Source organism: Anser cygnoides, chromosome 1 (assembly GCF_040182565.1).
Source record: "Anser cygnoides isolate HZ-2024a breed goose chromosome 1, Taihu_goose_T2T_genome, whole genome shotgun sequence".
Classification (NCBI taxonomy): domain Eukaryota; kingdom Metazoa; phylum Chordata; class Aves; order Anseriformes; family Anatidae; genus Anser; species Anser cygnoides.
Window position 1 is genome coordinate 119,933,713 of NC_089873.1, and position 424,802 is coordinate 120,358,514.

Consider the following 424,802-nt stretch of genomic DNA (forward strand, 5'->3'; position numbering starts at 1 on the left):
CTAACCAGAGACAAGTCAAATGGGTGATGACTTTTGGACACATCAGCCTGGGCTGAATTTAAAACCTTAAGAAAGACTTGAGAACAGACAGTTTTCCATCACCAAAGCCATAAGGCTTGTTTGAAAATATATTGGCACTGAAAGGTAGACTAATAACAGCATTTTAGCTTTGCCTTTTCATTTTCAAACATTTAGTGATGTCTCTAATGTTATGCCAGAGGAGGATGTGCTTGTAACAGTGAAGTGAAATGAAAAGTGTTGTTATGATTAACTCAGAATTTCTTATACAGAGCTTACATTATAAATGTTCTGTGGTGCCATACAGTTCTGAAATAAGTTTAATGCACTTGGATATCCAGCAGTGGTATTAAAGATACTAAAAGTAGCTTCCTGTAAGCCAAATAAATGCTATGTAATTAAATCATGTGTAAGAAAATGACAAGAAATAGTCAAATACACATTAAGAACTGCCTAATGGTTTCATCCCATATAACTGGCACCTTTGTCTAAGCCTCTGAAAGAGGCTATGGTCTCATATTTACTCCTTGTGTAAACTAGCCTTATATTTATCCATGGAGGTGAGTCTAACCCAAAAGCTAATATCAGAGGCCAAAGAGAATGCTTCAAAGAACGACGTTTTCAGGTACCAAAGCAATGGGCACCCTTGTAAAATTTCCAGGAAGACAGAGGAAAGAGGCAGAAGCTAAAAATAGGAATCTGTCAACATGCATCTTTGGGAGATCATTTATCCTATTCACAACTACCAGCAGGAGTGAAAAGCTTGTTACTCTTCACTGGTTACAAAATGCAAAACAAAGGTTCAGAATGAAATGCAGCCGCTTTAAGGCCACATTTCTGAAAAATACTCATGAAGTTATTCCCTCTGTATGTTTTAAGTGAGGCACTGGTGATGCTGTTTCATGGCTAGAATGTACCTGAAACTAGCTCTTAAATCCAGCCATAAATCCTCAGTGTCTTTGATAGACAGTCAATTGCCACAAGCTGGGGCCATAAAACACAAAGCCTGAGTTTTTCAAAGGGTGTGCTCATTTTGTGTATTTTAAATTAATTGTTGCATCTAATATTTTTATCCCTAGCTACATGGATTACTATTTCAAATATTTAATGTAACAGATTCTGTAACCTATGTGATAACAGAAAGAAAGGCCAAACCAAAGCAGACAACTTGAAAAACACGTAGACATGGCAGATTAATGACTTTATTCATATTCTGTTTTCAGGTAAATCTTGTCCTTCCATACTTATTTCTGTGTTGCACTGTGGCAGCAGCAGGTTTCCGTCTTCCTCCAAATAACTGCTCTTAACTGGAGTCTCCTTGCAGAAGCACGTCACCTTTTCATGGAAATCAATGGGAGCTCTGCGATCAGCCTCCGGGAGGAGTGAACCTGACCAAGGACTGGCATCTTTTGGCAAGGCAACACTGGAACAAGAGACACTAGCCAAATAGACTAGGTGTCTTGACTGATTGCACAATAAATTGTTGCTCTCAAATATACACTCAATGTTAATGATGCAGTAGTGTGATGTTAGTGATGTGGGGGGAGCTTGTCACACTATTAAGTTTAGCAGGCTGGCGGGATAGCAGAACCATGCTTCAATTTCAGAATACAGTGGCTAACACCAAAAGACAGAAGAACTTGTACACAGCTTATCCAAAACAAATGTATCGTTTCAGACACATCCTTTATAGAAAGTGTTTGTACAAACTACTATGAGGAGCTCAGGCTTTTTGAACATAAAACAGTGTTTTATGAGATATTAACTTAAGAAATCCAGATTGCTGAAAATTAAAGGTTATTTTTCTCTCACACGTAGGAAAGTTTGCTGAATAAATGAGCAGGAAAGAGAAGCTGATGGTATCTTTAAGAAAACACATGTACTACATTAACATGTATGAAAAATCAAGTAACAGTTTTCACTTTGCCAAAGCAATGCGCCCACTCTGCTGTCTAAGAGCAGAAAGGCAGTGGCTGTGCAACAACATTCAACTCCCTCTCTGCTACCAGCAGTGGCCTAACTTCATTGTGTTTTTCTGTGGAGTTTGGGGGTGGATTTACTTTTGGCTTTCTGTGTATAATACATATAAATATATTCAAAGCACCTCACAGAAACAAGAAAGCATTTAGGAGCTCTGATAAGAATGCCAACTCTGCCCCTGAGGTGAGGAAAACTGTGGCAAGGGTAGACAGGAGAAATTATATAGGTGACACTGTTAAAGTAGATTGCTCTTTAATCGTCTGCCGTGGGCAAATATTATTATCTTTTTCCATTCGTCATTCTGCTTCTCCCCCACAACTCTGACACTAATGTAAAGTTTCATTTTTCAACTACTAAGAAACTGATAATGTTATAAAAACCTTACATCTGTTTGAGTAATTCCAAATTAACAGCCTAACCACTGATCAAATTTATTTCTATGTAAAGGGAGAAAATCTGCTTTGATATCAGTGCATTAGGTTAAACTTGGAGAAGATCAGAGTCACACTCAGGATTACTGTCTAAGATAAAGCTTTTTTCCCTCCTGTTCATTCATCTTCAGACTGAGGCTGTATTAATTTTTGAGAACCGTGGAGCATGAAGACTAGACTACATGTGAACTTCTACCAATTTGATTGAAAGGTGAATTTTAAGCTGATGCAATCAAGCAACAGCAAAATATAAGATCTTTCTAGAAACATATTTCTAAGATGTTTAAATTGGCTTAAGAGTGGTTCACACTGATTTAGCTTAAAAGGCAATCAGTTTGCACACCTGTTTGTCCTCAGCTAGAGGTGACTGTCCTTCAGCTGAGATGCAAGAATTAACTCAGCTTCCCACGTATAGTCCTTTAAGTACAAAGGGACAACAGCTTTGCAGACAAGTCCAGCCCAGGCATGAGCACCACCTGTCTGATCTGGGCTGGAGTGAATTCCTCTCTCATTTGACTTAACTCACAATAATCCATTTTTCCCTCTGAAATGCAAATATGTGTACAGGCATTGGGACTGGTTGACCAAATCAAATGCAAATTGATTTAAGTTGAATTGATAAAATTTACCTCGGTCCCCTTGCTCTCACCACGTTCCAGCTCCTAAGCCCTGGTAAAACAACCGTGGTCTCAATGCAGATTTAAATACTCTCCCATTAACCAAGATATGTGTACTCAGTCCTGCCGTGACTGTCCCAAAAGTCCTGGCCACTACTTTGGTGGGGCCTGATCCTGTGGCCCTGCCACACATTTCTTTCTGTTCCCCTGGCCATGATCTTTGGTATCTTTGGGAGCACAGGGCAGCTTGCAGGCATGGTCCCCAAAGCCCTGAGTATGATGGAGACCCAGGTTCCCACTGGCAGCACCTTGGCCCCATGCAGCCTGGTACTTCTCCAGATCTCCAAGGGAAGGCTCAGCAGTATTTTTAGTGTGCACCTACAACTTCTGCCCTACAGCTATATTTTTCCCTTGCTGTGTGCTTAACATCAGGGCTTCACTTACACATTGAGTTTCAGTGTGTGTGACTATCTTGTGTCTCCATATATCCCTGCATTTGGTCCCCTGATGTTTTTCTTCAAACTCCTCCTTTTTGGCCTGTATTTGAGATCAGCATTATTTCACTTCTTCATTCTGGCCTCTAGTTTTATCATCACAGCAACTTTTTCAGTGTGGCACGCTCTGGGAACAGCTGCTGATACCCCTTCAGGAGCCTCCTTTCTCTCTGTCTGGCTTTCGGGAGGCTGCAGGTGTGCTCCAGCTCCTCGCTTTCTGCCTGCTGGTGCTGACAGATGGCCACCAAGCTCCTGGGGGTTCCCAGCGTTCAGGTGTGCTCCTCACATGGAGCTACCTGCCAGGCAGGTTTTTCTGTAGTCCATGCCAGCCATGAGAGAACAGGAAAAAGAAAAGTTTAAAAAAAAAAAAAAAGAGAGAAAAAAGGAAAGGAAAGGAAAGGAAAGGAAAGGAAAGGAAAGGAAAGGAAAGGAAAGGAAAGGAAAGGAAAGGAAAGGAAAGGAAAGGAAAGGAAAGGAAAGGAAAGGAAAGGAAAGGAAAGGAAAGGAAAGGAAAGGAAAGGAAAGGAAAGGAAAGGAAAGGAAAGGAAAGGAAAGGAAAGGAAAGGAAAGGAAAGGAAAGGAAAGGAAAGGAAAGGAAAGGAAAGGAAAGGAAAGGAAAGGAAAGGAAAGGAAAGGAAAGGAAAGGAAAGGAAAGGAAAGGAAAGGAAAGGAAAGGAAAGGAAAGGAAAGGAAAGGAAAGGAAAGGAAAGGAAAGGAAAGGAAAGGAAAGGAAAGGAAAGGAAAGGAAAGGAAAGGAAAGGAAAGGGAAAAGAAAAAAGAGAAAAGAAAAAAGAGAAAAGAAAAAAGAGAAAAGAAAAAAGAGAAAAGAAAAAAAACTGGGTTTCTAGGAAGTACAGCCTCCCTTTATGTACATTTCAGGGAACTCAACCTCAGCATTGGCACACAATTATAGCACTCTAAGTCTGCCTAGCTTTTCCTGCATGGCCTTCCCAATTCCTGGCTGTCACATATTTCAGGAGACCCTGTGTAATGCACATCCAGTGCCCTGCCGAATCACAGGGTATGCTCTCTAGAGCTGGTCTCCAATATAGAAGTGATGCATTTCAAAGGTGGAGATATCCCCCAGCTTTCCAGCACCCCAGTCAGCTTGCTGCTGGTCTCCACAGGGGTGCACAGGCATTTAGGATCATCATCTCCTTGCTGGAACTTCCTTGATGGACTTGAAGTCCCTGACGTGGGACAGTTTGCCATTCAGCCTGAAGTCCTTCTGAAAACTAAAGCAGCGTCTGGAAAGGAAGAAAGAGCTTAATAAAACAGTCTTGGAACAAATTTATAAAAATGAAAAGGAAACTGTATCTCTCTGCTAACTGCATCCTGGCTTGGCTCCAGTTGCTGCTCTCTTTGTTTTATCCAGCTGAAAGTGCTGTCAGGACCTGTTGCAGCTCCAAGAGCCTCAGCCAGAGCCCTAAGAGTCTGGAAAGCCTGAGCAGTTATGTTGAACTCAAACACCTTAATGGCTTGCCAGCTCCTTCGGCAAGGCACAAAATAGGATGCTGCCCTGGGGAAGCTCCCATTCCTACAGACCCATTCTCTCTTTGCGGGTTGTTCATGTGCAGTCACCCCTTAAAGGGTTACTTGCGGCTAATAAACTGAGTCTTTAATTGAGAAAGCCATTTTTAATATGCAATCTGTGGGATTGCTATCTCCTACACCCTGCCTTCAGGAATGCTGGTATCTCCCGGTCACAGCCATCACCACTTCTGTGGCCAGTGCACACCACATTTTCCTGAACCTGAACACAGAATAAGGACCTGGTGCTGGGTTTTAACACTTTCATTGCTGAGACCATGGAGTTGTGGCATGCCAGCACCAAAGGCATGGAAATCTTCAGCATGTGCGTAGGTTAGGCATTTATGCATTTCCCATACCAAATGTTGAGTTGGGTAATTCCACATCTCTTTTGAGGCTCGTCTTCTCTCTGTCACACCAGGATGTCACGTCACCATGCAACACGTCAGAAAGCCACATCTGGACTGCAGCCTCCCAGGGCCTGCTCCAAGTGCACTGAGAAGAAAGACTCAAATGTACTTCGTATTGAAGGTTTGTAATCTCACGCGTGGCAGTTGTTACAACACATAATGAAGCACAGGCATTGCCCCCCTTGCCTGACATCAGCAGTTTTATGTTTGCTTTTGGTGAGAACAGCAAGGTCTTTCTCAAGGAGATGTTCTGTCAGGTCTGTTACAGGATTTGATAAGAAGTAAATGGTAAATGTCACTTGCATCCTCACCTACCTGCCAGCTGAAACTCAGCTTGATACTTTCAGACTTCCACTTTTAAAAGCACATTGCTTGACCATTTCAACAATTTAGATAAGATGGAAAAATGCAGCAAGGACACACACCCGCCTTCTGGTAATGAATTTGCTTCAAGATACTTGATGATATATGGAGAGCAGCAGCTAAATCTAGCAATGACTTATGCTGAAAGCCGCCGTGAGTGATGAAGAGCTGCACTCACAACCGTATATCACATTTAAAAGTAGGACTGAGAGGTGCTGGGGAGCCAGTGAGTAAAATGTTGGCATTTTGCTTTAAGAACCATGATTTGAGTGGAAGATGTTGCCTTAATAAAATATGCTTTGTACCTACCCTTAGTAAATCACAGAGCAATCGACAGTCTATACAGGAGAGGAAGGCTAGAGCTCAGCTTGCTAGCAGACTGAATTACTTCTCACTACAGATTTGAGGTTATTGGCAGACAGCCCATGTTGCCATTTAGTCCTCATAGCAAGCATGTTTTAAAAAATATTTTCCATATAGACAGACACACTGTAGCCACTGAGACTCCAGAGAGCTGCCACAGAAGCCCTACTGCCCTTTAGAGGCCCCGGTTTGATTTCCAGGTAATGCAAATCAAAACAGAAATTGCAGTTTTATCTTTGCCAAAAACTGCTAGGTGTCCACACCGCAAATCACAAAAAGAAGAGAGAAATGTTCACAAAGAATGAGGAGAAGCACTTGGCTGTTTCTCCCCCCAAGAGCTACAAGCTTGTCCTCCTCTTGGAAGAACAGGAGCATTTCTGACAAAGAGCTGCACTCTGACCCCTCTAGGGCCCAACATTTTTGCCATGGGCAACAGTGCACAATCACAGTATCTGCATCCCAGTCTGAGCACAGGGACAAGGCAAAAGTGTGAAATTGCATAACCGTGCCATGCAATAGCCCGCTAAATCTTTCTAATAACCAGTGACCTGTCACATTCCCAGACTGGCATCTTTGTTCTTTACTGCTGCTCTTGCAAGTACTGATCTGTAACTATGAAATCATATGTTCAGAAAAAGCTGACAATCTGGAAAGGTGAGCGCACTCTGAACAGACCCCTCTACCCGTGGTAGGGTTTGAAGTGAAAAATGAGTAAACTTGAATGCATTATGTATGTAAGAACCACGTAAACTCTAGGGAGAACAAATAACAGTGAGTGAACCCCATCTACCCTCAGATCCATTCCTGCTTGTGGTTTGCTGATTGTTGTGTTGTGGTTTTTTTTTGGCTTTTGGTTTTATTTTTAAGGACTGAGTAGAGACATCCTAAATCATCAATCCTTGCTGGGCCAAAAAGGCACAAGGATGGGACAAGTGTTTGCAGGGCTGACCTTTCCATGACAATTGGTCAGCATATGTCTAGAAACAAAGCAGGCAGGCTGGCATGAAGCTGGGCGATCCCATTGCCTCTCACACTCCTGGGATTTGCTGTGAATAGAAATTACTGGGTCTTTATCAGAATAATGTCTTCAACTGTAATGGGGGAACATTTGGTAGCTGTAGTGTTTGCTGGTACTCTATTACTATGTTTCTTCTTGTTGTCCTTCTCCCTTTGGGGTTTTAAACAAGAATATATTCATATTTAAATCTCTGTTAGGTTGCTACTAAAGTAAACAACAGGATGCTTCTAAAAAACTCGTGAATTTATTTATTAAGATACCTTCTTCACCTTTCTCCTCAAAGAGTAGAAGCTGTCCATGGCCTACATAGATATGCTCACCTATAAGGTATTTTTAGCAATGTATTATGTCTGCATGTTAGTCCCCCTTTACAAACACCCTTAGGCTATGTTTTTTTTATTTTTTTGTGTAATCAAGCTAGAATTGCACCAACTTCTGGGTGACTAATAGATGCAAATTATACTGACATAGCTGGTGATTTTCCTGCTTTTAATTAGCATCCATTTCAATGCAAAAGTCATTAAAAAAAAAGAAAAAAAAAAGAAAAAAGGAAGAACTAAGTAAAAAAAAATGCTATTTATTGTGGTTTTGGCTAGGCTGAGTCCACTAATGCTTTTAAATTGCCTTTTAAATTATTTTCTTTTAAACACCTCAGCCAAAATTTAAAGTCCCTTGTTTTAACATTACTGTGTCATTTTATTTTTGGGTCTTTTTCAAAACTGTTACTGGACAAGAATTTGCACAACTGCAAGATATATGCTGGTGTCCGTGCTCAGGATGGGGCAGAGAGGGAGGAAAGGAGAGAGACAGGGATAGAAGGAGGAAGGGAGGTGGGGAGACAAGGTGCTTTAGTACAGAAGGCCAACATTTCAGCATTCAGCTCTACAGTTAGTCAGAACTTCCTTCTCTAATTGTGTTTTTTCATGTGTTATTAAAAGAAGATCCAGGAAAAGGTACCTGTTTTATCTTGGAAAACTCTCTCTCTTCTGTCCTTACTCAAAGGCTTTTCCTTCTTTTCCTTTGAAGTTCACACACTGCGTGCCAACACATCAGTGTCTTCTAATCTAATGTTAACAGGAGGAAAAAAAAAAAAGGAAAAAAAAAAAAGATCCTAAATCTCAATGATGCAACCATGATTCCTCTGGAAAAACAGGCATCCTCATAACTGTAACTTTCATCAGGCTCCTATTGTCCCCACTTACTCTGCTAGTTCTTTAACCACAGTAATAGACTTGTGACTAACATAAAATTTTAAGAGGTCTGGAGCAGGGATCACAGCATTTTGCTGGAGCTAGGACATGATTACAACATTCAAAGATGTGATACGTTAATAAAAATAAATTAATCTGCTATAATGCAAGGAATATCTTGAAATGTCTTTATTAACTCCACCAGGATTATATAAACTGCTCAGGTGCTTAGGAAAGTCTTGCATTGTGCTATAATTTATGCGACTGCGCTAAGGAGAGTAGACCTGGTACCAGCCTGCTTATCTATCCATGAATAGGTGAAGGATTAAACATTATCAGTGTATTAATAGACTTGCCTGGAGAGAACAAGAGCAAATGTACCATCAATAAAGACAACCTTGTTAAAATAAAAAACGTTGGATTTCTAAAGCCTGTTGCAAAGGATGTCGAGTAGTCTCAGCTCTCAGCATTGTATGCCCCTTTCCATGGGAGGGAAGCAGAAAAGGCCTGTGCCTAGGAAGGGCAAAAGAGAGGACGAGACAGTGGGTAGTGTCAGTCTACTTGCTTCTTGGACATTTCTGAGATTTGGTGGCAAGAAATCAAACAGGGCTGCTCAGTGAAGGCCCTTCAAGGGGATTTGCACCAGAACTGCATGGCTATCAACATCTCTATGGCTTAAGAAATTATTTTTATTGTACTGTTTAAACTCTTCCCTGTTTTGTCGCCCAAGAATGAAGGCAGCCCCTTGCAAGACACTGCCTGTCCTCCTGTGACCACATGCTGTTAACACTTGCAACAACCCATGTTTGGATTCAAGATCCTAGCGGACAGCTATAATCAAAGCTTCTTTAGGCTGCTGCTTTGTTTAGGCCTTTTAGATGTGACAGCAACCTGTGCTTTTATAACTGTATTATAAATTAATTGCTGCAACCAGAGAAACTTGAAGGACAGGGGGATGAGTTAATATTAAGGCTTGCTGATCAAACACAGAGCATTATATCTGTGTACACAAATTCTCATGTCTCGCTCGCCAGGTACAAATAGGTATTTGGAAACAAAGCTTTATTCCACACAGAAAAAGACTTGTTTTATCTGAATAGTGTCGCTTAATGCTGACACCAGAAAGTCAGAAACCTGCACATCAGCAGGTTCCTTTTATAATCCCTTGAGGTTCTACCTCAGCTGTACTGTGCCCAGCTTGAATGCCTATTTGCCTCATCACAAATGATTGCTGATTTATTGTCAAGGGTAAAATACCTACTCTAAATCCCCAGTAATTACCTCACTTACAAAAAATTATGACCAAAAATCCCTCAATCCTAAACTGAAGCTAAGGCAAATTATATCAAGAAAAGCTATATTAGCATAACACTAAGAATTTGACCTGAGATTGCAAGAGTAAAGAATTTCAAGGGTAAATCTGGAATTCCCATCTAACAGCATCTCCTTTCTGTATCCTATAAGCACAGAGACTTCGCACAACAAAAATATACTACCAATTGTTTGGAGACCCATGAGCTACATCAATACAAGGAAACTGAGCAGGGCTATGGCCTGTGCCCAAGCACCACTTATGAATGTCTTCAGTATTTAGATGTTAGCACACTCCCAGGTATGGTTTAGGTTCATGCCTGTTAGCACTGTGCCACGCAACATCCCGAGACAGCACAGAGCTGTAGCTGCTTCCATTCAGCTGCATGGACAAGGCCACTTGCTCCGTGGGGGAAGAAGATGCAGCAGCACAGGAGCAGGTGGTGCTAGTTCACATCTCTCAGTGCAAAATAACTTGCTCCTGTCTGCTTTGCTTCCTAAAATAAGCATAGCTTGTTAGTATTTTTATAGGGATAAACCCCAAGACAATACTTCATTTTTTGCATCAAGATTTCTTTGCATTTTCCTCCCTTCTGTCCTCTTTGCTTTGGATTGAGTCACATCCTCAGTGCACTCTTCCACTCTCCTTGGCACATCAAGAAACTTAGCCAAGTCTAACTGTGCTCAGATCAAGCACAGTTCCTCAAGGGAAAAACACAACCCAAATAAAATTAAATGTAGGGATTAAGATGAACAGGGGAGGATGTGATTAACACAAGCAATTAACACAAATTCTCCTGTGTGGAATAAGACGTGTGGAATAATACTGCATCCACGGTAAATTCTGATTAAGTTAGTCATTTTATCATGGATGAAAGTACAGAAAACCTATGGCAGTCCCCTTTTGTAAAAAGGGGGTGGGGAGCAAGAAACATGTAATTTCCTATTAAAAAAAACTATCAGTCCCATCATGGGAATTCAGCTAGCATTGTGCGTGGAGCACCCAGAGCTGTGGCACAGTCCTTAATGCAGATCTCTGCCTCCAGGATCTGCATCCATTTAGAGATGACTAAAATAATCATTTTGCCGAGGCATTCACAGAACTTCTCCAGAAGTAGGGGAATGATGAAGCACAGGAATTTAGGAAAAAGAAGAGCCAGCTCTGGATGTCTTTGTGGATGCTCTCAGTCCCTTTTCACTTTCCGATTCTCCATTGCTTTGTGCAACTTCCCCATCCATCCCTCTAGACTATTCCTCCAAATTCCTGGTTTTGCTGTTCTCCCTGCTCTCAGTGTCAGTTTTCTTCTTTTTTCCTAGTTCTGACTGTCCTCATCCCCTCATCCAGCTGCCTGTTCCCTGTGAAGTTCATGGTCTCACATCAGCATGGAAACCCAGTGCTAACCTGGAAACGTGCGTCTGCGTGCATCAACTGCATGCAGCCCTGCAGCCTGAATAGGATTAAATGTTTCCACAATTGATAAAATGCATTTTCTCTCTTTAGTAAAAGTTGAGGAGACGTAATTTTATTTCTTTCCTCATTTACTCTTACAAAAAGGTATGATGGTGTTGCTCCAGGGCTTTTAAAATGACACTTATCTCCTTGAAAAAAATAGCCCTGTAATTGCAAGTTCCTGAAGAGCCTCCCCACACCCACCAGCTCACAGACTCAAAATGAGCAAGGTCCTTCCTGCCTGAGAAGGGGTTGCTATCAGAGGTTTCCACAGTGGGACGGAGGTGACAGCAGGCTCCAAGAGAGCAAGATTCATTTTTCAGCCCACGTTGAAGGGGGCCCTGCACAAGGACCATTTCCAAGGTATGACAGCTCCAGCCCAGTCAGCTGCTTTCTGTCTCACAATATTTCAGCTATGCAAAACACACTGATAACATTTACAATTGATGCCATTCCCAGAGTTTTTTACAGAGTTAGCCATATTTATCCCTGTGAACTGTTATCTTATTAAAACCCGACTGAATTAGGAAATACCTTGAGCACACGTGCTCTTAGAGCAAGTCTGTTCAGAAGGTTTGAAGGGTGGAGAAAGACAGGCAAATATTCTTTTATGAAAGCATATAAAGGTATCAAAGGGGGATAGGGTTGTTTTTCTGCTCCTTTTGTTTGAACAAAATCTGTTTGGCATCTATATTGTATGTGTTTGTTTGTTTGACGATAGTCTGCCATATGGCTTTTCTCTTTTTTCCTGACTGCAGCTCTATGTTCTCTGAGAAGCATAAATCAGAATGACAGGTGAAGTAACAAGACTTTTGTCAAAAATATATGCACCGCTAGGGTTTTAAGAGCATGTTCATGTAGCGTGTATACTTTGTGTTTTGGAGAGAGTTTGGAGAGAGATTAATTCACTTCCACCCCTTCCACTGCATTGCTGTCCTCCACTCTAGCATAGCAAGCCCTGTTTCTGCACCCAAGTGCATTTTCTTTCTTTTTTTGCTTCCTTTCCTTCCAAAATGTTACTCTTTTAGATACAAAAAAAAAAAAATGTACATCGAAGTGTACATCAAAATCATACTCCTTCCTTTGTGAGGGGGGGTGGTTGGTTGGCCTGATCTCTGCCATTTCTGCCATTTCCTTCAAAATAAGCCAACTTTGCTTTCTCAGCCATTCCTCCTTAAGACAATAGCTTAAAATATTTACCTTAATGAAACCTGAACACCTGCCTTGTTTCAAAAACCTCTCAGTGCTTTAGCTGAAGCAGATGCCGTTCAGTCAGACCTGTGGGAATTGTACTGTTTCTAGTAATTTTTGTCATCTAGATTCTCCCTTTAAAAAAAAAATCCCCTTAATCAGTATATCACTGGGTCTCAGAAAGCGTTACAAGAGGCTGCTGAAAACAGAGCACAACATCTGTAGGCTGCAGTCTGCTCTGCCCAGCCTCCTCCCTGGGCTGGAGGCAGCTGTGAATCTTGCTGACTCAGACCCACCATGCTTTCCGAGGAGTAAAATATGACTAAAAAGTGCTAAAGTAAGTGTTCATCTATAATTAAAATTTGCCAGCTATGTCTAAATGAGTTCAAAACACCTTTTCCATAAAGCACTTTTCCTATAAAATTAGGTATTTTTTTCATATCAAAGAATGTTTTTTTTTTTTTATAAACGAGGACAAAATTATCTGTCACTGCACTTCTTACAAAAGACGATTAAATTGCTTCAGTTTCTAACCTGATTCTTTTGACTTCTGAGAAGCTCTTCCCAGTCCTCTGCCCTTTGCGGGGTTTCCCTGCTGTGTATGGACCCTGGGGACAGATCCTGTAAGCACGGCACAGCTGCATTCAGAGGGTGACCACAGGATGTTGTCCCTGTGACCACCTGAGAGAAAGCAGCAGATCAAACCAGTAGTTGTCTTGTATCCATCTTCTGGAACATTTATATGGAAAAGAAAGTCTATGTTCAGAAAACACCAAAGCACGGCATCCCTGCTCCTTTAGAGCTCACTCAGCCAATTCCCTCAGTTTCCAGCACTGCAGTAAAAGCTCTTCCCTACAGCCACCACACTCACAGAGCTGCTGGGCAAAGATGAGGGCCCAGCACAGCAGGTTCGCTTCATTTGCACCAATGCAGCAACCACCAAAGACTAGACTTCAAGCTGAGAGATATTTCTGGAGAGGTTTCAGAGAGGCTGCTGTGCAAGGTGATTTCCAGGTCTCTCTGGTGTGACTGTACAAGCCAGCTAGCTTTCCAGGCATGTTTTGTAAAATAATTCGAATTTCTACTGACCTCCAGCATTACAAACAATTTCCTCTAGTTCGTCATATTTACCATGTGCTAACCAGTATCAGAAGCATGCAAATGATTACAGAGGGAATTGCTGTCCTGTTGGTGTCACTTCAGCACAGTTGGAACAAAATCCCAATGTAAACATTTTCCCAGGTGTCCAAGAAGCTACGTTAAGAATATGGCTTACATAATATATATAAATTATATATAATATAAATAAAAATTATAATTCAGTTTTCTTTCAAGTGTGACAGATTTTTTATAATTTTTCTTACTGCTCATTACTGACCCAAAACTCAGGCCAGACTAAAATATCAAGAGACAGGCCCATATGGCAAACATTTGCAGTCATGCTAAGCATTAAATGGATGGATGAGCAGATGAAAAAAAGGATAGCTGAAGATCCTAATGCTGAAAAAGGCATTAGGCATGTCCTCTGGGTTGAGAGGAGGGAGGAACACTACAAAAAGGGTGACTTAAGAGTGGGAGTCAAGGGCTGAGCTGGGACCTTCTCATCTACCTTCTGTTTTTTTTCATGAAAAAGAGGGATCTGGGGGAGTGGCTGTGTGAAAAAGCAGGGCAGCTGAACAGAGAGGCAACAGATGCCAGATCTGCCTCAAAGGGCAGGGTTGGAGAAGCAAGTCTCCCTCCCCAGACAGTCAGCCAGTAGGTCCTGAGAACACAGAAGATCCCACCTTGCCCAGCCGCAGGCGAGCTGCCAGCACAGGGTCACGCAGACAGCAGGATCCACAGAACATGCTCAGATTTGTTCACCTCTCAACAGCGAGGGCCCTAAGGGACTTAAAATGATTAAGCTAAGGTTCTGGGTTTTTTTCATGCCTTTGCATCATGATCCATTTCTCCATGCTTCATGGCAATGATGAAGTCCAGTAAGACAGCCTAGTTCATGTGAACTCTTACAAAACCATGATCATATTTGCTTGTTGGGATGGCTTGTAAAGATAACATAATGGAATAATAAATCCTCCTCTCCCTTCACTGAGGACCTTTTTTTTTTTTTTTTCTGAAGTTAAATAATTTGGTGGGTTGTGGCAGTGCACAATTTACCCTTTCAGGATGTGAGTTGCAATCAAAGTAGTTCAGTCCCCGAGCCCCAATTACAGCAGGCACCATTGCAGTGCTTGGCGCCCAGCCCGTGATTTGTCGGTGCATCTGAATCTCCCACATGTGTTCAGTGCTTCCCTGCATAAAACTTTTTATATTTCTACACTCCTTCCAGGAGTCATGTATTATTTACATCAACTGTATTGCAAACATACCAGAAGTGCACTACAGTTTTCTCTGGAGTTCAGTTGGCTTTTCATGTTTCCTATGCCTGAAAATACATTACACATTCCTGCTTCATCCTGTATCTGCACTTTACCAACTACACAGCCTCTTTTATGCAGAGCAGTACTCCCCCCCTACAAGTAGGTGAAAGTTTGTTTACTCACAAAGCACAGGACGGCTTCTAAGAGAGCAAATCTGAAAAAGCTGCTGTAATGGCAGCGAGAAACAAGAGAAGGGACTGGGTAGTAGTATTTCCTCCTCTGAAGAGGAGTGGGTCTGCCTAGAACTGAAAAAAAGGAGAAGATCCCTAGGTGGGATCACAAGGAAGGGAAGCAGCTGAAAGCGTCTGTGCGGTTATGGTAGCTGGTAGGAGCAGTGGGGAAGGTCAGCATGGAGGAAGAGGAGGAAGGCAGCCCCTTAGCGTCCCTGCCTGCATGGCCAGGCTGCAGACTAACCCTCCTGCAACTGCCCCAGGCTCTGGGAAATCACTTTGTGGCTTTTGAAGTCTTTGTTCTCAGACGGGTCTTTTGTTTCTTCAGATACTGATCCGCTTTCAAGCCGTGCTGGGCAAACACAAGAGGGAAAATATCATCTGGGGGAGGAGTGGGATATTGCAGAAAGTAACATTTCTAGAGCGCACATTAGAACCAGATGTTCCACTCAAAAGTATTTGTGGTCAGGGACTATGCTGAGAAACTAACTGCTATAAAGGGAAAAAAAAAAAAAGAAAAAAAAAAGGAATTACAGCACACTGAATACAAGAAAAAGTTACAACAAGGGTAAAAAAAAAAATGAATAAGGATATATTAGGTGTTTTGCACTGACAGCTGTAATTGCAGGTTAGTGTCCAGGAAAGGAAAGGGCTTTATCCAGCTCCTGTCTCTTCCACAAATGTGCCACTGGACTTCGACCAAACCACAGAGGCTTCGGCCCAGTGTTGAGTAAGGACTTCAGGGCTTTGCCACACTGAGGGGTTTTATTTTCCTCTCACTGTGCCTTAGTCATAGGGATGGATGCAGCCCAGTCATGGCCAGCTCTGGGGCAGCTGGCAGGGAGGGGTGGGCATGGCAAGGCACTTTTTGGCCATTTCTGTACACACAGAGCAGGAGGAAGACAAGGAGGAAGGTGGGTCTCGGTCCCTCTAGGCCCTTCCCAGCCCAGAAGAGCTGGAGGTTTCATCCTGAACATCATTTTGAACATAAACTGATGGCCCCATCTTCTGTGAATTTGCCCCATCAGCTTTTGTGCCCATATATTATTTTGGTCTCTGTAATATCCTGTGGCCATGAGTTGTACAACTTCGTCATGTGCTGGGTGATGAAGTGCTGCTTTTTTCAACGCCCAGCTGATTATTTCATCAGCCCTTATTCTTACATTGTCAGGAATGATAATTAATCTCTTTTCCTCAACTACCTATTACCATTCATGATGTTATCAGGCTTCATCTCTTCGGCAGGCTGAAAATACCCAGCGTATTTCACCTTTGCTCACACAAAAGCCACTTGATTCAGGAAGCCTGCTTACTCCTTTATCTGGGCCACTTGCAGCTCTCCATCCTGAGTTGAGTAGATGAGGTCACTGAATAATATTCAGGATGCAGATGTACCACGAATTTATATGGAAGCATCCTTTTTTTTTTCTTTTTTTTTTTTTGCTTGTTTGTTTGTTTGCTCTCTATTCTTTTCCTAATAATTCCTAATAATCCTTTTGACCGCCACTGAGCAATGAACTGATTTTCACAGGGACTTATCGGTAGTGACTCCCAAATCTCTTTCCTGAATGCTAAAAGCTAATTTAGAAACTGTCATTCCATATGTGCAGCTAGGGTGCTTTTTCCCTATATGCATCACATTGCATTTATTGACATTGAATTTCTTCTGTCATTCAATTGCCCAATCACTAAGCATTGTGAGACCCTTCTGCAAAGGTGAAAATGAGAAAATTGATAGTGAAACCTGGCCAATTTCATGTTAAATGTAATTTCATGGGAAGCATAGTCAATATGTGAAGAATACAACTCAGCGAAAAACATACGTCTGACTGCCAGAAAGTCATGGGAAGTTCATCTCATAGAGGATCTAATTTCTAGAGAAAATAAATTCTTTTCTTTGTATGGCTGATGGAGGTATAGCTTTCCAATCCAAACTTCACGTCTGAAATATCTATGATGCAGGAAGACTGGATTTTACCATCAGGCAGTCAGCATCTCTTTGGTGTCTCAGGGGGACAAACTAAGCCTACACAGTTCAGAAAGTATTGACATCCTCTCATCAGGATGCTATATCCTGACAAGATTACACCAGGTCTGGTAAGACTGAATTTGTGCTTTTCAGTGTGCTGACGCCCTGGTGTAGGGTGTGCCATGAGCTTCGTTGCTGGCACCCTCTCTTGTGCAGGTGGCTGCTGCTCACGTGCGGCTTTCCCCTGGAAATACACATTGCAAATTATTTTCATTAATAGCTTTCTGTAATGGTTTCTGAGCCAGCTGCATTAGCTGTCCACACCTCCAAGCAGTTAGTAATGTCATCAAAGTAAGGGTATGACCCGCTTGTAGAAGGAAAATATTCTCTCTATGCAGTCAGAGAACTAAAGAGGAGTTGTTACCACTGTAACAGGTGAGTATAAGTGTTCAAGAGGTAAACCAGACCTGACACTTGTACATGGGTGCCAAGAGGTTACTGTTTGGCTATGGATTTCCAAATAGATATTCTCCCCATTAAAATGCTGTAGCAAGATCTGGGAGAGATCTAATGCTGCTTCCTTTCCTTCTCAGGCAAAATACATCAAGCCCAGTTGCCCTGACCTCCAGGAGCTTTAATTAAGCAAATGCACAGACTTGTACTTTAGCGCACACAGTTTTTTATCCATGCAAACTCTGCCTTTGCTGCAACCAGTATCATCACAATTCCGAAATCCCATGTGGATAACTTTTCACGGGACTGCATGCCATTATTTATTCAGGTTCTTGTTCCGTCCCCAGTGAATGCAAGAGCACTGGCTTCAGCAAAAGGAGTAGCAGACATATAGCTGGAAAGAGGAAAAAATGCAAATTAAATGCCACTTAATCTCACTTAATCACATTTCCTTCCCTCCTTGCCCGAAAGAATAAAATTTAGAAAAGAAATAAACTGAAAAGGGAAACTATTAAGTAAGTTTCAAAGTCAAGATCATGCCAACTACTATTATCTATTTCAGGACTTCCTGCCTTGCTTATCTCCTTTTAATTAACCTAATTCTGACCTGGGCCATGTGCTTGCCTGGCACACACAGTCCCATTTTGCAGTTGCTATCAGTTAAATAAAAGAGTCTGTAGCAGGGTTTGTGACCAACGCTGCCGCTACATATTTCCTGTAGCAAAGCTAAGGGTGCACATGAGTGATGCTAAGCGAGCAGATGTGGAACAAGAGAACCATAGTAAGAAGCAAGGGTTTTACCCAAAATGCTGCACATTGAAGAGGTTGATAAAAACAAAGTGGTTGATCTGCTTCTGTCTCCCTGCTTCTACAGCTCAGATGTCTGGACAAAATCCTGAAGCCAAAGGGAACACAATCAGCAGAACTTCTATTCGTTCTTATCTTCTAAAGTGCAGATTTGAAATCCTCTTGTGCACAGTGACAAACAGGTCATTGCTGGGTAACAATAAACTTGCTTCCAAAATGGAGTTCATCCCATTATTAAAAATCTGAAAATAAATCCAATAAAATTCTCAAACTCCATATAACACCTACAGGTCCCACATGTGTGTTGTGCAAAATGCATCAGCCCCAAAATTATGTAGTTTTAAGTGCCAGAGATTTTATCTCCAATTATTTTAGTAACCATATTGATGGAGTTCTGGACAGCAAAGAGAGAGAAGCTAATCCACTTAGCCAACAAATCCTGTCCTCCAGAAAGTACAGAGGCTTGAGTTAGGGCAAAATTGAGCTTGAAAAGTTCTTCTTCCAATGCAGTAAATTCTAATAGAAATGCTGTATAAATAGAAGAGTTGAAAGAAGGAAGGAAAACAGGATTCTGATGGGGGGGCGGGGGGGGAGGGAGAATGAGTAGGATGAAATACCTTTATCTAGCAAGAGGTATGCATTAGAGATTCTTATAGAAGTGAAAACCTTGTGTGAAAATACATGAATCTGATGCTATGAACAGATAATTTCACAGATGATTCCTTTTCTCCTCAATTCTTTTCCTCATTGTGTTCCAATAATTAATATAAAATGGTGGTTATTCAGTCCTGGAAATCTGTATAAATGTGAAGTAAACACAGCCAACTATGAACAATTGCGACAGTGATTTAGGAAGAGAAAAGCAGATAAAAGCCAGTTTAGAAAAAAATTCCTCCCTGGAAGGCAACCCAGAACTGAGCAAAACCTCTTGCTCTGGAAAATGACATGCCTCAGTGGCCTCAGAGGCAATGCTCCTGTGCTGTGGCAGGGTCTGTGTGTAGCTGCCCAGAAGACCTTTACAGACTCCAGCTCCTTCCAGCTTGGTCCAGCTACAACCTCTGCAGCGTCTCGGATCACCAGCAACCAGTGATGTGGAAGCTGCAGATAAAAGATGCATGCAAGCTTTTCTCTTCTGTCATGGCTCAACTGAAATACATCACAGACCCAAGCGGAGAGATTATCCGAGACGCTGTTTGCCAGCTTGTTTACACACTTATTGTCAGATGACAAATGCTGGCAAGTCCTCGTCTCCTCCTGTCTGACTGCTGAAAATGTTTTCCAGAGTTTCTCCTGTCAAAGACACGCTGAAGTGGACGCAAACCAAGGTGGACTTAAGAAGCCAGGCTATACACTGCTGTGCTGGCAGGGCTGCTGCAGCTCCATGCCTGCAGCAAGACTGAGCGTGTAACCCCTGTAGACACACACATGCAAACGCACGTGGGTGGGCACACACACACACACTGTGGATGCCCCAGTAACTGGGCTTAGACATTCATTCTGCTTGGTTGCTGGCCCTTGGTCCTTCTGCAGCTGTCCCTCATAAACACACACATGTACATACACAGGCCTCAAGGTCTCTCTGAGGGCTGGCTTGGACCCCCCGGTCCCTCCATTAGTCAGCTCAGAGCTTTTTGGTCTCTCCAGCAGTTGGCCCAGACCTATGGCCACGTTGATACCGTCTCCCACAGCACTTAGCATACTTGTCAGCTAGTCCAGCTTGAAATTCACTGGTGATCACACACCGATGTATGCACCCACACACTTCAGTCTCTCCAGTGGCAGCACCACGAACACGTGGGTCCTCTGATCCGTGGTCTGTCTCCAGCTGCTTGCACCCAGACCCCCATAAGTTCACATAGTGAGTCCCTCACCTGGGAAAAGAGCTACGAATGGAGTCATAACAGGGTTGAGGGTCCCCTGGGGCAGCCCGGGGAGGGGTCAGGGCTGGGCTCCTTTCTCTTCCTGGGTGACCAGGGTGCCCCCACCTGCTCACGTGCCCCCTGCGCTCCTGTCACTGCTCCTCCAGAAATTTTGGTGTCTTGAGCCTTTTACCGCATAACCCACCGTACACTAGGAAATGAGATGAATGCTGGGACACAGAAAATAAGTTCCCATAAGATATCAGAAATGTAGTCTGACCATGATTTCCTCAAAATTACCTTCTCTTCTTGTTCAAAGTTAATATATTTCCCAAGCATGGTTATATTCTGTCAGGCAGGGTGTATCTTCAGTGCTGTGAGCAGGCCGCGCTCAAATGTGGTTATCATGGCGTTCTCCGCTAAAGAGGGCAGTCACAAATGAAATGGAAATGTTAAAATCCTTCAAAGAAAAGCACGTATCTGGCAACAACGAGCTATGTGCCGGCTGTCTGTGACAATTAGCAACACGGTTTTTGGCACTTTTCCTCAGATCTGAAAGATAAGAAATATGGGTTCCTGAGAGCAGAATATGGAAGAACATCATACAGCACTGCTAAAGACCATTTAATCAACTGCTTCCCTCCAGCACTAGTCAAGGAAGAAGGATTTGCTTCTCAGAGTACTCTTTTGTCTCTAGCTCTTTTAGGAATGAATTTTGCTTATCATCTTTGCCTGATGCAGACCAGCCCTTACCCAAACTGGGCAAAGCATATCTGGGAACTAAAAAATTTGTTGCAAAATAAAACTTGAAAAGTGCTGGAAATGTTACATCAAAACACTCTGTTTGGATGCCACTTAATAAATGCTTCATTTCAGAAATACCTCCATGTTCTGACTGACATCAAAACAAGCAACTCTTCTGAAAAGACACTATTTCTCTAAAATAAATAAATAAATAAATAAAAATCTAAAGCGGAAAAAGGTTAAAAGGATAAAATAGTCCCAGAATGAAGTTGAAAAATGTCCTTTTAGTTTAAACAAAGCAGTTGTTTCACAAAAGGATCCTTTAAAATACCCTTTTTGGCTCAGCATCATGTGAGTGCTTTTCCGTTCTCTTGGTTCAATTGCTGTTCTGACAAATGTAATATTCACCTCTCTCTCTTCCACAGCACAAATTCAAAGCAGGAGTACCCCTATCTTTCCAGACAATACTGCACTCCTTCCTGAGAAGAATTTCTTTTGAAGCTGAGATGTCTTGAGCATGAAATCTATAAATAGATAGGAAAGAAGGTGACTTGGGACAGCTGTGAGCTGCATAAAGGGTGATTTCGCTACTCAATGAGAGCAGTAAAATTGGTTTCAATTTATTTCTATGCCAAAGACTCACAGCCACGTAACCAGATGTCTGTAATTTTCCAGAAGAGGAGCTAGAAAACCTCCTTCAGCAGGGAGGCAGGACTTCTTCTGGGGGAACGCTTGTCCGGCCCAGTCTGGGGGTGCTCACATGCAGATCAATCAGGCTGGAGAAGGTCAGGGAGAAGGGCAAAGCAAGGAGCACAGCTCAGCTCTCCCTTACCTGAACTTGTGGCTGCTGGAAAGCTGCAGCGCAAACCAACCATCACAAACAGTGCCAGAATTAGCTGTTTTAATTGATGCCAAAGGTGAGGTGTGCATCCAGGTGTAATTACCTTCCCACAACCAGCAGGAGAGATCCTGTAAGTCAAGGCTTAGGGACGTTAATAGAAAGCAGGAAGAAAACACTACTGTCACTGTGGTAGCTGTACCTTCACCACTGGGTTATTTGTGATAAGTCTATCTGAATACCCAGATATAAGAGAAAATAACAGATTCTAAATCAAACCTCCAGCTTATTATCAACCACAAAGGAGCTTTAATTTATATATGTAAAGAGCTTCCACTTAGACATCATATCCACACTGTAATTCCAAATAAACAACATTTAAAACCGCAGCTAACAAGACTTAAAAGCTTGATGATTAATCCTTCATTTCACCTGTCTTCCCAAATTACACACGTTTAGCCAAACAAAGTATTAACACTCTACATTTTATGTACAGCTGTGCTGAATAAAATAATACACCATGACAAATGTTTCCAGAGGGGTGGAAACAAAAAAAGGGCGTGTAAACTGTTAAGAAAGCTGATGTAATGCACAAGAAGGTCTCAGAGATTCACAGGCAAAAGGCTGAGCTTTCTGAACAACACCTTGCACATATTCTCTGAATGCATTCATGAATTATGTGAATTACTGAATTACACCACTGTGCATTTTTGGCTATTGTCACTGGCAAAAAAAAAGGCAATGAGGGCTGCTGGAGTGGTTTCAGTGCCCTTTGCCATTACAAAGGGTTTCACACTGCACCGAAAGAAGGAGTAGCAGCTAGAGATAAGAGAGATGAAGATGGAAAACTGGAGAGAGCTGGAAATCATGTTCCTGTGAGAAGTATGGCATGGGGCTGACAGAAGCTGCCTGGCGTAACTGCGGTTTCTCACAAAAGCAGCCTGAGAATAAGCAGAACAGCTGATTCAGAACAGATCAGCAGCGAGCATATTAAAAAGCAATGCCAGCTTGCGAAATACAACCAGAATAGCACCAAGTGCTGTGACACATAGTCAGGGAAACAGGCTCATTACCTAATGCATATGTTTGGAAACTGTTACAGAGGGAGATCTGGTGATAGGTACCGTTTGTTCCTCCGTCTCGTTTGGCTAGGTAACATTTTCAGTGATAAAGGAGACCCATAAACCAGCTGGAGCAAGACTGTGACACGTCCTGGCAAAGGCTGAAACTGTCTCCAGACCTGAGAGCTCTTTCTGGGGTGCTGTATGTGATGGAGTCAGGCTGCCCACTGAGGACCTGAAACTACCGCTGACTTAAGATATATTTTACATGCACGTGTACAGCATGTCTTGCACCTCTTTCTCTATACATTTGCATATGAAATTTTAAAACCAGTGAGAAATCATTTACAAACACATGACGAAGACGGAGTTTGTTGAGGGAAGGCTGCTCCTTGGTCAGGCTGCACTCTCATAAGCTTTCCTTCACCCTGTTCAAGCTTTTTGACTCTTGTCATGATGGAAAGCTGAAGAAGAGCCCAGGCTGTTATTGATTTTCCTCCAGCAGTACCACCTACCAATGTCCTGTTAGAAACGTCTGTCACTGTCACACTAAGGTGTCTGTAGGCAATGCTTTGGAGAAGGGTGGAGCACGCCATGTTCAGTCCACGTTCTCAGATGGGATATTACCTTGTTGTTAGCAGACTTTTTAGCTGATCACTAGGAGCTCAGAGGCAAAAACCCTGTAAAATGACAGCCTATGGATGGCTGAGGCACCAGTAATCCAGTTTTCCAGTTTATTCTGGCACTGGTCTGTTGTGTCTTGTATAAAGCTTAGTGTTTTGGGAGCCCCAGTTTTAGTCTCAAAATCGTGTAGAGCTTATGCTGAAGATTAATCAGAGTTTCTCTCTTTGTATTTCATTGCTTTTGATAGATTTTTTCCCCATTTATTTATTCAAGTCCCAGATAGGATTTCAGCATCCTGCAGCAAGGAGTTCTGCTGTTCAGCTCTGTGCTGGATAGCAGAGCATATCCCAGGCTTTTCTGAATCTGACAACAGGTGCTTTTCATCTGTTTGCTCCCATTTTTTGCACTAGAGGAACAATGTCTTCTGGGCAGCTTGAGAGTCCCCATTCACCTTCTCCATACTGCTCATAAACCCACACCATATTATAACCCACACCTGATCCTCTACGTTCCTTAGCCTCCGGAGCAGGACAGCCACCACTTCACACCACTGAGCTGTGGCACTGAGGAGCAGGGTCGTGGGGCATGGTGCCATGCCCTGCTCTTCTCCAGCCCATGCACTCTGGAGCTAGCTGAGGCACTGTTTCACATAACACTGACGTGCCTCAGACAGGCAGAGCTCCCTGACCCATTGCCAGAAGATGCCAGTGGGTTGTCAGCAGGCAAGTCCTTCCCCCAGGACTGCATGTTTCGATGGGCGGTGAGGGCAGCAGTGGTTTTCCAACCAGCCCCTTCCAAAACTTCAGCCTTCCTCAGGCATGTTTGTTTTGACTGCTTTGAAGTTTCCTCTCCCTTCGATAGATGGCAAATACATTAACCAGCACAAACAGGGAGCGCATACGATTGGGTGGAGGGACAAAAGAGATGGCATATGAGTCACTCCTGTTTGAGAAGCTGGTGATGAAAAGCTCTCTTGCTTTAACATCCTGCTGGATCCTTTTTTTTCACAGGACAATTGAAGAGCTTCACTTGGCATTTGAGTCCCTACCACGTTCCAGGTGAGAAAGGCATCCACTCTCAAATCCTTTCTTCACACATCAAAAGAGTCTCCGGAGAGGGCTTAGGGAATGTGGCAAGCCCCACGTAAAAGTGGTGTTTAGCAATAACTAACTCCCAAGTAATGATGTGCGAGGACTGAACAATGCCTCAAAGACACCGATTGCCATGCTCTTCCCCAGGGCCACACACTCTCAGTACTTCTTTAGTGCATTAAGCTTCCTTGTCAGCTTTTTCCACCTGCTTTGCTATTTGCTTTTAATTCCCTCTGCCTTGCAGCACTAGGCATGTTCTCTGTTTTCTTTTTTCTTCTTTTTTTTTCCCCTCCCACAATCCATCTATGGGTAATGGATTCTTTATGCTAATTCACGTCACTGAAACATCATGAATGACACAAGTAGGAGTAGAAGACATTGGTTATGCTTTTGCCAGGAAAGATCCTCGACCTATTGAAAATTATGATTATTTACACTGTATAAGTTGGATTTCTGCCATGAACAATATTAGAAGGAAAAGGCAGTGAGCAGTATTGCTCTGCTGTTGAGTATTCATTGTGCTAAAACAAAAATAGACATAATATCAGACAGGTACCACCTGGAAACTGCATTATGTATTTGGGTGAGAATACAATCCCAATCTGCAAACACATTTGCACATGATTACTTTTACATATTGCAAGAAATTTCCTTGAAATTCAGTCAGTGTAACTTTAATAGTCCTTACTCATGTTTGCAGATGACAGTTCTGGCTTGTGGGAATAAGTGCAAGGTAGCTATTACTAACAAATGAGTTTAATTAATTTTCTCACATAATTTGGGGAGGGAGATTAGTCGGGAGCAAAGACATGCACTCAGTTATTATATAGTTAGTTATTTTTAATCTAGCTGTCCAAATTTAGCATTCTGTAGATAACAAAAGAGATTTCAGTTCATATCTATCAGAGATTCTCTTTTTCCAAAAATAAGCCATATTTATTTCCAGAACTATCTGAAAATTAAAACTTGGATGTCAAGAAAAACTGCAATTATAGTAAATGAAAATCTTTCACAAAAATTTTCAAATGTGAAGCCTGCCAAAGTTAAGGTACATAGAGAGAGAGAGAGAGACTTTTTGGCTTCGTTCTTCTTGTCTTTCAGCACTGACACAGTAAGATAGATAATGTCAAAATTGTTCTGGTTTTGCTTTTCATTTTCCTTTTTATTGCTTTTAATAATTTTGAAATTTCTTTATCTTTGAGAGCCAAAAATGAAGCAATCTCTCTTTTGTGTCACATTTTAAGCACTAGGAAGGTTTTTCAAAGTTTCAATAGCAACCAGCAACAGAAACACTTGAAAAATAGTTTTAAATTTTTTTAGAAGATACAATTAAAAAAAAAAATGCCTGTGTGGGCAGGGGTGCCTGTTCAGCTTTCATTTTCCTGTCCCCAGTTGCAAATGAATATTTGACACTGGTACAATTTCAAAGCAATCAGACTTCGGTGTTTTAAAAGTTTACAAAAAATTCTTTTCAAGAACTATGTAGTGTCAGACCAAACAACATTCAGAATAAAACTGACTTGGGGGAATCTTGTTGTTTGCATTGGAGCACCAATAATAATGAGGATCAGTAAAAGCAGCGTTTCCAGAATACTCTAAGCAGAAATGCTCTAATAAAGAAAAATGACTTTATCTTTACCTAAATTTCATCATTCCAAATACTCATCAGACTTACACAAAGCCCCATAATTTGTATCTTCCAGTGACTGCAAATGAGAGAACATGCTTACTGACTCAAGAGTTTATTAATGGAGATTTGGTAGGGAGAAATACATTTTTTAAAGCGATCACTGATTGTGTGTGCCCCCATCTTTACACATCTCACATGTGGGATCTTACAGGGATCTGATTTTCACACATCATGCAAGCTCAGGCTCTTTGAATGTGTTTCATGTTCAAAGTCTTCCACCAGCATATTTCTTGGCACATGTAATGTAGTATATGGAAGCCACACTGCAAGTCTGTCACGCATGCACACAGATTTCACAGACCAATAAACTGAATGAAAAATACAAGAATTCAGTAAGCTGATAGAAGAAACAGTGGAAATGGATACTTATAAACATAAAAATATAAATTTATAAAGAAACAAAACACCATTTTTTTATTGCTAGTGTTGCAATCAGACTCGTTATCTTCACAAAATGGCATTTTCATGCCAACTTTGCACCAGTAAATTGGCTTTGATCCTTGTCTGCGTTACCCTCTGGTGCACACAAATGCACTAGATGGTTTCTATTGTGATAGCAGAGTTTTCCACCATGAGCGGAAGGGATTCATAGCCTCTCAGACCTGGACTGCTGCCAGGCCATGGATCTGTTGCCAGAAACTTTGTAAGCGCTATGGATCCACCTTGCTCTGCTGCACTGAAGTAGGCAGGCTCAGGTTAGTCTCATCTTGGAAAAGCACTACAATTGCTGAATCTGAACAAGGTTTTTCCACGTGAAAATCCAGGAGAAAGGGACAAAAATGTGACTGGATGGCTTATACATAAGTAACTAAGAGTTTAGATGTATTCTGAGCTCACCATGCCTCTCTGCAGGCAGCATGAAATAACAGCCCTGAGAGACACAAACAACTTTAATATATCCATTCCAGTATATGTAACTAAGGCATTGACATCTGATTAAGTCTGAAAATATTGATATCAGCTGTATGATCTGTACTCCAGACCACACAAAAAAAAAAAGATGCGTGACCACATGGTGAACATCTGCACTGCCTCTTTTGATGACTTTTCCTTCTCGATTTTTGAATGGGAAAAACTTGGTATTCATAGCATCACTTACATTTCCTCCATCTGACCTATGTATTAAGGAATCATTAGCTGCCACGTTACTGATTTTTTTCCATTTGGAATGATTTTGGACAATAAATCTTACTTTCTTTTTCATGTCACACTTTAAAGAAAAAAATGTGTGGCTTTTAATAAATCTGAAGCAGTGGGGTGTCCAAGCCTGTAACCCCTGAAACCTGAACCTGAACACTTCAATTTGAACATGGAGAAATGCAGACCCAGGCTGCATCTTCAGGAAAGCAGATACACACACGCACACACACACACATAAAGCCAGGCTTGCATTTGTGATGGAGGGGCCCATTTTGCATTTCTGTTATAGGAGTTCTTGAGTGGGGTGTGTCAATTTGTTAACTTAATTCATTAAACCCTTAAGGGGGAAGTGCTAAAATAGAATGAAAAAAGCTTTTCTACACTGAAGGTGTGCGTAGGTTCCTCAGGCAGGACTGCTGGTAATGCTGACCACAGCTGGTCTGATGGGCTCAGGGCAGAGCATGGGGTTGAGCCCTGCATGGTTGGGTTGAGCCCTTCATGGTAATGCATCCTCACACCCCATCACAGTCACCAACTGCCTGCTTCTCATAGCGGGACATGGGGAGATGAGACCTTCTGGGGAAGGGGTGCCCACAGCTTCTGGGAAGGATTTGGTGACATCCCAGTGTCCCATATCACACAGAAGGGAGGAGAGGGACGTGGTCCACAGGAAAACACCAGCAGAAAAGCCAAGTGTCATGCACACGTACTACACATGCACAGCCTCCTCTACCACCCCATGGCATGGTGTGGCCAAGAACATATGCCCTCTACAGAGCTCTTGGTGCAGCCCATGCCTGTGTCTGGGTTCCCCTAATCCTGGGTGCACTGGAAGGGAGCTGGACAGCAGTGCCCCCCAACCTCATAAGCAAGCACAAGAGGAAGATTTGGACTTGGGCTGTCCATAGATACACACTGGGACAAGGATCTAGCTCAAGACTGTTGGTTTCTGAGTGCATATTAATTGTGTTTCCCCTCCTCATCCCATATGGCCAGGCTGCTTTAAATCACCAGACTCAGCCTGTGAGTGGAAGAAGACCTCTCAGCCTGCACCCACGCAGCATCCTTTGGTTCAGAGGTTCCCCCTGGGGTCTGAGCCAGCACTGGTTCAGGTTTCTTGGAAAGAACCTTTAGGTCATGGATGCAACTCTGCCTTACCTCTGACATCTCCTCTAGGATGTGTTTCACATCAACCTACGGTAACAGCGAATTCATTAGGCTTGTCCATATGCAATTCACATAGTCACCCACAGCAGTGATGTCAGAGAGAATTGATGCCCAAAAAATTTCAGATGCAGAAACCGGATTTCTTATTATTCCAAAAATGCCTCTCATTGATAGGCTAATGCAGCATTCAGTTTACATATCCAATGCCTGCATTGGTTTTACAATTCACTTTCAGCATAAAGTCAGGATCCATATAAAATATTTTAACTTTGCAAAAAGTCTGTTATTATCAGGATTTATTTAGCTCTCTTTAGCTATAGAGTATGATGCAATAGGGAACAGATCGAAGGATCACTGAACTCAGGACAAGACTCTTACTCATTTGAACCACCTGGCAAAAATTATTTCCTTGAGTCCAGGGCATGCATCCCACAAATCGCTATAAACTAATAAAAATGTACAGCCTACAGGAATGCAATGAAATATGACAACAAACTCACACTGCTGAATGAACAGTATTGCCAACAGCTCCCCAGAATGCTTCGTTGATTAGTCAACACCAATGCAGAAAAGCTTCACGTGGATAATTTATGGTTCACATAAAGATCACATTATTATAACATTTTCCTGTTCACTCAGAGATAATAAAAGACATACTCCAAATCAATATTTATTATTTTAGTTTTCCTTCCTCCCTGCCGTTAAGCTTGACATCCTTCTCCTCCCCATTTATAGCTTGCCATTGCTAACTGAACCCCTTCACAACCTCTGAGATAAGTATCTCTAAGAGATCCATATATCATGATAGTAATAAACCAATCCCTCGAGACACATTTAAACACAATGCAATATTGTCAAGCTCTGAAGACAAGTTGTTCCCTGAGGAGCAAAACTACTGAACCTTGATTTCCTGCAGTTCAATGTGCCCAGCTTTCCTCTTCCACCCCAAACAACCCTGCTCTGCTTCCAGTGTCATAAGTTCACCACGTGTCCCATAAGTCCTTTTAGCATCCTCCATATCCCTGTAACAACTTGCCTTGCAATACCTCCAGCAGCCTTCACGTCTCCCAGGCTTTCTGTTGACCCCGTTTGTTTCCCCTTCCTGCCCATGCTGCCTTTTTCCATCCTTCCACTGGGACAGGAGACAACAGATAAAGGAACAAGACTCAAAATACACACGGGAGAGTTGGTCAGCCAGAAGGCACCCGCCACCTGGACAGGTGGGGGGCTGTGAAAAACAACACAGAGCACTATGCTGTCCAGACAAATCATGAAGACAACCTCTGTTATTTTCTCACCTGACAGGTTTTGTTCAAAACTTAATTGATAAATTAGGACTGCTGGAAACACAGCTGTTACCTATACCATTTCCTTGCTCAAAAAAAAAGAAAAGAACATAAAAATTACTTGGAGTATAGGAAAAGTCTAGGAATTGAACATTTAAGCCAAACAAGGCTGCAGTATGCACATTTCATTGTACAGTCCTTAAAAACAAAGTTTAGCTGCCTGAATCTTAGTGGTTTATACTCTTTAGGCAAATATTGAGCTAATATCGTGATTCATGTCCCTAGTCATTCTCCAAAGCAGCACTATGTTCCCTCCACTGTGTTTTAGATGTGTGCAACAGAATGTTACTGTTTGATCCAAAACATGTTTTATGACTTTGCTTCCTTTTCCTTTGGTGTAGTAGCAGAAGTTTTTGGCAAGCCTGACTCCTTTTCAAAGGTTATCAGAACAAAAGAGTCAGCTTCTAATTTCATATACTTGCAGGAAACTTGGAAGGGTGGGAGGGGAACACATATTATATCCCTCTGTGAGCCAACAGAGTCCCCTGGGCAGTTTCTGGCCCTATCCTGTCTTCCACAACACCTTTGAGTCTTGGCTTTCACCAGGAAAAAGTGAGAACATATCCTCAAAGTGACTTTGGCATCTATTGATCCTTTTGCCTAGTGAAGTCCATCATTTATATGCTAACAGCATGTTCAGTGCTGCCAGCTAGTCCTCAGATCGGTGCTGAAGTTTTCTTGGGTCACCTCTGCACTTAGCAGTGCCTCAAGGCTGACAAAGCAGCCAGGGCTCCGGCTGCAGTCAAGGCTCCTGGGTGCTGCAATGGAAGCTGGTCTCACCAGCCAACTCCAGAGCACCAACCACACTTGAAGAATGAAGAACACCAGTTTTCCACCACCCCAGGAGGGCCACAGCCCCTGACATTGCATCATCTCACACATAGGTGAGCTCTACGTTACGTTTTATACCCATCTTGGCCAGAGGAGACCCTGTTTGTCAGTCATTGTGCCCACCCATGGCCCTCCACCTTCATGGGGAGTTTCTTCCATGCCTTCATGCAGGAGTTGTTTATTTGTTTTTTAATGTTGCTCAGAATCCACATCCCTGCACCGTTGTCATTGCACAGGGGGATATAGCTTGCATATATTCATATGCAAAATGAGGGATGAAGGAAGAAAAAAGACTAGGCCAGACCAAAGCTTGCTTGCTCTTTGGGTTTCCTCGATAAATTGCAATTACACAGATAGGGACAATCCTCAGTTGACTGCAGCTCATATCTTGGTATTATTGTATGGCAGATGTTTGGCTATTTTTTGAGCAAGATACAAGCTGCATGTGTTTGTCTGTCACTTATTCTTTGTTCAGAAAATATCTCTACTTTACCAAGAAGAGAGAAAGAGAGGAAGGAAGTATTTACACTTCCCTTGACATTACGCAATGAATTTGAACAGTAAACCTTCCTCACGTCCTATAAGGAGTTTTTAAGTTATTTTTCCAGTTATTGAACATCCTATAAATTTCTTTCTTTAATTTTAAATAAAAATAAATCCAAGTCTCCTGCTTTGCAAGGACAAAATGTGAGAACACATATTGTGCAGACACATATTGTACAGTACTGCCAACATCTGTTGCCATAATAAAAGAGAGCAACATTTAAAGCAATAATAGAAATTAGAAGAAAATGCTGAAAATATGATTTTTCATAGGTTTTATTCTGACAGGCAGCCTCATGTAACACACCTGAAGAGTAAAAGGCTATTTCTTATCTTTCAGCACTGAAGTTCTGGCAGTATGAGCTTCAGCAGCTCTTGTTATCTTCATCTTCAGACTTTCACTATCCTTTATCTTTATGTGTTTTAGAAATAGATTAAATTACTATCACAGGAGTATGCCTTCTTTTTCTGATAAAACAGTGCTTCTTCAAAGCTAGATAATATGTGTTGCTGATGCAGGCTAGTAAGCGCTTATTCTTTTAAATCAGATTTGAGGGGGGAAAAAAAACAAAACACATTTTCTAGCTATTGGATGAATAGGTTGAGTAGATTTGTCAGAATAAAACAACAGCACTTAGATTAACAAATGAAAGGTGTAGGAAGTCCTCGGGGGCATTTGGTTAAGACTGATTGTGGATATTTTCCTGGCATGGGATCACATTAAAATTTGTACTGCTACTATATTAATTGCCATTTAAAATATACATAAACATGCCTAGAAAGTAAATTTGCAGACTGAATATCTCATTCAACACACAGTCAGAAATTAACTGTTGTTCAGTCTTAGCTGTTCACGGACTACATCGTACCATTGGTCTGAATGACAAATTACAAATATAAAAGTAAAAGTCTTTGCCCTGAGGAATTGGCGGTGTACTGGATGAGGACCCTTATGAATGGTGAAATAATGCAAGCAACAAGATTTTTTTCCTTCTTTTTCCTTTTTTAGCAATAAAACTTCACCACATTTCTAACAGAAACTTCCTAAATTATCATTGCTACCATTTCAAGAAGGAAAAAAATGAAAACAAAACAATTGGCTTGGTAATTAGAGGCCATGATTAGCTCAGAAAGGTGAATTTGGCAGGGTCAGACAGCTCTGCCTGGATTTAAGCTGACTCATTTTAGATGCCATATTTTTCATATGTAATGTGCTCAGTTACCAAGGGATAATAGACTCTTCATTGAAAACATACTCAAATTCTCCCACCTGGGAGTTCCAAATGGATCTATACACAGTTTGTACTTCATATATATCAGCCAATGTGCATTATTCAACAAGAACCAAGAGCAATTTTCCAATGCCTGAGAGTTAAGGAGATTTAACATGTCAATTTTTCTAACTCAGTGCTTTACAATACAATCCCATTGCTGTATAAATCACTGATAAATAATAACCTCCTTGATGGTATCTTCACCTTCTATTAACCAAAATGTTCTTAACTTTAAATTACAAAATTAAATAAAGAACTATTGCTCTATCACATATTACATGCACTGTTCATCACTTTAGTATTCAATAAAAAAGAATGTAACAACAGGATTCAACCTCCAAGTTGACTGTCAGAGAATTTTAATCAACTTCTATGCTGCACTATCTCAACTGGAAACAGGAGCAGATGAAGGTCTACAGATAAAATTCACATTCAAAAAAATAATCTAGGTACAACCACCATCTTATTAGGCTAATTATTTGGAAATGCAGTTACTGTTTGGAAGTGTAAATCAGTGGTAGATTTTTTAATACTATTGCTATTTACATTTATATTACTACTGTATTATTAGTAACCCTACATTTGTTTCACATATGCCAATTATAAATAACATGGGTATATTTGCAACAAATTTTAATAAAAAATGCCATGTACTAGCTTAGCAAAAATAAGGCAAATAACACAGTTCCAACAACCAAAATGCACACTAAGACCTTCAAATAGGCCCCTCCCCCCAAAAATTTATGGATAAAGAACATGTGTTCAGGCCTCCCTCGAAGACCAGCAAACTCAGCATCTTTGACGACAGAGATGACAGCATATTTAGTCATGACCAAGGTGAGAAATTTCAGCCACTGTCACTGTGTTATGTAACAAATAATAATGATGCTTTCTGATGGCAACTTTCCCTATAGAATTCATCTAGATATTACCTTTTCTAAGTGATGCCCTACTAATGGTGATAATATACCTAATGGCAGTATTCCTTCGTTTGACAGTAGTTTTATTTTTTTTAATTTTCAGATGTATAACTCCAAAAAAATACTAAATGGACATAAGAAAGTACAACATAAAATTCATGGTTATAAATACAAAAAAAAAAAATAATCCTGATTCCTATTCTTTATTTTTTCCTTCTTCTTCAGTGAAATTATTCTGAGCTCTGTCTTACCCTTTATAATTCATCTTTCAATTGCATCCTCAGGTTTTTAGCTTCTGTATTTTTTTTCTCTTGGGTTCACTATTAAGGCACACGAAGTCCCTGATTTGGCAGCAAAGGGCACAATTGTATTTCATGAGAGTCACGTCCATTGTGGGTGCTGTAGCCCAGGCACTCCATGGTTGCATTCTGTTTGGCACTAGTTATCCAGCCATTCAGTGTTAAGATCAGGCACAGTAGCACACACATTGCCAGAATCATTTCCAAATTCATGCTTAATAGAGCCTCTTCAGAGTATGCTGGAATAAAGTCTTCATATGGCGGAAGTTAACCAGAATCTATTTCACCCCATTTGTTTCAGCAGAGTTGCTAACAGCAGTAGTTGGTATCAGCTCTTGCAAATTCAGGGGTGTGCAGATGACTCAAGAATTCCTACACTTTTTGAAAGCTGTGGTGAAAGCTCCTATGTTTGCCCAAGCTCAGCAGAATTCTGTTAAATGCACCCCCTTTGCATGGATTTTAAGTTCCCAGAATTCCTCTGTCTTGAAAAAATCAATATTATTGCACCCATAAAAAGCATACAGACAGTCCGTGCCTTGTATATGGAAGTTTCAAGCCAAAATATACTTTATTTTTCTAAGTGAATCTTTCCCAGGTCTATGTTCCAATTTTCCAGTGCACTGGCAAGAGATAGAGTTGCTGAACTCAAAAAAGATCACTGTTTTCAGCAGTGATTATGACTGCTTTTATCCACCATTTGAGACCTGGAGGACAAGCAAAATAATTTTTGCCTCTGCCTCCTCATTACACAATTTGTGATGTTGAGTTCCTCACAGTAGTAAATGGTTAGCTTGAAGTAGAGGCATGTGCCCATACTCCAGAGAAAGGTGTCACATAATTTATCCTTATATTACATGTTTCCCAGTCTTGGGAAAGACTAGGAACTGGAGGAACTTGACTAAGAACTGGAGGAGTTACTCATTTAATTTTTCTCCACTGCCAAGTCTTGCAACCAGTATCCACAACCCCATGATTGTGTGCTTATATTGGATGCACCATTGCATTTCTCACCAGATTCAGTGCCTTTGTTAAGTACCACACATTTTTAAGATAGCTCTGGCAGCTGGTTGGCTAATTAGTAGATCCGTCTTGCAGAGTAGTTTATTTTCCAAAGAAGTCCAGATAATCATAGTACTGGGGGAATTTAAACATCACATCTGGTCTTCTCCAGACAATTCTATTAATTCCAACATAAAGTCAGTGACAGAGATGGAGGAAATACAAAAGGCTATTTGTTTTCATTTTCAACACCTTTTAGATGTCTGAGTTATACTTTAAATGAATGCATGGCTTATAAACATGAGTAATCGTAAAAGACTCAGTCAAGATTCTCTTGGCAGATATTATCAAAAAACGTTGTTGATACATTTAAGCATCTCTTCCAAGTGGTCAATGTCAAATATGGCAATGGCCAAGAAAGGAAGTAATTGCATAATTGCTTCATTTCTAACTTTGTCAAGCTTGACAACACAGGTATTATGCCATCCCTTCATCAGTGGCTGGATAGAGCCTTGAGCTACGGTGCCAAATTCTACACATAATCCTCACAAACATGCCTCTTAGAAACATTTTCCAATAGTAAACAGAAGATTGCAAATGGCTTTGAAGTCACCATCCTAGGAATGTTTCCATGTAGTCTGTGAGTTTATGCACATAGCCTTTGCATAGAGCATTTAATCAAAAACATTTACATTGGCAGCTCCAATATTCCCAGTTATTGGTACCTAATGTCCTTGCCTATTGCAGGGAAGACAGCAGAGGGCAGGTAGTCTGCAGAACAGTGACTTCTCAAAACATCTTTCCAGACTGAAGTATTGAACCTTGTACTGCTAGATTGCTTTTGATATGGCAGCAAACAAGTGCACATGCCAAACGCTAGGTCTGTAGCAGTCATCGGGGATGCAGGGCAGTGCACTGAATGCATTGCATCTCTGGTGTGCTCTGCTGATCTGTAATGTGGAATGCCCCATCCCATCCCTAACCGTGCAGTCTGTCTGATGGTGTTTCCACCGTTTATGTCTCATGGCAATAAATTATGGGTTTTCTGGAGGCAGTCTTAGGTTTTCTTGATACGGTTTTACAAGTTGCAACAGAGCAGCAACTCCATTTATACAACATAAGGTATCCTCTCCCAGTTGCCTCCTGAAGTCTATCAGCATTGCTCACACCCAATGTCCAGTACACCGAAATAAGAATATATAGTAGCAGCACAGCATTTGGTTTGGAAGTTGATGGTAGGTTCTAACTAAAGGGTTGTCTCCCACTACCAAGCAGTGATGTCCCAGCCTGTTTAGTATTTAAATAGTAAATAGTTGCAGCCTGTTTAGTATTTAAAAGGATATGATGATCCTTACAGGTATAAATTCAGAGATTACTCTTCTGAAAGCCATCCAGATTTACAGTGTGGGATCCATTAGTCTATATGATGAAGGTCCAAACACCACAAACACAGAGGATGAGGGGCAGAGGGATGGTACAAAGCAGAGGAAACCCAATAGCCTAACCATTACCAGGGGAGCATCTGGACCTGGCTGCTCCCAGGACTATCAGCAGAAGACACCCCAGCCATGGTCCAGGTGTTGGAGGATTCCATGGGAGTTGCTCTCACCAGACACCCTTGCAGAACAAGTGGGGTGCAGGGGTACAGGACTCACATGGGGGTGTGAGTGCAGCAGCTGGAGTCAGACCGTGGGGCAGAAGGTCCATTTGTTTGGGGTGCCAGCAACTGGAGAGACTGGTATATGTTTGTATGGTGTGTGTTCATGTCTCCCTAGGAAACGTCAGTCCTTTGTCAGTACATGTCTGTGCAATTTCTAAGAAAATTTCAAGCCAGATCTGCTGACAAGTAGGATAAGGGATCTGGGAGCTAGCCAGGAGGGAGACCACAGGTCAGAGGCTAGATGCCAGAGACCAGGGCTCTGAGATCCAGGTATTGGAGTGACCACAGGTCTGGACAAGCTCTCAGAGAGATCAATGTGTGTATTTTTGTATAGCAGAGGGTCTGAGTGCCAGCAACTGGATTGGGGCTGAATATCCATCTCTGCAACCACATGAATGTCCTGGTCTCCAAGTTAGCAGCCAAGAAGAAACCAACAGCAGAGAGGCAGAGGCCAGGCAGAGCACAGTATGGTGCAGCGTGTGGCTTGAGAAGAGCTCACATCCACTCATACCCAGCCATCAGACTGGAGCCCCTGCAGCACCCAGCTGAGCCAGGCAGAGGAGGCAGCACGTTGGTGACTTGGCAGACCTGTGTTCATGAGGTTGTCCAGATCATGAGGAGTACATCCTCAGCCTGTGCAAGTCTTTTTGTCCCAAAACAAAAGAGAGAGGAAGGACCTGATGCAGAACTGGCCATGCAAAGCCATCTGTGACATGGAAGACACACGTAAGTACTCAAGCGCTGCACAGTAGCGCATGCTACCTAGGGACAACCCCATGCCCACGCGATAGTCACAACCTGTCCTGTCAAACAGCATGATGGAAAGCCTGGGAGTCGCACGGCTGACTTCCCAGGTGGGTCATGCCGTGTCCTGAGGGCGTGGGGTGCAGCCGTGGCTTGGCTCAGACCTCATGGGACAGTGCACTGCTATGGACCCTCCTGCTGTGCTGCAAATGGCGCATCCATCTCCTGACCCAAGGAGCAGGCAGGGCCTGCCCTCCTCACCTCGTGGGGTCGATCATTGCTGCTGAACAGGGCAGAGGGGCCTCGGCCTGTTAGGCTGCACCTCTGCAACTGAGTCGCGTATTTGCATGCACTTGTAGCCCAGGCGCTGGTGCTGAATTCTTAATAAAATTGGCTTTCATGGGTTACAGCAAAGATGCAAACAGATGGCACAAGGCTTTGAGCGCAGCTGATGTGAGGAGCTGTCAGAAGGAGCCAGGAAGCACTCTTCCCTTACAGCGTGTTTCACCGGGGTGGCTCCGGGCTGTAGCACGCAGCCCCGCCAGAGGCATCACACCTCCACGCCGATGCAGGCTGCGCTTGTAAGGGAAATGGGACCTGAGGAGGAAGAATCATTTTCTTTAATAATTAGCCTCCTTCTGAAACTGCAGTCTGATGGCAGGACTCTGTTTCTAACTCAAGTGTAGAGAAGGATTATAACAGCCCCAAATTCTGTATTAAATGGAGCACATTAGAAAACATTGCACACATCCAAGCAACCTCATGTCTAGGCATTAAAAAAAAAATCTGCTTTAAACAGTACAAAACTAACAAAGGATATTGGGCTTTGAATTTCCATTTACAAGCGCTCAGGAGACAACAGAGCTGTGCAAGGAACACGCAATTTATATTTGATCTGATTTACTAACTTTTTTTTCTGCTCTCTGAATATCTGCATACTGCAACAGTTACATGCATTTTGTATTCAATTACGTTTGATTAATGCTGTTCCAAAATTTTGACAATGTGGATTGATCATAAATAATCAAAATCTGAGTTGTGTTGCGTGGCTGTAATTTGTTAGGGAAAAGTAAATCGTTTAACAGACCAGCAAAACATAGAAGTACTTGTACATAGAGGTTGATTTCTACATCTGTTTATCTGTGTGGCTTGGAAATTGACTCTTGCCCAATATTCGCACCAGTCTAACCATTGTTTTTATAGGCACAGCACGCAAACTAGTACTGAAGTTCGTAAGCATGTTCACTCAAACTGAATTCATTTAAAAACTCAGCCACTGTCTGAGTACTTTTAATTGCATACTAAGAACTGGCAAAGCAAGAAACAGAACAAAATCCAAACACAGGAGTCAGGCAGGCCAAACAAAGTATACTCCTTTTTCAAGCCCCAGCAGACCAGATCAGAGCTGGCCCTGGAAAAAAAAAATGCAAATTAATAAATAAATAATAAGAGAGAGCAGCAGAAAAGGAAAAAGAGAGGAAAAAAAAAAAGTTCTCATTTACCCAACTTTCAAAGTTTCATCCACTGAATCTTCTCTGATTCACTCCCAATTTGTGCAGACCACTACTGCATTAGTAAAGCCATTTCTTCCCCTGGAAAATGTGAATATTCCCTCTGAAGAGCACTTGAAGCATAGCAGGGGGAAATACTGCAGCAGAGAGAGATTTCTCTGAAACTCACCATAATGGATCCGTTTTTATTCTTGCACTAAGGGACTTGCAGTAGAATAGAAAAGCAACCAGGCTCCTCCACAGACAATCTCCCTCTTTCCTTTTGCACTGTGTCAAATGGAGCCTGAAAGGGGAAATATTTTTTCCCTTGGGTCTGCCTCAGGGTACCCACGTCTGGTCCTCGGGGGCTCTGCATTGGAAGGGGTCAGGTAGGCAGAGGATTTGTGGTCTCAAAGAGCAGGAGGAAAGAGAGAGAGGACCCCTGGATCACAGCCTGTGCCGTAAGATAGAGATAAATGGTCACTTACATTCAAATATAAAACTTCCCCTTTGAATTAGTTTTTTCCATTCCCCAGCAATCCCAGCTTATCTCCCCAAAGCGGTCTTCACTTTTAAAATCAATTTATACCCGATCAGACAGCTAAAATAGCTTCTTACAGTAGGTGTCTCTAGTCAATGACTGATTTGCATTGAGAAAGATATGACAGCCAAGTGTGAGGAGGAAAGAATGATAGTTTAATTTTAGAAAAACTTCACATTCATTTGAGAAATGATTAGTAAGCACTGGGTATGTTCATACATAAATTATTTCTAAAAATGTGAAAAGATGTTGAAATGCTAAATATTTTCTTGCAGCAGGAGCAGGAAAGCTCCAGATCAGACACCGTACGCAGCTCAGGAAACCCTGGGGTGGTGGCCTTGAATGAGAGGGGAGCAGCCACTGGGAGAGGGTTCCTGTGCTCAGGATGCTCAGGGACAGCCCCCACCGCTCTTTTTGGGGCAGCCAGCAGAAGTTATTATGGAAATAAATATCCAGGCTGACAAGCAGGCAGGCTGTAACTTCTGCAGAGCCAAGAACAGCTTCAAGGAGCACGGCACGGCCATCATGGGGACGTGCCAGAGCGCCAGGTGCCAGCTCCTGAAATACGTCCCACAGCTTGTCAGCAGAGCTCTGTCATCTCTATCCAGAAAAAGACTAATAGTGGGCTGAGCCTGGCACTGACAAATTACCAGGTTGCTGAAATAAGGATTTGGATTTGTTGCTGAGCTTTGGTTTGACTTTTTAACAAGTGTCTTTATTTTCCTAGGACAAGCTCTATTCTCTGTCCTCTCATGGTCCAAGATGGGAAAAAGCAGCCTGAGTTGTGCCCCAGATGGAGCCCAGACCCTGCCAGGGCTGGTGTACAAGCACAGGGCTTGTGTTCAGAGGTGGCAGGGATCTGGTTACATGTTGAATTAGAAGCTCAGAGACCACGATGGAAACAGTCCAGAGACGAGCAAGGTGTGCAAAGAGGCAGAAAAGCGATAAAGTCATTAGAGGGTTTTTTTGTTTGTTTGGATGTTTTGGTTTGTGTTTTTTTTTGGATGCATCTCATTTTTCTGTGTCAGGGAGGATGTGTATGTGGTGTTCGTCCCAGCATAACACACTCTAGAAGAACAAACATCTGGCTATTCCATGTTTTGTATTAGCTAAATTGTACAGAAACATCCCTCCGAGTAAGGAATAAGTCCATGCATTGTAGCTCAGGTTTGACAGGAACATTAAGGGCAATATGTACTCGGATGTATCAGTCCAAATTTGTAGGCAGCAGAGATCAGACGATGTAAGAAATTGTTATGATTATTGTTTATGAAAAAGTTATGTTTGTGGCCTTCTAATGAAGATCTTACCATCCTACATAAAGATCTGTTTCAAACAATCTAAAATTCTTTTATCTGACATTTTAATTAGGCTCATCTCATTGCCTTGGAAACATCCTGTCTTCATGCATTAGAAGTCCTGGAGCATTTGACACTGTCATGAACAAGACCATTTTAGAAAGACAGAAAACTTTCATTAGTGTTGACCTCATTGCTATACACAGAACTCCATTATTTGACATATTCACTCTGCACATTGCCTAACTTCCCCGACATAGAATGGAAAGATCACTTCTGGCTTTGTTCTGAAGAAGAAAATTATTGTATAATCAAGTTACATCACATACGGGGCCAGATCTTCTCAGGGTCTTTGGTTCTGAGGAGACAATACAGAATAGGAAATTCTCTTTCCAGAGAATTATACCCACGAGCACCAACTGAATGACCATGAGTTCCCTCACAGAGGCTTCTCAATGGGCCTCAGGTAAGGATAAAGAAATTCCTTCACATGCAGACTGGTCCGAAGTCAGAAAGACAATAGGAATCTTCTCAGCAGACTTTATGGAGAGGAGGTACCTCCAGCTCCAGTAAGCACTTAGCAATCTTCACCCTTAGGTTAAGTCCACTTCCCAAACTCTGGAAGATTTTGGGAAAAGCTGAATGTTTCATATATATGCTGCCTTTCGGGGGGGGGGCTTCACCGATGAAATTTTCAATGATTACCCATTGTTGTGGCGGGATTACCCATTGTTGTGGCACACTGCTGATGTGCTATCAAAAAGTCAGTTGTTGTTGTGTTGATCTGGACTAAACTCCAGAGCACTGTGCTTCCACTATCTCAGTATGAAGCAAGTTTACCAGTCACCCCTTTGCAAAAATAACACTGTCATTGTTAGGGATTTCTTTGTGTGATGAAGCTTAATTTAGCCAGCCCGTTAGAAATTACATCGCTGTAGTATGACACCGAACCATTTCAGTGCCTTCAAAAGTGTTTTGAAACTGTGCAGAAATCAAGCATTTTCCACCCAGAAAAATGAAGAGGAAATAGCTTTACTTTGCATTATTTCCTTTTAAAATTTTTGAGCACATTTGCCCCAAAACAGGCAAAAATCATCAGTTTGAAGGAATACATTTTAAACAGCAATTTCGCATGTGCACACATTCACAGAGGGAGTGTGTACTCAGAATACTATATAACAAAATATTTTAACAGTAAAAGGATTATGCTGGCTTACACCAAAAGCTGTATCTCTAATTTAGTCATTACACATTCTGAATAATAAAAGAAAAAGCTGGTGGTAAATTAATTTTATTTCATCAACAGGGCAAAAGGTTGATTATAAGACTTTAAGTCAATGTGGTTGAAATGCTATCCAACATCCTGGCCAGCAATGACTGCAGTTTTTTATCTTTCAGGAAAGAGTCAAATGCCATGACTTCACCTCCCAGGGTCTGCATTAATTTGTTAAATTTGGATTTTTTTAGATGTCTTAGCCAAAATACAAGGGTTTTCATGCAGGACTTCTGTGCAACAAAATACTCTCAGTTTCTGTTCAGAGATTACTGCTGGGGTTAAATCACCATGCATCTGATGAAAACAGCTCAGCTGGCTGAGGAGCCACGTGCCAGAAAATGACTCAAAGATTTTCTTTCTGACAGGACAAAATAAATTAAAAAAAATAATTTTATTTTTTTTTAAAAAAAAAGCACTCCATTTCTTCTACAGATAACAGCTTCCTCATTCACTGGGTGGGAAGGAAACATAATGAAGCCTTTTCTTTTCAGAAAGATTGCTCTCCTTCAGGGCTCCTGCAGGACTAGCTTGCCTCAAACCCTGTTTTCACTCCAGCAGGTGATGCTGTTTTGGACAGGGAAGCCTGGCAGAGGCTATGCCCATGTGGGAAATGACTGGCCCCACCAGGAGCATCTGCAGGAGCTGTTCAGGAGTCTCAGAGAAAAGTGCTGAGACAGAACCAAGCCACTTGCTTCCATTTGCATGCCCTGGGATATTAAATAGGTGCTTTTTCAGAGAATCACAGAATCGTCTAGGTTGGAAGAGACCTCCAAGATCTCTGTTCAGTCTTTCACAGCTGATCAGAAGAGCCTGTGCAAAAAGTACAGGATCTGCCTTAAAGGTTCAGTTAATTAATTTCTACTCCTCACCAGAGCATACTGAAACAAGACAAGATGAGGTCAGGCCTAAGCCCCACCAATGAGTCCCAAAAGGTTGCCACAGGACACCCACACTTCGGAGAATGGGAGCAAATGACAACAAAATCTGAGCAGCAAAGGTAGACAAGGACTCTTTAGCCAGCAATGAATGTAGGGCCACAGAGCATCTTCCCCACTTCTAGCAGGACTGCCTGCAGCCTCAGGGAAGACATTTCCACCATCCTGAAAGAGTAATCCTGTGAGGGCCTGGAAATACAATGCATCCCTAGCTCTGTTTTACATGCCCACTGCTGGGGACGAACAAGCCAGATGCCCTCACATCGCCCTACCAAGCCCCCAGCCACTTGGTGGTCCCTGCTTGGGCTCCCCTCATGCCTGGGGCTGCACTTACACAGAAAGTGCATGGGCTGCAAATCTGGTCCTGTACACTGTATGTGGGCATCTCCTTAAATGACCGGCATGGTCGGACAATTTTTTTCTTCTCTGGGGATGTCTGAGCAAAGCTATACATTTTTCCAGCGCAAGGTGACATTCTGCTACGTGTACACAACTCCAGGATCCAGAGATCTGCAGGAGCCCTGATGTGAGCATGAATAGCACCCGGCTGCATGGCAGCTGCGAAGAGAGTAGTGCTGCTCTCTCATTTACCCAGCTAAAACCCAAATATTTACTCCCAAATTGAGCTGAGCTGCAGCTACTCTGTACCAGCTGGTTATCCCATTGAGCAAAGAAAGGAGGGAAATGGATTTCTTCCTGTTTTCCTTACTGGTCAAAAGATTAAAAGCAATATAGTGGTGTTGGTGCCTAGGTATCGTCTGATTAATATCCTGTTAGGCAGCTGGCAAAGCACCAAATTCACTTCTTAAATGAGAAAGAGACTGTTCCATGAGCTCGAATGAACTTTATTAGCATAACGCTAATAATTCAGCACTTACAACCCAGAGAAAAGATTATAAGTAAATATAGGCATGCCGTGCTTATCGTGGTTCCTTTCTGCTTTCCTTCTGGGTAGGCAGAGAACCATGGCACATATGATATTTCACAGCCACAGTCAGGTCTGAAGAGCCCAACTTTTCTAAGAAGGGCATTAAAAGGCAAAAAGAACAGAAACTCTGAGAAATTCCTCCCTCCTGGCAGCATCTAGAAACTTGTCCCAGCTATTTCTTGATGGTGTTGATAAGGCAAGATGCAACACGGAGAAGTCTCCTTCCCTATCTCCAGAACTGATGTCTCCTTATTAGCTGGGACTTCCCCAGCCGGAGGCTGTCTGCTGGCCCATAGGTTGGCCTCCTCCCTTGCCTGGCTCTTCCAGCACATTTCACATTAATAACTGCTCTAAATTCTCCAACACCTCATTTCATTTGGTCTTCTTCACAGCAGAGGTTTATAGACAAGTTCACTCCAGAAACCAGCGGTCTGAGGCTGGAGTTAGCAGCCCATGAGGTATGTGAGATCACTTCATTCGTTCAAGGTTACTCATGTGTTTAGGAGTACGGTTATGACATGCATATCTTTCGCCTTCCATCTGTATCAGCCGCTGGTGTCAGCAGGGATTTCAGACGAGATAACTCCTCTCTGTCACCTCCAGCAGTGGTTGGTCCCCAAATAGTGCTCCCTGAGGGACTGACATGTTGTAGAAGAAGATAAATGTTCTGAGGACACTCACTAAAAATACCATGTGTTAATTCCCCAATTAAAAGTCTCAGGAGGAGAATAATGAGTGATCTGTTAGCGATTCTGTAGGTTCACAGTTGTCTGATATTCCACATCTGGGAGCTAACTGCCCTTAGGTAGGAGCTAATTGGCCCCGGTTACCATAGCGCCTCGCGGTCCTTAATGTATGTATCCTCACTGCTGCTCGGTAAAGCAAATACGGAAGAATTTCAATTCGACAGACTGGAAGCTGCATCTCAGAGAAAGCAGGGAGCTGGCTGTACGGTGTTATACTCCACACAAGAACCACAGAGTTAAGCAAAATTCAGGTTCCAGCAAGGACTGTCTGCTCGGAGGAGATACTGGCCACGGTTCTTTGGGTCACGCCTGCTTACTTCCAAGGATGGTAGAAGTGCTGCCTCCCTGTCACAATCAAACCACCAGCTGATTCTCTGCCTGGACCCTGTCATCCAGCTCTGTATGCAAAACCAGATCCATCACAAGGCCGTTTCTGGAGCACCGAGCCAGTGACTCTTCTGTCTCCTCAGCTCTGCATTACTGTGGAAGTCCTGATGCACCTCCCACACGCCCAGGCACTCAGGGCTCATTACATCTCCCTCCAGGGCTTGCTCTTTTACTCTCACAGGCCGGTGTAATTCCGCTTTTGCAGGAGTTTAAGAACTTGCTCCTGTGGTTTTGGAGGCTTGGTACCACCAGGGAGCTCTATTACTTGTAAGGCTTATCTTGAACAAAGCATGGCTTTTAGCCCGCTCACCCCCTGAAAGACACCCAGGCTGCAGCAGCACTGAGATACCAAAGTTTTTCCTTTTAAAAAATGCTCCATCAGCATTGATTTCAATAGGAGCTGGCTGCCTAATCTGCTTATGCACTTCTGAAAATCCTATTAAGTGCCTCTTTATTTCTCTAGGTGCCCAAATATACTTTTCTTAATTTGGCTGGGAGTGATTTGCATCCGTCATCAAGATTTACAAGGCATGCAGCTTGTGGGGAGCCGCCCTGTCACTCCTCCAGGTGCCCAAACCAGCCCTCGTGGAGACGCTGCAGAGTGAAACATGTCTATTAAACTGCAAATGCTGCTTGTGCTCTTGCCTCCGGGTCTTGTTATGGCCTGGCTGCGGATGACTTCTGGGGAAGAATGGTCCCAGGCAGGGTCCCCAGCAGCTCTGCCCCAGCACTGCTGGAAGGCTCGATCACAAAGGAAAGGAGAGGAAATTAGTGCCCCCAGGAATTAAACAGTCTCCAGAGTACCTCTGGCTATTCCTAAAAGGAAAAGAAACTTTGAAAGGGGGATTAAAGTTAGGACAGTCTGTTTTGATAGGGAAGAACAGCTTTTTAAAAAGAGCAATGAGAGAGAGGAACATGTTCAGAGATCTAAGCACGCTTTAAAAAGAAATCCACAAATGTGCCAATATACCATAATATACTCAGAGTATGGTGAAATACTCTGAGCCTGGTCGATTTTTCTCCTCTCACAGACCCCATGCCACAGCTCAGGAAGCCTTGACAGACCAGAGTTTAAAAGCCCACTTGGCCTTTGCCACTGGTTTCTGTCTGTACTAATTCTACCTGCTAGTATTCATGGGGCAGCAGCTCACACACAGCGGTACTCACAGCAGCCCCACAGAGGACCCAGCAGGGCAGGATATGGCCTGTGAGCTTCAGTCAGCAATTCCCGTGTTCTCAGGTGTTCCCCTGCAAAGGATCAGCTTGAGCTTGTCATACAACACGTCTATGCTCCAGTCCCCTGCCTGTAATGCTGTAGTAAAAGCAGTGGCCCTATGCAATTCTTACGGGTTAATTAATTACCATTTACACAGGATGCTGACAGTTAAATTGTACTTCTGATAAATCACTTGTATGGAAAGGAGTGAATAAAATCCCATATGAAAAGCCTAGCAAGTTACAATTTGCTGATACACAATGAACAGGGAGACAGTTCAAATCAAAAAAAAAGGGGGGGAGGGGGGAATTTTTTTCATCCTCCCATTGCTTCTGTCCCCAGCAGGTTTACATTTGTTCCTGGCAGGACTGATGAGAATATTCTTGCCTCAGATCTGCCAAGCTTATAAGGAAGATCCCCAAACTGGATGTCCTCAGGGAGAAAATATTAACTAACAAACAGAGAGCTGGACGGGCTCTCTTTCTTTGCAGAAGAGCAGAGCTTCCCTCAACACTGCTTTGGAGAAAGGAGTTTGCATGAGGCCTAGAGCCAGGGCCAGAACATAACCTAATTAGGCCGGAAAGGGTGATTAGCTGTTTATTTTGAAGATGTTCAAACCATGCGCTCACATTATGCACTGCCCTGGGAGAAAAAGGATGCTGTTTATAGTCCCAGATCTAAGGGATCAGCAGAGTTTATTTTCCCCTACAAATGAAGTCCTGTTCTACTTGCATTCTTTCAGCTGAGATCGGATCTGTTTATTTTCACTCATCTGCAGGAAATGGGAATATTTCAGTCCATTATTCAGAATCCAGGGAAGCAGTTTTTATGCTTAACTGCAGACAAAGGCAAATTAGTCACAGCCTTCACAGGCTACCTCAGAAGATTTAATACTGGTACCATTAGTGGCAAACAGATTTACGGAAGCCTACAGTATAAATTCTGCTTCTTGAACCTTTTCCAGAAGGCATGAGGAACTTAGTTAAACCTCCCAGATGACTGGTACTCCTGCATGGGATGTGGAGCTGGCCAAGTTCTCCTCCTCCCAGCAGACACCACTTGGTACTGATGCCGAGCCGAAGGGTTTGACACAACATTTTCCAATCCACTGCCTCTTAGCTGTATTGAATTTGCTGCTGATTTGTGAGGCTATCTGGGAGCATGGCACCGGAAAAGGAAAACACTGGTGGAAGAGAAGTGAGGTGCCACAAAAACCCACACACACAGTATCCATTCTGACCACCAACAACAGGACGAAGACGTCTTCACAATGCATGTAGTGCATGCACCCTGCCAAAACCTACAGTAGGATCCCACTTCAGTCTTTCCAAATATTTGTTTCAGTTGGCTTCATATTTAATTATATAACAATCCCCTTTTGCTAGAGGTTATTAACAAGATTTGTTTGCATGCTTTGATCTTTTATTTTTTATTCTCTCCCGTGTTCATGAAGCCTTTGGTAAGATTCTCCGCTGATAAAAGTACTCAAATGGACTACAAGGTGACAACATGTCATAGAGAAGGTTTTAATTCCTTTGAAGTTAACATTTTTAATGGTCGATTAGATTATTTTAATTGTATCTTACTTATTTTAAACTTAAATCGAGACTGTTTTCCAACTACTTGAACTTAAAAATTCTGCAGAACTGAGGCAAATGAAAGAATTGTGAATGTAAATTTTATCTGTTGACTGTATCTGTACCAGTGCAAGAATCCACCAAACTTCAAATATCATGATGAAGACAGAAATTACCGGCAACCAATTATAAAGATATGGAGCAGCAGAAGGTACAGTGTGTTACATATGTTATGGAGCTGCCAGAATAGGCTACTTAGGGATGTACAATAATAATTTAGATTGTTGATCATCATAATCCCATGCTGGTCATAACTGTCTGGCTGTTATTTTATGCTTCCCCAGCCTGTTTGCTGAATCCATTCAATGGTTTTTGTACTTGTTTAACATTTGCAAATTGTTTGAGGTGAAGTGAATTTTGATGTTTGTTTGCAAAGAAGGGAATGGGAACTTCTGTGATCTCCTTCACTGAAAATAATTTCCAAAGCCCCAATGGACACAGCAAAAATTCTTCACAAGGAAAAATAAACTCAGCTGAACTCTAGCTAAATTAACCATTATCCCTCATGATCCACCAATTTTCATGACAGATTATGGAAAAGCTTTAGGAAGTTTAAAAATAGCACCATGCTCCTCCCCATCTGAGGGTCCTGTCTGCTACCAGAAAATTGACTGGCCACAGGCAGATATTCTCCACTACAATAAACATAATCCTCCAGTTCACTGGCTAAGTGAGTCTTGAAAGATTACTTTCCAGAGTAATGAGGGTTAGATGCTTCCCAAGATAGCCAGAAAGCTTTCACGGGTTTTTAAGATGAGCCAGTACATGTGAAGTTACACAGTATAGTAGCCTTGTCACTTAGGTATTTTTCCCTTTTATCACAAAAAGGCCAGGTGCTCTGAGGCCTCCACCTTTCTATGAGCTGGTTTCTCATGCAGATCCCAGAGAAAAGTGTTCCCGATGTGCAGAAGTTTCTCTTGTTTGTTTGTTTGCTTTTTCCAAATGCCATCATTTTGTCTTCTTATTAAATATATATATATATATATTTCTGTTCCATTTTCCAATGTTTCCCATTTTTACTGGTGTGATTAAAAGTACCCAAGTACAACAACTTTCTTTGCAGGGTTTTCTTACAGTGGAGAAGTGTCAACCCACAAACTCATGTGCATGGCATAACCACACATCCCAGTGGCCTGGCACAGCCTTGCCTTCCCTTTCTGTTTGAACAGTAAGAGGACTCAGCCCCTAGGACACCTCAAAAGATTTGTCAGAGTTCAAAATCACATGCAGGTGAGTCCTACCTGGTTTCTTTGCTTTCATGGACTCCCTGTCCAGTCACTGCCTCATGTGGCACCCCGTCCTGGTGAGGTGGCTCGCCAACAGCCATAGACATAGGAGAGCAACTGCCCAAATGCTCAATAGCTGAAGACAAATTGTCTCAAAAAGCAGTTCCCTCATCCCCACCTACAGTCTTCTGGAGGGAAGGTAGAAGGCCACAGCTGAAAGGCAAATGTGTCCTGTTCCGCTCTTCAGGTGATGATCTCCCTTCAGCCCATGAGAAGAAAACAGGCATTAGTTAAATAAACCGACATGTTTAATGTAGAATATTGGCTGTCTCTGATGACCCCCTTGCATGTGACCAACACAGAGAGTATTTTAACCAGAAGCTTGATGTGAGTCATTTTGGGGTTTGAAGATTTCATTATTTCAAACTTAATTCAGCAGTAGAAATTCAAATTATTTCTATTGTTCATGGGAAAAGTGGTTAATAGTTGATTAACTGGCTACTTCTTCAGCAAGGCCTGATGCACAAGAACAAGCATTCCTAATATCTACTTGTGATTATTAAGTTCTAGCCTCAGTAATGTTGGATACATCTCTGTGGAATTTACCTGTAGGTTTTTTGTGACATTTGGGAAAAATCTACAGGAGCATAGATGATTTCTTTCAATACACATAGGAATCTATGTTAAATTGGCTAACAAAGCTGCTCAGATTGGAAAACAAATTAAACCACCCAGTCTTTTGTAAAATGCCCAAAAGAAATGGAAAAATAGAAGCTTTTCTACACTTTACAAATGTAAAGAGAGAATGAAACATTCTCTTCTCCAGAGATCACCCAGTCTGCATTCCCATCCTTTGTGTTTTATCTTCCCTTCTCAGATTCAGAGCTTGAGGAGCAAAATTAACAATTCTTATGGGAAGAAGTGACAATGGCAAGGGGAAGGGCCATATCCCTGGCATATGAACATCCAGGACAAAATGCTCACCACCACCAGACAGCCTGTCCAGAGGCTGCTGGGGAAGAGCACCACGCATGCACTTCTCCTGCAGTGTTGATATCTCCAGCACAGCGAGTCATCTCAAGGTCTCTTCATAATCAATGTCAATCTAATCAATATAGCTGTGGGGGCCTATGCTGGTCATCTCAGCCAAAAATAAAGGCTTTAAAGCAGGTGTTTCTCTCCAGTGACTTGGACCTCTTGCTCACATGTAAGTACCCACATTTAGCAAAATGAATTACACCCTTTCAAGAAGCTGCTTGCATTTGCCAAGTTGTTCTTTTGCACCTCACGTCCACCCAAGAGGAGGGCTGATGTTCAACCTCTGATTTGCAGGAGCAGTCCCCCTGATGACCACTTTCCAGGATGAAAGGAGGAAGAAGCTGTGCCTATTCCCATCAAGAGGTTCTAGCAGAGTCCAATGGACTTCTTAGAGGTTTAAGAAATTTATCTTATGGGAAATGCTTGGCTATGTTTTGTCTGCAAATAAAATACTCCAGCTGTGCATCATGGATATACTTGACAATGGAATCTGACCAGCAAAGTTCATCCAGATCTGCTATCTTTTAAGAAATGGGCAAAAGTATATTTGATGCAGCGCTCAGATATTTGCACTTTGAAAATCCAGCTCCCAGGGAGTTACTCTCTCATTCTGTTTTATTAGTTTTCACTGTCTCCCAAGACCTGTGCAGTTCGGCTCCATGGTAACTCAAGAACTTGCTCAGTTGCCTTACATATTGATGTATACAAAGAAAGCACAGTGCTAATACAGTGTTTGAGCATCCCTAAGATATATTTAAAATATCTAAGAAGTGTGGCAAAGCAAGATTCACAGAGGATACAGAATAGTGCTGCTTTGCCTTCAGGTTGTAGCAGTTGTTTCTTGGAAAGTTCTACAGAGTTGCTCCTGGCTTTGCAACAACTAAAGTTGTACTAAACTTTTGTCCAGATTATTAAGTGACATCCAACCTACAGCGGTATTCAGCAGCCCAAACTGAGACTACAGTCCTGTGTCTGGTAAGCATTGTACAGATTAAAAGGGAGAGTCCCTTTCCTCCAGCGATTACAAGAAAAGAAGGAAGGAAGAAAGGAAGAGAGAGGGAGAGAGAGAGGGAGAAAGGGAGAGAGGGAGAGAGGGAGAGAAGGAAAGAGAGAAAGGGAGAGAGGGAGAGAAGGAAAGAGAGAAAGAGAGAGAGAAAGAGGGAAAGAGAGAGAGAGAGAAAGAGAGAAAGAGAGAGAGGAAGAGAGGAAGAGAGGAAGAGAGGAAGAGAGGAAGAGAGGAAGAGAGGAAGAGAGGAAGAGAGAGAGAGACAAAGAAAGAAAGAAAGAAAGAAAGAAAAGAAAGAAAGAAAGAAAGAAAAAAGAAAGAAAGAAAGAAAGAATGAAAGAAAGAAAGAAAGAAAGAAAGAAAGAAAGAAAGAAAGAAAAAGAAAGAAAGAAAGAAAGAAAGAAAAAGAAAAAGAAAGAAAGAAAAAGAAGAAAGAAAGAAAGAAAGAAAGAAAGAAAGAAAGAAAGAAAGAAAGAAAGAAAGAAAGAAAGAAAGAAAGAAAGAAAAAGAAAGAAAAAAGAAAGAAACAAAGAAAGAAAAAGAAAGAAAGAAAGAAAGAAAGAAAGAAAGAAAGAAAGAAAGAAAGAAAGAAAGAGAAAGAAAGAAAGAAAGAAAGAAAGAAAGAAAGAAAGAAAGAAAGAAAGAAAGAAAGAAAGAAAGAAAGAAAGAAAGAAAGAAAGAAAGAAAGAAAGAAAGAAAAAGAAAAGAAAGAAAGAGGAAGGAAGGAAGGAAGGAAGGAAGGAAGGAAGGAAGGAAGGAAGGAAGGAAGGAAGGAAGGAAGGAAGGAAGGAAGGAAGGAAGGAAGGAAGGAAGGAAGGAAGGAAGGAAGGAAGGAAGGAAGGTGATTAAAAAGGAGAAGAAAAACAAAGGAAAAAGGGTTTGACACACAATAATGACCTGAAGTCAGATCTCTGGTTCCTAAGCCCATTCTGGTGCCCAGGCACTAGCTGGCTAGCCCCATACATAACATAAACTACTCAGTCACTCTTAATATCTATGTGTGTCTTTCTGGGATATGTGATGGAATCCAGACAATAAAGTGTTTAGCACAAGCTGTAATTCTGGAAGTGTTGTGAGGATTCATCAGTTAATGTTGTACATCATATGTACATTAACTTGTAATCACAAGTACATGTTGTAGAACACCTAAAACTGTAACAGACTTCTGCTACTTCTCACTGTTGTTAGCTCAGAATATCTTTAGGATTACTTTTTTAATACCACAGGGAAAACGACAGGAAAAGTTAGAAAGACTATGAGAAAAAAATGTTTTCCCACATGTTTTAGGACACGAAATGAAGCTGCATATTACCCTTTTAATATCTGCATTAATTTAACACACAAACTTTCAAAGAGTGGAAGAGGGATCAGCTTTTGCTTCTTAGGCTGCAGCAGGTGACCTCCATGGTGCTAGGAGGAGAAGAAATACTTGTCCCAACACCGTGGCAGGAGGATAAACACCCATAACAGCATGTTCTGAGATCTTATGACCTGGTTAATTTTTCATACAACAGGCCTACTGTGAAAAGCCCACCTCTGAAAACTGCTAATGAGTAATCAATGGTATCATGACACAGTAGCTGTCGTGCTAGTATGTTCACCTTCTGTCATTTGGATTTTAATGACCTTCTTATGTGCCTGGATGCAAAGCAACTCATACCACAAACAAACAAGCTTAACTGTTCCCTTTTAACTTGCAGGATAAGCCATTACAGAAACACATCTCTCCAAGGCAGCTGGAAAAACAGATGAAGTGATGTACCTAATGTCAAAACAATGAGAATAAACACTGAAGAACTTCTCAGGCCTTTGAAGACCTACATCTGCCTTCAAACACAAAACCTCTTCCAGTAGGACTAAAGGATCAGCAATGTGTCAGGAATTAAAATAAAAGACCTTTGTGGCTGGCTACACTACTGAACTTGCCAGAGTAACCACAGGATCCCAGCTCCCTCCAGTAGCAGAGGTCAGACAAGAAGAGGCATCAGTCACTGGTTTCAAATCTGGAGGTGAGCATCTTCACTTGGTAGTTTCAGAGTTCCCAGGCAGTCCACATCTTTTTTACACTTCAGAGTTACTTGGGGTGTGTTTTAACTGATGGTATGCAGCTTTCTGGGTGGTATATTTTCACGTATGGTCTTATCATAATTTCTGAATTGGAAAAAAAGTGAAAATGCTTGTCTTCTATCCATGTTTTAAAGCCTGTGTGGACCTCTAAGATGAAGTTCCTTGTTTTTATCCTTATTGGTATTGGCATTACATTTTTCATTTTTAAACACCAGAAGACAAGAAAAGAAACATGAATTCAAAATTAGCTGGGTTAAAAGAAGAGAAGTTCACCCAAGTATATATGATATTACTTATACAAAATATATAACTATACCCACTGCTACAGAAAATATATACAGTCAGGATCCAGATCCATCCTATGTACAAAAAAATGATGGAAGAAAAGGTACTTTACTTCAGGAGACATCTGTTGTCTGCTAATAAGTAGGAGACTAATTTTTAATTAGATATATCTTACATAAAATGTTTGACATTATTTGAAGGATCCTGATTTCTGCTTCTTGTTTTAGCTACCTGACTCATCAATATTTTGGGTTTTGTAGCTAAGGAGAGCTACATTATGCTCAGGCAAAAATAAACAGTCATCTGATCTGTAAGTAAATAATTACACAGTAATGGTAATGATCCATTATTTAAGGTTTCAAAACAATTTTTGCTTTAAAGTCAATTATATTAGAATGCCTGAACACTTTTTTTCTTTTATACCAAGAGTTTTGGCTACTCATAATTCAAAAAATAGACAAAAATGAACTGATGCTTTCCCACTAGCCATGTTTTTTGGCAAAACAATGCCATGTTTTGCCAAGAGGCCAAGGGAGGATTTGTTACCAAAGTGGTCTCTGCACCCAGTTTAACCCCATGAGAAGTTTAGGGAAGGGTATGAGTATATCACCTGCACTATTTCTAATTCTATCATACTTTGATGGCTGGAGATATATTGTATTTGTCTGGGGACTTAAATTAATCAAATTTACATAAATGTCCCCTATCTCTGCCCTTGTATCTCTCTAATGGAAAGTGAAGTTCTTGGCCTCCGACGATCATCCTGTCATCCACCACTAGCCTGTCTCCTTTTATGAATATTCTTGGAAGAAGTTGGCAATGAATATACTCAAGCAGTCTTTTAAATTCTGCTGATTTCTCAGGAAGGAAATTTGGCATAAACTATGTTTGGTAGCCTCTACTAATTCATTCATTCGCCTTCAAATGCCAGCTATAGCCTGATCCCATATGTGTGTTCAGGTAAAAAATAATAATAATAATTTAAAAAAACCCTATAAACATTAAGAATCCAAGACTTGTTTTGGTTTTGATTCAGAACAGAGCCAAAATACACAAACTTCCCCACTCCCCCTCAAAAAGCAGAATCTCATGTCAGGTGTTCTTTGATTAAAATGGATACATTAAATCTATGTCAAATGTTGTTAAAATTAAATTTCTAATTTAAAAGTCCTTTTAAAACAAAAGCTATAACTATAATCATGGTGAAGATACTTGAATTGTTTAGTTTGTTTTTTGGTTTCGTTTGGTTTATTTTTTTATTTCTTATTTTTTAGTTATGCTGAAAACAGCACAGTCCTGTGCAACACTTCCACCTTGATTTAATTATACACTTTCCACTGGAAAAAATCCATTAGGGTATTAGACATTTTCCACACTCTATTTATGGAAGCATCAGACCATCTTCTGTTCCTCTGCCTGCTCTTCCTGAGGTTTCTCTACAGTTCAGACAGGGGCAGTTCACAGCACCATTCATTTCTTTACTGCCTAAAAAAAATTTGGTCTTCTATATATTGAATCATGGGCTTGGGAGATTCTAAGACCAAATCCTGGATCTCAACTGAGGGAGCATTTAAAATACGTTTAACTTGGTTGTTAACATGTATATAAATGTTTCTCTGGGCTGAAGTTATCAGTTTAGACCACAGCTTAAAACATAATAGACAGTAAATTTCAGTACAAATACCACCATGCAAAAGGCAAATGTAAACACTCTGGAGTGACATTTCATATGACAGCTAGCTAGGATCTTCAGCTGATGTATGATGGGCATGTATGTACACAGGGAGTAAAACTAAGGATGTTGTAGGCTTTGTAATATACGCTTCCTGGATTTTTTAGTACTTATTTCACCATTATAAAAACATTCTATTGTTTTGAAGAGCAATAATTTTTCACAATTAAATCTGCTTTAAAGTTATCTTGTTTGGGAAGTTCTTTTATGGACCACAGTTTTTCTCCAGAAATTATCCTGTTCAAATAGTATTACTTGTAAGGTGAAATTATTCTTAGCGAGTAAACTAAATATGTGTGCAAATAAAAGGATGACCTTACCTGAGCAACTTATTTCTGAATACTTATCCATAAATTTGACCTTCTGCTGGCACAGAACCATAATTTCATCACCTCAGTAACACGACAGTGAGTGAACAAGAATATAGTCCTTGTTTTTTAGTGGATATTGTACAGAGTGGCATTTAACTACAAGGCCACAGCGTGAGATCACAGTCCTGGCAAAGACTGAAAGATCCCATTATTTGGAATTAAAGATTGCCAAACTGAGATTTTCTTTATGATGAGATTTTTCAGAGCTCATTTCTGCTCTGTCAAGTAGAATATTAAGGAGATAATATTTCTACCGGTATTGACATAAAGGACAAAAATTTCCTTCAAATTTCTGCCTCTGTATTTTATCCTGGATCTATTTCAATCTACCTTGAGGTATCTAACTGAGATGTTTATTTCAGAAGCCTCACCACCCTAGACATGTCCTCGGCCATTCAAAACTGATTTTAATCACCAACTCTCCTTACTGGCCACAGAGAGATGCTTTTCAGCCTGCGAACCACAGACCTAGAGGCAGCTGTGAACTAATTCTCCAAAGGTTTTTGAAAGGTATCCAGGAAAAATAAACCCATGGTCTGTGGCTGAAATTCATTGCAGAAGGGTTCCACCTTGCACAGGTAAGTTGAAAGGAGCTGCCAGTCGAAATGGCCTAGCAAGACTTTGTCTGCTCTTAGCCTCCTCAATGGCTAAACCCATGCACTTGGTACTAGCTTTGCCACATTATTAACCCATTCTGGACACTCTAAGGGTCAAAAGACTTTAGCAGTCCTTTGGTATCTTTGTAAAGCTGTCCCAATATTAAAGCAGAATGTGACATAGTGGCCTTTCCTGAAACATATTCTAAGCAAACTTCTCATCACAGTCAATTGCATCCAATTATTCAAAAGCATCCATGTAGTCAGCATCTTCTAAGCACAGTAGACAGTGTAGTAAAAATCATGACTACTTATGTTTTGCCTCTGCTGAATTCCTAAAATTACCTAATTGCAAAGCTAATTACAGAATGAGGAGGGAAAAAGTTGAGAAAAACTAGAATAAGCTCTCAAGCCAACACGGACAGAAACAAGGTGGCAGGTGTCAGATCAGATAAATTAAATTATGATTGCATTCCATAATGTTGCTTCATTAAAAATACAAACAAATTTAAGCCTGGGGTTATGCGTTTGACCTTAATTTGTCTTTATAATGACATCTAAAGTTTTCAGTAAATGTTGGCAGAAAATTAAACCAAAGACAATACTGCATGAAGTTCTATTTTTGGTACAACATAATCAGAATTGAAATAAACTTTAGGTTGAAAATCAGAGATACAATTAGGCTTCTAATGTGTAGGTAAATATTAATCCATGTTACTTTGAACTTGAAAGAAAAAAATAAAAATTAACTAAGTGGAGAAACACATTGTATCTGTCATGCTTAGATGAATTTATGTAGCTATATTTTTAGAGGTATTTATATTTTTTATGTAAACCATGTCATTAAGGGCAAATCCTTACTTCTAAATAAAAGCTGGCCAAGGAGCAAGTACAATCTGACCGGCCTTCTGACCATCCATAGTAGTTAACTCTTAGGTCAAGCCTTGCAGGCTTTGTTGTGGACTGTTTGAATCAGAGGTTTCCAATACAGATCTGCTGCTAAGGGACTACCTCTAAGCATTAAAAATACAGGCTATTCCATGTAGCTCTGTTGCAATAACTCTTCTGTTTTCTTTTGCTGAACAATACAGACAAAGTCCAGGCAGCTTGCCTTTACAATCTCAACCCCACTGAACTGCCCTCTGTTTTCTAGTGTAGCATCCACTTACACTACAGCTCCACTAACATGATTTTTTAAGGACACATCAAAGGGTTTTCTTAAAAAATAATCTGAACTTAAGCTTGAAGGTTTTGCTAATACAGCCTCACCAGTAAAGATCATACAGCATAAGAATGCCATTGCACTAATAGTGTGGGTATGAATTTTCAAGGTATGGTTAATTTTGTTTGGGAAATCAGAGGCACGGGAAAGCTTAAAGTGCTTTTTGTTCTGTTTTGTTTGATTTTGATTTAATCAAATAAAATTACAACAGTAGTTAACTTTGAGTAGCATAAACTATGGAATTTCTTCAGATCATTTCCTTTATTGCACCATGTCACTCTTTTACTAACATGGTTTTGAGAAAGAAAATTTTATTTGACATCTAGAAAGCTGGCTTCTGTCTCAAGCAGATTCCACACATCTGAATAAAGAAATCATTCTAATATAGTTTTAGATATGAGATTTCATTACTAAATATTACGGAGGCATTTTATCTCTGCATCTGACAAACAAAACAATATTAGAAAAGATCAACTGGAGTATCTGAGCTACAAAAGGGACTAGAAGGTTCATTAGATGAAAAACCAAAAAAAACAAAAACAGGGATTTAATTCAGAACCCCAAAATGTAGTAGGAAATAGCTTGTGTTTGTATTTGAGATGGATTTTTTTTCCAGATTTCTTTACAAGTTAAGAAAAAGAGACTTGGAAACTCTGACTCCTAAAACAGACTGAACAAAGATTTACATCTATTTGCTGAAGTATTAGTTCTCAGTGAGTATGTCTGCATTCAATATTTTCTATATTATTACATGGTTCACTGTTGCCAGTCTGTTCAGCCACTCTAAATATTTTTTGCTTAAGGATATATTTTATTTCTGTTGATAGGAAAACCTGAGCCTTGCAACTTTCTGCACTACAAATTCATAAGTGACAGTCAGACATGACCAGAATTTCTCTTTCTTCAGCGCTTTTGGTAAGCAGAAGTATGGAGACGATATCTTAAGTATAAGCAGGGAATACTGATGGTAAAGTGTTGTTTCAAAGACTACCAGGAAGAAACAATGGAATCTGTAGGTAGTCAAAATAAATTAAAAAAAAAAAAAAAAAAGCTGAGAAGAAAAAATGAATTAATCTATTTTCAGCCAGGGAATATGACACATTAAAAAGCTAGCAAAACCAAGCTCATGAAATAGTATTCCTCTAGATGGAACTCTTGAATTTGAAAGATGACAGTCGTGTAACAAAAGCATCGAAACTTTCAGTAAAGATGAAATGTCACTTAGGAAATTATTCTCTTCCTCCACCGATTATTTCTCCTCCTGAAACACCTCCTTATGGGAAAATGGGTTTATCTCACCTACTCAGTCCACAGCATGATGAGACACAGCTCTTCTGTGTAGAAGACTTGAATTTAAAGGACATGAATAATGTGGTAAAATAAATAAAATGGTGACTACAAAAGAGGTTTTGACAGGTGCAGAAAGTTATCTGTGCATATCTATGCTTTTAGAATAGGATTAAAGCTGCTAGTCAAGAATTTTTGATTTTACTCAGCTCTTGTTATTGAACTTCCTACTAACATTTGCAAACCTATGTGGATAAGAAATAAGATTTTTTTTTTATTTAACATTTATGTAAAAAAGCTTGGGAAGTGAAAGGGCAACAGATAATTAAATTCATTTAAATAGAACATAATCTTTGTAAAATCCTATGAAGTATTGACACAACGATAGAAGAATATTACGTAACACTTTTGTCAACAGCATCAGAACAGTTCTGCAATAATCTTTAAAACAAACACGGTATCTTTAAAACTAATTAGTAAAAATGCATGTGTGAAAAAGAAAATGTATACTTCCACAGAGTTAAGTAGCTTTCTTCAGTTTCTGAAAAACACAGATACTAGCAGTAACTCCTAGACACCACAAATATATTCAATGAGAACACAAAAGCAGATGAAGCAGAAGTGTTAAAATGACAAAGAGCTTTGCAGGGTAATACGTTGGAGATGAAGCTCTTGCGAAGTAAAATATAATAATGTGGGACAGCATCTCCTAACACTTCTGCACTCACACTGAAGAATCAGATGTCAGCCAGATGTCAGCTCCTTGAACCCTCCATCAGCTCTGCAACAAAACCATCATAGCCGAGATCTCTGCAGTTCAGCACAGCACATGGAGTAGAAATGAGAGACACCTTAGAAAGCACAGTGAGATACCAGGTAGAGAATGTAGACTTGTACTGGCGACTGTGCAGTTCTTTTCTTTGCATTTTTAGCTTCACATCTGGACTGCTAAAAACACTTTTCTTGGGGCTGTCTTTGAAACATGTTGAGAAATCTTATCTGGCAGAAAACATAATGCGCATGCCCTACTGTGGTACATACAAGCATGTGCTGTGCTCTCTCACAGCTCTCTGTTTGCTCCTGGCTGTTATTAGAGGTACCAGTTACCCTCCTAAACATGTACTGCATGTTTAACACTTTTATCTTCCAAAGATTGCTTTTCTCATTTAATCTCTCACAGCAAGAGCAATGTTGTTCTTTACTGTTTCTCTGAAGTCCTAGCATTGCACCTGCAGATGCCAGTAGCCACATATCCTCCACGCATGGGCCATGCTCCCTGAGCTGCTTTTCACCTTTCTCCTTGCAGGGCTCCAAAGCGGATCTCAGCTCCTGCAGTCAATGACGCACACGGCTCCAAAGCACCTTGCAGCAGAAATGAAAAACTAAAAATGCATGCACGAAATCCCTTAAAAGACAACCCTGCACAACCCTGCAGTAATACTCCCCAAGCCTAGAGACAGCCCAAAACACTCAGAGAAGTTGCCACGTGTAGCATTATTGCTCCCAGGTGTAACAAAAAAACTGCATCGGGGAAAAGAATGCACCAGACACAAAAGAAACAAATTGATTTCTTTCTATCCCTAACATGAACAGCAGGGAGGACCAAAGCCAGCCATGTTCTTCTCAGGCACAACGGAGTCCTCTGTTGCTGCTGTTGGAGGAAAGAGTCCCTGCCCACGCGCCCCAGCTTGCAACCTGGCACAGGAACTGGTCTCAGCACTGGTATAGCTTACACCTGAGCTGCAGCGTGGTGTGAGCCCTGGGCAATACTGGTCTGGCCCTGAGTGCTCACTGGATGCTCCTGAGCCTGCAGGTGCCAAGCCAGCGAGGCCCATGCAAAGCCCGCAGTCAGCCCCTGCTGCCCCGAGCCTGATGACAGGGGTGGTGGTAGCTTTTCTGAGGATGTTTTGTAATTCCAACTGTGTGTCTCATGTGCAGCAGCCAGATGCCATGAAGGAGTTTGGGGGCGGGGGGAGGCCTATAAATCTGTGAATACATGATGGAAGTTGGGCTATGAAATTCATAAATTAACACAAGAGCAGTTCTCTTTGTGGCAGCATTAACACCAGCACAGTGTTCGGCTGTTTATTGCTTTGAAATGACTCCTGCCTCTCACCACAAAGTCAGCCTTGGGCTTGCCTGGACTCCTGTGCACTTTTCTCCTGTTCGCTTCTGGATATACGGAATTAATTTATTACTGAGATCAGGGCATCAGGCCCTACTGATGCTTACTTAAATGATACAACTCTTCATCCAATGCTAGCCTCTCTGGTCTCACAGTGAGCTTGGTCCTCACTACAGGTCTGAGAAGTTTCTGGGGAACAAGAGGCATGAGGAGCCACCTCAGGCCTATCTCCGCTCTCACAGCATCTTTCCCCTTGTTCCCCTGCTGAGGAGGCCCCAAGCACAGCACTGGGCATGGGCTCTTGCACAGCTCATGGATGGACCTTGCTGCCCCACACCTCAAAGCTACAGCTCCACTCCATGTCCATTTATCCCGTCACTTGTGCATTTTATACCACTTCTCCTCCTGATCTTCATCCACCATCATGGAAACATCATATGCTTCGTAGTTAGTCACTTTATTTCTGTGCCAAGGCTGCTCTCAGGCTCCTGTCACTAGAAGCACCCTGTGTTCTCTTCGTGGCATAGATCTTTAAATGCAGTAGTTATGCATTACTTGAGCTGCACGTATCTCTTCCTAAAATAACACAGGTGTCTCCATAGACCTTCACTAGGCCTTTGATGCACTCCAGGCATCCTGCTTTTCAGTCTATTATTCAGTAGCACAACTAAAAAAATTGGGCCTTAGAACTTTCTAACACTTTTTTTTTCTTTTTTTCTTTTTTTTTTTGACTTCTAACAGGGTGAGTGGTCAGGTGTGATACAGAGCTCAGAGAAAGCTGGAAGAAAAGAGAATACATGAGTATGCTATGAATTAAGCTAGTTCTTGTTGTTTGCTTGTGGAGAGGGGTGTAAAGCCTGCAGAGAAGTTGATCATAGATAGTTTAGTTCTGAAAACAGAATGAAGAAGGTGAATGAATGGAAAAAAATGCTAGTCAAAGGCCACAAAAAAAAAAAAAAAAAGTGTGGATCTCCTGAAGCAGAACTTTATTCTCCTGAAAATACTAGGTAAAATCCCTGGATATTCCTATCTCAAACATACCAGGAAGGAAATCCACAACTGTAGCACGTGTGAGACAAAGCTTGTTCCAGCTTTTTCACTGGGTGCAGCCTGGTCTCAGTCAGGAGACCTGTAAGGATGCACGAGGTGCCCACACATGACTCGCTGAGACTTCTATGCTTTCCGGGTGGAGCACTCTCCATCTTCAGCCAGGGTCCTGAAGTCCCAGTTTCCCACTGAGCACACACTGCTTTGCATCAAGTCTTTGCTATGGACAATGTTAGTTCTCTAGGCAGGGAAGTCTGAGCACAGCTGGTGGGGACTGACCCTTCAGAGTACACGTATGCTAAATGTTATGCTTTTGGCCTGCTCCAGTCCTGCAAGGGTACCCCAGCAAGGCCCTCAACCTGCCACAGCCCCCAGCCCCCACAGGCTATAACCCAAGTACTCTGTCTTGACACAAAGATATGCTAACAGCAGGCGTCAAACCAACCTTCTCATTTGCTTCTAGGTTTTCTGCCTGCACATGGCACGTGCACAGTGTTTGAGGCCAAAGTCCAGAGAAGACAGAGACATGCTCCTTTGTTGGTACCACATAAATACACGTGGATTTGTGGGTGGGAAAAACTGTTCTGGAAAAATACAGATATCCTGGACTTGTGGTATGCCCTTTGCTGGGGCCTGGGAATATTCTCCACATGGGCAATAGGGTCCTGGCACAGCCAGGAGCAATACATCTTGTGATGCACCTGTTGTCATCATTTTGAAGTATTCTTCCGCTGCTACCAGAGCTCGGCTGGCTTGGTGTTAAATGTATACTAATCAAATAGAATAAAATCATTACATATGCTTTTAATGAAGCCAACGTTTGAAGTATTATAAACTAGAAAGACAAATAAAAACATTAAAGAAGAAAAATTAAGAATATCTGTTTAAAAATATCCATGATCTAAAATAGGACGCGTTGGTTGTAAGCACACTGCGTGATGTAGCAGCACCAGTCTTTCCACAAAAGCAGCCATGGGATATGCTCCCTATGTAGTAAGCTCCAGGAGAACATTTCTGCAGTATCTACACCCACAAGCTAGCCGTAATGCCAGCAGTCCAGGCTTACCCTGGAGTGACCTCATGTGTGATCCAACTGAGATTAATAGGTTTTAACAGGTTTATAAACCAGGAGAGCAAGATACCCACTTCTAGCTGTCAAAATTGCAAACTATATCTGATGACCACAGCCAGAAAGGTATGAGAGCTTGGTTAAAATGTTACCAAGAATTCTAGAGATGGTGTGGCAGGTGTTCACGCTGGTTGCTCTGGTAAACTCAAAGTTCTTCTAAGTAGACCACTTTTAACCCAGGTTTAAACCACCACAACTGCAAGGAGACTTTGGAAGAATGGATCCAGTTCTGCCCTTCGCTGTAAGATAGTAGCAGTGAATAACTTTTTGTGCTGAAGTCAGATAGTTGGGTGTGTGAAACTTGCTGAAGCCATAGAATGGTTCCTTGAGCAACATACAATGTACAGCAACACCTGAAATGGAAAATGCTCCATCCTACAAAAAAAAAAATAATAATAATGACCCTAGAGACAGTGACTTGTTATATTAGGTGTAAATTAGATGTGATATTAAATCCATATGGTAAAGGTTAGCATGTAAGAAGTATTGCATATTGATTGAAGCACTTTAGAATTGGCCCATTTTTCATTAGCGTTTTATTGGCTTTGCTATAGGCAGCAGCAACGATACAGAATGCCTAAGAATTACCTGCAAGAGTAACTGATAGTGCAAGTTTGGAAAAGATAATGATGCTTTCCTTATACTCGTGATGATAGTAAACATCAGAGATAGTAGCAACATCAAGTTCATCTCACAAACAAGGAAAAATTAACATGGGAGAAAGAAACCATGCAGATCTACCAATAAAATTATAAAGCTGATTGTAAAATGGTCCAGAAGCATGGGAAAAAGGAAAATCAATAGCAAAATACATGTTAATTAGTGTCTTCTCCATTCCACTGAATATATATCAGACTTCAGTGCTTGCAGAAGCAGGAAAGCTTGCGGTATCAGGGCTCCAGTCACTGAAACTCATCTTTCTATGACTGAGCAATTGTCCCCAAAGGCTGCTAAATTCAACAGAGGGAGACAGAGCCAGCAACTTTTTTTTTCCCTGAGGACATAAATAGATGGTGAGATTAGACATCTCCCTGGCACTGCTCTTGATAAAACTGTGACACCCAGCTTCCCCCTTATCTTTGTGCAGTAACATCCCAAACTCTGAAAAACACCTCCCCGATGGGCAGCACAGACTCTGCAAAATTCTAGGCCTGGGCCAGGACTGGCAACAGGCTGGCCTTCAAGCTGCCCCCAGCATCTTTGAGGTCAGCGCCTCCACAGCAGGGAGCAGCAGTCCCCAGCTCTGCAAATTGCTGCACTGGATTGTCCTCAGGCTCATACAGAAATGTCTATGCTGATTTGTGTCTGATTTGCATTTCATAGGAATGCCTGTTTACATGCATGTAACTGGGACTGTAAGCACAAAGTGCGTGCAGTAAGGAATCATGTAATTACAGCATCACAGGATGGCTGAGGTTGGCAGGGACCCCTGGAGGCCACCTACCCCAAGCCCTGCCCGAGCAGGGCCACCCAGAGCAGGCTGCCCAGGGCCGTGCCCAGGCGGCTTTTGGAGATCCCCAAGGAGGAGACCCCACAGCTCTCTGGGCAGCCTGTGCCAGGGCTCCTCACCCGCACAGCACAGAAGGGCTGCCTGGTATCTAGAAGTGAAACCACTGCCTGCAGGTCCACCTGGACCTGTGCACAATCCTGTTAGCTGAGTCCACGCACATGACCAAAATCTGGTGTCCGGGCCACTGGCACGCATTTGACAGCAGCCAAGATGCTGAGGGACTCTGAGTCCCACCAGCACCCAGGGTGCAGACGTGCTTTCTAAGCTGTGGAGAACACAGCAATGGTTGGTATTCAGCGGACAGCTGAGCTGAGGACTTACACCATAGCGCAACAGTGATCTCTGTTTTGTTCTTTACGCCTCTGCCAGCAATTCCAGGCAGACTTTTTTGACTTTTTGTGGGCTGCTGAACACGGCTGTTTTTATAAAACTGTCTGTTGTAGCCCAAGCTCTTTCTCTAGCAGCAATAGCCAGGTCAGACCCCATCATCGTGCATGTAATACTGGGAGAAAGTCTCCATATGTACTGTTCTCTATCCATCAGCACTGAATTTCACCTGTGTTGTTTTTTTTTTACTACTTGGTCATTCAGTGCCATGAAGCCCTTCTCTAACCCTGCAGACAGCTTTCATTTGTACCACGCACAGTAGCTTAATGCCATCAGCCAGAGATGAAGTTATTTTGGCAAGTTATCTGAAATGTCCTCTTCTCTCTACAAAAATCATTCTGTCTAATAAACAATCCCTCTTCTGTGAGCACACCACTCCAATTAATGGAGGTTAATTGTGTATAACAAACAACCATTCATTGTATTCATTAAACTAATGAGATTTCCTTTTTAGAGAATTTATTAGTTGAAAAATGCAATTTTGTTCACTCAGCTTTTAACTGCAGCAGTGAAACGTGCTTGAATTTGAGGAAATCGTTCATTCCAAGAGAAAATGACAAACTGCTTTTAAAAGAAAATGAGTATTTATCCACTACTTGACATTTTAGATTTCCTGAGCAAAAGAACAATGCAACTACTTTCAAATACATTAATTTACTAGGTGTTTTGTAATATACATGTGTGTTACCGCAGTTGCACCTACTTGTTACACTGATTATACATTTTTTTTAAGTATCCTAAGAAAAATCCTAAGAAAGCAATCTCTCTTCCCACATCACCCTCAGGTTGCCATCATAGAGCTAAAATTACCTACTTTTAACAGCAATGTGCTGTAAAGCCAGTGGTAACTAATTGTTAAGTTTCTTCTTAAAGTTCTCATAGTTAAAATAATTTGATTAAATACTGTCCATTGAAATTAAAAGACCAGGGACAACTCAACCAGCCACTGGGCTGGGCTTGGAACTGCTACAGCCGAACCAGTACATCTTGTTAACTTACAGATAGGCTGTATATTGCTGTTCTGCCCTCCATTGATATCCATCTTTGGAGCATAGACCATACCCCAAATAAGAATCTAGTGTTTAAAATGATTAATAAAGGGATATTCAAACCATTCCATAAGGAAAATTAAAGAAAGAAAAAAAAAAAAAAGAAAAGAAAAAAAAAAGAAAAAAGAAAAAAGAAAAAAAAAAGAAAAAAAAAAAGGATTCTGGTAAACAAATACTAACAAGCCTGGAAAGGAAGAAAGAAATTACATTGACTATGATCTTTGTCACATACACCTAAGCCCATCCACAGCATTTTCACTTCCTGTGATTATTTGTGCAACTCTCACTTAGTTAGCACACGTTTGTGCTGATTGCTTTTCTTTGCTATGTGCCACACACCAAGCTATTCTCATCATCAAGGCTCCATCAGTCCAGGTATTGTGTGAAGACCTATAAAGACACATCATCCCAAGAAATTTGAAGCTAAAAAATTAAAAAGAGAACACAGTGTTAACAACTTCAATTCTTATGCACATGGTTTTATGGTATTTACCTGCCGTTTGGTTAGATTGTATTTGCTCTCAATCTGGGTCAAAATTCACCTTGCAGGTAGGGTGCTCCAGTGGTTGTCCACATGCATAGGAATGTGAGGTGAGCCCTCTAACAGCAACTATCACTTTTCAGAGACATGTTAAAGTTACGTAATGTCTTATGAGGGAAGAGCTCCGTGTTATTTAGAGCAATTTCAATTTGATGGGAAAAGGAGGCATATACAGCATGATGAATACGAAGGGAGAGAAATGGGAAAGATAATGAAAAGCCCCAGCAGAAAGACAGATTGAAGGCCTCTGATACTCCACTATGCCAACAAGCCAACTCATTCTGAGTCACTTCCACAAGGCCAGTTTCACTTATCCTTTCCAAATAATGTCTTTAGCTTTCAGATGGGCTTGCCTGTAGAGACTATAACAGTATAGAAGGGTAAAGAATGGTACATGAATGTTTATAAGAGCATTTATTTAAAAGTCAAATGTCACTTTCACTTTATGTGTAAGTTCATTTCTCACTTCAGCTGTGTGTGAAAAGATCATTAACAGCACAGACATGAGTTATGAAAATATTTGACTGCATCTAATGAGATGCTAAACTGAATGAGATGTTTTGGGAAACACGTCTCTTGGCATGTATTTCACCACTGCTCCATTTTGACTGGAGAAAGCAAATACCGGCTTCAAATTAATTATTTTACTCCAGAAAAAAAAAAAAAAAAAAAAAAAGTGGCCTTATTCACCCAATTTAATATCTTCTCTTCGTGTCTTGCATGTAGCTCCTCCTTGAATGGACAGAAGAGGCAGAACACGTAATACATCTGGGCAGGTGTTCCATGTCAAGGAATGATACCATGGTACTTTCACCAAAGAAAAGTTCCATTATGCTGTTCCAGACCATTTTGTGGCAGAATTAGCTCTAAATAGAATCAAGTCCTCTCAGTTCCCTTCCCCAAAGACTTCCAGCTCATCACATATGCAGCCAGTGAAAAAAATACAAAACATTACTCCATCAAAACTTGTATTAACAGATTACATCCTGAGGAACCGCTTCCACACTGGGTAGTTTCTCAGAGATAGCACTTCCAAACCAAACCTTTATCATGTGCCTCAAATATGCAATGCCTTCTGTGTGAGTAGGGTTGAGAGCATTTTATTAATGCCAGTTAAACAGTGAGAGTAGAAAAGACTTAACATGTTCCCAAAATGAAATATTTAGTGCAATCTCACTTGATTAGGTGATGCTTCTTAAGTCAGCAAATTGCAATCTTGTTTCAAGACTGAAGATTGTTGCTATGAAGAACATTAGAACAAACTAAATCATCTAGCACTTGTTTAAGATGCTGCAACAGCAGCAGGGTTATTGTAATAAAGTAGTAGAGCAATTATACTCTGAGATTAATATTTATAGAACATAATCAGGTTTTCCTTATATAAAATATTATTCAATAGTTTGTGATCCTTAAAAGCATCTTCAAAGTCAATCTAAGGTTTGGAATAAGTCTACTGAAAAGTGCCAAAATCCTGGCAAGAATCAGAATTGCGTTCACTGCCTCTCAGAGATCACATGTGGAGTGGTCCATACAAGTGTTGCACTTCAGGAATGAGGATCTTCATTTCTGCTCTTTAGGAATGAACATGGGAGAGATTAGGGTATGGGTTATAAAATGGTATGAAGTAGGTGAAAGGGATTTGTAACAGTCTGGGGAAACAACCATTCCGTAGCAAGAAACACATGAAATAAACAGAGGTCAGATACAGAAGCTCACCAGGAGAAGGTGAGACGTGACAGAATGAGACACAGAGCTACGAGATAGCAAATCCCTTACACTCACTATGTACTGGATCAATGTCTTGTTTCTATCAGTAGGGATTTACAGTATTTATGGTGTTGTTTTTTAGCACCGCCAATTCTTAGCTCAACATCTTCTGCTTTAATGAGCCCTGCTTCAAATTCCAAAAAGCATGTATTTTAACTGTAGCACATATTTTTATAATAGGGTGTGGGAGTGTTGTTAATTGCTTAGCTGCATTGTTCACTAAAGCATTTCTTATATCTAAATGTGTATAACTCCTGACCATTTTATTCTTTGCCTTGTAATTTCTACTTCTTTTTATTGGATAGTAAATACCCAGAGTGCTTTTTAACTTTGCATTTAATGCTACTAACCAAGATATTAGTTTGCTTTATAAGCATATAGGGGAGTCCTCTAGTCTCCCTGTGTTCCAGGTATGTCCTGCTTACAGACACTACAAAACTGCCACCTGGTTCTGCAGTGCTCAGCACTCAGTTTCTCTGGTATTAGTAGAGATTCGCAGACCCCACACCTGGGACATCGTAGTCTCCCACAGCACCCAAAAGCCTCTTGGCACTGCCCATGGGAGCCCAGGTTCAATCAACAGATCTGCCCTCTGATTAACCTGAGGAAAAACACCATGCCTCTCCTCCCTGGAAATGGCCTGTGACAGCAGTGAAGTAGAAGACAGCCCAACCAAGCACGCTCATTGAGAATAATGGCAGGCTACAGCATACTCACAAACGGAGAAAATAGAATACTTGAGAGTAGACGAATTAAGTACATTGCTGATACAGCTTCCGGCTTCAGCAACTTGGGTTTTCACATCTCAACAAATACACAGCTCCCTGGCCCCCCTTCTTTCTATTCAGATTGTAAGAAGGCCAAATTCCTTTCTTGTTCATTCATACCATCTGATCAGCTTCTTGGCAATAGCTGTCAGCAGTGGACTTGACGTCATTTTACTAATGGGGACAACTTGCTAAGTACCAGCACAACACAGAGCAAAAAATGTTTTAGCATTCATTTTAGAAAGCATTGAGTAGAATACAGAATCCACCCTGTAGTTTCCTTGTACAGCCTACGTTAACTGCTCGGTCGTGCTCAGCACTTGTGAAATCTTTAAAATAAAAGAGCATTTCCCTACGGTGACTTGATACAGACACACTGTTCTGCCAAACTGACTGAAATTGCTGCTGGAACTGAAAACATGTTTGCCCTCCGCCTTTCCAAAAACAGCAGCCAACTATGTCAGTCCAGCTTTGTGTGTGGCATGAGTTGAAGCTACAACCTGTACACTTTTATTTTTTGTTTTTTAATTTCCCATCATCAAACAGTACTTCATTTCCCTTCACCTTCATGTCATTGCTGCCAACCTAGTGATTTGCAGAAGTATCTTTTTCATATCTACAGCTAAGATATTTTCATAAAAATACTACCTTGACTTAGGTGAACAATGCCAAAATGTATTTCCAAACACTTTGTCTGAATTGAAAATCAGGAATTTGCTTTGATATTTATAGTGGATTTGGTGCTTTGCTCGTAAGTTCAATTTGGTGCTTTGCTCATATTCAGTCAAAGTTGAGAGGGTTTTTCTTCCTCCAAAAAAGCAACCAATACATTTGTAAGTTCATGTGAAGGCGCTAGCACTTATATAAATGACAAGGAGATAGTTACCTAATTACAGAGCAAAATTAATGGCAGGAGACTTAAGTGGTTATTCCAGCATCAGAAATAATGAAGAACAAATGGATATGTAATCTTTACCACATGCAAGGAAATAAAAGTATGGCTTGCACTCACCTCTGCCAGTGTATTACTCCATATCCCACATGTATTATTGTTTCGGTTATTTAAACAAACAGCTGGATTTCTCTATCTTCAGTGGCTAATTTGAATAGAGAAGATTCCTACTCCTAAATCCTGTGGGTGAAACTAGAGAAGAAACGGTAATTCTGTTTTCAGAAAAGGGAGTGATCTGTGTCAGATCACTGATTCTGTAATAGACCTCAACATTTAGTCACATATATCTCTTAGTGTTCTTTTCAACTTTTAGGTTTAATTATTTCTTCTTTTTTATTTCTTTTAATTTTTTCCTGTCTGAAAGAATTCGTCATGTCTTGCCTGTGAACCTAGAGGGTGCATCATGATATTTGCTTATCAGTTCAAGTGGAAAAGTACATTCTTGAATGTAGACTCATTCCAAAAGATCAGTTCTTTGTGCCTTGTTGAAGGTAGTGCAAACCTCCACAAACCTATGGTTTCTGACTTGCATCTTGAACAGAAAATGCCTGCAGTGCCTGGTGCTCTTCAGCACACACAAAAAAGATGTACTAGGATGCAGATCTGAGAAGGGTCTAAACTTCATTGCTTCACTTGAGGTGTATGAAGTAGGCAAGAAAAACAAAGCACTACGTGGAAATGCTGTGCAGCAAGGGTCTGTGTCTGCTCACTGTGACCGTTGTCTTTCTTCCCCACATTGTCACTGCTCAATGATGAGCTGGTTGCTTTAGAAATGCAGAAGACAGGACAGATTTTTGAAATTCTTTTCCTGAATACGAAATACTTTACAAACAGTTTTTTTGACAGGCTCCTGTGCACTACCAGGTTTCCTTTTCTCCTTTATTTAGGAAAGAAATTCTTAATTTGAACATGAGAATATTGACTATTCCAATCATGAGAAAATTTACACAGTGTCAGTCTTAGATATGATATACAATGAGCTTGTATGGAAAAGTCTGCGGGCAAATTAATGTACTCTGTCACTCTAAACTCACTGTTGCCAGGCATTTACGCCCCTTATCTAAATTATATTAATTTTTGACTGTCTGCAGTGCCAGCCTAACAGATGACTGGGTTCATGTAATAATTGTACTTTCTTCTCATTAAAAGCCTTGTGAAAGTATCTTTAAGTAAAGACACAAGTCACACGACAAGAAAGTGGTGTTTTTCTAGCAGCCTTTGTTCTGCATGGTTCTGGCAGGTTTTTTCACCACATTTCACATCGAGTAATGCAACAGCAACCAAAAGGCCATGTAGGCATTTAATCTGTGAATGCTGAGGGCACACAGCTACCAGCCACAAGCTCTGCAAACATTGTCAATCATGTGCTTCCACTCCAGAGAGTTGCCATTTAAGATTCCTCAAAGTCTAAGTTAGATTCATTTTAAAATATGGCAGTTTTTGACACTAAATAAAACAAACTCTTAGTGTTATTGAATTATATGAAGTGCTGCAGAGAAAAATAAAAGAAGAAGAAAGAAAAAGGATGATGCCTTTAAACTATATTCTAGTCTCATCTGAAAACTGCTACGAGGAACAGACAAAAAATTCTGAGTGATGGCATGTAAAGGTACCCTCTGTCCAATTTATAGCTTGTATATATCTACATAAATGTATATATCATCTTTCTTACCACATGCAACAGAACTATGTAAGAGTGATGCCAGCGGGAGAGAAGGAGCAACAAGAGCTAGCATGAAGAAAGGGAGCGGGGCTATGAATTGAAGAGTATAAACAGCAGAAATACTTCCTATCTGCTCTCATCCAAGGAGAATACACATGATTTTCTCCAGTGGTGTCTTCCAGACACCCTTTGTCTGACTTTGCCCTCTGCATTGAGATTGTTCACTTAGACCCACACAAAATACGGAAAGCAATTATTTTTGTGAAACGTGCTTCAAATAGTAAAATATTATTGACTATAACTCATATCCCATTATATACACATTGTCAAAGTGCAATTAGTCATATGTAAATATTATAAACATTAGAGCTGTCAAAAATAAAAATGTATATAAATACTTCTGTGGGCAATTAATACACTCAAAGCTTTCCTTCAGTTAAGGAAACAGAACACCTAAGGAATAGTATGGTAATCTTATCTTCTCTCAAAGGCAAAACCCCAAAGATTTTAGAGGTGACACTGCTTCTGTAATAAATGCAGGCTGCCTGAGCTAAACACATGAAAGTATACATATAGCACAAACTTTCAAATAAAATCATAGAATGGCTCAGATGGGAAGGGACCTTAAAGACCACCTGGTTCCACCCCCCTGCCATGGGGGGCACCTCCCACCAGACCAGGCTGCCCAAAGCCCCATCCAGCCTGGCCTTGAGCACCTCCAGGGATGGGGCACCCACAGCTTCTCTGGGCAGCCTGTGCCAGTGCCTCACCACCCTCACAGGGAAGAATTTCCTCCTAACCTCTAATCTAAATCTCCCTTCTTTTAGTTTAAAACCATTCCCCTTTGTCCTGTCATTATCTGACTGGACAGATAGTGGAGACAGTCACTCTCCATCTTTTTTATAAGCCCCCTTAAAGTACTGAAAAGCTGCAATGAGGTCACCTCGGAGCCTTCTCTTCTTTAGGCTGAACAGCCCCAGCTCTCTCAGCCTTTCTTCACAGGAGAGGTGCTCCAGCCCTCTGATCAACTTCATGGCCCTAAAAGTTAGCTTGTTGCCCACAGAAAACAAGATTTCTCCCTTTTCTTGCAGCATTTGGTACTTTCTATCCTTTGAATGAGACGATATAGAAAAAGCACTTAATATTAAAAAATGCTGTCACTACATAGCAAATAATATAAATGTTCCTGACACCAGATCTTAGATAAAACTTTGGTCCATAAGAGCACCTAATTGGAAGTGTTATTGTGCAACTACAAGAGAGCTACAGCCTTTAGTTTTGCTTCACAGTCCTGGGGGTAGAGGTAAAAATAGAAATTCCAGAGGGAGCAGGGAGAGAAAAGCTCTGAGGGTAAGGAACTAGGCTGCCTTCACCTCTTCCCTTTTGCAATGTTACAGTAATTTGTTCCTGCTGTTATCCTAAGGATGTGTCTATTGCCACTGTATGGTCCTTGACACAGCACAGTTTGAAAAAAACACTGCAGTTACCAGAGGGAAAAGATACCGAGTAATGAAATGAAAGGATAGTCCTTGCTACTCATGTGTGTATGCCCTTGTACTTTATCTGCAGTATTTCTGGAACATCCAAGAACTTAGCCTTTTTACGTTCCTTGAAAAAAAGAAATGTACATAAACACACAAGAAATATGCTCCTGGAAAGAAAGATAGCTGCTAATAGATGGGCTCTGAATTAGGTGACTAAACCACCGTAGGAGGAAGGACTGGAAAGATCAAGGTATACGCACGCTGCTGTCTGTGGTGCAAGAGCTACTGTAAGTGCAGCAGTGCAGACCTTGCTTTGTGCTAATTGCTTCTTGGGTGGGTTTGGCAGCCCAGGCTGAACTTGGAGCTGCTACCACTGGGCTGCAAACAACTGCTATGAGAGTTAATTTAAACCTGGCTTGAACATCCTTCCAGTGTAGTGCTGCAATAGCACTGACTTACTTCGGTGTACTGTTTAGGCAGGGCTGGATAATTACGTGAAGCATGAAGTATTACAAAAGCATCCACATATTATATATAAAATAATGGTTATTGTACAACAGATCAATGGGTGCTCCTTAATTACTCTTCCACGTACAAGAGCACAAGTGAAAAATGAGCGGTTTCTGTAAAATAAGAAACAAACTCTTCTAGGACAGACTTCTGCACATAAGGCATTATCAGCTGATGGAGCTCCTACACACATTACTACACCCAACAAATTAGAGGTGTTCCAAAGAAGGTAGGCATTTGTATATACTGCCCAAAGAGAGTAAAAGAGACAAATCACACACAGACATTGAAAAACACTAACGTCAAAGGCAACAGCAAAAACTCTCTTTTAAGTGTTATGATTTAGGAAGACTACAGATGATATATTTCATAATTGTTTCTCACATTATTTTCTGAATTGTTTGGCATGGGCTGGTATCATAAACTGCTAGCACACTGGCATCAAGGAGTTCCTGATATGAGATTTGATATGGGAGGTGCTAATGATGCTGGGAATGATCATCACTGCTGCTCAGCAAGCATTCCCTAGACGCAAAGCAAGTCTATAGACACCGTCTGTGAATGCAGTTCTCCTTTAGTCCTGAGACGCTGAGCAGTGATACACTCAACAGCTTACTCTTTTACTGTATTGTTTTTATAGTCTTTAAAGGTTTGAATATGCCTTTCCATCTTTCCGGCAGTGCTTTTTCTTTATTGCTTGCATGAGCTGTTCCATTTCATTATCCACTGGCGTAGTAAATCTCGCTTGTTTTGACAGGGAGTGTTCTGTTACAATTACCTGCTGCTGTTGTGGTTCAAGTGAAGGTGCTGCCAGCTGGATGGAGCTGTAAAGCAACAAGAGTGAATTCCCCAATGTTGAAGTTTTTGAAAATACAGGAAGCAATTATCTATCTCTATATTTAGAAGAGTGCTTGTATTGCAATGAGACACTGCCAGCCTGAGGTTAGGGGCAGATGGAGCCTTGATGCTTCCCAAACTTCAGCGTTTGAATGTTTGACACTTTCATCCTGTTTAAAACCTCTTCATCTCATCTGGAAAAATCATAACACATAGAAATGTGATATACAGCCGCAAAATAACATGGAGATAAACTGTACAAAACCTTTCAAGAATAACATTCCACATCATTGTTACAGGGGGGACTAAAAGTTCAAACACACATCACAGGCTGCAGCATTTACAGAAAGTCTGTGTTTATCTGATGTGTTAAGCACCTCTTTGTCTCAGCTGAACTGAACAGGAATCAGAAGGGATCAGAAACCAGGGCTTACTAGCACTACAGGTCTGTGTTCAAACACATGGAGAAGAAAGGGAGAGCACACGGGAGATGACAACTCATCTACCCTTCCACCAATGGGTGGAGAAGGGGCTCCTTCATACATCTGTACACCCTGCTGGAGGGACAGTCTGTGACCGATGGAGACCACCAGACCTGTCCTGCCAGAGGAAAGGCTTAGGACATATGGGACACCTACCATCTCCCTAAAGATTTGTTCACACACTAATTATGAAAAAAAAAGAATAATATAGCCTCATTTTAAGAAAACAACAAATGCAGAATATTTCAAGATGACTCGAGCACATTTGGAAGCCATCGTAATGCCATAGCATACTACCTTTACACCAAGCTTTGCAACCAAACACTCAGCTTCTGCAATGGTAAATACAGACCAGACAGCTAAGGCCATATATGAGAGGCCACTTTCCCACCTGTGAGACAGGAGACTTGAAGAAAAAATGAATTTCAACTATAACATAACTAAAGCTGACCAAAATCTAGTACATTCAGCATGGTTAGTAATTTTTGACAAATGCATTTATTTATATAAAATATCCTTACCTGCCTAAGCTCCTAAGGCATAGGATTGTTCTTTTGACATTCTGTAACTAATTTCTAGTAAGTCTAGAAGTCTAGAAAAGCTAGTAAGTCTAGAAATAATCATAAGTAGCTGAAAAAAAAAATTTAACCTCTTACTCTCTTGTTCCCTCTAAAAGGCTGCCTATTAATTGTAACTGCAATATCCTTTCTGCAGACTATACAGTACAAACAGAAACATTTTACTTCTCCAAAGAAGTTTATGTTTCATGGAAACCTAGAGAGATTCCTGTAATTTCCCAACTATTACAGTCACCAAACATCTTACTCTTGAAGATTATTATTAGATCCAGCAGTTTTCTCTTTCATCTATATGCTCCTAACAGATGAGCTGGTTTTGTACCCCCTCATAAACTTTCAAATTAAACTCCTACATGCTCTCCTGCTTCATAATTTGGTGCTTTGGGACACTACCAACAATAGCTCAGTTATGAACAAAACCATTATTCACATGAGGTAGAACTGCCTCATCTTCAAACAGTAAACTCCAACTTACAAAACAAATTTGCATTGCACCCAATATTTAGCTTAAATAGTCAGTAATACACTATACAATTTCAAGCACATTCAGTTTAATGGAAGAAATGATTTCCAGAAAGGAAAAGTGAAATTTCCATAAGAAGTCTGGGGTAATCTTGTTGTTAATGAAAATGTTTTTATGGTTCTTTCATAGTCAAATTCATCACCAACTGCCCCTTGCATCACTGACAAGTGAACATGGATAACTATGCTCAGAAGTAGTATATAACTGCCACTTTATGCAGTATAAATAATTGTTTAGGCAGAAAAAAAATAGTGAACTGCTTGTTCCATAGACTTTAAACTACTCATCTCTCTATGTTGAAAAATGTGATAGTCTTGTAGCTTCTCACTGGAATGCATGGCCCAATAAAGCGATGTAAGGAAGGACAAGGAGGTAAATTAATCCATACCTCCTAAAGGCAATTAGGGTAACTATGGGTACTAATTGCCAGGATGCTTCTAGTGATGCTCCAGTGACACTCAGCAGATAGCAGATTCAGGATGCTCCACATTTGAAAGGTACAGTGTATGATCCAGGCCCAAAATTATCAGCCAGCTTAGGGGAAAATATGGCAATATTGGTGTCCGTATCTACAGGGCAACAAGAGTGTGCAGGGGGCAGTCCAAACCTTGCTGTTTCCCTAACCCCACATACTTGTTAACTGTAGTCAATAATCGACCTAAAATATTTAGGTGTATTTTCTATCTAACACTTTCACGATTATAGTAATCTTCATAGAGCAGGCTACAATTTCCAAATGTATACAGGCAATAACTGTCAACACTGCAGCAGTTGCTGCCCTTCCAGAGGGATTCATGTGCTTAGTGGAGGGAAAAAAAGAATATAAGAATGAAGGTTCAGTCCTTCTCTTTCTTCATCTCTTTCTCAAAGATAAGAGACATGAACTGAACAGGCCAGCATGGGTCTGCTAATTCAGAGACAGGACTAAACTTGATCTCCTGGTGGTAAGAATGAGAGATTAAGTTAAGGAGCCATATAGCTAGGCCGGTCACTATGTGAATGAGACCTGACCTCAATAAAGCCTCCATTTACTCAATAAAAGTCCTAACAAAGGTTTTAGGCACTCCTTTATTATAACCTTTTCCTTTCAGGCTAAACCTGTGATCCGCAAATCTGAGTCCCCAAGCTCAGGTCCTGATTGAGAATCCTTGGAGAAGAAATCTCCCTTTTCTGATGGATTGACGAACTTCTCCTGACTCCTAACAAGAGCAATATTCAGACAAGCCCTGGTTCACAAAGGTCAGAATAACACTGTATATGTATAAGCTGCTGAAAGGAGTATAGTAATAAAAATAAATAAATTAAAAAAAAAAATAGTTACACACTCCAAAGGTAAAAAATGAAACTTCTATTTTAATAGGACTGCTTTCATTGAAATCTTCCTTTTTGTTTCAAATACTCATTAGTTGGAGTATAGGAAAATGCATACTGTTTTTTTGTAAATCAAACAGTGCTGCCTTTATGAGAGTTTATGGTACAGTGATGTCATTTTAATAATAATAAAAATGATTATTGTTTTACATCTGAAATTTTTATATCTCAATATAATTTGTAACTGTATAAATAAGTCTGTTGCCTAGATTGCAATTTAATTTTCAAAAGAAATTATGAGTTGTTTTAGAGTTTGAATCAGTTGCTATTGAAATATTCGCAGTGTTTTAAGTACATGAATTTAAACAGGATTTAATTTCCCATGGCCATGTATCATAGGGAAATGATGCCCTACAGCCTGTTTTGTCTCTTTGGTCTGAACTGTTAGGTACTGCTCTCTGCATCTCCATCCAGGTGAAACCACGTAATCAAATCATTGTACCAGAAGGGGTCTAGGTTCCCAAGTCAAAAATGTCATCCCTAAATTAATTTGCCACCATAACAGTTCCCTCAGCAATCTTGCCATTAAACACAGCATTGCTAATTCATTTCCCTGACAGATAAAAGATATTGGGGAAGTGCATTCACACCAATGTCCACAGATGTACATCTCCTTGACAGGGCTTTATCTCTACCACTTTATCTCCAGGCGATGCACCTTCCACCCACCTCTGAATTAACAATACAAAATGTGGATATCAACGTCTGTTTGTTGATAACCTAATTCTTATTCCTGGGATGATAATGTGTGAATTTTAAGCATTCTCTTTGATTTTCAAGCGTTAGCCTTGGAAGGAATATACACTCTGAGCCTGGATGAAGTCAAGCATGTGTTTTTTCTTCCTCACTCTGTTATTTCTTCCACAATATCTGATATCTTTCCCATTGTTTCATCTCTGGTGTGATTCTCCTTTACTTCCCTCTTCTGATTTAACTCTTGGATATTAAGTAGGTTAATCATAAAGAAATAACCTGCAAGTCTTCCAATATTGTAAAGCTACTGTAAATATTACTTACACTTTCCTCACTCTGCACATTAGAGATATTCATCACTATTTTTTCAGTGGTAGCATGCACATAAAACATCACCAAGAATGCTAGACAAGAAAATCCCCAAGTTTAGTAGATAAATGAGAAAAATAAAAACAATATAAACTTCCACACTTTCTACAAATTTCCATTACTGCCAGGAATAGATTTTGAGGTGATGTCATTACACATACATCACAAACATCTTGATAAGCAAGGCTTGTAGCAATCTTCCTACCAAACAGCCAGAGAGCATATATATATGAATATCTTTTTGACAGTATTTGGGCTGGAGGAAAAAACAACATTTTTCACATGCTCATCAAAAAGCAATTGGATTTTTAAGCACAGGGTTTCACCCACAAGGGTTTATTTGGGGGGCTTTATTGGTTTCAGTATTTTGCTATTACCATTGATACAAACAACTTATTCTATGCATATTTCAAATTTTGTCTTTGCTCACTGTGAAATTAAATAGCCTGATATGAAATTTAAAATGATATGGCTTTATTTCTGTGTAAACAGGATCTCCCAATAAAGTGACCTGTAATGTAGTTACAGAAGGAAATTTTTTCAGAAATGGTAATTCTCAGTTGTATTGGTCTGCTCCTTTTATAGACTGAGTCACCCAGCCTTTATAGACAAATGTTAGCCTTCACTGCTTTTTGACTACAGCATATAGCCTTGGGAGCCTAAACTTGGATGTCTTTATGAATCGTTGGACTTCCAGAATCACAATGAGACCCATTAACTGCATCCCAAATTCAAAACTCCTGCTGCTGATCATTCATAATCCATAGAGAACACATTCTTAATTTGCAGAATGTATTTGCTAAGCTGGCATCTGACAAAGGAATATATTTGACACAGAAATGGCAGCCTGTCCGGAGTCCTCTGTTCACAAATTTTATAGTTTTGTGTCAGTTTAGAGCTGTAGTGTCCTAACAGTAGTTTTGACCAATGGTTTCTTGAATATGTACCAGGTTGGTAGTGTCTATCAGTTCAAACTGCAAAAGCCAAGCTAACAGATTGCCAACCCACAAGAGACGGTAGAATTGTGAATTGCATCTCCTGAACCCCCAGCAACTCAGCCAGATCTCTGGGAAAACATCTGAAGCCAAATGGGACATCCTCCCTCTGGCCTGTGAGATGATGGTTAAAGCAGCTGCACTCCTTGCTGAACCTGATTTAGTCAGAGCAGGTGAGCCTCAGTTTCTAATCACTGTCATATAAAAGACACTGTGGCACCATCTTAGAAAAAGAGAGGTAAAGGGTACAGAGCAACAAATGCACTGTGGCCTTAGAGAGGCTGGAGAGTTCTTACTACACCCTCACCTCAGCTGACTGTCTAATCATCATGGTCTGTGGCCTCTTACTTGCAGCACATCTCTGATGCTGTTAACTAGTTGAACTGAACTACAACAAGCATCCAAGCTGAACTGTAGGTAGAAATGTACTTGCACACACCCTTCTGCCACCTTGAAAACACTCATGAACTGTATATTGGAGCGCTTCCAGGGCCCCAGGCAGCATCTCCCTGACATTACTTCTTATGTTTAGAAACCACTCTCCTTTAATAGCTAAGTTAAGATTGTATATATTACTCTTACAGCTTTCACTCTGTGACTTTTTAATGACTTGCCTGTTAAAATCTATAGACTTTCAATGCGGCAAAGATGTAGCTTACAAAAAAAAAAATCCCAAAAGCCCTACTATTGGTAGGTGGTAAGGCCTGAGTTAAAAGGGGTGATATTTCTTAGAAGGGATTGCTCAAAGGGAAATTAGGAAACTCTGGAAACCTGAACTGCCCATTAAAGAGAAGTCCCAGTGGAGGGAGCCAAGTGTAACAAGACAGACACTCACGCAGCTTCATGCAGACTGCAAGGTAAGCTGAACAGAGAAAGAAGTGATAAGAAGTAAGTATTAGAAGAATGTAAGAAACGAGTTAAAGGTCAGAATGGGACATGAAGAATGATATAGGAATATTGTATAGAAAAGATTTTAAAGTTCAAAGGTGTACCTTTGGTCAGGACTGACAGGGACAGAGAGACACAGACTCAGAGATTAAGAGAAAAGCTTTTTTTATTTATAGATCCGAATAAAGAATAAAGCTACACATTTTTGGACCAAAGGAAGCTTACGAGTACTAAAAACCTGAAATTAAAGTCTGAAAGACCGTAAGTTTGGGTTTTAAAATACAGAACTAAGAAAAGGCTTGATATAAATATAAGACTTGTTTGCATAATGGAAGACCAAGTTCTCAGATTAGAATGCCTTCATATTGGGAACATTCTATAATAAGGACTCTCACTAACTCACTTTCAATCAAGTTCAGGTCTCTAGAGCAAGAGCCACAATATGCAACAGAGGACAGAGATGTTTCTAAATGAGCTGTAATGCCTGACAAGGTCTAGAATGACACTTTTATGCCTATAGGAGTGCTGTGGAAATAGCTAACTGGGCTTTTGGCAGAGGTAGAGTGCACTTACCCAATGCAGCTCCATCATACAGAGCAGCAAATGGCTGAGCAGAAACATGCCTCTGCTTTCTCTTCTGCCTAGCATGTCTTACTTTACTTTTTCAAGAAAGAATTAAAAAAAAAAAATACTAGGTGTAAATGTGGACTGAAGATTTACAGCAAGCCACTTAAATGCAAGATCTTTAAATGCTGGTTGATCTGTTTTAAATTCAATACTATTTTTCTGCTCTCTGTGGATCTGTGTGTGACCCTGTTATGCCAAAACCTAACCGCTTCACAAAAGCAGCGCAACTACTTTTAACAAGGTGTTTAAATAATATGGGGGGAAGGTTTCTATAACAACCAGATTAGGAAACCAGTGGTTATTTATATCTCATTACACCGAGCTAGAGGCAGCCATGGGTGACTGGGGTTTCACAACTTGCAGCCACATCTGCGTGATGGTGTAACCTGAAGTACTGCTGCAGTGTACATTACTAAGAGGACTCAGGTCACCACACCAGTCCCCTTAGTTATGTATTTTACATGCCCAGCGCTGTCTACAAGTGAGTCTCTTTTTGAAAGGAATATGTGCTAAAAAAGGGTTTTCAAACTGAACCGTGTAATTGACTTCCTCTCACAGGCTCTACTGTTTAACTGTTGCTTCCACTCCAAGTACATCATAAAAGTGAAAGTTGTTTTCCAGATTTTTGTCCTCTATATCACATTGCATTGAGCTGATCAAAAGATAAAACCGATTGACAAGATACAGCTAATGAGAATCCTTAGTTTGTAGACATTCACACTATTACGCAAATGGAAAAGACAAACTCAGCAGCACGAGAGGACTAGACTGTGAGCTTCAAAGATCTTATGCACTTTTTTTTCTCCAGGATGGGAAAGCCAGTCATTAAGGCACAAGTGAACAAAACAATTAAAGATGGAGACAGAAGTCTGTGTTCCTGTGGGATAACCTTTCATTTCGTAAATGATTATTTACATTTAAATGCAAATATTTCTGATCTCTGGTTTGTTCAGATAACCATGGTCAGGGTGCAACAACAGAATCATTTTGTTCTGATACTTGTTCTGATGTTTATAAAATAAAATCACCATAGCTGTATTTCCTTTCATTTATGAAGTACTTTACTGAGGCAGATTTATTCTGGGGTAAAAGACAGGCAGATGGCAGGGATATACAGGTCATGTGCTCTTCAACGCTTATAAAGAAACCCCTCCATGCCCATACATTTTCCATCTCCTGCTGATTAAGGCTGAGAATAACTATAAAAGTGCTCATTATAAACTGAAATATCTGATTCTAAGGATAAACATATTGCCTAAACTAATTATTATGTTCAATTTTATATATCCCCTGTGAAAAATAAACTTCCTGGTTAAACAAAATGAAGCATCTGATTGTCCAAATATGACAGTGACGCGATCTGTTGTTTTTTCTATTGTTCATATGCCCGCGATCTTGATTCCTGTAATTAGCACCTTTGACTTTCAAACGGGTAGACTAGATAACGCCACCTAATCTAGGATCATGTCAGCAGCTGTTGACAGTCCCAGGTACTGCAGATGAGGAAGCAAAATACTCTTTGTGCAAAGATGAAATAGTCAGTCCCTGAATTACATTCATTTTCACTATCCTTCCTCTTCAGTCCTGCACATACCGTAGTATGTTCTAACTGGGGACACAAATATCCCTTCCTCCATCTGGTTCTACTCCTGGTCTCAGGATTATACTGTAGTATTGCATCCAGTGCTACACAGAGTGTTTCTTTAAATATCTTCACTTTACTTTTCAATTGATTGAGTATCTCCTTGCTTTTGTATTATAATTACGGGTACAAGAACCTTACTATTTTTCATGTGCACTTCTACAGCTACACATTCACACCTTTTCTAGATGATCCTAACTTTAAATTTAGAAGCAACTGGGAAGAATGCCATGGAAAAAAATCTATATAAATTCTTCTTTTCTGCTGTTTATTCTTTTTTATATGATAACCAGAACTGAAATGTTCCAAATAAACATACCACAGATTTATTTAGCAAATAAATCCATATACTCTTCCATGCCACTCCTAGATTTGCAATGTTCACTCAAAACTTTCTTTTTACTGCATGCTATTAACTTTGAGCTCTGACATCTGTACAAGCAGTTCAGACAATTCTTCCAAAATACAATATCCACCCCAATTTTCATCTGATGCTCAGTGACCTAGCTTAGTTATCTCAGTAGAGCTCTTCAGTCTTCTCGTTTTAATTATCCTGAACAATTTTGTCATATTGCAAATGTTGCCACCTCACTGTTCTTTTTTTTTTTTTTTTTTTTAAACAGCCTCTGAGTTATTTTAATCACTGAGTACTGGTACTCAGCCTCAGGCCATCCCACCATTGATCTCTGTCCAGTTAAAAACAGCCTCTTCTTTTTATATTTCTTTATCTGTGCTTCTGTAACAACTTTCTCTTCCTCCACAACAATTATCTTTTTCACAGATTCCTACAAAGAAAATTTTCAGAATTTAAATATTTTTAATTAATTTCTGTGGAAAATCCTACAGTTTCTTCAAATGGAAAAAAAAAATATTTGTTTCTACCATAGTATGGCCACTTAGGTGTCTTGTACCTATTCATAATTGTTTAATCCAATTTACCCAACAGTGAAGTAAAGCTCACAAGGGCTGTAATCACAAGATTGTCCACAGCACTTACAATCTGTTCAGCTGTCTAATATCTTTGCAGTGTCTCATTTAACATTTGCACTGTACTTCCCTTGAATAAAAGACAGCCTAGTGATGCAAGCAGAAGACTCGGAGTCAGCCTTGGATTCTTGCTCCAGCTCTATCCGTTACTGGCAGTGTAACCTTAAGTAAGTTTTCTAGCCTTTCTGAATTTCCCTCCTACCTGAAATGCAGATGGCACTTAACAACATCGCAAGAATAGATTTGAGAGTTCTCTTTGTCTTAGTGCAGATTTCGGGGGGGCTTGTTAGGTATCTCAATCAGAGTATTAGAATTCTGGGTACACAGGCACAGAGCAGGCAGGATGCCCTGCTCCTCTTTTTGTCTCTGAATACTCTGCCAGCTTTCCAAGGTTTTCCATCCTGGACTGGACAGAGCATGCTTCATGTGAACTGAGCAGAGGCTGATTCTGCAGGGGCAGAAGCAGGGCTTCAAACTGTCTGCCTTATGGGAGAAGACACATCTGGAAAAGCTACACATTAATTTTTATGAAGCTTGATTATTAACGTTTTGTAAAATGCTTTGAGATCTTTGAAAGGAAAATTTTACCACCTGCTAAGTATTAGCCTTCTATAAATATTTCCAAGCAGGGTACAGTTGCCAAACGTTTTGGTTCAAGTTTAACCATTCTAATGCTGGTCCAGGAGGAATTTTCATGACAATCCAAATCTTCTTGCTGAAAAAGTGCATTGCTCATTTTTCTGGTTTCTGTCTCAGTAGTCTCCATTGTTTATCCTAAACTGTCCTTTAAATGGTCCTTGTAAACATAAATATAAACTTTTTTTTTTGTCAAATGTGTACCTCCTTTCTCAAAGCCAGAACTATACAGTCTTAATATTAAAACACTGGTATGCTGCAGATATTAGTTTCAAGATCTTGAAATATATAACGTAATTAGAGAATCTGAATTTGTTCCTGTATTGTCATTTTAACACTGTGTTGATTTTCAGCTTCATAAAATATCACAGAGGACCCTTACTGCAGAAAATCCTAGATAAATTACATCTTTTGAATTTTGAACTTGTTTACTCAGTCAGCAGCTTGTAGAAAAGCTCAGAACAATAATTCTATTGGATAACTTACGGTTATAAATTTTTGGCAGCTTCATTTAAAATATTAGTAGCTGACATGAAAATTAGTGAGGCAATTTAGTCCCACTCAAATTGATGCAAGACCAATATGCAAATGGAAGTGAAAGAGAGAGCTTTAGAAATGTAGAACAATTGCTATTTGAATACATATGTATTTAAATTAATATTTAAGTAAATATATTGCAAAGGTACTAGCCAATACCAGTTGGTCTTCCTAAAATGTAGTATGACTTTGATCTCCATGTTTCACATATTTATTTCCTTATTTCTGTAGAACTTTTGACTCTCTCTCTGCCAAAATACCATCTAAATGGCTGACTTGAGAGCAAAGTTTTTATTTTCTTTTCCACATGCTGGCACTTGAATCAGAAAATATTATTTTGATCTTGTGCTATATTTGTGTAGGACACGATTTTTCCTTATCACAATATGTTGTGTTAAAGACTGAATTTGTTTGAAAGACTGAAAATTGTTTGATCGCTCACACTGAATTCCTGGCAACAATCTGTCATACTGTAAAGAAGATCTTGTTTGGGTCACTTTTCATTTTGCATGTCTTCCATAAGTGTACTAAGAAGAAGGGGGTAAAAATAGACAGAATTGGGTTAGGAAGTATTGCGTTCTTCATTTCGTATGTCCGGTCTACCTGACCTGTAGATCTATTCTAAAGGCTTGGCTTTCTGCAGCAACAAATAGCAGCAGAGAAGTAAATATCCAGAGAAGGCTGAAGGCTATGAGCTGAATTTGACAGGGGATTCCTTGATTAGTGCCTCTCCTATGTTATCTCCCCCTACAAGGGAGGACTTTCAGATGCTTAAACATGTCCTTATTCTTACATATGAAATATCCCAACTTCAGGAAACGGACTATAGCTGTGATCTTTCAGCGTCTTGCAGGATTGAAACTCATTTGTTTAACATTTTGTGGGAACAAGGCTTTTTCTATGCTATTTCTAGCTCTCAAAATGTTTTCCAAAACATTTGTCTACCAATCAGTAGAAGAATGACAAAGGTGCTTAAAATTGACCTTCAATCAAACAAAGAGAAAAAGAGAAGATTTAATTTTTAGTCAAGAACTAAGTTTAATCAATTCTTTTCATAAGATTAATTTAAGAGAGAGCCTCATGAGCAATCTTCTGCTATATTTAGGGCTACTGTGTCATTTATGTGACATGAAAAATCAAAGCATAAAGAGTAAAAGGTGAAATGAAAAATCAGAGAAATGCGTAACATAATATCTAAGAAACGGAGCAAACGATGTTACCAACCTCCTCTTATTTGAAGTGAGAGGCAAGACCTCAAAGAAAACCAAAACCAAAAGTTCTCTTGAAAATCATAACTTACGACGTCAAATGTAATTCTAGTAAAACAAGGGTATGCTGACTAACAGCATACGTGTCTGCTGAGGGTAACAGGTTTGCTGAGACCTGTTACATTTTCACGTTTAAGATGGAATCCCCTTAGTGCTGAAACCACTTTTATTGCAATTAAATTGGCAGCATTTTTTGCCTGTCCACAGTAAGTTTGTTGTTGGTGGTGGTGTTTTTTGTTGTTGTTGTTGTGGTGGTGGTTTTTTGTTTGTTTTTTTGTAAACACTTTCAGCATTAGGGAACATGTTTGAGAGGTGGGTGATTGCTAGGAGTATAATCCATAGACTTCAAAGTACAAGATCTGAGAACACTTTCTGCATCCCAGCTGCTCTTAGCTGACAGTATCAGCTGCCAGGCTGTTCATTGTGGGGAACTACAACCTTCAGGAGCTCTGGAAAAAAAAGCAATAGCTGGTGCAGAGAGCCAGGTTAAGCCATGGTGGTCAGTGAGAAATCAAGCAGGGAATGAATCAGACTCGCTCAAAGTTCTTGGCTCTGTATGCTTATGGAACAAAGCCCAGGACCAAAACAAAACGAACTAAGGGTATAACTTCACAGAAGACTGCATTGGATAGTACAAATATCTGAGCCAAAGTTAAATTAATGATCTTTAAGCACCACAAATTAAACTATGCAAAGCTTCGTGCTGTCACATACAACTAGCTTAGCGCATGAGCATACTCCTTGAAATTTAGTCATAGCTGCTTTAGTTTATGAGGTTCGAACTAAGGCATATAATCTTGCCACTGGGACATGATGGATACTTAGGGACCACCAGGCATCCATTCTGGTTCTAGCGATCCTGGTAGGAGCTCATGTGTTCAGTTGAAATGACCTGGGTAGCTTCAGCAATTTAAATAATAAGTCTTCATTAATCCAGCTCATTTTCTAGAATGGTTTAGGAAACGATCACATGAGGGAGGTAGATGTTATCGTTAGTACACCTAGCCTGATAGACAAGAAAAGGTATAAAGATTCCTTGGAGAGATGAATGTTGTAGGCAAATTTGTGCCTGATCTAGCTGCTAGAACCAGATTTCTAAGACTGATTCCACGAAGGAAAGGACATGACAAAGTGTTTGAGAAACTGATGTCAACGTTAGTGACAAAGCTTTTGAGATACTGAAGGAGTCAAAGAAGCCTGTGGAAGTAATCACAAAACCGCGTTGCCTGTCACTGATGTGAGAAGGGCAGCAGCTGGAGTCAGTCCTCTTTGAGTGTGCTGGCACAACTGCACAGCAGCGGCAACAAAAAGCCAGCGTGCTCAAAAAGAGAGGGATCCCAGCAGTGGTCAATAACCCAGCAGTTAGGAAGGCTGATGTCTCATTTTTGAGAGTTCAGGTTTAGGTAAAACTGACTTGTCAGCCACAGGGATCAGGGAAATAGTACTTTAGAGTAAAGGGGGACACTCGGCTACTGATTTACAAGCTAAATGTAAACCTAGAACAGTTTTGGTGATTGCACGCACACTCTCCAGAGGATTTAACAATAGGGCAATGGTTCAAAGTCCAGATTTAGGTTTCACATGAATTAGGCAGATAAAAAGCAACAGTAAAAAACAGAATATGGACTTTGACTGTTAAAACTGTTCTAACAAACAAGCTGTTTAAAAAAATGTAATGAAAATTATTTACATACTGTGCCTGGCACATTACACTGCCTTTACCGATTATCATTCTAGAGCCGGGGGAAGCTCTTAGTACCAGATGGATGCTTAAAGACATTAGAACAGTCATATTTAAGATGTTATTGAAAAATGATAAAATGGACAGAGTAAACTCAATTAGGGATTGAAATTTTAGGAGGAGGACTAGAGATTTGTCCTGATCCTAAATTCCAGTGACATTAAGGAAGTGGTAAGACTTGTCGCGTGGCATTGCAAACATTTGTTCCCAATGCAAAGAAGAAACAAACTTGCATGTCCTGGCTGGGAAAGGAAAATAAATGGTCAGCAGTACCTTACTCATAGATATGTATTTATATTTTCATTTTTCTTAGATAGAGTTGTTAGAAAACATAACAGCTTAGAAAGATGTCATCCCAAACATGATTTGATATGCTAGGCCTGGTATACCTGATATAGTGAGAGCTGACATGTGTCTGGTTTGTGTTTAACTGTTTTGCTCTGAAGTAGTGAGTTTAGTCATATAACCATAACCTCCATTACCTGCAGCCTCTGAAGGCTAGTGGAAAATGTTAAAGAATATACAGAGACGGATGGTAATTCTGATCCATAGTTACCACTGTTAAATAACAGAGTGGTACCAACATAACACGACTTGTCACCTGCTGGCATTTTTTTCAACAGCAAACAGGAAACAAGAGTGCCTGCTCTATCAGAAACTCACGTCAAAGTCATGACAATTAGCAGATACATGGGAAAATAGATGAGGGAAGGGAAGGTAAAAGGAAAACATATTCCGGGGTGCTAGGATCTGTCACCATTTTGTAAAAAAAAAAAAAAAAAAAAAACAACAGTGAGAATAACTCCAATGAAAACAAGTGACTGCAAACAGCAATGTCACAAGAAATATTTTGTGGTCAGATGAAGTTGACACACCAGGTGGACGTACACAGAGGACTAAGTGACACTTTCTCCAAAGGAGGAATACCAACACGACCACCTTATGTGAGAAATTCTGACAGCCCACAGCTGCAGCAGGTTGAGATGAGTTAGTTTCAGCACACAGCACAACTGGATCTAGCAGCCTTGCTGCTATCTGACAGCGAGAGTATTGATACTCTGAGAGAGATTTCCAATTCCATGAATCAATGCAGCGTACCTCAGAGACTAATTGAACACATGTTTGTTCATTAAGTTAGATTAAGTTGGTATCTGAAGTTCGTTATTATGTTAATGTTTAATTTCAGGATGCAGAGGGAAGTTGCTGAGAACCGTGTGTTTAAAAGGGTCTGGCTTGAACCAGCTGTTAAATACAAGCTTGCAAAGTGCAATGCTCTTGCTAAGAGCTCACACTCTGAGTGGGGCAGGTCCCTTTCAAACTCATTGGTGCCCGCTGGTCACAGGACAACATGACATATGGAAGAGGGATCTGTTTTACTTTTGTGGAAGGTGGAAGCCAGACCACAAAAAATTAATATTTTCCCCATTACTTTTCTAAATTACTGATTTTCTTCTTCTCTGTTATGTTACACATTACTATATTGATGGAAAATTTTAAAGTATCCTCTCTGAAAAATCAAAGGCAAAATAGTCCTATTTTTCAGAAGGGAAGCCTAAGAACTCTCCTGGAGCTACTTGCTGCCTCCCCAGCATAACCTGAGAGCATGTAAAACCTCCTGTCCCGAGCTCAGCTGACCATTCAGCCTTGGCCTCAGAGGTACCAAACATCCATCACCAACAGAGGTATCTTAATTTATTTGACTGGCTGAGCACTGGCTGTAGCTATAGCAGAGGCAATGGTACATTTCCTGTATATATACCATAGCTGGTGTGCATACCCCTCATATTCTTCAGCTGATATTCTTCTGGCCAGGTACAAGTACTCTGTGCACAGCACATCTGCTCTAGGATTATCTTCATACCAAAGGCACAAGAGGAAGGACAACACAACCACCATCAGACCTAGGACTATGATTCAGAGCTTTTCCTCTCGTGGTATTTACCCATTGTTCTATCAATTACTGTAAATAAGTATTTAGCTATTACTTGTTAGAAGTTTTTTTTAGATAGCATCTCTTTTTTTTTTTCCAAAACAAGAGAACACACTTGATCCTTTTTGTTCTTATTTGAGAGAATCAGCTATTATGACTGAACTCAAGGCTCCTGTCTAAGAACTGCCCTTTACCCAAGGCCAGAATGCCTTAGCATGGGCACACCCAAGGCCTGTGGGTCTGGAGCATGTAATCAACAACATGGTATTTGTAAATCCTCTTCAAAGAGAACCCAAACAGCAAGGGAGTCTGAGCAATCTGACTAGCAAATGGTGGCAGCGTGGCGAGGACAGCAGTATGCTTTCCTGCTCTGCGGCAGCCTTGGAGATGCTTTTCTTATATGACTCCCTGCCTGTACCAGCACAGAGATGGACCATCAGCAACAGTGATGGCCTTAATTAGCCTAAAAACAACTCACTGTGAGTGGGTAGTTCAGAATCTGAGCAACAGGTAATACAACTACCTGTTCCCTAAGCTGGGGAAGACGAGATGTTAAAGTATATACCCCTTCCTCCATCTTCAGAGCTCCAATTTTTGTTAAGTCCCATTTGAAGAGGCCAATACATCCATCCAGAGCCCAGCTCTGCAGTGACTGGTGCAGAAATTATATAAATTCATCAAAAAAGTGTTGCTTTGGGCTCTTCTCTTCACAAAACACATAATGACTCCTAAAGCTTTGTACTCCTTAATTTAGAGTAAAAATACAATCTTCAGAATTTAATTCTCCCAGATGCTGTTGTGTTACGTGTGCTAAAGACATCCCCAGCATCAGACAGAACTTCTGATAAGGAGTCATCATCACATGTAAAATGTATACTAAGTAGGAATAAGTATTCATTGTGACTGCAGTTCTTTTAGAAGTGTTTATATGTTTCTATGATCCTCGCTTTTCCTCTGCTCCTATGGCAACATATACTGGTGAAGGAGCAGAGATGTGTTTGATGTTGCTGTACACTTGGAGCTCTGAGAAAATTCAGGGTGAAGTCCTGTCTCCAGGTAAGCACTGGTGGCCAAAAATACTTGAAACTGAGCACATTGGACTCATGCATAAACAGTGAGCAAAACATCACCAGGGACAACACTTTACGATAAGCTAAAAAACAATTTGTTCATCTGTATGTGAATCTCCTAACATCAGGATCATCCTTCCACTTCTTCCCACCTTCTGCTACATTCTCTATTGCCATTCCAAAAGTTGGAGCAAATAGGAGAGCAGTCCTGATAATCATTTCACACATAGCACACAAATACATTTTGACACAGAAAAACAATATTTTACCTTTTCAAAAGTACTTTCTCCTCCTAAATGAAAAGGCTCCAACCTACTCACAACAACCTCTGATGAGATTCAAACCGCATGTAGCAGATCATCATGGGAGTATGGCTCAAATTTCTCTAAAATACAGGAGCTCTTGAGCCTATAAAAGAAGAAGTCAGGGAGGTGCCATGTGCTGGATTTAGAGAGAGATATCACAAGGTGTGGTTTGTTTTTCTCTCTGCATCTGCTAAGCTTCACTTTCACTTCGGCCTTTTAGCTGTAGCCCAGCTGTGTTGGGTTTTACCAGCACAAGGCTGGCTGCACTAGGTGCTGCCCTAGGTAAGAATGCTAGCAGTGGGTTTGTAGGCTGCCAGAACTGTGCTGACAACAAAAGCCACAGGAATATATATATATATATATATTTCTCTACCAGTTTCTCTATCTGTCAAACCTGGACAGAAATTTATGGGATGCAGAAAACACACATCTCTGCCCTACAGGACTTTTTCTCTGCTAAATTTTTAAGACCTGGTAAAAATAAAATAAATAAATCTGTGAGTTGGGTTTCTACAGACAAAGAAGTACAAGAAGCTTTCTGAATTGTAACTTTGCCAGTCCAAATCAGGAAGTCAACACTAACTCCTTCACTCCTTCCATTACAGGTGGTTTTGTTCTTAAGGATAAAAGAGTCTCTAAGCTTGTGTGGGAATAATTACACAGTGTTGGCATAATGCTTCAGCAAGGGAAAGCAAGAAAGAGAAGCAGGTGGGAAGTAGCGAAGTGACCAGGCAGAGCAGTGTTTGCTCTCTTCAGTGAATCTGTACCCCATGTAAAAAAGGATGTAGGCTGAGAAAACTAGGAGGAAAAGGAAAAAAAAGCTGGAAGATGACGAAGATGGAACACGTGGCAAATAATTATTTACAGAATTAGTGTTCTCTTATAGTTATAAAATGCGGTAAGCTTGGCTTACCCTGAGGCTATAGGATAAGTGGTAAAGCCAAAAAGGTGTCTTAGTAGAACTGCAAGACTTGTCAGCTACTGGATTGTATTACTGCATTAATAGAAAAAGTGAGTTGGAGAATGCAGTAAGAAAAAAAAATAGGCATCTCAAACCTAATAAAGAGGGTTTGGAAAATAAAGTGGTGGCAGAATGAGGACAAAATAAACGACAAAGTTGTGAATGAAAAATGAAACACAGGGTGAAGCTAAAAGGCTGAGAATATAAGAAATGTCCTAATGGGTTCACCTAGCTCTGTTTACCTGACAGTAGACAGAGATCAATAACACGGTCTTCCTGGTGTAAGGCATATTCTTTGCATTCCCAGCATGCTGACTTGTGATTTCCCCGAATGTGGAGAAGTTGACTGCATAATTTGTAGTGAAAGACTGTATTTACACCTTTATAAATGAGAACAGAGCAGTGGCGGAAGGAGACAGAGTTCAGAAAGTACATGAAAGCCTAGACACTGTCTGCAGTCAGTTCCCTTTCCACATCACCAGCATCTGTAATTTGTGTTCCTCTGGAGATGGGGAGGCCTGAGCTGTCCCAGCCCTCCAGCTGTGGGTGCACTGGAGTTTTCTATGGAGGGAAAATGACACATTCTGCCTTGTTTTCATGTATGGAGGGAAAATGACACATTCTGCCTTGTTTTCATGCCTGTCCTGATGATGCCCAGTACTTTATTCACTTTTTTTTTTTTTTTTGGCTGCTGCTGCACCCTGCAGCAATGGTTTCAGAGAACTGTGAGGATGACTCTTTCTGCAGCTGTAACTGCCAGTTCTAAATTCAGCACCATGCAGGGATGCTGTAGATTAGGATTTCCTCTAGATGCAGTATTCCTTTGCACTTAACTACACCAAGGATCATCTGGGCATTGGTTCTGCTTTGTGAGGCCTTTCTGGAGTTCCTATTAGGGTGGCATCTGTCTACACAAAAGAGCTTGATCCATTTTACAAAGTATAGTAAGAAGGTGAGAAATGAAAGAGAGAAGAAAGATGGCAGGAAAATATAAGAGGTTTTTTTTCTTCTTCTTTATTTCAGTGCTAGTATATGGCATTCTGAGATTGTCCTTATGACGTGATTTTAAATTATTTATCTGTGTACAGGTAGATATAGTCACAAGTTTCTGTTTAGGATAATGATGTAAAGATAGCCAGTATCTTGATGTGTTTTTATTACCTGCTTTTATCCCCTGTATATCTTGTAAGATCTTTTTAATTTTAAAAAGTTGCTGTAAAAGGATCATGGGGAGATTTCCTTCACAATATATATTACTTAATCTATACCTGTCAATGAGAAAAAGCCGCAACTCTGGAGAAAAAAATAAGTGTGTGTCCTTAAGCTCTCCAGTAATCCAATCAAGATTTTTCACAGGTACACAGTATACAACGAGAGGAAAAATGAAATGGCAAGGAACAGCTGAAAACAAAACCCTCTTAAGCAGGGGTTTATGTCATTTTTAAGTTCTCCCCTCTCTTTTGATGTTGCCAGCTGCTCCTAAGAGGGACTGTTTCACTGCTGGAAACTGACTTTGAATGGTGACCGTGAGTGTCTTTGGTAGTATCAGACACAGCTTTGGTTTAGTGTATTATCTTCAGTGGTGTTACTGTCTTTTATATTTAATTGTGACTACGATCTAATTACAGATAAGGAGCGTGACTTTTTCTCTTACCGTTCCTTGACCAAGACCTGCCTGATTACTTGACTTGGCATTCTCTCCCAGCTGGCTTAGTATGAGCCAAGCATCTGCTAAAGGTGATGTGGTCATCAGGTTTGAAAGTCAGTGAAGAAGAATTCATCATTCCTCATATGCTTTGCCATGTTCACATACATGTACACACATCTGTATCTCTCCCAAGAACTTTTGAACCTGGGGGTCAATTTCAACAGAATTAGATGGGGGCAAGGTACAGAGATAAGCTCTGACAGCCTTTTGAAGATAGGGGGCTGCAGAAAAGAGACCTGATAGTGTATCCAGTGCAGAGCAATGGCAGTGAAAGTCCACTTCTCGTTGAACAGCAGAGAGTTCACACTGTGGAGGAACTCTAAAAAAAATGCAGTTGGAGATTTATATTCCTAGATAAACATCATTCACTTGCTTTCATGTGAAACCCAGCCTCCTTAATTGGGTGTGGAACTACTTGTTCTGTGTGCTACACCTGAGTTTTGCAACTGCAAGCTGCTCTGCCACATAGTAGATTTCGAAGCTGATTTAATTATATACTTTTGCAAGAAGTTATCCAGGCTTCTCCAGGGTTGGGTGACAACTTTGTATTCTTGGAAAATGTTTTTACAAGGATTGAAACTGTGTAAGTCTGGAGTGATCTAAACATTGCCTCATTTCATTGTAACCAAAATAAATTTCCATTGCCCAAAATATGAACTATTTTCAGGTCACAGAATTTGCGTGTCTTAACTACACAGCACAGTTTATCAGAAATCTGGTAGGCCTCTAACATTCTCTTTTCTGAACTACTAACAGTTCATACTCATCTTCAGTGCCAGCATCATCCTCAGACTTTGTATCAAGGAGTGAATTAATACCTGGATTACAGGTCAAAGTACCTGGAGTAGTTATACTGAAGCACACAAGTTGGTGCTTCCTACATCTTTTCACTTACAGAAGATTGTCAAACCCTTAAAATTTCTTTTTCATCACCACACACCTTTTACATCACAGTCTGAAATGAAATCATTATAAAGGCTCATGTAATGCAACTGGTAACTGTGGTTGCATAAACAGTCTTTGAACAACTTACCATTGCCTGTGGCTCATCCACAGTGTGTTGGTCACACATGCAAACTCTGCGAAGGCCACAGACAAACAAAACTTGAAGGCACCGTATGATTTTAAGAAATGGGTTTTCTAGTGCCCAAGCCCACACTCAACTACTTCATAGGATTTTAAAATAAACTTTTGAATTAAACAATAGTGGTTTGCCTAAGAATACAACACTGCAACCTGGCAGTTCAGAATCTGACTGAAAGGCCACTCAAACATGCAGTGGGTGGGGAGGGTTACCAGGGACTATAAAGCATTTCTTTCCCTTCAGCAGAGTACGTCCCCCCCACCCCCACCCCTTTTTTTTTCTCCCCCCCCTTTTTTTTCTTTTTTCCTGTGAAGTCCTTTTCCCAGCCCTGCAACGGTTGATGCCCTTAACTGTTTTCAGACCAACCATTATCCTTACAAATAAATCATTGCAGGTCTCAAGCGTAAAGATTTTTCTGCTTGTATTTCAAACATTATTTTGTTAGTTACTTTTCCATGAGATGTTAGATGCACCAGTTTCAGAATTCAACCCGTAACTTTGAAATTAAACCCAGAATCTATCAAGGAGATGTATCGAGTATGTGGGTGAAAATGAATAATGCCTGCCTGTGAAAGGGAAAGACTACTTCCAAACTTGTGGATGAAATTCACGCTCACAAACATATCTGCATATATATTGCTTAGATGGTCATGCTGTTGGGTATTGGCTGCTGACAAACTTGGCAAACTAATGCTTGTATTTTCTCGAGCCCATTCAATCTGAACGCAAGATTAGTCACAGCATAGTTCTCATAAGTTCTAGTAATTTCTGATTTAGTGGTATGCTTGCTGTTTCTGCTGGTTCTGTGTACAACTTTGGATAAAACAGATCTGCATACAGATCCTAGTTCAGACACATTCTCCTCATGCAGCATAAAGGGTAGCATCTCTTTTCACTCTTCCCTGCACTGAATGTGGAGAACTCCAACATTTGTAGGCTTTGAGAGATTTGTCTTGCTTCTTGACAGTCTAAGCAATGAATGGTAGATTTGTTCCAACAAAAGTCTTAAGTTCATTCCAGAACAGAGAAAAAAATAAAAAAATAGGACGCTTAGCCCATCAGATAAAAAAGAAGCTACTACCCTCCTTCCTGGAAGGTAGAAGGACCCTTTAAGTAGGCTAGATGTTAGGGAATGAAGTGCCTCTATTAAGGAAAGTTAGTTTTCGTTCTTGTCTTCCAAGAAACTACCTTCTCATTACAATAGCTTTAACTCTCTTTTCTCCCTGTGCTCTGACCATTAGTAGAAAATTATATTTATGTCCTGTGTCTCCCCCAAATGTAGCCAATTACCCTCCAAAGTTCTCAAACGGCTTGGTCTATTACAATATTTTGGCCCAAAGCTCCCCATGTATTACTATACTCAGTGTTCCTTGGTTTGGGTTTCATCTGTCACAACCAGGTGTGATGCTCAACACTTGGCCTTCAGAGGAAGGTGAGACATCCATTGCTAGAGTGGTAAAAGCATTTGCCTCAGTTATGGGACGGATCTGTTATGAACAGTTTTCTTCCTTGTGTGTCTTTGTACCAGTTTTTCCTGTTAGCTCCTAATGATGACTCTGCATATAATCAGACGGCAATTCCTTTTCAAAACGTATGTGAATGCTCACCCATATTCTGAAAATTACTACTGTGCGGCCTGAGTGGTACTTGGTCTGCTCATTTCACAAAAGGAAAAAAAAGGTTGTCCACGTTAACCTGTGTGAAATTTGGGGAACAGACAATCTAACTGTACTGCCTACTTATTCGCATTACAAATAGTGGATATTGTTTTAATATTTTAAAGGTCTGTATGGCATAGACCATAGCCTCATGGGAGTGTCTCTCACCTTATATGCTACCACTGTGCAGCAGACAGGTGTAATTATTTTTGCTGATTTTCTTATTTTTTCCTTTTGAATTTGTATGGAGACAGGAACGAGACGTTCTTGACAAAGTGTCCTTGGCTCTGCATTTTAAAGCTAACCTTTAAACTATTTCATCAGATAATCTTGCTTTGACAGGCTTTTTTCTGCGTGTAGGGAACAACTGTATAACTTACTTTTGCGTTAATGAGTTTTAAGAAGTTGCGCGTGTGCCAAAGTACTTCAGCAAAATAAATACTTTGGAAACCGAAAGAGTGATGACTACTTCCTCCAGAAGCGCTTTGCTTTCTTCTACAAGCCAAGACTTGGAAAAGCACACCTGAGCAACTCGACATCTTTTGTAAGGAGCTTTTTGTGTAACGTTAAAAATCGTGGGATGGGATCTAGCAGGGTAAGGACTCGGTGCTTTGACATTCACTGGAGGTCTCGAACAAAAAGAGATGTCCGAGTAGCTATCAAGAGGGCACGACCAGGCACCTCCCCAGCTGGATGCGTACCTAAAAGGTTATTTTAATTCGCTCTGAGGGCTGGTGAGGAGCGCTGTCTGACAGAAAACTCGAAGCTACGAGGCCGGCGGGACAAAATCACTCCCGCCGCGCCTGGCCAGCACTCGGGGCACCAACGCTTGCCACAGGGGCTCTGTCACGACAGGCAGTGTCGCGCCGACCACGCGAACAGCTGACGCGCCTCGCCCCCCCACACGGCCAGCAGGCCGCTAGCTGAGGCGAAACCCCCCCCGCTCCGGGGCGGGACCGCTGGTCCCCGCGGGCGGGCGGCTGAGGCGAGGGCAACGGCTGACGGACGGCACCTGCGCCCCCTCCCCGCGCCATGACGTCATCCGCGCCTGCGCACCCCTCGCCGATCCCCTTCCCGCGGCGGGGCGGGGCGAAAGGGAGAGGAAGCGAGCGCGGCCCCCCCCCCCCCGCCGCCTGTGTGCGTGCGCGCGCGAGCGCTTGCGTGACGGCGTTCGGGAGCGCGCCCGCACCTCCCTCCCTCCCTCCCTCCATCACGGGGCGAGCGCCCTATCGCCGCCGCTCCTCCTCGCGCCCGGGAGCGTGCCCAACGGCCGCCCGGCCCCTCCCCCTCCCGCTATTATCCTCCCGGCGCGCGCTCCCGCGCCCCCCCTCCCCTCCCCTCGAGCCGGGAGCGGGAGCGAGACGGGGCCGCCGCCCGCTGCCCGTCCCTCCTCCTCCTCCTCCTCGTTCTCCTCCTCCTGCTGCTGCTCGCTGCCCCTCCCCGCCCCGCCGCCGAGCCCCTCCATGGACCTCGCGCCGCCCCGCTAGCCGGAGCCGCCGGGGAGCAGCCGGCTGAGGGAGGGAGGGAGGGAAGGGGGAGGAAGGTGGGGTCGTGCGGGGAGCGGCGGCCGCGGCCCGGAGGAGGAGGAGGAGGAGGAGCGGGGAGGAGGAGCGGGGAGTCCCGGCGCGGCCGCGGGAGCCCCCGGGCGGCGGCGCCTCACGACGCCGACGGTGGCGGCGGGGGGGGAGCCGTTGGCGCGGCCGTTGGCGCGGCGGGGGGGTTAGCGCGGCGCGTCCCCTCCCCCGCCTGCCGCTTTCCCCCGCCCCTGGGAGCCCCGCTCGCGGACCATGGCCGACGACGACGTGCTGTTCGAGGACGTGTACGAGCTGTGCGAGGTGATCGGCAAGTGAGTCCCCGCGGGGGGAGCCGCCGACGGGGACGGGGAGGGATGCTCGGCACCCGGCCGCGCTGCCCACCTTCCTGACGAGGCGGGGAGAGAGGGGGGGGGGGGGGGTGGGGGGGAGAAGAGGGAGAAGCGCCCCGGTGCCTGCTCAGCCACCATGATTAACCGCCCAGCCTGGCTGCATGCAGCAAGCGGCAGCCGCTGCCCACCCCCTTTTCTTCTCCTCCGCCTTTACCCCCCCACCCCCCCCCTTTCGGATCCCATCCCCGGCACACCCATCAGCGGTCGCCTGTTGGGGAAGGGAAGGGAAAGGAAAGATCTCTCTCTCTCTCCGTAGATCCACCTATTCCTTGGGTGTCCTCACGCGCCAGGTGTTGGGTGGCATTTATTTATTTATTTTCCTCTTCCTCTCCGCACAATGACCGGCTTGTTAGCGGCAGGACCGGTGGCACTCGGCTTCCCTGCAGACCTTTCCCCTCCGCCCGGAGATGGAGATGTGCGAGGCAGTGGGAGAACTTGGCCTTTCCAGTCTTATTATGCAACTGTTGTTATTAAAGCGGTGTTGGAGGCTCGTATCAAATCCGGGAGTTGAGGTAGTCGCTAGCGTTCCCCAACTCCCTCCTTTGGGTCGCCACTTCTTTGGGCTGGATGGAAATGACAGTTCAAGTCTCAGCTTGCGTGTAATCGCTCCAGGAAAATGCAGACAGTCCCCCAAATCGGACTGTAGTAAAGAATGCAAGCTGAGCTCGGTTTTCCCCCTCCAGATTTTCGTGACTGCCTGTTTCGAAATCCTTTTTATCCGTCATCTTTCGCATATCTTGTGTAGTTGTGCTTGTGTTGCAAAACGGACGTGGAAGATGTAGCAGTGTTGTGACTTCCCAATTTTCTGTATGTTTCTCCTTCGGGAGCTGAGATTGCTGGGGAGCCCCAGTAGCGACACTGTTCTGGGTGCTTGCAGTTTTTTCTTCCTGGCAAAGAATTTTATAAGAATAACGTTCCTGGTGTTTTGATTGTAAACAAAGGGGTTTTACTGCATGTGTTCTCTTGCCCACTCCCTACCAGTATGCTTTTCATCTACTGCTGTCTGCTTCCAAGGCTAGGTCTAAAAATATTCTAGAATTAATCTTTCCTCGGGATTATGCTAAAATGCAGGTCTTGGACTTAGCAGGTTACTTTGTTGTCAGCGGAAGTTTCAGCAGTCTGTTCTGTCATTTCCCAGTGTATTACTACCTTTCTCTCAATACAAACAACTCTTAGGAATATTAAGCTCAAAGGGCCTTGTTTGAAGTCATAAACTGTATGTGGTCACTTTAGCTTAATGCCGGTTATTGGTGGGGAGCTTCCGTAGCTGAGGAGCAAAACTCTGTTATTAGATGCGTTTTGAAGATGATTTTTGGCACGCTCCTTTCACAAGTGGTTTTATGCTAACCACTGCAGTTCACACACAGTTTGTTTCATACCTGATTACCGTTAGAAAGAAGGTGAAGTGATTATGCTTGACACGACTGCACGTTCTTTTAGGGAATGGATCATTCACAGCAGTCCAGATGTTTGCACATCTCAGATGACTTTTTGTTTTGTGATCAGAGAATTATGAACAGATTCAAGGTTCAAAAACTGTGAATTAGGTATTGGCAAAGGAAGTTTCGTGTGAGATTTAAGTATTACAGGTGTGTTGCGATGTAACTAGACCTAACAGATAAATATTGAATCATAGTAGCACAACAATGCCAAGAGCAATGTAGCAAAACCAGGATGGATCACTGAAAATAGCAGCACTGATGGTGTGAAGGGTTTTCTGCACAGATGTCACGTCAGTCCTCTTAAAAAAATAAATAAAAAATCTAAAACGCACGATTTTATGTATGGTTGTATAAGTAGTTTTCCTGTTTCTTTGAAGTACTATGCAGTTGACTTCCGGGGAACCAAGGATGTGGTATCTTTATTCAGCGTACAGATTTTTTGGTAGCACCTAGCTCATCTTTAAGCAACTTGAGGAAAGCCTTCGTTAATCTGCTTTGCATTGTTACATATGCGTCTTGCTAAATATCTTTCAGTGAAACATAACTAATTGTCTGCGCGTTCCTGTGATTTATTATTGACTGATACAGTAATCTGGTTCTTGCAAATAGCACATCTGCCCCTGATTTGCGTGTTAGACACAAGAAATGTTAAAACGTGCAGCTTATCATTCCTAAATAGGTAGTTACCACTGTCATTTAAAGTAGTAAAAGGTATTTCCAGAAGGGGCATGGGAAAGAGATCTTTGATAGTGAAATGATTGAATATTTCATCTATCTCTGTAAAAGAAATCCCAAAGTTCCCATACAACTGACTTGAGAAATGAGCCCTCTATGGGAGTTCACTAGCTGACACTGTGTTCCAATTTGTTGAAGCTTATTCTGAACTTGAGTAAACTTTAAACAATTTTAAATAAAATAAACTGATGAGATTTGTTTTGTATAAATGCAGGGATAACAGCTTTTTGCTGGAGTGTGCAACAGTAGCAGTGTATTACACAGTATATGAGAGAGTAGATGGGAATGACAGAGTGATAAACTGTTTATTATGTGGCATTTAATGCGTTTAAGTTCTGTAAGCATGCATTTTTCATTTTGAATAGATAGAGGAGAAAAGAAAAGCCAGGAGGGATAGAGAGAAATCTTAATCCATGTTTCCTTTTGGAAAAAAAATGAAGGGCAGTCTTCATTTGCATTCATTTCCAATATACCATTTCCACTGCTGAAAGCTACGCAGGGATAAAAATTGGAATAATAAATCCAATTTCTTGTTAAACTTTGTAAAGTGGTGTTTATGACACTAGCATTAGTCACGTAGTTTTGCTTTACCAGACGCGTTGTGTTCTAGGTTACTGTCCTGTCTTCAGACTTGGCTGACGCAAGCAGGCTTCATGCAAGAAGTTACTGGGGATTTCTAGCTTGGCCTTCAGAAACATGTTGCTGTATCCGGGGATGATAACATTTGCATTCAGAATACATTGAGTAGTTCATAAAACAGTGGGTGTAGGACTGCAACATCTTGGGTATTCATCTGAGTGAGAACTATTCTGAGTTTATCGTAGGAACTCCATGTAAATATAACAGGAGCTTTCTTTGTGCCAAAGAGAACGCCTGTCTTTAAGTTAGAACAGGCAAAGCTGATACCGAATCTAAAGTCCAAATATGGCTTTTATGGCAGCTACAGTCCTTGTTCTGAGGGGATTTTTTCAGATATTAAAAACAGATATTAACTTCCTGCACCTATTAAGATTCGCGTTGGTTTACGTTAGCATTAGAGGGGTACCATAAAGACTGTCTGATCTTTCTAACAGTAGGATTGCAGGATGCTTCAGTATAGTTTCTTATGTTGATATACATCTCCAAATTTTAAAGTTATAAATACAATGTGATAACAGATGTTTATTTGTGTTAAAGTGGGCATTGGTCACGATTGAAGTCACTGGTCTTCATATTGATGGTCATGTGAACTACAACTTTTTCTAATTGTCTTTTACTTGTGGACCATGAATATGTGCAGTTATTGTGCATAGTAATAGTGTAGTTGCTGGCATTTTTAGTATCAAAAAATAACGTGATGGTTGGTGCTAATGCTACTGTAGTTTTCAGGATGCTCTCTGTAATATGTTTGGGTTCAGACCAGCCCTCTCTCGCGCGGCACACTGAGGGTTTTAGTTTTTCAGCCCTCCTCCTGTGATGGGATGATTTTCTGTGCTTGGGCTCTTCCCTCTAGTAAGAAGAGGTAAGGAGTCTAAAGCCTGAAGATGTGAGGGAAGGGGAAAGGATTCAGGGTCTAGGAGCAGGCAGTGGGACAGGGGGCTTCTTTTTTGCACTGAAGTATGAAGGCCTCTTTCCCATTCAGGTTGGACAAGAGGAGGGTGGTTGCAGTTCCATCCTGAGCTGTTACCGTGAGGTGAACATGCTTTGGATTTGGATCACAGTCATTGTTACTAGGAAAGCGAGGAGAGGAGAGCTCTCAAGATAGAGTCCCAAGAAATACGTCAGTGATTTTAAGGGTGGTGATAACAAAATTATTTAGAAGTATTTTGATGGTTTCAGTGATACCGTTCTTCGTTATTGCCTCCATTTTCTCTGCGTGGGAGTGAGAATACTGTTGTCTCAAATGTGTTTTTTCTCTAGTACACTGTTGAAGTTTGCATCTCCTGTAAAACCAATGGAAATAACTGCTGGGTATAATTTTGACAAGCCAAGTGAAAGCGTGAAAAAATTGCAGTGTGCACTCGCTGTTCGGGAAGTAGGGGGAGGGAAGGAAACTTTTCAGGGATATGGAAAGCCATTTGTCTAATTTAGTGTTTTAATTTCTTACTGCCATTTGAAATACTGGAGTACTAATAAAACACTGTCAGCTGGCTTGTGTTCAAGTGTTTGAGATGAACAGGTTAAAAATGAATGTTTGGTTTAAGTGTGGGGTCATAATAAAGTGCATTGCTTTAGGAAACTGACATCAAATTATTTGAAGTGTACAGTTGGTAGACTATCTTCTTAGCTAAGTTACTGTGCTAACAGATTTTAACTGTAATACTGACCTCGTTCTGCTTAAGAAGTTCTATCCAGCAATAGCTGAATGCAGGGTGGATTTAAAATATTTAGTTGCAGAGAACACCACTTTCACTAGTACTCTCCCTTCTACTTGTTTGGCTTTTTCTTGTGTTGTTTTGATGAGCAGATGCTTTCTTGCGTACATCCTTATGATGTGAACAAGACAGCTGTGATGGTTGGGAGGCAGAGTCATTTTTACGAGGGGATTTTGAAGAAACACGGTTTAGGAAAAGACAACCTGAAAAAGATTGTGCAAGGGCTTTGCAAATACGTTTTTGTGCTTAAACACTCAAGAGAAGGAAACCCCTGAAGGTATGAGCGGATGAGCAACTGTGTGCAGACTAGTCCTGAGCAATTTTAGGTTGCAAATTAGGAGACTTGAGACCAGTCAGCCACTGGATCAGCTGACTGTGAGAAGTTGCGGGACAAAAGAGCTGCCTCGATTTTAAAGATCCGCTAAGAGTTTGATCTTTTTATTAAAATAGCTCTGTTGCCTTCAAGAATGGGGCCTAGGCTATAGTCGTAACTGATCCCTGGCACTTGTTTTGGTTCAAATGCAGTGCTTCATTTTAATAAGGAAAAAAAAAAAAAGCTATTTCCTAGTGTAGTTTCAAATGAGAGAGGTCATCCTCCCTTGGTTAACACATGCCTTGCTCTTTCACTTTCACATCTTTTTGCTGGAATGGGGTAAGATGGGGTATCTGTGGAGTTACTGCATACCTCCTGCCCTTACTTTAGTGTTCAAGGTACATTGGGACAAGAACTTTTTTTCCCATGCAAAAAAAAACTTTTCAGAGTTTCTATATTGTCAGTACTATGTCAATTTATATACTGACTTGGTCTTTTAAGAAACCAGTAGCTGAAGCATGTCTTTACCATGTGAAGACAACGATATTTGATGCATAGTTCTTACACTACGTGTCTTACTGACAGCATTCACTCTATGCCCCTTAAATTCTAAAGGAACTGGAGATTTCTAAATAGCGTTTGGTTAAATAGTTTTTCACGCGGCCCTTTCACCTGTTTGTTTGGCTTTCCAGTGGCTTGCAGGTACCCTGATTTCATTTTTGACTAACTGATTTGCTTTTCTGAATAGTGTGTATGAAAGCAATTGTTGCTAGCATTTCATGTTGAGTAAGTTTCTAATGATACCTGAATTAAGAAAACTGTGAAGAGCTTGCCTCTGAACAAATTTTTTGGAAGTAAAATCTAGTATATATGGGTATTTATTCTCATATAAAAGGTGTTCAGTTTCAGTTCAGTTGTTTAGGAAGCACTTTCAGCGAAGCTGAAGAACTAGTTTTGTCTCATCAGTGTCAGTTCTGATGTAGCTGAGATTGAGAACTCTTACTATTTTAAAGTGTGCCTTTTCTAGGGAACACATGATTCTCTGGTTAATTCAGAATTTCACTTAAGCTCATTGTTACTAAGGCTTGGAAGATAGTTCCTATTTGGATATTTTTGACCCAAAGAGCCATTAGGGGTAATGAAAAAATTCTTTATGTAGTGAGGCTGAGGCTTCTCAAGTACAGTGGCCTGTAAGATATTCGGAACTGTATATGAAATCTATCTTTACTTAGATGTCTTCTAATGTAGGTATGTGAAGTATCAACTTTTTTGTGCTTTCAGGATTTGCTGTGGGCTTTTCCAGCATTAGAGCTGTTGTAATGATGAGAGTTTAAAAAAAAAAAAAGATATGATTTTACAAAAGTGGTCCCCAGTTCATCGCTTTTTGCCACCCTGACACCTCTCTTCAGTTCTGCCTTTTTCATGGAATAATGTTTTCCTCTTTCTTGGGGATGGGGAATTAAAAAAAAAAAAAAATCTGCTAAAAGGAAGTTTCACTTGTCCTGACAAGATAGATCTTCAGACATATTCCCCCCTCTTCTTTGTTCTGTCAGTTTAGTTTTGGGAGAGGGTCTATGAGTAAAACCACTGGCAGCATTCTGGATGTACAAGCCCAAAAGAGTGTAGGTTATCCTGTCATTTTTCCTTCACCCTCCTCCAGGATAATCCTGCAGCTGCTGCTGTGAATTAAGCTGTTAGCTGCCCACTTTGCTCAGGTTTTTTTTGCTCCATGTGTTGCCCTCCCTTCTGAACTGTGAGGACCAGTTCTGACCAGCAGGGAAGCGCTCACTGACACTTGTGCTAGAGGGACCTGTACACCTGTAAATGTGAAGGACAGTGAAGAAGCAAGTGAGGTAATCTTATCTCTCCCTCTATTGATTAGGGAAAGGTGATATAGAAGGTGGGAGTAGGGTAGATTGGGAAGATTATAAAAAAATTAGGACATGATGTCTTCCAGAGATAAGATCCGTCCTGCATCAGCAGTGATCTGACTTCGTAACTGTTTCCAGAACAGAGATTTGCCAGGGTTGAACTTGAATCCAGCAGGACCAGATAGGTTGAGCTCAGGAGGGTTTGGAGCAAACATCTGTCTGTGATCAGCACCAGTGTAGCTATATAGAGCAGCAAGCCAGGGTGGGAAGTGAGGTGAAATTCTGCGTCTCCACTTTCACGGGTTGCCCTAGCACTGGCTGAAGCAGCCTCCAAGTACTTCCCGCTTCCTGAGAGAGAGCTGTGTAAAGTTGTAGGCAGTCTGAAGATTCAGTAAATGTGGTGGTTGTAGCCCTTCTCTTCATGCTCCTGTATGCAGCATTGTAGAAGTGTACAAGTGCAATTTTCTGATGTGAGATGAATCGTTTGCTGTTGCTGGAAGAGGAGGATTCTGCTCTCTTTGTGCTTCCATTCCACTTCCATGCCTGGCGCATGATCTGCGGTTCCTCTATACATTATAAACGTGAAGATATTCCCCAAACTCTTCACTACTGCAACAGTCTAGAAAATGGCAAGAAAAGTGCGGGAGAGGGAAGGAAAGTTTGTGTTTTTTTAAGGAAAAAAGTTACAAATTAAGCAACAACTATGAAAAGAAAAATCACACCTAGTTGCTTTTGTGTTCTTAATTTGTTTCTTCCTTCTTTCAATACATAGAAACATTCCCCGTAATTAAAATCAAGCTCTAACTTTGTCAGGACCTCACCTCATATAGGATTCAAGCTGGATACACAGTAGAGCCAAATTCAAGTTAGAAAGTTGGCTGTAAATCTGATACTTTTTTTTGAATATTTGAATTAATTCTTTAAAGCATATTAGCTTATGATATGGTTAGTTTTATAAAGTCTCTTCAAGCGCGCATGTATTTTGTTTGGACCTTCAGGATTTAAGTATTAGCAGCTGGATGCACAGCTTACACTCTGAACCTCGAGCATGCTTATAGTGTCTGTAATGGCTTCTAATTGTTACAGAAAACAAATTAAATGTTGTTACTTTATGGTTCTGATCAGGTTACGTGTGAGAATTCAATTCAGTTCAAAACTGAAATTTTCTTGAGCTACCTTTTTACATTTTTTTGCTATAAACAAATTAAAATACATTGTATTGATCAAAAACTTGCTTTAATTAAAATGTTCACTTTTTTTGAAGAAAGATTCTGTTAGTGTATCTAGATCAAGTTTAGATTGCAAAGTACCAATTTCTGCTTACAGAAAGCATTGTTTTCTCTTGTGCAGCCCCCAAAACAGAGGTAATCTTTTCCTTACTATGTTCCTGCAAGCATCATTCTAGAGCTTCAGTGCTGTAGACATGAAAGCAACAAAAGGGTCTTTGAAAACTGAAGGTCAGACAGAATTGTTCTGCTCAGTTACAGCTATTAGATTAAGGTGTCTTTTTTGGTTTGTTTGTGGTTTTTTTTTTTTTTTTTTTTGCTTTTTCCTCTCTGGAAAAAAAAATGGTTACCTGTTGGCTGGATTTCTTGGCTGTTCAGCCCTTAAGGTTCAACTGTCTTTAAAAGCATAAAGTAAACACAGTGCTTAAAAATGTCAGGAGCTTTTCCTCTAATCTTAGATCTCAAGTGTGTCAGGTTTTTTATCAGCTGCAGGCACTTCTGATTGGAAAGTGTTCAATACTTCATAGCTGCCACTGAGACAGGATACTTTCTCAACTGTTGCAGATATATCTTCTTTCTCAGTTTCTTAATTTCCTAGTTTGAAGTTTGCAGAGGCTTTAATTGTCTGTTTGCTCTGCCAGTTAGGAATGTTTTCAAATAGGTTGGGTGTAGAGTTGGTTTCCCTGTGTTGTCTGTATGGAATATACAGTTCTCTCAGAACAGGGACTCGGAATCAGACTTCTTTTTTGCTTAGTGAGAATAGTCATCACTGGATGTTCCTTCTCAGTGATCTGGTGAATTTTAAATTCCTCCATAAAAAGTTGTCTGGAAATGTTGAGAATATCTTTGTTTCCCCTGTCTTCTGGCATCTTGGTTAGTAGCTAGGCAGAACACACAGAACTTCTGGTTTGAGCATTCTCCTAGGCAAGCTTAGTCACAAGATACTGGGCTAGTCATTGCTATTGGGACAGTTCTTCAATACATGTGGCTCTTTGTTTTAGAATTAAACAAACTTGGAAGTGTAGAATTTCAGATTTTGGGGGGGGATGCAGTTTAGCAGAGATCACATTGTGAAACTTCAGTGATTCTTTCCCTGAATATTTGTTGTCTTTTCAGAATGTTTTTATTTCCTACATTACTTACGTATTTTTTCAAAACCTTAAGGTGTTGCAGAAAGCTTACAGTTCAAATTTCTATTCTTGACACTGAGCCTATTCCCAATCTTTCAGTATTTGTTACAGTTGCAAAGCCAAGGAAAAGCATAATACCTTCCTGAAATGTGGTTCAGAGGTTCAGGTACATAGCTGGAGCATTCAGAAGTCAGTGGTGCCTTCTGGGAATAGTGATACATCATAGACTTAAATGTGCATATTTTGTTCAAAGGTGTCTTAAAATGCTTTGTGATATGTGCTAAAAATTGTTCTGTGAAGTCATTGCATTTAAGGGGGGAAAAAAAGGCCTTACTATGGCTTATAAAACTGTACTTTCTCATGGGTTTTCCAATTTTTGTCGCTGTTTGAAAAAGGGAAAAAAAAGCAACCTGAAATGTTTACTGATTGAACAAGGCTGTAAGAATTATTCAGAACTTTTCTTTTTCATTTACCTTTTTCTCTTCCCCTCAGCTGATAGCTTGAGACTTTGCTGCCATCTCTAGTTTCTTGAGGAAATTTATCTCGAGCTGCTGTTTGGTCCTACATTTTAAACTGTACTTTTAAAAAGAGAAGCTTTGGCCAATTTTTGTGACTGAGAGTCTTTGGAAGAGTGTGTTATAAAGCCTGCATCAGTGAAAAAGATGGCTGTGTCTTCTGTTTATTTCCTTTAGAAAACAGAAGGGAGTTTCTTTAAAGAGAAATACCGTGTACTCTTTCTTGCCTCGTCTTCAGATGCAGCTGTAGTTACTAAGCAAACTTTTAGCACTTTTTTCTCTAATAGTCACTGTTACAAAATCATAAGTCTTACTCCTGTTCCATGCCTTAAGTTTCTAATCTTAGTTTATTTTCTGTAATTTTAAGAGGTTCTTCAGACAGTTTTTAGTTTGATTTTGGAGATGAATGTACTGTCCTATACCACTTTTAGGTGTATTTTTCTTTTGTAAAACCTGGCTTTGTTGATCCTCCTGATTCCTAGTCCTTTGAGTGCCCTCAGAGGATCTGGAAGATAGGGATTGTACTGGATCTGACTCTCCCTTCTTTGTTGGTTTGTTAATGAATATAGAACGGATTTTTTTTTCTGCTAGTCGATAGTCCCTTTTAAGACCAGAACTTTACTCCCAATTTGAGTGTCAATATATCTTAATGTCTTTCTAGGGATGTCTCCCTAGTTTTCTTTCAGCATTTCTTTTCTAATACAAAGCTCCTTGATAACTCTGTTAAAGCTTCTTTCTGCCTCCTACCCCCCCTCCAGTTTGCCTTTTTTTTTTTTTGTAATAATATTTTATATGTTGTTTCACAGTGTATGTGCTGGCATACGCTGAGATCTTGCTCAGTCTTCTTCAGACCTGCTGGCCTCCCAACACGCTATACTGCAGGATGTCTGCTAATCTAATTTTTGCTCCCACGGAATCTGTGGTTTGCTATGGAATTGGATAACAAAGTTAGCTTCAATTTTAAAAGTGTTTTGAATCAAAACTAGCAAGAAGTGTCTCTGGTCCTCATAGTCAGAAGAACCACCTCTTGAAAAGTGTCAGTCACTGTTACTCTTCTCTCTCTGAATCTGAAGCCAGCTGAGACAGTAGGTCTGACACCTGGATTGTTCTCCATAGAGGGAGTGGTACACAGTAACCAGTTCTGTTACTGACTCCTGAAAGTCCTGACAGCAGTTCAGATATTTAATGTGTTCTTTTTAGACTGTTTCTTGTGTTTTGTTTTTATTTTTCATATTCTCTGTAAAAGCCGGAGGGGGGAAGAGGTTTGCTTTTAGCGAGTTGACTTTCCTCTGCCTCTGCAGCATGGAAAAAGTTTTGTGGCTTCACTACTTCTGCTTAAAATTCAAGGAAGAGACATAGCTCTCTGCATACCATTTGTGTCTCTGTGAGCATGCGTGCAAAAAGGAAATTTCCCTAATCTGTTCTCACCAGGAGATTTTTGGCCTTCTTGTTTGAGCAGCCATGCTCCTATACCCGATCAGTTCAGGGAGAAGAGTTCTGCTCTTGTATTGTTCTTGTCTCATTAGCTCCTATTAATCTTTTCTACTTGTGCACAGTATAATTTATGAGTTGTGTGTTATTTTTCTATGGGGAAAAGATGATTGCTCTAAATAGAGGAGGGAAAAAATGATCCAGAATTTTCTGGATTTGGGTATAATAGTTACATTCTCTGAGTCTGTTTTTAACACTAGCAAATCATAGTCTTTTTACAGAGAATTGCAAACCATTTTTTTCAAATCTAGGAGCATATATACTCTGCTATTATTTCATAAAAATAAGAAGCTTGTGTTGTAAAATGTAATATCAAGAGGTGACTACATCTTAAGCCAGTAAAGTGAAAAGCTGATTTTTTGAGGGATGGTCAGTAGTTTACAATAAAATTGAAGTCTGCAAAATCAGTACTTAGCAGTTGTGAATTCATGGGGTGGTTTCTTAACTGATATATCATGGTAAAAATATAACAATTCCAAACTTTTGGTACAAATTTGAAAGAATTATAAGTACTTATTTCGACGTCCTAGTAGAATTATGACCTTAGCATGTATCTAGATCACACTGGGCAAGTGAGACTTCTGCTGAGAAAGCCAGAAGGCATGAAAACGCTTCAGAAGATCAAATTACACAACTGGCAGTCTTCTGTAATGCTGTATTCTTCAGTGCTGCTCTCCCCCATCGTTGTTCATTTGTTATGACTGTGTTCTCTTCATCTCCTCTTCAGTATTTGCCCTTTGTAGTCTGATAGTAGTGTGGCAGGCTAGTTTGGGTGTGAATTTCAGAAATACAGCCCTTCAACTACTTTTCCTGCAGAGTAGTTTTAACGTCTGCATCGCTCCCTGCCCTTTCTGCAGGAGTGATCGGTTCCTTTTGGTGTGTTCAAGCAGCAGCCCTTCTCATCCAGCCAGGTAATAGCAGTCATCTGCTCTTATTTTCCCGTGCAATCAGTTTGCTAAATGCAGTTCTTTGGTAATTGCTACAAGTCGTCATTCTCTTATAGCTGAAAACAAATTAATAAATGCAAACCCTAGGAAAACAAAACCTCAAAACTGCCTATTTGTCTGTTAATAATTTCCTTTGTAGAAAGTAAAGGTGTCTGGAGGTGAATTAAACGACTTCAGTTTTCAAATTGAAATCAGTTCCACGGACTGTTGTCATGGCAGTCACCTTCTCAGCAGCATGCCTAAATGCAGTTAGGTATATGCAGGTTTCCTGCTATTTTTGTAAGGGTTTTTCAGTGCACGAGGATGTTTTATACCTAATAAGTACAAACTGTGAATTTGGGGGGGGGGCGGGGGGGAAGAGTGTGGGAGGGGAGGGTGTCCTCTAAAAAGTTACTTTTGTAACTCTTGAAATCTCAGGAAACGGAAACTTGCATGCCTACTTCCCACATTCAAGATCCTGTTACTTCTACAAACACAAGCCTCCAAAGGAAAGTTGTATCTCCAAAGTCTGAAAAAGTAATGCCTTCTGTAGTATTATATGTATAACTGAACAAGTATGAGTCTGTGGGGCCCGATGACATGCATCCCAGAATCCCGAGGGAACTGGCTGAGGTAGTTGCCAAGCCTCTCTCCATCCTATTTGAAAAGCCATGGCAGCCAGGTGAAGTCCCTGGTGACTGGAAAAAGGGAAACATCACTCCCATTTTTAAAATGGTAGAAAGGAGGACCTGGGGAACTACAGACCAGTGAACTTCACCTCTGTGCCTGGAAAGATCCTGGAACAGATCCTTCTGGAAGCAGCAGTGTCAAGGCACATGTAAGACAAAGAGGTGATCCAAGGCAGCCAGCGCGGCTTCACCAAGGGCAAATCGTGCCTGACCAAGCTGGTGGTCTTCTGTGACAGAGTGACAGCATCAATTGAGAAGGGAAGACCAAGTGATGTCATCTACCCCGACTTCTGTAAGGCCTTTGACATGGTCTCACGCGATATCCTGATCTCCAAATTGGAAAGAGACGGATTTGATTCAGTGGATAAGGAGTTGGCTTGAAGGCTGCACCCAGAGAGTGGTGGTCAATGGTCCTATGTCCAAGTGGAGACTGGTGACGAGTGGTGTCCCTCAGGGGTCTGTCTTGGGACTGGTGCTGTTTAATATCTTTATCGACGACCTTGGCAGTGGGATCGAGTGCACCCTCAGCAAGTTTGCAGATGACACCAAGCTGAGTGGTGCAGTTGATACACCAGAAGGAAGGGATGCCATCCAAAGGGACCTGGACAAGCTTGAGAAGTGGGCCCATGTGAACCGAATGAGGTGCTACAGGCACTACACCTGGGTCGGGGCAATCCCAGACATGGGAGAAGAACTCACTGAGAGCAGCCCTGCAGAGGACTTGGGGGTTCTGGTGGATGAAAAGCTCAGCATGAGCCAGCAGTGTGCACTTGCAGCCCAGAAGGCCGACTGCATCCTGGGCTGCATCAACAGAGGGATGGCCAGCAGGGGAGGGAGGTGATTGTCCCCCTCTGCTCTGCCCTTGTGAGGCCCCACCTGGAGTGCTCCATCCAGTTCTGGGGCCCCCAGCACAAGAAGGATGTGGGGCTGTTAGAGTGGGTACAGAGGAAGGCCACAAAGGTGATCAGAGGGCTGGAGCACCTCTCCTGTGAAGAAAGGCTGAGAGAGCTGGGGCTGTTCAGCCTACAGGAAAGAAGGCTCTGGGGTGTCCTCATTGCAACCTTCCAGTACTTGAAGGAGACGTAAAAAAGATGGAGAGCAATGTTTTGCTTGGGCAGATAATGACAGGACAAGGAGGAATGGTTTTAAACTAAAAGAGGGGAGATTTAGATTAGAGGTTAGGAGGAAATTCTTCACTGTGAGGGTGGTGAGGCCCTGGCACAGGCTGCCCAGAGAAGCTGTGGATGCCCCATCCCTGGAACTGCTCAAGGCCAGGCTGGTTGGGGCTTTGGGCAACCTAGTCAGTGGGTGGCATCCCTTTCCATGGCAGGGGGATTGGAACCAGGTGGTCTTTCGGGTCCCTTCCAACCCAAGCCATTCTATGATGTTTCTGTGGTTCAATGCAAAAGCTTATGCTAGTAAGGTCATTTGAAGAAATGTGATACTCCCCTGTTAGTAAATGAGAGATGGCATTAACGCTGTGCTTTTTAATTGCTTAAAACTCTTTCCATGAGTAAATGAGCTGATGGTGAAATTCTTCAGTTTTTTTTCCCCATTAACCCTCATTTTTAGTAACCCTCATTTTTAGTAAACCTAAATATGGTCTTCAATCCTATCAGCTTAAATGCTCTCTGGAAATGTGTTTATAAACTTTAAGGAAGTAGGCTGCTCTTTAAAGACATGCAAAAATCTTTTGATGAGCATTCTTTGGAATGGCTCCAATGCACAGAAGTGTGCTAAGTCCACGTTCACATTTGACCAAGTGTTAATTAAGTGTTTTTCTTCTTCACAGTTAAGACCCTAAGAAACATGCAGAAACCTCTGTCCTTGTCTGCTTTAAAGGAAGGATATGAGCTGAATTGTTATGGTCAGTGTCTTGCTCAGGAGCAAGCTTTTGATCCTGGCACACTGCATGCAATAGGAATGAGAAAATGGTTAAAACTGATGTAATTTGAAAGCGTCCTTTTTGAAAGTTTTTTTTTGCTAGGCATTGATTTTTTTCATGTATGTATTTTTAGTTGTTTCAGATGTTTTCTATATTCTCCCTGGTCCTGTTTCTCATTAAAGCTTGCAGTGTAGTTCATAGCTTGAATTTCAAGCTTAATCTATTGGGAAAGGGCGTTACTCAGCAAGCTAGTAGTCAATAACGGAAGTATGCTGATATTTATGATTTTTTTGTATCATTCAGAGTGGACTGAAGAAATAACGCTCAGCTTCTCAGAATTGTATTGGGGGTGACTTGCTTATTAAAACTGAGTAGCACATGCTCTTTCATCAGTTAATAGGGGTTAAAACTGCGTCTCAATTTACTTCTTGAAAAAATGTCTGGTAGTAGTAGATGCTAACGTTAAAACTTTACAGCTGTAATAAAGCAGGTTATTTAAGTTACAATCCGTGTTGGTTTACGTAAACAGTTCTTAATGTTTATATAGATTATGAAAATCTTCTGTAAAATGGGAGTTACTTCCTTGTGAGGAAGTTCATGGTAAGTAGTGGAAAATGTTAAAAATATTAATATTGCAAATAAAATTGATTCAGCTTGTACAGAAAAGTATTTCTGTACAAAATAATCACTTTCAAAGATTGTTATTTTTTAGTGACATGTATATAATGAAGTTTAAAAAGAAATCTGTCGATCGGTGTTCCTTCAGATGTCTTCATCTCTTCCCGTCTCACCCCCTCCCCCTCCAGTTAGTCATTTCTTGTCATGAGTTTACTGTTTTGGGCCTAAACTAGACTGAAAAAATATATAAATATTGGGATTAAAAAGAGGCTCACCTCCCCCTCCCGCCCCCTTCCTCTTGTAAGTTTCCCACTGAGTCATTCTTCAGGGCTTCTGGCCAGTTTTGCAAGTATAGAGCAATTACTCTATAACCTTCATCTTTACCTGGATAGGAATCAGGGCGCGCTGGAAATCAAATTGCAGTGTGAACAGCCGTGTATCTTCATGAAAACAGTTAAGCCAAGTTCATCAGAAAGATTACATGGCTTTGTTTTTGTAAGGAAAGCATGGATGATGTCTTCCCCCCCACCCGCAACCACCTCCCAAATGGGTATTTTCTGCTTTTCAGTGGATTATGTGTGGTTGTGACACGACATGCTTCAGAGCTGGACAGCACTGTTATGGGAAGGCACTTGTGGTGTAGGCTCACTTAGTGATACGTGGAATGTGTGATATTTGGAATACAGCTTGTCACAGCTAGATTATATTTGGAATCTAGCGGAGGATTGTCATATCGTAAACAGATTTACCTGCCCTGTGATTGTTCCATGGACAGATTTTTTTTTGGGAAGCAGGTCAGTACCTTTCTTAAATGTTCTCAAAAAGTCCGTAAAGAGGAGGAGCTAAAAGCACTATGAGATCATAGCAATTTTGAATATACAATTTTTTAAAAAACTTGTTTTACTTTGACATAGTTTCCCTCCAGCTTATACGTGAAGCCACATTCAGTCTAGACTCCGCATAATGAAAGAATGGTTATAAAGCTTTGTTACAGACAGATCCTTGGGGAAGGGACAAGACTAAGCGTGGAGTTTTCTAGCCTTATGAGGGGAATCCTTTTTCCTCGAGGCAGGAAATGAGCAGTCAGGTTCAAAATAGGGAATCAATTTTGAAAGTGTGCCTCAGCCATTTCTTTTTTTTAAAGAGCAAAGGAGAAATATATGCAGCTAGCCTAGACACGTGGCTGAACTGTGACATCCCCGAACGATACAAAATGATTTCTAGATATTAGAGCACTCCTTTCATGGGTTGTGTCATCTGGCTTTGATGCTAATAGGACCTTATTTTGGCTGTAGCAGTTGGTGTTGAGTAGGATTTCCATAATAAACGGGGAGATTCTTTATATTCACAGGAAAAATACTCTAGGCTGAGAGGAGGTGGTATTTATTCTGCATTCACCGTCTTCATACAAAGAGGAGAAAAGCATGATTTGAATCTCAGACACGTGCAGAGGATTGTTTTATTTCTTTTAATTGCACTATAACCTAAAAATGAGGAAGGGGAGTTCGATTCAATTTGTAGTATATTTGCACTGAGAATCAGGAAATGAAATCTCCATTGGCTTCATTTGTGGGGGCTGGATAAGGTCCCAGTTCTAGACCTGTCGGCTGCTTCTCAGCCGAATGCAGGGAGGAAAAGCAGATAATAGCAATGACTGTCTGTCTGCACCGTTCTTATAAACATTATCACTGCATCTTCACGTAGAAGTAAATGAGACTTTTTTTGCAAGGTGGGATAGATTTAAAATGAATGTTTGGACAAAGTGATTAAAGAAAACTTGCTTTACTTAGCTGCTGCAAGGTCCTTATTTTAATTAGTACATTAACTTTTGAAATATGGTCTAAGCTTACCCCAGAGAATTTTATAATAAGCTGATAACTGTCTGTGGGGAAAAAAAGAGGGTTGTTCATTTGTTTATTTTTCCAGGCATATGCATAGCATAATTTTTAGCATGTTGGGGGAGTTTTGAACAAGCTGCCTGGCATTAAATCCTTCCTTTCAGCATTCAACCTTATTCCAGCTGTGAAGGTTCATGCAGTACAGCCTTGGAACTTTTTTTTTGAGTTTTTGCAGCAGTACTGAAGTTACATCTCTGTAGAAGGCTGTTCCAGGTTTACTATCCACTACTATGTCTTCAGGAGGTTTTCACCACCAGTCAGGATATGTGCTTCAATTCTTTTTGCCAGTGTCTCAGCCAACACTGAGCCTTGTCTGTATTCAGACTTGAAGCAGACAGGTAGATGCACATACTGTAGTATCTGCAAACCATTTTTATTCAAAATGTAACTGTTACATGTTAATGTCAACTTTTATGGGAGTTTAATTCAATTTCTGGGATATTTTTTCCCCTCAGGTGTGTCTGAAGGTCTTAACGGATACCAAAGTCTGCCAGACACCTTAGATCAGAAAAAGTAATCTATATTCAGAGAACATATGTGAAATACTCTGATAGTGTTTTGTCCAATCGAAATGTATAACTTTTACCTTTTTTTGTTAGCAGTCACTCATATTGAGCTGGTGTGTTTTATCTTGATCAGTATTTGGCCATTGCTGCTTTAAGGTGAAGAAAATAATTGTTTTTCCAAGCATAACCAATGCAGACTTTTTTGAGAGAGAAGCTTACTCATCTCTTATGAGTTGTACTGTATAAAAGCAAGTTAAAAGTTTGAGCTTTTATTTTGTCACTAACTTAAAGGTTTATTATCTGTGGTTTAATGACATTGAGTTCATCAGTGGGCTTTTTGTTCTGGTAACAGTAAATGTGCAGTTTATAAGAATAAATTTACACCTCAGAAATATTAAGTAGGATAATTTTAAGTGCCATTTTATTTTATGTTTTTATCCACAGAATTAGCTTTAGTCACATAATGTAATTTCTGAAATTACTGGTTAGTTCCAGTCACTGCTTAAATAGAACTGTCCAGGAAAAATGTACATCTGTGTGTTAAGCAGAATTTTAGGGCTACAGCCAGACCAGGGATTTCATTCAAATTCTACATTCAGAAGCCTACATTCTAGAATTCTACATTCAGAAGATCCTCAGTTACAGGTTGTCATTCATTTTTCACTTTTTATTAATTTACTTACTGAAACTTCATATGTACCTTAATTTCCCATGGTGTTGAAAAATAATGGGTACATTTTGGATCTGTACATTACTGTTGCGGTTCAGCAAAGTGTACAAATGCATGCTCAGACCTCCTGGTCTGCTGAGGTGGTTGCTTAGGATCAGCGTGAGTTCCATGTTGCAGCAGTGACACAAAAAGTCTCCTCAACCCTTGAATGTTTTGACATGAGCTTGCTTAAATCATGCCTGGCCATTTCCTATTATCTTGAACTCAGTGCAGAGCATGGTTAGTTTTGATCAAAGCTGAGCAGGGGTGTGCACACGCACAGAATGGGAGGTGACTTCCCTTTGTCCAGTGCATGGTTAGTGCACCAGCCTGGTTTGTTGGAGGCCTGGATTGGACCAAGTGCCTTCAGTGCTGTGTTGAAGGCCAGACTTAGGTGTGGGACTCTGCAATCTGGCTGTTTTGTGTGACTCTTTCCCAAAATGAAAAGTTACAGTGCTACAAGTAGCGGGGAACTGCAGCAAAGAAGTCAGAGCTTCTCATGCTATTTATGCATCTTCAGTGCTGCTGTAATGAAGAGTTTCTTAGGCCTTTGGAGCGGAAGTGTTAGAGCAGTCTAGGATTTCAGTATATCCAGTCAGATTGGTTAACCAGTTTTTCAAGTGAACCATCTTATATGCAGTAATATAAAACCCTATTTCTCACTGATATAAAAGGACATATATCACAATAAAAGTAGTAAAAAGAATTTCATTAATGGTCTTTAAAGACAGATATAACAAGTTCAGAAGATGTCTTAGGAAAAGGAGGATGTAGAATAGATGTTGACATTTAAATGACATGAACTACTTAAGTTCTTAGAATTCTGTGAAGTTAATTATAGTTACATTCTCAATTCAACATGCAAATTTTCTGTAAGGAGGATAAATACAAAGAAATAAATACTATGGACAAGAAAATATGCATTCTAGAGTACAAGGTAATTTAAAATGTTAATGGGAGAATGAGTTTGTTTTTTTGTTAAGATTTACAGCATTATAACTTTTTATGGAAAGTCTGAGAAAGCTGCCACTGGCACATATAAGGTTAATACATCAGAAAAATATGAATTCTAAGAGTTCTTGTAATAACTTTAAAATATGACTGATCTGCTCTTTATGTGTGTTTGGTACATAGAGGACCTCAAATTTTAGGATTCCTATAACAGGCTGTGAAAACTTACATATTTTGTTTAAAAACTAAACCCTAGTTTAAAACAAATACAACATTTTCAGGGTTATTTCTTTTTGTTGCTGTTGTTCCTGGCAGAGGGAGCAGGAATCATTGAAATCCTGGCCAGGTGGATTTTAGGAGCTTGGTTTTTGAGTGGAGCATGTTCCAGCCTAGTTCTGCTCAGGAGTGTGTTTGCAGTTGTGCAGGGATAAGGAAGACAGGAACAGGAGTTGGAATTGGAAGCTGCTGAGGGAAGATTCTAGCCAGGAGTGACTGTGGTAGGAGGAGGGAGGGAAAAGGATGAGTAGGCTGATATGAAGGAAGAAATAAGGAATTGTGGTTGGGAAATCAGATAATCAACCAGATGAGCAGAATGTGTGATCGCCAGCCTACAAGGACAGAGCAAATGAGTTGGGAGGCAGAGAAGGCAGCAAGTGGAAAAGAATTTACAGGTTAATGACAATTTTCAGAAATCTGAAAGGGAAAACATCCCAACTGAGCTAAAGATTGTAGGAAAGAAGCAGATGATACCTGAGAAGGTCTGGGTGAAGAGAAATAGGAGTAAATTGAGAAATATGAAAGGCAAGATTAGGATTAGTAAGGGAACAGTTGAATGTGAGGAGCCATTTTTGCAGAGCAGTGTAGGCAGAAGGGTGTAAAGAATGGTTCTCAAGTAGGGATGGAATGGCTGACAAGGTTACTGCCATCAGTTCTTCTGCTGATACTCTGTGGTTGTTACGTGGATTTTTTTTACTTGAAGTGATTTATTTTTCTTTATGTGCAGTTTAGTCACATCCGCGCAAAGAGTAGAGATTATTACTGCGTTAACAGTCAAAATGTTGAGTTCGGGCACTGTACTGAGCTGAATGATAGTGGATAGCTGTGGGTGGTAACTTGACTTTTGTCAGCCAACTCCATTTATGCTTTCCCGGTTTTTTAATCCTGTGTTTTAACTGATTAAATTATTTCTTCATCTTCATTCTTGGTATTCCTTCCCCCTCGTCCCCAGTGCTTATGGCACAGCTCATTTCATTTTAAATGAACTGGTTTAATTTAAATGTTTCAAATACTATGTCTTTGCAAACTTCACTCATTCAGAGTAAAGCCGGTTAGGGAACAGTTGTGTGGAAAACCAAGGTGAGGGATGAGTGTGTGTTTAAACTCTGGCAGAGAAAATAACAGTTGGTTGTAGCCAGGCTTTATAGCTCTATGCCAGCTTGAATTCTCTGATCCTGCATGCATCTTATTACAGCTATATTGTGAATACATATAAATTCACAACTTAGTACAATTCTTTCTCCTTTATTAATACAAGGTTTGTAACATAATGCAAAGGTTATGCAGATTTTGGTCAGTAAATGGCATTATTAACAGATTTATCTGTTGGTACAGCTTAGCTTAAACACTTTCTGGGCTAAACTTGGTGACTTACTCCCAGTTGGCAGAGCTGCTATTTTCAGACGGCAGAAAATAGAAACTTTTTATCTTTTTTAAATCTTGAGGTCACAACAGATTTTTTTTTTTTAGGTCTCCTAAAGCTGCATGCTCAATATTCAGTGTTGTAATTATAATTCTGAGTCACGTGGATTTCTTTCAGCTATATACTTGTACCTTTTGGCATTCTTCTGAAGGAATTACATTTCTCCTGAGATTCTTTGTATTTTGTTCTTTGTTCACGTTTCCACCTGATGCATGTATGTCATTGCATTACTAATAGTATATTTTTTAAACCACATTTAAAATTAGCCAGGAAATGTAAGTGTGAATCTTTCCACTTCTCCTGTGATGTGCAGTGTGAATACTATAACCAGAGTGAGTTTTAAAATCTGCCATCTAGACCTGAATGAGTTTTATAGGAGTCAGCATATGGTTGTTAAACAGGCAATGGAGTAATACCCAATGATTTCCTGTATCATGTTTTTACGCTGTCCTTGAGTAAGGGCAGGATTGTACAAGGTTACCAACAGGTAGAATTTGGCCTGCGGAGCTGCTGTTGTTGATGGCACGTTGCAAAGAAAGAACACTTGATTAAATGTTTTTTTGGAAGGAGGCTGCCATATAGAAGTACTCATTTTAGAAATATGAACCTGGAAATTACCTTCTACCTAAGTGCTGCTTTTCTATACAAGAATCTTCAACATAAAAGACTTTTAAAAAATAACAATGAAGAAAAAAGCCACCGCTCATGTAGCGTTTTTATTCTGGCTTAGAAGAAATTAAGCATTTTAATTTTTACATTTCCTCCTTTAAATGTGCAAGATACTGTGATGCCACTCAGCTTTCCATATCCATAGAATCATGTATTGGTCTTACCTGTCACTGAAAAAGAAGGTTCCAGCGTATGGAAGTAGTCAGAGGATGCTTTTGGTGTCACTCAGACGGTTGTTTATATTCAGTCAACAACTGGAAATGGTGCTCTGTCCCTCCTCCCCAAGGATTTTTTCTGTCTTTTATGCTGCTGGAAAGAAGCAGGTGGCTGTCAGCTCTCCAGTCTGATTAGTCTGAGGCGGAAATGCTTAATGTATTATATAGTCTGAACGCAGTATAGACTCTTGCTGCTGACTATTTTGAATGTCTGAAGATTTATGGGCGATAAAAATTGAGAATATCCCTTTGTTGTAATGGCATTTCTTTCCCGCGTGGTGACCTATCAGTCCACAGGTGGCAGGACAGATAAATAAGACCTATGTTGTGTTGTCCCTTTGGCAAAACAAACACCCTGAAGAAACACCCTGAAGACTCAGATAAGTGAATGAGGTTTTCAGAATGAATGAGTTACGTTGTGTATGCTCACTACATATATGCTGTTAGGCCACTGCAAACAGAATAAAATTCATTTCATAGAATTTTTCAGATTAAAGGGCCCTTGGGAAATCTTCAATCTGATCTCCTGCTCAAAGCAGATTGCTCAGAGTTTTTTTCCAATTGAGTCGAGAAAAGGATGGAGAGCCATTATCCCCCAAGCAGCCTATTCTAGTGCTTACTTTTTCTAGGGAAAAATACTTTCCTGTGTCAGGATGGAACATTCCCTGTTTCTATTTATGATTATTGTGGCACATTGTTCCACTGTATACCTTGGAAAAGACCCTGTCTCTGTCTTCTCAATATTCTCTTAAGTGTTGAAAGACCACCGCTAGGTACCCTGTTAAACATTCACTTCTCCAGGCTACGTGGGCATGTCCTCATAGGCCAAATGTTTGACATTCAATTTGGTGCTAGATATGTCAACTTATTCAATGGTCATTACTTGCAGTTGGCATGTCTCCATCTTTTTTTCTATGAAACATCTCTTTGTAGATGATGGAACAGCAGTGCATATCATCCGTTTAGACTTCAGTAAAGTTCTGACATTATCTCCCATAAGATCCTTACAGACAAGCTGTGATCATTGAATCACAGAATGGTTTGGGTTGGAAGGGATCTTAAATATCACCTGATTCCAACCCCCTGCTGTGGGCAGGGACACCTCCCACCAGACCAGGCTGCCCAAAGCCCCATCCAGCCTGGCCTTGAACACTTCCAGGGTTGGGGCATCCACAGCTTCTCTGGGCAGCCTGTGCCAGGGCCTCACCGCCCTCTGAGTAAAGGGTCATTCTTCCCTATGTCTAATCTAAATCTACCCTCTTTGAGTTTAAAGTCACTACTCCTTGCCATATTACTATACTCCCTGACAAAGAGTCCCTCCCCAGCTTTTTTGGAGGCCCCCTTTAGGTACTGGAAGGCTACAGTGAGGTCCCCCCAGAGCCTTCTCTTCTCCAGGCTGAACCGCCTCAGCTTCCTCAGCCTGTCTTTGTAGGAGAGGTGCTCCAGCCCTCTGAGCATCTTTGTGGCCCTCCTCTGGATTTGTTCTAATACATCCACATCCTTTTTGTGCTGGGGGCCCCAGAGCTGAACGCAGCACTCCAGCTGAGGTCTCTTGAGAGCAGAGTATAGGACAGAATCACCTCTCTCAGCCTTCTGGCCACGCTGCTTTTGATGCAGCCCAGGATACAGTTGGATTTCTGGGCTGCAAGTGCACATTGATGGCTCATGTTGAGCTTCTCATCGACCAGCACCCCCAGGGCCTTCTCATCAGGACTGCTCTCAATCCATTTTCTGCCCAGCCTGTATTTATGTTTGGGATTGCCCTAGCCCAGGTGCAGGACCTTGCACTTGGCCTTGTTGAACCTCATGAGGTTCGCACAGGCCCACCTCTCAAGCCTGTCCAGGTCTCTGGATGGCATCCCTTCCCTCCAGCGTGTTGACTGCACCACAGAGCTAGGTGTCATCAGGAAACTTGTTGAGGGTGCACTCAATTCCACTGTCCGTGTCACCCACAAAGATGTTAAACAGTGCCGGTCCCAGTACTGACCCCTGAGGAACACCCCTTGTTACTGGTCTCCACCTGGACATTGAGCCGTTGAGTGGCAACTCTGAGTGTGATCATTCAGCCAATTCCTTACCCCTTGGTTTCCATGATCTTGCCAGGCATAGAGGTGTGACTGACTGGTCTGTAGTTCCACAGGTCTTCCCTTTTTTTCCCTTTTTAAAAATGGGGCTTATATTTCCCTTCTTCTGGTCAGTGAGAATTTAACTGGACTGCCATGACCTCTCAGATACTATGGACAGCGGCTTAGTAACTACATCTACCGGTTCCTGCAGGACCAGAGTATGCATCTCATCGGCCCCACAGACTTGTGCACCATCAGGTTCCTTAGATGGGCTCAGGGCTGATCTTCTCCTACAGTGGTGGTTCATCATTCTTCCAGTCTGTGCCTTTGCCTTCTGGGATCCCAGACATGTGGCTGGACCTCTTATCAGTGAAGACTGAGGCAAAATGTCACTGAGTACCTCAGCCTTCTCCATATCCTGAGTGAGCAGGTCTCCCGTTTCCTTCTGGAGATGTATGGACTGGGTGAGCAGACAGGGAAGAAGATCGAAAACTGGCTGAACAGCCTGATCCAGAAGGGAATGATCAATGGTGCCAAGTGTCATTGAAGGCCAGTAACTGCTGGTGTACCTGAGGGGCCAATACAGCTGTTTTTAATGTAGCTGAGTGGAATGGCCTATGAAAACATTTTAAATATCTTGCGGTTTATAAAGATTCTGCTGATGAGATGTACATCTTCACATGCTTGGATTTATGCTGATCAAAAATAGGTTGAAAGCCTGGCTGGAACATACCTTTAAGTTTTGTCGTCTTAAATTGGATTTTTCTGTTTAGTACATAGAGTTACCAGAGAGCTTTCCAGGCCTCATATCCTTTGGAAACTGAAAAGAAAACGTTCCAAAACATGTGGAAAAATTTCGTGATGCCTCAGTTCCTAATTGTTGCTGCAGTCCCTGTGTTATGTACAAATGTTTTTTCCCACAGTGTGGTGCTATTGTGTTTAGCTCTGTAAAGCTAGTAACATAACTTGAAATAATTAATTCTTTTGATGGGTGTAAGGATTAGGATCCTTCATCTGGGAAGGATTCTAATATTTTCACCCTTCTGAACACCACATTCAAGTTAGATTTCTTATAGCAGAAGCTGTCAGCATGGACAAGGCTTGCATGGGGATAGTGTCCTAGTAAACCTAATTACTGTTAAAGTTTTAGTGGCTTCACAGACATCTCTTGTTTTGCCTTGTAAATGGAAGCAGGATGCGGAATGTTTTCCAGAAGTAGTCTTTCACTGCTTCTATCACAGAGACACAAATGAACATGAGTGTTCCTGGTATGTTTTCCATGTAGATTCCTATAGAAAAGGGGAAGAAGGTAAATAGGTACAACACCAAGGTACAATGTAGTTCTTTTTCTAAGCCAGTCTCAGTTAAATTAATTTGATCACTTGACTTTGTCACTGGACCACCTTTACTAAACCAGATGTGAATATCCCCATAAGCTTAACTTAAAACCCTTATTTTATTTTGTTTTTTTATTATGAATTTGTTTCCCCTTTCCTGCCCCCTTAAATGACTGTAAGATTAAAACAGCGTTAAACCTTTAGGATGCTGTATTAAGACATACCTCACATTGAAAATGAGACATAGTAAACTTAGGTCATCATTAATCCAACAAAATGCATCCAGCTGCTTGGAGATCATAAACAGTTATCAGTTCTGCCTTTTTTTAATTGTGAATCAAGTATTTGTGTTTGCAGGGAGGAACTTGTTTCTCAAGACTTTGATTTACGCTAATGTAGCTGTGAGTGGTGCTAATAGACCTTTCTTTGCTTCGTATGGCATGCTCTTTAAGTAAACCATCTTCCATCCCTGCTCCCACCCCCCCAGTTGTATTCACATTCTTTTTCTTTTTTCTGTGTTACATCTTTCTGCCTGCAGAGACACCTTTGCAGACATAACGTTTATTCTCCTCTTTGTTAGCCATGTGGCTCTGCAGTTCTAAGCCTCTCTCCTGTTACGGAGACCCAGTGCCGAAGAACAAAATTAGCTTATTTAAATCTAGTTACAAAAAGGTATTAGTTCTTGAATTTGTCTTGCTAATTTAGTACGCATGTACAGGCTTCTACTTGAGGGTGATGTAATGAATGGCCTGTTTGCTGTAATTGTTTACTTTGTTTGAATTCATGGCATCCTTTAATATAACATGCTCTATAGTTATTAAAGGTGTGAAGGGCTTCAAGAGTGGTGTTGGCAACAAATTTAATAGGGTGTTGCTTAAGCTTTAAAATGTTTTGAACAAACTGAGGCTCATGCAGTTATTTCTAAGTTATTGCATCTTAAATAAATAAGTCTTCAAGTAACTGTTAAATAGGCTAATAAGATTTATCTGGCCTTCACCATGTTTCTGCTATAAATAGATCTAAAACCAGTCCTTGGCAGCAGGCTGCTTAGCAGGCTTCTGTGTGGCTTTACAGCTAGAGCTGTGTATGTCTGGGAGACCCACCTGGTGAGTAAGCTCACTTCTTAAATGGACCTTTTTTTCAGTGGTGAAAGTAAAGAAGTGAAATTCAGAGTCAAGAAAAAGAGGGAAGTGGCTGGATCCATCTAGCAATTTTAGCTCTTCAAGAGTTAACAGCATGTCATTGCTACCACTGTAATGAGATGAATAAATGGATCCTCAAATATCTAAAGTGTTCTGTTTTTCTTTGAGTATGCTATACTTAACACATGAAAATTCACACAATTTATAACTTCCTCAGTGGCTGAAAAAACACAAGTAAAAATTCGATATGTGAAAGAGCATAGAAGACCACCTGCTCTGAACTTGCTACTCCGGAAGAGTAAACATAAAATATGCATCTCATAGTTTAATTGTATTTGAGCATGTGTCCCAATTTAGAGCACAAATAAGGTAACTGGAGAGAATATCCTCAAAATTCGCTACAATAGAATGGGAGATCAAATAGAATATATATGAGAGAGAGAATTTAAGAATTGTTTCAGTGGAACAGGACATTGTTTCCATCACTTAAATGATACGGTAGTCATTTGATAAATAATTAGTTCTTTAAAGAATGTATATATAGACTCATTTCTGAATTTGCTTAAAATTGGGTATACATGCATATATAAAAGTGGCTCCAGTGCATCAAAACTGTTCTCTATTATGCACTATGCATACAAACAAAAGATATGTATTTGAGGTGATGTACTGTACACTGTAATTTTTTTTGCAGAGCAACGTGCTTTTTTCTGCACAGTGCAGTGACAGAGGGAGGAATTTCATGAGAGGCAAAGCAGCGCATCTTGATTAACGGTGCCAAGATTTCTATGTTTAACTGCCAGTAGTATTGCAACCTGCCAGTTATATACTGTCTGCAAGCTGTTTCTGCTTTTGTACGTAATGCTCGAATTAGCTGTCGTAGCCACTTGCTTGTAAGTATTGGCCTCTTAGAACATTAGGCATGTTTCTGATTTTCAACCTAGTCACAAAGAATTTTAATTTCAAAACACAATTACTGAAACCAACAGCTGGAAAACTGATGGTTTTTCATTATGTTAGTGAGTTGAAAAATATAGCTGAAAAATAACCAGTATGGCAGCAAATAACAATTTGGACAAACTTTTTTATCTGAATTTTTTTGTGCAGAGAGTATTAGTAATGCATGTGTGCATTTCCACTGAACTTAATTTGTTTGGGTTTTAAGGAGATGGCTGTAGCGTTAATGCCAGCCAATGATAAATAAACTTCTATTATTCTGTAACAAAACTGTTTTGTAGCATAATCATGGCAAAGACATTTAATACCAATATTTAAAGACAATGGATCTCATGAGCCCTGAACTCCTGGAAAGTACTTCTTTCGCAAATACAGAAGTAAATAAAGAAATGAGTTCGAATAATATTTGAAGAATGTATTATTAGGGTGTTTTATGTGGAACTTTAATTTTCTTTTGGTGTTAGATAACTGAGTGTCATCTTTTCACACTGATGGCTACCTAAGCACCACCCTATCACTCACTCCCCCTCCTCCCTACCGTGGAAAAAGGCTCAAGGGTTGAGATAAGGACACGGAGATCACTCACCAGTTATCATCATGAGCAAAACAGACTCAATATAGGGAGATTAGTAAAATTTATTTCCTATCACTAGCAGACTAGAGCAGTGAGAAACTAAAAGCAAACTAAAAACACTTCACCGCATCCACCCTCTTCCACCTCCTCCTCCCTCTGAGCAGCACAGGGGAACAGGGAATGGGGGCTGCGGTCAGTCCCTGACGCTTCGTCTCTGCCGCTCGCTCACGGTCCCTCCCTGCCCCTGCCCCACGCGGGGTCCCTCCCACGGGATGCCGTCCTTCCCGAACTGAGCCTGCGGGGGCTGCCCACAGGCAGCAGCTCTTCCAGCACTGCTCCCACACGGCTCCGTACCACGGGGTCCATCCATCCCCCAGGAGCAAACTGCTCCAGCACGGGTCCCCCACGGGCGGGCGGCAGCTCCCCCCAGACCCCCTGCTCCTGCGTGGGCTCCTCTCCACGGGCTGCAGCTCCGGCCCGGGGCCTGCTCCTGCGGGGGCTCTCCATGGGCCGCAGCCTCCTCCAGGCCACATCCACCTGCTCCACGTGGGCTCCTCCACAGGAGGATAGGATATAGTCTGCCATATTGCTACTGCATATTATAATAAACTGTCCTCCATACATCTCCAACAACTGAAATATCTCAAAAATACCACCAAAATGCTTTTCTAAAAGCACAATTAAATGTCCTTTTTATAGTATTCCTGTGCATGAACGATGACCTAAATGTTAGTTTATAAATAAATAATGAACAGCAAAACCCCACAAGCATATGCAACATACAGTCTCCCCAAAACTGATACACGTTTTCTGTTGAGGTCATATTCTGTGCATGTGGAAGCTCTACAGTGTTTTAAGTGATGAAATAGCATTAAGTGAATATGGTGACCAGAAGGAGTATATGCAAAGTATAGTTCCATGTGTTTAGTTTTAAATGTGTCTCAGATTATACCACTTGGTGTTCTGCAAGGGGCTTCATTTTGTCATGGCCCTTCTGAGTGGTGTGTTATTTTTTGTTAGATGTGCAGACTGTGATTATCTAAACTCTTTTTGTAACCTTGTGTAGTTTTTCTAGATGTCTCTGTCACTGACCTGTGATTAAAACTGGACCAATGGAGAGAGTGGCCAGCTTTGTGTCACTTGATGTAATCATTTGTATCTATGACATTTCGTGAGTTAATGAGAGCAACTTAATTCTGTTTCAGAGACAAAACTATTGGTTGCCTAGAATTTCTACTAGTTGTAACACGTGTTTTGTCCTACACTTTTTATGCATTTGGGGAATTTAATATTGTTAGAATAACTGCTTCTTCATGCTAAATTTTTATGATATATTCTAACAAAATTGGAATGCAATCAGTAAAATACATGTTGTTAGGAGATTAGAATTACGTTAAACTGTTTTCAGAACTCATTAGAGAAGTATTGTTTCTGAAAGCTTTTTTAAACCTGTATGAGCAGGGCTACATAACTTCTGCTTGCAAACACCGATCTTTCTTAGCTGTTACAGGCTAAGCACAGTACGCTATTGCTAAAATTATTTGCTTAGTTTCCTTAATACCAGTAGCAATAGGGCTATAATTCAGATATTAGAGGCGTTTAGAAGCTTTCCCCATTTCTGGATCATGGCTTGCTTTACTCCTGCAGTTAAAATACTTCACATAAATTGAGTTAACACTCATTCAAATAGAAATCTGCGCTGTCTTTTCTAAATACATAGAAGCAAATATAACGTATATCAAGATTATTTGTAGATAATATATGTTTGTACTGAAAATATCAAGCCATCTTTGAAAGAGTTGCATCAGGTTTACTATTTACTACTTAACTGTGGTTAAAGAAATCCCACTTTTAAAGTACCTTTTTTTTTTAAACTCCTTTCTGTATTGGTTGCCAGTATAAGTATCATTATTCACTAGAGAGAAGGTGAGCCAGTAAAAGAAATTATCTCATTGTATCTATTTTTGATACAGTGAATTCTTTGATACAGTGAATGCAAATAGGTTTCATACAACTTGCACATAGTTTGGCCTCTAGGTGATCAAAGTATATATATTATGCCTTAGAGGATATACCTGTGATCTTTATTAAAAGGCTAGCAAATAAGTTCAACTATAAAATCCAGTTGTTTAAATTGCATATTTGTTAATTCTGTCCATGGCTTAGTTTAGGATTGTTCCCACTGCCTCTCCAAAAAGCCTTCTGTAGAGCTGGCAGGCTGAAAGCAATCCAGATATGAGCCAAGTGCTATTGCTTGACCTTGACTCCAGGAATTGGTCTTTGATTCTCTTATTTGGCTGTATAGACATGAACTACACAACTTAAAGGTCAATTTCCAACTCCTTACATCTGAATGTACAAAATTATAAGCTGAAATAAATGTTTTAATTGTTGCCTTCAATTACAACTCTAATGTTCCTTACTTTATAGTAGATATGAAACAATTAGATATGGGTATTTTAAATATTTTCTTTTCAAATTATCTAGACTGCAGGTTGGTGTGATTACAGGGGGAGAATGTAAAGAGATGGTCAGAGTTAATTAAAAAAATAATTAAATTTAGCAAAAAATAAGTACATCTACAAAAGCTAGAGTACAGAAAAGTAGGTATGATCTCTTGAGATCTAATAATAGCAGAAGTATGAAAGAGTGTAACAGTACTGCCGCACATAGAGTACATGGTGCTTCTGTAGACCTTGGAAGATTGTTGTAATACCTCTTATGTTTTACAGTGGCTGTAGTATACCCCATGTGAATTCTCTGGAAAAAGAAAAGGGAAAGTCAAGAGATGAATTAGGTGATGTAAATAAATTTGAGATAGTACGTATTGATTTATCTAGTCACTTTTTAAGATTCTTTTTTTCAAAGGGAAACTGTGTAATAATTTTATTATTATTTGTTACAATTTTTCATTTGTCTGATATTTCCTTTGTTGGTGGTGATGGTTTTCTGCAAGTGTCTGTCTCACAGTAGTATAACTTAGTATTTCCAGGCCACAGCAATATATAACATACTTAGCTCCTAATGTTGTTTGAGAAAAGAGGATGACTCTTACACAGGCTTTTATCAGAAATGTGTGAGCCATAATACTCCTTTAGACTTTCACAAATTCTGAAGTGAAAAATTTTCTGACAGTTTAATACATACAAATTAGCATACGCTTCCCTGAAAACCAACGTGCAAGAAACATACATCATTGTAAATCCCTTCCTATTTGCAGCATAAATTGTTTTAGATAACGATGTGATTTATTTTGCCATATTTCCAATGTTATTTTTAGAAATGACTAAATTCTTTTTATAACAAATATTTTGTAAAATCAGGAGACCTGCAGTGTGGTGGGTATTTTTTAAGATCACAAGTGCCCTTTTGAGTGAAGTCTCTTGATCATCCAACCTTAATGTGCTTTGATGTGTTTCATATGGTAGAATGATCTCAGAGTGAGAACTGATATCTTTTTGAATGAAACTAAACTGAAAAGTGAGCTCTAAAGGTGAGCATAATGCCCTCCAACTGTTAATGGGTATTTAGTCCATGGGACCAGACTAGAGCGGTTTCAGAGCAAAACCTCTGAAGACGCTTGCAGTGTGAACGTCTGGGTTCTCAATACACTTTCACTCTACCATTCTGTTCCTATTGCACTGCACCTCTTACTAATGTAGACTTATGCTCTGGTACGTAATTTGAAATGATTTTTTGACAGTAGAGGTGTCGCAGAATGTTCAGCTGTCCTATTGAATTTGACAAATGGCTTTATTTGTTGTGTTGTCTTTTTTCTCTTTTTGGATGAAACTATTGATACAGATTGATTTACTGAAACATTTTAGGGCATGTGAATGCAGTAGTAATGAAGTATGTGGGATTGGATAGTAGTTTTATTGCTTTAGGTATCTGAATACTACCATTTAAAGATAGGGAGCTATTGCTACTCTGGGAAAGGGCAGGGATTTTGCCAGTATTACCTTCACCACAGCTTTACTGTTCCAAGGGGCAAATCACGTTGGGTTGACTTGGTTAGCATGTACTGATTTAACCCTTGTCACATTCTGGTTGTATCTTAAATCAGAAAAACAAAAGTGAAAGTTTCATCATTGATGCTCTATTTATACTGAGCTTGCCCTTTAAATAAAGACAAACCTGTGCCTTGTTTTGCATCACCAGAGTTTGTTTTCTTTTTTAAGTGAGACTTCTGTGTGGGTTTGTTCTGGGGTGGCCTTCAGCATGTAGCAGGCTTGCTCAGGGACAATGCCAGCTACACTCCATGTTCTTTGTGTTGCAGTGGGCAGGTTCAACAGCAGAGCTGCTCTGTAGGTTGGCTGCTGCTAACTTCTGAAATTTAGTATGGATGAAAGCAAGGAATCAACTGACATCTTTTAAGGTGCGATAAACCAGGATATCTAATTGGTGTGCTGACGGCCAGATCTGACAGTTAAGGGAGATTTATATGGCCCTGAGAAACACTGACACAGGACAGCCCATCCCAAAGTCAGGGGTATTACTGTTGGATTGCAGGTGGGTCTAGTGGTATTTATTGGCTGAGCTGCAGCGTCTTGTACTTCTGGTTTAACAGTCTGGCACACCCATCTGGGAACGAAAGTGACACCTGATAATACAGAAATTGGTCATCTCTTACATAAATACCTTTGAAACTACTCTTGTTGGCTTTTACGAATGGTAAGGAAGAACTCTCAAGCAGACTGTCTCCTTTTCCTGGGATTTTGGAGCAGAGGTGGCTCAGTGCTCCCTCGTGTCCTAGCCAAGCTAGACATTCTAAAAAAGACCACAGAATTTTGTTCTGTTTATCTTGAAGTTTATCTTGGCAGACAGAAATACAGTAACTTTTACCTGATAGTTTACCATCGAGAAAACTTGACCAGGACAGGAGGTTATTCTCATTTCGCCAGGGAAGCTCTTCTGTGCTCTGTCATGTGTGCATGCAGCTGAATTGTACCAGGACTACAGATAATTTCAAAGGCACTCAGTACGTGAGAGGATAGCTTTTGATTTGTGAGGTTCCAGATGTTGGCTGTGATGTGTTAAGGCCCACGTAAACCCGATTATCAACACTGATGTGCAGACTTTATATGTAGTTTGCTTGTCCTGTAATAGCATAACACAGCACTGTAGTTCAATGTACTGTGTACTGTATAGTTAAAATACTGTAGTGTTCCTGGTCTTTTTTTCTTTTTTTTTTGTTAGCTTACTTTCATTTTTGAGAGGATAATGTAAAGACAGATTATGTAAATTATTGGAAATTGATCTGAAATAAGGACACTATGTCTTGCAGTCAACCATCTGAGGAACTTAAAAGTGTACAAGTCCATGGGATCTGATGAGATACATCCATGGGTCCTGCGGGAACTGGCTGAAATAGTTGCTAAGCCACTGTCCATCGTATTTGAGAAGTCATGGCAGTCTGGTGAAGTTCCCAGTGACTGGGAGAGGGGAAACATAAGCCCCATTTTTTAAAAGGAAAACCCGGGGAACTACAGGCCAGTCAGTCTCACTTCTGTACCTGGCAAGATCATGGAGCAGATCCTCCTGGAAGCTGTACAAAGGCATATGGAAAATAAGGAGGTGACTGGGGACAGCCAACATGGCTTCGCTAAGGGCAGGTCATGCCTGACAAATCCAGTGGCCTTCTACAATGGGGTTACAGGATTTTTGGATAGGGGAAGAGACACTGATATCATCTACCTGGACTTGTGCAAAGCATTTGCTGCTGTCCCCCATGACATCCTTGTCTCTAAATTGGAGAAACATGGGTTTGATGGACAGACTGCTCAGTGGATCAGGAATTGGCTGCATGATCACACTCAGAGAGTTGCAGTCAATGGCTCAATGTCCAGGTGGAGATGAGTAACAAGGGGTGTTCCTCAGGGGTCAGTACTGGGACCGGCACTGTTTAACATCTTCGTTGGTGATACGGACAGAGGGATCAAGTGCACCCTCAACAAGTTTGCTGATGACACCAAGCTGTGTGATGCAGTGGACACGCTGGAGGGAAGGGACGCCATCCAGAGGGACCTGGGAAGGCTTGAGAGGTGGGCCTGTGCGAGCCTCATGTGGTTTAACAAGGCCAAGTGCAGGGTCCTGCACCTGGACTGGGGCAACCCTAAGCACAAATAAAGGCTGGGAGGAGAATGGATTGAGAGCAGTCCTGATGAGAAGGACCTGAGGGTGTTGGTTGATGATGGCTCATGTTGAACTTCTCAATGTGTGCTTGCAGCCCAGAAAGCCAACCATATCCTGGGCTGTATCAAAAGCAGCCTGGCCAGCAGGCTAAGGAAGATGATTCTCCCCCTCTGCACTGCTCTTGTGAGACCCCACTCTGGTGCCCCCAGCACAAGAAGGGCATGGAAGTATTAGAGCAGGTCCAGAGGAGGGCTACAAAGATGATCAGAGGGAACAAGCTGCGCAGAGAATCTGTGGATGCTCCATCCCTGGAAGTGTTCAAGGCCAGACTGGATGGGACTTTGGGCAGTCTGGTCTGGTGGGAGGTGACTGCCCATGACAGGGGGTTGGAACCAGGTGGTCCTTAACGTCCCTTACAACCCAAACCACTCTGTGATTCTTTGATTCTGTGAACCTTCAGTATTACCAATGTTAAGTTAGCTCAATCATTTTGATGCATATAATACATGCATACATTTGATGCATACAGTAAAGTATATACACTCACTTAGTAAGTTTAGGTCTGGGAATACTTAAGGAAACTGGACATACATAAGTCTGCGGTCCCTGATGTGGTACACCCACAAGTGCTGAGGGAGCTGTCTGATGTCACTGCGGGGCCACTCTTGATTATCTTTGTTCGATCGTGGTGTCTGGGAGAAGTGTTGGAAGACAGGAGTAAGCAAATGTCATTTCTGTCTTCAAAAAGAGCAAAAAGGAGGTCCCAGGCAGCCACAGGCAGGTCAACCTCACATCCATAGATGAGAAGGTGATGGAGCAGCTAATCCTGAAAGGCATTTCCAGGCACATGAAGGAGAAGAAAATAATCAGGAGTAGGCTTGGGTTCACCAAGGGGAAGCCATGCTTCATGAACTCGATAAATTTCTGAGGTGAAATACATCCTGATAGATGAGGGAAGAGCAGTGGATATTGTCCATCCACTTAGACTTCAGTAAAGCTGTTGACTTTTTCTCCCATAACATCGCCATAGAGAAGCTGAGGATGTACAAGCTGGATGAGCAGACAGTGAGGTGGACTGAAAACTAGAGGGTAGAGATCAATGGTGCCAAGTGTCACTGGAGGCCAGTAACTAGTGGTGTACCTGAGGGGCCCATACTGGGCCCAGCCCTGTTCTAAGATTAATTATCTGGAGGATGGGGGCACAGCATGCCCTCAGGAAGTCTGCAGGTGACCCAAAACTGGGAGGAGTAGGCCAGAGGGTTGTGCTGCCATCCAGAGGGACGTGGACAGTCTGGAGAAAGGGGCTGTTGGGAACCTCGTGAAGTTGAACAAGAGGAAGTACGGAGTCCTGCAGCTGGGGAGCTGCCACCCAGCTGGAAAGCAGCTCTTCAGGAAAGGACCTGGTGTTCTCAGTTGACACCAAGCTAAACATGACCCAGCAATGTGCCCTTGTGGCAAAGGCGGCTAATGGTATCTTGGGCTGCATTGGGCAAAGTACTGCCAGCAGGTGGAGGGAGGTGATCTTTCCCCTCTGCTCAGCCCTGGTGAGACCACCCCTGGAGTGCTGGGACCCGTTCTGGGTTCACCACTCTTTTCACTACCAGGACAAGAGGCAGTGGGCACAAACTGGAATATGGGAGGCTCCATCTGAGTGTAAGAAAACTTTTTTTTTTTTTTTTATCTTTGAGGGTGACCAGGCACTGGCACAGTGGAATCTCCCTCCTTGGAGATCTTCAGAAGCTGCTTGGCCATGGTCCTGGGCAACCTGCTGTTGGTGTCCCTTGTTGATCAGGGGGTTGTACCAGATGACCACCAGAGGTTCCTTGCAACCTCAACCATTTTTTGAGTCTGTGAAATACATGAAAAGTCAGATCTGTTTTGTAAATGGGATTTTTCAGATGTTTTATTTAGACCTGTTTTTGCTAACAGAATCTTTTGTCCTTTAACATGGACAGACAGTGGAGTTATGCTTTCATATCTTTGTTTTAAGCTGATTTAAGTAAGAAGTGCTTCTGAAAGAGGTGATACTTCCAGTGACCAGCAGAGAATTGAAAACTGACTCTTACATTTAAAACCAGTTCTTTGTGATGGGTTGTTTTCCACTAGGTACAGCTCTTACTTGTCGCACTCCTGAGGCCACACAACTGCTAATGCCAATATAAAGAACCTGACAGAAACGCGTGCCTGGAAGGACAGTTTCCTCATTTGATGAATTACCTGCATAATGGTTCAGCTTAAAGAAATCATCAAGCTGTAGTCCAAGTGGCAGCCGGAGTCATTTTTGGAGTCTCCCCAACCTTCTTCTGCTCTTGAAAAAGGTCCAGAGGTGCAGCAGACCACAGGAAAGAGTCATTGAAGTCTGGCCAAAATAATCTGCTTGCATGTAAATGAGCTGCATACTTGCCTAGCATGGAAAGCTGTTTGCTTATACAAATTCATGATAAGTTTTATATATATATATGTATATATATATATAATTGGTACTATTTGGTTTTAACCCGATATGGTACTTAACTTACATTTAAGTTATTGTAAGGCATGTATTAAAATATTTACACTTTTGCGGGGGTTGCTTCTAGATCTACATAACATTTTGTATTGTGTTCATTTGTTCGTTACGTGATGCAGTGAGGGCAGGAACTATGCTTTCAAATAAAATGAAAGCATTTGTTATCTGTATTTAGGTGTGAAGTAGTAGTCTGAGCTGCAACATATAAAAATTGTTAAATAATTTAAATAATAATTAAATAATTTAAATAATAATTAAATAAAAACACTGTATTTTTAGACTTGTTAAATATCATAGTACCAAATCATGCATAAACATTGTATTATCAGCTTTGCTAATAATATATCCAGAAATAACCTTTTTGTTGTAATTTCTGGATAGCTAATTGGCTAAATATGCCATGGCCGTAAATTGTTTTATTAATATTTAAGCTATGTTTGCTAAAATCCTGAGTAGTTCTTGCAAAAGCTGCATGTCAGTGGTGGAAGAGAGTTACAGAGGCAAGGAGATGATAAAAGCTGCAGATACATGCAGAACCTTGAATTTACATTTCAAAATCTCTTTTTAAAACAATCTCTTATGTATGAAAATACACTTCTCGTGGGTAAGCCAGTTCAGTACTCTTGTCTTAAAGCACCAGAAGCCACACAGAACTGACCAACATCCTCCAGAGAGGATCTGGATGTCCTGCAGGTGTTAATCTTGTTTGAACTTGCTGATAATTGTTTGAACTGTGGAGATTCGCAGCTTCGTAAGTTTGTTGTGTGGTTGTTTTTTTAACCGCATCGCTTACAGAGCTATGAACAACATGCACTGATCAGAAACAGTTGGTGAAGAAGAAATTACGTGCTAGAAAATTTGGCTCCTGTGGCCTGCTTGTTCCTGCCTTGAGGAGAAAGCCTTGTCCTTTTTGCAGTAGCTGCATGAGAATGGATTAAAGGACCGTCAAGCGTGACGTATGGGCATAGATTCAGTGTGCCCCGCATTTGATTTTAGATAGTCTGTTCTGTGTTTGGAAGGAGAACAGTTGTTTAGAGGCTTCTGACAGCTAATAGTAGATTCCTGCTCCTGCACTCTGTCCAATGTATAACCTTCTGTCTGGTTGCTCTGCGGAAGGAAAGTTGCTGGGAAAGCAGTCAATCTTGGAAGACTTTTGTTCAGATAAATTATGATTTTTTTTGTGCCTTGTATTGAATTATGAAAACTGTTGAACTTTGTCATTTAGTCACAGTTGCAGTGTTTAATGACATTGGTATGGTCTCTGTCGATCTTAAGATACAAAGGAAGATGCCATGCGTAAGGCAAGCAGTCAGCTGAAAATTTGAAAAGAATGCATTTCCAGGAACTGTAGTTGATTACCTGTGACTAATGGGTTTTTCTTGTTTTTCACTTCCTTGAGTGTTTAGCTTTTATGGAGAACTTCTTAATGATATTACAAATATGTTGAATATATGGGAAAAACAATATACTGAAACTGTAGCTCTTGCTAATAGGAAGTGCCTCCATTAATAAGGTAAAGTTACTCAATTACTGAAAGAGTTTTATCTAAAGCTTTCTAGAGCATATGGTAATTTTGAGTGCTGTAAGGTTAAATAACAGAAGAACTGTCACAGTTCCATCAAACTTCATTACCATACAGAGGAGAAGAATTTTAAGAGCTTGTTATGAAGTTCTCCTATATAATAGGAGAATAATTAGTAATATTAATTATATTAAAATGTAATTAATAATATTAATTATTCTATATAATATTAAGAAGGTCTGAGCAGATTGTAATCTGTTGCTTTTGTTGACAGCTCTGTTTGTTTTCTTAACCTTCAATATAACATTTGCAAAATGTAAGAGTGGAAAGCTCTGAGAAAAGGAGAATCATCCACTTGTATTTTATTTTCATCAGAAAATTTGTGACATTCATTTCTCTTCCTTGTGTGTGAAAAGCACAGGAGCTAGCTTTTTCTCTGTTGGTGAATATCAGAGGGCTACTTAAATTCCGAATAAGAACCTCCATAAACTGCTGTTTTCTCACCCCAGAGTTGTCTTACTGGTCTCAGTAGAGCAATTGGGAACTTAATTTAGGCATATTATGATGCGGCTTTAGAATGTTCATTTTTTTAGAGAACTGTATTAAAAAAGGGGGGGTTCTGCTATATAATGTTGGTAGATAGCAAGTTTCTCTACGTTGTGCATTTCACTCCCACCCCTTCAGAAGAATCGTAAGGTAAAGGAGCAGCATCCACTGCAGATTTATTCTGTTACTGGTACCAAGGCTTTACCTGGGGAGAGGGAGTATGGTAGATACCAAGGTATCATTGTGCTACCATGTGCTGTTGTGAATAGGTAGGCATATCAACATAAAAACATAGCTGGTTTTCAGAACCTTTAACATGCCTTTGCTGTAAGAGTTTCAGAAATGAGACTTCTGTGGTACTCAGGTAATGATTATTTTTTAAATCTTGCCAACAGACTTAAATAACTATCAGGTGTTGTAATCGTCTATATTCTTAATGTATTCTGCTGTTTCCTTTCCGCTCTCCGTAGAGGTTGGTTTGTTTGTTTGTTTGTTTTTAACTTAAATTCCATTCCTGGCATTTTTAGATAAAGATCTAATGCACAACATAAAGTATTGATTAAAATATTGTGTAGGATTGTCTCTGGTAAGATTGTGATCTGAAGCTAAACCTTTTTCTATAGATCTGTAAGACAGATAGGGAAACAGAGGAGATAGGACTTAACTTTACATTCTAACCAAAAATCCAAATCTACTCTTGACTAAACACAATACAGTCTTTTTTATAATTCATGAATATAGACTTTGCAAAACAAGAATGGGCTCATTGTGTTCCTTTTTAGCTCATAATTTGTAGATATGGAGTTTTCCGTGTGCTAAAGACAGTTATTCTTGAAAATTGCACAGCGGTAATTGCCAGGGGGCATGGTAAATTTCAGTAACACGTTGAGTTTGCAGTTTTATTGGGATTTTTTTAACTTTTGTGAAGAAATGAGAAAATTTATGTACTTGTTCTGTTTTTACTAATCCGTAGACTTTAGCTAATGGGTGAAAAGAGTAAAGAAAGTAGAAAAGCTAATGAAAGAGGTTTTATCATTTGACGGACTGACAGGAGTTATCAGTCAATTTTTTTTTCCTGGTCTTTGAAGCTAAATTTTGAGGCACTTCATAGTCGAGAGCAATTTTGTGTCTTTTAGCAAACTTAAGATCTGTGACTGATGAATTTTGCTCAGGTATGACTTTTACAGGATGGATTAAAATGTTGTGTGATCAGCAATTTCATTGTGGATATATATTGAAAGCAGCTCTGAGAAGGACCTGGGGGTGTTGGTTGATGAGAAACTCAACATGAGCTGGCAATGTGCACTTGTAGCCCAGAAAACCAACTGTATCTTGGGCTGCATCAAAAGAAGGGTGGCCAGCAGGGCGAGGGAGGGGATTCTGCCCCTCTGCTCTGCTCTCATGAGACCCCAGCTGGAGTGCTGCGTTCAGCTCTGGGGCCCCCAGCACAGGAAGGACATAGGTCTGAACGAGTCATGACAGGAGAGTCATGAGTGTTGGAGCTCCTATCCCATGAAGAGGCTGGGAGAGTTGGGATTGTTCAACCTGGAGAAAAGAAGGCACCGAGGAAACCTTTTAGTGGTTTTCCAGCCCCTCCGGGGGCTTACAGGAAAACTGGGGAGGGACTCTTTGTCAAGGAGTGCAGTGACAGGACAAGGAATAATGGCTTTGAACTAAGAGAGGATAGGTTTTGATATAAGGAGGAAATTCTTCACTGTGAGGGTGGTGAGGCCTTGGCACAGGTTGCCCAGAGAAGCTGTGGATGCCCCAACCCTGGAAGTGCTCAAGGCCAGGCTGGATGGGGCTTTGGGCAGCCTGGTCTGGTGGGAGGTGTCCCTGCCCATGGCAGGGGGGTTGGAACCAGGTGGTCTTTAAGGTCCCTTCCAACCAAAGCCATTCTGTGATTCTATGAATACTTCTGATCGTTATCAAATTTATTATCAGCACACAAATTATTAGGGTTTTCTCTCACTGTCAACCCACTACACAAAATGTTTTTGTTCTGGTATGCTACAATAATTAAAATATGTAACTTTAATGGAGCAAAACTATAACCGTAGACATTTGTATTTTATGAAAGTGCATGTAACTGAAAACTTAAAATTTATACTGATCCTTTTATCAGGCTTTTTCTTCAGATTGAAATAACTCTATCTGGTAACTTTTTGTTGTTACCATGAATTAATTTGCATGGTTAGGCTATGCAGGATAAGAACTCCAGTAGAATTAACGATAGAAGGATGATCTGATAACTATTTAATGCGGGTTCAGTAACTCAGTTTCAGATACACTTAATTTTCAGAGGAGAAAACTAGATTACAAAAGTCTTCACAGAAGATTTGACTCAAAAGTATTGGAATTTCTTTAGCATACAGCAATTTTAACTCTGTGTGTCTGTGTGTATAGATAGACAGATATGTAAAACTGATGATGTACTTACTCAACTACCTCAACTGAAACTCCATGGAAGGGCTAGATCCAGCTTGGATATCTCCTTGAAATTGCTGTTATTTTGAGTGTTTCAGTTCCTGTATTGGTTTTTCCAAGGAATTGGAAATAGGAATTCCCTGTGGTCCACAGAAATCACTGTTCTAAATATGTTGTCACACGTTGTTCATTTTACTATAAAATCTAGTTTAGTGCTATCAGTCTAATAACATTTCCATCTGCAGGGATGTTTCTGAGCTTCTAATGAAGCCATAATTTGTTATAGAAATTATCTGGGTATGGCAGAGACACTAATCTAAGTTGGAAACTAGTGCATTCAGCCGAGGTATGAACAAAACTCTTATTCTGATAGTTATCTGAACAAGTAGTCTTTGTATCTAGATGACTAAACAGAAAACAACCTGGTTAAAATCCCCTTTTAATTCAGGCATTGTAAGATGTCAAAGATACTTTCTGACATCTTTTTTTGTTTGTTTCTGTTGCTCTGTATTTGCCATCACTCTTTGATTTTTATACTTAGGCAGGTGTACTAGTAAGCTACTATAAGTTTCTCTCCTGCTGTCACTTCCGTGCTAGGGCTATGATCCCACTTGTTGCCTTGCTCCTTTCTCTCAGGATCCTCAGTTGCATCTTGCAGCTGCTGCAGTGAAAGCTGTCCGCAACCTTTGTGAGCTCTTCGATGTTTGTAAACATGGGGTATCAACAGCCCGTTTCCCCTTGTTGGTTCGTTGATCACCTGTGTCAGGAAGTTATCATCAGTGTACTCCAGAAACCTGGAGTGCTGCACCCTGCTGGTTTGTCCCACCAGCAAATACAGGGGTATTTAAAGAACACAGTGAGGACCGGGGTCTGCAAACATGGGTCTCCTTCCAGTTCTCTGAAGAAGGCCTCATCTACTTTTGCCTGACCAGGCTGTAGCAGGCCCCCACCACAACGTTGCCCATATTGTTTGCACACTGATCCTGACCCATAATCTCTCACCTGGCTCCTCGTCAGTCCCAAGGCAGAGCTCCACACATAGAGGTCAGCCCCCCCTTCCTAATGAGCTTGTCCCCATCCTTTGCAGCACTCTACTTGTGTGTGCCAGCCCACCCCATCTTGTGAACCAAATGAGATAGTATCACTGCAAGTGCAGCAGACTTCTGACTCTTTGTGTTTGTTTCCCTGTAGTGTGAGTTATCATACAGGCACTTAAGAGAGGCAGCTGGTTGTGGTGATTACCCAGGAAAGGTATGAGCACTGTCCCTGTGCTGTCGTGTGGGTACTTCTTCTTTATGAAGCTTGAAATCGGTCTGTTTTAGCCTTCACACTCATTACAAAGTCTCTTCGATCCATATCATCCTGCACACCGGGCTTGCCAAATTGGTCCTTTGTTGGCTATTGACTGGTCTTTGTTTCCCTCCTACAACATTCCTAGCTGGCTCTTGTCCTACCTGGGTGCATCCTGCCTCTTCCTTGCAGACCTTGATCCTCAAAGAGGATCCCATGCTCCTAAAAGCCCAATAAACCCCTGATGCCAACTTCAGCTGCACAACGCGTTGCCCAGTTAGTGTGACTTAAAACTCCTACATGGGTGTTTGAAGGCAATAAATACAAACATAAGCTTTCAATAAAGTTTTGGAGTTTGTTTTATGATTTTCACTTGTACATGTTTCACCCAAATTATTGGCTGTCAGGTATTTTTATATTTTTACATCTTTACAAGTAGGGCTGTACAGTTACTTGAAACCCCTGCCAAAAGGAAGTTGCTTTCTGTGGTTAAACATACCTTATGTATTCTCTGTGAAATATATAAGAAAGTATTTTTCTTTCTTTTTTCTCTCTCTAAATGATTTTGACTAGAAAAGCATAATGAAGAAGAAATAGTGCGGTAGTTTGGTTTCCTCTTCCCATCCTCCCTGTCAGCTCTTTTCTCCTTGCTCCCTTTTTCTAAATGTTGCCTTTCTTAGCAGTTAACTTCTGGCTCTGGTTTGGATAGTTCTAATTTGTCTAAAAATATGGGTGGGCTTAAATTGTAGTGAAATATCTAATATAAAGCAGGAAAGGTGCTATGGTAGGATTCCGTAGCACATGTTCATACATGCTCGGTGCCGAAGTAATTGCCAGTTTGAACTTTTGTTCAAATCTGTAACCTTGCTGTTGGAATACTTAAGATTTCTGATAACTCTGAGAATGTGCTTGTTCAAAAATAGCTATATTAAATAGATAAATTAAGTTTTTCTTGCTTGTTCAAAAGACAGGGAAGTTGGTGGGATATATGCTTCATCCTCCAGAAGCGTATTGCCTAGAACAAAGCTGGAAGCTGCATTTATTTCTGCTTCTGGATCCTTTCTGGTGACAGCAGGAGCTTGTGGCAGCCAAGCAAGCTAAACATGGGAATCCTTCAAAGAGGCAGCAGCAAGTAGCAAGTTGCTTACTGAACAGTCTCCTAATTCTTTCTTTAGGGTTTCTACTAGTGTCAGTAGATTTATTTTTATTTATTTTTTAAGACCATTAGCACACAAGTGGTTCGATATTTTGAGACAGCAACTTGAGGGAATGACTTTCATCCTGTGGTCCAAAGCAGAGACCACTGCAGTTATGACTGCAGTTGAAATCAATTCTAGTTCAATCTGAAAGAACCTTTAGACTTTGTGCTTGTCGGTGTGATGGTTTGTAATGGAACAAACTAAGATCTACTCGTGGACACAAAGTGTTGCTCATCTGCCCTGTTTCACTATTCAGTCCTTGAATAAAATAAGTGAAGCTGTTGAAATGCCAGACTCTGTTCCTGGCCTGGGCAATGAATGCAATTTCTTATTCTTGTCAGTCTTGTCAACCCAAAGGTCAAATAATCACTTGCAGGAGTGTGGATTTTTTAGTGCATGCACGTTAAATGAGTTGGAGTCATTACTCTGATCCATACTAATTTCACAATTCCAGGAATAGGTTGGTTTTTGGTTTGTTGGTTAGTTGTGTTTGTTTGTTTAAAAAAAAAAAAAAAAAAAGGCAGTACTAAAAACCTTGTCCTCTCACCACACAGGTAGTTAGCATCCCTGTGCCGTCCCACACCAGTACTGGCACAAGCATTAGTACAGCTGTGTCTCTGAGCTGGCTGAGAAATTGATCCAGGCAACGTTTCCTTTTTTCTAATAAAAAAGGAAGAAAATTAAATGTGTTTTGTAAGCAATGGCTTTATATTTAGTTCTCTCTGGAAGGTTATGAACACTTCTATTAAATGTTTAGTAGTTAGAAAAATAATGTGGCTTTTTTCAGTAACAAAATTGATCATACATTACATTATGTTGTGTGGATTAATAATTGTCTTGTAGGTGATTATAGTTAATTGTGTTGTAGTTAATGAGATATTTTGTATCGTATAGCCTTTTTAATGACAGCGTCATGGTAAGGAGTGACCTTTAAATTAGCACGTGAAGAACTGAGCTTAAAATTCATGAACAATTGTTTTCAGGAAGCTGGTCTCTCCTGTTTAAATGTTCAGCTTATTTTTTACATATACAAACAACAGTAGTTAATTTTCCTACTAGTGTAACAGTATGCCTTCCAAATATCTAGGAAGGTGAAGAGCCCTATTTAGTTTTAAAGGTTTTTAAAGCTTTGGCTTTGTCCAAGACATCTTTATTTTTTGAAATTAGTGAAAGATAACTTCTCTAAACAAACTACTAAAAAGCCATTTGTTCAAATTTTAGAGAAAGGCTGAACTAATACAAGTAGAATAGATTAATGTATTTCAATAGATATATCTAGGCTGTTGAAATGCAATCTATTAAAAACAAAAGCTGACTATGAACAGTAGTTTATATGTATTAAATATATAGAAATACTTTATCAAGAACCACTATTTAGAAACCTAACAGATCCAGCTGGTGAAGAGAAACTACATATTTTCTGTGACAGATTTTTCATTCCAGTATGTTGCTGAAAGCTTCAGATTTCAAGAGGTAAGAATTCATTCCTTTGTCCCCTGGAGAGAGAATTCAGCAGCCTTCTATAAATAACATAACCAGGAAGTTTTTTCCCAATATTCAGCTGAATGTTCTTAATAAATCCCATTAATCCTTCCATAATTTAAAATGTTATGAATCACTCTAAAGGCTGGTGATTTGAGTCATAAATTAGATTTCTGACATACTGGAAGTCTTCCAACATGTTTAAAAGAAAACCTCAAATATTTATGTTTTCCTTCACTTCATATATGATCTTGGTGACAACTTAGGACATTTAAAACTAATCTGCATTCTTCTGAGATGTACAAGAGAGACTTTCTTTTCAAGGTACTTTTCATTATACATGAAGGTGTTTGGCAATTCAGAGGCCAAACTCAAGAAAGAAATACAGGAAGTTGTCTGTCTGGATCAAAATTCTTAGGATAAGTTACCTTCACTGATCAGTGCCACACCAGAGAACTTTCTCATTCAGAAACTTGGTCTCTCTCGCAGACCTCAGTAACTTCTGTGTATTGGTTTCAAAGGGTCTTATAAATTTGTATGCACGCAGAAATAGCTTTAAGGCCATCATTTTTTTAAGTGACGGCTAAACTGAACTGAGTTTTTTTGTTTGTTTGTTTGTGTTGTTTTTCTTTTTAAGCAAAATTCAAATATTGAGCTATAATAATTTTGAACTTATGAGAAATTCTGTTTAGATTCAGTTATTGCTTCTGTGGGTGATACTGATTTCGAGCACCTGTGTATGTTTTAAAAACATTGTTTTGCTTGACTATTCCCTCCGAGATCTTTAAGCGTTACTGTTTTGAAGTTGTTTTGTTTTGTTTTGCCATACAATGGCTCATCCGTAATGGTTGAACATTAATACCAAATCTAAGAACCCAATTACGACTCCCAAGAAAATCCTCCAAACCCCTTTTGAGTTACAAACTTCGTCAAATCCTAGCAATGACCGCTCATCTCCTATTGTCAAAGAACAACAAAGCTTTCAAAAAGTCTTCCTCAAGTCGATACATAGAGAAATTTTCAAGTCTTGAGAATTAACTGTTGTGTGATGGTGGCAAATGGGATGGGAGTTTTATGGGGAAGAGAGAGGCACTCAAAGAATTTCTGAACCTTTTCCATACGTCACCATGTAAAGGTGATAAGCTTTTAAAGCCACATGTTGTCGCATACACATAACAGCAGAATGTAAAGGTTATTTCCAACAAAAGTGGTCAGTTTTTCTATTACTTCTGTAATGGCCTATGCAAGTTAGTTGTACCTTTCTCTGTTGTTATGAATGTACGGGAATCTTCTGATTTACTGATTGATTGATTTTTAAACACAATAGTAGTTTCGAGGCAACTGGCTTAGCAGTGTTGTATTCCAGGCAATGAGAAAACCACTTCCATCGGTCTCATCTGCTAGGGCTTCCCTCTTGCTTTCCTTTTTCATAGTTTAGGTTGCTGGTTTCTTCAAAACAGACAAAATGATTATAATGTGATAAATGTCAATTATTCCATAATGGACTAAAGAAGAAATGAAAACAGGGCATTCAAAGAGGAAATAGTGAAAGAAGTGAAGGTTTCTCATTAGTCAGATTTGGATTAGTTGTCTGCCAGGTTATTTTAAAAGAAAAAATATTGAAGTGTACTGATTAAACTGGGCTTTTTTATTTTTTAATGCAACATTTGGGGATAGTGGCTGCAGATGAGTATCTGAGCATCATTCAGAAAAAGAAAAAAACAACAAGGACTCATAGTGGAAACGACAAACTTCTAAATTCGGGATGCACCATTTCCACTTAAGAATGGGAAAATCAGTAACAAGCCTTTTGGGTAAGTTCGGGCTAATTGGCTGGAAACAACAGAAGAGAAGAATCCAGCTATCTGCTGGATGCTGAATTCAGCATCCAGGTGGCCATGTGATGCAGGTGTGGAGAAGCCAAGTGCAGGATATACCAGGCACAGTATTTGCAGCGAAGAAAGCATTATGAGCATCATGCCAGCTTTTGCAAAGACTTCTTCACAGTTCTGGTTGCTTCTGTTAAGTAAAATTTAGACTGCAACAGATGCCGGGAAGAGATTCTGAAACAAGAAGGCCCATCATTAAAAGGTGCATTTTGTGAGGCTTGGCAAACTCAGTGAGTGAAAGAGAGAGAAGGGGGAGTAGTATGTAAGCTCAGTTTTGTTAGAGAAACTAATGTACATATAGTGGCCATTAAGAATCGAAACACAGAAACTTAAAGTAGAATGACAGTGCAGGAGAGGGGGAAGTGTGAGAGTTTTCCCTTTTGGGAGCAGTTGATGCATGTAAGCTCACCTGAGGGCATAATTTCATGAAGGAGTTTTTGGCAGCATGGGTTGCTGATATAGTCTCATTTTTTCTGAATTTGCTCTGTGCTATGTTTTCTCAAAAACACTTGTATTGTGAGAAAAACTATGCACCGTGGAGCCAACTATACGTGTGTATACCAAAGACTTTCTCATTTACATGTGTCCCCTTGGTTCATTGCATGGTTGTGAGTATGCTGTATTGGTGCAGGAATGGGGGCTGGGGGCTGGAGGCATGTGTGAAGAACCATTGTGGTCTGAGATTGCATTCATTTTTTTGTGGTAGCACTGCTGCCATTTGTTCCTGGTTTTGGCTTTGTCTTGTCTTGCTTGCCCCAGCTCTTCGTGTAACCATGACTGAAGCCACTTCAAGGAACTGCTGTGGATGAAAAGTAACACTGGAAAAAGAAAAAAATAAAAAGTGGTTTGTGGGGGATATTTGAGTGGTTTTTGTTTCGTCTTTGATCTGGTTCAGTGTAATCATACCAAGGCTGTTTCAGGACAACACAACAGCTAGAAGGGTTGCTGTCTCAACCAGTGCTGCTGCTAAAGGAATGCTGGTAAAGCCATGGCCCGAGATGGAACGAGGCCTGGTAGCACGGATGGGATAAAAAGGCGAATCTCTGAATGGGGAATCAAAAAAGTAATGACCATTGTCCCTGTCTGATGAGACTGAAGATACTCAACAACCTTTGTCTATTCTTTAGGAGCCAAATCTCCGGTATTTTAATACGCTCTCTTTTGTTAAGGTGATCAAAGCGCTCCTTTTAACACACACGTTCCTTCTTGCTGTTTTTCTTCTCACCGTTCAGTTATTTCATGTCTAATTCAGTTTTTATAAGTGTTTTCCCAGGTTTCCTTCACTGCCTTCTGATCTAGTGCACTAGATATTTCTTCACAGAAAAAAGATTTGCTTGGATATTAAAGGCATCTGTTAGGAGAACAGCATCAGGGGGGTTTGGAGCACTTTTGACCTGATGCTCTTGATTTATCTGCTGGTGTTTTGCATATTTCTGTGAGTGGTAACAGAATCTTAGAGCACAAAAATAAAAGTTTGGAAATTTTGGCTACATACTTGTATTGCAGTCAGTATTTCCAGAGGGAACCCACTAGTGAACAAAGCTCTCTTTATCCACCACCCCCATCCCCATTCAAGAAATAGATTTTGTGCTTTGAGTACCAGTTTCCACCTGCCCTAAATCACTTCTTGTGTATGATGTAGCTTCTCACTTGCCTTGAGGTGAACCGGAGAGAGCAATGAGAATCATATTTCTTGAGTTCTTTACCAATGCAGGGACAAGATACTTAATCTCAGTTTAACAAACCAAAAGAAAAAGAAAAAAAAAAAAAAACAGCACCATTTTCTGAGGTTCTTGTAACTGCTTTTATCTCAATTAAGAGAATATATCATTTTTGGCTTGTGTGTGCTTAGTACATGCATGCCTTAGAAATAATTTGGGGTTTGTTCTTTCATCTAAGTCGTCCATGGGACATTTTATTGAAGACTGAGGCTGCCAGCATAGCTTTTTAAACAACATACTTATTGAGGAAAGTGCAAGTAGTGTGCATTTACTAATCTTGCAGGACAAACAAATTACTAGTGAATCTCTGGAAACAGATTATCAAGGAAGAAATCTAAAAGCAGAAGCCCTAGAGCCAAGATCCTGAACTCATTCAGAAGGCTATTTAGGAGTTGCTTGAATTTGAGGCCTTGACCTTTTGCTTGCTAATGACCTTTAATGAGTTGACAAATTAGGGTATAAAGAAAGATCTGATGACAGGCTCTTGCAAGGGCTGTTCTGTGTCGGTAACTATTGCTTCTGTTTAAAACAGTCATACTTCAGTATCATTCAAATGTGAACTTGAAATTATCTACTGTAATCTTGCTCTAAAACCCCTTCCATCTTCGTTATCTACCATGTGGCTCGTCCTGTGGGAGCATGCCCTTCTCAAGCTTCCCAGCAGCTAATGTCTGATCTTGTTCCAAAAAGCTTATAGGCCTTAACAAAGTACACCTACTATTACTATTTCTGCTACAGCTGCAGCTTTTAGAGCAACTCTTTTAAGACCATGAAACTGATTACTACAACAATCACTGAAAATACAATTTTGCTTGTATGTATGCTGTGTTGAATAATTGTTTGTAAATGGTTGTTTTCAGGGGGTGAGGAAGGGGGTTTAAAAATTAAATTAAAAGAGAGTAACATTGTAGTATGGTTTTTGATAGCAACAAGCAGATGTCAAGACAAAGCATATTGAGCATGTTCCTTCAGAGGTCCCCTCCAGCCTAAATTTTTCTATGGTTCTGTATGTACAACGAGGAAGAATTTAAAAGGATAATTGTGCATTAAGTATGACTTCTGAAAATAAAGGGTACTGTAGTCTATGTGAGCATAAAAATATATTCTGAGTTGCTTGTGCATGAATAATGTTATTTATGTCTGGTGCTACAATTTTTACTTCATGGTGGTAGAAGAGATAATCTACTAAGCATCTTACCTCTGTGTTTGCAAACTATATGTACATTAAAGACATTGTTACATACCAGCACCTTTTTTTTGCATGGTATGTATACCTGAGAGATTTTACAGATAGATACAGATATACCTCATATATTAAAAAGTAGAATAATAGATAAATTAATTGCTTTTTTTTACTGATAAGAAATAAAATTTAGGCCACAAACATTGTTTCTGTTGATACAGGTCACAGATCTGTTAAGAGTAGTTTATCCCCCTTGCAGGTTGGCTATAGAAAAAAGACATGATAGTGAAACAGATCTCTTTCTGCTGGTGTATTGCTTTTATAGTAACAAAAACATATAACTAAGCTTCTGAATTATACAAGGGAATCTTAAAATTGTAAGTAAATGTTTTGTTCAGTACGTTGCATAAATTCTAAGCATACCCTAAGGTTTTCTTGGGGAGTGTTTCACTTGCACAAGCACTGTAGGAGGTATTCCTTCTGTAGTTTCCTATGGAAGAAAAGAATCAGTTAAGAAAAGGGGAGAGAGAAAAAGGCTGCAGGCTGCTACTGTCTGCCTTTTTTTTCCTTTTTTTCTTTTTTTCTTTTTTTTTCCTTCCTATGGGGTATATCTGCCAACTTTTTGGATCTGAACACAACTGTGTGGTGGTGTTTCTAATTTCAGTTTTTATTTCTTCCCTTGCCATGTCAGATAAGGCTTCAAAGAGAGCTGAGAAAGTGGGAAGTGGGCTCTAATGACTCACTGATGAGGGAAACACTGCTGGAAGGGTAGTAGGTCATACGGGGGACCGTGACTGGGTTTCTGGTCTATGCTTGCAGCCACTGTTTCTGCCTGGAGTTGTACTGAACTCTGCAATGGAAAGACAGAGTTAGAAGTTAGCTCTGAATGCCTAACTAGCTCCTACAGTGCACTACACTGGTATGAGGGTGCATCCTGTAGTGTGTTCCCCCACCGCAGCTGAGGTATTTCTACATCATATAACAGTACTCTAAGTTACTAAAGTTTTCTTGACCATTGTTTTCATTGAAGTTATTACTCCCTATGAGCAATAGCTTGCTTAAGCCTTTAAAAAAGAGTTTGAATAGTTTTAAACTTTAATAATAATTTCTTATACATCTTGGTTTATCATTTAGGTAATATTCTTGAAAGTCTTTAAATGCTTCTTTCAAAAGTGCCTACCATTTCCAAATGTTTTATTGACTTTAGTTTCACTGTTTTTAAAAACCTCTTTCCAACCCTACCACCTTCCTCGGTAGCCTTTCTTCAGTTACTTTATGATTTAGAGAATCGTTAGAAAAGAGCTCTACATCATACTCAAACATTAAGTAAGCACCATGATTCAGTACTTTTGAAGTTTAAATGATCATGTCCCACTGAAACGAACATGAGGATGACGTAGACTTGTGGGTTGGTTTTTTGTGTTTTTTTCATTTGCTTTTGCATACTTTAGAACCACAGGTTTGGTTCTCTCTGCATTCTTTGTTCTTTGTAATTCTGTTGGATTAATATTGGGGAGTATCTTTTCCAAGCTGTGTTCATACTGAGCCGAGATTCAGTGAACTTCTGTATTATACTTTGTTCTTTTGTATGTTTTATTATGAAGCTGAATTAAATAGACTTGTTATACGAGGACAGGCTGTGAGAACTGAGCCTATTTAGCTTGGAAAAGAGAAGACTGAGGGGAGACCTCATCAGTGTATATAAATATCTGAGGGGAAGGTGTCAAGAAAGTGGAGCCAGTCTCTTTTCATAGAATCATAGAATATCCCAAGTTGGAAGGGACCCACAAGGATCATGGAGTCCAACTCCTGGCACCGCACAGGTCTACCCAAAAATTCAGACTATGTGACTAAGCGCGCAGTCCAAATGCTTCTTAAACTCCGATAGGCTTGGTGCAGTGACTGCTTCCCTGGGGAGCCTGTTCCAGTGTGCGACAACCCTCTCAGTGAAGAACCTCTTCCTGATGTCTAGCCTGAACCTCTCCTGCCGCAGCTTGACACCATTCCTGCGGGTCCTATCACTGGTCACTAAGTTGTGCCCAGCAAGAGGATGAGAGGCAATGGGCACAAACTGAAGCACAGGAGGTTTCAGCTCAATATGAGGGGGCACTTCATAACTGTGAGGATGACAGAGCACTGGGACAGGCTGCCCAGAGAGGTTGTGGAGTCTCCTCTGGAGATATTCAAAACCCGCCTGGATGCCGTCCTGTGCAATGTGCTCTAGGTCATCCTGCTTGGCAGGGGGGTTGGACTAGGTGATCTCCCGAGGTCCCTTCCAACCTTGCCCGCTCGGTGATTCTGGGATTGTTTTCTAAGATACAACCCGGTCAAGCATACCTGTGATAGAAGTGTTGCCACTTAGGAACTCAGGTTTGTGACTTGTACTGGGATATGTAATTTTCTAAAGAAGTATCAGATCTTCAACTCAAATGTTCTTCTGTGCCACTGTCACAATAGTGCAGTATTTTAAATTTTCCTTTGAGAATAAAATAAAAAACGTCTCTCCAGTATGGCCAGTGATGGCTTTCTGAAAGTGGATGCCCTCGAAGCCAGTGTGCTATTTACAGAGATCATCAATCACCCTTTCAAGCTGCAGTTCCATGTGTAAATGAGCTGATACAATGGCTAATTGCAGGCTTAATTAATCTTGGAAGTACTTAATTTTCAAAAGACATTCACTTTATTCAAAGTGAAAATTAAAGGAAGAGTGTATGTCTTTAAATGGGCAGGGATGAATGAAATGAGGATGAGATTTATGTCTTTAGAATGTGGTTGTAATTTGCTTTATTTCCAATAATATTTTTAACTTGGATACCACTGTTTTTAAAACATTGACCACATTAGTTCAAAACAGTGTTGTCTGCTGCTTAGCTAAGCGAGTGCATAGCCTCTAAATGAGAAAAAAAAATGAGAAAAGAAAAAGTCTGGATATATATGTCTTTTCTTACATGACTGTCTGTATACACTAACACTATCTTAATGCAACAAGCTGGCAGGTTTTTTTATATTGATTTACATTTGAGATGTAAAATGTAAAATTTAACATGTTGAATAAGAGACAAATGTACTGCATGCTTCAGGTTCTTAACAGCTAAGCTTTCTTAAGTAAGAAGGAAAAAGCCTTAGATTCTTAAATGAAAGCTCATTTGTAGAGGGATACTGTATTCACCAGAAGAGATTGTTTGCTCTTGGTTTTACTGAGAAAATATTCAACTTTTTTGTTACGAAAACTGAATTTGGGAGCCAAAATGCATTGCTTTATGTTACATTCCTGAAAAAAACATGATTCACGTGGAAGAAATGTTGAGCAATTTGTTGGTGATCTGATATGTAAGTAACTTATACTCTGAAAGTTTTGGGGTTTGAAGCATAGAGGTTCATGGTGTCCTTAGAGTATTCCTCAGCAAGAACTCCATTCCAGTGAGTTGGCTTAGTTATTTCAGGACATGGGAAGGGTCCAGGCTGTAGTTACTGGCTGCAACTATTTGTGCTTGTTAGGAATGAACGGACTATATCTTAATCACAACCGGTTCTTATTCTTGCACAATGACATGTATTAGAGGAAAGAGGAAAGGAAGCAGAACAGACAAACCAACAAGATTTCAGTTAAAAAAAAAATTGAAAAATGTTGGCTTATTATCTTTATCCTTGAAGTCCTTATGACATACACCAAACAAAATAATTTAGAGTGAAGGACATGGTAAAAACAAAAAGGCTTTGATGGTCTAAAATTTGTAGGACTTCATTCTAGTTCAAATGTTATACTCCTTTGTATACATGTTTATGTCCAGTTGATATGATAATTAACTGTTCTGTTAAGACAGCTAAGTTAATCACCAGAAATAGTTTAATTGGGGTTCAGATTATATCAGGAGCTGTCCTACTAACCTGAAATTTAGGAAACATGAAAAAAAAAATAATTGAGGCACCTTTTCAGCATTCCTATCCACTTTCTCCTGGCCTACATGTAATCAATAACCTCCTTAATAATGTATTGTGATGCTTTGATTTCTGTCTGCAGTAAACAGCAAAACTCAGCATGCATCCCAACTTCAGTCTAAGAAAATACATTTTGCGTTTTGGTATACATTGCAGGTAGGAACCAAAGAATTGCAGATATTGGGATGTATTGCTAGCAATAATAACAAAACAAGTATCAGTGAAAGAAAATAATTTGTCCTTACTACTTGAGTATTTTAATGATTCTCAGACTTAGTAGTGCATTAGTGTAGTCGTTTCTGTCCGTGCTAACCGCGGTGAAAGGTTCTGAAGGTTGGAGGGGAAGGTGGAAAGATGGTTCTTTTTTGGTCTATGTATCTCAGTAGGTGTGTGTGTTAAGGGTAGCAGAGAGAGAAATGAAATATTAAACACATTACATCATAATTTTAGTTTCTATGACTGTTAGAGGATGAAATCTCTTATTATTCAACTTAACCCAGTTCCTCTGTTTTAATAAACAAACATTCAGATAAGTTGTCTGATCTGTCTGTAACCATTTTGATGATCTGCATCTTAACTGCTGTTCCTTCCCCTTTTGCATCATCTCTGTGTTTTAGATACCATATGATTTGAGCTGCAGTAATAAACTGAGCTATAGAAATTGTCATTTATCTGGAATGTGATATGTTTCCCTGGTGGCAAACAAAACTGATGAATAGCTACTTGTATCATTTGAAAGATCAAGTATTTTAGTCCTTTTCCTGACTGGGGGAAACAAGCATCGTTTTTAATGCTAAATGTGAGTGTGGTCTGAAAGACATTTGTTACTTAGCTTCCAAATAAGATTGGAAACTATTGTGTTAGGAAGCATGGGGTTTTGTTTTCTGGCTCAAATTAAGTAATATCACTGTGGGGTATTGTAATTTTATTTGTAAAATGTCTGTGTTTCTTTGAAGCTACAGGAAGATGTCGAAAAACTAACTGCAACCATAATTTATTTCAATATTCCTTTCTGTTAATTGGCACGTGGTAGCAGGCGTGTCTGCTTAAATCATAAGGGTACCTCTCGTGAATGTGTTAAATATCCACGAGATAACAAATTATTTAAAATTAGAAACTTGAAGCCTTTGTTGCACTGCTTCTGTCATGGAATATATTCGTCTAATCTAGTCATAACATGTATGCTATTTTGAGGCTGTTTGTGGCTTGAATATGGGAGAGCTATTTTTGGAAAAGTTGGAAATCTAAGGCTTGTAAATACATGAATTTTCGGATTATGCTTAAAATCTCTTGATTTCCATGAGAGACTCTAAATTGGTGTATTTTTAAGAGAATGAGTTAATTGCGGGCACCACTGAATTCTTGTCTTCTGAGCTTTACAGCAGCTTTGATTTACTTAAGACTGGCATTCATCATTACAGGTAGAGAAGGCTCTTTAAAAAGCATAGCTAAGTTTAAATACGGCCATAAAGGTTAAGACTGTCACGATGCCTCTTATCTCTATTACAGAATTGAATAAAACGTCCATTTTTTGTTCCAGACTTAAAATGTAGAATGGAAATTGCTCCGGTCAGGGTTTTAAAATGTTACTACATGATGGAAAGAAAAAGTAAGTCATACTTACAAGAGTGGTAAGGGTGACCACAAACCTGATCCTTTTAGGAGCTGTAGTTTGGATGTTCCTATTTCATTTATGCTTTTTCCAGCCATCTCTCTCTTCTTGGCTGCTAGAAGTATGTGCACATACTCAGATAAGTGGGCAAGTTCTCAGCCCAGACTTGAGTAAACCAGGAAAACTAGAAGTAGCTTAGTCAACAGGAAGAAAAATGTATATTAATAGGGTTTCTGTAGTTACATCAATGAACAAAAGTCAAGGGTCAGCCTGTAAGTAAGGGCATGGTGCTTTCATCAGGTTTTTCTACACTCCAACAATCTATCATTCTGTATCAGATTATATTAAAAACCTTTATTTAATAACTTCATAAAGGCTTTGTGTGGAAAACCAATGAGAATGAAAAGAAAAAGGATCAATTTTAAATAAATACATGTAATTTCTAGCAAATTATGTCTGAAAAACAAGTATTGCCAATATTATTCTGAAGCTGTAGTTTAGGTTTTTGAAATGTTTTTAAATTATCATAATTTAAATGTGGTTTTGTGCTATTTTAAACAAATCCAACTTTGATGTGCTAAAAGAGTAAGCAGGGACTCGGGATAAGAAGGTGACACTGATCTGTATAAAATGTTGGTTTATTTTTAATAAAAGATTACTTTTTTAATATGGGGGAAGTGTTTCAGGTCAATAGCTCTAGTCCTCTGTTGCCAAATGAAGTTAGATGAGCTTTCTGTATTTACAGATACAAGTTGATTTCCGTATATTTAGAGTCTTAATTGAGTATCTTTTAAAAATATTTGTGGTAACTGTTGGTTTTTATATACTGAATAATATTGGGTTGTGGATACAGAGAAGAAGAAAACAGTCATCAGTTTGGGGGATTTCGTTGTACATTAGGAGTGAGAAAACGAGCAAGAAAAACGATTTTCTTGCATAGGTAGCTGTGTCTGAGTGCATCAGCATAATTCGCGGTTAGATAATTGTGTTAATAAATATCTTCCTTAATTTTGAATGTTTACATTGTGATTCATGGCCTAGTTTAGTATTCGTATTCTGTGTCAAAAATCATCTTATTTAAAGAAGTATTTGCCAGTATGTTGTTTATAAGGTACAAAAATGGATTTTAGCTATGGGAATAGCTTGATTTGATAGGGTAAAAAATTGCATTCTTTGAATCATCTGGTATGTAAAGAAATTCCAAAAGCCCAGTTATAAACTTTTGTGAGTACACACCTTCAGTTCGGCATCTCTCCCCTCTCAGGGAAACTTTTATTTTGAGAATTCCATTTCTTTGCAGTCTTACTGCTCAGAAACATATAAACCAACTTACAGTTCACTGTCTGAGTGGAAGGATTTCTCTTGTTATATTTATCCATTTATTTAACTCAGTGGATGAATATTCACTCAACAGATGAACTTCCAAACAAAGGCTCTTTCCACCCTCGGACTTGCCCTTATGTCTTTTTGAGAAGACTTTAGAATGGATTTTTTAGAACTATCAATTCAGTCATTAAATCAGTAGCAGTAAAAAAAAAAAGTAGTGGCAAGGTCAATCATATTGCAGTCTTGAAACAATCCTGTTTTGTGTTCATAACTACTTAATTTTTCATGTTTGAATGCTTCACACACCGTAATTGTCTATTTTCTGTTGTTAATAGTGAATGGAAGTTTCCGTATTCTAAGTCAAGGCATCAAGAACTTAAAGTATCTTCTGTAAAAGAAGCTCCCATAAATGTGTATTGATGGTGATATTTTTAAAGTGGAGCTTCTTAGGGTTACCATTGTTCTAACTCATGTTTCAGCAAACATAACTTCAGTTTTGAACAATAGCTAGCTTTTTGTTCATTGGATGCAACACTAACATCTGTCTGAACAAATTTTAACAGATCTTCTTTATCTGTAATTTTATGGGGGTTCTTGAAGTGCTTAGGATGAGAGAAAATGATAAGCTTTAAGTGCAGTAATGGAAGTTGTTCATAATCTAGTGGTGTCAAATAAGCTTAAAATAAACCTAGTTTGTGTAGAACGAAGAAACCAACCCAAACAGCATGACTTAGCAGTTTTGTTTCTTTTTTCATTGTTACTAAAGAATATCCTTTCAGTTCTTTCAAATAATGGTAATTTCTAAACTTTAGTTCAGGACTGAAAGCAAGAATATATTTCTCACCTCCATTTTTCTTTCTTTCCACCTGGTACTGTGAGTCAAATTTTAAAGTCATCCCTGTCAAATTTTCATTTTGGAAATCAAGGAGATGAATACAAATTGCAGAATATAGTATTTACATTATTTTTACAGTATAAAACAAGGATAATACCCAAGTTAGAAACAGTTTAGGAAGCTTGCAATTCATATTATAATCTTTTAATACATTTTTCTCCATTTGAACAATGCATCAAAAAAAAAGTCAGTTTAAAATATAATGATAATGTGTATATTACACATGGTTTCCAAGAGGATAGCCTTTCTCAATTGGTTGAATAAGAGAATATATTTGAGTTTTCCTTAATATAGTAAATTTGAAACTCATTTACTGTTCTTACTCTAGTCTGTAGTTAAAACCATGTATTATGGTTAATGGGGAGCAAAGATTAGAGGTACAAGCTTCTGTTTAAATATTATATTTGAATTATATATAGGAATCCAAATTTTGTTTAAAAGTAATGGAATTATAGCTCAATGCATAAAAGAGAATGGTTTATTTATTGCTGATTTTTTGTGCATGTGTGTTTCAGGGGTCCATTCAGCGTTGTGCGGCGATGTATCAACAGGGAAACAGGGCAACAGTTTGCCGTAAAGATTGTCGATGTAGCAAAATTTACTTCAAGTCCTGGATTAAGCACAGAAGGTAAGAACGAAAAATGAAGCACATTGTAAGCAGGTGTCTTTTTGGTTTGTCAACAAGTTCTACTTTTGTTTGCTTCGTAAGATTCTTTCAGATTTATATGTTGTAGACATTTTAAAGCAATATCTTGTATCTCTAGTGTAATCTGATATAACGTAATGTGTGCATTTCTAATCTTAAGTACAGTTATTAATTGTAACTACAGCTATTTGGTTGTTGTGATACAGATTAAAAAGAGCTTTAGGTCTATTCTATGTCTAATAGCCATTGCTATTCCTGTTTTTTCTTTATCTACTTTTTCAGGAAGTGAATTTGTTAAAAACAAAACATAATAATTTGGAATCAAAAAATCGTACTACAAGGGAAGTATAATGAAAACACATTGGCTTTACCAGTGCAGATCTAGCAAGTAATTTGATTATAAAATGGGCAAAACTTGTGATTAAAGTGTGTGAAATTATATAAAGAATGGCTGTATATGTTTTTCATATAGTCAGGATTTTAAAACGATGCTCTACAACTCTGCAAGAGTATAGATAAAAGGCTATAGCTTTAGCATTTCCTGTTGTAGTGTAATACAATATGTCTCTTGTAAGCTGAATATGCAGCATGTGTGTACACTGAAGTGCTTCTTTTATAGCACTTTGATGGCACTTGAAAACAAGCACATTAATTGAATGACAGTCACAGTGAATATTTTCTGGAGATCATATTCTTTTGTACATTAATATTTTGGGGGTTCCATGTGTGCCAAATAAAGCCTTACGAACCCAAGTTTGAGGGCAAAAAAGGCTTGATGAATTCTTAGTGATTATAACTAATACTATCTTATATACTATATATATATCTTATATACTTATTATAACTAATACTAGCTTATTTTTTCTAGCCCTCCTCCAACAAAATATAAGCCACACATTCCATAATATTGAGCTTACATATGGTTTTGGGAGGTAATACAAAAGCCATTGCATTTTACATTAATGTGCGGTATCTTTTGGAGTATTCTTTTTGCCTTGTACAGGTTTCTAAAGTACTTAAGTTCTGTCTGTTTTCTAGTCTTTGTCTGAGCTTCATCTTAACTGGTGGGTGCTAGGAAACATTTGCACCTTTGCAGGAGAATTGCTTCCCTTGCTCCTTGACAGTAAATTTCAACCTTTTGATGCTATTAAGGAATTTCAGGAAGGGAGAAGGACTACACAAAGGAGCAAGGACTGATCAGGAAAAAAGGAAAAGCCAATAGTAATTATAGGTTCACTGAATCATGGAATGGGCTGGGTTGGAAGGGACCTTAAATATCACCTGATTCCAACCCCCTGCCATGGGCAGGGACACCTCCTAATAGACCAGGTTGCCCAAAGCCCCATCCAGCCTGGCCTTGAACACTTCCAGGGTTGGGGCATCCACAGCTTCTCTGGGCAACCTGTGCCAGTGCCTCACCACCCTCCTTCTATCTAATCTAAATCTACCCTCTTTTAGTTTAAAGCCATTCCCCCTTGTCCTGTCACTACACTCCCTGACAAAGAGTCCCTCTCCTGCTTTCCTGCAGGCCCCCTTTAGGTACGGGAAGGCCACTATAAGGTCTCCCTGGAACCTTCTCCAGGCTGAACAACTCCAGCCCCTTCAGCCTGTCTTTACAGGAGAGGTGCTCCAGCCCCTTGATCATCTTTGTGGCCCTCTTCTGGACTTGTTCTAATGGGTCTGTGTTCTTTTTGTGCTGGTCATCCCAGAGCTGAATGCAGCACTCCAGATGGGTCTCACAAGAGCAAATAAAGGGGAGAATCACCTCTCTCGACCTGCTGGCCACATTTTGCTTGATGCAGACTAGTATACCTGATAAAGCAGACCCATAGCCCGTTGGCTTTCTGGGCTGCAAGCACACATTGCCAGTTCATGTCAAGCTTTTCATCAACCAGCACCCCCAGGTCCTTATCCTCAGGGCTGCTCTCAATCCATTCTCTGCCCAGCCTGTATGTATGCTTGGGATTGCCCCAGCCCAGACGCAGGACCTTGCACTTGGCCTTTTTAAACCTCATGAGGTTCTCAGGCCCACCTCTCAAGCCTGTCCAGCTCCCTCTGGGTGTCAAGTAAAAAGGTGAAGGAAAGCTGTTGATGGCTTGCATTTCCTGACTGGGTCTAGAAAAAAGGCTTGGGAGTATACTAAATTTGTTTTCCATTCCGCTGGTATTATATTGATATGTTTGTAATACAAGCTGGAAGTTCATTGATTTAATTGACCATAAACAGTTTCTGGGTTTAGTGGTGAGTTTTTGTTGTTGTTGTTGTTGTTGGGTTTTTGTTTTGTTTTGTTTAAGTTTTGGTGTGGATTTTTTTGTTTTTGTTTTTTCTTTTGTTGTTGTTGTTGTTGCTTGCTTTTAAGATTTTGAATTGCTGCACACTAGTTTTGTAATGTTAAGACATATAAGCTGTATAAATGAATGTGTGGAGCAAGTATTGCATCCTTAGTTCTACATAAAGAATCTGTTTTTCACAAACTCTTTCTGTCCTGTGTTCTCTCTCTCTCTCTCTCTCTCTTTTTTTTTTGTGTACCCGTTCTCAATGCAGGTTTTTAGGCTTACATCTTTCAAAAATAATTAATTTTCTTTTGAATTCGTTTGGCTTATTTCTGATATGGCATTCCTTAAACACACTGGGGGAGAGCCATAACTTGCAGCCAGGATGGTGCTACTTAGATAAAATAAATATTAGATAACTTATCTGGGGGAAGTAGTATTTGTAATTGTGTTGAAGTGTAAGCTGGAATGGAGTGGTAAGATTAATCTTTTGGAACATTCTCTACCCCAGAGTTTTGTCCTCTGCAAGACCATTTTCGTCGTGAGGGTAATCTTTATCCAGCTTTCCATGCACAGTCTTTCTCTGAGACATGAGTGGGAGAGAGGTACAGTTGTAAATCATGAAACAAGGAAAACCCCTGAGGAAGATAGCTTGTAAAAAGTCAAGCTTCCTTTATTCAGTCTGCTATGCTCTAAAACGTCCTTGTCCTAAAGTTACATTTGATTCTGATCCTCTAAGTCCAGGGAACAATCCTCCAGAAAGTCTCAGAACTCCTGTGTGTTAATGATGGAGAAATCTGAAGGAAGGGCTGTCTCATCACAAATACTAACTGCATTCAGTAACAGACTGTATTAGGCCTGCTATGAGGACATTAAGGTAGACTTACCAGGAAGAATGCGCTCAGTTTTTTGTATGAATGTTGGTCTGTGACAGTTCTGGAAGTGTTTTCTGTCTGATTTCTGAGAGGGGTTGACAACAGCTCTTTCTAAACTTTCACCCAAAATTGTGCTGTAGCAGAGACATAATCATGTTACAGAAGAGCAATCAGTGTTTCTTAACAACACTTCTGGATAATGTAGGTTTTGGGATGCACTGCTTGGGGTTATATCTGGGAAGCTGTTAACAAGAGAGACTTATTATTTGTGTGTTTCCACTCTTAATCAGAGCCCCACAAGGAAATCTGAGTGTGAGGGAGCTGATGGCAATTGCTTCCATTAATTTCACGTACATGTAGAGTGCTGAGAGGTAGGGGCTGAATATGCCTATACATTTAGTTATGGGTAAGAACTTTTCATGTAATGTTTTTATATTAGTCAGCAGTGTACTCTTGTGGCAAAGGCAGCCAACTGCATAGCACACTGCTGTGAGTATAGCCAGCAAATTGAAAGAAGCAATTATTCTCTCTCTCCGGCTCTTGCGTGACTGCATTTGGAGCACTGTGTGCAATTTTGCTTTCCAATACAAGAAATAAAGTGATGTACTGGAATGAGTCCAACAGAGATGGACTCGAGACATTTAGGAATTGAAGTATGTAAGGTAGGAGGAGAACCTGAGAGAAATGGGTCTGCCTAGCCTTAAGAAAAAAAGCTAAGATGAGATTTAGTTCTGTCTTCAACTATTTAATGGAAGGGCATAGAGCAGTTAGAGCCAAACTCTTCACACAGAAGTGCAGTGAAAAGACAAGTATCTAGTATAATATTCTTTCTCTGTAAGGTTCAGGCACAGATCTTGAGTGATTTTTATGTCTGTATGCTTCTTTGGAATGGTTTATTAATGGGGGAAAAAAATAATGCTATGTAGCAACGCCTGACAGCTAACAAATCTAATTTAGACTAAATTCTATTGGATTTAAGTATTAGTGTTCATGGTCTTGCATACTGTATGTGTTCAATCTCTGTAATGTTGTAATTTAACCATACAAATGAAGTCTATTGACACCTTGTCACTGTTTAAGTGGCCTCATGTTGTATTGGATTAATGTTGGTTATTTTACATGATGACAAATTGTACTATAGTTCGCCATGTTTTCATATTACAGAGTAACAAAAAATATCAAACTACACTTAAGGAAATGTGAAGCTTGAATATTTTTAGATATAAATGAGTATATTTTGTACTGTTCAATTTAGAGGGCTCATATGGAAGAGTACTTGGTGCTATAGGAAGCTCCGCTACTCATTTGAGGTATAATAACATAAGTATAAATTAATTTGTTTTCAAATACAGCTGTTAGCTGATATATTCAGAACCTTTGTTGCAGAGATGTATAAAACTCATTTTCCTTATATCTGAATTTATTATAGCTCACGCCAGTTACTTTTTACTGTCCATTTCTTTTGCTGCTCTTCACAGCCCATGAGTTTTCCTTTTATTTTTTCTCTCTGTGTCTGGCATATCTCGCTTTTAGTTAGCTGTTCTAACACCTAACATCTGTTAGAAGTACAAACACATTCTCAAAAAGAGAATGTTGGTCAGTTTCTTACCGCTTAGTGAAAGCCAATACACATTATTTGTTTCTCTTTTCTTAATATTTAAGTAATCTTGTAACATTCTGTGTGTTTCTAAAGCAATGTAAAGGGCAGTGCCCTGTACTTACAGCGCATATCTTTTTGAAGTTGTTTTTCAAGATTTAATGCTTGTATTAGATTTAGTTATCTATAATACATTTTGATAGAGAAAAAAAAAAAAGATTACCACTGCTTCCACAACCTTCTAATAGGCTAGACAGATCTTATTTATTAGGCATTTGTACACATCTGTACAGGTTTGTATGCATGCAAGCCACTGTGAAGCTGAATAGATAAGCTGATAAGGAAAGTTTCAGGTTTCCTTTAGAACCTCAACTGGTTCTACTGGAGGTGAATTATGAAGACAGTCCCAACAAAATGTTTTGGCTGTGAAAAAGGAGAAAATTTTAGCCAAGAAAGAAGTGTTCTGAATATACTTTTGACTACTTCTGGCACTGAGAGGGGCAAGGTAAATTGCATCAAAAGTGGTATCACTGTGTATCATCCATAATACGACAAGAATTCCAAAATTATTTCACTGAGGGCGGAGGGGGGAAAACATGAAAGTTGGCATCAGTTTGTTGTGTTGAGTTGTTTTGTTTTGTTTTGTTTTGTTTTCCTATAAAGGGCCTACAGATTTTTATCCTGACATATTTCCAGGTTGTGAGTCATTTTCTCACAGATGAGAGATAACTCTTATTCTGCTTATCTCCTTAAGTAGTTTACCCTTGTTGATGTAAAGATATATATTTTTAATTCTTTTACTTGGACTTCCATTTCCTAAATGACTTTGTCAATCCAGTTCATTTGAAAGGCTTTATATCATTCTGAGTAAAGATGCACAACAGAATATCTTAACCTTTTGATATTGGAATTCAGTATTCGTGAATCACAAGATACTTTTTGCAAAAGCATCTGGCCAAGATTCTGCAACCCTCTCTCTGTTTTTTTCAAGGGTTTAAGCAAAAATACAATGTTACTGTTGAGCTGGTCTTTGAGTAAAACATATTGCAAAACTGTGTCACCAAATTTTTTTGGAACCATATATAGCACCATATGTAGACTAGATTTGAAGGAAGAACAGGGGAATCTCTGCCGTTGATTTAGAAACATGTAGTTATCTGGAATTTCAGATAGTTGCTACTTCTGTGTTGTACTCTATTTCACTGTGATTTACCAAAAAGCAATCCATGAAGAAAACAATACTTTCATTAAGGTAAGCTATATGCTGGAAAGTAAAATGGAAAATAAATCAAGGGGAGTTAACTTTGTGGCACTATTGGGTCCGCACCTGAGACATTGTGCCCAGGTTCGGACTTTGTAATCTGAGGGATGGGAAAGAACTAGAAAGGGCCCAGCAGAGGAATATCAAGATAGTCAGGACCCTAAACAACATGATGAGCAAAGACAGTTTGGGGTAGCTGTTCATTTAGTCTGGTGAAGAGAAGGCTGAGGGGGTGACATAGCCTACAGCTATTTCAGAAATTACAAAAACAGCACAGCCAAGCTGTTAATGACAGGTATTAGAACAAATATTAGTGGTAAGAAATCGTGGCTTGGAAGAATCAGATTGAACAGAGGAAAAACTTGTCTACTGAGGGTAGTGCAGGCATCCCAGAGAGGTTTTCAGACCTCTGTCCTTGGAAGTTCTCAAGACTCTGCTAGATGAAGGTACAGCTATCCTGACCTAATGTTGGCAGTAACCTCTCTTTGAATCAAAGTTGGATTGGGTGACCATCAGAGGTCAAGTTTAATCAATCAACTATAAAAAGAACTTCTTTTAGGAAAGAAAAAAAATACAGATGTCAAGGTCAGGATGCACTAGTTCATGCCTAACAAAATAACTTGGACTGATACTTAAAACCACTTTTGATGTTTGTCATTTCAGTAATCTTTCTGGGAAATGCATAGTTCTTACCTTAATTCTGACATTCTTTTCACATGTGGGTATAGCTGTCCCTATTTAAGTACAGAAAATGTTACCTAAGTTTTTCTGAGGGTTTTTGTTTTAACTTAATGAAAGATTTGAGTTTTCTTATTTTCACTTTTTGGAGGAGTCATAGGCTTTTTAAATTAAAATTCAGTTTAACTATTTTGTATGAATAGCTTTCATAGAAGTCTGTTTTATTGTTCTACTGTAACTTTCATAAGAAGTGTCATTAAAATTAAATACTTCTGTGCAGAGATACAGCATAAAAGATGGAACTGCAGGGTTTTTTTGTTTGGTTGGGTTTTTTTACCCCTTAGAAGACATTTCTGTAAGTGCTGAAGCATGTTAACCATATAATAGATGTGATGAATCATAGGAATGAAAGCATAACAATAATTTCTTTTTAATGACTCCACTTTTTGTGCTATTGGGAATCAGTTCACCTCGGAAATGGTGCATGTGTTCTTTGGGTAAAAATATGGAATTCAGTCTTTGGCAACGCTTCACATAACAGCATTTTATATATATATATATATATTTGAGCGTAAAATGCAAGGTTATATTTTAGAGGTCCTTTTTGGTGCTGTTTGTAGAATGTGCCCAGATACAGGGTTCCAGGAGCAGGATAAAGGCATGAAGTGTCCCTGGTCAAGTTACTGTTTCGACCTCTTTTGGAGTCCGCACAAGAATCTGATTGGTCGAAGGAGGCAAAGAGGAAGATATATGAGGAAATAGGGCTCTTCATCCAGATCATAAGCAACAAGTATAAAGATTGGTGATATAGTCATACGTTATTTCAAGAACATCAAATTTTGCAAGCACATTCACAGTAGTGTTGATGTAATGCTTTCCCTTTCTGTCTTCAGAAGGGAAAGGGTAGTGTAAGAATTCATTACGCCCACTTTAAAGCACCTAAGAATATTTATGTAATTTTGATGAACTATTTCTTATATAGAAAGAAAATCATTAAGTTTTTACGCACTGCAAGCAACTGGTTCTTTATTCATTATAATTAGTCTCTAAAATAAGAACAGCTTTTTTTGCTGTATGATTTCATTTGCTTGTTTTTGATATGTATCTGTTTATACTGGATTTAATGTAGCACTGAACGCAGAAGGGCTTTGGAGGAGTGCACCTCCCCCCAACAATAATTACTGAAATAACTAGTTTTGTTAAATGTCTGAATCTGAATGGAAATAGCCTTGTTGGGTAATACATAATATCCTACCTTTTTTCACAGAAATGCACATAAATTATGTGCATCTTAGTCATCTCAAGTAATGACATATTTACTAATTTAGGAAAATTCCATACAGACTTGTGCTTATACATCATTTTTGCTAAGTCTAGACTAAAACTGACTGGTCCTCTAAGTCAGCTGTTTGAATCCCATCTGTGCCTAGGACCTCACAACCATTTTCAATGCAGGTTTCACTGAACATTGAAAATATTCTAAACTCATATTGAAATATTGGAATTTAGGAAAAACATTTTCAGATTGTACTTGTAGTTGAGCATAAATCACAGAACCTAAAAGATGAGCTGCACTTGATACTATTTATTCTAAGCAGACTAGCAAAATGATGACTGACATGGGACATCCTATAGTGTACTGAACACTTTACAAAAGTATTGGAAAAGAACTGTTCTAGATTTATGATTTTTTTTCTCCAGTGGAAGGTCTGTCATTGAGATGTCCACCCTAGTCAGCTATAGTTGCACACTCAGTTAGTCACTCTGAGCCTGGTACTATTTTCCAAATCATATCCATCAAATTGTAATGAAAAAGATTGTAACTGAGCAGAGTTCTAAAAATCTTTCCATACTAACTCTCTCTTTCCCCCCTGAAAAACAAGCAAAATAAAATACCACAGGCACACTTCGCTATTATTCAAAAATAGGCTTTAAAACCTCATATTAATTCAGTCTTGTCTGTCCTTTTCTAAAGAGTTACAGTTGCATGCATGTGGTAATTAAAGAGTATGATGATTTATGTACTTAAGTTTGGTATGTTAAATATATGAAGTACTCAGTAAAGGAGATGTGTAGGCACTCTCTGCTTTGTATTAATCAGAAACAGGCCTGAACTAGCTAGGAGTATAATAATATTGTCAGCCTTGATGGGGTGTACCCATGAGTGTTGAGGTTGCTGGCTGATGTCCGCAAGGCTACTTTAGATAACCTTTGAATGATCATGGCTAATGGGAAAAGTGCCCAAAGACTGAAGGGGAGCAAATGTCACTCCCGTGTTCAAAAGGGACAAGAAGGAGGACCCAAGGTACTTACAGGCATGTCAGCCTCACCTCTGTTCCTAGGAAGGTGATGGAGCAGCTAATTCTGGAAACCATTTTCAGGCACATGAAGGAGAAGAAAATCACAAGGAGTAGTGTGCGTGGATTTGCCAAGGGGAAATGCTTGACCAACTTGATAAACTTCAATGACGAAATGACTGGCCTGGTGGATGAAGGGAGAACAGTGGATATTATCTGTCTAGACTAGATCAACGCCAGAGTGATGATCAGTGTTGCAAAGTCTAGTTGGAGGTGATAACTAGTGGTGTACCCCCAGGGGTTAATACAGGGTCCAGCCCTGTCTAGTATTCTCATTGATGACGTGGACGATGAGGCAGAATATACCCTTAGCAAGTCTGCACATGACCCAAAACTGCAAGGAGTGGCTGGTAGGCCAGAGGGTTGTGCTGCCATCCAGAGGGACGTGGACAGGCTGGAGAAACGGGCTGACAGGAACCTTTTGAAGTTGAACAAGAGGAAGTGCAAAGTCCTGCACGGGGGGGAGGAACAACCCCAGCTGGAAAGCAGCTCTGCAGAAAAGGCCCTGGGGGTCCGGGTGGACACCAAACTGAACATGAGCCAGCAATGTGCCCTTGTGAAGGCTAATGGTATCCTGGGCTGTGTTAGTACTGCCAGCAGGTGGAGGGAGGTGATCCTTCCCCTCTGCTCAGCCCTGGTGAGACCACCCCTGGAGTGCTGGGTCCAGTCCTGGGACCCCCAGTACAAGACAAACATGGTCATACTGGAGAGAATGCAATGCAGGGCCACCACAAAGATGGTGAAGGGACTGGAGCACCTCTCCTGTGAGGAGAGGCTGAGAGAGCTTGGGCTGTTCAGCCTGGAGAAGAGGAGGCTCAGGGGGATCTCATCATTGTCCATAAATACTTGAAGGGAGGGTGCAAAGAAGATGGAGCCAGGCTCTTTTCAGTTGTTTTCAGTGACAGGGCAAGAGACAGTGATCACGAACTGGGACACGTGAGGCTCCCTCTGAACACCAGGAAACACTTTTTTACTGCAAATATGACAGACTACTGGCACAGGCTGCCCAGGTTGATTATGGAGTCTCCTTCCTTGGAGATATTCATTGGCCATCTAGACATGGTCCTGGGCAACCTGCTCTAGGCATCCCTGCTTGAGCAGGGGGTTGGGCCAGATGACTCCAGAGGTCCCTTCCAGCCTCAACCATCCTGTGATTCTACAAATGCAGCTTTGTAAATTCTGTTTAACATCTTTAGTATTTCTTTCAGGAGCTGCAGCTCCATGTCGCCAGGTCCATCCAGTGTAGAGACTCAAATTGTATTTCCAGTAGGCACCCGTACACACCACATAATTGGCAAGCTCTTCCATGAACATTGACTATACCAATGGTTTCATCTTGTTCCTCTCTCTGGCTGAGCAGGATGGAGATCCCCGAGTGGGTCAGACACAGGTGCTCTCACACCCAGAGTTGTCCCTTAGAGACCCACTCACCCTCTTGGCCGAAGGTCCCTTCACCTACTTACCCACTGTTCTGACTTGATCTTTGTGGGTGGTCTCATGCTCACTTACTCCAATTGCTGGCATCACAGATCCCAATACACATATATGTGTGTGGAGTAAAAAGCTTCCTACAGGAAAGTAGTTGAAGGTGGAGATTAACGGTGACAGGACAAGCTACAGTGATTGTGCACAGAGCATAGCCAGATAAGCATACTCACCAGTTCTTGCTTACACATTAATGGACCCTTTTATTCTCATATCCCTCTGTTTGACACACTTGTTCCTCCCTAAATCCTTCCCTTTTACTACCTTTTATTCCTCCCCTAAACAACTGATAATAAGTCTTGTGTAACATCAGAGTGTTCTTCTCCTGCATCCCATAATGTGTCCAACACCCCTAGGCAGCAACCTCCTTAGTCTAAATGGTGATCCCAATGGCCTGTCTTGCTGGGTTTCGTGTTGGACCACCAAGGCTGAGACTCTCCTGGGACAGCCCTTTGAAGGACTCAGAGAGGTTATAATTTTCTCCGTGTCCTTAATTGGAGTTTCTGCCTGCCATTGTGGCCCTGTGCTCTTCTGGGCTTGTGGGGATGGGCCTGTGATGGATAGATAGCCATCCTGTGATGGGCCTGGGAGAAGCTGAGCAGGGCTTTATTTGGGCTCTCGTCACCCCACACACCGTTGTTTTTCTGTGATACTTTGTGTGTGCGTAGACAAGATTTTATCACATAACCTAACAACATTCTTCTTGTCTAAACCCCTGGTTTAGTTTAAGTACAATAAACCAAACGATAAAGGTGTGTTTCTTAGCCCTCTTTGCAAAACAAATTCATAATTGAGTTTATGCAAAGAATTCTGGAACTATACTTTTAAAAATATGCTCTCGTTCTTCATTCTTAAACAGTGTTGTCTTTAATCTGTTTGCAAAATGCATGCTGTATGTCCACCTTATCTTCTGAAAAATGAAAATGCTTTCCAAAATGCTTCTTAGTACACAGTCTGTACTCATCTAACTGATGGTGATTCTTGCCAATAGTTGTCCAGAAATAGGCTTCTAACTGTGCTTGCCATAATTCAGGCTAGTTACAAACATAGGGAAGATAATAAGTATCAGCTGTATTTTCAAATATTTTCTGTTTGCATGGGAGCATGTATTCTGTTCTGGTTTGCACAATCAATAGAACTCAAGACTAATTGCAGCTGAGCTGCAATTTCTGGTAATTCATTGATCCAAAGGGACCCTTCTTTGACTCTTAAATGCTAGTTTTTGTTGTTTTCTGAATCTAAAAATGTATGTCACTGTAATATGATAAATAATGATCCCTGTTAAACATCACTCTTCTGGAAATACTTTACATGTTAGAATGACAAACCTGTATCCTGCCATAGCAAGAAGCCATGGCAAAAATTCAGTGTTCAAGTTACATGATTTTTGCCTGGAATAGTTTACATCCTTTGAAAATCTTATCTAAAATCTTCTGTTTTCCAGAAGAGAAACGTCACGGTTTGTGATCCATAGTTTCCTATTCTTTTGTGCTTTTCTGAGTTTTCTCAAAAGTTCAGATGAGGACCTCATGATCTTGTGTAATTTTCCTACAAATCACATGCAAACATTCCATGTGAAGCTCTTCTGCCTGTGCTAATATTTTTCCTAGATTATAGATGAACAATATTTTGACGTATGGACAGTGGAACTTTGTAGAAGTAAAGACATGTCAGCAAACATTGATGGGCCTGCTAGGTAATAGGATGGAAAAAAACAAATCTTTTAAAATGGAGGCATCTTCTTGGTATGTGAGATATGTGTTATCCTACATAATTGTATATGTGATTATATTGATAATATCTGTGCATGTGCAGAGTAAAAATCTTCTAGAACAGATATTTTCTTTCTTAGTTCAAAACTAAATTTACTTGCTTTTACAATTGGTAAAAATGCAGAAGATAAACAAGAATGTATACCTTTAATCAAATCAAAATGTTTTCAATAGTGACACCTTCATGACAAGTTGCTTAAAAATTATGAAGAAGCTACCTAATGGTCGATATCAATTGCTGAAAGATGTATCAATATTTGTAAATTAAAGCTCTTAATTTAGTTTGTTAATTTACTGCACATACACTGGAGATTTAAGTAGAAACAGTTTGCTAAAACCAAACCATAGCAGAATCTTCCTACCACTTATCTGGTCTTCAAACTGAAATGTTGAGGGAAAAAATGGACAGACTGCAGTTCCAAAAACTGAACACTGATCTTCATGGAAATTTCCATTCTAGCATCTGTATCATAAACTATTTATGATTAATACATAAAGTATGTAGAAGTTGAGAGATCTCCATGTTATATCATTGTCTGGGAGAATAAAAACACTGAGGAGAACAAAGGTCAAAATATTTGAGGCTCAGGAAATTGTATGTCAATTGTTTGTGAGAATTAAATAATTTCAGTAAAATTACCATGTGTTAAATTGTACTAATGTAAAGATGTCAGACTTTCTTGAGTGCAAGTCAGTAGGTTTAGTCCACTTGTAAAATTGCCAAACAATAGGCGTTTTCCAGGATAAGAGGTGCTTCATTCCTCAGTGGAAAAAAGAAGTCTTGTAATCTTTTTGACTACAGAAAATCTTGGGTGCAAAAAGAAAGCAAAATTTAAGAAGAACAATTAAGTTGTCCTGTTAGAAAGGCAGATGGAAATATTTGTTGCTTAGAAGCTATCTTGTAAGACGATTTAAGTAGTATTGGCTAACAGAGTAGAATATTGGTGATTTTTAGCTCCTCAATGAGGAGTTGAATTTCAGTTTTAATTAAATCAAAAACCTGGACGTTCTGAAGAGAAATATGAACTTAATTCTCTTTCTTAAAGACTTTCTACATTTTATCTGCTATTCTAATCCTACCATGTCAAAGTAAAATATTATCATGTCAGTTGTCTTCCAGTATATTAATGATTTTAATAGAATGAAAGAAGTGAGGTACAAACAGTAAGTGATTATCTATACAGTAAAATTTCAGATTAAAATTAAAATTTAATGAATGCACATTATATGAATTCAGTTTTATCTTTAACTTTAATACAGCATTGAATTTCCACCTAATTCTAGATTTAAAAACTGTTACATATATGATCAGTAACTTTAGGAATTTAACCAAGTCAACTGTCATTCCCCTCCCTCCACAGTAATGGAATGGAAGATGTATGATTTTAAAACACTTCGATCACTTAACTACCTATGTACTACCTAGGATGAGAATATTAAATTTTGTCTAACTTAGCATTGCAAGACACTTGCATTTTCTTAGCGTTATGGTGTAGCAAGTTTTTGGTTTTAGTGCCAAAGGCTTTAGCAGACTTGAGTTTTCACTGTTCAGTGTACTATTACAGTTTGAGAACTCTGAAATAGGACATACTGGCATGTCATTTTCCAGCTACAAGTCATTTATTTTAATGAAGGCACTTATCAGGGACACCCAGATAGCTTACTCATATGGATTGTATTCTATGTACTTGATTTCGTAATATGAATCCAACCAAGAAATATACACAGTGACAGTAAGCAAATTGGCAGTGTAAATAAAAGTACTGTGATACCTAGTGGGTTTATTTAATATCTATGACAGAGATTTTTCTTAGAGATTGGATTTTAAGATCACTTCATACATGAATAAGACATAAAGTATGTTTTAGAGTATGTTTCTTGGTTGGGGGAGAAGATTGCTATGGACCTAGTATGCCTAAAATATTCAGTAGTCAATATTTTTCTTTTTTTTAAGTTGTTGTAGAAGAAAAAGCCTGATTGCAAATGAGGCTGGTGCTAAAAAGTATTATTCTATTCTTTCAGAATGCCTTAGCATTTGTTAAGGCACATAAATGAGGATTTATTTTTAATACTTTACAGAACTGAGGAACGTAAGACATATTCCAAGTTCCACAGAAAGTTACTGGGAAACACAGCAATATAAAACCGAAGCCTCTTGATTTCCTCTGGTTTCCCAGAAGACTGACGAAATAAAGTTAGGTTAAAAAATATATTGCTCGATCTACTGTGACATATCCAATTTTTGTAGATTTCTTAATAACTGTCATCTTTAATATTGCCTGTGGTATAGTGAAAATTGACAATTGCAGAAACTGGTGAAAATATGGCTTTGTTTTATGGTGTCATAAATAGTGAAAATTGCTTATGAACTGCTCCTGTGCTTGAATCGACAGATTATTTTTCTTTTGCCAAACCAAATAAGTATTTGAGTCCAATGTTGCCACCACATGAAGGTTTATTAAAATATGCATGTATTCCACTTCAGTCTTTTCAGGTCTGTGGAGGTTATTGTCACTGTTGTTGTGGTTTTCTCTTTTGCCCTCATAGTTCTCTTTGAAAAGCTGTGACAAACCAGAGCTTCTGTTTCCAGTACAGGGCTGGGCAAACAGGGTTGATGTATTTGGAAAGAAGCTTTTCACCTCTAATGCTGTAGTTTGGAAGAACCTCCATTCTTACAGCGCTGCATATCAGTAGAGCACCTTCCATTTCTGTCTCTCAGAAGCTTATCTGTTGGAGGGGAAAACCAGGGAAGAAACCATTACACCCTGGAAAACCAGGATGCTAATACCTAGGAATATTAGGTGCCACTTAGAGTCTGTGCAGCGTCGGGGGGGGTCCCTTTGCTTCGTGACTCCTTCCTCTGCCCTCAGCAGGGCTGACAGAGGGAGGCAAGCCCTGTGTCTTCAGCCCAGATTCCTGACCGTGCATTCCTGCTGTTTCACCAGCTTTGGTACTTTTCTGACCTTTGAATGGATCTGTTTTTACTCTGGATTGGGAAGAAAGTGAGCAGAGGTCTTGCACCCTAATTCTCCCGGTCGTTAATTTCTTGTTAACTGGCTTGGTTCCTTGTTTAGAAAGCTGTTACATTTAAAGAAGAATTGCCTTGTTAAGAGGCAGGCATAAGCGAGAGTAGTTTGAATTTATTCAACAGGGAATTGGGATACAGGCTTCAGAGGAAATATAAAGATAATAAACCAAGTGTGGGATGCTTGTAAAACAAAGGAGAGATTCTCTTCTTCTAAGGGCTACCAGTGGCTCTTTGTTTAACACATGAATGCAAACTGAGGTTGGAATAGGATGTATATGAGCATGTCTTGTAAACAGCTGTGGTTGCTACCACAGCTCCTTCCTAATCAGCTCATAGGCATTTTCTGTTTGTTTTTTTTTTTTTTCCTTTTTGCCTTAAATAACAAGCAAGCAAACTAGCTGGAGAAAGCTCACATAGAAGGTAACGTTAACAAGGAGGTGAGAGGAAAGAGCCTCAAGTCTTACAAAGCCCCTGCCCTTGTCTGTGCTACCGTCCCTCTGGTAGGACTGGTCAGCACGTAAATTAAAAATCAACTAGTGAACTAAAGATAAGTGTTCTCTTCTAGAAATTGTCAAGACTTCCACACTTTTTGTCCCGGTTTGTCCTGGGTTTGGCTATGTCCTGTTTTGTTGGTGGGTGTGGAGTTACCTGTGTGATTGGCTCTTCTGAAGGGCACTGCCTGGTTTGCTACGGTCACTCATTCAGTTGACATTTGCTGCTTTTGTGTCATCATTCCCCCAACACACACAGTCAGCTCCAGCCCCTGCTCTCTCTTTCTGCTCCAGCCTGCTCCTCTTCAGTTGTCTCCTTGCTTCTCCTGCTCTGGCCTTGTTCCTTTTTGTTTTTTAGTTGGAATTTTTGGGTGTTTACTGCCCTCACTTGAATATGTTTTCACAGAGGATCTGTGAAGTCCTCTAGTTCAAAGACACCGCATGTGTGGCCATAACTTTGGTCTGTTGTGGGGCCACCTGCAACTGGCCGTGTCCAGCACAGGGTAGCCCTCCGTCTCTTCCCACAGAAGCCATCCCCACAGCCCTCTGCCGCCAACACCTGGCCAGTTATGCCATATACACCCAGCGCGCACCTCACTGCTCTTACAAATTTATGATTTCACTCTTATCCTCTTCCCAGTCTTTGCCAATCTTGCTTTTCACTGTCCTGTTTTTAGGCTTGAGCATGTGCTTTTGTCAGGTAGTGTCAGGTAGTGTCGCAGTAAATTAATGGCTTAATTAAGTACAGTTGGAGTTCAGTCCACAGCACTATTTATTCCTTTCTCATCCCTTTGCCTGTTACAACATAGGAGAAATTTTTAGCTTGATTCTCTTGTATTTAGTAACTTTCTTCTGTGGAGCATAGTTCATAACAATTTCTGAGGAATTACGGGGCTGCTGTCATTAACAGAGCTGTTCCCTGCTTCAGGGCATGGTAATCAGAGTTGCAAATAAATGGTGGTCTGAAGACTGAGGGCACGCATATACATTTGCCAAGATATGCAACAATATTTGAAAGAAAAATAATAACTATTCTGTGGGTTTTATATAGAAATAACACTTTTTAAAAAATGTTCTTTTTAGGTATTCCATGTAGTACCAACTAGTATAAAAACATTTGCTTCTTTAATGTTACAAAAACGGAGATTGTTTATAAAATTAGCTATCTTCTGGTTTTGTATTTAGGAATGTTATATTGTAGAACAGAGTTTTAGAGCTGGCTGTAAGGTGGTGACAGTTTGCTTGACAGGAAGGCAGATTCATTGTTTGCAGTCACTTCTACATTGTGGCAGTCATGAATTAATAAACTGGTCAAACTTAAATTAAATTAAAATGCTATTAGAAAAACGGTCTTTGTGATGTTTTTTTGGATTCCGGTAGCACTGACTGATGGAGAGTTAAAGCTGGGTTATTGCCCTTTCACATCTACTACTAGTATGATCCAGATGCACCTGCTTTCTTTGTTTGCTTTTTGGACGTCTTTGTGGGCATTGAGATTTACATGCTGTATTTTGATGTGACTCGATAAAGCGGCAGGCATTGTAACCACATGATAAAATAGAAAAAGGAACAGTTTTGTTCATGTACAGTAACTTACATTGTTCCTCCATTTTTGTGATGTAAATCATCATTTTCATTTGGTCTGTACATTTTTGCATAGAGGCTAGCCCAGAATAATGTTCTGAGGTCAGGTGTTTTGCTTTGGTTGTTACAGCAATGTAGGTCATTCTAGCCATCTGAACAATTTCCAAAAAGGATGGCATGGTTTTTGTATTTGAACTTCAAGAAAGAGCTTGTAAGGAACATCCAACTCAGTTCTAGGTCTTTCTCTCTTGAGCCTGATTTCTGGGCAAGTCTTTGGTGGTTCCTGTTGCAACTCCACAGCTTGTTAGATCTTCAGAGATTATAGAAAGCTAAATTTTTCTGTCTTTCATTTAATACTGTATTGATACTGTATTTCAATGTCCAAGTCCATTGTTCAACAGATTTTAATTGCTGATTGCTCTAAGCCCAACTCAAAGATGAGTTTATGCTGAAGGTCTTGTAACTTGCTGTGCTAGATGATTATACTGCAAATGTGTAATAGTAATGAGGGATGTGTGTATACTAAAAGCAGAAGCAGAATTTTGAATTTCTAAAATTTGTGCTTATTTATTACAGTATGTGTAAGCAATAATTTGCATATTAAAATACCTTTGCAGACTAGAGATGACAGGTTTCATTGATAGTAGTTGGCATCTGGTTTTATGGCATATTTATCATCTGATTATTATCAATACTTTGGAAATTGGAAAATAGGTTTACAGTTTAAAAAAAAAAAAAAAAAGCAAAGAAAATAGTCCGTAGGAGAAATTCCTGTTACTTTTCTGCAGTGCTTACATTCTTACCTACACACAGTAAGTTAAAGTTTTGTCAATTTTCTCTTAAAATCCATAGGCCATTGTGACTGTCTTCAAAGTTTAATTTGGCATATACCTTAGTAGACTTTGGGCACATATTTTTGCAGAAACTCTTTGAAATTAGTTCTTATGACAGGCACATTGTTGTTTGCTGCTACCATTCTTCGATTCTAATATTCACTGCTGGCAGCATATTGCACTTCTGTGTCTGTGATTGTACTTAAGTCAGTAGAAGCATCACTTGATAGATAATGTTTGTGGTAATAAAAGGTTTAAATGGATTCCAGTTTCATGATCTTCTGTGGCATTTGGAAAAGAGAAAGTGAGAGATAATTTAATAAAGCATATCTCAGGAAAGTTGAAAGGTTGAAAGCTTTAGGTGCACATTTAATGGTAAAAGTTCAAAGGTTTAAAAAAAAAGTGTTGAGTTAATTTTTTTCCAGCTTAAGAATGTTACGATGAAGTGTTCTGTGTTTTAAAATGATGCTTACCTAGAATTTACAAATAGGCTTTCCAAACTGACTGTAGTGTGTGACAAAACATGGAATATGTATAAACTGCATGAACTTCTCTATGCTCTGAGGCCATTTTATTTCCGTAATTAGTTTTTCATGGATGAAGATTTATACAACGAGATGATTTAAGCAGCCAAATCTTATTTTTCTGTGGTAAATACAGACGGGGGTACTGTGGCTAATAAGAAATAAGAAGTCCAGTCAGTATGTGGTAGCATGTGGATGTGCAAAACATGCACAGTGAGCTTGTATCTATTGAGGTTTGTGAGCTCTCTCGTAATACCAGTCCAGAACTGACCCTTTGTAGAGTATCAGCACCATTTTCTTGGCACTCTGTTTCTGGGATTGTTTATTAGCATACCCACAGCTTGTCTTTAGCTGAGCTAATAAATCCTCTAGAATCAGGGTCACTGTGACTTTTAAGTGACTTTGCATGCAGCTAGCTCAAGTCCATCATGGTTTATTAATTTAGGTATTGACTGAAAGATACTATACTGTGTCATCATGCCCTGAAGCAGCACAGCTGTTTTGCATATACTGCATTTGAGCTAATAAATCCTGCTAGACCTGAGCTGGCTTTTAATAGTGTTGCAGATGTACATCCAACCTGAATAACAGCTCATGGATTTGCAAATTTTACTTTTATTTGTAGTCACAGATGAATAACTCATCCCCTTTCTATAGTGGTGAGTACACCCAACCCTACCTCAGTGTCTTGTCTTCCTCTGCCTACTACAGTGCTCTGGAAAATTCAGAACGTGGTTGAGCAGCATGAGACATGAACAGCTAGTTTCACCAGGAGAGCTTTGTGATGGAAGGAAGGTCAGGCTGAGAACTGTTATTTGCTTCTCCTTCAAGGAAGGAATGGGCAGTGGGAGAATGGGGGATCTTGTGCAACCATGCTTCAGATTATTTTCAGGATCTGGGCAGTGCTACACTCAGCCTGTGAGTCACATGTTGTCATGTTTAAACAGAGTTTTCATTTTGTTGAGTAGGCAGGAAAAGGGGTCTAAAGGAACTATGGAAGCTGACCTGTGTGAGGTTTATGTTTTACATTTCCAAGTATCCCGTCATGTCAATGAAATTCTTTACCTTAGTGGCATTTAATGGAGACATATTTAAACTTCTTTTTCAAACTTGTGGGGAAAGAAGATTTGGTTCTTTCTTTTAACCCTATTAATTGTTTCTTTCCTGCTCTTACAAAGCTCTGTTTTGCAGATACAGATTATTGTCAGTTACTCTACTCCTGTGCCCTTCTAGAATATAACTGTGGGCATTTAATTTATATACAAGCTTGCGGTTGCTCTTGCACTTAAGAGTGAGATAAATGGATAGAACTTACAATGTTGTGTTCTTGCTTTAATTGATCATCACTTCCATTTGGATACCAAAGAAAGTGGATCTCATGCTGAACATGGAGAGGTGAGATAGGACATGTTAGTTGTTGCAATGAATTTGAGTCAAGCCTTTCCTTAACACCTGAAGAAAGTTAATTTGGTTCTGTGAGTGTAAGCTCTTAAATAATCTTGGCTCTGACAAGAGGGAGGAGCAATTCATTATGCCAGCTGTTTATTGTAAGGCTTTATAGATCAATATTAGTCCCTTGAAATGTCCTATAGTAGTGAAGGAAAGTGGTATATTACTACAGGATTCTTGCCTTTCATATCGTGTGGAGTTTCAGAGGCACTGGGAACTCACTCAGAAATGAGTCAAAAAGCAATGCAGATGTGCTGTTTCCAAGTCTGTATCTCCTGTTTTCTGATACAATTTCCAAGTTACACTGATTGGATTAGGTGACTGAACTGTTTTTGGCTAAGTATTAATTCCAGGTGGGTTTTTTCTTATCCTCACTCATCACGAGAAAATAGGGGGGGAATTAAGTACTGTTTTCTTAACTCTTGGGAGAGATGAAGGAGGTGAACGCTTTTACATCTGGATTGATGATGAAGAATTGTCCCTTAAATATCATGAGACTCATGTGAAAGTTATGAAAGAAATTACTTTTCAGATGACCTTTCATTGAAATAGAACTCAAATCTGTTCACAGACAAATTGTCATTGGATAGGTTCTTTATGGGGATATGTTACATCTGCCAGTTGCACAGTCCAAGACAAGTTGGACAAGTTAAAACCTCGTTCTTAGAGCTGTGACTTGAATGCGGTTAGAAACAAGTTTGAGCTCAGCAGCACTGGTTTAATCACTAGCATTTGATTATTGTGGAATGAAAAGGAGGGATGTGATTGAAGGGCACTGATTTCAGAAGCTTGAAAGGAGTATTGCAAAGGAGTATTGCAGCTGCACAAAAGGAAAAGGGAAAATGGTGGGGGGAAAAGGGAAAAAGCACTACAACCTTAATAGGAAGTACTTAAAAGTATTTTGTAAATGTGTGGAAGTAACAACAAGTCTATTTGAAATTTTTCATGCTAGTTCATAGCATGAAATCCTGTAAGTGCTGGTAAAGAATACATTCTGTAGTGTTTTTTTGTTACTGAACTGACGTGCACACCTGTTTGACATGACTTGTTTTATAATTTGTCGGTTAACAAAGAAAAGAAAACAATTGTCTATGCTTTTTGGTAATAATTGCAAAGGGAAGCACATGTAGAAAAGGAAGAAAACAAAATTGCTTTATTTTTCTGACTGTGGATTACTGCTGCTTGGAAAGAGTTTTCTAGTTTCTGACATTGTTCTGTCAGTGAGCCAGAATACAAGTTTTGTTCTTGTTTTTGTTCATATACAAGGTATTTGTTCTTCAGGGTTCAGATACCACTCTCTCTACAGGACTTTCTACTTAGTGCGAATTGGTATGATCCTTAAAAATTACCAGATAGTCATCTATTACTCAGCATGCATCTCCTCGGTGCATTGTAGATGCTGTTCATCATTGAGTTCAATGTGCTGTGGAGAAAGCTTTTGGTACTCAGGCTGTCTCAGTACAGCAGCATATATTGCAATTTCCTCTAAATTGCCTGAGAAAAACAGCAAAGTAACCTGTCCTGCATGCTGTGCTACAACTAAAATGCTGTCATTAACTGAGCTACCTGACATTGTAGAGTTGATTTCATCAGAGTAGATTAATATTTTCAATTCTGTTTTTGCCTGGCTTCTCTGGACTTAATGGTATGGGCAAAATATACTAGTCCATTTCTAGTATTAGTGAGCAGCTGGTTTTGTGTTGGCTATGCAGAACCCAGGAGTTATAGACCAAAGTAACTTTGATCCAAACAAACAAGCACGTAACTTCTGGCTGTATAAGAAGCATCTTGAACAGTCGATTCTGTGTTCTGGGTGACTTTGGGCACTCTGTTCCTGGCTGCTAATGTTCGATAACAGCAGTCTAATGGCTTCTTTAACCCTTCCTAGAGTAGGAGTTGGGAACAGTTTGTCTAGACTAGCTCAATATGTTAAGAATAGATTTCCTTTGTGTCTTTCAGATTCCAGGCTTCTTCCTGTAAAACTGAGGTTCTTTGTTGATATCAGAAAGTAAATTTCCCTGTCATTGTGTTCAGGTAAAAACTAAGCTACAGAAGAAGAATAATTACAAACAAAAGGAAAAGTACAAATATTAGGATTGTAAGCAACAGAAGTAATTTTTAATTTTTCTGGTTCAAGTATATGAGGGTGTTTAAGGAAAGGTTGGACATGGTGCTTAGGGACATAGTTTAGTGGTTGACATTGGTAGTAGTGTGATGACCATGGATCATGGTCAGATGACCAGATGATCATGGAGGTCTTTTCCAACCTTAATGATTCTGTGAAGTAACGTTCTTTTCTTGGTAATGTACTATTGCCTTTGAGGGCACTTGATATAAATGTTACTCTCCCTGCTAAAAACTCCCTTAAAGGACTGCGAAGTCTAAACTTTATCTAACCTGAACTGCCTAAGTGAATATTGGCCAAAACATTAGAAATGTCAAAGTCTGGTGTTGAATTTTTCTGCCACTCTGAATTTGTTTGATAATGGTAATTTTAGCTCATCCCCAGATATGCATTACCTGTACTGCCCTGGGCAAAGGCTAAAGAGAAGACTTAACTGCACCAACATGCACATCCCTGAAGAAAAAAAAATAAATTAAATCCCTTGGGGTGAGAGCAGCATAGGTGGGGGGAAAAAAGCACAGCCTTGATGTAACTTTTAAGCAGGAGAAATTCCAGTGATTTCAGCAGAACTACTTGTAAGTTATTAGTCTTTCTGAGCTTTTTGCTGGACTTCAAAGCAGTAAGAATACCACTCTGTTACAGTTTCGTGGATTAAAGAAGAAACTTCTGGCTTCCAACAGCAGACTGTGTTTAAATTTATTATAGTTGTGTAACCCAGTTATCGATGTGTGCAGCACAACAGACGACTGGTGTAGTCATAAGCTCTGAGTGACTCATTAAGCACGTGGGAGAGAAGGTTCTGCTACAGAGTCTTGATAAAAGGGTGCTTATTAGCTTAGCCCTGGGTGCACCTTAATTATTTTAAGGTGGCATTTATTTGTTTTTGTTCCTATGTCTGAATTCTTACCATCATCATTAAACAGATCAATAAGTATAAAACTACCCAAACGTAAAGCTCTCAACAGCGAAATAAGTGCAGGTACCTTTTGTATTCAGTTGCTGGCTACATAGCGGATCAAAGTACGAACTGTGTTGCCACCTAGTGAGAAATCTGTAGGTAGACATGTCGACTTTGAGTTGCATAAACTTCACAAATTACAGGGAGGAAAAAGAAAAAGCACTTGATTTATAAATTCATTTTTCAGTTTGAATTTGAATTTCAGTTAAATGTACAAAAGTATAAAGCTGCTGCATGTTAGCATATCCTGATAATACTGTGACATTTAGTGTTCTTAGTTTTCTGATTTCTTTAGTCTTTGGGAGGAGCAAATTAATAAAAAACTGTGATGTGACATACTGCCCAAACATTTTAATCCAGCTGTGCCCTTAAGATGGGCAATACTGCTGTAACGTGGCCATTTGTTTTTGCTGCTGTGCTGTCAACACACATTGTGCTTATATGTCTGCATTCAGAATTAGTCTGGCTGAAAAATTGCTCAAAAATTGCTCTGAGGGGAAGGGGAGAAGTTATTTGCAGTGGGACTGATTCCAGGATCCTGTTTATTGTGCAGTTGCACAAGCAGCTTCACTAGCATGAAGGTGAGAGATGCTGCAGGAGGGGAGATTGAGATGACAGAGGAGGGAACAATTGTTGCTTTTAATGGGGCTGCTAGACTAAAGCATTTGTCAGTTCACTTTTATTATAAGGAAAAACAGTATGTGTAATTTTATGAAATTATGACCTTCTAGTCATTTCAGTAAAGAAGGCTATTTTGACTTTACAGCAGAGCATTTTGCCATTTCAGTGCTCTGACCAGCATGTAGCATTCTTTTAACAAATACACACTTTGTGTTTAACTGGCTTTTTTTCTCCTGTTTTAAAAAGAAGTTTCACAGCATATTCTGACAGATCAGCAGCTGCACACCCTTCCACTTACCTCTGTGAAAAAATTCATTGTATTGTAAAGTGTTTAAAATTGTGGTTTGTAATGTAACAATGTGGCCTATGGTAATTTAAAAGGTGTTGTGTATCAGGCTATTATGCAGTGCTGCACAGCAGGTGGGAACATGGGATTTAATATAATATGGTTATCCGTAGTGAACGTGCTTTCATTATGTGATTGATCACATCTTGAGAGTCAATGACTGTTTTCAATTTCCTTTCATAAATTATTGAAAACAGATCAAAGATAGGAGAAAGTGTTACAGATTTTACAGCAGAGGTTTATGAATGTCTTCAGCAACCACCTGCATTTCTGTGTGCATGTCCAAACTTCTGACAGCGACACCTCTCCATACTTCTTTTTGAATTAATTTACTGGGTTTATAAAACTATTTCTGATGTCATGACCCTGCTTGAGTTTTGCCACACTTCTGAAACTGCTATTTTCCAGCCAGGAGAACTACTAGAAGTGTTTTGAAATAGACTGTGCACTTAAGATGAAAAAGAAGAAGGGGAAAAAAAATAATAATAATAATAATAATAATCCAGGAAGCCTTGGTTTCATTTTTCATCATTTCCCGTCTTCTTCCTCTGTCCTCCTTCCTCATTGAATCTGCTGTTAATCACTTGTTAATAAATGATTTTAATTATCTACAATAGACAGCTGTTAATACTTTCATACATTCTTAAACACCTTTTTATTAGTTCAAGTTGATTCATTATCCAAAATATACCATTTTCTTTATGAAGCATTGTTTATTTGTATTCCAATAAAAATGAGGAAATGAGTAAAAGAAAGGAGGATTTGCTTTCATGGACACAAACCATCTATTGGTACATCGTTCTGGATAAATCTGGTGGAGTGGAGGTATTGGCAGTCATGAGAGAGAAGGAAAGTTTTTTTCTCACACTTCATGTTTTCGTAGCTGATGGAGTGTGAACTGGGGAAGGAGAACTGCCTTTTAAATGTCTCAAGACATCTAATTCCACATGAAAGTTCATCAATATGTTTACATTTATGTCCAAACACTGAGAAAGAATAGAGTAGAAAAAAAGGATGTTACTCAGAATTTAGTGAGCATCTGTAAAGTTTGATTCCATGAAATGGAGATTTCCAAAGGTTTCTGCATGTGGGGGATTAGAAATGCAATCTGGTTGCTAAGTATTAGTTGCAACTACATTTTGCTTTTCTTTCTCCCCCCTCTTCTTGTTTCTGCAGTAGCCTTGGAACAGAAGATACTGAAGACTGATTATCTCACATTGTCATTGTAATTGCTGATTACCAGTGGCTTTTTTTTTTTTTTTATCAAGGGCCATTTGTGAACTATATATATTTGTTTCTTTGTGGTATGCTTTTATCATGTTTGGTAAGCTACAGATTGACTATGAAATATAAGATTTGGTGGCGATGCAGTGGAAGGTGTGTACTTGTGCTTTTACTTGTGTTTTGCAACATCCTAAGCAGCTCCTGAGGCTGGCTTTTGTGGTCATGTTTGTCTCCTGCTTCCATATTCTTGTCCTTGCTTTTATGCCAGCTTCCATACTTGAGATTGCTCACTGAGTGGTCGTTTCATACACTAGGACACTGAGCCAGTGGGGAAAAAAGTGAATGTTTTTTTTGTCAAGTTAACACACTGAAGTGGTTTGGTGTGTGGTGTGGCAAGCTCAAGACTGCTGCACAGTGGAGCAGAGGGCAAGAACATGCATGGGATGAAGAGAAAGAGCCAGCAGTTAAATCAGCTTGGCTGCTGTGGACCTTTAGCCACCCTGAAGTGCATGGGAAGGGAAGCAGGTATGCTTTTCCTGCTTGTTGAGGCAAGGAGTCATTCATTGGTCAGATATATGTGTGCGGTGAGGGGGCTGCCATGTATCCCAGAAAGGAAAGCACTGGGGTTTTGGTAAAGAGAAACGGGAAGACTCTCATGAAAAAAAGAGATAAAAAAATCTGTGGGGCAGGAACATCGCTATGGTTCTGGAGTACAGGGGTTTCATTGCCGATGTCAGTATGTTCATTGCCGATGTCAGATGTTCCCACCTCCTGCAGCTTGTTCCTGTTGCAGTATGTTGGTTGTGCTGAGTCCTTTTATGACTTACTTGCTATATTATTAGCACAATAAAGCCTAAGAGTAATTCTCTTAGAGGGTGGGAAAGAGCAAACAGAGATGGGAATAGGGGAGCTTTGTTAAGCTTGTACTGCCCTGGAAGATCACCTGTCTTCGGAACTGCAGCCTCGGATGCAGGACGATTGGTAAAACCAGAGCTGGCTGTGGTGCAGGGTGCATCGTGTTCTTGTTACGTGCTGTCTTGAGGCAGAGGTAGATAGCAGCATGCTCAGCTTGGAGGTGGTCGTATCTTCTGGGAGCATGGTGGCTACTGCAGTCCGGCTGGACTAGAAAGCAGTGCAAACCTCTTTCAAGTGCTGGTGGCAAGGATTTTTTTGTTCGTTTGTTTTTTGTGGTGTTTTTTTTGGCAGGGAGAGAGGGGGCTGCACAGGCAGGCTCTGTGGGAAGAGACCAGGGGCTGCTCCATGCCAGACACAGCCAGTTGCAGGTGGCTCCACAATGGACCAAAGCTGAGCCTATTGGCCACATACCTGGCAATTCTGTGAAAATATATCTAAGGAAATGTAGGAGGGAGAGAAAGGGGGAGGGAACAAAAAAAGGGAGTCTGAAAATCAGAGGAGGGGAGAAGCGAATGGCAGAGTGGATCCCTGGCAGAGTGGATACTCCCTGTGGCCTGTGGAGGGCCTGCGCAGGAGCAGATACCCACTGTAGCCCTTGCAGGACCCATGTGGGAATAGATAGATATTCCTGAAGGAACTGCAGCTCCTGGAGGATACATGCTGGAGCAGACTTTTTTTTTTCCTGGAGGACTGCAGCCTGTGGAGAACCCATGTGGAAGCAGCAGGAAGGTGTGAGGAGGAAGAAGTGGCAGGGGGAAACTGCTGTGGACTGACCATAACCCCCCATGCCCCTGTGCTACTTGGAGTAGAGGAATCTGGAGTGAAAAAGTAAAGACGAGCCTGCAAAAGTGGGAGCAAAGGTGTTGTTCCAATGTTTTTCTTTGTTTCCCACTACCTGAATCAATAATTACAAATTTATTTTATTTGGCAATAAATTAAGTTAATTTTGTCACATCAAGGTGTGTTTTTTTTTTTGCCAGCAACAGTAATTGGTAAGCAACCTCCTCATCTTTGTTTCAGCCCATGAGCTCTCTTGTTTCTCTTCCTCTTTTCTCCCTGCATCCTGCTGAGCAGCAGAACAAGGAACAAGAGCATGGGTGGGAGTTCAGTTTCTAGCCAAGGCTAACCCACCACAAGATCAAAACCAACGTATTTGTAGAGTGAAGGTACTAGTGTCTGTATTGTATACGCCTCAGAGGGGTTACTTTGAACTATGACTAGTCTGACCTTGTGGCCTGAATGCTGTTCGTGACTGGAGCACATCAGGCACATTTCTGAAGCACATCATTCTGTTCAGTTGGATCTAGTTGAAGTAAACATCAGCTTCTCTGGGATGCATACCAAAAGATGGTAGGTGGAAATGACTGGGAGATGTTCTTCAAAAGTATGTTCCTGACCCAAAATAAAACTTGGGAATGGTTACCACCTGTCGTGTTGCTATCTGCAGCTTACAGCCATGGTGATATTTGAAATCTTCTTTGAATTACAACATAATGATGTTAATTAGATGATTAATCCAGGAATCATTTCTCTGCTGCAAAGAAATATAGATAGATAGATAGATTTCCTTTTAATATTTAGTACTGACATATCTATGTAAATTATGTGATCACATTCTCTCTGCAAAATACATGGAAGTGTTTTAAGCAAACAGTTTACTACTAATGTAGATACTTCTTTTCAAATACAGTCATACTCAAGCTGTGGATGGAGAACTAATATTTTAAAGGATTGAACTGGGAAAATCAGAATGCTGTATGTCTAAAAATGACTTTTTATGTCTTCTGTCTTGCTGAGAAAGATTGTGATTATACCGTCGAAGATGTTATAATAGTGCTATAATTCAGGCTGCTAGGGAGCATCTAGCTCTTCCATGCTGTAGGATAGCATGAGCATACCTTCAAAATACATTCAATGTGTTTGAGACGATGTTTTAAAAACTTGGGTATCAGATCTGAAAGGAAAATCGGTGTTTGCCAGAATTGTCAGGTATGCATAGGATAATAGTTAACTCCCATACAAGTTTTAAGTGATGCTCATGTTTCATATTTCCATCAAAGACTGATATTTATTTCTTAACGTTATTTGGACCAGCTATCTTTTTAGAGCTTCCTGCAATTCCATTTTCAGTGTTGCAACCTTGTCCAAGCACAAGACTGTTTTCTCTGTGTTGTTTATCACTGGGAATTCCCTTTTCCATCTTAGAACTTTTCTATTTGTTATAGAAGTCTGAACTTCCATGGCATTTTAACAGTGTCAGTGACTCTTTTTAAACAGTTCAAGATCTTATCTTGCCTTAGAGCATGTTCTTTTGGCTAAATTTTGCTTATTATCAAAGGATGATGTTCAAAATGTAAGTTACATAATCTTTAGTGAACGGTACGGGCCACCTCTTGCTCCTTAAAACTGACTTATTCCATTGGCAGATTCTTGGAGTGTCCTGAATCTCTTCAGGGTGTTAAGAGGAAGGCATATTTTGACTTAGGATGAGCAGGACCTTTATCACCACAAGATATGGCAAAATATTTAGTAGAGGTTTAGGAAACTTAACAGAAGATAGAAAATAGTTTATATGATGTTATATTCAGAATACTAAGTTACAGATAATATGATGGCTCACAAAATAATAATGGGATTTTTCTTAGGGCATCTTCAGTCCCATGCTTGCAGCCAAGAGTTTGCTTGGCTTTAGGTTCTATTCAGAACTATTCTATTCAGCAGTATCTGCAGGTGGTTAGGATTTTAATTACCCCTTGAGGAGTGTGTGGAGCTGAAATTTAACTCAGTCTGGGTAACGCATTTGAGAAAGGACTGAGTAGATGGTGATGTTTTTTTAAGTGAAAATGATTAAATATATGCCATCTCTGCCATTTCTTCTCCTTTCCCTTGCCTTCTTACTGGTCTTAAGCATAACACCTTTTGACATTTGGGTCAGAGTCCAAATGGACCTCAGAGTCCATCGTCGTTTTTGACTTGTGACTTGTTTGAATCAATGTGGTATGTATCTGTCTGTCTCTACACCAAGTTTTCTTCTTCCCTAATAGGTCCTCTGTTAAAAAAGTTCCTACTGTTTTTAAAATAGGACTTTGTTCTGCTCTTAGCCCCAAGCCACCTAAGTCTTACTAAAGCCTTGTTCTGTGACTTCTATACATTCGCTTTGCTGTTCAGAAATTGTATTTTCCACATTATTCTTCTCCTTCCTCAGTCAGTGAGCAGTTCTTTTGCTTGTGCAATATTACACAAAGGAATGAGCTAAATTGCAGCACATGATATTTTCTTTCTCCCAGTTCTCCTTTCCTGCAGAATATATATAGATATCACAAGAAATGAATAAAGCAAGCAGCCAAAATAAACTATTTTGAACACAATTTTTACCCATAAAGAAAGCAGAACTTTCTGTAGTTTCCTGTTGGATTTTCACTTCCCATATTTTAGAAAAAAAAAAAAAAGGTATCAGATAACCATGGCAAGGTGTGGTAGTATTAACATCCTTAGATCGTAAGAAACATAATAAGTGCTGTATTTTCTGGAGATCGTAGTTATTACAGAATCATTTAGTTTTCCATTCTGTTAAACCATCTATCAGTATACTTATCTGTGATCCCATTTAGGAAGGACTGTATGCGTACTTTGGTGAATGACAAGGAGAATCTTACTGCCTAGAAGAGTGGGGTGGTAATCATTTGGTGTTGAATCCATACCTAAGCACAATGGAAGGGAATGTTACCATATGGTAACTACCGTAGTAGATCCTCTGTATGAACACAGTGGTATGTGGGTATCTTTAAATAATAAAAGATATACTGTTGTTTTCTTATGTGATAGGATTTTACCTCTGTATTAAGGACAAATTTGACATGAATTTTGTTACTTGAATTTCGTCTGCATCACCAAAATAATTATTTGCTTCTTTTCACTGCTCTGTTTGCACTACCTAAGATGTTGTTTCACCATCGCATTGTGGTTTTGAAGGGATTACTCTACTCATTTTGATTTTAGGTTAGGTTTGCAAGGATGAGGGAGGAAGCACATAATGTAAGTGTAATATGAAAGTTATAGGAAGTAAATTTGCACTTCGTAAATCTGAACATTTTTATTGGATTAAAGCTCAGACATTTTACAAATTCTTTTGAATTTATAAATGACCAAAAATTGTAAGTCTAGCATTAATCTCAATAACCTGTTAAATGCCTCACATGAAAGAAAGTTCATCTGACTTGTAGTAATTTTGAATGTTATTAATTCATGTTAGAAATGTAATATGACAAATAAGAAAATAGCACATTTATTTTTTTTCACTGTGTAGCAAAAGAATATGGTAAGCATTCTCAAATCAAGAAGCAGTATTTATATTTTCCCATAAATACATATGTAGATGGTTCCTGAGCAATGAAAAATTGTACAAAAAGAGAATAGAAAAGTGAAATATCTGTTTCAGACTACAGACTGGTATTTTCCTTTCATCCTAATTATCAAGGCTTCACTCAAGATTTTGCTAATTTTCTAGAATACTGATGGTAACTTAAAAGAAGAGTTTTAAGGAAGATTAAATGATACAAATAGCAAATATTTTCAATAAAGAGGAAAGCAAATGAGTTCTGTGTGGTTTGTCGTGTGTTTTTTGTTTGTTTGTTTGCCTTTCTTTAATAAAAAGGATTGGTTTGTGCTCAGAAGAAGTGTTGATTGATCAAAAACAGTCTGTCAAGCTTTGAGAGATGTCAGCAGTTTCTGCTCTTTGTTTATTCACAACTGTTTGTCTTTCTCCTTCTCTAGAACAGAGATGCAAGCTAGTGTATGTTGGTTTAAATTTATGTCAGTGTCATTTCATATATTGTGATTTAAAAAAAAAATTAAACTGTGGGAAATTCAAACATAAGAAAGAATCTTCTTTATTGTAAGGATGATCAGACTCCAGTACAGGTTGTCTGTACAGGTTGTGAAGTCTCCGTTCTTGGAGAAGTTCAAAACCCAACAGGACATTGTCCTGGGCAACCTGCTTTAGGTGACCTTGTGTAGAGCAGAGGAATTGGCCTAGGGACCTACATGTTTTAACAGCTTACTGTAGTGCAGTGAAATTACCCATCCTTTGTATTTGGAGATAGTTTTGCAGTGATACTGAATATTTAGGCTGAAAATTTGGTGTAGTCTGGAGTTCAGTCCTGTTGGCAGCCATTCACCAATGGTGTTTCCCAGGGCTCAGTACTGGGGCCACTTCTGTTTAACATTTTTATCAGTGATCTAGATGAGGGAATTGAGTGTACCCTCTGCAAGTTTGCATACAATACTAGATTAGGCAGAGGCAGAACTGTTGATCTCCTGTAGGATAGGAAGGCTTTGCAGAGGCATCTGGATAGGCTGGATCAATGGGTCAAGTCCAATCACATTCAACAAGGCTAAGTACCAGGTGACACACTTGGGTCATAACAACCCCATGTGGCGATAAGGCTTGGGGAAGAGTGACTGGAAAGTTTGGGGGCAGAAAAGGACCTGGGGGTGCTGGTCAACAACCAGCTGAACATGAGCCAGCAGTGTGCCCAGGTGGCCAAGAAGGCCAATGGCATCCTGGCCGACATCAGAGATAGCATGGCCAGGAGGACAAGGGAAGGGATTGACCCTCTGTATTCAGCACAGATGAGACCATGCCTCAAATAGTGTGTTAAATTTTGGACCCCTCACTACAAAAAAGATACTTAGTTTCTTGAGCATGTGCAGAGAAGAGCAAGGAAGCTGGTGAAGGGACTAGACAAGACATATGAGGAGAGGCTGAGGGAGCTGGGGTTACTTAGTCTGGAGTAGAAGAGGCTGAGAGACCTCATCACTCTCTACAAGTACCTGAAAGGAGATTGCAGTGAGGAGCCTGTTGGTCTATTTTCTCAGTTGATAAGGAATAGGATGCAAGGAAATGATCTCAAGGTGCATTAAGGGAGGTTTAGATTGACCGTTAGGTAGAATTTCTTCACAGAGACGGTGGCCATGCATTAGAATGGCCTATGTAAGGAAGTGGTAGAGTCCCCATCCCTGGAGGTATTTAAGAGACATGTGGACGTGGCACTAAGGGACGTGTTTTAATGGTGGGGCTTGGTAGGACAGATTGATAGTTGGAATTGATGATCCTAAAGGTCTTTTCCAACCTAGATGATTTGTGATTTTCTCTCTCTCTCTCTCTCAATCTGTATTACAGTTAGTTCTTCAGATTATGACCTAGAAAATCTTTTATTATTTGGTCAAATCAGGGGAGCCTAATAGGTTTTGTGTCTCTACATTTTGAGATCTACATGAGTTGTTTAACTTAATTTAATGCGTAAGTTCTGAAGGAGAATAATTAAATATTATCTCATAAGTGTTATTTATAAAGATTAAAGAATATATTAGAAGTTTCAGAGGCTTACATCTTTCCAAACATTGTATTTTAGTTATCAACAACTTGAATATACAGTTAATATACTATTTTTTGTCTTCTGCAGATCTGAAGAGGGAAGCCAGTATTTGTCACATGCTGAAGCATCCTCATATTGTTGAACTGTTGGAGACATACAGCTCAGATGGAATGCTTTATATGGTTTTCGAGTTGTAAGTTTCTCTCTTTGATTTTGCTTTCTTAGTTGTCATTTGCTAAATAAAGTCCTTAAAGTATGTCTGCTTCCACCTGCTTGTTTTGTAGTTCAGAAGCTTGGAGTGCTGTGAAAATATTTATTTCTGGCATGTATAGGTTCTCACAAACAAAAAAAAGCTGTCACACTGACCAAGGGGCTAGTTTCAGTTTGTTTATTAGTGGCCTTTTACGGTCAGATATGCTGTTCATTGTTGGCTGCCACATGCCCAATACGGTACACAGAAACAGGAGTTTAAAATCTCTGCTGATAGTCATCGTCGTTGGGTGGTTAGTTGATGGTGTTCTTTTGCAGATGTGAACTTTTGTTCATTTTTTTCCAGACTACTGTTTCTTCAGCTCTGCTTTTCCTTTAGTAGATACTCCAAAAAGCTTTATTTATTTATAATTTTTTTTTTTAAGTATTCTTGTAAATCAGTATACCTGTTCACTTCATATGAAAAGGGGAATTTTGGTGAAAGATGCTTTAGAGGCTTGAACAAAAGTCTACTTACCATTTGCATATGGAAAGATGAACAAAACGTGACTTTTCAGCAGTGTCGAGCTATTCTTCATGGACAGTGAGAAACAAAAAAGGTCAGGGGGCAGCCCACAAAGCACCAAATTCCTCCTTTGAGGCAAAATTGTTATATTTACATGTACATTAAAAACGATTTTCACACATCAGTTTCATTGTTGAGGTAGAGAGGAAGTTAGGTGGTAACAGCAAAAAAGTGATATAAAGCTGAAAGTAGTTGTTTGAATTCTTCTGTTTTGTTTTTTTTTTTTGGGGAAGCTTATATGACTGTGTGAAGTAATTGTTTTTTGCTTTCCTTTCTGTAACTTTTGTTTCAGTACTGACTTTGTTTTATTTTCTAAATAACAAAACATGGACCAAGGGACTATAATTATCCTATTACAAAATAATGCACACCGTGGGGAGGCAGACAATGAACAAGATTTTGAAATTAAAAAAAGATTTTGCATTTATTTTTACCCTGCCAGGAGCTCAGAAACATGAGACAAAAGATAATTATTTTTTAATGACAAGCCTATTACCATTTATGTTTCTATACACAAAAAATAAGTCTGAACAATGAGGATTACTACACAAATACTGTACCTGACTTCAGGCCACATGAAGGAAGGAAATACAAGGCTAAAGTATTTGAAGCATAATAATTCTTTACCATCTCATATGTCCTTGTACACTACTAGGCATCAATCTTTTGTAACAAACATTGATAGAAAATGAGATAGTAGGAACACCTGTTCTCAAAATGTAGGAGGGAATGGAAGAGTTGTGGACACAATGTGTTATGCTGGAGGGGATGCTTGATAAAGTGATTTAACAGAAGACTATGCTTGCAGTGAAGTAAGAGTGCATTGTCCAAGTTTGACAGGGTTAGTGGTAGTGTGTAATTATGACCATAATAAGAAACTCAGTAATGAAAATTCAGGACCAGCACGTGAACTACACGCAATAACCGAACCTAAAACTTTGTGCCATCAGTTGCACGTAAAAGTGACGTAAGGTCCACTGCTGTTTCATAAGCTGTGAGCTACATGGAGAAGCTGCTAAAATGACCCCGAACATCTTGCCAAATCTGTAGTTACAAAAAGGAACAAGTTAAATAAGCAAACACATTGTGTATCTGATAACAGCAAGAGATTGTATTGCTTGGGGAGAAAAATACAGTCTGTGCCCAATTTTGAAAACTTTTGTTAAACACTTTTTTTAAAAGTCATAGTTCACAGAAGCACTGTAGAACATGAACAGTAGCAATGAAGTTTAACACCAAAAAAAATCATGTTTTTAGCATCATTTATACACAAATTCAGGTACTCCTTTACCTAATAAAAGTATGAAGTCAGCTGAAGTACATTAAACATTTTATAGCATCAAAAGACGTGAAAGCAATCATTTAAGTTTGTGCCATGCATAGAACAAAACATTATGCCAAACTCAAGCTATCTAAAATTTTCATTTATGAATTGGGGAAAAATATGCAATTTCTTTTCTTTCATATTTGTACTAATAGTATGCTATTCTAGACAGTGCTGTCCTGTCACATAACGTTTGCTTTGTAGTTCGTGCACATGGTGTAAACACTGTTTTTATATAGAATGCTGTTTTGTATTTGGTACATAAATTGCTTTGGCTTTTATATTTTATTGCTTATTATGTTTTTCTAATGACCATTGATCTTTACCAATGAGAATACTTTGCAAAAGGTCAGCTACCTTCAGTATTTCTAAAACAAAGCAAATATTCTACTTGAAATGTCTGAAAACCACGTTCAGGACTTAAGAGTACATTGCGTGTAGCTTATCCACAGTATAATCAAAGTATGTGGACTGAGCACTTACCTTTCATACTGAAGATCTCAGATATGTGAGTGATACTCAGTACTTTCAGATAATTAATATCTGGTCATTTGCAGAATATCCCCTCACCACTATTCATAAGTGTTCCTGCTTTTTGCAGTGTATTCTAAGAAAGATTTGGCTCTTGGGACATCAATCTAGTTTAGCTTTACCAGTTAGGCTGTGTAGACAGTTAAATATGTACAACTATGCATTTTCATCTAACTAACACATGGAAAAATGCCCGAATTTTAAAATCTCAAATTTGTAAAAGTAATTTAAAATGGTTACAGTTACTTGGGTTTATGATAAGTATATGCAAATTAGCATTTAAATTATAGTTGAAATTATAGTTAAATTATAGTCATGCCATTTTGTTGAAGTGTTAAGACAAAAAGAAGAGGAAGAAAGGAATGCTGTCTATTCTGCTTTGTTACAATACTGTGAAATAGCACAGCTTCTTATCTTGTGGAGTGAAAACTCTTTTTCATTATTTCACTTCTTCATTATGTTAGGATTCCAGTTATAGTTTTATTTTTAAATGCAGTCTGAGCTGGAGTCCTTCATCTTTTATATGGCTTTACCATACCTCTTTTCTTTTTCATACTTTCATACTACATGATCTAGGATAAAAAAGCAGTGCTTGAATGTTAACTTTTAAAAGCAAAATCAGAATAGTTCTATATTTTTCACACCAAAACAGGTTTCTGTGTTTACCAAAGGAAACTAAAGTTTCATGTGCTTCTAGATTAAAAGTTCAGGCCAGACATTCAAAATATCCAATGAATTGAAATATTTTCAAATGCATTTTGAAAGCTTACAGTATACTTATCTAAGTTATTAAACTAGAGTTTCTTTCTGCCCTAACTCTAGTTGTTTAAAAATTAAAATTTAAATCTGAGGCATCTCTGTATGTGCAGGTTTTCCCTGTGGACTGAAAGGGAGCCCAAAGTGACCAACTGTAATTTTAAATACCTTAAGGCAACCAAATTCCGACAAGTATTAAATATTCTGAGCATCAAATTTTGTGACCTAAAGACGTATTGACAAATGTGAGTTTTATGATATAAAGACATCATAAAACTCACATTTTCATTGAGTTTGTACTGGAGGGTTTTTTTGTCAATTAGCAATTTGTTATATATATTCTTTACATTGTAGACTGGTTTCTTGTGGACACAACGTTTAGGCAGTTACCTGGTCTCAGTATGCTGTTTCTCTTTTCATATCTGATGGCCTTTGAAGTAGTGACAGATTACAGTCAAAGTGATAGGAGAATTTAGATAGCTTACGGTTGAGGAAAGCTATATCAGATTTTCATCTTACCTTGCTTGATATTTTTTCTCGTTCATTTGATGGACAAGAGTTAATAGAAAACCAGAGTTCATTAGTTTTGATGCTGAAAGAATAATCTTTGAGGGTTCCCCTGGTGACAAGGCAAGACTTGAAAATCAGAGGATTTTTATCTTGGGTGGAATTTTGGCTCTTTCTAATAAATACCAAAATTTGTCAGAGAAACTGAAAATTCAGTGCATTTCGAAACATTGATGCATTGAAATTTCTGCATTTATTATAACTTTAATTATCACAGTCTATTGATTTTTAAGTTGCCGTATTTTAATAAAAACTTCAGAAGACTCACTTTTAAGCAAAATTAATTCATAGAAGCCAATGTAAAATGTTAAATCATATAACTTTATTTTCAAGAATTTACATAAACCTGAAATAATTCACACAGTGTTGCTGTAAAGTATTTTTGTATGGCCTCCTGATACTGGCTGACATGGAGATTTTCACATTAGATTGGAGTCTGGGTTAAATTAGACTTCAGGTCTAATTTACCAACACCAAAATCAGTGTGTTTTTTTTAAGGATTCATATGTTCTTTCTTTATTGCTCCTTAGTAATCAGGTTGGACCACTGCTATGAAAACGTTAGTGTCAAAGAATACCTATTTAAAATTACTTACTCTTCCTAAGCTCATCATCCATACTATGATATATGAATTGAGTATTACTCAGTGAGTTATTTGTTATTTGTCAGTCTAACTGGAATGAGTTAATGAAGAGCACTGAAATGCATCACTTAGCTGCCTGCAGAGTTGAAAAAAAAAATAAAATACTGAAAAGCCTTCAAAACAGTTGCTGGGAAGGTAACTCAGGAATATCACTTCTTTATCTGGAACATGCTAAACCCTGGATGCATGGGCAATTTATGAGAAATAAATTTCTATACTTTTTTTTACTGTATTTTAAAAGTTGATTTCTGGAAGTTGAGTTGTAGTAAGTGAAGATGACAGGAAGGAAAAAATGCCATTGTGCACAGACCCTTAACATGCATGGTGCAAAACTAAGTAAACACTGAGTAGGAGCAATACACCATCTTTTTTCTTTTTCTTTTTTTTCTAAGTAATAATGTAATTACCTTACGCAGTACTTCTTTGACTTTCTTAATGAAATAACGTTAAGTTGTAGGCTACATCTTATTGGTCATCTGCCAATTCAAAGCTGTAATACTCCAGTACTAAAAGACAGAACTCAGCTGGAGTATACAGTCTGGAGTAAACTTGCTGGGCAGATTGCAACTCCTCATCAGGTTTGTGCAGAGTAGTAGGAAAGCACAGAAGGTGAATAGCACCACAGATCCAGAGCTATGGAAAGAAACATTTATCCAAAAGGGCTGAGACCTAGGCACACTTCTCCAGCTAAAACTATGGAAAACTTGAAAGTGAGATATGGGAAACTGAGGGATGTAGTTGATACTGATACCTAAAACAATTCAGATGTGTTGTTCTGGGAAGATGTCTGTTAACTCACTGTTCAGAATTGCTTTAGCTGGCCCTGTCAGTTTAAGTACCAATTCACCAAGTCGGTTTTTGTAGCTTCCTGAGTGCCCTCTACTGGTACCGGCTGATTCTCTCTCAGATTGTGTGCTGTAACTTGGTCGCTTTACCAACTTTTTTGCATCTTCAGCTTCTGTCTTTAGCATATATATATATATATATGCTATATATATATGCTATATATATATATATCTTTGTGTGTTTAGTTTAATAGGCTTCAATTTAACTCATTTTTTTTTTTATTTTACTTTGTTTCAGCTTTTACATGCCTAATGCTGATAATCCTTAAAATGCCTTGAGGCATCCATCCTTGAAATTTCATTTCATCTGTATCACAAAACTTTAATGCTCTTGCATCACGTATGTCTTTCAGTTTCTGAATTGATAGAGTCTGGGGCCATATCCTTTTCAGCGGTGCCCAGCACCAGGACCAGAGGCAGTGGGCACAAAGTGGAGCCCAGGAGGCTCCCTCTGAGCCCCAGGCAGCCCTTCTGTGCTGTGCGGTGAGGAGCCCTGGCACAGGCTGCCCAGAGAGCTGTGGGGGCTCCTCCTTGGGGATCTCCAAAAGCCGCCTGGGCACGGCCCTGGGCAGCCTGCGCTGGGTGGCCCTGCTTGGGCAGGGCTTGGGGTAGGTGGCCTCCAGGGGTCCCTGCCAGCCTCAGCCATCCTGTGATGCTGGGGGCGGGGGGGGGGGGGGGGGGGGGAGTTTGTGATATTGCTGAGTTCTTAGTCTACTAATACACTGAATTTTCTGGTTGTTTTCGTTTGTTTGTTTTATAACCAAGGCTGACTCCTGTTTTTACAGCGTCATCTAGATAATTTAATAAGATTTTTAGATAAAATTCAATGTCATTGGGGTGATACAAGCTCTATGTATATATATATATGAAGAAGATGAGAAGACAGCTGGAGCATGTTTGTGCTTTGAGTTCATCTCATGGAATAAAACTTTTGAAATATTACCACTGATGGCCTCTAGCCATTTTTACTGTAATTATAATTTAAATTAATTGAAACATTTGTGAAAAAAATTCAAACTGTCACTTCCTGTTTAAAAAAAAGTACATGAAGCATGCTGGTATGTATATGTGGGAAGCAGAAATACATGTTAGAAGACCATTCTGATTTATAAGCATCTTGTTTAAAAGAAAAGTCAGGATAAAGGAATGACACTGTTGACTCGGTGTCTCAGCAACTACTGATACTGCTAACAACCTTGTGTGCCTCTGGATCTTTAATCATCTGTAGTTCATAGCAAGTTGGGGTGAAGTTAGATGCTGCTGCTTTATTAGAATGACAGCTACTAATTTTTAGTAGTTAATTGTACACTTCATATGTTTTTTATTGCTCAGGTTTCAGTTTTATTTCCCAATTAGTTGAATTGTTGGGAGGAAGGGTTAAAAAGGAAGCTGATATGGGTTGTTTATTTTCAGTGAGCTAGCTAAATCCAGATTTATGTTGTCCTCATTGAACCTCGCCTTGTTGCTGCTGTGAGGTGCCATGTATAGCACAACAGTGTGTTGTCTGAGTAATATTTAGCTATGTATACAGATAAGCTTTATGAAATTGAGCAAGACAGGAAAAACCACTTAGAAAAAAAAACTAAAGACGATATATTGGTGCAGCAATGTGCAGTCATTGGTAATCGATATGTGGAGTCTGCTGTATCTGAAGATGCTCAGAGGGCTGGAGCTCCTCACCTATGAAGACAGGCTGAGGGAGTTGGGGTTGTTCAGCCTGGAGAAGAGAAAGCTCTGGGGAAACCTTACAGCAGCCTGCCAATACCTAAAGGGGGCCTACAGGAAAGCAGGGGGGACCTCCTTGTCAGGGGGTGTAGGGATAGGACAAGGAGTAATGGCTTTAAACTAAGAGAAGGTAGGTTTAGATTAGAGGTTAGGAAGAAATTCTTTACTCAGAGGGAGGTGAGGCACTGGCACAGGCTGCCCAGAGAAGCTGTGGATGCCCCATCCCTGGAGGTGCTCAAGGCCAGGCTGGATGGGGCTTTGGGCAGCCTGGTCTGGTGGGAGGTGTCCCTGCCCATGGCAGGGGGGTTGGAACCAGATGGTCTTTAAAGGACCTTTCCAAGCCAAAACAGTCTGATTCTGTGATTCTATATCAGGTGCTGAAATAACTGGCCAGGAAATTTTTTTCCTCCAACTTAAATGAACATGCATTTCATTTGGTCACCAGTCTCTCTTAGAGTTGCCACTACTCTATCTACACAATAGTATATTTGGCATGGGGATATATTTTGTAGCTATTCAGGAATTCAAGCTTTTGCACATTGCTTGTGTCTCCTTAAACAGAAGCTTCACACTTGCTGCAGGTGTATAAAAAAGCAAAAGTTATTGTATGCTGACATTCTGGATAGCTTACAGAAAGAGCCTTGGTGATGTCAGCTTTCTAGATGCCCTGTGAATTCCTTTTCTTTCTTTCTTTCTTTTTTCTTTTTTTCCCTTGAGTCTTTGGTAGAGAGGAAAAATAAAAGGTGTGAAGACTGACAGATGTTACATTTGACATTTCTGCAAGCGCCATGTTAAATGTAAACTACATATGATTTTATTGTGTGTTAACTCTCTTTACTCTTTCCTTCTCTTCATCAAGCATTGAACATTCTAAGATATAAATCTATTCTACATTATTTACAGGGAAAAGAAAAGGAGGACAGTTTATGCTACATCAAGCTGCTTTGGTTTTAGAGAAATGGTAGTCTAATTTTAGACTCAGGACTATGGAAGTAGTATACCTGAATCTGCATGTTATCCCTACCCGTTGTGGGAAATTAGTTTATCAGAAAGAATACAGACAGTTACCAGAGCTAGTAATACAGTGTATGTGGTGTCACAGTTTTCAGGTGCTTTCAGGGAGGCTGTAAGGTGTACAGTATCTTCTGGTCTTCTTAATTATCCTTATGAGAATGCTGACTGGGAAGATTATACTACACTTTCAGAGTATTTTTGAAAGTCACCATTTAAAATACAGTTTCAGTAAGAATTTGTGTATCTACAGTTTTTTAGAGTTACATTTGTGATGCTTTTAGGAATGTACTTAACATAATATCATGCTTTAACTGTTAACTTGCAGAGCTGCTTTGCACAGGGCATTGGCCTTCTGCTGTCTCACCCACCTTGTTCAATGAGCAGTTTAAGCAATAGAAGAAGTGTTTGGTTTTGTTAATAAAATTTTGAGAGACAAGAGGGACGTGAAAAGGTTAACCTGTGGCAAGCCATATTCTGTTAAATAACCTATTAAATGCCATTTTATTCAATAATGCATTGTACATTTATCCAGGGTATTTTATATGAGATATACATATGTGGAATAAATTGACTTCTTGGAGCAGTTTTATGTAATTGATTGTAGTTACCTGTCTTAAGCATTTTTCCCTCTTTCTACCTGCAGTATGGATGGAGCAGATCTGTGTTTTGAAATTGTGAAGAGAGCAGATGCTGGATTTGTGTACAGCGAGGCTGTAGCCAGGTATGTATTCTAATTTTAATTGTTTCCATAGCATGAATGGAAGAGAAAGGACTATATTGTTGCATAGTCTGGTAGCTAAAAGTAAAAATACTGTAAATATTTCTGTTTCCAAATCTGAATGTTTATTGCAATAATTAGCATAATAAAAGAATTTCTGAGCATTTTGTCATTTACTGATTGTGTATTTGGATGGGATTATTTAATAAAATAGTATTTCGCATCCAATATTTAATTATCTGTCTTTTCGCCTTTGGATCTCATATGATGGCATTAGGTGACTTACTGGCTGTAGTAGTTGGACTCATTTCTTCTTCCTTTTTATATATCACTTTATATATAAAGTCACTTGAGCTTCTCACTTATCAGATGATCTAAGATCAAAGTGTATGACATTGTACAAGGACAGCATACTCCATGCCCTAATGGCATGAAAATTAAGCTCAAAGCACGACTTTCTGTGTTTGCTTTTCTAGTCATAGATTTTTAGCATCATAGGAGTCAGGCTGGAAGAGGTCCCTATTTAAACTTCATGCTGAAGGCAGAGTCAGTGTTACATCTGAATCATGTTGCTCAGGACTTTATCCAGTTGGTTCTAGAAAGCCTCCAAGGATAGGGATTCTGCAGCCTCCCTGGGCAACTTGATGCATTGTGTGTGTAATGATGTTCCTAGGGAAAAATGTGTTCTTGTAACCAGCTGGAACCTACCTTGTTTCAATTTATTCCCACTGTGGCTCAGTTATGGACTTGGCTCCATCATCTCCATAACTCCTCTTAGGTACAGAAATACTGTTGCAAGGTCCTCTCCTAAGTTTCCCCTTCTCCAGTCTAAACATTTGCTTCCCCTCAACCTCTTGTCAGAGGGTATGTGCAACCCCACATGCATTTTGGTGTCTGCTGAACTCACTCAAGTTTATCAGCATTTCACTTGTATACAGTTATTTGGGCTCAGTCTAACGAGAACTTCGCTTGAAGAGTTTGTTATGCTCCTGGCTGAGTCAGCTCAGGATGCTGTGGGCCTTGATAGGGTGCTAGAAGGCTTGCTAGAATACTGACTTGCATGAATCCTATTATCAACCATTTATCAGCTCTTTCCGGCAGAGCTGCTACTCAGCCAATACACTTGCAGCCTGTATCCAGCACGTACCTTTGAAGTGGTTAGTCTGTCCCAAGTGCAAGATGTTGAAATTGTGCCCTAGTTGAATTCTGTAAGGTTTCTGTTGGCCCTTTCCTCTAGCCTTAGTCCTTCTAAGGGCAGCTTTGCCCTCAGTGTGTGTACTGCACCTAGAGTTTGGTGTCATTCAAAACTTCGTGAGGATGTATTCCGTTTCCTCAAGGTCATTGATGAGATATAGCATGATAAATATCACCAAAATGATTCAGAATTGATAAGTACCCTAGAAACATACTACATGCAAAAGAACATGAACATGATTTTATGAAATATGTACACAACAAATTAACATCAAGTCAAACATCATGTTTAACTTTTTCAGAGTGAAAAAGGAGGTAGGTTTCCGGTTTTTACACTGAGCATATAAAATGTGTTATTGAAATCTTTTACATCCTAAAACTGATCTGGTCACAGACTTGTTGAGGCTGGAAGGGACCTCTGGAGATTATCTACATCAGCCACCCTGCTAAAATCAAGGTCAACTAGAGTAGGTAGCTTAGGGTCATGTCCGGTTGGGTTATGAATATCTTCAAGGATAGAAATTTGACAATCTCTGGGCAACCTTCTCCAATGTTCAGTCTTCCTCACAGGGGAGAAAGAAGGTAGTCTTCAATCTGCATCAGGAAGTTCAGATCTTGGTTCCATCCCTTTCAAATCAGGCACCAATACCACTTTTTTCCTTTCAAGGTTTTGTTATAAAAAAAAATGAAGGGTCCTGAATCCTTCATTATATGAAACACAATTGTTGAACATTTGAAACGTTTATATAATAGAAAACACAGATTTTTCTTTCCTCATTTGTCACTTCGCTTCAATCAGAAAAATCCCCCAGCGGTATATTTTATTATTCATTAAACATGAACTCCTTTCTACTAAATTCTGTATGCAGTTAAGTCGGTTGATTATTTTTATATGGTTAGACTCTTTAAACTTAGTTTGTTATACCTGTATAATAATTTTTCCTGCAGGTTTGTCATGTATGATGTCTTTGTTTTTACAGTCATTACATGAGACAGATATTGGAAGCTCTACGTTACTGTCATGATAATAATATAATTCACAGGGATGTGAAGGTAAGGTGTGGGTTTTTTTCCCTCACTGCATTAATGCAAGCTATTAAATTTTGATCGTTTTTGTAGTTTAGAAGGGGGTGCTGTACAAAAGGAAGCTATTTGCTGAGCATGTGTTTACTTTCACTGTGTCATGAGGTTAAAATGTCTCTAATTCCATCAATGCAGAACATTAAGGAAGTCTTTTTTCACCTATTAGATATACATTTGATTGCAAATTGCTTTAAAAGTCAGTTTGATTTCTAGTTCTTGAATATTCATATAAAATCTGCTTGCATTTATTTTCTTGTTAGGAAAAGGTGTGTATAAATTAATTGCATAAATTAAACTGGAATTAGTAGATTAGTGACATCATTTTGACAGCACAGTGATAGTATTCACTTAGGCTAAAACTCAAGACGTGCATCCTTAAATGCAACAATATTGTAGCACTATCAACTTTTTGCAAACAGTCTTGAACATTTATTACTATGAAAACTTTTCTACTATGAACAAGTTTGGGAGGAGGAATACGGTCTTTAAAAACAATGTATACACATTCTGGTTTTGAGTTGGTGAATTTTGAAATATTTCAGTGTTTATTTGTGGAACTAGCTTATCTCAGAGCACTGTAGTGTAAGTAATTGGGAGTTTTAACCCAAATGTTTCTGTCCGTCTTCAATTTGAATACATATTCTTTTTTAATTTCATTGTCTTAGATAACTGTTCCAAGTTGTCTTCTCTAAGAGTTTGTTTTTATCTAAACTGTGTCAAATGCTATAGGAATTAATGAAAATTGTAATGAGCTCTGATGGTGTGGTTTGCAAAGTGAATCCTGTGTTCTAGTGAAAAAAGCAGATTGGGAGAGGGTATGCTGTGTTTCAAACACAGGGTGATCTGTGAGGGAAGAGTGTGTGGACACTGAACTTTTTTTTTTAAACACACATTTGGTCTTGCATGCACGGACATTGCAGACCTTTCACCAGTTTCTTTTTCCTTACCCTCTACAACCAGGGAAATTATTATATTTAATAGGATTTTATTTTATTTTATTTTTTTAAGTTTGGTATTCTAAAAGTCATTTCTTACAGCAAATTCCAAAGATGTCCTCCTAATTGCTGGTAGAATATCTGAGCTTGTTCTGTTGTGAAGATTCTGTATTGTTCTCGTTGTTTGGGTTTGGTACCATGTGAAAATTTTAGTATGGACACCATCTTTATGTTGCTTTGTCTTCCTGAAAGCTGTATGTGTTCTTCTTGGAACATGTTTTTACAAAAATATATTTTAATTTCAAGGGCCTCGTTCCTTGAAATTAAATGCATAAGCTGTAAAGGCTGTAAAATGTGAATGTATTTTCCAGCTTGTCCAGACTCTGAAAACTTGAAAATTGCTGTTTTTATTAAATGCCGTCCTTAGAAGTAGAACTGTTCAGTTACATGATTGAGTAAGAGTTTTTTAATCTGTTGCTGAAAGTATGCTAAACCACGTTGAACAATGTTTAATCCTAGCAAAAGCTGTGCAGAAGTATTGTAACTACAAAGCTTGGGTGTAGAATATTAGTAAGTTAACTGCAATTTCTCAGCTCTAGGTGTCACTGTAGACTGTGTTTTGAAAGGAAGTAGGGTAAATGAATAATTTCCAAGTTGTCTGAGTGAATGAAAGTGAACAAATAAAAATCCGTAAGGTTGACGTAATCATTCTGCATTTTTTTCCTCTTAAGTTTTCTGTGAATGTTGTTTTAAACTGCAAAATGTATTCTGCAAAATGTACTTTGCGGTTTAAAAAAGGCATTCTGCATTTAGCAGATCTGATGCACCAGAAAATTTGCACCTTACAGTCCCTATTGTTAGAATTAGGTGTCTTTGGGGCATTTTTGTGCTCACTTAGCTCTCGACTGATTAGGAGGAGTTAGATTTGGAATACTTCACTCTTCTGTGGTCTGATGACAGAAACTTCACCTATCTTTTATAAGTGACAAAATCTAACAAAGCCAACTGCAGCCTATGATAAACTCACATATGCTCCAACCTCACTTCCTTTGCCAGAATCAAAACATGAAAACTTTTACAAGGTGGCCTCTGATTCTCTTAATTTCCTTCCTGTAGTTGTCTTAATTACCTTCCTCTGTGAGACCAGGAATTTCTTGAGTTTCCTTGTATCATTTGCCCCCCTCTAGTGTAACTTAAAGCCTTTATAATCCGTGGCCTTTGCTTTCCCTTCAGATAATGTGTTCCTGCATTCTTTCACTGCTTGGAAGTTGCATCATATATAAGTAAAGCAGAAAATTCAAATGCAGAAAGGTGGAAAACACAAGACAGCTATGTATCAGAACCAAGAATCTCAAGGACTTTTTCTCTTACTATGGCATGTATTCATGTTCTGCCAACCTGGTGAAATAGGGCTCGGCCATTCCTTTTATTTTTCAGAACCTTGTATGTCAGAAACACCCAAAAGATGACTACAGAAAGTAACCACCTTGAAATGGTGTTTTTTTTCAATACAAAATATTATTACATAATAGTTTGGATAAAGAATTATCTTTATGCAAAAGAACAAAAAAGGGGAATGGGAGTAATGCGCCTCTGAAATGAGATGCCTGTCTTTTTCCATGATAAAATACATGCAAGAGTTTAAGTGCCATTTGTCACTGAAGTCACACACTTTATCTTGAGCTGTCAATATTGCACAGTAATTATGATAGGAAACTTTCTTTAAGAAAAAGAAAAATGAATAGTACGTCTCTAACTTCTAATTACAAGGGATATCACTGATCAATGGACTTAAGTTCTATGCTGTACAATTATTTTAATAATTACAATTTTAAAAACTGAAAGGGGTGGTGGGTTTGTTATAAATAGCTGAATATGATTTACATCAAATGCTCCCACTATGTTATGTGATTTGCATGTAGTTTGAGTGCTTGTCTATGTATCAGTATTGTCTAGGATCAGTAAAACAATTGGTATGCAGTTGAAATCAGGCAAGTTTATTGTCAGACCTCCAATAGTTTTATTATAGATCTCTCAGTAGGTATGAATACTTGTTTCCAACAGTTCAGTGCAGAAGCTATGGGGCTCTAAGAATAAAGTACACAATATTTTTCCTCAGTATTTCTTCCAACTGTATTCTTTTTCCCAATGAGTATGTCCCTTTCTGTACACATGCTTCCTATCTCAGAGTCGCCCTTTCTTTGCTTTGTTTGCCCTTTTCCTAGCATACTGCTAGCTGGCTGCTGGGTTTTCAGAAGCAGTTTTGCTGAGAAGTGCTGCTTGCTGAGAATTTATACTGCTTGGCCTGCTGCAAAGCTCAACAGCTATATCGAGGGTACGTTCTCATCAGGAAGTTTTTTATTCCACTCACTTACCCAGCCATTCAGAAAAGATGTATCTTCTGATTGATGAGCTGGCCACCCAAGCAGCACGTATGAATGGGTTAACCAGAAAGGAGGCAGACACTTGTTGCCTTTTAAACTGCTTTGCAAAGTGTGTATTGTGCATGTTTGTTCTAGGATTTTCTATTCCCTGCTATGGAAATGAATTATTTTCTTTTTGATTATATAATTCACTAGTCACCTACTAACTTCTGAGTTAGCACCAGGATGTCTAAGCATTGCATGAAGTTTAGCACGAGCTATGTTTTGCTGAAGTATTTCTCTGCCTCTCCCTCGTGCCCTTCTGTTTTGGGGGATTTTTCCTCCGTGAACTATTCTATCAAATGCTGGACCAATGTATTACTCAATTTGCAGTTTCTCAATTTGCCTGTACTGCACAAAAGCTTTTCTACTGTTTAAGATAAATTGACTTTGATGCAATTCAGAAATGTAAAGGAGACATCACCTTAAACAGACTCCGCAGGAAAAAATTAAAAGTGCGTATCATTTTTCGGTAGTGTGTAGAATTGGTGGAATGGGATCTTGCTAATAATGTGCCACAAAGTTACATTTGATTAGTAGTTCCCAGAATTTCATCCATTTTCCGGCCTTTTTGGTAACTTCAACAGTAGGGAACAGGTGATTGTGACTAGAAAAGCAGAGAAGGAGTTACTTAAGCCACCAAAAACTCTGTACAGAGAATTTTATCTTCAGGCACCCTGCTGAGATAGCCTGAGAAGTGCATTCACCGTAAGAATGTATTTAAGGAAGGACGGAAGTTGTAGGTTCTTCTTAGGGGCCTGTGCAAAAAAATAAAAGTGCATTGACAGTAAACTGTTTTGCTCACACAGACATACAGATCAAAACACAGTAATCTAAGCAACACTGTGCTGTCACGCAGATTTAAACTGCTTAGTTGAGACCTGAACTGAGGCATCTTGCCATCGGTTGTGCAGTGCAACACGCACCCACACAAACCAGCTTCTTTCACTCAAGAACCATTTCCTACAGCATTTTGAAGAGTTAGACCCTGAAGCTGCCCACTTGAGGTTTTTCTATAACTCATCTGCTAAACATGCTCTGGGAATGGTGTTAAAGAAACAATGAATTCTGTTCTCACAAGTAACATTGTATTAATAAAATACTACCTTCCTATGATTCTGTCTTTTTCACTTGTCTCCTTATTGAACTTCTGCAGAATACAAAGCAGGTGTCAGATGATATGAATTCTTGGGGTGTCTTCGAGAGAAGGTCTGATATTTTGTGTCTACCGCCGTATGCTAATTTGGGGTCAGTTTAGTGTTCCTGTTACAGAGCTCAGAGTAGAGTTGTTTGGAGTGAGTGATTTTTCAGCTTGGCGTGGGTGATCAAACTTCTCAGAACAGCTAGTATTCTGTAACACTTTCTACACTCGATGGACGGCTCATCTTGATCTCGGTTGCAGAGAAGACTATACAAGGGAAAAGACTATTATGTAATCTGAAGTGTCTTCTACAGTAATTGTTAAAAATAGCTGAAAACCCTGCATAAGTCATTGTGGTAGTCTAACTTCTACAGCCAAAAAAAAAAAAAAAACATTCCTGTTTTGCACTCCTTTTGTACTGTTCATGATCCTTAAATGTTCATTATTGCATATATTTTGTATACCAGTAAATAATTAAGCATGTATGCCTTTCTAAATAGACCATAGAAATTGCCTCACAAGATTAGACTAGGAGTATGGAAATTCTGTGTGTGTTTGTTTACTCCCAAAGCAGTTAAAAGTGCAAGTACTCATGGGCTGAGAAAAAGCCAGTTTAATAAGGGGGGAGTAACAGGGGGGAATCTTTTTTTTTTTAAATGATGCGTAATGCAGTTGTTCAGACTTGCTGACTGATGCCCAGCCCATCCTTGAGCAGTGGCAGCTCATCCAGCTCCCTCCCACTTCTACTGTTAAGCATGATGCCACATGGGATGGGACATCCCTCTGGCCAGTTTGGGGCAGCTGTCCTGGCTGTGTCCCCTCCCAGCTCCTTGGGCAGCCCCAGCCTCCTCCCCGCTGGCAGAGCAGCACAAAAAGCAGAAAAGGCCTTGGCTCTGTGCAAGAGCTGCTCTGCAACTAAAACACTGGTGTGTTGTCAACACTATTTTCATCACAAATCCAAACCCAGCACCATAACAGCTACTATTTAAGAAAGTTGACTATCCTAGCTGAAACCAGCACAGTACAGTGTCCTGAGCACACAAATACGCACCAATAAGGAAGCCAGTGCCTCAGCTATTAAGCATAGCTGCCATGGATAGATTTCCGAGAAAAACAGTTCCTGACCAAGCTACAGAGCACATATAAAACCCATTTGTCTCAAACACTAAATCTTAGGCCACCAGAGTTCTCTTCCTATGTGGATATTTCACCCCTGTAAGTTAGCGGTCACTATCCAGCCTTTCTCTTCAGAATCACCCTGTTGCAAATGTCATTGCAATGACACTCTGAGCCCGTGATAGGAAATGCCAGAGCAGAGTGATTAATTAATTCTTAACTGTGAGATTTCCTGTGAAGGCTAGAATAAAAAATGCATTCCCAGGGGTGGGGGGAAGGGGGGAATCAGCCTTCTACCCATACACTCGTGAGCAAAAAACCACATGTCAATCTTGAATGTGTTTTGTAGTTCTCTTTGCGTGCTTCCTTAAGCCTTTGATATATGATCTACCCCTTCCACAGAAAACATCTATGCTTTGTTCTTTCTTGTCTGTAAAGAAAGCCCATGTCCAAAACTTGGGAATACTGGTAACAGAAGAAAATTATGTCTTCAGTCTCAGACTGGTTTCTGCCATCTTCCTTGATCGTTTAGGTAGAAAACACTGTCCATAGCTCAGACATAAATGTCTTTTGCTTTGCATGGATAAAGTGGCAGTACACAGCTCATTGTACGAATTACTTGGATTCATTTGGATATACACTTAGGATTTATTATGGCTAATGTTGATGTAGCAAACAAAATCATATTAAAATATATATATACATGTAATATGTTATCATTTTATTTAAATATTTGCCATTTCATGTAAAAGTCTGATTATAGGAGTCAAAATGAGTTTACTGTTAGTTCAGTTTTACTAAATTCTTTCCGCATTACTTCACATTGCAGGGGATCTTTTCAGTGAAAATACCAGGTTTATATTGGTGGTGTTAAGGTGTGGATTTTTTAAACAGGTCACACAAACTTTTCTTTAATGTTCTATCTAGTAGAAGGGTTATAGCTGGGTCTACACTACTCCTAGAAACAGCGAGACAAGCAAGGAAATTTTTAATTTCCACTAGATAGTTTAGCCTTGAACAGTCTTCATCTAGAAGCAGTACATAAAAAATTGGCCTAAAAACATGATATGGAAGAAAGCAGACAGTTAAAATTATCTGGATGACAAGAATGTTTCTTTTCACTGTTCTGTATATCAGATGTTTTTGTCCAATGCAAGTGTTTTTTTGTATTTTACTCAGATGCCTGGTAAGAGAATAGTATGACAACAAAACTGTTACAAACAATAGAAAAAAACAAGCAGTAACAAAAGATGCTGCAATCTTTGCAGTAAATTCACCAGCTTCTACCCTCTTGTTATAACACGTGTGAAATTCTTCCTCAGACCTTGCCTGGGCATCATATGTTATAGTTGCTACCGTTATGCACATTACAATAAGCCATATAAAGATAGAAAAATATTTAGCAAATTTTGGCTGACGGAACTTTTTAAGTACACGTTTGCTGAAGTTTTCCTTAACTGCTTGAGAGTATTGTGCATCATTATTTTTCTTCAGTGTTGCATACTGACTTAAAGCAATTGTACATAAAATTAGAATTGTAACATACATACAGACATGCGTAATGGTAGTTCCAAGGTGGTATGATATCTTGCATATTCCAGATTCATACTTCCAATTATGCCCATTTGCGAAATAGGCAGCCAGGAAAGGCATAGCACTGCATATGAGCAAATTTGCAGTGACAAGATTTACCAGATAAATGTATTGTGTTCTTCTTGTGGGTATTCGCCTTAAAAAGACACAGGCAGCGAGAGTATTTCCAAAACTGCCAGTTGTAAATAGGAAAGAGTAGATGATGGGTAGAGCTACAGTAGTAGCTAATGATGGCTGGAGAGTACATGTTGAATTTCTCATTTATGCCGAGTCTTCTTGCATAAATGGTGAGAGCTGAAACACAATTAGAGAAATTATTCTGTAATCTATATCTAGCATCTTTTTTTTTAATGATCTTATTTTAACTGTTCCTTGCTTTTCAGTGTTACTAATTCCTATCTTCGACAGATTTTGGGAACAAAAAAAAAGCTTTAGTTTATGTCAAAAACAAAGACTTTATGTGCATAGAATCTAATAAATGAGGAAATAGAAGGTTTAAGCTAGGGTCTGACAATAACTTATGTGGTCTTGGTGTAGTTCTCAATCTCCTAGAACATCTGTAACCTACTTTGGAAACCACTTCTAGACTATTTTGAGTTAAATAAGCAAAATAAATGCAAAGCGTTACTGTAATTGCAGAAATGCAGAGGAGTATCCTGTACGTCCGTTTAAGTAAGAATTAAACTTTACATGATTCTGGGATCTGTCTGGGTGCATTTATTTTGTACTGTTATCAGTATCTAATGTTACTTTGTTTAGAGATCTAATCTTAGAGATACACATTTTGCATGAATGATTTAGTCATGAACATATGAAACAGTTGCTGAAAAATGATGTATTTCCAAGTTCACTTTTCAATTTATTCTCAATTTCCAGACTGTAAGAAATCAAATCTAATTGGTGTTTAAAGTTCTGTACAATTATAGTGCATAAAAATGTGTCTTTCACTTACTAACCTCTAGTGAAGAGAGATTCTCTCGTTGTATAGATACAAGTTTTGTGAAGTGTATCCAACTTAGCTATTATTCCATATAAAAGTATATGGAAAAAAAAGCAGATTTCAAACTTACGGATTGGGAGTAATTTTTTGAAACATCTATAAGCAAATACCAAAGAATATGCTGTGTTACTATGATAAAACGCCTATACACCAAGATGATAGATACATAACAAGAAGTTGTAAAAGTCATATTTAAAAATTATACTATAGGTCATGTTTGACAACTTGCAAGTTAAACCAACTTTTTTTTGTAGCTGTTGCATCTTTACCTAAGTCCCATACCAATCGTTGAACCAAACTGTATTAAATTATTTTATTGCAATCAGTTAAATTCATAAAGTAATTGTTGGATTCAGTCATTTAGAAATCTAATGATCATTTTTGTGTGAACGCACAGATTTTATCTGGTGAAACAAAGAAGTAGCACTTTTAAGCTTACCTATGCAAGCTGCAGGCACCTTCCTTTGGAGAGAAGGAAATTTTGTCTTACGTCCTTTTTATCTCCGCTGCTGCAATGAAAAGGATGATATTTAATTCTGGAAAATAAAGTTAAGAAAAAAGTCTTTGTGACATAGGTAGGTTTTCAGAATGTGCACTTTTCTTTGTCAATGTCAAAAGGCAGCTAGGCTTTTAAAGTTCAAACCAAAAATGTCTGTGCAAAAAAGTCTTTGCAGTTAGGTCAGGATACAGCTCCATTAGAGAATTAAAAAGAATGAAATAGAGAAGAGTGGAAAAATGATTGTAACAGTCCTTTGGCCATGTAGCTATGGCACAGAAATACCTTGAAATACTTTATATGGTTCTTTCCTCCTATTGGGGGTGGAGGAATTGTTACAGTCATGCTCTTTTAAGACTGCCCACTTCCCAGAATGAAAAAGAAGAGTTGATATTTTATGCGTGAGAACTTATTTTCAGTGCAGTTTAACTGTTTTTCAGTTCCAAGAGTTTTCATGAAGCTGACTGTCTGTTCCTGAAACCCACCTGCAGTAATAAGAGTGTATCCATGTCACATCCTCGTGTCAGTGACCAAATGAACAGATTACTTATGTCTAGTCACATGCTGGATTCTGTGGAAGCAGTTAACAGCTGATGCGTTCTAGGCTTACTAATCATTCAGGAAAACCAACTCAGTTTGTGTCCAAGAAATAGAGTGTTTTACAGAAACCACCCAGAAGGCTACAAAGAATGTTTTCCCTCCTCCGGAAGAAGAGTGTTGATCACAGATGAGTCAAACTCCGCTTAGCTCTGTGGAGCTTGAGACTTCTGAATTTCCTTCTTTCTGATACATCTGTGGTCGTCAGATATGAGTTTTCAAAAGCCTTAAATAAGTTCCTCTATGAGAACAGAGGAAATACCATAAAAAAACTTCTGGAGTTTTACTAAGATTCTTGTTGTTTGCTTTGCTTCACGTATAAGCACCCACTATAAGAATCCGAGAATCCACTTTAGTGATCTACTATGGATTTAATTGTTCATTTTTGTTGTTGTTGTTGTTCTAAAATGATGTACATGTATTCTGGCCTTCTATTTAGACTAAAAAATTGATCTCATTTAAGATTAAATTTAAGTGAGGGGAACTTGCTGAGAAATATTAGTAATTAGTTCATAATGCTGTAATTAGTTTGCATGCATATTTTAATTTTTGTTGCTGTTAAGCTTAGTTTTACCTTTTCTTTCAACTTTTGAATATATAATTGTGTTAAAATCTGTTTTAATAGAAAGGTTCTTATATTAGATATCTAATAGTCTCTTAAGCAGTCTTACAAGTCCTTGTTTCTGTGGTGTTCCATCCAGTTTTAGACACAAGAATATATATCCTGAAAATGTGCTAGAAGGAAATCGTGGTCAGATGCCAAAAGGTGTGAGCAATTTCAGTTAGCAGAGTTTTTTTATTATTATTACTCAGTTGGTTATTACCAGTAGCCTGTAGTATTTTTAATTCAGTGCTCATAATTCTTGCTATGCGAAGAGGTAATGCTACTTTTTTTTTCTGATCTATTGTATGATAACGGATTAATACAGTGAATTACAGTCTATCAGACTTCATTTTGCAACTAGTTAGTGAGATGGGCAACAAAGGAATGGGATATTGTAAGTAAAAACAAAAACAAAAAAATCAGCAACAACAACAACAAAAAAAAACACCAGAAGTATGTCATTAGTTCAAAACTGTAAGCACCTTCTCCATTCTTTTAGTGGACTATTTCCATTCACCTAACCTATAAATGGTTTATTTTATCTAAAATACATTTGATGATACTCAAACAGTTCATGTGCATCTCTTATGCAATTCACTCGTAAGTTCTTCATAATGATCTTCACTTACTTTCTTCACCTCAATTATTTATATTCTCAGTACTCTTAAACCACGGTTACTTACAATTTAAACTTGTTACTGGATTTTATATGCCAGTAAGCAATACATGTTGCCTTTTGATGCTGTTTGCAGAGATCCTTTTTTGTGGCTCAAAATTGCAAAGACAAGGAAATTCACAGTGAGGAAAGTTATTTCATTTAGCCACTTATAACTCGTACCTAACTCTATTATTTAGTGCAACTGTATATGACAGAGTGATCCACATGCAAACCACCTGTCTGCTGCCTCTCCCTTCCATATTCTCAAGATGATAGAAGACAGCCCAATCAACCTCATCTCCTTATGCCTGTCACAACCTAGATGGAGAACTGTTCCTGCTGCACAACAGGATGTATAGTGGAATGCCAGCAGCTCTTCGTAGGATGGAAGAAGGCAGCAGCCCAGTTACCCTTGGTTCCTGTAGCAGTCCTGACGTTCTCTGTGCCATGAAAGGCCCAAGAGATGCACTCAGTCTCTGCAGCTTGATGGATGGAAGGCAACTGCTAGCATAGGGCACAGAAAAGTGGGCACCCCTAAATGGGTCCACTGTGAATGCTAAGGATGAATCATCCTAAATAAACATATATCATGCATTAAACGTGCAGCAGCCTTTAACTTGAAGTATAATTTCATGTACTTAGAATTTGATCTATTGGGTGGCTTTTAATACCAGGATAAGTCTCTAAGATGCATTGACTACTGCGTGTGCAATCCATGTTTCCTTTCCAAAAAAATAATTTGCCAAGTAGCTTGCTTAGAACTTTGACTTTTGGTGCTTAGTTTTGTTGCATTGTTGGGTTTTGGAGGGTTGTTTTTTGTTTTATGTGTTCGTTTTTAATTAAACATTAAAATTGAAATTTTATTTAATGCATAAACTCTAAGACAAAAGCACTACATGGTATCCGTTTTTAGTTGGACATCTAGATCAGGAGAGTTGGTGCAGACCACCATGGTTCCTCTCTGCCTGTTCATCAGCTCTCCTTGACGGCATGACCTGGTGTGTGTTCAGCCCTTCTGACTTGATATGATGAGGATTTTAGCTCTAAGTCAGTATATGTATTTTATATTGTGAGAAATCCTGATCAAAGTGAAGTCCTCTAAGTTCATTTTTAATTCTACTTTACTTGAATCAAGCACTATACTGAATCAGTGGATATAAAATATTTGGCAGGTCTGAGTTGGATTTGTGTTAGACTTTCTCCTTTTGCTACTCATTAATGATTTATTTTCATCAGCTTTAGAACTGCCCTTGCAGTTCAGCAAAATAGATCAAGAATGAGCATTCTTATGTTGTTTGATGAGTTACAAGTGTATGCAATATAAGTTGCATATTTCTAGCAACTACTACATCGTAGTATTTCTAGCATCCTTAGTGATACAGAATTTGGGTTATATTGCACCCATGCATCTGATCATTTGGTTGTCAAAATATGCAAGGTTAAGTGTTTCACAGCTCTCTGGGTAGTTGTTTTACATATAGAAAACACAAGCTAAACAATGCCTTTTAAGCTGGGAAATGTAGCTTGAAGTTGATATTAACAATAAAAATCATCTTCCAAAATTTTTAGACTTCAGGACTTCAATGCTAAAAACTTTGATTTTTTTTTTTTCCCCTGGTGAAATTCTTTATACAGCCTCCAGAGGTCTCCTTTACGATATTTGATTTTTAAAAAGCAGTGACTGCATGTTGGTCATGATAATTCTTATTTTTAACTTCCAAAATCAGTTCTTAACACGAGAACTTTAATGATTGTGTAGTCAAATAGGTAGCTTTCTCTGTCGTTTTTTTGTTTGTTTGTTTTTTACCATACTGTAGTTTGTATTTTTCCAGTTAAATATTTGTATGTAAGAGCATTTTGGCTTTCCCAGGTGGTTCTTAAACATTTGAGGAAATGCAAAAGTAATCAAGCAAAAATGAAAACCTGAAATATGGTAATAAATGTGTAATTGGTATTCAAAAGATAGATTCTGCTGGCTCTAAGCTGGGCAGTTTTGTCTACAAAATGAATTCCTTGCTGAGAAAGAACATTCCCAGGCCCCTTGGCAAAAGTCTTTTCATCAAGCTTTCAATGTGTTGTTGACCATATGTATGTTAGGATCTTTACCTAGTGGGAATTTTTGTGGGAGGAACAGGGAGTATATTTTTCTTTTAAAAGCACATGGTCATTTATATCTGTGGTTAGAGAGTTCTCTGAAGCAGCTGGCCTTGCTTTTTGATAAGATCAAAGGTGTGCAGTCTGTCCCTCTGTATGCAAACTTAAAGGAACCAGAACTCATCATTTACAGACAAAAGCAAGATAACTTCTGAAGGCAGCATGTAGCAAAATGTACTTTTATGGTATATTTTAAGTAATTGATTCAGTTTTTAAAAATATAAACTTAGAAATAAACATTGATTTTCTTTTCTTCCTCATTTTATTTCTCATTTTGCAGTAGTGTGGTACACAATCGGGCATTTCCCTACCATTCATGTACTTACATCTATATTTACCACTCTTAACTGTGGAGTCTGATTGTAAAGGCTTTTTGCAGCATCATCCCTTACCCCCAACTATTCCCACCCTTGTGATGTCTGTGAACAACTTTTGTACTAAGGATTTTTCCTACCTATTACATCTCTAAACAGTGAATGCTAACAGCTTTGTAGTGCTTTCTCTGTTTTCTTGGATTCCCTCGCTAGGGAACCCTCAGTAATTGGGAATTTGTGTAAGGGATGGAAAAAAGGCTGGCAAAAGATTCCCAGCCCTACAGAGAATATGTTGAAAATATATTTTGGATTGCTAGAATATTATCAGTGGTTTCTTTTTCTTTGTATGCTTTATTTGTACTGTTGTACTGTGTACAACTCCCTCCTGTCCCCCAAATTCTGTATGCACTTTGAGGGAGAGCATAAAACTAAGGTGTCCATGTGTGAATTTTCCATTTTGGGGAATAAGAATGACTCTTGCTTATTCATCAGTAATGTAAGTTGTACTCCTCTCTTATGCTTTCATTGACTGATGTTGTGAAAGTTGTTCAATTAAAATTTTCCATGTTGAGTTATAAATGGTGATTTCGTTCCCTTGTGAAAAATAACGGTTTGCAGGTTAAAAGGGTAACAACAGTGAATTTCAGCGTAGAAGCAAAAGTTGGTTACTGAAACCAGGTACATTTGGATATGCTTATAATTCAAGTTACAAGCTTGTTTCTGGGAAACAGCTTTTGTTTTCTTATTTTTCCCATTTATTTTAAGGAATATGTGTATGAGAATGTAGCTATTAATGTATTTGTCAAATCTAAAAAGTATAGAAGTGACTAGCTGGCATGTATGCTTTATATGCATTTTCTTTGTATATGTAATTAGTATCTCTTCTAATGAAGAATATGAACTCCTTTTTACATGTTAAAAAGGTGGCATTTTGTTTACTGGCTGAAATTTGGGTATTTCTAATTTTGAATAAAGAAGGAAAGTGAATTTCATATGGGTTATATGGAAACGTGTTGAGTTAGCCTGTATTTACAGAACGAATATTACTGAAGGAATAGTCCCAGAGTTTTCTATTATATATAAGTGAATCTGTAAATTGGCATAAACTGACTGTCTTGCAATTTGTAGCGGTGCTTATGTCTTACAGAAATGCCACTGAAACCTGCATGCAATTCAGAGGTTATAACGTGTGTTGTACAAATACAGCATCACAATTGTGTTTGCTGCTAGGAAGTAAGGGGAAAAAAACAGTGGGATCTGAATTACTTAGCAAGTCTCTTCTTGTATTTGTAATGCTCTGCAGGCATAAACAAAAAGATTTTTAGTTGAAATTCATCTGAAGACTCAACTAATTACTGTAAGCTGTCCCTCATACTGCTTAGGCAGCGTTGCTAAGACAAGAAGTAACAAACACTACAGCACTACTGATGTGACTAATTACATGGTCACTTGAAATTTCGTGGTGTAATTTTCAGCAGACCTCTCAAGAGCTTTAGGCTGTTTGCTCCTCAGTAATATCAGTTTGCAGCACCTGACATTTTGCCCTCAGAAGTTGGGAAAACTGATTTCAGAAAAAAATAATAATAAAAAATATTAAAACATAGCAAAAGTACCTCCCTTTGCTTTTGGTGCAGTAGTCATTGTTTCCTACATGACAGTACTGTCTAGTTTCAGATCTCTTTCTGAGCCAGTCTAAAGCCATCAGACCTTTAGCATCTTTAAGCACTAATTTACACAGTCGTGGAAATCTAAAATGAAGTGGTTTCACTTGTTTGTTTGGGTTTTTTTTGTTTTGTTTTTGTTCTTCTAACTGCTGCTCTCTTAATATCAGGACTCAGACAAAGAGTATATCGTACTTCACATTTCCCCTCTTCCATGCCATAACTGGCATTATAAACTTATTGTGCCCTCTTTCAGGTTTCCATTTCTGAGCCAAAGAGTTGATTTATTTAATGTATTCTGAATAGAATCTATCATATAAATTATACAATATCACAGTGACGACTTCTCATGTTTTTGCTCCTAATTTTAACAATGTCTCTGCTGTTCTATTGCTGTTGTGCAGAGAGTTGATGTCTTGCCCTTTTTTTAGGGTTGGCTACCCTGAATAATTGTATATTGTTTGAAAACTTTGTCACCTCCTTACTGTCACTCATTCCAGATTGTATTCAACATATATGTAAATTTATCCATTTGCATATTCTTGAGGAATGTCACAAAGAAAAAAGCTATCTACTTTTTAAGCTTTATTTCCAAAGTTCAACGGGTTCCAAAGCAAGAATTAACATCTAACATACTAGGTTCCTTTTGAACCTTTAGTAAGTGATCTCGCTAGAGTCCACTTACACTGTATCGCCTTTATCCCAGTGTTTCTCAGCTCCTCAGAGAACTCCTCTGCTAGCTCCTCTCTAACAGCACCTCTTTAACTGATTTTCTGGTGCATGACTTCCATCAAACAAATCTCTTCACTTTTCCCTGGGTATCTTAGACACCCATGTTTTTTACTTGTAGGTGCTATGTAAGGTAACTAATTTTACTTGTAGGTGCTATGGTTTTGCCCAATATTACCCAACTATAGCTCCTGAAATCTCTAAAATATTTGGGTCACATTTGTTTTTCATTACTCGTGTGTGAGTGGCTAATGAAAGCGATAGATGATCTTCTATTGAAATGCTTTTGAAAACTTGTAGTGTGTGGCATGTGGTCCTGGGAAAGTGTTACTCAGTATTTCTTCTAAGTTGTTATTTATTTCTGTAAAAACATCTGTTAATACTGTACATGGCTTCTGTAGTGCTCCTTCTCTGTAATCTGTAAAGAATGGCTGTGATGTAGAACCCGCTTAATCAATGCAAGTAGGTATGGGTGTTTAAGGCTTTCCTCTGGAAGAAAATACTTAATTGCTTTCACTGTTAAAAAAGTTAAAAACAAGCCTATGTAATAGTGTTCACGTAATGGACCAGAATCATGAACTTGCACTATAGGACTGACATTTTCCTGTTGTCTTTTCATGAATTGCTTACAAAATAAGGTTATAGTAACCAAGTAAATGTTACATTATTTACCAAAGCATGTCCAGAATACTATTTTTTTTTCAGTAGTGCAGTGTCCATGAATTGCAATCCTTTTGATGAAAACTCTGGCTTAAATAGAACACTCTCTTGAAGATTAAGAAACCCTGCCCTTTTTTTGTAAATATATATATGTGTGTATATATAAAATAAAACACACGATCTAGTCATTGTACTTGAGTTAACCTGTTTACATCCACTTGAAGCAAATGTTGTGGTTTCACCCAGCAGGCAGCTTAGCCCCACATAACCACTAACACACTCCCCCGCAGCAGGCTGGGGGAGAGAACTGGGAAGGTAAAAGAGCGAGAACTTGTGGGTTGAGATATAGACAGTTTAACTGGGCAAAAAAGGCTGCACAAGCAAACCAAAGCAAAGGATTCATTCACTGCTTCCCATTGGCAGGCTGATGTTTAGCCACTTCCAGGAAAGCAAGGCTTATCGTGTGCAGCTGTTTCTTGGAAGACAAATGCCATCGCTCCAAACATCCCCTCTTCTCCTTCTTTTCCCACCATTTTATTGTTCAACATGATGCCACATGGGGTGGGACATCCCTCCAGCCAGTTTGGGCCAGCTGTCCCCATTGTGTCCCCTCCCAGTTCCTTGGGCACCCCCAGCCTCCTCGCTGGCAGGGCAGCGTGAGAAGCCAAAAAGTCCCTGGCTCTGTGCAAATGCTGCTCTGCAACAGCTGAAACATCAGGGTGTTATCAGCATTATTCTCATCCTAAATCCAAAACATAGCACCATGCCAGCTATTATTTAAGAAAATTAACTCTATCCTAGCCAAAACCAGGACACCAAAGCTGAAGTAAAATCACATAAAAATTAAACCACAATTATATCTAGGAGAGGTGAATTGTTATGTTTTCTTTGTTCAATAAGAGTTTTATGAGTAGCTTCTATAAAATCAGAATATTGTACAGGATTAGTAAAAAAAACTGCAAGTTTTGACAGATTAGGTATAAGAAGTCACACAATCCACCAGAGAAGTTACTGATAGTCATATTAAAATCAATAGCAAAATATTGATCAATATTAAAATCAACATCAAAATCAACCTGAGCAATATTGCTTGTTCGACATAATAGATCCTTATTTTGTAGAGCTACCATCTGGTATAGCTACCATCTGGTATCTAATCTATTCACCTTTCTAGCCTCCCATGCTAGACATTTAAATTGTTCTCTGTATAGATGCCTCTTTGCGTGTCTTTGTGTCTAACAACCACCTTCAGCCCTCTTTTTTTCTATATGACTTTACAGTTTGAAATTCTAGTTTATGCCTAAATACATAAATGGGTAAGTAGACTAGTTGACTGACCTTGAGCAAAGGTCAAAGCTGATGCTTCCAACGTGTAAGAGAGCTACTTTCTCTCTTTATATATATTATATATATATATATATCATTCATAATTATATATGTATTCTGCTCTATATGCTCAGTTTGGTGAGCATTTTCCTTGTTGAAATACTCTGGGTAGCTGAAGCCACCAAATTTGTTGATCAGAATATGAAGGAAATCTTAGCTAACTGAAAATACCGATGTTTTCTCTCCTTCATGAATTTCTAATTTTCTTAACCATTGTTACTTTTCCTCAAGTATTCAGCCTCGACATTCATTAAAATGTTGAATATATAATAAAGCATTTAGGAGGCTTGTATATTTTAACTTTGATATTTAATAACGTGTGCCTTCTATAATTGAATTAGTGGCAGTCATGTTCTTCACCTCATGTTTAAGCCACATATGTTGCTAAATTCTCAAGTATTTTCATGCAAAACAGTTCTGTAAATGCAGTAAAATGCTGATCTCTTTGAAGCCTATTAAAATCGAGAAGTACATAAAACCTTTAATGATTCGTATAGCTCTTTTGAATAGGACACATTATTTTACAAAATTTATCTGCTGTTTACATACACAAATTGGTAATATTTATGTCTATACAGGCTCAAACCACTTTGTAGAAATCTCCTCAAAGAGTTAGTGTTCTACATTAGTCCCACAGAAGGTGTCTGAGATAACTTTAAGGACATTTCCTGTTTTGTTTTCTTGGATAAACAACCATGAAGTACTTCAGAAAAGTCACTTCTCATTTTCACAAACAGAAGTAAGACTTCTCGTTTTTTAACAGGAAAAATGAGGCAGGATTAGTAGCCATACAGTATTGCATTTGGTGCATCTTGAGTTGATGTCCTAGAGTGACGAAGAGAGAAGCTGTTACCCATTTACTTAATCAGATCAGACTTCTTCTTAACAGAACTTGAGTGGGGAGTGGTAGTAGAAAATCGCTCTTGTGTGTATTGTCCAAGTTTTATTTCTGAAGTACTTTCCAGAGTTATGCTTGAATCTCCATGAATTCTTCTACAAATAAGTTGGAATACAGTCTTACGGACAGTTCTGGACATCAGGAAATACATAACTGGGTCTAAGCAGCTGTTAAAAGACGAAAATATGAGCATCACCTCATTGCTTTTGTGAATGATTCCCTTCCAATAACAAGGTGTATTTTGTAACTGTGATGTAATGTAGACAAATCGGAAGATGTGGTATGGAACAAAACAGATGGTGAAAATAATCAGTACAATAAAGGAATTCCTTGCTGTCCGGGTATATTTTCCTGCATTGGGAAAATTAGATCTTCTTCTTGAGATTTTCAGAAGGTTCTTGGCAATTTTAACATATGAAAGTATCAAAAGGAAAAAAACTGTCCAAAAGATTATGACAATAATGTAATTTAAAACTGCTTCTGTCATTGCATTCTTTTTATTTCGGTAATGAAAGCACATAGTAGAATTTCTGACCTCACTCTTAAAGAAGGATGGTGCAACTACTACTAGAAATCCTGTTAGCGCAAGTGCCCACACAGCGCAACAAATATATATACTTTGGGTAGCAGTTAGCATTTTAGGACGCTTCACAGACTTAGTTATTTTTACATAACGATCTAGACTAATTAGTCCCAACAGTACTATGCTAATGTACATGTTCATGTAAAATAGAGTTCCTACAATCTTGCATAAAATGTGTCCAAACATCCAGGTGTTATTGTTAACATGGTACAATATTCGGAAGGGAAGACAGAAGATCAGCAGAAGGTCTGCAATGGCCACATTTAGCAAGTAAACTTGGATGGAATTCCTCTTCTGGTGAATGCACAGGAAAGCAAACAGGGCTATAACATTTCCGGCCAATCCAACGACAAAAATAACAGAGTAAAAAAGTATTAAAGCAAATGACAACGCATCATCTTCTAAGAAACAGCTGGTATTGTTTTGAATTTCGGAGGCGTTTGTGGCTAGGTTGATTTGGTTACTCCAGGAGGCTTTCTTGTGTGGAAGAATGGTCAGTAAGTCAGCTGAAGCTGCAGCCATCATTTGTGAGGATTTTCTTAGCTGGTCTGTAAGGATGCAAAGACAAAATCTAAGAATTAAATCATCCTGGGATCACTTTTATGTCTTTGCGTGCTTTGTTGCATACATAGTCTTATGTATATACATAGTCTTATAAATAAGACAATAAGTAAATAAAGTAAATGCACCTAATTGTACCCAAGTAGAAGAAGGACTTTCAGGCAAATACCATGATATAATGTAATTCTAGAATAATTAGTTCCCTGTTTTTCTTCATGCAAAGTGGGCAAGAACAGATGGTACAGAGTACTCAAACAGATCGCTATTCTTATCATTACATTTGTATTACTGTCTTAAATTGTTTTAAAATCAACTATTATATTTTGCAGAAAAAAATAGAAATTTACATTTTTTTGTTTGATCTGTAACTACAAATCAAATACTTTTTAAGTTCTTGTGTTATTTTTGGTTTTTTTCTGACACTGAGAAAAAAATTAAGATGCAATGAAGTGTAAGCATAGCTAAGTACTGTCAGTTTGATAAAGTACATAAAAATATATTAAGTCAATTCTAAACTCAACACTATTGATTTTAGGTAAGTACCCAATGTCTTGCTTGTTAGTCACTGGTTTTCATTCAGAAAAGCAATTGCCATTTGATGTTTGTTTGGCCATGTAATCTGTTGTAACACTGTGAGTCAGCACTGTTACGTTAGCTTCTTTTTAATAACTCATATTTTTATGTAAATGTAAGTATTTTTTCCTTTTGTTGCGAGTTCATAAATCAAGATTGTGCAAGGAAACTAATTTTAGCTTGAAAACTACATTATGCAGTAACAGATTGTTTTCACATCTTACCTTACTTTCATAAAGTTTTTAATTTCACTGAGCTTATTTTTCACCAGGAAGGTACAATCTAGAAGATAAAAATCAGCTTTGACCAAAGAAAGAAAACTCCCTCCCAAAAGAAAAAAAAAAAAAAAAACGTGGTTAGCACAGCAGAATAGCAAAGAACTGTTTAGAGACTTATGACCGATTATTAATAATATAAAATTTTTCCTTGATTTGTACGCCACAGTGGTAAAAATTTGGTGTTTGCAGAAGCAAGCTTCTGTTCTCTTAATCTCAAAAGAACTGCAAAATTGTTCTTGGTATGCTGAGCAGATGTCTCCAACAACAGTTTAAAAAAAAAAAACACACTCTTTACCATATACACAAATTTAAAATAGTTTTTCATTTGCATGGTTGGTCTTAAAAATGCAAATTTGCATTTAAATGTGTGATATAGCTATGGCAGCATTTTAGGCAAAGTGCATAGTAAAAGCTGATGTACATACAGAATCTGAATTATTGAGAAGACGGTAAAATATTTTAATATTTCATGTTGGCTGATCTTAAAATTGCATTAAATATGGGCAATATGTTGGCAGTTTTAAAATTACTGCTGTCTTTTCATATTTCCATTTAGTAAGGTATGGGCTAGAAGTAATTTTGAAAGTTGAATCTGGTTAAAAAAATGCAGTACCTTCAAATACGTGCTGAAATCTGTATATTGTTTTAAAATCTTATGTCTGTTGCTTATCTGTAAAAATGCTTCACATCATGAATTGCATTGTTAGTTTACGTCTTTTAGGTGAATGAGAGATGGAAAAAAGCAATTACACTGCAGATACATTAGAAACATAAGTTTTGTTATCTGTAAGCAGGCATGCACGCCAGCTTTAATTACAGATGAATTACAGGTCTGAAGGCTGGTAGTGCCTTTGTAATTAAGAGACATTTCAATAGTAATTTGTTTTAGTGTATCTTAAGTATAAAAGAAGCCACTTACCATTTGTGTTTTAAGAACTTCTGCTGATTTTGAAAACCACTGCTGAAGACAGGGAGGAGTAACATGCATGTCCTCTTATTAGAAAGCCAGAGTACCAGCTTCTCTATGAAAGTATGAAAATCAGCTGACACAGTGCAATTAGCAACAAGGGGAAGTTTTAACTACTGTTGCAACTGTTGTGTTTTTTGAAGGTATTTTTAACTAGCAAAAGTCAGTGTATTGAAAAGATTGATTTTGCTGTTAATTTGGGCTTTTTTCTATCTTAAAGTTTCTCTGAGTTGGAAATTTGGATTTTTTCTTCAGAGAAAGTTTATTTCTGGTGACTAATGCCAGTGTCTTCCTTTTTGGAAAGCCATTATGTTGGTACAGCATGGAAATAGTATTGCTTCTTAAAGTTTTACGTATAAGGTAAAGAGAAATCAACACCACAGTAAAGAGGCACATTTTCCTTTCCATCCATCTACCTTCCCCCTTGCTTGGAGTGAGAAATTTGAGGTTGATTTTTTTCACTCAAAGTGTCAGTGGCGATAGAATGTGAAAGTGTGCAGCTTCACAGTTTCAGTAAGGCAGAAGTGAAATAAAATACCTGGAGATAATACCACCTGGTAATATTATTTTAAATAGGATGTAAGGGATTGAACATCACATTTATAAACTGCAAATTTTAAAATTGGTTCTAGAAGTACTATTAACATAAGGTAGCCTGAATTTAATGATAACTCAATAATGTTGTCTTAGTATTCTCCTTAGTATTTGAAATAAGAATTTGCATGTTAGCATTCGTAATATATCATCTGTCTAGGAATCAGGCTTGTTTGGGACTGCAGGTTTCAGTTAGACTTGCAAACAGGCTCTGCAGTCTTAACTTGAAGCTACTTGCTCTCATACAATTACAGCTTTCTGAAGAGAACATGGATGGTTACAGATGATTTCGTAGGTAGTCAGACTGAGCCCCTTGTAGCTCCTTTGCACTAGTCTGGCTCAAAGGTCTAAAGTGGTTATTTTCCTTTTAAAGATACCCATCCAAGACCATACAACGTGTCTGGAGTGTTATTTTTATTTTCATCATGTGTTTTTATTGGAATACCCTAGCTGCTAGTTAGCTACTAGGTAGTGCAATTACTTGGGACAGAGTGATCACCCAAAGTTGTTCTGTGCTTTTTTTTATGCCTTTTGAGTCATCCTCAAGACCCAGCTGAACTAGACAAAATAGAGCCAAGCCTGTTGTTTTCCAGTTTTGCAGGAAAAGGTTGATGTTACTATGTTATCATAATTCCATCCTGATATTTAATAGGACCAAAATGAGTAAGAGCATTGGGAAGGTTTGTTCATGTATTTTCTATCAGGTATTTATAGTCCTGTCACAAAATCTGATTACCCTGTTATACCAAGAAGTAAATGGTAAGGAAGTATCAAAGGTAACAACAGTTCATGACTCTCTGTGAATATATAGGTGGGACTATGGGTAAACTGAGTTTTTTCAGTCTTCTGATATGATAATTATATCCTTCAAAAGTCTAATTTAGTAAGCTTGGTTTTGAGTATTAGAGAACTGTGTGTGTCATACAAAATGGTCCTCAACCTAAATTAAAACCATGCAATACAGGTACTGCACAAAATAGCATAGAAAGAATTTGCATATGGATTCTTCCACTGTTTGCTTGATCATCCCTACAGGGAAGTTGTAATTTTGCTGTTTCAGATTTGAGCAGTTTAGTTCTCCCCCAAAAGCAATTTAACCTTAGATCCTCTGTGTGGTGAGCAACTTTGTTCTCTCAGGTTCCTTGCAGGAGGCCGAGTGTACAAGAAAATCTAACTTAGGGCAGCACATACTTGTCTTGTGAGAGAAGAAGGAAAATTCTGAAAGAATGTAGGGCATCCTATTTTGAGTTCCTAGTTTTGTAATTTAAGCAGTAACATTTTCTCAAGAAGAAGTGTACAGATCTGATACCCTTTTAAATAATACAGTTGACTGTGCAAAGGGAAGCTCTCAGTAAATGTAGGAAGTCGATCGATATTAATTGCAGTAGTTGGACTATGTGTATTAAATACTAAATTGCATTTCGGTAGATTTTGTCAGTATGTTGCTTCCTCCCACAACAGTCATAATAGTCATACAGTACTACTTCCAAATAGTCATGCAATGCTATTCTTTTTTTACATGTTACACCTCACTATTATTAGTGGAAAGACTGTAGAAATTCAAAGGTATGGATGACTGTGCATGGAATACAGTTTAGAAACCTAACCAGTTTTTTCATCACTTATTAGAAACATCACTTGGATGTTACGTTTCTTTCCTGCAGCTGGAAAGTGATCAGTGACTTCTATGATTAAGGCTCAAAGCAAGTTTTATGTTCTCTGTAAGAAACCCACTGTGTCACAGGGCAGGATGTTTTTGCTGTGAAGTTGGAAGAGGGTAAGGCATAAGGGTGAAAGGTAAAAATAAAAAGTAATACCAAGAAAGAAGTTATCAGCATTCATTTTTATCTTCATTTTATAGCGATTTCAGTTTGTGTTCCTTGTGAGTTCTGTTAAGTCCTGAAAAGGTTTTACTATGCCTGGAACAAGTGAAAGGAAAACCAATGAAGAGAGAGTAGCTTGTGCCAAAAATATTGAAAATGAAGAATTTCTTTAAAAAAATAAAATAAAATCTAGCTTCTGTTTGCAAATATGTGAAACTAAGTTCTAAGGTGCAAATTGTATTTTTTGAAATAATACAATAATTTGCTTTTTCATTGTTGTTGTTTTCAGCCACACTGTGTACTGCTTGCCTCAAAAGAAAATTCAGCCCCAGTAAAGCTTGGTGGCTTCGGGGTAGCAATTCAATTAGGAGAGTCTGGGCTAGTTGCTGGAGGTAAGAAACTGTCCTTCAAAGTTATATAATATTATGCATGTTCTGCTGCAGAGTTCTGTGCTTCCTACGCAGCCTGCCCTGCAAAAGTAGGGCTCAAAAATAATCTTTCACTAAAGACTTTGCTAATATAATATATGCATGCAGCTGATCTGAACTGCTAATAGAACGTACTACGTTGTTGTGTGTACATATACTGAGTAGTAAATCCCTCTAAATGTTACTCAACAATAGTTTACACTGTTTTGACCAAAATAAAAATGAAAAATGCAAAGATTTTTCCATTTTAGTACAATCCTTGACATAGTTAGTCCATGCTTGACAAAGCACACAAAATATAAATGCTGTCAAGATTAAAATGTATGTCAAAGCAATTGACTAAGGGTTTAGTACAGCATCCTTAATGCTCCCATATGTTTCTTGAGCAGTTTCTGCCAGAACACTACACTGTTTAATAGCAAAATTTTACTAGCTTCCATGTGTGATTCTTTCCTGTTTTAATATTTCATTGTAATTATTGCATAAGACATCAATATCTTGATTATGTATATTTTTTGACTAAGTGTGTTTTGTTTTTTGTGAATTTTATTTCCTCTAGCTGCCTTCCATATTGGTCCAGACAATAGGGTTATGCTTTAATCAGCCTGCACAGATGAAGACCCAATCAGTTTTCTGGTATTTTCATTGCCAGAGTAGGAGACCACAACAAAAGCTTTTATTAATTTTGCTTTTTTTTCCTTCAAAAGGGAGTAACTTCCTCTCAATACGTCTCAGTACCTTCAAAAACTCACATTTCCTTATCTAATTGCTTTAAAGATCTGTGTCAATTTGGCTTTTATGTGACCTTTAAAATGAAAAGCAAATCCACTTTAAGCATACCAACACTTCCATTCTCTTCCAGTAATTAATAATACTGTGGATATTTTTTGTTACCTACAGGCCTAGATGTCTTTTCTAAGAAAATACCCATTCAGTTAAGCTAATTTTTTTCCTAAATAAGAAGCTCATTTCTTTCTTTGCTTTTCCCATGTTTCTCAACTGATATCTCAGCCACTGCATTTTTTTAACGATAGTTCTTACAGTTTTGTTTATGATTCTCTTATTTTTCTTCTATGTGTTCTCTCTGAACAACTTTATCCATTTTTTCTGTTTCAGCTACTCTTCTGGAGCTAATCAGATACATTGTATTTACTTTCAGACTACTAGCTGTCTCACAAGAAACCTAAAGTTCAGCTTGGAAAAAAAATCCTGCATTTTCCCCAAAACTTATCATGCCCTTCCTTTCCTGTTACCATTCACTGTTCTGCAGTCCCATTCATCATTCATGTGCTCAACCTCCTTGCAGTTGTCCGTGCTGGCCTGGTCCTTCCTTTCCTATGTAAATGTTTTCAGTTCTTTTTAGTTCTGTTTGCAGTACTTACAGAAGCTTCTTTCTTTTTTTCTTAAGCCTCATCAGTATAACATTTCTCTGTATGTTAGTTATCTTTTGCCTGATGTGTCTCAGTCTCTGCCATATCATTCTGCCTTTATATCGTTCTTTCCTCTTTCTCAACCGTCATTTTCAATTTGTAGTCTTTGCATCAGCACTTGTTACCTTCAGCTTCAAATTCTTCACACTTTCAGGGATACCTATAGTATTTCCACTTTATTTATATACCATATAATGTCTCAATTCTACTACTTGTTTCAAGTTTTCTCCTTCACAGACTCCTTATCTCTTTCTTCTGATCTTCCATTCCAGTCCTTGTACCTCAAACTCCATCTGGCAGTTCTTTTCCCTTCCAGAGTCCTTCCTGAAGGCATATTACTAGACACTCCCCTACACAGCACTTGCAAGATTTTATTTCTTCAACTTTACAGTAACATTCCATATGTAAAGGTTAACGATACTGTCTGTACTGGCCTATAAATTTCTTGTAAGAAACTGTCTACATAACTGTTCAAGTTATTATTACGCCCTACATATAAATTCTGTTTTGTAGTAATGATAATAAAAAATTAGTTCTCATTTATCAATTTTCTCCTGAATGAAATAGAAATTGTCCTTACCGATAAGATTATGTGTATTAAAATAACCAACATGCTTATGTTCACATTCTTTTTCACATTTTTAGTTTCTAAAAAAATTGATTCTGCTTAACATAGTCAATTATTTCACCTCTAGCATGGCATTTCCCTTATTTAATGGTTATTTTCAGCCATAATGCGTCAGAAAATAAATTCTTAGTTAAATAAAAGTTGTTATGGCATTAAGCTTCTCTTATTGACCCTAAAATCCACTGTGCTCCTAACCTATTTTGGTTTTAAGTACACCTTAAAACTTTTACAATACTGGAAATACACTGTCTTATATGTACAGGAAGTACAATACTTACTAATCTTTCTGGATCTAAGTAATATGCATTACTAAAATATCCTAGCAGAATATATTCATTACTAATGTAAATTCCTGTGTAGATGATCCTAGTGTTCAAGAACAGAAGAGCTTTTATCTTTCCTTATTTTATGTTGCTTGGAGTATGCTTGTATGTTGCTTTATCTTTTAAGCCAGAAAAAAATATAGCTTTTCTTTAGAAAAAGCATGTCCATGTAAAAAGTAATGTAACTGTAGTGACGTTCAGCTGATAGGACTCTTCCCTTATTCTTGCATACAAAACCCAGCCATTAGCAAAAGCTCTTTAGTATCTGTGATGGTCACTCTATTCTGTGGTAGTATTTTTCTTCTAAAACAGGAGCTGCTATATCTAAAACATTCAGCGGTTACCAATGTTTTAAACTTTTTTCTTTCATGCATTTGTGCCATTTTGCTTACTTTTTTATGTTGATACACTTGTGCCTGACAAGCCCAGATTGTGTGTTGCCCAGGAGAACACAAATAGGATGGAATTTGCTCCCTCAGTTTCTGCTAAGCCTACCGTCTAGCAACAGCTTTGCTTTATTTGTCACTGTGGCATTATTTTTTGAACTTAACAAAACACACTTTCTTTCAGTGTACATAAATTTTGGGGAAAAAAAAAAAAAAAAAAACATTTGGGGATTTTTGTAATACAGCTAGTTCCAGATATTGAAAATAAACGGGTCCCAATCTTTTGACATAAGGGGAAAATCAAGTTTCATTGTTTAAAAGAAGTATAACTACAGTGTTCTTTCAAGCAGATAGAGTTATTTAACAGAAGTGTAAATGTATCTCATGATATCAAGGTATGACATCATACAATATGTCACTAGTGAAGATGCTTAGAATAGACTTTAGGAACATGATAGATGAATAGCTAACAACCCTACTTACTGTTAAGCAAGTACCCAAAACATGAACATAGCTGTAACTCATTTTCCGTATGACCAAAAGTGAAAATGGAAGGAAATACTTTATTCCACTATGTTTGCCTATAAGCTACAGTACAATGAATAAGAATTATGTCATCTTCTGAGTTACAGGAAATTGTTTTCATGAACTATCAGTCTCTGAAGGCCTCTTTTTCTTGAAGTTCTTATGATCAGAATTAGAAAATAATGGTAATGTGTATTCATTTGAAGCATTCAAGTAGGTATTTTAAGATGGAATTCTGCTGGTATACACAGTAGTTTCAGATCATCCTAATTTGTAAGTGAAACTCTTCTGTGAGACAGGCTGTGGACAGGAAGCAGTCCCTGTTTGCATGGTGATGATGCAGTTGGAGTAGTGGAACCTGAGAGGTCAGTGAGTTAGTAGAGCACTCTTGTATTATAATCTCTGTCTTCTTGCACAGACAGTTTTGCTTTCAGAACATGGTATGAGTTGTCATAATATTCTCTGAAATAGAATCGCAGAATATCCTGAGTTGGAAGGGACCCACAATGATCACCAAGTCGACCTCCTGGCTCTGCACAGGACCACCCAAAAATCAAACCCTGTGTCTGAGAGCCTTGTCCAAATGTTGCTTGAACTCTGACAGGCTCAGTGCCTTGATCACTGCCCTGGGGAGCCTGTCCCAGTGCCCCAACACCTTATCGGTGAAGAACCTTTTCCTGACATCCAGCCTGACCCTCCCCTGGCACAGCTTCAATAAACGTGTTACCAGGTTTAGCAGATAGCAAATAGCGTTTATGCTTATTCTCAGGTGGGATATATTTAGCTAGTAGGTGGGATAAGAGTCAGAAGAAGCTTCAGCGGTGCTCAGTTCTAGGCAGCAGGCACAAAGTGGAGCCCAGGAGGCTCCCTCTGAGCCCCAGGCAGCCCTTCTGTGCTGTGCGGTGAGGAGCCCTGGCACAGGCTGCCCAGGGAGCTGTGGGGGCTCCTCCTTGGGGATCTCCAAAAGCCGCCTGGGCACGGCCCTGGGCAGCCTGCTCTGGGTGGCCCTGCTTGGGCAGGGCTTGGAGCAGGTGGCCCCCAGGGGTCCCTGCCAACCTCAGCCATCCTGTGAAACAAAAGTCATTGAATCCACAAGTGCTATTTCCTGCACTTTATTTATTTTCTCCCAGTTTCACCTAGTAGAAAATAATGTAACTGCTTAGACCTAAATGGTGTGAGGTTCTGTACTAGCTGTTAAGTCTTGTTTATTGACGGACAGTTGACCTATTTTTACTTTTTACTATTAGCAGCAAAATGTCACTATCCAGTCCAGTATTGATTTTTACATACTATTAGTTAGCTCCCCTAAGTTCCTTCAGAATCATGTAGTATCTTCAAGGATCCTAACAAAACCACATAGATGGAAAACATCTAGTATGTTCTTAAGCACACAAATCTTAAAGCACACAAATACCAAGTGTTCTTGATTCTTTGTCAGCTGGCCTGCTACTACAAAAGCTACTACAAAAATGGCAAAGGAAGGCATTACCATAAATTTTCCTGCAAATAAGACCATGAAATTTGGGAGAAAATCTCTTTTAAGTTCTTTATTTTTGTTTTGTTCCCATTCATGTAAAATAATCTTCTTGGTGGTTTTCTAAACACCAGTTTAAAATTGTATTTTTGGAATTTTTTTATGCTATCTAGACTTTTTTTTTTTCCTACTCATCATCAGTGTCTGAATTATACAGAAAATCTTTCTTTTGTTTTCCAAGGACAGGTAAATGTCTGTAAACTGAGCTCCTGCACTAGTATTCTTCTTTCACTTAAGTGGAAGTGTTTCATTTCTCTGCAAAACAACAGCACCATTTCACTATTTTTGATTTGATTTTATTTTTTGAAAACAAAAACAATTGAGACGCTTCAAATCTTTGTCTTTAATAGATTATGTTTTATTTAAAGGATACAGCTGTGGTTTACTGTCTCAGAAATTCCACTTCACATCTGGGTTGATTTGAGAGGACTTATAGGAGGCTAATGTGTTTAAAAGTCAACTCAGGTTTACTTCCTGCATCATAGTATTATGGCTGAAAAGGCCAGTGAATCAATTATTATAATTTTTCTGGCTGTCATGTAATCTTTGTGTATTCATTTCTCAACACTAATATTCAGGTGTCCAGTTGTCTACTGATACATCTTTTAAAATAGATTTTCTTCGGACAATCTTCTGTGCTGTGGCTGAATTGCCTGTTTTTTTTTAATCCACTCATCTTCTCCATACATCTGCTTTAAACATCTCTATTGTCTGGAGTAATGTGGAAAGGAATTAAAAGTAATAAAGTATGATTTATCTGATGTGTGTGATTCTTCAATTCCTTCCACATTATTCTGGACATCCCACTCTTTTAGAAACTCCTTAATTTAAGAACATATTTCATATTACACTATTGTGAGAGGTCAGATGGTGATGTTTATTAGTACCTCACATTTTTTTCCTAAAAATTATTTGTTCCAGTTGTTTCCTAATACATCGTTCAGATACTACTGCTGTTGAAAGACTCTCCTTCTGATATCTTGGTCATCAATCCCCTGCCTTAGGGATGACAAAATCTGATTGGGTCTCTCTATATACTCTTCTTCTTGTGGAAAGCATAGCCCTATTGTCTGGAATAATATGGAAAGAGTCATAGAAACTAAATTATCAAAGGTAAGTCAAAATTTATCTTTAGTGCTTGTAAATGGTATCAGATTGACAACATCTGAAGACTGAAGCTCTGTTTATCCACAGAAAAAAAAGATCAGCAAAATTAGCAATTTTATAAGTTTCCACACTACTAATATGCCTCAAAACTGACAGATCAGAAAGCTTTTCTGTAGAACTAAGATGTCTGATGTCTGTGACCATTAAGCACTTCCTGAGACAGCATACACTTTGCTACATGCATTTGCAAAGAATTGGATAGGGGCAAGTATCACATTGAACAGATGCCACAGATGCATCTTCATATAATGATTTTCAGTTAGTGCTACTCTAGAATTGTTAAGGAGAGCTTAGAAGCACACAGGGAGCAAATCGATTTCCAGTCTTCCAAAAGGTTTCTTCTCACATACAACTGAAAATCGTGTGTGTGCATGCATGCAATATTTATGCAAATATAGTGATACTATTTTGCAAGGGCAGTGAGTCTTATGAGTGCTCTTATATCTAGAAGGAAAAAAGACCTGTGGCAGGCAGAAGATACCTTTTAAAGGGAAAATGCCTTTGCTTACTGTTCTGTCTCACTCTACCTCCAAAAAAATGCAAAGGTGTTGCAAAAACACCAAAGAAAATGCAAAAGTTTCTGAAATATTTTAAGACTATTGAACTGTTTTGAACAATATTAAAATCTTACACTGGATATGTATAGAGTACAAATTTTCTGCTTGGTAATTATCAGCAAAAGTGATAGCTGGCCTAAAGAGCATTGAGTATCCATGATTTTAGCAACCTTTGTTGTCTGTAGATTTTGTTTATCCTGTTACTGACAGTCACCTTACAGTTCTTGTAGTTGCAACACAGGAAAAATCATTTCTATGTGAGTTCATACTCCATTCATTTTGCTGAGCTAAGTGCAGTACTCCTTGCTCAGATAAGTTTCTAGAATAACCTCAAAGTCATCATTTCCTCTTTTGCTGAACCCAGTGTAGTAGCTAGTTGTCATGAAGATGACAGCTGCCCCAGAAATTAGCTTTTTTAATAGAGTTTGAAACATCTTTGTATATATATATATATATATACATATGTATGCATTTTTCTCCTGCTTGACTGGACATTTCAGGTCTCAACCTGTCAAGTTTCTGCTCGTTCTGGGCTTGCTCTTTCATGGAGACATAACTGTGGTCTGCCCACATGACCAAATTATCAGGATCTTGTAATCTGCACTAGAAAGGCTGCAAAACCAAATCATTTTGTGATTATTTTCACTACTTATAATCTAGCAGTAGTATATGACTGTATTTTATTAGGTTAGCCTGGCCTTCTGTCTCACTTCATTTGCGTTTATATAGTTCTCATCTTAAATGTAAAAGTGAGTATTAACATTTAGTAGTACTGATTTTTTAGCATGCTGTTAAGTAACATAATTTTTAAAATAGTTAAAGCAGCAGTCTGTTGGGTTCTTACACAGCTGTGTAAAATTTTACCTATTACCTTACTAGTCTAGTCCTTCTGCTTAACATCAAGCACTTCATTAATGTGAGTTTGTATGGTATTCTGGTTTTGAACCAGGGCAACAAAGATCCAGTTTTTCTACCTGTGATCCAAGTTCTTTAACTTTCAAGACAGGAGAAAGAAGATTTGGGATGGTCTCTTAACTTTAACTTCTTTCAGAGTTTGTCTTTAAGAGCTCATGTGTTCTAAATAACGTGCAGCCTCACGTGCTGGTGACATATACTGAATGGCCACCAGATAAAGCAAAATAGGAAGCTTGAGATAACAACGTTATAATTTGTCCAATATCCCACAGAAAGTAAGAAATAAATCTCAAGAAGCTGTTGTGTTTTTCTAGTTCTGATAGCAAAAAATATATGGAAAAATATTGTAATATGGTGAAGGTTGTTAAGGAACAGTGGATGGGTGCAGCATAAAAATGTATGTTGTGTTTTGTCTGCAATTTTGTTAAGTGTACTGTTGCAAACTATGTTTGCACCTTGTTCATATTCAGTAGTTAGGTAAGTATTTTTGTATTTCCTCGTGCTGTAGTCTGGAAGAGAGGTAGAGAGGGGAAAGAAAATCTAAAAATTGTTGTCTAATATCAAGACACTGCTTTCAGACTTTAGGGAAGCTGATTAATGCTCCATTTCATTCAATTATACTGTTCTGCATATACTTTCAAGTAAATATGAATAGTGAAGGATTTTTCTTGCTTATTGATTTCTGCAAAGTAATTTTAATTTGAAATGTTATTTGCTTAAGAGAAAAAGGAAACAAAAAATTACTTTTCATACACTCTTGACACTGTAGATTACTTATTTCGTACAGCCTGTGATTAATTCAGGTAAGGTGATGCTCAATATATGAAAACCAAAAATTAAAAGATTGAAAGGAGCAAGCTGTATCTTCGATTCTTGTTAAAAATTTTGTCTTATTTTGCCCCATTTCATCGGTATTCTGTACATCAACACCGGCACAGCCACATGGTTGCCCTTGGCTACGGGCCAGACTCCCACTGGTCACTCGTACATACACTCATACTCTCCCTTCCCATCAGGATAAGGGCAGAAAATAGAGCGGAGCAGACTGCTTACCAGTTAGCATCACAGGCAAAACCTACCTGACTGGGAGAATATCAGTTTAATTTATTGCCAATTCAAATAGGTAGGGGTAACAGAAAAGACAAAAATTAAATCACCTCCCTCCTTCTCCTTCCCAGGCTCCTGACACCCCACCCTGAGCAGCAGTGGGGACTGGGGTCAGTCCACAGTGGTTCCCCTTTGCTGCTCCTTCCTCCACACACTTTTCCCCAGCTCTAGCTGCAGTCCTTCAGGATAAGCCTGGTCCTCCACAGGCCGCAGGGTGGGTGTCTGCTCCACTGTGGTCTCCTCCAAGAGCTGCAGGGGAGGAACCTCTGCTCTAGTATCTGGAGCACCTCCTGCCTCTCTGACCTTAGTGTCTTCAGGGCTGTTTCTCACACACTTTTCCCCACTCCTCTCACTGCTGCGCTGCATTTTGCCCTTAAATATGCTTTCCCAGAGGCACCACCAGCTTGGCTGACTGCCTCAGCTTCAGCCAGCAGTGAGTGCATCTTGGAACCGGCTGCTACAGGCCATGTCCCGCGTGGGCCAGCTCCTGCTGCTTCTCCCAGAGGCCACCCCTGCAGCCCCCGCTGACAGAACCTCAGCACCTGCACCCAGTAATGCTGTTATGTTGCTCACATAGCATGTGTTGCTGTTAAATATGCTATTTTACAACACAGGAGAAAATGTAGGAGGACCAGTAACTGTTTGCCAAGGACACGTTTTCCTCAGAACAAGATGTACTCTCGGTAGGCCTTCTGTCTGTAGGCCCGTAGTACAAATGCCCAGGAGACACAAATATGTTGGAAAAAAAAAAATAGGTCCACTTCTCTGACAATACATAGTCATTTTTTAAATATGTTCACCTCTGCAACACTTATTTCCTAATAACACAAGGTCCCAATCTGAGAGCGTGGCATATAATTACTGGAAATATACATTAAATCAACTTAGATATCACTTGATATTTAGGCTTTGTAGTTTCATTAGCTACTTGATCCAGACAACAGTTTCTCCCTGAAGCTTAACACTTCTTTCAAATAGCTCTGTTTGTCCTTGTGATATCTTGTCTTGCTGTTTTCTTTTGAATAACCACTTTTCTCTTGACTTCCTGGATTCACAACAGCAATTAGAAAGCCCTATAGCAAGGCAGAATCTTCAGAATATGTTTTTCCATTCATATGGATAAAAAAGATTTGAACAAGAGCTTTGTTACCACTAATGTTTTGGGGTGTGGTTTTTTGTGTTTTTTTTTCAATGTGTAAGAAAGGTTACACCTGCTCCAAAATTGCAAATGGGTATGTCTGCACCCAGATGCCAGGAAGTTTACCACTGAAATAAACAAGACTTGGGTAAGCCAGGCTGCCTTGCGGTCTTGCATGATGTCTTCTGTATCAAAAATTTTCACACTGTGGTATGCATACCACTAATGTCACATGAGCAGGTTTAGCAATATGCATATACTTTGAACAGGCAGCTGTTGCTTTTTATGTATATGCAGTGCTTGATACAAAGGTGGAAATACTGACACTTCTGCTGTCACCAATGATGGCATCTTAGGGAAAAATCTTGGGAAAGCATTATAGATAAGATACTTACAGGCACATGGAAAAAAAAAAGTTCACAGCAATTTCTTATGCATACTGGATATGTGTACCTTGCCTTTTCATTCCCCTCCCTGTCCCCAGATATCCAAAAGAGAGAGACTTTGGGTTATCAAGGGAGATAATTCTTCCCCTCATACTTCTGAGCTTAGAGAATTGCTTTCTGAAAGATGGGACATAGGCCTATAAATTGTGTATAAACAACAAAAAAGAATTATTTAGCTTTCCCCAAGTCCATATGTCTTTCTCCACAGTAAATATCCCTCCTCTTTCCCCAGCGATGTGAGGGATAAGCTGGACTTCAGCATCTCAATATTTTACTCCCCCTGCATGGGAACTATTCCCTCACTATCATGTCAGCCTACACTGCATAGACTTCTCAGTTTGCCAGCCTAGCTTAGTGGCAAGGTAAAATGCCTTTGTCATATGCATGTTCCTAACATTTATTTGATAGAGTGAATACCTCATAAACTGAAATTGAAAGGGTTTAACACAAAACCAGATGAAGTTTGCCAGTGGTGTTGTTTCTCCTTAAGAACAGTACTCTGGAAAAGCTACCATCTTTCTGTCAACTTCTTAATCCTCATAGATGCAAAAAGAATGGGAACTAGTTTAAAGAGCATGGTTAGATCATATTGCTGCATTAGGTGGTATACATGAAGAATGATCGTTACTGAGTAAGCTAGTGCCAAATAACCTCCCAGGTGTTTGTTACCAGTGCTGTGACTTAACTAAATCACATTCAGATGGCATGCAGGACAGGCTAGTCAAGAAGGAATCTGTTTACAAGACAAAACTCAGTAGAATAAATAATGTGCTAACACGTTGTAAACTCTCCTAGCCAGCACAGTGGTGCTGCTGGCCTTGAATGGAAACTCTGAAGTACCATATCCTATCTGTAAGCAAGAATTAACTTATGAAAGTGATACAAGCAGTAACAATTTGCTAGTTGTGATTTTTTATCTTCTGTTGGTGCTCGGTGAAACAACTGTTATCCAAAGACTTCATTGTTCATTAACCATCAGTGATGCCCTGATCATTCAAAATGTAACTCTTGTACCTTTGCAAATGCTTTTCAGTGAAAACAAGCATCTTTAGAATGGGAAACATTTATACAGAGAGATAAAACAGCTGTTGCTTTTATTTGGCTTAATGTGTTACATAGCAATTGAATGAAGTCGTTCTAATCAGTTTATCCACCCAGAAGCTTAGTTGATACTAAATATGTTTCATTTCTGTGGGTGTACATTCTCTCCAACGTAAAATCAGTAGAGTACCATTACTGTGTGATGATCGCTGAAAGCATTAGGTGGGACACATCAGCATTATCTTTTTATCTGCAGGAAGATGCTGTTTGCAGCAAATAAGTAAATAACACATTTGCTAGCATTTTGCAGTCTTGCTGGCAGTTTCAGCAGACTGGCTAAGGTTTGGGCAGATCAACAGAGCAGATTATGCCCTTGCATAGCAGCTTTTTCAAGCAAGTGGTGTAGGTTAGAATTCTTCTATATCTTTGTATGTGCTCTCTAGATAAGTAATCCCTGTTTCCAAGGTTGTCCAAATTGATATTTTTACATCTGTATGCCATGTTCCACTGGGGAATCTTAGTGCTTTTATGTAAATGTTTCACATTTTGTGGGGTTAGGCTAGAATATTATTCAATTTGTAGGAGTATAAATCAAGCAAAAGAGAACCTAGTGATTTGTCTCACTGGATATGTTTAATAAATATTTAAGGAAAAAAAAAGGAATAAAAGTTTGATCTATAAAGAAAACTTTGTAAAACTGTTTTAGTTTAATGCAGTGGTATTCTTTATTTACATGTTTGACACACATCACTTTGACTCTGTTTTGTTTCTATTTCCATTTAGGACGTGTAGGAACACCTCATTTTATGGCCCCAGAAGTGGTGAAAAGGGAACCTTATGGGAAGCCTGTAGATGTTTGGGGTTGTGGTGTGATCCTTTTTATCCTGCTAAGCGGTTGTTTGCCTTTTTATGGAACCAAGGAAAGATTATTTGAAGGCATTATTAAAGGAAAATACAAGGTAAATGACAGTATGCCTGAGTCCTTTTCCAGTGAGATGAACTCCACTTGTAAAATTCCTGGAATTTGATTTTTGTATTTAGCCTGACTTAAATTTGAAGCTAATAGAAAGCTGCCTATGTTACACAGGGAGAGAGAGGTTTCTCTCCAGTATGTCTTGTTTTTACTGTGTTCTGTATCAATGCTAGGAATAAAAATACAGAAATACTTACACAGATGAAATAATGAGTGCCAACAGATAGCTCCTAATTGTACCTTGAGCTTAGCCGTGAAGTATAACGTACTGTATGTTACCTTCACTTTAGAGATCATTTATATTTTTTAACCAAATTAAAAAAAAAATCATAAAGACTGATCATCATATTGGCTTGATTTAAAACAAAATGCCTGTTACTGTAGACGTGTGGTTAGGCATTTTTCTTTTTAGTACAATAAATTGCAACTAATTATTCAAAAGGAGCCACTTGCAACTGAAAGCAAATTGGTGTGCATGCAAAATAAGCATATTTCACAGTGTAGTCATCCTAGAGCCATTATGGAGAAAAATGTAAAACTTCAACTTCGCTGTTTTTACTGTTTTGTCTAAGAACACGCAGTTGTGCTCTCTTTCCATTAAAAGTCATACATGATCTGTGTATTAGCAGAGAATGGGTGGAAAGTCAGGCAGCATGTCTGCCTGATAGTCTGTAATAGGTTTTATGAAGGATTTTGTTTGTTTGTTTTGTTTTGTTTTGTTTTTTATGTGAACTAAAATGTAAGTGACAGCTGTGGCATTGCACTTGGTCAAGAGCACATTTCTTTAAATGTTGTATACCTAGATACAGAAATATCTCTTCATGACACTAGTTTTTTGATTTCATAGACAGGTAGACATTCCAGTTTTACTCTATGGAAGATTTCTTTATGTAATCTATCAAACAGCTAAAACCCTTTGGATGCTTACAAGTTAATTTTTCTTTGTTTAAAAAAAAAAGTCGTGGCCAGCACATTGTGTCTTCTCAGTTCCTTTTCTGTTCCCGTTTCCTGTTATGTGCCTATTCAGTGAAAACAGTATAAGGATTTCAAAACAGTCTTGCTACACATTTGCAATTACCTTCATTTTAGTAGAGATGGAGAAGACAAATGACAACTATAAATGTGGATTTCATAGCCAGATAATGTTCCAGAGTGCTCCAATTTAAAGCAATATTTTTTTTGTCCCAGACTGGTTTTAAAGTAAAATTGACTTTTTTAAATGAACAGATTGAAATGTTGTAAAAAGACAAGTTATAATTTTGAAATTCCTTTTAATAAAACTAGCAATGTACCATCCAAATAAAACTTAATTTCTTCATAAATCAGAGAAAGTACTAGAAAAAGCGTAATACCATTGTAATCCTTTACAATGGTAAGAATTTTCCTGTTTTAGTATGGTTTTATTGGGTGCCCACCCAACAACAGTTGAACACAAATCTGTATATGCACAATATGAAAACATGTTCTAAGTCATCTTTCTTGTTTCATAAATATACAGTTCTGCTCTAAGTGCACAGAAATCCGCAATTGCTCGTATTGTTGATCACATCTCAGTATGCCTTCCTGTCTGCATGGCTGAAGATGCTTAAATGTTGTTAAGTTGAAAGGAATTTATTGGGAAGAGCCATTGTCCATGATGTCTGTGGGATAGGACCAGAGTAGTTTGCAACAGGCATTAAGTGTCTCCCTTTTTACTCAGCATCAGTGGCTTTAACTTGTGGGTTGGTAGAGATAGATTATCTTCCCATTCGTTATATTGATTTCAGGAGTAGGTTTAATTTCTGTGTTTATCATATGCATAGTTAACTGTCAGACAAATCCTAATTACTTTTTTGTGTGTGTGGTTTTTTTTTCTAGTGGTCACATTTATCTCAACAAAATGTATCATAGGTAGAGAATTATACTGTAATTCTTTAATGCCATGGATATGTCAGCTTTTATGTGATGCAACATTCACAGTATTCAAATTTTTATGCCATTTCAAAAGCAACTAATGTTCAGTTTTGTGAGTTACTAAAAAGTTTGGAAACTTCTTTTCACATTTATTAAGATACAATGTTTACAAGTACCAGCCACTCTTAAATCTCTGTCATTTACCTTCCATAAAGAACAGGTTCTGGTTTATATTCTTATTACTAATATTATTTCTTTTTTTCTTGCTTGCAATCAGATGAATCCTAGGCAGTGGAGCCATATTTCCGAAAGTGCCAAAGATCTGGTACGCCGCATGCTTATGCTGGATCCAGCAGAAAGGATAACAGTATATGAAGCACTGAATCATCCCTGGTTAAAGGTAGTAAAACCGGTTGTTTACATATCAGTTTTCTCTTCAAGGGAGAAAAAGATTTGTTTGTTTACAATTTTAAATTACACTTGACATTGTATAAAATGTGTGATAATATATTTTAAATGTTTTGTGAGACTAGAGCTTGAGTTTTTGGTTATTTCCAAGCTTGAACCCTTGTTTAGCAGCAAGAGCAAACTCGCTTAAGCATCTTGGACAGCATCAGAGTATAGGGAGTAGGACTGCGTAGAAATAAGCTTTAAGAAGTTATTCTTGTGTCTTTCTGTGGTTCTCAAACTCCAGAGGAGTAATTTCTGATCTCTTCTTAGCTCAGTCCTATCCAGATCTCCTTCCTATTATTGCAGCATATAGCAATTCAGTGTATTGCATTACTTAAATGCCTGCTTTCTTACCTTAGATTCACAAAATGTCTCACTAGAGTGAAATAACTATGTAGTGGTGAGTTGTTCGAAGGCTGCTATAACTACATAAAATTACATGGCATCTGGTAATCAAATTGTTTTTCAGTGGTGGCAGAACTTACAATGCAGTTTGAGCCAGTGGAAAAACAGTTGCTGGACAATGCAGGTTAACAAGAGGAGCAGGAGAATACACACCTAGCTTTCAGCAGTCCCACAAATAAGTTGTTTTGAACATTGGAGTTGGAAAAGGATGGGTGTGTTACACATTTGAAAAGTAGCAGGTGCTGGTTAAGAGCACTGTATTTTCTTTGGCTGAAACCGATTAATTAATTATTTTTTGGTTTTATCCTCTATTTTCTGTAATGTGGGCCCAGGGTATAGTCATATTATCATTAACTTAAATAGGGCACTCAAGTGGAAAGGGTGGGATTCTGGTGTCCACTCCTGGACCATTTTACCTAAGACAAGTGTTGACCATACACACACACACAAAAAAAAAAAAAAAAAAGACACGTACAGGCTGGTATGTTCTTCTCCCTCCAAGTAAGTGGTCTAACTACTAGTGAATGGAGTTATTCTTTCACTTCACTGCTTTCTTTCTGGCTCTGACTCTTGCATTCCTACCTACAGAATATTCTAGTTTATAAAAAGAGGACAGGAGTGTGCACCTGTCAGGATTAACAGTTATGGCACTTTTCTGAATACTGGGAACTGCACGTTTGAACCTTTCCACCCAAAGGGAGCTGAAGTTCTGTCTGTTCATCTGGGGCATGCATAATGAATCAATTTCACAGAGCATAGGAATGGACACCACATTTGGGAATCCCAAATGATTACACTCCAGTAATTGAGTCTGTGGTAAACACAGGAGGCCTACCTTTGCCTGTAATTTGACTTTTTCTCATCTTGTGTCATTTAGATGACAAAGCAAGAGTTTTGATGAGGGTTATTTAAGCAGAAGAAAATGCCATCTATGTTGTTTGAGAAACTAATCTAGTTAGGCTTTTTTTAAAAAGTTCATTCTGTAATGTAAATGTGCAGATTCTGCTTATATTACGTTTGATGTCTGTGGTCTCTTGCTGGTCTTACCCTTATTTGTTGAAAGACAAGAAGAGAGAAGATTTAGTTTAAGACAGTCTTTCTTCCAAGCTTAGGCTGACATTCTGTCAGTCAGTTGTCTCTTACTTTTGCCTAAGATGAACTGCCTTCCCTGTTGACTCAGAATTTTCTTCTAACCATTTTATAGATAGCAATCACATACGATATGGGATAGAAGCATCTGGCACCATACAGAGATTGAATTACTTCTGCCAGTGATTTCACTCTGATTCAAGAGGTCCATATGATAAACATTTACATTAAATTAATAAGTTTATGTAGCTTCTGTGATGATTTGGGGCAAGAGAAGAAAGTACTCAGCTGCTTCAGGTTCGCTTCCCATTGCATGCTATTTATTGGCACCTTTTTGGTCTGCATCTACAGTGGAGAATTCTTCATGAAAGCTAGCACCTGGTGTCAGCAGCCATCAAGCTGGCATTTCCTGCTCTGTTGTGCAGATACCCCATATCCCAAATTTAAGCCAAGTTATCAGGAACTCCTTAGGAGAGTGCTTGTACGTGTTGCTTCTCTGGGGTTTGTGTGTCCCAGCTTTGTGCTTGCCAGCTTCAAAGTTCAGTATTAGCCACAAACTTCTACAACATAAGAGTAAAAAACAAGGATAGGGTCTTACCACAAAGTGGGAAACAAAATCACGAAACAAAAATATCTCTGGCCCCAAGTTAAGGATTCTTTCAAAATACTTCAGTCCCTGTCAGTTTCTTAAAGTTTACCTTAGGTTGCACCAAATCTTCATTCTTCTTATGATACTTAGTAGCTGTTGCATTTCTTTCCTAGTTTGTTAATGTCAAGATAATGTTAAGAACTTGTATTTAATCTTTGGTTTGTTCTGTTTTGCTTTTTGTTTTAAGGAGAGAGATCGCTATGCCTACAAGATCCATCTTCCAGAAACAGTAGAACAATTGAGAAAATTCAATGCAAGACGAAAACTAAAGGTAAAATGAATGTAGTGTTAAAACAACATAGTTACATAATTTGAATTTCAAGTGATACTTTATTAATTTTAAAAGCACTAAGAGAAATCTGTACTCTAAAGTCGGCAGTAAAATAACAAAGTTGAAACTGATCTACAATGGTCCATCACAATGATGTCTTATTAGGGATGTTCATCCCTTCTTAGTTCATTCTTTTCAAACTAAATTCCAGTGCAAATTGTCTGGTATCAACCAAGGTGTGTATGAGGTCTTCTTACATTAATTCAGTAATTCTCCATCGTATGAATTATTGGAGGGGAGTGAATAGTGGGTTCCATTATTATTGTGTTAAGTTTATGGTAAAAGAAACACAGTAATGTTAACTACTTTTCTTCAAAGAGAGCAAAGAAGTCTTCTTCAGTTCATCCCCTATACACAAGATTATTTCTCAACCAGATTGGAAAGAATGTTAACATTTTAGCCCAAAACAGCATGATTTTCTTTCAAAATGGTAAATTGGTCCTGTCTTGGAAAGGTTAACAGAAACATCTTTAAATACTCTGAAAGGTCGGTAAAACTTTAACAGAAACGTGCAGCATTACAACTTGCGAGCTATTTTAGAATTTGCAATAAAACACAGAACCATATATATATATTTAGTTGCTGCTTTGCAAAAGTTTAAGGTAGCTGCAAAAGCAATTGATGATTAGGATGTAACAGTTGCTGTAGTTTATGATAGCACTTTCTCTTGGGTGGTTTGTATGTCCAGATAATACTTTCATTAAAATGTTAGCTAGTACCTTTTAGAATATGATCTCTTTTCCTACTGTAGACACAATTTCAGGTCTTTCCCAGATTTCTTCTGAGGGAAGCCACTATTTTTAGTCCCCAGAGAGCATTTATACATGCAGTTTGTTTTCTACCATTTATTCTACCAGTGCTACCAAAGCACTGTTCTGCAGAATGTTTCTTGAAATTGTGTTATCCAGTTTGCATATATAAGCCATTAAAAACTGAGTGGTTAAACTGTACTTTATTTGTACAAGTAAATATATGTTAGAGCAGATGACCATTTTCTAGCTTTGTAATTTCCCTTGTAACACTCATTCAGGCAGCCTGAGATTATTACATGTTTGTATAGATATCTCAGATGGATGTCAAATATACTGATGCTGTCAGGGTCAGATCATGAGAATTTGTCAAATAAGAATGTATTGCTTGGCCTTAAAGACTAAATTTTATACTCACTAATCCATCCAGTCCAGGTAAGAGGAAAAGATAAATACGGTAGTTTTTTAGTTTACATTGTACTGTGGATATCTATGCCTCATGATTATTACTTTATCTAAAACCTTTTTTAATTTTTATGAAGTCTTTTTCCCTGTTGGAAAAAAATGATGTTTCCTCTCTAAAGCAAAGGATATACTAGAATGTTAATTAAGATACTAATACTAATCCTAACAACTGAATCTTTTAAAAATTTCTGACAGAAATTTAGAATTTTTCTTGTCATTTATAACAGCACACCACATAACCTGTGCTTTCTTGGGGAGACTACTAGAGGTCCCATCCCACCTTCCATCACCCTAACCTTTTATTGTAGCCTCTGCACAGCATTTTTTTTAATCCCTAACAAATTAGGGCAATAGCTATGTACTTCTGCTTGATGTTTTTAACATAATAAATATATTAGAGTCTGGAATACATTGAACTGTAGGGAAAAAAAAAATTTGTTCCTTTTTTAGCTGTCTTATCTAGGACCATTGTCTTCTTCCTGAGTTTGTATGCTCCTTTTATCTTCTTTCTACCAAACATTCTGCTTCAGAAGTTAACATAAAATTAAAGATTTTTATAAAACCTGATGCGAATTTGAAGTTCCAATGTAATTGGACATTAGCTCTGTAGAGTTACATTATGTGCTGTCTAATGTTTGGAGCTAAAACTGTAAAACATGCTGAATTTTTGTAAGCAGACAGAGTTGAAAGTCTGGGCATTGAGATTTCTGTTTTATTCATGACTACTCTCTAACTGTTAGGCATATTTAAAATTTCTGCCGAAGTCACCTGGTGCACTTAATGGAAACTTGCAAAGTACCTGTTGTTTTTAACAGAAATGTCCTGCCAATCACAGTGCTCAGAAATATGTCTAAAAAGATTTTCCCTGTCTGCCACCCCGTAAATAAACTTGGAAGAATTTTGTTACTTCAGAAGGTTTTATTATAGAAAGTATCTGTTTGGGGGAAGAAAATTCTACCATTATTTGCTAACTTGATGTAAGTTTTATACCTCAACCTATCCTGAATTTGGTTTTATGTAGATAAACTAGGACTTGTGGAGATTTTTAAGGACCTTTGCCAAATTCTTTTCTGTTTTCCAGAGTCCAAGGGGTTCTGCTTGTGTTCTTCAAGCATGAATAGTATCCATTGCAAGTGTGTAAACATCCAGATCTAAAAATTTCAAAAAGCAGTGTATTTATAGTCTAAGTATCATATTACTTTCAGATAAACCCTGTCCATTGCATAGACCTGTACATATTGACATGGTTTAGCACCTGCCTCAGTAAATTAAATTGTAATTATTTCAATTTACAATTTTGATTTGACTTGTACAAATTAACATATAATCTGAGCAAAATATTTTTATTCTTCAAGCATTTTGTTTGGTTGTTTAGCATCATTGGAAACTGGTTTAAATTTGGCCTTCCATAATGGATGACTATTCTTTTTTCTATATCATTTAACATTGAGAAGCTGAGTTATGAGTTACTTTTTATCAAAGAGGTTTTTAAAGTGCTTTCCCTTAAAGACTTGCTCTCATGAATCCCCTCACAAAGCATGTAGTTACTGTTCATTAGTTTATGAACAGCTCTTTTGTTAGGTATGGTTACTGATAATATTAAAACAGATGAAGACTATGAAATTTACTTACTCTTCACCAAAAAGGTATACACACAAGAAAGCTTGGGAGGTTGAGTGACTGAGGGTGTCTGGAAATGTTTCATTAACCTTTTTTTGTGTAATTTAGACTTTGTGGGTGTTTTTATTCAGGGGGCAGTACTAGCAGCAGTGTCAAGCCACAAATTCAATTCCTTCTATGGTGACCCCCCTGAAGAGCTGCCAGACTTCTCTGAAGATCCTACCTCCTCAGGTATTTTAGCAGAAAGTATATTTACTGCAGTCTATCTGTCTTAATTCTGTACTGACTAGAGTACCAAGTATTTATTAGTTTCTCATAATTTCATAAACTTACATAGTAAGTTAACCTTTAAATGTGAAAGCATACATATTTTTCAGTCATAATGGTGTTAGTGACAGAAGAAAATCAAGAGAATATTTCTACAGAGCTGTAAGATTCTACAGAAATCATCTGAATTTTTATTTGATTTTATTTAATTTAATTATGTGTATTTATTTATGTGTATTTAATTACCAATAGCACCATAACCTCATATATCTCTTTACGTTCCTTGAGTGTAAAAGCATATTGAATTTTTGTCCTGAATTCTTAGGCAGAAGCAAGGTTCTCATACCCTGGTAATAGTTATTTACAAAAAGAAACCATTGTATACCAGAGACTCTTGACAGTTTTGGAGAACAGTATGGTTAAGTGGTCTCCTCTTTAAAGTGGGCTGGGCAGTATTTCTGGCATTATGAGCCAGATCCCCGAATCTTCAAGAGAAGAGGGACAACACATACTGTTCTATGGGCATGTAGCTGGGCCTTGGGCACGAGTGTAACACTGCTTCCAGCAGTACTTTTGTCCTCAGCCCATAGTCGGGTATTTAAATCACTTGGTAGTCCCTTGATTAAAACAGCCCTGTCATAATTATGTATCTTAATTTTCACATAACGTTACTTTCAAAATCTGCAATCCAAAAGCATATGTTGGCCTAACTGTTCTAAAATAAGGATTTAGGATCAAGTTAAATGAACTTGTAAGAAAATCTAAGGCTAATATAAGTCTCTTTTATTTTTCTAAACAACTAAATAGTACTGGCAGAATATTTGAGCTAAGGATGCTTGTAACTATAAAGCTTTCTTTACTAGAAGATTATTTCAGAAACTCAATTACATGTGCTGAACTACTGTGTGCTAATGAATTCTCTAAGTGAAAATATTACTTACTGGCTGCAAATGTTAAGTATTGCTTTTCTTTCATATGAGCAAGTCATCTTGAATTATTTCAATGTCATTAATTTACAAATTCAGGGATATTTTTGTTGAAATTCTGAAATTTTATTTCTTGGAATTCAAGTTTGAGTGCTTAAATACAAAGACTGCTTAGTGCTTAAAGATGCTCACTTTTCATAAATTCCATTGAAATGAATGGGGATCTCAGATCATTAATTGCAAATGGGTAATTACAGCCTCGTGGCTTAACTTCTGGCAGCCAGCTTTGGCATAATTGATGTACCTGTAAGTAAGGATCTGTATATAGTTTTAAAGAAAGTAAGTTGATTTGACTTCGCCCAGAGTTACTTTTCAGTGCTTTAATTTTTGTTTCCAGCTACTTCCTCCATTTCAATAAAATGAATAGGCCACTGACATGATTGGCAGTGGTAACTTTCCTAGTCTAAAAACTGCCGTTCCTCTTTCCAGTTTCAGTCTCACATCAACAGGACATGTGTCTTCCTCATGAAGTGATGTAATTGCAGACATCAGTGTACAGCAAGGGTACATGGTCTATTTTTTCTGCTCACAGAACACATGAATCCAGTACATACATAAATTCTACAGAATATCTGTGCTAGGTCCATTATTACACTGTGTTCACCTCTGAAATAACTGAAACGATAGCTTGGATTTCTTAGAAAAGCTTTATAATTCTCTAAAATAACATTGTCGATCTTACTGATGGGAGATCACAGTGATCAGGAAACCATTTTTAGTGAGTACTTTTCACTGACTACACTAGCTGATAAAATACTTAATATCTGAGGATAAACACTGAGCCTTCCAAGAAAAGATACTGCAACTTCCAGCTTCTGAAATTGCTAGATATGGAAATCTGTGTTGTTTCCTCTTCAGAATCGCACCAATTATGTTTTCAGATTTTTCTGACTTGCAGACACAGGCTCTTGTGATGTTTCTAAACTGAACTAGTTTACAGAAATTAGACATAAAACCCTCGAATGTCAGTGGAAACTTGACTGTCTTCAGGTAATTTAAGTTTCCTTCCTAACAACTTATGATGTTACTTCAAATCATAAACTCTAGTGAAGAACATTTAATATTTTAAATGTAGCTGTCTACTTAATCCTCCCATAAAATTTCACGAAGCATACCATTAAAATTAAATGATTGTCATTGCCCAAATGAATTGGCAAATGTTTAGCTCCTACTGAGACAAAGATGCAGAAATGTAAATGCTTATTAACTTATGCAAATTGTATATACTGTCCTCCAGGTCTTTCTAAACACAGAAACAGAAAATTTCAGTTTTGTTTTCCAGATTAGGCTAGAGGTGTTCTCCCTCAGTGTTGTGAACCTGGGATTACTGGATGTTTTGAGCGTTTCCCTATACTATTCCCACAGCAATAGCCTGTGATACCAAAGCACTATAGACAGCAAGTCAGATGACTTTTTGACATGCATAATTGCAGAGGATATTCTTATTAGAGTGCTTTCCAATGAGGATCAGCAAATTTCATAAATAAATTAGATGTGAGCAGACACAGATAAATTTAATTTAAAATCAACCAGATTTTTTTTGCATACATTTTCCTTTCTTGGCTACAGACTGTTAAAAAATCTTGATTCCTGCAGCTATTTATTATTATATATTTGTTCTTGGTTATCTATTCCCTCTTTCATCAGCGATTGTCCTCTGAATGACTTAATCCTGCTAGCGCTCTGTTGGCAACCTAGCAGAATTCAATCTTGCAGAATTTTGAGAGACTATAATAAAGGCTTTAAAAATGCTTTGAAAAATTAGGTAAATATTTAATAACTAAATAATTGCAAATAATAATAAAAAATAATTAAACTAAAATATTACTTTACTGCTGATACTCTGTGTTCAGCAACTTCTCCAGTAAATGCACTAAATAGCTCATATGGCAAGTGTCTTGCAAATGTTTTTTGCCAGAAGTTAAAACATTTGACTGTTAAGCCACCTGTCTTCGTGACACTATAAAATGCCAGTTTCCCAAGCTAATGAATGTTTTAGATATTTTTAATATTCTGAAACAAATATAAAGCAGAAGTAATCAATTTGCAGCTCTAAAAGCTGAATATGGCACATGAAAAAAATTGCCCCAGTAGAGAGTGTTTAAAGTGGACCATGAAATTAATGAGGGAACAGAGAAATTCATAATCGGTTTGCTCTCTGCTGACCTTCCCCCTCCTGCTCCCTCCCATCCTTCTAGGTCCTCCTATCATTTGGTTGCACATTAGATCAAGATAGAGGTTTTCCTTTGTTTATGTCATATGATAACCATTTGTCCCATGACAGAAGAAACCAGATGTATAATTTTCAAGTATTTTGGTAACAATGCCTCTGGCTGAAGAATGAGCATCATCAGCACAAAAACTTTGCATTTTTCTGATTTTTCCTTCTTCAGTCACACATTCTGTGGCAGACCAAGGAAACGCTGTGAAATTGTGTGAAAATTTTGCTTGGGAAGTTGAATTCAGGAAGGCCATTTAGTTTACTCTGGAGTTTAAGTAGATTCAGGACGTTTAGGTTTTTAAGCCAACTGTCAGTGAAGCCCATAAAATGAAGAATTTCTTTTACGACTTTGTATTTCCAAAAACCTTTTTGTAGCCATATTTTCACATTTACTGAGTTGCTGTAGGAGTTAAGCCAGTGGATCATCCATTGTCTTTGGAAAACTGAATGATGATTTTTAGATTAAAGCAGATCTTACCTTTTAGTTAAAGAACTTTCCTCTATCATGCATGCTTGTATAGCTTGGTTTGTGGAGTTTGTATGCTGATATGTGATGAAGTTTCAGAATAACTTATGAAGTTCTTGTAAAGCATTTTATAATGCTTTGTTTCAGTTTAACCACATAGAAAGTAGAGCAGCATATTATATGTTAGATATACTGACCAGATGTACTTATTTAGCCTAGGCTACCAAATAGCACTGTTGCAGTACTTCCTGAACATTTATGTGCTCTCTGAGCTCTGCGGTAAAAGTGTAATGTGATGAACATAGAGGCAGTGCTTTTTTCTTGCCTAAGAAGCAGGCATTTTAAATCTACAAGAGTGTTTCTAGCTTGTTTCTTCAAATTGCAACGTAAAAGTTTCATATGGCATTTTTATAAATGCATCTCAATATTTTGTCTCATTAGTGCTTTACATAAATTTAAATTGTTATGCTTTTTTCCTTTTGGGACTATTTTGTCCTGTCAAATAAGACAATTTGAATAGTATGAGTTCTTGATTTTCAAATTTGAAAATAATAAAATTTTAAAAGCTCAGTCTGATAGGCTTTCACAGTGGGATCATGCAACAAACATGTGGCCACTCGTTTAATTCAACTACTTTTAATCCACAAGTAGTTACGTGGAATTTAGATTCCATGAAACATGAGCAATGTACGCCCATAACTTAAAAGCTGTCAGTCTCATCTACACAAGGAAGAAAAAGAAATAATGTTATGCAAAAATTACCACTGATTTTCTAAATATTTGCAAAGGATCTTGTGTAACATTTTTAAGTATGAGTGTATGGAAGAAGGCAATAAGTTGTATTCACCTTATAATTTACTGTCATTAATCCCTAGTTGTACAAGTATGACTGACTGTCAGTCTTCAGATAAGTCTGAGTGTTTCCAGCTCCCCATTATCTTTACATTTTTTCAGCTATTTATCTTTGTTATGGTGTGTTTAGGTACAAAGATTTTTAAGTATCAATATAGAAAGTCACCATGAATTAAAATCAGTAATAAATGGTTTTATTTCTAAGTAGTTTCCATAATTTAATCACTGAAACGTGTTTTAAAAAATTCAATATAATTGAATTGTTAAATTCTAATTTGTGAATATAAGTGTATTAAGCAATTAATATGATGTTACAGTTTATTTACAGTATATCATGATAGTTTTTCAGTTCACCTGTTACAGTACTCTTACTTTAAATCATGTTTTCTCTGAGTATTTTGAAACTGTGTACCAATGTTGGAATAAATCTGGTATTTTAGGTGCCTAACACTTCATATATGTGCTATTTTCCCAATGCCAAGTGCTTGTTTTCCCCCCCATCCTACTCCACAAGTCCCATTTGCTTCAGACGTAGAAACCATATTAAAAAAAAAACGGGGGGGGGGGTATTGTCAGTTGCTTTGTTTGTACTATTTTTGGCTAAAGTAGTATGCTAGCTTGCAGCTTTATAAATCGCTTGTTCTGAAATCTTCATACTGTTTGTTGTTTGTCCAAATGCTGCCTTCCTACTAGGACTTCTAGCAGCAGAAAGTAGGTATCCCTTTGTTTTCCTTCAAGGCATATCATTCAGCTATTGTATGTGTCTTTGCATGTTTAAAAATCAGCTTTTTTCTCTTCACTTTACTATTTTCAGTTTTAATACTGCCTAATCAAGAAAAAATAGCCTGTATGTTTTTGATTAAATCTGTCTATAACTTTCAAAGTATAGTTAACCAGAAGTAATATGGTTTCCAGAGAATTCTGAATGTTCAAGGTTAGAGGCAGTATTAAAATTACCTGGTGTTTTTTTTCGTTTTCAGTATTTGCAACACAACTGAAATAAGATTACATTTTCATTAAATTAATATGGGATAAAATTGTTTTGTTTTGCATTTTAATTCCCAAAATTAATGTTTTCATGGACTAACAACTTTTTTTCTCCTGAACACTAAGCATATACTGTAGTATTAATCATATATTTTCTTGCGATAACCTTGCATGAACTTTCTTGATTATTCTGTGTTGACGTGGTACGTGATATATGCATATACATTGTGTATATGCATACAGCTGATTTAAATAACTATACAGTCTGTGTCCCCTTAATGAAGGAATATTAGTGGCGTGGAGGGTGGAGATTTCTGCCACAAGTTAGCTGCACACTTCATAAGAGACTGAAAGCACAAGCACTTCTAAACCTGTAGACTGTGCTAGACAGAAGAGCAGGTATGAAATTCTAGACCTTGTAATACAAACCACAAGCATTTGAAAACAAACAAATTCAGCATCTCAAAATACAAAATATAGAAAGTGTTTCTCTTCCTGTACCATTTTAAGATCTGTAAACTAATAATTCTTCCGTCCTAAGTCAGGGCAGCAAGACACGTCTCCATTTCTGAACAAAGTCATGGATTTTTGTTTGTTTGATTCTTTTGATCTTAGAGGTTGCGGAAGTTGTTCCTTTTCCTCCTATTTCCCCTTCTCAGAATGCATGCCCAGTAATTTAAGAATGAGAACTCAGTGGATTTTTATATAAAAGTTTTTGAAACAGGATTATTTGTATGCAGTTGTAGTAAAAAAGAAAATGTCATACAAAGCCTCAGCCACTGATTTTGTTTGGGAATGTTCTTTCTTCAGTAAATTTACCGAATAGAAGGCTGTGCTGCCCACTTACTGGTCAGGAGAGGGCTTCTATGTATTTCTGCAATGCTAAAGAAAGTACTGAAGGCAGTAGTAGTGAAGGGCACTCCTTTGTTAAAATAGTTCTTGGGTTGTTTGCGTGTGAACGTGCAACTTGTGAGGTGTGGGTCTATTCTGAAAAACGATACCTTCTCACTACATGTTTCATTACCACCACCCTGGTCTGTCTTCTGTCATGCTTGTGCCTAGTTTTAGAGTGAGAGATAGCTAAGAAAAGGAACTGGCGAACTTTGTGTAAAGGTCCCAAGTATGTAGAAAGCTAGAGACATGAACTCATAGTGCCCCTGTGTGTGCAGAATAAAACAATGTTTATCTTCAAAATCAAGCACCAGTTTCTTCCTTTCACTTTCCTCTTCCTTGCTCTTCTTCCTCTCTCTTTCTTGCTCATTCTCTCTTTCTCTCCTGTTCCATATATACTACTCTTCTCAGCATGCCTGCTTGTGTTTAGGAACTTTTTGTTTTTGGGGGGGATGGTTTTTGCCTTTTTCCCTGTTTTTTTTTTCTCCTCCACCTGTTTCTTTTGGTTTTCTTCTCCAACTTTTACATGCTTTTCTTTCCTTTTGTGCATTCCAGAGGTGTTGCTCCCTTTAATTTATCCCAGTTTCTTTACCATATTCTTCCATCACACCTTCCTACCATATTCTTCCATCACACTCATTCCATTCCTCCATCTTCCAGTTCTCTACCTTTACTTTTCATGCTTTTTTTAAATATATATATGTGTGTATGTCTATATATATACTATTACCGTCTTGATTGTTTTCCAGAAACGTTCACAGAATTATATGCGTGCATGAGAGTATTTGTAAATGTAGAGCATACCTAAACTTGGCTGTTTGGTTTCAGAACAGGAAGCGAGAAGTCAGTAAACACTATAAAGCTGAAATGAGAGGAGGAGAAAGTCTTTGCCTGTCTTTAGTTGTAATTACACTGCTATATATATATGCGAAACACGCATCTCCTGCCTTATTTTAAATTATAGGCATATATATATATATGCATGCTTCAGCTGTCATCTGTCCTGACAGAGACAGTTGCTGTGGAATGAGTGCACGGCAAAGAGCAACAAATTACCATGTGAGGTTAGAGGCCTCTCAGCTCCAGTGATTCACACAGATGTGGTTTAAAGTGAGGAAGATCATGTGAGCCTCGGTCGGCTTTCTGTTAAGCTGAAAAGTTACATCAGCACAAGTAGTGGGAAGGTCCTGTCTCTGTAAAAAGATTCTTTTCTTGCCTTTAATGAAAACAGTGTATGTTTTGTATTTTCTTTACAGAAAGAGGCAATAGAAGGGTTCTTTCTTATATACTGTTAACTCTTGTCCACTGCTACTAAGGCAAATCTGATCTTCCATGTAACATGGGCAGAGAATTTTATAATTATGCTGATATTGAGCCTAGGCATTCATGCGTAGCTGATATGGACAGTTTTTAATGTATATCTGAGCATGATTTGAAAATCTCAGCAGACAGACACCCCATCATTTCCACAGCATTTTTGATGCAGTGCTTAATTTCCTACTCTGTTTAACATTTATGGCTTGTGGTTTTGGTTTATTTTAATAAGATGCCAACAAAACAAAACTAATGAAGGTATGGATTTATACAGTTATCACTAAATAGGTAGCCTAAAGGTGTACATGTTGCTGGAGTCTTAATGCAAGACCAAAAAATCTTTAAATTACTTGTCATATGTTAAAAATAAAATTTTAAAAAATCCATGAAACTTGAAACTCACATTGCAGAGTTGATAAAAATAATCTCACTGTCTCTTCACCAGATGTACTGTCAGAATCTCACAATATTTATAAGATCATTTTTTTATGAAAAGAACTGCACTTGATTGTGCAAAAGATTATAAGCTTGTTTTTTTATGAGACTGTATCCGGTGACTTCATTCAGTCTTTCTAAAGTCTATCAGTTTCTGATGTTTTTTTTGCTGTCCTTGCTATATGTGCTAGCTTCAGACCTCTTCATAAACAAAGTGAAATATAAATCCAGCCTTCTAAAACGCCTTTGCTTTGAGACCCAGGATTGTTCTTTAGTTTCATCTCCAGTGGCTTCACACAAGAAGACAGCCAAGAGATGAAGTAGGCAAAAGCAGCTTGTGTTGATTTTAGATTGACTGGCATAAGGACAGAGTTGTGGTATGTAGGGAAACTACAAATAGCAGCTAATCTTTGGTTAGTCATTTAAATGCCTCTGTAAAATCTCTAAGGCATAGTTACATACCTGTAGAATAACATGTAGAATAGCTGAAGAATTGTTCCAAATTAAGACAGTTTATGAGAATGAGCAGGATTAAAATTAGTAGTTGGTGTGGGGAAATTAACATAATACGATACAGTTCTACATATCCAGGGGGTTGGGATCTTGCCAGTGTCACTTTAATAAAAGTGTACTATTATTATAATGGCTATTAATGTCTTCTGCAGAGTCATTTTCTGGAGTACTAATTGCAGGAGACTTGCAAAAAGGTCACCGTTTTATAGTGTTATATACTTAAACAAGGTCAGGCTTCCTTTCACAAATTTACATTGCTCAGAGGAGGGTTTACAACTGACCAAGGCTTCAAAGTGCATGCGTAGTTGTCAATATTAAACAAAAATAAGATTTCATTTTTTTTTCTCTCTCAGAATGTGTTTGCCAGGCAGTCTCTGTGTTTAGCAGCAAGATCTAAGTATTTTTACCTAAGCCCTCTTTTAGTCATACACTATCACGTATCAGTGCTACATGAAAGGAAGCTAGTAATTCTCCCTGCTGCCTGTTGCATAATACAGGAAGTCAGTTCTACCTGCCCTGTTTTGTGAGCTTCCAAAAAGCAAATTTTCTGGGTGTTTTGTGGTGGAGACATATTTCTGTTGTAGAATATCGAGACTATTTCTTAGAATAGTATTTTCAAGATACTTTTTCTTTTCAAGAGAAGCAGTGAACAACTACTTTATACCTCTAAAGATCAGTTTCTAGCCAAACCACTTGCTCCAGGTTAGAACAGCTAGATGCCAGGATGCAGTAACAGTACTGTGCTTCACCAAAGCTTTTTCTACTTGCAACTTGATGAACCAGTGTCCATGATGCTCTAACCCCAGGTGATAATCGGGCACTGTATGAGAACTATGAAGACTCTAGAGATAGAATTCAGAGAGAACTGTTTCTGAATGGCCGTCTTTCCTAAATTAGGTAATAGAATCTGCAGGAAATACCTGTGATAACTTTGACAACACAATGGGTAAAGAAATAATGCCAAGTCACTGTCTCATAAGGCAGATAGGTCTAACTGACAAATAATATAGATCTGCTTCAATGAGAAGAAAGGTACTCAATTCATCTTCCCATCTTCTTAAAAGCAATTTGGTATTATTCTTAAAAAGTCATTCTACTAATTGTGAAAGAAGTTTCATGTACTAGTAATGACTGCAGAAGACTATTGTAAGCATTCTGGCTGTTTTTTGTTTATTTGTCTGGCTGTTTGGTTTTTTTTTAATGTGGTGAGAACCCATAGTTTTCAGCCTTTCAGAGATGTCAACACCAAAGGAACTGTGAATAGTCACAGCCATCCTTTCTTAGATAGTCTTATGGGAATACAGGAAAAATGAGGTTATGCATACAGCCCGGAATACCACTGCTCCTTTGCACACACTGGGAACATGCAATTACAGTAGGATCCACAAGTACCACAACAGAACCACATTTGGTGCAGATTTTGTTACTGTTACTCTGAAGAAGAGTCTTCTACTTTTGTCCCTGGCGTTACAACCTGTCCTGCACAATTGTATGTGTACATATTTTTATAGTAAATTGATGTGCAGGGTGATGTTCATCTCACCTAATTAGCTGAGGCTACTTGGAAGTTCGTTGGCAACAAGCAATGTTTTCTAACAAAGTTTACTTTATGGAGCCTTCAAAGTCAGTCAAATTGGTCAATTTCATGTTTGTTTTTTTTTTTATAGTTTCCTAATATTTATACATTTTTCTAATTTTTATATTTATAGTCTGTCTGTAACTGCTAGAGATCATTTGAAATCTCAGCTTTAGATTGTATGACTGCATAACAACTCACTTAAGGCCTTTCTCATCAATGCTGAGGCTAAAATGGGTGCATTTTCAATGATGAAGAGAGATGAAATGGTATTTCTAGAGGATACATAGTCTAACCATAAACATGAGTGCATTTACACCTTATTGCTTTTTTTTTGTTTTGTTTGTTTGTTTTTTCTCAAAGGCTAGAAATTAGCTTAAATAGAATAGGCTTTTTTTAGGGGCAGGGGTTCTGCAAAAATGGGCTATTTTTATTTTATACAGTATCTTTACCTGAATTTAAAACTCTTCTGAAAGTTATTGTTACGCTTTGAACCAAGTGTCTCTAGTAGAGTTTAGGAATTCACAAAAATGCCTATAGAATTATTCTGTCACTATTTTAAATAATAATATGCTGTCAGTCTATTGCTACTATGCCTTCTTCTCATGCAAGTGCATGTTATTTGTAAATGTGTGATGACATGGAAGGACATGGTAGTAGATAGACCACAAGATTGTAGATTAAAAGAAAAAAAAAACTGATTTTTGAGAGGTTATCAAGTCACTGTCATAACTTGCCACCAAATTTGTTAAGGATGTTCTTGGAAACTTTCTGTTACAGCCATCTATTGGTTGCATTACAGCCAGTGCAACCAACAGGCAGGAGAAACAAGAGCTAATGTTTAATGTTCTGGAATTTCCAGATATTCAAAAGATTGTTCAGTTGCAAATGTTAAGGAAATAGTAACTTTTATTTCTCTTTGAAAGGCCACAAAGTATTCCACAAAATCAAATTCCCAGAGTAAATAATACTGTCAAATAAAAAGTCCAAAGCGTTTGGTGATTGGTGAAGTAATAATAGAACTTAGAGCATGCTTCTATTCGGTTGTGGTTTTGGCTCCGGTTTTTGTGGTTACGAGCACCTTCAAGCAGTATTACGAGACTCCAGGATATCTAAGCCTTTGAATTGAATCTTCTCACATGTTTTCCTTAAAGTCGACACTGCAAATACGTAGAAAGGGCTTTGAGCCTAGAAAGCAAAGTTTTGCTAGAAAACAATTAATTTAAACTCTGAGTTTGACAAGAATAGAAATAGAAGGGAATTCTAGTAAATTATTTTCTGTCAACTGTATCCTGGAAAGTCAAGCACTTTCCTTCGTCTTGAGAGTCTTATAAGTTCATCAACCTTCAATTGATGTACAGAAAATGTTAAAAGAAACTCAGCACAGTCGCTTTTTGGTCCCTTTTTGAGTTCTTCCATGCCATTGAGGCTTAGTTGTGCATCTCTTTGTGCTCTTACCAGCAGATTCCGGGTTCCTGTATTTCCTCAGGTTTCCTGCTGTGTCTCCAAGTGTGCAAGATGTGGTGCAGGCAGGGGAGTATAGAAGGTTCCTTTAACCAAAGCATGCTTATTCACTGTCAGAGATGGAGCTGTTTTTTCTCTTCTTCAGCACACTAGCTCCAATGTACAGCAACTACAATGAGGCAAACAAAGTCTTACTCCTTGCTATCCAGCCACCACTTTTTTAAAGAAACGTAACCTACGTTAATAAATCAGTTGCAAATAAGTAGTCAGACACATTTAATGACAGAGGATTAGCAAGTCTTCTTATTGCTTATGACCAATGAGTTGTGAGCAAGTAGAATACTGTAGTTCTTAACCATGGTATCCAAAGAACTGAGAAGACAATCTGAGGTTAAGACTTTTACTAAATGTGATACAAGACTTTCTGGATTTGTAACTTACTCATCACAAGTCTTGTTTAGTAGTTTTTTTTGTACTTAATTAAGATTCAATTTTTTTAAGGTTTTCAGAGAAGTAACTGAATTAACTTGACTCCTTGTGTGGTTGGGTGGGGTGGGGTTTTATTGTTATTAATTGTTATTATTATTTATTCTGAAAATACAGTAGGTTACAAAAACACCTAAGGGATGATAAGAATTGATCTTATATAATCAGGTGGAATTTCAAGAAATACAGTAATTTTTTTAGAATTTCATATATATTGTCTGACTGTCTTAACTAGGACACTGGCAAGTGAGTAAGAAGCAGACAAAATGCATTAAGGAGAAATTACTGAAGTGCAGAATGTGTAGAATTCTGTATCCAGAGTTAAGAATTTATTTATGAGAGAACATTCTGCAGTTGACTGTCAAAAACTGGCGTTTTTACAGGCTAACACTGAATAATAATACCAGTTGCTTATACCGTGGTGGAAAATCTGAAGACATGAGCTGTAGGTGTTTAGGTAAGCCAATGTTAGCATTCTAGTAATGCGAGCAAGTGGCAGCCTCCATCAATACCTGATTTTTAAAACAAGGTGTTCCACAAGGAATCTGTATGGGCTGTTTTACTGTGATTTATGTTGTGTTTCTCTGTCCTTCCCAGCTATGAGTTGAACTTTCCCCATGGATTTCCACCTTTCACAATGCCTCCTGGTTTTCCCTTATGTCTCCATATCCCTCATTTCTCCTTTCACCCTTACCCATATAAAAATCATCCCATCTTCCAGTGACCCAAACAATCCATTGTTCTCAAAAGACAGCAAGTGCTATATCTGGTTTTGAGATAACCAGGCAAGCAGAACAAACAGAAAAAAAAAATCCGAGCTAACCTTACAGCCTTTTATTCCTACGCTAGAGGACAAAGCAGTCAGGTCTTTCTTTGTCTTCCCTCCTTTATCCAGATGCTGATTTTAAAAAGAATTTTGAATGCATTATTTCTTTCAAATTTCTACCAATTTGGGATGTGTATTTGAAATGGGCCAACAGTTCAAAAAGAAAGGGAAGGTTGAAGTAAAAATGGTAAGGACAGGCGGTTGGGCAGATAACCCAAGTGACTTTGTAAGACATCGTTGGAAACCAGACTAAGTACAACGAAGCAAAACTTAATAAATACCTGAGAGAGGTTTTAACCTCCCTTCAGTTAAACCATTTAATATGAATAATTACATATGGGCACTGTTGATATTCATAAAGTTTGTTCAGTGTGTTTTCCTATAAAACTCTGGCTTTTTTAAGTTCCTGCTCCAGTTATACAAGATGAGGTAAAAGTTTCCTTTTCCAAAGTTCAGTTTGCCATGAGTCTTTGCTCTATCGATTTTTAATTTTTTTTTTCCCCTCCTATTTATTGCCCCATAGGAGCAGTCTCACAGGTGCTCGACAGCCTGGAGGAAATTCATGCACTTACAGATTGCAGTGAAAAAGACTTAGATTTTCTTCACAGTGTTTTCCAGGATCAGCATCTTCACACGCTACTAGATGTAAGTTTTCTGAGATAAACAGTTTGAATACGTTTTTGTATCTGTTGTTCATTAGCCAGAATTTGGTTTCATCATGCATATATTCTCTTGTTGTTTCATAGCAAAAGTTAATTTATTTAGATGTGGAATGTAACAAACAACTAGCACTTGACAAAAGAAGTACATTTTTGTATTATACATACAGAATATTTTAGAAAAATTAGAGTTAATTTAATCATATGTAAATGATTCATGCTTTGGTTTGAATTAGTTGCTGTACTTTAAAATAATTTATCATAATAAGCTTTTTTCATGTGATAAGTGCTGGATTTTATTTTTTTTTTAAATCCAAAATGTAATTTTATAACTCTGCAGATTGACTTCTTTTTATTATTATTTTTAAGTAATAATCCTAGACAAATTCTATGGATATTCTTGAAAAGATGAAAAATATGACATTTTTTCTGTGTGAAACACCTGATCGTGCCAGTTTCTGTCCTGTACTTAAACAAAGTGTGTGATAGCCACAGTCATCTAAATCAACATTAGCCTGTGGTTCATGAGAGCCATTAATACATAAGACAACAGCTGATGTTCCACAAAAAAGCATGCAAAAATCACAGAGTTGAAAGATACAGGTTAGTGCCTCGTGATACGGCATAATCAAGATCTGGTTTCCATTTCTTCACTGGCTATCTTTAAACATAGTTCGCCATCTGACTACATGTCCAGATGAACTGTGACGTCAGATGATTCATAGATTTTTCTTCCAAAAAAATTGAAATGCTCCATTTTGCAAAAATAATTATGAAAATCAAGGAGTGTGATATTTGAAAAATGCTTGCATATGACTTAAGACTTCTGTGACTTAAGAACTTCCTGTTTTCAAAGTTGCCTCCTAGCTTGTCACATGCAAAAATACCATTTATATTTCTCAATGGTTTGTAACCAAGCAGGCCTAACAAACAGATACATTGTGCTTCCTCCAAAATTGTGTGAGTTTGGGAAAACACACATTCAACTTTGAGGTAGAAGTGTTTGCTGAACTTTAGCTCTTGGTCACAACAGGGACCTTTAGCATCACTGCAAGCTTACAGTTCATCCCTCTTATTTAGTTCCAAAACCTTCTTGGAAGGACAAATTTCATTGCAAGGACATGTTTCATTGGCTTCTGTGTCTACACAGTATTAGGATCTAATATAAAGGTCAAAAAGTAGTGTGGTGGTTCTACCCTGCTGGGCTGCTAAACTCCACCACAACCACTCTCTCATTCCCCTTCTTCAGAAGAAGAGGGGAAAAAGAAAGTATGCTGGAAAGAAAAAAAAAAAAAAAAAGACTCTTGGGTTGAGATAAAGTTAGTTTAATTAAAGGGAAAAAGAAAGAAAGAAAAAAAAAAAACAAACAAGCAAAGGCCACGCAGAAGCACAGAGGGAAGAAAAAAATTATTCTCTACTTCCCATCAACAAGTGATGTTCAGCCACGTCCCAGGAAGCAGTGCCTCAGTATGTGTAGCATCTGTTTGGGAGGACAGACATCATCACGAGGGCCCCCCCCTCTCCTTCCCTTTTCCCACCTTTTATTGCTGAGTGTGACACCACAAGGTATGGAATATCCCTTTGGTCGGTTTAGGGCAGCTGCCCTGGTGATGTCCCCTCCCCATGTCTTGCCCACCCCCAGCCTGCTGGCTCGGGTGTGGGTGTTGGAGGGAGTCTTGATGCTGTGCCAGCACTGCTCAGCAATAGACAAAACATTGGTGTGATACCAGCGCTGTTCTAGCTGCGAGTGCAGAGCACAGCACTGTATGGGCAGCTGCAGGGAAAGTTAACTCCATCCCAGCCAGACCCAGTACAATCAGCTGAAAAACTATCCCAGATTTGATTCCAGGGTATACGGATATTTCATGTTGAAGACAGATGACTTGCTTTCAGGCAAGACTATGCTTTTTTCTAAAGGAACCTATACATTCCACCAAGAAAACACTCAGATGAAGGAAACAAATCCACAGAGGCCTAGGCTATGTCTACATTAGCATATTACAACACAAGATAGCAAATCTGTAGAGCAAAAAATTTGACCCTGAGGACCCAATGTCAACAATTATTTGTATTTTGAGGGCTTTCCTTTTAGATTAGTTATACTGCAGTCCTGTGGACTGAATAACCACTGGTGGGTGAACAACATCTATTTTAGTGTCATTTGAAAGTAAGAATGCTCTGGTAACACTCTACTGTGAAAACCAAAGAATGGTAGGTGGGAATAATCCGTGGAAGTGTTCAAGACCAGGTTGGATGGGGCCTTGGGCAACTTGATCTTGGAGGTGGCATCCCTGCCCATGGCAGGGGGGTTGGAACCAGATGATTTGAGGTCTATTCCAACCCAAACTGTTCTATGACTGATTCTATGACTATTATGTCATCATACAACTTCCTTTTTTTTTTTTTTTTTTGTAAACTAGATGGCATTAGTTGAAGTATTTTGCTGCATGATAGGTCTTTTAGGCATTAACTCATGCTTCTGCAATGTTTTTACTTTTTCTGTTCTTTACGGTAGCAGTCTGTTCATAGTATTTCAGTAATGATAATATTTCTCTAATGGTCTGCTGTAGCCTATTAAACCGGAAAAAAATGAAGTGAATTTATGTCATGTTTGCCATTCTTTTTAAGTCATGGTCATTCTCTTAGAAAGGGATACTTCTAAATGCACTCTATAACAACATATTTGTGAGAAGAAAACACTATCAAAAAGCATTTTTGTTTTATTGTGCTGTGTGTAAGGACAATGATAGAATCTTCCCAAAGATATTCTGAAGAGAATAATACAAAATAAAATTCTAGCAGATTCTAGTGTTATGAAAGGCACATATGAAAGACTGAAGCCAGTTAAAGGCTGTTATTTGAAAGGGTAGGTTCTACATTTCAGAAACTTGAATGAGGGAGCTTTTTTGTTTATGCATTAATATAATGCTAGTTTCTCTCAGAACTTTGAAGAGCTCCTGAGTTGTACTTAATGAAGTTCTTTTGGGGAAACCGCTTATTCCTCTCCAGTATTTGGGGTTAATGAAGTCACCAGAACAAGTCACCTATAAAATATTACATTCCACTAAGTAGGAATTTTGTAATCTGTCATTAACTTGTCACTTTGCATTAAAAACTGCTGTTCCTCTTTCTTGGCCTTTTTCCACAGTTAAATTTGTTCTCATGTTCTTACTCTTTCTCAAGAGTTATCCTTATTTTTAGATTAGGCACATGATTATAGATCATTCCTGCTGCTGAAATACCTTCTGTTGCTTCTGAACTAACTTATTTTCTGAGAGGAAATAAAAGGATAGTCTCTGTGTTAAGAGTGCAAACTTGCTGGTTTTTTTTCAGATTGTATAGATCACAAAATAGATGATGTCTTCTGAACAGGCACCTCTGAGGGCCACAGAAAGCAGGGTTCTTAGCATCCCATTGATAGTTCTTAGTTGATTCATTTCTGTATGTCTACTTAGATAACTGTCTTAAGTCTCTTTCCACTTGTGTGACAAAGCTGTTCAAAACAAGGGGGAAAAGGTGACAATTGCTTATAAAATAATTTATATTCACTCTAGGCCCAATACTGCAATATATCAGCATGTCCTCGTGTGAGCTTATTGAATAGTTTCAATTTTACAGAAACTATTGGGGGGTTGTTTGTTTATTTTACTGTACAGAAGTTAAAGAATTCAGTATTAAAATCTCAACTTTGTTTACCGAGGAAAGTAAAGAAAAGACCCTTCTAGAAACAAGCATTTGGAAATATACATTATGTAAATATATATGTATATACATATTGTTTAATAATAGATATTTATAATGTAAAAGAGTAACTTTGGGTTGGACAGGTATTTTTTCTCACTTCTTTTAGAAATGTGGTGATCATAATTCCAGTGAATACTGTAGGACATTCCTGTTTGGGACTTAGAAATTTCTGGGTTTGTGACTATATAAAACCTTATAGATTGTTTCATTCTGGATTCTGGTATCCAGTTTAGATCATAAAGAATTAACGAAGTTAAGTAAAGGATATAAATAACTATGGAAAAAGGGAGGTAAATTTAAGTAGTGAAACAGCCTTTTATTACCACTGACAGGTTTTTAGAAACCTTGTGAAATGATTAAGATTTTTTAATTGACTTTCATGAAAAAGATCCTGGGGGGCATTGCTGTCTTTTGTCAGCGGTACTGATCAAGAAGTTGGAAACAAATGTAAGGAGATTACTAATTTTGGAGACATTAGTTTTTGGCTGTTTTCTGTATCGTAACAAAAGATTTTACTTCAATGATTATCTGTTTTGAAAAGTATACTGGGCTTCAAAGGCTGTGCCTAATGGGGAAGATCTTAACAATTGTGTTTGATCTCTATCAATATATCAAAGGAAGCCAGGTTTGCTAAAAAGTAAAACTAGAAGCTGCTATTTTACACAGCTGCCTACATAGAAGGAGACGAGAGAAAACTTTCTCCTATTGAGTCAAGTAGTTTGGTCACCTCTCCAGGGACAGTTTCTGTGGGTGATTCTGAATGCAGATGTCGTTCGATTTACAAGTGAGATTTTTGCTCAGCGGGAGAACAATATCAGCTTTTGTGTGACTGGGGCCTCTCTGTGCTTTGTCCGTGTCTGTCCTCAGTCAGATAGCATGCTCTAGGCTGATATCTTTTGGCCGTTAACTTAAGAAGTTTGTTGCATTATTTTCATAGACAGATTATTTGAGGTAAGTGTTGCTATTTCTGTAAATGTGTCTGAAATAGAAACAGGATGAGTTTTGAGGAAATTTTATTTTACCTTTTGCTGATGTAATACACTGCACGTGTATAGTTTTACCTAAATGAGATGAAATAATTTTTGGAGTAGCTATCTGAAACATATCTATATGTTTAGCTACTTCTTCCCTTTACAGTTTAATTTATATTCAAAGTGCATATATTTATTAAAATGTACTGATTTTTCAAGAGAATCTCGTTTTTATGTCTGTTTTCCTTGGCTGCTAATGGTAACGCTTCAAAGGAACATGCATACATGCACATTTCAGAGTTCCCTTAATATTTCTTTTGAACTCAGTCATCCAAACAGATTCGGTCCTGAAGTCCAGACTTTTAAGGAAACATATTTTCTCTTTTGCTAAAAAGAATGTTGTTGGGTCCTCGGTTTAGTATCTTACATGGTTGGCTAAAACTTTCAACTGGGTTTATTTTGTTTTGCTCTGTTTACCCTCCCAGTGTTGGACGTTGGCAGGACATTTGAATGTCTTTTATTATAGTATCAGCTATTCAGCAGTGTCAGTCATGATTGACATTTTAGTTCTCCATTTGAAAATGTTCAAAACTTTTCACCCATTTATCCCTGCTTTGCTCTTTTCTGAGCAAATTTGACAAATCTGTTGTACACTTTGATAAAAGCAAATCAAGAGACATTTTTATTTCTATTTTCACAAAGCTTTCGTTTCCCTTTTCCTTTCATTTCTTTTAAACCGTTAATAGACTGGTGGAATATCTGTATGTGATACAGAAAAGAAAACAAACACAGCAGTTCAGTATAAAAAGCTTAAATATTTTTGTTAATTGTCTCATTTTTCCTTATTTTCATTTGCATAAGTATGATTTCCTATGTGTAGCACATAGTGTGGTTCAAGTTTTTTTGACCAACGTTTGTCCTTACCCTCTTGAATACTGATTATGCTAAAACTAGTAAGTGGAACATGTTTCAGTGAAACATGAATGCATTTCTTTCCCAAATATAAATCAGAAAGTGTATGTGTACTAGATGTCTTGCCAAATTCCCTCAGAGCATGTTATGCTTAGACAAAATAAATCTTTCTCATTTCTAAATCACCTTGTTTTCCTATTTTTAATTATCCTTTAATTGATATGTTTGTAAGACAAAAGCAAATGGAAAATAATTGTTTAAAAAAAAATTGAAAGAAAGAAACTATGTTGGCAGGATAGCACCTTGCTATTTGGGGAACCAAATCTGGCTTTTCTCCCAGACCAGCAGAGGCAGCATGCTCTGCCCCAGAGAGTGGGAGGGACTGTCTCCCACTGCAATGGAAACTCCTTTCCCAAGTAGTATACAAGGAACAGCGACCAAGCCTTAGGGAGAACTGTTGGAAGAATTCTTTCAGCAGGTGGACTGGATCATCCTCATCACCAGCACAGTATGCTTTTTCTCTAAAAGGTAACTTTCCTGGAAGGCCATATCTGGGGGGAAAAAAAAAAAAAGGCAGAGTCTCTTCTAGAATTTCTTCTGCATTGTTTCATAATCATTCTCTAAAATACCTTTCAGTTTCAACTTCTTTCATGTTCTTGAATGTTATTTTCTCTGTTCCCAGGATATGTAGATCACTCTGCTAGTCAGCATCATCTCATTGTTTTCTTGCTCTTCTTGTTTCTCTGTCTTACAAATTTATATAGAGAATTTGTCTTATATTTAGTCTTCAGAGCAGAAACAATTTTTCTTCTGTGTTTTGTTAATATATAATACTGATGTGTGATGGGATTTCTGAAACACAAGACTGATAATGCAAATAAGAAATAAAATTAACATTTATGTTGATTAAGATTCATTTTTTGAAAAAAATGTATGCATCTATCACTTAATGACAATGCAAAATTCTGGGTTGGATTGCATGGCACTGCAACAGTTGTTTTGTTGCAGTTAGCCTGTTTGCTTTCTAATTAATGTTCTGTCATTTCTGAATATTTTTAAGCATGCTACTGATGAGTTGAATCATCAAGTGAAATACAGCTTAAAAAAAACATACTTTAAATGAGGATAACATTATTTAGCCCATTCCTCTTGACCAAATATCAATTCTCCTGTGTCAATAGTTTGTCATTGTGTCTGTGCACATCAACATTATGTTATTGCAAAAGCATACATCTGTAGTCACTTTTTAGTATGTAGAATCTAAAAATTCTTTGATTACCATGTATTCTTATGGTGGTGGGCCCTGATCTGTCAAAGAACACTAAAGCACGTTCTTCACACTTGTGGAACATTTAATGAACTTCACTAATACTGTTTTAAGATGTAGAGGATCATTTTCATGGTTGACTTTCCACATTTTCTTTAGTTCTTTTTATGTTGAGTGTAGTTCAAATTAGTTTCAATTTATTTTTAACCATAAGGGCTATCTTTTTTTTTTTTTTCGTGTTAAAACTTCTTAGTCTTGGATGATCTTACTTCTCCAGGAGCTTGGGACTTACTCTAACAACTGGAAAAAATAAGGAATGTGTTGAGTTGGAAGGGATGCTACAGTGCCTGGGATATGGTCCACAAACGTTCAATAATGCTTCTGGTTTGTTGGTGCTGGGAGTTTTCTCCAGACTGGTATTTCTGTCTGCACTTAGACTACATTAGATACCCAAAGGCAGTACAGTAACATCCTAGTAAAATACGTTTCTGTCTTTGAAGTCAGTCAGGCCTCACTGCATCCTGCTTCAGTAATTCAAGTAGTTGTCTGGTGCACATTGACTGTTCTCTGTACTAATGAGCTTGCTGCAGTATATTTTTATTCTCAGTATGTCATTACAAAAGACTTACACGGATAGGGAGAAACAAAAATGGCTGTAACCCCAACATTCACACCTCCCAGTGCAAGATACGCTCAGTGTCACGTAGCAGGTGAGAAGCCATGTTCTTTGTAGACCTTCATTGTAGCCTTACCTAGTTGTATTTGGGTTCTTTGCCTCCCTGGAATGAGGTTGATGGTCATTGATATCCTCTCCTTCAAGATGGTGTTCGAACCCTGAAGGGTTAGTTCAACTGACAGAAATGGGATTGAAGCCTATTTAGGCTTAACCTGAGTCTATAGGTAATGCTGTAGATTACTTGCCCATATTGGAAAGTGGGGGCAAGATGGGGACAAAGGTTATTCTGTAGAAAATATCAAGGTGTGATCCAGGTAACAAGTCTTTTTATAGCCCTTCTTGCGTTGAGGGATTAGTTTTCCACGATGCTGATGTTTACTTTTATCAGCTGCTTGGTGTCCTCATAATCATATTTTCTAAAATTTCCTGGTTTTGTTGCTCTCCACTGAAATCTTCTACATTGTTTGATATTCACCTGAAAGAGTAATGCTCAAAACCAAATAATAATGGAGGAGGATCATCATATAATACTTCTTTAAACTACATAATTACCACTTACGTCTTTCACATCACTACTGCTGGTACTTTCATTGTGTTGATTTTCAGATATTCTGTGCTAGTTTTGGTACTAAGTAAAAGCAGAAATGTTGCATCATCCTAGGTTCGTTTCTTTCAGTCTTTCCAAAAGAAGTTAAAAGGTTTACAATGTCAACAAAGAAAAATCTGGGTCGTGATTCAGGAACATAGTTGAGACTAAAAACAAAACAAAACAAAAAGCTAGAGGGACTTGTGGCAGGGAGTTCCTGAAAGAGAAAAAGATTAGATGACATATGGAAGATATCTTGTAGTCTAGAGAGGAGGATTGAAAAGTACACTGGATGTCTACACTGAGCTCATGAGGAGATGGGAGTATGTCTTAGTCTACTTAAATCTAAAACGTTTTTGTCACTACGGTTTTAAAGTGTTGCGTGTATTCATGTAAGGTTATTCAATCCCTGTCTTTGTTTAACACACTTTCCAATTTGGAAGAATGTATGTTGGCCTACATATATGACATATGATGTGGAATTTTGCAACCTCTTCCTCGTCAGCAAGCTATGTGCATGTATTGTCTGTCATATCTTTTTACATCTGCTGTCAGTTCTTGAGAACTGCTGCTTCCACAGTCAGTGGAATTTTTGTGATAGTCATTAATGTAAGTTTGTTTTAAAATATGAGACAAATTACTAGGCTGGAGTCCTACTTCATTGTATCAGTGGATTAATCTTAATGATAAAATATATCATGAAATTTAGTGCTGTTAGATACTGGAGTCTGGATTCCTTGTACATGAACAAGGTAAGGTAGTCAGTGGAAAAAAGAAGACACTTCAGATTTTGGGGACACCTGAAATTAAATAGAAGGAAGTAATGACTTGGAAGATTTTGAAGAGTAACGTAATTGATAAGTATCAGTGCTTCTGTGGCACAAGTAAAGAAAGAAAAAAAGTCACAGTGAATGTAAAGCAAATCAAAAGGAACAAATTAAAAGGGTGGAAAAACACACACACACTGCGGTTTATTTTGTAAAAGTATAGTCCTTTCCTAACTCTTTTACCTCTGAATTTCTGTAGTAATTGAATAGCCTGTGCTGGTTTCTGTTGAAAAGGAGTAAGTTCTCTGGTAGAGCTAATTTTTCTTTTTATTTATTTGTAACTAATGTATGCTGAAAGTAAAAAGTTATCCCCTTGCACAGGAATAGATCTTACAAGTCAGATATTACTGGACATCTTGACACCTGACCGTGTGATCTGAGCCAGTATAAGCATAAGCATGTCTTTGAATCTGCTGTCAACTCTATAAGTTTAAAAATAAAACTAGATCAAAGATTAATTTAGAAAAAACTGTGAAGATCTTTGGTGTTCTGCAAAGTCTGTAAAGAGCAATGCACCACGTGATACACATAAGTATTTGCTGTATCATTTCAAAAGCTAAAATTGCTGCTTGTCAAAACTAGCAGTACAAGAATTACAGGTTAAAAAACAGTTACACCCACATACATAAGCACAGTGGATTTAGTGTATGGAACTGCACTGATTTGTATAGGCTCAGTTTCAGGTCAATCCTTGTGTGATTTCTCCACACTTCATGACTGCCTGCAGTTTTGCTAGAGGATTGTAACCTCTTGACAGAATTTAAACTTGGATACGTTTTCACTTTTTTAAGTTTGATCAAAAGGTTTAGCTACAACAGATACCCCATTTAATTTACAGAGCAGAATGGAAAACCTTTTTAATGTTCTGTACCCTAACCTTCTAGTTCCCCTATTGTTTCCAAGCATACAAAATATGTGAATGCAAGATTGAGATGATAAAATATTGAGTGATAATGTATGTAATGCCACTTGGTATCTGCCTCCTGCCAACACTGGCAAAGGCCATATGCTTTCCTTCCAAGTGTTGTGTAATCAAGTCACTACCAGGAGACAGACTCTTTGAATGCAATGAGGATTTCTGTCTGGGTTCCCTTTTACACCATGGGTTACTACAAAGGCAGTGGATATACAGGCCTTTGGCTGTGCACTTCACAGGGGCTAAAGGATGTGTTTTCCCTCTGAAAGGAAGCCTACAAACATTTCAGGGTTCCACCTTAAGACAGGTACCATATCTGTCGCCTTCTGTCTTTACATTCATCCTCAGCAGAATGAACCCTGATCATTTGGCCTTTCCCAAGATGCTGTTCTGGCAGCTCAGTAGGACCACATCTGGCAGGCAGTTCTCATGTCTAGCACGCTGAAGGGTCAAGGAATTTTATTCTAGCAGTTCTTGAAATAGACTGGGTTAATAGGTTTCCTTCTTCTCCAAACAGTGAGGCATTAACCACTAAGAAATATGTAGTATCCTCTGCATGTTTCAGAAATATCATCATTAACAAGCTGTAAACATTTATTAAATGTTTTCCAATTGGCATTTAGCTTCATTACTGTCAAGTTTGCATGGTCAGAATTTCAGTTTTTGTGTACGTTATATAATGAAATTCGTCATTTTGACTCTGTAAAGGATGTTTGCCAGTTGTCTGCAGTGGGAATCAAAATAATATGCAGAGAGACGTGTTTTGCTGAGTTCAGTTGTGTCCTCTCCCATCTCCTCCCCTCAAAAGTTAAGTTCTTGATTTAGAATAAAACAGGTGAAGAAGTCCAAATGTGGAGTGATCCCTCAGAGTAGAAGTTGAAATTGCATGTGGTTGATTGAGTTTACATGGCACTGTTTTCTCTTACCTGTTATTGTAGGTAAAGTTATAAGAAAATCTGCTTTTATGTTAATTTTGACACAGGTAGCAGCAACTGTAACTCTGTTCTAAAAGTAGCATTGTGTAAAAGATAATTTGTGTTGCATTAATGTGAATATGTAGAAAGAAATTGAGTATTTCCATTGGCATTATTTCCGTCAGTGTTAGTAGAAGCGTGAGTGCCTCAAATTCCAAGCTGCAATGAGAGCACCTGTCAGGTCTGTGGCGTGACATGTGCAGAAGCCAGCCTTTCTGTCTGGACAAAATTCATGGACTGCTTCAAACTGGCTTGTTCTGTGGATGCTGTGTTAGGAAACCTTCATTTCAGCCAGTACTCTGCTTTGTGAAACCTTCTGTTCAAGTACTTTTGGTCACTGTTTTACAGCACTGCATTTCACTGTGTAAGTTGTTTGAATACAAAGGTTGATTGTACTCCTGTTTTACAGTAAGTGTATCACAGGGATAAAAGTTCAAAGCTATGTGGGGCTGTAACTTGTAATGCTCTAGCAGTCACAAAGTAGTCTTAAACGTGCTTTGGACATTCATACAGGATGGGGCTGTAACGTGCTGAAGAACTGTGCTGGGAAATGAATGTTACATCACTGGTGTTAAGTCACAGTGAACTTCAGGCACAGTCCATAACAGTGGAAAACGAGGAACAAACTGCCTTCAAACAGAAGTTAAAGCTAAAGCCCTGCCAACTGTGACCTTGTTATTTAGTGTGTTTGCCAGTGGGATTTGTTACCTTCCAGGAAATGTTTCTGTGAGGGTCTGGAATCACAAGGAAGCAGACTTCCGTTGGGAGCTTATGACATTTTGCATGGAAAAGGAGATGCTGAAACAGAACTAAAAGAGGAAAGAATAAAGCGATCTATCCATTATGTAACTGGGAATTTGACATGTTAGCATTTACTTGATATTACTGCTTGCTTCATTCAGTAGGTCACAGATTTCTTTCAGACCTGCAGTCCATGAAACCTCTGGGGTAAATGGAGTGCCACTGCAGGGCTCTCCAAAAGGTAGCAAAGAGCAGCAAGGGTGCTTGTTAGTAAGCCTTGCTGTACAAGCGGCAGCACCTCCACCAAAGAATTCTTGGATAGTACATAAAACTAAAAATGATGGAAAACATTCCTTTAATATCACCGTGTTGCATATGACTACATTGTTCAGAAAGGAAACATCAAATCATAGTACCATAGAGTCATCTAGGTTGGAAAAGACCTTCAAGATCATCAAATCCAGCTATCAACATGACCTAGTGAGTCAGTAAACCATGGTGCCATGTCCAGATGTCTCTTAAATACCTCCAGGGATGGGGACTCCACCACTTCTCTGGGAAGCCCATTCCAATGCTGGACTACCCTTTATGTGAAGAAATTCTTCCCAATGTTCAAACTAAACCTCCACTGGCACAACTTGAGACCTTCATAGTGCTGCTCTGTTGAAGAAAAGGACATGTTTGGTTATTTAGGAGGCTGTTTTCATCACTTACACTTTGATTCAATGGTAGAAGAGAAAGAAATTCACAACTGTTTGTGATGAGGATTGAAAAGGAGGAACCAGTGTGACCTTGTACTTGGAATTTTTTACTGGAGTTTGGAAAGCCGTGTTTTTTTTCTGAAATTTTCAGTACCTAGCCTCATGACCCTAAGCATCTCTCTTAAATGTGTCTTGAGTTCATAATGTTCTGTGAAGCACCTGGAGATATGTTGAGTGTCACTACAAGTGCCAAGTGCTACTCTTCAGCATATGAGTATAGCAGCACATATGCAGGGACATTTTAATAACTATTTTTAGTTGTTTCAGTTCAGAGATTTAATATTAAAGGTTGGCAGCCCAGTCTTTGTCCATCTGAATTATAACATGACTCCTCACAAAATGTGTATTAGTAGTGAAAGATCGTATTTTTTTATGCTCTAGCAGTTCAGTAGCTTTTGTTTTAACAAAACTTTCTCCTTTGCATCACAGAAACTTCCAGATTCTGGATCGATAAAATAAATACTTACTGATTTCACTGCGTGGTCTAACTTTGATTGCATTCAAGATTATATTGGATAGTGAGGCTAAATTTCTGCTACTTGTGATATACCTAAAATTTTGAGTGTGACATTAAACAGGGATTATGTTTGGACAGTATTCTGACTCCTGTTACAGGAAAGGGTTAAAATGGAATTTTTCCATGTCTGAAAAAACAGTCAGAAGAGAAAAGTTTGTTGTTTTGTCTCGCCTGCCTGATTGTGGATTAGGCTTCTGCGCTGTCTGCTTTTAAGCATCAGAAGAAACGAACTCCCCTTCTACAGACAGAAGACAAAATGTCTCAACTCCTACGAAGAAAGCTGGTGAACTGATAGTGTCACTGCTTGACTGGTTGTGGGTATGCATAGCATTTGTGTTCTAGCATGCAAAGTTTAAAGTAAAGCTTGTCTTTTTAAGAAGCAGTTCTGTTCTGTTAATTAACTATAATGTCAATTTATGTTTTTATATCAAGATTCATTAATATATCGGTTGTGACTGTTAAACTCTTCTAGAGCAAGCTCTTAATTTTGATAATTTTCTGGGTAGCAAATGCAGAAAACTTGTGTTGAGGAGTCAGACTGAGAGGCCAAGTATTCAAAAGCCTAGAAATTCCAAAGGTTACATTTTCTGTGACATTTTACAATTATGTTGTTCGTTTTCTGTTTAATGCCATACATTATGTTTTGTAAAAGAGTACTGAATACTTAACATTTAGGGAGTAATAAAATAGTAAAGAGGAAAAGTACAACTTTACTGAGTTAATTTTGCCTCTTTTTTGTCCTCTAAGTTGCTATAACAGATGGGAGCGGTTAAGGTTAATTTTTTCTGAAGATTTTCATTGAGCTTTCTGTTATTTTTGGTATTGGAAATACTGGAAGAAATGGAGTGAACCAAATATGATAATCAGCTAGAGCTAGAAAGCAAAAGTACGAATGAATCAAAAAGGAATTACAAGTGAAAATAAACTATATCAAGAGTGTTAAACATAATCTACATTTTAAGTATGGAATTTTGCTGGTATTAGATTATTTCTAAGAGCTGTGTTAATCTCAGTTGTGACTTCCAATACTTGTAGCATGTGAAAGGATGCTCTTGTGCCTTAGTCTCTAAAAGTCCCTTTTCTCCTAAAGAAAAGGAGACTTTGTAGATTCAAGATGCTTCATAATGTATTATTTTTTTCACAGAACACTGTGAAATATATTCATTGATCACATTCAACAATGTGCCCAGCCTTTCATGTATATATAGTTTTAATACAGTCCTTTCAATATCATTGATAAAATTTTGAATTGCCTTCCAGCAAAGCTTGTCTCTGACCATAGGGAAAACCTGAAAAGGTTGACTGTCTAAAGTTTTGAGCCCTCTTCCCCTTTGTTTGAAACTGAATGATTTATATTTTGCAAACTTATATCCTCTGTTTTGACAACACCCACTATAGAACAGATTTTGTCCCAACGAGTGACAATGGAACAATCAGAAGCAGCAAAGTAAATACTCTCTTGTAGGTTTATTGCTAAACAAGCTAACATCCTTTTGCAGTTTTTGGACTTCACATGCTTTAAAAGATATATATCTTGGTTACATGTTCTCATTTTTACTGTGACTGTGAACAGTTAAAATTTTACTTTTGATACAGTCTTGTATGTATTATTTTAAATTCTCATAAGGATGCATTAGAAATGCATAAAGACATGAACCTGGACAAGATGAGTCGTTCATGGGGTATTGCCGTATATGTGTTTCTATTTTCATGCTAACTTTTCTGTAATTTCAGTAATCTTAAGATGCATGTGTGACTTAGAAAAGTGCAGTCAATAATAATTGCTGTGTATAATTAATAATAATGCTGTGTATCATGCATTTTCAACAGCTTCTCCTGCACTTTACACAGTACACAGTTCATACAATTGAAATTTGATGCAGTTTCTTAACAGGTGTATGAACATGAAACTTATTAAATTGGGGTTACTGGAGTTTTGGTGGGTTTTGTTTACTTATTTAGGAAGAGGTTATCTCCTGAACTATAAGCTAGCAGAAAGCTTTGCTTTTAAGAACTTCAGCAGTGGTCAATGAAGGCTGTTGAGTACAGCAGTGCTTTGGCAGCAGAAGGCAAAGTTGTTGGATGATGATACTGGGCTGTGTATGCCTTGCGGTTTATCTCTCTTCTAAAACTTAATGGTATTTCATATGACAGAGGCACACGAAGGGACTTCTGTAGCTTGACAATTTCAACTGTTGAAGGCCTGGTGTCTGCCAAACAACGGGGCTGTAAGGTCTCAGAGGAAAGCTTTTGAGAACTCCTTGTTGAGCACCCTAAATGTTGGGGATCTTATCAACTTATCCTTTACAGTGTTTTGATTTTATGAAGGTGTTAGATTGTTTGTGTATATTGAACATTTGTTTCCATCCATGATTTTTTGTATTTGAGTACTGTCCTTTGAAGATAGCTGCAGAATTATGTATAGTGTTTGTTTAGATTCATAGAGAAATGTTAGTAGGGACCATGGGAGACCAGGGTTGTCCTGTCCTGTCCCCTGCCTTCAGCAAGACTAATCTCATTGTAAGGTCAGGTTACTCAGGGCCTTTTGCAGCTGAATTTTGAGTATTTCCAAGGATAAGAGGTTCCACAGCTTCCCTGGGCAACTTGTCCCAGTGTTTCACCACCTCACTGTGAAAGAAGTTTCTCTAATATCCTAAAAATAGTTGTATCTTCTGTCTTATATTTCAAAGAAGTGGTCTAACATAAATAGGTCACAGAGGTGACCATCTTTATATTGTTTGAAATGTAAGCCAAAAGTTTTTTATTTAAAAATAGTGCTTATTACAGTGCCTGTTTATTCTTAAGTGTACATATATTCCTTTAAAACATGCACACTGTTACGTTTGTATGAAAGAGATCCTATACCATCTGTCTCTAATTTGAAATTGAAGACAGCTGATGTGTTTTGTATCATATGATTCTTTCTCTCTAAATACTAATAATAATAATAAAATAACCTGGGAGCTTTGTGATTACCTATTTAAATAAATCAGCATTCTTCTGTCCAATAGAAAATCCTGATAGAATAAGGGTACTCTTTATTGTGAACACTTTTTCTTGGAATAGTTTTTTCTTCTCTTTTTCAAAGACTTAGGCTTTTGTAAATTTCTGCTTTTCGTAGCATTTTCCCGTATTTTGAGCTTCATTTAAGCTACATTTTGGAGGGTTTGATGTTTGAATAATTGAGAGAAGTGGAATATGCAGTTTAATTTGATTTTATAGCGGAATGTATGATCTACAGTATTTATTCAAGGTTCATAGGATCACTTCTGGTAGAATATAGTTTCTGTAAATCTGCTGGAAAAGCATGGGAGGTTTGCAGAATCCCTTAACCTCTTGAACTTTCCCATGGCATCCTATAAACTCTGGATGTATGGCACTTTTCAAATGAGGAAATGTTTAAAAATGAAAAGCCAAAACCCCAAGCTGCTAGATCTTGTATATAAAACATCTGTGGGATAGTTTCAACTGTCATCTTCATCACAGTAACATAAGCCGGGTATTGTTAGGATTCATCATTACTTTATATAAAGTAGCATATGATTTCAATAGTTTGTTTTCTTGTTATTTCAGCTTTATGACAAAATAAATACAAAATCTTCACCACAAATCAGGAATCCTCCAAGTGATGCTGTACAGAGAGCCAAAGAGGTAATGGCTTTAAAATATGTTTTTGACTTAGAAAGTTTTATTCTTTAAATCATTTAAAATGGAATGTTTCTGTCTTCATTAACGTACTGATATGTATTCTGGCTCATAATCTGAGTTATTTCTGGAATTCTACCATTGTTTACTTAAGTTACATAACATGTTGCATAAACTTGTAGAATTCCATTGTGTCTGTAAGAATTATATATTTAGATATTTATACACACACGTATTACTCGGTTTCATCATTTAACATTTGTGGCAGCAATAGCAGTATTAAAAGCAATACTCATGTTGGGTAAATGCAGTATCTGTTATGTTCAGTATAATTCTCTGCAGCAGAAGTTTGATGTTCATATGAGTTCTGCACAAAACATATATATTTCTTAGTATCAGCTATATAAATTGGAAAAAAAGTATCAGTTACAAGAAGAGCAAACCTAGAGATGCAGTAAAGTTGGCCCATTGTTACAAAACATATATAGACCACAGATTTTCCTATTTGTTATACCTGACATATAGTGTTTTGTTTATTTATTGCAAGTAGTTAAAAAAAATAGTTGTTTTATATATTATCAGTTGTTGGGAGTAATGTCATGGAAAAAAACTGTTTACAGTGTTATTATAATAGAATGTACAGAAAGACTTCAAAACACTGTCTAATAGCTGAAGTCATACTGATGGAAACCCCAAAGTTCTGTTCTGAAGAATTTTCTAGCAGCTAATCCTGGGAGTTGTTTCCCAAAGCAGAAAACTCTGCTTTCTTTGTCCAAGCAGTTATATGTTGAAAATAAAGGTGAAATTGCCAGGCTGCAGGCAAATGAGTTAAAACTTGCTTCTTCCTCCTTGATAAGCTGAAGTATGGCCCAGATTTTATAAAAACTGGAGCTTGTAGGTGGGGTAGCAGATGGACTACCTGCATGTCATATCTTTAAAAATTTAATTTGTGGAGAGAACATTTTATGAGTATTTTTAATTCTGCTTTTAAAGTGGCTGTTTTAATAAGCTGAGATCATGTGTGAAAGTAGCAATTGGTGGTGGTGGTGTATGTGACCTATAGTTTGGTGCTTTACTTCTGTCTCCATATTTAGCTGTTACAGGAATATTGAAATTGAAACAATTGAAAAAAAAATTGAAAAATTGAAACAATTGAAAAAAGAGCAACTGTTTCCATCAGATGTCTTCTTTATTGTCACAGAAAGTAAGAAAATTGAAATGAGGTGTTTTATCCTCTTGGATTGGGGTGATAGTCTCCTACACACTTTTCTGTCAAGAATGTTCTTTTATATAGTCTTTAGGAGATATACTGACTGACCAGTGAGGGGTTTCATTTGATTGATTAATAGCTTTCTTTAGAAGAAAGTTACTGTGGGTATCTTTACTGTTTGTTTTGCAGGTATTGGAAGAAATTTCATGTTACCCAGAGAACAATGATGCAAAGGAGCTAAAGCGTATTTTAACACAACCTCATTTCATGGTAAGGAAATGTTAACCCTTGTCTTTAATTTTTTAAACATACTTTTTATATTTAAAATCTTGTTGGATGCAGGATGTCCCTGCTTTATAACAAGTTACTGAAGGTCAGTATTTTAAACTAGTTAAAGGATTTCTTTTGTTTATGCTATGGATGAAGTTCATAACTTCAGAAAACAGTGTTTTCTTTGATCTGTTCTGCACTCATCAGTTGGAAGTAATGAATTGTGAACTTCTCTAACAGAAGAATTATATGCAGGGGGCTTTGTGGAATCTGCTCACCTGAAAGCTGAATTACTGTAAATCCGAATACCTAATTTCCAAGAAAGAATGACCTGAAACCAACCTCATGTGCAGGTATAAGAAGAAATCTGGGTAGCTGCATGTCCCAGTAACTTCTTTTGATGGCCAGAGTAGCTCTTGGTACATTTGTATTATTATTTTAGATCAGATCAGGAGTATTTTTTCCAAATGAATCTCCTGAATCACCCTTACAATACTTTGGTTTGTGTCATGTACAGGGCAGGCAAACTAGACTCCTTGCAGGTAAAATTAAAGATTGTGAAGATGTACCCCAGAAGCTCAACCAGTGTAACCTAGCAGCTGATAGACGTACAGTCCACAGGGAAAGGTGGAAACTGATCGGAAATTTAAACTCCTGCAACGAGTACAGTGTATACATCAGGTCTAGTCATCGGGCAGCTAGTCTAGCTGCTTTACTCTGTAAATCCATTACTGTTTCATTGCACTAATTGCTAATGCAGACACCAGTTTTTTCTGTTGTATTCTGCAACATGCTGATATGTTTTTTCCTGGGGATGATACCTCTCCTGAAGCCTGTAGCAAATCTGGATCAACATTTAACAGGAATACTTGCTCGAAACAAAACATAAAACAAGGTAGAATGGTTCTCACTCATACTGTTAGAAAGATAAACATGGAAAAAACAACCATAGACAATACTCTCTGTTACTTAGCTTCTGTAAATGCAATCTGATATTAATTTTATTTACCTTTATGGCATAATTACCACATAGTATTGCAAAAACATTAGGCAGTGTGGAGAAAGCTTTTTTTTTTTTAGTCTAAACTATTTTGAAAGTAGGCATCAGTAAAAATGATTATGGCATATGAAATTTTAATTATTAAGTCAAGCGACAAGAAAAGTAAGTCAGAAATCATCTTTTATTAGATATCCCAATTTCCACCTCGTATCCTCATAAATTTAAAAGCAGCTGTCAGGCTTGTCTTGCTGCAATTCTATAGAAGGTATTTTTGATAGTGAAAAAGCTGCAATTTCATAACAAATATTTTTGATGAGGAATAATTTCAGTTAGTTAGTCTATGGCAACCCAAGCTAAATTGCTAATAGTTAGTGTCTCGTGTGTTTTCCCCATGTTTCATCCTCTCCCTTGCAGTTGTTCTGACATTCCTCTGATACTGCACACAGTTATTGCACTCTGCTAAACTGGTAGAAAATTACTCCCAACAAAGCAATGATCAGTTTAGCAAGAAGAATTAGAGACAACTGGAATATTGCCAGAGCTAGAACGAGCAAGGGGAGGACTGACACAAACATGTAAACTAGCAGTTAAGTCAGCCTATGTTGCTGTCACCATACCTTTAGGCTGCAGATACCTAAGAGCCTCCAGATGTCAGAGACAATCCCATTCTCTCATTCTACTTCTGCTCCCAGATGCATCTTTTATAAGGTTGCAGGCCTTACAAATTTATTTTTTTTACATGGCATTCTGCCAAACTGCTTCAGAGACAAACCCATTAAAATAGATATTATTATGAAAAGAAGTAACTGTGTAAAACAGTATTGTCAGTCTGCATTCAATGTGTTTGCCAGGCATTATAAAGAACAGTACTCTACTTAGTAAATGATTGAGCTCCGATGCAACACGATGTATTAAGTAAGATCACGTGTGTTAACGCTTGCCTGATAACAGAGTATTTTACAATTATTTGTTATCTAATGTGTATACCTAATTAGAAGACAATGGTGTATCTATCTCATTCTAACCCTATCATCTATCTCATTTACTTACAAGTTTATATGTGTTTACAGTTTAGACTATGTATAGGACTTAACAGAATCAAAGCCAATAAAGTACACGTTTGTCAATGGTGTTATTGGGACTGGAGATGTTCAAGTTCAAAGCTTTTTGTTGTTTTGCTCTTGTGTGCCATATAGGTACAGGAATAAATTATGAATTTATTCTATACATTTTGAACGTTGATTTGAATAAATGTGTGTAAATTTGCATAAAAGTCTTCCAGCAAGTAATTAATTTAAGTGTCATTCACAAGATCATCAAGTATCTTGTTTGTTGTGTACAAATTTCAAAGAGCTTTTATTCTATAACATAGCTATCAGTGATTCTACCAACGCACCAAAGAGCTTTTTCTGTAACAGGTTCTATTATATATGTTCAGTATGTGGCAACAATTGAAATGTTTGCTGTACTAGAAGACTTTTATTTAATTAAATATTAGAAGTCTTTTCTGTCATCTTGTGCCTTCCTACACTGTTCTTTGTAGATAATGATCATTTAATATAGTATAGCAGTTGTTCTCACTAAACTTTTATCTTCAGCAGGATTAATATGTTCTGCAGGGAATAAAGAGACAGGAAAAAATCTAAATGATCAGGACTAACAAAAATGCATGAAAATAAGTGTCTTTAGGTAACGTCTAATAGCAGTCTTTGTATTAAATGTTTTCAATGCTTAAATTGAGGTTAGTGCACTTTAATGTCCGTTTGTGAATTCGTGTAAATTTTTGTTGAAACATTCAGAAGTCATCTAGTATAAGTGTGAAGATTGAAAAATGTTCCGATTACCATATTTTAGTCTTAAATAAGGTATATATTATTGCTAAAGATATAGTTTAAGCAAGGCAAGTATTTGATGTGAAACAAAGATAAGGCACTGAATTACATATGAAATGCAATACTAAGGGTGGAGAGCACAGCAGATACAGGCAGCTGCATGAAGTCGAATAAGTAGTTTTAAGTAGATCAAGCTGAGGGGAGTGCAGAAGATTATCCTGCTCTGCTAAAGAGTGTCTGCACACAAAGCCAAGACTGTGCTCCTAGAATGGATGGGTTTTAACAGCCAGAGCTAAGGCCTGATTGCACTTGGATGCTCTGGTCTTACCTGGGGCAACTGCAAACAGCTTTCAGATACTAGAATGAGTATTTGATGTTTAGAAATACAGGATTAAGCTAAATCTGCATGTTTGCTGTAAACCTATATAGGAGTGTTCACATAAATGTTTATACCCAATTAAATAAAACAAATTAAGAATTGATTTAGTTGAAATGTTTTGACTTGCATTTATGGGCAAGACCTCTAAATGGAAAACATTGCTTAAGTAGTACAGATGAAGGTAGAGGAATTGTTGCAAGTTTGAGCTTGTGGTAGACAAAAAAAACAGAAAATGCAGATACAGTTCAATGTTTAAATAAAATAGTATTTATGTAGAAGAGCTTGAAACACTGGAAAAACAGGATTGAATGTGAGCAGAGCATTGCTAGTTTAGGGAATTCTGTTCCATCATTATAATGCTGAATTCCTAACTATAGTTTGATTTGAGGAAAGGTAACTCAAACTGGTTACGAAGCTGTCTTTTTAACATGGTACACTTCACTAGTGCTATTTTAGGAATAAACTTAGGATTTAATAGAGGCCAAGTAAATCCCATTTCTGCTTTGAATTCCACTTCAGAAATACATTTTTTTAACCACTATTTCAGTTTGTTTTGCTTAAACGTTTTAATTGAAGACTAAGATGTTGCAGAATCATATTTCTCTGCCAAAAACAATTCTAGGTGGTCAATCTCAAGCCTGGCAGGATCGATGGGTTTTGTAAGAGCTGTGAGCTTTTAAATGACAATTAACAAAATGTTAACTATAGTTAACATATATATATAATTAATAGTTATTATAGTAATAACTATTGGTGGCTATGTGGGTGGCGATGTGGGTGGCTAAGTCGTTAGATGTTGTGGGACACATTTGCTGGAGGACACAGAAACTTGTTAGGCTGTACAAGACCTCACGAGTGTGTTTCCCTTCTCCTGCTGAGGCTTAAGCCAGTCTTTTAAGGTCTATAGTAAAGTATAGTAAATAGTAATTATAGTTAATATATATATTAACTATATATATAACATATCGACCTAACTGCAATGATGACTGATATGTCTACTGTATATTGTAAGAACTTAGGTTGGATTTATCAATCCTTCTCTGAGAAGCCCAGCCATTTGATTACAAAGGTGGGAGCTTTCTCTGTTTGATCCTTGATGAGTTAATACAGGAGTAGTACAAGCATGTTCACATATAAATCGTATTTAGTTTTTGGTCAGAAGCAATTTGTCTGTAATATACTTATTGATAAGAGTTGAATGCAAGTATGAAATGGTTATGCTCCAGGGCTCTTAAAGATACCCTGGGGAAAAGTGAAATATAATATCATTAAAAAGTCTGGTACTGTTGAATACTGCTTTTGCAAATGTTTACACTTTGTCCAACTTTCATCTTACAATAATGTGTTACACTTTTAACAGCTATACAGGCTTCATTCATGTCTTCGCCCTAGCTTAGAGTACTTGCACAGTCAGTAATTCTGCTTACCAAATATATTGAAATATATTTAATCAATTATGTATTGTACCATTCTTTGCATCAGGAAAGAAAGCAAAATTAATGAAGCAGTATTTGAGCAGTTTGTTGGTTTAGATTTTAACTTTCATCAAGTATTTTGAACTCAGTGCAGTTGTACTGGGGCCATGCTGTAGGAGAAGGAGAGTATGGAAGTGCTTAAGCTAGTAAACAAACAAACAAAGTCTTTCATTCAGTACTGATCCACAGTCTGTCTTTATTATAATAAATACCATGGGATCTGGATACCTTTTCATTTTTGTAAGGTAATTATTATGGAACAGTTTGCTTAAAAAAATAGCTTCCTAATTCTGTGTCTAGGCACATAAACAATAATGACTTAATTCTGATACCTTGCAGGTGCTGAGAAGATGGGGGAGAGGGAAGCAACCTCATTTTCATTGTGGTATCTACAGTAGAAAATTATGTTTACTCGTGTAGATTTTAAAGTCTGGGTTTGTGGATATGCATTTGCAGTCTGATAAAGTTTATCTTAGACTCCTTTCAGAGAAAAGTCCCTGTATAGAAAGTGAGGTAGAAATACCTTGAGTTTCCTCTAATGTCTGGAGAGCCTCAAAAGTATTTATGTGGAATGTGCTGAAGGGCAACAGAGATGGTGGAAAATGATGCTATTTTGTTGCTGTAATCTCCTCTAGGCCTTACTTCAAACTCATGATGTAGTGGCACATGAAGTTTACAGTGATGAAGCGCTGAGAGTTACACCTCCTCCCACCTCTCCATACTTAAACGGAGATTCTCCAGAAAGCGCCAACGGTGACATGGATATGGAGAATGTAACACGAGTTCGACTGGTGCAGTTCCAGAAGAACACAGATGAACCAATGGTATGGGGAGAACCTCGTTGTTTGTTTTGCTTGACTCTGTGCTGGAAAAGACCAGCATTATATTGAATTCAGTGAAAGGTTTTGCACTTTGAAGTTGCGAGTATAGATGGAATAGTTCAGCAGCCATTGTATATCCTTACCTTCCTATATATATCCTTCAGTTAAAATGCTGTGCATGTATTCGTATTGCAGTAGTACCTCTGTAGCTGGTTTTGTTTTAAAATAAACTTGCAGGAGTTGTTACTAGATTAGGCTTTAAAATGTAAAACTGAACTGGACAATCTCTACTTGAATGTAAAATTACATTTTTAACAAACCAGAATCTTATATGCTGATTTATGAAATTATTGCATCTTCATCTATAAATAACATCTGTTTTCATTGCTCATATTTAAATGAGTCGCAAAGTTTTTTACCTTAAAATTTATACTCTGCCTTCAAGGTTTTAGGAACATTGACTGTTCTTAACCATTCAAGAGTCACACTGCTGAATGTTTTATCTTAAGAGTATAAACACTTCTTTTTCTAGGGAATCACTTTAAAAATGAATGAGCTGAACCATTGCATTGTGGCAAGAATTATGCACGGAGGAATGATTCACCGGCAAGGTAATCATGTGTCATAAATGGTTCTGCTTTCAAAAAAGATTTAGATCATTTTGTACAAACTGTGTAACAGCACATATTCCTCATTTTGATTGATACTATTCCATAGTTGTCGACCCCTATCTAGATGGAGTCCTGTTAACTGCGTTTAACACCTTTCACTTGTAGATGTCTGCTTGTGTTGTGAGATGAGGGCCTATTATGTTTCATTTAGGCCATAATTAGAGGAATGGGGTTATAGCTCACTGAGAGACTGAAATGCTATTTATTTCTGAAGCCAAACTTGTTTAATCCTATGTTTAAAAATAAAAATCCTTAGACTGGTTACAATACTTTTCCTTGCAAAAATGGAGGAGCCTTGTTCAACAAAAAAATTAAGCTTCTCCATGTATTTTCATGCAATTCTTGAAGATCAATGTACTTTTGATTTTGAGGCTTATAAAAACAATTTATGAAATAAAAACATCCTTAGTGCCTACAACATGAATCTTTATTTTCAGTTTTCATTATGCTAGCAAAACCTGCAAGCATACATATTTTCTCATCTCCAATCTACTACTTTTTTCCAGGTTTTGTGAACAGATCAGGTGTAAAAAATAATTATTAGCTGGATTTTGTCCAACTTTAAACAGATAACCTTCCCTGCTAGGTTATTAGCTGCAAGCTAGGTTCACACCTTTAAAGGGGTTACTTTAGTTTTTTCCAGTTTGCTGTCTTTTGCTTTTTATAAACAGAAAAATTTACATAATTTGTCAGACCAGAGTTCCTTCAAGCCTACTGTTTTATTTCAAAAGAAGCTAGGAACAGGTAATTAGGAAAACAAAGCATGAAACAAGGAAAGTGTAAAGCAATCTTTTCCCTGATATTTTCACTTTTTAGTTACACAATGCCTTTTATTTCTGAAAATGTGGGAAATGTAATATATTCTATATGTACTTCAGCTAACTAAGGTAGCTGTTCTGTGGACATAGGTTTAAGTGGAATTGAACCATTCTTCAGTGTTTCTGTAGTATTCTCATCTTTTTTTAGTGTTTCTAATCTTCTTAGTGCTCTAGGTGCCTCTTCACTTCACTATGTCATTTAACTGCCTGAATTTAGAATATTTTTACTGAATAGAACAACACAAATGTCACTGGGTAATGATCTTGAGTACGTCTTTGAATCCTGTAGACAAGGTCTGTGGCTTTTGTTTGTTTGTTTGTTTTTAATGTTACTGTTTCTGCTATCTCTGCTTGCTATATGGAGAACTGCCAGGCAGTAACAGCAATGACTAGGTAACAGATCTACTGGGAGGGTTACAGGAGCTATATAATTTCAGGTCTAGCACTATTAAGCACAAACTGCTCAATTCACAAAGCAAAATAGTAGCGGCTGTGAAGTCTGCTTCCATCTGTATGCCAGCTGTATCTAGTCCTGTTGTTTATAGCTTATTCAAAAGATGGGAAAGATGAATTAGGAAGATAGGCTTGTAAAGATACCGTCTACTTCCACCTTCAAGAGGATCCAACTCAGTGAAAAGCAAACAACAGTTTAAGTTATTCAAAATTGTCTTTTGGTTGACTTGTCTGCATTTTTTAGGATAAGTAAATGAATTGTATCTTAGATCTCAAGCTTTTAATTTTGTCTTGGTTTTCACCTTTGTGTCTGTGCTGTAACTTAGCTCTGTCATCCATTCACTTTCTGTCTAGACCCCGTCATGTTGTAAATACTGTTTTCAGGGGATCTGACAGTGGCAGCTCTTTGTGTTGTAACCCAAATGTGTTTTTTTTCTCCTGCTGATTGTCTGGTTTGGGGTTATACATGCAAAAAAGTGAATTCATTATTAAAATGCATTTAAGAAGAGGACTCAATATGTCATTTAAAAAAAAATAGGATTTCCAAAGAAGGAAGAGGACTTACTGGCTTCCCCTTTAGCCACTCTGGAAAAACAGTAGTTGTACATTGTCAGTGCTGCATTCTCAAAATGACTTAATAGCCCTGGTAAGGTTTATTCAGTTCTAACAAAATGCAGGTGATGCCTTGGTGAAAACACAGCGGTACATTCACAGTCACTCAGTTTCCAAGTAACAGAATTTTCTTCTGGCTACGAAACACGTTTCTGGTTAGGGACCCCAGGAATTTGTTCTGTCTTCTCTGTAATAGGGTAGGCGTTCCCATACTTCTGTGGAGAGCAAAAGCACACACTTCCTAAAACTGTCTTCACTCTGGCTTGCAAAGACAAAGAAGGAAACCATTTACTCTAGAAGTACATCCATTCTTTGTTATTATAGATGCATGCGTTATACAGCAGTAAGTCATGGGTAGATTAAGTTCTGAGTAAACATAGCACAGTCAGTAGAAAAGGAACCAAAATTAGATGGTTAAGCATGTGTGTCATGGGAGCCACAAATGGTATGGAAGACTAATTATTCATAAATTTCAAGAATACTCTTTTCTGACAAGAATATATATGAAGAGTAAGAAGTTCCTGCACATACCGTAGAAGTTTTTATGGAAAACTGCTAGAAAATTGAGTAGGTTTGAACTACTCAAGTCTAAAACTGTCATCTAAAAGAGCCTCTTAAGTTGCTTCTAATCCTGAGGATAATTAATTCATTTGGTGCCACCTCGCTGTTTATCTTTTGTAGGGTCTTAGAAACACGTTGTGGCATGCCACTCCCATCTCAGCTTCAGCAGGTCAGTTTATGACTTGCCTGAGCTAAGTAAATGTTTCTTTCATCAAATGAGATTGTAGGTAGTCACACCAATCATCTAGATTCAAGTTGAAGTCAAGTGTACCTACAGAAAATTCATACTGTAGTTGTGACAAATCCAAATCAGAGGAATGAAAAAATATAGCAGTCTGACAGATAAAATTAAGACTATGTCCAGAAGCCAGACTGCATTAAGTAGTCATCTGATAAAATGCTGGAATGTCTCTGCGGAACATATCCAGCCAACTAGTTGCAGGGGACTTTCTGTTCAATGTGTGAGTTTTTGAAGTGTACCTGTAAGGGAACTGATGTTTTTCCTAGTAACTATAAAAGGTTCCTGGGCATCTCATGCTGGTATATTGACTGCAGTCTCAAAGAGATTCTAATGCATCACTACCAAAGTCCTTTTATGAATCTTGCCAAAAAACTTATTTTAACATGGTTTCATATTTATGCCTTTGTATGAATATCATTACTGTCTTACAATTCACAGTTTGTGTGAGTAATTGTGGTGATTGTGTGTTTTGTTGATTCTACAGGTACGCTACATGTAGGTGATGAAATACGAGAAATAAACGGAATCAGTGTGGCAAATCAGACTGTAGAACAACTACAAAAAATGCTTGTAAGTGCCTGAAATCTTTCTCACGTTCTTTATGAAATTGTCTGTCGTGCTTTGACAAAATTTTCCATAACTGCATTGCAACTCCCCTTTTTCTTCTATTCTTGATGGCCACCAGGTGCCTGTAATGCAAAAGCTATGTGTTCAGCTGTTACAGGACTCTGCAAGCTCTTTCCTCTTTTTTTTTTTCTAGTGTCTTTTTTACACATTATGCCCAGGAATGGTAGAAGGCACCTCCATGTGTCATTTTATTTATTCTGTTTAGTCCCACAGAAAGATCACTGACACCCAGCTGTTCCTGCAAGATGTATATCTGATCAGCTCTTAAAAGATACTGAGTGGTGGAGATTCCCCAAACTCTCTGGGCAGTTACTGTGTAACTCTTCTACATTTTAGAAAGATTTTTTCTGATGTCTAAGTCTCCTTTGTTGAAATGCAAGAATCTTCTCTTGTCTCTTGCAGATATGACAGAAAAAAAATGCTTTCCTCCTAGTATTTATCCCAAATCAGTCTATAAAGATCATGCCTTTATTTTAGATATTCAGTCTAAATCAATTGCAGTCACTGAGTATACTATGAAAGAAAATAAAGTTCTCGTGACTGTTAGTATGGTTGCAATACAAATACAGAGACAATAAATCATAGAATCATCCAGGTTGGAATAACCTTGGGAGGTCTCCAGTCCAGTCTCCTGTTCAAAGCAAGGTCAGCACTGAATTCAGCCCAAGGCCAGACAAATCTGGTCAGACCTTGAAAATTTCCAAGGGACAGATTTGACAGGACAGGTGCCTCTTTTGGCAAACAGTTCCAATACTTAATTGTAATACAGAAAAAATGTAGCTGGACCATCCCTTATTTCAACTTAGAACTCTTGTGACTTACAGTTATTGAAGTTACAAAGAAAAAAGTATGTTGAGCTCAAATAGTCTGGCTTTTTGGAGGAAAATGGTATCTTGGGCCTTGCTAGTAGTCAGTTTGATATTCCATAACACGATTTTTTCTGCATGCAACCCTGATCTTGGATGATAATCACTATTCCTCTTGTTGTGTCCAAAACCAAATAGACAAGCTTAAGTAAATCCAGGCAAACAGTATTTTGTAGGCTTACAAAATAGCCAGACAGAGAGAGAAGGAAAAACTCCCAAGAACATTTGAAGTTACCTTTCTGCCCAGATCCAAGTTCTGCAGTTGTCAGCCATGTGGTGGCACTTATATTTTAACTGTTTTTTAAGAAAAAAAATACAAAAATGAAAATACGTTGCCACAGTCTAGTGCTGTTCTACAGTTACTTCTTGTTATGAATATTCTTACAATGTAGCAAATGCAAACTGTCAGACCCCCATCTTCTATTTTGATGAAAGACTATTTCTTACATTTCTGCCTTTAATGAAGTGACACGCAGCTTTTTCAGAAACTGTGAATATGCTTTCATTAACATGTATGATGAAAGAAGAAAATATCACTTTTATAGCAAAGACTGTGTAGATCACAAGCATATAGCTAGAAAAAAAAGATTGACATCCGTGAATTTCTCTCCTGAAAATACAGCTGTATGTTCTAGACATTCAAAAACTGGTCAGGTGAACAAACTGATGATGCATGTTTATCTTTTTAGGTTAATGAGAGATGATCTAAATGTTCATTTGTGAGTGAAATGACAAATTTGCTGCAGCATTTTAGCTTTTCTGAATACTTACTTCAGGAAAATCTACAGCTGCTCTCAGACTATGATGATTTCCTATCTAACAGTAGTGATTTGGAGATTTTATATTAAGCATCTTTAATGAAGCATTTCTCTTTTTACAGAGGGAAATGCGTGGAAGTATCACCTTTAAGATTGTGCCAAGTTATCGTACGCAATCTTCATCCTGTGAGGTAATGTATTTAATGAACCATCCCATTTCTTCCTCAGTCCTGTAACTAACTGCCTGCTGATGGCTGAATGTTACTGCTTTCTGGGAAATTGTTTCTGCCTGTCCTGTTAGATCACGCACACCAATTTTACAACAAAGATAACGGAACACGAGTAGGTCCCACCTACCTACTCAGCCCTGCCTTCATATTCATCCCATCAGCACCTTAACTAACTCTTTACAGCCTATATAAACAAAAATAAATAAATAAATAAAATAGGAGAGGGCATCCTCAACTTATGCATTTAGGAAGCCCCTTTAAAAATTACAATTTAAACACATTCTCCAGGAAGTCTGTTAAAGTTCCTAAGCTGAGGAGCTGTCCTCCTTTTTTAGGTATGAAACGTTATTTTGCTGCTTTGGGCTGTTAAGGGTTAATTGAAGAATCTGTTTCTGTATAACCCTGTTGAGGTAAATTTGTGATGGTTGTCTGTAACAGTTACATGTGGCTCAATATTATGTTTCCATGCTAAAATGGTATTTGCCATTACAGAAGAAAAACAGATTTGGAGTTCAATTCTTGTTGAACTAGAAACTTGGTGTTATGGTTTTTGCACAGTAGCATTGTTTAATTCCCTTTTGCTCACAAAATTATGTTCCAGATTGCAATTGAAGGGAATTAAATTCTAGAAAATGGCTACTTGAGAGTTACAGTTCCAATTTAAGTGTACAGATGGCATATGCACTATGTAGATGATGCCAGTCTTTCTGTGCCACATGCTTAATTGCACAAACAGTTCCCAAATTAGAATTCCAAGAGTGAAATCACAATCCCTGTTGAAGTCAAATACCTTAACCTAATTAGAGCTGTGATTTCACCCTAATTGTTTTTGTGTCTCAGCAGATGCTAGAACATATAGAAGCTGCTATTGTGATTGTCAGAACAATCTGTTTGGGTAAAAAAAAAAAAAATACTGCTTTTTGGTTGCCTTCTGTTCTAGAAGTCAACAAGAACTAACAGGTTTTAGAGACTAGGCGTTTGGCAAATTTTCACCTGTAGAGTATAAATATGAAGCAAAAGTTCTTCATGAGATACAAAGGCTTTAAAAAAACACTCGAACAGAAATTCTAGAGTGTGCTGATACATTTATGTATCAACTATTTTGCTGTAAATAGCTGTAATAATAGAAGATATCTCACTTCCAAATATTGAAACACAGAAACTGCTGAAACTATATACCTCCTGGGAAGATGATTATTTGGTGAAAATTAAATTCAGCATGCAACTTTAATACCATTAGATGTAATTTTAGTAGTAGTAGGTCATTTCTTTTCCTTAGCTTTCTGTATTTAGGTTCTTCATGACTTTATTTCACAGAAGAGAGGAAAGGAATCTTACCTTTCATTGCACAAAACAGCAGAACTGAAATGTGTGATCAAAGACAAACAAAAATAGCATGACAATTTATCACACTTTGTGGCATTTTGCTTCACTTAATCAGAGGTAACTGAGTCTATTTCACCTCTTTGGTCACATCTATGACTTTGGCTAGTGCTCTGACAGTTAGAAGTGTTCATAAAAAGCCAACATTTTCAAGTTATCGTATTAAATCACCTCTAGTCCTTTGGTACAGAGAGAATTTCTTTCACAGGATTTTTCAGGGTTGTAATTCAGATGAGGAATCATATTCTTTACCGTTGACACAGACTAAAAATAGACGTTGAATGATATTACTAGGACTCTCCAGCAAGATAAGTTCAGAGATGTTGGGTCTTCACCAGTAGTACTAGTTAAGATATTTTTGGCAGTATTTTGGACATTTCTAGAAAGTTATGTTGTTGATTTTTCCTGCCCACTCTTAGTTGTAGACTGATGCTAACAGAGTAGTTTTACCAGACGAATGTAAAATAGAATCAGTAATTGTTTTGGGTTTGTTTTGCTTTGTTTTGTTTTTAAGATTCTTACCATGATCACATCATTGGGATGCAAAATACCTTGTTAATTTTGAATAAGCAGAACTAAACAGTAGTATAATCAGATGTAATGTGCATATATGCTCTTTTATATAAAAGCTGTCTATATGCCTTTATAATACAAAGGTATATAGGGGTTGTTTTTGAGAAGAAGCTATTTATCAAATAGCAGAGATTTACATCCTACTTTCCTGTAGTTGATGAGTGTTGTGGTGGTGTTTTCTAAATATTTAACCAATTTTGCATATTTAGGGAAGTCTTGTCCTTATAGTAGGTGACAGATTTCAGTGTCCCTAGGCAGTTTTCAAAATCTTGACTGAATAATTTCGAGTTGTTTAGGGATTCCTGGCTTCTACTGCATTTGTGCCTTCCATTCCATTCCCAAGCCTTCTATTTAATGGAGTAGACTTTGCTCAGAAACACAGTACTATGAGTTCCCTTGTAGAAAATCTTGATCCAGTTGTTCTAATGTAAGAACACCTTCTTAGGCTTTGGCATGGTATGTGGACCAAGTTACGAAGATATCTAGATAACACAGTGGTCAGGATGTTGTGTTTTCTGCTTCAGATACCCAGAAAATTGCAGACTTCTGTTTATACAAATGTGAACTTAAGCAATTATTACAACACATTCTTAGAATGGCTGGTGGCTGTATATGCTCTTTGTACATTTAAGCTAGTACTTTATCCAACTGAGAAAGCATTTTGCTCTAGCAACATTTGCATTCTTACTTTGTACTTAAAAATCTTCTGAACTTTTTATAGTGTTAGATATGTAAGAATAGTAAGGGAAGGGTTTTTTTGTTTGTATTGTTTTTTAAACAAAGAGCTTTCCTTATAAGCACCATCCTTTGTTTCAGATTGTCTTGTGAAATACTTCAGTGGTTTCATTAAGAAGAAAAGCCTTTATATATGTGAGGTTTTAAAAATATATTGATAATAATCATTGATTTACATATTTAGCCTTTTAATGTTTCCATTGGTGCTATACTCTTAAACTTTTTTATATTTGTGTTAGAAATGCTTCCAGAAAGATTCTGTGATCAAAACTGGAATTGAAATGTATTTGCAGATTTTTTGAAAGTCTTGTTTTTTGTGGATATGGCAACACTGTCATTAATGTAGCTGTTTTTGTCAGCATCTAATTTGATTGGGCCATATCTAGGAGATGTAATTGACTTCTGCTATAGGATTGTGTCTGACACTTTGGTTTGTAATTCAGAATCCACCCATAACAACAAGGAATCAATGGGAAACTCATTTTGCCATCATTTGGAAATGATTGTGGTTGTTTCTTCTAAGGCTTCAGCTGTGATGCATGAACTAAAGAGCAATGATCCAAAAGAGTACCATTTTGTTATTTGGTTTGTGGCTAGACAAAATTGGAAAGCCTAGACATTCAAGTAATACTGAAATCTCATTTCTACACTACGCAGAATCATTGGTTCCTCCAAGTGTTTTTCTGCTCTTATCCCTAGAAGAACAAGGAATTTCTCTGATTTAGTGGAGGAACAAACTCACAACCAAAGATGAAGTATTCTAGTCCAGGTCTAAGCAGTCCTAGCTTTCTACAAAGATCTCTCTGCTCATTGACTTGTCTCATTAGACTGTGCATAATACATTCTTTCTCTTAACTTTTGAGACTGGTATTTTTGGAAAGAAAGATCAGGTCCCTGGGAAATTAAGAATCTAAATGCCTTTGAAAATGTGGCCAAATTAACTAAATCCTTAAATATTGTACATATGTTTGATGTATAACTTCTTACAATTAGTACTGAAATCACCAATAGCACTGAAAATGTGTGTTTTCCTCAATATGTTGTGACAAGCATTTGCTTTGAGTAGTGTTCTGCTGAGAATTGTTGGAGGAATAAAATCAAAATATTTTCAAAACAAGAAAATTTCCTTAAAGGGAGAAGCCTTCAAGAGAGGCCAGAAATAGCATCATTCTTCACATTGCTCTAAACTTGTTATTCTCCAAATGACCTGGGTGCCTGCATAACTTTACAAAGCTTTCCCTAGCCAAACCATTACTGGACTAGTAGTCATAACAAGCTAGGTTTAAAAACAAAAACAAACAAACAAAACAAGACAACGAAAAGTAAATTTCATCCTTCATCGCTTCTTGAAAGTGAGAGAAATTGGCACAGCCAGAGTTGCTGAGCAAGCAATAAGATCTGCCTATGAAAGAAGGAAGTTGCTACTTTTTTATTTGGAAAGAAGAACCTCCTAGCTGCTATTTAATTATGAAGGTGGTACTAATATGCAATACACAAAAAAGGACTACTGGTTCCTTTACGCATTTTTTTCCAATAATGAGTAGCTTATTTGGTCTCATTTGAACATTTGAAACTTGTTATGCTGGAGTGATTTTGTAAATATAATTAGAACTGATTTCCTCCAGTTTGTTATGTGTTGCAAACAATTTCGAGAGCCAAATGAGCATTATGTTCATGTGCATGTAGCAGGAGTACAGACCTACATATGCAATGATATTACAGTGGTAATAATTTCAGATTTGTCCTCAACTGTGTTAAAATCAAAGCAAACATCTAGATAACTATATATGGAACTTTCTGAAATCCTATGCAATGACTCCAAAAGAAGTGTAGAAGTTCTAAATGAATTTGTTGCACATCAAGTATGAAGGCAACAAGAGTTTTTTGATATTTTATAATAGCTGTGGGTGGTATCACATAATGAATAAAAGTTAGAGAATATTCATAGAGGATCTTTGCGTGGTTAATGCTGTTGCATGAATAGTTAAGCACCAATTCTGTTTTTTAATCTGCTCACAAAAGGCACTCATATTGATAAAATGTGACGGGGTAACTGTGTTCTTTGAAAACTGTTTTACCCCTTTTATGCCTTTTATGTACTATCCTTGATGTTACATGAAGTTACCAAACATTTCTAAATTGACCTTTGATATGGAATATTGTATTCCAAAATTCCTTGGGGCTATTTTTTTGAGGGGATTTTTATTTTTTCACAATGCGTGAGTGAATTATTTGATTTCCTGAAGAGATGGCTAGTTAAACTCAATGATCCGATATTACGGAATTAAGGACTAGGTGATCAAAATGGCATGAGAAAAAGATTACTCAGCAAGTAACTTTCTTATCTCTGCAAAACCCAGCCAGAAAGTCCTGTTATCCTTTCTGTAGAATTTCTGCATCTGCTGTCTTGTCACTGAAGTGTAGGACTACACTGGTAGTGTGACTCAAGAAAGGTGGCTTTTTTAAATGATGTATTTTAGCAAAGTCTAATGTTTTTAAGCCCGTAAGACTGTTGGAAGGAAAAAATAATTTTAAAAAGCAATATGATATAAAATGGATGAGGAAAGAGAAGAGTATCCAACTTTCTGCTCCTGTATTAGCAGCAGTGTCTTTGAGACACTACAGAGATACATCTTAACAAGTAGAAGGTGGTCAACGTTAGAAGAAGTAGAAGGTGACCTCTACATGGCTGAAAAAATTTAGAAGCTTCTTTAAAATGGAATATTTGCCTTGTTGTAGTTCAAGTATGCAGCATATAACTTCCAGGTAGTTACCTTTAGCAAAGGCACCAATATGGCTAATGTCCTTTAGTGTTGTCAACCATAGAAGATTTGAGAGTTAACAGATTTTCAGCTGTTTGACTGCTGAGGCAACATAAAAATAGTTTTTACCTAGGACACATCAAAATGTCAAACCTGAATTTCAAGCTATGAACAAACTTTTCAAATTTACAGAGTTTGTAGTGTGGAAACTTTCACGGATGAAGCAGCTACACAAGTGGTTATAAGGCTGTGGATGTAACTGTTCTTTTAAAAATATATCTGTGTTCCTGTGATAGTGTTGTGTTGTTAATGAACCTTGTGTCTTATTTCAGAGAGATTCCCCCTCTACATCCAGACAGTCCCCAGCTAATGGCCATAGCAGCACTAACAATTCTGTTTCGGTAAGATTTCCAGTTCCACACAGAGAAAGTGTGAAAGTTTTGTTGGTGCTCATCTGCCATTACTGTTATACTTATTGTGTGGTCAGTGGAAAATTTTGTCCTGCTGATAGAACCTAGGTTATTGCATATGTAACTCCCCATTTTTGTTTTCTAAGAGTTTTTTCCGACATACTCTTCTCATTAAAAGCCATATAGTGAGTTAAATGTTAATAACTGTAATGTGACACTTCAGTCATCCTTAAATCATTGTTAGCAGTTTCCTCAAAACTAAGCAAAGGTTTCAAGTGGAAGTCTTATTTCCATCCTAAACTTTGGAAGCAGTGTTTGAAGAAAGAATAACTGTGCAGTTAATACTTCGAGACCTTGTAGATTCCTTAAGCTTTGTGTTTTGAGAGACCTCTGGAATGTGTACTGGTTTCCGCTATCTGAGTTAACGAATTGGTGTGCCCTCTGCTGTTGTGGTACGTGCACATACTTTGTGAAATACGAGCCTTGCCTTGGATATGAAAAGCAAAAGGAAGTGGCTTTAAACTGCACTACAAACCAAGCTATTATCATCACATCTTTAACACAAAGTACTTCCTGTTTCGTATGTATTCAGGTAGAAAGGTGCTGTTGATCTCCTGTTTTGCTAATGTATGGTAATGTTAAAATTTGTGTTGTTTACCGTTTGTCATTGTTTGGACCAATGTAGTAACTGTACATGCAAGTTCCTTCAGTAAGAGTGCTGTCGATATCATGAGTCATGGGACTACCTAAAAAAAAATCCTAATTAACTACTCCTTTAACTATTAAAAAATACATATACACCATTACAATTGAGAAATGATTTGCCACAAGGTAAAGTACATCTAATTAATACAATAAAAAATAATGGTGTGGATGAAAAAAATTAAGAATTTTTTGTGAATTAAATCAAATTTGTAATATGATTAATAGTTATAGTCTTACTCTTTGGCATAATTTGTCACATGATACATTTTTAATAATACAATTTTTAGTATTTATTATAGCCAACATTCTCTTTTAAAAATAATATGAGGTATTAAGTGGAAAAAGGCATTCACATAAAAAGCCTCTTTCACTTGATGGTGCTTTTGTGTTGAAGATGCTGAATCGTATATTAAAAAGCACATTCTCTATCTGCTTAAACTATTTACCTGCTTTCTTCAGCTTGCTGCTAAACAGCCTGGGTTTGATTTTTCTTTAAGAAAAAAGTATTTTTTAAATGGGTCAATGCTTTATACTTTTGTCTGACTTACCATTTTACTGTAATGTAGTATGAATCACTAACAAATGGTGTTGTATACCCTTAAAAAGTAAAATGAAAATTTCTTCTCCTGGGTTGGCTTTATTCTGCAGGACTTGCCATCGACAACACAACCAAAAGGACGACAGGTGAATAGATATCCTCCATGGGAATTTATAAATTTAGCTGCTAGTGAACATCCCTGCTTATCTTTTTCCCCTCATATTCTGTATGTGCTGAACTAAAACATTTAAGCTTAGAAAATTTGTTCCTTTTTTTTTCCATTTTTCTTTTTAACTCATTTGTTTGTGGCTAATTCAAAGTAGCGTTTTTCATGTGTCCATATATGCAAGAGTAACAAATTCATTGTAAATTTAACTTGAGATGTTGTTTTTATTCAGAATGCATTAATAGACTTGCTGTTGTGCAGTCAAGTAGTCGCCTGTACAGATTTTCATCTTAGACGAAAATATTATAGTTTAGCTGAAATGGAGACTAGTAGTACAAGTGTGTAATACTCTAAAACATTGTACAGACAAAGCTTCTAAAGCTTCTTGATTTGATTTATAACTAGTTATTAACAAAGCTCTTCAAAGAAGTACAGTAAGTACAATTTCTATTAAGCGCTGGTAGGTCTGAAGATAGCCTCTTATTTTCAGTCTCAAGTCCAGATCCTGAGCTTCGTAACTTTAACCTGACAAATGTACGTGTCCTTGTAGACCAAAGGTCTTCCATCCAGAGAACCTCAAGAATGCCCTTAAGGGCTCTGCAGATGATTCCCAATGATTCCCTTTGCAATTTTAAGATATTTTTTTTTAACTGCGACCTCCAAACCAACACATAGCATCAAGGGATTTGTGGTTCATCTTCAATAACTGCTCCATTTAACCTTTCCAGAATATGCCTCTGAATCTTTAACTGTGGACTCAAAGGGCTTTTTATAATAATTCTTGCAATTCCATTCAAAAGAGTCAATGGACCTCATAGTCTGTTGCCTTTGAAAATCTTTTTGTATTACTGTCAGGTTGTGTTGGCTGGAATGGTTATTACAAGAATAGATTGTTCTTGCTTCATTTCCCATTTTTAAAACTTACAGCTTGGTTCTTTCAACTTTCAGTTGTCTTCTGAAGTTTCAGGCTGTGTGAATGTAGTTCTGAAGAGGCTTTGTGACAGACCTTCCGAGCTGTTGTGTTAGGTTTTGTTTTTCCTCTCATGAGGTATTTTTCCCAGGAGAAAAGAGTGTGTTCAGGACAATATCAGAATAATACCAGAATCAGTGTGTCCCTCATACTCGCACCATTTATAGTTACCCTTTTTTTTTTCAGGATTCTTTTCCCATTGACCCAGCATATTTTTTCTGGTAGCTTGTCATCCTTGAGACAGTAAGGGCTTGGATAATAGATACACTGGTATAAATAAGGAAGTGCATAATGTTCCATGAACAGACAGTATTGTCTTTGGGTGTAGATTTTGTAGATACTGTCTTAAACTGCAACAGGGACATGAAAAGCAAGGAAAAGTTTCTAGACGGTAAAAATACTGGTCACTTTTCTAGACCTATATTAAGTTAGGGTAAAGTAAAACAAGGAAATAGTTCAATACTGACTACCTCAGAGTAAGCCAGTTACTAAGTAAGAGTACTTGGTTTTAAAATATCCTATTTTTCAGGTGAAAAAAAGAACTTGGGTTGCTTATCTAAAGTCACACATTCACTACCCAGCAGAACAAGGGTCAGATTAGGAATATTACAAGTTGAGTTCTGCATTGGTGTTACCATCAGTTGCTAACTCTAAATAGATAAAAATGCATCAGGTACACGATAGTAGTGATGAGTCATTTTAAGTTAATTTATTCGTATGTTGGATTGCAGACTGGATTTCTACAGAAATAAACTTTTTTAAGTGCCTCGAACAGTACTAAGATTGCATAGCTACAGCTTTTTAAGCAGAGTTGAAAAGTGTTTGTTGCAGTTTAAATGAAGGATATTACTTTGCAATGTAAAACTTTTTTTTTTTTTTAATCTAGTCATCCTTAGTAAGGAAATCGGCAGCAGAGTATACATGGCTGTCTGAGTCACTGCAGGATGATGTTTGAATTTCATAAACTGCAGAAATTATCCAATTACCCATCTTGGGCATGACATTTAATTCTGGTTTTAAGATCTTTGGATGCATCAGGGCTGTAATTAGCAATGAAAACTAGAGATAGCTTTTATAGCTTTTATTTTTATTTTGTAGGATTGGGGCCTCCCTAACACACAAAGCAGGGATTTATATATTATTTTAAATTGTGAAGTCAAAATCCAAATTTCTTCTGTTAATGTTGCTTAGAAAATACCTTACTCCAGTCATTATATGGGACAATTCATTTATATAGGATTAGACTTTTGCTAAAAACCCTATACAGAGAATTTGTAGATTCCACCCAACTAACTATATGTGATAGGCCCAACAGTGGATTTCCTCTTTAATCTTAAAAAAAAGGTACTAAATTTTCAGTCTAAATACTAATGATCAGTAATGTAGCCTAAGTCCTTTATGTAGTCAAGTAATATTTCTTGTCATACACATTTTAAAACATATCATGGAACTTCAGTTGGAAGGTGCAGTGCAGTTCAAGTCATAAGCCTTTGGTCTATAATGATTTACGATAGTTAATGTTGATTTGAAGGATCCTATCAGTTTATTATAGATCTACAGAAAGTATTCAGAAGCGTACATGTGCTCAATTTTGCTGTTCACGTTTTACAGTATGTACAAGACACGAGCTTTCAAAATAACATCATACGTCTCCATTGTTTGCTGATATTTTTTTCTGTTCCATTTTCAACTATCACTTATGCTTTTGCCCTTCTGTTTCTTCCTTTGCTTGTTGCAAGCAGTATATGTAGCTACATGCACAGATCAAGTTTTCATCTGTTTCTCTTAATACTGTACCAGTAATAATATGGCAGTGTCTTTTATAAACTCTTCTTTATAGATATATGTCAGAGCACAATTTGAATATGATCCAGCAAAGGATGACCTCATTCCTTGCAAAGAAGCTGGCATCAGATTCCGAGTTGGTGATATTATCCAAATCATTAGCAAAGATGATCACAACTGGTGGCAGGGTAAACTGGAGAACTCCAAAAATGGTACTGCAGGTCTTATTCCTTCTCCTGAACTTCAAGAATGGTATGACTTAAGTTTTCCATAAAAATGAATTTAGCTTTGCTTGCATTTTTGTCTTTCATGCTTGTCATTGTTGTATAGCTAATTTTTGTGTAATCTTTCCTTCTTTTGAAAAAAAAAAAAGTATATTGCCTCAGTTTCTGTGGCGTTGAGTTTTTTCTCATATATGCTTAAGAGTTGGTTGAAATATCATATGTGTTATATTAGAAAAATAAGTACATGGTTTAATAACTTTTAGTAACTTTAAAACTTGTGCTTTCTGATATATTTTAGAAAAACAGGACTGGAGTTTACATACAAATTGTTTATATAAGGTGGTCAAATCTATTTCTCTTTTAGGCTCTAAACACTGTTGTCATTGGTACTGTTGACATGCAAGTTCTGCAGGAATAAGGTTGTAGCTAGCAGTCAAGCATCATTGTGGGAATTTGGGGGTTTTCTTCCCTTTTCCTTTTTCATGTGAAAGCCAAACAGCAGAAAGAAATCAGTGCAGAGAATCCTGAACAGATTAAACAAGCAGCAATGGCACCCAGTTCCACAAAAGCAATGCAGAGCCTTTAAACAACTTCCTGCAGAACCTGTTTAGTAAACGTTTTAAATATATCAGTACAAACTCTGGCAAGCAGGTCCTGGAGCATGAGTGTTAACAGCCAAGTTTATTAGTGTGGATAATCCAGCCCAAAATATTTCACAGGTGTTCTATATAAAGAATTAGAGTGCTGTAAAGGGGTTTAACAGCACCTGTACCACCTGTACTGGCTAAGGGAGATTTTGCTAAAAGAGAAACAGAGGCAGGCAGCCATTTCACCAAATCTCGAGAGCTCCCTTGCAAGCCCTGATATACTAGTGTACACTAGAATAGGAACACATGCAATATTTCATCCTAAAGGTCATCCTTAGGACATTTCCACAACACAAGAAGATTTGCCCTGAACTTTAGACCATAGTGGCCTTTCTAGACTTTGCTCTTCCAGTCTAGTCTGCTGCAGTGGTCTTCAACCATTTCAGTAGCTACCTTTCCTCCCATGCTCCCTTGATCTGTGATCTCTAATGATCTACCAGTAAGAACATTCTATGTATCAAAATGTATTAGTATATAAGTGTGTTTAAGTCATTAAAAATAAAAGTTTGGAAAAATGTTACTGTACTCTTGTGCTATTAAACAATCTTATTTTTCTAATTCATCATGCATGGCTTTTTAAAAATACAGTTATTACAACAATTTTTCTTTCTACTGCGTATGCCAGGCGAGTTGCTTGTATTGCCATGGAGAAGACCAAACAGGAGCAACAGGCCAGCTGTACTTGGTTTGGAAAGAAAAAAAAGCAGTACAAAGACAAATATTTGGCAAAGCACAATGCAGGTATGAAAAAAAAATGCAAGTATCTTTAAGAGGTTAAAATCTTTACAATCTAAACCTCGCCATTAATTGTTTAGCTGGCACTGTTATTTTAACCTAAACAGTCACTTACAAAAATACAAATAAAGTTTTAATTATGCCAACAACACTCTGCTTGTTCTTTGCTGTTTAAACGTATAGCTGAATCAGTTAGAGGCAAGCTGCAACAAAATAAATGTATCATAATATATCCTAGTATGGACTTACATTGTCTTGGATGTTATATTTAAAGAAGCACTAGAAACCAACAGGATATCAATTTTACAATCTGGTACTGTACTGTCCAATACAGAAGACTTTCAGTAGCATTCTTGTTAGCGTGTGTTTACGGTTATAGATTATATATGTAAAAACATGATGAAGGTGCATTTTTATTGAAGCTTTACAGCTGCAATCATAATAGGAACCACTGTGTAGTCAGCCTCCTATTTTACAGCTACCAAATTGAACAAACTGTGGAAGTTTTTCTCTTTGCAGTGATTTCTGCCTGAATCCTGAGATTCGGATTTCTGTCTAGCCTGCTGAAAATTTGATTTGTTTTGAAAATAATACAAGTCTGTATTTTACATTTCTCTTTATGTGTACAATCTTTATGCAGTATCAGAGCTCATAATACATCAGTACTACACAACCTACATCAACTTAAAGGCCATTTGAAAATAAAGTCTAGGAAAGTCAAAGAACAGTAATTATCATTTATACTCCTTAACTCACAGCCACATTTAAGATGTTCACAGTTAAATACAAAGTTACTTGTTAGTCTGAAACCTGTATTGTATTGTCTCTAAATATTTAATTATGACTCAAGTAGGGACTGAAAGCTTTAACTTGTTTCCTTTCTTTTGCTGGTTTGCCATTCTGGTTGTTCTAATGCTTCCACTTCACTGCAGTAACACTAAACCACGTTTTACTAATTATGACCTTAACAAAAACTGTTGAGAATAAACTAAGATTTTGCCACCTGAACTCTTTGAGAATATCAGCTTTAAAGTATTACTAATTGCGCCCAGCATACATTTTCACAGCATGCTACTCCCTTCAGTTGCGCCAGTATAACTTCGCATGGCTGTGCTGTCAACGGGACTAACTGAAGAACAACCCAACAAAAGCCACTTTTTTTCTTTAGGACAGTTAGATTTCTTAGTACAGTTCACAGTGCAGCTACATAGCTAATAACATCCGTGTGACTAAGTATGGCACGATACAGAGGAATAAGCAAAGGAAAGAGGATGGTCAAAGAAGGAGCAGACAATACAATGAGCTAGTTTTGCTCCTGAATACCTAGTATCAATTAAATCCCTGTCAAAGAAAGGTAACCTAAACTTCCCCGTCTTGATTTAGGGGGCACATTTTGGAGAAGGTTGACAGCACTTGGTTGCACGATTTGACCCCCTTAGTGCTTGCCACTGCCAATACTTTTAGACACTTATCATCAAAGCACAAGGTTTACCAAAAATAAGAATTATTAACATATAAAATTATTATTTTCAAAATATAATCTGACACTTCCCCTTCCCCCTAAGTAGTCAAAAATTTAACAAAAGCACAAACCGGAATCAGTATTTCTCTCAGAAACGTGTATTGATCATGGTGTCCTTCAGGTAATAAAGGTGATGCCAGTAATATTCCAGGGAATGATGAAAAATGTAGGATATTAAGAGGTTCACTGAAATGCTATGATGCTATTATGTATTTGTTAAGTTTAACTAAGATAGTACTGAATTTACATTCTCTAAAATACTGTATAACGAATGGTATTGTTAATCAGAAATATTACAACACTGCTTTTTGCAGGTTTCCGGTGTGTCTGTCTCAGAATTAAAAACATCTCCTGTTCTATCCAGAATAAGTATAATGAATTTGGAACTGAGAAGTCTAATCCAGATGTCATAATCTGGCTTGTAGAAGAAAGTAGAATTTATTTCTCGTATAGCTTAGTATAAAGTTAAATCATTTAGCACTATGCAATCTGTTTGGACTTTTCTGTTACTTCTGTCTCAGGGAACAGACTGAACAGGGGTGCCGGGAAATGAGCTACTAAAACAATTCATAGTCAGCTAAGACCAGTGCGTGGGTCTAGCTAATAACTGAAGAGCTAAGATTTTGTTGTGGTATGTTGGGATATTACTGGAACTAGAAATTTGATTATTCTGCCAATCAGACATAGTTTATGAAGTCAAAAGGAGAATATTTCAGTTACTTTTTATAAATAAAAGCAAAGATATTCTCCTTTACAAGAAAAATTGGCCATCACATTTTTCTTTTCTCCATACTTGATATTAGAATATTTTGTCCTTCGAGAGACATCTTCACAGTCATACATCTTATCATAGTAAAGTCTATTTGGAACCAAAGCCCACAGGAAAAAAAAATGTTTTTTTGAGTATTAGGTTCACTGACGTGTATAAATGCTCTAGAGATATGCCGCAGTGATAACTTTTTTTTTTTAATTTATTTTACTGAAATGTTGATGCAAGACTCCATAAGAGAACACTCTTCAGAACACTAGAACTGTGCTTCATATTATGCATAATGTAGAAAATTGCCAAGCTTTTATAAACTATGTTTATCATTTCTTAATGTGATTTATTTGCCTTGTGTTTAGACTATTGCATGGTAAAGTTTATTTTGTGCATATACTTTTTATTTTACTAATATATTACAAGCCATATCTCAATGACCCCTGTACATTTTTCATGCTGTCTTACTCCCAATGGCCTCTGTGCATGTAAGTAACCTGTCAAGTGACAATGCCTCTTTATTTGCTTCTTACTGTTTCCTTTCAAGAACTCCTTTTCTTTATTAGCTAGTAACACAGAAGCATTAAAAGTTCAGTCTTTAAATGTGTCCTGTATTCCTCATATCTTGTGTGTATTTTAAAAATAATCATTTTTCTTTTGTGTTTGAAAACCCTACAATCATTAGGTAATTCCATGTAGACTGAGACATATCTTCTCCATGCTACTAATTTTGATGAAGGCATTAATCTGTATCATTTCTGTTGTTTGCTCCCATTGTTTGTATCTAACATAATGTGGTTTTGTTCAAGAAGAAAATAAAAGATTGATTTTTTTTTTATTCTTATTTTTAGTGGGGAAAAATATTTTTCCCAGTACATCTTTAGAATGGTAATACTACAATGGTTAGAATGGTAAAACTGTTTAACATGTTGTAGATCTTTAGATATTGCTGCAATGAAATGAAATATTAGTTAATTTAAATTATGCAAAGTTGTAAAAATGAAGAATTCCGTATTTGTAGGATTGTGGAAAAGAATAAAAATATTACTAACTTCTTGCTTGTATTACCCTGTAATATTTGGGGAAAGGTTGAAAGAGATTTTTCTTCATGATAAAATTCAAAATGCTTCAAATGGACTTAGGAAGTTTTCAAATCCAAATCTTTTCATAGGCCTTAAAAAGTTGAGTAGGTCAGTTGACTAATTTGTACTTTGACCAAATTAAATTAGTTGTACTTTTTCTATGGGGTAAAAACACTGTCATTGAATTTTAAAATCTGCCCTATAACAAGAAATATGTTAAGTAAACCCTTTGCTGCTTTGACTGGGACTTTAGTACAAAGAACGTGTGCTTTCTGGTAGGCCCCAGAGTCTGAATGCCACCTGCTCTTGGTGGTTGGCAACTTCTGGAGTAAGCGAACTAAAGCCCCTGCCCTTGCCTTCTTATCTAAGGGGTTTGGGGCAGGGAGGGAAGAGATATTCCATATATCTAGATTCTTCCTTAAAAGACGGACAGGATATTGTTCAGGTGAATACACCACCTTAGGACTTGGAAACACTCACAGATGTCATAGTTCAGATGCAGTCTCTCCTCCCTATTTTCACAGCACGCACAAATGAACTGAAGACTCTTGCTAGTTATTATGTTCACAGTTGCTCGTTGCTGTAATCTTTATAAATACAGTTAGCTGCCTCCCGGTTTATTCATTAGAATTCTTCAAAAATAGGCACAAATGTTGTGTTATTGGGCAGAGTAAGAAGCTGTTTTTAATGAACAAAACTTGACTTGTCGATCATTACAAACCTTGGCAATTGACAATAGATTGATAGGCAGATGAAATTCATTCACTGCAGTTGAATTTTTTTCTGAAATAATACTTTTACAATTTTTCCCTAAATATGGTGGAGGTTCTTTTATGTAATGCCATCACTTTTTGTTAAGATTTTTCATTCTGTCACAAGTTTTAAAAGCATGTCAGTTTAACTAGCACGTCTGTTTAAAGAGAACTCTAATTACAATTAATGTGGTTGCTGTTTTGAAGAAGAAATACCACAAAGAATTAACCGTATTTTCTATGCATTTCTCAAAGTTCTTGTTAAACATGATTATGAAAGTATCCCTATCTTTAGTGTAAATAGATGTTCTCATATTGTATTCATGTTGGTCACTGTCTACAGATTTTTCTTTAGTATTGCTATTTCTTAGGAATGCAAACATGAATGGCATGCCATTTTAGCTGATTTTTGTGGTCTGCTGAATACTGCATGAAAGGACATGCAAATTTTGCTGAGCATTTCAGTAGCTGTGTTATTGCTTTTTAACAGTTTTTTTAATGAACACTTTTCTTAAAATTGCATAATGAAATGGTTTTATTTTCCATAACACATTACTTTGTATTGTAAATCTAACACTTGCTAAAATGATCATTTGTAGCACAATTAGTTATCACCCTTAATATGCCTTTTTTTCTTATCCCTCTGGGGGTCTCTTTTCTGTTTTAGTGTTTGATCAATTAGATCTCGTCACATATGAAGAAGTAGTAAAACTGCCAGCATTCAAAAGGAAAACACTAGTCTTACTAGGTAATTTTGAATTATTCTGAATATAACAGCATAGTTTTGAACCCGTTATGGTAGAAAATGTATAATTAATTTTTGTGTTGTGTATTAGGTGCACATGGTGTTGGAAGACGACACATAAAAAACACACTCATCACAAAACACCCGGACAGATTTGCTTACCCCATTCCTCGTAAGTAGCAATGTTCAATGTAGTGCAAAAATTGTATGTAGCGTCCTTGTCATGTACCCATTGCAGTACATCGTACGTATGTTCATTTCTACTGAGATTAATCTTCTGTTAAAGATGGATGAACTGTGATAAGATTGGATATGTTTCTTGTTTTGTTTTTTCAGAGAGAGGGGTAGTAAGTAATACCACTTCTACACTGAATGTTTCTTAGTATTCATAACACTTATTAAGTCTACTTTTCTCTACCCCAAACAGTTGCTAACTTAGAAGGAAAACAAACATTTTACATTTTTCTGTTCTAATTTTACATTAACAGCTTATTTAAGGCTGAAATAGCCATGAGATTAAAAACTGTATAATTCCCATGAGAAGAAAAATAAACTAGATTTAGAGGAAACTTTTAGTGTCTACCTTATCTAGCTGTCTTTAATTACTTTTCACGGTGTAGCCTTGAGGACTGGTATTATATTAAAATAATTCCGAAGTTCCCAGAGATGACAATAAGAAAAATAAAATGTAATTAACTTAACAGCTCACAAAATGGGTTGTTACCAAGAGAATAGGGACGTTTTCCCTTCACAACAATCTCCACCAGTACCATGGCAGGAACTGCGTATCCTACTGCATGATTTGTTGGAGATGCACCTTTTTTCCTCAAGCATAGGCATTCTGAAACAAGACCACCCATCAGCTAAATCTGTCCAGTCTGTTTCAGGCTGACTTCAGAAACCGTAGGAAGTATAAGAACCCAGATGTATTCTCCATTACAAAGAACTAAAGTAATAAGTGTATTGCCCTGGCGAGGCAGAAGCTGAACTAGTTCTTTTCTCACCTATACCATGAGGACCATACCTTAGATTGTCTGCATTAGGTTTCTGCTCTGTGGAAGCATGTGACTTGCATCCCTGATTATATAAGAAAACTGAAAAGGCTAAACCAGGAATCAGGATGCATTTTAGGTGTTTAAGCATCAGTATTATGTTTAGAGATGTGTTTTACATCATTTAACCTGCAGCCCTACTCCAGAGGAACAGTGGTCTCTGTTAACTCCTGTGTCATATCTGATCAGACTATATAGATGTATCTAATTTAAGGCAGATTTAGGACATTTAATATAATATTTTATTCTGGTGTTTAGGGACCTAAGTTAATCCCTCATTTTAGGTATCTGAAATAAATCATGTGAAATGTACCACACACTTTAAGTATTAGGGAAACCTGACCTATATTTCAGCTGACTCTAGATAATTGAAATTATTCTCTCAAACTCTCAGAGATGAATTTTTACTTCATTTTCTCTATTCTTTCAAAAAATCATGGTGAGAGTAGGTAGCTTCTAAGACAGGCTTCAAGTTGGGTGTAGAGTTTTGTGTCATGCTTTATGATCTAGCTACTGAAAACTTGATCTTAAAGGTCAAAAGGTTATGTCACACACAGTGGTAGTTAATTAAATAGATTAGTAGGCCAGGTCTCTTACCACATAGGTTTGCAGAAGCAATACATTTGTAGCTTTTGTCTCTTGACCACAAGCAGTCAGGCTCTCACCTACTTTTAAGACTTACATATTCACATTCAGAAGAAGAAAACCACATAAGTGAAAAAAAATACAGAAATGTTTTTACAAAAGAAGAGTATTTGGGGGGAAATTTAGGAGAGTACTCTAATTCCAGTAGACCTATGACAGCATTGAGTATTATAGTGATATTATAGATTTTCTATAATCCGTTGTTCTTGAATTCCTTAAAATAACTGTGATCTATAATACTAATGTTTCTATAGAAATTTTATCTTCAATTACACTAACATTGCTATCTAATCCATAAAATAGTAATAGACATTTAATAATGGAACAGGAGTTCAATTTTTGAACACCTTGGCTGAAATTATGATAAGGCTGTTGGGTCATATGAGATTAGATTGTGAAGAGATGTGGTGTTTCAACTGCGGTGTCACCAGCATAAATGTGACAGTGGAAAAATATGAAAGGAAATCAGTTTGTCAGAGAATATTAGGAGAGGCAAGTGGCTCTAAGTGTGCCTGTGGGGAAAAGAGGAGCAGATGGCCTACAGAATCACAGAATGTTTGAGGTCCCTACATCTGGAGCTCACCTGCTCCAACCCCCTGATCAAGCAGGGACACTGCTTGATGCCCAAGACCATGTCCAGATGGCTTTTGAAGGATCTCCAAGGAGAGAGACTCCACAACCACTTTAAGCAACCTCTGCTACTACCCTGTCACCCACACAGTAAAGAAGTGCTTCGTGATGTTCAGACAGAGCCTTCTTGTGTTCCAGTTTATGCCCATTGCCTCTTGTCCTGTCACTGTGCACCACTGAATAGAGGCTGGCTCTGTCTTCACACCTTCCCCTTAGATATTTGTGTTCATTGATGAGAACCCCCAAGCCTTGTCTTCTCCAGGCTGAACAATCCCAGGTCTCTAAGCCTTCCCTTATAGACGAGATGATTCAGTTACTTAGTGCCCCTTCACTGGACTCTCTCCAGTATGGTCATGTCTGTCTCGTTCTGGGGAGCCCAGAGTCGGACCCACTGCTCCAGGTTTGGCCTCGCCAGCACTTAGTTAGAGGGGAAGGATCACTTTATGCCCCTACTAGCAATACTTGGCCTATTGCAGCCCAGGATACTGTTAGCCTTTTCTGCAGCAAGGATACATTGCTGGCTCATGTTCAGCTTTCTCCAGCCTGTTGAGGTCCCTCTGGATGGCAACACAACCCTCTGGCCTATCAGCCACTCCTCCCAGTTTTGTGTCATCTGCAAACTTGCCGAGGATGCATGCTGCCCCATCATCCAGATCATTAAAGATGATCTTAACAGGACTGGGCCCAGTATTGGCCCCTGGTATGAAACGTGTCCGTGGTGCCTAGGGGATTTTAACTGAATGGTTTAGGAACTATAAGAACTGTGAGATCAGTTTTGCCTGTCAGGCAAAGGTGAAGAACAAATTGTAGAAGGGAAGTTTGTTTGCTCTTAAAAGCAGCTGATGTAGTCTTATAGTCTTGACCAAATAAAGGTTAATTGTGCCCTTGTGTTCTTCCTCTGACTTTTTGTTTTTTGTCTTTTCTACATCCTTTAATCTCCTGCTTTTCCCAACATGTCCCTCAATATCATTCTGCCTCCCCCCAGCTCACACTTCATTGTTCTATGTGGTTTATCAATGCTTAATCACCAAATGATAATCTGTTAAATCACAACGAAAATGTTCTATGTAAGCCTAGTATTCCTTTTGCATTAAAAATATTTTTTATTTTCAGACACAACCCGACCTCCAAAGAAAGATGAAGAAAATGGAAAAAATTACTACTTTGTATCGCATGACCAAATGATGCAGGATATATCAAACAATGAATATTTGGAATATGGCAGCCATGAGGATGCAATGTATGGGACAAAACTGGAAACAATACGAAAGATCCATGAGCAGGGACTAATTGCAATACTTGATGTAGAACCTCAGGTAACTTATTATATGAAAATGGGACTCATCACAAATCTTTCAACCTTATTGATAGATACTTTTATCAATATTGTAAAGCAGTGCATACAGTAATATGTGCAGACAAAAGTCCCTGGAACATCAAAGTATCAATCTATGAAGTAGATTTCTGCTAATAATTTGGTTAGAAGAACATACTGCAGAATCGAATTCATAGTTTGTTCATAGTGGTATGCAACCACTATAGCATGAAAATCTGTTTACTGTGTAAATTTGTAATATTTTAGCTCATGTCCAGTGAAATGTATCAAAACAATTGATTGTCATTACCATACTAGGGAATCATAGGATGGCTCAGGTTGGAAAGGACCTTAAAGATCATCTTGTTCCAACCCCCTGCCATGGAAAGGGATGCCACCCACTAGGTTGCCCAGGGCCTCATCCAACCTGGCCTTGAATACTTCCAGGGATGGGGCATCCACAGCCTCTCTGGGCAACCTGTTCCAGTGCCTCACCACCCTCACAGTGAAAAATTTCCTCCTAACCTCTAATCTAAATCTCCCCTCTTGTAGTTTAAAATCATTCCCCTTGTCCTGTCATTATCTGATTGAGCAAAAAGTTGTTCTCCATCTTTTTATAATCCCCCTTTAAGTACTGAAAAGTTGCAATAAGGTCTCCCCGAAGCCTTCTCTTCTTTAGGTTGAACATTCTCAGCTCTCTCAGCCTTTCTTCACAGGAGAGGTGCTCCAGCCCACTGATCATCTTTGTGGCCCTCCTCTGGTCCCACTCTAACAGTCCCACATCCTTCTGGTGCTGGGGGCCCCAGACCTGGATGCAGCACTCCAGGTGGAGCCTCAAAAGGGCAGAGCAGAAGGGGACAATCATCTCCCTTGACCTGAGGGCCACCCCTCTGTTGGTGCAGCCCAGGATGCAGTTGGCCTTCTGGGCTGCAAGTGCACATTGATGGCTCATGTCAAGCTTTTCATTCACCAGAACCCCAAAGTCCTTCTCTGCAGGGCTGCTCACAGTGAATTCTCCCAGTATGTACTCATGTCCGGGATCGCCCTGGCCCAGGTGCAGCACCTTGCACTTGGACTTGTTGACCCTCATTCGGTTCATGTGGGTCCACTTCTCAAACTTGTCCAGGTCCCTTTGGGTGGCATCCCTTCCTTCTGGTGTATCAACTGCACCACTCAGCTTGGTGTCATCTGCAAACAATCAATACAGTCAAAAAAACAAAACAATAAATGACAATCAATATGTTTCAATATGTTCTAAAATTTCTCTCTGATGCTGTTTTGGAGAGTAGTCTTGATCCTAACTAACTCGGTTCCAATACCACTGTCAAGCCATGTCAGAAACATTTGTGATGAGTTACTGGTACCGTTCCTGTTTACACAATGACCAGATCAGTGTCATTACTTTATGAACTCTTATTGGTGTTACGGTATTATACTTTGCAGAAGAGGGCAGGATAGAAAATCAGGCTGTCAAGAAACAAGAATAGTTTGTTCATTCATTATATAAAATCTTCAGTGGAAAATTCTGGTACATTTCCCTTGAAACATCTATGTAATCATGACTTTCAGTTCATAGGAACGTGTTTATATATTTTGTTAAGTAGAACTACATGAGTATGGACAGGTTTGATGTTTATATTACTCTAGCAGGTTGAAGGAATGGGAGGAAGAAATTAAATTGTGATCAGTGTTAAGTATTTAGATTTGAACGCCACGTTCTTCTTTGATTCAAAAAATTCATTTTTTTTTAAAAACTTCATAATAGAAATAAGATACCTGACTAAATTATTTAGCACAGTTCAGTTCACACAGTATGCTGGTATAGTACTGTTCTAAAAAATAAAATCCCACATTTAACTGTTTTTGAGGAAAGCAGCATTTATAGCCAGTTCAAATGAAGCAGCTATTAAAAGTAAGCTCTCTTGAGAAACCTCTTCAACTTGGTTTGGTCAGAAGCATTACAATTCTCAGAAGCCGTTTTATTATTGATTAGAGTATATTTACATTTGGTAACAGCTGCCTTTCCTTCACTTCCTCCAGCATGTATTTAGCCAGCCTCTTTCTTAACCAGCTTCCTCATGCATCTATCTCAGCTCTTTTAGGCCTGTCTATGGACATTAGTCCATATGGATATTAGTTATCTTACACCACTTGCCTGTTTTCACTTGGTACTCCTACTTATGTGAGTCTCCTTGAGTTTGACAATATGGGGTTTCTCTCGTGTTTAGAAGAGCTTGACGTGTATTATATATATATACAGATGGGTTTCAAGGAGCAGAGATGAAAACCTATTTAGGTTGCAAAAAGGGATGGATTGTTTTCAAGAAAAAAAAACTGACCCTTAGTAGCCTTACTTTCTTGTCAACATATTTGAGTTGAGCTGAGGAATGTATATTTACTATCCTACACTTCAGTTGATAGCTTGGATCTGAAGCAAAACTTCACTTACGGCAGCTGTGTGTGTCACACAGTAGATAATGATTAAGTCCAGATTTTAATAAGAACACTCATCTTTTGCGTAGGTTCAGTTCAGGGGCACAGTGCTGCATTTACAGCAGTAATGCTATACTCACTATTATTGCTGCTTTTTTAAAACATCTTTCCTCACATTTTCATTTGTTTCAGAAAATGAGAAGAAGTATTGGTTTGTATAACAAGTCAGACTAAGAATGATATTCTACTTAATATTAATTCTAAAATACAGTTTGCTTTTCTTACCTATTTATGGCATCACTGATTTTTTTTTTAACCTGGTGTTAACTATTCAGCTTAAAATGTAAATACAGTTCTGCACCATTTGAAACTATGGGAAGAACCTCTCTGAAAATCCAGAAGATTTTATTGTCTAAAAAAATCTCTTTAATTAGTGATAAATGTACGGTTTGAATATCAAAAAATTCAAAATGAAATAAAAAGTGTCTACATTACTAAGGTCTTGACTCGAGATTAATGAAAAAGAAATACCAGCAATTATAAGTCATAATTTTCTATTTTCTGCTTATGTGACTAAACTTTTTTCACATTGATTGGTGGGGGATTCTTCTATTATATCTGACTTTATTTTCATTTTTTTAACCTAGGCATTGAAGGTCCTGAGAACTGCAGAGTTTGCTCCTTTTGTTGTTTTTATTGCTGCACCTACGATTACCCCAGGCATTAATGAGGTATGGCATATTACAATCTAATGTCTTATCAGAGACAGAATTAAGGATGGGATTCAAAGATTGCAGATAAGGGTCTAGCATTTCCTTGTCTGTAAGCGGAAAATCAAAAGGACGGTTGTATAGCAGCATTTTTCTAAAAATATGTATTTTTGTTTCGTTCCCTGCCCTACCTCACAGATCCATTTCCAAATCCTTGACAAATCATTAGCACAAATTTCTCAGTTAGCAAAATTACTCAGTTCTGAGTTGTAGTGCTAGCACTAGATCACAGATGGCCTGAACTGAAGAAATGGATGTGCATAACTGCATTGTGATCCCACCTTTATCCTGTAGTATTTTTATGCACAAATATATATCAGAAATAGGCTTATTAATTAAAAAAAAAAAAATCTCTAAGAATTCGACATAAGCTTTGACCAAAGGGGTAATTGCTTGTGGAATGAAGTTAATTATTCATGCAGATCCACATCCCGAATTTCCTACTTGACAGAGTTGCCACTCTGAAAGCTGCTACTGATTTCAGAGGCTATCAGGCAATTCTGCATTTAGCTCACAACAGGGCAAATAGTACTTATACAAACACTTTATCTGCTCAGCCTTTTTTAAACCCTAATACTAAGGTATTTAATTAATTGGATTTGACCATAAATCTCTTCCAAGTCTCTAAACATTCCTTCCTTATGCAAAAATAAAGTCAGAAGCCCTGTCTCTACAGCTGGTATGTTTCTATAGAAATTTAATTATAGTATCACAAATATGAAACTACGACATCACTGCAGAGGCTTGCAGGAAAATAAGGAACAAGACAAACATATTTAAATGCAAATACCCTGAATGGTTATTAAAATTGTAAGCAGAGTGAAAAATACTGGCCTCAAGCTGCAGTTTTACTGGCAGCTGAGACATTCTCCTAGTTCACTGTTGCTGAAGGGAGTGGTTGTCTATAGCTTGCTTCTGGAAATGTACTGCCCATGCATGGGCCATGGCAATTATCAGACCCTTCAGTGAGCTACTGTAGCTCTGTGTTGGATTTTTGTCAGTTTTCAAGCAGCTCACAAAGGCTCTGACAACGGCCAATACCAGAACAAACAGTGAAACCATAAAGCCAAGAAGAGATCCTTCTTCCCCCTCCCATCTTTTCACTTCCACAGCAGTAAGTTATGTAATTTTACTGTGTCTTAGGGACCTGTACCGTAACTGATAAGTGCCACAAGCGTATAAACTGTCTCAGGACATCAAAATCAGCAACACTGGTGAAGTTAACAGTTTGTCTAACTGCTGCTGTTGGCATATGGCATAAAGCAGTAGGATCTTGAAAAAACACTAAAAATTTGTATTCTACACTGAATTTGTCCTTGTGTAAGCAAATGGCATAGCATCATGTAAAAAAAAAAGTTCTTAAGATGTGTCAGACAGTCATTGTGCTTACAGTAATGCCAAGGAGACCAGATATTCTGTAAAATTATGTAATTACCTGGTTTTGTTACTTTGTATGTATGTTTCAGCTCCCAAATGGTCCTCCTTGGCCTCACTGATTTGCCAGTGGTAGATAGCTTTTAATCCACTAGCTATAGGGTACAATACAGAGAAATTTGGGAGGGTTAATGAGGGAGAAAAGGTTTTCCATGGTATACCGGGAAGAGGATAGAAATGCACCTTTTATAGTAGTGGTGGGGAAATATGTGTTCATGGCAAAGAAATATTAATAGAAGTAAGATACTACATTCTAAATATTTGGATTCATGCTCTAACACCGTCTTTATTTTAAGTTCTTGTGACCAAACTGTGTCTGTACATAGGGATTCACTCAGGCACTCAGTTCAGAACTGGTGAACTGGGGCCACACTTGAAAAAAACAACCTAATTAATGAATCAATTAAACTTAAAGAGAGGCAGGAAATAGTAGTAGCAGCAACAGAACGTACCCAAATACAGAGTCATATTTTCCAAGATTTACTCTTCTGCGTGAAGAGAGATATGCAAGTTATGTCTGTGTATCAGCAGCCTGTAAGGCAGCAAACAAGATTCTAGAGTACGTGTTTCATATTTCCCCATTCATTCTTACTTTTTGAAAGCTTCATATTCATAATGATTGTCCCTGTCTATCATCTTATCCTGCTTTGTTTATTTTACATACGCCTTTTGAGAACACTTTTGTAAATGACTGTCCTTTTTTTCCCTTATGCTTTCTTGAATTTCATCTTTGCTTTTCTTTTCATTTTCCTGCACTCGTACTAATTGTATATAGCTGCCAAAATGGTGCAGAAAATTGCCTGTAAGTACCAGCTAGGGGATGAAAAGGGTAGTTCTGGTTATTTTAGTAGTTTTAGAATGTAGATCTGCTTGTTCCCATTCAACATTACTTTGTGTCACTGAAATAAAAATTTAATATAATAAAGGCTTTAGATATCTGTGCTATGATACAAGTAAGGATTATTTGCTAGTAAAAAACTAGAGAGTAAAATTTCCACTCAAAGCTGTACATATGAACTTCATAGTAAAAATCAGTGAAGAGGATCAAGGATCACACAGTAAGGTAGGAGACAAAATGTTATGCTTCCTGACTGAACATAGCAGTGCACTGTGACCAGTTCTGCAAAGCACAAAAACAATTTAAAACATACAGGAAATCTCCAAGAGTGTACCCCCGTCTCATCACTAAAAAAACTTAAATCAGGTTATTAGTATGGTAAAAACAAGAGAAGAGAGTGCATATCAGGGAACAGTGGAATAGTTCTTCTCTCCTGAAGGTGTTTTCTATCTCCCATTGCCCATTCAGCAGCAAAGAGGTGTTGACAGGCTCTATTTTGTAGATCTAAATCTTCACTGAGCAATGTGTAGCTTCTTTCTCTCTTATAGCTGTTTCCTCCCTTTATATAGGGAAAGGCTGAAAGGAATTCTTCTTAAGATGTTTGCAGTCCATCAGCTGTTTAAATTGAGATTTTTTTTTCTCTTGGAACAAAATTGGCAAAGGCCTGATTGGTATCTTTGTTCATAGCCTTAAAAAGAAATACTAGTAATTTGGTAGTCTGTGCTTTGACTGTCACAAGTGGCAGCTATTGGCCTATGTACTTTAAGGGAAAAAAAAAAAAAAAAACCCTCAGAGATGAAAGAGACTGAAGACATCAGGGGTGGCCATTATGCATGTGGGAGAGATTTCATGGATGAAAGTTGTTTTTCACTCCTTTCCATCCCAGGTTTGGTGGAGATTGAAATAAGATTAGAAAAGCAGACTATGAGTGCTAATTATAGGAAAGAGAAGTCTATTCCATATAATGGACACACTGCAACTAGACCCACATTTAATACCTGTTACATGAGAGCTGAGGAAGAAGAGACATGTTTTGCTCCCAAATATGAAATGAATGAAGCAGCTCACTGTAGCCATGCATTTGTCTGTCTTCAGCTATTAGAACACATGGATAAATATCTTATTTCTTGACACCATTGAGAGCACAGCTGCTGGAGAATATTCTTCTTGAGAATATTCTGCTATCTTCACTGTTCAAGATCTAATTAAGAAATTTTAAGGAAATTGAGAAGAACTTACTACAGCAAAATTTTGAGGAAGTATTAGTTTCAAAGACGAATTTTGGCCATTAACACTTAATGGCCAAACATTAACACTTAATGGCCATTAACAGACACACAAGAAACACCTAGCCAAGTCTGACACCGTATTGAATGTACCAACAGATACTTTATAGCAAACACAGGTAACATTTAGCCTCAGTTTAAAACAAAGATCAAGAACTGTAATCTGTCTTTTTTCCACAAATTTGAGAAAGTTTGCACCTATTTGAAAGTTGCTGCAATGGCCTATCCCAAACCTTTTACTGAAAGTATATGAAAGAAGTAGCATTTTACATTTCCAGTGGTCTAGGAAATTTAGATATTCCAAAATAGAACCCACTTCAGTTCCAGTAAAGTTAGACCAAGTAGCAGCTAATTCAGAAAAATATTAAAATCTAATATGTTTTTCAAACTCTTAGTTTTGTGACATCTGTGTGTACAAGGTAAATATTAATATTTGGAAGGGTTTTTTCTTTCATTCTTCTTTATCTACCCATTTTTGTTTGTTTTTTTTAAGATGAGATAGCTGTACGTTTTTCAGATTTTTATTCTGTCAGTCACAGTAAAATAGACACTTCAATGAGAAAAGTTCACCCTCATACATGGTAAAGATGACACTGATGTGAGATCTGAATAACAGTTTAAAAGCTACATATGAATTAACAGCTTTAAGGTTTTGTGTGTATTTTTCAGGTAGCATTAGTCTCATGCCATGAGGTTAAAACTCATTTAAAGATACAGTATGATTTTGCTAAAACTGGCCTTAAATATAAAATTGATCTTAATTAGGCGTGATTAAAGCATTGAAAATATTCTGCTTGACAGGTAGGATGTCTACTTGACAAGTATGATAGGTTAATTTAAACAGAAAAGATTAGATCCTCAGCTGACAAACTGATGTCTTCTTTCAAAATCTATGAAAACTCGACAGATAATTACTTAGCTAGGTGTTTGGCTTAAAGACACTGGGCCATATGAAGTGTTCCACAAAAATATTAGTGTTTATCTGTGTTGATCAGTTTGACGCTGGAATAAATTAATTTTGCACACACTATTCTACAGAAGTGCCAAGCATCGCTGTAGATGCGTGTTGGTCCATAAAAGCAGCATGCCTTATACAAAGGTGCATGGGAGAAGCATTTGTCTTGAATGAGATTTTCAGTGATTATCAAGCGGAGGCCTCATTCTCTCCCCATCTGGGGCTACAGCTTCGGGAAGAAGCAGAACTGTAACTTGGGTTCAGAACGCCTCCTCCGGAAGCGGTTAGTTTCATGGCTGTATGGAAGGAGAACTGTCTCAGCACAGGTTATTTCCTCCAGAGGACCTGAAAGCCACCATTTCACATCGGCGTCTCACTGCAGCTAGAAATGCTTCAGAAGTTTAAACACAACACTTGGGAAAAAAGTTAAATAAATGAGGAGGAAGGGGATGGCAGGAAGGTCTTTTATTAGACAGAGAGAATTCTGTTCCCAAAATAATTTCTTGTAAAACCAGCTATAGGAGCTGTGTCTGTACTTTCTGCAGCCTAGAACTGTGTGAACAAGTAGGGTGACCCTACAGATACTAGAGCAGCAGGAGTCTCTGCTGTTTGTATGTGATTTAGCCCTACATCCACCCCAAACACACAGGGAGGGAAGGAACCGATTACTGTGGTTATTTCAAAGTTCCTGAAAACAGGAAATGATTCTTTGAATTTCTAAGGGAATTTGCAGGGAGGGAATTCAGACTTACAGCCACTACAGGACCATAGAAACAAACAATTTGCAAGCTCTCTCTGTCTCAGAAACGCAGGCCAACTGACAAAGCCCACTGCAGTAGCATCACAAGCTGCAAAGAATTAGGCAGCGCACACCCAAAATGGGAGGCAGCTGATCCTGTAAGGAATGGACACGAAGTTGTAGTACTGAGCCCGCGGCAGCTGGCCCTTCTCAAGCACGGACTGCGGGAGTGGGTCTTCAGGACAGCACGCTGAGAGATGCTAGAAGTGATGTACTCTGAAATGGGAACCGCGGTGCAACGCGGAGTGAGAACTTCCTCATCAGTAAGCGATGGTTAAAGGAAGTAAACCCAGAAGACTGATGTTGAACAGTAAAACGTTACCAAAACTGGGAACAGCTGATACTTGACAATATACCCTATTCTGCTTCTTGTGTTCTTACCTGGACGTAGGCCAAGTAGCTTGTATTCGTGTGCTTCATATGTTTTACTCATATGTGGTCTCTTTTGCTCCATGTCTGTGCTGCTTTTATAAGCTTTCATCCTCTGCCTTGCCTTTTTAAGTCTAGATATGTGTTTTGTGTCAAGTAACATCAAAAAATAACTCGTGTTTGAATGTCAACTTCAAGACAGAAAACATAGAATTTCTTCCTTATAATTTCCAAAGAATTAGGTAAGGGTTCTAAACCACCCGTGCCCACCTGCTGCTTTTTTGCCTGTTCTCTCCTCTGTAAGCAATAGCTAGAAAGGTGTTGTGTAAGAATAGGAAAGGATCTGACTTACCTCTCCCATTTCCTTTTCTGATCACCGAATAGGATGAATCTCTTCAGCGCCTGCAAAAGGAGTCTGAAATCTTACAGAGAACGTATGCACACTACTTTGACCTAACAATTATCAACAACGAAATCGATGAAACAATCAGGCACCTGGAGGAAGCCATTGAGCTCGTCTGTACAGCGTCGCAGTGGGTGCCGGTCTCCTGGGTCTATTAGGCCGCTCACGAGAGAATTGAAAAAGCCTGTCATTACTGGGAACCACCTCATACATGGAAAACCTCTACGTTACCGACCTTGTGGCAACAGGTCTTGGCCCCCTAGAGACTACCTAGATGTAGTGTGACCTAAATTTATAATTATTGTCATGTCCTAATAGATAGGAGGAGGGAAAAAAAAATTAAACACTAATTTAAAGAGACAGTATCTTTTTTTAATCATTTCTCCTGAACTTTAATAAAGTGTATCTTTAAATATATGTATTATTCAGTCCTTTGGAATGTTATATTTTTTGAAATCATAGCTTTTTATTTCAAGGGCCCCTAAAAACTGCACAAAATAGATGCTGCTTTCTATAATCTATTTTAATAGTAATAATAATATGATTCTGTTACCTTAACTTGGGGGTGGAACACTACATTCTTTTTAGAGTCTGATTTTATGGATTGGAATACTTTGCTTTCCTTTATTTATTTGAAATAATTAGTCTAGTGGTTACGAAACAAATTCATAAATTTTAAAGGCCTTTCTTCGCTTTTTTTTTAGGATAGTATTTTCAAGTACTTTTGTGTAACATCCAGATAATGTGATACTGTCTCTTTGAAGAACTCTGTAAAACTTTTAGAAATTTGAAATTGGGTCTTGACTCTTAATGCATGTGGACAGTCGCAAGCGTTCATGCCGTTGGTGTATCTGTGTTGAAAAAAACTGTAATCTACAGCAAAGTACATTCCGTTCATGGGAAAACGTACCCAAGGGAATAAAGTAAAATATTATTCTGACTAAGTTGTAAACCTATGCACATCCCTTGCATTTTGGGCAACTTTATAAAAAAGAAAAAAAATGATTTTTATTAATAATAATCATGTAGTGAAATGTGTTTGTAATTTTGTCTCAATTTAATTTGTTGTAAGGTGGGAGGGGGCAATTACTGGTTTCACCATTTCAGATCTGTGTTGTCTGAGAGTATTAACGTTTTAATTAAGTTTAAGCAAAGAAATGCTGATTTTTAATATGTATGTAATTGTTTAAAAATGCACACATTTTAAAAGAAAATACTGTGCAATGAAGAAACCAGTTTAGGCATTGCGATAAACTGACTATTCCAAAAGACTCATCTACAACAGCCCTGTAAATTCCTTTAAAATGGTAATTGACTCTACAGTCTGACCAATTTTTTTTATTTTAAATATACTTCCTTTTATGTGTTCAACAACTGAATGCTTTTGGGTCCTTCATTTCATCACAGGGAGTTCCAAGAACAAATCAGTGACTCTTGCAGCAAGAAAAGGTTTCTTGAAGTCTATTAAGTGAAGGCCCTGGTGCAGGAGCACAGGGACACAGCTTAGAATCAGTGCAGAGCCAAGTAAGAAAAATTAATTAAATGTGCTAACCTTATGTTTTGTTACCCTTCTTACCACGCCCTTACTGGCCCAGATGGTTTACGTTTTTTTCCTGAAAGCGCTTAACAGAAAGAAGCATTACCACTTGTTTTTTAGGTGCCAGAAATACGGTGTTCCTTACAACAATTTGTGTTAAAAGCTCTGTTGGCTGTACTGTTGTATAGTATGAAGTTCAGCATTTATGTTAAAATTACAGTGTTCTCAAGGGATTTATTTATCCGTGAAGTTGAACTATCAGCTGTAATTGATCTGTAGGCTGTTTCAGGTGTGGGGGACCACTGCACGTGTAAACAGTAAATGTTCTCACTTTAACACAGGGGCAATAATCATCAAGTTCATAAGCTGTTAATTTTCTCCTGCTTACTCCTACTGCAGGTCAGGTGGTCAAATCTCTATTCTTGGAGAGATTAGGCAAAGCCTAGCTCCAGCCAAATCAGGCAACATGCTTCTTTTGTGCAGCCCTCACAGCAAAGCTCACAGCGTGCAGGACAGCTGGGAACTCCATCCGTAGCTTTACCCTAACACAGAGCTCATTTATGCCACAGCTGGATTCACAGTTCCACACCCAAGTCCCAAAACGAGTACCATAACCGCATCCCTTGAGCATATAGTGTGCAGAGTGCTAGAAACAAGCTAATAAGAAACAATCTGTGTAGGCCCAGTGCAAGGAAATCAGCAAACAAGAAGGCACCGATCACATTGATGGCAGCTGCTCATCTGTTCTGAATTTAGCCCTTTTAAAAGGGCATGGGTACAAGCTGTGTACTATATAGTGCATAAGAGGTAATTTTTCAAGTATTTGTGCAATGCCATTTTTAGTTCTGGATGGCAATCTAGCAGTTGTTCTTGCAGATCACCTGTTGCAATGGTAGTACTGGTAGTATTGCATACTAGCCGAGTTCACCCAGGTGACAGCTTCATTCACTCTCAAAACTACCTCTTTTCCCAGTAAAGCACAAAGAGAAGACCTACTGAAAATCATGCAGTGGAGTGTTTCTGATGTTAGAAATGCAAACTTCTTCTCTGGTAAGCATCTCTGGTATCTGAATTCAGTGACATATTCTTCATCTCAAATGTTTATGACACTAAACAGGTAAAATAATTTTGATAATTAGGGTATAGTCCACCATGTTTTGACGACACACTTTTGACTCTTAATATGAATTCCTTGAAAATTCTGTATGTCCAGCCTGTAAGGAAAGAAAACTCGTAAGCCCATGAGGCTGCTTCTGCCTTATGTAGGCGACAGTAAGTAGTGATTTAATATAACTAATGCTTTTCTTATTTTAAGTGAAGCTACCATTCAGTTAATATTACACAGTAAAAAGACTACCTTGGAAAGCTTTGGGTCTTTTATTCTCACCATACAGCATTTTATCAAGAGACAAATACTGTAAAGCACATCCATCCATTAGCAAACCACCCTGCTTCCTCTTCACCATTGGCTGTTTTCCTTGTAGGAACCTTAGGTAGCAAGAGATTGACTTAAAATCCACCTAGGCTTTCAACACAGCCAAACCACGCAGCACCCTGAACTCCATGAACCAGTTTCAACACAGTTACAGAAAGCATAGAGCAAGCCCAGAATGCCTCCATCTGCCCAATCCTCCCCAGCCTCCTGCCCAAACCCTGCTGATGCATCTGTGTTATTTGTATGGTACATAGAGGGCAAAAGGCTGCTATAAATTCAGCTGAAAGTTTTGCTTGCATGAGGAAAACTCATGCAGGTGCAGAACTAATGTTAAAATTTCCTTACTCAATCTCCAACTGGAGAAAGGGTCCTCCTAGTACTGTAAATATCACTGCATAATTCAGAGCGCCTCTTGGACTGCTCTAAATTTGTGCTGAACATGACCTCAGAAGCAGCCCTAGGTTTGGGAAGAAACAATTATTTCTGTTTGCCCCTTTTATACTTTATTTTTTGTACAGGGGCTCATAGATTTGTAAAGAAAATTTGATCTTATCAGTATGCTGCCTCAGTCTGACTGATGCCTGTTATTTCAAGGTGTTAAGTTGGTCCAATAAATGTTCATTAACCTCTGCTTCCATTTACTTAATAAAAGTACACTAGGTTATTCAATGTCTCAGAGTGGTAAGATTATTGTATTGAAATGGTAACCTAGCTTAGACAATCCTGGCCACTGTCATGCAACCTATAGCGTGCAGCTGTTTAAAATCAGAGAGATATTTCTGATCTCACCACCAAAACTTAATTCTTCCATCTTTGTATTTGATTTGGGTCAAGAAAGATGCTGTACCACCAGCCACTAAGCAAAAAGATCACTACCTGCTTCAGAAGCACCGTTAGCAAGGTTACTCAGTTGATTTTGAAAGGACAAGGTAGCAAGATGAGACATAACAGCCCAAGAAGCATTGAACTGGGGCGTATGCTTCGTAAGTGGAGCCATTAGGAAAAGTTAATGAGTTAATGCACAGACTAACATCAGTATTTGTTCCATTTTTATTCTTCACTCTAAGGAAATTATTTCAGAATGTTATCACTGAAATGAATACTTGGAAAGGTCACTAAAGCTCACATTGCTTTTTGCAAATCTAGATTGAAATACTAGACGCAAACAGTTCTGGTCCCATTCTGTTCCACCGTGATTAGTTCTCTACATCTTTAATGACTATTACATAAATAATTAATTCTTACCTGGGAGATAGATATGTTTCCCGTAGCTGAGATCTCAGGTAAGATTTTAAGCAGTTAGGAAGTTGATCACTTTTTGTACAGTCGTAACCTTTTCTTTCTAAGAAAAAATAAAGGGGTGCGTGTATATGCACATCCATGCATCCTGCTTTATCTCTTCTTAGCAACTGCCATGGGAATATTAGTAACAGAAACATTTGGCCACATCTCTATGTTCTATAACAACGTTATAGTATAGTATAGTATAGCTCATCTTGAAGCTGAAACATGAGCCTGTTTTTCTCCATTCTCAGCCACCCAGATGGAGACTTCACTTCCACTTCTTCACAAAATGATCACAGTAGTGGGGCAGGTCTTGTAAATAGCTGGGTTAGCATGTGGATTGTGCTGAATGTCACAGTTAACAAAACAGAGAATATGTCAAAAGCATGACCAGACTTTTAGAAGAGAGACACAGCAGAGCAGGGAGGACTCCAGAGTAGGGAGATCTCAACCCATGCCCAGATCTGCTGTTGCACTAATCCACTGAATGTGCAAAGAAAATTCAAGTAGATGCAAAATAGCAGAAAGGTCTTATGCTAGGGTTTGTCTCTGTGTGAGAGAGAGGGGTGGGGGAACAGGTGGCATCACACTCAGAAATGTGATTTTAAGGTGCATTTTCCTAACAGCAAACTTTCCCCTCTATATTACTTAGTATCCTTGTTACAAAAGGTCTTTGAATATTCATCTCCAAATTAACGGGGGGGAGTTGAGGAAAGTTTGATGAGTAGTTTTGTAGAACACTTTATCTCAACAACTGCAAATACCACAGTTTACAACAATGTTACAGTACCTAATACCAAATGGTAGTGAATCCATCCTGGGCTTATGCAGAAAATAAAGTGTTTTTTTGTTTGGATGGTTTTTTTAATTCCTTTTTAAACTCAGTCATTTTTCACTAAATTCAATGACTTAGATGTCTGAGCATCACCTTATACCCATTTCTGCTTACTAGGGTGAATATAACAAAAGCAACAGCTCAAAGTATAATTCGGTAAAGATTATTATCTAAGAAATCAGTAAAGATTTCTGAAATTTTCAAGTGGGCAAAAGATGATAAAGCCCATGGTATTGTTTTCTGTTGAATATGAAAAATTCCAAAATTGTTTGTCTTTTTTCATTTAACATTAGAAAAAAGATGCAGGCTCATAAGCTCTGTAATGCATAAAAATCAGATTTGTCTCAAAAGTTCACAAGTTAGCTTGTTGTGATGGCTGTCTTAAAATATATTGTTCTTTTCACTTGTCAAAATTAGCATTTAGTAAAGCCGTCAGAGTATTTCCTTTGTGTTACAAGACGAAAAGGAGAGCGATCCTGCTCCCAGGAAAAGACCTTGGCTTTTTTGAGCAGCTTGAAGAACTACCCCTGTCTGCATCAGCTTCTGAAGGCTTTCAGTGCTGGCAGTTGGAGGGTTCTACTCTGCCCACGTTATCTTTTCATGATTTTAAATCTGCAAGACTAGAAGCAGAGTAGAAAAAGCTTTAGCTTTCTCCTGTGTAAGTGTTGCTTGGCTCTGGCTGTAATTTGGAGTACTCTGTCAGTGGGATGTTAATCCATTGGAGGCAATGGAAGGAGTCCCAGTAATTCCAAGCTTTGACTTTTGTTCTAGTCCTGTGTTTTCATTAACATGTTTTTAACATATTTACTTAGTTTCAACATTAATTAGTTTAGAAGTGGGAGATTGCTGAGGTTGTTGCCGTCTGCTTTCTCATTCCTGCCCCCCATCCGATTTTTGCAACAGGCTGATTGCTTCACAGGCTCAGGTGCTGTGCGGGGTTTGCACGCTAGGCCTCACACCAGACAAGACATTTTCAGATCCACAGAGTGATCAGTCTCTCCACCTAGAGTTATACAAACTCTACTCTTGGTTCTGTGCAGAAACCAGGCATGAGGGAAGGTCCACATTGCTGCTCAGAATGGACTAAATAGGACTAAATCCTGCAGATTCAGAGGTCAGGACTCAGTGAGTGGTGTACGTTGTCTCCTGAAGGAGAACCTGGCCTTCTCCAGGATGGACAGATCTCAGTAGCTGCTGCAGAGGGAAGTTTGCATTTAATGGAGAATGCTCTGGGGAAACCCATGAGTCTGAGCACAGAGTTCCCCCCCGAGACCCTAGTCACAAAGCTGCGGGAGCAGAGAAGAACTTGGGGAGCCTCAGTCTACAGCAGCCGTCACCCAATGGTCACAGGCACTGTTGCATCCCAACAAAAGTCCATACTTTAAAATGCAACAGAAAATATTTTGCTAAAACAAAACTGAGCATTAGTCTGAAGATCAGAAACAAGGTGACTGCGAGTTACTGCATTCAATCCACAGAGCAAAGCACTTCAAACTAAAACTAATTATCAATTTATTTTTTTTGCCTCTTGCAGCCTGTGGGATGGGGGTAACTTCACAGCTCTTTGCTGTGAAATTCCTATTTCAGTTTTGAAGGTTTGGAGGTTTGTTTTTTAAACAGTCTTGCCTTCCCCGGGGTTGTGATGACAGTTACAGCACTCTTTCTCCTGCAGTCATGCATCCTGGCTGACCTGTCACAATCTCCTGAGGTGTTTGTGACAAACGCTTTGTCTCACTGTAGTGGTTTAACGAAGAAAATCTTCCTCTCCAAAAGGGTCAGTTCCATGTACGATCAACAAAAGGCTGTGTTGTGGTTTTCATATGTTGATTTGCCATGAACACCAGCCTGCTGAAACCTTACATTTAAATCTTAAGTCCAGAGTTTTAAATATTTAAGTAATGTTTATAAAGCTTGGGAGCCTCTTGCTGCACTATGACATAAAAGTGCGTGAAGTCAAATACAACTAAATGTGTTTATTGCTATCAGACTTTACAGATTTAACATAACCCGACATCATTTTGGAAACATGCCTAACCCAAAACATTTGGCCTGTTGGTGGCTACTGGCTCATTCCAACAGCATTTATTTTTTAAAGGCCAACCTGGGAAGTCCCCTTCCCCTTTTCTAAGAATTACTTTCGAGTTCAGATTGCTCAAGCTGTAGCATCACCACTAATACATGTCCACATTGTAGGTTTACGATAAATTTTTAATTAAAATTTTAATAATTATTTTATATTGGATTTCATAATAAAATAATAGAATTATACTTTTATAGCATAATATCACGGGGGCTGCTATCTTGTGTTCCTGCGTTTAGTCATGATCCAGTAAGTAGGAAACAACTGAAAGGAATTAGAAGGTCTTCTAGAAAGAGAAGATGAGGTGTCTAAGCGAAACGAGAAGCAAGTAAATGATCAAAACACCCACCTGCACTACATAAGAGAAGATGTGAATGAAGATAGAGTGCCTGGAAATCCACAAAGATGGGGTTCATTAAAAAAAAAAAAAATGCTGATCCTTATCCTGTGGACTGGTTGTGTAATGTGAAATTCAGTCCTGTGCCAGCAGGCAGTGCAAGGCATGTATGTGCATTACATGCAAAGTTTCAGCAGGGCTGAGGAGAGCCTGGGCCGAGGCTAGCTGTCTGCACATCTGAGCTTCTCATTGCTGCCAAACTTCAGCTGGACTCCTACTGTACAGCATTTTTAACTCATTTTGAGAGCAGTGCACCAGAAAAGTCATCCCTGCTCTCCTGGCACCTGCTTATCCCCCCAAAGGGTGCTTGTTCAAAGAAACAGTTCCAGTTTTTTTGAATGGAGCCACAAAGTTTATTTCTGTTTGAACAGTGTCTTTTTCTAATCTGTACTCCTGACACCATTTTAGCTGTCACAGTGATGTATAAGGACACTTGTTTGTACTAGTGTAGTAAGAGCAGACATTTTGTGTGTTGTTACCCGACTAAAAATAGTGGAGGTCTGTTGTAGCTGTTTACTTTCTCAGGGAGGATTGAACAATATTAGCCAATCACATGAGGCTTAGATACACTGATTAGATTGGCATACATTACAGTCCTGATGGACAAGGAGTTCACAAAGGCCCCTCTAAGTGCGATGCAAGATTGCCTTCTGTGCTCCACTAAGCTTTGCCCAGATGTGTCCTGACCTCAACCTCAGGTGTCATGGTGTCCAGAGGAGTGACTTGTAATGAAGGTCAGCAGTCCCTGGAAGGCCTTCTGTAGGCAAGACTCAAGCCAAGAAGAGGGAAACTCAGCTCCCTGAGTAAAAGTGACAACTGGGAGGAAGAAAGTCTAATAGCTCTGTGAATCACAGAATCACCAAATGGCTGAGGTTGAAAGGGACCTCTGGAGGACACCTGGTCCAGCTCTCTACCCAAGCAAGACCACCTAGAGCAGGATGCCCAAGACCATGCCCAGGTGGCTTTTGAAGATTTCCCAGGAGGATACTCCACAACTCAATGGGCAGCCTGTGCCCATGCCTCATCACCCACACAGCACAGAAGCGTTGCCTGGTGTTAAGAGGGACATTGCCTCTTGTCCTGGCACTGGGCACCACTGAAAAGAGCCTAGTTCTGTCCTCTTTGCACCCTCCCTTCAGGTATTTATGGACAATGATGAGATCCCCCTGAGCCTCCTCTTCTCCAGGTTGAACAGCCCAAGCTCTCTCAGCCTCTCCTCACAGGAGAGGTGCTCCAGTCCCTTCACCATCTTTGTGGTGGCCCTGCATTGCACCGTCTCCAGTATGACCATGTTTGTCTTGTACTGGGGGGCCCAGGACTGGACCCAGCACTCCAGGGGTGGTCTCACCAGGGCTGAGCAGAGGGGAAGGATCACCTCCCTCCACCTGCTGGCAGTACTAACACAGCCCAGGATACCATTAGCCTTCACAAAGGCACATTGCTGGCTCATGTTCAGCTTGGTGTCCACCTGGACCCCCAGGGCCCTTTCTGCAGAGCTGCTTTCCAGCTCGGTGGCCCCCAGCAGGTGCTGGTACCTGGGTTTGTTCCTCCCCCGCCCCAGCAGGACTTTGCACTTCCCCTTGTTCAGCTTCAAAAGGTTCTTGTCAGCCTTTTTTCCAGCCTCTTGTGATGGTTTCACACTGAGGCTAGCTGAGCACCACTGTGCTGTTCTCACCTCTCCGCAACCCCTCAACAGAACGAGGGAGAAAAGATGAAAAATAGAACTGAAGAGCTGAGGTGGAGACAGGAAGATTGCTCACCACTTACCATCATGGGTAAACAGACTCACATAGGGAGATTAATGTAATTTATTGCCTATCACTAACAGACTAGAGCAGTGAGAAACTAAAAGCAAACCAAAACCACCTTCCCCCCTATTTGCCCTGTTCAGGGGAAGAACAGGGCATCAGCCCCTGACGCTTCGTCTCCGCCGCTCCCTCACGGTCCCTCTCTGCCCCTGCTCCACGCGGGGTCCCTCCCACGGGATGCCGTCCTTCCCGAACTGAGCCTGCGGGGGCTGCCCACAGGCAGCAGCTCTTCCAGCACTGCTCCCACACGGCTCCGTACCACGGGGTCCATCCATCCCCCAGGAGCAAACTGCTCCAGCACGGGTCCCCCACGGGCGGGCGGCAGCTCCCCCCAGACCCCCTGCTCCTGCGTGGGCTCCTCTCCACGGGCTGCAGCTCCGGCCCGGGGCCTGCTCCTGCGGGGGCTCTCCATGGGCCGCAGCCTCCTCCAGGCCACATCCACCTGCTCCACGTGGGCTCCTCCACGGGCTGCAGCGTGGAGATCTGCTCCGTGTGGGACCCATGGGCTGCAGGGGGACAGCCTGCTCCACCGGGGGCCTCTCCCTGCACAGGCCGCAGGGGAACTGCTGCTGCCTGCCTGGAGCACCTCCTGCCCTCCTGCTGCACTCACCTGGGGGGCTGCAGGGCTGCTTCCCTCACATGTTCTCACCTCTCTCCCAGCTGCTGTTGCATGGCGTTGTTTCCCTTTCCTAAATCTGCTCTCCCAGAGGCCCACCCAGCATCGCTCCCTGGCTGGGCTCTGGCCAGCAGCAGGTCCCTTTGGAGCTGGCTGGAGCTGGCTCTGCTCTGACATGGGGCAGCTGCTGGGCTCTGCTCACAGAGGCCACCCCTGCAGCCCCCCCCCACTGCCAAAACCTTGCCACATAAACCACCTGCAGAGGTCCCTCTGGATGGCAGCACCACCCTCTAATGTGTTAGCCACTCCTCCTGTTTTTGTGGCATCAGTCAACTTTCTGAAGGCACACTCTGCCCCATCATCCAGCTCATTAATGAATCAGTTGAACAGCATTAGACTCAGTATTGACTCTGGTATACACCACTAGTTACTGGCCTCCAACTAAATTCTCGCTGGAGTTAAGGTAGACATCATCCACTGCTCTCCCCTTGTCTACCAAGCCAGTCATTTCATCGCAGAAGGTTGTCAGGTTGGTCAAGCATGACTCCACATTGGTGAATCCATGCTGACTACTTCTCATGACTTTCTTGTCTTTCATGCACCTGGAAATGGCTTCTAGGATGAGCTGCTCCATCACCTTCACAAGAATGGAGGTAAGGCTGACCAGCCTGTGGTTCCCAGGTCCTATTTCTTGCCCTTTTTGAAGATAGGAGTGACATTTTCCTGCCTCTAGTCTTCATGCACTTCTCCCAGTAACCAGGATCAATCAGGGATTATCAAGAGTGGCCTCACAGTGACATCAGCCGGCTCCCTCAGCATTCATATTGAAGTAAACCCCCACATCCCCAGGTGATCATCTGATGAAAGTTCATTGCATGCAGTGGCACAGAGATCTGTCTCAGTCTCTAAAACATAGCTTAAATCCAGTCAGTATTTACAATCGTTTGTGTCCCACACCACCCATGAGCTGTGGGGCATTGGCTTGCTCACAGCCACTTTCAAACGAGTTTCATAGCATCAGCACAACTTACCACATTCTAGATGTCTCCTTCTAAACTAAGTCAGTCTTTTCAATATAGTCTAATGAGAAGTGCTAGTTCTTTGACATTTTATTTTGTCTCCAAACATTATTTCTGCTATGTCTTTCTTAGTTAAGACCTAAGCTGGACACACTCCAGATGAGGATATTTTACTAAATGGTACAAATGTTATTGCATTATAACTTGTCATATTTCCTTTTCCAGACCTTATCAGTTACAGCGTTTTGTTTGGTTCTTGACTGTTGATATGCCAGTCCTTTACAGCAATACAGAAAGAGGAGGTTTCTTTCCTCAGCAACACAGCCATGCCTGTGAGCAGCATATGTTCTGTCTTCTGATATGTATTAGCTTACACATGTCAACATCTATTTTACATATCATATTGTTCCAAATTACCTGACTTTCAAGTAATTTGGAATTCATCACAGCCTACTTTAAGCTCTGCTGGCCTAAGAAAGTTCTGCAAATGCAAATTTCACCGTTACTTTTTGCCTATCAAAATAATCCATCATCTGCTTCAGCACAGGTATTTGCAACAAACTTTATTTGATTACAAGTTTAGCATCTATTTCTGTACTCTGCTTGCTGCCTCTCTGCCAGGCCTCACACCAAGAAAGCTCCTGTCCACATAGGGTGTGATAAATGTCTCATTGTCACAGCACACCACATTGAGATCATTCTGCACAGTGAGGAAATGCTGCAGCCAACTTCATCTCAATTTATATGCACAAAGCTAGTTGTCCTTTATCACCTATTTATCACATTTGCCCATTTGTTTATTCCTGGCACTGTGCACTCAGCTTTGTTTTCATAATTAAATGTTGAGAACTAACACCCCAGGGAGCTCTCTGTGTGCATTTTCACACCTGCCTGCATGACATAGCTTGCTGAAAGTTCAGCAGATCCTCGCCCCACCAGGCACTCAGTGTTTCCTTGTTTGCAGCATACCTATGCAGAATACAACAGACACTTCATCACTGTGGCAGCTGCTGTACAAATGGCGTTTCCTTGTGTACCAACAGGCATCACTATTATTTTCCTCCTTTCAGAAGCACACTTCACTTGCTGACACTGTGGCACAAAAAGCCACTGCTGGCCCTGGAGTCTCACCAGTAAACAGAAGTTTCTTGAGATCTCTTTCATGGTCTTGCCAGCTTGAAAGCCCCTTACATCAGAGGAAACAGCATGTAAAAGAGGGGTAAGTGTGGTCCTAGCTTCCTCCTCTCCTGCGTGTAAGAGTGTATTGTAAACCATGCAGCGCCAATGGCTCTTCATGAATTACAAGCTCATGTTCTCACAGTAACAAAAATCAGTGCCTCTGCAGGACCACAGTCTGTGCCCTCTATGTCCTTGTGCAGAAGTGCCCTCTCCCTTTTTATCAGACCAGGGCATGGTTTAAAAACTCGACCCTATTCCAGCTGAAGCCAGATAACTGCCCATAGTCAGTTGTTAGCTGTTTACTTCTTGCTCATCATTTTAATGAGAGCACGTAAGTGCTTTAACCAACCCAAAGACCCCCCCAACATACTGTTGCAGGGAAGATGCAGGAGGAGGTAGAAGAGCTGTAAAAATGTAATCTTCAAAACAATCTGGTTGCAGTAAGTAGAGCTAATAATAAAAGTCCTAGAATAAGAGCATTTTTATGGTGTCTTAAACTAGCGCATAGGGCCTATTTTACTGAAGTGCTACTTAAATTCAGCTGTTAATTTGTGTCCTGAAAAAAAATACCTCTCCCTGCACCTTTACACCAGACCCATGCTGGCTTGAGTAGATCACCCGGTGTAAATCAGCAATTCAGTACAGTCTTTCCCATTTAGATTGTACCCCTTTTAAATTCAACAATTACAACAGTTAAATTTTCTGATTATTACCCTTAGTTTAACCCATTTCTTTCCAACGTGACTGATAAAACTTTAGGGGAAACAGCTGGTCTCCTAGCCATCAAAACAAGGCTGAGGGGGCGGATGTGGCTTTTAAGTGCAACATTTCAGTGATCCAGCTTCAAGCACAGCCCTACTGCAGCAGCACAACAAAGGCACCAGCAAGTTTTGGCTCAGAAGAGGAACAAGCAGTTGCAACGGGAGTAAGAGATGGCTTGTGGGGGGCAGAAGAAGGGCAGCTTAAGCTAGTCTCAGTGCAAACCTGTAGCCACATCACAAGGTTCCCAGCGCAGGTGAACTTCCCCCGCCCCAGTCTTAGAAGCTGAACAAGCACTAAATGAAATTAGCTCTTCATCCAAAAAGCAAAGAAACGGGATGTGCAGACAAAGTAAACTGTGCCATGGGTAAGTATAGTAAAACTAATGGAAGTTTTAAGCCTTCTTAAAATGCCTTGGGTTTCTTCGTAAGGAATATAAGCTTTATACTGTACAAAATAAGACTTTATATCAGTCTTTAAAAGAGAGAGAAATGAAGAGGGAAGTATAACAAAAATCAAAGGATGTGGTGAAGGTCAAAGGTAAGAAAAACTGCAGAAGTAATGAACTTTTCACATTGAAGGCTAAAACTAACCACAGAGTACAAGATCTGACTGGTTCAACTAACCACGGGGTCAAGAAAATCAGGCTTTGGGCAAGATCTACTCTGTCCAGAAACAGTTAATATTTGTCATATTTGTGTTGCTCTTTATATTAGAGATGGGAATTTAGAAGACCAGCTTTGCCCCAAGACAAGGATTTCTGATGCTGGTCTTCTGTACGTTTAGATTCTCACCCCCAGTTGCTTCTTTGCAATGTAAAATCTAAAGCAAACACCAGACTTTTTCCAACAGCTAGCCACTCGGTAGTGTCCCTTGAAACAGTTTCTTTTAGATCTTCCTTATTTTATATATTGAGATTATTTATTTTGTTGTGCTTAAAAATTAAAAACGTGCATATATTTAAAATAATTCTTGTTATGCTTTTGTTGTTTTGTTTTGTTTTCTTAATTCATGGTCTTTAGTCCATTGTTAATATTTTCTATAAAGCTCTTTGAAAGCTGTTTTGGAGGTTTGGGAGTTTACATTCACTACAGCATGTTCTTTGACCTCCCTCAGTCTCTATCAGATTTGGGCAGCAGGCAGGGAGAGAGGAGGAATTGATATTATGTCAGTGCAATAAACCCATAACTTGTCTCTAAAAAAATAAAAAAAAATAAAAAAAAAAAAACAGGCATTTAGAAAGGTATGCTTGATGCAAGTAGAAAGTATTTTTTTCTTGCCCAAACCAGCCCTGTCACATGAGGTTCATACTAGCGCAGTGGTGATCATGACAGGCTATTTTCTTGCAAGATTTCACATCCTGCAAAGGAGGAACAGCAATTTTCTGGAGTAAAAAGCTTTATCTCAGTTGATTTGGTTCCTCCTGAGTCTGTGACCGCAAAAACTATCAAAGGAAAACTCAACAATTTCAAGATTTAATTTTTTAAGAGCTAACAGCGAAATGTCATAAAGACAAAAATTAGCTAAATACCCACTTCATTAAATACCCAATTAGCTAAACACCCACTTCAAAATTGGCTATGAAGCTCCAGTCTCAGCTGGATGGCATTTTCTGCCATTCTAGCAACAGTTACCTTTATTTACAGTGATTCTGCTTGTCCTGGACTTCATATCTACTTCCAAAGCAGGAAAGCGTGGTAAGACTCCACATGATAAGCAGAATAGATAATGAATTCATGACACAAAGCCAGTGTTAATGCTAAAGACCTAGCTTCATCCCAGAGAATGCAACATAGAGGTAGAAACTACAAAATATCAAGACCGAGAGATAATATCCAAAACCAGGTCATTTCTTTTTTTGTGTGTTTACTTTGACCACTTCTCCCTTCTAATTTAATAACAACTGGCTGCAGAGTATAAAAACAGTTGCACCAGTGATAAACACTGTATTAATTAACAAGTACTGTGCATTAAAACAAATTGCGTTCTTCCAGGATACCAGACGCTTTAGACTAGGAACTCTCTGAAGAAGCCTCATTCAGGAGGTGCATCCCAATACCAGGCAAAAATTCTTTGAAGATTTCCTACCAACTCCTTCCCTAGCTTCTGCCCAGAGAAAGTATTCCTCTTCCTGCCTGGGACAGGGATGCAGATTCTGTGCAGGCCAATGATTTTGTAAACTGGGACCCTGCTGAAAGGATGTCATGGGTGAGAGCTTCAACAGTGTCCTTCCTTATCTGCACAGAACCACGCCATCTCACATATAAGACAATTTCTCAAATGTTTCAGTAAAAGGCAAACAGGTGACGTGTTTGCAACAGGTCCTTCTTCACTTCAGGTAGGTTGCAGGAAAATACCAGCTTTGTTGCAGCCAGAGGTTGCCCTCTCCCTTCCCCAGTGAAGCCATACATTTCAATTGCTTGCTGAAAGGAATGCAATAAGACTCCCTGTGGTGCTTTTCAGTACAGAACTGTACAGCTGGAAGACATCCGAGCAAATACCAACGAATCATAGAGTCATCTAGGTACAAAAAGACCTTCAAGATTACCAAGTCCAACCCTCAACTGACGTGCTGAGTCCCATCACAAAATGCTTATCCCATAGCTGTCAGGCCATTGGTAGGATGCGAGGGCAACTATGTCATGTCCCTTCTATGCCCATGCACTTCTGTAGGAGTAGCATCAGGGTGTATGCCAGATGATGTGGTCCTGAGCAGGGATGAAGCACTCCTTGCGCTTCTGATTTCTCCCTTCTGCTCCTGGGTATGGATATGGGCACCTGAGACGTGAAACGCTTCCAGAGCTGTGAAACGGGGCTCGTGAAAGAACGAAGTGGGCACTTGCAGTCTGACCCAAGCTTTCAGGGCGCTGGAAGTCCTCTCAGTGTTTTGAGCAATAATATTTTGCTGTCCTGCCCGACCTGGGCACAGAGAGCCATGGGGAAGGAGCGAGATGGAGGAGAGGGGAGGAAAGCCATCATTAGGCAGAGATGCACACACACCTGCTGATGGAGCTGGAGCACTCACGTGCCAGATGCTCCGTACCGTTAGGACCACACACTGCTGATCTTTCCAGGGCTCAGAGGTAAGAATGGGGTTTCAGAGCAGGAGGGAGCGAGGTCTGCCTCCATTGCTGGGGGGAAACTGAAAGCCCATTACATGCAACACACAGTTCCTCAGCAGTCACAGCTGTGTTACAGCACCACAGGGAGAAGCTTTCGGGGGCAAGCACTCAGGGTATTTGACTGCATGATATGGTCAATTTATTGATGCCCAAGGCCATTGTCCCAGAACTGTACGGTTCTAGACCTGGTTGTTGTGAAGCAAAGTATCACGCACAGTCTCCCTGTCCTTCGCCTCACAGCGCAATCTCTGCTAAAACCCACATTTTGAGATGTTTCACTTTAAGATCTAATCTGCCATTCTTGTGGATAAAGAAGCAGTGTCTTTGAAGCAATAATTAACTTGAAGGCCATGCTGTAGCCATTACTCAGTGAAACAATCTTCAGCTTTGATGTATTTCAGCGCAGAGAATGAAAGCGTGGGTTATAAAAACTCGTTAGGCATCCGTGCTATGGGAAGTGAAATATGACCTTTTGTGCCCAGTGTCCTACCATCTGTGTCAGACCTATTGATAAACCTTTCCTGACAGGATGAAATACTGCTCCTGTAAAGGCATCCTTAACATAATGCGCTTCTACAGCATTTGGCTGCATTGGGTTTGAAAAACAACCTTTTATAATACACAGATGAATTTAGCATTTAAGAAGATTAATGGATTCATAAATAGCCTGGAAATCCAAACTCATTGAATTTAGTTCATGGAACAGGTCAAATAGGCATTTATCAAACCATCTGGCATCTTTCTTCACTGGAGGAAAAAATGCAGTCTAGCTACAGATAGATTGGGGAGCCATCACAGCAAGGAATGGGTGTTTTTCTCTGTACTTAGAACTTCTTGGTGCTAATTATAAAGCAGTAGATCTTTTTGGACAGGGTGCTGCCCACCAAACCAGGCTGCTCACACAAATGTGTCCTGAAGCCATGGAGATGCTGCCTTTTTGCTGGCAAAATGCACAGGCACAGCTTGATTGGGGGGGGGGGGGGGGGGAAGGAGTTCCATGTGTCACGAAGCAGCTGCTCCAGCAGATTAGGAATGTGTGGTCATTTTGTGAGGGCTTGTGTTAGCTTTCACCATCGCAGTTTGCTGCAGGGGCTGCGGGACATTTTGTGGGGTTGTTCACCCAACATGCTCAGATGCTGGCTCTGCCTGAGGCTGAGGGCATCGACTCCTGGTCACGGCTGCTCTGGCCTGGCAGTAGGTAACAGACCTGACCCAAGGCATCCTTGCTGCAGCACTGAGCCCTTTTCGCCAGAATATCACAGATTTAAGGCAGCACAGAAGCACTGAACATCTGTTACCCAACACTTTTCAGCTGTTCAAAGCCCAAAGTCTACCTTCAGCTGCCCTCTCCTGTGCACACGTTTTTGGCAGTCACCGGGGTGTGACTGGGGAAGGGACAGGGGCTGAGGAGGTCCAGGCTGGACCCGCCATGCACCAGCTTCTCACCCACAGACACTGGGTTAAATAGCATTCACGGGCTTGCTGTGGCCCTTTTTGTTCTCAGCAGGCAAATAAGACTTGCTGTGAGTCAGAAGTGGCTGATTGCCTAGGACTGCCAGACCATGGGGGCTTTCAACATCTCTGGAGCTCATGTTCATGTTGAATTGTTCATGAAAAGGTGAGGATGGGGGGAAAAAAAAAATGTGGGGGGGTGTTAAGGAAATGTTTGAAAGGGTTGTTTTAATTCATTTCCAGTTTTATTCTCATTTCATGACATTTTAGCAGTAATAAAGGTTTGTATATGTCATATAATTTCAAATGAACATGTACACCACAGTATGGTAAGCTATGTATAAGGATTTAATTAAAATATCACACAGGTGTGTTTCTATATAGTCACTTTGTTTTTAAAGCATTGCTACTTAACACAGATGTAAGCACTGTCACTTTCTAAGTCAAAATTTCTGTTCTTTGTGCTGTAATAAACACCTTGCCATTTGCTCTAGACTATTAAAGGGGTGTTCGTGTGTACCCACTGAGCCTTCAAAAAGAATACTGGAGTAATTCAAGGATCTCAAAATAAAATCTTTTTGAGCAACTAATTTATTTTTGAGAGGAAAATATCAAATTGTTTTGTTAATGTGTTCTAATACAGAAAATATAAATCCTTCTGGTCAGAGTAGCAGCTTTCATTAAAGACTTCAACGACAAAACATATAAGATGTCATATAAAAGAAAATGACAGTATGGTTGCTTAGCACTGTATTATATGGCATGCCATGTGATATACATTGGTGGTAGAAACATAAAATATTTAGTACAGCCTGGCCGCATTCACCATATTCTGCTCCAGCTGTCAGGCCATGAAATAATCTATAAATAAAAACAACATACTCCTTGAAACAATATATTTGTTGAAAAATAAGAACACATTTGAAACAGTCATTAATGAGTATGCTGTTGTGTTGAAATAGCTTTTCCTCTGAGAAGACTTTTGATGAAAAGGGGTCTCTCTGGTTTTCCTGTAGATATGCCAGGATAGCAGGGGGAGAAAGGATAAAAACCCTGTCTGAGGTCTCAACCAACATGCTGTCTTTCCCCCAGACCCTCCCCAGGTGCCGTTCTCCTTTTTGCAAGAGCTGGCGTAGCAGCCCCGGGTGGTGCCGAGGGCTAGGTAGGGACAGGGACTAAATGTTTAAGCAGGACCCATGCTCCAGGCAGCCCTTGGACTACTTGCTCTGCAAAACAACCACTGTAAGAAGTGCTGGGAGCTGAAAAGAGAAGGCAGCGGCTTTGCGGCCATCTTCCCCTGCCCCAGAAGAAACCCCATCAGCCAGTCCATCCAGCTGCGTGGCGTTACTGAAGACCTCGGTGGTGTTTGACACCTCTTCAGGAAGGCCCATCTGGAGCAAGAGTTTAGAGATAAGGCTGTTGAACTTGCTCTCCGTGGTAGAGAAGGGCTCTCCGCTTGGGGTCGGGCTGTCGGACGTGACGTTTAGCTCCACCGGGTCGAGACAGTAACCTTCTGGTGATCTGTCATAGAGCACGTCCATCAGGTCAATCCCAGCTACCGAGGACGGGGAGGCACAGGGGATATCCCTGACGAGCCCGTAGCTCTCCATCCACTCCTTCAGCCACTCGATGCGGCAGTCGCACTCCCAGGGGTTGCGGAAGAGGTACAGCCGCCCCAGGAAGTACACCGGCTGGAAGACAGAAAAGGGCAGGGTCGTCAGGTTGTTGCTGTTCAAGTGCAAGGAGACCAGGCTGGTGAGGTTCTCGAAAGCCCCCTCCTCGATGTAGTTGATCCTGTTGCGGTCCAGGTACAGGACCTCCAGCTCCACCAGGTCCCGGAACCAGGTGTTGGAAACGTTCCTGAGGAAATTCCCCCCCAGGTTGAGCATTTTCAGGCACCTCAGGCCATCAAAGGAATTTTCTGGAAGCTCACTGATCAAGTTGTCATTCAGGTACAGGTACTCCATCTTCCTGCAGCCCTGAAAAGCTCGCTCGTGGATGACATTTATCCTGTTGTCCTGCAGATTCAGGTATTTCAGCTTGATCAGGCCCTGCAGGGAGTTGTAGGCTACCGCTTCGATCCTGTTTCTCTCCAGGTAGACGTGGGTCAGATTCTCCATGCCCCTGATGGCACCTGGGATCCTTCGGAAGTTGTTCTGGAAGCAGAGGAGCTCCTGCAGGGCAGGCAGCTCGATGAAGATCCTGTCCGGGATGTTGAACAGGTTGCAGTCCGCCAGGTCCAGCTTGACCAGCCGCCTGAGGGCGGTGAAAGTCCGCGTGTGGAGGTAGCGGATGTACTCGTTGTGGGCCATCTTCAGCTCAGTCAGGCTGGGCAGCCCCTTGAAAGCTCCCGGGGTGATGAAGGAGATGTTGTTGTGGTTGAGGGACAGGGACTTGAGGGAAGGCAAAGTCCCGAAGGCCCTCTCGGCGAGGAACTTAATGCTGTTTTTATCCAGGTTGATCGAGGAGGCTTCGCAAGGGAACTCGCTGGGGATCTGCCCCAGGCCAGCACGGTCACAGAGGACGGAGCAGCTCCGCTCCTGGGTGCACACACAGCTGGCCGGGCAGGACCGCATGCAGGCCCACACCGCATGGGCACGGGGCACCCAGAGGATCACTGCCAGAGAGGATCACACCGACCCCATGGAGGTGTGGGAGGAGAGAAACGGGATACGTCATTAGTAAATGTGTTAGTCGTGAGAGAAGAAAGATTGTGCTGTCTCTGCCTCCTTTCTAGCCAGGCTAATTGTCACCCGCTACTCGTATGTCCATGCTGACCAAGAATCCATTGTAAGCAATTCCTAGACACCTTCTGCTGGTGTTTTATAAACCCTCTGAGAAAGTGTCAGGTCCCTACACCATTCTTTCTGAAGAGTTTTCTCCCTAAGGGCAGAAATCATCTAGACTAGGTAGAACAGGCTGCTCAGACGGGTTGTGAGGTCTCCTCCTTGGAGATCTTCAAAAGCCACTTGGACATGGTCCTGGGCAACCTGTTCTGGCTGGCCCTGCTTGAGCAGGGCTTGGAGCAGATGACTTCTGAGGGTCTCTTCCAACCTCAGCCACTCTGTGATTCTGTCATTTCTCAGCATCCCCATGACTGGTCTCCAAAAGCTGACGGGACAGGGTTTGGCCAGGGGAGATGGTGTGATGACCATCAGATGTGTGTGGGTTGCAGCATTTCTGTGTGGGGAAGAGAGGAGGGCAGCGTGTTCTTGTCCCAGCAGCGGGCAGGGGAGGTCAGATAGTTCCCTGGGGCAAGTCAATATTCACGCTTTTTGCTTCTTCCTTTTCTTTGCTCATAAAGTGTAGCATTTTTCCACCAAAACCACGAGTTGGTGCAGCACTGTAAGGGGAACTGTCAGCTGCTAAGGATGTGTACAGCATTTAAAAACACATTCTTGCTATGTTTCAGTAGACAGACATGAGGAAAGACAAATTCAGGAGTAGTGTTCAGATGCTTTCTTAGCGATCTCATCACAAATGAGATACTCTGCACCCTCCAACACAGTTTCTACTGTTTTGCCAATTCTCAAGACAGTCACCACAGTGTCTTAGGCTTGATGGGATCAGCCACTTCGTCATTTTATCAGCCTGACACCTGGGAGGTGTGTGGGTACTGTGGTTTCTTTTCAAGTTAGTCCCAAGCAGGCAGATGTCCAACAAGGAAGAGAAGGTGAAAGCTCTTGGGGACAAATCAGAGAAGAACGAGAGGAATAGGAGACACCAGCCTGCATAGACATACATTTTTTGTGTGGTGGAAAAGAAAAAAAAAACACCTAGGCAACCAGATGCCTAAGAAATAAACTCGTTAGAGAGCAGGAACAGAATACAGCTCTCATTTTGTAACTGCTCTCAAAGGCACATCCTACCTGCTTCTCGCTGAAATGAAGTCACACCAGCAACCTCTCCATGCAGTCATTAGCAGGAAACAGTGGTACAGCTACTGCACGATTTTTATGCTGCTGCTGTTCGCTGGCTCCCACACAAGCACAATCCTTTCATATTTTTTACCATCTTTACCACCAGCCAGCTTTATTAACAGCATTGCTGGGACCAGAAGAGCTCTGCCAGTGCTTGGCGAGCCCCAGGGGCCGAAGGGCAAGGAAGGGGCTTTCCCTCATGCTCTGGCTTGCTGTCTGGAGGGATGCTCCCGCAGCAGGACCGCCTCTCCCCGCTGCTGTGCAGCACAGTGATTGCTCACTACAGCTGTATTCCTGAGGGGATTTTTATTAAGACAGACTTGTGAGGCGATGTGACGGGAAGGCTCAGCAAACATCGATCTATTATTTTCGCAGCACCTAGGGCTTTAATGCACAGACCAAATGACAGTTTGAACCACATTTGCTCTGCCCTTCCTCCATCCTTTTTGAAAGCAACGTGCGTGGTATGGTATCTGTGAGTTTGCAGTGCCTGTGGCTTCTTCAAGCATGAGACCTGTGAAACCAGCTGCCTCGCGGGTCCCTGCTGACGGCATATCAACACAGCAGCCTCCCAGCCTGGGTCTGGTCGAACTGTCCTGGGCACTGAGTGTGGAAAGCAGATCTAAATATGTGGAGGGAGCAACCCGGAAGGACTTTAGCTCTGGCCTCTGTTGAAATTCAGGTCTCACCAAGCCTGGCGATGCTATCGTGACCGGAGAATTAGCAAAACAGTGACTCTCGAGAATAAACAACAGTGAAGGACTTTGAGAGGTGGAAAGGATTTTATGCAGGTTGTCATTGTTTGATTGTTTGTTTATATGCTCTTTTCCTTTCCCCTGACCCATTCTACTTATTCCTGAGCTGCAGCTAAAGGAAAGTTCCCTTCATGCAGGGCCCTAGGTAGGCAATAGATGAAGATCCTAAGGCTAAGAGAGGGGACAACAAACGTCAGATGGCTCTGTATTTGCACAGAGGCCTTGTCTTTGGCTGCCCTTTGCACCATTCCATGCCGTTGCGTGCAAACAGGGGCATGTGTTGTTTTTGATACGCAGTTACATAAACTGAGGTCCAGACAGATTAAGGATTTGCCTGTTCACAAATGTTTGGCCGCAGGTGGCTGTCTGGAAAGGACTGGTGGAAGTACTGCTTCTGGAACGAGAGCCTTTCACAGGCTCAGGATGACATCCAGCGGGACTTATGTGCATAGGCTGTCCTATAGGTGAGGCAAGCTCAGTGTTTAGCTACATCTGCCCCAACCTCGGTCGTGTCTCTGGCCTTTGGAGCAGACCTCCCCCAGCAGCTACATGCACTGTGTGCGGTGTAGAAATGAGCAAAATCCTCTCCTTCCACTCCCTGTTTGCTCTCTAATAGATTGATAAAGAAAAAGTGTGCATCCAAGCCATTTTCCAGCCTGTTCTCTTTATGCACAAGGTATATTAGAGCCAAACCTAGGCCTTCTAGTGGCATTTCACAGCACAGGTTTAAGAGCTCTATCTGCAAATGTAACTCCTTGCACTGTGCAGTACGTGAAAAGCAAGCCCTCGAGGACCAGCTAACTAGAAAACACCCCCCTGGCAACAGGAGCTCAGAGGAGCCCCTTGGCAGCGACTTTTTGTGGCATTCTCCCTCTTTCTCTCGCAAAGACAGTCTACCCAAATCCTCTGCCTGAACCCCACCAAACCCTCGGGCAAGGCTGCTGCTCAGAGCACAGGAGACCAGGTCTCCACTGTTGGTCGGATCTCCTCTGACCACCACAGCATGAAACATTCCTGCCTTGCCTTTCTTATTCTTTCCCCCAAAAGGATGCTCTTTGCTTTTAACACCATGGCAGAGAGGGCAGCAGCTGGACAGTGCCTCCAATTCATTGGCACAGAGATGTGCAGATGAGGTGTGTGTTAAAAAAAAAAAAAAAGTGAAATACAGCATTAAGGTAAAAAATATTAGTGAGATTAAGGAATAAACAAAATTCCACCCAGGGATGATCTCTTTTGCTCTTTTACATAATACACTAATTCAGTATTTGAAAGGAAGAGTGAGATAACTAAAAAAAATAATAATTGCAGAGATTTTAGAAGGATGAAGAGTCAATGATTGCAATAATTGAGTATCTAACCTACACCTTTCAGAACAATCTGTCTAACCCGCTACTGGGTAATGCAGAATAAGAGTACTACTCACCATTTAAAATGATGGCAAACATTACCTTGATTATTCACTAGTGGCATTTCAGGTCTGGCAGGCAAACTTGAGGGATCTAAAAGCACACAGGAAGAGCTGAGGCAGGTTTCGGCCTCTGTCATTTGCCTGCATCATTTTCCCATAGCAAGGTCTATGTTAAGAAAGAAGATCCTCTCACACACGGTTTTGAACTGATGCAGTCCCCAGCAATCCGCGCCTTCCTGCTGTGCGCCTTCCTTCCACCACCGAGCTTCTCAGCGAATCCTGCAGCTTTTTGCTGATCTTTTTCACGAGCTGGTCCACATCCTGCCCACCAGCTGTGCCGATGGTGTGCTCCTATCTGAGGTGGGAAAAGATCACCAATGATCAGGGACTGGCCGCCTCCCCAGGCAATAGGTGCTGGCGCAGAGCATCACCAGATTAGCACTGAGCAGCCCAAACTGAAATTCCCAGCAGAAAGCATCTAGATACCTCACTTACTTGGCCAGGCAGTAGTTGTGTCCTCCCTCCTGCTCACAAGGCTGCCATTAGCTGCACGGGTCTGCCTCTGGAAAGTTGGCATTTTTTTTTCTCGCAAGCTATCATTTAATGGCAGGAAAATCCTCAGTATCAGAGGGGGATTAGTGGAGATGGAAGAATATGTCTGTCCTCTAAAGCTCCAAAAGCAAAACAGGGATTGCAGACAAACCAAACTGGTGCTTTCTCCCCCCGCCCAACTACACTCCCCCCACCATAAAAAAAAAAATAAAATTAAACAGCCCAGAACTGGATGCCTGCCATTCAAACAGCATTACCCAAAGCCATTATTCCACTGCCTATTAGATAATGGCCAAGGGCGTGGGAGTGGAGGGTGCAGCCTAAACATGATTATATTTGGGGGCAAGCACAGGCTTATGGTTGCAATTAATTGAGCTTTCCAAATAGGATGTCGGTGAGCTTTGCTCCTAAAGGAGGAGACACCAACAGTGCTGGGAAAAGGGACAGCAAAACCAGGGAGCTTGCGCGGTATATATGGCCCTGAGAATAACAAACACTGCCCTGTCGAAGGGAGCAGTTTTGCTTGTGACGTTGCAGCTGGTGCGTGGAAATCGTGAGGACAGGTTTGGTACGTGGCACCGTTTTAGCATTCAGGCGGTGAATTGTTTTTTAAAGCCTTTTCTGGCAGAATGATGACAGTCTCTGTGGAGAGTGGGGGCTGAATGAGTGAGTTATCTCAGCCTCCCATGCCTCAGGTAATTGCGTTCAACATGTCAAAGGGAAAAATGGCTCTAGTCTTTATTTCTAAGTGAATTATTCTGCTCTTTTTTTTCTTCCCTCAGGAAATGGAATACCTGATTAATTTATGCTTGATACAGCAGGAAAGATTCGCCCGTGAACCAGTCTGCTGCTGCCTGGCTCTTCCTGCAAATTAAAGCAGCCAGCTGCATTATTTTGGCTTTGTCTTGGCTTTCCCTCAGTCTTAAGGCATCTGGCTGGCACCTCTGTAAAGTGACCTGCATCCAACCAGCATCCAAACAGGCAGGTGCTGCAGGGCAGGGTGGAGGGAAGGGGCTGACCCACACAGCACTGAGTTTATCCAAAGAAAGCATGCCTAGGGGTGCTGAGCTGGGGCTCGTGCGCCTCTCCCCACCACCTGCCGGGCCACCCCCATCCTGTCCACTTGCTCTGCACCCCGCTGACTGCACTCCGGAGGAAAGAGATCTGCAAAGCCCACCTGGGTGCATTGCAGTCACCGCCACTGAGCTGAAGCTGCTGGAGACCTCGTGGGGACAAAAGCGCCACAGGCTGGGCACTCGCCAGCTGGTGTATTCCCTTTAGGCCCTGGTTCCCATGAGAATAGCAGGAAATCACAACCTGTCTGCTTGCAGAAAGCAGACTGTGAGCCTTAGGGGCCATGAAGGAAACTGGTAGGGGGGAAGCTTTAGTCCTGTCTCCTTTTTCGCCATGATGCAGACAAGCAGTGGAGGCAGTGGGTCAGCAAGGAGGGTATGCTGGGCTCAGGGACAACCTGGTGTGTGATCCATCAGCAGCTCCCCAGGGGCTGGACCTGCTGTTTGGTTTGCAAAATAGCAACAAATCTGCTTGCCAGAAGCAAGGAGGGGCTGATCTGTACCAGGTAACCAGAGTTTTGCTGCGATGTGCAGGTTCTCCTGTGCCTCCCTGCTCTTCTTCCATAGCCACTGCATCGGATCGATGAGGGTGGGACAGGAAGGACTGCTGAGCTTCTGTGATATGCAGAGCTCCCTCGCCGAGATGGGCATCATGAGGAACCTGGCAAAACACATTCCCTAACTTCCTTCTGCAGGAGATGGTGGCTTGTTGGCTGCCCCTCCCTCGCTGAAGCCAGCTGGTGAGATGCTCAGCTCCTGGGGAGACAGCAGGACACTGGGAATCTCCACCATGTACAACAGGCAGTGGGGGCTAGCAGGTCCTGGGGGCTTGAGAGGGCTGTTAAACGGAGAGCTGCATGCACCTCAGCAGTCACATCTGGGGGTGATGGTGGCAGGATGTGCCTCTTGCAAAATCAGCAGCCCCGACAGCAATGCTGCAGAAGCACCTTCCAGCAGGCATGCAGGGCTGAGCTGGAGGAAGGCTGGCAGGGAGCATCCCTCGGAGGGCTGCTGCTGCAGGCAGCCTCACGCAGCCCGGCACAGGTATTGCTGGCTCCTGCAGCAGCATCGCAGCACGTGCTTCTGACACCAGCACTGCCATCAGCACCCAACCTATGAAGCTCAGCAGCTGCAACCGGCCTCGTGACAAAACCCATCCTCAACACCTTTGCTACAGTGTCTGGAGGCAGGAGCACCTGCAGCAGCCCACGTGCTGCCCCATCACGAGCCCTCTCACCCACAGCCCACCAGCTGCCCCACGCTCACAGCAGCAGCTCCGAGGTTCGCAGCAGCACGTTTCCATGTGTCACCGACCCGCACGAGCCCACGCATGCCTCCCGACCACAGCACTGAGAAGATGCGACTGCCTCAGCACAAGTGTGGTGGGGAGGCTGCTGCGGGGAGCACTGAGGTCTCCATTTCTGGGAAACTCTCTGGCTGTGGGCAGCCAGCTGGCCAGCGAGCATCGCTCTGCGAGCGCCTCGGGCAGGGCCCTGGAGAAGCATCAAGCTCACCACCACGGTGCCTTCTGCCAGCCCTTGCAGCTCTAGCTTCATTTTCTGACCACCCTTGGTGCCGAAATGAGATGGCAACGTGAGAAAGAGGTCTGGTGAGGAGAAGTTTCCAGTCTGCTTAGGTAGAAAAGCTTGACTACGGAGGGGTAGATAAAAGAGGCTTGTGTTTGAAAAAAGAAAAAAAAAGAAAACAACTCGGGCTTTAAACCACACCTTGACATTTGTCAGAGCATGACTCAGGGCTGGTTGGTGAGGGCTTGGGGCTGGGAGCAGCCCTCACCGCTGTCCCTCTGCCCTGCCAATGCTTTGCCGCCAAGCGCTCCTCCTCACGAGCTGTGCTGCCCCTGTTATCTGAGGCCAGGGATGTGCTGCCACTAGGAGAAAGAAAAAAATAAAAAGTAACTAAATGTTTTCATCTGATCTTCCGGTGAAAGAATGAAAGAATTTGGAGAATAAAAGAATTCAGAGCATGACCCAGAGGAGTCCACTCCACTCAGGCAGCACATGCCGGTGCCATACGCCCTGGCTCAGCTCCGTGGGCGCACCTTGCAGGGCCAACCCCCTCACTCCTCCACGCGTTTCACTTGAAAACTTCACGTGGGTTAAGGGTCTAGCCGTGCTCCCCACCAACAAGCACTGCTGCTGGTTACACAGGCCGCTGGCCACCACCTGTGGTCCCTGTGTCCCCTGTGTCCCCACTGGTGGCACCAGGGCCCTGTGTCCCCTCACCCGACCCCGGCCTCGGTTTCCTGCGCAGCTGGGTGCCCGCTTCCCTCTTCCCACGGCAGCAGCTGCATCGCGTGCAGAGCCCTGTCCTGCACACACCGACAGCCTTAGGAGGAAATCCCTGATTGTTTAAACCCTGCTGGTGCTTCCTGAGGTCCTTCAGGGAACCACTCGTGCCGCTGCAGCCCTACCAACCCTCCCTACCACTGCTGGGGCTGAGGGACTTGTGTGGAGAACTTTATCCGTTTCAGACATAAACCCGCCTCACCTCAAAGACTAATCAGGTGCTTTTAGCCCCTAATTCCCACCGGCAGCCTCTGCTGAGTGACCACATCTCACTGCTGGGAGCACATAACCCTGCCCAAGCCCTGTCCAGCCCCTGGGCAGGCATTACAGGCCGAAGCACGGCCCGCTGCATGGTTTCGCCTTCACTGTGCTGGCCTGGGCTTCCACGCTGCGCCCCAACTTGCGTCCTCACATTGGCAGTGCTGCACCACAGCCATACCCTGTGGTGGGAGCGGAGACCCAGGAACCTGGAGCCAGCAGCACGAGCATCTTCTGAAAGGGAACAGCACACTCTAGAGTAGGGAGTTTGAAGCAAACGCAGAGCACCGCAAACCACAGGCTAGAGCACTCATCAGACAGCCCAAACCCCTGCCTACAGCTCAGTGACACCTCAGGCCGACCGCAGACAAAGTGAAGAGCTTTTCTTACCCCGGGGACGGATCGTGGCTCCATCAAGGTCAACACCCCCACACTGCCTGGTGCGAGGGCTTTCTGATAGCATCCTGGCCACAGCAGCTCATGGGGTTCAGCCCGTTCATCTGACCCAGTTTCACGTCCCGCTCGTGCTCATCAATCATGGCACTTCCTAGCGAGGAAGGAGCAGCGACAGGCACCCGCCCTCGAAGCAAGTTCCCACCTCCTGTTGCAGCAGGGAGAACACCGCTGGGGTTACGGGGACACTCCCTGCAATACCCAGAGCAGCCCTGCGGAGAGAGAGGGAATCTGGCTCTCTGTTAACCAAAGCTGAGGAGGACTTGAATCTGCATCTCCCACCTCTCCACTCTGAGTCTTGGCCTCTACTACATTTCTTTTTCCTGAAACTGGCTGGCCATGCTCAGATGTTTAATTTCAGGGACAAATGGTTGCTGGTGAAGCCTGACCTGGGGCTGGGCCGCTGCCGTCTTCCCCCGCTCTCGCTTCTGCCTTCGAGCAGCTGCTGCTTGTGTCCCACAGGCAGACGGGGAGGCAACCCACGGCCAGCAGTGCCGGATCCAGCCAGCCTGCCCTCCCTGCTGCGTAGGGATGGCATGTAGGGATGCGGGGCCTTGGCGGCCTGGGCTCATGCAGCTTGTCCTGGCTGCCCTGCCCCAGCCCCGTGGTGTCTGCGGGGTCATTTCTGTCCTGTGTGACAAGCCCAGAGATGCTTTTCTCCTGCTCAGCTCCTTGTGCTGCGCTTTCCCCAGGCTGCCGGCAGTGACTGCTTTCAGTTCCTTGTTAGCCGATGGAAACGCTGCATAATTCCCTCGCGGCTGGCGAGTCCATTCATCTTAATAAAGCCACTTCCACAGCCCTGCAAACGCCTTTTGAAATAGCCTCTCTACAACAAACCCACAGCGTGCAATATGTTATCAAAGCCAACGGCCCCCCTAGGCCTCGGCAGGCAGGTTATTTACCTCCCGGTGATTAACATCTCCCACCAACGTGGCAGGATCAGTGCTACTTCTCCCCCTTGTACAGCACAGACATTTGGGGCTTGTTCACCGCTTACCTGGCCCCGCATCAGGGGCCTGCTCTGGAGCCAGCTCAGGTGCTTGGTGGGAGCAAAGCAGAAGCTCTCCTGGGCCATGACACCATGCTGCAAGGTAATTTGTGCTCTGCTCGCTGTCGTGCTTCCCCACCTGACTACCCCTTCTGAGCCCCAGGTGACACGGAGCACCCCATCACACCAAGCACTCATCATTACCTGTTAATTGACACACAAGGATGATTCTGTTGTCTAACCTAGGTGCCGGCAGATAGGAAAGAAGCCAATCATCTATGCAGAAATGAACTTCAACAGCATAATAATCAGCACACTAAGCAGAAGGTGAGAACAGTTTATACTTACAGATGATCTGGAAGATTTGTTAAATGAACTTACCATGCCTTCCCGAGCATATAATCAAAATGGAAATGCATTCACTGAATAATCGAGCCCCAGATCAAGAACTTGGCTGAAAGCACAGCAGGAGAACTCACTAAAAGCTTTTCATTGTGGCCGAGTCCTCGCTCCAGCTAACACGGGCTACAAGCAGCCACACACACACCTTTCACCCCTCCTAGCCAAGGAACTGGGCATGAGGAAGCCTGCAGCAGTGACAGCTTCCTGCGGTGGTGCTGAGCAGGTAAGCTGCATGCAGAACCACTGAGAAAGGGTGGGCCGAGGGCACGGGACAGAGAAACTCGGGCAGCCCAAATGTGGGGTGCGTGGGACTCGGTGGGAAACCCAGCGCTGCTGCAGGAAGCGAGCTGGTGCAGTCCCCGGTGCACGCAGCTTCCTCCAAACCTCGACAGAGCTTGTCTGCAATGGTTTATGTCCTCCAGTAGTGCAGCTGCTCAAATGTCTGCTGCCTCACACGTGTGCAGGTTTCACACTGGGCTAAGATGAAGAAAGTCGTCGGGGACTGGGGGAGGCAGGGGAAAGGCCGTGATTTTCTGGGCTGCTGACATGAGGACAAGCACTACTGCTCGTGCAAAAGCCCCTGCCTCCTGCCAGTGGTAGGACAGTATGGTACGTGATGGAGAAGAGGCACAATAGCTTTTGCTGAGGCACCGAACCAACAGTGACAGAGGAAGTAACTCCTACACGAGCGCTGCGCTCTTGGAAAAGATTGGTGCCGAGCCCCAAGCCTAGCACCTGGCAGCTCAGAGAAATTTAGTCTCCCACTAGCTCGAGAGCAGCAAAGCTGCAGCCTGCAAACCACTTCACCATTTCTAGGTTATGCTGGGGCTGCCTGCTGATGCTGTGCACGTTGCATCGGGTTTGCACGAGCCTGATAACAGCGGGGAAACTTCTCTTTGCTCTTGTCAGAAAAGCTGTGCTAGCAACAGCTGCGCTTTAGCAACAAGTGTGTTGCAACAAGTTGCTTGAGCTACCGTGCCCGATCTGAGTTATAACAGAGAACATCTGCTCTGCGAGTACAGTGGGAAGCAGAAAACAACGAGGAGGTGAACACCACACGTAAGAGGCGGGGGAACGTACGAGGCTGCAGAACCGCATTGCTCAAGCTGGGCTGTGAGAAAGGTGAAGGAGCGCTAGACATGCAGCATTAAAAATAAATCACACCAGGGCTCTGCAAGACACCGCAGCCCTCAAAAAAAAATGTGATTCTACACAGAATTTTTTACTATGGTTATTGGTTCCTTTTGATTTCAGCAGAGCTTTCACACTTCTCCTCTGAGAAGCTGTGCCGGGGACACACATTCAGCGTGTGCAGGTGCAGGTGTGGGATGGGGAAGTGCCACCGTGCCTGGCTCTGCATGGCTGCACCTACCTTCACCCTGGTGCCCCACAGCAGGACAGGCAGGGCAGAACAGCAGACTGAAGGACCACCAAGGGCCACCAAAGGCCATCTCCTTCCTGTCCCCGCTCCTATGGGACAGGTGGAGGAAACCCAGGAGATCAGGGAGCCTGGTCCTGCCCTGGGGTCACCTCGTGCACCTAGGAAAGCCAGGGTCATTTAATCTCCCATGATATTCCCACGTCTCCTAAACTCATAATTTGTCTCCTTGCCCACTTGGCAGGTAACAGCACGCTTTTCCAACTCACCACTGCAGGGTTTGAGGCAGCAGCCGTGTCCCAAGCTCCTGAAGCAGCTCAGCTCACGGCCCTGGCCACACATCCCTCCATCCTGCAGGACACCCAGAACACATCCTCACCCTCCTTGGTGCTTGGTGAGCACTGCCAGCAGCTGCTTGGGTGCATTTGGTGGCAGCCCACCCGCACTCTCCGCTCTCAGAGCAATGGGTGTGACAGAGGAAAGCGGGATAGGAAATCTTGCTGCTTGGGGCCGCTGCCATGATTTTTAGTGGTGTATTTTAAAAATTGCAAATTAACGAGTAGCTTGTGGAATTGATGAATTTAAAAAAAAAATTAAAACTATGCTCCAAGCAGCCCTGGGCTTTGTGACTGCCAGCCTCTCACTGAGGCAGCCACACACCCCAGAGCTCCTCTGCGGGGTGAAGCTTCCCATCAAAACCTGTGCTCACTTTCCTGGGAACAGCTGTAGGTACCGGCATCGCCCAGCCTTTGCAGCGCTCGCCTGGCCAGCGGCAGAAGCGAGGTTTTTGCTTTCTGCGGCGTGGGGAGAGGCAAACCCACAGCCCGCCTTCCTCTGAAGAAGTGCCCTAACAGCAGACAGCTGCAGGCTGGCGTGGATCAGAAGAGGACTGTCACCCCCTCCTGTCAAAACCGTGACACTGTGCTGCACGATTAACGGATAATGCCAGGAGGTTTTTGCGTGGCAGAAACGCACCGAAATAGCAGGCCGGCTCTTGCAAACACATCCAGGGGGTGTGGCGGTGGGGGAAGTATTGCCTTCTGTTTCCTGGACAGCTTCTGCATTTCGCATTGTACCATCCTATGAATAAAATGCAGAAGCACCCTCTGGAACAGAGACCAGACCCCAGGAAATGTTCCCCGTGCACCATGCACCAAAAGTTCCCCTTGCAGCCAGCCCTGGCCACATGCAGCCCCCTCAGGTCCAGCCTGCCCCTGGCATGACAGACACTCAAACAGATAAAAAAAACCAAAGCAACAACAACAAAAAAAACTCAAGGCCCACAGTCAGTGGGCACCAGCGGAGCAGGAGCTGCAAAGGTGAAAGTTTTGTGCAGTAAATAATTTCTGGTTTGGGTACTCACACCCTTTTGGCAGCTCCCAGGTGGGTGGGAAGAACCAAGCAGGATGGGGAAGGGACAGCACCTCCAGGAGCCCCCCAGCACACTGCCATCATGCACATGTCATGGGAGGCAGCAAGATCAACAGAAACCCCAACCGAGAGCTGAAAGAGGCTGTTTTTAAGCAAATCTGACATGAGGCAAGAAAGCTCAGTCAGGGCCAAATTGAAAATTAACAGGTAATTAGTCTCTAATGTGAGCTAATCATGTCTAGGGGAGGACTTAATTAAATGGGGGAATTAAATCACCAAGAATGTGCGGAGTGGCCGGTTCTGATGGGATTTGGCTAATGAGCCGATAATCGCATTGGCTGTGTTTCCTTCTCCTCTGGACACAGGAGACAGAGAGCAGGGGATCGAGCAGTGCCTCCCCTGCCATGACGCGGTCTGAGACGCCTGCACCTTACGCTCAGTCTTGGGACTTTTCCTTGGCAAATCCCGACCACCTGAAGGACAAAAGCCAGCAAGAACAACCTGGTTTTGCTCAGGGTTTCAGCCCTGACCGAGCTGTTGCTCGCTCCCAAGCCACGGGAGGGAGGCCGAGGTTCTCCCGCAGCCCCTAATAAAATCCCACCTGCCCAGTGCCGCCGGGTGCGGGCACGGCAGCTCATTTCTGTCAAATTAGCCAGCAGGGTGTTTATGTCGGCGTCATACTTCTCTGACAGCTCCGTGCCAGCTGCAGGAAGGGAAGCGCCATCCAGCCCCGCAGAAACGCAGAGCCGCACGGACAGACACCGCCTGACCTGCCGCGGAGCCTGCCAGCACAAAAATAACTTCTCAGAAACACTCGGACACGTCCGAACAAGCAGCGCGTGCCAGGACTGGATCAGCACTTTGCATCACAGGGCTGCAGCGCCTGCGAGCCGGCCTGAAGAGCCCTAAATTTGGATTTGCTTGGATTTGCTGTATCTTCAAACCGGTGCCAGAGCTCACCTTTCAGCTCTGACATCCCCTTATGCCGCTGCGTGCCAAACCCCACAACAACCCTCCTGGATGGAAAAACCCCAGGCACTCCAGGGCAGTGACTAACTTGTGGCACCTCTAATGGGATGACTTATAATGGGAGAGGCTCTGAAAGTGAAATAAGGCCAGATCCGGGTGGAACTGAGGAAAGCAGTTAAATTACCTAACCAGCGCACAGGCTTGTGTTTTTCCACATGCGAACGGAGGCTGAAGGAGGCAAACCAAAAGCTTACAGCCCCCTCAGTAACTGAAAAGGACTCTTGCTGAATTATAAAATGACTCTCCAAGTGTCAGGATTTTCCCTGCTTGCCTGTGGTAACACAACCTGACCGCTCGGAGAAATTTTGCAGTTTGTGCCCGAGTGGTGGTGATAATAAAAAAAGCAAAACAAGAAAGCTGCCAGTCTGTGTTAGCGAGTTCACATTACAGAACAAAATATTCCCTCCTGGAACACGCTGGGCCTTATGCAGATTCAACTTCTCTGGGTGACGCAAATGCTGTAAAAACAACTCTGAGTCATAGAATAAAATCACATAATTCCCCCAAGCCAAATAAGGACAAAATTCAGCCCACACAGCCCTGTCTTCCCACTTTCTTGGTAGTAATAACTTTGTTTATCTTCCGCTTCTAAGCAATACCACCTCCCTTGCTCTCGTGGCAAGTCTTGTTTCCTATCACTCAAGCCTATAGCCTGTGTAAATATTGGTATTGGTATTGTAAACACCAAAGTCCTGTCCCAGTATCTGCGTGGTCTAATGTAAAGCCTGCTGCACCCACGTTGGGATTAACTTTGCTAATTGGTATGAAGTCTTTACGAGGAATCTGGAAGACATTCTCCCAGGCCATCTGTATTTTTATTTCATTTTTCGCCAAAAGTCTGTTTGCAGCCAGTCAGGGCCAAGCTTGGATATCTTATAAATGTAATACAGCATTATGCAAAGAGCACTTAGTGCTCTAAGCCTTTAGGATGTGTTTCAATTTCCTAATACAACTAAATATACTGTTTCACCACCAGATTTCCTGTGCACCAAATTGGGCGCAGCCTTGTGCAAAGAGTCCTGCAGCTTGTAAACAAAGCCTTCAGACCTGGTCTGTAGGTGGTGCAAATCACAACCACTTTACTGCTGTCATTTTGCATCAGCAACTGCTGAGCTTTCCACGTTGAAACCTTCAGAACATTTTCTTAACAGGGTGGGAGGAGCCGCGGAAGAAGAGCTGCACATAATAAACAAGATGCAATACATCTGCAGTCTGTGCGAGCATATTGTTTTATTTATTTTGGGCGTCCTCGATTTTCCTTCTCCCTGACTTGACAGCATCTATGCGTGACAGCTGAGTGACTATGCTGGAAATACAGGTTGTAATGTTCTCATGGTAATGCACGACAGCTTGATTTAAATATAAATCAAGTATGAGCCGTTTGTGCCCTTACTAGGTATTAAGAACTGCACCTCTTTAGGGTCTGGTTTGGGAGACAGAGTGGCGTACCCCTGGCTTTACATTTCACAAAGCCAAGCCTCTTCTAGTGGGCAAGAAGGTCACGGTTTTCCTGTGCTGTCACTGCCCGATGGCCAACACCTGTACAAAACACATGTGCCCGCTTAAGGCGTGGAGGCGCTCCTGGGTACTGAAGCCATTAACATAGCAAAGCAAGGACGCTCTGCATTTGGTATTCATAATCCAGAAGGAACGAGCTGTGCCGTGACCCACCAGCGCTTTAACTCATCCCTTCCCTGCGAGGCTGCAGCTTCAGCCAGCTTACGCACGCTCGCCCAGCTGCACCCACGTGTCGGCCTTCTGTTTGAGCAGCCCTCCTTCCCTCTCTTCCCCACGCTTAAGCATCATCCAAGTTACCACTAGTAACTGAATATATTTACTGAACGCAGCTGAGGTCTCCAAGAACACAAGAGACCAAACACACATTTTACATTTTTGTGTTTGACAGTAACATTTACGGACTTGAGGCATGTTTTCCACTTCTGTTTTTTAAACACCATCAATTCGGTCTGGTTTTAATGCTTTCCAGAAGGATCTACCAGATCTCTGACAGAGGACACATCGTCACCTGCGTGTCGCTTGATTAACAAAAAAAAAAGTGATTAACTCAGCCCCTTTAAAGCCCCTGTATCATCAAAATTAATGTAGCACAAATGTTTGAGAACTGTTGAAAAAAAAAAAAAGACTATTAAAGCTCCATGACTCTCGTCTTTTTGATTAAGAAAAAGCAGTGTTACACTTCTGAGGCCTCCCATGCCATATTCTTAAGAGAGATGAAAAAGGCAGGAAATAGTCTACCTGACACTCCTCAGTTGCAGAGAAAAAGAAACACTTCAGTGTTCCCTTATATATCATAAACTAGCTAAAAAGAAATGACTGAGTTTTCTGCTTTCTCACCAAATTTAATCTACTGATAAGCCTGGAAAACTCAGTGCTTTCACCTGGGACATTAAGAATCCAAGCAAAAGAAAAAGTAAACATCTCTAAACAAGAGAAGGATATTGTTCATGCCAAACCATCCCAGTATGTTTTCTGTAGTGCTGTATATGAGCTTAAACTGGAGGCCCAGCATTAACTCCAACTTAGACAAATCACATATATATTTCTACAATACAGTACTCACTACAGTAACTGCCAAGGAGCTAACAGAAATTTGCTCCAAATACCTTTATTCATCTAACTTACACTGTCATAAATGCACTGTCATGGGATTTGTGGTAAGTGCTGGCTTTTCTTTTTCACTAAGAAGAATGACTTAATTGAGATATATACAAATGTTTTTTGTGGCAAATGGGTAACATGCCTTTGCAGCTCAAATACTTGGTTCTTTACCTGTAAATCGATAAGAATCAAACATGAAGTTTACAGCCCAGGAAGGTCACTGGAGCACTTTGCCCCTATAAAGACAAATGCAGCCAAATCCTATTTTAGCCTTGCACGCCTAAGGCTATACAAATCTAAGGTGCCATGTAAACACCAGTCCATTCCCGGGCCACTGATGGATTTTATGACCTTTGCTTTTCATCTCACAACTCCTGCTTCTCTAACTCACATCAAAAGCGTTTCCATGTCTGAGCTACAGAAGAAGAGCGGTGATGTGTTCACAAACCAGCGAGGCTGGTGCTGCCAGGGCTGACTCCGGCACCGACCGCGTCATTCTGCAGAGGGCACTTGTTACTCCTCCGGTCAGTCACCAGACCACAGTGCACACAGTTTCACAGCTGTCACGCTGAATATTTCAAATGGCTGTTTTTTTGCCAAGTCAGAACACATTCACAAACTGAGACATCATCTCAGGACAAAGCCTGTCCAGGGAAAAGCCTGTTTCTATTTTGGCACAGCAGCTTGGAGCAAGAGGGTACAGATCCCAAGGCTGTCACAGCTGGATTCTGTGTGTGGAGGAGGTTTAAAACACAGATTTAGATAGTCCTGGAATTTCCTAAAGCAAATGACACTGTCAAAGCTCACAGGTGATACTTCAGGGAGATCAGAGGAAAAGCAGGCCTAACAAAGTGCTGTGAAGCATCCTCCCTAAGAAACTCTTTCATTAGCATCAATCTGTATGAATCATAGAGTTAATCCTCCATACTCATGAGCAATCCTATGTATTTGTATAGCACTTCAGATAAGACACTACTCCACTGGACGCTATACAAACATGGAACAAGAGGCTGCAGGACCTCAGTGTTTTATTGCATGCCACATGGATTTCTTGGTGGCTCACTACTCCATTGCTAGAGATGGCAGGCAAGTGGAGCACCACAGCATGACAAGAGGGACTGTCCACTTGGGTAAAGGAAATAAATGACTGTGGTGGTTTTAACCTGCTGGGCAGCTGAACTCCACAACAAACACTGTCTCACTCCCCGTCCTCAAAGAAAAGAGGGAGAAAATATGATGCAAAGGGCTCAAGGGTTGAGATAAGGACAGGGAGATCACTCACCAATTATTGTCACAGGCAAAACAGACTCAGCACAGGGAGATTAACACAATTTATTGCCTATCACTAGCAGACTAAAACAGAGAGAAACTAAAAGCAAAACAAAACCACCTTCCCCCTCCATTCACCACCTTCCACCTCCTCCCCCCGAGCAGCACAGGGGAACGGGCAATGGGGGCTGGGGTCAGTCCCTGACGCTTTGTGGGGTCCCTCCCACGGGATGCCGTCCTTCCCGAACTGAGCCTGCGGGGGCTGCCCACAGGCAGCAGCTCTTCCAGCACTGCTCCCACACGGCTCCGTACCACGGGGTCCATCCATCCCCCAGGAGCAAACTGCTCCAGCACGGGTCCCCCACGGGCGGGCGGCAGCTCCCCCCAGACCCCCTGCTCCTGCGTGGGCTCCTCTCCACGGGCTGCAGCTCCGGCCCGGGGCCTGCTCCTGCGGGGGCTCTCCATGGGCCGCAGCCTCCTCCAGGCCACATCCACCTGCTCCACGTGGGCTCCTCCACGGGCTGCAGCGTGGAGATCTGCTCCGTGTGGGACCCATGGGCTGCAGGGGGACAGCCTGCTCCACCGGGGGCCTCTCCCTGCACAGGCCGCAGGGGAACTGCTGCTGCCTGCCTGGAGCACCTCCTGCCCTCCTGCTGCACTCACCTGGGGGGCTGCAGGGCTGCTTCCCTCATAATTTCTGATCCCTCTTTCCCAGCTGCTGTTGCATGGTGTTGTTTCCCCTTCCTAAATCTGCTCTCCCAGAGGCCCACCCAGCATTGCTCCCTGGCCCAGCTCTGGCCAGCAGCAGGTCCCTCTGGTCTGACATGGGGCAGCTGCTGGGCTCTGCTCACAGAGGCCACCCCTGCAGCCCCCCACTGCCAAAACCTTGCCACATAAACTCAATACAGTGATGGAAAAGAGGTATATCCCACAAGTGACAAGGTAGGACAAGGGATAAAAAAATGGTCTGGAAGAATTTAAGACAGCAGCCCTGTGGGTGTTAAAACTCGGAACAAGGTGAGAGAGAGATGGTGAAACAGAAGAAGTTTGGAGTCCTGTGCAGTCCTGTGACTTACACCCCTGTGCACTCTGAGGCCTCCGGTTTCCTCTGACCTTGCTTCATTCCACCAAAATACACAGGAACATGAGTAGCTGCAGTATATGTGACACATGCCTCCACATAAAAACATGAACACTGGAACTGAAGAAAGTTTTGAAAGCATTTGAATGTGCAATAAGCCTTGTCCAAGGCAAACCGAATTATCCCAAGTTAAATGACTCAAAATGGCTTAAATAACCCTCATGTTGGGAAGCAAACCAAGAAACGTCTGAAGTGGGAAGTGATACATAAGGATGTTTAAAGCAAAAATGTGGTATGTTGCTCATGAGAAGGGGGTACTCTGCACAGAATTCCCAGGAGGGACTCTCATCCATCACTCCATTCTCACAGTATTTCTGTCCCCGGCTCTTGTCAGCACTAATCCAGGACATTTTCTCTACCCACAAAGCTGATCAAGCACATCCTCCCGCTAGCCCATGAGTGTCAGCAGCCAGCTTGTACCAGCGCCAATGGACACAGCTGCCATCCCTACTACCTCCCCCACGAGTTAGTGTCTCCAGCATTCCCTGCCTCACCCACCACAACTCACATCCTCACAGATCAGGATGCGCCACTGGGATCTGTCATGTTCTTCCCACATCCTAAAAGCAGGCAGAGCCAAAGCTTTGATCTTATTCCCATTTTGCTACTGATGTCAAGGAACAAAGCCTATGCCACAGCTTGCTGCAGGAAGGTTGAGCTGCCTTTTTTTTCCAAGGCATAAATTTCCCCCACCGTAGCAGACCCAGAAAAAGCCTGGGTCTTACAGAAAAGCCTGCTTCTCACAGCAGCAGATAACAATGGTACTACCAAACACCTGCTGCCTTCAATTCAAGGCTTAAAGAAGTCCCGTCCTTTAACTCAGCCCCATAAGCAACAGAGGAAAGACTGTTCTCAACTGCCCTATGGGAACACCTAATCATAAAAGTTGCTTCAAGAAGTGCACTTTGAACTGATTTTTTTCACAGTTAACACCAGTAGGAAAATTTCCCTTCAAGAAAACAGCAAAGGTATGTCAAGAGCTAGGATGCTTTGGAAACGCTGCCTCCATGCATCTCCTCCATGCTTGGAAAATTGCTTTTCTAGAGCATTAACCAAGATGTTATAACTCTAGCAAAGGCCTCAAAGGCCTCAGCAAAATCAGCTCTGTATAGTACACAAAACCACAAAAGAAAAGTCCAAAGTAGAAAAGTCCACTTCAGTTTTTAAAAATCCAATAGAAATTCTAACTATATTTCTGAGAGCAGGTCAGGGCTATAAATTCGATATCCTCTACAATCCATACACTGAACACGGGGGCTGCTGAGGCTGTACTTTCCTAAATTGGTGCTAACTTTGTAAAATGAACATACAAAATAATACAGTGAACAAGGTAAAACTGCTGGCAGCACAGCTGCACCTGCTGCTTGCTGGAGTACAGCAGCTCACCCCCACATTTCTGTTGTCAGAGAACGCCCACTCATGAGCTCTGAAGTTAGAGCATCCGAGTCTGAATCGATGTCACCCCCATACTGAAATTTCTGGTTATGATATGACGAAGAAAATGGGGTGGCACATTGATATGAAACGATGATAGAGCAGCTCAGGAATTCTTCAACAAAACTGTTTTGTGGCTGAAAGAATATGCTGATTCTTAAAAAAAAAAATAAGTGTAAGATGATGCCATTTTATGAGGTGGTTCAAGAATGTCAAAATGTCAACCTCGGGCATTTAAAAATAGTGTATTTTGAGAATAAAATAGTGTATTTTGAGAATAGTTTATTTTGAAAATAGTGTATTTTGAGAATTGGATTTAGAAAGAAAGACACGTTAATGGGATTTCTAATACAGTGAACAAAAAATAGCCTGAAGTTAACAAACAACCCAAACTTAATATTAAATGAAAGATGCTGCCATCTAAATCCTATGTTTTGAATTGGTATGGAGGAAAAAAAATAAAAGTTGAAAGCTTCCATGTAAAAGGAAAAATGTATCCCATCCAGGTCTAATTTTAAAAATACAGCATGCTCTGGTAAAGAAAATTAAACATAGCATACAAACTAGCTTCTTCCTTATTTTGGAGGTTATTTAGTCATTGCATTCTGGTATTTTTATACTACTGAAAAAAGCGCGAAAAAAAGCATCTCTCAACATACAACTACATCTTCTCCTGAACTGCTAAGAATTCAGACGCTGAATAGCTCATAAAGCTATTTTTGAGGACTACGTGCAAATTTTTACAGCCATATCCATTACGGTTCCACCAAATAACTGCTCTGAGTAAAAAGAGCTCAACAACCTGGAGGAGCTATGTTTAAATAACCTACAGTAATAATTCTGTAGGGAAAAAAAGCCTTGAACAGCAATCTTCCTGTAGCTCAGACAGAACCTATTACTTATGAGATCCTACCTTAGCCTTGCTAACTCCTCATCTGGAGGCACGGATTTGCCCCCGGCAAGTGCACTGCAACTACACCAAGAGAAACAATAGGAAGTTTCTGGCTTTAGAGAAAGCAGGTGGATGTACAAAAATATCCAAACCAAGTGGAGGTTGCAAATGGTGGCTGAAGAGCTTGGGGAAAAAATAAGGCTTCCCTGGTTCAGAAGGATGAGGACAGATCTTTGGGACTCTAAGGAAGGCACAGGTTTCTGGCCTTAGTAGGAAGACCAAAGGAAAACAAAACAGATTTAAGACAGTGTAATGGCACAAAATGGCAATAAATGGTTACTGATCCCTAACTTCACGGCTGGCGATATAACATCCCACGTAAACACTGGTGGAGGTTAAACCTAGCACAGAATTAATCCCTCAACACAGAGCATCTGGTGATTGCAGAAGGAAAATCACTCAACAGCCGGGGAAGCTAGAAGACTATGTACCACACAAAAATGTGGATCTCTAACTGAATCATCCACCTGGAAACCCATCCCTTATCCCTGAGCTCAATATATCTATGTAATTCTTAATAAGTCTTTATCTAACCTGCTCTTAAAGGTTTCCACTGATGTGTTTCATCTCCGATCCAATGCCAGTAGCTGAAGGAACTGAACCTAAGGTAGGGGTGAACATGTATACGGTGTCCCAGTCTGTCCACATGGGCTTGAATTGAGAACAATCAGATTTCTAAACAGCTGCACCTTTAACATCAGAAGCTGAATTGGTCAAAACAGTATGATGCCTTTCTAATATGGGAGTGAGATTCTGGTATTGGAACTAAAAAACATGAAGTTACTTGGCCTCTAGTGCATCCTAGGGAGAGAGTCTTGGCTCCAGTGAGTTAGCAAAAGCCCCCAGAGAAGCGATGGATGGTGTGGTAGATGGTCTTGAAGCACCCTTAATCAAGCAGACATCAACAAGGACACTGCTGTCCTGATGCTTCCATCTTAAGACAGTCACGATGCTATAGCACAGCTTATGCCAGAAAGTTCAGCAGTGCTGCAGGGTCCAGCTCTTTATGTGCTACTAGTCGTGGGACTGCTGTCTTGTACTGCAGCATACAGTGTGAACCCGCCTCCATTTCACGAGTGGTTTTGAGCATATCTCAAAATCATGATTAACTCCTTTCAGAATCCCCCAGAGTTTTACAGCAAGGGACCTATCTTGTCAAGGAAGGACGTACCACTGAAGACCAGACCAGCAGTAGCAGAGAACACCTCCTAAAACCTTGACGATCACACAAAGCTCATCTTGCATGGGGAACTTTTGATTCCCAGGGAGCTGCTGCTACAGGACTGACTACATTTCAAAGGACAGCGCGATGGCTGCAGCCTGTTGGCTCCCATGCTAAGACAGAGGGCCTCACGCTGCTCCCAGCTCCCCAGGTTATCATGAAAGGAAGCTGATGTTTGTGCAACAAGAGCAACGCGGGGTCACTCACAGAGGAGAGAATGCACTGACGCTATGGGCTTCTGGGTTCTATTTCTAACTCAACCACTGGCCTCTTGCTTGGCTGCTTTGTGTCTGTTCCCTGGCAACCTTGGCTTTTTTTTTAAAGCATGCTGAGACTTGTGAGAAGCACTGCAGAAGCTCCAGTGGTTGGGATGGGGCCATCATCTAAATTATCTCTATAAAATAGGCATGTACTTGAGTCCCCTTGGGAATTGCTCCATTTTGTCCCTAAACTATGTTGCAATTCCACAGAAGTCTAATTATCAGACTTCTCAGCAGTTTAAGGAGCAGGGAGGAGAGGATGTATCCTTCTTTGGAATGGCTGATAGGAAAGTCAAACCAACTTTCAAGTACGTGATTCCCAATATAGTAGACCCACGCAACTGAAAACATACGAACACGCGGAGTCGATTCACACAGAGAATCCACAGCTTACCTTCTCCAAACACAAATGAATAGAAGAGAGCTGGGAAAGCTCAACGATGAGGCACTCTCTTTCCACGAGCTAGTCCTCAGCTTGGGAAGTGCTTTTACATTTGTTCTGAGAACATTTCCCATAACTTGAATCTTATCTCTGACTAGGCTCAGCACAAAAGTGGTAAACAACTTTGGTTGCAACTCCTGGTCCCCTTAGTTTCTGGCAATTCCTTCTTTGTAAATAGCCCTTTCTAATTGCCTGCTTCCCTTGCTTCAAAGAAATGCTTTCAAATTACATGAACATCTGAGATCTCAAGCACTCTGAGAAGCAATATTTGCTTTTGCTTAGAGTGCAAGAAGAATTTACAAGAAGGAGACAAAAAACAAAGCAAGCAATGGGAACTGAATTGGAAATAAGAAGTAATTATTTAAGAAATGCTATCTGAAATCTCATTTACTTGTCTTGTTACACTATCTCAAGGAATATGCTAAAAAGTCCCATGCTCTTACTAGGCAGATTTTTTTCAAGCTGAATCCACACGTAGATTGCTTTCAAGTAGAAACTAGAAGTCCCAACTGAGATGACAGATGAGATAGGGTGGGGTGCCACAGTCCACGCTTGAGAAAGTTCACATCTTACGCTGTGAGGATGAACAGGACAGGAACAGTTGCAGCACAATGATGCAACTGACCCAAGGTACGCCTCGGAAGAGATGTCAGCTGTTTCATGTCTTTGCCTAACCCTGATTCTCACTGCTTCCTCCTCAAGCTTATTGCTACGTCTTCCACACCGAGACATCTACTGAAGGAGATGAGATCAACTCCCTGGCTACTGAAGAAAACACTAGTACTCGCAAACAAACAGTTTCTGTGCTGAATATCTTTAAGTACATAATGCCAAAAGATTTCTGTCAATTTACTCCAGATTGTACCTAAGCCTTCCCTGCAAAGTCTACGTTCCTCGTCTATCAGAGCTTCTCCCTTGAAGAAATGATAAACGCCTCCCCTGGAAAATTTAGTTTGTACAAAACAGCGAGAACAAAGCTTCCACCATATCAAATATGTTGACACTGCCACTGTACTGAAACCTGTACAGATCATTAACCAGATTCAGCACCGTGTAATCTGTGCTCTGAACATATTGCTTGAACATTTATTTGAACAATGTAACTCACTTAGCAGCAATATTTTTCCGCTAACAAACCCAGATGATACACATGGTAAATCTCCCCTGAAATGGCAGGATTAACAGTGGATCTGTTCTTGACAAAATGCAGTTGAGAGCAGGATTTTAATTGCTTACAAACAGTCTTTGCTGAGATGCAGCATGCCTTATGACTAAATATGCAATAGAATTTCCTTCCAAGCTTATCCTAAACAGATAGCCAAGGCTGTCAGTGCTGTGGATCTTTTAAGTCTTCCCAGTCTTCCCTAGATAGTGGCAAGAAAGAACTAAGTTTATCAGTAGAGAACCAGGTTCTGGCAGATGAACAAGTGGATGAAGACTGCCACCACTCAGGCTTTTCCTAGCCTTGGCTCTGGTCCAGGTCTGCTTTGTTAATCATCATCAAGTTACTCCAGCTTACTGAGTAATATTCCTGTGAACTGGGGATAGTTACACTAATGACTTTCTGGAGACTACTTACATGAGCACTGCATATGAGCAGTGCTACATATGAGGAAAATAATTCAACAAAAGCAAGCAAACTACTAGGAGGCTGGCACGACCACAAAAAGAATCCAAGCTGGTATGTTTCCTGACAAAAATGTTGAGTTTCATGCAATGTTTTTGTCATCTCTACAGCCTTAGCAATCTTTCCCTCAACAAGAATCATAGAATCATCATAGGATCATTAAGGTTGGAAGAGACCTTCAAGATCTTTTGGCCAACCATCACCTTACTGCCAATGTCACCCACTAAACCATGTCCCTAAGCACCACGTCCAAACTTTCCTTGAACACCCCCAGGGACGGTGACTCCACCACCTCCCTGGGCAACCCATCCCAACGCCTGACTGCTCTTTCTGAGAAGAAATGTCTCCTCATTTCCAGCCTGAACCTCCCCTGGAGCAACTTGAGGCCATTTCCTCAAATCCTATCATTAGCTATCCGTGAGAAGAGGCCAACCCCCAGCTCCCCACACCTTCCTTTCAGGTACCTGTAGAGAGCAATAAGGTCTGCCCTGAGCCTTCTCTTCTCCAGACTAAACAACCCCAGCTCCCTCAGCCGCAACTCACAGGACTTATGCTCCAGGCCCTTCAACAGTTTCGTGGCCCTTCCCTGGACATGCTCCAGGGCCTCGATGTCCTTCTTGTAGTGAGGGGCCCAAAACTGAACACAGTGCTTGGGGTGCGGCCTCACCAGAGCAGAGTATAGGGGGACGATCACATCCCTGCTCCTGCTGGCTACATTATTCCTGACACAAGCCAGGATGCCCGTAAGCCTTCCTGGCCACCTGGGCACTCTGCCGAGTCACATTCAGGCAAGCATCAACCAACACCCCCAGATCCTTCTGCACAGCTTTCGAGCCACTCTTCCCCCAAGCCTGTAGCACTGCATGGGGTTGTTGTGGCCAAAGTGCAGGACCCAGCACTTGGCCATGTTGAACCTCATCGCAGTGGCCTCTGCCCATCGATCCAAACAGTCCAGGTCCCTCTGCAGGGCCTTCCTACCCTCCGGCAGATCTACACTTCCCCCCAACTTGGTGTCATCTGCAAACTTACTGAGGTTGCACTCAACTCCCTCATCCAAGTCATCAAGAAAGATATTGAAGAGGATGGGCCCCAACACCAACCCCTGGGGAACACCACTGGTGACCTGTCACCAGCCAGATTTCACTCCAGTTATCCAGTTATGATTGTCCAGTTATGACTGTCCGGTGAGGTTGACTTGTGTGATTCTACAACAGATTCAGTGAAGCGGATGAGCTCACAACAGCATAGAGTGAAACTATAGATTTCTCACTTGCTCCCCCTCCCAGAGAATAAGCTGATACTCAAGATTTGTAGTTTAATAGACCGCAGTAACTAGCCACAGGTTATTTTCATGAACACACTGATCAGTATGAGCAACAGTGAACACTGCACTTGATGGGAGGATTCACAAACTCAGCAGGCTACAGACACACAATTTTAATGAGATATACAGCGCAACTTGATTGCCATGATGAGAGCCTCAGCTGCGTACTGCTTGCTCAAGCCTTTCCTGCACTCGGTCATTGCCTAGATCTCATGCTAGCACCTAACAAAACCAAAACCCACTACGTGAAAATCCACATCACATTACTCTAACTCCCTCCCATCCCCAGTCAAGTAGATGGTTTCAAGACCATGGCTTATATGCACTGGTCACAGTAATCACACTGGCAGAAACAACACTCAAATGAGTAATTGTCTCCTTTTCCTAGCTCTTCTCTTTATCTCACTATTTCTCCACCCACCCTCATTTCCATTTCTTAGGCAAAAGCTTCAAAAGTGCACTGCCCAGTACATCAAGACCTAATAAAGCACGACTTCCCCTCTGAGAAGATGCTCTGAGTTGCTTTAACTCGTGTCCTAACACTGTATGCCATTTTGTCCGTGGCCTAGTTTGAACCTCACACCACTAGAGGGAAATTGTTCCAGCAAACAGGGTTTCATAGTATTTTTCCTCTCAAGTATTCCTGCCAAAATACAGCAGAAGACTTCCTCTTTCAGTTTTCGCTTAGTTAGCAGAGTTCTCCCTCCTTTATGCTAACCATTACCACAAAAACCTGTATGTTCCTGGTACCAGTGTCGCCTACAGGTCTGGCCTAGAGCTGCTTCCTTGTTCCTGTATCTTCAGCTGCCCTATGACTTCTGCCACACCTGTGCTACCTGCAGTGGCTTTCACCAGGAACAAGCCTCATTCTCAAGCAACAAACACAAATCCTTGTGCTTGAGGTTCAACGGCTGGATCCCACAGGCCTCCTCCACACTGCACAGTGTTTCACCAGGTTACATCCCAGCCGCAGTTCATAATTTCTATGACTTTAAGCTACCTGATAAACAAGAGGATGAAGTAGCTGCCAGGTTAGAGCTTTTGAAAGATATTTAAGTGCATGCTGCACATCCAGGGACATAGCATGACAACATAAAGCCCTGCAGGATGAGGTTGGTAATTAGCACAAGTCTAAAGCAGGTAAATTTATAGTGTGGTCCACACTCAGTGTGCTCAAAACAGAGCGAACCTCCGGAAAGTTATCCTGGTAAGTGTAGCTATTTCCTCCTCTCCATGGCACTTGAAAGGGCACACGCACTACTTACTGACTAGTAGGGAACCAACTCAACTAGGGAAGACTTGCAGATGTGGGTTTATATGGATCCAGGACTGCGAGTCCACACTGCATCTTCACCAGGTGAGGGACCAGTCAACCTACACGATGCATCTATCTGCAGGATGCTTGTGTAGAGAAGTCTCAGGCATTACTTTCTCTCTCCTCTCCCCTCTTACTCACCAAGAATTCATTTGTTTGAAGTACTTTCAGTAGAGAACTTTATATCCCACTTCTTTTGCAAGAAGTACGGGGCACTTTTGCACACCTCCATGTAAAAGACTCGAAACATCTAAATTTGGTGCCCATGGGTAGTCCAGTACTCAAGCTCATTCCAGACTACCCACAGCTTGTAACTCGTTTTCTAAAACCCACTCAAACCTACAACTACTGGTATAGATTTGCCAGCTTTTGAGGGCAGATTGACTTTTGTGACAGAGGAGGGAAGAACAGAAAAGCTACCACCCTCCAACTGTACATACAGCGTATCCCACAGCTTTCCCCCAGAAATGCATACTTATTTTCAACAAGGCTACCTAGCAACCACCAACAGGTAAGAAAGATGCGTGCCGTCTACATGGCTTTTCAATCTCTACACTAAACTGAGGCACAACTGTGAGATTAGACCTGTAATATTAGAGTGGCTGAAGGAATCAGGAGCCTGAAACTGAACTCATGCTCAATAAGCCTTTTTTTCCCCCCCCTTTGGGGTATAAGCCTATCTTCTCATCTGTCCTCTACCTGCTGTGTTAGCTTCTCTAGAAGACTTGTGCGAGTGTCCTACATGCTGGGTGGAAGCTAATCTCTGCTTGCTACAGCTGTAACCTAGGTTTAGCTGCCATTTTCTAAGCACACTGATGTGTACCACACTATGTTCACCTGCTTCCAGAGTTGCCTGCGAATGAGATTACTCAGGCTACAGATCTCATAAACCAGAAGAGTGACGCTTCACAAATGAGTAGACTGTGCAGTTCAACTTTTTTATTTTAATAAAATCAAGAATATGCACAGCACATGCAGTGCTAGCATCTAAACTAATACAATAAGCAATTCTAAACCTACAGTGACTTGAAATTCAATTTTCACATTCAGCAAGTTTAAATCCATTCTTGCATATTGTTTTGAATCCTTGTATCTGAACTGAAAATATTGCTGGCTGATAAAACTTGCTAAAATGCACAAGTCACTGATTATGCCAATACAACAAAGATAACCACATGTTTGAGGATTGCAATGTGCCAGACATTCACTGAAAAAAAAACACACAACTAAACAAAACTCACGCAACAAACATCTGAGAATCTGGACACTTCACATCAGTGTTTAGAAGTGTTTCATTAATATCTTAAGACAAGTGTATCAAAACCTTGGCATGTTTAATTTTAAGTTGCCAATTTTTGTTTTACTATCAGAAAGTTATGGCTACACTGCCAATGCCGGGTCTGCTTAATTTGACTTAAGAGTTTAATATGACTTAAACATTAAAAGCTCACACTACCCCGAAATATATAATTTCACGCATACGGTGACATTCAACATTCAAGTGCCAGTGTTTTTGTACTGTCTTTTGGTCAAGTTTCTTTAAACTTTCAAAGAATCACTTTTAGGCTTACAAAAATAAATATTTGTCAAAAATGTTCAATAAATATTACACAAAACTAGCAGCAAAAAGTATCTAGAAATCTGTCGTGTGCAAATAGTTTTCTTCCCAGCTATCATTCCCATGGTCCCAAATAAGTTTTAGAATCTATTTCCTTCTCCTTAAACAAGCTGCGTTCAATCTCCGAGACAAAATAAGATTGGAAGTTAAGGACACGCACACAAGACATATATAAAATTCTCTGAATGTGCAATAAAAGAAGTATTTTGTAAAAAGTTATGGGCAAAATGTACAAGGGCCTAAACCTAGACTTGAAATAGCACCATAACAAATGACCTCAATACTGTCAAGTGCACCTACTTAATAAAAGTTTTAGAACAAGGCACAATACACTTGAAAAAATCTATTGCACTTTAGGAGATTTTTGCCATTTTCCTATGCCACTGTAGATTAGAGTTGTTAACTGCTCTGGCCACCAAGTCAGCACAGAAATTCCAAGTGGCAGAGGCATTTTTCTGGTGGACAATACTTATCTTTGGCCAGATTTAGCATAAACAGACTATAAATACAATGGAAACCTATGCAACTAAAACTGACTAAAACTGCACTTAATAGCAGAATTGAAACCTTGTGCAGTTTATGTACATTTCCAACCTCTGTGATCTCAGGTTTGTTACTCTTCTGGAGCCATTTTACAAAGTCTACAGTAAGCCAGTTTAACATCTCCACGCAGCTTGAACAGAGTAATGTGAATCTGCATTAAAATAAAGCCTGCTGCATAATTCTTCCTGTTCATACCCTCTTGACCAAAAAACATCAACACTAGCATGCGTTATTAGACCAAAAATTCAGTCAGGCCCTTAAGGAGGACCAATCACTGCCATGGTCAGCCATTCTACCATTTCAATTTCATATGGCAGGCATTTTAAAAAGTCTAAATAGATGAATTCTCCTAAAAACTATTTCAAGTTATCAGACCTTTAAACGTTCCCTGTAATATTCTGCCCACATTTGGCTAGCTCACATTAATGATCTGCCTAAATATTGAAAAAGGAATTGCTGTATTTACTTGCATTAACTTCAAAAACAGTGCTTTTAATGTATGCATGTATCCATACATCATCTCATCATGACTGGAATGGCTTTATTAAAGGCTATCAGGTTCTAAGTACCTATCCAGGATAGAGTGAGCAAATCAGAACTTTAACTTAGTACAGTTTTGCCACATTAGAAACTAATTGCATTGATATGCTTCAAGATGTTTTATTTTTCAAATCTGCAGATACCAAAAGCCCTAATGCAGGCTACCGCATAAGTTTTTCTTTGTAATATTATGGATGAATCAGTGATTCCTGTTTAAGTTGTATCACACCTGTGTGCCAAGGTTTGATTTTAGCCCAAGTTCAGTAATTTTTATTTTGTCAAAACAATTGATATCTTGAGCATTACTGAGCCAACAGGACATCAAAATAAAAGTTGTCTAAAGTTAAAGGCACAGTACATTAACAAACAAATGATCCTCAGTCACAAAATCATAAATGCAGTTTCTGGGTGGGGATGGGTGGGAGGGGAGTTAATCCTGACTACAGCAATAGAGTCTTCAAAACCACCTTCAAGATAGGGCTACTTGTTCCTTTGTTTCCATCTTGTGACCTTGAGCTCCCTTAAAAAAAATTTCAGTGGAGAATCACAGCTGGTAATGTACTGCGAGTTCTTGAAGCTACACAAGGTATAGTCTGGCTAAGTTACATGTGGTTTCCATATTAGCTTGTTTGGTAGGTTATCTGCTGCAAGCAGATTCAGTTGCCCCACCAGTCAACCCCCTGGGAGTTATAGTTGCCTCCATATCCATCACTGTTGTAGAAGCCTCCATAACCACCACCTACGAAAGGCAAGAGAAAGTGACGCTTAATTAACCTGCTGAGGACTTGAGCCTTCACACAAGAAAAAGCCCGGGGCACAAATTAGACATCTATGACCTATAGAAGAAAGCCCACCCAAAAGCACTGTCAAATGCAAACCAAACCACAGGAAAGAGAGGTCCTATCAAACTAATCACATACAGGTTAAGTTGTGCTAACAGACCCAATAGATACCGAAGCTTTGCATAGCAAGCACCAAGTGACCTAGTATTTACTGCAATTTTTACTTTATTACCTCCAGAAGTTTTACTATCAAGATTTTACATCTGTTTTTATAGCTGCCAGCCGTGACTACCCTGTTCTTTTTCTTACCTCCAAATCCTCTGCTCCCACTTCCTCCACTGCGGCTGCTGGTTGATCGACTGCTGCTAAAGCTACTGCTACCAGAACCACTACTTGTTCGATAGTCTCTGGCACCAAATCCTCCGCTGAATCTACTGCTGTATAGAGGAAAAGAAAAAGACACTTGAGTAAAAGTTTGTCACGTTTTAAGCACTGCAGACATTGAGATCAAAGTACAAACATTTCTCCAATTCACATTAAAGCTGGGCAACCCCTGCTGAGTTCAGTGCGCTTCTTAGCGAGCATCCCAACGCTATCTGGGAAAGGGCATTCTATATAGCTAAGGGAAATTTACTGTTCAAACAAGGTCACGTTGAACTTGACATGTTACACAACAAGAGTTACTTTCTCAGATCCTCATGAGGTTTGATGCAAACTCCTCTGTTCCACAGAATTCCTGAGCCTATAATTAGGTCATCTATAGTTAGTTCAAGGGATGCACTTATGACCATCTTCTAATACCATAGACAAGAAAAACCATCCTAAAAGCATGCTTCTGAAGAAAACACAGCAAAAAAATCCATGAGGTCAAATCACACTAGCTACATTAAGACCGATATTAAACTGTCACCTTCTGATGATGCACCTGACTTTTATTTATACAACACTGGCTTGTCTTTCCTCAGACATTAACTGTATTTTTACACTGAAAACAACTCACAGAACTGCCTCTCACAACAGGGGAAGAATACATTTAGCCAAATCAGTTCTGATCATTACCTCTTAGATCGCCCGCGGCTGCCACCCCCTTTGTGATGCTGTTCATAAGCCATGTTTTCCAGCCAAGATGGTACTTCCTGCTTAGCCTCAACGAGAAGATCGAGTAAGTCCTTGGTGATGTTTATATTTCTCTCATTGAAGAACGAGGTGGCAAGACCTAAAGTAAATATTCAGTTTTAACCCCACACAAAGCAGATACACTACAGCACTTAATCCCATTCCATATCCCACTTGTGGCTGTGGCAAGTACAGTATGCTCATCATAGTCAAGCTTGAGAACATGAGAATTATCTGAAGAGAAAGCTGTTTAATACCATTACTCCACCCTAGACACTCGCACAAGCCCTTGCTACCTACTGATGGACACAGAAGATATCAAGCTTACATGTGGCATCAAAACTTTACTGAACAGCAGAGTCCCTAGCTGAAAGAACCGGTTACTTTCCACACTGTATGGACAATGGCTGAAGTCCATCCACATAACGCAGAAGTGTTGCTTGATTTAACAGATACAAGTGACACCAAGATACTACTTACTGATGTTACCACTTCAAAAACATTACATTTCAGTAGCACTTCAATAGCGAAACACCTCCAGACTTCCTATGAAGGAAAGCTGTACCCAGTACTGTACAGTTTACTAGCAATATTGCCTGGTCACAGAAGGCACACAGGCTTTTCTCAAGCACTCTGTAGTCTGAACGTGCCACTTGGCCAGTAGTACTACACCTAGCAAGTTAGGTATGAAACCTTGTCTGTACTTACCAAGATTTCCTACACGGCCTGTACGACCAATACGATGTACATATTCTTCAATGTCACTTGGCAAGTCAAAGTTTATGACATGCTTTACATTTGATATATCCAGTCCTCTTGCTGCTACCTAGTGGTTAAAGAGATTAAATCAAATTGATTAAAAATTCCAGAAGTGACATAACATGCCTACTGGCTCAAGCTTCAGAGTTTTCACTTACAGCTGTGGCAACAAGAATTGGGCTCTTGCCCGAACGGAACTGGTGCAGTGCTTCCTCTCGGTCTCTTTGAGAGCGATCTCCGTGTATACTTGTACAGGCATATCCTTCATGGTAGAGGAAGTCCTCAAGAGCATCTGCTCCCTTTTTAGTTTCCACGAACACCAGAGTCAAGGAATCCTTGCCTAACAATAAAACAACCACAAGTTAACAAAAGAAAGGCAGTACAAATACTTAGCTTCACTAACTAGAAAAAGGCAATTTCAGTTGTCTGCTCTCATTTGTTCTTTGTTCTAAACTGGTAATATAAAATGAGATCTTCCAGAGAGTTTGCATCTACTTAACTGCCACTCAGTCATCATACAATGAGTGCCTTGCACAAAACAAATGCAAAAAAAAGGTAATCTCTTCCTTCCCCTGCTCAATGGAAGTTCTCATTACCTGCACTGTCAGATTTGCCTCATCTTAATATTCGAGTATTTGCTTATTTGGAACCAGTCTTTACCTGTGGCATTTAGCAGGTCAAGCAGAAATGATCGTTTGTCTGACTCTTCCACCCACACTACTTTCTGTGTGATATTCTCAGATGTAGAACCTACTCTGCCAACAGCCAGAAAGATATATTCATCAAGGAAGTCACGAGCAAGCATCTAAAGAAAGGGAAGGAAAAAGATATCAGTATTTTTTTTCCCCCTTACAGAGGTGAAATTAGTCTTAAGATATTTGAACTTGTGAAGTACCTGGATTTCCTTGGGGAAAGTCGCACTGAACATCATGGTATGACGCACCCCCTTCGGCGGCATAGTATCTTGTTCAACGATTCGACGAATTTGAGGTTCGAAACCCATGTCAAGCATTCTGTCAGCTTCATCAAGCACTAGGTATCTAAAAAATAAGAGGGTTTTTCAGGTGAGTTTTAAGCTGTAACCAAATACGGACATTGGACTACATGTCTCAACTAGGTATTTACAGTTTGAAAGCTAGATATTAAGTGTTATCTTTTCCAGATCTCACTTGGAGAGTTTCCTGTTGGCAACTCATGAGGATATGGACAAAATCTCTTCACTTACTTGCAGAAATCCAGTCCAATCTTTCCCCTCTCCATCATATCAACCAGTCGTCCTGGAGTTGCCACAAGCAAGTGACATCCACGTTCTAAGTCACGTATCTGCTGACCGATGTCTGCACCACCATACACAACACAGGGACGAACTCTGGAACGGTATGCAAACTATAAAAACAAGTAAGTTAGCTCTAAGAAAAACTACATTTTACTCTATACTTTAATGATGAGCTCCTAGACATACCTTTCTGGCTTCCTCATAAATCTGCACAGCCAGTTCTCTAGTTGGGGCCAAGACCAGTGAGATTGGATATTGCTTACGGCGTCCATACCTTCCATTCTCCTGAAACAAATTGCAATTAGTACCCCAGCTACAAATGGAATTACAACACTGCTTTTGTAATAGCTATCTAAAGTTACTGAGCTTCTCTTAACAGGGAATTATGCATGGCTGAGAGTCAACTGTTTTAAAAGCACTGCCTCTCAAGACTCTGCCCTGCTGCAGGGCCCAAGATTAAACTGTTGGTTAATATGTTAACAGCAACACAGCTGCAAAAGCTTGTTCTCTACAACCTGCACTGTCATCCGTAACTTATGTAAGAGAAATTCTAGCCACAGAACACCAAAAAGCCTACTTCTTCCTATCCTGAAGTCACTACAGCGTAGACATGTGATGCGTGACCAAATAGTTTTGTGCAGCAAGGAAGTGCTCCTAAAGCTTAAGCAACAAAGCACCTTGATGCACATAATTACGTAGGCAAAAACATTTAGAACTCCTTAGGTAGGGAAAAAAGCAACAGGTTGCTCCACAGCCCATACTTTGCAAAGGAGAACACTGGAAGTGAGAAACTTGCTTAATGTAACCAAAATGATTATAGCCCAGCTGCTGTGTTCAATAGCAGACAACAGCGTATGACAAAAATATATTGGTCTTAGCTTCTCCAGGATTACTAGAATACTTGCCTTCATAGCTCTCAAAGCATCACCAGGTCCATCTGCATAGATCTGGCTCAATATTGGTAGAAGAAACGCAGCCGTTTTCCCAGACCCTATTAGATACAATTTAGTATCATTAATGAGTTATTTTCAAAACTACTGCCATATACTGCACCTAATCCTGCATCATTAACATTCCCAGCAATATCTACATTAGATGTAGGGATACTGCCCGTGCTACTGGAGTGCACTATTCACCCAGAGGAAGTCATTTACAAGACTCATTCAGCATTGCAACACTCTGAAGTGAATGGGATTTAAGCTATTAACATCTCTCCAAGGATAAAATGTAAAACCAGTCAAGCCACATCTAATGCATTAGCAAGACTAAGCCAATAGTTTCCAATACAACAGGTGCATTCTGAAGTTTACTACCTTACAGACCAGATCTCTCACCAACAGCTCAAGGAATACAAAAGCTACTGAACCTATGGAGACTGAACAGTAAGAATTTACAAACTTACCTGTCTGAGCACAGGCCATCAAGTCTCTCTTTTCTTTAATAATAGGTATTGCATGTTTCTGGACTGGAGTAGGACGGGTGTAACGTGTAAGCTCAATGTTTCCCATAATAATTTCTCCCATGTCAACATCGCTGAACTGTAAGATATTTTCAAAGATTTAAGTATGGGATCCTTCCCTGAATGAAGAGGTCATTCCATCCAGTCTTTCATAAAGTAGCTTCTGTTTGTATTTCTTACTACAGGACTTAAGGTCACAAATACTCAGGAGTTAGTTACAAGACATAAGATATCTACTTAGTGCCATTATCATGTAAGTAATTCTTAAAAAGCCATCCAAGCCTTGAGTACAGGCAACACAAGCCTATATGCTCAAGACACGACAGTCTCCATGCTTAGGCAATTGCTGCAACACCCTATCACCTCCAAGCACTTCTACTTCTTTACACACTTGCTGTTTAAAGGCACATCACACAGTTAAATGAACTAGAAGCGTTACCAAACAAGCTTATACAACTTCTCCTTTGTCTTGTTCATTATACCTAATCTGAATTTCTGAAAGAGACCTTAGCTGTAGAGGGTCAAGACAAGGTTTCTCTTGCTTCCTGAACTTAAGGCAGCATGACATGTTTCATGTTCAGAACAGTGCAGATTAAATACATCAAATTAAACAAAGCACTTACACTTTCAATATGTGGAGGACAGTTGCTGCCTGTTGCTTCAACAGGAATGTCATCATACTTCTCAAAGTTAATGCCAGTATTGCTTCCTGAAAAGAGCTCCCTAAAAGCAGAAGAGATGGTGTTTTACTTATTAGATACATCAACCAGCCCCCCATCATGTGGATTTACACCATTCCAGTACTTACTGTTCCAGGCGTTCACTTGGGGGAAGAGGCTTTGACCAGTCATCTTCATCGGATTTGTCAGACCAGCGGCTATTTCCACCACGGTCAAATCTACCAAAGCCACTCCTGTCATAGTCGCTGCCTCTTCCACGCTCTTCATATCTACGTATAGCAAGAGTATTAGACCACTGTTCCTGGACACCAGGGTTTTTATGACATGCAAGGAAAGTCAGAGCTACTGTAATCTAGTGGAGTATGGTCTGTATATTAGATACATGACCATAGAACAATGTAAGTGATCAGGTCATCTGTACTCATACACTGACCTGTGAACTGAAATGAGGACTATGTATGGATATCAGACTAGATCATATCCATTCTGTGTTAGATAGGGAAGTTTGTTGCTGTTATAGTTTAACAGTTGGGTTTTAGCTTAACACACTGAAACACATATCAAAATAAACCAGGGCTTGATGGTTGTTTTTTTTTTTTTTTAAGTGTAACTTTAAAGTAGTCATCATCTGCCTATAAAGCTGTAATTGAAGTTTCTCAGTCTTTTTTGCAGGGAGCCTCTTGTAAGATATTGTTTGGTACCACCCCCCTTCTCTGTGCCTCACATTACATTTGCCTCCCAAGTCCAGACAAAACCCTGAAGTGCTTGAATTTGTTCTTCTACTCCCCCACCACATACATGATCAAACTAAATCCCTCAATTACAAGTCACATTACTGATTTTATGAAGAGGGAGCTCACCTGTATCGCTAGCTCAGAAAGAAGGTGAAAAACGTCCTTACCTCAACTGTTTAGTTTTTGGTCTGGTAAATCATGTTTGAGAAAAGTCTGGATACTAGCATCAGCCTTACTAGTCGATAAAGGTCACTCTCACCACACTTGTGCATACAACGCATGATGTGTGTAAGACTGATCAAATAAGGCAGAGAACCTGCAAGAGTCTCACCCAGTTTTATTAACTACACTTTTCAACATGGAAAAAAAATATTGAAATAAAAATCAGTTCTGATGTATCCTGTGCTCCCAACATCTCAAATTGTTTCCTGATAGTATCCACCCATGTAGCCCTTTTTGGTGAAATGGGAAGTCAGCAAGTCATTACAGCTGCAGTTAAGTGGCTGGTGGTAAGCTATAGGGCACATCTTCCGACACATGCAAGCTCACCCTCCTTGAATTCCTGTAGCTTTAAACATGGTTCTCACACTCTCCCCCCCCCCCCCCCCCAGGTTCCTTGTACCTTATCCTAGAACCACACTTAAAACTCTGCTTTTTCCAGCAAGACCACAGGTGTGCTACTGGAACAGAGACAGACTTAGAATGCACAGCCCATACAAATGGGCACTTGCCTTCCTCCTCTTGATCCATTTCCACGGTCAAAGAAGCTTGATTTTGCTCCACGATCAGACCGTACGCCAAAGCTGCTGTATGCATCCTTGTCTCTGCTAGAACTCCAGCCACCACTATCAAAACCTAGTGGGGAAAAACATATTTTAGCCATACATTACACAGTCCAGGCTTTTACAAGAACTAAGTCCACCCGGTAAGTCTTCACTGGACTTCTTATCTATATGATTAAAAAAGGAAGACATACAAGTAGAAGACTTAGACAGACACTAAACATTACTCATTGCCAATACTGGTTTAGCCAAATCGCTAATATGGCTGGGGGATTGATTCTGAATTGTGTAAAGCCTCACACACTTTCTTGTTCTAATTATACCATGTTTCTATTTACATTAAATAGGTACAAACTGAACCCATTACATTCATGGCTGCATTCTGATAGCAATAATTGAAATAACACAGAACCAGGACCTCAAGTGTATCAGAAGAAAAATGAAGACTCTTCCAAGCATTCAGAACCCTAGCTCTACATTTTTCTCTGCAACTTCAATACAAATGAAGAGATTAATGGAACTGTAGAACATTGAGGAGTGTTTTGGCACTAGACTAAGGACCTCAACTTACAAAATTTGATCCACAGTTCAACCCTCACAAATTTAAAAGTAAGACCTAAAGTCTCAACTGTGGGATGCAGAGAGAATAAGTGAAGTTTCATGTAGTTATCACTCTTATCAGTGAGCATGCTTTTTCGCAAGCTCTGCAAAACAAAGCCAACGAAGATTTTTGTGCCAGACAAAACAAAAGCGAGGAACATAAAATGATTCCAAAGGGAGTTTACCCTTAAGGACTAGAAAAACTTCTTATTTAGAGACAGAAGGTAAGGAATAAAATAATAATCCATTAATGCAAGCTTTAGCATGAGTTACTTCCAAAACATACTAAAAATCTGGGAGCGTATCTTCTAGCTGAGCAAGCTTAACAGTACTGGTACTGACAGAGCAATCTTAAGAAAGATCTAGATGTTTTTTGTTAGTGCCTGAATCCAGAAAATTGGGCTGACTCCGCACTACACTATACAAAGACCTTCCAAGCCTGAAGTTTCAGAAAGGAGTCCATTTTATACTCCCAACAGCATACCAAGTAGGTTTATTTATTTACCTTCCTAGTTTTCTGAATCTGCAGCAGTGTAAGCTGGTAACTCACCGTAGTTTTCCTTAAGCTCGCACAGCAATGTCTAGACCCAAGTTGTGAACACACACATGTACCATTCTTAACAGTTAGGGACACGTATTCCACTTCCAGATTGTTGTGCATAGTTTGATTTTTATCAAAGATGTGCACAGATTCCATTCAGTACTTATTCCTCCCCAAGGAGGTAATTTTGGAGTTCAGTAAGTTAATGAACTCCTAGTCAATTTTTGTAGTTCTTGCACCTATGAGAAGTGGTAGTTGCCACGCTATTCAATCAGCATTTTAGGTCACATTTATAATGCTCTAACACCAATCACTGTCAGCTTACTTGAAAAGCTGCCACACGCAGAAGCAATAGATTGTTTTAATAAAGGAAAAATAACTCTTAACATTTACTCCTTGATCAGGTCAGACTAAATATCCAAGAGCAGCTTCCACAAGTGCAATGAGAAAGCAGTGAGACAAGGCACTGTAGTATTACCAAGTGAAGCTTAGGGAAGTAAAAACACTTCAGAGCAGGCAGCCTTGCATACTGAGCTCCGTATACTGTAGCTTAGACTACTTAATAGCTATTTTGCTTTTCAGCAGTTTAAATGAATGTTTTTAATGCATTCTTATTTCCTGCGGTTGTGTTGTCCTGCTCCCAGGTACAAAACTGACATTATTAGTATTATGATAGAGGCAGATATCTAGGTGTATGGAAAAAGCTTAAGCTTACCTAACAGATCATGAAAGCACTGTAAGGTTTTTTAAACAGAAATATTCAGGATGTTTTAAGTATTCTAGACCCTTTAGCCTGCTTCCTCAGCCAACACTTATGTAATCATGAGGATACTCAACTTTTCAGGTAGAACAAACAGCTGTTTTTAAATAACTAAGTCCACTGCCTTAAGTAATTTCTTACTTAGCCACAAGTCCACTGTGCAACTTTAATAGTGTCTCTGCATTACTAAGCCATCATCAGCTACAGAGGAAATTGAGAACCCCAAGCTAGAAACTACACACTAGTTGTTTCCAGAATATGTCTAAGGAAACAACAGACAGGAGAAGCTATTTATTTTCAAGTCTCCTTTACCATTTGAATGCAGCAATACTTAACTAACGCCTTCATGGAAGTCAAGGAGGACCTAGTTTGTGAGACAATCCTGCTGGATTACTGAACTACAATTCTGTCACGTAGTTTCATTTTTAGATCCATAAATTTTATCAGGTGACTAGGCTTGTAACACCACTTCAAGAGCTCCATTACAGAACCACTACTATCCAAAGTCTATTTTGCTGGTTGCTTTCTAACACATACACCTTGAACAATCTGTTCTCAAGGGTTTCAAGGTACAGCCAATATACAGAACAGCCAGCAAAAAGGTACTGACTATTTAGTTGTAAACAACGTATACAACTGTTACATACTTTACATCATCCTAGAAAATAGCTCCGTTTCACATCACCGTGCTGATACACATTTTGCTGCAAGGTGAATCCTTGAATCCAGGGTGCATCCCTGAACTGGATGGCTTTCTCCACATAGCGATCATGAACTTTTATCACAGGGAGTCAGGAGGAATCCAGTGATAAAGTTTTCAAAAAAGGTTTCAAGGAAGTTCAAACACCAAGCGTGCCAACCAACAGAAGCTGACAGCCTACAACCAACTAAATTTGGCACATGGCCTGTTCAAATAAATTACATAACTTGTTTGCCTTTTTGCATGGTGATATTTAAGCACCTAACATCAGTTATTAAAAGAAATGTCGTGAATGAAGAATCCGGAGTGACATCATGAATAGATCCTAGTATTATCTCCAAGTTGATCAAGTACAAAAGGCAACATTCACCCCTCTTGTTTCAAAGGAACACCTCAAACGCCTACCTAACTTCCACTTTAAAGGTAAACCACGCCACCCACTGAGCAGAATTCAAGTATCAAGTGAGGCAAGATGGCCTCCAGTACAAAAGCATGTTTTCTGGAGGGCAGCCTCTAATATGGACATTTAAACCATCTCTCAGACAACTTTTCAGCTGGAAGCTGTCCAACACTTCAAGTCCCCAGAAAAAAAAACACAAGGACACACACTTTAATGTTTTTTCTATTCTGTGCAAAGCTAAATTTGAGTGACATTCCTATATATACAGGGCATGAAACTCAATGTAAGGTTAAAATACCATTGTATCCAATGTGGCCAGAAGTTGGCTTGTAACTTGTACCAAACTCCAATTTTTAATTCTTACTTCCTGCACTGCTTTAAGAAACCAGCATGTTCCTTCTGGGTTTATCTAGGAGATTTCCTGTTAGGCTTTTCACTTTTGATGTTATAATTACTGGGAACTTCAGGAGCACACAGCTGCCAAACAGTTCTTGCACTTTCCCCAATAGATTCAGCTCTCAGGTTGCTCGGCATCATTTGGTGCTTTAGGCCACGTCTTTGTTAAATATAAAGAAAACAGCTCAGAAGCATGTGAAGACAAAAGACTGAGCTGTTTCTTCAAGTGGCATAAAACCGGAGTGGAACATTTGTTTTAGTCATTAAGTAGCTCCAGAAGAAAAACGAAACATTAGGTGTACGTAGGAGGAGAGTACTGAAATACATGCTAATGGAAATAAGAGTCCTCCTGCACTATCTGAAACAGAATCCTTCAAAGTCCAGAGCACCGCTTTAGAAGCACGAGATAAAAGTCATGCCATACTATGAAGCTTTAATTCCTTACCACTCTGCTACAGCTTGAAGCTTTAGTTTCTCCATGCTAGCAGTTCAGTAATTGTTAGATGAACTGTTTCCCTTTTATCTACACAATGCATTGTCATCATGTCTAGTAACTATTTCTGAAAGGCTGCAGATGTTGCAGTAAAATTCATCATTTACTTCACTGAAGCATTCCACAGAACATTTTTTAAATCTTTTGTTCTAGAGAAAGTGCACGCTATATATAGGTTGTTTTTCTCAGTACAACCCCTCTGTGCAAGTGTACAACCATGCGTCTGTGTTTCAGGCTACAGCATCAAGTCTTGCCTTCTGCAATTACTCTTTTAGATTGTCTAGCTTCTGATAGCTTGTATGGAGAAGGCAACACCTGTAACTGTTCTGGTTGAGGTGCTCCCCAGTTGAGAGCAAGTCTGCATAAAACATCCATTTATGAAGTGAAACTATGCTAGTTCCTACACTTTCCACACTGCAGTCACTCTCAGAAAGACGGATACTCCCAAAATCCGTTCAAACTGATACACAAGATCAAATAGCTAGACAAATTAAGGAGACTTCATCATGCTTTACTCAGTTAATTGCTTAGTGAGATATGGAAGACACTTTGGCAATCAGATACTGAATTCAAGCTTAAAATGTAACCTGGAAAAGAAACCAACAACAGCATGCTAAAAACAGATGAGTTTGCAATGTTTTGTGCAGAACAGTTAAGCAGTCTGCATAGTCACTTTTAACAGCAGTGTCCAAGCCTTTAACAGCCTGCTCATAGCAGTTCAGAAGTAGGCAAAGAACCAGTTACATGTGTTGCCACCGTTTCTGATACATACCCTGTTTTGAAGCTTCCCTGTTCCGTAAGTGAGGAGGAATGTATCTGCCTTCTAGAGGACAAAAGAAAGACAGCATTACAAAATTGTGGCACTGGCACCTTACAGACATCAGCCTCTGCAACAACAACGCCTTTTGCATAGAACAGTAAAGTCTGCCCCACAAATTTTAAAGCCTTTAACAGCATCTTCGAACAAGAATCCATTAACACTTAACACATCTCACAGAGGACCGGAGCAGTGAACACAAAGTTCTTGCATTCATTTGCTTAGCTGCCCTCTAAAAAAAGACCTTCGTGTGTGCTATTTCTTTGACCAAGTCACACACGCCTTTTATGGATGTTACAGTATCTGTGATGAAAGCCTGTCTTCCTGGAACTGATTAAGACTTAATCTGGTGCCAGGTTATTTGAGCAGCTTAAGATTTTCACTATGTCATTCCAATACTGGCACTCATGGTATTACTACCAGTATTTTTCCTTCCCCTTGAATGTAATCATCCCAATCAGTTCAGCTTAGATCTAACCAGAAGCCACATGTAATTGCCTCTGAATAGCATTCTTCAGTTACAATCCAGAAGCATCTGTCTGCTAAGCAGCACACAAAGCAGAATGTACCAGGCACAAGCTGAACGGGAGTTCCTGGAAGATCCCCTCTTCTAACATACCTCAGCCTGGCATGTCAGAACACAGTTGCTACTCAGTGAATTGAGATTAATACAGTTAGATAGTAGGACTACTACAGTTAGCTATTAAAATGTTCCCTTCAAACATTCCCACTTCAGCTGGATGTTATGAGAAGAGAGGTCATCACATTACTACTACAAACACTGGCCTCGGTTGTTTGACCAGAGGCCACAGAAAACCTGGGAAACCAGATTCTCTCAAGTTGGCACAATAATTAAGTAAAAGCACTACCAGAACATTCAATTTACACAATCACTGCAAATTAAGCGTGCCTACCTCAAGTATGTAATTTTAAAGCAGGCGCGTATCTAGCAATTGCCTTGTATTTTCCTGTAAGTCTGTGAATGATGGCTTCAAAAGTTACTTTCGCAGCTACAAAAGCCTGACTTGTTTTTAGAAACTGCCTAGGTGATTGCAAGCTTGAGAACTTGTATGTACTTACTGCTTGTAGAGCTTCCTTCGCTCTGAGAGTCTGAGGAATTCAAGTCTAGACCAGAAAACTGGAAAGAATAAGATAGCTAAGTAAGTATCAACATGTTGCATCATGCATTTATACTCAGATTAAAAAAAGCTCTGCTGATCAAGGGTAAGCAGAACTCTGACAAGTTATTGCTGCAGAGAAATTGCTTTATGTCTACTGCATCTCCTGTAAAGACAAAGAACCTAGACTGTAGTCTTTTGATACCACATTAGCAGTAAAACCAAAGGCTACACCTTCAGGTGTCTTCATAGCAAGGCCAGAAGACTCCTATATCCGCCAAATCAAGTACTGCTGACTTATGCTTAATGCACTGTATTTAGGCTAAGCACCAACCTAAAATGGTCTTTCATCCCATTAAAATGCATCCTGAGATCAATTAAACAATTTTTTGAAACACACAGACTGCAGCTCAGGTGCTCCACTTAATTGGTATTACTTCATTGGCAGAGACTCAACCATCTTTTTTAGACTGCATTAACACCTAGAGATCAGCACCTTCATTTTAGAGGCAGCTACTGTTCCCAAAACATCAGATGACCTCTTCCCACAAACACCCTGGCAAATACCATTTTTGGTTTGCTTTTCTTAAGTTTTGCGTGCAACCTTCAGTTTACTGAAAGGTATTTCAAGTCATGCCCTGGTATGTAACCCAAATGTTTTCAGTCAAGCACAATACAGGCTCATTTAAGCAGAAGGCTGTAGGCGACTCGCAAAACTTGGGTATGGATTTAGTGCAGTTGTTTACCAACACGGCAGGATGAGAAACCGACTTGGATAAAAACAAAAACATGTTTATATGCAACTAAATTTTATGCAAGGCCAATTGCAAGGAGCATCTCCCAACATGACCTGAATGAATCCAAACCGAAGATCCCAATGCATTATTCCTTCAAGATGTCTGAAAAATCGCGATAGGTAGGGGACTTGCATCACCCTCTTTAAAGATAGGAGTTAAAACCCAACCTGTTCGGTTCACCTGAGCATCAAAAAAGAGGTTTAAAAAAAAAACGCGTTTGGACAGTAAACAGAAGCAGACGTTAGGCACCGTGGACAAGCGTCTCTCCCCGGGCGGAGAACAGAAATGCCGCCCGGGTCTCTCCCCCCCCCCCCCGGCCTACAGCGGCCGCCAAGCGCTCCTCTCGGAGATGGCGCCGCGGCTCAGCCCGGCGCGGCCGCCATCTCAGTGCGGCGGTGCAGCCGGCACTGCGGGCTGGGATTTGGGCGCAGCAGGGAGCAGCCGCAGCCGCCCAGCTAATCCTGCGGCCGGCACCCGTCACGTGCCGCCGGGGGAGGGGGGCGATACACACGGGGTGGGGGGGGGGCGATGAGATTTGGGGGGGGACACGGCACCGGCTCCCTGACCTACTTCGCCCAAGGCTGCGGGGCAGCGGCTGCACGAAGCCTGCGGGCCGCCGCTCCCCCACAAATTAAAAAAATAAAAAATAAGATTAGATAACAGCCCCCCCCGCAGTGGGGCTCTTAGCTCCGCCCCGCGGGGGGGGGGGGAAGTGAAGGGGGATAAAAAAAAAAAGGGGGGACGAGGGAACAACACCACCGAGGGGCCGGGAGCTGCTCCGAGCCCAGCTGCGTCACCGGGTCCCGCCGGCCCGGCCGGGGGGAAGGGGGGGGGAATCGGATCGGGCACGGCGAGGCGGCCGCCGGGCCCCGCTGACGCAGCGCGAACAAAGGCGGCCGCCAGCGCCCCCGCCCCTCGGCCGGGGGAGGGGGGCTGCCGACACAAAGCGGCGGCGGCGCCCGCCCCCCGCCCCGCTCGTCAGGCGCACAATGGCCGCCATTTATCGGGCCTTTCTCCCTGCCCCCCTCCCCCGGCCTCCCTCCTCCCTCCTCCTCCTCCTCCCCCCCCCCCCCTTAAACTCCCGGCCGCTCCCCGCCGCCGCCGCCAGGGGTCCCGGCGCCCAGCGTTTACCATCGTCGCTTCCCCCGCCACACAAAAGCCGGGCCCGGAGCGTGGCCAGGAGGAAGAGGCCGCAGGGGGCAACGCGTGGAGCCCGGCGGGGCCGCACCGAGGAGCCCCTTTTCCACCCACCCTCCTCCCCCCCCTCCCCCAAGCCCCCAGTTCCCCGGGGCGGCCCCCCCGGCAGGACGGAGGGGAGGCGCGGCACGCCGGTAACTGCGCAACAACCGAATGCGCCACAAACCCGCCCCGGTGCGGGGGGGGGGGGGGGGAGGCGACGAGGCTGGGCCTACCGGGAACTAAAACAATAAAAATATAAAGTAATTAAAAAAAATAAAAAGGGAGGGGGAGGGGAAAAAAATCACGACGCAAGCACCGCGGATCGAGACGCGAGGCGAGCCCCGGGCCTCACACACGCACCCAGCCCCCCCCCCCCCCCAGTAGGCCGCGGTCCGGTTAACGGAGCGCCCTGCCCCCCCCGCCCCCCCCCCCCCGTTCCCGTCACGTTCTGGGCCCCGTTGTCCCCCACCTGCTGGTCTAGACTGAGGGCATTTTCGACCGCCACATGACTCATAACGAGAGATCGTCTCGGGATGCCCCGCTCCGCCTCGAGAAACAAATCCGCCGGGCCGGGAGCTCGCTGCCGCTTGCGCACACGCCCGCCACGAAACGCTTTCCTGACTGAACCCCCCCCCGCCGTGGGCCCGGCCCTTATATAGTCCCCGCCCGCCCGCCCGCCGCCGCGCGCTGACGTCAACGCGCACGCTGCGCTTCCCCCCTCCCCCCCCTTCCGCCTGGCTCTCGCGAGTGAAACCGACCGCGGTGCGCCGGCGGGCGGTGGGAGATATCGCGAGATCTGCGTCCCCCCTCCGCACACACACCACCACCGCAGCTCAGGCTTCGATGAAGGGCGCTCCGGAAGTATCGCGAGACTTGGCGTGCCGGGCCCGCGCGGTCTCCCCCGGGGAGCACCGCGAGGTTTCCTGCCGGCGGCCCGCTCTACTCCCCAGCCCGGCGGCCCCGAGTGCTCGCGAGATTACAGCGCCCCCCCCCCCCCCCAGGCCCCGGCTTTGTTCGACGCTCTCGCGAGAGCAGCCCGCCGGCCCCGCGCCGCGATGTCTCTAGAAGGAGCAGGAGCCCAGGTCACGTGGGCGGCCCGGCCGGCGCCCGCCGCCATCTTGTGCGCCTCAGCCGGCGCTGTGGCGCAGCTCCTAATGGAGGCGCAGCGGGCCCGTCGTGCGCGCCCCGACCGCTGTGTGGGGAGGAGAAGGGCCCCAGTAGTGGCACGCTGACGGCTTTTCTCGGTTATAGCGTTACCTAGACCCGGAGCTGGGGCATCAGTCGGCGGGGGAAGGGCTTCTTCTCGCAGCCTCGTGTCCCTCTGGTATTAAGCTTCCACACGGTGCTCTTGCAGCCCATGCGGGGCACGATAGGAAGCTGAGCTCCTTTGTAGGCCCCCCTGTGCATGCTTTGTGAGAGGTCCTGTCACAGCTCAGCTGCCCTCAACACAAGTCAGGAACACATTCACTTGCGCATTCAGGGCTACATGCAGCTCTGCTACGTTTCTGTCCACTGGCACATAACTGAGCCACTTGCCCCAGTACGCTGGGGTTGGCAGTCAACAATAGTTAACTACAAATCTCATCTTTTTCCCCCCGAAGCCTTGTTTAGCCATCAAATCCACTGAGATGCCAAAGGTCCCCTGTGACCAGGTAGTAACTTTTATCAAGCTATTCCATTGTAGACGCAAAAGGCCCCACCTTGAACTCATCAAGACTCATGTCTACTGAGAGTCTGTAAAACACCACTGAAATAAGCATCAGGATACTTTTCACTCTTAAAAAAAAAAATACCCCTATTCCCCTTCCACTGCATCACAGCCTAGTGGCACAGAAAATACTAGAGCTGTTGCCTTGCATTTGGGTCAGTAAAAGTACCGACAAACACGCTGACAGGATCAAGATACTTAGAGGCTATTAGGTCATCAGGAAAAGGAAATGAGCTTTGTTTGTTCTTGATGCACACATAGCAATTATTCCTCCATTTCTCTCCTCCTTGGGTTTCTGCCTCTTTCAACAAGAGCTTATAAGGAAGACACCTACTCCAGAAGCATGGCTAAATTCACTATGAAATTTAAAAGCAAAACAAAACATTTCCACAACACTTACAACGTAGTATATATATATTTATATTTCTTTACTTAGTTTTTCCTGAATACACAGTTCTTCTAAATAGCTGTGCTTAAGATTGGAGCTCTAGAATCAAAATCCTTCCATTCCAAAAATTAAATCCTACAGAATTTAAACACCAATGAACAACTCCTTAAAGAAGCACGCACACACATTATGGAAAAAGGGAAGAAAAATACTGTACAAGACAAGTTCCATCTTTAAACAAATCATTTACCATTCTTCTGCTTAGGTCTTCCATGATGCTTCCTTAGCTAGCTACAACTCTTGAGGTAAAGCGTTATAGCTGCACTTCTTCCCCAGGTGCACCTATTTATATCATTTAAATGCTTGCAGGTGTGGTCACCAAGGTTACCTGAGATCAGTTAGAAGGAAAAAAAAAATCTATATTGTAAACAAAGCTGCTGTTGGACTTAGGCCCAAATTTGTTTGTTGGTTTGTTTGGCTGATTAAAAGCAAATTTCAAATAAAACTTTTAATTCCTTTTGTTCTTATAGCTTTATGGACAATTCTAAAGTCTCAACAATCCTGCAATGTCTACATCCCTACCATGTTTGCAAAGCTTTTGTAAACAATAGCACTGTTTGATATAATTCATACACCCTAGAAAACGGCATTAATTAATCCTTTGTCACTGTGCAAGTTTTAGAAGTATCATGGTAATTCAATTCCCAGGCCTGAGGTCAGGAAAGCAGGTGCGCCCACGTGCATCTGTCATCCACAAAAAGTGATAGAGCAATAGGTTTGTAGAGGGGCCCGTGTGCATGTGTCACGCTGTGTCGTGCTGGAGGTGTGCCTCGATGTAGTCCGCCCAAGGCAGAGCAAATTACAAAGTTGGAGTCCTGTTCTGCAAGCACGCAAGTGCTCCTATTGCTTAGGAAAGTCAGTTTTCCCTTTATTTCTTAGTAAGTTTTACCGTTTCCTTTAGGTGGAACTATGTATTCTCAGTTTCACTTTTTATTCTTCTGCAGCTGACTCAGAGACAATTTGTTAGAGGAAGTTGAGCAGCTAACGAGTACCTGAGCCAAGCACTTAGCTAACACTGGAGTCCTCATGAATAGTGTTCCGTGTCTGTTAAACTCAGCAAGTTTTTGATGGTGCACGCAAACAAAAATGCTTAAAACATGACACTACCAGGTGCTTGGACACTCAGTTCTTAAATCCTAGCAGGATTTCCAGATTTTCTCTTCCCCCACCTGCAGACCCTCATCTGGTACCTGCTCTCAAAGGCTGTGCTGTTAGCCTCGGAACAGCTAGAGATGCCACTTTCTGAGGACTGAGGAGATAGTTGCTGTGCACTACAGGAGTGGTATCCCTGGTCACCACCAATCAGTTGGGGTTGTAAAGTCAGCACCATTTAGGAAGCTGTAGCTGCCTTTTAGAGTATTCTTCCCCTAAGCTAATGGACACTGACCTTGCACATGAGTTTCCGTATCTGTTTTGAAACTATCAACACGTAGACATTCTCTGCCCTACACCCCCCTTCAGCTTCTCCTACTTCTCAGTCAACCAGAACTATCTGTTGTGCATTGTGTATCATCATGAATGTCTCCTTTTGGTTGTTGTCAGCTAGTCTGGCAGGATGCACGAGGTATTTCACCCATCCTTTTCCTAGTCAAAGACACGTGACGCTTCAGATAGGTGCTATTGATCTCTATTGACTTCTCTACCACAGCTGTCATCTCCGTGAACTTCCATCCCTCTCCTCACTGGACAGTATAAACATGTTTATCTGTTCCACTGGGCAGTCCATTGACATCTGGCCATGCTTCAAGCTTGTTTTGGCTTGCTCTGCTCATGCTATAGCTGTTACATCCATCTTGCCAAGTCTCATCTGATCTCTGTAGGCTCTTCTCTCCCGCCCACATGCGTTAAGTGCTTGTCCACCATCCCATCCACAGTAGACCACCCCCATTGCCTTTCTCTTATACCATATTTCCTCCCAGTCTTCAGGACTAGCCTTGGCCAGAGACATCCCCGGCCTGAAGCACACAGACACAGACATTGTCAGCAGTGCTCTTCAAGACAAGGGAGAGGGGCTAGCAATGAGAACCCTTAAACAGAGAATAGGCAGAATACTCTGTTTGACTTTGACTACCTGATCTAGCATCAATTCTGCCAAATTTTTTTTTGGCTTCAAAAGGTTTTGAACAACTTTGGCCAGCTAGGGTGACTTTCAAAAGCACGTAGGGCAATAAAAAATGCAAAGCTAATGTTGTCCAGCTACAAATTAATAGAACAACTGAGAAACAGTCTTTAGTCAATGCTGTATCCCTCTCAGTAATATCAGAGATCTGTCTTTAACAGCATAATTTTTGAATGTTGCAGCTGATCAGTTCCCAGCGTTCTAGCGACATTTTTAGGTATCAAAGAGCAGAGCCTTACCGATTTGGAGGAGGACCAGGAAAAGAAGAAGCACATGCAACTGTTGATATGCTGTTAGTGATGCCTTCACTACAAAGTCTGCATTTCCCTACAGCAGCATGCACAACTTTGGATGAATGGAAAAGTTTTAAATAATGTATGTAAAGGCAATTTTCATGGCAGAATAAAGATTAAAAGCATTTTTAAAACTGGCACCACTCCTCTAACTTCAAAACAAGCCCAGGCCTATTGGATTAGATGGCCTTCCCTAGTTCCTTTCATTTTGGAGGCTGTTGTTCTTCAGACATTTCTCGCAGCAGCAGCAGTACTGGTGAAGGCGGTTCCCAGCACTTGCCATTTGTTCCTGCCCTCGAGGTGTCCCTGTGGCTGTCCCACTGTAGCTCTTAGTGATGCTAGGCAGTGCAGTGAATGAAGGAGCTGAACTTAAAATAACTGCCTGTTTGTAGAGCTAGAGGAAAAAAAACTGTCAACTCTGCTGCCCAGAGAAATGCCTGTGGGACGCTGTTTTGTAGTCAATGGCTTTCCTCAGATTAGTGCATATTTCCTCCCATACATGTCTTAACCCAGTGCACAGGGCAAAGTTTGTATGCCTAATCCAAGTGTTTCTTTCACTGGCATTACCCGTTTTGTCCCTACCTCACTCTGCACCCCCAGCTCATTTCAGCCTCTCAAATAGACCATCAGGAAGGGGGTTTTACTTTCCACCAGGAGCAGTCCTTCCACCTGGCTGGGGAGGCTACACAGACACTCATACCAATCCAACATGAGCAGGGGTTACTAGCCCCAGGCAAGTAGCACAGGGACCTGGAGCTCCTGCAGCCAGCGCTGGGGCTAAAGAAGCCTATGCGGAGCCGCAGCCCCGTTCTCCGGGTAGGCAGGGACAGACAGGAGAGCGAAGGATGCTCATCCACATTTTCTCAGGGAAGGAATGCACTGGAGTGCACATTACACAAACCTAGGGGAGTCAGCAGGGAATTTCAGGAACATCTGGGCAGAGTTTTCTGTTGCCTGTAGAACTGCATCTTGTGTTTTAGCCAAAATATGCACAGTTGGTTTTCTGGTTTGAGTCTTTCCTCTGTTTTGATACAAAATCTTACTCTAAGGAATAAAAGAAGTTGCTAGAAATAAAAATGGGATCATTAAACTGGACAGGATTTGACAGCATATTTACAAAATCCTCCACGTTGTGCTTTGTTTGTTGCTGCCTATGCTGAGTACACCTCAACCCTACTTCTTAGGATGAACATTATGTATTTAATTTACAACCTGATTAAGAGTTCCTCTGTTCTTTTGTTAGCGTATTGCCACCCAAGCCTTGCTGTCTCCCCTTACCTTGTCTCCCTACGCTCCCAGACCAGTAGAGGCCGATAGAATGTACGTAATGGCCTGGGGAAGCCTTGATGAAGAGCAGATTCAGGGTGATCCTCTGAAAAGATGCCTGGAGCATGTTTGAAAACTTCAAAGAGTTTCGCATCTTGTCCTGAAAAGCCACAAAAGACTGTTTACAGAAAGCAGAAACTTTACAGAAAGAAGACACAGAATCAGAAAAGTTCTATAAACTATGACCCTACAAAGAGTATTTCACCAGTTCAGGCACGTGCTAGTCCTCATCTGAAGCAGCACTCGATGCTTTCTTTGTTGGAGTACTCTTTTTCTTTTCTTCAACAGTTTAAAGACAAGATCAAGTAGTCACCAGCCCCTGTGGGAACTGGGGAAGTACAAGCACAGTTTTGTCCTTATTTCCTCCGTTACACTCAGATCAGACATGGGGAAGAATAATCCATGAATTTCACACAGCTTTTAGTTCCATCCCCATGCTGAGTGCTTCCCTAGGGCATTGCTCTGAGAAGAGCTCCTTGCAGCTCAGGCCGACAGCAGATACTTCTTGAGCTGGGGTCAGGGCCCAGGAACTGGTGACCTGAGTGCTGCACAAGGCTGCCACTGAAATGGCAGAAGAGGAGAAAAAGAGTATGGGCAAACAGAGTGGAAAGAAGAAAATAAATCGTTAGTTTGAGCTCAGCAGGCTCCTGATGTGTCTGCTGGGTGGTCTGAAGAAGGCTGTGCTCAGCCCAGCCTAGCAGGGATTGCTGCTGCTGGCTAGTACCCAGACCAGAGCCTGATGAAATGTCCAGTCCCTTGCTCGCGGCCTCAGGCCCACGTCCCAGCTAAATGTCCCTGCTGCACCCGTGAATCTCTTACTCTGCTGTGCACGTCTCATGGCTGTGGAGGATGTGCCCTGGTTATGCTGCACACATGGGCTGAGGCAGATATTTCCTGGCATTTTGAGGAGGCGCCTCGCCGCTGCTCTCCCCTCTGGTGTGAACAGGTTTGACTCCTGCTGCCAGGTGTGAACACCTGACAAGCTTTGACCTTTGCAGGTGGTGGTTGTGCAACATGGTGCGGCTGCCAGAAGTGTTCAGGTTAAGCAGCCATGGCCTCAACTATCTCAGGAATGCCCAGGGTTGCTAGTACTCCTTATTAAATGAGAGCTGCGTTTGGAAGTAGTGAATGTTTTTGCTGAAAGGCAGCACTAACTATATGCTGTAGATTTAGCCCTGTCGAAACCATCTTGGGGTTTGGTTTTTTTGGTGGTGGTGGTGGTTTTTTTGTTGTTTGTTTTTCTGTTGTTTGGGGTCATAGGGATAGAAGGGAGGGTGGTTTCTAACTTAAATGTCAAGGGTTGTTGTCCTGAGTGGAAGAACAAAGGGAAGAAAGATGGAAGTTCTCTGAACATTGAAAAGTTCTGACTTGGGGTCTGTTTTTCACATCCCTGGAATCCTTGCTAGCTTAGATTTTAAAAACCTTAATCACTTCTAGCTTTCTGCATTCAGATCTCTGCATCACCCCCAATGGACTCTACATAATATTACCTCCCTCTCATATTCCCCAAGTCTGCACGCTGCTTTGCCTTCCCAAATAATGCTTTCCATGTTCCAATTAGATTAAGGGCTTGCCTGCACAGGAAAGCTGCACTACTATTAATTTGCAGTATGCTTTAAAGGAATTATATTAAACCTGGGCAAAAGGCCATGTGGATAACCTGGTATTCCTTTGCAGGAATACAAATGCCTTATTTCAGGTTAGATCAGGTCAATCAGGAACAGGAAGAACTTGCAAAGCAATACATTTTCCTACACCAAAACGAAGAGAGTCCAGCAGCTTTTTCTGTGGATTCTGTCCTCCAAATGGAAAGAAAGGGTAGGGCATGGTCTTGTAATCAGCAGGAGATACAATCTGCTGAACAGAGGTAGAATACTTAAAAATGTAGCTCTCTATTTGTATGTATGTATATGTATATATATAATAGTATGGGCTTGCTCAATATATATATATATATATAAAAAAGTAATGAGTATCTGTCTACTGCCCCGCTTTGAATACTCCATGTCCTGGACTTAACTGTAGTGGTCTGCAAGCAGATTGCAAGTTTACAAGTGTGTCTTTCTCTTGTAGGCAAGCTCAAAGTAACAGAAGATGAAGATAAAAGAATAGAGACTTACAGCAGGAGAAAAAATAATGGAGGCGCATCAGTAAAACTTGGATGCTGTGCATTCTCATTTTGAACTGGTTTGAACTGGTAAGCTAGCAATTATCTAAATCCAAATAGGCACCTAGTCAGGATGGCTCCTATATTCAGCAGCATTAATATTATAATTGAAGAAGGCACTAATGCTTCTCTGCATGGTTTCTGTAAACTTCTTTCTCTTCCAATTACAATTTCTAAATACCAAATGCAACTTTCATGTCACGTTAAGTGTCTTCTTTGAAAAACACAGCCCCTCTAGAGGGTCATGACCAAATATTAGGGTGATGGCAGCTCAAAAACGCCCATGGGATGATCAGGGCCCTGAGGGCACCCCAGCCCTGACTGCCTCGGCATCCCCTTGAGGCTCCCCCACCTGCCCAGGCCCAGGCCCCCACATCAGCCCGGGGCTGCCAGCCCCTTCCCCAGCGAGGCCACAGCAGGGCCAGGCTCCAGCTCCCCACGGCCCTGCCCTGCCTGGCCATGGGCCCTGCCCCACCATGGGCCCTGCCCCGCCATGGGCCCAGCCTCAAGGGCACAGGAGCCAAACCCAACCCTGGTTCGCAAGAGAAGGGGTGAAGAAAGCCCGTCTTCCTAGTTCCTCACTGCTACTGTTGTATACAAGGCCTATCCCTTGGCCTGTGAAGGATTCCCAGCAACTGCAAGGGAATAAAAGTGGTGCAGAGGTTCATAATAATAATTTGAAAGGTTCAGATCGGTGTGAAGGGAGGAGTGGGAAAGCCCGGGGGTGGAGACAGCAGGAGGAGCACTCAGGAGGGGAAGGCTGTGTCAGTGACACCAGATTAGCAGGTCATCAAGACCCCAGGGCATCTGCTTGGTGTTTCACAAGACACTCAGATCTGGAGACAAAGAAAAGCGATTAGTCCTGATGACTCCCGGAGCTGAGGCGGGATGGAATCACTGTCAGCTCTAAAAGGATACAAAAGGACATCCAAACCCTGTGCACCACCGACCTAAGAATTAACCCAGGAGACATGAGGACAACTTGACAGACGGCATCCTTTGTCCTCCCTCACAACAGATCCTGGACCTATCATCTGGACACATCTGGATGGATTTTGGGTTGAGTACGCTGGCCTAGTGGCTGGTGGCTGGATGGGGTTCTTGGGGACCACACACTTATGAGCGTTAAGCTGTGAATGCGGGTGAGCGAAACCTGTTTTGTTTCAGTTTTTGTTTTAAATAAGATCACTTTCTCTTCCTTAAGGTCCCTTCCACCCTGGATATTTTCTACAGTGTAGGTACAGTGTTGCAACAGTATTTAGAGGAAAATATACAGAGGAAAAAAGAGCATTAAATAGGAGCATTCAGCTGCATAATCTTTATTTCAGTCATCTCTCTTGTGATGGCAGAAGAGAAAAAAATCATAATTTTTTTATGTCAGGACAAAACTTTTTTTTTTTTCTAGATGGCTTCTTCAAAGACCACCATGTCCCCTTTGCTCACATTGGCCAGCTGTGCAGTTCACGTAACTAGACTTCTGGCCCCCTCCCTTGTTAGAGGGTTAGCTCAGGCTTCAGTTTGCACGTTGCACCCTTTGCAGTTAACAAATCGTATCAGGCAAAGGCATTTTGAGACACCTAGTCCATCACACTGCTTTAGATATATCCATCCACTCTGGGGGAGAGCTGCAGAAGCCAGGAACCCCTGCTTCATGCCAGGACTGCAAAGCTGCATCGCAAGCCGAGGGCTCCCAGCTGGAGCAGTAACCCTCCCACCCCTTCCAGAGGCAGCAGGCTCAGCGCCTGCAGGGGAGCAGGAGCTGCTGCCTCTCTTGTTGGACAACAGCACCTGTTGACTTCCCATCTACGCAGCCCTTTGTCTAAAAGATGGCATGGTGGTGCTGTTCAACTCGAAGTGGCTGCACGGGTTGTTGCTGTGTGGCACTTTGCTTTAGACTAACTTAATTCTCCTTCTACTATAAACTCATCACTTTTTAGACTACTCACAGTAAACAGGAAGAGTAGGTTTTTTCCTTCCTCTTTGCAGCTTCTTTTTATGTATTTGCACACTGCTATCTTTCCTCTCCTCAGATTTCTCTTCTTGCGATTAAATTGTTCTTCATAGGTCCTCACAGTTCACGTTTTCTGAACTTCTGGCAGAGCAGAAATGACCTGGACTAGCAGGCATGGAAACTGAGACTTCTGTCTTCACAGATTAGATGCTACAGTGTGGGTGTAGTGAGAGCTCCATACCAAACTCCTGATGTGGAACATCTCTAGAGGCAAGAAGATAAAGTATTGCTGAAACTTACCTAAGTGGTTCAGATTTCCTCTTTAATCAATAGCCTCTAGGCTGTTTCAGCCTACTAGGATTTGTTTGTGCAGATGTGGTAGTGTTTCTGTGATACAGACAAAACATCCCAATAGCAACAAGCAGTGCTAACCAACTCATTTCACACAAATTGCCAGCGTTGTGGGGGCAGATCACTCAGGTAGGGCTCATTTAATCAGCTGTAGATGCCTATAGGGAAGACGGTCCAGCCAAGCTAGTCACCTCACGCCACTGTTAAAGCCCCTTGGGAGAAAAAGGCACTCTGAGGTGATGAATCATCTCATCCTCAGGTAGATATCTAAACCAGATCAGATAAGACATACCTTTAAAGTGCCTATGGGGCAACAGATGTAGAGATAGACACTGTAGACATCTAAAATTAGGTGAGCTGAATCTCACCTATTAAACTGGTGACGCACAGGTCAAAAGCAGTGCTTCCTGTGGGGAATTTTCAGAGCACACCTTTTGCCTTTTTGAATTTACAGCCACCTCAAAAAAGTGAGATGCAGCGACTGTTGAGAGACATAGCAGAGTCTTCCACCAAATGGCTGAATCTTCATGCTGATTTTCAAAATAATAATAATAAACCCCTTCATTTTTAATAATAATCATTTTTCAGAACAGAAGTAGTTGCTTTTTCACTTATGTTCATGCCAGCATGTGGAGTTGGTAAAGCAATGTTTAGATTAGGAAGCACTGATGTTCACCATGGCTAAAATAATGATATTCTGCGGAAAGTGATTTTTAGGTTGGATTCATCTGATACAGTTGAATTCCAAAGATTTATCTTGCAGAATCTTTTGAAAATGTGTGCTTCAGAATAATCTTTTTTTCCTACCATAGAATTGTCTTCATTTTCTTCCCTTCATTTTTATTACTTAGTTATTGGTTTGTAATTAAGAAAAAAAGGTTCTTGTGATACCACAGCACATCTCCTGACCCACTTCAGTGCAGATACATACATAACCACTTGTTTGTTTGTACTTTTACAGGTGTTGGTCCTGTGCAGATACGGAACGTGGTTAAAGTTTCATAATGGAAAATCTGACAGGCAGTTAACTAATCCATGAGTCACATTTCGTAATAGCCTAAAGGTCTCTGATGTTCGACCTTCATTTGATACCCTTGCCATCAGGGAGTTATACATAACCCATCTGAAGAACATTCTTTATATAGATGACTGCATGCTGCCCTTTTATACCTGCAAGAATGAATAGGCATTGCATTTACCGAACCGGGGAAGTCTTCTGCCTGCCTTTCTACCCCTCCCTCTCCCTCTGACTCTTTGCAGGACTGCAGAGGAGCATTGCAGGAAACTCAAATGAGAACAGTGGAAGAGTGCTTAGTTTAAGTCCCCTTCAGGGCCTAGCTGAAAGGTAAGGAGAAGGGTGGGGATTTTGGTTTTGGATTCCATTTATGTTTGTTTTGAAGGAATTCCTTATCAGTACAGCTCCAATAATGAAAGTAGGAGTGGAGCTACCAACACTAAGAGAGCTCTGGTGTTCTTACCTGTGTATGGTTCACTTCTGCTTAAGGCAGGCCAGACAGATACAGAATGAGACATCCTATTGTCAGATCATCCCAAATAGGAATCCAGCCTTTGCTGTCAACTGTGGAGCTGTGCCAGCATTAGCAATGTCAAGGTGTTTTATAGGATGACTTAATGTGTAGAGGATCCTTCTGGGGAACCTACCACTTTATTCCCCAGCCAAAGGGTGGAAAAGCAACACATCGCTTTGTAGGGTACCATAAGGTTGTTGCCTTTCAGGCCTTCTCAAGTTGCCCAGTAAGGCGGCAAAGGATACTGACATTACTGCTATTTCCAAAGTTAAAATAAGGAAGACACATGACTTCAGTAACCACATGTGAAGTTTACATACTATAAATCATTGTGATAAAGAAACCAAAACAAAATCCTAGTGTGCCATTAAAGCTGGAATATGTTTTCCACAATAAGTGCTTTTAGGTTTGATTTGTTTTCTTTTTCACGGCTGTGGAATAGTAGAGCATCTCAGGAATATTAACTCATTGCCATTGCAGGACAGAAAGTTCTGGTCTTCATGAACGGACCCAGTATAAAACACACCAGAAGGTTATCTTATTTTTTCAAACACTCTGGCAACTTCAACTTTTACTGCACTGCCAAATACTAGACAACAAGAGCAGCTGGGAAGACAAATGGAAAAAAGAAGGCAGAGGAAAAGAGCTGCGTCCCAAGCTTTTACTTCGTCTGTCATTTTAAGAAACAGTGCCATTTCCAAACAACTATTTTGTAATTATGTCTTAAGATCTCAGCAGACACTATGTGTGATGTACATGTAGCTTGTGAGTTGCCTGCTGTGCACGGAGAACTGCACAGTGAGGGTCTGGCACAGTGGGAGGGGGAACACGCCCAGCCTGCCTGTAGGCACCAGCATGGAGGTTAGTCATCCTGCTGAGTCAACAGGAGACACAAGCACCTCCAAGGGTGCCTCTGCCTACTTGTCGTCTAAAGTTAGACAGCTAAAGTTATAATGATAGGCTCATATGAGCAATGCTCACTTATGCACGAAATTCATCTTGCATGGGTGATCTGGATTGCCAGATCAAAATCTTTTCGTCTGGAGTAAACTCTGTGAGGGGCTGGGCAGGGGTCTGCAGCGGCTGTTTTAGGGCTCTCCTTGCTGCCCTTCTCAAACAAATGCAGAAGGTGGGAAAAGGTCAAACGAAAGTCACAGCAGGATTTGTGTTCACGCAAATCTAGTGGTAGAAACGAGACATCAGAGTCTGAATTCTGTCAAGGAAGTTGCTAAAAAGAGGCTGGGACAAGGGAAAGGATTGCACAGCAGATGTATCCACCCCTCTGTCAGCAATTCTACCTCTTTGCCCACCTCTGCCTTTCACTTGCATAGAGACTGATTCCTGGCTGGTATTTTAATGGAGTGAATTCCCACTTACCAGAACACAGTAATTGTTCAGGCTCCTTGTTTACACAGGTCTAGATGTACAAGTTTTGTCCTGTCAGTCACAAATTTCTAAGCATCTAGACTCTACTTCAATAAACAGGAAGAGTTAGGTTTTTTTCCATCTTTGCAAATTTACAAATACCTTTACAAGAAAGTCATCAGCAACAGTTGGATGAACACACAGTCATCCTTGTCAAACTCCAGGCAAAGTGACAGCACAGCTAGAATCAGTAAGAGCCTTTTTTTTTTTTTTCCTGACGTGATACTGACTATGTGACTAGTGTTGAGATAAACCTGGCAGAAGTAATGTAGTCTAAACTCTAGGAGACTGAGGTTTGGAGGGCTTTCCATCCTGTTCCATCATCTCAGGTCACAGCCTTGTAGCATCACTTTTACTGGAAGATTTGAGATTATCATTTAGGGTCCCTGCAAAAAGAAGGGCACAGCTATACAAAATCTACTGGCAAGGTGGGCTTGCTGAAACAAATGTAACATAATAAAATGCACGACAAAGTTGTATGACGCTTGTCTGGTGGCCTGAGGGAAACCATTCCCTGTTTGGCCTGCAGTACCCATTGAACTCAGCGTAACTATCTCCAACAACTTATCCTGGCGTAGGATCACAATAGTCATAACAAACTTCGGTTTCTAAGTGCCAAGAAGACAGAGAGACCACAGTGTACAACTGTTCCACAACATGCTGTGCTCTTGTTTTGGCTGAATTTTCATCTTTTTAATTAAAAAAAAAAAATCTTTGGAAGAGAATTTTTATTCTGTCTGTCTTTCCTCCTTTTATTAGAGTATTTGCTATAATTAAATGTGAAATGACAGGGACATCATTACCTGACAATGTTCTCTCTTTTTCTGAACAGTTCTTTGCACTGAGAATTAATAAAAGAAAATATACCTTTTCAGCTCTTTGTGTACTTCCCTTGGTTTGTTTTCAGCTTTTGACGGTGCTTTTCAGGATGTCGGCTTCCCTGTTTCTTCCCCATTTCCTGGTCCCCTGAGCTTGTATGGAGCCTCTGATGCTGCAACAAGGCAAGGTAAATCACTGAAAAAAAAAAAAAAAAAGTAAAGTATTGTGACAAAAGGACAGGCATTGCCCCAGGGATTCATAAACTGAAAGATCTTTAAAATTCTTCTGAAAAAGAGACTGCTTGTGAGTTGACAGTGTCCTTTTAAGAATAGTTTATATTGAGAGATCCCATGACCAAGTTTTGGCTGAGCACAAGTGCTAATGACTTTTTTGAAATGAAAAACATTTCTAAAGACAAAAATAGCTAGTACTGAAATATCTCACAGTCATTATTTACAATTTCTATGTGATCCCTTGTCTAGATTTATAATGATTACTTGCCGTGCCAGCAGAACTTAAAACTTTGTGGCTTTGTCTTTAATGCTATAATTAAAAGCAGGATAATTTTCATGGGTCTAGAATAATTTGTAATTCTTGGGAGAGCTCTGTCTTTTAAGTGGCCTTACCTAAGATACAATCTTCACTGACCTAAGCATGTAGGCACATTTTTTACACTCACTGGGGACCCTGCAGTGACTCCACAGCATTTCCAGAGCTGGGCAGACTACAGACCAAAACCTTATTGTTCCTCTTGTGATATGGGATCATTCTGTAGTGTAACCCCTAAAATCTGTTATCTTGCTTGTTCTCCGTATTTTGTTGGAAGGATGGATGTTCCTTATCATGCAACAAAAAGACCAGACTGCTATCACTCATACATTCATCAGGGCAGACCATGCGTTTTAGCAATAGTCATTGAGAGAGTAATTATAGGGGATAAGTAGAAAGTTAGCTCCTCAAATGGGAATTTCTTCGTACTGGAACACTTTTGATGTATAAAGATTTTTGGCATGATTCTTCTACGGGTAGATTTCTGCCATGCAGGAACTTTTAACTTGTCCTTAAAGGTTTTGTTTTGGGAACAGTTCATGTAAGATATTTGACTCTTGAACCTGCTTGTGTCTAGTAGTATTAATAACCTGGGGCAGACAATGTTTATATAGTACTGAGCACCATGACGGCACTTAGTAAATAATGAAATAAATCACAGGCTTTGTTTCTGTTAAATACTATGTTTGCCGTCTGAGGATAGAAATCTTCTGGATCCTGCTCAACAACATCAGTCGGGTGAAACTGGATATTGCGCCAATTTTATCCTAGCTCCTTTAATGTATGGCACCAGTACAGACAGTGCATTGGCTGACAAAGAACTCATAGTCTCCCACTGGGTTTCCATGGCAAGGTTTTGGCAGCTGGGGGCTGCAGGGGTGGCCTCTGTGAGAAGAATCCAAGAGCTGCCCCCATGTCAGACACAGTCGGTTCCAGTCAACTCTGAAAGGGATTTGCAGGTGGCCAGAGCTGATCCCACCAGCCAAGGTAGGTGTCTGTGAAAACATATTTAAGAAAGGCTACAAAATACTGTACAGCAGCTGTAAGAGAGAGGAGCGAGAACATATGAGGGAAGCAGCCCTGCAATCCCCAAGGTGAGTGCAGCAGGAGGGCAGGAGGTGCTCCAGGCAGGCAGCAGCAGTTCCCCTGCGGCCTGTGCAGGGAGAGGCCCCCGGTGGAGCAGGCTGTCCCCCTGCAGCCCATGGGTCCCACACGGAGCAGATCTCCACGCCGCAGCCCGTGGAGGAGCCCACGTGGAGCAGGTGGATGTGGCCTGGAGGAGGCTGCGGCCCATGGAGAGCCCCCGCAGGAGCAGGCCCCGGGCCGGAGCTGCAGCCCGTGGAGAGGAGCCCACGCAGGAGCAGGGGGTCTGGGGGGAGCTGCCGCCCGCCCGTGGGGGACCCGTGCTGGAGCAGTTTGCTCCTGGGGGATGGATGGACCCCGTGGTACGGAGCCGTGTGGGGGCAGTGCTGGAAGAGCTGCTGCCTGTGGGCAGCCCCCGCAGGCTCAGTTCGGGAAGGACGGCATCCCGTGGGAGGGACCCCGCGTGGAGCAGGGGCAGAGAGGGACCGTGAGGGAGCGGCGGAGACGAAGCGTCAGGGGCTGACCGCAGCCCCCATTGCCCATTCCCCTGTGCCACGTGGGGGGAGGATACAGAAAAGTCAGGAGGGAAGCTAAGCCTGAAAAAAAGGGAGTGGAGGGGAGGTGTTTTTAGTTTTTTAGTTTCTCACTGCCCTACTCTGTTGTTAACTTGAAATAAATTAAATTAACCTTCCCCAAGTTTTCTGTTTTGCCCATGACGGTAATTGGTGAGAAGTCTCCCTGTCCTTATCTCAACCCATGAGCTATTCCATCGCATTTTCTCCCCAATCTTGTTGAGAAGGGGGAGTGAGAGAGCCGCTTGGTGAGAACGTAGCGAGCAGCCAAGATTAACCCACTACAAAAACTTTAATAAAAATCCAAAGTCTCTGGAGCCCTCATTAAAAATATCCACAAGAATTCTTAATTTTTATACAAGTACACAGTCAAGGTAGAAACAGAAAGCGGTGAATACATCCAAAGCAACAATTACAGCACAAAGGAACCATTAGGGTCCAATTTCTATGCCCTGTTCCAGACTTCTAGATGTGCTCTGAAAATACAATTACTTTGCCTGCACTGGAGGGGGTGCCCAAGCATGTGAGAGCCAATATGGAATTAGTGATGTGAAGAAAACCCATCTTAGTTAACTATTTTAAAGTACCAAGCAGAGAGAAATTGGGAGGACAAGTGTTATTGCATTCTACAAAGCTGGCCTTCCAGGCCCACCTGCAGGTGCAGAAGCTGAGGGAGAACATGTGCTGTAGAGAGAAGCCGTGGGATTCCTTTCAGAACAGCCTGAAAGCTTTTCAGGAATCCCAGCGCTTAAAATATGCCTCAGAAAAATCATGCCGCAGTTGAATGTGCTTAGCTTGCACATGTTTTCAATAGAAACATCAAAATTGTTTCAGGGTTGAGGCGTGTACATGTAAAACTTTGAGTATAAGCTGAAGAACACATAGAACCATACTAAATTGGTTTCTGGTACAGCCTGACAAAATACTCAGGATGCAACCTAATTCCAAGTGCTCCTATAAAAAAAAAAAAAATCCATGCAATCTCCAAATCAAATCAAACCACCAAATCAATCTTAAATTTGTAGGTGAGGTTGCTAAATTCTCGGTCTGATTCAATCCCTTTTCCATCAGGAATTGGCAAAGCTGAGAAATACTTTATGACTGAAGTCAGCATATTTAAATGTTTGTGACATTTGTACTTTTCTGTTTTGAATGTATGAGTGCGGAATAAATATGTAAACTCAATATGCACTTATTATGGAATAATAATACTTGTAGGAATCAAAATTTGTAGCATATGTCCAGAACTTCATTACTGCAGATTGAGTTACACTGAGGAGTCCTGAGCTGTTCCAGAAGACAGGAAAGGACAACATTCAAAACTCCAGAAATCACTGAAAAAGGAGTTAAGGTACTACAAACTGCAAAACCAGACTTAAATATTGAGTTGAAAGCCTCTGCCAACTCTGGGACACAAACTAAAGCCTGCTCTCCCAGAAGCAGTAGCAGCCGGGGGAAATGCGAAAGGATCAAGAAACAGCAGGGTGGGAGACAGAAGCTAAAAGACCATCAGGATGAGGGGTGAATTTCCCACCTTAGGCATCATCAAATGAAGGCTGCATGCCCTATGAGCCTTGATAGTTCAACATAAGCTACTAGATTCAGCAGGGGGTTTCTTGATCAGAGTTATGTAGGAGGCCAAGCCAGACAATCTGGATGGTTTACAATGAGTAGCTTGAGTTTCAGCACTCTGCTGCTTGTTCTGTGACAGTAGTTGTAGCAGTATTGAATGGTAAATGGGTGAGTGAGTAGCAGCACGCTGGCAGAGCCCTGGCTGCAGTAAGAAGAGAGGTACACATGTATCTAGATGGTTCAGGCATGCCCTGTGTCAGCCGTGAATTCTGCAGTTTGTGTTAATCAGAGGAGCATGCGAGTTGTCTGCTTGCCATGGGGGTGGGCAGCAGCTAGGCAGCCTGCAAAAATAGTTGTTGTGGGAGCACAGAAACGAGGAGCTGAAGGTACTGTCTCGAAAGAAATCTCTATGGAAAGCATAAAGGGAGATACCATTCTGCATGTCTGGGCTAGTGTGAATTCATCAGGCTCCGTGTTTGAACAGGAGCCAGGTATAGTGTACAAGTAACTCCTGTTTGCTGTGCCTGACCTAAATCCAAGTTTTGCTTTGTCAGGTTTTGTCCAACGTGTGTTCTGTTTCCCTACTGTGTAGTAACGCCGCTGGAGGCTGGGTGTTAGCACTGGAAACCTGATGATTCAGTCACAGAAGTATGAAGGCCATATTGCGGCAACAGGGAGGAAGCGGGGACATATAACCTTACCATGTGTTTTCTGGTGGTCAGAGGTTTCAGTTCATACTGAAAGAATTCTTATTTGGAAAGTTTCAAAGGATTAAATGCAGACCGTCCTCACATTCTAGATGGCAGTCAAGCACCACAAGCAACCTCCTTCTCTGCCAGCAGTGCTTCTGGAGAAGTAACGTCTTGTTTGGTTATTTATAAATAGTCATTTTCCAGGATTGACACCTATCAGAGCCCAGCCGTTCACCTCCACTGCCTCTCATTCTTTGGCAACTGTTCCCCCAGCAAGAATGCACAGGCAGCACGAGTCCTCCAGCTGCCCCTGATGCCTCTCCTCACCTTCAGACTCACTGGTTTGGGGACCTTAGGGTGGTAAGAGAAGCATCTGCTCTTTGAGCCCCCACCTTGAACAACCACATTGCCACGAATTAGTAAGTTTCTGATCCCAAGGAGTCAGAAACTGTACCAGGTAGGAAGACTGCCAGCTCCCTGACGCTCACCTCTGGTTGGGACATGAGAGGAAGTCCCCCTGGTAGAGTATCTGTGTGAACACCAAATCTTGCTCACCGATGGTCACAACAATGTTGAGCTGAGCAAATGCACGCTACCCACAGACAATGCCAAGGCCCTCTCCTCAGCAGAAGAAGGTCAAGTGAGCTTGGCATTGGAGGCAGAGTGTGGTGGTATCATCAGTGAGATATGAGTCGACAACAGGCAGTTGAGATTGTTGTAGGGCCCCAAGCCTGAGAAGTGAGGTTCTTCCAGACAGTGAAGACATTAAGTGTGTTTCCCGTTTCAAAGGTCAGTGTTTGAAACCTAAACAAATAATGTAATAAAACAAAAACATTAATGGAATGGAATATATAATACACAAGCCAAAAAACAAGGGCACCAACAGGTAGCAGAGAAGGGAAAAAAAAAAACACACTTTTGATCTAACTGGTGACAAATACATAATGTTGCCAAAAAGTGATGTTTTTGCTGCAGCAGTAAACTCTATCCCAAGTTAAGAATTACGGAGAGGAGCCACAATGAACTCAGCGCATGCTCCCCTTCATGTTCTTAGCACTAATTCTTGACGCCAGCACAGCCAGCCTGGGAGCACCGTGCCTGGGCCAGCCCTATGGCTGGTGAGGGCACTGTCCATCCCAGAGCGACCCTGGGCTCCCAGCTCTTCCCACCACGTGGAGCAGCCTCGCTCCTGCTGCTCCCTCAAAAACGTAGACTGTTTATGAACATCATTATCCGCAAAGCAGAATTAAAGTTAATTCTATTGCAGGTTGACAGATGCTGAATAATAAGCCAAAAACAAATCTCGAAGGAAGGAAAATAAATGCCTACGGTACCTGGATCAATATCTCAGCGTACAATGCTCCAGGGAGAGAGGCTGTACAAAATCTCTGAATGTTTAACCGCTTGTATGTGTTTCTGTGGAGAGAGAAGTGCCAGATTAGTTTTTCAGTGATTAGTATCATGTCCTTGGCTGCTCAGTATTTTTATCTTAGCAAGCCCAAGATGTATTTTGGTTTAGGCCCCAGAAGTTACCAACTCTAATTAGTGAATTAAAAGAAAAGGAATGGAGTGTGTTAAGAACTATGGAGAGATTTTCCAAGATTGTTTATGAACCTATCTTCTTTGCTTGTTGGTTAGCATTAAGCACCTATTAACTCCGTTGCAGGAAGGTGATGGATGATTAAACTGTGTTAGATGGAAGTGATTACGTTGTCTTATCCCTGTCATGGAAAAATTCACCGGGACACAGAGGAGGGAGGAAATTGTCACACAGATGCCAGGAAGTTCTGCTGGAAGGTATATGAAATTGTTTTTCTCCCTGCAAAAGAGCTTTATCCCACCCAGGATCCACCTGGATGCCCCAGACTTGCTTTGAATTGAATTGTTTTCACCTTGGAAAGCTGTTGCCCCAGCATTGCACCTGCATGGCCCACTGCAGGTCTACTTGACCTGGATTTTGAAAGCATCCCTGAAGACACTGAGAAGCAAGCATCTCGCCCCTGTCGTGACTGCTAACACAGAAGCAGGGTTTTATTGCAGGGACTGGTGCACAGTTTCCTGCTGGCCAGCAGCCAGGAGCTTGCTTCCTCCAGGTAACAAACATCCCTGAGTGCTCTCTGTGCTGCCACTCCACTTTACGGAGATTTGCAGTGGACACCGTGTGGCAGACCCCTCTGTCATAACTTTCGTCTCTTGTGCCATCAGAGAACCGCCCTGGGGACACGGGGCCGAGACGTCTGTGTGCGAGCATGTGCGTGCGCCTCTGTGCACACAGCTGTGTTTGTTTTATGTTGTATATAGAAGAAAATAAGATTATTTATGTTCTAATCATTATGTGTTCCCTGAGCGAAATATTTTCTGCTCTGATTTATTGCTCTCTTTAGACCTGCCCTCAAGCATTGTTTTTATGTTTGGAGCTGATCACATTTTTTTTTCCCATTTGGAAATGGAAATCTTAAATCTAATGGCGTGTTAGATGAAAAAAAAAAAAAAAGTACTTGGAGGAAGGAGGAGTTTCACTTCTCTGTTTTCCTTTTTTTTTTCTCTCCCATCTTTCCTTTTACCCTTTCTCCTACTTTATCTCTGAAAATGGAAGGAAAAGCAGTATCTGGAGAAAAGGCAGGAACATTTTTTTTCCTCATTCTTTCATTAAGAAATTGGAAGAAAATCAAAAGATTTAGCACAGAAAACATCCACCACAAAAAGTACCTGTCATTTCCAGGTTAGCATTGTTGTGCTGTTGATCAACAGCATCCAACCAGCAGATCTGTGTAAAATAAAAACGCATGTGCACTGTATCTGGCATTTATGAGTGACTACAAATATATATATATATGTTTACTTCATAGTGCTTTACAATGGTTATGTAGGTGTTTTAGAGCTTCTTTTTATTTTTATCTCACAAATATCAAAAATTAAGGTTCTCCCCACCGTTCATTTGCTAGAGGACTTCTCTGGGGACCAAAGAAGTGACATGAATTTTGTAGGCAGAAGATAGAGGAGAATGCAAATCTTTAACAAACTGAGCTTTTCTCCCCTATATTTTTCAGGAGTTTTGGCTCAATCTCAGAAGAGCTTTCACACAGTCTGAATAAAATTTCTTCTAAAATCCTTTCTTTAAATCTTTCCCCTTTACTCCATTTTTAAAATTCTCCTCAATGGCTCCGGATTCCTTTCTGTTTTGAGGTGTGAAATCTCTGCAGCTCTATTACCTACACAGCAAAAAGAGCATGAACAAGGATTGGGGGGTGGGGTTGAGGGGGAATTAAGATAAATCCATCATCCAGCACTATGCCACGAGAAAACAAAAAATTCCAGAACATATATTTTTTCCCCTCTTATGGGTCACATCTATCAAGCAAGAGAAAATCCTGTGCTATTGTATTTGGTTTCTGAGGTGGATGAACAAACTACCCTGGCTGTAGCCTCCAGGGATGTTGTCACCAAACAAATGCTGCCATTAAAAGTGTTGGTAGGAGGTCCATTAGGAAATGAAAGGAGAAAAACAATTTGGGGAGGGGGGTGGGGAGGCGGGTAGGAAAAGTAGCTAACATAAATCTGGAAGTATAGCTTGGGTACTCTTAAATTAGAAATCTTTAGGAGGTCTCCCACACATCACTGTAAGATTGCAAGCTTGCTAAAGAATTTTTTGAGCTGTGCAGTGCTCCAGATACGCTTCACATCCTCCAGCTTTTCTATTCGTTTCTTGCTAAGCTTCTCGATGGCTGTAAGCCTCTGTCAATTAACTCCCCAATGTCTCTCTGGGCAGTGCCTCGGTGCTCCTCTGCCTCCCCTTCCTATTCTCTTAGTTCCTCGGTACCGCTTCAATCCCATATCTCAGCTGCTCAAGAGGAAAGAAAATTAGCTTAGCGGATTTCTCCTCTTCTCCATCAGCTGCCCCTATTATTTAACCTCATTAAGAAAAAAGCTTACCCAGATGTGAAACTAAAACTAAGGCTGATGGAGTTCAGGAAGCGTTTGGACAAGGCTCTCAGACATATGGTCTGATTTTTGGGCGGTCCTGTGTGGAGCCAGGAGTTGGACTCGATGATCCTTGTGGGTTCCTTCCAACTCGGGATATTCTATGAAATACTCGGGATGTTCTGTGAAAAAAATAACCATAAATTATTATTCCCCAGTACCTTCAGCGTTAAGACTAGAATTAATCTCGGTTTGAAACTAAAATAATGCAGAAGTCTTGTCGTGCCTGCTGTTCCAGAACAACAAATTCTGAAGATTTCTGATAGTCAGAAATCAGGTGCTTTTGTGTAAAGGCCTCTAGAGGTCACCAGAACCTAATTAATAAGGCAGAGCGAAGCCCAAATGGGAAGCGTAAATGGCTTTGTTTTGATTGAGACTTCACACCTTTGGGTCTGTCTCCCTCTTGCAAGGAATCCAGCCATCATTAGATTGCGAATAACATCAAATGCCGGCAAAGCCGTAACCTCCTGGAGAGGTTTCACTACAGAGAAGCCAGGTCCCTTTTGTGTAAGAAAGCAGAGCCCCCAGCTTGGCATCTCTCATCAGAATCTCACCTGCACGCTTCTGTGACAAAACCTGCCCCGCACAGCTGGAGTCTGGGCTCCCTCGCCTCCCACGGGTGACGCCACACATGTGTAAGCCCAGTAGATGCCTTAAGTGTCACCAAACCGTGAGGGATGCCAGTTCGTTCCCTAGTGCTAATGCACAAAAGCAATGACTCAAAAGAGAGCGCTGGCTGTGTGTACATATTAGGTAATTGGTAAAGACTTTCCTATGTATATTTTTACCCTGCGAGTTATGATCTGAAAAGGCAGGAATCCCTGTAAAGAGTAAAGTTGCCTTCCAGGTCACCCAGTGGTATTTCTACAGAGGAGGTTTATAGAGGATCTACAATTTAATTATGATTAAGTGGTTGCCGTGAGGCCAGAGACCTCATCTGCTTCGTGTAAGCGCAGAAGGAAAAGCTCAAGTAATTTTCTTGGAGCTCTCTCCAGGGTTGAGGAATGAGGCAGGCTGGGGAGAAGGGAGCCGGGTACAGCTGAGGAGAAATATTTATTACAAGACAGCAAACAGAAGCCGGTCCTTTCAGGAGAAGTTCCTCTGAAAAGAGCAAAGGTATTTGTTTTGGGAGCAGTCACTGGAATGGAGGCCTGTGGTGTCTCTCCAGAGGCATTTTTGTCTCTGAAAAGCTAGAAGAGTTGAATACAGCCAAGTGACCCATACCTCACAGGGTCACTACGAGTGGTGTGGAAGGCTACTGGGAGGGGATCCTCACACAGAACGCCTTCGCTGTTTGATGCAGGATACTGCCGGCCCAGGGCAGGGAGGTTTTTCAGGCTATGCAGCAGGAAGTGAGGAGGTGCCCCATTAACTGTCTGCAGTCACTTCCACCTTTCTGTCAGTGGTCCTCCCTTTGCCTCAGTGGCAGCAGGTGGCTTGCACCCATTGTGTCCTGCTCCGGGAGCAGCAGCTGGCAGTAACAGGATTGCCCTGAGCGTGCTCGCCAAGATTAGCACACATGTTATTTTTGCAGACTGGAACTGTGACGCCGCAGCCTGGCTGGACTCTGCGTGTCGGTTCCTAATCCCATGCAAAGCCCTGCAGAAGTCAGCCAGACCATAAACAGAGGAATGTGCCCACCTGAAGGAAACCAGGATTATTTTCATCGTGGCATTCCACTCCCAAAGAGGAAATGCTCCTAAGAGTCTTACAGCTATGCTTTATGTTCTTGCCTTTCACTTGAGAGAGATGCGTGGATAGAGTTAGGGGCTTTCCTTCTTCTCAGTTCCCTTTTCCAGGTGGGGTCCTGCAGAACCCTTGCTTCCTCTTCCCCCTCTCCAAACAGCAGTCTCATCAAAATTTCTCTCTGGTTGTCATCTGTAACAAACAGAACACCGCCCCTTTTGCTATTTACAGTGAGATTAACCTTTAGCAAATTAGCCAGTGAGTGTCACGAAAGGATTAATTAAGACAGCACACCCTTGACTTGTTCCCACCATGCAAGCGGTGTGCTGAATTTGCAGCAGCATACCCATGGCTCTGCCAAAAACCTTCCACAATGGAGCCCGTATTTTTTTTTTTTTTCCATTTTACGTTATACTGACAAATTGGCCAACCACAGGGAGATGCATGAGGAGGGGCTCTGACAGACACAGGCCAGGGGAAGCAGCTGTGGTGACAGACGACCTGGCCTTCCCTGACGTGTGTGCTTCACCTCTGCTACCCTGGTAGCAAGGATGGGGGGGCCGTGCCTCAGCCACCTCAACTTGATGTTGTAGCTTAAGCAGCCAAAGAAGGAAGTTGCTGCCAAAATATCAGGCTGTGATGCACAGCAGCTGTGGTCTGGACATGTAGCCTATTTTGCCTAGTGCTGTCAGATTCGATCCAGCTTCCCATACGCGTGTCTAGGAGGAATGATGCATGCACACAGAGGCCAAGGCTTCTGGAAAGCCTTGGACCTCTGGCCTTTGCATAGCCGAGTTGATCTGTGCAGATGTGCTGGACGTGCCCGGGTTATGTGGACAGCTTTCTGCTTGCTGCCAGGCCTCTGAGAGCTCTCAGGGAAACGAGCAAGTTCCTCAAATTCCAACAGAGAACTCTGGTGGAAAAAGAGGCCTTCTCCAGGGAAATCCAGCATGCTGGCCCGGCCTCTGCTCCTCTTTCCACACAGCTGTAACTCCTGGCAGAGAGGCAGGGCAGACAGTAAAGGCAGTAACATCTTTAGCCAATGCGCCAGAGCTGACGTCCCAAAGCCCAAAACCTCAGGCCTCAAGGCTGCAGCAGGGAATGGTGACGGCACAGCAGCGCTGCTGGTGGACAAAGCCAGGTGGCACCCACACGGGTAGGTGATGTTTCTCCATGCTTTGAGAAGCCCCATGTCTCACGCTGTGCTGTCTGGTGTGGGCTTGTCGCGCTGTGCCTCTGCCACTGCCACATCCTCCTCGTGCAGCAAAATCTCCAAAGGATGGGTTATGGGGAGACAACATCGGCCCAGGGAACGGGGTTTTGTGAGGAGGGAAACAGCCTCACTTCAAAACACAGCACCTCCACTGCCTCCTTGTCACTTGAGCAGCACGGTAATCATTGGTAGTGTCCAGGATTTCTTTTCCTTCAGCACCAAGATTCAAACAGTATCACACATAGTGACCTTGTTGAGACAAACCCTGTTTGGACAGTGTTTTTGATCGCAAATAGGTGTAAACTACTTCCTTGCATTTCTTCAGATCTGTCCGTATTTGAAGTTAATGCAAGTTAAACAAAATATTTAACTTTACTGTGAATTCAGTCCATACTTGGCTGGGTCAGGTAATATAATCCTCTCACTCCTTGATAATCAGTGTTTGGTCAAAGATGTCTCTTACAGCAGGAGAAATCAATTACAAAATTACACCGTCACTGATGCAGTTCTGACATCTATTTACATTTCTTCCCTGGGATGCCCAAACTCTGTTGAGGCTAGAAAATGGGGGAGGCTTTCAGTTTTGCATCCAGCTATGCACCCTAAGGAAAACGTGAGCCCATGCAGAGGTGAGGTCCAGATGCGTACCGTTCCCAGCCGCCTCCTGGTTTTCTCCGACAAAAAAACACTAAGAGCTGTTTTGAGCGATAGTGGAACTGCAACCCTGGGCATGCAGCATGCTCCGACCCAGAAAAAAAACACGTGGCAACACAGCCTGAGGAGTTGCAGTGATACACACGAGTAGTAACAGTTCAGCATTACCAGGAGGAAGGGCTAAAACTGCATCCCTTGAGATGGTGAGCCCAGAACTCTTCACAGCGTTGTGGTATGGACATCTCTAAAAATATTCAGAGTATTCAAAAAGGTGTGGGGAGGAACAAGGGACTGTTCTGGTTTCGGACTCACTGTCCATGTTGCAGCACTGCCTTAGCTGCTATATGTCTGACCAAGCCCGTGATATAATTGAAAGATTGCAACTTCCTGGTGATAGCAGTGCAAGACTGCACCATGAATTAAATAATAATAAAATGAATACAGGGTATAGTTGGTGCAGGATAATAAAATTAATGAGTGTACTAAATCATTACACAACCATGTCTCTTCTTGTGTAATTGATTACTAAGTCCTTAATTAATTTGCTACACAGAATGTGAAAGGGGAGTGACCAATGCAATCTGCTGGATTTATGGGTATTATTTGGAAATTCAGGTAGTTCCTTAAGGCTTGGACTCCTGTCAGATTTAGTAGCAAAAGCTAACAACACTACTGCCCCCACATCTAAGGCCAACAGGAACCGTAAATCAAAATCTCAAGTTAGTCACACTCTGCGTCAATGTAAACCAAAATCAGCAGCAGTTTGTGGTAGTATGTCAAGCTGTAATCTGTCAAACGGGGCTTCGGCTGAGCAGCTGGCACGCTGGCTGTGTGCTGGGGGAATGGCAACCTCCCGCAGGCAGCAGGCAGACAACGGGCTGTGCTGTCTTCAGCCACTGCGGTTAAATCTGACAGCGATCGTGAGTTGGAGCCCTCAGTATGTGGACATCCTGCCTGTAACTGGGGGTGTAACTCACGTTTGTCCTGACGATACTGATGTGGGAAAGCTTCGCTGTCAAGAAATTGGATGCTTAGGTTCAGTTTAAAGTGATTGCTTATGTGAGCCTACACTGCAGATTTGCCATGACCCAATCTCATGCAAAATAGCAGTAAAATAGAGCATCTGTAGCGAAAAGGTGAATTGGGTCAGCAGTGGCGATGTTTTTGGGAAGGAGAAGGGCTTGTGATGCTGAAGACCTAATGGGGTGTTAAAGGAGTTAAGGCACTTTCCATCGCACCTTTCAGGGCATGGCACAAACAGGTGAGGAGCACTAAGACAGTCGCCTCTGCTTTGCGGTATCTCCCAATTACGCCCTAACTAGTATTGGTAAAAATCTGACACAGGCAGCGTGAAGTGGCTGGAGGGTTTTTATTTTAAGTCACTTCCTAGCGTGAACAGCACAGTACAGAAACCTTAAAAAACAATGAATAAATAAATAATAATAAATAAAAAATAAAAATAAATAAAATAAAATAAAATAAAATAAAATAAAATAAAATAAAATAAAATAAAATAAAATAAAATAAAGTAAAATAAATAAAAAATCAGCCACCAGCCCCCTCCTGCACGCAGCAGGTTCAGCACCGATGACTCTTGGCCCCTCCCCCCTCCCCCCCCAGCCGCAGCCGGAACCGCCCGGTTGCCAGGCAGTGACGTCACCGCCGCGCGCCGGAAGGGCCTTGGCGCCGCGGTGACGTCAGCGCCTCCTCCTTTCCCAGCGAGGCCGCAGCGCAGGTAGGAGCGCGGCCGCCATCATCCGCCGCCATCCATCGCCGTCCGGCCCCGCCCGGCGCCATCGGGCCCTCGGCCGCCCGCCCCGGCACTGCCCGGGCCCTGCCCCATCCATCTCCCCGCGCGGGCGGGCCGGGCTGCGCCGCGGATGGCCGCGGGCCGCGCTGCGGCCTAGCCGGGCGTTAATGGCGCCGGGAGGGCCGAGGGGGGATGGGGGGGGGGGGGGGGGGGGGGAGGGAGGGGCGCTGCCCTGTCCTGCCAGGCGCTAACGGCCGGCACCGTCCCGCCGCCTCTGCCCGCAGGGCGCCATGGGCCGCGTCATCCGAGGCCAGAGGAAGGGCGCCGGGTCCGTGTTCCGCGCCCACGTCAAGCACAGGAAGGGCCCGGCCAAGCTCCGCGCCGTCGACTTCGCCGAGAGGCACGGCTACATCAAGGGCATCGTCAAGGTACGGCCGGGGGGGGGCTGCCCGCGGGGAGGCGGTGCGCGGCTAAAGGGGCCTGCGGGCAGCGGCGTTGGGTGGCCTGCGGCCCCCCCAAACCTCACTGTAAGGGATCTGCGGTTCTGTAGGTTGTGCTTAAAGCGGGTTCCTTGTTGTATAGCTTTCTGGTGCTTCGTTAAATCTGTTCCTTGAAACATGAAACTGCAAATCTATGGCTGCGTATCAATAGGAAAGTGGATAGCATGTAGGCAGCAGCACGGTTTTCTGTTAGAGCTTTGCTGATGTAGGAATATGAGCATGCTTCTGTGTCACCTAAAGACTTCTCTGTAATGCGTGAAACATGAGAGGGGAGTTGCCCTGATAGCAGGTTGCATCGTAAGAAAATAAAAAAAAAGCAATTATAAGCACAACCAATTGAAGCAAGGCAGTACTTCCACTTGGGCAGTGACCCAGTGTTTCAGGCAGCGTGCTGTAGCTGTTCTTCAGTTGTCAGTGACTGAGGCCCCAAGCAGTGGCACTGGGTACCTAGCTAGATGCCCCAAAACCTCGCCATTTCGTCATCCTTTCAGAACACGCTCATCTGCAGAGTGCAGGAAGGGTGGATTTTACACTTAAAGTAATTGAGGTTGATGAAAGAAGGAGGTAGGTAGCTTTGATTTAAACTTAAACACCTGAAGGTTTTGCCCAGTAGGACTGAAAAAAGTAGGAAACATGTTAATTGACACTAATGGAAATGGCTTTCCAAGATAATCTACACGTCTGAGGGGTTTCATCACTTCTCTGTAGCCTGTGCATGGTTGTGTGATGGAATCTGAATGTACAAAGATTTGTTCTAGATGGACAGACTTGACACTTTTCAGAGCAAAGAAGAAGCAATAAGTCTCTGCTTCCTCATTTGGGGGCTTAGATAATTTAGTATACTTAATATCAGCAGTTCAGAAACAATTCTGTGCTAAAAAAGACTTAGAGAAATCACTGCATTTGTCTAGCTCTGTCTCCACTGACAAATGCTAGCGTTTGGGTGATTCGTGGTGATGTTGGGCAGTTCAGTAACATCCTGTGGACAGGCCTGATACCTGCAGAACGTCAGGAACAAACCAGTTCGGATCTGGTCACTTTGAAGCAGCACACCTGGCCGGAGTCATTATTCTGCGCCGCGGATACTCGAGGGGGCGTTCTTACGAATGTGAATTTGTTTTCAACTTACTCACCCCAGGAGAAATCAAGGCTTCTCTGAGAAAGGGGTCTCCTCGTGAGAATTACCTTAATAGCGATCATCTTCAGTTTTTGTAACGCTTTGGTTTCTGCAGAACCCGTGGCAAATGCTGTGAGCTGCCCTAAAGCAGGTGTCTGTTCCAACAGGACATCATTCATGATCCTGGCCGAGGCGCTCCCCTTGCCAAGATTGCATTCCGTGACCCGTACAGGTTTAAGAAGAGAACCGAGCTGTTCATCGCTGCTGAGGGGATTCATACCGGGCAGTTCGTTTACTGCGGCAAGAAGGGTGAGTTAAGGCTGAAATCGCCTTGCCTGAGAGGTTTCAAGAAGCATGAAGCAGGTGTCAAGTGAACACAGAAAATTCAGGATGCTTAAGTGCAGTTGTGAGCCTTTACAAAGCAATAGTTGCCAGTTGCTTTAACCAAACATTTCACTCGTGGAGATTGAAGTCTCCTCACGTAGTTTTTTTCCTTATTACTGGCAGTTCTGTCAAGTGTTCGGATTGTTATGGTGCTTACGGGCACGTTCTGCCTGCCTTTGGGTTACGCTGAATGTTGAAACGTGGGTTTTAACTCAGATAACGGGAAGTGCCGCTGCCTGTTGCTGTGGTGGTTCGTGGCGCAGGGCCCCACGTTAAATAGCGCTGTAGTCTGAGTGCTGCCTGGCAGCCCGAGTGAAGCTGTCGCTGCTCTGTGGTTGCTCCTTGCAGCTCAGCTGAACATCGGCAATGTTCTGCCCGTCGGCACCATGCCCGAGGGCACCATCGTCTGCTGCCTCGAGGAGAAGCCCGGCGACCGTGGAAAGCTGGCCCGCGCTTCCGGCAACTACGCTACCGTTATCTCTCACAACCCCGAAACGAAGAAAACCAGGGTGAAGCTGCCCTCTGGCTCCAAGAAGGTGATTTCTTCTGCAAACAGAGCTGTTGTTGGTAAGCAGTGACAACTAGGAACTTGTCTTTTCCCTGAGCTTACGTACGGCCAAGCAAACTGTCAGACGGGGCCACCTTCCCTACACTAGCTGCAGAACAGCAGAATTTAGAGGTGTATGTGACTGGACCCAGGGTTATGCACAGATCTGGTCTGTGCACAGGTGCCTAACGTGTGCCATGCCTACATAACTTCTGCTAGTGGGAACTTCTGAAATTGGGGGATTCTTTGAGCTAGTAAGAGAACAGAGGAGTAGATGCTGATTGCCATTAAGCTGTAACGGAGCTTCTCAGCCTGTGAAACCTGCAGTTCTCTGGGAAAAGTTAGGCAGAAAATGGCGTTAGTGGCTTCCTGATCTTGATGCGCTGACAGCCTGCAGGGGTAGTGCTGAGTGTGCTGAAGCTGCTGTCGGTGCCGTCAGTCTGGTGAAACGCTCTGCAAAGCCTGACAGCGAACAGAAGTACCGCTGTTAGGAAGCAGAGGTTTAAGAGGTTTGTTCTGCACTTGACAGGCAGCTGAGAGATGGCTGCTGAACTTGGTCAGCAGATGACACCCGATGTAGTCCTGGGCAGGTACAAGGTGAGAAAACCATTAGATTCTGTACTGGTGAGACAGAAGCTAGCAGCGTCCCTGCCTCCACATAGGAGACATCAAAATGCATTGTCTGTGGTCTGTTACTCTAATAAAATTGACTAAATAAACGCTGAAATAACAGGCTATTAAACCTCAAAGGACTGGCAAGCCCACTGAGCTCTTCCAGTTCACGCTTTCTTTAGTTGAAAAACTGTGGTTATTGTGACCCAAGAAATTAGAGCAATAAAGCTGGAAATGCTTCAGAAAAAGTGTTAAACTCAGTGCTGCGTGTATGGATTGAAACGTGGTAATTAAAGATTGGAGATCACTTAACGTGCAGCTGCTGTTACATATTGATTTTGTCTGGGTTGGCTGGAAAACATTCATTTGAAAATACAGTTGGGATTATTTGAGGCTGGTCTTCTGAAGCTTATTCTTAGAACTGAATATTACTAGGAATTTAGAGTTGTTCTTAAGCGTTTTCTACCACATCCTGCTTGTTGTATTCGCATGTTACCATTTCTGTGGTGTATTTCAGGAATCGTTGCTGGTGGAGGTCGTATTGACAAGCCGATCCTAAAGGCTGGCCGTGCCTACCATAAGTACAAGGCAAAGAGGAACTGCTGGCCGCGTGTCCGTGGTGTGGCCATGAACGTAAGTCGACTTCCAATCAGTTTTCACTTCAACTTCTTACTGCTTAGGAAGGATTTGTTTGGTGTGGGGAGCAGTTGGGCATACATCTAGAAAGAAAGCCTCACTGCCCGTCCTGTGATTGCACTTGTAATTAGGGTAGTTACCAGCACTCGATAGCTTCTGCATTGTATCAAAACAAGCACTTAAATTTCTTGTTCGGTTTATTGCTGCTGAATGTCACTTTCGTTGTTTGTTATATTCATGGCTCAATTTCTCTTTCCACAGCCTGTAGAGCATCCCTTCGGTGGTGGTAACCATCAGCACATTGGCAAGCCTTCAACCATCAGGAGAGATGCTCCTGCCGGGCGCAAAGTTGGTCTCATTGCTGCCCGCCGTACGGGTAGGCTGCGTGGAACAAAGACTGTGCAGGAAAAGGAGAACTAAAGACCCACTGTGGAGTTCAAAGAATAAATTTTTAAAACACGGCTTGTGTGAAGTCCAAGTTATCTGTTGTTAAAGTGCTGCTAAAAGAGGGGTAACGTGCAACAGGGCAAGGTGCGAGCAGAGGCAAGGTAGCTTTCTCTACACTACCACCTCTATACAGACGTGTGCACAAAAAACAGGCCACGTATTCTTTCAGCCGTCGCTTTCAGTCTGTAAGCTGGTTCTGCAGGCTGGAAGGGTGCTTTCTGTAGGTGCTCGTGTGCCTGGATGCCTCTGAGGCCTGCACTGTTAATGCTGCCCTCCTTGTCCGGGTTGCTTATGCCTGAGAAAACACTACAGGCTCTTCAAGAAATCCCTACAAAGCTACTGCAGCAAAGGAAAGCAACATTCAGGGGTGTGTGTTCCCTGCCTGCCTGCTACGTTGGCATCGCATCCAGGTTACCTGACACTGACTCACTTGCAGGCTTCCTCCAGTCACATCTTTCCCTGTGCTGTATCAGCTCCGGGGTGGCTGGAGGTGCTACCAGAACGGACAGGGATTCCTCCGAGGGCTAGACATTCCCAAAATGAGGTGGTGATCCTTCGAAAGACCCACGATAGAGGGAATCCAAACACATTTGCTCCTCAGAGCAAAATGTTCTTTTCCCCCAGAGGTTCAGGGCACTTCACCTATAATTCCGGTGATCCTGAAATGCCAGAGCCAGACCTCGATATGCGAGTATGGGCTTACATTGACGGACACCCAACAGAAGGCAAGAAGAGAAATATTTTTAATATCCATGTCCTGGTTTCAGTTAGGACAGAGTTAATTTTCCTCTTAGTAGCTGGTAGGGTGCTATGTTTTGGATTAGGATGAGAAGAGCCACCACCAATACCTGGCCACATGACTTGAGAGTGTAAGGTGAGTTTAAAAAAAGGCACAACCTCACACCTTGAAGAATGACACTAGAGCACATTTGGGAAAATTGAGAAAGCAAACTGATAATTGTTTATTTTTATAATCCAACTAACGTCATGGTTTGTGAAAGCTGATTGCTTCATGTTTCTACCGTGAGGTCAGAAGCCCTTGCTTATGTCTGCGTTCTGACACGGAGCTAAATTCAAGACACAATCTCCCAAACAAAATCGGAAGAAGAAAAGCAGTTACAGTATTTAGCGGTCAAATGACCGACTGGGCAAGAGCCAAGCTGAGAGATCACGGTGCTTCAAATGCATCAGGCGTTTGCTTGTGAGAGAGCAGGCCGTTAAGGCTGTCGGTGCAACGACCTGCCAGCACCAACCGACCTGCCAGCACCAACCGCCTTACGTGCACCTAGAGGCCCCTCTGCAGCCACGGCTTCCAGCCACACCCTTGGATCGAGTCCATTCTCGCTCCAAACAGGAACAATTGCTCTGGCCGCACATAACAAAATTGGACTTCAATAGTATTTATAAGCCTCCAACGTGCAGCAAACTTCTTTACTGTTTGCGTCTTATGGGCTTCAGTACGCACAAACTGCTTTGCATTCCAACTGCTTTGGCGAGACGCCTGCCTGGAAACAAAAGCCGGGGTTGTGAAAAGTCCTCAGGAAGCTGTTTCAAAACTTTGTTAATCGTGCTAAGCAGGGAGTGCATGCACTTAGACAAGTAATAAAGCGGTTCTTGGGGCAACACATATTTCAAAAAACACAGGACAGGAATCCCCAAACTGAACTAGAAGAGCAGATAAAAATCAGAGGTGAAATTTTATGTGAAGTGCTTGTAAAAAAAACCTGTGGGAAGCCCGTGTGCACGTGCACACAGGGCAGAGTTTATCACAGCCACACGTGCCAGGCTGCAGGAAGCCCCCCATCAGCAGTAGCGTGCCACAGGGATGCTGAAGATAGCGCAGAGGTCACAGAGTCAACCGGGAGCCCTCAGCCCCAAGGGCTTTGGGCCAAGCCCCTTGGCACACAATGGAGAGGCACAAACAGAGCGGCCTTTTAGGGACGCAGTAGGTACCTACATGCAGGCTGCCGGAGATGCAACAGGACAAAATATGAAAGCGCAATCTCAGAACTTAATTCTTTCAGAGGGGAAATCACTCCAGAGATTTTCGGTCCGGTAATGTGTAATTTACCTCCCACCAGACCCGGCTGCCCAAAACCCCACCCAGCCTGGCCTTGAGCACCTCCAGGGATGGGGCACCCACAGCTTCTCTGGGCAGCCTGTGCCAGGGCCTCACCACCCTCTGAGCAAAGAATTTCCTCCTAATGTCTAGTCTAAAATCTCCCCTCTAAGAATTTCCTCCTAATGTCTAGTCTAAAATCTCCCCTCTTTTAGTTTAAAGCCACCTCCCCCCCCCCCCCCCCCCCGCCTTGTCCTATCATTGTCTGCCTGAGCAAGAAGTTGCTCTCCATCTTTTTTATAAGCCCCCTTTAGGTACAGGAAGGCCACCGTAAGGTCTCCCCAGAACCTTCCCTTCTCCAGGCTGAACAGCCCCATCTCCCTCAGCCTTTTATCACAGGAGAGGTGCTCCAGCCCTCTGATCACCTCTGTAGCCCTCCTCTGGACCTACTCTAGCAGCCCCACGCCTTTCTTGTGCTGGGGGCCCCAGACGTGGACGCAGCACTCCAAGTGGGGCCTCACAAGGGCAGAGCAGAGGGGGAACCGGTGGCAGGCAGGAGGTGCAGCTGAGCGGGGTAGGGTCTCCTCCTGGATGCATGCTGCAGAAATCTGCAGTTAAGGCATCACTGCACAGAAGAGCTCCTCCGTTCAACCACCATGGCTGGAAAGATCCTCAGTGTAGGCTCGTTGCTTTCAAACAACAACAACAAAGTGTAAACATAGAAGCACTGAGTGGGACTCTGACCCCAATTTCCAGCCTTGTTTGGTATTAGCTCCCTCATGCATGGCACACAGGTGCCACCCAGATCCAGTGCTGCCAAAGCTGAAGATGCTAATAGAAGAAGTGAATCAGAGAACGGTTGGGGTTGGAAGGGCCCTTAAAGATCATCTAGTTCCAACCCCCTGCCACAGGCAGGGACACAGTGAAGCCTCATGCAACCCCATCTACCCTCCTTCCTCTCCGTGTGCTGGCTGGCCACCAGCAGGGTGATCCCTCCGCCCCAGCTCCAAAGCCCCCTCTGCGCTGAGAAGTTCCTGGCCACGGGCAGTAGGAGAGAGAAGCGCTAGCCTGGTGGCGAAAGGGACGACGTCTTTGCTCCTGGCTTTATTGAAGCTTTAATACAAAAACACTTTGGAATGTAAATTAGCAAAACAAACACAAACCTTGTTCAACAGAAAACACACAGCATTCTTGCATTTTCTTGTGCTTCTCCAATCCCCATGACTCACCATATGCTTTTATACTCATGCCTAGTAATTATATTTTAAATGTACATCATATTCAGCAGCCTCTTGCTCAAACCAGCCGTTACTATCAGTGTGACGGATTACACATCTGATCAGCTCATTTAGCTTATATCCAGGATACTTTGTGGATGAATGTCTCAATTCCCAGCCCTAACGCAGCACAGAGGACATGAACTACTATACATACAGTCAAACATCAAAAACTACAGCCCTGATTATTAAAATGAAAAAAAAAATAAAAGGGGGTGGGGGAAAAAGGGAGGTAACCTCCAGTAATGATCGGCAGGGTTACAAAGACATCTTATTTTGGAAGAAGTCCTGAATTGAAGTAAACACTGTTAAAAGATTTCAAGTATTCTTGCAAGAATTTCAATGGTTATTTCCAGTATACAGCTTTGCAAAACAACCAACCAAAACAAAACAAAAACCATAGCAGTGAAGCACTAACAATCTTTGTTTCAAGGTGCTTCTCCTTTCCACCTCCTGAAAGACCAAACAGCGTTGTCTCTATATTTTTCTGAGGCTATACAGTGAAACACTAAGCCCTAAGCATCAACAAGTACCACGAACTCTTTCGCCATGATGCAACACCTCGTTAATGTTATGACCCCTCTCTGAAGCACCACTTCACCAGCACCTCGGCAGACAGCACACAGCTCCAAATTGTGCTGAGACACACACGGCAGGCTCAGACCTCCAGGGCTTTCTACGTCACCACCTCCCCGTGCCACCAGGATGCCTGCGAATTAACCGCCTGCCTTCGATAAACCCCAGGGGTCGGTGCGTTTCTGGAGGATCCACAGCACACCAGCGATGGGGAAGGAGGGAATACCAAGGAGATGCGAGAAAACTGTGCAAGGTAGAAAAAGGTCAGAAAAACCCCATCCAGAGAGTTTTGGGAAAAGAACAGTGTGAAACAAACTTCAGCAACAGAAAGTATAATGCTGACTTTGTGGTGTTAAAATTACTAGGTAAGCAAGTATCAAAAACAAGAGAAATGCTTTGGGCTGTATTTTCAGCTAATGTAAAAACCACAGGAGCCCAAATTTTGGAAGGTTTCAGGGAGCTAGGTGATCAATAAACCATTATATATTTTACAGTTTCTATATAGGTCAAATTAAAAATTGGCTTTTTTTGTCCTGTGGCGTTAATGAATTCTCAGAGAGAAATATGAGAACAGAAAACATTTATGGGATCACCACTTTTTGTGCTGTCTGCATCAAAAGCTTTCTTCTCCCAGCTGAGAACAAACCCCCGGTGGTAATGATCTGTTGGGATCCATGCAAAACTCTTGAATTCTTCTTTCTACTGCCATGCCAATGCGCAGGGAGTTCACATGCACGTCCACTGCAGTGGGTCGCATCAAAGGAATGGAGAGCTGTGATAAACTTGGGTGGTTTACCTGCTTCCACAGATGTGGTATATATGTGTATATATATTTTTTTTAATTTAATATTAATACTACAAATTCTCAACCATTTGCCATTGGCTTGTATTTTCGGTCATACGTCTTCGAAGTGAGTGCCACTAGCAAACAGAGCAGAGCAGAGGTTTCCATCAGCTCTCCATGACACCCACCGCAAGCTCATTTTTTGCGATAGCCCCTGCGGCAGGTCAGGGAGCACACCGACAGCACACCGACAGCACACCGACCACGCCAGCTCCCCAGCAGCCTACCTCAGCTCCTCAGCAGCCGTGAAGACCTGGTAACACCCAGGAGTGTTTCCATGCAGCAAAATCCTCCGGTGACTACAGCGACCACGTCAGTCTTTTGATGCCACGATAGATTTAAAGGCAACAGAGAACCTGGCTCCTCTGCTGAGTTGAGGAGACCCAAACTTTATTTCCCTGTCTTCATCACAGCGAGTCTCTTCCACCACCAGCTTCATCATATTGTATTTCAATAAATTCAACACAAAACTTCTCATCTAGCCCATTCTTAAGTCCACATTTTATTTACGCTTTGCTGTTGGTACTTCAATCAGATTTATATACATAATCTAAAACCTACATTAAAATAATTTTGACTGCTCTGAAGACCGAGAGAAGAGACACGATTGAAGTTTTCTTCCACAGCTCTACAGTAAGTCTACATTCCAATAGCAGTTTTTTGGTTCAGATTGCAGAAGTGTTCAGAAAGCCGGTGCCAGGCTCCTCACAGACTGGAAGCGGAAGGGTTACACAGTTCTCTTTCGGTATTTCGGACTTACACACAACCAAGGTAGCAGTTAGTAACAGGTCTTTCTAAACAAGCACTCAGGCCAATGCGCGGAATAGCGGCCGCTTGCCTTAGGAACACCCTCCCTTTCTAGCCACTCAACACATCAAAATAGCTAGAAACCGGTACACCTCCCTGCAATTGCACTGTTTAAACAATATTGGTTGCAAAGGACCTTGCGCTACTTCAGATGGGTAGGGAGGTAGCACGACAGACTGGGTGGAAGTGTTCACGAGTCCCCGTGGTGCCACTGGGAAGATGCAAATTCCTTCGTTTCAACGCGTACATACCTCCCCGCTCCTGGAACCGTGCTTCAACTGGTTTCAGACAACCTCGCTAGCAGGAGGCAGGCACTGCCCCCCGCCTGACCGGGTATTTCTGTGCCTGTACTGGCCTGACACTGAAGGACCTGCTGCCGTGCTGTTCGAGCCCCTTACAGCAGCGTTATCAGCCTGTAGCGGCTTTGCGATAAATGTCAAGAGGTAGAAAGTATTAATAGAAAAAGCTCGTGGAGACTCTCGCTCAGTCCACTACTACTGGTCTTTATTTACTCAAAGGATTCAAGTCGTCTCAGAGTAAGTAATAGAAAATAGAAAAGGCCTTATATGCTACTTACCATCTTCTTGTGGGTAAAGGACCTAGAAACTAATTTTACAGCCTGGTGAATCCCGTGGCTCACAGGAGTCTGCGCCAGGAGGGCTCAGCCTCTGCTGCTTCCAGCGGAGTGGGACCAGGCAAAGCACACCCAGCACTTCCAGTTCCCGAGGGATTCGAAATAGCATGACTGCCCTCCCTCCCGTGAGAAGATTGTGTTTCTGCTCTTCCACCTGCTCTCAGTCACTCGGCAGGAAGGTTAGATGCAATATGATAGTCATAAACTCTGTCTCGTTCTGAGGACTTGGTCCTGATGTTTCTCAGCTTTTGAATTTACTTCCAGAAGACTCAGAGGACTCTAAAGCACTTACCACATATTTAAATACAGTCAAGCATACTAAGAAGTGTCCAAGTTTTCAATCAGCCTTCTTTTTACAGATTCTAGCTAGACCTACCTAACATTTCTATCCACCCGTAGAAACCAACTGTTCAAGACAGAAAATGAAGCAGAACAAAACAAACAAAAAACCCCAACAACAGTAAGCTACGAGCTATTTGAATTCAAGATGACCACCAGTAGCATGAAACTATTATATCCCAGATAAGTTTTGAAGAGATTTAAGAGATGACAAAGCCCACCTGGCTCTCAGACTGCTACTGCACTGCAAGAGGCTCCGATTCGGGGAGCCAGGCAGCCTGGTGAACGTTGTTCTTCTGTAGCAACTATTAGTAGATGGTGGTAGAAATCGACACAGTGAGGAATGGGATTTGATTCTAAGAAAATAGAAAAATATTAACTGGGAAGTGACCCTGGAAACCCAGAATGAGAAACTTGTTAAGAAAGAGCTGTAAGAAATTATGGACAGGAATTTGGAAGCGATGGACGAGAACTGAGCAGCACTTTAATGAATAAAGCTACAAAAAAGGCCAACACCTTTAAAAGCTGCATCCACAGAGGTATCGTTACAGAAGAGGACCCTAACTGCTCTTAATGGCTCAGGTGAAACCACACCTGTAAAGCACTCATTCGGTCTTGGTGTTTTTATAAAAACAAACAGCACATCGTAACGAAGAAAACAGAAATGAGGTTTAAAGAATTGGCTTATATGGGGCTGGGGGGGGGGACAGACATTTGAAGATTTTGCTCCGATGGGGACTAAAAGGGGGTGTAACTGCACACGCATCAGGAAGCTGCAAACTCTGCAGGTGACAGCTGGGGGCTACATAAACAAAGTTATTGGAATAGCAAGTGGTAAGTTAATAAAAAATGACATTATCAGACATTAAAAATCGTATACAGATAAGGAGTGAACGATCTTATCTTCCTGCACTGAATATTTACCCATGGTTAGATTTTGGATGAATTCATATATTTTTTTTTAAATCTTGTTTTCATTATTCACGGCTACCTCATTAGTAATACTAGAAGACATTTGTACATTATTTCAACCATTTAAGAATGACACTTGTCATTTTAGAGTTGTGCTGATGCAATTAAGGCTATATCAAATTAACCAAACGAAACAGCCTGCAGGTCAGTTTCATTCTCAAATAGCGGCTTTAAGGAATTCCAAGGCTAAAAAGTTGGGTATCTAAAATCTAACAAAAAGTTAGCCCTTACTGAGGGGAGTGTTTTTCTCCTCCAGCAACAAGTTCTGTGCTTGTCTACAAGTAAATGTAAATAAAGGAGCAAGATTTTGTCCCATACCAACAAAGTGGGTTGATCCCTGCAGCACACCAACTCTATGGTGCCAACATAACAGGACTCATACAAATCCCACTGAAACCCTTAGATCCGAAAGTCACCCCAACTTGCACTGGAAAATGTGATTACAGGACAAGGCTCTCTGAATTTAAGTGCTGGAATCTATGCCAACACCCCTCCGAACAGCTGACCGTAACAGACGCTACGAGAGTAGGACTGAACACTTCCTATTGTTTTAAAAAAAAAAGGGATAAAAAAGGCTATTTGACATTTTAAACTTTTAAGTCCACAACACTTTTTATCTTAGAAATAAAAGGACATTTATAGTACGAACCTTAAGAAGATACATAGTGTAAAAAGTGACAGTGCTCAGACCGGGTTAAAGCCCTTCTAGTACAGCAGGACCTTTTAATCTGCAACAGAGGGCTGGTCTCAGTGTAAATTAACGCATTAACATGACGATCCCCAAAGAACAAGGTAAGGAGGGCATAATGAACACCCTCAAACAGTATCGAGGGCATATATAGGGCGGGTTGTTTGTGCTGCTGCTGCAGAGCGATCTTTACTGCAATAGCATCCCGATTCCAGCATGTCAAAGAAAATGCACTGAGCTTTCAAGAGCTCTGCTTTTGCTGTCATCTTGCTTGAGGGATTACTTGCAAGAGGAACAGCAATCATGCAGGATACAGCTGGATTTCTTTCACCTTACTTTGTTTATTGCAGTACCATTTGGCAGCATGCAGTATTTACAAAATATTTACTACTTGTCCCCCAGAAAACCTGTTTTGTTTCACTCTAGATAGATGGCAGGTTTAAACTTTATTCCCAAGACCTCATTGCTGTGAGAAAAGCGATGGCATGAGATGCAGAGCCCAGAAGGTGAGAAGACAGGGAGCCAGAATTACTGCTGTCCTGACTCGAGGTGTTACACCACGCTGGAGCAGGACCACGAGTGACAGAAAAACTCCTACACTGTCTAAAGAAATGTGAGGTCAGTACCAGGGTCTCAGCCTCCCAAAAAACAAGGTACGCATCTTTCAGCACAGGAGTGACTTTGCTTTCATTGTGGATTTGCAAGTGTGGATTAGAAGTTTAACTAAATATATTTAAATGCTTAACTCTGCAAATTTCCTATTATCACCTCTTTCTGTAATTTGTATAGCTTATCTTTAACTTTCATTTGTTTCACCGTAAACCACCACTGAAAGCCTCACTGCAATGGGTATTAACTGAAATACATGCCAGCAAACACAATGAGTCATTTTGCCTTGACAGTTTATCACCTGTGATTCATTATTATCTATCTGTTATCTATTCATTTCTGGCAAAAGACTCGGGAGGTAGACAAAAATTTATTGAAACCAAGAATGAAGTGAATTGCTACAGCAGCCAATTTTTGCCCATTTAGTTGTGGCAGAATGGCTCTTCTAATTCTCTCCTGGAAAATTTAAGAAATATATAGAAAGTTTTGGAACCTTGAATGCTTTTTCATGAAATACATGCTAAAACACACAAGCTAGGCACAACAAAATGGCTGACAAGGCATAGTAATAACAATTACCTCAAGACAATTTTCTCATGTCCCAGAGTTCTACTCTGAAAATTAATATGACATGGCATTGTGGAAATTCATTTCTTTCTGGCTCAATTTCAGCAAGATATACTGGTTCTACAAAGAGATGACTTGAATTTTCAGAGCTGGTAGTTAGCAGGGAAAATAACCAAAAAAAAATCCAAGTCAAGCTGCACCTTTTCCTGCTTGCACCGCCAAATGAAGTTGTGTGTGTCAAACTTCCACTGAACCCTGGGCAATATCATTTTTGTCAATGGGGTAACAGAGTTGTGGGCAACCCATTTTGTGACTGAAGATTAGTACCTTTACTGATACACAAGCAGTAACAAAGTTCCTTTTGCATATGGCTGTACTGTTTTTGTTTAAACACTAAAAGTAGGAAGTGTTAAAACCTCATCACTACAAAACCACAATCCAAAACGTACAGAGGGAGAGATTCTGTTTGGTAAGATTATAGATTTCCCCCTAGGTCAAACTACACATTAACCACCATATAAAACCACTTATGAATGTTCAATTTCTATGCATTTTACATTGCCAGGAACATGAGTAATTGCTCTACCGTTTATTGGCTTTTTTTTTTTTTATGGAAGACCAAAGATTCCCTAATAATTGTTCTAAACAGAAAACAGGACTGAAATTAGTGATGGGGGAATTAAATCCGTAGGCACTTTAAGGACTACTGTTTTTAAGTGTGCCATCAACAACGAGGTACTGTGTATCGCCTGAAAATGACCACTGCCAAAATGCTGCGACAGTTTAACATGTACATGAAACTTTTTGTTTGTACAATATTTGTTAAATACAATTTAAAATTCTGCGCAGAGTGAAAGAAACATTGCACCTTTAACTGTAGCTGTTTAAAAGTAGCAGCTGCAACAAACAACATAGACTATCCGTCTTCGAAGTCACAAAAATGCACAATATTCTCAATTTTCCACCTGAAAAATAATTGCCACTGCAGTCACCCTCAATTCAGGGGCAGGGGTGTGTAAGACTGAAAAAAATCACAGCCTTAAAATGTCACAGGTTTTAACATGTCTCTACAATCATTGCACTATTAAAAGTGAACACATTTGGCAAGGCTGAACTAGCACGTTACATATTTTACCTAGAGAGTAAAAAATACATAATAATCACCTCTGAGATAGCCTGTTTAACAATTACTGGTCCAAATAAATATGAACTATTTCAACTCGTGTACTGAGGCTAG

General features: G+C 40.4%; 6 protein-coding genes and 3 long non-coding RNA genes across 32 annotated transcripts; 3 read left to right on the forward strand and 6 right to left on the reverse strand.

Moving 5' to 3' along the window:
- Positions 1-4,185: 4,185 nt before the first annotated feature.
- On the reverse strand, positions 4,186-15,339 carry LOC106036069 (uncharacterized). Its single transcript, XR_001207085.3, has 4 exons — positions 15,201-15,339; positions 8,182-8,288; positions 5,430-5,565; positions 4,186-4,787 (listed from the first exon to the last, which is right to left on the reverse strand). It is a non-coding gene; the product is annotated as an uncharacterized lncRNA (long non-coding RNA).
- An 82,435-nt stretch (positions 15,340-97,774) lies between these two features.
- CASK (calcium/calmodulin dependent serine protein kinase) lies at positions 97,775-320,596 on the forward strand. 13 transcript variants are annotated; one of them, XM_066979985.1, is made up of 27 exons: positions 97,775-97,966; positions 156,153-156,265; positions 189,144-189,249; positions 197,880-197,957; positions 200,129-200,201; positions 224,265-224,367; positions 236,384-236,559; positions 238,744-238,866; positions 241,247-241,330; positions 244,356-244,455; positions 249,710-249,727; positions 258,032-258,153; positions 274,633-274,710; positions 276,104-276,184; positions 281,506-281,694; positions 282,224-282,302; positions 285,532-285,617; positions 287,421-287,489; positions 293,314-293,382; positions 294,745-294,780; positions 297,611-297,807; positions 299,052-299,167; positions 303,960-304,025; positions 304,114-304,194; positions 307,463-307,665; positions 310,745-310,828; positions 316,933-320,596. In XM_066979985.1, exons 1-27 carry the CDS (start codon positions 97,908-97,910, stop codon positions 317,107-317,109), a joined length of 2,766 nt encoding a protein of 921 aa, XP_066836086.1. In that variant the 5' UTR covers positions 97,775-97,907; the 3' UTR covers positions 317,110-320,596. The 13 variants fall into 13 exon arrangements, with proteins under 13 accessions (XP_066836086.1, XP_066836099.1, XP_066836112.1 ...); XM_066979981.1 differs by having other exon boundaries at positions 97,776-97,966; positions 303,945-304,025; XM_066980026.1 differs by lacking the exon at positions 97,775-97,966 and adding an exon at positions 178,450-178,524 and having other exon boundaries at positions 303,945-304,025.
- GPR82 (G protein-coupled receptor 82) lies at positions 206,471-209,611 on the reverse strand. Of its 3 annotated transcripts, none has more exons than XM_013181264.3 (3): positions 209,421-209,611; positions 208,879-208,948; positions 206,471-207,733 (listed from the first exon to the last, which is right to left on the reverse strand). In XM_013181264.3, exon 3 carries the CDS (start codon positions 207,698-207,700, stop codon positions 206,717-206,719), a length of 984 nt encoding a protein of 327 aa, XP_013036718.1. In that variant the 5' UTR covers positions 207,701-207,733; positions 208,879-208,948; positions 209,421-209,611; the 3' UTR covers positions 206,471-206,716. The 3 variants fall into 3 exon arrangements, with proteins under 3 accessions (XP_013036718.1, XP_047921892.1, XP_013036717.1); XM_048065935.2 differs by having other exon boundaries at positions 208,879-208,975; XM_013181263.3 differs by lacking the exon at positions 209,421-209,611 and adding an exon at positions 209,128-209,211 and having other exon boundaries at positions 208,879-208,975.
- On the reverse strand, positions 217,754-221,654 carry GPR34 (G protein-coupled receptor 34). Of its 3 annotated transcripts, none has more exons than XM_013181261.3 (3): positions 221,511-221,652; positions 220,538-220,595; positions 217,754-219,727 (listed from the first exon to the last, which is right to left on the reverse strand). In XM_013181261.3, exon 3 carries the CDS (start codon positions 219,702-219,704, stop codon positions 218,556-218,558), a length of 1,149 nt encoding a protein of 382 aa, XP_013036715.2. In that variant the 5' UTR covers positions 219,705-219,727; positions 220,538-220,595; positions 221,511-221,652; the 3' UTR covers positions 217,754-218,555. The 3 variants fall into 3 exon arrangements, with proteins under 3 accessions (XP_013036715.2, XP_013036716.2, XP_013036713.2); XM_013181262.3 differs by having other exon boundaries at positions 220,538-220,637; positions 221,511-221,625; XM_013181259.3 differs by lacking the exon at positions 220,538-220,595 and having other exon boundaries at positions 221,511-221,654.
- A 14,093-nt stretch (positions 320,597-334,689) lies between the features above and the next one.
- On the reverse strand, positions 334,690-341,898 carry NYX (nyctalopin). Of its 4 annotated transcripts, XM_013190938.3 has the most exons (4): positions 341,053-341,313; positions 340,751-340,912; positions 340,598-340,648; positions 334,739-337,091 (listed from the first exon to the last, which is right to left on the reverse strand). In XM_013190938.3, the coding sequence occupies exons 3-4, from the start codon at positions 340,617-340,619 to the stop codon at positions 335,692-335,694; spliced, it is 1,422 nt and encodes a 473-aa protein (XP_013046392.2). In that variant the 5' UTR covers positions 340,620-340,648; positions 340,751-340,912; positions 341,053-341,313; the 3' UTR covers positions 334,739-335,691. The 4 variants fall into 4 exon arrangements, with proteins under 4 accessions (XP_066836214.1, XP_066836209.1, XP_013046392.2 ...); XM_066980113.1 differs by lacking the exon at positions 341,053-341,313 and having other exon boundaries at positions 334,690-337,091; positions 340,755-340,908; XM_066980108.1 differs by having other exon boundaries at positions 334,738-337,091; positions 340,598-340,912; positions 341,053-341,898.
- A 22,998-nt stretch (positions 341,899-364,896) lies between these two features.
- On the reverse strand, positions 364,897-384,447 carry DDX3X (DEAD-box helicase 3 X-linked). 3 transcript variants are annotated; one of them, XM_066980101.1, is made up of 17 exons: positions 384,409-384,447; positions 380,049-380,106; positions 378,924-378,974; positions 374,211-374,334; positions 372,874-373,014; positions 372,689-372,788; positions 372,009-372,144; positions 371,512-371,597; positions 370,793-370,891; positions 370,556-370,716; positions 370,226-370,370; positions 369,991-370,135; positions 369,489-369,670; positions 369,280-369,397; positions 368,515-368,671; positions 367,765-367,892; positions 364,897-367,412 (listed from the first exon to the last, which is right to left on the reverse strand). In XM_066980101.1, the coding sequence occupies exons 1-17, from the start codon at positions 384,430-384,432 to the stop codon at positions 367,330-367,332; spliced, it is 1,938 nt and encodes a 645-aa protein (XP_066836202.1). In that variant the 5' UTR covers positions 384,433-384,447; the 3' UTR covers positions 364,897-367,329. The 3 variants fall into 3 exon arrangements, with proteins under 3 accessions (XP_066836202.1, XP_066836199.1, XP_066836204.1); XM_066980098.1 differs by lacking the exon at positions 384,409-384,447 and adding an exon at positions 382,532-382,709; XM_066980103.1 differs by lacking the exon at positions 384,409-384,447 and adding an exon at positions 382,015-382,038.
- Positions 384,448-386,440: 1,993 nt separating this feature from the next.
- Positions 386,441-395,407, forward strand: LOC106042150 (uncharacterized). Of its 3 annotated transcripts, none has more exons than XR_010825849.1 (5): positions 386,441-386,712; positions 390,030-390,153; positions 391,142-391,265; positions 393,387-393,770; positions 394,435-395,407. It is a non-coding gene; the product is annotated as an uncharacterized lncRNA (long non-coding RNA). The 3 variants fall into 3 exon arrangements; XR_007163959.2 differs by having other exon boundaries at positions 393,686-393,770; XR_007163961.2 differs by lacking the exon at positions 386,441-386,712 and adding an exon at positions 388,172-388,902 and having other exon boundaries at positions 393,686-393,770.
- LOC136786641 (uncharacterized) lies at positions 390,160-401,308 on the reverse strand. The gene is made up of 3 exons (XR_010825862.1): positions 401,155-401,308; positions 396,247-396,393; positions 390,160-392,338 (listed from the first exon to the last, which is right to left on the reverse strand). It is a non-coding gene; the product is annotated as an uncharacterized lncRNA (long non-coding RNA).
- An 8,512-nt stretch (positions 401,309-409,820) lies between these two features.
- RPL8 (ribosomal protein L8) lies at positions 409,821-414,207 on the forward strand. The gene is made up of 6 exons (XM_048065838.2): positions 409,821-409,935; positions 410,235-410,378; positions 411,735-411,876; positions 412,300-412,518; positions 413,628-413,743; positions 414,008-414,207. Exons 2-6 carry the CDS (start codon positions 410,241-410,243, stop codon positions 414,164-414,166), a joined length of 774 nt encoding a protein of 257 aa, XP_047921795.1. The 5' UTR covers positions 409,821-409,935; positions 410,235-410,240; the 3' UTR covers positions 414,167-414,207.
- The last annotated feature ends 10,595 nt before the right edge of the window (positions 414,208-424,802 follow it).

What these genes read in the sequence shown, in the direction of transcription:
- CASK (XM_066979981.1), top strand. Translation starts at nt 97,908, where the DNA reads ATGGCCGACGACGACGTGCTGTTCGAGGACGTGTACGAGCTGTGCGAG. An exon ending in TACAGCGAGGCTGTAGCCAG is followed by an intron (nt 197,958 to 200,128) that starts GTATGTATTCTA and finishes TTGTTTTTACAG; the next exon opens with TCATTACATGAGACAGATAT. An exon ending in TTTGGCAAAGCACAATGCAG is followed by an intron (nt 299,168 to 303,944) that starts GTATGAAAAAAA and finishes TTTCTGTTTTAG; the next exon opens with TGTTTGATCAATTAGATCTC.
- GPR82 (XM_013181264.3), bottom strand. Translation starts at nt 207,700, where the DNA reads ATGAGAAATTCAACATGTACTCTCCAGCCATCATTAGCTACTACTGTA.
- GPR34 (XM_013181259.3), bottom strand. Translation starts at nt 219,704, where the DNA reads ATGATGGCTGCAGCTTCAGCTGACTTACTGACCATTCTTCCACACAAG.
- NYX (XM_066980108.1), bottom strand. Translation starts at nt 340,694, where the DNA reads ATGACAGAGGCCGAAACCTGCCTCAGCTCTTCCTGTGTGCTTTTAGAT. An exon ending in GCCACTAGTGAATAATCAAG is followed by an intron (nt 337,092 to 340,597) that starts GTAATGTTTGCC and finishes CCTCTCTGGCAG; the next exon opens with TGATCCTCTGGGTGCCCCGT.
- DDX3X (XM_066980098.1), bottom strand. Translation starts at nt 382,576, where the DNA reads ATGAGTCATGTGGCGGTCGAAAATGCCCTCAGTCTAGACCAGCAG. An exon ending in CGAAGGAAGCTCTACAAGCA is followed by an intron (nt 378,975 to 380,048) that starts GTAAGTACATAC and finishes TTTGTCCTCTAG; the next exon opens with AAGGCAGATACATTCCTCCT. An exon ending in CAATTCTTGTTGCCACAGCT is followed by an intron (nt 369,398 to 369,488) that starts GTAAGTGAAAAC and finishes TTTAACCACTAG; the next exon opens with GTAGCAGCAAGAGGACTGGA.
- RPL8 (XM_048065838.2), top strand. Translation starts at nt 410,241, where the DNA reads ATGGGCCGCGTCATCCGAGGCCAGAGGAAGGGCGCCGGGTCCGTGTTC. An exon ending in CGTTTACTGCGGCAAGAAGG is followed by an intron (nt 411,877 to 412,299) that starts GTGAGTTAAGGC and finishes TGCTCCTTGCAG; the next exon opens with CTCAGCTGAACATCGGCAAT. An exon ending in TGCAAACAGAGCTGTTGTTG is followed by an intron (nt 412,519 to 413,627) that starts GTAAGCAGTGAC and finishes GGTGTATTTCAG; the next exon opens with GAATCGTTGCTGGTGGAGGT.